This window comes from Dasypus novemcinctus, chromosome 4, assembly GCF_030445035.2.
Source record: "Dasypus novemcinctus isolate mDasNov1 chromosome 4, mDasNov1.1.hap2, whole genome shotgun sequence".
Taxonomy (NCBI): domain Eukaryota; kingdom Metazoa; phylum Chordata; class Mammalia; order Cingulata; family Dasypodidae; genus Dasypus; species Dasypus novemcinctus.
In genome coordinates, this window is record NC_080676.1 from 87,976,887 (window position 1) to 88,553,602 (window position 576,716).

The 576,716-nt window shown below is 40.0% G+C and overlaps 3 protein-coding genes, 3 non-coding genes and 1 pseudogene across 13 annotated transcripts; 3 read left to right on the plus strand and 4 right to left on the minus strand.

Moving 5' to 3' along the window:
• Positions 1 to 18,808: 18,808 nt before the first annotated feature.
• On the plus strand, positions 18,809 to 116,317 carry SPICE1 (spindle and centriole associated protein 1). Of its 6 annotated transcripts, XR_009185567.1 has the most exons (20): positions 18,869 to 18,959; positions 20,533 to 20,632; positions 25,739 to 25,837; positions 50,643 to 50,690; positions 54,829 to 54,972; positions 60,043 to 60,145; positions 65,389 to 65,495; positions 67,867 to 67,985; positions 82,022 to 82,164; positions 82,345 to 82,482; positions 82,842 to 83,104; positions 84,681 to 84,812; positions 99,753 to 99,903; positions 101,247 to 101,471; positions 106,169 to 106,653; positions 108,392 to 108,575; positions 110,380 to 110,482; positions 111,171 to 111,258; positions 112,419 to 113,047; positions 114,207 to 116,317. XR_009185567.1 is itself a non-coding variant. In XM_058295838.2 (19 exons), exons 2-19 carry the CDS (start codon positions 20,573 to 20,575, stop codon positions 112,470 to 112,472), a joined length of 2,646 nt encoding a protein of 881 aa, XP_058151821.1. In that variant the 5' UTR covers positions 18,809 to 18,959; positions 20,533 to 20,572; the 3' UTR covers positions 112,473 to 116,317. The 6 variants fall into 6 exon arrangements, 4 of the variants coding, with proteins under 4 accessions (XP_058151821.1, XP_058151823.1, XP_058151822.1 ...); XM_058295838.2 differs by having other exon boundaries at positions 18,809 to 18,959; positions 112,419 to 116,317; XM_058295839.1 differs by lacking the exon at positions 20,533 to 20,632 and adding an exon at positions 23,858 to 23,893 and having other exon boundaries at positions 18,855 to 18,959; positions 112,419 to 116,317.
• Positions 84,119 to 84,243, minus strand: LOC111759735 (small nucleolar RNA SNORA31). The gene has a single exon (XR_002793631.1). It is a non-coding gene; the product is annotated as a small nucleolar RNA SNORA31 (small nucleolar RNA).
• Positions 116,318 to 120,028: 3,711 nt separating the features above from the next.
• On the plus strand, positions 120,029 to 120,130 carry LOC111759739 (U6 spliceosomal RNA). The gene has a single exon (XR_002793635.1). It is a non-coding gene; the product is annotated as a U6 spliceosomal RNA (small nuclear RNA).
• A 367-nt stretch (positions 120,131 to 120,497) lies between these two features.
• Positions 120,498 to 337,476, plus strand: CFAP44 (cilia and flagella associated protein 44). 2 transcript variants are annotated; one of them, XM_004475584.4, is made up of 35 exons: positions 120,498 to 120,581; positions 130,070 to 130,179; positions 145,055 to 145,210; positions 145,736 to 145,895; positions 150,728 to 150,890; positions 153,582 to 153,684; positions 154,670 to 154,886; positions 156,643 to 156,757; positions 183,121 to 183,285; positions 185,075 to 185,230; positions 185,582 to 185,629; positions 186,227 to 186,326; positions 186,857 to 186,951; positions 191,291 to 191,500; positions 192,127 to 192,237; positions 205,655 to 205,816; positions 206,834 to 207,070; positions 210,823 to 210,968; positions 212,192 to 212,462; positions 217,027 to 217,082; positions 217,252 to 217,414; positions 218,788 to 218,918; positions 242,860 to 243,056; positions 244,601 to 244,775; positions 301,408 to 301,585; positions 304,601 to 305,095; positions 308,890 to 309,093; positions 310,015 to 310,210; positions 318,890 to 319,000; positions 320,076 to 320,206; positions 321,260 to 321,376; positions 322,282 to 322,483; positions 329,467 to 329,627; positions 331,889 to 332,023; positions 333,404 to 337,476. In XM_004475584.4, exons 2-35 carry the CDS (start codon positions 130,077 to 130,079, stop codon positions 333,593 to 333,595), a joined length of 5,562 nt encoding a protein of 1,853 aa, XP_004475641.2. In that variant the 5' UTR covers positions 120,498 to 120,581; positions 130,070 to 130,076; the 3' UTR covers positions 333,596 to 337,476. The 2 variants fall into 2 exon arrangements, with proteins under 2 accessions (XP_004475641.2, XP_058151825.1); XM_058295842.2 differs by lacking the exons at positions 329,467 to 329,627; positions 331,889 to 332,023; positions 333,404 to 337,476 and adding an exon at positions 326,045 to 326,186.
• LOC111759738 (U6 spliceosomal RNA) lies at positions 236,837 to 236,940 on the minus strand. The gene has a single exon (XR_002793634.1). It is a non-coding gene; the product is annotated as a U6 spliceosomal RNA (small nuclear RNA).
• Positions 337,477 to 337,969: 493 nt separating the features above from the next.
• Positions 337,970 to 414,848, minus strand: BOC (BOC cell adhesion associated, oncogene regulated). Of its 2 annotated transcripts, none has more exons than XM_058295845.2 (20): positions 413,784 to 414,848; positions 409,745 to 409,836; positions 374,134 to 374,313; positions 373,187 to 373,465; positions 358,147 to 358,293; positions 355,171 to 355,314; positions 353,489 to 353,782; positions 352,905 to 353,177; positions 351,070 to 351,377; positions 347,135 to 347,294; positions 346,725 to 346,835; positions 346,019 to 346,225; positions 345,511 to 345,692; positions 344,752 to 344,857; positions 344,314 to 344,436; positions 341,849 to 342,070; positions 340,880 to 341,115; positions 340,590 to 340,660; positions 339,903 to 340,093; positions 337,970 to 338,735 (listed from the first exon to the last, which is right to left on the minus strand). In XM_058295845.2, exons 3-20 carry the CDS (start codon positions 374,228 to 374,230, stop codon positions 338,548 to 338,550), a joined length of 3,339 nt encoding a protein of 1,112 aa, XP_058151828.1. In that variant the 5' UTR covers positions 374,231 to 374,313; positions 409,745 to 409,836; positions 413,784 to 414,848; the 3' UTR covers positions 337,970 to 338,547. The 2 variants fall into 2 exon arrangements, with proteins under 2 accessions (XP_058151828.1, XP_058151826.1); XM_058295843.2 differs by having other exon boundaries at positions 347,135 to 347,297; positions 413,784 to 414,280.
• Positions 414,849 to 479,801: 64,953 nt separating this feature from the next.
• Positions 479,802 to 480,794, minus strand: LOC101436290 (S-adenosylmethionine decarboxylase proenzyme-like; annotated as a pseudogene).
• Positions 480,795 to 576,716: the final 95,922 nt, after the last annotated feature.

A 576,716-nucleotide genomic window follows, 5' to 3' on the forward strand; every position in this document is an offset into this window, starting at 1 on the left:
TATCCATTTATATTGGCCCACCAAGGTGATGAGTACTAAACATAAGTCACACACCACTGACATGGTCAAATCAAAAGCCCTAATTGATTTTATCAAGTAAACTCAAATTCTTTGAATTTAATGCAATCAAAGGGCGTCACAGCCAGAGGAATAGATTAGTTTACAAACATAATCTTTCTCTTGTTGGGATTCACTGTCACAACCTCATACCAAAAAGCAGAGAGTATCTACAGCTGTAAGCAAGACAGTTCAATCCATCTGCCCCATAGGATATAAGCCCCCTCTCAGTCAGAAATAGAGTGGGCATCACCACCCCCAAATCCTCAATATAAGGAATGAACAAACATAAAGTGGGGGGGGGGGGGGAATTTGCATGGACCAAAGTAAACTTATTACTATTTCAGTAATGGAAGAACTTGTTACATTGATATAAAGATGGTAGTCACCAGACGGTCTGAGGAGAGGGAAACGAAGAATAGGTGCAACATGGGGCATTTTGGGGACATTGGAATTGTTCTGCATGATATTGCAATGATGGATACAGGCCATTATGCATTTTGTCAAAACCTGTAAAATTTGTGATAAACCATAATGTAAACTATAGACCATGGTTAGTACTAGTGTTTCAATATTTGTTCATAAATTGCAACAAATGGGGAAACGGACTTGGCCCAGTGGTTAGGGCGTCCGTCTACCACATGGGAGGTCCCCGGTTCAAATCCCGGGCCTCCTTGACCCGTCTGGAGCTGGCCCATGCGCAGTGCTGATGCACGCAAGGAGTGCCCTGCCACGCAGGGGTGTCCCCTGCGTAGGGGAGCCCCACGCGCAAGGAGTGCACCCCATAAGGAGAGCTGCCCAGTGCAGTCTGCCCAGGAATGGCACCGCCCACATCTCCCATGCCGCTGACAACAACAGAAGCAGACAAAGAAACAAGATGCAGCAAATAGATACAGAGAACAGACAACCGGGGTAGGGGGGGGGAGTTAAATAAATAAATAAATCTTTAAAAAAAAAAAAAAGACCTCCTATATTTATCTTGAAAATAAAAAGACAAACAACTCATTTAAAAAAAAAATAAAAAAATAAATTGCAACAAATATACCACACTAAGGAAAGATATTATTAATCAGGCAAATTGTGTGTGTGTGGGGGGGAAGAGGTGGGTATATCGGCATCCCCTATTTTTCAATGTAATTTTCATGTAATGTAAAAACTTCTTTAAAGATAAAGAAAAAAGAAAAAGAAAAAAAAGGGAGAATTAAGTCTTGTAAAAACATTGTTATTGTATGACTTTTAGTTCAACAGCTAAAAAGTGAAATATGTTCCATCAGCCAGGTGTTTCTTATTATCTGTTATGCCAAATTCCCACTGTGAGAGCCCAATACAAATGGACAACACACAGACTGTATATAACAGTAGAATTCTGACCCACAACCTCTGCAGCAACCGGTATGGGAAGCCAAACCCTAACCTCTGCAGAAATTGGTCTAGTAATGGTCAGAAATTGGTCGATGACTGCCAATTTCCCTGTTACTTGGCCCCTCCCTCCCAACTTGGGACCACCTGGATAAAGACAAATACGTTCCCTAAACCATAAAATGCCCTGCTTCTAGTTAACCTTTCCTCTCTTCTAGCAAGTTGTTCCCTGATAACAATCAGAGAATACAATCAGGAAATACCTGAAACTGCCCTTCTTCTTTTTTGGTTTTAATAGAAAGTTTTTCTATTCTCCTGCCTGTTAATGAGTCTCTGCCAAACACAAGTGATGGTGGATGACTCCCTTGCTAAAGCAAACTCTATATAAATCACCTGTGTTTGTTCTCATTTGGGTTGTCTTCTTTTATTTCCATAGTTTTCCTGGAGGTGCCACTAAGATACTGTCTGTACTGCCTGTTGGTGTGGACCCCAGCCTTTGACCAGGTGTGATACCCAGTAGGCGTTACTGCTTGTCGAATATGCATCAATGTGGAAAGTCAGCACTAGATCTGAATTTTGCTTTTGAGTTCTTTTGCAGTCAATACTCAGTTTTGTACCTGGGCTTTGTAACTGGTTCCCATTTGTTTGGCATCCTTGGTGGAGCCTGGCCTCTTCACTCACTTTTCCTGTCTTTTAGGCTTCTGTTTTGTGTTGTGCTATCTGAAAATGTTGTTTGTAACAGGGTAGAACACAGGCGTAGTCCCTATAAGCCTGTTCTTTGATCTACACTTACAGACTAGTGCAGTTCTCCCTGGACTGGCATCCATTTGGACAGTGCTGTGGGTCACTGTCTTCTTTCCCAACTGCCGTGACAAAAACAGAATGAGTTGTCTTAACAACAGGAATTTATTGGCTTATGGTTTCAGAGGCTAGATGATTTGCTTCTTCTTGGGATCAGTCGCATTTTGGTTAGCTGGCAATTCTTGGGTTCCTTGGCTTTCCTGCCACATTGTGATGTCTTCTGGGTTCCACTGATTGCCAACCTCTGGCTATTCCCTGTGGCTTTCTCTTCATAAGGCCTCCAATTATGGGATTAAGACCCATTCAGTTGGCCACAACTTAACTAAAACTAATATATTCAAAAGGCTTTGTAATGGTTAACACCTAATGTGGGTTAAGATTAAGAACATATTTTTTAATCAGGGGTACATAACTCAATCTGCCACAGTATCAAAAGACTGGGTAAGGTTGTCCCTCTGTCTTAATTTTTCATCTTGGGAGTTTGACTTTGATCTAGAGGGAGCATTCTCTCTGGTTTCCACCTGTTTGGGGGCACAGGTTGTTGAGTCTGCATTTGGAGGTGACTAACTGCCAGATTGAAGATTTGAGTCACAAAGTGTGTAAGCATCACTTTTGACCTACTGTTGCTAGCATTTATGGGGTCATCTAAGTCTAATTCCTCTTCTCCTCCATGAAAAACTCCTGCTTCTTTATGTATATTGATTACAATCCTAATTTTTGTGCCTATTTCTCTAAATGGTATAACTTTATCAAGGATGATATATTAGTCAGCCAAAGGGGTGCTGATGCAAAATACCAGAAATCTGTTGGCTTTTATAAAGGGTATTTATTTGGGGTAGAAACTTACAGTCACAAGGCCATAAAGACTAAGTTACTTCCCTCACCGAAGTCTGTTGCCATGTGTTGGAGCAAGATGGCTGCCATTTTCTGTGAGGGTTCAGACTTTCTCTTTCACCTAAGACTCTGTGGTCCAGCTTCTTCTGATCTCAGCTGTAGGCTAACATAAGCCTTGTCTCTCTTCCTGTGGCTAGTTTATTTCTGGGCTTTCTCAGTTGTTCAGGGCACTGGTCTCTTCAGCAGCAAACTATCAGGTGAATAGCTCAGCTCTTTCCCCAGGGCTCCAGTGTCCAAAACTAAACTCTTTGCATTCTCCTTCTCCAGGTATTTACTTCCTTGTCTTTGATTGAGCTTCTGCTCATATAGTCCACAAAGGGGGGTAGGTGGGTGGGGCAGGGACTCAAACCGAGTCTCCCTAATTTTGATTAAATAAAGTAAAAGTGAAACCTCTGAATCTAATACAATCTAATATGACCAGAGGAACAGACCAGTTTACAAACACAATCCAATATCTATTTTTGGAATTAATAAACAATACCAAACTGCAACAGGTGATTTGGGCCTTTAATGGCTACTCTGCAGATCACTGGCATTGAACAAAATTGTTCATTTGAAAAGTACCTTAAAAAAGGAATAAGATTTCATTGGCCCAATGGGCAGCATTTTTTATTGGTATGCATAGGCCTCCAGATAAACTTCTGATTCAAAATTTCTTCACTAAATGATCCTTTGGTCAAAGCAAACTAGCAATTGGATAAACTTAAGCAACAACATGCAATTCATCTTCCTAGTGAATACTCCTCCCTCCTTTGTCCTCCATTAGCCTATCTATATTCAATTCTCACCCTTCCCCATGTCCTTTCCTTTCCTATTAAACTTCTGTTAACTCCTTCCTCCTCTTCCCATTTTCCAGACTTTCTACCACTTTCCAACAACTCTTCTAATATCTCAAAATGCCAGATGACTTTAAGGACTTAAGGGATGCAAGCAATTATATAATTTAAACCTTGGATTTGAGTTCAATTAAGAGCTATAATTAAGGATTTCCTTAAACCCAGACAAGACCAAGAACTTTTCATAAAAGAGTTTAGAATTATTTAGGGTGCATAAAACCTAGGGTTACATAGCCTATATATCTGCTTGCCACATGTTGGTTGGAATATTAAATGTTAAATTCTGAATGGCAAAAGCTGATTGGACTCATCTGGAAAGGGAATGGTGGGATCTGGCTTTTCAACTTAGACCTGAGGGTCAAAAAAGCCTCCAAAGTAGGGCAAAGTCTCCTAAGAGTAACATCTGAACATTTCCAATAAAAGATGATGGGGCTTCAAGTCAATCATGAAAACAAAAAAAATTATGCTATAGTAGATTTTCAGAATAAACCTAGAAAAAATAGCTTCTGATAACACTAGAAAGTTTAGGCACATATCTAACAGCAGTTCTTTCATCTCATTTTGTCAATGGAATTAAAGCTGAAGTTGGACACTTATTTCCAAAACAGAAATAGCCCCTTTACCTGAACTATAATATAAGGCAGAACTTTTGTAAAGAGTTCTAGAACAAAACAAGATAGGATCCAAAATGAACTTATGGCCCTGGAGATTGTCAAACAGTTAGGTGGCCCACTTCCCACTGACCATCTAATGATAAGGACACTTGTAGATATTGTAAACAGAGGGGATGCTGGATAAAAGATTGTCCCATTTTACAAAAGAAAAGAAATACAGAAAAATTCCTTGATTCAGATCAATTGGTGTTAAACAAAGGAAAAAGCACCCAATATTCTGCCTTGTCCTTAAACCCTCAATGTAAATTAAGTATAAATACAGATTATCAACCTCATCAATTCCTGGTAAATATAAGTGCAATCTTTGTACATTAAACCCTGCCACTTTTGCTCAACCTCTTCCTCAGAGTAAACACAGCACACAGGTGGTAGGTATTTCAAGTAAGTTACAGATTTTTCCCTATCCCCTAGCCTTTAACTGTCATCCTTTGGACTCTTTTTTTCTTTTTAAAGATTTATTTATTTATTTCTCTCCCCTCCCCCCCACCCCAGTTGTCTGTTCTCTGTGTATATTTGCTGCGCCTTCTTTGTCCGCTTCTGTTGTTGTCAGCGGCACGGTAATCTGTGTTTCTTTTTGTTGCGTTATCTTGTTGTGTCATCTTGTTGTTGCGTGTGTGCGGCACCATTCTTGGGCAGGCAGCACTTTTTTTCGCTCTGGGCGGCTCTCCTTACAGGGCACCCTCCTTGCGCGTGGGGCTCCCCTACGCGGGGGACACCCCTGTGTGGCACGGCACTCCTTGTGCGCATCAGCACTGCGGATGGGCCAGCTCCACACGGGTCAAGGAGGCCCGGGCTTGAACTGCAGACCTCCCATGTGGTAGACAGACGCCCTAACCACTGGGCCAAGTCCGCCGCCCCTTTGGACCTTGACTGAAAAATATATTTTTTTCCTGTTCTTAAATTTAATAGGGAAAGAAAAGCGTCATTATATGTATTAATTAGGGAACACACTCAGATTGGGATTATTCAAGGAAGGTTTATTTACAAAGATGTGAGTCTGTATAGGGGAACCAAAAGGGGCAGACTAGTGCAGGATCCCAAACAGGCACTAGTAGCAGTAGTAAGCCCGAAGAGCTAACTAGTTTTTTAAAGAATTAATTTTATTTGCATAAAGTCCAAAGCCACCAAACACACACTTCCCCTTATACCCATCCTCCATCTCCTGGTAACTTCTAATGTAGTTTCTGTTTCTGCAGAGTTGCTATTTCTAGATATTTCTTCTAAGTGACATCACATATTTGTCCTTTATGTGTCTTGTTTATTTCACTGAGCGTAATGTTTTCAAGGTTCTTCCATGTTGCAGATGTCACAGAACTTCTTTCTTTCTCTTGGTTGAATAATATTCCATTGTGGGTGTGACATTTTGCTTATCCATTAATTTTTTATGGATAATTGAGTTGTTTCTACCTTTTGGCTACTGTGAAAATACTACCATAAACACTGATATACAAGGGTCAGTTTGAGACCCAATTTTCCCTTTCTTTGGGTATATAACTAGAAGTGGAATTGCTAAGTCATATTTATCTTTTTGTGGAACTGCCGTAGTTCTTTCCATAGCAGTTGCACCATTTTATATTTTCACCAATAGTGCACTATATTTCTAACCTCTTTGCATCTTCTCCAACACTTGCTATTTCCTGTTTTATTTTTAAATAATAGCCATCCTTATGACTATGAAATGGTATCTTATTGTGGTTTTGATTTGCATTTTCCTAATGGCTAATGATGTTGAGCATCTTTTCATATGCTTATTGGCCATCTGTATGTATTCTTTGGGAAAAGTGCCTATTCAAATTCTTTGCCCATTTAAAAAAATTTGATTATCTTTTCATTGTTGCATTGTAAATTTCTTTATATATTCTGAATATTAACTCCTTATCTGATATAGGATTTGCAACTCTTTTCTCCCATTCTGTAGGCTGTTGTGATAGTTAGGCTAATGTGTCAGTTTGGCCAGGTAATTGTGCCCAGTTGTTTGGTCAAGTAGCACCAAGCTAATTGTAATACAAGGACATTTATGGACTTTAGTCATCAGTGAATTCATTGCATAGATGGCTGATTACATCTACAATCAACCAGGGAGATTGTCATCAGCAGTAAGTGATGTTTTACCCAATCAGTTGAATGCCTTAAAAGGGGTAGTGATTTCATCATTTAGAGAGAATTTCCCAGCTTGTTTTTGGACAGCCAACATCTCCCAGGAACTTATGAATGACCTTCATTGGACTTTCATTGGAGCCTGTGGTTGCAGCCTGTCTGTAGAATCTGGACTTGTGCATCCCCAACATCACATAAAAGAATTAATAAAATCTCGTACTATTTACAGATATCTCCTGTTGATTCTGTTTCCCCAAAGAACACTGACTAATACAGTTGTCTTTTGACTTTCTTGATAATGTCCCTTGAGGTACAAAAGCTTTTAATTATGATGAAGTCAAATTTATCTATTGTTTCTTTTGTTGCATGTGTTTTTGGTGTCATATGTAAGAATCTGTTACTGAATCTCAGGTCAAAAATATTTGTCCCTATGTTATCTTTTAAGGGTTTTATATGTACTCTTTTGTGTAGTTTGCCTTTTCTCATTTAGCATAATTATTTTGAGATTCATTCAGGTTGTGAGCTTAATAGTTCATTAATTTTTGTTGCTGAGTAGTATCCTATTGTCATATGCATATATGACAATTCACTTATCCATCCATCTCTTGATGGATATTTGGGTTGTTTCCAGTGTTTGGCTAGTACAAATAAAGCTTTGAGCATTCATATATAAATCTCTGTAAGATGATATATTTCCTCTCCTCTTGAGTAAATATCTAGCAGTGGAATGACTGGTTCTTACTTACAGTACTAAATTTTGACTTTATAAGGAACTGCCAAACTCTTTTCTAAAGTGGTCAAATATATTTTGCATTCCTACCAGCAGTATATGAGAGCTCCAGTTCTTACATTTTTACATATCCTTTCCAACCCTTGGTATGACATCTTTTTTTTTTTTTTTTTTTTTGAGGTACTGGGGCTGGGGATTAAATCCTGGACTTTGTATGTGGGAAGCCACAGCTCAACCATTGAGCTACACTGGCTCCCTGGTATGGCATTTTTTAATTTGATAATTTGTCTTTCGAAGAGTTTGTCCATTTATCTACATTGTGAATTTTACTGGCATAATTGATCTTTAAAATATTCTATAATTCTTTTATTTTATTTTCTGTTTTTTTTTAAGATTTATTTTTTATTTTTCTCCCCTTCCTGCCCTCTCCTTGCCAGTAGTCTGCTCCCTGTGTCCATTCACTGTGTGTTCTTCTGTGTCCACTTATATTTTTGTCAGCGGCACCAGGCATCTGTGTCTCTTTTTGTTACATCATCTTATTGTGTCAGCTCTCCATGTTTGCAGCACCACTCGTGGACAGGCTGTACTCTTTTCACACTGGGCAGCGCTCCTTATGGGGTATACTCTTTGCATGTGAGGCTCCTCTATGCGTGGCAGGACACCCCTTGTGCGTGTCAGCACTGTGCAGGGGCCCAGGTCATCACACTAGTCGGGAGGCCCTGGGTTTGAACCTTGGACCTCCCATGTGGTAGGCGGATGTTCTATCTGCTTCCCTATAATTCTTTTATTATCTTTAGACTCAGTAGTGTTTTTATCTCTCTTGTTTCTGATAATGATAATTTATGTCTAAATTTTTCCTGATCAATCTGGTTAGAGGTTTATTAATTTTATCACTCGTCTAAAAAAATCCAGCTTTTCATTTCATTGATTTCCTCTACTGTTTTTCATTTTTCTCTTTCATCGATTCAGTTTTTTTATTTTTTTTTTTAAAGATTTATTTATTTTATTTAATTTCCCCCCCTCCCCTGGTTGTCTGTTCTTGGTGTCTGTTTGCTGTGTCTTGTTTCTTTGTCCGCGTCTGTTGTCGTCAGCGGCACGGGAAGTGTGGGCGGCGCCATTCCTGGGCAGGCTGCTCTTTCTTTTCACGCTAGGCGGCTTTCCTCACGGGCGCACTCCTTGCGCGTGGGGCTCTCCTACGCGGGGGACACCCTGTGTGGCACGGCACTCCTTGCGCGCATCAGCACTGCGCATGGCCAGCTCCACACGGGTCAAGGAGGCCGGGGGTTTGAACTGCGGACCTCCCATATGGTAGACGGACGCCCTAACCACTGGGCCAAAGTCCGTTTCCCCGATTCAGTTTTAATCTATATTATTTCCTTTATTCTGCTTACTTTTGTTTTAATTTGACTTTCTTTTTCTAGTTTCTTAAAGTAAACCTGAAGTTATTGAATTGGGACCTTTTTCCTTTTCTAATATAGGTTTTTAGTGCTAAGATTTTCTAAGTACTGCTTCAGGTATATTCCACACATTTTAATGTTTATTTTCATTTGCATTCAGTTCAAAATACATTTTATTTTCTGTTTTGATTTCTTGTTTGATTGATGGCTTATTCTGAAGTCCATTTTCCCCCTTAATTTTGAGGGATTTTACAAGTATCCTTTTGTTATTGATTTGTGATTTAATTACATTTTGGTCAGAGAACATACTTTGTAAGACTTGAATCATTTTGAATATATCAAAATTTGTTTGATGGACCACCTTGCCAAATGTTTTGTATGCACTTGAGAAGACTGTGTTTTGCTGGTTGTTGGGCGGAGTGTTCTGTAAGTGTTAATCACTTCAGAATGATTGATAGTGTTGTTTTACTTTACTACATCTTTGATGATTTTCTTCCTATTTGTAATATAAATTATCAAGGGTGGGGGATCAGAATTTTTTACTACAATTGTGGGTTTGTCTATTTCCCATTGCAGTACTATGAGTTGCTTCAAGTATTTTGAAGCTGCGTTTTAGGTGCATAAATGTTTAGGATTGTTATGTCCTTTTGATTAAATGATTCCTTTACCAACCATTATGAAATGACCCATATTTTTAAGATTCATTTATTTTATTTATTTCTCTCCCCTTTCCCCCTCTTCCCCCACCCCAGTTGTTCACTTCCTGTGTCCACTCACTGCACGCTCCCCCATGTCCGCTTGTATCCCCGTCAGTGGCACTGGGAATCTGCGTCTCTCTTTTTGTTGTTGTTGCCTCATCTTTCTGCATCAGCTCTCCGCATGCATGGCACCACTTCTGAGCAGGCTGGACTCTCCTTCATGCTGGGCAGCTCTCCCCATGGGGCGCACCCCCCATGCATGGGACTCCCCCACGTGGGGGACACCCCTGTGTGGCAAGGCACTCCTTGCGCGCATCAGCACTGCGCATGGGCCAGCTCCACATGGGTCAAGGAGGCCCTGGGTCTGAACCCTGGACTTCCCACGTGGTAGGCTCCATCCATTGAGCCAAGTCCACCTCCCTGACCTATTCTTTATTCCTAGTAATATTCTTTGCTCTGAAATCTACTTGGTCTGATGTTGATATCACCACTCCAACTTTCTTATGAATAGTGTTAGCATAATATACATTTTTCCATTTTTAAACTCACTTCTTCTTGATAGCTAATGTTGCTTTTTGTAGGCAGCAGCATTTTAAAAATCCAACCTTACAACATCTGTTCTTTAATTGGAGTATTTAGACCATTTACATTTAATGTAACTGTTGAGATGAGTCTACCATCTTGCAATTTCTTCTATTTCACCCATCTGTTTTTGTGTCCTTTTTCTTCTTTCTCTGCTGGATTTTAGATGGAGTTTTAAAAAATTATCTCATTTTTTTTGCTTCTTTGTAGGCTCTTACCCATAACATTATTATTTCAGTGCTAGCTTTAGAATTTAGGGTATAACTTTTTTAAAAGATTTATTTTTATTTATTCCTCCCCCCACCCCACTGTTTGTGCTGGCTCTCTGCATCTGTGTGTCCATTCACTGTCTGCTTGTCTTATCTTTAGGAGGCACTGGGAACTGCACCTGGGACCTCCCATATGGGACAGAGGTGCTCAGTCCCTTGAGCCACCTCAGCTCCCTGTGTTGTTGTGTCTCCCATTGTGTTTCCTCTTTGTGGCTCCTTGTTGCATCATCTTGTTGCACCAGCTCTCTGTGCCTGCCTGTCACACCTGCTTGCTGTCTAGCATGTCTTCTAGAGGAGGCACTGGGAACCGAACCCAAGACCTTCCATGTAGGTAGGCAGGAGCTCAATTGCTTGAGCCATGTCCACTTCCCTAGAGTATAACTTTTTAAAATTTTTTTACAAGATATTTTGATTACTTAGATGTTATGGAGAATATATAAGGGATTCTCATATGCTCTACTCCCCACACCTCCCATATTTTCCCACATTTGCAACATCTCTAATCAATGTGGTAATTCATTTCAATTGATAAACACATTTTGGGCATTGCCACTTAGCATGGATTATAGTTTCCATTGTAGCTTACACTCTTTCCCATTCGACTTTGTAGGTTATGGTCGAATATATAATGGCCTGTATCTATTGTTGTATTGTTGTAATGTCACTTAGGATGATTCCCAAGTCCCAAAAATGCCCCCCTATTACACCTGTTTTTCCCTCTCCCTAACCCAGGAACATCCATGGGTAACTGCCTTCACAACAATGGTATTTCTTCCCTTGCTAGAATCACAATAAATCTATAGTAGAATAGAACAGAAGTAAGTTCATTTTAGTCCATAGCTCATTTCCCAGTCCTGAGGACTCTGGGGTGGCGATACCCACTCCACCGTTATCTGAGGAGGACTTCGATCCCATACATTCGATAGATGGGACTCTCTTGCTTGCAGTTGCAGGCACTCTCGGTTCCTTGGTATGCTGTTTGTCCATCTACTCCTTCCTGTTAGTTTTCCTGGGTGAGTCCATTGAACTTGAGAGTAGGTGTTGCAAGTCCGTTGCGATTCAGGGCTCAGCTGGCACATGGATAGCCCAAAGAATGAAAATCTTGAAGATAAACCTACGAACTCTAGTACTAATTGTGGATTCAAATAGAAGGACAGAAGAATCATAAATAGGGAAACCACTGCTGAGTCTAACTCTGTCACACTGGGGAGCATAAATACCAGATTAGGGTGCACTGGCAAGGGGCCAAATTCCTGAGCTGTCCACCCTGACTATAGTGTCTGCATGTCTGCATATCCCTGAGGAGCTTCGATATTTGGGTTAGTATCTACTTTGGCTGTCAAAGTTTTAAGCTATGATTGTTTCAAATAATTTTTCTATCCCTCCTCTCCCCTGCTTCGGGGTTTCCAATTACATGTATACTAGGCTGCCTGACGTCTCACAGCTCAGTGATTCTCTTTTCTTTTTCTTTCCTGTTTCCCTTTGTGTTTCATATTAGATCTTTCTATCCCCAAACCTTCAATTTTTCTTTTCTTTCCTTTTTCCTTTATTTATTTCTCTCCCCTTCCCTTCTCCCCCCAACCCTGGTTGTCTGTTCTCTGTGTCTATTTGCTGCGTGTTCTTCTTTGTCCTCTTTTGTTGTCAGCCGCATGATAATCTGTGTTTCTTTTTTTGTTGCGTCATCTCGTTGTGTCAGCACCATCCCTGGGCAGGCTGCACTTTCTTTTGTGCTGGGCGGCTCTTCTTCCGGGGCACACTCCTAGCACGTGGGGTTCCCCTACACAGGGAACACCCCTGTGTGGCAGGGCACTCCTTGCGCCCCTTAGCACTGTGCATGGGCCAGCTCCACTTGGGTCAAGGAGGCCCGGGGTTTGAACTGCAGACCTCCCATGTGGTAGACGGATGCCCTAACCACTGGGCCAAGTCCACCGCCTGTCTTTTCTTTTTCAATATCTAATCTGACTTTAATCCAGTGTATTTTTTATCTCACGCATTGTAGTTTTTACTTTTAGAAGTTTGATATGGATCCTTTTTATCTGATACTTAACATTTTAATTATATAGAATACAATTATAATACGTATTTTAATGTCCTTCTCTACTAATTCTAATATCTTTACAAGTTCTAGGTTAGTTTTGAACAATTAATTATTATTCTCATTAACATTCAAAATTTGCTACTTCCTTGCAAGTCCAATCTTTAATTGCATGGCAGACAGTATGATTTTATTGGGTGCTGGGCATTTTAAAAATTCTATAAATCTTTTAGAGTTTTGTTCTAAGATGCATTTAAGTTATTGGAATTGATTTGATCCTTTGGGGTTTTGTTTTTAAGACTTATGCGCTGTGAGGCAGTGCTCAGCTTGGGCTAGTTATTCCCCTCTATTGATGCAAGATATTCGAGTCCTCTACACAATGTACTATAAGTTAAGAGTTTTTCCAATCTGGCTGATGGTAACAGGCACTATTTTGGGCTTTGTGTGAGCACCAGGCAATGTTTCCTCTAATCTGTATGAATGTTTTTTCTTCTAGGGTTCAGTAGTTTTTTCACATTCATACACAGATTAGCACCCTGCTTAATACTTCAGGGGAACCTTTTGCAAGCCTCTACTGTTCTGTATATATACAACTTTCTTGTCTCTGATACTCTGTTCTATGAACTCTAGCTTCTTTGATTTTCCTGAACTCTCATTCTGTTTCCTCAATTTAGGTTATCTGCCAGGCTCCAGGTCACATCTTCCCACACTGTGGCCTGGAAACTCAAGGTAGTAAGCTCATCTACTTTTCTTCTCTTAATGACCACTGTCCTTTGTTGCCAGATACCCAATGTCTTGAAAACTTTTTTTCATGTATTTTACCTTGTTTTTGTTGTTGTTGTTTTTACAGCTGAGAAGGCGAATATAGTCCTTTTTTCACCATCTTGGCTGAATGGCAAATATAGCCCTTTTTTCACCATCTTGCCTGAATGGCAAATATAGTCCTTTTTACACCATCTTGGCTGAATGAATCCATCATTTCTATTGAAAATCAGCTGTTGGTCTTATTGTTCTTCAGACATTTAATCTGAAACATGCCTTGAGATAACAAGATGGCAAGCTACAGAGGGCACACAGGAATTTAGATTTAGAGATCAGTAATTGGGTATCTCAAGGTTTAAAAATCATAAGCATGTTGATGGTAAATGAAGCCACAGCAATACATAAAATTTCCTAGTAAAAATATGTTAGGGGAAAGGAAAAAGTTGTCAATTATGTATTCTTGAGGAATATTAACATTTAATGAATAACCCAAAGAAGAGGGGGCTATTAAAGGAGACTCAGAAGTAGCAGCTAGACAGAGAACAAGAAAATTCAAAATTTAGGGAGAGGTTTTTCTTACTTTTTCCCTGCTGTATGTGAAAAATGAAGCATGTTTTCATGGTTGCCATTGAAATTATCTTGCAACTCTAGGGGAAGAGTGTTAAGATAAAGCTGATCTAGTTAAAAAGCTATCACACACAGTGATATCCAAACACAATGTGATATACACTTACTTGGATCCTGCTACAAACCAATCACCATAAACAGACACTTGTGTGGCAGTGAAGGAAATCTGAATCTGAACTAGGCATTATTTTTAATTTTGTTAGGTGTGTTAAAAGCATTATTATTATTAAAATTAAGTCCATACTGAAATGACATGTCTGAGATTTGGTATCTATCAAATATTGGATCAGATTTGGTTGTGGCAGAAAACAATTGGAACTATCAAATGAGGTAATAGTAATTAAGAGAGCTTAATACATGGACTATTTACAATTGTGTGGGAAGGGCTAAGGGAAACCAAAAAATTATGGTGGAAGCACCATTGAGCTAGCACTAGGAACCCTTAACATCCATACACTTGAAAGACTGAAGGGCTGGAGGTGATATCTGAAACTAAAGATAGAAAATATAGCTACAGGAGAAGACATATTAGGAGGTGTGGTCTTTGGTAGAGGGTTGCAGCAAACTCTGGGTAACACCGCTGTGAGGATGCTAGAAGAATAAGTACCCTGATTTTAATCCCCTTTCACCCTCCAAGTGATAGCTGGTGCTTCTTATTCACTGAACTCAAATAGAAGTCAGAGGACAAAGGGAATCTCTTGATGGGGTCCATAAAGGTTATAGCCTCCAGCGGCACAGAGAAGGACAGTTAAGCGTGGAGATTGGATCTGGAGGGACAAATAGAAAACATTAAGCCAAAATATTTTGAAATGAAAAAGAAAATGACAGCAAGAGGAATAAATGAAGCAAGTATGGCAAAATCTTGATAATTGTCGAATCTGTGAAATAGGTATAAAAAATCATTAGACTATTGTTTCTACTTTTATATATTTTAAAGTTTTTCATAATAATAATTTTAAAAAAAGAAAAAAGAAAAGAAGAAACCAAGGCTATGGGTGATTGAGAGTCAGAAAGCACACGAGGTTGAATCTGGATGTTGACCTACATCTAAAATTCCTAATGTGTGAGATATGTTTTCTTATTTTTATGTCAATTTTATTCTTGTGTCTGTTACTTGTACACAAGAGGAACTTAATGGTTAGACTATCTTAAAAGAAAAATGGGCTAAGTTTATGAATAAATGATTCATAAAAAATGAATTACAAACATCCAATAAGCATTTATTAATGATCAAACTTACTATTAGTCAAATAAATAAAAGATACACAAAGTGATATCACTTTCATTTATTATGTTGGCAAGTAATAGAAAGACAGAAAATACGGTTTTGGTCAGGGTGTGGGAAACCAGTTACTCTCATGCTTTGTTGGTGGGAACTAAATTTTCTGAAGAGCACTTTGTTTATCAAAAGCTCTAGAAATTGGTAGTTCCACTTCTTGGAACTTGTTTAAGCAAAAAATAGACAAATGTGCAAAAAAATATGTACCAAGATATTTATGAACTTACTATCTTATATTTAATCACCCAGAACCTGAATTCCTCTCCTGAGTAAGATAATCTCTCTGACCTGTAGCTCTATCATTGGGATGTTCTTTCCCAGGACTTGGAATCTTGAGGGAGTGATAAAAAGACCTGGGCTAAGAGTTTGCTTATTTATATTAGCAAATGTGGAGAATTTATGTGGAAATGGGTTCTCAATAAATAATATGAAGTGTCATAATATTAAATTGGGTTTAATATATTGATAAAGGAGCAATCACTTGGAATTTTGGAATCAATAGCTCAAATATCTGGGATGGTTCTATTTCTTGCTAAAATCTGTACTTGATAGTGGCCAATGTTAATTAATATTTAGAGATCAAGAAATTCATTGATATATGTAATGAAGTTGAAGGAACCTGAAGACTTTGGGAAGTAAAAATGCTTGAGTGGCACAATATGATTTATATTTTTAATTGGATGAGGAGCAGAGGTGAAACAGTGGCCAATGTAGGAGGTTAATGCAATAATCCACATAAGAAGTCATGGTGGCTTGGTACAGGAAGTTAGTCATAAATATGGTGAAAATGTTCAGATTAACATATGTATTTTATTGTAATAGAACATACATACAGAAAGTGCACATATAAGTTTTTGGTCAATGAACTTTCATATAATGAACATATTGGTCTAATCAGCATCCTGATCAAGAAACAAAACATAAAAGCAACCCCAGAGTCTCCCTATCTTGCTCTCTTAGCGTTTGGATATATTTTAATGGTAGAGCCTAAAGGTTTTGCTGAAGGTTTGGATATGGGGTGGTGTCAGTGAGAAAAGAATCAGTGATGATTGCAAGGTTTCAGTCTGGTAAAGAAGAATAGAATTTCTCATTAACTGGGATGGGGAAGACCAAGGGTAGGGCAGGTATTGGGAGGTAAGGTCAGGAGTTCAATTTTAAACCTGTTAGACTGAGATACCTATAAACATCATATATAGATGTCAAATAGTTGGATATATGAGTCTGGAGTTCAGGAGAGAGAGGTCTGGACATATACATTTGAGATTTGTCAGGTATGGATGGTATTTAAAGCCTTGAAGTTGGAAGTGATTATCAAGGGACTAAGTGTAAATAGTGATAAGAGGCCCAAGAACTGAACCCTGGAACACTCCTACATTAGGGGATGGGAAGAGACAGAAGAACAGAAAAGCAGATGGAGAAGGAGGAGTCAGCGAGACAGGATAAAAACCATGACAGTAAGTTTACCTGGAAATTAGGTAAAGTGTTCTAGGGAGGAGGGAGTGACTAACAGTGTCAAATGTTGCTGATGGGTAAGGGAAAATAAAGACTTAATTGACCATTGGATTTAGCAATTTACAGGGCAATTTACCCTAGACAAAAAGTCTTTTAGGTGGAATGAGGGGAGGGCAAAAGTCTAATTGAAGTTTTAAGTGTGAAGGAGAGAGGAATAAGAGGAAGTGGTGACGGTGAATGAATGTAGACAGTCTTTTCTTTGAGGGTTTTGTTTTAAAGGGGAGCAGAGAAATGGTAGGTAAGGTGGAGGGGGAAATGGAGAGATTTTTTGTTTCTTTTTGTTTTGTTTTGTTTTGAGATGAAAGAAATGATGTCATGGTTGTATGTTGATGGAAATAATTTAGTAGAGAGGGGAAAAAAAACCCTGATGATATAGAAGATGAAGAATTGCTGGTGCCGATCCTGGAGTGGGTGTAAGGGAATGGGATCTAGTACACAAGTGTGAACAATTAGAAAAATGGTAATGTTGTCAGTTCAGCCTAATTCAGCAGAGATTTCCTCAGCAAGCCAGTTTTATATCCAGAACTAGTGAAGGGGGTGGCAACTAGACGGTCAACTAAATTTTGACTATACTGCTTTTGTTAGGAGCATATACTGTTCATCTATAAGAGCAAGGAAGGCAGACTCTGTGGGTAAAATGCTGATAGGAGCGCCCAAGTAGTGACAGAAATTCTCTCTTCTGATTGCTTTTATAGTGTTAATGAAGTAGGAAGCAACGCTGAGACTTGGGGAAGAGATTTTGGATGAGAGTTTTAAAATTGTTATCAAGAAGGGTAGGAGAATCAGTAGGGAAGGAATAATGTGATCTTCAGGAAACTTTGAGGGCCCACTTGAGATCAGTGATCATGAACTAAAAGTCAGCATTGGGGAGCAGATGTGGCTCAACTGATAGAGCGTTCACCTACCATATTGGAGGTCCAGGGTTCAAACCCAGGGCCTCCTGGCCCGTGTGGTGAGCTGGCTCATGCGTGGTGCTGCCGCACACAAGGTGTGCCATGTCATGCAGGGGTGTCCCCCATGTAGGGGAGCCCCATGTGCAAGGAGTGTGCCCTGCATTGAGCTGGCTGCATGAAAAGAAGCACAGCCCACCCAAGAGCAGTGCCGTACACACAGAGAGCTGACTCAGCAAGATGATGCAACAAAAAGAGACACAGATTCCCCATGCCACAGAGAATGCAAGAGGACACAGAAGAACACACAGTGAATGGACACAGAGAGCAGACAAGGCAGGGGAAGAGAAATAAATAATAAATCTTAAAAAAAAAAAGTCAGCAGGGTTGAGTATTTTCTTCTGTCAGGTTTAGCTGCAAGGGTGCAGGATTAGTAAGTGGACAGGTGGGAAGGCCAGGGTGTGGTTCTGCCACGTGATCACAGCAATCGCAGAGAAGGGCAGGGAGTTGTGGATTATTCAAGGGGATTATTATATTGCCTGATCATTGAATACATCTACATCACACTTCCTTAGTCAGAGTGGAAATTATTGGAAGGTCGTTTCTTACATTTAGAAGGCATTGATTATGTATTTGCTTTTCCACCTATGGATGTGGTTTAACAGCAGAAAAGGAGAGGCTGAAGGTAAATTGTCTTAGAGCAAAGTAACCCTATTTTCCAATGAAGTGCTTTCTAAACTCCTTAATATGCCTATACAGCTCTTCCTGTCATGACTTCAACCTATCACCAATCTACCTCTCCTTTCTGAACTTCAGACACACTGCACCTCTAGTACCTTGCACTTGCCACATGCCTTTGCACGTGCAGCTGACTGCATGAACTCTCTACCCTTCCCTGGGTGGTTTACTCATTCTTGCTTTTCAGTTTCCCAGAGTAATTCAAATATCCTTATAAGCATAGTATCTAGTTAGTATCTCTTTCTCAGCACTCTTCACAGTTTTAATAGTATATTTGTGTCATTAATAACTGCCTGCTCCTAGACTGTAAGCTTCATGAGAGCAGGGACTTTGACTGTTTTAGTCCCCATTAAATATATTGTCTCTAGCACATTGGTAAGTGCTAATAATGAAGGTAGATAAATGGGTTACGTAAACACTGGTGTGAAGAACAACTTTTAGTTAATTCTCAAGAACTCTGGCAAACACTACATGCCTACTTTCCAACGTGTCCTGGAACCTTCAGGAGGCGTACCCATGACAGAGACAGACGAAAACTAAGCGCTTCTAGTCTCACAGCGCCTGCGTACTTGTCTCGCCGGATATACGCAGAGGGAGTGGGGCGGGACTCCGGTAACCAAGGAAACCTCCCGGAAACGGCGGGTTGTATTACTCTGTGGCGGGCCGGGTTCAAGTGCCTGAAGTTTTATCCTTGGTGGAGGCAGCAAACAGAAAACTGCAAGGCAGGTTGCGGGTGTGCGGCGGAGGCTTGCAGCTCGTAGCTCTAGCGAACTTCAGGGTTCAAGTTTACGGGGCGGGGAGAACGGTGGTGGCGTCTTCTTTTCGCAGGAGACCAGTCGCCAGGTCGGGGAGCCTTATCACAGAAAGCGCGACCACTCCGTGTGTTTTGCGCGTGTCAGGGTACGTGTGTGTCTAGCGTGCTCCCTTAGAAGGACCTTGGATGTGCGCGTGAGCAGTGTTTGCGGACGCTTTTGCCCCGAGCTAGAAATGTGACACGCTTGGAGTTTACAATGTAACTGTGGTGCTTTTGGACAGGAAGGGTCATTTAAATCGATTGGATAATGTTGAAACCGCAGGGGAACCGCTAGAAAGAGTTTTGACGAGTAGGAATCTATCGGGTTGAAACTGTATGTGAAGGTGAGCCCTGGGTTTAGGGTGTGTCGGGAGTATGGTAGGAGCAAAGATCGGAAAGAGTAGTCAGCCTGGCCACATGGGGGAGAGCATTTGAATACCAAGATAAATTGGATTCCAATCTGCAGTAGGGAGCCATTAAAATCTTTTGAGGAAGAAAGTAAAGGGTTGTGATCTATGCTCTTATTTATCTGATCGAAGGGACACAGGAATGAGGTCGTGTTTCCCTTTGACCTGTCTTCCACACTAGCCAGAATGGATTTGCTAAATCCGGTCATCTATCTCCCTGCTGAAAATTCTCCACTGGCTTCCCCTGGTCTTTAGGTAGTGTTCAAATTGTAACTTATAGGGCATGATCTGGCCCTGCCTTTTTTTCATCCTTTTCTCGTTAGATTCCATGGTGCACTGAATTTACTTCTCACTTTTTTTTTGTAATTCTTTGTTTAATTTTGGTACTCTTATATCGACTCTAATAAGCCCTATGAGAGCACAGACTAATTCATAGTGCCTCGATTTTCGCAGGTGCTTTCAAAATATTTATTAGGTGAATAGATGATTAAATTAGTAAGTGAATGAGTGAAAATGAGACTAGGAGAAATAATAAAACACTGGGTGAAACATTTGTAGTGGTGAAGAGGGGACAGATGGGAGAGATGTTTTAAGGAAATAATTAGTAGATTTTGGTGTCTGATTGGCTAAGGGACAAGAAGGAACAGAAGGTGGTGGTTTTAAACCAGAACATTTAGAAAGATGGTAATGCTGTCAATTCAGCTTAATTCAGCAGACATTTCCTCAGCAATCCAATTTTGTATCCAGAACTAGTGGATGGGAGCGGGGAAAGCCTGCACTGCTTTCTCCACTTAGAGGCTCAACTTGAGAAAAACCATCTAGGTTCCCTGAAGTTACTGTAAGAATTAATTTCCTTGCAGATCTTTGACTTAGGGCTCTGACTTCCTACTGGCTGCATGCTGGAGGCTGCCCTAAGGTCCTAGGGGCCGTTCACAGATCCCTGCTCTGTGACTCTTTCTGTAGACTGTCAAAATTCAGCAGTTTGCTTCTTCAAAGCCAGCAAGTGAGTCTTCCTCTAGTCTGCTAAGATGCAGTCTTATATTACATTTTGTGGGACTGACATTCCATCATCTTTATCATATAACCTCATCACAGGAGTGACAGGCTGTCTCCTTTGAAATATTCTATTGGTTAAATGTTAGTCAAAGGTCCTGCCCACACTCAAGGAAAGGATGTTACACAAGGGCATTTTAAGGTATGTCTGCAATAGTCACCTTTAGTAGGTCAAATTGTAGTGAAAGAAATGGCAATAAATTTATACTTTCATTCACCACTATTTGTGTTTGTCATGTAAATATGACTTTATTGATTGTAACATTTTCTTGTGCCAAAATTGGTTAACGGTTCACATACACAAATAGCACAGGCCTTTGATCTTGTGTTTCTATTCATTTCCTTAAAGCACCTCAGTGCTTTAAGGTAATTTTCCTTAAATCAAAGCTTTTCTGTTTGGATACATTATATTTACCATCAGAAGTCACCATTACTGTGCAAATAACGCTGATAATACTCTTCCTTTTCCTAAATTTTTAATATTGTTATGGTTGAGAGCCTTACCCATGAAAGAAACAAGTATATGGACCTTTTGATGGCTGTTTTTTTTTTTTTTTTTTTTTTTTTTTTTTAATTTGTATATTTAGGTCTTTTTTTTTTTTTTTTTTTTTTTAATTTTTTTATTTTTTATTGACTTTGTAATAATATTACATTAAAAATATATATGTGAGGTCCCATTCAACCCCACCCCCCCACCCCCCCTCTCCCCCCCCCCCAACAACACTCGTTCCCATCATCATGACACATCCATTGGATTTGGTAAGTACATCTTTGGGCACCTCTGCACCTCATATACATTGGTTCACATCATGGCCCATACTCTCCTCTATTCCATCTTGTAGGCCCTGTGAGGATTTACAATGTCCGGTGATTACCTCTGAAGCACCATCCAGGGCAGCTCCATGTCCCGAAGACGCCTCCACCTCTCATCTCTTCCTGCCTTTCCCCATACCCTTTGTCCATTATGTCCACTTTTCCCAATCCAATGCCACCTCTTCTATGTGGACACTGGATTGGTTGTGTCCATTGCACCTTTATGTCAAGAGGAGGCTCAGATTCCACCTGGATGCTGGATGCAATCCTCCCATTTTCAGTTGTAATCACTCTAGGCTCCATGGTGTGGTGGTTGTCCTTCACCTCCATCTTAGCTGAGTGTGGTAAGTCCAATAAATCAGATTGTAGGTGCTGGAGTCTGTTGAGGCTCAGGATCTGGCTATCACATTGTCAGTCCAGAGATTCAAATCCCCTAAATATATCTTAAACCCCAACATTAACTGCACCTCCAGCACATTAGCATGAAAGTCTTATGAAGGGAGATCCCATCTGAGTCCAGATTCATCACACATAAACACCATTTCCAAAGAGGGGCCATCTGCCCTGGTAGTTAACCCCATCGGCCATGACCATAACTCCCATGGGTCTCTTTAGCCCTCAAAGGAACCAATATCTGGGGGTTGTATCTGCTTTATCTGTCTCTCTGACTCTGCTCAGTTGTGCATGAGGGCAAACCTTCTGCCAGCCTCCAGACTCTTTTTTAGAAACTCGTAGCCATATAAACTCATTTCTCCTTTCCATTTCCCCCTTACTTTAGGTCAAACAGCATTTTAAAGTCATGGTATTTTATGTAGACATGGATATTCTGCTGATCCGCATTGAACCTTCCGTATAAGGTCATTTTCCAGTTGCATCATCAGTTGGTAGTTGATAGTGGTCCCTCGTTGCCAGGGAGGCTCATCCCCGGGTGTCATGTCCCACGCTGGGGGGAAGGCATTGCATTTACATGCTGAGTTTGGCTTCGAGACTGGCCACATTTGAGTAACATGAAGGCTGACAGAAGGAAATTCCCAGGCACAAAGTTGCTCTAGGCCTTGTTATTATTTTGGGTTTATCAGCTCACAAGCATAGTCATTAGTATCAGGGGCTCACTGTTGAACCCTCACTCCCTCCCGGTCCCCACCACTGTACCTGGGAGACTGTCGCTGCTCCCCTAGGGACCACGACAGAGCACCACTGGCCGGGAACCCAGTACCCCCCCTACTGTGGTTTTTAATTGTTGCCACTATGAGTATATCCAAACATTACCATGCACCCTGGACATATGTTCTGTACAGCTCCCTGTCAGTCATATATCATCTGTCATTGGTATCCCATACCAGTATCCCTCCATTTGATGGCTGTTTTTTGACTATTTGTAAGTGCATACTTCAGATTCATGACTGGTTTTCAGAATTGAGGCTGTGAGTCTGCTGGAATTTCAGCCTCTGAATATGTATACTTTTTAACTATTCCTTAAAATTTTTTTTTCTGTTTGTAAGAGTAACAAATTCATCATAGAACGTTTGAAAACTTCAAGAACCACCTAGAGAGAACCCAATGCAAGGTTTTGTAGCATGGGTTTAACAGTTGGTTAGACTTTGATTTGAGTGTTAGCTCCTGCTCTGGCTATTATGACTTGTGTGACTTTGAACAATACGTTTAACTTTTTAAGCCCCATTTTTCTCATTTGGGAGTGGAGGTTAATAGTCATCATTACCATCAACCCTTAAATAGGACTTAAGTTTGTTCTAGGCAAGGGTTCTTAGCACCTTACGTATTTAATTAGCTCCATTTTAAGTAGTAGACCTGTGACTTGAACCCAGACTGTCTGGTGCCAGACTCTGTACTCTTTTTTTTTTTTTAAAGATTTATTTATTTCTCTCCCTTTCCCCCACCCCAGTTGTCTGTTCTCTGTGTCTATTTGCTGCGTGTTCTTTGTCCACTTCTGTTGTCAGCGGCATGGGAATCTGTTTCTTTTTCTTGTGTCATCTTGTTGTGTGAGCTCTCCATGTGTGCAGCACCATTCCTGGGCAGGCTGCACTTTCTTTTGCGCTGGGCGGCTCTCCTTACAGGGCTCATTCCTTGTGCGTGGGGCTCCCCTATGCGGGGGACACCCCTGCGTGGTAGGGCACTCTGCGCGCGGGCCAGCTCCACACAGGTTAAGGAGCCCAGGGTTTGAACCGCAGACCTCCCATATGGTAGACAGATGCCCTAACCACTGGGCCAAGTCCACTTCCCCAGACTCTGTACTCTTAACCACTGTGTTATGTTGTTTCTCAAGGCAATACCTGCTTCATTGGGCTCTGGGATTAAATGGGAAGTGCTTATAGAGAATAAGTGAATACTGTATATATATATATAAAAAACATCATTGAGAGTATACTATACATGCAGTTCTATATTCTACTTTTTTTACACCTAAATTTTTATGTATTTCCCTGTGTTATTAAACTTCTTAATATAATTTTTAAAAATTTCATTTTAAAAATTTATTTATTTCTCCCCACCCCCTTGTTTGTACTTGCTATGTCTGTCTTTGTTGTTTCTTTAGGAGACACCGGGATCCGAACCTGGGACTTCCGATGTTGTAAGGAGACTCCTAATCGCTTGGACCACCTCCGTTCCCTGCTTTGTTGTGATTCATTATGTTTTCCTTCTTGCGTCTCTTCTGTCATACTGTTGTGTCAACTTGCTGCTCCTGCCCGTCACATCTGCTTGCTGTCTTGCTTGTATTCTTTAAGAGGCCTTGGGAACCGAACCAGGGACCTCCCATGTGGTATGTGGGAGCTCAATTGTTTGAGCTGCATCCTCTTCCCTTAATATTATTTTAATGGATGCGTAATTCATTATAGATTTACTGACATTTTATGATTCCCCTTTATTTCTGCAGAGTAAATTGAAGAACTAAGTGGCTAAAGAGGAAAATATATCAGAATCCTTTCTTTGAATAACTATTATATATATTCCATATTGTTTTTTTAGAACTTAACTGAGACTTTGTTTATATACCATAAAATCCATCATTTTAAGTGTGCAATTTGGAGGTTTTTAGTTTTTAGTTTTTATTCAGAGTTGTGCAATCATCATCCTATCTAATTCCAGGACATTTTCATCGCCTCAAAGAGAAACCCTATACCCCTTAGCAGTCACTATCCATTCCCACCCTCTTTTTAGCCTCTAGCAACCACTAATCTACTTTCTATGTGGATTTGCTTATTCTGGACATTTTATATTGAACTGAATTACAGAAGATGTGGTCTTTTGCATCTGGCTTCTTTTGCTTAACATTATGTTTTAAAAAATGTTGTAGCATATATCTGCACTTCATTCCTTTTTTATGGTCAAAGAATATTCCATTGTATGGATTTACCACATTTTGTTTATCTGTTCATCAGTTAGTTGGTGAACATTTGGATTGTTTCCACTTTGGGGCTATTAATGAATATTCATGTACAAGTTTTTGTGTGGACATATATTTTCATTTCTCTTAGGTATATACGTAGGAGTGGAATTGCTGGATCATATAGTAACTTCGTATTTAACTTTTTGAGAAATTGCCAAACTGTTTTCCAAAGTACTTGTACCATTTTACTTTTTCACTAGCAGTGTTTGAGGGTTCTATAATAATTTCTTCATACCCTTACCAACACTTGTTATTGTCCATTTTTTTTTTTTATTATAGGCATCCTAGTGGGTATGAAGTAGGCTCTCATTGTGTTTTTTTAACAATACCGTAGTGGCTAATAATGTCGAGCATCTTTTAATATGCTTATTGGCCATTTGTATTGTCTTTAGTCCAGTGTCCTTAGCATTGCTATTTTAAGAGTGTCAAGCAAATATTGGCAAATGTAAATTCTAGTGTAAAATTGATAAACACTCTCATTTGGTATTAAGTGATAGGTATTCTAGTAATGGTATCATACCTTATACTCTAAAGTTTAACTACCTTTATTTTAAAATGAGCACACATGTACATGGAAGTAATTTAGAGTATAAGAATGTTTAAGAAAGAACTCCAAATCTCTTTTGCTCTTCTTTCCCCACATTTTGCATTCATATTATTGACTGCATATTGTGACTGGCATTTTCTCTATTAATTGTGAATGTTTATGTAACTGATGACAAAGCCTCTCTACTGCCTTAGCTCTCTGCTTTCGGTCATACTTTTGTGCATTCCTAGACAGCTTTATTAAGCAAATACATTTAAGTTACTGACTTGAGACCTGGTCTTTTGTAGTTATCAGTATCAACTTTCTATTAATAATGAAGTGAGAGAATCACATATTTTGGTAGCCTTTTCTTTAATTATGTGTAAATTTTTCTTTTGACATTTTAAGATGTATTTTGTTTTTCCTAGATGTCTTTTCCCCCTCTTGAGATAACTATTACTTTTACTCTTATTTTAAAAATTTGATATGATTATTATTCCTAGATGTCATTTGTCAGAGTGAACCGTTATGTTCCGCGGGGAGGAGGAAGAAAAGCACTTAAAGCAAAGAAGAAGAAATCTTCAGTGAAGCAAGAATGGGATGTAAGTCTAGGTGGGATAATAAAAAATAAACCTTATTCTGGAGGAATAGATATGATATGGTCCTGGTCATTCAGAAAGATGCACTGGATGAGGTTTCCACATAAAAGGGGCGAATGACTTTCTAGGCCTTCCTTATATCGTAGGCCATGTAGTGAAGAGCAGACTCTTTCATAGAATACACTTGTTCAGGCTATAACCCCTGCCTCCTTTGAAGAATTGGAATCTCAAGGATGTGTGTGTGTTTTACCCGCCCCCCCCCCTAAAAAAAATCAAAATGAAGAACTTTGTGAACTCAGTGCTTTAAGGTAATTTTAGCTAACCTATGTCACTGATGTCTGAATTTTGTGGTACCTCTTTTAGATTTGTCCATAGTAACTAGAGATGCCATAATCATGTGATGGCATTTTTGGCTAAAAATGGGTAATCCTTACTCTCTTATCCTTTGAATTGTTTTTTACTTACCTCCAGAGACTAGTCAATTTCAGTACAAATATTTTTAACATATAGGATGCACCTCAAGTTCATATTAGCTCCTGCCCCAAATACTCCTGGTATTACCAAGAGAGTTTATATCTTTTGTAGCCTGGTACTTTTGTTTGGACTGTAAGACTTTAGTTTGAGTCTCAAGGATTCTTTTGGATTTTTAATGCGTCTAACCATCTAAGCTAGATATCCTGGGCAAACTGACAGCCTTTGGAAGTGGGACAGGGGAACTTCTCTTTGTTTAGATTGCTTTATTGCTTTCTAATTGGTTACGAAATATTGTAAGGGTGTGACGCTAAGATAATGAAACTGGTTAAAAGGGGAAAAAAGCACACAATGTAAGTATGGTCACCTTAGGGTGGTCACTTGGGGAAATTCAGTATTTATTACAATAGGTTGCCATTGCTCAAATCATAATTGAAACCCATTGTTCAATATTGCATCTAGAACCTTCTTCATTTATTTTTTTTATTATCTCCTGTACTGAAAACAGTTACTTGAAAGTAGACTTACCTTGGGAAGTAGTCAGAAGTCATTTGTAGTCAAGACTGGTAAATGACAGAGAGATCAAGCTGACTAATAATGTGTATATGTGTGTGTATTTTAATGATGTGCTTAAAAGGTCATTTATTTCTATTTCAATAACTTTCAAAAATTTGTTATTATTATAGAAGTTGTAGGTTTACAGAAAATCATGCAGAAAATTCAGAGATCCTATATACTGCCACTCATGTGCACAGTTTTCCCTGTTAGCAATTTGCATTAGCGTGGTACCATTATTACAATTGATGACATAATATTATTATAATTAAGCTCTTAACTATAATCCATATTTTACATTAGGGTTCACTGTGCTTATAGTCATCCTATGTTGTTTTTAAAAAATATTTATTATTATATTTACAACTTAAAGTTTCCAGTTGTACCACATTCAAATGTATAACTCAGTGGTATTAAATACATGTACAATGATGTTCTACCATCACCACCGTTAATTCCCAGCTCCCCTTTCCTTACCCTTATGATGGACCCTGGTAACCTCTATCCTAGTTTCTGACCCCATGAATCTGCTTATTCTAATTATTTCCTATCATTGAGATCATGTCCTACTTGTCCTTTTGTATCTGGCTTATTTCACTCAACATCATGTTTTCAAGTTTCATCAATGTTGCATATATCAGAACTTCATTCCTTTTTATGGCTGAATAATATTCCATGGTATCCATCTATCAAATTTTGTTTATTCATCTGTTGCTGGACATCTTTTGGCAATTTGCTGCTGTGAACATCAGTGTACAGATAACTGCTTGAGTCCCCACTTCCAATTATTTTGTGTATATACTTAGAAGTGAGATTGCCAGGTCATGTGGGAATTACATACTTAACTTTCTGAGGAACTTCCAAATTGTCTTCCATAGCAACTGCATTATTTTACATTCCCACCGACAATGAGAAAGTGTTCCTATTTCTCCACATCTTTTCCAATGCTTGTTATTTTTGTTTGTTTTTTAAAAAGATAGTAGCCATTCTACTGGGTGTGAAATAGTATCTCATTGTGGTTTTTATTTGCATTTCCATAATGGCTAATGATGTTGAGCATTTTTTCATGTGCATATTGGCTGTTTGAATATGTTCTTTGGAGAACTGTCTATTCAGATCTTTTGCCCATTTTTAAATTGAATTGTTTGTCTTCTTATTGTTGAGTTGTAGGATTTATTTATATATTCTGGATATTAAACCCTTGTTGGCTATGTGGTTTCCAAATATTTTCTCCCATACTGTAATTTGTCATTTTACTTTCACGATGAGGTTCTTTTATGTATGAAAGATTTTAATTTTGATGAGCTTGGTTCCATTTATCTATTTTTTTCTTTTTGTGCTCATGATTTTGGTGTAAAGTCTAAGAATCCATTGCCTAACACGAAGTCTTGAAGATGCTTTCCTATGATTTCTTCCAAAAGTTTTATGGTTTTACTTCTTATATTTAAGAGTTTCATCTGTTTTGAATTAGTTTTTGTATATGGTGTGAATTAGGGATACATCTTTATTCTTTTGCATATAGATATTAAGTTCTCTCAGCTGAAGAAACTTTCCCCATTCAGTAGATTTGGCGTGCTTGTCAAAAATCAATTGGCCGTAGATGTGAGGACTTACTTCTGAACTCTCAATTTGACCATTGTCTTTTTATCTGTCCTTGTGCAGTACCATGCTGTTTCGATTAGTGTAGCTTTATAGTAAGGTTTAAAATGGTAAGTGTGAATCTTCAAACTTTTTACTACTTTTTCAACATGTTTTTGCCTATTTGGGGCCTCTCACACATCTATATAAAATTTTAAAGTTTATTTTTCTTTTTTAAAAAATTTTTAAAATTTTATTTTTAAAGAATTTGTAGATTACATAAATGATAAATTGAAAATATCGGGGATTCCCATATATCCCACCTCCACCCCTTCCACACTTTTGCCCATTAACAAGATCTTTCATTGTGTGGTACATTTGTTACATTTGATGAACATGTATTGAAGCATTTCTGCTAACCATAGTAAATAGTTTACATTATAGTTTACACTTTGCACTGCACATTTTTACAGGTTTTGGCAAAGTGTGTAATGGCCTGTATTCATCATTTCAGTATCATTCAGACCAATTCCAGTGTCCCCAAAATGCCCCATGTTACACCTATTCTTCCCTCTCCCTCCCATCAGAACCTCTGGTGACCACTGCCTTTATAGCAATTTTACAAGATCTTCCATTGCTAGAATAATAAGTCTACTGTAGTCTATAGTTGCATTCCCCCCTTAAGTTTGTTCATTCCTCAATCTTGAGGATTTTAGCATGGTGATGCCCACTCTGTTTCTGATTGAGAGGGGCCTTATATCAAATAGCACAGATGGATGGACGTCTTGCTTGGAGCTGTAGATACTCTGTTTTTTCAGATGGGCATTGTCCATCATTATTTCTCTAGTTGCCCTGGTTGAGTCCAATTAACTGGAGGGTAGGTGTTGCAACATTGCTGAAATTCAGAGCTCAGCCAGCATATAAACAGACCGAAGATTTAAGTCTCTGGTACATTTATTTAACAAGTATAGTGCTAATTATCGGTTCAAATAAAAGGGGCAGAAGAGCCATGCATAGGGAAATTATAAATGAGTCTAATTCTCTTACATTGGGGACCATATATTCTAAGGTAAATCCCACTGACAGGGTGTTGAATTCTTGAGATTGTCTGCCCTGCCTGTAGTTCCCAGATGTCTCTAGAGCCCTCAGGAGCATCCCTGCTTGAGATATTATTTACCGTGGCAGAGAATGAGATGCTCTTGAAACGTGCATAAGCGTAACCTCTGGAATGACCTCCTGACTCATTTTGAAATCTCTTAGCCCTAAAAACTCATTTGTATTTAATATTTCCATCTTTTGGTTGTGGTCTTTTTCCAATCGCATTGCTAGTTGGTACTTGATAGTAATCTTTCAGTGCCAGGGAGGCTTATCCCTGGGAGTCATGTCCCATCCCAGGGGAAAGTAGTGAGTTTATACTTCTAAGCCAGATTTGGCTTAGAAGCCACAAGTGAGTAACAATAAGGCTTTCAGGAGGTAACTCTTAGGCAATATATAAAACTGAGCTAAGTTTCACTTTCACAAGAACAAGGTTCCAGCAATATGAAGGGCCTAATGTATTGGTCTGTCCTCCTTGTACTCTAGGGATTCTTGCCACTCGATTAGGGAATGTAGCAGTACTTTCCAGAATAGGAATTCAATATTCTCTCAGTTATTGTGTGGGTCTGCACCCAACAAGACAACACCCCCTGACCTCTTGAACATATTCATATTCCATTAAGGCATGCCCCAGATGGACCCCTCCCATCATCAACAGCCTGTGCCAGTAACCTTCCCCTGCCACAGTTATGCCCTTCTGCAATCCAAAACCTCTCCCAAAACAAAAAAAGAATAAAAATAATAAAAAATAAGATAATAATTAAAAAAAACAATGTTTAAAAATAAAAAATAAAATAAATTTTTCATTGTGTCTTTCATCACCATGTTATTTTTTTTTTTTAAGATTTATTTTATTTATTTCTCTCGCCTTCCTCCTCCCCCCTGCCCGAGTTGTCTGTTCTCTGTGTCCATTTGCTGTGTGTTCTTCTTTTTGTCCTCTTCTGTTGTCAGTGGCATGGGAATCTGTGTTTCTTTTTTTGTTGCTGTTGCGTCATCTTGCTGCGTCAGCTCTCCATGTGTGCAGCGCTGTTCTTGGGCAGGTTGCACTTTCTTTCGCACTTGGCGGCTCTCCTTACGGGGCACACTCCTTGCATGTGGGGCTCCCCTACGCAGGGGACACCATCTAACTAAACCCATCAAGATAAAAAGATGTCTAGACACCAGCAAAAAATTACAAGCCATACTAAGAAACAGGAAGACATGACCCAGTCTAATGAAGAGACTAAAAAACAGAAGAAAATGTAGAATGTGAAAGAACTAATCAAGGATGTCCAAATAAATATCATGAATGAACTTAATGAAGTGAAGGAAGTGATAAAGGATATTAGGAAGACACAGGGGGAAGATAGAGAAGAAATTGTAAACATACATAAAAAGAAAATAGATCTGCTGGTGATAAATGGCACAATACAAGAAATCAAAAATACGATAGAAGGACATAAGAGCAGATTTGAATAGGCAGAAGAAAGAATTAGTGAAATTGAAGATAATGCATCTGAACTTGCAAGATAGTAGAAGAGATAGATAAAAAAATAGAAAAAAATTCAGCAGAGATTGAGGGAATTAATTGAATGACAGCCCAATATGCACATATACATTATAGGCATCCCAGAGGGAGAAGAGAAAGGAAATGGGACACAAGGAGTGTTGGAGAAAATAATGGCTGAAAATTTCACAAATAACTTTGAGGGATGTGGATATACATGTCCAGGGAGCACAGCACAGTCCAAACAGTGTAAATCCTAACCCGAAACATATACATATCAAATTGTCAAATGCTCAACACAAAGAGAATACTGAAAGCAGCAAGGAAAAAAGGGATCCATGACATACAAGGGAAGCTCAATAAGATTAAGCACTGATTTCTCATCTAAAACCATGGAGGTGAGAAGGCAGTGGTATGACATAGGGATGTTGCAAAAAGAAAAAAGCTACCAGCCAAGAATTCTGTACCCAACAAAATGAGGCATTTAAATGAGGATTCAAAATATTCACAGATAAACAGAAATTAAGAGAGTTTGTCAAGAAGAAACAGGCCAATAGTAAAGGGAGTTCTGCAAGGTGAAAGGAAAAAACAGGAAAAAGAGGGCTGGAGAAGACAAATACTGAAGTAGCCATTTTAAATCATGTTGGTCATACAATGTTATCAATAAAACTCAGTAAATGTTAATTGAAAGAGGGCCAAAGAATATTCTAGGGCAGTGAACCATGAACCCAGATGTGGACGAGTATTGGGGTTAATAGTACAAATGCAAGAATGTCCTTCTGTGAACTAGAACTGATGTACATCACAATTGCAGGGTAGTGGGAATGTGGATTAGCATGGGAAAATACAATTAATGTAATCTATGAACCGTAGTTGACAGCAATTCTGTATTACTCTTGCGTCAAAACCAAAGACGTACTGCATTAATAACAGGAGGTATGGAAAAAATATGCCAAAATATGCTGTAGTCCACAGTTAGTGTTAATAGTCTGATGATATTATCTTATATATATGTAAAAACTGTTCCACAATTGTGTGGTGTGTTGGAAAATTGTTGTATGGGAATTCTGCACATGTGCATGATTGTTTTTAAGTTCACAACTTCTGTAATAAAAATGTATTTTTAAAAAGTCAGTTAATACATTGGCCTAAAACAATAACAACAACGAAACTATTTAATTAAATGTTTCAAATGGTCTTAAAGTAAAGAACACACACAAGAAGGAAAAGAAAGTTTTTTTGTTTCATGTTTTTGTCTTATGAGCTGGAAGTCAGTCTTTATAAGTTGTTACAATATTCACAAGATAGAGGGAATAAGAAAAAAAGAATGTGAAATTATGGTCATGGTAAATGTTCCCTTATATGCATGACGTTGAGAGTGCATTGTTAAGAAGAACTGTAAGTATATGCTTCAAAGTTTCAAGAAATCATATAAAATAGTTTAAAATAGTCCAGAATAATATGTGCTGTGCTTTAGGGCTCATTAATCGTTTTGTCCAAGGGCCTTCAATTTTTGTTTTAGGAATTGTGAAAAGACAGTGAATCTCCATAATTTATCAGTTTCCCTTAATTACTAATATATTACCAAAAATGCATACAAAAATTTACACTTGCATGGAAAATAATATCTTTCAATCTTCATTTATTCAAGTTCTGAAATAAGTCCAGGCTTTGTAGGAAATCAATTAGTTTACACAACCAAAGACAACACATTTTCTCTTAGTAAATTTCATATTATTAAATAAAGCTTACTCCCACAAATCATATCTACTTATAATAAGTTTCAAGGAAAGATTCTGATTCTAGCAGCCATTATTCTTATTTTCTAGCCCTGTGAAGAATTAATCATGGCAAAATTACTGAAGTTATGTATTAAATTGTGAGTCAATCCATCAATTCACCCTTTTTTTCAGATAATATTAACACTCTTTCTTAACAAATCAGTTTTATTGCTACATATTTATAAGGCAAACATTAATACAAACTGTACAATCAATAGTGTTTGTTATAATCACATGGTTGTACATTGATCACTTCAGACATCATTAGAGCATTTTCATTATTTCATTACTACTAACAATAACAAACTAACGAGAAAATCATTCACCCCTTTATCTCTCTATGCTTCCCCTGCTGTACATAGCTGCTATTTCTGGCTATTCTTGCAAGTTATTTAGTTATTCAGCAGATTTATTGAGATATATTCACAGCATATGATCTATTACAAGTATATATTCAGTGGCTTTTAGTATAATCACAATGTTGTGCATTCATCACCACAAAAAATTTTAGAACAAATTCATTACTATAAAAAGAAAGACTCCACACCCTTTAGCATTCCTTTCCTAGTCCTACATTACCACCAATCCAATTTCATCTTTATAAATTGATTTATATTTTCATTTTATAAAAATGGAATAATACAATGTGTAATGTTCTGTGTCTGGTCTCCTCTCTTAGTATAACTTTTTGTCAGATATTATTTTGTAAATTAACCTACATTTTTTCAGCTTCAAAGAAAAACAATCTTATATATGCAATTTTACCCATATTCATATTTCATATCATATATTTCACAGAATATATTTAGTTCGTAATGTAATCATACAGTATTTGTCCTTTTGTGTCTGTCTTTCTTCACTCAACATAATGCCCTTCAGGTTCATCCATTTTGTCATATGTTGCATGACTTCATTTCTTATCACTGCATAATATTCCATTGTGTATATACCACAATTTTTTATCCATTCATCAGTTGATGGACACCTGGGCTGTTCCCAACTTTTGGCTACTGTGAATAACACTGCTGTGAACATTGATGTGCAGATTCCTCTTCTTGTGACAACTTTCACTTCTTCTGGGTATAGAAGAAAAATGGTATTGCTGGGTCCCAGGGCAAGGCTATATTCAACTTTCTAAGGAACTGTCAAACAGTCCTCCACAGCAGTGGTAATATTCTACATTCCCACAAACAGCGACTATGCATTTCTATCTCTCCACCTGCTCTCCAAAATTTAATAGCAGCCAATCTAATAAGTATGAAATGATATCTCATTGTAGTTTTGATTTGCATTTTCTTAATTGCTAATGAGGTTGAATATTTTTTATGTATTTCTTAGCCATTTGTATTTCTTCTTTAGATAGTTGTCTTTTTAACTCTTTTGCCCATTATTTAATTGAGTAGTTTGTCTTTCTATTGTTGAGTTATATCATGCCTTTATATAACATGGATATTAAACACTTAGATATATGATAGTCAGATATTTACTCCCACTGAGTTGGCTGCCTTTTCACCCTTTTGACAAAGTCCTTTGAGGTGCAAATATTTTTAAATTTGTGGAGGTCCCTTTCATCTACTCTTTTCATTTGTTGCTCCTGCTTTGGATATAAGATTTAAGAAACTGCTGTCTACCACAATATCTTGAAGAAGTTTTCTACATTTTCGTCAAGGAAATTTATGTCTGTTTTTCTTATGTTAATATTTAAGTCCTTGAACCATTTTGAGATAATTTTTTATAAAGTATGAGATGGGGGACTTCTTTCTTTATTCTGTTTATTGCTAACTAGTTCTTCCATCACCATTTGTTGAATGGACTGTTCTGTCCAAGCTGGATGGACCTCATAGCCTTGTCAAAAATCACTTGACTATAGTTGTAAGGATCTATTTCACAGTTTTCAGTTCAGTTCCATTTGTCATTCTGTCTGTTTTTACCACTATTGCTAAGTAATATTTTTAAAGTCAGGAAGTAAGAGTCCTCCAACTTAGTTTTTTTTTTTAAGACATTTTGGCTATTTGGGACTGCTCACACTTTCAGATAAATCTGATAAATTGGTTTTTAATTTTTGCAAAAAACACTGTTTTGGGATTGTGTTAAATCTGGCAATCAGTTTGCATACAATTGACATCTTAATGATAGCCTTCCAATCCATGAACATGAAATGTCCTTCCATTTATCTAAGTCTTCTTCAGTTTCTCTTAAAGATGTTTTGTAGTTTTCTGAATACAGATAGTTTATGTCCTTGGTTAAGTTTATTGCTAAATATTTGAATGCTTTAGTCACTATAATAAATGGAATTTTTCCTTTTTCCTTATTTCCTCCACAGATTGAACATCAGTAGTATATAGAAACACTATTGATTTTTGCATATTAATATTGTATCACACAACTTTATTATTTTATTATTTTGCTATTTGTTAATTCTATTAGCGTTTTCGTTGATTTTATAGGATTTTCCAAATAAAGGATCATGCTATCAGTGAATAGTGAAAGTTTTACTTCTTCCTTTCCTATTCAAATGCATTGTATTTCATTATTTTGCCTAATTGCTCTAGCTAGAACTTCTAGCACAATATTGAATAATAAGGTGACAGTGGGCATTCTTGTTTTATACTCAGTTGGAAAGTTTTCAGTCTTTCACCTTACAATGTTAGCTGTAAGTTTTTCATATGTGCCCTTTACCATATTGAGAAAACTTCCTTCTATTCCTAAATTTTGGAGTGTTTTTATCAATAAAGTTTTGTTTATTTTGTCAAATGCCTTTTCTGCATCAATAGAAAGGATCATATGATTTTTCTTCTTCAATTTATTGATGTTTGTTACACTAATTATTTTCTTGTGTATTTTTTTTTAAAGCCTGTGATAAAACCCACTTGATCATTGTATATAATTCTTTTAATATACATTTGGATTCAGTTTGAAAGTATTTTGTTGAGGATTTTTGCATCTATATTCATTAGAGTTATTGGTTTTAAATTTCTTTTTCTTTCTTTTTTTTTGGGGGGGGGGAGTATCTTTATCCCGTATGTATTATGGTTATGGTGATGTTGGCTTCATATATTCTTGTTCAATTTTTTGGTTACTACTTGTGTGAAATATCTTTTTCCAACCTTACACTTTTAACCTGGTTGTGTTCTTCTGTCTAAGGTGAGCTTCTTTTGGACAACATGTAGAGGGATGGTAATTTTTTATGCATTCTACAAGTCTATGTCTTTTGATTGGAGAGTTCAAATCAATAACATTCAATGTTATTATTGTAAATGTTATTATTGATCCATGTTGACATTTGGTTTTCTCTTTCCATATCATACTTTTGTCTAGATTTTTATCCTTTAATTTACCCTTTCTAGTAATCTTCATTTCTATACTCTTTTCCAAGTCTCTCACCCTTGTTTGTTTGTTTGTTTTCCTTTCAGACTACAGCACTCACTTTAATTTCTTTTGTAATTCTGGTCTTACGGCAACATAGTCTATCCTTTTTTTTTTGCCTATGAAGACTATGAACTCACCCTTGTTTTTTGAAGGACAGTTTTCCTGGATACAAACTTCTTGGCTGGCAGTTTTCCTTTATCAGTACCTTGAAAACGTCATACTATTTTCTTCTCTCCTCCATTGCTTCTGATAAGAGGTCAAACCTTAATCTCACTGAGATTCCTTTTTTTTTTTTTTTTTTTTAATGCTTTGCTTTTCTCTTGCTTTCATAATCTTCTCTTTATCTCTTGTCATTCCGTATAGTATATATCTAGGGTAGATCTGTTTGGATTTATTCTGTTTGGGGTGCATTGTCTTGCTTGGCTAGTCATATTTATGTATTTCCTAAGGATTGGAAAGTTTCTGGTAATTATTCCTTCAAATATTCTTTCTGCTACTTTTCCATTTTGTTCTCCTTCTGGGACACTGATAGTGTATATATTTTTGTGTTTCGCATTGTCATTCAATTCCCTGAGACACTGTTCCATTTTTTCCATTTTCTTCTTTTTCTGCTCTCCTGTCTTTTCCAGCTCAGATGCTCTGTGTTATTAGAAGTCACTAATTCTGTGTTTGAGCAATTTCAATCTGCTCTTATGTGCCTCTACCCTATATTTTTTAAAGTTCTTTTTTTTAAGATTTGTTTTTTATTTATTTCTCTCCCCTTCCCCCAAGTTGTCTGCTCACTGTGTCAATTTGCCGTGTGTTCTTCTGTGGCCGCGTCTATCCTAATCAGCGGCACGGAGAATCTGTTTCTTTTTGTTGAATCATCTTGTTGTGTCAGCTCTCCATGTGTGCAGCGCCATTCTTGGGCAGGCTGCACTTTCTTTCACCCTGGGTGGCTCTCCTTACCAGCGCACTCCTTGTGCATGGGACTCCCGTACATGGAGGACACCCCTACATGGAGTGCACTCCTTACCCGCATCAGCACTGCGCATGGGCCAGCTGCACATGGGTCAAGGAGGCCTGGGGTTTGAACCGCGGACCTCCCACGTGATAGGTAGATGCCCTATCCATTGGGGCAAGTCTACTTCCCCTACAGCCCTTCTGTCTTTCATTTCCATAAGGTCATTTACTTTTCTTTGCAGGCTTTTAATTTGTTTTTTAAGTTCACCTAGTGTTTCCTTCATTTCCTCTTTTTATTTAGTCATATTTTCATTCAATCATTTAAGTTGGTTTAGGAGAGTTGTGTGATTGTATTTGATTAATTGCCTTAAATCTTGTATCTCTTCAGGATATTTGGTTTGTTCCTTTGGCTGGGCCATTGTTTCCTGTTTCTTAGTATGGCTTATAATATTTTGTGATCTAGGCATTTAATAATTTGGAATATTTACTCTGACAGCTATTTTTCTCTCTTTTTTTTTTTTACAACTCTTCTTTTGCTATTTGGTTCAACTTAACTTTGGCCTAGTTTGAATGACCAAAATCATACCAGGTACTCATTAATTGGGCATAGATTTTCTCCCAGATGTTAGAGAATGTAGAGACCCAACTGCAGCTTTTGCCCATGCAATTTCCAGACCAGCTAGCAGATGGTGCACTTTGGCACTCCGTTCCATGGAGTTATTTCTCTTTCCGTTATTCTTTGTTTGCTCTAGCCAGAGCTGAGATTTAAAGCAGGTTCTACTAGCCAAATTCAATGAAAAAATGCCCCCCAACTTCCCCTCCCTTGTCCTTTGTATCAGCTGATAGGGAGGAAGGGGTCTTTTCCCCTCAGTCACCTTTGAGGGGTTTTACCTCAGCTTAGTATCTTGGTGTTGGGGGAAGGGAGCCCATCCAAGTAGCTGGGAGATTTAGTAATTCAGAAATTGTTGTTTTTTGTTGTTGTTGTTCACACAATTTCCAGGTGAGCCAACAGATGGCACTCATTGGTGCCCTTTTCCACAGAGATGTTTCAAATTCCTTTCACTGTGTTTTGGTCTGGCCAGAACTGAGACAAAAAGTAGGCTCTTTAGACTTAATTCACTGAAGAAAAAACCCCACCTCTCCCTCCCTTTTCCCTTGTTTCAGTTGACAGGTTGGAAGATGTCTTCCTCTCTGTCAACTGCAGTGAGCCAGGAGATTTTCCAGCTTAATATAATGGGGGTGGGTAGGGTAGCCCTTCTTGGCTACCATGGGGGTTTGTTAACTCATGTTTGTTGTTGCAGGTTCTTCCTCTCTTTGTCCCTCATCATCTTGGGAGTTGTGAAACACAGTCTTGGTCTGTCAATCCCAAAACATTTGCTTCAGTCAGCTTTTGGCTCTTTCTCCATTTTGTTTTAATTTATTAAAGTGTATCACTCATACACAAACATACATAAACAATAAGTGTATACTAATAGTTGTGAAATTACAAATTAAATGTGTATAACACCATACAGGACTTTCATTCCTCACCCTACCAACAACACTTTACATTGTTGTTAAACATTTTCAACTAATGTTTAAAGCTCATTGTCAAAATATTACTACTAACCAAAGTATTTTCGCCCAACACACCCTATTATTATTATCTATATATCATTTATATAAATGATATAAATGATATCATTTATCATTTATAAGAGAGAAATGATAAATGCCATCACAGGGCCAGCCTCTGTGGCATGTGCATCCTCTATACATTTCCACACTTTTACAGTAAAGGTAATTAAAACTGCTACATATATTAAACATGATTAGTCCATCTCAGTTCTCCTCTTATCTCCTTTAAGAAACTATCACTTATCACCAAGTCTTAAAGATATTTTCCTACAATTTCTTTTAGGAGCTTTATGGTTCTTTTTTTTATTCTTAAGTTTTTGATCCGTTTAGAGTTAATTGTTGGATAAGATGTGAGTTAGGGGTCCTCTTTCTTCCTTTGGCTATGGATATCAAGTTTTTTCACCACCATTTCTTGAATATAGTGTTCTGCCTGAGATGTGTGTTTGACAGGCAAAAATCACTTGACCATACATGTGAGGGTCTGTTTCTGAACCATCCTTTTGGTTCCATTGGTCTATGTGTCTTTCTTTATGCCAGTACCTTTACCACTATAGCTAGGTAGTCTCATTCAAAGTCTGGAGATGAGAGTTTGCTTTTCCTTTTTAAGATGTTTCTGGCTGTTCAGGGCCCCTTACCCTTCCAAATAAGTTTGATAATAGTGTTATAAATTAACAAAAAAATACTGGTGGTCTTTTTATTAAGATTGTATTGAATCTGTATATCAATTTGAGTAGAATTGACATCTTAATGATCTTTAGTCTTCCAATCCATGAGCATTGAATGTTCTTCCAGTTTAGACCTTTTTTATTTTTTTTTTAACGTTCTGAATACCAGTGCTTCACATTATTGGTTAAATTTCTTCCTGACTATTTGAATTTTATCTGTCATACTTTGTTTTCACCACTGCTTTGACACTTTTAGTTACTTTTATTGATGTAATCTTCATTTCTAGACTTTCTTCCAGGCCTCTCTCTCCTGTGTTTTCTTTTAAGGCTCAAGTACACCCTTTACTATTTCCTGACAATCTGGTATCTTGGTTAGAAATTCTCTCAGTTTCTCTTTATCTGTGAATATGCTAAACTTACCCCCGTTTTTTAAAGACAATCTTGCTGGATATAAGATTCTTGGTTGGAAGTTTTTCTCTTGTAGTATCTTAAATAAATCATACCGCTGTCTTTTTGCCTCCATGGTTTCTGGTGAGAAATCAGCACTTAATCTTATTGGGTATCCCTTATATGTAATGCATTACTTTTCTCTTGTTGTTCTCAGAATTCTCTCTTTTTTCTTTGACATTTGACATTCTGATTTGTATGTCTTCAACTTGGTCTACTCAGATATATTTGGATGGGAGTACATTGTTTTTCTTGGACATGGATTTCTATGTCCTGCAATCAGGTTGGGAAATTTTCTACCATTATTTCTTTAAGTATTTCTTCTGCACCTTTTCCCTTTTTTTCTCCTTCTGGGACACCCATGACACATATGCTTGCATGTCTTTTGCTGTCATTTAGTTTCCAGACATGTTGTTCAATTTTTCTTATTCTTTTCTTCATCTATTCTTTTGTATGTTCATTTTCAGGGGCCATTTCTTCAAGCTGACCAATCCTCTCTTCCGCCTCCTCAAATCTATTATATGAGTCCAATGATTTTTAGAATTTCATTTATTGCAACTTTTATTCCCATAAGATCTGCTATTTTTCTATGTATGCTTTCAAATTCTTCTTTTTGCTCATCCAATGTCTTCTTAATATCCTTAATGTCTTTAGCCATCTCACTGAATTTATTAAGGAGATTTGCTTGAACATATGTGATTAGTTATCTCAACTCCTTTATGTCACCTGGGGTCTTATCCTTTTCCTTTAACTGGGCCATATCTTCCTGTTTCTTGGTGTGGGTTGTAATTTTTTGTTGGTGTCTTGGCATCTGGATTACTAGAATATTTATTCTGAGTGCAGTTTTTCTCTTTAATCTAGAGCTTCCTGCCCTTTCTCCCTAGCTGGTTGTGCTGTAGGAACCAAGGATGTCGTTGGTATTGTTAGCTGTGGAGGCTCAAGCTGCTGTCATTGCACCATGACCTGATGAAGCTTCTCCCAACTTGCTCCTTTGCCAGGGGTAGGGACAGTCACAGCTGTAGGAATAATCCCATTGATGCTTGGCTAGACTGTCATTGCCCACAGAGCCTGATGACGTTTCACACCTCCTTCTTCCCTGCCTGGGGCAGGAATAGAGTTGCAGGTGTGGCAGTAATCTAAGCTGTGGATGTCCAAGATCACTGCAGTTGCCCCATTAGACTTCTGATTATTCAGTCTGTGCCATCCAAATATACCTGCCATTACCTGGATAGTCTGGTGCAGGGTCCACCAGTCTCCTCCCTGCCAGCAGTGGAGTTGAAGCCTAGGCTATGGCTGCAGGCCAGTCTGGGTGAAAGAAGCCAGTCCCTACCATCACTGTGATTTTTGGTCAGCCTGACACTACCAGCCTCTTTCTTACCTAGACAGTTTCATACTTAAGCTGTTCTTAGGGTTATGCTTTAGCTAGCAGGCTTTACTAATCAGTAGCTGTAATTGGTGGTCAACCATCTCTTCCTTCCGTGTTTGTGGCAAATGGAACCTTAAATTCCAGCCACAGAATAGCTTCTGGAGCAGCCTGTGCTGCCAAAATAGGATAATCACTCGCCTCCATGGCTTTGCTGGTAATTTCCCAGAGAGATTGGCACAGATCCCCCTAGCTTCCTCCCTGCCAGAGGTGGGGCTGGGACCTAGGCTAGAGCTGCAAACTGATTTGGAAGCCAGTCCCTACCAGCACTGTGATTTTCAGTTCATCCCACTTCCCATCATGCCTGGTATGGAATCAAGAAGGCAGCTGCCAGCCTCTTTCTGACTTGGACAGGTTTAAACTTTAGCTGTTCTTAGGATTATACTTTAGCCTGCTGAATTTACTCAAAAGTAGCAGAGTTGGTGCCCAACTGTCTCTTCCTCCTCCATTTTTGGGAAGTAGAGCTTTCAATTCCAGCCATAGAACAGCTCCCACAGTGCCTTCAGTGGAGGATGGGCACTGGCCTCTGTTGTGTGGAGTACTCTGCTTATGAATCTTCTCTGCGGATGGGCAGTCTTCTCTTTCCATTCCTTCAAGTATGTTGCAGGATGCTCTTCTGGTCTCCTGGAGGCCCCAAACAGGTGCTTCAGCTGGCTAACTGCCCTGTAGCAGAAGCGACTCCAGGAGCTCCTTACTCTGCCACCATCGTGCTGGTTGTCTCCATTTTTTTGTGAGAGACCTGAGCTTTGCTTGCCTAATCTGATGCCATCTTCCCACAATTCCCCTAGTAATTTTTAATTCCAAATTATTGGAATACATATCGATTCCATATTGGTCTAAGTTCAGTAATACTTGACTGTACTAAAAGTAGTTTAAAATAAATTGATGGATAGTTAAGATGTGCTGGAATTCAATTAATTTTAGATATATATTATCTTTACAAAAATAATATTGTAAATGAAGTTTACCAAAAGTCAGAAATTACATCTGTGATCATTAAGGAGAGATTTATCTTAAAACAACAATATTTGATATATGTTAATGACTTGCCAAAACATACTCTAATGCAATTAAGAGATAATGGAGAAGTAATAGTGAAGTTCTAAAAGAACGGGACAAGGCAGTGATAGAGTGGTGGAAGATTAGATGATGGCAGAATAATAAAAAAAACAACTAGAAGTAGGATGGCAGAGAAGTGGGGGAGGAAGAGAATTCCAAACTAATAACTGTAGAGTGCTATAAAAAATGCAATTTGGAATTGGCTATTGAGAAATGATACCTTGGAACCCTGAATGTCTTAATGAAATGTATAACTATAACAAGATGAAGGTAAATTGTAGGAAAGCGGAGATGTAACAGAAGAAATAGAAATCCTTGTAGCATATTCCAAGGTTGAGGACTTCAGGCAGCTGAATATTAATTTATCAATCAATAGATTTTCTGATGTAAATGTTCTTGAAATGACATGCTTAGATGCTGGTAAGAGTAAGATTTTTGTTTCAAATAATAATCTTAAATGGATATAACCTATATTGAAAAAAGTTCACAAAAAGAAGTCAAAATATAAATAAATTAATGTATCAGAGTTTCACTGTGAATTTTTTGAACAGAGGAACCTAGACACTTTTGTCAACTCAAAGAACATATGGAAAGGAAAGACTTTAATTGGGTGCATTAGCATAAGTGAAAAAGGAGAGAGAATGAATTTACCTGAGAAATGGATGGTTCCACTCACTCCATTTCAGCAGACAAGGAGGAAATTATGAGTGAAATATATAAGAATTACTTTATATTGAAAGACAAGTTATTAGGACAAGAAATCTTATTATGATTTCTCACAGTGTTAAATTATTTTAAAAAATTTACTGCACGTTATGTTATTATTCTTAAAAATAAAAATTGATTCGTGATCAGATTTGACCCAAATTAGGCTCCCAATATTTCTCTGTTTCACCTATTACACTGCTTCATGGGTTGCCTTCAATATAAAATTCATGGAGATTTGTTTCATTGTTTATGTAAGTACGTTGACATGTAGAAGTACTGGGACACCTTAGATATTTTACTGTATTACATGTATTCAAACAGATTATAGCAAATTATCCTTATTTTAAATCATAACACACTGTTGGGAATGAGTGATATGGCAAATAGTTTGAACAGTTCTTATGGTACACTTAGTACTCACTGTATTAAAGAGGAAATCAATGGAGTGATTTTTCAACACCAGAAAACAGTGGTCTAAAAATCTAAAACCATGCTCTCTCATGACTCCTGCACTGTGTGGAAGCCTAGGATGGAATTGTACAAACAAATGCTCAGATAATAACAAAAGCAGGGATTGTGGTGATGGAAAACAATGATCAGGAGTTCTGATGGAGAAACACAATATGTGAAAATGGACTTTCTGAGTAGACAAACCCAGTTTTGAATGCCTGCTCATTCACTTAGATTTCTGTGGGTTAACAGGTCCATGAACCTTTTATTGATCCCTTATTTTCCTTTTAATATTGGATATGTTACTTGCCAATTTATAGAGTTACAGTGAGAATTAAAATATGTAATCTGTGAATATTATAAGCTACATGTAACATTCTAAATGCATTGAAATGTTTGTACTTTCCAATAGTTGATTATGATATTTAGGCTAAGAAAGGATAAATATAAACCACATAGACCTAAAATAATTTTAGGCAGATAAGGAGGGAGACAGGGAAACAGAGAGAGAGAGTAAAAGAGAAAAAGAGAAAGAAGAATACAATATTAAAATAAAGAGTACATATTAATAGTTGCAAGGAGGAGATATATTTAGCTAATAAGAAGATAGAAATTAGAAAGAGGAATTCTTCGAAGAGAATTTCCAAATAGAATCTGTATCAAAGGGTATAGTGTATGTTTATGGAGTGGGTGTGACTCAGTGGTTTGAGCATCTGCTTGTCATGTACAAGGTCCCAGGTTCAATAGTCATTACATTCTAAAAAACAAATAGCCATAGTGTGCAATTAAACATACAAACAATTTTCCTGCTAGTGGGCAGATACATAATTATCACCACACATAAAATTTTGATAGACAAAATAGCAGCCTCATATTTTTTTTCAGATGGTGGTTTGTCATCAACTAATGATGTGTTTAAATATACAGAATATGGCTAACCAGTCAATATGTATAGAAATTACCTGTATTAACTCAATTATTCTTCCAGGCAAATTTTGATCTACAATACATCCAATATACAGGTATCAGTGATAAAATTTTAAACAAACATGGATACAAACACTAAAAATTAGTTTTATTACTACCTATGCACTGAAAATAAAATATACAAACACAGGAATGAAAGGATTGTAAGGCAACACTGTGCTATTTCCAAATAAACAATGGGAACTACATAGTTTATAAGTACGTGTTGATAAGCTTATGTGTGTTCATTTCTTTCTTCATGTTGGTTCCTTATGCTGTTTAGAGATTATATACTTTTCCTCTCTCTGTCCAAAGCAAATTACCTAAAGACACCCAACTCTACTGTGGAGAATGAATTCCTCCTTACAAGATTTTCTGATGTATAAGTACAGAATCTTTCATGCCATGCTATTCCTTCTGATGTACTTGAAAACCCTCATGGGGAACTTTCTCATTGTAACAGTAACCACCCTTGAGAAGAAACTTCACACCCCCATGTATTTCTTAGACATGTTTTACATTTCCACTATTGTCCCCAAGTCCTGTGCCAACTTTATCACTGACAACAGGAACATATCAGTGGCTGATATTCATGGTCTTTTTTTGTGGATTTGTGGAGGTGATACTCTTCACCTCCATGACCCATGACCACTATGTGGCCATCTTCCAGCCTCTCCACTACCCCACTACTCCACTACTCTCATGAACCCTCATGTCTGTGTCCAGGTGACTTTGGCCTCAGTACTCAGTGGTCTGGCTTACTCAGGGTTCCACACTGGCAACACCTTTCAACTGCCCTTTTGTCAGTCCAATGTGGTCCATCAGTTCTTCTGTGATATACCCTCTCTACTGAAACTCTTGCTCTGACACCTTCACAATGAAATTTCATTTTTTTTCTCTACACTGCTGATTGTTAGTAGCTACTTTGCCTTTATTACCAGGTCATATGTTTATATATTTTCTACTGTGGCTTAAGTTTCCAACCAGGGGAGAGCAAGGAAAGGCATTTTCTACCTGTGTCCCTCATATCCTAGTGCTGTCAGTCATTCTCAGTTCTGGTGCTGCAGTGTATATGAAGCCAACCTCCATTTCAAGCACAATTCAGGACATGATCAATTCTGTATTCTATTCTATAGTCCTTCCTTTCTCGAATACTATTATACATAGTCTCAGAAACAAACAAATGAAAGAGGCTGTGATTAAAACTATGAAGGGAATGCTGTATTCAAGAAAATGATAAGACTGTTCTTTCAGGACAATCCCACTATGATTAGGTGAGTTTTAAAGTGCTTTAATATTACTTTCTTGCCTATTTCCAACTTTTGGTAACCTGACTTGATTTCTAAAGGATTATCTTTTTCTTATGTGTCAGCCTGGAAAGAGTGCAAACATATTTTATTTTGAGGATTTCCTGCAATAATGCACATACTCTGATGCCTGAAACATTACTGTTAAAGCATCTTATCTTTTGTTAAATATTTTTGCAATTATTCTCCTTTTAATCTACATTGTCTTTGAATAGATTGACAATATATTACTTTGCCTGATAAATTTGTGCTGTTAAAGACTGAATCATATATTCAATTGTATATTTAAATTATTCTTAAAAAGGCAATTTCATCTGGGTGAGAGTGTAAACTACAATGCAAACCACTATCCATGTGGTGCAGTAGTGCTCCAAAATATATTCACCAAATGCAAAGACTGTGCCACGATGATGAAAGAGGTTGTTGATGTGGGAGGAGTCGGGGGTGGGTGCTATGTGGGGACCTCATTAAAAAAATAAAGACAAAAAAATAAAAAGAAAAAATAAAAGAGGTACTGGGAACTGAACCTGGGATCTTCCATATGGGAAGCAGGTACTTAACTGCTCGAGCCACATCCTTTCCCCAAGGGTCATTTTTTTTCAGTCTAAAGTACTACCTTTTGCATTGTTTGCAGGGCAATTAATAGTGACAGAATCTCTCAGCTTTTGTTTATCTGGGAATGTCTTAATCTTGCCCTTTTTTGAAAGACGGTCTCACCAGATATAAAATTCTTGGTTGGCAGTTTTTTCCATTCAGCACTTAAAATATTTTGTCCCTTGGCCTTCTTGCTTCCATGGTTTCTGATAAGAAATTGGTGCCTAATCCTGTTTGTATTGCTGTGTACATAACACGTTGCTTTCCTCTTGCAGCTTTCAGAACTCTATTCCTGCCCTTGGCTTTTAGCAGTTTGACTATTCTGTGCCTGGGTATGGTTCTCTTCAGGTTTATTCTTTTTTGGGTGCTTTGGGCTTATTGATTGTGCATAGTCATGTCTTTCATTAAATTTGGGAGGTTTTCTGCCATTATTTCTTGTAATATTTTTTCTGCCCCTTTCTTTTCCTTCTAGCACTACTACCACACATATATTGGTACTCTTGATGGTCTCTGAGGCTCTGTTCATGTTTTGTTCTTTATTTTTTCTTTCTGCCTTTTGGTCTGAATCATTTCAGTTGTCTTATCTTCGAGTTAATTGGTTCTTTTGCCAGCTGTAAATTGCTTGTATTAGTCAGCTAAAGAGGTGCTGAAGCAAAATACCAGAATTTGGTTGGTCTTTGTAAAGGGTATTTATTTGGGGCAGGAGCTTACAGACACCAGGCTGTAAAGCGTAAGTTAATTACCTCCCCAAAGGCTATTTTCACATGTTGGAGCAAGATGGCTGCCGATATCTGCCAAGGTTCAGGCTTCCTGGGTTCCTCTGGGATCGTATCCTCAGTTTTCTTCACAAGGTCAGCTGTAGACTATAAAGTGAATGGCTCTGTCTCTCTCCCTGGAGTTTCTGCTGTGTTTGAGGAACTGTCTCTATTCCTCTGTGTTCTTCTCCTAGCTTAGGTCCTCTCTTCCTGGGGCTTGCTTCTCTTTCCTCTGTGTGCTTAATTCCTGGGGCTCCAGCTTAAGACTTTAGCATCAAACTCCAGTATCAGAAAATCCTTGCATCAAAAGCTCCAACTCTGTCTTTTGCCATGCCTTTTATCTGTGAGTCCCCACCCACCAAAGGGTCAGGACTCGATGCCCTAATGACGTGGCCCAGTCAAAGCCCTAACCATAACTCAATCATACCCAGTAATAGACCAGATTACAAACATAAGCTAGTATCTATTTTTGGAATTCATAACTATATCAAACTGCTACACTGCTGTTAAAACCCTCAAAGGGAATTTTTCATTTCATTTATTATGGTCTTCAACTTGAGTATTTATTTGGTTCCTTTTAAATATTTCTTTTTCTTATGTTTCTCATATTTTTCACTCATCATTTTCCTGGTATCTTTCAGTCTTTCTCTGTGTTTTCCTTTATCTTGATAATTATTGAAAATTACTTTTTAAAAATCTTTGATATGTCCAAAGTCTGTTTTTCTTTTATTATTGGTTTCTGAATTTTTGTGTTGTTCCTTTGGGTCACCATCATTTCGTGTTTTTGGTTTTTTGTCTTGTAATCTTTTTTTGGTACACTGTCCTTTTTGTATTTTAAAGTGTTAACTCTGACATTTAGTACTTTTAGCTGTCAGCTCCTTAGGTTTGTATCTAGCTAGTGATTAGACATTTCCTTGAATGCCAGAAGCTCAGAAAAAACACACAAAAATTCAAAAACTTCCAACTGTCTTTGCAAATTGACTTTGCACTGGCTGGTGCAGTCCTTTAGAGTTTAGTCCCCTCATTAAGAAGTTCATCTCCAGGACAATGTGAAGTACAGGGTTCTCTCTATCTTCTCTGAACCTTTGTTCTGAATTTGTGCTTGATTGAGGCCTTAGAAATTCTCTCTTTTACAGGAATTAGAAGGCTCTGTCTACTCATAGTAAATAGACTTTCCTTCCCCTTCTGGGTGCTGTATTGTTGTGTTAAAGCAGGCACTCCTATGTCACAGGCCACTTTGACCTAATTGTTTCTTACACTGATTTAGCTGTCTGTAAACTTACCTGCAGGCAAGTCCTAGGAGGGGTAGCTAGAGAAGAGTTTCCTTGTCCAGTCTTTCAGGTTGCTACCTTAAAATTGGCACCTACATGCAGGCACCACAGTATGAACGTAGGGGTTACTCTGCTTTCTCTGGAGCTGGACCAGGAAAGCCAATGGGAAAATAGTCTGGCTGCATACCATGCTGGGGAGGGCTGGGAAAGTGCCAGCAAGGATGCCATAGCTTCTTGTATCATTTTTAAAACTGCTTTTTCTTGATTTAGTACTCATTCAGCTACTGCAACCCTTTAACTGTGTTGTGGAGTTTTGAGGATGATGGCTCTGCCAGTTCTTGCTAATTGTTCATAGATTCTGTTGGGACACACTACCCTGGAGTGTCTTTGTACCACCATCTTTGTCCTCTGGAAGCTACTCTGACCAATACTGTTTTTGGCTCTCCCACTCCGCCCCCGAGATGGCTGCCTCATTGTCTCCGCTTGTTGTTTGTTCATTTTGTTTGCTTGTCTTCTTTAGGAAGCACTGGGAACCGAAACTGGGACCTCCCATGTGAGAGGTGGGTGCCCAACTGCTTGAGCCACATCCCCTCCCCTGATCAATACTGTTTTGATATAAAATAAAGTTAGATATTTCCTTGAGTGACTTGTAAATTAGCTTTAAAGGCAATTTGAAAATAAAATATTAATGAAATTGTTCATATTCCCCATAGGAACAAATTCTAAACATGTAATTTATTTGTATGCCTGAGTTTTTAAAACAATAATTAAAAACAGTTCTCATTACCTTATAATTTTGCCTTATAGTTTTCTATAAGGTACAGTTATTGAAAGGAATAACTGTTTTAGTATAGTAAACCTTGAGTTAGATGTAAACTATAGCCATGAAGTTTGGTCTTTGAATATTTCAAAAGCTATTTCACTAGACACTGTTCTCTTCGTATTTTTTATCACTTAGAAGTAAAACTTTACATTTTTTTTTTTGGCTTACAAAATCTGGGTAGCAAATTGGTTGAAGTCGTTGTAGAACTAGCCAGGTTGCAAGGCTGCTACTTAGAGTGCACAACTCCAAGGGGTAGTATTTACTAGGTATTAATGGTACTTCTGGAGTTGTACAATGTGTGGCCCTGATGTGTTGCTTTAGTGCCTTTTTATTTGTGACTATTTTCAAAATTATACAGTGCCTTGGAGCTTCGTCTGTCATTGTGATCCTCTGCTTAAGGTGTTTGCCTGGACAAAAATTGTACCTTTCTGTAATGATCTACTTTCTTTTAGGAATCTTTATACTCGCCTCATGGAATTCTGGAATTTCATGGAATTCAATTTGAAAATGACAACTTTAGTTAAGCTTACTTATTTTAAATTATATACTATCTGTTTTATTCATTTTTTTAGTATAGTATATGCCTGCTTGGTGAATTTAGTGCTTGTTTTCTGTAAAACATCCAAAATAGTCTTCTATTTTCTTTGAGATACCCAAAAGTAATGTGTTAATATTTAAATTTAAAATACTGGTTATTTTAGTTTATGACAGGCTGCTGATGCAAAGTACCGGAAATGAGTTTATAAAGGGAATTTATTTGGGTTAAAAGCTTATAGTTCTGAGGCTGTGAAGTATCAAATCATGGCGCTTTCTCACCAAAGTCAGCTACTATTGATCCTGTTGTCCAGCCACATTGCAAAGCATAATGGCCACCAATCTCTGCCCTCCCCTCAGAATCTACCATCTCCTGGGGCTCAGCTGTGGCAACCAGGCATAGTGATTGTCCCTCCCTGGGCCTCCTCCATCAGTCTTGTCTGCTCTCCTTTCTTCCTGAGTTTTCAGTTGCAAGCTATCAGGCAAATGGCTCATCTCTCACTGGGCCTCAGCTCTTTGAGCCCCTCAGGGTCTACTCTTCTGTAGCTCAGCTGTGGGCAGAATTAGAGTCTTTTCTCTCACATGGCAGGAGAAAGTAGGGTGGCTTCCTTTTCTTGTGTCTCTATTTTTATAGACCCAGCAAGAGGAGGGAAACTCAACCAGAGTCACGCCTCACTGATGTCCATTTGAAAGATTCTCAAACCCGCAGGAATGGATTAGTTCACAAACATAATCTTTCTCTTTTTAGGATTCATAATATAATTTCAAACTGCCCACTGGTTCTTGGAAAGAAAGACTTTTGGATACTAGGATTTTGAATTCATTTTCAGCTATTAAAATCCAGTATGTGCTTATATTTTATAAGGAGACTTTTTTTTCTTTTAATGTAAGATCATCTTTTTTTTTTGGCAGAATACTGTTAATGATCTAACAGTCCATCGGGCAACTCCTGAAGATCTGGTAAGTTTAATATCAAAAAAATAATTTGCTTAATATTTTTTTGATATTTGGTTTCTAACCTTCAGAATAGAAACCATAGGCAGTTCCTGGAAGTAGTTCAGTTATATTTAATCTTGTTTATGTACATATAAAATTTTCAAAAGCATATCTTCTCAATTCCCTGATTTTAGCTAGGTATGTTATACTAGTGAGGGTTCTCAAGAGAAACAGAATGGGAGATCTATGTCTATGTATCTATCTATGTATCTTATCTGTCTATGTAAGCATTAAGACATTTATTATAGGAATTGGCTTGCACGACCGTAGGGATTGGCAAATCTGAATTCTGTATGGCAGGCTGCAATTTGGGAACTCAGTTGTGATGTTGAATTCCCCAGGAGAATTCCCAAGTTGGGAACTCTGGTGAAGGTAAAGATTAGTTTCCCAGGTGAAGCTGGCGAGGCCTTCATCTGATTGGATGAAGAGATTCCAATGAGGGGAATCCTCTCATTGCTGAAGGCAATCTCTTTGTTAATTGTATGTAGATTTAATCAGCCATAGATGCAGTTAATTGGTCAATGATTTAAATCCATGAAATCCTCACAGTAACAATCAGCCCGTTCTTTGCTTAACCAAACTGATACCATAAGGTAGCCAAGTTGACGCAGAAGTTAAACACATGTATCAAATAAGCATGTATTAGAATTTCATTAGATGATGGAGTTTATTTACAGTTTGAAATCTTTCTAGTTCAGTATTGCCCTATATGTGTCTATCCATCTTTCCCTATCCTTTATCTATGTATTGGCTATCATCTATCACTCTACATCTTTAGATCTTTGTCTTCTGTCATCCATCATCTGTATCTATGTCATTATTTCTTCCTTACATAAACACACTGGTCTAGTCAATTTAGTAATATGCCAAGATGTGAAATTCCCACCTTTGAGCCCTTAGTCATGCTATTTTCATTCTGTTTTCCTTATTTGCAGTGGTTTCCTTTCCTATGTCCTTACCTATCTGTATCTTACCTTGCTTCCTTATCTCAGTTCAAGTCCCACTTTTAATTTTAATTTCTGCCATAGGTTTTTTTAAAAATAAGAGTTTTATTAAGATAGAATTCACATACCATAAAATGCATCCTTTTCATATGTTCAGTACTGTGACTTTTAGTATATTCAACAGAATTGTACAACCATCATCTCTAATTCTAGAACATTTTCATCACCCTGAAAGGAAACTGCGTAACCGTTGTTAGCAGTCATTCCCCATTCTCACATACCCCCAGCCCCTGGCAACCACTAATCTACTTCCTGTCTCTATGGATTTGACTGTTTTGAACTTTCATTATGAGTGAAATCATATAATATATGGCCTTTTATGTCTGACTTTTTAAACTTAGCATAATGGCTTCAAATTTTATTCATGCTGTAGCACGGGTCAGTACTTCATTACTTTTTATTGCCAAAAAAGATAACGTTTTATGGATATACCATATTTTGTTTATTCGGCAGTTGATGGACATTTGGGATATTTCCATTTTTGGCTGTTGTGAATAATGTTGCTATGGACATTTGTATACAATGATTAGATCCAATTGAGTGGAAATGTTTCATTTCTCACTGGTGTATACCTTGGTAGAATTGCTGGATCATAATGTAACTCTATATTCAGTATTCTGAGAAACTGCCAAACTGTTTTCCAAAGTATCCATACCGTTTTATAATCTCACTAGAAATGTATAAGAATTCCAATTTCTCTACCTCCTTGGTAACATTTGTTATTGTCATTTTGGTTTTAGTCATCCTAGTGGGTATAAAGTTGTTTCTTGTGGTTTTGATTTGCAATTTCCTTGGTTACTAATGATATTGATTATTTTTATGTGCTTATTCGTCATTTATATATCTTTTTTGGAGAAATACCTATTTTAATTCATTAACAGTTGTATTAATTAGCCAAAAGGGGTTCTGATGCCAAGTACCAGAAATCTGTTGGCTTTTTATAAAAGGATATTTATTTGGGGTAAAAGTTTACAGTTACAAGGCCCTAAAAAGTCCAACTCAAGGTTACTTCCTTACCAAACTCTATTGCCACATGTTGAAGCAGGATGGTAGACGACACATGTGGACACCTGTGAGGGTTCAGCCTTCCTCTTCTATCTTTAGGCTCCATGGGTCCAGCTTCTTATGATCTCAACTGTAGGTTGGCATAGGGCTGGTCTCTTTCAGGGGCTCATTTCTTTCCAGGCTCATCTGCTGTGTTCTCTTCATAGGGTCAACTGTAAACTCTCAGGTGAATGGCTCATCTCTCTTCCTGGGGTCTCAGCCATGTCTATGGAGCTGTCTCTCTTCCTTTGTGTATCTGATTCTGTGTGTCTCCTTGAGTGAATGTCCGTTTATATAGCCCACCAAAGGGGTGGCGACTTAACCCTGCATGCCCTAATGACATGGTTGAATCAAGCCCTAATCTTAACATAATCATGTAAATGTAAAACCTTTGAATTTAATATAATTGAAGGGTATCACGGTCCAGAGAAACAGACCAGTTTACAAACCTAATCAGTATCTCATTTTGGAATTCACAAATGATCTCAAACTGCCACACCCATTTTAAAAATTGGGTCGTCTTTTTTATTTTCTAGATACAAGTCTCTTACGAGATGTATAATTTGCAGTATTTTCTCCAATTTCGTGGGCCATCTTCCCACTTTTTTGATAGGATCCTTTGCAGCACAAAAGTTTTTAATGTTGGTCGAGTCCAATTTACCTAACTTTTCTTTGTTTACCTGTGCTTTTTATTATGTATCTAACAAAACCATTGCCTAAGCCATGGTCACAAAAATTTGCTCTTATGTTTTCTTCTAAGAATCTCGTAGTTTTAGCTCTTATATTTAAATCTATATAATTTATTTTGAGTTGATTTTTGTATGTCTGGTGAGTTAGGGATCTGTAGCAGTTTGGTGTTGTTTATGAATTCCAAAAATAGATAGTATTATGTTTGTACATTGGTCTGTTCCTCTGGATATATTAGATTGTATTTGATTCAGATGTTTCATTCTCACTTGGTTAAATTATGATTAAGGCTTTGATTGGGCCACATCAGTAGGATGTTGGGTCCCCGGCCCCTTGGTGGGTAGGGACTCAAAGAGAAAATGACATGGCAAAGGAGGAAGTTAGAGTTTAATGCTAAAGCCCTAGAAAGTAAATACATAGAGAAGCAAATATATGAGGAAAGAGAGGGCTCCATTAGACACATCAGAGGCCCGGGGAACAGAGATGAGCCATTTGCCTGATAGTCTGCAGCTGGCCTTGTGGAGAGAACAGAGCACCTGAGCCCAGAGAGGAATGAGCCCCAGGAGAGAGATGAAACTTATCCCAGCCCTGATATTGGAAGAAGCTGGGACCACAGAGTTTAGGAGGAAGAGGAAGGCTGAACTCTTGCAGATGTCGGCAGCCATTTTGCTCCAACACGTGGCAACAGACTTAGGTGAGGAAAGTAACTTATGCTTTATGGTCTTGTGACTGTAAGCTTCTACCCCAGATAAATATCCTTTATAAAAGCCCAACAGATTTCTGGTACTTTGCATTAGCACCCCTTTGGCTGACTAATACAGGATCCAGTTAGATTCATTTTTTTAAAATTTATTTCCCTTCCCTCCCCGCCACAGTTGTCTGTTCTCTGTGTCCATTCACTGTGTGCTCTTCTGTGACCACTTCTATCCTTATCAGCGGCACCAGGAATCTGTGTTTCTTTTTGTTGCCAAGTCTGCTTCCCTCATTTTCATAGAGATGTCTAAGAGTCCCAGCACCATTTGCTGAAGACGATTCTTTCCCTGTTGAATTGTCTTGACATTGATGTTAAAACTCAACTGATGATACATGTAAGGGTTTATTTGATTTATGTTACATTGATTTATGTATCTATCCTTATGCCAATACCACTATCTTGATTTCTGTAGCTTTGTAGTAAGTTTCAAGTCTACCTTTTAAAACTGCCCAACTGTTGGTATCTCCTCTAAACAGTTGCACTTACTAACTACATAAGGCATTGAAGATATGGTATTTAAGGCATGGAAGAACAGTAAATGCAGGGTTCCCATTATCTGAATAGGCAACTTCTTTATTCCTGAAAGAATATAATATTTTTTTCTCCAATATAGGTACGTCGTCATGAAATACACAAATCCAAGAATCGAGCATTAGTACACTGGGAACTCCAAGAAAAAGCTTTGAAGAAAAAATGGAGGAAACAGAAACCAGAAGCTTCTAATCTTGAGAAAAAGAGATTGGCTATCATGAAGGAGGTAATGCTAAACTGCAATATCTTTTAAGTTAGAAAGAGAAGAAAGAAAGAATTTTCTCTCCCCCTCACTCCCCAATTTGGTTTACATTGGAGAGATTCTGATAATTAGTGTTGACTTCCAAAAAAAAGAACAGTGACAATTGAGAGTCTAGTATGGTGGTCTGAATTCCTGTTCCTCAGCTTACTAGCTTTGAGGCTTTATATGAGTTATTTAACTTTCAAGTCTTAATTTTCTCATCTTTAAAATAGGAGTAATATTACTTACTGATTGTGTTGTTATGAGATGTTAGAGATATAATATATATGATTAGCACAGTCCTTGTCACATAGTCAGTGCCTTACATATATAAGTTGCTGTAATTATTTTTCTTGGTTCAGTAGCTATGGTTTCAGATCACTTTGGAAAAAAATGTTAGTAAGTCACTTGTATTTGACTCATCCTTTGCCAGATGTAGAGTGTTTTGGATAAGTAATCAGATGTTGTATAGCAATAAACAACATTGAAAATAAGAATAAAGTACAACAAATTAACTTTTATTAGGGCTAGAATCAAGAGAGAAGAAACATGCCGAGTGTATTGTTGCACCTTGTTCAGCATTGAAGTTTATGGTTCGTGGCTGTCTGGGTGACCTTCTGGGCAGTTTTAAATCATACTCTTTCTTTCTTTTGAGAATTCATTCAATTTCTTAGTAAAATCATTTGTATAATCATAAAGAAGAATTATATTTCCCAAATAACTGCTTAGTTCTTCACTGATAAAAATATTTGGTACTTTTGGACAAGTCATGTACATTTATATGTTAGGTGGTAATTCTTGGTGAAAGGCCTAAGAACACATCTGCAACTAGGAAGACAGGCAGCCCCCAGTGTTCATCAGATCGTGAGCTTTTGTTTCTTTTCCCTAGTGATATCTGCTAGTGCCCTGAATTTCTTAGACAAGTAATATATATGGTAAAAGTAGGGGGTTGAAAGGACAGTGATAATAGAGATGAGTGAAGTTTCTTCTTTCTGTGGTGCTGCTTACTTAGGCTCTAGCGAAGTGGTTCTCTATGCTGATTATACTTTTAGAATCAGTAAGGTTGAAATCTTTTTGTGTGTGTGGTTTAATGTATTTTAATAGCAAATTTACAGGAACAGCACAGAAGACAGATAACATTAAAAACATGTACTTGCATGTTGGACGACTCAGAAAAGTATAGTGAATGGATGGAATCTACTGTATGATAAAAATGCTAAAACACCATTTAGTTGCCATCAATAGGAAATTTACTTGTTTTAAAAAAATCTAGGCGGTGGACTTGGCCCAGTGGTTTGGGCTTCCATCTACCATATGGTAGGTCCATGGTTCAAACCCTGGGCCTCCTTGACCCGTGTGGAGCTGGCCCGTGCGCAGTGCTGATGCACGCAAGGAGTGCCCTGCCATGTAGGGGTGTCCCCTGCATAGGGGAGCCCCACGCACAAGGAGTGCGCCCCGTAAGGAGAGCCGCCCAGCGCGAAAGAAAGTGCAGCCTGCCCAGGAATGGTGCCGCACACATGGAGAGCTGGCACAACAAGATGACGCAACAAAAAGAAACACAGATTCTCATGCCGCTGACAGTAACAGAAACGGACAGAGAAGACGCAGCAAATAGACACAGAGAACAGACAACCAGGTTTGGGGGGGGGAAGGGGAGAGAAATAAATAAATAAATAAATCTTAAAAAAAAAAAATCCAAATGTTGGCATTGTCCAGATAAATTTAACAGGTTTATTTATAATTGTTATAAAGTTGAACTGTTGAAACTTATTCACTGAAACATTTGACTTGCATTAATGCTTTATGTCCCTGCATTTATATTAAAAATTCACACACAAATGAAAGTGGAAAAACTGCCAGTATCTGATATCTCTCCCCTATTTTTCCATTCACAGTCATATACTTAGGTACCTTTTGACCCCATGGGGAAAAAAAAAATCTACTGTTCAGAACTATCAATATCAGGAAGAAGAGAAAAAAAAATTTTTTTTTCCCCAAAATGAAATGTTTCTCATCCTAGTAGATTCTTAAGTATGTTCTCTACATATGCAGCATTGTAGCTGGGAAATCCTTTTTTAAAAATACTATACCTAGGTCCCATACCCAGAGATTCTGATTTAGTTTTCTGGAGTGTGACCCCAGTATGTATATTTTTTAGAACCTTTGTATGCAATTTTAATGTGCTACCAGGTTTATGAACCTTTGTTTTTTCTGAGATTCAGGTGTTTCCATTTAATGATATATCTTGGTTATTGTCCCATGTCAGTACTTAGAAATGTGCCTCTTTCTTTTTAATGACCAGATAGTATATAGATAGATATAATTTATTTATCCTGTCCTTTAATGGTAGGCATTTAGTTGTGTATTGGAGTACAACTTAAACCTCTGGGGCAGGGAGGGGAAATGACCCCAAAATATAGTGGTTTAAACAAAATAGAAATGTACTTCTCTTCTATGAAACAGTTCTTAGGTAAGTGGTGGGTGGTATGTTACTCTGCCATCCTTCATTACATGACTCCCATCCCTGAGTACAAGATGGCTGCTCCAGCTTTCTCACTTACATCTCAGCCAGCAGAAAGCGGGAAAGAGTGCATGCTAGTTCTTTTTAGTTACCATTCAGAAGTTCTGGCTCATATCTGACTGGCCAGAACTTTATTACATGGCCTCTCCCACTTGCAAGAGTGGTTGGGAAATCTAGCTACATACTTGGCTAAAACTTAGGAGTTCTGCTGTTAAAGGAAGAAAGGAAAGAAAGGATATTTGATGCTGTCCACAGATTTTTTCCTCTCTTGCCACTACCAGTCATGCAATTAATATCCTTGAATATATTTTTGTGTACATGTATAAGTACATTTTGTAGGATAAATTCTTAGAAGTGGAATTATTGAATCAAAGAATATGTGCATCTGTTATCTCAGTGTTACTGTTTTTGTAATATCTTTGTTTAAGGCCATATGATGAGACCAAAGGAAGAAGCCCTCTTAGACAGATAGGCTTAATTTGTATTTTAGAGCAACAGGACCCATCCCTCTAAAGCTGGAGAGTCTGGGGTCCTAAATTAATGTAAATTACGAGACAAGTTCTTTGGCCAGTAGAATCTTAGATTTCATTGGCTGTATAATGCATCCAAGTTTTGGGAGTCAGAGAGGGTCTTTCACAAAGATTTTATAAATTCCAAAATTATAATAACTTCCCAGGTATCTCTGGAATTTCCTAATTCCTCCTGGTTTTTATTACCATGAAATAAAAGGGCTAGGATTATTGGTTTCTGATAATGTTTTTGCAGAGACCTTGACTGATTCTTTGATAATCCAAGATGTACACTGCCACTCTGCAAACTCATCTAGTGAAGTAATATGTTCAGATGGCTTTGCAGATCTGGGTTTACATATTAGGAGGATGAGCCTTATCAAATAGGAGTGCTGAAGAAATCTAGAGAGAGTGAGGAAAGCCAGTAGTACACTGATCTCTGGCCACTCAAACCATCTGTCTTCCACAGGAGCCTGGGCAGAGACTAGCAGAGGGTGGCAGGGTAACGGTTATACTTAAGACCTCATTATAATTAATATCAGACCTTGATATAATTAGTGAGATCATTCTCCCACAACTTGCTGTCACTTATGTTTCATTATTGTTATAGAAGGGTAATGTTTGTGTTTTTAGATATAGTATAGCCCCACCCCCCTTTTTTTAGGAGGTACTACCTTTAGGAAATATGCTTTGTATAATTTTTTTTAGTATAATAATAGCTTATGTCCATCCATTCACGTTCTTTCTTAAGCTCTAATTGCGTGTATCTGCAAGATGGGTAACTAGGATTGGAAGTTTGTTTCATGGCTTAATATGAGTCATAGCAGCATTTTCAAGCATAGTGTTAAATGGTTATTCAGTGTGTTCCACATTCCCTTAGTACCCCTCTGGGTTGTGGAGGTAGATGTATCTCCATTTACACACCAGGAAACTGAGTTTAAAGAGGTTAGATTCTGCTTAATGTCTCCTGCTTGGGCCTAGAATTCCAGTCTTTTGGCTGCAAATGTGCACTTTGCCTTATACCAGTACAAAGTTTACTCCAAAATACTCAAGGAACGAATTGAGGATCTTATTCTCAGCAACTGAGCCAACCTGCTTGGCCATTGGAGAGAGGAAGAAAGAATGTGACTCTTATACTTTTTCTTTGTGTCCTAAAACAATAACGAGATTGTATCATGACCTTTCCAATGGTATTGTGAACTCTGGTAAGTGTATTTGTTACCAGATATTTTACTGATTTGAATCAGTGTTTGAAACTTGGTAGTTTCCAATTTTGAGACGCCTTTCGATTTAAGAGTGCCATCTAGTGGTAGTAGATAGAGTTGACTTGATTTTATTCCAGCCTGTATCCTTGTTAAAACTATGAGGGCTCCTAAATTGAATGTACGTAAGCAGAGGCACCACCACAATGCTATTTTTGGGGTTCTAGCCTCTCCAGGATAAAAAACTGACTAGTTAATAAATACATATTTTTTTGCTGCTGTTTAATGTCCCCAAATTCATATCTTGTATTATGTTTTTTAAATTGTGGGTCATGAAATCATGCAGGTTATGAAATCACTTTAGTATTTGAAACACCTCTCAGTTTATGGCTCTAAGATTCATATATTTTAATCAACTTGTTAATTGATTGTGAAATCAAGTTAGGGGATTGCAATCGTCATTAAAAAAAAATGAAATAGAAGTTAAAAAGAAAATATCGAAGTGGTTCTCATAGAGTAAGGTTAAGTTTCTGTGAAATTTTTATGTTGCTCTACATATTTGTGTGTGTATCCGTGTATATTGGATCATAAATCAGTATAATTTCTTACTGTGGATTCCAGGCAAGCATTTGAAAACCCTAAGTGTGGTAATATCTCCATCTACTGGTTCTTAAGGATATTGCCACTGAAGGATTTTAGGGAAGTAGTAGTATGTGGTTGTTTTTATGATCTATGCCTGCATATAGTCATTTCTTTTGTAATTTGAAAGGTATATTGTTTTTTTCTTCCTAAATAATAATATTTATCATTAACATGTGTCTAGATTCTTTCTGATCAATACCAGATGCAGGATGTATTGGAAAGATCTGATCATTTGATGGCTGCAGCAAAAGGCTTACTTGTTGATTTTCCTCGTAGGCGTACAGGTAAATTGCTCAATTCAAACAAAAGCTTCTTTTTCTTATTAAGTTGCCCATAACTGACTATTTATAAGAATTTAACATCATTTTTCGGGCTACAAATTATTTATGTTACAAGTATTCTAGGGTGGATAGTTTACAAGGTTGTTTGACTTAGATTCATTATAATTTGTTTGCTTTCCACTAGGAATATTAACTATTACAATTTGCTCAACTAAGGAAAGGTCCATTGTTATAACCTACTAATAAAATTTTATGGAGCAATAATGGCATTTTATAATTTAATTGTGTCTTAAATTTTCAGTTCATTAATATCAAATTACTATATAATTAAAATATTTGCATTTATGTATAATTTGAGAAAGTCTAATTTGAGAACTAAAGCAACTTCAGTCTTTGTCTGAAAGGAACTTTGCATTTTGTTAGACACAGAATTATTCATTTTAGTATGTGTGTAAAGCATTGTTGAGCTTAACCGTTAAAAAATGATCATTAGTTTTTAGTTTAAGGTTTCAATCCTGGCGTGGTTACTAAGTAATGTGACTTTGGGCAACTTGTTTAATGTCCTTGAGTTTCAGTTTACTGATCTGTAAAATAATAATAGTATCTCTTAGGGTTTTATGAGAAGAAAATGAGTTAATATATGTAAAAAGCATTTAGAAGAGTGTTTGGCATACAGTAAACATTACGTAAGTGTGAAGTACTACGGTTATTAAGATTTCCCTGTGATAAACTTGGAAAATAATTCTTAGATATGATTCTAATAGCATGAACAGCAACAAAAAATAGATTAGACTTCATAAAAATAAAAAATGTCCTCTAAAGGATACCATCAAAAAAATAAGACAACCCACAGAATGGGAGAAAATATTTGCAAACCATGTATCTATGTGGGATTTCTATCTAAAATATATAAAGAACTCCTGCGGCTCCATAATAAAAAGATAACACAATTCAGAAATAGGCAAAGGCTACCCAAAGCCTTGTATAGAGTCAACTCAATTCCAATCAAAATTTCAACAGCCTTCCTTGTAGAAATGGAAAAGCACCAATCATCAAATTTATACAGAAGGGTAAAGTGCCCTGAATAGCCAAAAACAGACTATTCTGTCCCAGTTGAGTGGGCTTGGTAGCCTTGTTGAATATCAGTTGGCCATGTATGTGTGGGTTTATATTAGATCTCTCAGTTAAGTTCCATTGGTCAGTATATCTGTCCTTGTGCCAATACCGTACAATTTTGACCAGTGTATCTTTGTAGTATACTCTAAAGTCAGGTAGTATGATTCTTCCAATTTCTTTATTCTTTTTCAATATGTTTTTTGGCTGTTCAGGTCCCCTTACCCTTCCAAATAAATTTCATAATTGGCTTTTCTGGTTCAGGAAAAAATACTCTTTTAATTTTTATTGGGATTGTGTTAAATCTGTAAGTCAATTTGGATAGGATAGTCATCTTAATGATATATCATCTTCCAATTCATGAACATGGAATTTTCTTCTATTTGTTTAAAGATAGGATAGTCATTTTAATGATATATCATCTTCCAATTCATGAACATGGAATTTTCTTCTATTTATTTAAGTCTTCTTTGATATCTTGTAACAATGTTTTGTACTTTTCTGTGTATAAGTCCTTTACATTCTTAGTTAAATTTATTCCTAGATATTTGATTCTTTTTGTTGCTACTGTAAATGGAATTTTTTTCTTGATTTACTCCTCAGATTGCTCATTAGTAGTGTACAGAAATGCAGCTGATTTTTGCAAGTTGATCTTATATCCTGTCAATTTACTGAACTCATTTATCAGCTTTAGTAGCTTTGTTGTAGATTTCTTTTGGGCTTTCTATGTATAGGATCATGTCATCTGCAAGTAAATCTGAAAATTTTACTTCTTCCTTTTCAATTCAGATTCCTTTTAGTTCTTTTTCTTGCCTAAGTGCTTGAGCAAGTACTTCTAATACAATGTTAAAAGCGACAGTGGGCATCCGTGTCTTGTTCCAGATCTTAGAGGGAGAGCCTTTAACATTTCACTATTGAATGTGATGTTAGTTGTGGGTTTTTCATATATACCCTTTATCATATTAAGGAAGTTTCCTTCTATTCCTATCTTTTGAAGTGTTTTTGTCAAGAAAGGATGCTGCATCTTGTCAAATGCTTTTTCTGTGTCAATAGAGATGATCATGTGATTTTCTTTTGGTATGTTAATGTAAGGTTATAATGATTGGTTTTCTTATGTTGAACCACCCTGGCATACCTGGAGTAAAACCCACGTGTTCATGGTATATAATTCATTTGATATGTTGTTGAATATGAGTAGCATGTATTTTGTTGAGGATTTTAGTGTCTGAGTTCACTGGAGAGATTGGTCTGAGTTTTCTTGTTTTTATGTGGCTTTGGTATTAAGGTGATGTTGACATCATAGAATGAGTTAGGTAGGCATCATAGAATGAGTTAGGTAATGTTCCCTCCATTTCTTTTTTTGGAAAAGTTTAAGCAGGGTTGGTGTTAGTTCTTTTTGCAATGATTGGTAGACTTCACCCATGGAAACCATCTGGTCTTGTTTTTTTCTTGGTTGGGAGGGTTTTGATGACTAATTTAATCTCACTACTTGTGATTGGTCTATTGAGTTCTTCTGTTTCTTTCATCAGTGTAGGTTGCTTGTGTCTCTACAATTTCCTTCATTTCATCTAAGTTATCCATCTTATTGGCATATAGTTTTTCACAGTGTCCTCTTATGACACTATTTCTGTGGGATCAGTGGTGACATTCCTCTCTCTGTTTTTGATTTTATTTTCATCTTATCTATTCTTTTCTTTGTTAGTCTAGCTAAGGGTTTGTCAATTTTGTTAATCTCAAATAACTAGCTTTTGGTTTTGTTAATTTTTTTCCTAGTATTTTTTTTTATTCTGAATTTAATTTTATTCTGCTCTAATTTTTTCTTATTTCCTTCTTTCTGCATGCTCTGGGATTAGTTAATTTTCTTTTTGTAGTTCTACCATGTGTGCAATTAAGTTTTTGATTTTAGCTCTTCTTTTTTAATATAGGAATTTATGGCTGTGAATTTCCCTCTCAGCACTGCTTTAGCTGCATCCCATAGTTTTGATATGTTGTGTTCTCATTTTCATTCTATTCAAGGTAGTTTCTGATTTCTTTTGTAATTTTCTCCTTGACCCACTGATGTTTAAGAGTGTGTTAACTTCTTAAATGCCTTCTTGGATCTGTCAACATTTCTTGGCAAATGGCCAATAACCACATTAAAAGATGCTCAAGAGCATTAGCCATTATAGAAATGCAAATCAAAACCACAATGAGATATCATTTCACATCTACTAGAATAGCTATTATGACAAAAATTAAAATAAAAAAGGAAAATAGCATGTAGCAAGTGTTAAGAAGTAGAAATAGGAATACTCATTCATGTTTTTGGGGGTGTTAAATGGTACTCTATGGAGAACGGTTTGGTGGTCCTCAGAAAGTTAAGTATAGAATTGCCATACAACCTGGCAATCCCACTTCTAGATAAATATACAGAGGAATTGAAAGTAAGAACTCAAACAGATATATTCACACTGATGTTCATGCAGCATTATTTATAATTGTCAAAATACAGAAGGAACCTTACTGTGCATCAACAGAAGAATGGCTAAACAAAATGTAGTATATACTTTCTTGGAATATTATTAAACTGTAAAAAGGAATGGAATTCTGATACATGATACAACTTGGATGAACTTTGAAGACATCATGTTGAATGACATATGCCAAAATCGAAAGGACAAACATTGCATAATCTCACTTATATGAAATAATTAGAGTATACAAGTTCTTCGAGTCAGAAACTGAAATATAGGTTACCAGGGGTCCGGATGGGAGTAAGCAGTGGGGAGTTAATGCTTATTGGCATAAAGTTTCCGTTTGGGGTGATAGAAAAGTTTTGGTAATATGTGGTGGTGGTGATGTTAGTACAGCATTGTGAATGCTTTTAGTAACACTACATTATATATTTGAAAGTAGTTAAAGTGGGAAATTTTGGGTTGTATATATGTTACTAGAATTAAAATTTTAAACTATAGAACCGTACAACAGAATGAACTCTATTGTAAACTATGGAATAGTTAATAGTATAATTATAATAATATTGTTGCATCAATTGTAATAAAAGTACCATGCTAATGCAAGGTATTAATAATAGGGAAGGCTATATATGTGATGGTGGGTATGTGGGAACTTTGTAATTCCTGCATGATTTATCTGTAAAACTATTACTTCTCTAATTTAAAAAAAAAAAAAAGAAGAAATAGTTAAGGGACCTGATAGGCTTTGTCTAAGAGATGTATACAAGTTGTCAATAAATGCATGAAAAGATGCTAAATATCATTAGACATTAGGTAAATGCAAATAAAAAACATGGCATAACTGCCTCACACACTCTAAGAAGACTGTAATCAAAAAGTCAGATAATGCAAAGTGTTGGTGAAGATGTAGAGAAGTGGAAACCCTCCTACATTGCTGGTATTTGTGTAAAATGTTCTGGCTTCTTTGGAAAACAGTCTGGCATTTCTTCAAACAATTGAACATAGAGTGGCATGTGACCCAGCAGTTGCACTCCTAGGTATCTACTCATGAGAAGTGAGAACACATGTCCACACAAGAACTTATGCACAAATGTTTATAGCAGCATTACTCATCATAGTTAAAAGTGGAAACAACCCATATACTCATCAACAAATGAATGCATATACAAAATGTGGTATTTCCATGAAGTGGAATATTATTCAACCATATAAAGTAATGAAGTATTGATACATGCTGCAACTTTGATGAACCTTGAAAACATTAGGCTAAGTGAAACTAGCCAGTCACAAAAGTCCACATATTATATGATTCCATTTATATGAAAGTCCAGGATATGAGATATATAAGACAGGGAATAGCTTATTGGTTGCTTAGGGCTGGGAGTGGAATGAAATATGGGAGAGAGTGATAGTTAAAGGGAATGGGGTTTCTTTTTGAGGTGATCAAAATGTTCTAAAATTGATTCTGGTGATTGTTGCAAAAATCTGTGAATATACTAAAATCCAGTGAATTGTTTACTTTAAATGGGTAAATTGTATGCTATGTCAGTTATATCTCAAGCTGTTTTAAAAAAAGATTTCCATGTGATGATGCAACTCTATGGTAGTATGTAGAACACATGTGAAGACAATTTAATCAAATAAAACAAAATAACTGTGATTTATTTACTTCTGCAGGGTTTCCAAATGTAACAGTAGCTCCTGATTCTTCTCAGGGTCCCATTGTGACAAATCAAGACCCTGTCACCCAATCCATTCTCTCTGAATCTGCTGTAGACCCTCAGGTAATGTGCTCTGCTCGTAGCCATAATGCTTATGCAGAAATTAAGTTTGAGTTGATATAGGCATTGCTGTAAACCTTTTAAAAGCTTAACTATCAACAAATGCAAAGTTGCAGTTGCTAGAATTCCTATTACTCAAGCCTGTTGCACTTTCTGTTACCTTTGGAACAGTTGGGAAACAATTTCTGAACAATGACTAGAGCTCAGTAGCTGTTTAATGCAATTTTCTAAAGTACTTAGACCTACTATGGCAAAAAAAAAAAATCATCAACTAGAGTGATGATCCTGGGAAACTACAAGGTCCAGAATCATCAAAGACATTAAGTATATATTGTCTTCTGCTTAGAAAGGCAATTAAACAGAATGTTATACATATTTTAGATAGTCAAAACCCACTACCTATGCCCATAGCCAAAACCAATTTGTGTTTTGGCACTTACTGAAAAGCTAGCTTTTGGATAATCAGAAATTTAATTAAGCTAGAATATCATATTGCTGTAGTATAAGCTTAACCGAAGACCTTACATTTATTTAAAAAAACAGTGCCCTATTTATTTGATAATCATACTTTAAGTACTGTAAGTCATCTGTAACATGGAAAGGAGTGCAAAAGGCCCTCCAGCAGGCTGGAATAAAACAATCATACTTTTTTCTGTATAAGAGAAGAGTCGATCCTCAGATGCGAGCCTACTAACTTAATAGTTGAGTTTCACATTAATGTTACTGATACAACTAATTTACTTAGCTCATTAAAAACAAGGTGAACCCCTGAAATTAAACCCAAAGATAGCAGAAAGAAATGACTGTGAAGGGGGGGTGAAAAGACAGTAATAAGCAGAGGACCACTATATATCAGGAAAGAAATAAATGTTATAGATAACCTTGAGTTACTGAGAAAAGATGAAATTGTATGTTACATAAATTTTCTGGGCCCTTGTTTCTTCATCCGTAATATGAATGAATGAGAATAAATTTATTCACTTATTCATCATGCATTTAAATCCTACCTGCAATCATTCAGGCCCTACATTAGCTGCTGGGGTACTTGGATGAATAAGGTGTGGTATCTGTATGGTGATGGGGAAGTGGCAGGAGCTGAGGTTAAAGAGATAGGTAGGAGTAAGGTAAGAAGGGTAATGAACCTGAAAGCAAGATTAGAGCCACTAAAGAATTTTAAGAAGATTAGAGTCATAAGATTGGCTGTAGTCTGGAAGATGGATTGCAGAGGGACAAGACTGGGGATTGAGTCTCCTTAGAAGATTTAGACTAAAATTTTAATGAGAAGTAGTAAGATGGCCTGATTCAAAGCAGTGGCATTAGGGAATGAGGTAGATGGAAAGAAGGGTAGACTAGAGAAAGATTAAAAAGAGGTAGAATCACCACGATTTCAAGACTGATTGGCTGTGAGGGATGGAAAAGAAGGACGGCTCCGTGTTTGCTGATTTGAAAATGTGAGTTGGTGATGTTGCTGGGTTCATGGTTTTAGGTAATACTGGCAGGAGCAAGGTTTCTTAAAGAATGGTTGTATGTAGAGGCTTAGGAAGATGACCGGTTTTGAATATGTTGAGTATTCGTGGGATGCTCTAGCAATATTTTTAACACAGTTGTTTATAAATATCTAGAACTCCAGAGACAACTGGATGGAGACAGAGACTGGGAAATGAACAGCATTTGGCTTGTAATTGCAGCTCTGGAATTAAATCATTATCACTCTGAAAGTGGGTCAAATGAGAGTAAAAAAAGTAAAAAGAGGGGTAGAAAAAGAAGAACCATTAAAGGGAACTGGGAAGGAATGATGAGAACGATAGCAAAATCAAGCAAATATGGTATCATGGAAATTTAAAGCAAGAATTTATTAAGATTTTAAAGGAAATAAACGAGTGGTGGTTAATGTCTTATGAGGCAGAGACATCAGGAAAGTTAAAGACTGAAAAACATCCATTTGATTTAGGAACAAGTGTGTTAATGTTCACCTTGTAGAGAACACTTGGGGTGGAGTGGTAGGGCAGAAACCAAGTTGTGGAGCATGGATGGTAAGTGATAAGTGGGGTTCCTCTTTTAAGAAATTTGGTGTTTAAGGAGTGAAGATAGTTTGAGGGGGTATAGCATTAGGGTAAGATGGGAGAGGGTTTGCCCACATTTACATGTTGATAAGATGAAGTCAATACAGAGAGAAAGGTTGGTGCTTACAGAAGAGAGAAGTGACAGTTGATGGACTGGAAGGAGGTGAGAGGACTTGGGTTCCAGATCACTTGTGAAGGGATTACCTTTAGCATGAGGGACCTCCCTTCTGTTGTAACAGAAAGAAAGAAAGAAAAAATGATTGTAAATATAACCATTTTCTGATGTTATTTTTATTGTTTTGTTGACATAGGCTCTCAATGAGGTAGATGACGAAGGAGGAGAAGAAGAAACTTTTAATAGCCAGTCAGAAGAAAGTGAGAATGAGTTGGATAGCTCTCCAAACTCTCAGTCTATCTCAAATACAGATAAGTATGTATATATGTTACAAATATCTACAACTTTTCACTTTTTTACAAAATTTCAAATATTTTTTATTGTATCATATTTTTAATTAATTGGGAGTATATTTTTAAACTATTTTTATATAATCTCAAATTCAAAAAAGTTATGAGAATAATACAAAAAACTCATGTATACTTTTCATTCAGATTCACCAGGTCTTAACATTTTTCTACATTTGCTTTAACATTCTTGTTCTTTGTGTGTATACATATACACACATATACATTCATACATGCCTATTTTTAAAGAATCATTTGAGAATAACCTAGATACTTCATATTCCTTTATCCCTAAATACTTAAGTGTGTATTTACTAAGAACAAGAACATTTACTTATATAATCACAATAAAATTATAAAAAATCACGAATTTACATTGATTCAATACTGTTATCTAATTCACAGACCTTATTCACATTTCTCCAGTTATCCTAATAATATTCTTTATGATCATTATTTTAAGTCTTAGACCTCTAATTCATTTCTTTTGTTTATTACATTTGCCGAAAGGTCCAGGTCTATGGTAAATGATAGTGGAAATAGTGGACATCCTTTCTTTGCTCCTAATCTTATGAAAATGCCTCCATTGTTTCCCTCCTTAGTAAAATGCTGCTTCTGTACTAAATCTATATGCTTTACTAAGTTAAGGATTTCTGTTTTCTTGAGTGTTTTTAATCAGAAATGAGTGTTGAATTTTGTCAAAGATTTTTTCAACATTTATAGTGATATAATGTGAGTTTCCTCCTTAGATCAATAAATATGGTACATTATATTATGGATATTCTATTGAACTCTTCTTGCAAAATTCTTGAAATAAATTCCTTTTGGCCATGGTGTCTTCTTTTTCTTAATGTAGTATTAGGTATTGTTTGGTAATACTTTGTTTAGTATTCTTGCATTAATATTAATAAATGATACTGGTCTGTAAATTTTTGTGTATTCAGTCTTGACCAGGTTGAGGTAACAATGATATGCTTGATTTCACATGAAGAATCTGGAAAATGTTCCATTTTTTTTAAATTCTGGAAAATTTATGTAGCTTTGGGACTAAGAAGGTTTGGTAGAATTTTCCTGTGAAACTATTTGAGCCCGGTGCTTTCATTTTCTGTGGAGATTGGATTATTTAAACTTTCTGTTTTCACTCAGGTAAATTTTCATAAATAATATTTTTTAGGAAATTATCCATTTCTTCTGGGTTTTCCAATATGTTTCTATAGAGTTGTGCAGATGATCTCTCTACTTTTAAAAAACTTTACTCAGGTTCAATGCTTATTTCCTCTTTGTCATTTCTTGTTTTCTTTGGGTTTTCCCCCTTTTTAAAAATGGTTAGTTAAGTGGTTTGTCTATTTTGTGAATTTTTCAAAGAACCAGGAATTTGGTTTATTAATTAGAATTCCTGTTTTTGTGTTTTCTACCTCATCTATTTTTTTTGTTTTTATCCTTTTTTCCTTCCTTGTGCTTTCTTTTGGTTTATTGTTATTCTTTTTTAGCTTTTTGCAGTGGTAATTTAATACATGTATTTTCATTCTTTCATTATTATTGATAAACACGCTTAAGTCTCTTAATAATTTCTCAGATCACCACTTTTACTGTTTACCAAAAATTCCAATATGTACTGTTCTTAAAATTTTAGAAATTAGGGAATTTCAGTATATATTTTCCCTTTCACTTAAGCATTATTTAATAGAATTAAAAAAAAAATTCCAGGTAAGACAGCCTTTCTGTTTATTTATTTTGTTATTTTGTTTTCATATATTGCATTCAGATTGTAGGTTTTATTATTTCTGTTCGTGGAACTTAATGATATTTTCTTTGTGACCTAATATATGATCAAATTTTTGTGAGTGTTCTGTGTGTGTGCTTAAGAAGTATCACAAGGTATAAAATTCTATATGAATATTTATAAGATATACCTTATTGATTATGTTATTCTTCAGTATCCATACTTATTTTTGCCACTGGCTTATATATAGAGTGGTATATTAAAGTCTATTATTAGGGTGTTTCTATTTATCTTTGCATATCTTGTTTAAGTATATTTAATTGTTTGGAGTTAAGTACCTTCATAAAGTTGAATGCTGTGTTTTTGTTTCTGTATTAGACATCTAGGTGCTTTTTCTTCATTGTAAATTATGATTTTAGCATTATAGAGTGTCCTTCTTTGTCACATTTGACTTTAGTTCTACATTGTTTGATATTGCAGTGAACCCTCTGCTTTCGTTTTGTTTTTAATCATCTGGTTTATCTTTGCTTATCCTTCTAGCTTTTCTGAATGATTTATATTAGGTGTGTCTCTTGTATCCATCATAGAGCTGGGTCTTGCCTTGTAACCAATTTGAAAATCAATTTCTTTTAACTGGAAAAGTGAGCCCATAGCATTTATTGATATGACCGATGTCAAAGTTTGATGTTATCTTTGTCATATTATTTTTTAGTTTGCTGTGTGTGTTAATGTATATTATATTATGATTAACTTTTCCCTTCTCTGTGATGTGCTTTCTCTGTTCGTTTAAAAAAGTTTTTTGGGTATTCAAGAGGTTGTAAGTTTGTTCTAGTTCTGTACCTTTGTTTATATTTTTTTAATATAACCCCTAGCCCCTTGTTTTCTTAAACCTTTTACTGTCAGATGTTTTGGTTCTAAATGCTGTTATTTACTTCTACCTATTGCCTATGCAATAAATAAGTTATTCCACTTTCCTTCTTCACATTCTCTTCCCTGTTTTTTTTTTTTTTGCTTTTTATAGAATATAAAACATTTACATATTATTCTTACATGTTTATCCCCTTTTGTCTTAGTCTTAGAGCTACAATTAAATATATTGAATGTTTAACATAAGTCCTTTTATGATATTTCCCTAGTTATTTCTTGATTGGATGAAACGTATACTATAGTAGATTCCTTAAGAAGGGCTTTTGAATATAGTATTCTGATATCTTACAAGTTTGAAACTTTTTTCCTATAACATTGATATTTAAAGGAGATCTTGGCTATATATAAAATCTTCAGTTCCTACTTTGTTTCTTTGACTTCTTTGAAAATGTTGCTCAACTCTTGCTTTGCATTATATTTTGTTGCTTTTGAGAAGTCTGATATGAGGATAATTTTCTTACCTTTGTAAGTATCTTGATGTTTTAGCCTGGTAACTTGAGGAATTTTTCCTTTTCTCTAAAATTTGAGTATTAGTAAGATATGTCTTAGAGTTTACTTTTCTAAGTCAGTTATCCCAGGAACACAGTTTGCCCTTTCCTGTCATATATTCAGTGCTTTTTTTACTTCTGGAAAATTTTCTTGGATTGTAGTTTTAAATATTAGTTCTATTTCATGATTTTGTTTATCTTCTTCAGGGATTCTAACCATATAAATGAAAGACCTTCTTTGTCTGTTTTTCATTTCAAGTACTTTCTATTTTTTTTTTTTTAAGATCAATTTAAAAAAAGTTTATTGACAGATAGCCACTCATACATAAACATACATAAACAATAAGTGTGTAGTAATAGTGTGAACTTACAAAACAAGCATACATAACATCATATAGGCTCTCATACCTCACCCTACCACTATTACCTTGTTGTGAAACATTTTTAACTAATGATTAAATACCATCCTCAAAATATTACTACTAACCAAACTATCTTACATTTGGTGTATCTTTCCCCCAACCCACCCTATTATTATTATTTTATATCATTTATACATGAACATATATAAACAATAAGTGTATAGTAAAAGTTGTGAACTTACAAAGCAAACATGCATAACATACAGGGATCCCATACATCAACACACCACCAACACCTTGCTTTGTTTTGAGACATTTGTTAAAAATTATGGAAGAATATTGTCAGAATCTTACTACTAACTATAGTCCTTATCTTCTGTTTGGTATATTTTTCCCTAACTCACCCTACTATTATTTTTTAAATATATATTTATGAAAGAAGTTGTAAACTTACAAAACAATCATGCTCATGTGCAGAATTCCTGTACAACACTCCTCTATCAACACACCACACCATGGTAGAACATTTTTTACAGATTGTGAGAAGATATCATCAGATTATTACCAGGTCCATAGTGTACATTTGGCACACTTTTTCTCTACTTCCCCATTATCAGTATAGTACATCTTTGGCATAGATGCAAGAATGTTAAATTATTACTGTTAACCACAATCCATAGGTCACTCCACTTGTACTTTTCCCATGGTTCTCCAGATTCCCACAACCCTGCAATAGTGGTGTACATCTGCTCTAGCTCACAAAGGATATATATTTTTCAAGTTCTCAAACTTTCTTTCTTATTCATCTTTTTTAAAATTAATTTTTAATGTTACATTAAAAAATTATGAGGTCCGCATATACCCCCCCACCCGCCTCACCCAGGATATTCAAAAATTATGAGGTCCGCATATACCCCCCATCTCTCACCTAGGATATTCTTAAATCTGTACCATCAACCACATTCTCATCTATCTCTGGGTTTACCATGTTAGTCAGTCCCTAGATTATTCTCTAGCTTTCTATCAATTGGCATTTACATCCCTAGACTACGTTTTTCCAGCCACATTCCCATTTATAAACCAGCTGTTCCTCATCATAATATGTTAAAATCAACTCTATACATTTCTACACTTTTACAGTAAAGTTAATTAAAACTTCTACATACATTAAATATCAGTAGTCCATCTCCGTCCTCCTCTGATCTCCTTTAAGAATCCACCACCTACCACCAGGTCTTGAAGATATTTTTCTATATTTTCTTCTAGAAGCTTGATGGTTTTTGTTTTTATATTTAGGTTTTTGATCCATTGTATGTTAACTTTTATATAAGGTGTGAAATAGGGGTCTTCTTTCCTTCTTATGGCTGTGGATATCCAGTTCTTTCAGCACCATTTGTTGAATGGACTGTTCTGCCCAAGCTGGGTAGGTTTGATAGGCTAGTCAAAAATCACTTGACTATACATGTGAGGGTCTATTTCTGAACCATCAGTTCTGTTCCATTGGTCTATGTGTCTGACTTTATGCCAATACAATGCTATATGATTTAAAATTTGCAAGTGAGAATCCTCCAACTTTGCTTTTCCTTTTTAAGATGTTTCTGACTATTCAGGACCCCTTACCCTTCCAAATAATGTCTTCCATTTATTTAAAAAATGCTGGTGGAATTTTTATTGGGATTGCATTGAATCTGTATATCAATTTGAGAATTTTTTAATTTTTATTTTAGAAATGACATCTTAATGATATTTAGTCTTACAATCTGTGACATTGCAATATTCTTCCAATTATTTAGGTCTTTTTTGATTTCTTTTAACAATGAGTTGTAGTTTTCCAAATACAAGTCCTTTATATCGTTGGTTAAGTGTATTCCTAAATTTTTGTGTGTTATCTGTCATGTTTTATTTTCACCACTCTTGACACTTTTAGGTACTTTTACTGATATAATCTTCATTTCTAGGCTCTCTTCCAAGCCTTCTTCTTCTTCTGTCTTTTCTTTTCAGGCTGTAGTGAGTCCTTTAGAATTTCCTGCAAAGTCGGTCTTTTGGTTACAAACTCAGTTTCTGTTTATCTGTGAATATTCTAAACTCACCCTCATTTTTGAAAGACAGTTTACCAGGGTATAAGATTCTTGGCTGGAAGTTTTTCTCTTGCAGTATCTTAAATATATCATACCCTGTCTTCTTGCCTCCATGGTTTCTGATGAGAAATCAGCACTTAGTTTTATTAGGTATCCCTTATATGTTATGCATTGCTTTTCTTTTGTTGGTCTCAGAAGTCTCTGTCTTTGGCATTTGACATTATGATTAGTATGTATCTTGGAGTTGGTCTATTCGGACTTATTTGGATGGAAGTATGTTTTGCTTCTTGGACATGAATATCTATGTCCTTCAATAGGGTTGGGATATTTTCTACCATTATTTCTTCAAATATTCCTTCTGCCCCTTTTCCCTTCTCTTCTCCTTCTGAGACACCCATGACACATATGTTTGCGCATCTTTTGCTGTCATTTAGTTCCCTGAGACCTTGTTCAATTTTTTTTCCTCCTTCATCTCTTCTTTTTTATGTTCACTGTTTTTAAAATAATTATTTTTATTTATTTCTCTCCCCTTCCCCACCTCCGCCCTGTCGTCTGCTCTCTTATGTCCATTCACTTTGTGTTCTTCTGTGTTCGCTTTGTGTTCTTGTCAACGACACCGGAATCCGTGTCTCTTTTTGTTGCGTCAGCTCTGTGTGTGTGCGGCACCATTCCTGGGCAGGCTGCACTTTTTTCGCGCTGGGTGGCTCTCCTTACAGGGTGCGCTCCTTGTGCGTGGTGCTCCCCTACGCGAGAGACACCCCTGCGTGGCACAGCACTCCTTGTGTGCATCAGCATTGCACGTGGGCCAGCTCATCACATGGGTCAGGAGACCCTGGGTTTGAACCTTGGACCTCCCCATGAGGTAGGAGGACGCCCTAACCCTTGGGCCAAATCTTTCAGAGGCCATTTCTTCAAGCGCACTATCTTTTCTTTTGCTTTCTCAAATCTGCTATTGTATGATTCTACTGTATTTTTTTTCATAATTTTTTATTGTATTTTTTTGCAGATACATTGATCACAAAAAATATTACATTCAAAAAATATAAGAGGTTCCCATATACCCCCCTATCCCCCCTCACCCCACTCCTCTCACATCAACAACCTCTTTCATCACTGGCACATTCATTGCATTTGGTGACTACATTTTGGAGCACTGCTGTACCACACGGATAGTAGTTTACATTGTGGTTTACCCTCTTCCCCAGTACATTCAGTGGTTTATGGCAGGATATTTCATTTATTGTACCTTTCATTCCCGTAATATCTCCTATTTTTCTCTGTATGCTTTCAAATTCTTTGTGCTCATCCAATGATTTCTTAATATCCTTAATCTCTTTAGCCATCTCATTCAATTTATTAAGGAAATTTGTTTGAACTTCTATGATTAGTTGTTTCAACTCCTTTATGTCATCTGGATGCTTATCTAGTTCCTTTAAATGGGCCATAGCTTCCTGTTTCTTGGTGTGGATTATAATTTTTTGTTGGCATCTTGGCATCTGGCTTACTAGATGTATTTATTCTGGGTGCAGTTTCTCTCTTTAGTTTAGTGCTTTCTTACCCTTTCTCCCTTGCTGGTTGTGTATTAGGTATCAAGGATGTAGGTGGTACTATAACCTGTGGAGGCTCAAGCTGCCCTCATTGCCCCAGGAACCAATGAAGCTTCTTCCAACTTTCTCCTTTGCCGGGGGCAGGGACAGAGCCACAGCTGTGTGTAATAATCCAAGTAGTTGCAGGCCTAGACTGTAGTTGCCCAGACAGACTGATGAAGCTTCATGCCCCTTTCTTCCCTGCCTGGGGCAGGGATGGAGCTGTAGGTGTCAGCAGGAATCTATGCCCTGTGGTTCCAAACTGACCACAGATTCCCTGGTAGACTTCCAACTCTGTCCAGCTGAATGTACCTGCGGTTACTGGGAGAGGCTGGTGGAGGGTCCACCAGCTTCTTCCCTGCCAAAGGTGGGACTGAAGCCTAGGCTAGGACTGCAAGCTGATCTGGGTGAAAGAAGATGGTGCTTATGGTCATGGTGATTTACAGTCAACCTGGCTTCCCCTCATGCTGGGGGCTGAGTTCAAATGGTGGCTACTGGCTTCTTTCCCACTTGAACAAGTTCAGACTTTACCTGTTCTTAGGATTATACTTTAGTCCACTGAATATACTAATCAGAAGCTGAAATCAGTGACCAACCATCTCTTCCTCCCCTGTTTTTGAGAAAGAGAGCTTCTAATTACAGCTAAAGAATAGCTCCTGAGGCAGCTTGCAGTGCCAGAGTAGGATGATTACCAGCCTCTGCAGTGTGATCTCTATTTTCCTGGAGAGGCTGGCACAGGCCCCCAGCTTTCTCCCTGCCGGAGGTGGGGCTGGGGATTAGGCTAGAGCTGCAATCTGATCTGAATGGTAAGAAGACTTTCCTTGCCAGCACTGTGATTTTCAGTCTACGGTGCTTCCCCTCATGTCGAGGGCAGAATTAAAATGGTGGCTACTGGCCTTTTTCTGACTTGATTCAACTTCAGCTGTTTTTAGGATTATATTTAGCTTGCCGAATTTACTAATCAATAGCTGAAGTTGGTGCCCAACTTTCTCTTCCTCCCCTGTTTTTGGGAAGTGAAACTTCCAATTCCAGCCACAGAATAACTCCCGAGGCAGCTTGTGCTGCCAGCGGAGGATGGGCACCGGCCTCTGGGATGTGGAGTGCTCTACTTACGAATGAGTCATCTCCTTCCATTCTTTGAAGGATATGGCAGGATGCTCTTCAGTCTCCAGGAGCCCCTAAACAGGTGCTTTAGATAGCTCTGGGTGATTACTAACTGCCCCCTAGCATGAACTGACTAGGAACGCCTTACCCTGCCGCCATATTGCTGGTTGTTCGCTCTCTTTTTATTCTTCTTGATCTTTTTTAAATTCTCTTGATTGTTTGCCTGTAATTCTTCATTGTTCCCTATTAAATTTTATTTAATAATTTTTCCTTGAGCATCTTATAATTTAATTTTTATTTCTGAGGTGTTTTTTTTTTTATTTCCTTCCTGAGTTCAGTCAATTCTTATTTTGTTTCTTCCTGGGTTTTTTTGTATGTTTTTGTTCTTAGTTTTGGAATTTCTGGTTTAAGATTAAAAAATATATATTTCCAAATGCTTTTTTAAGTATATTTAGTTCTGTCTGGAGTGGTGTATTACAGTTTTTTTCTGTTTCATGGATTTTTTGTGGGGGGGAGGGATTTTCATTAGCTGAAATATTTCAGTTTCAATATTTGGTTTATTGTGTTGTCTTTTTATGAATGTAGATTGTTCTAGTTCGTACATTTTGTGGACAGAGTTGGGAGTTTTGAATGGCTTATGAAACTCCTATTTCAAGAGTGCTCTCTCTGTCAGTTACAGTGAAGTAGTTTATTTAATGGGTGGTGTGTTAAGTCAGCCAAAGGGGTACTGATGCAACATACCAGAAATCGGTTGGTTTTTATAAAGGGTATTTATTTGGGGTAGGAGCATACAGATACCAGGCCATAAAGCATAAGTACTTCCCTCACCAAAGTCTGTATTTCCACGTGTTGGAGCAAGATGGCTGCCGACATCTGTGAGGGTTCAGAAGGCTTCCTGGTTTCCTCCTTTCCTCAGGTTTCTTTTTCCTGGGCCCAGGAGTTCTCTCTTCCTCGGGCTGGCTTCTGTTTCCTCTGTGAGCTTACTTTCTGGGGCTCCAACTTAAGACTTCATCATCAAACTCCAACGTCAAACTCCAACATCAAAACTCCAACATCAAAAATCCCTTCTGTCCTTTGCCATGTCTTTTATCTTTGAGTTCCCACCCACCAAGGGTAGGGGCTTCAATGCCCTACTGGCACAAGAGGTTTACCTGATTGCTTAATCAAGTAAACATCTGAATCCAATATAATCTAATATGCCCGGGGGAAAAGATCAGTTTACAAACATAATCCAATATTTCTTTTTGGAATTCATCAATAATATCAAACTGCTGTAGGTGGTTTGGGGTTTTTTTGGAGTATTGGTGGGTGAAAGTTGATTTCTCTGCCACTGTTGTGATTCTCTTTTGTCTTAAAGGATTCTTGCTTTTTTTCCTCCTTGCCACTTAAGTCTCCAAAGAATGTCTGTCCTTTGTTGTTCACTCTCTTCTTTTCAGGAAGTGATGACTTTGTAAGATGACCACCATGAGTTCTGCATGCATTCAGGCTGCTTCCCTGTAGTCATTGTTATAATGTCCTAGAACTTTTTTTAAGTATTTGCACACTGAAAGTGAACTTGCTCTGTTTGGTGGCAATTTTTGCCACCCTTAGGCTCTCAGTTCTGCTCTTTTCTGTGCATTCATTTCATACTGCCCCCACTCTGTCCAAAGGCTTGTGATAGGAGCTTAAGAAATATCTTTGCTGGAATTTGGAGCTTATTTTTCTACTTGTAGGTAATTTGATGTTAGTAATATTTTCTCTTTTCCAGTAATATAGAAGGTATGGGTTATGTGTTGTTTTATTTGCTTTTCTTTGGGAACTACATAGTGTTTTGGAGGCTGTGTGGAGTGCTTTGTTTATCTGGCCATGATTTTCTTAGAGAAACCTGCAAATTTGTATTATCTTTTTTTTTTTCCTTCTCCCTCTCCCTAGATGGCTCCCTTGTCTTTTGCTCATTGTTTTTGCTTGTCTGCTTGTTGGTTTTTGCTCATTGTCTGCTCATTATCTTTCAGTTTTTTTCTTTAGGAGGCACTGTGACCTGAACTCAGGACCTCCCACGAGAGAGGTGGGAGCTCAACTGCACGAGCCATATCTGCTCCTTGCTTGTTTGTTTTTGCTCATTGTTATTGCTCATTTTCTGCTCATTTTTTCTCGTCTTCTTGTTGTTTTTGCTCAATGTCTGCTCACCGTTTGTCTTCTTTAGAAGGCACTGGGAACCGAGCCTGGGCCCACTTCCCATGTGAGAGGTGGACGCCCAATTGCTTGAGCCACATCTGCTCCCATATTTTTTTTTTTTTTTAATCCCCCCCCCCCCCGCCGTTGTGGCTTTTTGCATGCTGTCTGCTCTCTGTGTCCATTTGCTGTGCATTCTTCTTGTGTCTATATTTATTTATATTTTTTTATTTCCCCTCCTTGTGGCTTGCTTGTTATCTGCTCTCTGTGTCCATTTGCTGAGCTCTTTTCTGTGTTTTGCTTGTCTCCGTTTTTTTGTTGTGCCACCTTGCTGAGTCAGCTCTCCAAGGTGCTTGCGGGTCAGGAGGTGCTCCATGGTGCTTGTGGGCTGCGTGGCTCTCTGCAGTGTGCGGGCAAGCCTGCCATTTGCTGCATGTTCTTCTGTTGTTGTCAGTGGCACAGGAATCTGTGTCTCTTTTTGTTGCGTCATCTTACTGCGTCAGCTCTCCGTGTATGCGGCACCATTCTTGGGCAGGCTGAACTTTCTTTCACGCTAGGCGGCTCTCCTTACGGGGCGCACTCCTTGCTCATGGGGCTGTCCTACTCAGGGGCACCCCTGCGTAGCAGGGCATTCCTTGTGCACATCAGCACTGTGCGTGGGCCAGCTACACACCGGTCAAGGAGGCCTGGGGTTTGAACCACGGACCTTCCATGTGGTAGGCGGCCTATCCATTGGGCCAAGTCTGCTTCCCTGTATTGCTTTTTAAGCCCTTTTCCTTTCAGGACCTAAATATAAATAGTCTTATACAGAATTGCTTTTATTCTTTATATTTGAATAAAAATAATGTTTTTAAAAAAATTTCTATTAAGGTTAGTTTTATTTCTTTAGCTGTGTAAACAGACAATTTCCTATTTTTAAAAACCTCTGAAAATGTTGTCAGCATGAGGTATAGTACTATGCATTAGACTTGGAATCCAAAGATTAAGATTTCCATTATTTACTGGTTAGATAATGTGTACATCCTTATTTTCTCAGTTGTAAACTATAAGGGGTAGAATATATTATCTCTAAGGTGCTGTCTTAGTTTTGCAAGGCTATGATCACAAATACCATGAACTGGTCTTGGCTTAAACAACAGGAATTTTATTGGCTCATGTTTCTGATGCTAGAAGGCTTGCTTCCTTCCAGGATCATTAGCATTCTGGCCAGCTGGCAGTCCTTGGGTTCCCTGGTTTACCCATCACATGGTAATGCCCTTTCCTTTCTCTTCTGGGTTCCACTGACATTCTGCTTCTGGTTCTTCTCTGGGGCTTTGTTTTTTTATGTCTGAATTTCTTATGCTTATGAAGGACTCTTCTTATCTGGTGTAAGGCCCAACCTCATGGAGTTGGGCTACACTTTACTAAAATAACATTCAAGAGAACCTATTTGCAATGGGATCATACCCGCAGCACTGTAGATGAAGACTAAATGTCTAAATTGGGGTATTTAATCCAACCTTCTATATGTGCCTTCTGGTTTGAAAATTTCTATGAGTATATGCTCCTGTGAACACTTAACAAATTTCTCATCAAGATATTATATGAAAATTAAGTTTTTAAACAATCTGTGAAAGACTCTACTGGTTCACTCATATTTATGAGGATCAGTACATTCAGAATGAGGGAGCAGTGATTGCAGGTGTTTTCCCATTGCCACTGCCTTACCCACTCAGTAGACCATTGCGTTGGGAGAAGTAAGGCTGGGTTGGGGGAGGGAAAGGTGATGTTACAGACATCATGACAAGAAGGGAGTAAAAAATATGAGAGGAGGAAAGCCCAAGTGGCATCAACTGAATAGGAAGAAATGTTGATGTTTCCAGTAGGCTTGGACATCTTCTTTTGGGTAGGGATTTGCATGTTAAGGATTTAAAATGGAGACACTGCTATTGCTAAGTTGTCTATGAAATGATGTCCTTAGAACCTTATTGTAATTGATGATGACATAAAATAGAATTGGTGCCTTTAAGTAGTTAGCAAGGAAAATGGAAGGTGCTTGGATTTGGATCAAAGAATTGCCCAAATTGAATAAATCAGAGTTCTGGATCTAAGGGAGTTTATTGTTGTAAGATGGAGATAAATACTTTAAACTAATTCCATTTATATATATATATATATATATATATATATATATATATATATATATATTTGATCTTTTTAAGTGAAAGTTGCAAAATTTAAGGTGACTAATAAGTTTCCTGGGGTTGCTGTAATAAATTATGACCAACTTGGTGACTTAAAAAACAACAGAAATTTATTCTTACATTCCTAGATGCCAGAAGTTCAAAATCAGTTTCACTAGACTGAAATTAAGGTGTTGGCACTCCCTCCATTCTCCTTCTGGAGTCTCTAGGAGAGAATCTGTTTCTTGCCTTTTCCAGCTGCTGGTGGCTGTTGGCATGCCTTACCTTTGGGCCACATCACTCCAATCTCTGCTTTCATCTTCACATCACCTTCTCTGTGTCTGTGCCAAAATCTCCCTCTGTCTCCCTCTTAAAGGGATACATGTGTTTGTATTTAGGGCCAACCCAGATAATCCAGGATAATGTTCCCCACCTCAAAATCCTTAACTTAATCACATATGAAAAGAACTTGTTTTTTTTTCATTGAAAGTAATATTCGTAGGTCTCTGGGGTTAGGTCATGGATATATTTTGTGGGACCATTTTTCAGCCTACCACAGGTAGTATTCTGCTATTTTTTTTCTTGTTAGTGTTATTATGTTTCATAGACTGATTTAGTGTCCCCCCCCCAATTTAAAAAGAATTCTCATTACCACATTTTCTTGGGATTTTTCCTGAAGGGTAGACTTAGACTTAACACTGTCTTACAAAGGAGTCTTTCTAATGCTTTCCCAATCCCCTTCCTCCCATCCCTAGACAACCTCTAATTTATACTCTGTCTCTCTAATTTTGCCTATTCTGGACATTTCATACATATGGAATCATGTGAAATGTGGCCTTTTGTGACTGGCTTCTTCCATGGTGAAGTATGTGTCACTACTTCATGCCTTTTTATGGCTGTATAATTGAGAAATGCACAAATGAATCAGACAGTTAAGATGAAAAAAATAGAGTAGCATAGAGTTTAGCTCTGCAATCAAAAGGGCTTGCAAATAGTAACCCCCTAAACTGCAGCTCCTCTTTTGATTCCCACTCCCTCCCTCCACTGTCTGCCCACCCAATAGAAGCAGAGTCTGCTCCATTAAATTCATTTCAGTGATGAACAGAGACTGTCTGTACTCTGAGGACAGGCTCCTTTGTAGGAGAGAGAAACAAGAAGAGTCTGAGCCATATATGCTTAGTTCCTTTCTTCTAGAAAAAGAGAGAGGAGAATGGATAGGTGTCATTATACTTCAGAAAGGCAAAAAGCCTCCTTTCGGGGATGTTGGAAACTGGGAGAGAGATGGCATGATTCCATCTAACACTAAGATGACAGACATTTTGGTCATCAGTCTTATCAGTTAAAGTGATAATTTTAACTATGTAAGTAATCAATTAAACAATTTAAATGATGGCACCTATTCTTATTGTCATATAATTTATAGGTTTCTCCACCAACTAAAGGAAGAGAATTCTGAGGTAATTAATAAACTGTGGACCGATATTCAGCAGAAAATAGCAACACAGTCAAAAATAATAGCCCCTCCGAGAACTCCATCATGTACTACTCCATCAGGGGAACAAAGAGGTTTGTTACCCTATTGCATGGTTTATCACAGAGTAATAGACTGCTTTATTTGTTGTTATTGTTTTTTTAAGGAATGTTTTAGTTTGACTGTCTTAACCTAATTGAGTAAAACACTTAATCTATCAGTTGAAATATTACTTTTTTTAACTTAAGATACTTTTGGAAATGTTTTTCTTTTAGCTGCTCTGAATGCTACCAATGCTGTCAAGGGAATCCACGTCAGGCTTCAGCCTGAAAAATCTAATGAGACCCTAGACTCAAGCTATGTTGTGGGACAAGTGCTGAACTCAAGGAAACAAAAACAGCTGTTAAATAAAGGTGCAGTCCCTTAATTTATAAAGATAAATGATAAATACATTACTTGATAAAGCTATCTTAATCTCTTAGTGTTTTTTAGCCTTAAGCTCAAGTTGGATCCAATTAACTAAGAGTTTGTCGAATATTAGATAAATGCCTCCTTCCATCCCAAGTAAACTCTGTAGAAAGGTGGTTCTAGTCCACTCATTATAAATAATATAAAATTGGTTTAAACTGCATACAATTTTAAGAGAAAAATGGTAATAACGTCTATGAAACCTTTTATAAACTATGAACAGCAGTCTCAAAGGTTTTTCTAGCAGTTTGCTAGTTGAAATTTTTCCTGACCTTCTAAATAAAATGATTTCTGTCATTATCAGTGAAAAGAAAACCAGATTTGTATGCTCCTTCCAAGCTGAAGAAAACCATGTTATCAACAAGCACAACCTCTGCAGACTTACCAAGCAATAATTCCAGTCTGGATGTCCTCAAACACATGATACATGAAGTGGAACACGAAATGGAGGAATATGAGCGGTGGACAGGACGTGAAGTAAAGGGGCTGCAGAGCAGTCAAGGACTTACAGGCTTTACTTTGTCCCTGGTGAGCTCCCTTTGTCGCCTGGTTCGTTACCTTAAAGAGGTAAGAGCACGAGGAGGTTATTAGAGTACCCAGCTAGGGAATAGGCAGAATTGTGTGGGAGGTTTTTCCTAGCCACTTGATTGAAACCTCCGAATACAGTACAAACTTGAATAGCTTTGTTGCTTGTGCTTTTGGTGTCATAGCTAAGAAACCATTGCCTAATTCAAGCACACAACAATTTGTGCTTACGTTTTCTTCTAAAAATTTTATAGTTTTAGCTTTTACATTTAAGTCTTTGATCCATTTTGATAGTTTTGTATATTGTGTGAGGTCGGGGTTCAACTATTTTGTTTTGCAGGTTATCCCAGCACAATTTGTTGAAAAGACTATTCTGTTTCCATTTAATTGTTTTACTACCTTTGTTAAGAATCAATTAACTATGTATGTGAGGATTTATTTCTTGATTCTGAATTCTAATGCATTGATCTATATGTCTATTCTTATGCCAGCACCACACTGTTCTGATTACTGTTGCTTTGTAGTAGGTGTTTCTTTCTTGTTTTAATAAGAGAAGTTGTAGTTTTACAGAAAATCATGTATAAAATATAGGGTTCCCATATAAAATCCTATTATAAACACCTTGCATTTGTGTGATATATTTGTCACAATTTATGAAAGAATATTTTTATAGTTGTACTATATATTTTTTTCATATTTTTATTTTAGTAACATATATATAACCTAAAAGTTTCCCTTTTAATTACATTCAAATATGTAATTCAGTGATGTTAATTCCATTCACAATGTTGTACTACCATCACTACTATCCATTACCAAAACTTTTGCTGTGCAATTTAAGTATAAAATTTTAGACTTAAAAACATGTACTTTTTAGGTAATCATTTGATTTACAAAGCAAAACCATTTAAATCCAAACCCTTTTTGGCATTTATTGATTGATTGATTGATCTATTGATCGATACTGGAAATTGAACTGGGACCTCCTACATGGGAAGCAGGTGCTCAAACCACTGAGCAATACCTGCTCTCCCGTTGTCATTTCTTTTTCTTTTCCCCCGTGTTCCCTCATTCAATCTTGGTTGCCACACCAGACAGAAAGCACAAGGACCTTCTTCTTGCATCTGTGGTGGAAACCTTAACAGCAGACATTAACTGTTTAAGGTCTGCCTGAGATGCATTTAAAAGAGTTTCAAAGTGTTCAGAACAAAGCCCTTCACAAAGTAATTGCTTAGTAAATATTAGGCATTTATTTTGGAAATAAATAGAAGGAATGGAAGTATATAATCCACATATAACAGGCATAAGCAAGTAAGTACTCAGATAAATATGTAATTATAAATGATAAATGCAAAGAAGAGAAATGGACCTGAAGGATGAGTGAGAGATGGAGTGCACAGGGAGTATTGTGAGCCCATTTATTTTTAATTACATATATATATTTTTATTTTTGAATAGGTGATATATTTACATGGATAAAATGGTATAGTAAAATTTAAAGATTCTCGTTACTGTCACATGTAATTCTTTGTAAACATGTTTTTTGACAGCTTTGAGTAGAGACTTTGTTTTCAACATGTGATGCTATCGATGGAAGTTTATTTGATATGTTTTGCAGAGTGAGCTGCAACTGCGTAAAGAAGTGGAGACCAGGCAGCAGCTGGAACAAGTATTAGGTGATCATCGGGAGCTCATTGATGCTCTGACAGCTGAAATTATTCTTCTTAGAGAAGAAAATACTACTATACAGGTACTGAGATAACATCCTAAAGATTTCTGTTTAGTAGTGTAAAGCATCTTTAAGGACGTAAAGAGTTCTATTATTTCCTTTGGTTTAGTTTTGCTGATGTTATTACTCACTTCTTTATTGTCATCAGTGTTAACAGTTATTGAGCATTCATTCTGTGGGAGGAACTATCGTAAAATCTTGGTCTACAAAAAGATACATAGAATAAGTCTACCAACGTTAAGAAACTTACTATACAGTGGGAAAGACAGGATCTACATTTAAACAATAACTACCAATATTATAATATGTTATTGAAATGTGAAATCATTTTTATGATGGTTCCTTTTAATTTTAAAACAGCAGGGGCCTTTGTGGAGGCCTCTTGTAATCACATCTGATGCTTTTTATGGTTGTTTACAACATCTTATTTAAATAAGTCCTCTTGTATGACTAATTACTCTTTTTAAAAAGAATTTAGGCTGTATCTCTTTGGGAAAACTTTATTGGCTCCATGCTGCTTAAGCATTCTTCCTTTGTGTACTTTTAGTACTCTCTGGAAATTGCTGTCTCTTTGCTTTATCAAAGCGTGTTATACTCGTGAAGGTACCTGACACTGAGACTGTGACTGCTTGAGAACAGACTGTTTTATTCATGATTTTGTTCTCAAGTGGTGGTTATTATTATTACTCTTATTTTTCAGCCAAACAAAACTAGAAAAGCAGTTAGTACTCAATGTGTGTTTGTGTCCATGGATATAAGATATGTGATTAAAAAAATTGAGAAATAATTACAATTATCCTTTCCATATCAGGACTTTCGCTATTGCAGTTTCGATATATTGTGAGTTGGCATAAAAAATTAAATGGGAATTTTGGGGAGGTTTTGCGGAAGCTGCAGAAAACACACAAAGGCAGGCAAATGACACAGAAAAAGTATAGAAACTCAAAAATGCATAAAATATATGTACAGTATTGTATAATATCAACGTATTTTATCTTTTAATACCATAAATATATACAATTTCATTTTTAAATTTAAAAAAAGTAAAAAGTTAAAGTTTGCAGAAAGAACGTGAAAGCTGTCAGATGACACACAAAGGCTAGAAAGGTAGAGATATCTTAAAAAGTTTAGTAACTCATAAATGCATAAAATGTATGTACTATTATATATATTACCTGTACAATATGTATTTTACTGCTTAATAACAAATGAACAGCTGCACTGTTTTTTTCCTTAAAATGAAATTTGTACTAAAAGAACAGAGGTTCTACACACTGGCTTGGGATGCCAAGTGTGTTTATGGCCCTTGGATATGACATTGCCAGTGATCTTGCAGTGATCTTAGTTTCTAGTCTTGTGTTGTTTAAACACCAGAAATTCTATTAAAATCATGGGTCCCAAGTTTAGTGTTCCTAGTGGTTTGGAAAGTGCTCCCAAGAAACAAAGGAAAGTGATGATCTTGAACGAAAACGTAGAATTGTTAGAGATGCTTCTTTTAGGCAAAACAGCTGCTGCAGTTGGCCGCTGTTTACTGAATTAATGAGTGGACTGTAAAATTTATCAAGAAAAAAGAGAAGGAAATCCTGAGCACCAACAACTGCAAAACATTTGCATAACTAAGAGATCCCTATTGCTCTTGCATAGAAAGTACAGCATCCTTTTAGGTGTAGGATTGTTATAAAAAGGGCGTTCCAATAGACTCTGGCATCATCCAAGAAAAAGCTAAGTCCCTATTTGATTCCCTAAAGGAAAATGAAAATGAAGGGTCTACCGCTACGGATTTTCAGGCGAGTAAAGACTGCAATGTAAGAGGAAAAATAGATGTCATATTGGGGCATTTTCAGAGGTTGGAGTTGTCCTCAATGATATTGCAGGGACAGATGCAGGACATTATATATTCTGCCATATCCCGCTGAATGGACTGGGAGAGAATGTAAACTACAATGTAAACTATAATCCATGCTGTGTAGCTGTGCTCCAAAATGTGCTCATCAAATGCAATGAATGTACCACAGTAATGAAAGAAGTTATCGACGTGGGAGGAATAGGGGGTGTGGGGAGTGGGGTATATGGGAACCTCATATTTTTTAATATAACATTTTGTGGGATCTATGTATCTTTAAAAAAAATGAATAAAAAATATTAAAAAAATAAAAGTAATGGAAGAGGCAGCACCTGCTAATTAAGAGACAGCTAGGGAGTTTCCTGAAATCCTGAGGATATTGATTGAAGAGAAAGGCTACAAACTGGAACAGATGTTCAATGCTGATGAAACTGCCCTATATTGGGAAAAAAAGTGCCTCAGAGGACGTACATCAGCCAAGAAGAGAATGGAGCCACAGGTTTTAAAGCAGCAATAGGATAACCCTGCTCTTTTGTGCCATAATAAAGACAGTCCTGATATATAACCCTTGACCTTTGAAATGAAAGGACACGTGCCACCTGCCTATCTTCTGGATGTTCAGTAAGAAAGCATGGACAACCAAATCACTTTTCCTTTACTGATTCCATCAGTGTTTTGTGCTGGGATTTAGAAAATACCTTGCTGTCAAAGGATTACCTTTTAAGGTATTATTGCTTCTGGACAATGGCCCCGGCCTCCTAGAACCCCATGAGTTCCACACTGAGGGTGTTGAAGTCATTTATATGCCACCTAACACAATGTCCCTCATTCAACCTTTTAATCAGGGGTAATACAGACATTTAAGGCACATTGCATGTGCTACTCAGTGGAGAAGATCATAGAGACTAAGGAAGAAAACCCTGACAAAATGTAATGATAGTGTGGAAGGAATTCAGTATTGTCAATGCCAGTAATATCATTGAGAGAGTTATAAAATGTAAAAAAAAAAAGTAAAAGAAAAAATTCAGATTTGTTCTCTGATACAAAGAGAGGGCCAAAAAATTTGGACGGATTTTCCAGATCATGGGGACAACTGCACCCTTAGGCCCCACAATGTGGAAGGGATAACTACATATAGTTATGTTAAATGGTGGTTATGTGCTATAAAAAATAAGGCAAGGAAGAGGGATATAGAGTACCTAGGTTAGGGGAATCCATTGGTAAACAGGGTGAGGCATGCCTCTCTTAGAAGGTGACATTTGAGCAAAACTCTGAAGGCAGTAAGGGAACAAGCATGCAGGCAGCTGAGAAAAGAGTGTAAGCAGAAGGAAGAACAAGTGCAAAAATCTTGAATGGAAATGTGCCTGACAAGCTCAAAAACATCAAGGAAATCAGTGTGGTGGGAGTGAAGTGTGGAAAAGGCCACATAACTCTCATAACTCTTAATGCTGCTAAAGTGTCTTTCCTAATCCTAGATAGTTTATCTTTTCTTTTTACGAGTAAAAGTGACTTTGGTTTTTCCCCCCTTTTTGCAAAGCAGTTTGTGCTTATTACAAAAACATCAGAAATACAGACAATGAAAAGGAAGGGAACAAACCACCCCCAAATCCTGTTTGCCCCAAAGACAACCCCTGAGGCTCGTTGAAGTGTCTTCCAGATCTCTTTCTAGGTATATAGGATCCTACCATAAGGATGTATCTGTATATATATGCAGCAGTGTCACAGTACCATATATATTCTTTATAACATAATTTTTCATTTAATGATATATCATGAACAGCTTTCAATATCAATAAGCTCAATTTTATAGCAATTATTATGTAAAAGTACCCATAGATATACCAAAGTTTATTTGCTTAATTTCATGTGCTTTGATGTTTCTTTCCAACTTTTCTCTATTTTAAACAGTATTAATGAAAGGGCAATTATAGTATGATCTCACTGATATGAAATAATTAGAATAAGTAAATTCATAAAGGTAAAAACTAGAGTATAGGTTATTAGGGGTCATGGTGGAGGTAGGGAATGGGGAGTTAATGCTTAAATTATACAGAGTTTCTATTTGGGATGATGGAAACATTTTGGTAATGGATGGTGGTAATGGCATATAGGAAATTTTAAGTTGTATATATGTTAGCTCAATAAAAAGCACAAACAGGGAAGCGGATTTGGCCCAATGGATAGGGTGTGCGCCTACCATATGGGAGGTCCAAGGTTCAAACCCAGGGCCTCCTGACCCGTGTGATGCTGGCCCACGCGCAGTGCTGATGCGTGCAAGGAGTGCCATGCCACACAGGGATGTTCCATGCATAGGGGAGCCCCACGTGCAAGGAGTGGGCCCCATAAGGAGAGCCGCCTGGCGTGAAAAAGTGCAGCCTGCCCAGGGTGGCCCCGTACACACGGAGAGCTGATGCAGCAAGATGACGCAACAAAGAAAGACACAGATTCTGAGTGCTGCTGACAAGAATACAAGCGGACATAGAAGAACATACAGCGAATGGACACAGCAGACAACTTGTTGGGGGGGGCGGGAAAGGGGAGAGAAATAAATAAAAATCTTAAAAAAAAAAGCACACACAACAAAATCTATAGGACTGTAGAATATACACAGTGAACCCTAATGTAAACCAGTACCAATTGTAAAAATGTTCTTTCACGAGTTGCAGCAAACTTGACCATATTAACACGTTGTGTTAATAATAGGTACTATATGGGAACTCTGAATTTTACGCGTGATTTTTCTGTAAACTTACAACTTTTCTAATAAAAAAAAAAACGAGTATTAATGGTTTAAATGGTTTCAGTATAGTCTTTATATAATAATTTCCCTAAGGTAAATTCCCAGGAGGAGGATCAAAGGATAGTTAGCAAAGGTTACAAAGACCTCCACATATGGAGCTGGCATTAAATGTGTGGTATCCAAATGCATTAGAGAGTAGACCTCTTGGAAGGTTACACATGCCCTTCGCTAAATACCTTTATATATCTGTACTTGGTAGCTCTGGCCTCTGTTCCTGTGCCGAGAACAGAGCATCTACCCGTGAATGACTGCTCATTTAAGCTAGTAAATGAGGGCATGGTAGTGTCTCTTTGTGTTTGTTTTTCAGGCATACCTTGCAATTCCTTACTGAGTATTGAGAAATATTCATTGATTTATTTATTGCACATTGATGGAGCAGCCACTCTTGCAAGGTGCCAAGCTGAAAACACAAAGGTAAATTAAACAGGAACTCTATCCTCAGGAAAATTGCAGCCTACAGAAGGCAAAAGCCTAATAACAAAACAACTTTATTCCATAGTATAATAGGGAAGAATAAATTCAATAATATATCATCTACTCAGAAAATTTAAAAACCTGAAAATCCTGAAGAGAAATAAGAAGACCATATATAATCCAGTAGTCTTTTCATCTCAGCTGACATTTTAGAGTTTGTCTTTTGGACTGTGAGACTTGCTAACTTGGGGTCATCCTCACTGGCTACATTGTCTTTGAGGGCATTTCCTGTGTTCTCCATGTGTCTCTCTAGACACTCTGGCATTGTCTTATGACTTATTCTGAAATTTGTTAAATGTAAAATCCAAATGGGAATAAACAAAATTAAGGGTAAAGAGATTCATGAATTGCTATAGAAAAGAAAAAGAGCAGGTATAGCTCAGTTGTTTGAGTGCCTGCTTTCCATATATGAGGTCCCAGGTTCAATCCCCATTACCTCCTAAAAAAAAAAAAAAGAGGACAGGGAAGGGAACTAGATCATATAAGGTGTATCCCGTAGGACTTTACAGCTTGGGTAAGACTTTTGGCTTATCCTCTGAGTGAGATGGGAGGCCATCAAAGGGTTTTGAACAGAGAAAAGGCATGATCTGAATTAGGTTTTAAAAAGTTCACTTTGGGCTGCTCTGTTCACTAGATTAGATGTCATCACCCTTTCTTAGTTCACAGTGCCCATAGTATCTCATTGCAACCCTAAGCCAAAAGAAATACTTAGCAGTTCCATTTATTAAGTAGTTAGGTCTAAACATAATAAGTATTTATGTCCTAACAACTTAATAGCTGTTAAAAAAATTAAGATATATAAATTGAAAGAAAGTAATATTTTTATTCCATTGTTAAGTAACCACAATTATCTACTAATGGGATATGTGTACACTTTGGACACTGTACAGCTTCTCAAAACTTAGAATCATCTTGGATATCATCACTCTTATTTCTTGGTCTACATTAATTATTCAGTACTTGTTTTTTAGCATAACAATTGCTGAAAACTCAGTTTCATGAAGATATGATATCCAAAGAATGTAGTGTGAACTAATGTTGAAACCATGAATTACCTCAAGCTGGTAGTTCACAGGTGTCTGACAGATGTCAAGCATCACTTGTTTTCCTTGAAAATTTAAAATGTCTTGGCCCCCTGTGAGTTCACTCTGATATCCCAGTGTTTCTAAGAATGCAGCTTGGGAACTATAGGTGGTCAAATTTAGAAGCAGACCAATGGATTTGCTTATGGATTGAATATGGGGTGCAAGATAGGGAGAACATTCAAGGATAATTCCAAAGCTTTGGGGATAAGCAATTAGAAAGATGGTGTCCCTATCATGAAGAGGGGGAGACTTTAGGAGGAATTTGGTTTGTGACATTTTAAATTTGAGAAGCATATTTGAGTTCTAGATGGAGATACTGAGTAGGCCATTGGGTATGTGCGTATGGCACTTAGGAGAATAATTGAGCTGTGATATAAAGATGTTTAGTATACATCATTCATCAGTATTTACTAATAACATTTCTTCTTTCTGGCCACAGCTCGTTTTTATCAGATGTCTATATATCTCATATACATAAACATATAATTATATCATAGTGATCTCTCATGTGTACGTACTCTCTCTCCCTCTCACAAAAACAATATAATTAAAATTGTAATAGTATTGCACACTATTACATAGTAGTGCTTTTCTTTTTTCCCTTAACATTATTGCATATATGTTACTATAAATCGTTGTTCTGTTCATGTTTATCAGTTTAAATGTTGTGTCATATTCTGAGTCTCTTTTTCCTGATGTATTTGTTTTTCTTTTTTTCTTTAAATTGATTTTTATTGAACAACATAGGAAAAGTACACAAACCAAAAATGAGCAGCTCAATAAATAATCACAAAATGAACAATCATGTACATACCACTTGGATCAAGAACTAAGACATTGCTGCTACTTAGACTCCTTTTCTCTTATTCCTTTCCAAATATAACCAGTTTTCTTCTTTTTCCCCCCTGTAATCTTATGAAATTTCAAGTATAGTATAATAAACACTATAATAGTATTTTACCTTGATATGGTAGGTGTTAACATTTTACCATTTGTTCTGTTTATACACTTCTTTTTTTCCTGAACAATTTGAGAGTTAGTCATAGGCATCCTAACATATAACCACCAAAGAATTCATTAGTTGCAAGTCCTTAAGAACAAGGTCATTCTTGTACTTGACCACAATTCAGTTACTGTGCTCAGGAAATTGATGCAATATTGCTGGTAGTATTGATGCAATATTGTTATCTAATATATGGTGCATGTTCACATTTCTCCAGTTGTTTCAACGATGTCCTTCATGGACTTTTTTTTTTTTTTTTTAATTTTGATCCAATAGCCAAACAAGGATTACACATTGCATTTAGTCAGGATATCTCTAGTCTTTCATTTATTTATTTTTATTAGAGAAGTCATAGGTTTTACAGAAAAATCATACATAAAATAAATGTTCCTGTATATTATCCTATTATTAACACCCTGCAATAGTATGGTACATTTGTTACAATTGATGAAAGAACATTTTTATAATTGTCCTATTAACTGTATGTAGTCTATGGTTTATTCTAGAGTTCACTGTGTTGTACAATTCTTTTTTTAAAAAATTATTCTAGTAACATATATACAACCTAAAATTTTCTCTTCTCCACACGTTCAAATACAAAATTCAATGCTGTTATGTTCACAGTGTTAATCACCATCACCACCACTCATTACAAAAACTTTACCATTAACTTAAATAGAAAGTCCGTACAATTTAAGCATTAACACCTCATTCCCTACCCCACTCTGCCCCTGGTCACCTGTATTCTGCCTCTATGAATTTACTTATTTGAATTATTTCATATTAGTGAGCTCATACGATAATTGCTCTCTGGCTTATTTTGCTTAACACAATGTCTTCAAGCTTGATCCTTGTTGCAGATATCAAAATTTCATTCCTTTTTATGACGGAGTAATATTCTTTTGTATGTATATAGCACATTTTACTTACCCATTCATCTGTTCCTGGGTAGTTGGGTTGCTTCCATCTTTTGACAATTATGGGAATTATGCTGATAGGCACATTGATGTGCAAATATCTGTTCGAGTCCCTGTTCAGTTCTTTTGTTTATATACCTAGAAATGGGATTGTTTCTGAGAAATTGCCAAACTATCTTTGACAGGGGCTGTACTGTTTTACATTCCCAACAGTAATGAATGAGTGTTCCCATTTCTCTTTATCCTTTCCAGCACCTTAAAATTTTCCAGTTTTTAAAAATAGAAGCTATTCTAGTGGGAGAGAAATGGTGTCTCCATTGTTTTGATTTGCATTTCTGTAATGACTAATGATATGGAGCATCTTTTTATGTGCTTTTTGGCCACTTATAGATCATCTTTGGAGAAATGTCTATGCAAGTCTTTTGCCCATTTTTCAATTGAGTTAATTTTTTTGTTGTTGAATTGTAGGACTTCTTTATACATTCTGGCTATTAAACCTTTATCAGGTATATGGTTTTCCAAATATTTTCTCCCATTCTGTAGGTGGTTGTTTTACTTTCATGATTAAACCCTTTGATACACAAAGGTTTTACATTTTTATGGCATCCCATTTATCTATATTTTCTTTTGTTGCTTATGCTTTGTATATAAAGTCCAAGAAACATTGCCTAACACAAGATCCTGAAGATGTTTCCCTATGTTTTCCTCTAGTAGTTTTATAGTTTTGATTCTTTTATTCAGATCTTTGATCCATTTTGAGTTGATTTTTGTATATGGTATGAGGCCAGAGTCCACCATTATTCCTTTTCTTATGGATATCCAGTTTTCCCAGCACCATTTGTTGAAGAGACTGTTCTTTCCCCATTATGTGGACTTGGTACTCTTGTCAAAAGTCAATTGACTGGAAGGTGAATGTGGCTCAAGTGAATGGGCTCCCGTCTACCATATGGGAGGCCCTGGGTTCAATTTCCAGAAGCTCTTTGTGAAGGCAAGCTGGCCTGTGCCCTCGGAAAGTTGATGACCCGCACCTGCAGAGAGCTGGCGTAGCAAGATGACGCAACAAAGGGAGACAAGCAGGTACAGAAGAATGCACAGTGAATGGACACAGAGAGCAGACAGCAAGCAAGCGGCCGGGGGGAGGAATAAATTAAAAAAAAAAAAATCTTAAAAAAAAAGTGAATTGACCACAGATGTGAGGGTTTATTTCTGAACTGTCAATTCAATTCCATTATTCTATTTGTCTGTCCTTGTACAATACCTTGCTGTTTTGATTAGTGTGGTTTTGTGGTTGGTAAGTTTTAAGAACAGGAAGTGTGAATTCTCTAATTTCATTCTTCTTTTTCAAGATGGCTTTGGCTATTCACAGTCCCTTACCCTTCCATATAAATTTGGTGATTGGCTTTTCCATTTCTGCGAAGACTTTTGGAATTTGATTGAAATTTTATTAAAGCTTTAAATCTTTTGGATAAAATTTTCACAATATTTAGTCTTCCAACCCATGAACACAGAATGTCTTTCCATCTATTTAAGTTTTCTTTGATTTCTTTTAGTCATGTTTTATAGTTTTCTGCATATAATTCCTTTATATCCTTAATTAGATTTATTTCTAGATTTTTGGTCCTTTTAATTGCTATTGTAAATGGAATTTTTTTCCTTCAAATTTTCTTCAGATTGTAGTGTCTAGAAGCACTACTGATTTAGGGGTATTGTTCTTGTACCCAGCCACTTTGCTAATTTGTTTATTCGTTCCAGCAGCTTTGTTTTGTGACTTTTTCAGGATTTTCTCTATATAGAGCCATGTCATCTTCAAATAGGGAAAGTTTCACTTCTTCCTTTCCAATTTGGATGCCTTTTATTTCTTTCTCCTGTCTAATTGCTCTAGCTAGAACTTTCAATATAATGTTGAATAACACTGGTGACAGTGGGCATCTGTGTCTTTAACCTGATTTTAAAGGGAAAGCTTTCAGTCTCTTACTATTGAGTATGATACTAGCTGTGGGTTCTTCATATATATATCAGCACTGTCTTTACTGTATCCCATAAGTTTTGGTACATTGTGTTTTCATTTTCATTCGCCTTGAGATATTTCCTATTTTTCCCTTGTGATTTCTTCTTTGACCCAGTGGTTGTTTGAATGTGTTGTTTAATTTCCACGTATTTATGAATTTTCCAGTTCTCCCTCTGTTATTGATTTCTAACTTTATTCCATTCTCTTGGTCAGAGAAGATACATTGTATGATTTCAATATTTTTAAATTTGTTGAACTTGTTTTATGACTTAAATGATCTATCCTGGAAAATGATCCATGTGCACTAGAGAGGAATGTGTGTTCTGCTCTTGTTGGTTGATGTGGTCTATATATGTGTTTTGTCTGGCTGATTTAGAGTATTGTTTTCCTTATTGATCTTATGTATAGATGTCTAGCTGTTCTATCCATTATTGAAAGTGTTCTATCCATTATTGAAATCTCTTACTATTGATGTAGAGCTATTTCTTTTTAATATTTGCTTCATATATTTTAGGTCTCTGCTGTTAGGTGCATATGTATTGTTTTATTGAATTGATCCCTTTATTAGTATATAATGACCTTCTTTGTCCTTCATAACAGCTGTTTTTTTTCAAGATTTATTAATTTCTCTCCCCTTCTCCCCACTCCTCCCCCCCGTCTGCTCTCTTGTGTCCATTTGCTGTGTGTTCTTCTGTGTCTGCTTGCAGACACAGACCGGGAATCTGTATCTCTCTTTGTTGTGTCATCTTGCTGCGTTAGCTCTCCATGTGTGTGACACCACTCCTGGGCAGGCTGTGCTTTTTCTTTAGTGTGGGGCGGCTCTCCTTGTGGGGCACATTCTTTGTGCATGGGGCTCCCCTACATGGGGGACACTCCTGCATGGCGTGGCACTCCTTGGTACGTGGCAGCACTGTGTGTGGGCCAGCTCACCACATGGGCCAGGAGGTCCTGGGTTTGAACCCTGGACCTCCTATATGGTAGATGGACGCTCTATCAGTTGAGCCACATCCGCTTCCCTTCGTAACAGCTTTTGACTTAGTCTATTTTTACCTGATATTAGTATAGTACTCCGGCTTTCTTTTGGTTAATACTTGCATGGTATATTTTTTCTATCCTTTCACTTTCAACCTGCTTATCTCTTTGAATTTAATGTGAATCTTGGTAAACAGCATGTGGTTGGGTCATGCTTTTTTAATCCATTCTGTCAATTGCTGCCTTTTGACTGTGGAGTTTAATCCATTCCTATTTGAAGTAACTACTGATACTGTAGTACTTTCTTCTGCCATTTTGCTATTTTGTCTTTGTAGATCTTACACTAACTCTTTTGACCCTCAGTTCTTCCATTAATGCCTACTATTTGATTTTTTTTAATCATTCCATTTTTAGTCCCTTCTTATTTCTTTCTGAATAGATTTTTCATGTATTTTCTTTGTGTTTATTTACAATGGGGTTAAAATTTAACATCCTATCTATAACAATATTTGACTTGATACCAGCTTATCAATTACATACATATACAGTGTTCCTATTCCCCTCCTTCCACCACCTTTTTTAATGCTTGTTACAAATATTTGTATATTGTAAGTCCCAAATCATAGATTTATCACTATTTTTTATGCTTTTGCATTTTAGTCACCTGTAGGAATTAAGAAGTGGAGTTACATACCAAAAATTAAAATACAATAGTATCAGTATTTATAATAACTTATATAGTTACCTTTACCAGAGGTATTCAGTTCTTTTTTTTTAAAGATTTATTTTTTTTATTTATTTCTCTCCCCTTCCCTGTCCCCCAGTTGTCTGTGCTCTGTGCCCATTCACTGTGTGTTCTTCTGTGACTGCTTCTATCCTTATCAGCAGCACTGGGACTCTGTGTTTCTTTGTTTCTTTTTGTTGTGTCATCTTTCTGTGTCAGCTCTCCATGTGTGCGGCGCCATTCTTGGGCAGGCTGCTCTTTCTTTCATGCTGGGCAGCTCTCCTTACGGAGTGCACTCCTTGCGCATGGGGATCCCCTACGCGGGGGACACCCCTGCATGGCACGGCACTCCTTGCATGCATCAGCACTGCACATGGGCCAGCTCCACACGGGTCAAGGAGGCCCAGGGTTTGAACCGTGGACCTCCCATGTGGTAGGCGGACGCCCTATCCGTTGGGCCAAGTCCGCTTCCCGGTATTCAGTTCTTTATGCTCTTTGATCTATGGTCTATTGTCCTTTTTTTTCAGTCTGAAGAACTTCCTTTAGCATTGTTTGTAGGAAGGTCTGGTGTTAATGAATTCACTAAGCTTTTGTGTGGGAATATCTATTCTCTTCCTCATTTTTAAAAGAAAGTCTTGCTGTGTAAAATATTCTTGTTTGGCAACTGTTTCTTTCAGGACTTAAAATAATTTCTTACCACTGTTTTCTTGCATTCATGATTTCTGATGAGAAATCAGCATTTAATCATATTGGGATTCCCTTGCATATAACTTGTTTTTCTCTTGCAACTCTCAGAACTCTCTCCTTGTCCTAGGCATTGGACAGTTTGATTTCTATGTGTCTGGGCATGGTTCTCTTTGAGTTTATCCTGTTTGGGGTTCATTGAACAGCTTGAATGTGCATACTTATGTACTTTGTTAAACTTTAAGAAGTATTCTGCCATTATTTCTTTGAATATTCCTTCTGCCCCTTTCTTTCTGCTCATTTTTGGACTTCCTTAATGTGTGTATTAGTATGCTTGATGGTCTCTTAGGCTCTTGTTGCTTCCTTTTTATTCCTTTTTCTTTCTGCTGCTTGGCTGAGTTTTTCAGTTGTGTTAGTCATCAAGATCACTGGTTCTTTCTTCTGCTGCCTCCAGTCTGCTATTGAAACTGTCTAGGGAATTTTTCATTTCAGTATTATATTCTTCAACTCCAGTATTTCTGTTTAGTTCCTATTGATAATCCCAAAGAGATTCTTGTATTGTTCATTCATTGTTTTCATCATATCCTTTATTTCTTTCTCTGTGTTTTCCTTTTTCTCCTTGAGCATATTGAGGATCTTTTTTTTTTTTTTAACATCTCTGTATATTAAGTCTGAAGTCTGACCTTATTTGATGATGATAGTTTGTGGATTTTCATCTTGTTCCTTTTGATGGACCATAATTTCCTGTTGTTTTTTTTTTTCCTATAAACCTCTATTGCACACTGTACATTTTAATATTTTAAAGTATTAAAAAATTATTTAGTCCTTGAATTGTGTGATATATATAGAGAGATAAATATATTTCTTATATATTTCTATATATGAAAATTTAGTTCCTTAAATTTGTATGCAGCTAGTGATATGACAAGAAATTTTCTTGAACACTAGGAGTTACTGAAAACAAACAATCCAAAGTAAAAAGCACCTTTTCTCTTTTTGCAAATTGGTGGATGGTCTCCTTCAGAGCTTAACCCTCCTATCAAGAAGATCAGACAAGGGAAATGTGAAAGGAAAGGTCCTTTCTTTCTTATCTGGGAGGCCCACAGCTTCCTTCTTTTCATAGGCTTTTCCTTCTTTTCATAGGCTTTTGCTTGATAGGGACATTAGGAATTCTTCATTTATAGCTTATAAGAGTTAGAGTAAATACTCCTGTTCCCTTTGTAATAGACTTTCATTCCCTCCTTGGTGCTTTCTTGAGTGACCAGTGCAGGTGGTCCTTTATCTCAGGACACTTCAAGTTAATTGTTTTTCACATTGTTGCCTACAAGCAGCTTCTCTGCCCTCAGAACAAACTCTGGGAGGTTGGATTCAAGGCAAGTTCCCGGCTTAGTCTCTCAGACTTCTACTTCGTAGGTTGACCTTGGTTTACATGCACCCCAGTGTGCACACAGGCCATTCCACTTCCTCTGAAACAGGGCCAGGGATCCACTATGGGAGCCTAAGGTGACTCCACCCCATGTTGTGGAGGAGGTTGGGGAGGGGCCATCAAGGGAGCTTTCCCTTGCTTTTTTGGAGCTCAGTTTTCTTGATTTAGCACTTGCCCAGTTAATTCAGCCCCTTACCTATTTCCCATAGTTTTTGGGAAGATAACTGTCTTTTAGATTCCTCTGTTGCCTTTGCCTGACTGGCTTGGAACAGTGACTGCCCTCAGAGCCAGACCTCTAGCAATCTGAAGTAGCTGCTCAAAGGCCATGAGTGATTAAGGGACCAGAGCACACACCTTCTGAGTTTGGAGACTAAGTCTTTATGTTCCACCCTGACACTGGGAAGCTGTACCAGGAGCCTAAGTTTCAGTTCCGAGTGCTGCCCTCTTCCAAGCTGGAAGAAGGGATGTTGTCACTTCAGGGAGGGTGAAACTCACTGGTTTTTATCAAAAATTACTATCTTCCTCCTCCCACTCCTTCCTGGATGCTGCACAATGTTCCACAAGACTCCAGAGTTTCAAAGTAGTTGATTCAAACAGTTTGCCAGTTCAATAACTGTTTTGGTGGAGGGACTGATTCCTAGAACTTCCTACCCTACCCTCTTCTTAAAATCCTCTGATTCTGTTTCTTGGAGTAGCCATGAAAGTCAGTTGAAACCATTTGCATGAAAAATTTTTTGTAAATTGCAAGTCATATAAAAAGGCTTAATTCCTATTGTTATAGCAGTGTTCTTATTAATAAATGTTCCATGGATTATTTAGCTGTTCTATCATGAAACTTTTAGGTGATTTCTAATTGCTTACTCTTATGAATATCGTTGTTTTAAAATTTGAATGAAGGTCTGAAATTCTTAGAGTATTTAAAATCCTTTTTATGTGTGTATCTATTTCCTTTATATGGTTTTCTTTTTAATGATTATTTGATATATAATATGCAGTGATGTTATTTCATTTCTTTTTTTCCCTAGGCAAGACTTCAGCAGTACATGGTTACAACAGATGAACAACTTATATCCCTCACACATGCCATTAAGAACTGTCCTGTGATAAATAACAAAAGAGAAGAAAGTCAGGCCTCAGAAAGGGGAACCACAAGTAGAAGAATTTTGGACAATCCAGGTGAGTGTGGCCTTATTATCCCAGTCTAGACTTAAAATACCTCTCGTCTTAGAGTAAACAGACAAAACTCTAAACTTATATGGAGTGATTATCTATCTATGCATGGACAGTATTATAAATCTTTAATTGGCCACTACTATTTCCAGCTAATATTTATTCGATGCTTGCTTTATACCAGGTACAGTTTAAATGTTTTACATATATTATCTCACTGATCCTCATAATAATTTTATGAGGTAGGTATTATTTTCATCCCCATTTTTTAGATGAGAAATTGAGGCTTAGAGAAGTGTGGTAACTTAGCAAAGTCATACAGACAGTAAGTAGCAGAACTGGCTGCCTAGAACAATGGAAATTTAGTCCCAGCACTGGTGATCATGGGCCCCATGGAGAAGACAGGGTTTGAAAAGGAGAAAAAATAGTTTTAAAAATTCATAACATTTAGTCATTTTTGGGAATATAATTTTGAAATCCTCCCTTTACCTCTTCTGCCATCATGTGCCTTAGGCTGAATTGGATATTTAGACTTGTCATATTTGTTATTCTTAATGCTCTGATGAGTGCCTTTGTGTGGAAAATACTTTGTTTATTTAGGAATGTTTTCTTAGTATGGATTTTAAGAAGTGGCTGATCAAAATTTAACTTACATGTGATAAACTCATGGCTGGGCAGGTTTTTGTCTTCTTCTGAAGGAGTCTTGTTATTAATACGTGGAGGCGTGTATCAGTGCCTTATTCTTGTCTGAGTTAAACTTCACTACTGAGAAAGTTTTGGTTATCCTATAGATTGGAAGGACTGGGAGTGAGTGCATTTGAAGGTTATTGTTAATGATCATTATTGCCTATGTAAAATGTCAGAAAGATTTGTGTAGGTGAACCCAGGTTAGCAAGTTCCTGGGTCTCAGCTCTTGTACCTTTTAAAAGTAATATGGAACGTGATACATTACCTTTTCTTGTAAGGAGGTGTATATGTGGAGGTCAGTGAGTTAATATGCCCTATTTTTACCATTTTGTTATTTGCCATGACTGTTACAGAGCTCCATACAAGCAATAAAACATTCTAGAGTGCCAGATAAGATTTCTTAGGAGTCCCTAAGTAGCTGTGCAGAGTCCTTATTTTTATGGCTTTGGGGTCCTCATGGTTTTCTCAAAATAACAGCTTCCTCCCATTCATGAGCCTTGAAGTATGAGTTATTGACAAAAGAGACATATAGCCTAGAAAATGAAGTCTCTAGAGGTCATATGTATTTTGCACTTTACTGAAATTCATTTAAATATGACTGCCTGAAATGTGCCCATAATTCCTCTATTTTTTAAGTTCTAATAGCCTCCCATCTTCTTCAGAGGGTCCAGTTGTCAATCCTAATGTCTCCGTGCCATTGATGTTCAGAGGGGAAGAAGTGGTTGAATTTCCACAGGAAGAGTTGCCTGTTAAACTGTCTCAGGTGTCAACAGCCCCAGATAGTGTGACTGTGGCTAACAATTTTCCAGGACGTATATTTGAGCCTGCTGTGTTGCTAACACCTCCCAGGCAGAAGAGCAACTCAGAATTCTCTCCTCTGCAGGATGGTAAGCAGGCTTCATCTAAAGTCAGATGGAAGTTGTTTTTCATGCTTCATATACGTAGTTTATTGTGCTCATGTTGCTTGATAAACAGAATTTTAAAAGATATTGATTTATCTCACCTAACCTTTAAGCTGAAGGAGGAATTTTCAGGTTGGTTTCGATCATGCATATAGTATATCTATGGTGAAGCCTGGCATTGAATTTCATTGTACATCCCATTAGACGTTGTAAATATTAAATGTAGACCAAAGGATCAAAGTCTTTAGCATGAAGATGCTGAATAAGGGGAATCCCCTTTGTCTCTATGGTCTAGGAGTATGGGAAGGAGTAAGGAAGAAGAAGAGATTATACCCCAGAGTAATGAAGGTTTGACCAAGGAAAGGTGAGAACTGTGACTAGTTTTTGTTACACCTGGTCATCATATTAACCTCTTTCTCTATAGAAGTTTCCAACTCAGAGCAGTTGAGGGAGTTTTATAATGAAAGACAATGGACAATTAAAAATAACTTTAGAGCTACTTTTGTAAAACATTTGAAGAGTTTTGGGGTAAAAGTTAATAATTTACTGTTAATCCTTAGGTCATGGGTGGTCATCAGAGAAGGTCCATGGACTGTTTCATTGTTTGGAAAATTATATTTATTTGTCTGCATGTTCATTTTTCTGGAGCTATAGCCTCCATTTGATTCTTCAAGAATCCTTTAATTAAAAAAAGTTAAGAACCACTGTCTAGGACTCCTCCAAAATTTTTAGGAAAATATTTTTCAGCCTTGATTTACTAGAATTCTTATTTCTTTATAAGATTGTTGGCTACTCTCATATAGGGTAACAGAAAAATAACTTTTTTTAAAAAAAAGATTTATTTATTTAATTCCCCCCCCCCCTCCCCCCTCCCCTGTTGTCTGTTCTCTGTGTCTATTTGCTGCGTCTTGTTTCTTTGTCCGCTTCTGTTGTCGTCAGCAGCACGGGAAGTGTAGACAGCGCCATTCCTGGGCAGGCTGCACTTTCTTTTGCACTGGGCGGCTCTCCTCACGGGTGCACTCCCTGCGCGTGGGGCTCCCCTACGTGGGGGACACCCCTGCATGGCAGGGCACTCCTTGCGCGCATCAGCACTGCGCATGGGCCAGCTCCACACGGGTCAAGGAGGCCTGGGGTTTGAACCGCAGACCTCCCATGTGGTAGTTGGATGCCCTAAGCACTGGGCCGAGTCTGTTTCCCAGAAAAATAACTTTTATTGTCACTGGGACATAGAAATCTTGTTAGATTTTCAGCACTTCGTTCAGTAGGAAGCATGAAGAGGCCATATTGGGTTAAAGAAAATAATAAATGCTTGCTCTTATAAAATAGATTATTTTATTTGTTATGCAGATGTAGTCTGTCAGGTCCATGTGGTTTATGGTAAAGACAATGCCAGGCTGAAGATTAGAAGTGCTGGTGTCTTGGCTAGCCCATCCCTGGACTAGTTGTGAGGATGGGGCTAAGATACTTAACTTTTCTAGGCCTCAGTTTCCTTACCTCTAAAATCAGTTTTTTTTTTTTTTTGTTTGTTTTAATCTTTACTGACCTTTCCAGTTCTTCAATTTTGTCATCTGGTATTTCCTCTTTAGAAGATGTATTAGTCAGCTAAAGGGGTGCTGATGCAAAAAACCAGAAATCTGTTGGGGGTATTTATTTGGGGTAGAAGTTTACAGTTTCCAGGCCATAAAGCCTAAGTTACTTCTTTTACCAAATTCTATTGCCATGTGTTGGGGCAAGATAGCTACCAACATCTGCTAAGAGTTCAGGCTTTTTGGGTTCCTCTTTTCCTGGGGCTCTGTTTCTCTCCAGGCTCAGCTGTTGTGCTGTCTCCAGAAGGCCAGCTGTAGAATATCAGGTGAATGGCTCTGTCTCTCTTCTCAGGGCTTCTGCTGTGTCGTGTCTAAGGAGTCATCCTCTGTGTTCATTTCCCAGGTTCCATCTCATAAACTCCAGCATGAAAACTCCAACATCAAAACTCCAACTCTTTTCTTTTGCCGTCTTTTATCTGTGAGTCCCTACCCCTTGGTGAGTAGGGACTCAATGCCCTACTGATGTGGCCCAGTCAAAGCCCTAATAATAATTTAATTAAATAAATGTGAAACTTTAGACAGACCAGTCTACAAACATAATCCAATATGTATTTTTGAAATTCATAACTATATCAAATTGCTACAGAAGGCTAGACAGTTTTATTAACTCTGGCTAGATTAAGGACTGATTTCTGTTTGGTTAGATTTTAATTGCTTAAAGTAATTTTTCAAATGTTTGTGTGTTATTGAGAGTGTTGTCTAGTGATATCTTCCTAGATATTGTAAATTATTTTTCGTGGGTGATAGTAAAATAGCTTAAAGTTCTTTTAAGAAACACAAATGTTTTTACTCTGATTACAAAAATATTAAATGTTCAAAAGCAAATTATTCAGGGGCTGCTATGGACAACATTTTGTTAGTATCCTTGGCAGATTCTGCTTGAAAATAATAACATTGTACATTTTTTTAATAATGTGCAGATAGACCTGCCTCTGAATATGTGTTTTAACTTGGTGAAATTTTATCATCACATTTTTCAAGCATTTTGTCTTGAATATTCATGTGTAAAGAGTTGTTCAGTTAAACAGTATGCAGATAAGATGGGAGATATATAGGGTCTTTCATTGGTATTTATGCTTTAGAACTGTACTGTCCAATAGAACTTTCTGTCATGGTGAAAATGTTCTATACCTGTGCTGTCCAGTGTGGTTATTGAACATCTGCAGTGTGGCTAGGGTGACAGAGGAAGTGAATTTTAAATTTTATTTAATTTTAATTAATTTGAATTTGAATAAAGGCCACATGTAGCTAGAGGCTACCATATTTGACAGTACCTTTCTAGAATTTCCCATCATAAATATTTTCCTCTAGTTATTATTTTATTTTTACTTCCTTCACAACTACACTTCTTGAAAGAATAGTATATACATGTTGCTTTCATTTTCTTATTTCCTATTAATTTTTTAGAAATTATTATTTCTGTGCTTACCCCCAAGATGGCTCTTCATCTGTCTGCTCGTTTTCTGCTCATCTTGTTTAGTAGGCCCCAGGAACTAAACCTGGGACCTCCCATGTGGGAGGCCAGTGCCCAACTACTTGAGCCACTTCCGCTGTCTGCTGGTTGCAGCATCTGCTGATTGTGACATCTGCTCATCTTCTTTAGAAGACACACAGAACCAAACCTGATACCTCCTGGGTGGGAGGTGGGTACCCAACTGCTTGAGCCATATCCACTCCCCTCCCATTCATTTTTTGTGTTAATTCTAATTCATATTTGCCTGTGGTTAAAAAAATTCATATGAGAGTCTCCTCTCCCACCTCCAGGCCTTCACTACAGGCAGTCATTTTTATCCCAATTTGATTTTTGTTTTTCTGTTGGTTATTACCATAGTTAATATAAAGTGGTTTGTCTATGAGATATCAACTTAATATAATAATTATACGCTTCCGTGTGAAAGAAGAGGGTTTAATTCACATTAATACCCATATCCTTATCCTCTCTAATTTGGATAATTATATTATTATTTTTAATTTTTCTACCACTTAAGTTTATAAATTTAAATTCTATTTCTTCTTTAACTTTAGGCAATATCTCTTACCTTTCCATTTTGTAAGATGAGAATGTTAGCTCATTGTACCTCCCTTCTATCTTCTGTGTTTTCACCTCCTGTGCTTTCATTTACCTTATTAAGTTTGATAATATTTAGATTCTATTCTGTTACCACAGTTATGTCTTCTATGTCTTGTCTATAGATGGATATTGAAAGTGAAAAACAAAAAACAATGACATTTTCTTTTGGGGTCCATTGTTTTTACCAATCCTTGTGCCACACAAAGGGAAAATTTCTTTGTATGAAAATCAAGGTGAATTCTCCTTATTTCATTTCACCAGTTACTCAGAATCTGTTAGTTTGTTCTATATTTGTGCTGTGACTTTCTTCAGTTTTTGTTTTGCTTGGTGTTAAGAATAAGAAGGAATGAAAACTGAGAATTATTTGAAAGTTTGTGTACTGTAGAGTTTATACTACTGATCTTCTTAAAATGTAAATTGAATCATTGCCAGACCTTCTCTAGGTTTCCATTGCTTTTACATTAAATTATAAAATTCCTAATGTTGCTTAAAAAACTCTCTAAGAAATGGCCACTGTACACATCTCCAATCTCAAATCTTTCCAGTACTTCCCCTGTTGCTATGCTATAACTAGACCTTTCTTTGCTTTTTAGGGCCTTCAAAAACATTGTTCTCTTTCCTGTAATGCCCTTTGCTGTATTTTTTGCCACATACTTAATCATTTTAAAATTTTACTTCCTCAGAGAGGCTTTTCATTACCACCTTAAGTTTAAATTAGTTACCTACACCCCAACTCAAATATTCCCAGACAGGAGTTCATATATGTGTTGAAATGTAAACTTGGCAGTTGGGTTTTCACAAAGATACTGATAAAAGCTTTAAGGAATACAGAGTTTATGCACTTGATTGTTATGGATAGCATTTCTGATATATTCCCTGCTGAAAATAAATTAGACTTTCAGAAGCCAAAACGATCTATTGAAATACTTTGCTAACTTTACCATGATGGGCTAATGAGACAATTAGTGTGCCATTTTATAGCAAAATAATATATACTTATTATTTTTTAATTCTTTTATCTACAGTATTGAGGAGGACTGTTCAAACTCGTCCTGCTCCACGCATTCCTCCAACTGTGGAAATCATTGAGAAAGAACAAAATTGGGAAAAGAAGACTTTACCCACTGATACAGACATTCAGAATTCAAATGAAGAGAGTCGTCTTTTCACTCAAAGGTGGAGAGTTTCTCACATGGGAGAAGATTTGGAGACCAATAACCAGGGTACTTTTGTTAACCTGTCACAGCCCCTGTGCAATTCCCTTTCAAACACTCAGCAATCCAGAAACCCTGTGTTCTCAGAAGAGCCTCCAGTACTGGGAGATGGGCAACAGCTGAGAACAAATGAGGGCTTAATACAAAGAAAAGACATCATGGCACGAATTGCTGAGTTGACTCTGCAGAATTCAGCTATTAAAGCACATTTGAATGATATTATTGGCTCTGGAGGAGAGCAAGGGGATGGACCTCGGGAGTTAAACAAACAGGAAAGTACAAGCAACGTAGCTGCTGTGAGTATCAGTTACAGATTGCCTGGGGATATAGAAGAATATAATTATGTCACTTGGGCATCTTAAAGGACTTGTTTCCAGAAGTGATCCTGGATATTTTTGAGGCTGCTCCTAGATGGTTTATGCTTTGGTATGTCCTTGTCATGAAATAGGTAGAAGCTATTTATCAGTTTGTACTCCACATACAAGAAAACAAAGTAAAATAAAAAATAAGAGAATGAGGAAAATAGGAGGAAAAAAATATGTGTAGGTAAGATAAAATTAAGCTAGGAATGAAATTTTAAATATAAAATGAGGAATTGACATTGCTTAGAAGTCTGCCATGCAACTACATTTTGATTAAAAGTACTTTCATTTTTTTTTTCAATATTAAACTTTAGTTTTAGAAAAGTTTTAGATTTACTTTTATAGGAAAATTGCATTGAAAGTATAGGGAATTCCCATATAATCCTCCCTCACACACAGTTTCTCCTTTTATTGACAGATTAGTGTAAGTACTTTTACTTTAAAAAAAAAAAAAGATTTATTTATTTATTTATTTCTCTCCTCTCCCCCCCACCTCGGTTGTCTGTTCTCTCTGTCTATTTGCTGGGTCTTGTTTCTTTTTCCACTTCTTTTGTTGTCAGCGGCATGGGAATCTGTATTTCTTTTTTTGTTGCATCATCTTGTTGTATCAGCTCTCCGTGTGTGCGGCACCATTCCTGGGCAGGCTGCACTTTCTTTCGCACTGGGCAGCTCTCCTTATGGGGCGCACTCCTTGCATGTGGGCCTCCCGTACACGGGGGACATCCCTTCGTGGCAGGGCACTCCTCGCGCGCATCAGCACTGTGCATGGGCCAGCTCCACACGGGTTAAGGGGGCCCGGGGTTTGAACCTCGGACCTCCCATGTGGTAGACGGATGCCCTAACCACTGGGCCAAGTCCGCTTCCCCAAAATGTTCTTTAATTCATCCTGTTTTGCCTATCTTCCCCTCCTCCCGCCACCATGGGCATAAACTGCAAATTAGTGGTATGTATTCGAAATTTTTTCTTATTCCACTGGAATATATTTAGATAAATGAAATAATTAGGAACACTATAAGTACATTCCTCCTGGGAGTTTTTAAACTAAACTTACATTATATTCCTTGGGTGGCTGTTTTTTACTGTACTTCTCATCTTCCTTTCTAGCCATCCTTATGTATCAAATATCTTAGGCCAAAAGTGGCACAGGGAGGCTGATACATGTTCAGAAGGAGTGGTAAGACTGCCAAAAAACTTTGCTAAATATTCATGATGTATGTTTGAAAATTATAGAAGCATCTATTTCAACTATAGTAGATCCTCTTTTGTTTTATATATTGTGATTTGAACCCAGATCTGTCATTAATAGGTATGTTGCCTAGTCACCAAGCCATCAGAAGTAGTCTCCAAGCCTGTGTGATCTTTTGTGACTCTCAGTAAATACTGAGACACAGGAAAGCTTTGTCCCATAGACAAGGGGTTTAGATGGCACCAATAGCAGAAGGACTAGTATCCCTTTATGTTAGCCCTAATTTTCAATGAAATGATTTGTAAATTCTTTTTGGCCACTATTAAAGTTTGCATTTAGCAAGGGCTATGAATACTAACTTGCTGATACTTAGTGGAAGAGTTTATTTTTACAAAGTCAAATTGTAGTGGAAGAATTTATCAAAATCATGTGCAGTTTTTTCCCCCCAATATTGAATTTGTATTTCTTCTTCTTTTTTTAAAAAAGGGTTTTCCAGCAGCACAACCTCTAGTACCAAGTAGTATGGAGGAACGGATTGCAGAATTGAATCGACAGAGTATGGAGGCTCGTGGAAAACTACAACAGTTGATAGAGCAGCAGAAACTTGCCTGTTTGAATCCTTCGTCTCTACCAGTATCACCTGCTCAGTCACCTCTCAGAGCATGGACTGGTTGGTCTCAAAGACATGATTTCAGAGCTTTTACTTTCTTTATTTTGTGAGTTCATCTTAAGGTGAAAGAAATCTCAGACAGCATTTATTCCAATTCCTTCAATTTTACACAGCAAGAAACAGAATATGTGACAGATGTGCAATAGAAGACAGGTATCCCCTGGGCCTGCAGTTAATCTTTGGTGTCTGGGTTCCTAATTTGCCTTACATAGGATCCATGACAGTGTACAATTTACTTAGTACATATGCTACACTAATACATAATATGTAAGCATCAAAATGATAATTTAGAATTTCATTAGCAACAAATTTCAAATGAATACTTTTTAAAAACCATTAAATTTGACATCTGTGGCCCAGCAACATTTTCATTTATAAATTAAGCTGTATATTCTATTATTATATTTAAGATTTAAGAAATAGAGGGCATTCTAAATAATAGAACACTAACTGAAAATTTACTTGTAATAGTATTCACGGTCAAAAAGGTACTTTGAAATAAACTACATCTTAAGTTGCTTTGTAGTCAAGATTGAATTATAAAGACCCTCAAGGGGTAGAGCTACATGAAGACTTTAGAGAGGCTGATTTTGGTCCAGTTTAAGGAAAAGATCTTAATTTTAGGAATAGAAAAATCTCTTCTTCAGTAAATGGCATATTTCTTGAGGTGGTCAAACATAGGGAGCATTTGGTGTTTAGAGGGATTCACTGGTCCTGTGGCTTGCTGAAGTAGATTACCTTTGAGGCATCTGCCAATAAGAGTGTGCCCTTCAGTTAGAAATTACTTACGTTTTGAATACACAGACCTGGAAAGTAGACTCTTGGAAATTACTGGGAAATGATGGGTGATGCCCCAGGGCCCTTCCTTTTGTTCTCAACTTCCTTAAAGGACAGATTTGTCTACTCTTCTTCATAGTCATGATGTCTAGAGGTAACTTCAGAGTAGAATTAATAAATTAAGTTACTCAAATATTTTTGAAGACGTACTATGTGCCTAGCATGTTCTGTGTGTTGGGGATACAGCATTGAAAAGAACAAGTCACTGCTCAGCTTAAATGCTCCAGCACTCAAGTTAGAGAGCAGGCCATGAATGAATGAATGAATGAATGAATGTAAGATATAATGTCAGTTTATGCTAAATTCAATGAAGGAAAATAAAGATCATCCTTAAGAACTTTGTGATTACAAGTGACATCCTCTGTTTTGGTTATTTAAAGTTAAAAAGTGCTTTCTTTTCTGTTGCCCAGAAATTACTGGTTTTAAGTATAAAGTCTTTCATTAGTAGATATTTAGTAAATATTTGTTGATTACCTACTTCTGAAAAATTGGCAATATATATAATTATACATGTCTTTATATAGGTTTCTCAGCAACTTTCTCCTCCTCCTTTAATGTTTTCAGTAACACAAATAATGTAATAGATTTTAAAGTTTTCTCAATCACTAAAGAAATTTTATTTCTTTTTCCTTTTTTAAAAAAAAACTTTAAGCTGCTTTTAACAACAATCTCAAGTTCTTCAGGACTAGTTCTTAATTTCCACTTTTCATTTTCAAATCTGACATAATACTTGTCTGAAGAGTCTGGCTCTCTATTAACTGGCATGCTACTTAATTGATAGTGATAACTGATCTCTCTTATCTCACAGTTTCTTTTTAAAAAAAAATTTGCGAAGTGTATCTTTGAGCCATAATGATAAAATTTAGATAAAATTTATAATGTGCAGTTTGCAGTAAGACAGAAATTAAGCTGAATTTTTATTTTTCAATGAAAAGTAATGAAACTAATATTTATTTTTATATTTTAGAAGGAGGAAAAAGGACAATTGAGGTATCAATTCCAGGAGCAGAAGCCCCAGAAAGTTCAAAATGCAGTACTGTTTCTCCTACTGGTCGGATAAATACAAGAAGGTAGGATTACAGTGTAAATAGTTGCTTTAAAAAAATGAAGATTGTGGTATGTCTTTCATTCTCTTCATGAAAAAAGGAAGTATATAATATCTGGCTTAGATTCAGACAGACTCATTCCTGTAGAGAAAAAATAAATGGAGAGAGAATTTTTTGGGAAAAAAGAGAAAGTGAGGAAAAACCTTATTAATTAAGTAGAAAAGCATGGGTTGGCTACTGAAAACAAAAAATGGGCTAGTACATATGTTGAGTGCTTTGTGGGTTATAAAATTAAGAGGTAATGTATGAGAGGGTGGATAAATTGACCAGTAGTATTTTCCTCTTTTACAGTAAGTAAAACTGAGGCTCATGGAGCTAATCAGGTAGTGTGCTTGATGGGTCACATGGTTGATAAATGGTGACACTAGGGCATACCTGGTTCTTCATTCTCTGTCCTGCGTGCTGTAACTGTACTGTCCTGCTCCCAGTCTTGTTACTCTTCTGCTTTGACCTTCTCCCTCACCCTTCCACATCTGGTTTTTCCTTTAATGTTAAAAAATATAATGGTGAAAATATGTAACAAATAATTTATTCACTTAGACCTAAGCCATTCCTTTTTGAGCTCTTGCCATATTGAGAATCATCAGTGTTGTACATAATTTTTGAACGTTGATAATGACAGCTGTCTCTCTCTTTTATTTCTCATATATAGATCTTCAGGGGCTACTAGTAATTCCAATTCTCCATTAAACACCACCTCAGGAAGTAGACTGTTTATACCTCTCAATCAAAGAGCAAAGGTACTTGATGCAATGTAATTGTGAAATATGTGTAGAAGGCAGGAGGGTGAAGGTAGCAGGTGGCTGATTTAGTGATTTCCATTCTTAATTATTACTTCTTAGTTATCCTAAAGATGATACAAAATCGTCAGAAGTAAAGATGTACTAATTCACCTTCATTAGAAAAAGAAGCCATGTACCTCTTTTATTTTCTAGGGTAATTAAGGAATAAGGTAAAATTCAGTAGGATTTCAGCAGTCTTTAATGACTGGGAATTACTTGCAGAATTTTCCAAATTGTGTGGCAGGACGTACAACTTTGTGCATTGGATGGGTTGTAGGTATGCTGAGATATTGGGCCCCTTGGCCCTTAGTTTTCTTCTTATGTTTTAATTTACTTTAGTAATGTATAGAAGGTAAGCATCTTATCCAAAATTTTTACAGAAGGCATTTTCTGCATTGGTAATACAGTAAAATATCATTTCAGTGGCTATAATAATTGTGAGGATGTATTTAAAATCATAAAAATTAAATTTGCAGACTTGAGCCAACAGCTATCTGATATGGAGGGAACTTGTTATTCTTATTACTGACTTAAATAGTTAGATTAAATACTGTGTGATTCAATAAACATTGAGTATTTACAGCCCAAATGAATTAATAGGCTCAGGTATCCCAGTTGCTTAGGATTAGAAGATTTGCCCTTTGCTATTTCATATGTTCAAAAAAAACTTCAAAGTGAATTATATCATTTACCCTTGGTTCCTGGAATTTAGTAACAAATTTAATTTTCTATCATCAAATAACTTTATTTTTGACATTTAAAAAGTTATACCTATGTACTAAACACTGTTTTATCCTTTTTTTAAAAATTAGGGTATGTACTAAACACTGTTATATCCTTTTTTTAAAAATTAGGGCTCTTAATTTTTCTTATTGAGAGGTTCTGTTTTTCTTATTGAGAGGTTCTGTTTTACCTCTCTTATTGAGAGGTAAACAGTTATTTGGGAGTATCCTTTTTAGAGAATAAAAATGATAGTAGCAATTTAATTTCCAGTACAAGTCAATTGCGCAGGATAACTTTGGTTGTATGGATTTGGCCTAAATGATCTATAAAGCTTGAGTGGTCTCATGTTGTTATAAGTTAAGTCTGTTAAATCCTTCTGCATCTCTTTTCAACAGATTGAGAAGCAAAATGAAGAAGGCTGGTTTGCCCTTTCTACTCATGTGTCATAAGTGAAGCTGAGTTTTACAGTTTGTTTTCAATAATTTATTTTGAGCTTCTACTCTCCTTTCCCTGTTCCTAATTTCAAGTTATGTCCTTCTGTTAATAAAACCTACAAAGATCCTGTATATTAGTATTAATGGAACAAAGAAATAAAGTGTTTAATTGTTGACCTTTTCTAATAGATTTCCAACAAATAACCAATGCATATCCCCTGTAAATAAAATTTTGACTGTAGGGAAGTTTAAGTTTTATAGTCTAATAATTTCATAGGTATTGTAAGTGTTTTTCAAGAATAATTTTTACCTTTATCATCTTTATTCATTAATTTTTGGGGAGATCTGCATACTGTATCTTAAATGTTGACCTGTTTCATTTTTGTTTTATTTTTTGAAGAACTGAGTTACTTTGCATAGATCATAACAGAATGCCTCTATCTGGTTGGAGTCTGTCTTTCAGGAAAATTTAACATCCTCTGTTGGTTTCTTTTTTGGTGGACAGTCACTATTATAACTTTTTTCATCAAGTGGAATGTACTGCTTTAGAAAATGGGCATGGGACTATTTGTATATATTTGCTTTAACAGGTAAGAGTAATTTTATGTATTATAAAATTCTTAGGGGTTTTTAAATGTTAAAATGTCATCAGTAATGGTAATAGGCATTAAATAAATAATCATAGAACTCAAATGTCTAAAGGTAGTAGCACCGATTTAATGGTATATTTAATGTTTGAAACAGTTGCTAGCGGTTTTCCCAGCCCTGTGTAAGCAGAATCATTCAGAGCAAGTCTTTTTTCAATGCACTTGGTTGGCTCTGACATTGATTTCTACTCTAAACCTTCTTTTTGAATGGTACCCTCCCCGTGGCTCTATGATAGGAATTTTCAACCTAAGTCAGCACCTTAGAACTACCTGCGGAACTTGCTCAGACTATACCTTTCTTCCTCTTACAGTTGTAAATCATTATTCTAGGAAGTACCCCTTGCAGCTTTCCCTTGCACCTTTTCATTGAGGTGATAGCAAAAAACAAAAACCATTTTCTTCTAGTACCGCCAATTTTATTTATGTGACGTCATCTGTAATCATTTGCATTGTTGCAGATTCTTCCATCTGTATTGTACTTTTAAAAGCTTAGCATTTAATAAATGCTGCCCCTGTCTGGGAAAGAAACCATTTTAGTGTCACCCCTTTTCTTAATAGTACTGAAATGTCAACATAACCATTTGATTTGTAAGTGCATACTTTTGATATGCATTTTCCTAATGTTCTGCAAACAGTTGGCTCTTAATTTTTTGCCCCTATGTTCCTTTGAACCTCAAAGCCATGTTTCTGAGCTTGGGGAGCATATAAAAATTACCAAACTGGGGAGTAAGCCCTTGACATGGTATTTTAAAAAACTGTACAAGGTGATTCTAATGTGTAGCCAGGGTTGAGAACCAATGCCAAAAACTTTACCACTAGCTCACTGACAACCTATGGACTGATATTTAAATATCTATTCTGTTAATGTTAGTTTTTTCTTATAAAATGCAAATATAGATTGAAAACCCCAAGAACAATTGATGAGGAGAAAAGGACTTTTTCTTTCCGAAGCCTTCTAAGACAGTGCTGCTCAACTGTTTAGATCACCTGGAACCTTTTAAAATGCCCAATGCTCAGCTCTCACCCCAGACTGATTAAATTAGAATCTCTAGACTTGAACACCAGTGGTTTCTTTGTTTTGTTTTGTTTTTTATCTTCTCAGATGATTCCAGTGTGCAGTCAAACTTGAGAAACATTGTGCTAAAGATATTTATTGTCGCCAAATTGTAAATTGGTATACATTTGGTTTTAATTAAGTTAAACTACCTTGGAGCCTCCGTTTACCAGCTGTCAGAGCCATCTGCATCAGTAGGTCTCAAAGTATGAACTGTGATCGGTTGGCACTAGCGATGGTCCACACTCAGGAGACTTGAATCTCTGGACTGCCCTTGTGCCAGCTGGGCCCTGAGCCTCAGCAGAATGGTGACTCCTAATCTCTGGTTCGTTGGTCTTACCCAGGTCAGCTATCAGGGAGGTGAAGATGGTCAATCACCACACCAGGGAGTCAAGAGTGCCTACAACTGTAAACAGAGGAATTGCATCCATCTTCCATTTGGAATCTAAGCCCCTTCTTGATCTAGAGGTAGAGAGGACATCACCATCCCAGGGTCCACAGAATGGAGGAATAAAATATGGACTAGAAAAACAACAACAAAACAAAACAAAACAAAAACTCTAATGGGCAGTCTCAGCATCATCGAGGATATTTGTTAGAAATAAAAATTTTGGGTCCTACCCCAGTCCTAACAGAATCATAAACTCTGATGCCTGTTTTAATAAACCCTCCAAAAAGCCCTCCAGGTGATTCTGATGCATCCTCTAGTTTGAGTACCACTGACATATGGCATTGTAGAGGGGTGATCACCACTATATTTGATGGATATACTATGTTTGTATTCACTTTTAACAGTCCAAACTGAGATTACACGTGTTTCATGTGTTTAAATTCAAGTTTTCAGATATTATATGTCTTCTCCGATATGCTCCCAATAGCTGCTAGTCAGTTGCTAAAGTTTAATAAAAATTAGTTTCTCTAGAGAAACTAGACTGGTAATTAAATCCATAGCTGTGATATAATCATCCCTTCAGAGCACAGCAAATCATTTGCTTTAGCAGAAGCTTGTAATAATTTGACCATTCACCAAGTGCCAGGCATTGTTCTGGGCATGTCACATGACTTCATAACACCCTTATCAGGTAGGTACTGTATCCTCATTTTGCACAAGAGAAATGGAGGCACAAGGAGATTAAGTACTTTCTCAAGGCCAGGGAGTGGTGGTATTGGAATGGGAACTTTTGACCTCCAAGCCTGTGCACTTAACTGCTGTGCTATGATGCTTCTTGAGGCACCCTAAACATCTTTTTCTTATGGTATTTGTGATTTGGAGTCAGTATTAATAATAACAGGCAATTCTCTACTGAGCCATTACTGTGTCAGACATTATGCTAAGCTGTGTATTGCCATTATTTTGTTTAAACCCACGGTAGCCCTGTGAGGTGAGGTGTTTAACACCCCTCCATCCCTTTTACACATGAGGATCCTGAGTCCTAGAGGAGAACAGATTTGCTCAGTGTCAGAGATTGTAAGAGGTAAAGCCAGTACTTAAAGCTCGTGCTTTCCCTGATTTATGAAACAACTATAGCATAGTTGTTAAGAGTGCAAATATTGCCACCAGTGGGCTGGAATTCAGTTGCCATCTTTGCCACTTATGAGCTGTGTATCTTGGGCAAATTCCATAATCTCATCTTTCCCATTTCAGAGTGAATACTTTATCATCCTTATAGGCTTGTAAGAATTAAGTGTGGTAAATATATGTAAATGTTTTATGGACAGGGTTTGACTCACAATAAGCATTCAGTAATGTTGAATGCCATATTTTGTATACAAATAAAGACACTATTTCCTTGATGTTCCAAGTTTTTGATGCTCTGTAGTGAATTATTTTACTTTGCTCAGAATAACTACTGAACCCCGTGCTTTAAATTTAGAGGTATTTCACCTGAAAAGATGTTTGGAAGTTGAAGAAAAACATATTGAGCATATTATTTGAAAATGTAATTAACATCCTGTTTAACGTGTTTTCTGACTTTTCAGACACCCTAGAGGTACCATATTTTAATTAATAGCAAGAATAATGACATTTCTTTTTGCCCTAGAGAATACTTGACTAAAGAAAACATTTCAGTATCACCCCAAAACGCATGGTATAAAGTTTTTGGAAAATTACTGTGTGAGATTATAGAAACCAATAAAGATAATGTGTATGGCAACCATTTTTTCTTGTCAACTTTATTGAGAAATAATTTATGTACAATAAAATGTATCCATTTAAAGAGAACAATTAATTTACTTTTGACAATTATATATACCCATGAAACTACCACCCAAATCAAGACAATGTATTAGTCAGGGTTTTTGAAAGAAACAGAACCAATAGTATATGGGGGTGTGTATGTGTGTTTATATAGAGAGACAGATTTATTATTGGAACTGGGTCATGCAGCCATGGGAGCTAGCAAGTCCAAATTCTATAGGTCAGACTGCCAGCTGGACACTTTGAAAAAGGGTCATTCTGAAATCTGATATATTTGAACTTTGTAGTGTAGGCCACATGCTGGATATTTGAATGCAAGTGAAGTTGTACTCCCCAGGAGAAGCTGACTGAAGAAAAGTCAGAAATTGTGCTGACTTCTGAAATCCTCCATTCTCACTTTAAGACCTGCAACTCATTAAAAGGAGACTCCCCTCATTGCAGAGGCAGTCTCCTTTGTTGATTGTGGAAGCAGTCAACTAACTAATGATGTGATCTATCTATGACATACCCTTACAGTAATAAGCAGGCCATTGCTTGCTTGACTGTAAAATCAGATACCATAATGTAGCCAAGCTGACACATGAAATTAACCATCATAGTTCACTCCTTGTCTATTTGGAACCCATACATAGCTCCTTTAACCATTGTTAATCTTCAGATAAAGACATAACAGTCATACTTTAGCCTAACATAATACAACAACATATAATAAAAAGCATACTATCTTTTTCTCCAGAAGAAGATGCAAGTCTGGGTGATATGCTTATCCTTGAAATCATGTAACTTAAATACTATGGCATAAAGTTAATTCAACTTATATAATAAGGTGATAAGAGAGAGAAGGAAAATATATTTGCTTTATGTATATATACAAACAGCTAACAAAGAAGAAATACCCATAACCACCACAGTCATTTCTGCAACGGGTCACGTGGTCATAACTGGTATTCATAACTACCCTCTTCCATTACCATTCCATATTTCCTTTATACGCAGCAACCATCTCAGCTGGTTGTGGTTCTTTATCTGGTTGGGTGACTACAGTCCTTCATTCTTAAAGGGTCTGAGCTATTAGTAGTCTTGCCTGAATTGGGTTATTGAAGTTTTCCATGACTTGAATCACAGGTAATGCTAAGATGTCCTTAGGAAACTCCTGTATTCTAGGAATATTCTTTACCTCTATTTTGTAGTAGCAGTATAGTTTCTCTTTGGTAATCTGGATCAATCACCCAACTAGTATGGCAACTCCTTTCTTTGCCTGTTGATCTGGAGCCATGAGGATAGCAAAATGCTGGGTGATAGTTTTTAACTCCAGTTCAATGAAATCATTGCTATGTCTCCCATTGGAAGCACTCCTCCCTTTGGAACAAAGACCAGCAGAATTTAAAGTTGCAGGGACAATCTGCTGCTGGCAGATGGGGCACTAAGCAGTGGCTATAGGTAGGTCAGCCTTGGTGTGTGGAAGTCCATGTCTCTCAGCATAACCTCCATCCCTACCATTAAGCATTGTTCATGAGCCCTTTAGGCTTCTCAGGAGTGACTGGAGAAAGAAGCTGACTGGTACCACAGAATGAGCCATCCTATGAACTTGATTATTAAAATCATCCTCTTGCTGAGCAGTCACATGGGACACAAATATCTTCCTATTTTTCACCCATTCAGAAAGTTCTATCTATGCAGCTCTCCCACAGACCATTTTTTTTCCCACCAATTTTCCAATCATGTTCCTTCCAAGTCCTTGACCATCCAGCCAAACCACTGGATGTATCCCGTGGGTCAGTATAAAAAGGACCTCTAGCCATTTCTCCTTCGGTCTTCCCACTGAGAGAACTTAACCTTCACCACTGTCCTTCAGGGATATCCCAGAAAGGGGCTGTAGTCCTACAACTGTCCCCTTTTGGGTGGTATAGAGCTGTCTAAACCAGGCTTGAATTTCTTCCTCAGTTATTGTAGGGAACTCTCCAAGAAGCTAAAGCTGTAGGCAGGAAAGAGAAGGTAGCATGGGAGACATGGAGGCCATGGGCATTTGGGCCACTTCTTTATGTAACTACCTTGCGCTTTCAGGACCTGCCTGAGCCAGATTTATATATGTCACTTCCATTTAATGATACATTATACATTCCTAACTTTGTGGCTTGGTAGGTCAGACAACACCTAGTTCCTGATGGGTAACTCAGGTCTTACAGTAACTTAGTGTAATAGCTTAACCCATGGTTAAGTGTTCAGTCTCTATTAAGGCCCAGTAGCAGGCCAAAAGATGCTTCTCAAAAGGAGAGTAGTTATCTGCAGAAGAGGGCAGAGCTTTGCTCCAAAATCCTAAAGTTTGTGCTGTGATTCTCCTATAGGAACTTGACAAAAGCTCCATATTTGACTGGTTAATTCTGATAATGAATGAGACTGGCATGCTGATGACCCAGAGTGGGGCATCTGTGCCCAGTGTTTGGGAAAGGTTTGGTTGTCACCATCAGTGGAAATGCTAGAGGGAGAAACCAGAAATCAGTGAGAACCTGAAAGAGAAAGAGAGGACATGACCATGTGATGGGAGAGACAGAGAACCAAAAGACTGCTGGCCAGCCAAAGTGCGAATGACCCTGGACTGGACAGAAGCAAGCTTTCTAGCCAACTCCTTGATTTTGACTTCTGGCTTCTGAAATTGTGAGCCAATAAATTCCTGTTGTTTAAGCCAACCCATTGTATGATATTTGTCATAGCAACCTGGCAAACTATGACACAATATTGCTATCATCCTCCAAAGTTATCTCATGCTCTTTTGCAGTGTATTTCTCCCTTTGCCCCTGGCCCTAAGCAACCACTCATGTGCTTTTTGTCACTGTAGATTTGTTTACATTTTATAGGAATGGAATCTTACACTATTACTATTTCACATCTGGCTTCTTTCACTTACTATAATTATTTTGAGATTCATCCATAATGTGTATCAGTTTTTTTTTTTTTCTTTTTTATTGCTGAGTAGTATTCCATGGTGTGGATGTTTATTCATTCACCTATCAATGGACATTTGGGTTATTTCCAGGTTTGGGCTATTGTGCAGAAAGCTGTATTAATATTCATGTTCAAGTCTTTGTTTCTCGGGTAAATACCTTGGAGGTGGAATGACTTGACCTAGGTTTAACTTTTTAAGAAACTGCCAAGTTTTCCAAAGAGGTCTTGCCTGTTTACATTCCCAATAGCAGTAGGAGCATTGCAGTGGTTCCACATCATTGCCACATTTGGTACTGCCAGTCTTTTTAATTTTACAGATTCTGGTGAGTATGTAGTGGTGTACATTGTGTTTCGCATTTCCCTGATGATTAATGATACTAAGTATTTTTCCATGTGTGTGGGCATTCACATGTCTTCTCTGGTGAGGTGTACAAACATTTCACCCATTTAAAACCTTGAGTTGTTATCTCATTGAAGAGTGAGGGTACTTTATATATTTTGGATAAAAAGTCCTTTGCCAGAGATTACCGTGATGCTGCAGTCATTTTGTAACCAACAACATGAGCTTAGGTGCTAAAAAATCAGTATGTGTATTGTACCATATAACCGTTGAAGAACAAACCTATACAACTAGAAATCTGTCAAGTTAGGCCTAGATTTGTTTGTTCCCAGCGTCCTGCCACTAAGGAGTCCACGAAATTAAATCTTACTGTTAAGAGCCAACCGAGTGCTCCCTTCAGCACATATACTAAAAATTGGAATGATACAGAGATTAGCATGGCCCCTGCGCAATGATGACAGGCAAATTAGTGAAGCGTTCCATATTTAAAAATTTTTAAAAGCCACCCGAAATAAGAGCTTTTAAAAAACTGCCATGCATCTTTGGTATTGAAGCTGTCAATTTGCCTAGCATACCTCTTAAATCGGAGTTAAAACACGTTAACACAGGGCTTTTCTGTATTATAGGGCAGGTGTCTCGAAAGGATTCAGGAGTCATGTGTCAACATTCTATAGTGTATAGTGAACTGGAAAAATGTTGGGCTTTCCTGTTGGGTTTTGAACGGCGGAACGCCGTAACAGAAGTTGGTTTGGCAGGTTTGGGTTTCCAGTTGCACCACAGGTTGTTTTCACGAAAAGCCCGGCGCCAGGTGGCGCATGCGCAACACAGTCCGCCCAGTTTCCGCCCACGGAAGGCGGGGTGTGGTTGCCGTGGTAACCGCAGTAAACGGAGGCCTTGGGCAGATGCTGTAAGAATTAACTGGTGATGTTCTGCGCCTGAAGTAAGTTTGAGCCGCAGTGGTCGGGTAATTTCCACTACCTTCATCTTAAAATTTATTAGGAAGTCAGAGAGCAGTGAGCCCCTCTTGGACCGAACTAGTTTTTGTTTGCTGGACCATATTCCCTGTCCTCCTTACGGTTCAGTTCAACAAATATTTGGAGTGACGATCATGCCCAAGCATGAAGCTAAAGACTGTGTGGGTACAAAGTGGACACAATTTCTGCGCGCAAGAAGCTCATCATCTGGCCGGGGTGGAAGAAAGCCAGACACAGCAGGGTTATGAGTTAGGACGTACTAAGCCAGAAGCAGGGGTGGTGGAGAAAGTGCCTGGGCTGTGGGGTAGAGTAAACCACCCGCCTCGCACTTTCCTCCTCTCCAAAACGGAAGGTGGTAATGCTTCGTCATAGGGTTCTTATTACAAGTAAATAAGCTAATGCAAGTAAAGCACACGCATGGCACACAGTAGGCGCTCAATAAATATTTGTTTCATGAATAGGGAAACATTTCTCAGCATAAAAGAAGTAGTGAGTTTTCCAGGGTGGCTACTGCCTAGACTTTTGGAGAAGAGGATAGGGCTAGGAAGGGGATGGGGGAAGAGCGATGAGAAGTGCTGAAGGTCCTTTGATGAAACCCTTATGCTATGCCAAGGGTTCTGAGCTTTTATTATGTGGAAATAAGCCATTAAAGATTTTAAAGCAAGAAAATTGGCACATTAAAAACTGTGTTTAGAGACACAAGGAAGTATAAAGATAAGACTAGAGAAGGGAGAGAGACTGTTGCAATAGCAGGGGTGAGACAAAATGAGAACCAGAACTGGGGCGATGACAGTGGGAATAGAATAGAAAAGATAAATTTGAAAGGCTTAATAACAGGATTTTTGGTAACAGGGCTTGGAAACCAATTGCATGAGTTGGATCAGGGGAGGGATTCAAAGAGTAATTGTGCTGCTTTCTCATCTGCAAAATTATGATGATAATATGAGCACTTACCTCATAGGATTGTTTTGAAAAACACATGAGATAATATGTGAAGAATTCCTAGAACTGTTTGACATGTAGTAAACATTCAGTAAACATAAGCTATTATGATCTAAGCAGCTTTATTTCTCAATGCAAATTAAAAACTGCAAGTCTGATTTTTATGTATCAGTTTCTTGTGGGTGTTAACATGACCAGCTCTGGAACACTGCTGAGATTGTGTATCTGGGCATGAGAAGGTGAAGAGCAGATCCTGGACTCTGGTGAATTACTCGGAGTAATGTGACTTTGCAGAGCACTCTGTGTGGCTTCCAGCCAGCATCCTTACATAACCTTTTGCATCACTGTGGACTATGATTTTCTTTTTCCCATACACTTCCTCAATTTTCACTTGAAACTAGCAGTATACCTAATGAGTTAATTAACAGAATTAGCCATAGGCTGGACCAATGAGATGAATTTAATGAAATAAGATTAAAGATAGTCTTTCAAATAGACTCCCAAAGCTAGCTAGCTGAGTTGCATAAGATACAACATGGTTAAGAAAACAAAAATAAAATTTAGTGATTCTAACTGGTTACAAACCGTGAACCTGTGATGAGTCAGTAGATGAAGTTCTGCTATTCCCGCCCCCCCCCCCAATGTAATCTTAGGCTTCTTTAAAGGAAGTACTATGTCCCCAAGAAGAGAAATGATAGTCCCTCCCTTCTGGAAAGTATCCAAATCCTACAAAGAAGATACAGAATTGGAAGGGATGTTATGATGCATTGAGAATTAACTACTTGAGCTATCAGGATGTTTTGTAAAAAGACTTGAAAGCATGTAATTGAAGAACAGTTGGAAGACTTGGGATGCTTTATCTGGGAAAAGAGAAGATCTGGGAAGAAATAAGAGCCAGCTACAATTATTTATATGACTATACTACACAGAAAATCTTGTTCTATGTGTTCCTAGAAGAAAAACAATGGCCAAGTTGATCCAAATTTCAAGGAGGCAGATTTCAGCAAAAGTAAGGCTGATCATCAATGGAATGAGCTCACTCTCTTAACAAGAAATGTTTAAACTGAAGCTGATCGATCATCTCAGAGTGTTCATTTCTTTGTCATTTATTAGGAATACGTAATGCATTTATCCATTCAAACATTTTAAATATCAAGCTTCTGTTTTGTGCCAGGCCCTGTTCTTAAAACTTTATTATATTAACTTACTGAGATCTCAAAACAAGCTCATGAAGTAGGCATTGCATTTTGCAGGTGATAATACTGACACAGAGAAGTTACATACTTAATACCTTACAACTCGTAGGAGGAAAAAGCAAGATTTAAGCCCAATTGGACTGAATCTGTAGCTCAAATGCTCACTCAGCTTACCCAAAACACTGGACTGCCTTTCTAAAGGTGCTCGGCTAGATACTATAGATGTGTGACTTATATTGGATATAAGATTGGATTAGGATACAATTAAAATCTCTTTCAATCCTGCATTTCTATGATCATATTTAGTGAGCCAATTGAATTAAAAAGAATATGTAGTAATAACAGTAAAAGCAGCTACCATTTTGGAGTATCTTTTAGGTGCTTAATGTAAACTCATGATTTTTAACCCCGGTGCACAGAGAATTACCTGGGGAGCTCTGAAAAAATTATTGACATTCTAGTTTCATATAAAAAATTAGAATCCAATTAGAATTTCTGGGGGTAAGACCCTGATACATTGATTGTGGTATGATTTAAATGATTCCAGTTGCTTTTAAAGTACAGCTAGAGTTGAGAACTATGGCTATAAAAGATCTCTTTTAATACTTACATGTACTCTATGCAACCATAATTACTCTCATTCTACAGATAAAAGCACTGAGAAATTAAATGATTTTGTTTTTTGACAGAGGTGGAATGTGAAACAAAGTCTCTCTGCTCCAAAAGTCCATACTTTTCTCACCAGGTTATAATGGAACTTTACAATGCATGATCTCTTTGTACTAAAAGACCGAAACCTTATTCTACATCACTAATTATAATACCAAACTCCACGAAAATAAGCTCTTCAGCCACACTTAAGACCCAAAAGCTAAGAACAGATCCCAGTATTTATTCATTTTTTTTTAGATCCCTGTATTTATCATCCAATATTGCTAGTTCAAAATGGTGGGCAAATTCCTGGGTTCCAGTATTTTCTTCCATACTGTATACAAGTAGACATTAACTGGGCTTGTGGATATTAAGGTTTACTGCATGGTAGTATTTTTTTTTTTTTAAGATTTATTTCTCTCCCCTCCCTACCCCCCCTTTGTCTGCTCTCTTGTGTCCATTCACTGTGTGTTCTTCTGTGTCACTTGCATTCTCATCAGGCAGCACGGGAATCTGTGTCACTTTTTTTGTTGTGTCATCTTGCTGTGTCAGCTCTCTGTGTGTGCAGCACCATTCCTGGGTGGGCTGCGCTTTTCATGTGGGGTGGCTCTCCTTGTGGGGTGCACTCCTTGCGCATGGGTCTCCCCTACACAGGGGACACCCCTGTGTGGCATGGCACTCCTTGCGTGCGGCAGCACTGTGTGCAGGCCAGCTCACCACACAGGCCAGGAGGCCCTGGGTTTGAACCCTGGACCTCCTATATGGTAGGTGGATGCTCTGTCAGTTGAGGCACATCCGCTTCCCTGCATGGTAGTATTAACCACTTGTTTATGATAGCACAGAATAAAGTATGGCACTTTTGTCTTGATTACCAACTTGAGTTTTGTTGTGACTCAAATCCTTTGTTTAAAGAATGCTTCAGTTATCATACTTTTTTTACCCACTTTATGATTATTTTAATAAATTGATGAGGTCCAGTGGGCTCTTTTTATTAGACTCTATCCAGTTAATGTTTAGTTATGGTATATTAAAAATAAATGTGTTAGGAAGCAGACTTGGCCCAATGGATAGGGCATCCACCTACCACATGGGAGGTCCGCGGTTCAAACCCAGGTCCTCCTTGACCCATGTGGAGCTGGCCCATGTGCAGTGCTGATGTGCGCAAGGAGTGCCCTGCCACGCAGGGGTGCCCCCCCCCAGTAGGGGAGCCCCATGGGCAAGGAGTGCACTGCGTAAGGAGAGCCGCCCAGCACGAAAGAAAGTACAGCCTGCCCAGGAATGGCGCCACACACACGGAGAGCTGACAAAACAAGATGATGCAGCAAAAAGAAACACAGATTCCCGGTGCCGCTGATAAGGACAGACACAGCGAGTGGACACAGAGAGCAGAGAACTGGGGGGGGGGGGGGGGGGGGAGGGGGGGAAGGGGGGAGGGGAGGGTAGAGACATTTTTTAAAAAATTGGCTAGGGGGTAGAAAATGATGTCATGAAGCTTATCGGTGGGAAGCAGAAAAAAGAACTATGAGAAGTGCAAGGATAAGGAGATTAAGAATATAACTTGTCTGGAGTATTTTTATGGAGACAAAATTTTCCTATGTTAAGCTATTTGCCCTTATAAAGCACTGTTCTGTCACCAATCTATGTTTCTCTATCTTAGGACTGTGGAATTTGGATTATTATTGTAGATTGAGAAATTAAGACCCAAAGTGACAAGGCTAATTAGTTGTAGAGTCTGAACAGAATACTTATCTCTTGATGTAAGTTTCATGTTCTTTCCACTAACCCAAGCTAGGTAGAATTCTAAAAATGTCCCCTGTATCTTCATCCCCTGGTTATTCGATCAACCACTAATCTAGGTTAAGCATGGAATTGCCCAGTGACTCCATTCCTAGGTATATATCCCAAAGAATTGAAAACAGGTACTCAAACAAATATATGGACATTCATGTTCATAGCAGCCCTTTTCGTGATAGCCCAAAGATGAAAACAACCCAAATGTCCATCAACCAATCAATGAATAAACAAGTTGTGGTGTGTATAGATACACACACTCACACATACTTTGTGTATATACAGTAGCATTTTAAAAATTGAGTAGTTATATGGAAATTTATTCACACACTATACAATCCATCCAGAGTTAACAATCAGTGGTTCTCATTATAATCACAGAGTTGTGTATTCATCACCACAGTCAATTTCAGAACATATTCATTACCCCAAAAAGAAAATCCCCGTACCTCTTATACCTCCCCCAATTTACATTTAGTAGTGGAATGGTAACTTTGTTACAATTGGTGAAAGAATATTAAAATACTACTTTTAACTATAATCCACTGTATTAGTTGTATTATTCCCATATACCACCTATTGTTAACACTTGTAATAGTAATGTAAAATTGTTCTAGTTCAAGAAAGAACATTCTTATATTTGTAGTATTAATCAGAGTCATTGTCCACAAGAGTGATCTCTGTGTATATAGTGCCGCGGCTTTTTTTTACACAGTGGAATATTATTCATCAGTAAACAGGAACAGATTACTGATACATGGTACAATATGGACAAAACTCAAAAAGATAAATTAAGTGAAAGAAGTCAAACACAGAAGGTCAAATATTGTACAATTCTATTCATTCGAAATATCCACAATAGATAATTCCTTAGAGACAGGATGCAAATTGGCGGTTGCCAGGGGTTGGAGGTAGGGGAGATTGGGGGAATGACCACCTAAAGGGTATGGGATTTCCTTTTGGAATGATGAAAATATTTTGAAACTAGATAGAGAAATGGTTGCACAACATTGTGAATATACTAAGTGCCACTGAGTGGTTCATTTTAAAATGGTTAATTTTATGTTGCATAGATTTCACTTCTGTTTTTTCTTTTCTCTTTTTGCACCTCAATTAAAACAAAACCAAAACCAAAAGAAAAAACAAAAAAAACCAAACCTATCTCCATACTCCTGTGAAGTTTTGGATTTTAAAATAGGGAGGTAGGGAAGCGGATTTGGCTCAATGGATAGAGCCTCCACCTACCACATGGGAGGTCCAGGGTTCAAATCTAGGGCCTCCTGACCTGTGTGGTGAGCTGGCCCATGTGCAGTGCTGATGTGCGCAAGGAGTGCCGTGCCATGCAGGGGTGTCCCCCGTGTAGGAGAGCCCCACGTCCAAAGAGTGCGTCCCTCCAGGAGAGCCACCCTGTGCAAAAAAAGCACAGTCTGCCCAGGAGTGGTGCCACACACACAAAGAGCTGATGCAGCAAGATGACACAACACAAAGAGACACAGATTCCCAGTGCCTCTGACAAGAATGCAAGCGGACAAAGAAGAACACACAGTGAATGGACACAGAGCAGACAACAGGGGGAAGCAGGGAAGGGGAGAAAAATAAATAAAAAATCTTTTAAAAAAATAATAAAATAGGGAGGTAATAGAATATCAGTTCAGTTTTGTTGACAAACCCAGTAACCACATTTCTTCCACGTGTTTGGGACCTGCATCATAGCACCATAGAGAATAATTTCCTTCCAGTATCTTAAATGTTGATTTCATCAAGAAAACCTTTATAGTTACCACTTCAGTCATACATATCAAATCATCCTAGTCCTGGTCAACTTCAGATGGATATGAATCAGTGATTTAGAAGGGAACTTTATTCTGACACTATATTGAAAGGGAACTGTCAAATTTCTTTTCCTAGATTGTGAACTATTTAAGGTCAGGGACTGTATATTGCTCATCTTTTAATCCTCTGCAGTGAGTAGCATAATACCATTTGCATATAACAATGCTCAATAGGGTTTTTTTTTAAACAAATCAATTTATTGACACATATCAACAAAAGCATACAATTCATCCGAAATGTACAATCAGTGGCATTTGGTATAGTCACATAGTTGTGTGTTCATCACTTCAATCATTATTAAAGCATTTTCATTATTTCAATAATAATAACAAAATACACAATATAAACAATAAACAAAATTCTTTTCCTCTTAATTCTCTGTTTCCCCTGCTGTACATAGGTGCTATTTCTGGCTATTCTTGCACATTTATTTATTAAGCAGTTTTATTGAGCTATAGTCACATACCATATGATCTATCTAAAAATGAATAATCAATGACTTTTAGTATAACCACAATGTTGTGCATTCATTAACACAAAAAAATTTTAAATTATTTCATTACTCCAAAAAGAAAAACTCTACACCCCTTAGCATGCCTTCCCTAGTCTTACATAATCATTAATCAAATTTTATCTTTATATATTTATTTATATTTACATTTTATATAAATGGAATCATACTACATGTGTAGACAATATATTTAGTTCATAGTAACACAATCATAAAGTATTTGTCCTTTTGTGTCTGGCTTGCTTCATTTAAAATAATGTCCTCCAGGTTCATCCATGTTGTCATATGCTTTATGACTTCACTTTTTCTTACGGCTGCATAATATTCCATCATGTGAATATACCACAGTTTGTTTATCCATTCTTTGGTTGATGGGCACGTGCGTTGTTTCCAACTTTTGGCAATCATAAATAATGCTGCTGTGAACATCGGTGTGCAGATGTCTATTTGTGTCACTGTTGTCAGTTCTTCTGGGTATATACCCAGTAGTGGTATTGCAGGGTCACATGGCAAATCTATATTCAACTTCTTCAGGAACTGCTTAATAGTTTTAAAAATTAAATTGATTTAAATTACAAAGACTTTTGAAAGCAAGGGAGAAAATAGCATTTAGGTGTGTTTAGCTATCTGAACAATTTTACCCAAGGTTTTTTGTTTTGTTTTGTTTTGTTTTGTTCTGTTTTGAGCAGTTGGAGTTCCTGACTTTATTATTTTTTTATTGTCTTTTTTAAAAGATAGATAGATGCATAGATTACACAAAAACCCAAAGTTTATGGTAATTTCCAGCCAAGCTGTAATAGTTGTATTGCCTTGTACAATTATTTTTTTTCTTTTGATCAATAACTCTCTATAGACATAGAAAGCAAGCTTATGCATTCAAAACTGGAAGGAATAGGAAATGTATTAGATGATAGAATTTGGATTTTAAAAGATATTGCTGTTCAAATTTTTCTATTTTTTGATTCCTAATCATCACCATCACTCCTAACCCTAATGGACATATATTTTACAGTCGAGTTAAAAAAGAAGAAAGAAACCTAACAACTAAACCCATACACTTTTTAAAAGAATAAAAATTATCTTGGTAACTCAGAACAATGACTCCAAAGTACTAAAGACAAAATTTAATAACATGACTATCATGCTGAGGCATATCTCTCTTGAGAATAGTTTATAGGAAAAACATTTGGATATACTATTATTCCCCATATCAGGAGAAGTTATCATTATGATGTCACTGCCAGGAAAATAAATGGAAAGAAACCTGGTGTCCTATTGAAAGGAGAGACTACGCATATTGTGCTCTCCGTGGATCTTATGGTGTATGTCATATCTGTTTTGGGCATGCTAGTTTATCTACAGAGGTCAGGAAGGTATAATAATGCACTAGTTTAATTTATCCTCATAGCAACTTTATAAGTTAATTTTTTTCATTCCCATTTTAGATTGAGGACTTGATATAAAGTTTAATTAGTAAGTTATATGGCAAAACTGTGATTCAAATTCAAATCTGGCTCTGAATAGAGCCGCCCTTCTATGCTGCCTGCCAGCCACACCATAAAGCAAGATACATGGGGAATTTAGTGTGGAGAAGTAAAGACTTAAATATAGTGAATGATTTCAAATACATGAAGATCCTCAATATAGAAAGGGCAGAAAAAAACTGTTGTCTACTGCCTTCCTAAAAATCCTTCAACAGCTTTCAGTTGCTTTAGAAATAACACCTGAACTTCTTAACAAAATTTCAAGATACTGCCTTCTCTTCAACATCCGTTTCACTCTCCTACTCTAGCAATAGGCTATTTTCAACCCTTCAAATATGCAACCATCTCTGTGATGTTCTCTCTGCCTAAAAAGTTCCTTCCCATTCCATGAGACATGATCCATGTCTCAAATACCTCTTCCCTATCTCTGGACATGGTTGCATCCTCTTGTTAGACATGTGTACAGCACTCTCTTCCTTCCTTCCGGTAGCATTCATTATATTTTAATTGTTTGTTTAATGGCTGTCTTTCCTGCTAAGCACCAAAACGTTAGGGACCATATCTCTCTTGCAAATTTCATTAATCCAGTATCTAACACACACAAGGCTTGCTTCTAATAGGTTTACGCAACAAATATTTTAAAATTGCTATTAATCAGGAATACTGATTTTGATAGTGGGAATTTGATAATGGAAAGATATGGGGGGTGAATGGGAGGAAGAATGGCAAAAGGTTAATTTTTGTAAGTGGCGTGTTTGGGGAAAAGACAAATTTAGGCAGTGTTTCACTGTAGACCTCTGGAAACCAGGAGGCACCATGATGACAAGTTTGCCTGGAGAAAGGGAACCTGTGATGACATTTTGCTGCTTTGCAGAATTCCCTGGTGGTGGCAGTGCCCTCCTGCTGGTGAAATCATCTCTGATACTGTGCAAACAGAATTAACAACATACATGGTACTTGGTGCTTGGATTTGTTAGGAGAAAAAATCTGTTAAAGATTTCTATTTTGCAGCACCATTCCTTTCTCTGTCTCAATTTTGCCTTTAGAGAAGAAATGAAGGAACCAGATGATCATGATACGGATGGGGAGAAATCAGATAAATCAAAGAGTACCTCTGGAAGACAGTCTCAGAGGTCTTCTAGATCTGGATCAAAATGTAAGTGAAGGTTATAGTATATACTTATGTTTATTATTAAATTTAATTAAAACAATTTTTAAAGAGTGCATATTCTAAATTTATAGAACAGAAATATTTTAATATTCTTACTAAACTTGAAACTTAATTTCCTTAAGAGCATAACCTATGTTTTAATCATTATTTTATCTCCAATTCCTGCCACGTAGAACAGAAATTACTATCATCTCTGTGTTGATAATGACCTTTTTGCAAATCTGATACTTACCCATCCCATGGAGAGCTACGTTTTCAGTGGAATTTTCTAATATAGGGTGGTGAAACAAGAGTTGGACTGTGGGTTTAAATCCTGGAGCTACCACTTAGATATGCTTGATCTTTCTGAGTTTCAATTTTCTCACCCAGTAAAGTGATAATTGTGAGTCATTTTCAGAATAAATGGAATATGTGGAAGAATTTCATAAACTGAAAATAGAAGTGAAAATGAAAATTTTGTTATTAGGATTTTTAAAGGATGACTGACTCTTTCGGACTGTGCTTTATGTTGTTAGGTATCTTAATGAAATGCCTTAGTAGAATCTTGAATTTTCAGATTGAATCCTATGCATAGTTTCAAGAATTTAATTTTTAATTATGAATTCAATTTCTTTGATAGAGTTTGTCTATTTCTTGAATAAGCTTTGGAAGTTTGAATCTCTTGTGGAATTTGTCCATTTCTTCTAAATTGTCAAATTTGTAGGTATGGCTCTATAGGATTTATTTTCATTCCTGATATCAGTGATTGATATTATGTTTCTTTTTTTCTTGATTGATCTAGCTAAGGTTTTATAAACTTTGTTGATATTTTAAAAGAATAAGATTTTGGTTTTGTTAATTTTCTCTCATTTCTTGGCTTTTTATTTCATTGATTCCTGCTCTTATTTTTATTATTTCTTTTCTTATGCTTACTTTGGGCTTTCCTTTTCTTCTTTGTTCTGGTTTCAATTGCAACCTTAGGTCATTGATTTTTGTCCTTTCTTCTTTTTTATATATATGTATTGAAAGATATAAATTTTCTTGCAAGCACTACTTTAGCTGTACCCATTTTTTCCCCAAATTTTTGGTGATAATATATATACAACATAAAAGTTTCCATTTTAACCACTTTCTAGTATGCAATTCAGTGGTATTAATTACATTAACAATTTTGTGTTAACATCACCACCACCCCATTACCAAAACTTTTTCATCACCCCAAATAGAAACTGCACACATTAAGCATTAACTCTCTATTCCTTCACCCCCAGAACCTCTGGTAACCTATAGTTTACTTTCTGTCTCTATGAATTTGCATATTCTCAGCATTTCATGTAAAGGAAATCATTCATTTGTTGTCCTTTTTTGTCTGATCTAGTTCAGTCAATAGGATGTTGTTAAGGTTTTTTCATGTTGTTCCTTGCATCCTTTTTATGAATAATATTTCATTGTATGTTTATACCAAATTTTGTTTATCCCTTTATCTGTTGATGGACACTTGGGTTGCCTCCACCTTTAGGCTGTTGTAATTAATACCACTATGAATATCAGTGTATAAATATCTGTTCAATTTCCTTCTTTCATTTATTTTGGATATATACCTAGAAATGGAATTGCTGTGTCATATGGTAATTCTATTAATATATTTAACTTTCTAAAGATCCACTGAACTGTTTTCCACAGTGGTTGCACCATTTTACATTCTCACCAGCAATGTACAAGGCTTTTCCTATTTCTTCACATCATTAATAGCCATCTTAGTGTGAAGTGGTATCTTGTGTTTTTTTAATTTACAGTTCCCTAATGGCTAATGATATTGAGCATCTTTTCATATGCTTATTGGCCATTTGTATATATTCTATGGAGAAATGTCTATTCAAGTCATTTGCCCATTTTTAAAAAATATATATTTTAAAAATTTTTAAAAAGATACTTAGATTACATAAATGTTACATAAAAAATACAGGGGATTCCCATATTCCCCACTCCTTATCCCTCACACATTTTCCCACATTAACAATATTCTTCATTAGTGTGGTACATTTGTTGATGTACACACATTTTGGAGCATTACCACTAAGCAAGAATAGTTTACATTGTAGTTTACACTCTCTCCTGCACAATTTTTAAAGTTATGGCAAGATAATTAATAGCTTGTATCTGTTGTTGCAATGTTATTTAGGACAATTCCCAAGTCCCCAAAATGCCCCTATGTTATACCTGTTTTTCCTTCTCCCCTCCAGTGGCCATTGCCTCCACATCAATGATATAAGTTCTTCCATTGCAAGAATCACAATGTCTATAGTAGAATACCAGTAAGTCTGCTCTAGTCCATTGTTCATTCCCCAATCCTAAGGATTCTGGGATGGTGATGCTCATTCCACCTCTAATTAAGAGGGGGTTTAGATCCCGTAGGGCAGATGGATGGGACTATCTTGCTTGCTGTTGCAGACCCTCTCTGTTCTTTGGGATAGTCATTGTGCATCATCATCTCCTTGTTAGTTGTCCTGGGAGATCCTGATGAACTGGAGAGTGGGTGTTGCAACTCTGTTGATATTCAGGGCCTGGCTGGCACATGGATAGCCCAAAGATTTAAGTCTCTTGGACGTATACCTATCAACTCTAGCACTAACTATAAGTTCAAATAGAAAGGACAGAAGAGCCATATGTAGGGAAACCACAACTTAGTTCAACTCTGACACACTGGGGAGCATAAATTCCAAAGGATAGCCCACTGGCAGGGCAAACCCTTGAGCTGTCTGCCCTGCCTCTGTAGTGTCTTGATGTCTCCAGAGAACTCAGGAGCCCCGCTATTTAAGGTAGTGTTTACTTTGGCAGTCAATGATATCCTGCTGAGATGTGCAGAAGCTTAACTTATGGAATGACCTCTCGACTCACTTTGAAGTCTCTTAACCATATAAACTTTTTAATCTTTTAGCCATATAAACTCATGTCTTTACCTTTTCCCCCTTTTGGTCAAGGTCTTTTTCCAGTTGCATTGCTAGTTGGTGGTTGGTAGTAATCCCTCAGTGCTAGGAATGTGCATCTCTGCATTCGCCCACTTTTTAACTGGATATCTTTTTGTTGTTGGGTTGTAGGACTTCTTTATATAGTGTAGATATTAACCTCTTGTCAGATATGTGGTCTCCAAATATTTTCTCCCATCATGTAGGTTATTTTTTCACTTTCTTGATAATGTCCTTTGATGCACTGTTTTTTTTTTTTTTTTTTTAAGGCGGTACTTGGTATTGAACCCAAAACCTTGTACATGGGAAGCAAGCGCTTGACCACTTGAGCTACTTCTGCTTTTCATGATGCACAAAGTTTTTAATTTTGATGAAGTCCAATTTATTTGTTATCTATTTTTTTCTTTCTTGCCTATGAATTTGGTATACAATTTAAGAATCCATTGGCTAATACTAGGTCCTGAAAATATTGCCTTGTATTTTCTTCTAAGAGTTTTACAATAGTAGCTCTTATATTTGGGTCATTGATACATTTTGAGTTAATTTGGGCAAGAATCCTTATGCATTCTTATGCATGTAGATATCCAGTTTTCCTAGAGCCATTTGTTGAAAAGACTATTCTCTCCTCATTAAGTGGACTTGGCACACTTGCCAAAAAAACAGTTTGTTTCTGAACTCTTCTGTTCCATTGGTCTATATGTCTGTCCTTATGCCAGTACCACACTATTTTGATTACTGTAGCTTTTCAATAAGTTTTTAAGTAAAAAAGTATGAGTCTTCCAACTTTGTTCAAAATGTTTTTGTCTATGCAGGGCCCCTTGCCCTTCCATATGAATTTGATGATTGGCTTTTTCCTTTCTGCAGAGTCTGTTAAAGTTTTGATTAGGATTGTTTTGAATCTATAAATCTGTATCAGAAGGATCAGGCTTTCTCTGAAGTCTGTAGTGCTCTGTTTTCTGTCTCCTCCCTTGGTTTCTACTGACTGACTGCATCTGAATTTCCCTGCTTATACTGACATAGTCATATTGGATTAAAGTCCACCTTGATTCAATTTAGCATCATTTAATAGGATCTTTGAAGATCCTATTTACAAATGAGTCTGTACCTACAGGACCAAGGGTTAAGACTTGAAAATATCTTTGTGGGGGCATGATTCATCTACCTTGAGTACTATAGACATTTTAACAATATTAAATCATCACATCAATTAATGTAGGATGTAGTCACATTTAGTTGGGTTGTCTTTAATTTATTTTCAGCAGTTCTATGGATTTTTAATATAGACCTTTTGTCATGTTGAGGAAGCTCCCTTGTACTTTAATTTTTATGAGTGTTTTTATCAAGAGAGGATATTGGATTTTACAAAGTGCCTTTTCTATGACTATTGAGATAATCATGTGTTTTTTTTCCCCCTTCATCCTATTAATGTGTTATATTACATTGATTGATTTTCATATGTTAAACCACCATCACATTCCTGGAATAAATCCCATTTGATCATGGTATATAATCCTTTTAATATATTGTTGGATTTGTTTTGCCAGTATTTCGTCGAGGATATTTACATCTATATTCCTGAGGGATATTATGATATAATTTTCTTTACTTGTGCTATGTTTATGTTGGTTTGATATTAGGGTGATGGTGGCCTCATAGAATGAGTTAGTAAGTGTTCTCCTCAACTCTTTGGAGGAGTTTGAAAAGGATTGGCATTCATTTTTCTTTGAATATTTGGTAAACTTTACCAGTTAAGCCATCTGGTCCTGGACTTTTCTTTGCTGAGAGGTTTTTGATTAGTGATTTAGCCTCTTTACTTTGTATTGGTCTGTTGAAATACTGAATTTCTTCTTGAGTCAGTTTAGGTAATTTGTGTGTTTTTAAGGATTTGTCCATTTCATCTAGTTTACCTAATTTGTTGGCATACAATTGTTCATAATACCTTTTTAGGTCTTTTTTATTTCTATAGGGTCAATAGTATTGTCCTGCTTTTCATTTCTGATTTTGCTATTTGTGTCCTCTCTTTTTTTGTCAGACTAGCTAAATGTTTGTTGACTTTATTGATCTTTTAATCAACTTTTGATTTTTTTCTCTCTCTTGTTTCTCTATTCTATATTTCATTTATCTCCAATCATATCTTTATTATTTCATACCTTTTGCTCATATTGTGCTTCATTTGCTCTTCTTTTTCTAGTTTCTCCAGGTAGTGAGGTTGGGTTAGGATTTGAGATCACTTTTTTTTTTTTTAAAGGTACGCAACCTGTTCTTACAGGAACTGGATAACATGACCTCTTGGAATTCTATACCCCATCTAGCCATCCCGATTGGCAACTAGGACATTACCAGGTGTACCCCCATTCAATCATTTTATTTTAATTTATTGATTTCTTATTTATATTTTATTTGGGGGAAAACCAGAATATTTCCAGCAATAATCAAAAGCAATTGCATGACATAGTGACTCAAACAGGAAGAAAATTAATAATCTCATGTTCTTTTGAGTGTTTAACAAATATAGAGATGTTACATAATGAAAGGACTTTAGGCCAAATTATATCTTTGTGGTATAAGTAAGATATTGTAAAATAAATGCACCATTTAAAAAGAATTTGATCTATTGTCCTACTTTTGGCATTTAATTCTATTCTAAAATGTTTAAGTGACTTTATTTTTCTCTTTCTTTCATTCTTTCACCTTTCTGTCTTTCCACTTTCTATCTCTCCATCTTTCTTTTTATTTCTTTATAATCACTGTATACCTGTCATGCTTTAATGTAAGCATTTCTAGCTATAAATTTCCCCGAGTACTGCCTTTGCTGCATCCCATAAGTTTTAGTATATTGTGTTTTCATTTGCATTTGTCTCAAGATATTTCTTAATTTTCCTTCTGATTTCTTCTTTGAACCCTTAGTTGTTTAATTGTGTACTATTTAATTCTTAATATTTATGAATGTTCTCTTTCTTTCTTTGTTACTGATTTCTAGTTACATATTCAATCCATTGTGGTCAGAGATGATACTTTGTTTTCGGTTTTTAAAATTAGTTGAGACTTGTTTTGTGGCCTAACTTTTGGTCTACCCTGGCGAATAATTCTTGTACACTTCAGAAGAATATATGTTCTGTTGTTGTGGGGTGAAGTGTTCTATTTATGTGTGTCAGGTCTAGTTGGTATATTCTACTGTTCAAGTCTTCTATTTCCTTATTGATCTCTGTTTAGTAATTCTATCCATCATTTAACATGGTATATTGAAGTCCACTAATATTAATGTATAACCTTCTCTTTCTCCCTAAAAATCTGTCAATGTTTGTTTCATATATTTTGGAACTCTGTTTTAAGGTGTATATATGTTTATAATGGTTATATCTTCTTGATGGATTAATCCTTTAATCAACATATAATGTCCTTCTTTGTCCCTTGTAAGAACCTTTTTTTTTTTTTAGAAAAACTTTATTTCAACTTCAGAAAATAAAATAAAAACAACAAACAGAAAGCAGCTCAACAAATTATGGAAATATTACTTTAAAAAATCCTGTCCGGGCACATTTATCTTATTTAATTGTAAAACCAAACTCTGTTGTTTCTTCAGTGTTCCCAAAGATGAATAAATGATGCCATATTAGTTAAATGGCATGACTAAGGTTTCTTTGCTAATGAAGGAAATTTTTAAAAAATGCTTTATCATATTCATATCTCATAAAACGAAATCCCATATTCCTTTTTTACCTTTAGCATTGATATCATATCAGTGAGACTGTACAATATTCATCCTTTTGTGTCTGACTTTCTTTCATTTAAAATAATATCCTCTAGGTTTATCTATGTTGTCATATGCGTCCCAAGTTCATTTCTCCTTGTAAGAACTTTTGACTTAAAGTATTTTGTCTGATATTAGTATAGCTGCCCCAGCTCTCTTTAGGTTAATATTTGCATGGAATACTTTTTTCTATCCTCTCGTTTTCAACCTACTTATATCTTTGAATTTAAGATGAGTCTTTTGTAAGAGGTATATAGTTAGGTTATTTTTCTTTATCTAGTCTGCTTATCTTTGCTTTTTGACTAGAGCATTCAATCTATTTATGTTTAAAGTAACTGCCTCTAGGGACTCCTCTTCCCTTCTTCCTTTCCCGCACACTCCTATACCCTTGGCTAACTCACAGTGTGCTGGAGCCAGCCTTAGAGTAATGCCAAGAATTCAGTGCAGGCTTACGACCAAACCTAGCCCTTCAGTCTCCACCTACTTGCCTGGGCAGAGAAATGGTCTACTGTGGTGTCAAGGGGACCCTCTTTCCCCTCTTTGTCCCTGTAATCTGTTCTACTAGGAGAGACCCCCTTCTCCAGTTTACAGGCACTTTCCACTTGATTTGGGAAACTCCTCCACACTTAATGTTGTCCTGAGGGAGTTGGGGTGGGGTAAGTTCAAACTAAGACCCTTGTCCCATGCCCCACCAAGTGGTGCTGTGACTTGGGAAGTTGTAGTAGCATAGTGTTTAGGGAAGTAGATAGGACCCTGGCTGTCTTCTCTAGGGTATCAACTAACCTAGAGCTATTTAGGTTTGTAACAACTGGAGATTAAAGAGATATGTAGTCATTTCTGTTTCTCTATCCCAGAATGGGCCTTTATTAACACATCCCACAGATCCCCTTGCTCAAAGCTCTCTTCCACTTTCCATCCTTGCCTGACCTTGGGGAGTCCTGTGTGCATTGCTGTAAGTTCTATTGACACTTTGTTGGTGATATGCCCTATATTGGCCAAATTCAAACCTGGAATTTATAGGGCAACCTGGCTATGTTAGGAGCAGTAATCCGCTGTAGGGAGGGTGGGGACAAATATTGGATTTTTTATTCATGTTTTATGTATGTGTATATTTTTGGGCTTTAAAAAATTGCTTTAAAAAATTCTTTTTGGAGGGGTTTATTCTCAACCCATGTTCCATTTCAGTGCTAATAAAGTTCAGGAAGACTTTTAAAAAGTCTCTCTTTTTTTTTGACCTTCAATTCTTCTATTACTGCCTACTCTGCATTTGGTTGCTCTTTAGTAATGAACCATTTAGAATGCCTTCTCATTTCCTTCTGTGTATATATTTAGATATTTTCTTTGTGGTTATCATGGAATTTAAACTATTTGTAGCAGTTTGATATAGTTATGAATTCCAAAAATAGATATTGGATTATGTTTGTAAACTGGTCTGTACCTGGGCATGATTAAACTATGATTAGGGCTTTGATTGGGCCACGTCATTAGGGTGGGGACTCACAGATAAAAGGCATGGCAAAGGACAGAGTGGGGGGGGGGTTTAATGTTAGAGTTTTGATGTTGGACTTTGATGCTGAAGTCTTTACCTGGTGCTCTGGAAAGTAAGCACACAGAGGAAAGAGAAGCAAGCCATGGGAAGAGAGAAAGCCTGAGCCCAGAGAGAAGCAAGATCTGGGAAGAGAGGAACCCAGAAAGCCTGAACTCTCACAGACATTGGCAGGCATCTTGCCCCAACACGTGGAAATAGACTTTGGTGAGGGAAGTAACTTATGCTTTATGGCCTGGTATCTGTGAGCTCCTACCCCAGATAAATACCATTTATAAAAGCCAACAGATTTCTGGTATTTTGCATCAGTACCCCTTTGGCTGATTAATACACTATCCTAAATCTAGAACAGTTTTGTTTGTTTCAATACCAATTTGACTTTAGTAGCACACACAACCTATGCTACTATAACCCTCCTTGCCCCTACCTTTATGCTTTATACATTTCTGTCCAAAATCATAGAAGTATTATTACTTTTTATGCATTTGTGTTTTATATCTATAAGAAGTAGAAATTGGAGTTACAAAGCAAAAATACAATTGTACTGGCATTTGTATTTCCTCATGTAGTTACCTTTACCAGATGTGGCAGTTTGAGATTATTTTTGTGAATCCCCAAAAAGAAAATTTATGTTTGTAAACTGACCTGTTCCTCTGGGTGAAATACCCTTTGTATTAAATTCAACGGTTTTAAGTTTACTTGATAAAATCAGCTTAGGGCCTGTGATTTGAGCACATCAGTGCTGCATAACTCAGGGTTGAGTCCCCACCCTCTTGGTGGGCTGATATAAATGGACACTAACTCAAGAAGACACGGGAAGAGAGAGAGAGAGCTCTATAGATATGGCAGATGAGAGAACTTTGATCCTGTAGCCCTGGGAAGAGAGATGAGCCATTCACCTGATAGTTCTTAGCCGAGCAGCTTGCCATCTTGTTTCAGCACATGGCAATTGACTTTGGTGAGAAAGCTACTTTGAAATGAACTCATTAGGGCCTTGTAACTATAAACTTTTACCCCAAATAAATATCCTGTATAAAACCAACAGATACTTTGCATCATACTTTGTATCAGCTCCCCTTTGGTAATACACCAGAGATCTTTATTTCTTCATATGTGTTTGATCTACCATCTAGTGTCCTTTCCTTTCAACCTAAAAAACCTCCATTAGCATTTATTGTAAGGAAGGTCTAGTGGTGACGAATCTCCTCAGTTTTTGTTCTTCTGGCAATGCCTTAATCTCTCCCTCATTTTTGACAAGCAGAATTCTTGGTTGGCATTTTTTCCCCCAGCATTTTAGATACATCATCCACAGCCTTTTTGTCTCTGTGGTTTCTGATGAAATTTGGCACTTAATCTTACAGAGGCTCCCTTGTACATGACACATTGTATCTCTTTTGCTGCTTTTAGGATTCTCACTTTATCTTTGGCAAGAACAATTTGATTATAACATATCTGGGTTTAAATCTCTGAGGTCATCCTGTTTTGAAGTTTGTTGAGTTTCTTGGTTGTGTATATTAATGTCTTTTCTTAAATTTGGAGTTTTCAGCCATTATTCTTCAGATATTCTTTCTGTCCCTTTCTCTCTTCTCCTTCTAAGACTCCTACAATGTGTGCTTTTGTATTCTTGGTGGTGTCCCACAGTTCTTAGTTGCTGCTCACTTTTCTGCATTTTTAAATTTATTTCTGTTCCTTGTATTATATAATTTCATTTGTCTTATGTTCAAGTTCATTGATTCTTTCTCCAGCTCCAATCCACTCTTGATCCTCTAGGGAATTTTTTATTTCAGTTGTTTTGGTTTCAGTTCCAGTATTTCTGTTCAGTTCCATTTTATGATTTCTACGTCTTTACTGGAATTATTATTTTGTTCATGAACTGTTTTCCTGATTTCCTTTATTTCTTTATTCATGTTTTCCTTTAGCACTTTGAATATATTTATGGCAGTTTTTAAAAAGCCTTTCTCTGATATACCCAAACTCTTAGATTCCTTATTGATGTTTCTGATGTTCTGTTTCTTTGAATGTGCATTGCTTACTATTTCTTTGTATGCCTTGCAACTTTTTTTTCAGTCTGGTCATTTAGTATTTTAAGGTGTTTACTATGGAATTTAGTCATTGAGGTGTCTGTTCTTTAAGCTTGTATTCAGCTAGTGTTATGTCAGCACTTTCCTTAAATGTCAGGAGCCAACCCAGAAGGGAGGATGGGAAGAAGGGAGAGAGAGGGAGGGAGTTTGGCCTGTGCATTCTAATCGTGAGCTTAGCCAGCCTGGTGAATAACCTGTGGTGAAAGTATATGCTGTTCTCCTGTCTTTTCTGAGCATGTGTCTTATCCTGGGCATGTGTACATAGCCTTATGAATTTCCCATTTATATGGACACTCCAAATGCCCTTTTCCCCTCCTAAATTTTATATATACCAGTTTCTTGAGATATGTTGTTTGTCATAAAGTCAGTAATTCTTTTCCCCAGGCAGCTGCAGTTTTATTTCTTCTTACACTGTTTTAGCTGCCCTGAAAGTCACTTCTGCATCCATGGTGCCATCACTCTTGACTAGTGCTTTAAAAGCTTTGCAGAGCTAAGATGACAGAGATTGGTGTCCAGGTTCCCTGCCAGTTCCTACAGCTTGAAGGGGAACTTCTTTTTTCAGAATATTTTCCAAGAAAGGCTATTATTATACTTTCAGGGCCTTCCCAGAAGGGCAGCCATGTGCCACAAATTTTGATAGGTTGTATTTGTTGTTGTTGTTGTTTCTTGTTTTGATATGTTGTATATGAGTTATCATTTAGTTTGAATTTCTTTTGTTGATTTCTTCTTGATCCATACGTTATTTATAAGTGTGTTATTTGATTTTCAAGTATTTGGAGGTTTTTCTAGGTATTTTATTGTTATTGATTTCTTTACATTCTGTCGTGATCATAAAACATACTGTATGATTTCTATCCTTTTAAATTTATTGATTTATGTCTCAGAAAGTGTTCTAGTCTGGCAAATGGTTCATGTGCACTTGAAGGTGTATCTTGCTTTTGTATGTATAGTGGTTTATAAATATCAACTAGGTCAAGCTATTGATAGTATTATTCAGATCATCTATGTTTTAACTTAGTGTTCAACTGGTCCCAGCAATTGGTGAGAGACATGTTAAAAATCTACTACAATTGTGGATGTATCTAGATCTCCTTTTGATTCTGTGTATTTCTGCTTCATGTATTATCATACTGTTATTAGGTGCAAATTCATTTATGGTTTGGTTCATTAATCATTACGAAAATACCTTTTCATCTGTATCTATGGTAATACTCTTTGTCTTGAAGTCTATTTTATCTGTTATTGATGTAGCTAGTCCAGTCTTTTTACTTGCTATTTTCAGGGAATATCTTTTTCATACATTTACTTTCAACGTATCTGCAACTTTATATTTAAAGTGTGTGACCTCTAGATAGCATATATTTGGTTCTTACTTTTATTATCCAGTCTTACAATCTCTGCCTTTCTATTAAATTCATTAATATTTAAGGTGATCATTTATATGTTTGGAGTTTGCTCTAACATTTTGTTATTATTTTCTGTTTGTTTCCCCTCCCACTTCTTATTTTCTGTTTTTTTTTTAGTATTTATTTTTATTCTTTTAGATTATATTTTTAGAATTCCTTTTTAATTTCTGTTGGTTTTGTGTCCACTATTATTTGAATTATTTTTTAGTAGTTGTTCCAGGGATTACAGTGTACACCCTTAAATTTTCACAGTCTAGAGTTATTATTATAGTATTATACCACTTCACAAAAAATATAATAACCTTGCACGTGTAAAGGTTCATTTACTTCTCAACTCCTATGATCCTGTGAATGATCTTTTGTCACTTGTATTACATATCATACATATTGTTTTAGATTTCTAAAAGCTACCAAAAGCAATACACCAGAAAAGGGTTGGATTTTACGATGGGGGTTTATTGGCTTGCAAGCTTACAGCTCTGAGGCTGAGAAAAGTGTCCAAATTAAGGCATTATCAGGTGTTGCTTTATCCCTGAAGACTAGCTGCTGGCGATCCTGGACTCCTGTGTTATATGGAAAGGCACATGGTGGCATCTGCTAGTCTCTGCCTTCTCCACCAGACTCCATTTCCCATAGCTTCTGGCTTTCTCTCAGGCTCTGGGGGTTTCTCTCTTTGCTCCTGTGTCTTTCTGTCTGCCTCTCCATACGCATCCCATTTATAAAGGACTCCAGTAAGAGGATTAAGACCCACCATGGACCATACTCTATTGAAGTAATCTAATTAAAGGCCTTTAACTGAAGTAATCTAATCAAAATTCCCACCTGCGATAGGTTTACACCCACAGGAATGGAATTGGCACTAAGATTATGATTTTCACATAATCACAATTATGACGCCCCCAAGAAATGTTGTCATTTTTTGTTTAAGAGGAAAACTATTCTGCTTATATTACCTCATATCTTTAGCATTTTCTAAGCTTTCATTAATATCTGCAGTCCTGAGTTTTCCTCTAATGTCTCTTTCCTTCTGCATGAAGAATTTACTTTAACATTTCTTGTGTTGTGGGTCTGGTGGTTAAAATTCTCTTAGTTTTATCTGAAAGTATCCTTATTTCACCTTTATTCTTGAAGCATATTTGTATTAGATTTAGAATTCTAGATTAATACATTTCTTTTTCTTTTGAGCACCTCAAAGACGTTGTTCCAGTGTCATCTGGCCTGTATGGCATCTGTGATGGTTAGGCTATTGTGTCAACTCGGCCAGGTAATTGTGCCCAATTGTTTGGTCAAGCAAGCACTGGGCCAACTGTAATATAAGGGCATGTATGGACTTTAGTCACCATTGACTTTACTGCAATGGTAAATCATAGATAGGTGGTTATAATTACATCAATCAGGAAGATTGCCATGAGCAGTGAGTGACACTTAACCCAATCAGTTGAATGCCTTAAAAGGGGAAGTGATTCCAGCATTGAGAGAGAATTTCCCATCTCATCTTTGGACAGCCAGCATCTCCCAGAACTCATCAAGAATCTTCATTAGACTTTCATTGGAGTTCCTGGTTGCAGCCTCCCTGTGGAACCTGGACTTATGCTTCCCCCACGGCTGTGTGGGAGACTCTGATAAATCTCTTACAATCAACAGTTATCCCTTGTTGATTCTGTTTCCCTAGAGAACCCTGACTAATACAGCATTCTTTTGGATCATTGTTCTTTTCTATATAATGTGTATTTTTTCCTCTTTTAATGTTTTCTATTTATATTTGCTTTTCAGAACTTTGATTATGATGTACCCTAGGTACAGTTCTTTTCAAGGTTATTCTGTTTAGTGTTTGGTGTTTGCCAGTCTTCTTATATCTGTAAGTTTATATCTTTAACCAAATTTGGGAAGTTTTCAGCCATTATAGCTTAAATTCTTTTTTTTTTTTTTCTTATTTGCTCTCCTTTTTCTTTCTGGGATTCACATTTCTCATATGTTAGATCTTTTGAAATTGTCCCATAGGTCTTTGAGTGTCTGTTCTTTTTTTTTTTCCTTCCAATCTCTGTTTTCTTTCCTCTTCAGATTTAATGATTCCTGTTCCTTTTACTTCATTTTCACTAACTCTTCTCTCATTTCTATTTTTCCCATTCAATTAATCTTTTTTATTTTTATATTTTTTTAAAGATTTATTTTTTATTTATTTCTCACCCCTCTCCCTCCCTCTCCCCCCCCCCCCCCCCATTGTCTGCTCTATGTGTCCATGTGCTGCATGTTTTTCTGTGACCGCTTCTATCCTTATCAGCAGTACCCGGAATCTGTGTTTTCTTTTTGTTGTGTCATCTTGCTGTGTCAGCTCTCTGTGTGTGTGGCACCATTCTTAGGCAGGCTGCACTTTTTTTCGCACTGGGCGGCTCTCCTTATGGAGCGCATTCTTTGCGCGTGGGGCTCCCCTATGTGGGGAACACCCCTGCGTGTCACGGCACTCCTTGCGTGCATCAGCACTGCACATAAGCCAGCTCCACACAGGTCAAGGAGGCCCAGGGTTTGAATCGCGGACCTCCCGTGTGACAGGCAGATGCCCTATCCATTAGGCCAAGTCCGCTTCCCCAATTAATCTTTTTTAAATCTCAGGTTTTATATTTTTACCTTTGTCTTAAACATAACAGGTCCTTTATAAATGTTGGTAGAATGGAATTGAATTAAAATGATGCTAACAGCATACTAGACTCTCTATTTCATTCATCTTTTACTTTTGTAAGTATGCCGTAATAGGAAATAGCCTGGAAATGAAGTGAAAGTGGAAATATCTTTTAGCTTACCTCAGATGTACTAGGTAGCTCTAATTCTGCTTCCAGTACACTTGCTATTTCTTCCTTGGTCTTTCAAATGTTCACTCAGCCCTGTTATTCACCTGCTTGGCATTTTGTATTTTAACCATAGCCATGTTTGGACTTGATCTGAATGTTGGATTATAACAGGAAAGCTTTCTTTTTTTGAAATTACAAGACTGACCAAATAAAATGATTTTTAAAAGAACTTTTGAGTGGTAAAATTCATTAAATTTAGAGCACAAAAATTGGAAGTATTAGCTACTTTAGAAATAAGGTGTTTTTACTCAAAATTTGTAAATTATTTAAAAATTTTAAAAATAGCTGCTACGAAAGAGGATTATAAAGTTTTAGAAGATACAACTGATGAAACATTTACTGAAGGGGAAGATTTATATTCAGAGGAAGAAGACTCCTATACGGAACATTTAGGAGGAAGTTCAAGTTCAACTCAAGATGATAATTTAGAAAGCATTGGAGGTAAGTATTATTGGTTTTCTATTAGTAATTTTTAGTATTTGAACAGTTATAAATCCATAGATGGAAAAATTTGCAGGATAAATATATATGTGGGGAATGATACAAAGAAAAGTATCCCACATATTCTGATAGGGTGATTTAGCAACTCTGGAGTTGTATAGTTGCTTTTTGAGGATCTTTTTTTGAGGATTTCATACAGAACTCTCCTACTCAGTCTTCTGGGGAGTAGGATGGTCTCAGGAGTTCTCTACCCTAGATTAATGGGTATGATTCTCTCCTGGAATTGCTTAGGAGTTGTTCTTTTGGACTCTTGAAATGAAGACCAAACCTCAGCATTTACCCCTGACACATACAGGCATGTTGGTTCTTCCTCCCATGCTTAATGGTTTGTAGCATAATATGTTTGGGGCATTGATAGTACTTACTAGTAAGTTTGTCAGGATATGTACATTCCTCCCGTCTTTGGAAAATGCAATTTTAGGATTCACCCAATACTCTTCTAGTTAAAATATTTTACTTTTTCAGAATCTCAGTTTATGGAAACACCTGCCCTACCTGTGGAACAGACAGAGGAGGAAGTTAAGAAGAAGATATCGGAAAACTTCTTCTACGATTATAATGAGCTTGCTTCGATGCCTTATGTGACTCCAGATTCCAGCATACCACTGGATATTCTCATGCTTGTGTATCCACTACAGCTACATAAGTATAATTTGGGGATTTTAGCTTCTTAGGTCAGGGATAGGCAAACTACAGGCCATGGGCCAAATCTGGCTTTCTGCTAGTTTTTGTAAATAAAGTTTTATTGGTATACAGCCACATTCATTCATTTACCTTTTGACTATGTTTGCCATCACATTATAAAGGCAGAATTAAGTAGTTACAACTCAGACTAGCCCACAAAACCTTAAATATTTACTACCTGGCCTTTTACAGAAAAAGTTTGCCAACCCCTGTCTTAGGTCATTCTAAGAAGCTTGGTCCTTAGGAAATTTGAGGTAGAAATGCTTGATCTTAATTTAAACTGAGCTTTTTTTTTTTTTTTCTCATGCCAAATAAGCACTAAGAGAGATGATGGTTTTCTGGGGGTCCTTTGCTCAGGTGGGGAAGATAGCAGCCCATGAGACATGGTGTAAAGGGGAACAGAAGGCCCTCTTTTCCCCACTCATCTCCTCAACCAGTCTGGCATCCTTTTGCCAATGCTGTCAAGTTAAAAGCATTGATATTCTTCCTTGAAACACTGATATGGCACTAGTGCTTTCAAATTAATTTATCAGATGAGTTATCAGAGAATAAGACTCAGAAGAAATCGTGTACACAGTAAGTTTTACTTGTAGGCTGGGACTAAGTCTGGAGAATAAAAGTCTGTGAAGAAATTTAAAAGTGGGGAGGATAGACCAGAGGATTCAGTGTTTGCCTTCACTTTCTAATGTTAGGTTTTCAAAACAGGTAGTTAGAAGATGATTTTCATTAAGGTTCTTAGCTGGCAACTTAGAATGCCTATCTCCAGCTAGCTGGTGGCTATCAACATATTGTCTAAATACTGACTTCTTATGGAAATGTGCTTACAGAAACAGAGAGCAGTGTACTTTCTGACTCAGTTTTACTTTCTACATAAAAGTAGAACATGGAAATATAGCTAGCCATAGTATTAACTTGTATTATAACAATCATTGTATTTAGATAGTATATGCATTTGAGCAAATTTTTAGAAACACAAAATATTTAAGTAGAAGTCAGTGCCTTTCTTACTGATTTTTACTGTTAACAGAATTTATTTTAACTCTTATTCACTCCCCGGTGAGAGTAAAACTAACTCACCATGAGTCAGAGTTTCTTAAATATTTAAAATTGTCTCTATACTAGTTTCTTCTAGCCTTGTGTTTTAGAATGGAGTGATGTGGTTGGTTTAGAATGGAGTGATGGGGAGCTTTCCCTAAAATGTACATGCCCTGACACCTTTTTAGACCTACTGTGTTATACCCATGATGAGAGGGGCTTGGGCATATGTACTGTGAAAAGTTTGGCATATAGTTTGAATGTGTTGCCCTCCCCCAAACCCCAAACTGGGGACTCACTGCTCCAAGATCTCTGTAATAGAGAGAAATGCCTAGATTCTAAACATAAGAGTCATCATGGACCTCAACTTTTTATCCGGAGCTGCATGAGTGGCTGTATAAGCTATAGCCTTTCCTTGAACAATTTCAATACCAGGGAACTCAAAAAGTAAATTATCCTCCCTTTTTTTAATTAGAGAAGTTGTAACTTATCTAGGCAATGGTTTCTTAGACTTTACACTTTAAAAGCACAAGCAACAAAACAAGAAAATAAATGGGACTTCACCAAAATGTGAAACTTGGGTCTATCAAAGGACTTCATCATGAAAGTAAAAAGACAGCCTACAGAATAGGAGAAAATATTTGGAAACTACATATCTGATAATCATTTAATATCTAGAATATATAAAGAAATCTCACAACTCAACATCAAAAAGACAAACAATCCAATTAAAAAATGGGGAAAAGACTTAAATAGACATTTCTCCAAAGAAGATATACAAATGCCCAAAAAACACATGAAAAAATACTCAATGCCATTAGCCATTAGGGAAATGAAAATAAAACTACAGTATGATAAAATTTCATACTCACTAACATGTCCTATTTTCACACAGCTTAAATTATTCGAAAGCTCTTCCAAGCCTTAATTCAAAACTGCCTCTCTGGAACCTCCACACATAAGACTTAATTCTTCTCTCTGGAGATGGAACAAATATAATTTCTATTTCTTGTGAGAAGCTCACATATTTCCTAAGTATTCACATACTATGTCACATATTTCCTAAGTATTCTTTTCTCCAGGGTAAACATTCTCAGTTATTTCTGCTGTTTTTAATGTGAGGTTCATCTCAGATAATTTCTCCTTCCATATGACTTTCTTAATATCTTTCTCAAACTTCCATGTCTTTATTCTTTTTTCTGTTTTTGAAGTAGGCCTTTACATGCCCATTGGGTGAGTAGTTTTTAAAATATACAATAGTGGGTCTTTTATTAATTATATTGCTTCTATTTCATTTTTTAAAATTTGCCTCTTCTGAATCAATCTACTTTAGCAAAAAAATGTGCCATTTATAAAGTATCACCTAAACCAGAGCGTAAATTATTAAAAGGCATTAAACAGAAGTTAATACCATGTTTAAACACATTTTTAAAGTAGAAGTTCCAAATGGCCATGAAAGAAAATCATGGATCCCTGATAGGAAGTCAAGAAAGGGCAAACCAGAAGAGAGGATGAAATAAAATAGAAGGGAGTTGAAGGTACACCAAAACACGTTTAATAGCCGCAAAAATCTACTTAGGGACTGCTGCTGCCATTTGGGGTTAAAAGGGAAGGATCAGAAGTTAGTGAAATGTTAATTAACTAATCACGGGTCAATGAATAATAAAACATTTGCTCACTGCCTAATAGGCTCAAGATACTATACTTGGAAAATAAAGGTAAGCAAGAAGTAGTCACTGCCCCTAAGTAGGTTGTGATTTAGAGGGGGAGAGTTTGGGAAATTATAATCTCTCCTGTTCGACATTGGAAAGAGTTTTTGATTAGAGCCTCAGCTTGTAAGAGGAGTTTTTCATCCTGGAAATTAGAGATGATAATATTAGAGAAATGATAATATCTCTGATTCTCAACTTTTACTCCAGCTAGTGAAACAGAACCCACTTCTAGTCTCATAGTTACTTATAGTTACAGATATGTTTTAGACTCTAAAGCATTGTATTCGCACCTGGGAAAAAAGGAAGAAAGGAGAGTAGTAAGTAGGAAATGTGAGAGCAGTACTATGGAAAAAGGGATAAGAGGGTAGGCAAATGTCCTGCTCCCCCTACCAGGTTCTTTATAGACAAGAGGCTGTTTGTATTGTGGTTACTGGGAACCCCCAGATGTTCTCATGAAGTGATCTAGCTTCACCTAGAGCTTTGAAACACTTATTTATTTGCCTCTACATATAAATTTAATTTTAGGTATTTATAGCTCTTGAAGAGATCAAATGCCCTGAAATTAAGAATTGATTAATTAATTATTTTTCTCTCTCAATTTACTAAGTAATGAGATGGGTATAGTTGGTTACAATTTGAATTTACATCGCAATTCAATCACACTAATTTAAATTTTCTCTTCATTTTTACATTCTATGTATTCTTATTAAAAGTTCCACATCATTTCTTTCTCTCTTATATTTTATTTTCTTACAAGTACATGGACTCCTCTAAAATCAGAATTTAAAATAAGGACTCAAGAAATAAAAATATCTCTAAAGTTCTTTCAACTTTTGCATCCAGGAATAAATTTTTGTATAAGAGTCTAGCTACTTAAGATACACTACTTTGTACTGTAACTCTTTTGAAAACTGTAATTTTTTCATAATTGATCTCATTTAATTTTTTATTATACTTATGGGTTATGTTACTATTGAGCTTGAAAGTAGTAACAATTTTTATTTAAAAGATGTTTTATAACTCATATTTTTTAACCTCTATTCTGAATTAATGCAATTTTACTCTACAGCATAAATGGACACACACATGCTCTCTGACCTACCACCCATACACACACTAACAAGCTCAGAAAGAAAATGTTAACCTATTCATTACATACATACTTACATAATATATATTCTGTAGTCAAGTTTCGTATTATGTTTATATGAATTGATTTTCAAATATATTTGTCAATTTATTACATTAATCACTTTATCAATGGTGTGTTAGAATTTCACAAGTAAATTAGAATTTTAAACATCTTGTCTTTTAGCATCAATGAAGAGGCCTATAAAATATATATATTTGGTATGTATTTATGAATAAATACATATATATATATTTATCTGGTTGCATCATCATCTTTTTGGTGCGTCACTTGGCGGGGGCATGCACTTCTCCATGCTGCCAAGTCTGGGATGCATTTTTTCTTTTTCTTTTTTTACCAGGAGGTCCCGGGGATTGGACTTGGGTCTTCCATGTGGTAAATGGGAGCTCAATTGCTTGAGCCACAGCCACTTCCCCTATATAATATTTTTGATATGTTTAGTCAACAAATATTTCTGAGTGTGCTCTATTTTAGGCATTTTGAAAAGATGACAGTGCAGTGAACTTCCTCCCATATAATAGATTGTGATTTAGGAGAGAGGAAAATGAAATTAGTGAGGTGATGACTTTGCTCAGCATAGTGTCCAAACAATTTTTATTGTGGAAAAAATATGCATTCATTGTTTCCCTATGAATATTAAAATATTAATAAATTAAATATTAAATCAGAGCATGAGAATTTTCATGTAATTAAAAAAACAAAACGGTATTGGTAATACTTAGAAAAATTGTGAGTTTTAGAGTAAAATTCAACTACTTCAACCTCAGAATCTTTACCTAAAAGTATGGATTTTAAAAATATATTTATTTCATTACTTTCCCTGTCACTAGGATGGTTGCTTTTTTGCACTTCTTTTCCTTAGCAACTTTACCTCAGACATTCTTTTGGTTATGACTGCAGAAAGCGGGCCAACCTACAACTTCTGGACAACCACACCCTGATATATATAGCTGGGAACCAGTTGGTCTTTCTGGACTTGAAAACCAAGGAACAGATCTACCTGCGAAGTAGCAGTGGTGAAGGAATTGGCGTCATCGGGGTATAACAGCCTTTAGTAACTTAGGGGAAAGAAATCCATCTTTTGATTTTTCACTCTATTGACCAGCCAGCAGCGGCTAAGTGCCATAAGATGTGCAGTAGTCTTTATTCTGAGGGCACTGTCGATGTAACGATGATAACCATTATATTCGCTAACATTATCTCTGTGCAATATTATAATATTATGTGAGTAATATTATCTCATTTTGCAGATAAGGAAATGGGCTCGTAGAAATTAAATGACTTCTCCACGGTCATGTAGATGTTTTCATACTGAATGCTCGGTTACAATTCTGCAAAAATAGTGAGATGACTAACATGCAAATTATAAGTTAAATAATAATTAGAGATAAATGCAAGATAAAGTTAAGTATATAATTGAACACTAGGAGGTGAAGTATAGATTATACATTCAGTGATTTAGAGCAATCAGCAGAAGGACTTGCCTATGACTTGGGGCTTGTCTCTTCTTACCTCCGAATTGTCTGTTCCCATCCGTGGTCATCTTGAATCTTCAGCCTCTACATCCTTAGCCTTTTCATCTCAGCATGGAAACACATAAATCAACTATTTCTCATCTTAAAAGACCTCTGCCTAACCACACATTCTCTTTACTCACTGACTTTTGATCTGCCCTTCAAAACCAAGCTTCTGCTATTTGTTTTCCCCTTAAGCTCACTGAAATTGCCTTTATTAAAGTGACCATTGGTGTTTTAGTTACCAAATCTAAAGAAGGCCTTTCTTACTGTATTTTTTTTTTTTTGCCTCTTTATAATAATTGACACTGCTGTTGAGCCATCCCATTGACTGTTTTCTACTCTGTCCTCCTTAAATGTAGTTGTCCCTAGATCTGCTCTTCTAAGTAACAGACAGGGCCTGCCTGTGGAATCCTGAGGGACCCTCTTGATGTCTTTGGTGTTATGAGATGGGCATCTGTTCAGATTAGGCTGTGGGAGAAAGTGAGGGAAAGGAGGATAAATACACAGGATTTGGTGTCTCATATGAGCAGCAATTCCATGTCAGACACTGAAGGGTTATCTAAGAGGATTATGATCCAAATAGGTCTGTTCTGTTCTTGTCCTTCCTGCCAGGTTTGAGCAGACCAGATAGAAATAGAAGGTGGCAGAGCCCACTTCATAGCACCCTAGCAGAGGAAGAAGGCTTCCAGCTAAAAAGGCTGATGTGATTCCAACAGAGGGTTGAGCCAAGTCAGCAGGGACTGGTGGGAAATATTTTTGATTAGATTAGGTGGGACCTGATGTGGCATTTAGATTGGAAGTGTAGGTAAGTGAGAAGGTTTTGAAGATTCTTGATCTGAGATGTCAATCAGAGATGTGGCAATGAGAATGGAGAGGGTGAGGAGAATCTGAGACCCATACGTAGGACTTGGGGATAGATGGACAAAGGACATAAAATATGGTGGGAGAGACATTTGGAAGATAGTCTCATCTTTGTTTCTTCATTGATGTCTATCTATTACATGTGTACATGATAAAATCTCTTTCCTTAAGGGGTTTGGTATAAGACTAACTAATAAATTCAGCAAGAATTTATTATATGATACCATGTATCCAACACTACATGGGACGTACTGTGGGGGACTTAAGTGAAAAAAAATTTGTTATCTCTGAGAATTCAGAGTTTAAAATCCATCTAAAGAAACAAGATCCATATAAAACAAAAAACAGAACCCTAGACATACACAAGTACCTGATAATGTGGTACAAGCTGTGTGCAAAAATACTCACAGGTCCAAAGTGATGATCCTGTCCTCTGTGGAAGGAAGTCAGTCGGGGAGTATTGGGGAATCGTGAGTCCTGGGGTACACACCACCTACACAGCACTAAGCAAATTCAATTGTTACATACTTAATAAATTTTGTAAATAGAATTTGTTTTAAATAACTTGTTACTATAACAGCCTGTTTTATTGTTGGCTGGCTAGCTATTTACTCTTCTTGCACATTGGCTTACCAGTGAAAGAATAACCGAAACAAACATATAGTTCTATCCAACATATATGGCCATCACTTGAAATACTCATATAAATAGTTTACCCAGGACAGAGTTGTGTATTTTCCTCTACAATTAGTTTGGCAGCATTGTATCTTTCTCACATCTAGGAAATTTATATTAATTTGTGGTAAGTTCATCTACTTTTTAAAATTGGGATATAATCTGCTCTGAAAACCTGAATTTTTCTATACAAATATTTGAATTGACTTGTGTGCCAAGTGAACAATTTGTCTAGCTAAGTGGTCCTCAGGCCAAACTGTGGTCCTCAGTCCAGCAGCATCTGCATCACCTGGGAATTTGTTAGACAGGTAAATGCAAATTCACCTGTCCCAACCCAGACCTACTGAATCAGAAACTCATGCAATTTGTGTTTTAATATGCTCTCTAGATGATTCTGATGCTTAGAGAACCACCTATTCTAGCTCCTAAATACTATAGAACAAGAAATGATTCTCTTAATGAAAATAAAACTTTAAATGAATACTATTTTAGTTTTCCATTTAAATCATATCCATTTTCAAGTATTTATCAAATGCCCACTTCTGAACTTTTTTTGGAATAGACCTTAATAAAAAAAAAAGGGATAAAACAGTGGATGTTAAATACTGCACTTATATGCCTACAATTTAAATGAAAATCTTCCTTTTAATATTTTAGTGAGATTTTATTTTTTCTAGGTTCATCCCCAAAAAACTTACTTCACAGTAGCTGAAAAAGGATATTTTCCAAATATTATCATCTATGAATATCCTTCTCTGAGACCCTACAGAATCCTTCGAGGTAAGTTCAACAGAATCTTTATAATATCCCATGTTCAAGGTTAACAGAATTCCAAAGAAGGTGTAACATTTAACAATATTATATTATTATATTAGAGGTCTCCAGGAAAAGAGAACCAGTAATGCTGTATGTATGTATGCATGTATGTATGCATGCATGTATGTATGTATATATGTATGTATGTATCCTGAGAAAGAGAGAGAGAGAGAGAGATCAAAGCATTGGTTAACATGACTGTGAAAAAAGCAAGTGTGAAATTTATAGAACAGGCCAGAAGGCTGGAAAACTCTTTGAGCAGAAGATGATGCTTCATTCTTGAGGAGGAATTTCTTCTTCCTCAGAGAAACCTCAGTTTTGCTCTTAAGACTTTTAAATGATTGGATGTGTCCCACCCAGATTATCAAAGATAATCTCCTTTACTTAAAAATTATAGACTTTAACTATATCTAAAAAATACCTTCACAGTAACACCTCGATTAGTGTTTAATTAAATAACTGAGTACTATAGCCCAGCCAAATTGACACATAAAACTAACCATCACAATGATCTTATAATTCTGTTCTCTATATAATTTTTTGTAGTCATGTTTTATTTTTGGAAGTTTTAAGTGGCACATTTTAAATTCTAGATTGATTTATTTCATCTATCAATAGACACTATGTGGTATGCTTTTTGCCCTCCCCATGACATTTTATTTAATGGAATATGTTCTCAAAATGTTTTTGTCATGCAAACTGTCTTTAAGATCCTTTTCACTCTCTCCCCTCTTATGATGTAACTTATTCTAAAGCCAAAGGTGATGAATGACTTTGTAATTGTCCCTTTAGGGCATTCTTCCCTCCCACAATACAAATCAGACCTAGGTCTGACGCATATACACTCATTGTCTCTCTCTCTGTTTTAGTTTTTTTTTTTTTGGTAATACACTTTTGAAAAGGAAATAAATGTTACCCCTATTCATTAGACTTCCATTCATCCTTCCAGAAGGGACTGAGGTAGGATATGCTTATGTGGACTTTAACTGCAATGGTACTTTGCTGGCCTCTGTTGGTGGCAGCCCTGATTACACACTGACCATTTGGAATTGGAAAGAAGAGCAGACCATTCTGAGGACCAAAGCTTTTTCCCAGGAAGTTTTTAAGGTTACTTTCAATCCCGAAGATGAAGAGCAACTTACCACATCGGGAACAGGCCACATCAAGTAGGTTGGAAGTAGAAACAGGTGCCAGTAGAAATGGTAATAGTATTGTCTAAGAGGATCGAAGAGCTGGGCATATTTTTTTTTGCCATTGTTGTTCACATTGGGATAATTTTTAAATGTGTAATTTTTCAAACTAGCAACTAGTGCAGCATTTCTAATTAGATATGTGGGATTTTTTTAAATCACTGAAAATAGCATCCATAAAAAGGCTTTTTAATTTAGCCAGCTGTCTCTTATATAGTTTCTTAATGACTAACTTTGGCATATGATGTTTCCAAATTAATATTGAACTTTTATATTCCTTATTAAATTTCTTGTTCAGACCAAAATTATATGATTTTGATGCCTCTGAACTCTATATCTTCATCTATGAAACAAGAATTCTAACAGTATTGCTCCTGAAAAGAGACCCTCATGACTAAATGGTGGAAGAGTCTCCTCTTGATCTCAGATCTTCTGGCTCTAATTTTCAGCTCTTTTCACTATATCATACTCTGTTCTATTTCCAGGATGGAATGATTTTGTCTTCTCTCTGTTCCATCCTGTCTTTCACATTTATTTAACAACCTTCTACCCATTACCCCAGAAATACCCATAAATTGATTCCCAGTGTCTCTTTATGAGAAAGATATTTTCTCATAAAGATATACCAAATTCCTTCTATTGCAATCTATACTTGGCTCTCTTCTTGTTCATTCATTGTAAACACAGAATAATTAAGCATATTTTTAAATGTAATCTTGGAGACATTCTCAAATAATCTTCTATTAGATGTAGGCTAAAAAAATTCAGTTTCTTACACTTTCCCAGTATTTATTAAAATGCATATTTTCTATGCACTATATCTTTAGAAAAAGACAGACACTGAATAATTACTTCCAGGTAAGAGATACTATAAAAGTTAAAACAGAGTATATAGAAGTTTATCAACAGGGGACCTCTAAAATAGCTTTGGAGAAAAATGTAGGCCATTTAGGCTTTTGGCTTTATATTATTGGTTTGTTGATTCTTTCCATTATATATTTTATTTTCAGTTGCATAGGTCAGATTCTATTTTCTACATGGCCTTCATGTTTCTGACTTTTAATTTATTTAAACTATTAATAAGAAAATGTTAGTAATAGCTAAAAGTTATTTATTGCTTTTATGTGCTAGGAACTGTCTAAATGGCTTCCAGTAATTTTATGAAGTAGATGCTACTAATATTCCCATTTTATACATGAGGAAATAAAGGCACATTGTGATCAAGAAAATCACTCAAAGTCACATAGCTGGAGAAATAAAAACATTTTAAAAACATTTGCATCTTCTGAAATAGTGGTGTCCGATAGAATTTTCTGCCAGAATGGAAATGTTCCATGCTATCCAATATGGTGGCCACTAGATACACATGGTTGTTGAGCACTTGAAATTGGCTATTCTGACTAAAAAAACCCAAATTCTAAATTTCTTTAATGTTAAATTTAAATTTAAATAGCCACATGTAACTAGTAGCAACTGCACTGGAGAGCAGAGTTATAAAATATAAGATCCATGAGGGCAGGAATTTCTCTTTTTTGTCTGTTTTGCTCGTTCTTCAATTTATATTGCTTTAAAATTTTGCGGAGTAGTTGCAGGTACTTTATAAATATTAATGGTATTAATCAATTAATGAAATAATATATAAATGCCTATAAAACATATAAATGCTTGGGTCATATTAACATAAAAATAAAATTTCCTTGATATACATTCAGTCCTGTTTGTTTCCTTGCAGGTTCTGGGAAATGGCTCTAACGTTCACTGGCCTTAAGCTGCAAGGGACCTTAGGTCGATTTGGCAAAACAGCCACTACTGATATAGAAGGTTATATTGAGCTCCCAGATGGGAAGGTGAGTATAGTTGCTATGCTACAATAATAAAATCAGGTTTTCAAGTAACATACATACATATAAAAGCATATTCTACATCTAAAAAGCTCTGCAAATGTTATTATGATAGTTAGGTTCATATGTCAACTTGGCTAAATTATAATGTCCAATTGTTTGGTCAAGTAAGCACTTGGCTCATAATTACTGTGAAGGTATTTCATGGATTTAAATCATCAGTTGTTTGCATCTATGACTAATATAACTATAATCAGTAAGGAAATTGCCCTCAGCAATGAGAGAAATCTCATCCAATCAGTTGAAGGCCTTAAAGAGAGAACTGAGACTTTCAACAGTCGAAAGAAGAACTTCTATCTTTACCTCAGCTAGCTTGCTTCTCTTGGGGAATTCATTGAAACCTTCATTGGAGTTCCTAACTTGCAGTCTACCCTCCATAATCAGACTTGCTGATCCCCACAGTCGTGTGAGCCAATTCCTTTAATAAACCTCTTAATATTTACATACATATATATTTTTATGTATATGTATAGTCTTTGGTTTTGTTTCTTTGGAGAATCCTAACTAATACAGATTTTTCATGCCAGGAGTGGTACTTGAGAAACAGAATCTTTAAGGATGAGATTTCTGAGTTTGTTCCAGAGTTTTTGGAATTGGTTCTCTAATCTGATTAAATAATAGGCCATGACATGAGGTGGCAATAGAGATACAGAAAATATCACTATTGAATACTGCTACTCAAAAGCTAATAATAGGCAAGCCTCTAGGTGGCAATACATTTGATATAGTAACAGAGTTTTGTGGAGTTAAAAAGTATAATGATGTTTGGTTGTTCCTAAATACCCTGGATATAGTTGTTAAGGTAAGGGATGAGCTCAAGTTTTCAAATTCCAAGTGTTCAAATGCTCCTTTTAGGGAATGGAAGTATCTACATGTGCCTGGAAAGAAACTTATTTCTTGAAGCTACAGACTTGAGATTTCAAAAACCCAAACCCAGAATCTCACAGTATAAGATGGCTGAATTACAATGTAAATTGAATTCTCAACTTTGCAGGGTCTCTGCTGTTAAAGCCAGGGCCTTGACTGGAAAGGAATGGATCCTGAAAATTGGTGTGGGGTCTTATAGACTGATAATAATGATGGTGGAGACACTGACCCTAGATTCTGCTGAGTATACATTGCCAGATAAACCTGTAATGGTCTGCTCTGAGGAGTCAGCTATTCAACCTCCAGTATGCCCTAAGGAATCAACCATTCTGCCTCTATTTGAAGGGATTGACCCTGATGTGCCTGATAAACCTGGAACTGCCTCCCCTGAGGAAATAACCCTCATCTGAAGAGATTAATTATGTTTAACTGGATGAACTGTAGTAGAATAACCTGAGGTAGTTGACTTGCAAGACCCTGTTAATTCCTCTGATGACACACCCTCAAACCCCTCCTTTCCTCCAGATCTATAACCCTATAAGTAGATTGAAGTACCAACAGGCCATAAAAAATGAGGTACAAAGTGTGACCCATAAGGAGGTATACTACAGCCCCAAAGACTGTTGTTTCTTCTTGGTAGATAATACCTTTTATTAGTATATAGTGTCCTTCATCCCTTACAACAGTTTTGCATTTAAAGTCTATTTTGTCCAATATTAGTATAGCTACTTTGCCCCTTTTTGGTTGCTACTTGCACATAATATCATTTTCCAACCTTTTACTTGCAACCTATTAGTGTCCTTGTATCTAAGGTGAGTTTTTTTGTAGACAGTATCTAGATAGCTCATATTTTCTTATCCATTCTGCCAGTCTGTGTCTTTTGATTGGAGAGTTTAACCCATTAATGTTCAATGTAATTACTGTAAAGGCATTACTTATGTTAGCCATTTTTTCCTTAGGTTTATATATGTGATATTTTATTTTTATTTCTCTTTTTATCCTTTTAGTTTCTCTTACTAATAATCTTCCTTTTTACACTCTCATCCAACCCTCTCTCACCTATTTTTTCCTTTCAACCTGCAGAACTTGGTTTAGTATTTCTTGAAAGGCAGGACTCTTGACAAAGTCTCTCAGTTTCTGTTAATCTGTAAATATTTTGAACTCTCCCTCAGTTTTTTTTCTTTTTTCTTTATTTCTCTCCCCTTTCCCCACCCCCCGCACCCCAGTTGTCTGTTCTCTGTGTCCATTTGCTGTGTGTTCTTCTGTGTCCACTTCTATTCTTATCAGTGGCACTGGGAATCTGTGTCTCTTTTTTGTTGTGTCTTCTTGCTGTGTCAGCTCTCCGTGTGCACTGTACCACCCCTGGGCAGGCTGAACTTTCTTTTGCACTGGGCGGCTCTCCTTACAGGGTGCACTCCCTGCATGTGGGGCTCCCCTATGCTGGGGACACCCCTGCATAGCAGGGCACTCCTTGTGAGCATAGCACTGCACGTGGGCCAGCTCCACACAGGTCAAGGAGGCCCCGGGTTTGAACCATGGACCTCCCATGTCGTAGGCGGGTGCTCTAACCATTGAGCCAAGTCTGCTTCCATCTCCCCCAGTTTTGAATGCCAGTTTTACTGGATACAAGATTTCTTGGTTGGCAGTTTTTTGGTTTTGTTCATTTTTTAGCACCTTAGCTATGTCACACCACTGACTTCTTGCCTCCATGGTTTCAGATAAGAAATCAGTACTTAATCTTGTTGAGCTTCCTTTATATGTGATGGATCTCATTTCTCTTGCTTCTTTTAGGTTTCTCTCTGTCTTGAGTGCTTTACATTCTAATAAATATGTGTCTTAGGGTAGGTCTGCTAGGATTAATTCTATTTGGAGTGTGCTGTTCTTCCTGGACATGTACATCAGTGTCCCTCAAAAGAGTTGAGAAATTTGAGACCATTATTTCCTCCAACAGTCTTCTGTCCCATTTACTTTCTCTTCTCCCTCTGGGATGCCTATAATGCATACGTTTGTGCATTTCATGTTGCCACTCAATTCCCTGAGTCCCTACTGAATTTTTTTCCATTTTTTTCTTTACCTATTCTTCTGTCTGTGCAAGTTTGAATGTCCTATCTTCTAATTTCCTAATTCTTTCCTCTGCCTTTTCAAATTTGCTGTTATGTGCTTTTAGTTATTTTTAACTGCTTGCATGGTGACTTTCATCACCATAATAAGATCTGTTATCTTTTTGTGTGTGTTTATAGTTCCTTCCATATGTTATCCCAGTGTCTTCTTAATAGACTTTTATCTCTCCCTCACTTCATTAAGTTGATACATGATATTTGTTTGGCTATTCTTAATTAGTTGCTCCATGTTCTGTGTCTCCTCCTGCTTTTTAGTTTGTTCATTAGATTGGGCCATGGCTTCCTGTTTCTTAGTATGGCTTGTAAATTTGCTTGTGTCTAGACATCTTTTTATCTTGATTGGCTTATTTAGTTTGTTAGTTTCTTTTCCTAGTCTATGGTTTTATTTCTGTTTGGTTTTATGTTAAATGTCTTTTTAAATACTTGGTTCTACTTCTTCTATATCTTTGTAGTTTCCCATGTTAAGCTGAAAAATATTAGGTCCACAAGAAGGAATAAAGGAGAATGAAAAAAGAGGGGAAAGGAACAATAAAAGATACAGGATAAAAGTAATAAGAGTGAAAAATCATAACAAAAAAATGAATAAAAACAAAAAAGGTGGGGGAAAAAAACAGGAGAAAAGACCAGAAAAATGAGAAGAGAAGAAAAAAATGGAGACAAAAGAGAAGACAGAAAGAAAGAAAAGTAAGGAAGAGGGAAAAAGTGAAAGAAAGAAAATAAGAGAGAAAACAACAACAAAAACAAACAAAATACAAAAACAGGCCTCCCTTTCAGGCCATTAGCAACTATCTCAGGCTGTATGTGCCCTCCAATCAGTTACCCCAGGGGCTCACCTTTCAGCGTGTCAGGTACCCAGATGTAGAGGGGGAAATACCTCTATCTAGGTTCCCTTTCTTAAAGCTACTTGCCCTACTGCTCCCCTTCCCCAGGATGCCAACCTGATGCCTGACAACTCACTGGCTCACTCTCCTGGGTTATCCCTCTGCCCAGCCATTTTGGCACCAGGCAGCTTGCCATCTCAGTCTCCCAGTTCCCTTCTTCCCTGGGCTGGTTGGGCACCAGTCAGTCCACCCAATCACTTCCCTGGGTCCTCTCTCTCCTGGGCCAGCTAGATACATGCCAGCCCACCTGATAATGCTACCTTCCCCTCTCCCTAGAGCCACTTAAGTGCTGACCTGCAGCTCTCCTCTTCCCTGGAACAGGCTGAGAGCTGGACTACCCATCCTATCTCACCCTTTCATATTCCTCTTTCTCCCTGAGCCATCTGGGTACCAGTCAGCAGTCCTGGTTATCCTGCAGTTCCTCTCCCTCGGAGTACCAGTAACACACCTGTTTGTTGTGTTGGTGTGCAGCAACACACCTACAGCCCAAAAGAACTGCAGGATTTTTCTAATTTATATAGATAGAAATCAGGAGAATATGTGTGGGAATGGATATTAAGAGTGTGGGGTAATGGTGAAAGGAACATAAAGTTAGATCAGGATGAATTATTTATTGATATGGGCCCACTTTGCAGAAAGGATTCAGTGTTGTAGCTTGAGGAGTTAGAAAGGGCTCTAACAGTTTGTTCAAATGGTCAGCTGAAGCATGGACTAAAGGTAGCCTACATTGCCTGAAATTGAAATTCTACAACTGCCATAGTGTAATGTAGAAGAGGAGACTCAAAGTCTTGGAGAGATTGGAATGTTATAGTAGATTTATTATGGAAGACCTGCTTACCCACCCCAGGAAAATCCAGAGGACACACCTATCACCAGGACTGTGAGGAATAAATATGTGAGAGCAGATCCATCATGCCTGAAGAGTTCTGTTGTTGCTCTTCTCTGTAGGTCAGATATTATTGAGGAAACTGCTGTCTTGAACTTGGATTCTTAAACACAATGGGAATGATCAGACCCCAGGTTGGCAGGAGCCAATGGCAGCATTTAATTACCAAAGACGAGGTGAACGTGGCTACTGTAATGGAGAGCAGAGTCAAAGCAGTAATCAGAATAATTGAACTTACAGAGACCTATGGCACTGACTAGTTGATTATGGGTACCTAGAAGTGAAATACATTTACAGTCTACTAAATTCTTACTTGATCTGTGTAAGTAGAATACTTATAGGTCAAGTAAACATAGTCTAACTTGAAAAGCAAAAACAGAGAGTCATGGCCCTTCAATCAGTTCCCAGACTTGAGACAATTTACAGACTCAGAACCTCTTGAATGAAGGGAAGGCTGGATCCGCTTGGGGCAGAGCCCTGTTACACTGCCCCAAATTTATATTGTTAATCTTCCTCCCAGCCTTCCCTAAAGGGACCAATGACCTTTTGCCAGGGTGACTGTATGTGGCAGTTTGAGATTATTTTATGAATCCCCAAAAGAGGAAAGAGTGAGCCTGGAAGGGGAAGCAGAAACATTGCCAGATGTTGGGGATTGAATCATGCTCCCCCACAAGAGGCATGATCAGGTCCCAATCCCTAGTTCTGTGGATATGAACCCATTTGTAAAGAGGATCTTTGAAGATGATATTAATTAAGGTGTGCCAAACCCAAATGACAGTGGACCTTACTCCAATATGGCTGAAGTCCTTATAAGCAAAGGAAATTGGATGTGGAAGAAGGCACAGAAAGTATCCAGTATTTGGAAGTTAATGGAACCCAGAAGAGAAAAGAGAAGACATCATGACATGCATTGCCATGTGACAGAAAACCAAAAATCAAGGATCGCCAGCAGCTAGCCCCAAAACATGGGGAAAAAGCATTGCCTTACTCATGCCTCAATTTTGGACTTCTCCCAGCCTCAAAACTGTGAGGTAATAAATTCCCACTGTTTAAGCCAACCTATTGTATGGTATTTGTTTTAGCAAAAGGAGAAGAAAGTACCAAACCAATAGCTGCATACCAGGTATCAGATTGGTGATGATTTGTTCAAGTAGTGATACCACTGCAATTGGAGTCAACACCTGGTTAAGCCTATGATAATCCACTGTTATTCTCCATGATCCATCTGTTTTCTGCACAGGCCAAAGAGAAGAAATGAATGGGGATGTGATGAGAATCCCCATCCCTGCATCCTTCAAGTACTTAATGGTGACACTAATCTCTGTAGTCTCTCCAGGAATGTGGTGTTGGTTTTGGTTTACTGTTTTGCTAGGTAGATACAGTTCTAGTGGCTTTCACTTGGTCTTTTCTGCTATAATATCCCTCACTCCAAAAGTAAGGGAACCAATGTGGGGATTCTCTCAGTTTCCGAATATGTCTAACAATTAGACATTCCAAAACACAGTGGGTTTAGGGACCCACTGTGAAATGGAGCTGAGCTAAAACTCCATTTGATTACCTGACCTCCATAAGCCTCTGACTGGTGGACCACAGTGGAGTTTTGGGTCTCTTGGAATTAATGCCAGCTTAAATCCAGTGTCTAATAATGCCCAAAATGTCTGATCATTTCCTTTTCCACAATGCACAGAGTTTAGTTTGCCAAAAAGGCTGCTCATGCAAAGTACCAGAATCTGTTGGTTTTTATAAAGGGGATTTATTTGGGGTCTAAGCTTACAGTTCCAATACCATGAAAAGTCCAAACCAAGGCATCTTCAGAGATGCTTTGTCACCAAAGTGATCCTAGCATGTTGCCATGTGGTGAAGCAGAATGGCCACCAACTCCCTTCCACAACATATCATACTGGTCCTTTATATTGATAACATTATGCTGACTGGACCTAGTGAGCAAGAAGTAGAAACTGCTCCAGACTTATTGGCAAGACATTTGTGTGTCAGAGGGTGGGGGATAATCCCAATATATATTCAGGGACCTTTCATCTTAGTGAAATTTCTAGGTATCCAGGGGGGTAGAGCATGTTGAGATAACCCTTTTAAGGCAAAGGATAACCTTTTGTATCTGGCACCTCCTACAACCAAAAAAGAGGCACAATTGGCCTCTTTGGATTCTAGAGGCAATGTATTTCTCATTTGGGTGTGTTACTCTGTCCCATTTACTGAATGGGCTGAAAAACTGCTAGTTTTGAGTGGGATCTGGACCATAAGGAAGCTTTGCAAAGGGTTCCAACAGCTGTGCAAACTGCTTTGCCACTTGGGCCATATGAGCAAGCAAATTCAATGGTGTTTTCAACAGCAACTAGAGATGCTGTTTGGAGCATTTGGTTGACCACTGTAGGAGAATCACAAACAAGACCCATAGGATTTTGGAGCAAAGCCCTGCCATCCTTTGAAGATAACTGCTTTCCTTTTGAGTAACAGATTTTGACCTGCTACTTGACCTTAAGACCTGAGTTGCCCATCATGAACTAGGTGTTTTCTAACCCAACAAGCCATAAAGTTGGAAACGCAAAGCAGCATCTATTGTCAAATGGAAATGATACATATGAGATCAGACTTGAGCAAATCCTGAGACACAAATAAGCTACATGAGAAAGTGGCCCAAATGCCCATGGCTCCCACTCTGCCACATTACCTTCTCTTGTCCAATATGCAGCTATGGCCTTTTGAGGAGTTTCCTACACAGCTGACTGAGGAAGAGAAAACTCAGTCCTGGTTTATAGATGATTCTTCACTATATTCAGGTACCACACAAAAGTGGACAGCTGTAGCAGTACAGCGCCTTTTTGTGAATCCCTGAAGGACACTGGTAAAGGGAAATCCTCCCAGGAGACTGAAATTTGAGCAGCGTACCTGGTTGTTCATTTGCTTGGAAGGAGAAATGGCTGGAGATGTGTTTACATACTGATTCATGAGCTATGGACATCACAGTTGGATGGCATAACAGTTTGATATAGTTATGAATTCCAAAAATAGATATTGGATTATGTTTGTAAACTGGTCTATACCTGGGTGTGATTAAATTATGACTAGGGCTTTGATTGGGCCATGTCAGTAGGGTGTTGAGTCCCTGCTCTTTGGTGGGTGGGGACTCAACAGATAAAAGGCATGGAAAAGGACAGAGTTGGAGTTTTTGATGCTGGAGTTTTGAGCTGGAGCCCAGGAAGTGAACACACAGGAGAAGAACACATGGCAGAAGCCCTGGGAGAGAGAGAGAGTTGTTTGCCTGATAGTCTACAGCTGGCCTTATGGAGTGAGCACAGCAGCTGAGCCTGGAGAGAAACACAGCCCTGGAAAGAGATGAACCCAAGAAGCCTGAACTCTTGGCAGTTGTCAGCAGCCATCTTGCCCCAACATGCGGCAATAGACTTTGATGAGGGAAGTAACTTATGCTTTATGACTTGGTAACTGTAAACTTCCACCCCAAATAAATACCCTTTATGAAAGCCAACAGATTTCTGGTATTTTGCATCAGCATCCCTTTGGCTGACTAATACAGATGGGCAGTGACTTAGAAGGAAAATGATTGGAAAATTGGTAACAATGAAGTCTGGGGTAGACATAGGTGGAAAGACCTTTCTTAATGGACAAAATATATGAAACTATTTGTAACTCACGTGAATGCTCAACAGAGTGTGACTTCAGCAGAGGAAGATTTTGATGATTAAGGGGATAGGATAACCTATTCTTTTTTTTTTTTTTTTTTTAATATTACTACTAACTATGGTCCATAGTGTACATTTGGTTTATTTTTTCCATACCACCCCCCATTATCAACACCATGTATTAGTATTGTGCAATTGTTATAGTTCATAAGAGAATGCTCTCTTTATTTATTTATTTTTAAATTGATTTCTCTCCCTGTCCCCCCACCCCCAGTTGTCTGCTCTCTGTGTCCATTTACTGTGTATTCTTCTGTGTCCACTTGTATTCTTGTCAGTGGCACCAGGAATCTGTGTCCCTTTTTGTTGCATCATCTTGCTGCATCAGCTCTCTGTGTGTGCGGCACCACTCCTGGGCAGGCTGCATTTTTTCATGAGGGGCAGCTCTCCTTACGGGGCTCACTTCTTGCGTGTGGGGTTCCCCTACATGGGGGACACCTCTGCATGGCATGGCACTCCTTGCACGCATTAGCACTGTGCATGGGCCAGCTCACTGCACGGGTCAGGAGACCCTGGGTTTGAACCCTGGATCTCCCATGTGGTAGGTGGATGCTCTGTCAGTTGAGCCAAATCTGCTTCTCAGGATAACCTATTCTGTGGATACCACTGGCTTCTTTCTCTTGTCACTCTGGTCATTGCCAATGGGCTTGTGAACAGAGTGGCCATGGTGATAGGAGTGGAGATTTTTCATGGACTTGGCAACATGGACTTTCATTCAGCAAAGCCTAATTTGTTACAGCCACTGCTGAATGCCCAATTACCAGCAACAGAGAGCAACACTCAGTCCCCACGATGGCATCATTCCCCAAGGTGATCAGCCTGGTACCTTGTGGCAGGTTGATTACATTGGATCCTTTCCATCAGGGAAGGGGAAACAGTTTGTCCTAACTGGTGTAGACACATACTCCAGATACAGATTTGCCTTCCCTGTACACAATGCTTCTGTTAAAACTATCATACATGGACTAACTATCTACCGTCATGGTGTTCTACACAGCTTTGCTTCTGGTCAATAAACCCACTTCAGAGCAAATGAAGTATGGGAGTGCTTCTATGCTTATGGAATTCATTGGACTTACCATGTTCCCCAAAATCCTGAAGCAGCTGAATTGATAGAATGGTTGAATGGCCTTTTGGAGACTCAGTTATTGTGCCTACTAGATGGCAATATCTTGTAGGGCTGGGACAGTGTTCTACAGGAGGCTGGGCTCTAATTCAGTGTCTGCTCTAAGGGGCTCTTTCTCCCATAGCCAGGATTCATGGGTTCATGAATCAATAAGTAGAAATGGGAATGGCACCATTGACTATTAACCCTAGTGATCTATTAGGAAAAATTTTGTTTCATGTCCTTGCAACTTTAAGCTCTGCTGATCTACAAAAGGAAGAGTGATTCCACCAGGAGACACAATGTTTCCATTGAATTGGAAGTTAAGACTGCCACCTGGCCACTTCTGGGGTCCTCATGACTCTGAATCACAGGCAAATAAGGGAATTACGATACGGGCTGGAGTGATTTATCCTATTAAGGGACAGCTGTTAAGCAGTGTAAGTATGGCAGTTTGAGATTATTCTCAAATAGAGAGAGATTATGTTTGTAAACTAATCTATTCCTCTGGGTATGATACCCTTTGATTGTATTAAATTTAGCTGAGAAGCTTTGATTAGATTACCTGTTAAGATTAGGGCTTTTTTTAATTTGACTACATCAGTGGCATGACTCATATCGAGTCTTTACCCCCTTGCTGAGTCCGATATAAATGTACGTAAGAAGAGAGAGCTCTGTCATTTTTGATCCTGCCTTGTGACAAAAAGAAGGCTGAAACAGTCCCAGGGAGAGATGAACCATTTTGCCTGTTAGCTTACAGCTAACCTTGGAAGAGAGCACAGCTGAGACTAATATAGGAAGCCGAGAGACTAACCCTATGCCAGCCTGAAGCTGAAATTGGGAAGAAGTGGAGCAGCAGAGCCTTAGAGAGGAAGCCCAGAGGGAAAGGTTGAAACCCTACAGAGATTGTCCACCATCTTGTTTCAACACCTGGCAACTGACTTTTGTGAGAAAGTTCCTCTTATGATACCTTGAATTGGACTTTCAGGGCCTTGAGACTGTAAGCTTTTACCCAAAATAAATACCCTTTTTAAAAGCTATCAGATTTCTGGTACTTCCCATCAGCATCCCTTTGGCAGACTAATACAGTAGGTAAAGGAGAGTTTGCCTGGAATATAGGAAACCCCTATGGCATCTCTTAGTACCACCATGTGCTGTTATTAAAGCCAATGGAGAACTGCAACATTCCATTCCAGGCAGGACTATAAATGACCCGGAACATTCAGGAATGAAGGCTTGGGTAACCTTACTAGTCAAAGAACCATGACCAGCTAAGGTGGTTGCTGAGGGGAATGGGAATATCAAATGGGTAATGAAAGAGGGCAGTTATAAATATGAGCTTAAACCACGTGACTAGTTACAGAAATGAGGACTATATTGATTATGAGTATTTCTTCCTTGTTTTGTTAGGAATATGCTTGTATATCTACATAAAGAAAATGTCTTTCTTTTCTTCCCTCCCATATCCTCTTGTCATATAAGTTGCATTAATTTTATGCCACAGTATTCAAGTTACCAGATAGGAAGTTTAAGGGTGACTATTACCCAAGGATTTGCATCCTCTTATAGGGAAATTGTTAGTGTACTTCAGGTTGTATGCAGGACAGTTGAAATTTGTGAGGCAGAAGTATGACTGTTATTGTTTTTATTTAGAGATTTAGAATAGTTTAAGAAGATGGGTACAGGTGCCAAGTTGACAAAGATCAACTGTGCTGATTAAGTTCATGTGTCAACTTGGTTAGGTTATGGTCTCCAGCTATTTGTTCTAGCAAGCACTGGCCTGATTGTTACTGTGAGGGTTTTGTGTATTTAAATCATTAGTCAGTTGATTGCATCTATATCCAATTACATCTACAATCAACAAAGGAGATTGCTTTCAGCAATGACAGAAGTCTTATCCAAACAGTTGAAAGCTTGAAAGCAGGGGTTCTTAACCTTTTTTGTACCGTGGACCCCTTTCACAGTTCGGTGAAAACCACGGACCCCTTACTAAGTCCACACTCTACTGCATATTATCATTTTTTTCTATCTGGTTGTGTCATTGTCTTTTTGGTGCATTGTTTCGCCTCAAAGGGGCCTGTGCCTCTCTGTGTCATGTGGGGTCCTGTGTCTCTCCATGTCACGCAGGGACCTGCACTCCACTGCGCAGGTCTGGGATGCTTTTTTCCTTATTTTTTTTGAAGGTCCCAGGGATCGAACCAGGGTCCTCCATAGGTAAACAGAAGTTCATTCGCTTGAACCACTGCCGCTTCCCATACTGTGTATTATTTAATAAATACATCACACCAGCACTAACACGTCCCCACAAGAATTGTGGGAGATGGTGGATTACTAATTTGTCCAGCAAATTAGAGACGGCGCGAGAGAATACACTGAAACACAATTAAATGTAGAGCTGAGCTTTTTTTATTTCGAGGTATATTAGTATATATACTTTTTGGGGCTGAACTTTTGCCCAAGAATTTTTTGGGTTAGACATTAGAACTTTGTTTTTCTTATCGCCATATCCGAAGGCAGGGGAGCAGGACAGCACAGGCTGTTCCTGCTGATCTTTGATGCCTAAAAAAAGAACATATACAAATAGAATGTTATGGCCTTGCTGTTTTGTAAGTTTTTACTTTTGCTATTTATGATTAGGGGCTAGGGGTAAAGCAAACATGGCTGTTTTCAGCTCAAGGACTTTGTGCAAGTGATAACAAACAAAAGCATGCGAGGCTGTTTTTAGCTCACAAATCTTAGTAGCAATTATAAATTCTTTATCCAGGTGGCTACATTTCTCCCTTTTTTGTTTGGGCCTAAAATTGGAACGTGGGAGTGGGACATGGCTGCCATCAATTGTTGACTGGTTTGACGTAGCCTGCTGAGGGAATTCTAGATGAACTGGATAACTGAAATAGAAATGAGAAAGATTAAGCTAATGATTGTAGTAATCCATACATGTAAATTGAGGCCAGAAAACCACTGAGAGGGGTTTAGCTGTTGGAGATTTTTAGCCAGGGTTTTAAGGACAGATTGTTGTGTTAGGTTTTTTAGGTTAACTAATTGCCACCCAATTGCTTTTGAAGAGTGGAGATACCTGATTGCAACTGTGATGAGAATGCACTTTGTAAGTGGGTTTTTATAAAATCCCAATCATGCTGGGTACTGTTCCAAGGGAGTGGCGCCATGCAGATGCTAGTATGTCACCAATCACATAGTAACTTTTGTCTTTAGCCAAGGCTTCTTGTTTTTCACCTAGCCACAGACCTACAGTTTCTAGAGCATCTAGTCTAGTTATACTTTGATTTATGGAAGTTCATGTTTTTTGTGATGTTGGTTATAATTGTATTTACCTATTGAGTGGTTTGTATGGATTTGGTAAGAGCTGTGATGGTTTTAACTGCAGATGTGGCAATTATAAGAGCAGATACTATAAAGGCAATCAATACCGGTTATAAGAAACCTTTTAGGTTGTAATTTTCCCAGAGCTTGGTTAATCTGAACTAAACTGGAGGAGCCTTGCTAAGAGTCGGTCAAGTTGACAGGGATCCAAATTTGGGCTTTGTGATAAAGAACATAAATGCTGAAAATATTTAACTCTGTGATATTAGAGTAATAGAGGAGGATAGTTAGGAGTTGGCACTTACAGTAATGTTAAAGTACCCTGTGTTGTTATTAAAAATAATACCATTTTTATTTTTATTTAGTTTTTTATTTTTAAAGATTTATTTATTTATTTAAATCCTCTCCTCCCCCGGTTGTTTGTTCTCTTTGTCTATTTGCTGCATCCTGTTTCTTTTGTCCGCTTCTGTTGTCCTCAGCGGCAAGGGAAGTGTGGGCGGCTCCATTCCTGGGTAGGCTGCACTTTCTTTCGTGCTGGGCGGCTCTCCTTACGGGGCGCACTCCTTGCGCATGGGGATCTCCTACGCGGGGACACCCCTGCGTGGCACGGCACTCCTTGCGCGCATCAGCACTGCGCATGGGCCAGCTCCACACGGGTCAAGGAGGCCCGGGGTTTGACCCGCGGACCTCCCATGTGGTAGACGGATGCCCTAACCACTGGGCCAAGTTCGTTTCCCTAAAAGTAATACTATTTTTAGATGTTAGTAAGAATAGGAAAGGAAGGGTGGTACAAATCATTACTGAATCACTTTGATTATAAACAAGATTCATGGAATACTTATTATTGTGAGTATAATTACTATGGGATATATTGCAGGGGTAAAAGGGCAGACCTAACCTCCAGACATGAAGATTCCAAAGGTTATAACTATTATTAAAGCAAACAGCTAAAACTGGTCTTTATAATCCTCCTTGACTCCAAGAGATACTAGAGTTGGAGAAGGAGGATAAGTTAAGTGTATGATGATTACTGGTTAGGTGCCCCCGGGGTCCCCAATCTATGAAGGTAAGAAAGTCTATAAATGTAATATATATGTGTGGGAGGGAGAGGCAACAGGGAGCCCATACTACTGATGCTGAATCTGATTCCCATTGTAAGGGCATTTGGCAGTGCGAACTGAGGGTGTGTGGCTGCATTTTAGGCATTTACCGAGATAGCTGAAATAAAAGATTAGCAGGTTGGGAGTTATGTTTAGGAATATAGTGTATATAAGTCTGGGGCAGGACTTGTAGACACAAGGTGTCAGGGAGAACAGAGAAACTCTGGGATGGGAGAGCAGACAAAAAGGTAAGGGGCGAGAATTTAATGCGATCCAGTTTTGTTTTTTAACTAAGGGGCCTGCAGGAGGAAGCCAATACCCTCCTGTCCACTACATATCATTAGTAGAAATGGGAGGCTTGGGGTCCCACCAGGGTGTTATGCTAAACACTGGAGGATTTAAAATATGAGCCCGATATATTCCTGGAGAGCCAAGGGTAAAAGGAAAAAACATCATCATCACCCAGTAAAAGATCCCCTTCACCTTAGCCGAATTATTGGATATGTTAGCCAAATAGGCCAGAAAGTGTCCTTCTGGTGTGACTGGCGCTCCCACTCGCATCATTAACCCCAGGGCTTGCTGGTCTTAAGACTTTAGACTTCCCCAGGTGATGGAAGCTGCTGAACGTGTTCCCAGGCATGTGGATCTCCGATTTTTCACAGTTGTTTGCAGATTCAACTGAGCCATCTGGGGGGATCAGATTGTTGGTGCTCTCTTTCCAGCTTATGGTAAGGTTTTATCAGGCATGCAGTGGTCACTTGGGTCCTGTAGGCAAAAAAACACAAGCATACCCTCGTCCCCACATTAGTAGGTTTGTGGGTCCTTCCCATCTGTTGAAATTCTGGAGGTCTCTATAGAGAACTCTAAGGTGAGCATTGTTTAAGCCCATTCCTGTTTTGAAGTGTCTCTGTGCTGCTGCACAGATGTCAGGGCCTCTGTTTAAAAAACTTAAAGTATGTAATGCTATAGTTTTTTGATCTCTAGGTGTGAGGTGTGAGAGGAGATCCCTATTCCCCTTCTTTGTTTTTGTAACATGAGTTTTAAAGTGGAGTGAGATCTTTTAACAATAGTTTGTTTCATGGGGTTGTGAGCTATGCTTGTTATGAGTTTGAAGTTCCGTTGTGTGAATGTTCTGAAAAGATTTGATGTATAGGCAGGCCTATTATCTGTTTTTATAGACAAAGTTTTGCTCATGTGGTTGACGGCATTCAAGGTGTGTGTTTTGAGCGTTTTTAGTTCGCTCTCCTGACAAGGGGGTGTCGACCCTGAAGTGGGAATAGGTATCTATGGATACATGCACATATTTTTGTCTTCCACATGGGGGGTAGTGAGTTACGTCAGTTTGCCCTAATTGATTAGGGGCCAATCTGAGAGGATTTACTGAAGGATGATAAATGGGGCCTGCAACTCATTAGCAATCAGGCAGGCCCGAATACCTTGTTTAGCTTGCTCTAATGTGAGCTGAAACTCTTTAGTTAAGGATTTAGCATTCTGAGAATGAAAGTTATGAAAGTTCTACTTTTTGAAAGGCTAAGATTGCTCCTACGGGGGCATTTTTTTGGCATGATTATTCCCTTTAGTAAGGCGTTTTGGAAGTCCAGAATGAGAATGTATGTAGGTTACAAAAATGGGATGCTGACGTTGTTTCTGATACCTTTTTAAATTATGTAAAAAGAATTATTGGTTAACATAATATTATTAAGATAATGAAATAGGGTTATAGCTACAGGTTTTTATGCAGTCAGATTTTTGTTACCAGGCCAGGATAGACAGTTATATACACAGCCTCGGGAAAGCACTGTAAAATCCATTGTTGGCTTTTTCACGCGAGGGTGAATACAGACTTTGTTTAAGGAGATACTAGAGAAGGTTTTAGCAAGTTTGAAAACAAAGTAATAGTGACATAACTGGATATTAATTTTTGTAATAAACTAACAATATTTAGGGTTGTTGCATTCAGCAGTGGTGTTACTTTAATTTATGATAGCTTACTGTTATATATTATTTCATGGCAGCTTTCAATGTGAGTTGGACAAGTATGAGTTAACTAAAGCATTTGTTTTGCCCCAGCTTTCAGTGTAAATCAGACAAGTATGAGTTAAAGCATTTGCTTTTTGATTTCCAGGCAGAGATGTTGTTTTTGTGATACATACCATTTTTAATAATAACTAAAACCATTATTAACAACATTATGTTTTTATCTAATATTATGCTGGAACATTGTTAAATTTTCAGAAATTTCATATACCTTTTAAGTATTTATATGAACTTTTTACTTATACAACTATAAGTAACAGAGGGTTAAAGAATTCCTTTTAACTTTTTTTTTGAAAAAAGATTTATTTATTTATTTATCTCCTCTTCCACCCCACCCCCCACCCTGGTTGTCTGTTCTCTGTGTCTATTTGCTGCATCCTCTTTGTCCACTTCTGTTGTTGTCAGCGGCACGGGAATCTATGTTTATTTTTGTTGTGTCATCTTGTGTGTCAGCTCTGCGTGTGTGCAGCACCATTCCTGGGCAGGCTGCACTTTCTTTCGCGCTGGATGACTCTCCTTATAGGGCACACTCCTTGTGCATGGGGCTCCGTACGTGGGGGACACCCCTGCATGGCATGGCACTCTTTGTGCGCTTTAGCACTGCACATGGGTCAGCTGCACACAGGTCAAGGAGGCCCAGGGTTTGAACCACAGACCTCCCATGTGGTAGGCGGACACCCTAACCACTGGGCCAAGTCTGCTTCCCCCTTTTAACTTTATAGCATTTTATTTTATTACTATTTTTAAAGATTTATTTTTTATTTATTTCTCTCCCCTCCCCCTCCTTCTCCCCTCCCCCTTCTCCCCTCTCCTCCCCTCTCTCCCCTTTCCCTGTCCCTCCCCCCCAGTTGTCTGCTCTCTGCATCGATTTGCTATATGTTCTTCTGTGACTGCTTCTATCCTTATCAGCCACACCTGGAATCTGTGTTTCTTTTTGTTGCATCATCTTGTTGTCAGCTCTCTGTGTGTGCGGTGCCATTCTTGGGCAGGCTGCACTTTCTTTCATGCTGGGTGGCTCTCCTTATGGGGCGCACTCCTTGCACGTGGGGCTCCCCTATGCGGGGACACCCCTGCGTGGCACGGCACTCCTTGTGCACATCAGCATTGCACGTGGGCCAGCTCCACATGGGTCAAAGAGGCCCGTGGTTTGAACCGCGGACCTCCCATGTGGTAGACAGATGCCCTAACCACTGGGCCAAGTCCGCTTCCCTTTATAGCATTTTCAAATTATAACATATTAAATGAACTTAACTATTTTATTACTTCACTTTTTAAGGTGAAAGAACAAATCTTTTGTAATAATTTGAAATAAAATATACTTTTCAGGATTTGATTTTGAGAAAGCATGTTTGAACATTATGTTTCTTTAGAAGTGATAAGGCTTTTTTTTTTTAAACAGACAAGGAAACAATAAGATTAAAGTACAAGAAGCTATTTTGATGAAAGAGACTTCTTTGTACACTTATTAGTCAGGAGAAAAACTCTTTGTAAGCTTTTGCTAAAACAGACCAATGATTAAGAAACTTTGTTACTTTAAAAGAGAAAGAACAAAATTTTAACTTTGCATCAGTATATTATTTGATACTATAGCCTTTAAAACATTATAGATAGACCCATTGATCTTATTTAACTTTAGCTAAAAAACTCCTTTTCCATATACTTTTCACACTTTCTGTATTCATTCAGGTTTTGTTCCACATTTTATTCTTTCTTAATAGCCAGTCCTTTTATCTTAGGACAAAATTACTTTCTTTTTCCTTAATACAAAGAAAATAACACATTCTATATGCCTTTCATATTTAACTTACCAAAACAACTTTGGAAACTGTTTCAAAGCAAACTTCTTGTAGCATACAATTACCATTAAAATTAAACAAACTTGTTAGACTAATGGTTTTATTAGACACATTAACAGAAACATAAAGCTCACCAATTTGACTTATAATTCTTATTCTTTTGGTATGACTGTTTCTAAGTTTTTCATTATTTTGCATTTCTGATTTTACTACTTTTAAGATTTTTCTGGGAAGCAATGTTGTCTTGACTATGCAAGCTTGTTCTTGGAAATATTTTAAATAGTAATCAGCAACCAGTTAGGAATATTTGAGCAATATAAATGCATTTAAGCTTTAACGTCACAGTTTAGATAGATATTTAACACATATATTTTGGATTATTACTTTTTTGGAGTACACTTAGATTTAAAGTTCAGGAGTAAGTTAAAGATCTACTTATAAGAAGCAATTGTAGGTTTGATATTTTGCAGTGTATCAAGAGGGACAGGATATTAGGATTTGAATGGGATGTGGATAGGATTTTTGAGTTGAACTGTGTTTGGTTTGTGATGGGCAGCAATGATAGGAATTTAGTGTTTTAGATTTTCAGGTTTGACAGTTTGGCAGGAAAAGGGGGAGCAGAGAAGGGAGTGAGAATATGGGGGTGGTGCTGGTGGAAGTTCAGTTGGAATAATTGAAAGGATAGCATCTACTGAAGGTGGGAATGGAGGAGGTGGTGGAAGTAAATTTACCGGTTCTGTTAATGAAGGGAGCAGCAGGCACAGCATCCTTTTGTGATTTTACATGGGAGGGGGTATGTAGAGGACAGTGGGCTGTACGAACCATTACCTAGGCTAACAATACTGAAATAGGGATTTTTTCCCCATGCTCATGCTTTCTTTTTAGGTTTTGGCCCACCTGTTCCCATAGTTCTAAATCTAGAGTACCCTCTTCTGGAAATAAAGACATAGCACAGAAATGGTTTGTAATAATTGTAACAGTTGACTTTCCTTAGCTTGACAATCTGCATCTTTAAGAAGTTGTTGCAAAGTACTCAGATATACCAATTGTTGTTTGGACAGAGAATTTCCCATATTGCTCTGCTGATTCTGAACATGTTGGCAGCTATTCCCTCGAGGGAATACTGCTGTTCTTTACCATGGGATGAGAACGTAGTTTGGACTGAATTTCCTTCACATGTTGATGGCATCTGGGTCCTCACACGGGGCACCACTTGTGGGAGTTGGTGGATTACTAACTTGTCCAGCAAGTTAGAGACAGCGTGAGAGAATACACTGAAACACAGTTAAGTGGCAGAGCTGAGCTTTTTTCATTTTGAGATGTATTAGTACATATACTTTTTGGGGCTGAACTTTTGCTCAAGAATTTTTTGGGTTAGACATTAGAACTTTGTTTTTCTTATCGCCATATCCAGAGGCAGGGGAGCAGGACAGCACAAGCTGTTTCTGCTGATCTTTGATGCCTGAACAAAGAACATACACAAATAGAATGTTACGGCCTTGCTGTTTTGTTAATTTTTACTTTTGCTATTTACAATCAGGGGCAAGGGGTAAAGCAAACGGAGCTGTTTTCAGCTCAAAAACTGTGCAAGCCATAACAAACAAAAGCATGCGTGGCTGTTTTTAGCTCACAGATGTTAGTAGCAATTATAAATTCTTTATCCAAGCAACAACAAAGAATAATGATTTTTGAATTTCAATTCAAGCTCACAGACCCCTTGATAAGAACCCCACTTTAAAGGGAGAATGGATGATTTTAACAGTTGGAAAGAATTTCTAGCTGTACCTCAGCCAGCCAGCTTCTCCTGGAAAATTAATAAAAACCTTCATCAGAGTTCCAAACTAGAAACCTGACTAATACAGTTTCTCATTAATAAAAAGAGATACTGTACTTGTAAATGCAATGAACTTTAATTCTGCCTCTTTAGATTATCATACAATTTTTATGGAAACTTTAATTATTATTGGAGAAGTTGTGAGTTTACAAAACAATCATGCATAACATATAGGATTCCCCTACATCACCCCACCATCAACCCCTTGCATTATTGTGGAATATTTGCTACAAATGATGAAAGAACATCATCAAAATATTACTGCTAACTATAGTCCATTGCTTATATTTGGTGTATTTTTCCCAGATTCCACTCTATTGCTAACATCATGTATTAGTGTTATATATTTATTATAGTTCATGAAAGAACATTCTAATATTTGTATTAAGCGCAGTCCATTATCCACCAAGGGTTCACTGTGTTATACAGTCCCATACCGTGTACATTCCATACAAAGTGTTTACTCAGTGGCTCTCAGTTTTATCACAGAGTTGTGCTATCATCACCTCAGGCAATTATAGAACATTTTCATTACTCCAAAGGAAAAATCCCATACTACCTTGCACCCCTTTATTGTTTATCCTTAGCACTGATATAGTACCTTCTTTGCCATTGATGAACAAATATTAGAATATTATTGTTAATTATAGTCCCATAGGTTACATTAGTTGTATTTTTCCCACTTATCTCCATATTCTTATGATGATAAGTGACCATATCTTGTATAAGTAACACACATTTGTTCTAGCTAATAGAAAAACATTCTTACATTTGTAATATCAACAATTCTCATCCACCATCAAGTTTGCTATGCTAATATTACCTAGATTATACTTTAGTTTTTTTTTAAATTGACATTTATGTCCGTAGACAACCAAGTTTGCCGTTCTTTTTCTAATGTCTCTAGGTGTGCAGTTAAGTCTTTGGTCTTAGCTCTTCTTTTTAAATAAAAGCATTGAGGGCTATAAATTTCCCTCTGAGCACTGCTTTGCTGCATTCCATAAGGTTTTTTTGTCTATTTTTTTAATGTTACATTAAAAAAATATGAGGTCCCCATATACCCCCCACCCCCCTCACCCTACTCCTCCCCCCATAACAACAACCATAGGTTTTGACAGGTGTGTTCTCATTTTTATTTGTCTTGAGATATACACTGATTTCTCTTGCAATTTCTTCTTTGACCCACTGATTGTTTAAGAGCATTTAATCTCCATATATTTGTGAATTTTCTACCTGTTATTGATTTTCATATTCATTCAATTGTGATCAGAGAAGGTGCTTTGTATAATTTCAATTTCTAAAAATTTATTGAAACATGTTTTGTGACCCAACATATGCTCTGTCCTGGAGAAAGATTCATGAGCACTTGAGAAGATTGTATATTCTGCTATTTTGAGGTATAATGTTCTACATATGTTGTTAGGTCTAGTCCATTTATCATATTATTCAAGTTCTGTTTCCTTATTGCCTTCTGTTCAGATTTCTATCCAATGAGGAGAGTGATGTATTGAAGTCTCCAACTATTATAGTATTGTAGAGACATCTATTTCTCCCTTCAATTTTGCCAGTGTATGCCTCATGTAATTTGGACCATCCAGTTATTTATTATGGTTATTTCTTATTGGTGAAATGCCCCTTTTATTAATATATAAAATGACCTTCTTCATCTCTTATAACAGTTTTGCATTTAAAATCTATTTTGTCTGATATTAGTACAGCTATTCCAGATCTTTTATGGTTACTATTTGCATGAAATTTCTTTTTCCAGCCTTTCACTTTCAGCCTTTTTGTGTCCTTGAATCTGGTGCAGACAGCATATAGATTGTTCATATTGTTTTTATACATTCTGCCAGTCTGTGTCTGTTAATTGGGAAGTTCAATCCATTAACATTCAGTGTTATTACTGTGAAGGCATTACTTACTTTGTCCATTTTATCCTTTGATTTTCCATGGTTGTATCTTACTATTGTCAGTCTTTGTACCCTTTTAGTTACCCTTACTAATAATCTTCATTTTTCCATTCTTCTTCAAGCCTTTCTCTACTGCCTTTTTCTTTCAAGCTGCAGCACTCCCTTTAGAATTTCTTGTAAGGCTGGCCTCTTGCTGATAGACTCTCTCAGTTTTTGTTTATCTGTGAAGACTTAAAACTCACCCTCATTTTTGAAGGACATTTTGCCAGATAAAGAATTCTTGGCTGACATTTTTTCTTTCTTTCAGTATATTAGATATAGCATAGCACTGCCTTGCTTCCATAGTTTCTGTTGAGAAATTGGCACTTAGTTTTACTGTGCATGATGAATTGTTTTTCCTTTGTTGCTTTCAGAATTTTCTCTTGGTCTCTGGCATTTGACATTCTGAATAGTAGGTGTCTTGGATTGGGTCTCTTTGAATTCATTCTGTTTGATATCTGTTGTCCTTCCTGGGTATTGATATTTATGTTTTTCATAAAGGTTGGAAATTTTTTTGGTCATTATTTCCTTAAATATTCTTTCTGGCCCCTTTCCCATTTGCTTATCCTTCTGGGGCACCCATAGTGCACAAATACTTGTGTGTTTTATGCTGTCATTAAATTCCTTGAGACCCTGTTCCATTTTTTCCATTTTTTTCTCTGTTGGTTCTCCTGTCTTATAAACCTCTTGTCTTATATACTTCTAATGTATTTTTAATCTCATCCATTGAGCCTTTCATTCCCATAAGATCTGTTATTTTTCTTTTCAAGCTTGCAAATTCTATTTTATACTTACCCAGTGTCTTCTTAATATCTTTTTATCTCTTTATCCATATTTTCCTTTAACTTCTTAAATTGATTCAGAGAATTTATATAAACCTCATTGATTAGGTGTCTTAAATCCTGTGTCTTGTGAGAACTTTTAATTGGTTCCTTTAGCTGGACCATATCTCCTGTTCCTTAGTATGGCTTGTAATTTTTTGCTAATGTCTAAGCATCTGATTACATTGGCAAATTTACTCTGATGGTCAATTTCTCTCTCTTGCCTAGTGGTTTTCTTTAATGGCTTTTCTTTGACTTTTGGTTCAGCTTATTCTAAATCTGTAAATTTGTCATGCTTAATTTATCAAAACAGGATGAGGGACCCACTAAGGAAGTACAGAGCAGATCCAAGGGGGCCTGGTGATAGGGACATGAGAGACTTCAAAAGCTTTTTTTAAATTATTTTATTTTTCACTTTCCCAGCCCTCCAACACTTGATGCTGTTTGGTACCTTTCCATGGCAGTGAATCTTTCCACCTCCACTTGCTGGTCTTTTGGGGCTGGCTAGAGCCACAATTCAAAGCAGAGATTTGCTGACCAAACTCACCAGTGAGAAACCCTGATCAGCCCTCCACCATGCCCTCCAGTTTCCCAGGGAGGAAAACATCCATTGTCCTCTCAGCTAGTTGCTGCTGCCCACTGGTTTACTAAGGCTGTTATCTCCCTGGAAGTTCCTATCTTACAATTTTAATGAATACATTCCCTTGAAATTTTCATCCATAAGTACTTGCTGTATTTTGGTGTTTTTTCTAAACATTATACACAAATATAAAGTATACAAATGTTTTCATATATTAAAGTAGTGATATAGTTGTTTTTTAAAATCATGTTATGGAGTTATAAATGTTTATATTGCTTATCTTTCCTTCTTTTTTTCTTTGCCATGATGCTCCAACAAAGACTGTGTCAAAAGTTATATACAGTCTTACAGTATTTGTTTCTTATTGTCAGCTCATTCTTCAGAAGGATTGAGTCACTTTACAGCAGCTTCTGCTACACTGCTACTTTAATATATTTATTGTTTAACATTATTTTATTTACTCTTAAAAATGTATAGACATATTGTCTGAAATGATAGTTAATTGGGATCAATTCTCCTTTAATATTTTATCTCATTTCTTACTAGGATGAATTATTAATGATCATCTCAATTACATATAACTACCAGCACACAGATATTACTTTAATTTTGAGGAATCAGTTGGCCTACTCATCTACCTGGTGGAATATTTATTCTCAATTTGAATGCATAGTGTATAGGAGTAAATGAAAAGCCTTGGATGCTAGCTAAGCTATAGATCTAAACCTATAAAATGATGGCATATTATGCTATTTTCAAATTCTGAATTGATTCAACTAGGATAAAAATTAATTAAACTCTTATTAAAACATGGTATGAGATATAGCTCATTAGAATTTCTGTAGATGTAGGCAATAAAGAAGCCAATTTAAATTGGGGAGCCACAAAGGGAAATATTCAGATTTAGGTACAAATTTATAGGTGATATTGGAATAACACATCCATGTTGGGAAAGTGTGGGAAATTAGGTTAATAGGTATGGCAGTGTCATAGTATATGAGGAAAACTATCGTATATAGAAGAGTAGAGTTGCAAATTAAAGAAAGCAGTAATAGATAAATTTGGTCGTAAAATGCCAGCTAGATTAGAGTAAGAGAAGCCTAGAGTCAGGAAGTAAACTGTTGCTGCCATATAAGAAGAGATGATGAGGACCTAGACTTCTCTCTGAAGAAATGGAAAAGGAAAGCTAGATATGAGGGACATTTCAAAAGAATACCTTGTAAGTTTTGGTGACCTTTGGTGACTTTAGTCACTGGATAGATTACAAGTCTGAGACTTAATAATAAACTTCCTTTAAATTGAACCCAAGAGGTAGAAGAGACCAAGCTTAAGAGTAAAATCATCAGTTACTCTAGGTGCGAGGAAAGTGGAGATGTGAAAGCTTAGATCATGCAGGCAAGAATTAGATCACAGTTTCCCAAACTATAATCCACAGAACATTAGTCTGCACAGAAGCTCTGTATAAAAAGGCTTTCCTGGTTAAATTTGTTTGCATCTACAAATTCCTCATGGTCTCAGTGTATACTTAGGTATTGATGTTTTCAAGGAGCCCTAGAGAAAAGAAACTTGTTTGACTTTGTTTATCCTAGAATTTGCCTTCTGAGACAGTGTAGTTCAATGTATCAGAATGCAGGCTTTTAGCCATATGGCCTGGAGTAGAATCCTGACTCCTCCAGCTAAATTTGGGCAATTTATGTAACTATACTGTGCTTCAGTTTTCTTATCTTTAAAGTAGAAATAATAACAGGGCTATCCTTGGCCCATGTGATTCCTTTGTTTATGAGAAAAAGGTGTCCTTTTATAGCCTCCAACCTGCACAACTCTATGTGCTGTCCCTCATAAAAATTAACTAGGTCATATGGTTTTTAGGATTCAACAACTTTATGTAAATATAAAGTGCTCAAGCAGTGCTTGTCACATAGTCAATACTCTGTGATAACTGCTAACATCCTAAGAACCAGTGTTTGGTGGTATATACTTTGAGAAATGCTGGATTGAATGGATTAAATTGAGGTGCTTCCAAATGATTGCCCTTGCTTGAAATTGGATACAGTTATGCTATGATCTGCACAGTTCAATAATGCCTCAACTTATCAATCTTATAAAATTTGGTATTATAAGTACTTAAAAACTAGGATTTCATCTGTCAACTTTATATGTGTTTCTAACTTTTTTAAAAAAGATTTTATTTTATTTATTCCTCCCCCTTCCCCTGCCCCCCCCCCCCCCATTGTCTGCTCTCTGTGTCCATTTGCTGCATGTTCTTCTGCATCCGCTTACATTATTCGGTGGCACTGGGAAACTGAGTCTCTTTTTTGTTGTGTGATCTTGCTGCAGCTGCTCTCCGTGTGTGGGGCGCCACTCCTTGGCAGCCTGCGCTTTTTTCATGCAGGGTGGCTTTCTTTGCGGGGCGTACTCCTTGTGCATGGGGCACCCCTATGTGGGGGTGCGCTCCTGCATGGCATGGCACTCCTTGCACACGGTGGCACTGCGTGTGGGCCGCTTACCACACTGGTCAGGAGGCTCTGGAGATTGAACCCTGGACCCTCCATATGATAGATGGATGCTCTATCAGTTGAACCACATCTACTTCCCGTGTGTCTCTAACTTTTGACCCAGAAATTCCACTCCTGGATTATGTCTTTGAGAGATGCACAAAGAAATTTATTAAAGATATATTTGAACAAATATGAGAATATTCTTTCATGAACTACAAGTATATACTTCTAATACAGGCAGTAATTAACCAGGTGGACTGGGGGAAAAATACACCAAATGTAAGATATTGGCTATAGTTAGTAGTAATGTTTTGATGATGCTCTTTCATGGTTTGTAACAATTGTTTCACGACAAGTCAAAGTGTTGGTGATGGGGTAATATATGGGAGCCCTGTATGATGATATTCATGTTTGTTTTGTAAGTTCACAACTTATACTATACACTTATTATTTATGAATGTTCATGTATGAATGATAAACTTCAATATAAAAAAAGTTAAAAAAGATAAGTTACCAGCAACATATAGCGTAATCACAATTATGTAAAAATATGCATACTACTTGAAGGAAACAACTACATCAAAATGTAATTAGCAGTTGTTTTGGGGGTATTGCGTTTTCATTTCTATGTTTTTCTGTAGACTTTTAAAATATTTTTAATGTTTCTGTTTTTAAAATTTTTACTTTCATAATCAAGAAAAATAACCTTTAAAAATAATTCTCACTTGCTCTTTGAGTCATGAATATACACATGTGTCTGCTTTAATACATGTTACTTTCTTTTCCCACACCTGTCAGGTACTTTCAGGGTCAGAGTGGGGCAACATGTTGCTTTGGGAAGCAGGTCTCATCAAAGTTCAACTCTGTCGTGTTGAAAGAAAGACTTGCCACCAGGGTCCCATTAACCAGATAATGCTGGATGAGGGTGAAGTTATCACTGTCGGGTCAGATGGGTGTATTAGGGTAAGTTTTACTCTTACGTGGAAAGTAGTACCCAAGCCTACGGCTTGCAGTCAACTAAGTGGTTTTATTAGATTTTTATTTCTTATAAATTCACTTTATGGAGATCACTGGTCAGTAATTCTCCAGACCAATTCTCTTTAAATAATGCTTCTCTTGTGGGAAATATTTAAATTCTTGTCAAAATTTTATTTACTGAACTTTAACTTTGAAATTTTCTGAGAGGATGTTTGGTTATTTGATTCTGTTGTTGAAATAATGGCTTTAGTAAATGAAAACCCATGTTAGCAGAGTATCAACAGTAAATGTCCTTCTAAAATGCCCTGTATGAATGGATCATTTCCTAGGGATGAAAGTGTCAAGCATTTGTTGATTATTTTTTACTGACGTTACTGGTGAAATTGGTAATTTCTGAGATTACCAACTCAGAAGTGAGTTGATAGGGCTTGTCCATGGATGCTACCCTCAGCTTACTCCTTACACTAGTGAACTCACCTGTCTCGCCTGTGAACACTGTCCTGCCCATAGCGTGTGCTACACTAGAGCATTGCTCCACTACCTAAGTCCCCTTGGTTGCTTTTCCACCTACCCTGCACGGCACTTTCTGTGTATGTGTACACCACCATTGCTTAAACCCTGTAGTATAGTGATTTACCTTGGTACATTTTCCTACTGGGGCCTTACATAACAAAGTGATAATATTCTCTTGACATTCTTTAAGAAACACTATTATCAGAAGTAAGATTGTGTTTTCTGATAGTCTGGTTGCTCTGTTGACTCCTGTTCAGCTTACTATATCTAATATATTTTAAGTAAGCCATATTTCTCACAGTCTGTCCACTTACTATTGGCTTTTTGAACACCAGTATAGATCTTTACATTTACAGTGTTAAACTTCATCTTGTTAAATTTCACTCGGTCCTCTGCTAAGATCTTTTATGCCCTTTATTTTGTCATATAATATATTCATTATCCTTCCAAAATATCAGAATATCAAATAGAAGAAAAACTCAAGAAGAAAAAAATGTTTCAGAGGATCCCTTCATGAGCACTGCTTATTTTTTATGCTTGCTTCCCTTTTTCCCCCCCCATAGTCCACCCTGTCTCTTCAGTCCTTTTGCAACCCTTTAGGAAATACCTTCTTGCCTCCCAGGGGTTAGTCTGACTCTATTCTGGCCTCCTCCCAGCAGACTAATCCATGGGTGCAAAAGCAATCCCTCTGAAGTTGCTTTCCTAAAGTTTGGGTTAGTCAGTCTAGAATAATATGTCGGGGTGTGTCACCAATATCCAGGATGAGTTTTGGCACTTCACAGAGGAAGTCCTTCTGAGTTGGTCTGTGAGGTGAACCTGTGCTTTCTCATTCTTCCTGTAATATTCTAGTCTCCTGAGGATAAACAATCTTTGTCTGAAATAACAGAGTCTAAATTTATAGTAAGGATATCTCTAAAGGAGATATCATCTGCAACTATTTTCTTTGCTTATAAACATATAGATACATTTTCTCTTTCTAGGGATCTACCAGATCTTGAAGTAAAATTTACTTTGAGCAAAATAGGGCTATATTTTCTCATTAATCACTATAAATACAATGAAAACTATAGTAATTTCTTATCCCTCATTTCAGAGCAAAATCTCAGGAGTCAGGTTTTGGCTAGTATTCTAATTACAACTGCTTGTTAATTTTCATAAAAGAAGAAATGACTTTTGAAAACATTGGGGCCTTTTCAGGCTTACAAAACTACTGATTTTGTAACTACTGATTGGTTAATGTATTTTTAAATTATTTTACAAGATATGGGATTTTGAGACAATAGACACTGCTGATGCTATAGATGAGACTGGATTGTTAGAGATTGAGCCAATTAATGAACTTCAGGTCGACAAAAATGTCAAACTCTTCTCTATGATAAAAATGAATGAACATGGAAATAATCTCTGGTTGGCTCAGGTAAGTTTCATTCTTTTCTCTTGGCTCTTTAAAGTCACCTGGGCATAAAATTAAAATAGTAGTATAATTCATTTCACTGGAAGTCCATTTTATTATTAAGACTACTCTGGATACTTCAGCATTTTTATTATATTAAACTACTGCTAAACATTGTGAGATTGCTTTGCTTTTTGTGTGGCTATATTCTAAGATATATAGAAGTTGCTTTTATTAAAATCTGATCACACTTTAAAATATTTATATGTAAGCTTTTGATATCATTGTCCTTTAAATCACTGGAATGATTTTTAAAAATTTGGTAAAAGTTCAATATGATAAAGAAAAATATTATTAGTATTAACTTTTTTTTAGGATGCCAATGGAGCCATATGGAAGCTTGATCTTAGTTTTTCAAATATTGTAAGTTGCCTGTTTTTCCTATTTTCCTCTTTCATAGTAAAAAACTTTGTTATTCTCCTTTAAAAGCTACTTTATCTTTCTCCATGTTTGATCATTGCTCCCATCAAAAAGTTGCACAATATGTACCATTCCTGTGAATTTCCTCTCTCTGATATGATTTTACATAAAAAGCTCTATATCAGAGCAAAATTAACCAGAAAAGTGGCAATGACAATGCTTAACATTAAACACTGCTGTAGAGTTTTCATAAATGTATGGCATTTTCATTTATATTATCTCATGCGATCCTCACAGGGACATTGTTTAGTAGGCAGGACAGTTGTCACCAACTCATTTTACAAATGAAGAAATGGAAACTGGGATTTGAAGTGACTGTGCAAAATCACTCAGCCATCAAGTGCAAAGCCAGGACTATTCTGGTCCTCCTAATTCCAAAGTTCATGGCTCTTTCTAGCCTATTATGCTTTTTCTCATTTCTGTTCAAATAAAATCATACATGTATTATTGGGTTCTATCTGCATTTCGCTAAACTGGGCCTTAATTTTATCATAAAACTACCTTTGAGATCCAGTGGGCTCTCTGTCTTTTTATTATTAGACCCAGGATCCAGAATGCCTCTTCTCCTTCCACTCGGGGCCTATCCAGGCCTTGGCTGTTTCTCCCCTCACTTATCTCATGGTCACTACTGCCCTGGACCGTAAGTAGGAACTTGTAATGAAAATATATCTGGCCTTTTTGTTTTGTCTTCGGTATAAATTTAAAAAATATATATCTTTGATGAAAAGCCTGTGAGACTCTTGATGCCAGTGAGTTGAGTTGTTGTGGGAAGAGGGCACGATAATGCAGCAGTCATGGTTATTCAAGAGGTTACAATAAAGTCAGTAAGTTATTCATAAAAAAGCTATTTATTTTGGTATTATCCACATTCCTGCTTTTCCTTTTCTTTCCATATCCTCTCTTCTTTCTTGATTTCTGGCAAACCTGTGAGGATGGTGCCAGGTGAAACTGATTTATCAGTCAATCATCCCTTGTCTTCTTTATTATTCATTTTTACAACTTACCTGGTTGAGGGGGTAGATAGAAATTTTTGACTAAAGAAAGGCTATTGGATTATCAGTTGATTTAGTTATGAAATTTCATATAATAATAGTCAAAATGTAAGTGGGCCAAGATTATTTTAAAAGATATTATGTATGATATGTTTCTTTTAAAACTGTCTTTCCATAGGCTCTCTTCGAATCTATGATTTTTCTAGCAAGACCCCTTTGACTCAAATGAAATTCAAACAAGGAGGTACTGCTCTCACTTGGGTACCCAAACTGGTAAGTTTATTGTCATAATGTTCTTCTTCCAGAATCTATTAGCATATACAGTGTATCAGTGCTACTTCTTGGAAACATATTGTCTGACTCTGAATTTTAGATAAGAATAAAAATTTTATAGTTTATTTCACTCAGAATGTGATGGAAGTCATATCATGACCTCAGTATTGCTGTTGTTTTGGTCCTGTTTTTAATGAAAATTCTATTTTTATGTCCCCTGCAAATGAGTAATATTTCCATGTTACTTATACAACCAAACTTTTAAAATCTAGTCCTATCTATCTGACTCTGATTTCATTCATTTTATTAGTATTTCCAGAGTTTCTCCAAGGTACTAGCCATACTCTAGATTTTGGAAAGAGAGCAGTGTACAAAAAATGTTGTCATGGATCTTACACTCTACTGGGAGGCAGGGGACAGAAATAGACAATAAATAAAATAAATAAGTAAATTATGCATATGTTAGATGATGGTAAGAGCTGTGGGAATAGAGCAGAGATAAGGAATTGTCCTAGTTATATATTGCTGTATAATAAACTACTCCAAAATGTAGTAACATAAAACAGAAATTATTTATTTTGCTCATGCATTCTGTGGATCAGGAATTCAGATAGGTCATAGTGGAGATGGATTGCCCCTGATTCACAGGATCTGGAGCCTCAGCTGCGAAGACTTGAATGGTTGGGGCCTTAAATCACCTAAATCCCTTTTTATCACTGTTTGGATGACTTGATGTCTGGGCTAGCCTGGGATTCTCAATAGGAGTGCTTACCTAATAGCTTTTCCACGTAGCTTGGGCTTCCTCACAGCATGGTGGCCTCAGGGAAGCCACACTTCTTATGTGAAAGTTCAGGGCTCCAAGATCTAGTGTTCCAACAAACAAGGCCGAAGGTGCATGGCCTTTTATGGTCCAGAGTTGGAAGTCACATCCTGTCACTTCTCCCATACTCAATTAGTTGAATTAGTTACAAGTCCCATTCAGATTCGATAGGAGGGAACTTAAACCCCATCTCTCCATGGGGGGCATGTCAAAGAATTTGTAGCCATATGTTTTAAAATGCCATGGGGTTATTTTGGGGAGTTGTTTTATCCTCATGGTTTTAGGTTTAAATCAAAGAGAAAATGGTCCAGGTCCTAAAAGACGTAGAGATGGCTGGAATGGAAGGAATATTATGATGGGATCAAGACCAGAAGAAGTCATGCCAGGAAGCAGAGCAAGAACCATGATAAGACTAGACAAATAGAAACCAGAGAGCATGTGGATTGCCAAATCTGGCTCATTCTGTCCTACTCTAGTTGCACTATTACCTGAAGACTTTCAACTATGGCTCACATAACTGACTCATTTATTCAGATGGTTGTACGATACCATAGAAAGTTTCCTCTTTTAGTCATACACCTGCAAGGCCTTTCATGACCCCACCTTCAAGCAGAGCTAGATGTTCCTTCCTATGTGAGTGTTTTTTCTAAGACTGTATGCATACCTCTTATAGCACCTATATAGAGAATTAAGATGAGGTAGTTGCTTTATTGATTGTCTTTCCTACCAGACTGTTTGTTCTTCATGTCGGCATCTATGCCCCCTTCTCTTCTCCTTCTCCCCACCACCTCCCTTCTTCTTCCCTGTAGTGCCCTCACAGTTATCAGTACATTGTAGACACTTAGTAATTGTTTGTTGAATGAAGATAAACTCTGGGGTCACTTTGCTCTATAGGATACCCAAGCTCTCACCCTTCTCCTGAATGCCTTCTAAGGCAATAGATTTAGTTCATTTGGGCATTGCAGATTTATATCTTCAGCCCAGACTCCTCTAAACTGCAGACTAAATGTCATCTCCATTTTGAGAAATAGATGGTACCTCAAAAATCAACATGCCCAAGATTAAGGTCAAGATCTTCTACTCACCCCAACTACACTTTCCTATGTAATAATAACAGTAACAACAACAAACTACACGTCTGGCTCTTCCAATATTTTCTGTCTCAGTAAATGATAGTATCAGTTATTCTTGACACCTGCTTCTTCCTCATCTCCCATATCCAATCATCACCAAGTAGGTCAACCATACCTTCTAAATCTCTCTCAAATATGTTCATATCCTCTCACCTCCACCACACTGCCTCAGATTAAGTGGCCACAGTGGTCCTCCTGGAGTACTGCAGCCATCTCATAAAAGGTTTCCTGCATCCTGTTAGGCCATCTCAGATGTGTTTTCCACACTACAGTTAGGATGACTATTTCAAAATAGCAAATCTGATAATATCGCCAATCCCACCCTCCTAATTAAAAACCCTCTGATGGCCACCGATTGGGATAAGACTGTCTTTAACATGACATGCAAGTCATTTCATGACCTAGTGCCTGCCTATCTCCCTCTTCAGGTACTTGTGAAAGTATTGATCCCACAGTCTTCTCTTGTCAAATATTAACTTTTTCCTAAGTTATATACTTTCCTGCCACAGGACCTTGGCACAAACTATTTCCTCTCTAAGGAGTGCTTTGCTCACTTTCCTTTACCTAGTTCTCTGGGCATACTAAGATCAATCATGTGTCTTCCTCAATCTAGGGAACTAAACTGTCTAGGGAAGCCCTAAGTCTAGGTTAATTTTCTTTGTTATACACTCTCAGAGAATATCTTTCTTTTTTTTAGCATTTAGTTCATAATTCCACACTTACTAGTGGAATTGATTAATGTCTATCCCCTACACTAGAGCATAATCTCCATGATACCAGGGGCTTTCATGTTAGTGAGATCATACAATATTTGTAAGACTGACTTAATTTACTCAACATGATGTCTTCAAGATTGATCCATGTTGTTGCATGTATCAGAACCTTACCCATTTTTTTTTAGTTTTTTTTTTATTCCTCCCCCACTCCCATTGTTTGTTCTCCCTGTCTGTTCTCTGTGTCTGTTTTTTGAGTGCTCATCTTCTTTCTAGAAGGAACCAGGAACTCCCACGTGGGAGAGATGTACCTAATCATTTGAGCCACCTCCACTCCCTGCTTGTTGTGTCTCTCATTGTGTTTTCCTCATTATATCTTTGTATGGCATCATTTCACTGCATCATCTCATTGCATCATCTTGCTATGTCAGTTTCACAGTCTTGCTTGTCTTCTTTAGGGAACACTGGGAACCAAATCCATGACGTCCCATGTAGTAGGTGGATGCCCAACTGCTTGAGCCACATCCACTTCCCATAGTCACTGTTCCTATACCCTTCCAACCCTCACCTTTATGGTTTATTTTTGTTATAGCTCTCTATTTGCTTTATTTTTGTTATAGCTTTCCAAAACCATAGATGTATCATTACTTTTTATGCATTTGCATTTTAGAACCTGTGAGAAGGTATGAAAGTAGCATAACAGAAATACAATATAATAGTATTGGCATTTTTATTCACTTACATGGTGGCCTTTACCAGGGATCTTTATTTCTTTATGTCACTTTGGTCTACTGTCTAGTGTACTTTCCTTTTAATCTGAAGAACTCCCTTTAGCATTACTTGTAGGGCAAGTCTAATTATGAGGAACTCCCTCAGCTTTTGCTTATCTGGGAATGTCTTGATCCCTTCCTCATTTTTGAAAGACAGTTTCATCAGATATAAAATTCTTGGCTGGCAATAGTTTACTTTCAACACTTTAAATATTTCATCCCATGACCTTTTGTCTCCAGGGTTTCTGAAGAGAAATTGGCATTTAATCTTTTTGGGACTCTTATTGTATATAACACATTGCTTTTCTTTTACAGCTTTCAGAACTCACACTTTAATTTATGGCATGTCTCAAATCTGGTATCCTTTGCACCAGGTTTTACTTTGATTTAAATGTTTCTTACACTGCTTTAGCTTTTGGCAAGTTGTTTCTGCTACCAAGGCAAGTCCTGGGAGGGCAAAACAGAGATAGGTTTCCTGGTGCAGTCTTCCAGGCTGCCACCTGGTAGATTGGCATTGACATATAGGCACCCTCGTATGTTCATAGAGGTTACGTTGCTCCCTCCAAAACAGGCCAAGGGACCTATAATGGGAGCAAAGCCTGGTTCCGCATCATGCTAGGGATGGAGTGGGGAAAGAGCCAGCAAGGGCACCACTAGATTTTCCTACTTTTATAAAGCGGTTTTTTTAAAAATTCAGCACTTGCCTAATTACTCCAACCCTTCAAATTAAAAAAAAAATTTTTTTTGAGGAAGATGATTGCCATTTTTTATTAGTTGTTCAAAGTTTCTGTGGGGGAATGGCACCTTGTACCATCTTACATTGCCTTTTGGTTAACTGGAAATCTGTGAAATATGATCTTAATCGACTACTTTCAGCAACCTTGCATTTAATTTTTGTCTAAGGTAAACTCCACTGGAGCACAGGTTATTGCAGGATTTGAAGATGGGGTTGTTCGACTTCTTGAACTTTATGATCCAAAAGGGGTCACAGTTTTTACAGGACGGAAGAAAACTTTGGATGCAAATATTCAGTTGAAACAGGTTTTCAAACCCCACACTGCTGCTGTCACTGCTTTAGCTTATGATCGTGAAGGAGAAGTTCTAGCCACAGCAGTAAGTAGTATATTTCCTTTGTTTCCTATTGAAATCTAATGGTTGACTTTGCCTGATAAGTCCCTCTACTTGATCATGACTTATTTATTGATATTCGTTTTCTAAAAATATCTTTATATTGTACTTATTTTGTGTTCATATTCTTTTAATGTGTTCTATGCATGATATTTTAAAATATTCTTACAACTGAGTTCTAATGCTTTTTGTATTAAAATGGCCAGAAATTTTCAACTGAGAATCATGTTAGATGTTTTCTTTACAGTCAGTTATTTATAGCATGGACATGTTCTTATATAGAATTGCCATCAATAAAGAGAATAACTAATTCTTTATGCATTAATAGGAAAGCATACACATTGTGGCATTATTTTGTGAATTAATCTTGTGTACAAGTATAGAGGTCATATTTTCACAGCCATGTACTGGAACACATGGTTTGTCATGTACTCTTATGGAGGAAATGAAGCCAATATTTGAAATAAGGATTTTCCCAGAATAATCTGGAATATATGATCATTGTAGTTAAAAGTATAGTGTGGTATATTATATGCTATTAAATATTTCTTTATGCTCTATGGAATAGATTTCATAGTAATATACATTTGGTGGGTGTGTCCCTTTTTTAGAGTAAAGATCAAACTGTCTTCTTCTTTGAAGTGGAAAAGAATTATAGGCCAATTGGTTATATTAATACTCCTGGACCTGTTTCCCAGTTAATGTGGTCTCCATCCTTTCATGTAAGTAATTATTATTTGTTTCATGAGCAAATCTTACTACATAATAAAGAAATCTGGTTGATAGAAAATAAGAGTTGTAATTACTCTCCTGAGTCCTGTAGTGGGGAACCAGGGATGCAGTGATAGAAAGATCAGCTTTTTCAGTAAAGTATTGTAGGGCATCACTCAGGAGCTCTGCCCTCTCCTCACCACCTTTTTCTTCCATTGTCAAGACAGTTATATCAGCCTTTGTTTCAACAATAGGGACTTTAGGTCAGTTTTGCTGACATTTAGAAGCTCAACTCTAAGGCAAGAGTGTATTTTACCTCACCTTTCTTCTATCTTTAATTCTGCTTTGCCCCTATTCTACCTCTATCTCCTCTTCTAATCTCCCATTGTCTCTCTCCTACTGACCACTGATGATTCAGTATTGATTAATAGACTCATTTAATGCTTCTGATTTTCCTGAGAGTGAGCATAGGATAATTCAGTCATCTAGAATATTGATTGAATATCTCAACTAGGCACTACGCTGGTACCAAGATAATAATAATGATGAATTTCATAGTTCAACAGCTACAGAATAAAGTTTAAACTCCTTAGCATATCAGATAAAAGTACTCCTTAATTTTGTGAAGGAATTACAGATTTCCGGTCTTTTTTGTCTTTGCTGTTTTAGAACTAAACACAGATGTTTTTATTGTGGTAACATGTATATTACATAAAATTTGCCATTTTAGTCATTTTTAGTGTACAATTCAGTGGAATTAAACATTTACAATGTTGTGCTACCATCACAACTATCCATTATCAGAACTTTGTCATTATCCAAAACAGAAACTCTGTACCAATTACAGAATAGATCTGCATTCCTCCTGCCCTCAGCTCTTGTTAACTTCTAAAGTACTTATAGTATATATGAATTTGCTTATTCTAGGTATTTCATATCAGTGCAAACATACAATATTTGCCCTTTTGTAAAGATACAGATTATAGACTGAACTTCAGGAATGTCTCTCAGACTGCAAAACTGGCTTAATTACCTTTCTAAATCTAAATTTACCCCTTGCATTCTTTGTTTCTGGCATAAGGGATGATTTGGGTTTCCCAAACAAGCCTCACAGTTTCATGCATTGTGTTCTTGAACTTGATCTCCCTGCCTAAAATGGCCTTTCTCTCATCACCTTGGCACACATTAATTCACTATTTTTAACATGCATACACACACAGAGACATTACATTTTCCAATATTGAGAATTTTTGTACCTATCTTCATAAGAATGATAGATAATTCCCCTTCTTGTAATGTTCTTGCCAGTTTTGGGATTCAGGTATTTCCGTTCTTATAAAAAGAGGCCTTTTCTATTGTTGGGGCCTACATTATTCTTTGTAGAGAGATTTTTAATAACATTTGATCTTTTCAATATGTAGGGCTATAATATACTAAAAGAAAACAGCTTACCCAGTGAAAATAGTCCTCAAAAATGAAGGTGAAATAAACAATGTGATGATTTAGATGAAATGAGTAAATCATATTTCCATGTAGCTCAGGATTGTGTAAATGCTTCAAAGGCAAAATCCCAGAAGAATGTTGAGCTCATTTTTTAGTATGTCCCTTTTTTTCTGGGATCTCATTCTTTCAAGTCCTAACTTTCTTCTAATCTTAAACTTCAGCTTTTGTATCTTTATTTCTGAGAGAGTGCTTAAAATTCTAGGACACCACGTTCTTGTTAACTTCTAGGTCTATGCAATAAATTGGCCAATGTCCTTGGGAGAAAAAGTTGCAGAGAATATCCAGCTCATCTCAATGAATTTCCCTTCTTGTGGGATCTTAGCCTCTTGAATGCTGGTTGGACCAGTTGCTTTCTGTCAAAATAGCTGTGTTAGCAAACTTTTCATATGTTATTGAATTCAGTTTGGTAATATTTTATTAGGATTTTTAATCTATGTTAATAAATGAAGTTGAGTTGTAATTTTCTGTCTTTATCTTGTTATTATCAGGTTTGTTATTAAGATTATTCTATAATAGCTTCCTAAGATGAGCTAGGGTATGTTCCTTTTTTCTATTCTCTTGAAGAATTTGTGCCACATTAGAATTTTGAATGTTTGGCAGACATGGTAGCAGAGTATTGGAGTTTTCTTTTTGAAATGACTGTAAGTAATGATTCAAGTACTTTAATGATTAAAGTAATATTCAGATCTAGTTTTTTTAAAATTGTATTTTGTTAAGTAGATTTTTTTCTAGGAAACTTGCTCATTTCTTTTGAATTTCAAGTGTATTGGCCTATAGATTTCATAACAGCCTTAACGTTACAGGGTCTGTAGGAATATCTCCATTTCTTTTGTTTTGCCGGTTAATTCTATTCTCTCTCTCCCAATCTTATTAGAGGTTTGTCAATTTTATTGTTTTTACAAGCACTTAAAAAAAAGATTTATTTATTTATTTCTCAGTTGTCTGCTCTCTGTGTCCATTTGCTGTGTGTTCTTCTATGACTGCTTCTATCCTTATCAGTGGCACCGGGAATCTGAGTTTCTTTTTGCTGCATCATCTTGTGACAGCTCTCCGTGTGTGCAGCGCCATTCTTGGGCAGGCTGCACTTTCTTTCACGCTGGGCGGTTCTCCTTATGGAGTGCATTCCTTGCACGTGGGGCTCCCCTATGTGGGGGACACCTCTGTGTAGCACGGTACTCCTTGTGTGCATCAGCACTGCACATGGGCCAGGTTCGCACGGGTCAGGGAGACCCCAGATTTGAACCACTGGACCTCCCATATAGTAGGCAGATGCCCTATCCATTGGGCCAATTCTGCTTCCCTACAAGACACTTTTGACTTTATTAACTCTTGTGTTTTCTATTTCATTAAATTATATTCTTTTATTATTTCCATCAATTTATTTTCTTAGAGTTTATTTTGTTCTTTTTTAAACTTCTTATATGTCTATATATACTTTGTTAATTGTTAGCCTTTTTGTTTTATATACATCTAGAGCTAGATAAACATAGATGTATCCCACGTTTTGACAATGTACTATATTCATTATACTACATTTTCATTTAGTTCAAAATATTTTTTCAGTTTCATTTTGATCCTTCTTTGACCCATGAATGATTTAAAAGTGTTTCTTGATTTTTAAACATGTTAAATTTCAAATATCATTTTATTGTTGATTTCTAGATTAATTGCTGTTTTACACAATTATTTATCTGCTTATTAAGGAGTTTTATTGAGATATATTCACATACCATATGATCTATCCAAAGTATGTAATCAATGGCTTTTAGTATAATCACACAATGTTGTACATTCATCATCTCAAAAATTTTAGAACAATTTTATTACTCCAAAAAGAAAGACTCCATGCCCCTTAGCATTCCTTTCCCAGCCCTACATAACCACTAATCTAATTTCATCTTTATAAATTGATTTATATTTACTCTTAATTGCATTTTAATAAAAGAACAAGACATATTATTTTAATCCTTTCAAATTTGTTGAGACAAATTTTATAAATGTTCTTCTTGTGCTTGAAAACGTTGTATATTCTAATTATATGCAGTTACATATATCTTTTAGTTCAAGACTTTAATTATATAGTTTAAATTTTTATATCATTTTGATTTTACATTTGCTTTTTATATCAATTGCTGAGAGATGTTTTAAAATCTATTGTTTTTTATTTTATTGTATTGTATTTTTCTTATTTCTCCCCACTCCTTCCCACCTCCATTGTCTGCTGTCTGTGTCCATTTGATGTGTGTTCTTCTGTGTCTGTTGTATTCTCATTAGGTGGCTCTGAGAACCCATCCTGGGACCTTCTAGAGTGGGAGAGAGGTGATCATTCTCTTGTTCCACCTCAGCTCCCTAGTTCACTGTGCCTCATATTATCTCTTCTCTGTGTCTCTTTTTTGTTGTGTCATCTTGCTGCGTCAGGTCTCCATGTAGGTGGCACCACTGCTAGGTGGGCTGCATTTCCTTGTGTGGGGGGCATTCCTTGTGCAGGGGCCACACCTGTGCAGGGCGACACTCCTTGTGTGTGGCAGCACTCCATGTGTGCCAGCTTGCACAAGGGCCAGGTGGCTCTGGGTATAGAACCCTGGACTTCCTATATGGTAGGTGGAAGCTCTATCAGGTGAGCCACAATCTGCTTCCCAAAATCTATTATTTTGAATGCATATTTTCCCTTGTGGTTGTCACTTTTTGCTTTATATATTTTGAAGCCATGCTATTGAGTAAATACAGAATTTAAATTGTTAATTTTCTTTTTAAAGAGTTATTTTATTTATTTCCCCACTCCCCCATTGTTTGCACTTGCTGTCTGCTTGTCTTCTCTTTAAGAGGCATTAGGAACAGAACCTGGGACCTCCCATATGGGAGAAAGGCACTCTATCACTTGAGCCACCTCAGCTCCCTGGTTTGTTGTGTCTCTCATTACCTTTCCTCTTTGGGTCTCTTTATTGCATCATCTTGTTGCATCAACTTGCTGTATCTACCCGTTGGCCAGTTTGCCTTCTCCAGGAGGTCCCAGGGACTGAACCTGGGACCTCCCATGTGGTTGGTGTGAGCTCAATCACTTGAGCCACATCGCTTCCCTAAATTGTTCATTTTATTATGGATTAAGCCTTTTCTACTTATGAAGTTACCTTTTATTTCTGGTAATGTTTATGTTTTAGATGTATCTTGTGTAAACAGTTGAGTTTTTAAAAAAATCCAAACTGATAATCTTTGTTTTTTATCTAGAGCATTTAATTCATTTACAAGTAATGTAATTGCTGTTTATTTTGGTTTTAATCTAACATATTATTTTGTGCTTTATTATCTTTTTCCCACACATATTTTCTTTATTTTTCTTTCCTTAATTTCCTTATTTTAAACTGATTCTTTATAATAATGCCAATTCTTCTACTGGTTTGAAGTTATGCATCTGTATCTGTTCTTTTAATAGTTAGCTTACTATTTTTTTTTTTTATGAAAGAAATAGTAGGCTTACAGAAAAACCATGCAGTTAAAAACTGAGTTCCAATATAGTGCCCCCTTTGACAGTTTATCTCTAATAACATTTTGCATTAGCATGGTTGCTTTGTTAAAATCGATGTAACAATATTATTATAATTATACAATTAATTGTAGGCCATAGTTTACATTAGGTTTCACTACACTGTACGGTCCTTTATTTTAAAAAAATTTATTCAGGCAACATATGTGTATGCAACCTAAAATTTCCCCTTTAAACCACATTCAAATTTATATTCAGCAGTGTTAATTACATTCACAATGTTGTGCTACCTTCATTAACATCAATCAAAACTTCTCCATCATCCAAACAGAAATTCTGTACCAATTAAGCATTAACTCCCCATTTTCAACTCCCACTCCAGCCCCTGGTAAACTTTAGTCTGGTTTCTGACCCCATCAACTTGTATATTCTAATTATGACATATCAGAGCTCATAGGATATTTGTTTGTGTCTGGCTCTCAACATGATGTCTTAAAGACTGAACCATGTTGTTGCATGTGTCAGAACTTTATTCCTTTTTATGGCTGAATAATATTCCATTATAAGTCTAAAACCTATTGTGTTTATCCATTTATCTATTGATGGACACTTGGGTTGCTTCCAACTTTTGGCAATTTTGAATAATGCCAATATGAACATTGGTGTGGATTTTTTCTTCATTCTATGAATGTTGTGTATTATATTTATTGATTTTCTTATGTTGAACCCCCTTGCGTACCTGGGATAAATCCCACTTGATCAGAGTGTATAATTCTTTTAATGTGCTGTTAGATTTGGTTTGCTAGTTTTTATTGAGGATATTTATATCTATATTTCTTGGGATATTGGTCTGTAATTTTCTTTTCTTGTGATATCTTCATCTGGCTAAGGTATTAAGGTATTGGCCACATAGAATGGGTTGGGAAGTGGTACCTTTTCAACATAATTTTGAAAGACTTTGGGCAGAGTTGGTATTTCTTCTTCTTTCAGTATTTGGTAAAATTCACCAGTGAAGCCATCTGGTTCTGACCTTTTCTTTGCTGGCTGAGTTTTGCTTACTGATTCAGTCTCTTTACTAGTTATTGGTTTGTTGAGCATTTCTATTTCATCTTTTTTTTTTTTTTTTTTTAAAGATTTATTTATTTATTTAATTTCCCCCCCTCCCCTGGTTGTCTGTTCTTGGTGTCTATTTGTTGTGTCTTGTTTCTTTGTCTGCTTTTGTTTCTTTGTCCGCTTCTGTCGTCAGCGGCACAGGAAGTGTGGGCGGCGCCATTCCTGGGCAGGCTGCACTTTCTTTTCACGCTGGGCCGCTTTCCTCACTGGTGCACTCCTTGCGCGTGGGGGCTCCCCCACACGGGGGACACCCTTGCGTGGCACGGCACTCCTTGCGCGCATCAGCACTGCGCATGGCCAGCTCCACACGGGTCAAGGAGGCCCGGGGTTTGAACCGCGGACCTCCCATATGGTAGACGGACGCCCTAACCGCTGGGCCAAAGTCCGTTTCCCTCTATTTCATCTTGAGTCAGTGTCAATAGTTTGTGTGTTTCTAAGAATATGTCCATTTCATCTACGTTATCTGGATTGTTCATATTACAGTTATTCATAGTATCCCTTTTGAATCCTTTTTATTTCTGTGCAGTCTATAGTCATATCCCACCTTTCATTTCTGATTTTACTTATTTGCATCCTCTCTCAATTTTTCTTTGTCAGTCTAGATAAAGATTTGCCACTTTTTATTGATCTTTTCAAAGAACCAAATTTTGGTTTTGTTGATTCTCCCTATTGTTTTTTAAAATGTCATCTATCTTTGCTCTAATCTTTATTATTTCCTTCCTTCTGCTTGCTTTGGTTTTGGTTTCCTCTTCTTTTCTTAAACTTTCCTGTTGTGAGGCTATGTCTCTGATTTGATATCTTTCTTCTTTTTAAATGTAAGCATATAGAGCCATAACTATCCCACTCAGCACTGCCTTTGTTGTATCCTGTAAATTTTGGTATGTTTGTTAAGTTTGGAATGTTTTGTGTGTGATATTGTTTTCATATGCCTCAGGATATGTCTTAATTGCCCTTTTGATATCTTCCTTGACCCATTGGTTGTTTAATTTCCATAAATTTGTGAATTTTCCAACTCTTTCTCTGTTTATTGATTTCTGGCTTCATTCGATTGTGATCAGCGAGGATATGGTGTATAATTTCAATATTTTAAAATTCACTGAGACCTGTTTTGTGACCTAACATATGATTTATCCTGGAGAATGATCCATGTGTTCTAGAGAAGAATGTGCAATCTCCTGCTCTTGGGTGAAGTGTTTTAAATACACTGTTAGGTCTAGTTAAGAGTATCATTCAAGTCTTGTATATCCTTTTTGAACTTTTGTCTAGATGCTGTATTGTTGAAAATAGTGTATTGAATTTCCATGTTACTCACATACAGCCACCTACTTCTACCTTAATATATGTCAATATTTTCTTGCTGTAAAGTGCATATACATTTATTATTCTCCTGTTAGGTGCATATATGTTTTTATTCTAGTTTATTCTTGTTGAATTGACCCTCCTTGTCAGTATATCATGACATTCTTTTTCTTTCACAAGTTTTTGATGTAAGTCTAGTATTATTATTGCTATCCCAGCTTTCATTTGGTTACTACTGGTATGGTATAATTTTTCTCTTCTTTCACTTTCAACCTACTTGTGTCTTTGAATTTAAGGTGAGTCTCTTGTGTACAGCATATAGTTGGGTCATGCTTTTTGACCCATTCTCTCAATCTCTGCCTTTTGAATGGAGAGTTTAATCCATTCCCATTTAACTGCTGATAATACTAGAGTTTCTTCTGCCATTCTGTTATTTGTTCTTTGCAAGTTTTGTTCTTTTTTTTTGTTCCTCAATCTTCCTTAAAGCTATATTCATATTTTTGTAGTGTACCACTGTGAGCTCTTTCTGAGTTCTTTCTTTAGGTATCTTTAATACATTTTTCTTTGTGTTTACTATAGGAATTATATTCAACATCAGAATTCTCCCCTTTTCCTTGGCGCTTGATAGTTTGACTACTATTTGCCTGAGTCTTTTTCTCTTTGTTTTTATCCTCATTGGACTTCTTGAATGTGCATATTCATATCTTTTGTTAATTTGGGGAATTTTTCTGCCATTAAGATGCTGAACATTCTTTCTTCCCCTTTTCTATTTCTTCTTCCTTTGGGATGCTAATATATATGTTGAGTGGCTTGATGGTGTCCCACTGCTCGCTTAGGCTCTGTTCACTGTTTTACATTATTTTTTTCTTTCTGCTCCTCAGCATAAATCATTTCAATTGTTCTCAAGTTCACTGATTCTTTCTTCTGCCAACTCCACTCTGTTATTGAAACTCTCTAAGGATTTTTCATTTCTGTTATTGTAGTCTTCAATTCCATACTTCTGTTCTTTTAAAAGATTTCTCTCTTTATTTAGATTCTCATATTGTTCATTCATTATTTTCCTGATATAATTTAGTTCTTTCTCTGTGTTTTCCTTTATCTCCTTGAGCATATCAAAGATTATTTTTTAAAATTCTTTTTCTGGTATGTCCAAAGTTATTTATTCTTATTTTCTGAATTTTTATCTTTTTCCTTTGGTTGTGCCATGATTTTATGTTTCTTTGTTTTTCTTGTAATCATTTGTTGCACATGATACATTTTGATATACTTATGTGTTTATTATGGGATTTAATCCCTGAGCTATCTGCCCCATAAGTTTGTGTCCATCTAGTAATTTGACAGGGATTTCTTGGAGTGACAGGAACTAACAAAAAACACAACAGCACCTTTTACAGTCTTTTCAAATTATCTCTTTGTTGGCTGGTGCTTTTCTGCAGAGTTTAGCTCTCCTCTCAAGAAAATCAGCTGAAGGTGAAATGAATAGCAGCTTCTTCTCTCTCTTCTCTGATCCTCTATTTCTCCTGGGATTGTGCTTACTCATGACCTTAGGAATTGATCAGTTTACAGGAATGCACATTGGGTGCACACACCACAGTATGCACATTGGGTGATTCTGCCCCTCAGAGCCAGGGGTTCACAATGGGAGTGCAGGATGGCCCCACATTGCACTAGTTAGGAGTTGGAGAAGGGGCTAGTAAGGATAAGGGTACCCCCAAAGTTCTCCTTCTCCTTCCATTTTTTAAAGCTTGTTTTCTTGATTTAGCACTCATGCAGTGTTTTAGTTTGTTAAGCTTCTCAAAGGAGATACCATGGAGTGCATTCGCTTTAACAGTGGGAATTTATTAGCTTACAGTTCTGAGGCTGAGAAAAATGTCCAAATCAAGGCATTATCAAAGTGATGCTTTCTTCTCAAAGACCAGCTGCTGGTGTTCCTTGACTCCTCTGCTATATGGCAAGGCACATGGCAGAGTCTCCTATTCTCTCCCTTTTCTTCTGGGTTTCATTGATTTCAGCTTCTCGCTTCTGTGGCTTTGTCTCTCTTTGTTGAATTGCATTCTCTTTTAAAGGACTCCAGTAAGAAGATTTAGACCTATCCTGAATGGCATGGGGCATACCTTAACTAAAGTAGTCTCATCACAAGATACTACTTATCACACCCATAGGAATGGAGTAACTTTAAGAACTTGCTTTTCTGGAATACATACAGTTTCAAACCACCACTCCCAATTAGTGTAGCTCTTTATTTTCTGGAGTTCTCAGGAAGATGGTTCACCAGATTTTGCTAGTTCTTCACAGATTCTGTGGGAGAATGGCACCCTGGTGAGTCTCACACTGCCTTCTTGGTTGACCAGAAGCCCGTTACCTTACATTTTGATATATGTTCTCATTCATGTAATTTTAAGTTTAATTTTAATCAGTTCTTTACCCTTCTGCCAGACAATGCAAGCACCTTAGAATCTTCCCTCTACTTTGCTTTTGGAATGATATTCTACTCTTGCATATTTTAATAATAACTATATTGTGATATTGAAAAAATAAATATTTCACAAGACATATTCAATTAATGCTTACTCACTTATTTACCCACGTATTTATGACTTCTTTGCTCTTTATTTCTCTTTGCATCTGGGAGCTTTTCTTTCTGCCTGTAGCACATCCTTCAGAACCTCCTTGCACTACATCTCTAATGTTGACAGCTCTCATTTTTTTGTGCTTTTGGAAAATTGTTCTTTCATTATTGAAGGTTATTTTTATTGGCATAGAATTCTAGATAGTAGTTATTCTCTGTTATCTATTGGTATGATTATCACTTCTTTGATGGTAATATTTCTCTTTTGGCTGTGTTTAAGATTTTCTCTTTTATTTTGGTTTTCTGCAGTTTCATTCCAATATGCCTGGATCTTGGAATTTTGGAATGTCTTGAATTTATTTATTTGTAAATCACATCAGTTTTGGAAAAATTTTAGCCAATTTGTCTTGAAATGTTGCTTTTTGCTCCCTTCTCTCTTTCTCTCCTCTGTCTGGCACTCTGATATTAAACTTTCTCAATCATATACTCTAAATCTCTTAGTCTATCTTCTGTATTTTCTAGCTTTTAAAAAAATCTCCCTGGCCATATTTTAAAGTTTTCTTCTCATCTATCTTCTACTGACTAGTTTTCTTTCAACTGTCTTACTTATTATTAAAACTACTCTCTGGTTCTTAATTTCAAATTTGTATCTTTTGGTTCTTGACATTTTATTTAGCTATTTTTCATATCTCCTTTGTTGGTTTTTATACCTTCTTGTTTCCTGTGGATATTTTCAATGTTTTCTTTTATTTGTTTAAACATAGTAAGCATAATTGTTTTTTAGACTCTGATAATTTCAGAGTTTCAAGTCTTTATAGATTTTATGTATTATCTTTGTTTCACTGATCATTTATTTCCTTCTGTGCCTGGTTATTTTCATGAACTCTGCTTGATGATATGTTCACTACTTATAAGTGAAAAACTTTGTACCTTTTTGAAAAAATTCTGAGGAGTAAAATGTGGAAGGATACCCATCAAGTTCTTAGCATTCATTATATCCAGTTGGGGAAAGAGCAGTAGAAGAGTAATATTTAGCTTTCCTTTATATATCTCTGTATTGCATTATTTCATTTGTAGCAATATTCATGTATTGCTTTTCTGATTTGGAAATCATAAAATTAAAATAAAAACTCTGCTCCTTTGAGGCCCTTGTTATTCAGTTACATAAGTTTTCTTTATATTGCTGTCATATTCTGACCAACTAGTTGATCCTGTGTGTTAAAAACTGGATAATATTCATCCCAAAAGCAAGAAAGTGTTCTGAATAATATCAACACTAGGTGGATAATTGATCAAACAGAATCAGCCTTCTGAGCTTTTTGTTCTCATCTCCAGTGATTTTTACAACTTGCACATTCCCACAGCCATCCATTGGACTCTATTATCATTTTTAAGAGCTCATGAAGATCGTAGTTACCAGGGTTTCTGAGGGGAGGGGAAGGGAAGAATTGGTGGCATGTAGGGCATTTTTAGGACTTTTTAAAAAAATTTGAGGATTAAATACCAATGGAAGAACAAGATTTTAAAGAAAAAGGTCATTGGGGAGGGACCTGGACACCATTGTGTCAACAACGCCAACTCCTTCCTTACATCATCTTCAGTAGCTGGCTACATCAGTGTGCTGATACTTTCTTCTCTCTCTGAGAGCACCTTCAGGATTTAGTTGACCTTGACCTCATCAGATTCCAAACAAATAAATTCAGATTCCTATCCACTTTTCCCTAATTCCAACTCCAGTATGGCAACGGGATTATGTATTTGAGCTAAGCCCTTTGACTGTGACTTGCCAACGATCCTCTAGCCCAGGCCTCAAAGGGCATTGGAATTGGGTTACATGATTTTGCAGTGGTGAATACAGGTCATTATACATTTTGTCAAAACCTATAAAATTGTAGGGTGTGAAGTGTAAACCATATTGTAAACTATAGACCGTGGTTAGTATAATAGCAATGCTTCAATATATGTTCATCAATTGTTGCAAATGTACCACACTTGTGTAAGATGTTATTAATAGAGGGGGATGGGGTAGGGTATCTCTCTGACATTAGAGAACTACCAGAGTAGGAGTGGCCGCAGGAACAGGATGGAAGGGAGAAAGGTTGAGATAAGAAAGTGGGATATTTGAAGAGTAGACTTTTTAGATTGAGCTCTTTTTGTTTCCTGTTAGAATTTTTTAACTTTATTTTTAAAGAAGTTTAAGATTACAGACGAGTTATATAAAAAAGATAGGGGATTCCCTTATACCCTACCCTTTAAAGCTTTCTGTTGTTCTTAAAATGAATATCATAAATCTTTATACATTTTGTCAAAATCTATAAAATTGTGTAGTGCAAAGTGTAAAACATAATGGAAACTATAGACCATGCTTAGTAGCAATGCCTCAGTAATCAGTAGTAACAAATGTACACACTAATGAAAGATGTTAATGGGGGAAAGTGTGGGAGGGTAGAGGGTAGTGAATATGGGAATCACCTATAATTTCAATGTAACATTTATGTAATCTAAAGCTCCTTTAAAAAAAAAGAATGGGTAAAAAATAAATATGAAAATCTTTAACCTTGACTAGGGAGCCCTGCATGACCACCCATGCATCCTCTTCTGTTACCATGTGTATTCCTTTCCAAACATACTTTACTTCTTGCACATCAGTCACACAGATTTTCTTCCAATTTCTTTAATGTGAAGTTTTCTCCTACCACAGGACATTTGTACATGGTATTTTCTTTGGATCGAATGCTGTCTCAAACCTTCCCCTAACCTTTTACATAATTATCTTCTACTCATCCTTCATCTCCTAAGCTCAGGTACCACCTTCTGTAGAAGCCTTGCATAACCTCCTTGATCTCATGGCACCTTTGCAGCAAGTCATGGTACCTAGTACGTATATAATACATAATTGTAGAATGAAATAAGTGAATGAATAAATGAACAATTGGAATGATTTGTCTGTGGAATATCTTGGTGGGGATTTCCCTTGCATGGTTAAATGCATGGTTTTGGAGCTTGAGAGAGTGATCTGGAATGAAAAGATTAATTTGGAATCTAATGTATGTGAGTGATAATTAAGCCTTGAGCTGTCTATAAGATTTCACAGGGAGAGTTTATAGAGAGTGAGGAAAGAGGCAGAAGGACAAAAACCTTGGGAATATTCACATAATGAACTCAGGCAAATATAGAATAAGCCATTCATGGAGGTTGAGACTGAATATGCCATCTACACCCTGCAGATTTTCCTTGCCAGTCCTAATTTTAATATTCTATTATTTTAGTTAACAGATTTCACAACTGTATGTTTGGTTTTAGAAAATATGTTGTGATATATCTAAAGGAAATAAATCTGAATCTAATTTTTAGTATAAAGAAGTTTCAACTTGATTTATTACCATTAATAACTGTGATGAGGAATTAAGTATCTTTTGAAAAAATGTTTAATACATGATATGTTTAATCTTTTTTTCCTTAGCCTGAAAATACTCTACTGATTATATGTGAGAATGGCTATGTTCTTGAAGCTCCACTTCCAGACATAAAGGAGGAATTGGAGGATCATGATATAATTTCCTATGAAATCAAAGACATGTGCTTAAAATGTTTCCATTTCACAAGTGTCAAATCTAAGATTATGGTATGGGATATCCTTGCATTATCTTCTAATGTTAAGTGCTAAAGAATATATGAAAAAAGAATAAGACATAGATTCTGAGCTAAGGGAGCTTATAATATAGTGAGAAAGCAGCTAACTGTATTAGAGGACAAAAGTGAGTAAGTATTAATATCAAGGTGCACAGAAAGAAATTTTAGGAGTGTGCAGAGAAAGGATTTATGATTCTTATGGAGGAGTTGGAGAGGAGTGAAAGATGGCTGCACAGTGGAAATATAATACCTAAAGAATGGCAAGGATTTTGAGATGATGAAAATGGTGTGGAGGGAATTAAAAGTCCTAAGGGAAGGTAGAATTATGAGAATTTTAAGTGCTTTTAGAAAATGAAGAATGGACTGCTGAAATGGAAGGGTGAAATTTGCAGAGGGGTATGACAGGAGTCTGCGACCTCCAAATGAGGCTCCTTAAATGACAGCCAAGACATTTCAACTTAATTCTTGGGCCACTGGGATCCATTGTGAAGAGGTGATTGATGTGATGAGATTCTACAAATTAGAAGATAATTCTGAAGGGTAAAGAGGATGAAGAGGTTAAAGATGGAGGGGTAGGGAGAACAATATTAGAAGGTTTTGCAATGACCAGTTGATAGATGATGAGGGTCTAAATCACAATATTACTGATATTGGAAACAATTCCCCTTGTAGATTATTTCAGTCTGCCCAATTCATGGACTGACAATGATAGGTTCTGTGAGAAATGTATGTAATGTCTCTATTAGGAGAGAAATGACTAAGTTCTATAAAACCAAGATTGGTGGGGGCAAAATGAAAAGGATAGTCATTTAATGATTTGAAAGTTTTAATGATAAAAATACATCCCCAAATTGATAATTATTTTTAAATGACATTATTTGTCATGTCAGAATATGAGTTTTTCTAGGACCCTATCTTCCTTCTATTCTCTTTTTCACCCTCAATTTTGTAGATGAATGAATGTGATTACAGTTGTTTTTATATCTTCCTACTGTCTCTTTTGCAAAAGAGATTTATTGAAATTGAAAAGAGAAAGAAACAAAAGGAGTTGAAGGAGCAGGAAAGGGAAGAAAGGAGGAAGCAACTTATAGAAGAGATGGGAGAAGATGGAGAAAAGTATTTTCAGGAGCAGGAGGAAGAGGAGACAGAGGAAGAGGAGCCATTACCTGAACTCTTTATTCCTTCAACTCCTTGTCACATCCTCTGTGGATTTTACTCTGAGCCGAGGAAGTTCTGGCTTTCTTTGGTGAGTCATATTGATAATTTTTATCTTGGTCCTATCCCAATATCCTTGCTTTCTAGCACATTTTTTCTTTCTTACTGTTATGATAAGACTTCATTCATTAGCTGCTATTGAAGAATTGCGTTTTGATGAATGAATATGGGATACGGTTATTTTTATATCATCTGATTATCTCTTTTATATGTCTACTTGTTATATCTATTGTCATCTATGACAATCATACATGTTCCAGGCAGGTCAAATGGGAAGAGTCAAGGGTAGAAGGGCAAAGGGCTAAGTGGTTTGCCAGTTAGGTCTGTTGCTTTTTAATTTTTAAAGTAATAGTCTTTTCATGGTAGCACCATTCTATAGACCTTGCTTACACCTTGTTATCTAGAACTGTGCCATGTGGCCACATGGAAATTTGGAAACATATTTTTTGATGGGAACATTGCTAACCTGAACAAAATTGAGACTTGGCTAAGAAGGAAAAAAGCGAAAAATGGATATTGAGGAGGCAAGTTTTCAGGGGCTATCCCAATGTCATAACAGTATATCCTCTAGTTATATATTATCTAGTCCTGTCATAGAACATTTTTTCTATCACCAAGAAAGATTTCCTTTATTATAAATTTGCTACAATTTCAGTTCCTCTACCAAAAATGTAATAATTAACAAAAAAGATATGTGAAAGATCATTATAAATTCATAACTGGTCCCAAGTCTTTGGCCAGGTTAAGAGACTGAGTAGCCAAGGACTGTTGCTTTAAGGAGTGATGAAGATTGAATCCTCCCCTTTTCCCAGAAATCTACCTTTTAGAAAATATTCTAAGGAAAGTAGTAGTAAGAAGAATGGAAAGTAATAGTGGAAGCACCATGTAACTCCATTTATTAGTGCCTTTACCCTTTCTGTCTTTTGATTTTTTTTTTTTTTGGTACTAGAGAAGTTGTAGGTTAACAGAAAAATCATGCATAATATACAGGGTTTCCATATACCCTTCTATTATTAACGCCATGCATCAGCATGGTATATTTGTTATAATTGATGAAGAAATATGATATAATTATATTATTAACTATAGAACATAATTTATATTAGGGTTCACTGTGTTGTACAGTCCTAGATATTTTTTTAATGTTATTATAATAACATATTTAGAGCTAAAATTTCTCCTTTTAACCACATTCAATATATAATTCAGTGCTGTTAATTATATTCATAATGTGCTACCATCACCACAAATCCATTTTAAAACTTTTTGATCATCCAAATAGAAATTCTATACAATTTAAGTATTAACACCCATTTCCTCCCCACAAACACAGTCCCTGGGTACCTATATTATAGATTCTGACTCTATGGATTTGCTTATTCTACTTGTTTAATATCAGTGAGAACATATAATATTTGTCCTTTTGTGTCTGGCTTATTTCACTCAACATGATGTATCTAAGGTTCATCCATGTTGTTACTTGTATCAGAACTTCATTCCTTTTACTGATGAATACTATTTCATTGTATGTATATACCACATTTGGTTTATCCATTTATCATTTGATGGACACTTGGGTTGCCTCCTTTAGCAATTGGGAATAATGCTTCTAAGAATATTGTTATGCAAATATCTGCTTGAGTCCCTGCCTTCTATTATTTGGGGTATGTTTCTTCCCATGGGATTGCTGAGTCATATGCTAATTCTATATTTAATTTTCTGAGAAACTGTCAGACTGTCTTCCAAAGAGGCTGCACCATTTTACATTCCTACCAACAGTGAACAAGTGTTCCTATTTATAAATCCTCTCCAAAACTTGTAATTTTCCATTTTTAAAATCATAGCCATTTGTGTAGATGTGAAATGGTGTCTCATTGTGGTTTTGATGGGCATTTCCCTAATGGTTAATGATGTTGAACTTCTTTTCATGTGCCATTTCTATATCTTTTTTGGGCAAGGCTTTTGTCCATTTTTAAATTTGGTTGTTTATCTTTTTGTTGTTCAGTGGTAGAATTTCCTTATATATTCTGGATGTTATACCCTTATTGGAGATGTAATTTCCAAATATTTTCTCCCATTGTATAGGTTGTTCTTCCATGATAAAGTTCTTTGATGCACAAACATTTTTAATTTCGATGAGGTCCTTTTTGTTTATTTTTCCCTCTGTTGCTTGTGCTTTGAGTATAAGTCTAAGAAACCATTGCCTAACATAAGTTCCTAAAGATGCTTCCTTACATTTCCTTTGAGGAGTATTATAGTCATAGTTCTTACATTTCGATTTTGATCCATTTTGAGTTGATTTTTGAATATGGCATGAGGTAGGGATCCCCTTCGTTCTTTTGTATATAGAGATCCAGTTTTCCCAAAAACATTTGTTGAGGAGATTCTTCTTTCCCAATTGAGTGGTCTTTGCCCCCTTGTCAAAAATCAGTTGCCTGTAAATGTGAGGGTTAATTTCTGAGCTCTCATTTTGATTTTCTTGATCTACATGTTTGTCCTTGTGCCAGTACCAATCTGTTTTGATTACTGTAGCTTTGTAATAAGTTTTAAGATTAGGAAGTGTGAGTCCTCCACCTTCATTCTTTTTTTTAAAGATGTCTTTTTCTATTTGGGGTGGGGCCCCTTACCCATCCAAATAAACTTGGTGATTGGCTTTTCCATTTCTGCAAGGAAGGCTGTTGACATTTTGATTGGGATTGCATTGAATCTGTAAATTGTTTTGGGTAGAATTGACATTGTCACAATAATTAGTCTTCTAATCCATGAACACAGAATGTCCTTCCATTTATTTAGGTCTTCCTTTATTTCTTTTAGCAGTATTTTGTAGTTTTCTATGTATTAGTCCTTAGTTACATTTATTCCTAGATATTTGATTCTTTTAGTTTCTATTGCAAATGGAAACATTCTTGATTTCTTCTTCTAATACAAGATATTTACTAATTTCCCTTGCAATTTCCTCTTTCACCCACTAGTTAAGAATACATGGTTCAATTTCATATATTTGTGAATTGTGCACTTCTCCCTTTTTTTGTTGATTTCTAGCTTCATTCTATTGTGGTTGGAGAAGATACGTTGATGATTTCAGTATTTTTTAAATTTGAGACTTGTTTTGTGACCTATCCAATGGTTTATTCTGGAGAATGATCCATGTACACTTTAGATTAATGTGTATTCTGTTGCTATTGGGTGAAGTGTTCCATATATGTCTATTAGGTCCAGTTGGATTAGAGTATCATTCAAGTCTTCTATTTCCTAGTTGAACTTGAGTAGATGTTTTGACCCTTAATTTATTTCCTTTAAAGAATCCCTGATCTATATAGAGAAAGCAAGCAGTTAGGAACAAGATAGCTCTTCCAGATGATCATTTGTCCTTTCACAAAATGGCTAAATTTTACCCAAATAGTCCTTCCTGGGAAGTTAATAGTTTAAAACTATCCTACCCTGAAAACTAGCTGTGACAACAGTGATCTGCAAAACAGTTATTAAACACTGCTTATTCAGAATATTTGAAGTAAAATGGAACTCAGTATATAGTTAGAAGTGCCATCTCCTTTGTATTGAGTTTTGAGGAGAAGCAAATAATTTTAATGTGTTTTTATTATAATTCTATAGTTCCATATATATGAACAATGGAGAGGTTTCATAAAAATAATAAAACCTATTTAAAATCATAGAAATCATACAGAAATAGATGTTTTTAAATGTGAAATAATGAAAAAATACCCATGTGGTTTTAAGTGTTTTATAGTCAAATACCTCCTTCTGTATTTATTTCTTTTCCAGGGTGGCTATGATGCTGGTTTTCTATATCACTGTGAATTCCCCCCATATCATGAAAGCAATAATATCAGAGAACAGAAAGATGAACCTTTTGATTTCCGTTTTCTAGAGGATACAGATGATAATCCTATTCATACTATTACTTTCAGGTAAACATAGTTCCAAGAATCTTAAAAAAACACAAAACAATTCTTATTCTTTAGTATAAATGTTTATGCCTGTCATGGATATGGTCAATTCTTAATGATCCATCCAAATGGAGGGGCACTCAAACGATGTTTGATTGACTAAATTAAAGGAATAAATAGAATCAAAGCTAATCCTAAAACTGTATTTCAATACCCCCTATCAAAAATTCTGTCAGAATTTCTGTTTTCCACACAATGGAATTTAGTGGATTTACCTTCTGTCTTAGTTTGCCATAGGACAGCCAATGCAAAGTACCAGAATGGGTTGGCTTTAATAGTAGAGGTCTTATTTTGGGTAAAAGTTTATACTTCTGAGGCTATGAAATGTCCAAATCAAAGTACCATCAGAAATGCTCTCTCACCAAGTCAGCTACTAGTGGTCCTGTTGTCCTGCCATGTGGCAAAGGTGGTGGCTCATCTCTGCCAATGTCCCTGCCTTTCCTTCCCAAAAAGCTATCATCTCCTGGATCTCACTGTAGGCAATCAGGCATAGGACTTATCTCTTGCTGGGCCTTCCTCTCTTAGTCTCAACTGCACTGCCTTCTTCCCAAATTCAGCTGTGGGCTCTTAGGCATAAGGCTCATCTCCTCCTCAGACTTGAACTGCTCTGTGGGCCCAGCCTCCTGGCAGCTTCATGCTTAAGCTTTGACTGCTACTGATCCTCAAGTCCTCTCTCATGTGGCAGGGTAAAAAATGTTGGCTTCCTTTCCCCGTGTGTCTCTATGTCTCCTTTTATATAAACCTCCATTAAGGGGATGAAGACCCAACCTGAGTCACATCTCATTGACATAGTCCAATCAAAAGGGCTCCCATACCCACAGGTACAGATTAGTTCAAGGAAGTAACCTTTTTCTTTTTGGATTCATAAAGTAACTTCAAATCATCACACCTTCTGTTACATAGAAGGATACTATTACATAGTTAGATAATGAAGTTTAAGGGTTACACTGATTCCAGAGAAATCACAATTGGATCATTCATTAGTCCTTTATTAATTGAAAATTGAGCATACATGCCAGTCATTCTTCTGAAGACCAAATTAAATAGTTCTCAGTTTCAAATTGGCCTTTTCCCCTCTACCCTTTGTTATTAAAAATGTAGTCATTTATCAGTTAATTTAAATTTAAATGTTGTCGTTATCAGGTTAATATGAAGAAAAATTTACTTTCTTTTTTGTCTCATAGCATTAACCAAATTATGATGTTTTGTGGAATGAGCAATGGAGCAATTCGGGTCTATGTCTTAAGTAAGAATGATACTTCTTTGACCAAGATGGTGCACTACTGGCACTTCAGTATGCATGACAATGATTATGGATGTATTAAAAGCATCTGTACTAGCTTTGATGACCGTTTTTTGGTGACTACTGGAACAGATAGTAATATTTTTGTTTTCAGCATTTTTTCTGAACTAGAGTTAGAGAAAGACATCAAAGCCAAGGTGCCATCCCCCAGGGTATGTAACCAATGAAATAGCAACAACAAAAGCTTTATTTTAAAATAGTGGTGAAATTGCTCATATTCTTTAAAAATTGAAAACTGTTTAAACATGTTCATGTTATTGTCTAATCTTCCTATCATTATTATAACTTTGACTCCTTCTATATTTAATATAAAGGTGTTAGATTCCCATTATTATGAAATATGTAGATTTCCACAAATTAAAAAGATTATCAGTTTTTCTGAACCAATCACTTTCTTGATCTAAAGTTTTTTTTTCAAATTGCACAATTTTTTTCCAGATATATATATATATTTAACTTTTTAAAATTGAAATATATCACTCATACACAAACATACATAAACAAAAATGTATAATAGTTGTGAACTTAAAAAACAAACATGTACATAACAAGCATATATAACATCTCACACTACCACCAATAACTTGCATTGCTTTTAAACCTTTTTAACTAATGATTAAAGAATATTGTCAAAATACTACTAAACAAAGTGTCTTTCCCCTAACCAATCCGATTATTATCTTTATATCATTTATGTATTTTGCTTTTCATATATTCATTCATTCATTCATTGAAGGGGAAAATATAGAATGTACACCATACTGTGTGCTTTTGAAAAGTGTTGTAAAAATATTATTGTCTTTTAATTAGAATATGACAATGTGGGTGGTGATCAAAGATTCAGTGTACATTATTTTATTCTTAGGAAGGATAGATTATTGGCTTTGTGATTAGCATTGAGGGTTCAGATTTCCAACATATATCCTTTTGCCCTGTCAAAGGACCTGAATTTTCTATTATTGGAATGGATCCTTTGGATAAAGTCTTAATTTAATGGTCACTAAAATTGCTTCTAAAGATTAGGGAATTGTGTTTGAAAGTCCATAACTAACATTCCTATAAACACATTTCTTCCCATTTAATAGAGAGGCAACTTCAAAAGATCACACAAATATTGTAAGGAAGATTTGAACAGCTAAATTTTAATTTCTATTAATAGCGGCAAAATGTGAGAGTGGGCTACTGTTGAAAGAGTCCAACTCAGGGAGAGAAATTACAGAACAGAAAGTATATAAATAAGAAGAAAATCTCTGTTTCTACCTAGTGATAACCTTGTCTAAAGAAATCCATATTGAATAGAAAAAAATCCATTGCCCATTTGTATAATAGTGTCCTATATATGACTGCCGTGGATGTTTCTTAAATCACTGAAGCAGACTTTCCTTTTTCTTCATTAAAATTTTTTTTTCTAAAAGAAGCTTTAGATTACATAAATGTTACATCAAAAATATAGGAGATTCTCATATATCCCACCTCTACCCTCCTCTCCCACTTTCACATTAACAGCTCTTTCATTAGTGTGGTACAATTGTTACAATTGATGAACACATATTGAAGCATTGCTACTAACCATGGACTATAGTTTACATTATAGTTTATACTTTGCTCCACACAATTTTATAGGTTTTAACAAAATGTGTAATGGCTTGTGTCCATCATTGCAATGTCATGCAGGACAATTCCAATGTCCCCAAAATGCCACCATGTTACACCTATTCTTCCCTCTCCCTCCCTTCATAACCTCTGGTGGCCACTGCTTTGATAGCAATAATACAAGTTCTTCCATTGCTAGAATAATAATAAGTCTATAAAGAATAACAATAGAATAATAATAAGTTTACTTTAGTCCATTGTTCATTCCCCAATCTTGAAGATTTTGGGATGATGATGCTACTCTGTTTCTGACTGAGAAGGGATTTAGATCCCATGGGGCAGATGAATGGAACTGTCTTGCTTGAAGTTTTAGATACTCTCTGTTTTTTGGTTATGGGCATTGTCCCACATCACCCTTTTATTAGTTGTACTAGGCAAGTCCAATGTATTGGAGAATAGATGTTGTAACTCTGCTGAGATTTAGTGCTCAACCAGCATATGAGCAGACTGAAGATTTAATAATCATTGGCACCCAGGGATTATTCTGCTTGGTAATAATCCCTTAGTGCCAGAGAGGTTCCTCCCCAGGAGACATGCCCCATTCTGGGGAGAGGTAATGCATTTATATGCTGAGTTTGGCTTAGAAAGAGGTTGCATTTGAGCAATAAGGAGGCTTTCAGGAGGTAACTCTTAGGCAATATATAATACTAGGCTAAGTTTCAACTTCACAAGAAAAGGTTCGTGAGTACAGTCATCAGTATCAAGGGCCTGGCTTAATGGCCTGTTCTCCTTTGCTAGGCACTACCTATGTTCTCAGAGGATTCTTGCAGCTCTATTAGAAAATGTAGCAGGACTCCCTAGGATGGGTATTCAATATTCTTTCAGTTCTTGTGTGGGTTTTCACCCACCAAGACAACACCCCATGAACACTTGAACATATTCATATGCCTTGGAGGCATGCCCCAGATACCCACCTCCCGCACATCTCCCCATCACCAACACCCTGCAACAGTGATCCTCCCCTGCCACAGTTGTGACCCCTCTGTGATTCAAAACCCCCTCAAAAACAAAGCAAAAAACCCCACAACAAATAAAATTATTAAGAAAATAAAATATAATAATAAAGAAAATACAAAAATAAAAATAAAAATTTTTTTTTATTCATTGTGTCTTTCATCACTGTGAGATCTGTTAGATAATTTCTTCTGTACCTTCCCCCAGTGTCTTTTTTTTTTTCTTTTTCTGCTTTATCTTCAAAGAAACTTTAGGTTACAGAAAAGTTACAAAAAAATATAGGAAATTCCCATATACCCAATACCCTCCCTTTCTCCCAACCTCCCCTATTAATAACATTTTACATGTGGATGGTACATTTGTTACAACTGTAATACAAATATTGAAACATTGCTACTAATCATGGTCAATGGTTTACATTTTGCACCATACACTTTTATAGGTTTTGACAAAATTTAAAATGGCCTGTATCTGTTATTGCAAGATCATGCAGAACAATGCCAATACCCTAAAAATGCCCTATGTTCCATCTATTCTATTCAGAAGGAATTGGAGAGTGTGTGGGGGAAGCTTCTTATATAGGTCTGTTCTGAACCTTACTGAACTTTAGAATCAGCTGGGGTTAGGATAACTGGCCTTAAAAGTACAGGTGCCTGAGCCCTACTCAAGAATAATTAAATCAGAATCTCTGAAGATGAGAACCAGGAACCAGTATTTTATAAAACATTCCCACATGATTCTAATGTGCAGCCAGGAGAACCATTGTCATGTATTTTGGAACTATTGAAAGCACCTTTGTTTAACTCAAACTTACTGTAAACAGCTGCAGCCAGGACACAGGTGACTGAGTATTGGTATCAAATTCTGGAACTCACATTGATATTGGAGAACCAAGGTGCTTAGCTCTGGGCAATAAAAGATTAAAAATAAATAAAAATCAATCAATTTATGTCTGAAGTGATTACCAGTCAGTAGTTTATTAAGCATCACTGTCTGTTGCACTGGCCATATTTTGTGACTTTCCTTTTAGTAAACTTCACTGCCATAAAAAATTGTGGATTATATTTCCTATGAATAATGACTGGTATTATAATAAAGCAACTTGATCAGAAGAGAACCTTTATTTTCCTTACAATGAAAGACAGCAAAGCAAAACAGAGACCTAACTGTTATAAAAATAAATAGCAATAAACAGACTTAATTTTACTTAAGACCTGATTAGTTAGCAAGCTAAGAATCTTTGTTTAGTTCATTGGGTTATAATTCTTCAACAGCACAAAGACATTTAACTTCACATCGCCTGAATAAACAAATGTATTTTTAAGTGATTGTCTTCACAGTTCCTCTTAATTTAAACTAATTTTCTTTCTAAATGGAGACTCATACTTCTGATTTCATATTTTTCTTTCTCGAGAAGGGGAACTATATCATTCCGTGTCTCACTAATCTGTGCATTTTCCACTGTATGTTGTCTTTTGATAAGATGATTTGAAATTCTTAAAATTTAAAATATATAAATATGTATTTTTAAATATATATATTTATTACTTTAAAAAGATAATTAGAGTACATAAATGTTACATTAAAAATGTTGGTGATTCCCATATGCCCTGTTCCCAATCCCTCCCACATTTTCCCACATTAACAGCATCCTTCATTAGTGTGGTATATTTGTAATTATACATATTTTAAATCAGCTTAGTATACCCAAGGGATATTCTTGGGAATTATACATATAGGCAAAGATATCCTAAAAACAGTACTTTGAAATAAATGACCTAGAAATTGTATATATTCTTTGTTAAAAACACATGAATATTAGTAATTCATATTTTTGGTGGAAGGGAGGTATGACGATATTAATGTTTGGCATATATATGATTAGGTTTCAAGAGTTTTTCTTACCCCTTTAAATGAAGCCAGAACAAATAAGTTTAGTCAACTGCCACATTTCCCCTAGTTTACTTTTTAAGAAGATATTTTTCCAGACCCAAAATGGTTAGAGATTGGAAGAAAAATGCAATTTACTTTTTATTAGATATTTTAAGGGAAATATTATGCAATTGAGAAGGCTATATATGAGTAAGTACTTTTCTTCCCTCCCTACAGTTTGGAATTGAAACAGAAGTAATTCCAGAAGATATTGAAGATCCTAAAGCCTACAGGTATGGGAATTTTTGGTAAAATATACCAGCCTTGTCTTTTTTGCAAAACAAACCAATATTTTACAGAAATTGACCAAACAACATGAATTTTCGAATTACCAAATAGTAAATTTTCTCTTATGCTATTTCTGACTTCTAACCTGTTAGCCTTTTAAATTTCTGTTTTCAGTATTGAGAATGCCAGGAGAAAAAGAGAACATGACAAGTTAATGAAAGAAGTGGAAGAGATAAAGGCTGGAAAGAGAGAACAACTTAGAGTTTTGAGGAATGAATTTTGGAAACTACTAAAAATGAATGAAGAATTACCAAAGCATATGCAGTTTACACGAGAAGTATAAAATAAATTTGATTTTAATTTTAACATATGCTATTTCTAGATCAAGACTACTATTTTACGAACAAGTAGAAACACTTAAAATCATCTTTAAGTTTTTCTTTTTCTGGCCAATGTGTTTGCAGTAATTAAATTGCTATAGAACTTGACACACTACTTGGTTTGGATGAAGATGAGCCTCTTTACATTGTGCAAAGTGGGATTTCGCTACCTCACTTTTTTTTTTGTCACAAGATGAGATAAATATACATAAATATATTTCCAGATGCTTAAAAAAACACAATTCTTCCTATGATATAAGTTTGAATCTGGTTATAACAGTTGGGTAAATGCATGTATACTTTTATTCTCTTTGGTCCCATTTCTACAATTCATCAGATTTATTGAGAAGATAGTACCTGGTTGATCTGCAGAGTTTCTAAAAGTTGACTTAGTATGGGTATAGCTATGGGGACAATGACCAAATTATTTAAGCTAATTTTGTTATTTTTTCTTTTATGACTTATTGAAAAGCCCTATCTTTCTGTAGTGGCTAAATTTTTCATTTTGTACTTCTTCTGAATGGAATTACTGTCAAGTATCTAATAAAATAGAAACCCAGAATTTATTATCCTAAGTATACCCCTGGAATGCCCAATCTGTATTTCTGTAAATACTAAGTTAATTTCATCTATAAAATGCTTTGGTGACATCTATCTCATAATGAACCACTAGTTAAAAGAAGGTTATGCTATTTTACTAAGAAAAGGGTTGCCACTTCCAGAGTATAGGTGAGATATTTAAAAATCAACAACTGTGCTATGGCTAAGCACTTGACACTCATATCGTTACCTAACACACAAATGCCTCTGGGGTGAAAAATTACTATTCACAATTTAGTGTACATGACGGCTCTAATCCAGGAGTGAAATGGTCCTCGTAGTAGACTTTGATCCCTTTGGTGAAGGACAATTCAGCCAGAAATTGGTGATGTCAAGGAGACTTCAAAGACTTTATCATCTTTCCTGAGTGGAATCACATGGAAGGGGATGTTCAGCTCATGATCATCTGCCAGCTGGTCAAATTAGAGTATTTGTTTTGGGGTGGTGGGAATATATTTTTAACTTTGTATACTTGCTAATTATTCTGTCAGCATTCATTACTTTATTGTGGGAAGTAACATAATATGTAGCTTTAATCGCTTTATTCATTATTCTGAGAACTTATCTCATATAATGTGGAGATCAAAAGTATATTTTTTCTCTTCTAGAATGTGGAGAGTTATGAAGTAACATACAATTGAGATGAAACTTAAAAATCTGTACCTATGTATGAAACAGAGCTTTTGTTGCTCAAGTACCAATATTGATGAACAAATCTACTTCTCTGCAGGATTTTGATATAGATTCCAGAATTCGTGCTGAGATTAACAGAAAAAAAATTTATAAAATTCGACAAGTAGAAAAGGAATTAGCTTGGGAAAAAGAGAAGCATCATCTTGGCCTAATGAAGCTACAGAATAGGTAGGATCCAAATTTCCTGCTTGTTAAGATGTTTGAGAGGATATGTTTGAGTAATAGTAGTCTGCAATAGCTTAGGCAGAAGTGGCCATATAAGAGGTAATCTGAAGTACCCAACGGCTCTTGAAATCTCAAGGAATCCTCTTGTCACTGCTACTGCTATCTTCCTGAGCTCTGTGCTTACTCCTTCCTAGTTTAAATCTGTGAAATTTGTTTAGCTGTTAGGTTTTTACCCATCAATTATATAATGCATATTTACTTTCTGTTTTTGATGATTTATTTTGTATCAAATTCATACATGAGCATATAGGTATAAAAAATCAAAAATCAAATAGAACCAAAGGACTTAAATGAAATACAACTGCTTCCTGTTCCATCTCTCCCCTTCACCGGTTTGACTTCAGGGAAGAAATAATTTTTTCCTCTTTTTATTGAGATATAATTTATATATGATAAAGTGCATAAATCTTAACTGAACAACTTGGTAATTTTTATATATGGATAAACGTTATGAATACATATGTATACTGTACTACTGAGCTCAAGATATAGAGTATTTACAGCACCCTAGAAAGTTCCTTCATGCTCCCTTCCTGGCAAATAACTGCCTTCCAAAGGTGAACATATTCTTATCACCATAGATTAGTTTTGTCTATGAACTTCATGTAAATAGGAACTTTCAGTGTGAGCTCCTTTACATTTGGTTTCTTTTATTCACTGTCATGTCTGAGATTCATGTTGCTTCATGCAGCAGTTTATTCTTTTATTGCTTTGAAATATTCCATTGAATATAGCACAATTTATTTATCCAGTCTGCTATTAATGGGCAATTTAATTGTTTCCGTTTTGGGTTCTACTATGAGTAATACTGCTAAGGAACAGTCCTGAATATATCTTTCTTTTTTAATGTATTTTTTGAATAAGTACTTGTTTCTGTTGGTTATATACCCAAGAGTGGAACTGTTGGGTCATAGGTTATATGCACGTTTAGCTTTATTTGATACTGCCAATTTTCCAATGTGATTGAATCAATTTACACTCTGAAAACGAATGTATGAGAATTCCAACTGATCCTCATGCTTGTTGTCTCTTGGTATTGCCAGCCCTTCTAATTTCAGCCATTCTGTAGTGATATTTCAGTATGGTTTTAATTGGTATTTCCCTGATGAGTGTTACTTTTCAGCCCCTTTTCATATTCTTATTGGTTGTTTGCATATCCCCTTCTGAGAAGTGTTTGTTCAAGTCTTTTGCACATTTAAAAAAATTGGGTTGTCATAAGTATTTGTATATTCTGAATATGAGTCTTTTGTTGTGTGTGTGTGTATAAAATATTTTGTTCCAGTCTATGGCTTGTCTTTTCACTTTCTTAATAGTGTTTTTGGCTGAGAAGAAGTTTAAAATTTTAATAAAGTTCAATTTATCATTTTTTATGATTAGTGCTTTTGTTTTCTATTTTAGAAATCTTTGTCTACTCCCAAGTCATGAAAAAATTCTCCATTTTCTCTTCTATAAGCTCTATTGTTTTACCATCATCCATCTTGAATACTTTTTGTGAATCATAGGAGATAGGAATCCAGTGTCATTTATTTATGTGTATACAATTTACTTAGTATCATTAATTTAAAAAACACCTTTTCCTCACTAGATTGTACAAGAGCTTTTATCATAAACCAGGTGAGCATATTTGTGTGTCCATTTCTGAGCTCTTCATGCTATTTCATTGTTCTATCTATCTGTATCTTGGGGCTAGAATCATACTATCTTAATTAAGTCTTAACATCCAATTGCATAAATGCTCCAGCTTTGTTGTTCAAGATTGCTTAGGTCCTTTGCATAGAATCAGCTTATAAATTTTCACCAAAAAAAAAACCTGCTGAGATTTTGATTGGAATTATACTGAAAGTATAGATCAATTTAGAAATAACATAATCTTAAAATTATATAGTCTTTCAATCCATAACATAGCATATCTCAAAGAGAATCGCTTTTAATATTTCTTCTAGTTGTTACTACTGTATATCTAAATAAAACTTTATTATAGTAAGTATTTATTGACTTCCAATTATGATAGGTGGGGACTTTGCTTACCTTAATGTTCTCATATTTCCTCTACCTTCTTGAACTACAGAATATATTATAATAACCTTTTAAATGTCCTTGTCTGCTAATTATATTATCTGTGTCATTTTTGGGTCTGTTTCTATTTTCCTTCCTCATTGTGTGTCATATTTTTCTCCTTGTTTGTCTGCTTGGTAAATATTAATTGTACACCCTACATTACAGGTACTGTATCTGTTTGTATACTTTTAAATATTCTTGAGTTTTGTTCTGGGACTCAGTTACTTGGAAATAGTTTGATTCTTTGAAGTTTGCTTTTTTTTCTTCTTCTTCTTTATTTTCTTTTAAATGTTACATTAAAAAAATATGAGGTCCCCATAACCCTTCTCACATTAACAGCCTCTTACATCCACTGCACCTGGCGAATACATTCCGGAGCACCGCTGCACCACATGGACAGTGGTCCACATTGTAGTCCACATTCTCCCCCAGTCCACCCAGTAGGCCACGGCAGGACACACAATGTCCAGCATCTGTTCCTGCAGCACTACCTAGGACAACTCCAAATCCTGAAAATGCCCCCACACCATATCTCTTCTTCTGTCTCCCTACCATCAGCAACTACCGTGGCCACCTTCTCCACATCACTACTACAATTTCTTCCCTTACTAATCTCAATAGTTCCCCAGCAGAACACCGGTAAGTCCATGCTAATCCATACCCTATTCCTCCATCCTGTGGACCCCAGGATGGTTATGTCCAGTCCCCCTCTACATCAAGAGGGGACTTAGATTCCACATGGATGATGGATACAATTCTCTTGCTGACAGCTGTAGGCACTCTTGGTTCCCAGGTGTGGTGGTTGACCCTCTTCACCTCCCTGTCAGCTGGCTAGGCTAAGTCCAAGGAACCAGAGGGTAGGAGCTGCAAGTCTGCTGAGGCCCAGGGCCTGGCCGTCACATGAACAGTCCAGAGATTCAGGTCTCCTGAGTATACATGAACCCAAACACCAACCACAGGTCCAGTAAAAGTAATAGAAGAGGCATGTGTAGAAAGGTCACATCTGAGTCCAACTCCATCACACTCAGGAACACAAACTCCAAAGTGGGGCCAACTGACATGGCCCTGAACTCCAGAGCAGTCTGCCATGACCATAGAACCTGGGAGTCTCTGTAGCCCTCAGAACCAGCACCTGGGTTTCCATCTACCTTGGCTATCTCTGGTACCCTGCTGAGGTATGCGTAAACATTACCCTCTGATGACCTCCTGACTCTTTTGGAGACTTATAGCCATACAAACTCACTTGTCCTTTCCATTTCCCCCTTTTATCCAAAGTCAAAAAGCAGTTTTTAATACCTGATATTACATGTAGACTGAGATATTCTGCTGGTCTGAGTTGACTCCTTTATTCAAGGTCTTTTTCTAGTTACATCATCAGCTGGTATGAAGCTTGCTTTAAATCTTATTAGGTAGAACCAAAACAGTCTTCAAATTGGGGCTAATCCCCACCAAGACTGAGTACTCTTCTGAGTATTCTATCCTGCGTCCCAGGTATTAGGAGGCTTGCGGGAATACAAACTATGCCAACTTTGTGTGAGATCTGATATTTATTCTGGTTCTTTCCTCAGCCCCAAGAAGACTCCTCACATAAGTACTCACCTGGGGTAAAGGAAATTTCTGTATATCTGGAGCTCTCTCTTTGTGCAGCAATCTGGTTCTTTGCCCTGCAAATTAAAGCATGTTGGCCTCCCCAAATTTTCAACATTGTCCTCTCAGCTTTATCTCTTGAATCTGTTGGGATTCCCCTTCCCCTCCCTGCACTGCAAACTGGAAACTCTCTAGGCATTAAACTGGGCAAATATAGAACTCACCGCGTTTATTTCCCTTCTCATAGAGATCAGTATCTTGCATGGCCTATTGTCCAATGTGGGAAAACCATTGCTTCATATAATTTTGCCACTTTTTTAGTTGTTTAAGGTGGGAAGGTAGTTTGGTCTCCATTAATCCAACTTGACTGGAATCAGAAGTCTACTCGGGTGGTTCTAATATGTAACTCACTGGTTGGAAATGGCTAAGTTAAATGCTATCTTACTGTCCTTTAACTTGAACTTTAATTTCCTCTTGACAATTTCAATTCTATTCTTCCCAGTTTGAGGATAATTTTCCTTTATGGAAAAGATAAAAGAAAAATTGGATTGAAAAACAGTGGCTCAATCTAAAAAATATTTGTCAGGATAATTTGTTGATATGTTAATTTGTATACATACTTTTGTCCTATCCCCTCATTCCAATCAGATAGCTAGGCAATATTATTTCTTCCATAGGCTCAATGAAGACATGATGCTATGGTGGGTGGAGGAGCCCAGACCAGGGAGGAAAAGTAGTGAAGTAAGGAAAAGAGGAAGAATATTTGAAGCAGGGAAAGTTGGGGAGGTGAGGAGCTTCCACACGACTAGGGGCAGGTTGGTGAAGATGGATCTAGAGCTGTGGGCACGTGCTCACTGGTCCTGACAGCATCTGGGGAGATGGCAAAGGCCTCAGAGGTGACGGCTGCATGTGTGTTTGATCCTGAGCACAAGGGCTTCTGGCCTCTTCAAAGACTGTCTGCTCCCAGCAAAGCACAGAAACAACAGAATTAGGGACTTGAAGAAGCAGGCAGACCAGGACCATAAGCCCAAGAAATGACTGAAATTGACTTTCCTGTCTGTCTGGGGGAATAAGAGCCCAGAGTCAAATTTAAGTTTTTTAAATAAAATAAAGAACAGCAATATTGCTTAAATAGCTGAGCTTGTGTGTTAGCATTCATACTTGTTATATACATTTACAAATATATTGTGAATATTTATTAAAGTCAAAACAAAAGTTTACTATTTTTAAGAGTGAGGTTTCTTTCTGAAAGGAACTTCTTACCCATTTGCTTCTCTTAGTAGGTAGCAATCTAGTAATAAGTTTTTCAAATATTCAGTATGGGACAGAGGCCTTTAATATCAGGTAAAAAGCCTTAATGGCTACTGATGACGATCACACTCTTCCTTAGGTAGTGTGCTACAAACGCAGGAAAATTACTGATCCTGGAAAATAATTTCATCTTGAAGGTTTTCTGGGTTATGAAGTTAAGGTTTTTAGAGGAATCTGTTTTAATTAGCATAGGAAAACCTTTTCAGAGATTTGAAAGAGCTACTGCTGGGCCAGCTGAAGAGAAAGAATCATACAACGTCTTTATTTTGGATGAGAATTATCTTCACAGCTGTCACTTCTAGGATAACACTTCCTGCTTGTCATTTTAAAACAAAAGGAAAAGTAAAATAAATAGATGGTAATACCCTAGATCAACATCTCCCAAACGTATTTTGTGGAACATTGTGGAAAAATAATAATGTATAAGACACATACCTCCAAAACAGGATAACGTGGGCTAAGTTAATACATGAAACCCCCTACTTAGAGGTCTATAATTAACCTTAGCTTTTCAGTACAGAAACTTGTTTATCTTTGTTCACTGCAACCTATGCTGTTTGATAAATCTATATATGTGTGTCCTGCTAAACATCAATTTGGGAACCAATGTCCTAAGGAATAAAAGGATGTGATTAGCAACAACAACAAAAAAACACAAAATACATGACTGAAAGAGCCAGAACCAGAGACAGAGGGAATAAAAAGATGAAAGATTAAAATTACTAGTCTTTTCAAAAAAGATTAGTTAATTTATTTATCCTCTCTTCCCTCTCCCCTCTCCCCATTGTTTTGCACTTGCTTTCTGCTCGTTGTGTGCTGTATCTGCTTGTCTTTTTTTTTTTTAGGAGGCATGGGGAACCAAACCCCAGACCTCCTATGTGGGAAGGAGGCACCCAATCACTTGAGCCACATCCTCTCCCTGCTTGTGTCTCTCATTGTGTTTCTTTTTTTTTAAAGATTTATTTTTATTTATTTCTCTCCCCTTCCACCCCCCCCCCCCCCACCTAGTTGTCTGCTCTGTGTTCATTCATTGTGTGTTCCTCTGTGACCACTCCTATCCTTATCAGTGGCACCGGGAATCTGTGTTTCTTTTTGTTGCGTCATCTTGTTGTGTCAGCTCTCCGTGTGTGCAGAGCCATTCTTGGGAGGCTGCACTTTCTTTCGTGCTGGGCAGCTCTCCTTACGGGGCACACTCCTTGCGTGTGGGGCTCCCCTGTGCAGGGGACACCCCTGCGTGGCAGGGCACTATTTGCATGCATCAGCACTGTGCATGGGCCAGCTCCACACGGGTCAAGGAGGCCCCGGGTTTGAACCACAGACCTCCCATGTGGTAGGTGGATGCCCTATCCATTGGGCCAAGTCTGCTTCCCTCGTGTTTTCTTATTGCATCATCTCGTTGCATCAACTCGTTGGGCCAACTCGTTGTGTCATCTTGCCATGTCACCCCACTGCATCAGCCTGCTGTCTTGCCCGTTTTCTTTAGGAGGCACCAGGAAACAAACTTGGGACCTCCTATGTGGTAGGCGAGCATCCAACTGCCTGAGCCAGATCCATTTCCCCCAAATAGTCTTATGACAGTGGCTTTCAAAGGATGTTCTCTGACCAACAATATCAACATTCACTTGGGAACTTTTTGGAAATGTAGATTCTTGGGTCCCACCTAGACATACTGAATCAGAAACTCTGGAAGTGGGGTGCAGTAATCTGTTTCAACAAGCTCTGCAATTTTTTTTAAAACAAATCAATTGTATTGGTACATATTAACAAAGCATAAATACATCCAAAGTGTACAATCAGTGATATTTGGTGTAATCACATAATTGTACATTCATCACTTCACTCATTCTTAGAGCATTTCCATTATTCCAATAATAATAAAAACAAATAAAAAACAAACAAAAATCATTACCTCTCAGTCTCTCTATGCTTCCCCTGCAGTACATAGCTGCTATTCTCTTTCCTTTTCTCTAGTATATTTGTAGTTATATTTTGCAAAGTCTTATATTTGCAATATCATCCATATTTTTGTTTTACATGAGGTTTTACTGTCATATACAGTACCATTGTAGAGTTTTCAGCTTTCCTTCTAGTAATACACATGACCTTAGAGTTTCCCTTTCAAACCACTGTCATAGCCATACAATAGCACTGCTAGTTACAAAAACCATGATATGCTCTCACCATTTCTATTCATTTCCAGAGATTTACTAACAACCTTTTTTACCAATTCTGTACAAATTAAACCTCATCTTTTCATTCTTTACTCTCTTTCTATTTTCTGGTGACCTATATTCTAATTATTAACTTGATGAGTGTATACAATCTATTTAGTTCATAGTAGCGCAGTCATACAGTATTGTCCTTTTGTGTCTGACTTGCTTTACTTAACATAGTGTACTCTAGGTTCATCCATGCCATATGCTTCATGACTTCATTTTTTCTTTTTACCACTGCATAGTATTCCATCATGTGTATATGCTACAATTTGTTTACCCATTCATTAGTTAATGGAAACCTGTGTTGCTACCTTTTGGCACTAATAATGCCACTATGTACATCAGTGTACAGATGTCTATTCATGTCACTGCTCTCATTTCTTCTGGGTATATATCTAGTAATGGTATTGCCAGATCACATGGCAAGTCTATATTCAACTTCCTTAGGAACTGCCAAACAGTCCTCCACAGTGGCTGTACCATTCTACATTCCCACCAATAGTGAATGAGCATTCCTCTCTCTCCACATCCTCTCCAATATTTACAGTTTTCTGACTTTTTAACAGATGTCAGTCTCATAGGTGTGAAATGATGTGCCATTGTAGTTTTGATTTGCAGTTTCCTAATCGCTAGTGATGTTGAACATTTTTTCATGTGTTTCTTCATCATTTGTGTTTCTTCTTTGGACAATTGTCTTTTCAAGTCTTTGACCCATTTTTTATTTCAGTAGTTTGTCTTTTTATTGTTAAGTTGTATGATCTCTTTGTATATCATGGATATTAAACCCTTATCAGATATATGATTGCCAAATATTTTCTCTCATTGAGTCAGTTGCCTTTTCACCCTTTTGACAAAGTCCTTTGAGGTGCAAAAGGGTTGAATTTTGAGGAGGCCCCATTTATCTATTTTTTCTTTTGTTGCTTGCGCTTTGGGTATAAGGTTTAAGAAACGACCACCTATCACAAGAGCTTAAAGATGCTTTCCTACATTTTCTTCTAGGAGTTTGATGGTTGTTGCTTTTATATTTAGGTCCTTGATTCATTTAGAGTTAATTTTTGTATATGGTATGAGATTGGAGTCTTCTTTCTTTCTTTTGAATATGGATATCCTGTTCTCCCAGCACCATTGGTTGAATAGACAGTTTTGGCCAGGCTGGGAGTGCTTGACTCCCTTGTCAAAAGTCACTTGACTGTAGATGTGAGAGTCTATTTTTGAGTTCTAGATTTGGTTCCGTTGGTGAATGTGTCTGTCTTTATGACAGTACCATGCTGTTTTCACCACTCTAGATAAACAATATGCTTTGAAGTCTAGTACTGAGAGTCCTACAACTTCATTCTTTTTTAAGGTCTTTTTGGCTATTCAGGGCTCCTTATCTTTCCAAATAAATTTGATAACTGGTTTTTTCACTCCTGAAAAAAAATGCTGTTGGGATTTTTATTGGGATTGGGTTGAATCTGTAAAACAATTTAGGGAGAATTTACATTTTAATATTTAGTCTTCCAATCCAAGAACATGGAATACCCTTCCATTTATTTAAGTTCTTCAGTTTCTTTTAGTAATGTTTTATAGTTTTCTGAATACAGGTCCTTTATGTCCCTGGTTAAGTTTATTCATAAATATTTGATTGTTTTAGTTGGTATTAAATGTAGGTTTTTTTTTTTCTTTCTGATTTCCTCCTCAGATTGCACATCAGTAGTGTATAGAAACACTACTGATTTTTGCTTTTTAATCTTGTATCCCACCTGTATTAGTCAGGGTTCTCTGGGGAAACAGAATCAACAAGAGATACCTGTTGATAATAAGAGATCTAATCAGAGTCTCTCACGTGACTGTGGGAATGCACAAGTCCAGGTTCTGCATGCAACTGCAACCAGGGGCTCCAATGAATGTCCAATGAAGGAAGATCCTGATGAGTTCTGGGAGATGTTGGCTGTCTAAAGACGTGCTAATTCTCATTCAATGCTGGAATCACTTCCCCTTTTTAGGCATTCAACTGATTGGATAAAGTGTCACTCATTGCTGGTGGTAATCTCCCTGACTGATATAATTGTAGTCAGCTATCTATAATTTACCACTGCAGTAAAGTCAATGGTAACTAAAGTCCATAAATGCCCTTGTAGTACAATTAGCCCAGTGGTTGCTTGACCAGACACCTGGGCACAATTACCTGGCTGAGTTGACACATTAGCCTACCCATCACAACACTTTGCTTAACTCATGTTAGTTCTAATAGCTTTGTTGTGGGTTTTTCAGGAGATGCTAGATATAGGATCATATCATCAAGCCAATAATAAAAGTTGTCCTTCTTCTTTTCCTATTTGGGTGCCTTTTATTTTTTTATCTAGTCTAATTGCTCCAGCTAGAAAATTTAGCACAATACCAAGTAACAATGATGACATTGGGCATCCTTGTCTTGTTTCTGATCTCAGTGGGAAAGCTTTCATTCAGTCTTTCACTATTGAGTACAATGCTAGCTGTAGGTTTTTCATATGTGCACTCTACCATATTGAGAAAGCTTCCTTCTATTCCTATTTTTTGGAGTGTTTTTATCAAGAAACCGTCCTGTATTTTGCCAAATGCTTTATCTGCATTAATTGAGAGGATCATGTAATTTTTCTTCTTCAATTTATCAATGTGGTTTATTACACTAATTGATCTTGTGTTGAACCACCCTTGAAAACCTGGGATAAAACCCACTTAATTGTGGTGCATAATTCGTTTAATGTGCTTTTGGATTCTGTTTGCAGGTATTAATATTTTGTGAGGACTTTTGCATCTATATTCATTAGAGATATTGGTCTGTGATTTTCTTTTTCTGTAGTATCTTTATCTGGTTTTGGTATTAGGGTGATGCTGACTTCATAGAATGAGATTGGTAGTGTTCTTTCTTGTTCAATTTTTTGGAAGTGCTTGAGCAAGACTGGTATTAGATCATCTTTGAATGATTGGTAAAATTCACTGGTGAAGCCATCTGGTCCCAGGCTTTTCATATTTGGGAGATTTAAAAAAAAAATTTTTTTTTAAGATTATTTATTTCTTTCCCCTTCCCCCCTGCACCAGTTGTCTGTTCTCTGTGCCTGTTTTGCTGCGTGTTCTTCTTTGTCCACTTCTGTTGTTGTCAGTGGCATGGGTATCTGTGTTTCTTTTTGTTGCATCATCTTGTCATGTCAGCTTTCCGTGTGTGCAGCACCATTCTTGGGCAGGCTGCACTTTCTTTTGCTCTGGGCAGCTCTCCTTATGGGGCACACTCCTTGCGCGTGGGGCTCCCCTATACGGGGAGGTCAGTAAAAAGAATTTATTGGGAAATGGAAAAGAACAGAGCTTGATGAGAAATGGGAGAGAAGGATAGAAATATGCACTGAAATTTGGTGTGGGCTCCTTTAGGCAGATGCAGGTTCCTCTAGGCAGAGATAGTAAGCTCTGGCTTGTATGGTTACCTTTTAAACTATTAATTATTTCTTCCTTTGCTAATGCTAAGGGGGGATAGATGTTATTGGCTACCCCAGCAACAGTAGGAGCCAATGTTGAGGACTGTTTGGAATATCACAGGCAAGGGGAGATCCTGGAAAGAATCAGATGGTACCTCAAGGTCAGGGTCAAAGTCTCAGCAGAGTCTTACAGCCATGTTGTCTGTTGGCCATGTTGTGGCTAATTTTTCCCCCACTTCCCTTTTTTTTTGTTTTTTTACAATCTGACCTTTATTTTTTTTATTTATTTTTTGAAGATAAATAGATCACACAGAACGTTATGTTAAAAAACATAAGAGGTTCCCATATACCCCAATTCCTAACCTTCCCCCTTCCCGCCCCCCCCCCCACTTCTCCCACATCAATATCCCTTTCATCAGTGAGGCACATTCATTGCATTTGGTGAATACACCCTGGTGCACTGCCACACCCCATGGACCATGGTTTACATTGTAGTTCACACTCTCCCCCAGTCCATCCAGTGGGTTATGGCCCAGACACAGCCAAAGTAGATACAACCCCAGGTACTGGTGTTTCTGAGGGCTACGAAGACACACAGGTTCTATGGTAATGACATGGAGTTCGTTGCCTTGCCAGTGGGCCCTACCTTGGAATTTGCATTCCTGATTGTGATGGTGTTGGACTCAGATGTGACCTCTCTATACATGCCTCTTCTGTCACTTTTACTGAAACTGTGGTTGGCACTGGGTTTGTGTATGCTCAGGAGACTTGGACTTCTGGACTGTCCATGTGCCAACTGGGCCCTGAGCTTCAGCAGAGTTGCAATACCTACTCTCTGATTCATTGGACGTACCCAGGTCAGCTGACAGGGAGGTGAGAATGGCCAACCACCACACCAGGGAACTGAATGTCTACAACTGCAAGTAGGAGAATTGCATCCATCAGCCATGTGGGATCTAAGTCCCCTCTCAGTTTAGAGGTGGAGTGGACATCGCCATCCTAGGGTCCACATGATGGAGAAATATAATATGGATTGAAGTGGACTTGCTAGTATTCTACTATAGAATAGTTGTGACTCTAGCAATGGAAGAAATTGTATCATTGATGTGGAGATGGTGGCCATGGAGTTGCTGAGGACAGGCAGAGGGAGGAAGAGGTGTGATATGGTACATTTTTGGGACTTGGAGTTGTCCTCATTTCCCTTTACTAAACTGCCTCAACTCCCCACTCAGAGAGTTTATGCCCTTATCTTAAGGTGGTGCTGAGGGGCTATGGTAATTCTTCTGTAGTTACTTCCTATTGGTTAGGGCAGTAGTCCCTACCTGACAGGGTGTAAACCTCTGGCTATTCTATTGAGGTCAAGGAAAGATGGGTCCAACATTGTGATTTGAACTGGGTGAAATCCCTGCATGACTCATAAGGGATTGATTATGTAAGAAATAAACTTAATTAGAATTTTGAAGATACATGGCCCCGCTAAAAAGATTAAAAAATGATGATAAGTGGGCCCAAAAGGGGGCCAGCTATAACATACTGGACCATGAGAGTGAGAAAGACTAGGTGTTTTCAGAGACTACATCCTTCCAAAGTTGATGGGAAGCAGCATTCTTCCTTGAGTTCATTTATGCTATTGGTTTACTTTAGGGAGAGATAATGGTAGACCTGCTGGGTTGGGTATAAACTGCCAACCCCAGTTCCCACAGCAGTGGTTATGCCTAGGACAGCTAGGAGAGTTTTGAAGGGGCACTGCTCTAGACATAAACTCAGTATAGGCAACAGATGGCAAACAAAATAATTTAAGATAGCCATTCCTTTATCTTATAGGTACATTAATTAACTACTTAGAAAATTAATTAAGTGTACCAGAACTTTAACATATTCAGTATACCTCTGCATATGATCTAGAATAGAAAAGATATCATCATAATCATCAGGCATATATCTAGAATAGTAGACATATAGGTACAGCACTTAATACTAATCAATGCACAAGTTCCTCTTTGAGCTGCAATTAATAGATCTAAGCTCCAGGTTTGCAATACTGTACATATTATCTCTCCATGGGAGCAGACCAGTTGTGTTTAAGTTCTACTTATATTGCTCTGGTAAATATTGCTCCACTTGGCAAGCTCTTCCCATAGCCAGCATGCTACAGTACCATTGACTCTAGAGAGAAGCTAGGAAGGTAAGTTCCAATAGTTCACTGGCCTGGGACATAGTGTCCTTCAGCACTGTGAAACAGAGCCAGTCTGGAGGCAGTATCCATTGTACATTTGGCTATATAGAGCCCTCGCTGGCTGCTGCAGGAGTCTGAAACTGAAATATCCTCTCCATGCACTTCAATATATTTTTATTTTTTTTAAAGATTTTATTTATTTATTTAACTCCCCCCCCCCCCCCCCGTCTGTTCTCTGTGTCTATTTTGCTGCGTCTTGTTGTCTTGTTTCTTTGTCCGCTTCTGTTGTTGTCAGCGGCACGGGAAGTGTGGGTGGCGCCATTCCTGGGCAGGCTGCTCTTTCTTTCGCGCGCTGGGCGGCTCTCCTTATGGGCGCACTCCTTGCGCGTGGGGCTCCCCTATGCGGGGACACCGCTGCATGGCACAGCACTCTTTGCACTCATCAGCACTGCGCATGGGCCAGCTCCACACGGGTCAAGGAGGCCCAGGGTTTGAACCGCAGACCTCCCATGTGGTAGATGGACGCCCTAACCACTGGGCCAAGTCCGTTTCCCTCTCCATACACTTCAAGAGCATGTTCAGAGAGGTAGTAGATACTTTTATTGTTTTAGGGGCTACTGACCAACCTAGCCAATAACTCAAATGGAGAGGCAACATGCAGTGTACAAAGACCTGGTTTGAATATACAAGAGAGTTTGACAATATTGAAATTTATCTCTTTTGATTTTTATATACTTTCTAAACACTACCAATGCAATGTATAATGCTTCAAATGAACTTAACTATTTTTACTTTTCTTTTTACTTTTACACCTTTTCCATAATGATGTTAATTAACAGGCATTTTACTTTAGCAGTACAGGAAGACTACTTTCTCCATTATTTTCTGAAAATCTAAGATTCCCAATAGAATCAGGATTATCTTCCCTTACCACCACTTGACTATGCAGATTGAGCTTGCCTCTGCCAGATTCTCCTGTTATGAAGTTATTTTTTGCTATTAGTATCAATTTAGGTTCCTAATTAATAATGGCTTCCTGGAATTAGCCATTTTTAAATGCTTCAGTTTAGAAGATGCCTTCACAAACTCCTTATAATTAACCATAACCACATAGTTACTTTACCTTTAAATAAGCTTATTAAATTATAGTTAGCAACCAGTGAAATATACTTTTTTCCTTTTAAGAGAACAGATCTACATTTCCTTCTTTAACTTAATTTCATTAGACATGAAATTACAATTTTTACCATCTTAAAGATTTAATACATATAATATTAATTTATTTAGTTGGTATTAAATAAACCTAGGGAGATAACACCCAAGCTAAATAAAATTGAAACCATTATAGTTTATGCAAGGAATGCTTCTTTTTTCCTCCTTCCTTTACAGGAGGCTAAAACCTCTTTTTTTAAGTAAAGTTTTAAAACTGTGAATAATCTTAAAGGCATACTGACTGTTAGGTTCTGGAATAATTATAATTGTTTAATTTGTTTTAAAATATCTTTCCATAGCTTTCAAGAACTTTTTCTTTACTTACTGAAATTTGATAATTCAATTAACCATCCTTGTTTTAAGGCTAGTAAAAGGTTTAAATTGGGGAATTAAAGGGCAAACTGCCTTTTAATTTCTCACCCTAGAAGATAGAGGTTTAATCTGCCACACCTAGCCCCTTCCTCATAGTTCTTGCAAAGAGAAGGCCCTGGGGGCTGGGTAGGTCAAAGAGCTCAGGAAATCTTTTTCCCTTTCCAAATATTTTCTATATTCAGATTTCTATATGACCTTTCCATCCTCCTTAGCCTAATTTGGGCTCCAGGAATATTCATTCACATATTTAACTGCATATTTAATTTTTTTTAGCAATTTGAATAGAGCTCTTTTAAGAATTTTCATTTGTTAATTTGATATCACTATTCCAATATGTGATGAGCAAATAGGCAAGACAAAGAGTTAGACACAAAAACACAGCTCACTAAAGTTACTTAGGACATTCTTGTACAAAATAAGTTTAACTGTAAAATAACATTTAAAGGATTTCTTTGAAAGCTATTTCTAATTACTCTATTTTGCACTGTGTCCATGCAGTTTTGCACAAAAATTTTGTTCCTTTTTTTATTGGCTATAACCAAATTTCCCCCACTGCTATAGAATACAATTTACAACAGTTTATTTTACTTCAGAGCTTTGCTGATTTCCCATTTTGACTTTGACAGACCTTGGATGTAAAACACTAATTCCAATATATCATCATGGAGGTCACTGAAGCCTCAGGGAGACTGCTTTCTCTCATGAATTGCTGCTTTTAGGAACCTCAACAGTCAAGGTGGGAGGCCTTCCCCACTCCCTGGTCCTCGGAGATAACAGGATTCCAGCGGTCACTGGACTGGAAGAGTGGGCAGTTTAACCCCACGGGTCAAGAATTCCACCAGGCAGCAATTTAGTCCACACTTGGAGCCATGAGAGAAAGCAGGATTATTGACATCAGGGGAAGGACAGGAGACAGGGGCGTCTGAAGTTTGCTTTCCCCTGAGTCATATGGAGGCAGAAGTTGTCATGAAATAACCATAAGCAAAGGCCAGGGGTGAGGCTAGACCTGAAATAACGATAAACAAAGGCAAACTCATTTTATATTTACTGTCATAATAACTGAAGTCTAAGGGATAGGTGAAGCTAGTGTGCTAAAGCAAGGGTGTAGCTAGATGTGGAGTAACCATTAAAAAAAGGTAAACTTAGTTTAGAATTATCAACACAATAGCTAGCATAAGCAAAGATGAGATTAGACCTGAAGTAACCATAAACAAAGGTAAGTCAGTCTAAGGTTACACTTAACAATAGTGGGTCCAGACTAAATCCACCCAGCTATAATAATTTCAAATATTATCCTTCTGTTGTTTTATAATATAAAGGCATCTATATAATGATCTTAACTTAGTTATGGTTTCTAGTAAGTTTCCTCTTAAAAACAATTTGGACATTTCCATTTATTAACTAACAACCAAAACAATTTTATTAGTAACAACTATGCTAAGTTTGTCTGCTTTTTCAGCAGTTGAATTAATTCCACTTGTGAATTTTACATCAAATTCAATTTCAAGATAGTATTGACATTTAAAGACTCATTTTTAGGTTACCTTTCACTATATCCAATTTATAACAGGTGAATCCTAAATCTGATTTACAAGTTCTAGGCCTGAGCAGACTAACAAAGTTAAAGCAAGCACAGATTAGAATAGAATAAAAAATTTTACACACTTAGCTTAGTTTAGGGAAAGACTTGACTTCAGAATCACCTAGACGCAAAGCTCCCAATGTCTGTCCATGGCAGAAACTTTGCGCAGGAACCTACAGCTTAGTTCTCCCAGGAAAATCCCTGGGCAGCTGCTAAGTATGGAGCCAAGGGTCCAGAGAAGCCCTGCACCTGACGAGACACAAACTGGGCTGCATCTCATTAGTTACGTCCTGCAAGAGGTAAAACACTGCAAGCCTTTTTCACTGGAAGGATGGGAGTGTAACTGATGGCACGTGAGGAGTTTCCTTATTCTACATGGTAGAGGTTTATAAATGGATTGCATTTCCTCATCCCTTTAAGGAGACATGGTTACGTCCTCTCCTCTCTTAAACATATTTAACTGGAATTCAGGGTGCCATACAAAGTCACTCACAGCCATACTGTGGCCATGTGGTGTGGCAGGAAAAGATTAGCCTCTTTCTTTTTAGACTATCAGTAGGCAGTTGTCCCAATTTCTGAGAAGGGACCCCAATGGGGAGTCTGCTGGAATGCTCAAAGAGTTGCTCATTATCCTAGGGGAGGATAAAACACATTTGTCAGTCTGGGCACATGTCACCAGTAGATCTGAATGGATTGCTTGCTGAGCCAGTGTCCTGGAAATTGGGGAACTCTTCTCGTTGTCCCCATGTTCTGGAGATCAGGAGCTTTTCTCTGGGCATCCCCAGAACCTTAGAGATCCTGGTGGCCTTTCTTTTGCCTGCTTTGCAGCAACCCCAGGTGCTGGCTATGAATGAGCTCACCTCATAGCTGCTCCTAAGATCTGAGATCCGTGTTAAACCCGGCATTAAAAGCCCATTTAAAAACACTAGAGACTCCTGTGTGGAGAAAGAGCAAAGCCTTAGGGCACTACTAAGGGTAAGGTTCATGCTTTACTAAGAAATGCATTTCCAGTTTCTAAGGCATTTTAAAGTATCTCACAGATCCAAAATAAGGAAGGCAGTAAGTTCAAATGGACTTTTCATTAAAAGGAGTTAACTAGTGGTCTGAGGAAAGGATACAAGGGTAAGTCATTCTGAACACACAGAGAGGGCCTTGTAAACTCCTGGCAGATTCCTGATGGACTCAGGTCCCATGTCCAGTTAGGTCACAAGGGCGGTTTCACCCTGCCGCCCAGAACTTCCGTGGATCTACATGGCGTGGGGACTTTCCCCTACCACTTCTGGAGAGGGAGTTGGGAGTCTGGGCAGATTGATTTTATGTCCTGTGGGAGCCTACCCAGGAACCCCTCTGAAATGGCAGGCTAAAGACACTTCTAATTAAAAGGAACTCATAGAGAGGGCCTGATAAACTCCTGCTAGAGACTCCTGCTCAACTCAGGCCACATGCCCTGTCAGGTCTCAAGGGCGGTTTCACCTGCCACCCAGAACTTCATTGGTTAACTGGAAACTCAAGGTCAAGGCAGCTGGAAGATTGGGCAGACCGAGTTTATGTTCTTTGGGATCCTATCCAGGAACCCCGTGAAAATGACCGAACCCAAAAGGGCACAGACATGCTATAAAAAGTTTAGACTCACCAGACCTTGCTGGGTGTCAGAGAAGATTACCTGCCTCTTAAAACTCCTGGCTGTCATTCACAAAATGAAGCCTGGGAAACGTTGAATTCCTCTAGGTTCTTGGCTTTGTTGCATAAAAGAATTTAAGAACACACCACTTTAGTTAAGTCAGTAAAAAGAATTTATTTGGAAATGGGGGGAAAAGAACAGAACTTGCTGAGAAGTGGGAGAGAAGGAGAGAAATAGCCCTGAGATTTGTTGCAGGCTCCTCTAGGCAGAAAGCCTGGTGTTCTTTTATCTTTTTTAAAAAAATATGGAATCCTTCATGAATTTGCGTGTCATCCTTGTGCAGGGGCCATGCTAATCTCAGTAATATTCCAATTTTAGTATGTGTGCTGTGGAAGCAAGCACAGTGTCTTCTTAATAGACTTTATTTCTTTAGTCATATTTTCTTTAAATTCTTTGAAGTGATTTAGGAGAGTGGAGTGATTATCACTGATTAATTGTCTTAAATTTGTTATCTCTTCAGGATATTTGGTTAGTTCTTTTGGCTGAGCCATCTCTTCCTGTTTCCTAGTATGGCTTGTAATTTTTTGCTGATGTCTAGGCATCTGATGATGTTGGTGAATTTACACTGATGGCCAATTTCTCTTGCCTATTTTTTTTCACAGCTCTTCTTTTTGTTTTTCTTAAGATTTATTTTATTTACTTATTCCCCCACCTTGTTTTTTAATACCTGCTGTCTGCTCTCTGTGTCCATTCACTGTGTCCTCTCTGTGTCTGCTTGTCTTCTCTGCTTGTCTTCTCTTTAGGAGGTACTGGGAACTAATCCTGGGACATCTGATCTGGGAGAGAGGCACTTCATCCCTCAAGCCACCTCGGCTCCCTGTTGTGTCTTTCATTGTCTCCCCTCTGTCTCTTTTGTTGTGCCAGCTATCTGGCAGGCCAGCTTGCCTTCACCAGGAGACCCTGGGAAACAAACCCAGAACCTCCCATATGGTATATGGGAGCCCAGTTGCTTGAGCCACATCTGCTTCCCTCACAGTTCTTCTTTTGATATTTGTTTCAACTTATTCTGTCTTTAAAAATGTCCAGCTTAAGTGATCAAAATTGGGTCAGGTATTCACTAGTGGGGTGCAGAGTTTCTACCAGGGGTTAGGACACAGAACAGAGAACTGTTTTTATCCATACAATTTCCAGACTGGCCACCAGATGGTACTTGTCAGCACACCTTTCCACAGAGGTATTTCATTCTGGGCTTTCCTGAGTTCCTGGACTGAATCTCCACAGTGGACATCCAAAGTAGGCTCTGCTGACTGAATTCACTAAAAAAAAGCCCCTCAACTCCCCCTCTCTTTTCCCTTGAAACGGCTGACAGGGAGGTAAGTGTCTGTTCCCCTCTAAGTCAGCTGCAGTGAACCGGGGTTTTACCCCAGCTTAGTATTTTAGAGGTGAGGGAGGGGAGTTGACATAGGGGCTTGGTAACTCATGTTCGTTATTTCAGTTTCTTCATTTCTCTGTTCCTCACCCTCCTGGGAGTTGTGTAGCACTGTCCTGGTCTGCTGGCCCTTAAAGCTGGTCCCTCACACAGCTTTTGGCTCTTTCTCCATTGTTTTTGTGAGAGCATTGAACTCTGCTTGTTAGTGCAATGCCATCTTCCCACAATTTCTGCAAATCATTTTATTAATAATATGCACTAAAATTTGAGAGTCACTTTTCTAAGATAATACAAAGGAAAAACAATTTAAATAATTAAAGTGTATTCTTTTAAAAATCTCTCTTTTTAAAATTTAAAATATATGATTGGTCTTTGTAAAAACCTGCACCCAATACAGAACTACTCAGAGTAAAAGTGAAAAGTTTTTCCATTCCTGTGTAACTATTTTTTTTTCTGCGCTGGGCAGCTCTTCTTACAGTACTCCTTGTGCATATCAGCACTGCATGTGGGCCAGCTCACCACAGGGGTCTGGAGGCCCTGGGTTTGAACCTTAGACCTCCCATGTGGTAGGCAGACGCTCTATCTATTGAGCCAAATCCACTTCCCCCTATGTTACTATTAATAACAACTTTTAATATGCTTCCAAACAGTTTTTATACATCCATAGTCAGATATATTTATGTTTTATGTAGACTGTTATATAAAGTCATATATACATATATATAAAAATGATCTTTTATAATGATGTGATCATAAATCTCTTATGAAACTTTATTTTTTCATTTATCAATATTTCACATATTTCTACATGAGTTGCTTTAGGTCTTACTATTGCCCTTTTAAAAATTGGTTTTATTTATATTTTTAAAAAAGCTTTGATTACATAAATATTGCATCAAGAATAGAGGGGATTCCTATATACTACCCCCCCCGCTTTCTGCCATTAACAACATCTTTATTAGTGTGGTACATTTGTTACATTTGATGAACACATATTGAAGCATTGCTACTAAGCATGAGCTATAATTTACATTATGGTTTATACTTTGCAACACAAAATTTTATAGGTTTTGACAAAATTGCAATGGCTTGTATCTGTCATTGCAATACCATACAGAACAATTGCACTGTCCTATAAATGCCCCTTGCTATACCTATTCTTCCCTCTCCCTCCCCTCAGAGCCTCCGGTGACCACTGACTTTATGTCAGTGATACAAGTTCTTCCATTAATAGGATAATAATTTCTACTTTAGTCCTTAGTTGTATTCCCTCCTTATATTTGTTCATTTTCAATCTTGAGGATTTGGGGATGCTGATGCCCACTCTGCTTCCAATTCAGTGGAGGCCTAGATCCCATGGGGCAGATGGATGGAGCTGTCTTGCTTGCAACTAATTGTAGATACTCTCTGTTTTTTGGGATGGGCATTGTCCATGACCATCCTTCTGTTAGTTGTCCTGTGTAAGTCCAATGAACTGGAGATTAGGTGTTGGCTGCAACTCTGCTGAGATTCAGGGCTGAACCAGCATATGAACAGCTGGAAGACTTAAGTCTCTGGGACATATGTTTAATACGAATAGTGCTAACTATGGGTTCAAATAAATGGGGCAGAAGAACTGTGTATAGGAAAGTTATAACTCTGATATGTTGGGGAAATAGGTTATCATATATAGTCTGCCCTGACTATAGTGTCTAGATGTTTCTAGAGCCCTCAGGACACTCACCCCTGCTTGAGGCACTATTTATTGTGGCAGCCAGTGATATCCTTCTGAGATGTGCATAAGTGTAACCTCTAGAATGACTTCCCAACTCACTTTGAAATCTCTTAGCCATAAAAACTCCTTTATGTTTAGTATTTTCACCTTTTGGTCTAGGTCTTTTCCATAAAAATATTTTTTAAAGTATTCAGTTGATAACTGTTCCACAGCGTATTCATTTAATGCCCAGATGAAGGATATTTAAATTGTTTTTAATTTATTTTTCACTCTATTGAACAATGTTGCAGTGAACATTCTTATACATATATTTTGTACTCTTATTTGAATAATTTTGTAAGGTAATTTGCAGATATAAAATTTTTGGGTTAATGATAGGTGCAATTTAATTGTTGGTAGATACAGCCAATTTGACTTACAGAAAGTTGTGTCACCCAGAACACTGGATATATAAGTCTACCAAAGGGATGCCATTTTCCCTTCCATCTTTCCCCTCCATGTCCCTTTAGTTCAGACTGACAGTAGTTTTGTTCATACAGATCTCACAAAAAGCTTGTTGGTTTAGCATGTAGGAAGCAGGGGCCCAAACCATCTGACAGTATAAGACTTTCCACAAGTCTTTTTCTGGATAACCTCATTTGGAATCTTGACTTACAAATTCCAAGTTTAGTTAAGTCCTCAAATGGGGCACTATCATCTGAGGGCTTGATTTCCAGAGGCTTGGAATTTCCAGAATCAGTCTCTGGTTTCTTTGTGCCCAACAATTCAGTTCTCAGCTTATCTCTTTACTCTTGCATTTTGCTACAAGCTGCAAGGAAGAGCCAGGCTGCATTCTCCAAGTTTACTTTGGAAAGCTCTTCAGTTAAATGTCCAGGTTCCCCATTTTCAAATTCTGCCTTCCATTTAACATCAGGAGTCAGTATTGCTAAAATTCTCTACAACTTTAGAACACAGATCACCTTTCCTCCAGTTCCCAATAATAGTTTCACCATTTCCTCTGAAGGCCTTACTCGAAATAACTTTAGGCGCCATATTCCTACCAACAGTTTCTTCAGCGTAATCTAGACCTTTTCTATCAAGCATCTCACAATTCCTCCAAAAAGTACCCCTTACCAATTTATAAAATTGTGCCAGCATTTTTTTGTAATTGCAACAAACTGTACCCCACTCTCCTGGTACCAAATTCTGTATTAGTCTGCCAAAGGGATTCAAATGCAAAGTACCAGAAATCTGTTGGCTTTTATAAAGGGTATTTATTTTGGGTAAAATTTACAATGACAGGGCATTAAAGACTCCAACGCAAGGTTACTTTCTTACCAAAGTCAGTTGCCACATGTTGAAGCAATATGGTCACTGATCTCTGCAAGGGTTCAGCCTTCCCCTCTGGGCTTCCTTTCTCACAGCTGCAGGCTGGCATAGGGCTTGTCTCTCAGGGTTGCCTCTCTTTGCTAAATAGGACTCATTTCTTTCCAGGCCTTCTCATCTGTTCTGTACTCTTCCCAAGGTCAGCTGCAAACTATCAGATGAATGGCTCTTCTCTCCCCAGGGCCCCAGGATGGAAAATGACAGAGCTCTTTCTATTCCTGTATGTCTTCTTTAGTGAGCGTCTGTTTATATCAGCCCACTAAGGGCACTCAAGCTTAGTCATGCCTTACTGATGAATCAAAGTCTTAATCTTGACAGGTAATTTAATCAAGGGCCTGCAACTGAATCCAATATAATCAAAGTGTATCACACCTAGAAAAATAGGTTAGTTTACAAACATGGTCTTTCTCTTTTTGGGATTCAAAAAAATAATCTCAAACTGTCACACTGAATTTTGCCAATGTTTTTATCTTCGCCAGTCTAATAGATCAAATAGGATAACTCTTGGTTGAATAATTTTCATTCCTTTGATTATCATGAAGTTGTGCATTTCTTTTCATATGTTTAAGGTTTACTGTATTTTTTTCTTCTGAGGATTACCTGTTTATATTCCTTCTTCATTTTTATCTTTAGGTTCTGTTTTATTTTCTCCTTATTTTTAGTTTTAGGCTGTATTTCTATATTATGGCTGTTTGTCTTTTATTATGCGTATTGTAAATGCTTTCTCCTAGTTCCCTTTAACAATGTTCAGATTTTTCTGTGCAGAAGTCTTAAATTTTCATGTGATTGAATCATTCCATATTTTCCTTCACATTATCTGGGTTTCATGGAAAGATTCAAATTTGAAGAATAAACATTTAATGGACAAAAAGATAAAGGAAATAAGTCCTAATGAAATAAGAAAGATACTATACTCTGAAAGAAAAAATAGAAACTTAAAAGAAATGCTAGGGAAGCGGACTTGGCCCAGTGGTTAGGGCGTCTGTCTACCACATGGGAGGTCCGTGGTTCAAACCCCGGGCCTCCTTGACCCATGTGGAGCTGGCCATGCACAGTGCTGATGCGCGCAAGGAGTGCTGTGCCACGCAGGGGTGTCACCCGCGTAGGGGAGCCCCACGCACAAGGAGTGCGCCCCATAAGGAGAGCCGCCCAGCACGAAAGAAAGTGCAGCCTGCCCAGGAATGGCACTGCACACACAGAGAGCTGATGCAAAAAGATGACACAACAAAAAGAGACAGATTCCCATGCCGCTGACAACAACAGAAGTGGACAAAGAACACGCAGCAAATGGACACAGAGAACAAACAATGGGGGGCGGGGGATAAATAAAATAAATCTTTAAAAAAAAAAAGAAGTACTAAATCACTTTTTAAAGAAGTAGGGTTAAAGTATTACATTAGAGAACAAGCTAGGAAAACTGATACATACATATAAGTTAAATTCTTAATTTAAAAGATGGGGGGAAATATTAACTATTCTGAGGTGGATTACATTCCCTCAGAGTTTGATATATTCCATTTACCATTAAACTACAGTATGCCTGAAAAATTTGTTTTTCCACAGATAAGCATAACAGTGGTCCATACTGATTATAATGATGATTAATTAGTATTTACACTGAAAAGAAAATTCTACTTGATCTTTAACCAAGTCCTATCCAACTGCTGTCATATCCCTCATAGTATATGCATGGTTAAATTTTGGATCTAGCATATTATAACCACATAATTTATAAGGATAATATATCATGGTCTTATTTTAGTCATGCAGGATGATTAAAATGGTGACTATTGCAAAGCCTTTTTTTTTCCAGATTCCGTGATTCATTGGAAAGTGATGCTATTATGGTTTATGCCATTGAAAGTGACCACAAGATATCCTCCTATAGGCTTGTGAAGCCCTCCAAATACTCCAAAGGCAAACGAGCAAGTCAATCAGAGAGAAGGCCAAGCAAAATGGAGAGGACTGAAAAAGATGGAATTGGAAAAAAGGATAGCCAGAGAGATAGAGGTAGCCTCAATGATAAGGAGGCTTATTAATCCTTATATATTAAAATTTCAAAAATGAACTTTTTGTGATAATAACCTTTGGACTTTCTATGGTGGCTGGAGCTCACCCTTTCATGATGGTCTCCTCAATCAAGAGAGATAGGGGGTGTGTAAAATGACTGAGAATGAGAGGCCACATTTCTTTAGCAAATATTCCATGCCAACTTTTTTCTTTGTTATGGGCTGGTAAAGAAAACCCTCCCTGGTCATGTGACAGAATGGATAAGAAAACAGGATGCTACTATTTTCTTTATTCCCACTTGCAACTATTCTTACATTTATGATTTTCCTTAGATACTAATTTCTAGTCAGTGTTTGAGTTTCAGGCCAGATTCCTGAATCCCACCCTAAAGCATGGTGCCAGAATACTGCATTTCAGACTATATTCCAAGAACATATACTTCAAACAGAAGGAATGAGCTGAGAATGCACCTCTAAACCCTGCATCCTGTTTTTTGTAATTGCCCACTGGTGACTGCAGATGAGTGGAAATAGGACAAGAATTCTAGGAATGGTTTAGAAGGCCTAGTCAGGATTAAAAAAGAGTGCTGCAGCCAGCTCCCTGACCAAATCTGGCCAGTGCCCATGATACAGTACTGATACTAATGTCAGTTTGTCTTTTCCTTTGAGAAACATTCAATGGTTCCTTTCTGTCTCTAGAATAAATACTGAAACCATTATCTTGGTATTAAAGCCTTCCACAATACATCCCTATATTACATTTACAGTAGGGTCTCCTCTACTATTCAACATCAATATTTAGCTGATTGTCCTTCTCGCTGCTCCCTAATTATGCCTCATATTTCTGTACCCATTCTCTTGCTGGAGTGACCACCTCACTCCTCTCCTCTCTGAATTCTCCCAGTTCTTGAAGATCCAGTTCGAGTCACACCTTTGTTAGAAAACTTCCCTGTCCACCCAGGCCACATTAAACTCGTCCTTTTTCATAATGCCATATATTTGAAATTTAACTGTCCCATATTGTTATTTACCATTTCTCATTTATGCTTTTCAGGTTAGCTTGAGTATGGAGAGAGTAGTTCCCCAGTAGATACTTGTTCATAGAAAGCTTATAGTTTCAAAATCATAGATTTGTGTGTCTCCAGTTTTTAATTTGTCACAGATCATTACAGTTGTACATGATACCTCAAATTTCATGTGTCAAAGAGGTCTCATTGCCAACCCTCATTACCAGCATATCACAAAAGTTCCTTCCAGCTTCCCAATATCTGTCAGTTTTCTCTCCTTATCTTCCTCTCTAATTGTTTAATATACATTATCTTATCTTGCCAAACTTTTCATAATGTCCTTAAGGGTGAGAATTGTGTCTTAGATTCCTTTACGTGGGTCATTCCATAGTACTTATTATTGGGTTGAATTCATAGTTGCTTAATAAATACTTTTACTTACAGATTTTTAAAAAATGTGCCAGGTTAGAGGCAATATTTGTGAGTTTTATTTTATGCCTCAAAGAGATTGAAAAAAAAATGTTGATGCTCTGAATAGGTGCAAGTATTAGCTTACCAGAAGACTCAATTCTAGAAAAAGGGAAGACATTTCGGCCTAAAACCTTAAGTGAAATTATGGTGGAAAATCAAATTGAGAAAACGAGGAAACTTATACTTAAAGCTGAGAGGGCCCAACAGAAGATTCAGCAGCGGAAAAAGGAATGGGAGGAATTGTGAGTTGGTGTTTTTGTTTTGTTTTGTTTTCCCTACACGTGTATCTTTTTAATATGTTTCAAAATATTTTTAAAAATTCTTTGTATTTATTGGCATTCTTTTAAAATTAAAAAGTGAAAGAAATGGAAACAGAGATGGAAATATTAAGGTAAGCTGGGTCTTTCAGGGTGGTGTTACCTTGGGGAAAATTCTATGATTCTATGATTTTAGTTGTGATCCTTAGAATTTCAGGTCCAGGAATTCAATTTTGCTAATATACTTACAGTGATAGTTTTAAGGATTAAGAAATTCTTTTCTATCCCAATAACATGAAGATATTCTCCTATAAATTCTTCTAAAGTCTTAAGAGTTTTACATTTCGCCTTTAGTATTAATAACTCTAACTGCCTATAGTTGATGGAAGTTTTAGTTTGTTAGTTTTGTTTTGTTTTTAATCTAGTAGGGCAGTTTCATTGATTCCTTGAGGATACCAATTATCCCTGCAACTTTTATTTAAAAATATGTTCTTTCGCTCATGATCTGAAATGCTATGACTCTCATACATGAAGCATCTCAGGCAGAAAGTCCTGTTCCCAAGCTCTGTTCTGTTCCATTGGTCTATTCGACTATTCCTGTGGCTTCATTAGAGCTTTAATATCTAGTAGGGCAAGCCCTCATCTCTCTCTCTCTCTTTTTCAGCATCTTAGCTATTTTTGACTCTGCCTTTCTATGTAAATTTTATAATTAACTTGTCAAGTTCAAAAAACTTCTAGGATTTGCTTTGACAGCATTAAATCTCTAGATCAATTTGAGGAGAATTGACAATTTAGGGGGAAATTTATATTAATAATATTGAAACTTAATATTCATGAACACATGGGAAGCGGACTTGGCCCAATGGATAGGGTGTCTGTCTACCACATGGGAGGTCCGCAGTTCAAACCCCGGGCCTCCTTGACCCGTGTGGAGCTGGCCCATGCACAGTGCTAATGCGTGCAAGGAGTGCCGTCCCACGCAGGGGTGTCCCCTGCATAGGGGAGCCCCATGCGCAAGGAGTGCATCCCATAAGGAGAGCCACCCAGCGCGAAAGGAAGTACAGACTGCCCATGAATGGCACCGCACACATGGAGAGCTGACACAACAAGATGATGCAACAAAAAGAGACACAGATTCCCGGTGCCATTGATAAGGCTAGAAGCTGTCACAGAAGAACACACAGCGAATGGACACAGAGAGCAGACAACTGGGGGTGAGGGGGAAGGGGAGAGAAATAAATAAAAAATAAATCTTAAAAAAAAAATTCATGAACACAGCATTTCTCTTAATTTAAATTTTCTTTAATGTCTCAAAGTATTAAAATAATAAGTAATAAAATAAATAAATGAATAAATAATACAAATCCTGAGATATCTTGCACATCTATTTTTTAGATTTATTCTTGGATTTCTAAGTCTTATTATTAGATAATTTATCCATATTTCTGATGCTATTATTTTCTTTTTAAAAAAGACATTTTTTTTATTACTCCCCTTCCTCTCCCCACCCCCACCCCCAACCCTGCTGTTTTTGCTCTCTGTATCCACTTGCTGTGTGATCTTCTGTATCTGTTTCTCCTTTTGGTCTTCTCTTCTCATTTTCTCTCCTCTAGGATTTACTGGGATTCGATCCTGGGGACGTTTTGATGTGGAGAGAGGTTCCCTGTTAGCTGCGCCATCTTGGTTCCTGGTTTCTGCTGTGCTTCACCTTGACTCTCCCCTTCATCTCTCTTTGGTTGGGTCATCATCTTGCTGCATGACTCACTTGCATGGGCACTGACTAACTGTGTGGGCACTCTTGCCATGTGGGTGCTTGGCTCACCACACGGGCACTGGCTTGCCACATGGACACTGGCTCACCATGTGGGCACTGGCTCTCCATGTAGGCATGCTTTCTCTTCTTCTTTTTCACCAGGAGGCCCCAGGGATCGAAGCCAGGTCCTCCCGTATGGTAGGTGAAAGCCCTATCCCTTGAGCCACATCCACTTCCCTCATGCTATTTTAAATGACATAACTTTAAAAAAAAATCATTTTATTGAAACTCTTTTTTCTTTTTTTTTTTGAGGTACATGGGGCTGGAAATTGAACCCAGGACCTCGTATGTGGGTAGCCAGCACTCAACCGCTGAGCTACATCAGTTTCCTTGAGCTGGTGTTATTGTTTGTTTCGCTTGTTGTTTGTTTTTGTTTTTTTAGGAGGCACAGGGAGCTGAACCTGGGATCTCTTATGTGGTAGGCAGGCTCCCACTGCTCAGCCCACGTCTGCTCCCTAAATAGCATAACTTCTGATATTACATTTTGTTTGTTACTGGACCATAGCCAAATAATATGTTTATAAATTGATTTTGAAATAATGCGAAAATTTTTCTTATATAATTTTAGTAGTTTACCTGCATATTTTTCAGAGTTCATCTAGTTTCTATTTTGCTGATATTTAGAAAATATGTTTCATTCTTTTAGTGATCATTTATTTGATTATAGAAATTTGAACAATTTTTTATAGGTTGTTTGGGCGTTTGTATCTTCTCTTATGAATGGATTGTTCATCTGCTTTACCTATTGTTCTTCTAGTCCTAGTTTTTTATTTGGAAGACATTCTTTCTCCTGGGATAACTTTTATGCTTAATTTCATTTTTATATATTAATTTTTGCTAATTTATTGGAAGAAATTTTTGTCTCCATCTTCTAAGATATACAGTAGTCTCCTTTGTACTGACTACACATTATTATTACAAAGATCTTCGGTAGAGAGTGATTGGTATAAAACATGATATTCTAAAACACATGTACTGAAATTTGGCAGGTGATGTTGTAGTACCTGGGAATGTATTGCAGCCTCAGAGACATGAACATTGATGAAGCCAGTGGATCAGAAAGAAGTCTCATATACAGGTGCCATTAGCTATATGCATACCATATTATTACTGCAGGTATCTCCTATGCAAATAGGAGCTTGCCTCTCTCATTGCCACCCCCAGAGGTTAGTGCTTATGCTTTTACTCAGAGGTGCTGGGGACTGTTGCCCTGAGTAAGTATTGGCTACTAGTTTTAATAAACCTACTAAAACTACTAGTATCTACTAGTTTTAGATACTTTGCCATTAATAGGTTTTGCATTAGTTGTTAAAGATGTTCTGAATCATGAAAACCAATAGAGATAATCCCTTGTAGGTTTTTAATGCCTCATAGAGGATCTCTCAGGTGACAAGTCACTCAAGGACCATCTCAGGATCACAAAGTCTTATTTTTGAAAGAGTGGATTTATGCAGCCCTGTGTTGTGAAACCATATGGAGTGCCTACTTTACTGCCCACATATTGGGCAAAATCTCTTCAGAAATGCAGAGCTTCAGTGCCATAATACCAGGCTAGAATTCACATCAGTAATAAAAGCAAGGACAACACTGCCTGTGTCTGATGCTGCTCTATGAAGGCATTGTATCAAAAACAATAAAAATGTCTTTGGTGAAATGTTCATGGGAGGACCAGGAAGGACAAGGGGCAAAAAGTGCACTTGAATATCACACACCTTTCCCACTGGCAAGAGAAGGAACGATGCACCAGAGTGTTAGAGGACAGCAAGCTTGGAGACCCAGTCTTGAGCCAAGTTCTGGTAAGCCAAATGACCCAAAGTGATAGCAATGCCAAATCTGAGCAACAAGAGCTGTCAGAGAAAAAATCCAGGTGGGAGCAACCACAGAAGCCCCAAGCATTGTCTCTTCTCCAATCTTGCTTGTCTTCTTTCCCTTGGACATGATCAGACAATGCAGAGCCTTGCCTAGGTGCTGAGAGGCTGCCTGCTTGTTGTGGGAGCCCTACATTGGGGCAGTCCCAATACTGGTCCCACGGAAGAAGTCCTCAGGAAGCTTGCTCAGGAGTCCATCCAGGTCATCTGCTTCTAGGACTTCTTCCTCAGTGGACACCTCTGCCTCTGTGTTCTCTGCTCTTATGAAGCCTTCCCCAGGCTTTATAGCCACGTTGTACTGGAAGCTGTCAAGGAAGCTTCCTATATCCTTGAGGAAGGGCTGAGATGGCTTGAAGAAGTTCTTGTCCCCAGAATCTGACTGCAGATGTGGACCAGGTTATTGGATATCATGTTGAGGTAGTGGTTTTGGAATGAAGGAGAAAAAAACTCTGGTCTGCTTTAGCAGCAGCACTGAGCCAAGCTTCAGCTCATTCTGGCATATCTCCAGCCGCAACCTGTTCACTGTCCCCCGCATCTCTCCTTGAAAACCATGCTGGTATCCATTGTGCTCCAAGTCAGGGACTTGATCATCACTGTCATGTGGGGGGCCTTTATCCTGAGGAGCTACTTTAGGACTTCCTTCCTCAGCACCATGATGCTGTAGGTACAGAGAAAGTAGTTGGAGTCTCTTTCATCCATGCCCAGAGAAAATTTCATGGTCAGCCAGGGCCCTTTCCCCAAATCCTCCTCCACTGACGCCTGGGAACTAGCAACAATCCTTGTCCAGAATTTAGCCAGAGCACCAGGAGTTGTGGTCTGGGACATGGAAAGCATGATCTCCTCCAGATTTTTCCCATTCTGCTGGTAAGGAAGAGTCCCTGCTGTGCCAGAGAATTAACGTGTTTTGGCCTGGGCAGAGGGGCAGATAGGCTGCTGGGGTGGCCACTTGGCAGTAGTGACCTGCTACACCAGATGGTTGGTGACTATGGACATCTGGAGAGCTGCTGGGGAATGAGGGAGGAATGGGGGCCCTTTAGGGTGCTGGCAGGAGACTCGGCAGAAGCCATTGGAGCTTGGGGTTCTATCAGGCCCCAAGAACACAATCCAGAGGTAGCCCTTGAGGCTCCTTTCTCTTCACTTCCTTCTCTTCTCTTTAAAAATGTCTTATTCACACAGAGAAATGGAACAGGTACGCCTCATACCATTGTGTATCAAATTTATGTTATAAGTAGTGTCAGAAAGTTTTGGCCTTACAAATATTATGCTAAATTCAAATTTTGCATTAAAGCATTATAAGAACAGTGTCAGAATTCTTATATTTTTCTATCTAAAGGAATAGAAAATATATTTCAGAACCTGAGTAATTCAACACTGAGAAAATGTTTTAACTGTGCATTTTGTATATGTTGTTTCATTATGCAGGATACTGAGATTTTTTACATAAAGACATCAAATTGCTGAGTTTGGTTCATTTTCTAAGGTTCTGTGATGGTTAGCTTTGGACTTTTGGTTTTAATATTTTTGATTTAATTTTTTCTTTGATATTTTAATGCTTTTTTGGTATGGGAGTCAGTGTAGGGTAGTTTTTAAGAGTATATGTGTTGGAGCCAGATCTGGATTCTGGTTACTAGATGTTTGACTCCAGGTAAGTTCCTTAACTTCACTAAAATGTTTTGTTGGGTTATAATGAGGGACAAATAAGAGTATAAATAAGGAGCTTTGCTCAGTATCTGAGGGACATATCATGATCGAGAGCCATCCTGGGTACTCTTCTGGGTCTATAAATCAGAAGGAGTTTAGGAGATTTTGTGTTCTTTGGGTCTGATTCAAACCTTTAGAGGTGAAAGAAGCTGGGCTCATCTTTTCTAGCAGTGCTGCAGCACACTTACGCTGAAGCACCTAAGAAAATGTAACATGTTAGACTTGGTCCAATCCTTAGCTTAATCATTGAATTCTTATCTAGACACTGAAGTTAGTTGTCCTGTTTCTAAATTTATGCTGCAAACATAATTTTATAAAGCTTAACTTTAGATAATTAATTTTGTGAACTTTTCCATGTAACCTCCAATCCAGATTTCTCATGAGAAATTGTCTTTAGGCATGAAATATTAGTAGTCAAAAGATCACCTAACCAATACTTGGCATTTAAAAATGGGTCTTAATGTCTGCTAACTATTCTTAGAAGTGGCATAAAGATTCTTATTCTTCTTTATAGAGGTAAATTTACATAAAAAATTTTAATTTTAAGTATACAATTTGATGAGTTTTGACAAAAGTAAATTATAGCAGCTCTACTTTCAAAATCATGATATAGCATATTTCCATAAATCTGAAAAGTTTCATGATCCTTTGCAGTAAATTCTCTCAAGCCCTGGCCCTTGCCAAGTATGGATCTGCTTTCTGTTCCCATAGAATCTGCCTTTCCTAGATTTTCATATAAATGAAACCATACGGCATATAGTCTTTTGTATTTGGCTTCTTAGCATAATGCTCTTGAGTGTCATCCATATTGTGGGTATCAATAATGCATTCCTTTTTAATGCTGAGTAATATTGTACAGTGTAGGAATTTGACAATTGTTGTTAATGGACATTTGGGTTGATTGCAGCTTTTTGCATTATGAATAGAGCTGCTGTGAACATTCCAATATATGTCTTTATGTAGACATATGTTTTCATTTCTTTTGAGTGAAACTGCTATGTCTTAGGGTGTGTAGTAATTGAATGCTTTATTTTGTTAAAAAACTGTCAAACTGTAATGTGGTTATACCATATTGCATTGCCAAAGCAATAAAGTGAAACTCCCTTCATTCTGTATTCTTGTCAACACTTGATATTGTCAATCTTTTTAAAGTTAGCTATCTTAATGGGTATGTATCAGGATCACATTGTGGTTTTAATTTGTATTTCCCTAATAACTAATGATTTTGAGCATCTTTTCATATAACTCTTAGATATTTGTATATCTTCCACTGCAAAGGGTCTGTTCAAATCTTTTTTGCCTGTTATAATTTTCATGGGTTGTCTTAATATTATTGAGCATACATGAACTCTGAATATTCTGAATACAAGTCCTTTGTAAAATATATTCTGAGTACAAGTCCTTTGTAAAATATATTATAGGCATTGCAAATATTTGCTCCCACTTCTGTGGCTGGCTATTTTAGATTTTTTCTTTCTAAGCAGTTTTAAATTTTGATGAAGTCCAATTGTCAGTTTTTAAAATCTCATGTTTGTTTCTGTGTTTTACTGTATGTGTCCTATTTAAGAAATTTTTGCCTAACCCAAGGTCACAAAGATTTTCTCCTAAGGTTTCTTCTAGAAGTTTTATAGCTTTAACTCTTACACTAAGATCCATGATCCATTTTAAGTTAACTTTTGTTAAGTGTCAAAGTCCATATTTTTGCATATGAATATCCAGTTGTCTAGTATCATTTATTGAAAATACATTCCTTTCCTCCTTTGAATTGTCTTGGCATCTTTGTTGAAAATCAAGTGAACATAGGTATTAGTCAGCCAAAGGGGTGCTGATGCAAGATACCAGAAATCTGTTGTCTTTTATAAAGAGTGTTTATTTGGGGTAGAGCTTACAGTTACAAGGCCCTAAGGAGTCCAACTCAAGGTACCATAAGGGGTACTTTCACATTAGATGGTTGCCAATATCTGTGAGGGTTCAGCCTTCCTTCTTCCTCTCATGGCTCCATCGTCCCAGCTTCTTCCAATCTCAGCTGTAGGCTGGCATAGGGCCTGTCTCTCTTCTGGGACTTTAGCTGTTTGAGCCTTCTCCTTTCTGTCATATGGCAAGACTGAAATGACCACCTTCTCTTCTCTTCTGAATCTATGGAGCTGTCGCTCTTCCTCTGTGTGTCTTCTTCTGTCTTCTTGATTGAGTGTCTGTTTATAGAGTCCACCGAGGGGACCGGGACTCAACCCTGCACTCCCAGTAATGTGGTTGAATCAAAGTCCTAATCTTGATTTAATCAAGCAAACATAAAACCTTTGAATTTAAATCAATCAAAGAGTATCATGCCCAGAGGAACAGACCAGTTTACAAACATAATCAATATCTCTTTTGGAATTCATAAATAATAGCAAACTGCCATACTATCTAAGTTTGGGTTTATCTCTAGACTCTTTATTCTGTTCCATTCATCTATATTCTATCTTATCATCTATATCACAATGTCTTGATTACTGTAGTTTTATTTTCAGGCTTGAAATCAGGTGGCATAAGTGCTCCAACATTGTTCTTCTATTTTAAAATTACTTTGGCTATAAGGTCCTTTGCATTTTCATATGTTTTTCAGAATCTGCTTATAAATTTTGACAAGAAAGCCTGCTGGCATTTTGGTTGGAATTTAGTTGAATCTGTCTATCAATTTGAGGAGAAATGACATCTTGACAATACACAGACTTCTAATTTGTGAGCATGGAATATCTTTCAAGTATTTATGTGTTTAAATTATCTCAGAAGTATTTTGTAATTTTTAGCATATAGGTCTACCACATATTTTGTTATATATCCCTGAATAGTTAATGTTTCTGAATGCTATAGTAAATGATGAGGTTTTTTTTTTAATGATTTCAATTTCCAATTATTGATTTCTAGTATATAAAGTACAATTTATTTTTAAATAATTTTATTTTGAGATAATTGTAGATTAACATGCAGTGGTGAAAACATAATACAGAAAGATCCCCTATACCCTTTATCCATTTTCCTCCAATAGTAATATATTGCAGAACTATAGTACAATACCACAACCATGAAACTAAAATTCATGCATTTAAGATACAGAACAGTTCTATCACCAATAGAATCCCTTGGATTTCCCTTTTATAGATAAAATGACTTTCTTCCCACCCCACCCCACCTTAACCATTGACAACCACTCATCCGTTCTTTATTACCATAATTTGTTATTTTGAGAATCACATTGTATATAACTTTTAGGGACTAGGTTTTTGCACTCAGTATAATTGTCTGGAAACTTATCCAAGTTATTACATGTATCAATAATTTGTTCCTTATTGCTGAGTAGTAATCCATGGTGTGGATGTACCACAGATTGTTTAACCATTTACTAGGTGAAAGTTTATATGGAGTATCCTTACATAGGCATGATTGAGAGAATGCCCGTATGGTTGAGTTTAAGCAGCAACCTCCCTTCCCTACCAGAGGTTGAAGAGGTAGGGCTGATATGATGTGGCTCCAAGTACCAACACCCTAATCATATGGCTGGTCTCTCTGGTGAGGCCAGCCCCCACCCTAAGACTGCAGCTATGTTTGGCCCCTCCCTGTCATCTCATTAGCATATAAACTATCCGGTATCGTCCTGGGCCTACCAGGAAGACCAAAAGACACTCTTACCACAGGAAATTCCAAAGATTCAGAGGTCTCTTCTGTATATATTTTGGATAAAAGTCCTTTGCCCATCTCTCAGCCCTCACACACCCCTTAGTTTTCCTCCCTCTTGCTTGTTTGCATGCAGGTATAATGTTTCTACTCTTGCTTGTTTGTGGCTGAGCGTGAGGGTCTCGTCCTCGCTCGGGCCCAAGAGTCGGGGGGGCTTGCTCCTGCCAAACCACCGGCGGGGGGTGCCCCAAGAGGGAGCACCGGTTCTCCAGGCGTGGGGGACGCGCGGTTGGGGAAAAACCACGGAGACCGCTTGAGCGCAAGAACAGGTCTGCTTTATTATGGAAGTACACTTGGTTATATAGGGTTGGGTAGAGGGAGGAGTAAGATATAGGGAGGGCTAGCTGAGAGGTTTGGAATAGGGGAGGGGAAAGGGGGAGTGAGAGCTGGCCGGATGTTGGGCTAGGCGGGAGATAGAAAGGGGGAGGGCAGCGCCGGCCAGCCGCTAGCAGCAAAGGCCTAGTCAGGCGTGGTCACCTTATCTAGGCCCAGTGGGCAGAGGCGGTATCACTTCTTGCCGCACCGTTTGCTACTGTGGCAAGCTGGGCGCCCTTCCTCCCACATTTCCCCCTTTGTTTTTATTAAGCTCCTCCGAAAAGCTTGATTTGAGGAGGGAGGGGGACTGTGCCTGTCTTAGGTCGGGATTGCGCCCAGCCGGGCAATGCCTGTGCCACACAGGTGGCCAGTCTTACCCGTCATGGGGAAGCGCGGCAGCAAAAGGCCGTGTCCCTGCCTTAGGTTGACTGGCGGGCCGATCCCGTTGCCCGTCATTGGCTAACCAGTCCAGCGCCTCGATGGAATGTTGGTGGCCTTAGATAAACAGGGCGGGGGAGGGGAAAGGGTAAGGGTAAGGGGTTAGGATGGGCGGTGAGAAGGGGTAGGGGCAGGGGAGCTGGGGCTTGGGTGCGTTGAGAGGCGGCTGGCCATTTGGGGAGGACGGCAATTAATGGAGACTCCTGGTGCGTCTTCGTTGGTGGTGCGGATTCGCTGGTACCGGACCTGGATGGGCTTACTAAGGACAGATTTAACTTGATTTTTGACAAGCTGGACAGTTCACCTGATGATCCAGGGTCCTAGGGCTAATAGGAGGACAAGGGTGAGGAGCGGGCCTAGAAAGGGGAGAAAGTAAGAAAGGATTCCATTGGGCAGCCCCCAAGGGAAAGACCATCTGGCTTCACGTTCCTGCTTTCTCTTGCGGAGGCCCTCCCTAACTTGTACGAGGTTATCTCGAATGAGGCCAGAGTGGTTAGCATAGAAGCAGCATTCTTCTTCTAACGCTGTGCAGAGCCCCCCTTCTTTTAGGAGGAGAAGGTTTAGGCCCCTGTGGTTTCGGAGAACGACTTTAGACAGGGAGTTGAGAGATGTTTCAAGGTGGGCCATGGAAGTCTCAAGGCGGGCGATGTCTGCATCGACAGCTTGCCTAAGGGTTGAAAAGGAGTTATCTTGGAGGCTGGGAGCTGCAGCTCCAGTGGCTGCGCCGGCAAGACCTAGAAGGGTGGCAATTGTGATGGCGGTGAAGACTTCCTGTTTCTGCTCGTGCTGCGGGGAGCTGAAGTGCTGCCAGGAGTCAAAGAATTGGTTATCAGTATAAAAGAGAACGTGGGGGGCAATGAGTATGAGCACACAGGTGTCGCTGGTGGAGTTAAGGGTTTGAACATTGAGACATGGAGTGAGGCCGGAGGAAGAACATAGCCATTTGGTATTATTAAGGGGAATTAGGAACTTAGCGGCTGCATTAGGGGTGTGAGTTAGGCTGCAGAGGGACTGCATGGAGGGGAGAACTTTGCCGCTGATTTTTATTATACAGAGTCCAGTCTGGGAAACTGATCGGAGGGTGAGTCCTCTTTTTGTTTGGTTCCAATTGCAAGAGGTACCAGTGGAGTCTGGGGAGGCACGATAGGCGCTGTTGGTAGCTAAGGCTTCATAGAAGGGAGCCGCGGCGGAGAAGCAGAGCCAGCAACGTTGTGTAAGGTTGGGCTGGGATAAGTTTAAGGAGATAAATGATGCGTTGAGGAGGGCTACAAGAGGGTTGGGGGGTGGCAGGGTTTGGCGGTGGGGAGGATACCTAGTGATGGAAGGATTTAAGGTGGTAGCAGGAGGAGAAGGAGAAACAGAGGGAGGAGGGGGAGGCCGTGTGGGGAGGATTGAGAACTTGATTTGGGCCCACGGCGGCGGATTGTGTGCGGATTGAATTTTTCTTTATAATGAAAAAGGCACCGTAATCATAGTTGCTCATGTAAAGTCGGGCTCCCCAGGTGCGGCCCTGTAGCCAGCCTGCATTTTTAGGGTTTTTGACAGTGAGTGTGATGCTGCCCTAGTGACCTTTATCTTTAAAAGAAAAGGAGAGATAGGGGTCCCTATTGGGAGCTCCCGACCATCCGTGGGCCATGGTTTTGCACCCCCAGGAGGGGCAGTAATAGTGCGCTGGGTCATGGCAGCCTCTGGCCGTGGAAGGACAAATATAGAAGCCTGAGACTTCATGATTATAGGGGCCATTAAGGCCTGTAAGTGAGCTGTACCAACACCAGTGAGTATTGTGTGTAATGTCTTGAAGGGAACCACCACTGGCGAAAGGAAGGTTGGCAAGATTACATATGTGCACTGTGAAGGAGGGAGCACCCGCAGTAATGTTATTAGCGAGGAGCTTTTCCTGCTGCCAAAGAGAGAGTGTCCAGTTAAAGGGCTGATGGCTTATACTAGCCTGGTCCGTAGTGGAGGGGAGCAGAACTAACATGAAAAGCAGGAGAGAGTGTAGATTTTTAGGTTTTTTGTTTGAAGCTAAGGCGCGGACAGCAAGCTGTACTAGCTGTCCAAGGAGGAGGGTGTCATGAGCTAGATCTGTGGCCATATTTAGCCTCTCCATCCGATGGGCGAGTGCTCTCATCATTTGTCGTTGGAACCTGCTGCTGGCCGGTGGCGGGTTTGACGTTTTTTTTCGGGGATCCAGAGCGGCTGGGAGGCATTTTCTGGAAAGACACAAGCAAACCCTCTGCCTTGGGTGAGAAGGGGACTGGGTCCCTGCCAATTGTTTGTTTCTGGGTCCTTCCAAAACACCATCGGGGCAACTGTTGGTGCGTAGGAGGGGCCCCAATGCTTATGGAGGGGGGAAAGACCATTTTTATTAAAGGAGAGGAGGTTTATGTGAATGAGGCAGGCAGTGATAATGTCGCCTGGTTGACTATGTGGGCGTAGATTCTTCTTATTGAATTTGCACTTTGAGCTGGCGGTGGATGCATTCTACTATAGCCTGCCCCTGGGGGTTGTATGGAATGCCGAAGTGGTGAGTAATGTTGTAGAGCTGGAGAAATGCAGCGAATGAGGAGTTGCGATACTCAGGCCTATTATTGGTTTTTAAATCCCATGGGACTCCCATGAATAAGATGGCTTGCCGCAATGCTTTAATGCAATGCTTGGCTGTTTCCCCCGGTAAGGGGACAGCGTAGCAAAGGTGAGAAAAGGTGTTGACTGTGACATGGACATACTTGAGGCGCCCAAATGACTGCACATGGGTGACGTCTATTTGCCATCGGGAGTTTGGCTTGAGGCCGCGGGGGTTGACCCCTTGTGGCTGCAACGGTTCAAGCGGCAAGAAGGGGGCGCATGTTTTACAGGCGCGCACCAAATGCTTGCACGTTTCCTTGGGGAGGCCCGGCAAAAGACGTTGAAGTGAGGCCGCTGAAAAGTGGAACTTAGAATGGAGAAGTTTGGCTTGATTGACCAAGTCTCCGACAGTGGCTATTGTATGGGTGGAGACGGTTTGGTCGGCAGCAGAGTTACCTGCGGCTAGAGGCCCGGGCAGCCCTGAATGGCTGCGAATATGAGAAATGTACCATGGCTGTGTGCGGAGCTCGAGCTCTCGCTGCAAGGCACGGAGTGCTTGATCAATGGGCGTGTCACGTGGAAAGAAAACAGCGTGGGCAATAACTGAACAAACTTGCAGGGCGTACTGACTATCAGTGAAGATGTTGACGGGCTCATTGCCGTGGTGTTGGAAGGCAGTGAGGATGGCTAGTATCTCGCCCACCTGAACCGATCGGGATGGGTTTGGCAGTAGACGGTTGGCAAGTCACGGCTGGGAGAGTAGGCAATATAAGTAAACTTGGTCTTAGAGGCATCTGTGAAGACAGTAGTGGAGTTGGAGAGAGGCTTGGAGCCAGGGAAAGGGTGGTATAGTGGGGAGAGGGGGAGCCTTGTGAGGCCCTGGAGCAACTTGTGTGTGTGGGGGGTAATGGCAGTCAAAGGTCCCGTGGAAGATTTCTAGAAGAATTTGAGCACGGGGGTTTTCGGAGAAAAGGGCAGTGGTGTGCTTGTCAGTAAGACATACATATTCAGAATCAGAGACAATATTCAAGGACTCTTAAAACATTTGTAAAACTTTAATGATGGCTCAAAGCTCTGTGCATTGAGCAGATGAATAAGGAGTTGGCCAAACCTTATGGAAAGTAACACATGCTGTTTTTTTTTTTTTTTATGCTGCTTTTTCATTACTATTACTATCAGTAAATACTGTACAAGATGGTTGGGCTATGCACATAGCCTTGAAAAGCACTGCAAAAGTTTATTGTTGGGTTCTTTACAGATAAAGGAATGCAGCTGGCTTGATTTGTCCAAGAAGACATTAAAGAAAGTCTTAGGAAGTTTTAAAACAAAGTGATAGCCATACAGCTGGACTTTAACTTTTTGCAACAAACTAGCAGTATTTGGGATTGCTGCATACTACAGAGTTGTTACTTTAATCTATGATAAGAGGTTGTTTCTGTGACACATACTCTTTTATAATAATTAAAACTATAATTAACCACATTGTACTTTTTTATTTAATATTATGCTAAAATATTGGTAACTTTATACACTTTTAAGCATTCATAGAAACCTTTTATCCATACGACTTTAATTAATAGAGGGTTTAAGGGAAGAAAAAGTTGTTAATTTTATAACACTGTAAAACACCTTTATTTGGCTTATAACATATTAAATGAACTTAATTATTACTTTAATTTTTCTTTCAAGGTAAAAGAACAAATCTGCTACAGTTAGTTTGGAACAAAAGGCCACTGTTCAGGATTAGGTCTTGAGAAAGCAGTTTTGAACGTTATGTTCCTTTAAGAGATAAAGCTTTCCTTCTTGGAACACCGAGGAAACGATAAGCACAAGAAACATAAGACAGACTCTCTTTGTATACTGACCGAGGATAAGAACTTTTATCAAAACAGATTAATAGTGAGAGGCCTTGAGAAAGAACAAAAAAATTAACTTTGCATCAGCATACTACTCGAAGACTCATTAAATTTTATTTAACTTTAACTGTAAAAATTCCTTTTCCACCAACTTTCTGCAGTTTCAGCATTCACTCAGGTTCCGTCTTATACTCTACTTTTTCCAATAGTCAATTATTTTATTTCAGGACAAAATTATTTTCTGTTTCCTTAATAATAAAAACACATTCCATATAGCCTACATCAAAGTTATCAAGCAAACCTCTTATAACAATACTGTGAACATTAAACAAGCTTGTTAAAATAATGAACTTTTCTTTAAATACTTAGTAGCATGCAATATTAGAAACAGTTTCCTAGAAGTAAGTTGGCAGGGGAGGCTGGTTGCTGCCAATCTTTCCTGTTATAAAATTACCTTTTATTATTATCATCATCAATTCAGTTTTATATATATTTAAGAATGACCTTTTGGAATTAGCCATTTAATACTTTAATGTAAACAATGCTTTATTAAACCTTTTATTTATAACCATATAGACTATTGAAGACAAATTTTATGTTTATAGAACACATTCCCTTACTTAAAGTTATCACAATACCTTTTACAGCTTGCCATCTGCAAATTAAGTTTCAAGAGTTTATGAAAATTAGCCATCCTACTTTAGGACAAAATACACCTTTTTGCAAAACTTATTACATTTCAGTTAGCATTTTCACAAACTTTTAACCTTTTTTAATATTCATTTAAGCTTTACATTCTTTATATTATCCTGTGAAGAAAAATAAGTTATTCATTTTAATCTGGGCAAGAACAACCTTTTATGAACACGTACAGTTAATCTTGTCAATCAAGACTTACAATTTCTATTATTGTAGATAGCTTATTAACATTTAAGCTCATGTATTGATATAATAAACTTAAGTATTAATATAAGCGCTTATTTAATTTTTGGCCATTTGGATAGAGCTCTTTTATAAATTTTTATTAATTTATATTTACCATCCGGAGGTATCAAAATATACACTGACATTGAACGAACAGACAAACACAGAACAATCACAACACAGTAACAGAAACATACAGTTTACAATTAACTCATAATTCTTACTTTCTTGGTATAGCTGCTTTTAAGTTCTTATTAAGATTTCCTCTGGAATCCATGTTGCCTGTAACATGCAAGCTTGTGCTCGGAAACATTCCTATCAGTTATCAGCAATCAGCTAAAATAACCCGAGCAGCAGTTAGGCAGACCATTAGCACACATTTTTGGATAATTACTGTAAGACTATACTGAGACTTGAAGTTCTGGAGATAATTATTGATTTAAAACTGAAAATTCCTTTTAGACCTTGATAAAAATTTTGTACTCATTTTATTATCTTGGTTAAATAAGTCTAATTAGAATTAGCATGGAAATAAAACAAACACAAATGTTGCCACGTTTTTCTCTCATAGCTACATTGTCACGTAGATAGTAGGGAGCTTGAGGAGTTGTGAAAAGGGTGGGCGGGCGTTTGTTGGAACAGAGTTGATTGCCTTATAAGCTTGTGTGGATTTTCGGGCTTGTGGCTGGCCTTGTTGATAGGCGGGGCCAATTTCAGATAGGTATCAGGGTCTGAGAGATTGGCAGTGAAAGCCAGGGGTTGAAGGGGGCTAGTAGATCCTAGTAAGCCTGGAGCTGCTGCCCGAAACTTTGCATTGGTGGCAGGCTAGTAGGCCAGCAAGCGCCCAAACTTGCGGTGCCTGCTGGATGGAGAAAGAGACTCCCATTTAGAAGAGTAGAAAGGGGAGGGGGAGAGCGAATAGGAACGCGAGGAAAAGGACGAAAGTGACTAGAGGGCGGGAACTGCCGAAGAGGAGAGCCAGGAACAACACACAGAGAGGTGAGAGAAGGAGACAGGGGAAAAGCTGGCTGGGGTTCATGGGTGTCCAGTCTACCAGAGTTGACATGTGGCGAGCCATGGATTAAAAGGGAGCAAGAGGTCCCAGTATTTTTGGAGCTGCCGCAGGGAAACGCGGACTCCATTGGTATCGAGCAGGGCAGCAAGGGCCCTGACTTGTGGCGCCTGACGCGTTGATAAAGAGGCACCCGTGTCAGGATAGGAGTGGGACGACGGCGAGGGGTCCCTACCTGGAGAACGAGGATGGGCCGTCCGATTCACAGCAGCAGCAGCAGCAGAGAGGGGCCGGGGGAGGAGCTTCCACGTTGGGCGCCAGTTGTGGCTGAGCGTGAGGGTCTCGTCCTCGCTCGGGCCCAAGAGTCGGGGGGGCTTGCTCCTGCCAAACCACCGGCGGGGGGTGCCCCAAGAGGGAGCACCGGTTCTCCAGGCATGGGGGACGCGCAGTTGGGGAAAAACCACGGAGACCGCTTGAGCGCAAGAACAGGTCTGCTTTATTACGGAAGTACACTTGGTTATATAGGGTTGGGTAGAGGGAGGAGTAAGATATAGGGAGGGCTAGCTGAGAGGTTTGGAATAGGGGAGGGGAAAGGGGGAGTGAGAGCTGGCCGGATGTTGGGCTAGGCGGGAGATAGAAAGGGGGAGGGCAGCGCTGGCCAGCCGCTAGCAGCAAAGGCCTAGTCAGGCGTGGTCACCTTATCTAGGCCCAGTGGGCAGAGGCGGTATCACTTCTTGCCGCACCGTTTGCTACTGTGGCAAGCCGGGCGCCCTTCCTCCCACACTTGTTTGCATGCAGGTGTTTGGTATGTTTCCATTTGTTTGTGTGCAAGTGTTCAGTATGTCTTTTTTTATTTCCCAGGAGATTGTAGGAAGCTGGGGAAGATGTTAAATCTTAACCAGCTCCAGCTGCTTGCCAGGTCACAAAGGTTGCTTATTGGCAGTAGCCCTTCCATCTGGAGTGTTTAAAAGCACAGCACTCAGGTAGTGCAGGTGTCCCTCATCTGTACCATGCTCTGTGTGGGGCTGCTAAACAGTCGGTCTCCCAGGAGACTAGCCACAATTGGTCCTTTATCTCCAGTGTGAAGTGGGGTAGGTGGAGTTGCCATCCACTGACCATGAACTAAGCAGTTGGCCTCCCTGTGGGACTATTGTCCCAAGTGGAATATTTTTCTCTGCTGTTTTGGACCTTTTATGTTGTGTGAGTAATAAAGTGGTAATTTGCTGAGAGTCTCTATTGTGCCTGAGCTTGTGTTCCCATGATGTATTATATAGCAACTTGCTCCACAATATCTTCAAGTTCAATGATTCTTTCTGACTATGTCCAATTTAATAAGTCCATCAAAGACATTCTTCATTTCTGATATAGTGTTTTTTATTTCTAGTATTTCCTTTTTATTCTTTCTTAGAATTTCCATCTCTCTGCCTACATAACTATTCATTCTTGCATGTCCTTTACTTTTTCAGCTAGAGCTCTTAGCATATTAGTCATAGTTATTTTAAATTCCCAGTCTGACAATTTCAACATCTCTGCCATATCTGAATCTAGTTCTAGTGCTTTCTTTGTCTCTTTAGACTGTGGTTTTTGCTTTTAGTATGTGTTTTAGTTTGCTAAAGGCTGCTAAAACAATGTATCAGAAATGGTTGACTTTTATAATGGGCATTTATTGACTTAAAAGCTTACACTTCTGAGGCCAATGAAAATGTCCAAATCAAAGTTTCATTATGCAATGCCTTTCTCCTTGAACACAGACTGTAGGCAATCCTGGATCCCTGTCACATGATAAGGCACAATGGCAGTGTCTCTGGTCTCTCCCTTCTTCAGATCTTTCAGCTTCAGGTCTTTCGGCTTCTGGCTTCCTCTGACTTTCTCTTTGCCCCTGTGGCTTTCTCTCTTCTGGGTTCTGTTGATTTCAGCTTTTTGTTTTCATAGCTTTCTCTCTAAGCTTCTGTAGGTTCCTCTCTGAGCTCCTGGGTCTTTTCTTTCTGCTATGTCTAGCTATATTCATCCCATTTATAAAGAACTCCAGTAAGAGAATTATGACCTATCGTGGGCTATGCTTTACTGAAGTAATCTGATCAAATGGCCCTTAAATGAATCCAATCAAAAGGTCTCATCTACAATAGGTTCTTACCCATGTGAATGGAATAATTTAAGAATACAATTTTCTGGGGTCCACAAAAGCCTCAAATACCACAGTATGCCTTATGATTTATTGTTGTTGTTATTGTTGTTGTGAGAAGCTGGACATGATATACCAGGTAAAAGGAACTAAGGTAAATGAACCTTTAGTGTAAGGTTTTATGTTTATCCTGCTAGGAGTTAGTCTTTGTGTATTAGTCAGTCAAAGGGGTGCCAATGCAAAATACCAGAAATCGGTTGGCTTTATAAAGGGTATTTATTTGGGGTAGAAGCTACAATTGCCAGGCCATAAAGAATAAGTTACTCCCTCACCGGAGTCTCTTGCCACGTGTTGGGGCAAGATAGCTGCCGATGTCTGCCAAGAGTTCAGTTCAGGCTTCTTGGGTTCCTCTCTTCCCAGGGCTCTGTGCTCTCTCCAAGCTCAACTGCTGTGCTCTCTCCACAAGGCCAGCTGTAGACTATCAGGTGAATGGCTCTGTCTCTCTCCCTGGGGCTTCTGCCATGTCTAAGAAGCTGTCTCTATTCCTCTGTGTTCTTCTCTTTTGTGTTCACTTCACAGGCTCCAGCTCAAAAATTAAAACTCTGTCCTTTGCCAAGTCTTTGATCTGTGAGTCCCCACCCACCAAGTGGCAGGGACTCAACACCCTACTGACATGGCCCAATCAAAGCCCTAATAACAAATTTATCAAGTGAAAGTAGAACCTCAGTTTATAAACATAATCCAATATCTATTTTTGGAATTTATAAACCATATCAAATTGCTACACTGTGTTTACTGTTTGTAACTGAATGTGACAGAGGCTTAAATTTCCTCTAGGGTCCTGTTGGGGTCCAAGGTGGACCCCTCAGTCAGAATGGGGGAGTCAAGGCCATTAGCACACAGAGCTGCAGGGAGTTTATGCATGTTGAGTTTATTCCAATCCTCTTTTCCAGCTTTCTCTGCTCTCTCTCCTGTTCCTTTAAGCATCCTTTTGTTCTCTCCACTCCTCTGTTTACATGGGAGCTGCCTTTATATTACTGCTATCAGAATCTATGATTGGCTCTTACAGTGGCATACCTATCATGTCACATATACTGATTAGCTGGTGCATGGGTCAGGTGGAATCAAGTTCATCCCCCAGAAGCTGAGTGCACGTATGCTGTGTCACATCCTGGATATAGCAAAGAAATATCCAGGATGCTTAGGCCGTTTAACTGTTGGGTTCTAGCTACCACTATATTCTACCCCTTAAATGGCTGGTATTTTACGGGCTCACTGCCACAGGGCTGCACCCTGGGCCCAAAGGCCATAGCAGCAATATAAGGCACAACAAAACATAACTAACAAAATTACGAAACCAATGCCAATTAACACAACCCATTTCCAAATGGATCCCAGATGATTCACCAAAACCCAGTTTGACTATTGACTACAGTACAATTACAAAGAAACCAGGATGTCCATCCTGCTATTCTCTGGGAATCATTGTTCAATACACTGGGGTACTAGTTCTCTTAATATTAAATATTCAGCTGGAAGACCCCCCAACCATTATAGATAACATAACCCACTGGGGGGGGCGGGTATTGTCCATATCTCAAAGGAGCAGTACTTCTACTTGTCTTCGTATTGCTTCCCATGCTGGTATGGACCGGTCAGTTGTCTGAAGCCATGTCCAATTAGCCTTGGTTGCCAGGGTGATGGTCCACAGAAGACCTTCTGCTTGTTCTGCTGGCAGGTCAGTGAGTACCCAGCACTGGGTTATGTTGTGAGCACAGGCATAGGTATGAGTACAATAGTACAGTATTGGCTGCTGTCAACCTGGGCAGAAAGACAGTAGGGCCAAAGATACCATGAGTTGTAAATCACATTCCTTAGGCAATACATATGTGACCTGTTCATCTTGGGACAGAATGGTGGCAGGCACTAGTGGCTGCCCTGGTCTGGAATACCATACCTTGTTTCCCTGCACTAAAGTCAACTGCAAAAGGAATAGCTCTGCTGGGAGCAATAGTATGGGCCACATTTGCAAGACAAAAGTTCCCCTCAGAAGGGATCCCCCTGAGTTTTCAGGCAGTGCAACTCCTACCCCAGACGGTCATTTACAAACCCATGGTGTCACGGTTAACCCCTTTTCATGCCGTCTCCATATGGTAACAGGATGGCTCTCCAATGGGAACTTGAGTAAAAAGAGTCCATGGCCATATCCATACTGCTGTTTGTCCTGACCCCAAGGCAGTGGGAGCAGGCAATACCAAAATTCCATCTAAAACTTTAGGAAATGCAAGAGATTCTGAGGTATTCATTATTACAACCAAGTCTAGGGGCGACTGCCCCATTCAGCTGATTTAGAAAGTATACTGCCAGTGGCAGGATGGTAGCCCACTCCTGCAAGGTCAGCTCCTTTGGAGACGTCATGCATAATTTGTCCTTTAATAAACAATTATACTGTTCAATCATGCCTGCAGCCTGCAGTCAATATGGAACATGTAAGTGTCAATTGATGTCTTCATTTTTTTGCCCAAGTTTGCACTTTGGAACCTGTGAAATGGGTGCCTCTGTCACTTTACACTTAAAGGGGATGCCCATACTGGGCACTTAAAATATTCAGTGCCACAATAGTACTCTTTTGGGTGGCTATTCAGGACAGAAGAGCTAAAACTAAACCTGTGTTAGTATCCACAGTTGTGAACAGGCACTTATATCCTTTATCAGAAGGCCGGGGTCCACTATAATCTACGTGCCATACCTGTAGGGATCTATCTCCTCACTTTATGATCCCTTCTTTCATGGGCACCTGACGTCTACATGGGTATTGTTTAGCACATAACTCACAAGTTGTTACTATGTTCATTGCATCTGTAGTTGTTAATGGGATACCATATCGCCTGGCTATCTGCAGAAGGGTTCGAGCTCTCACATGTCTTATATTGCCTATGTAACAAGGCAGCCCATCCATCCATCAGATGGTATAAAGCTCTTACTTGTGCTAGACTGCAGTGTCATTTCCTGGGCTTATAAGAGATTTATTCCCTGCAACATTATGAATAGTTATACTGCACTCTTCTTCTTTGGACCACAAGTTCTTTCACATGTTTTGTCCCCAGAGAGGTCTTTTACCAATCATCCATTCTTGCTCCTCCCACTGGGGCAGCCATAAAATTAGTTCTTCTTTTCTACACGGCTCAACTGTACTCACTGGAAGGAGGCCGGGTTCATGCATTATCACTAGCCATAAGGCTCTCAGTTCAGCCCTTTTGCTGCTTTGACCCAATCCAGTTTCAAACCAGATGTTTTCTGTATCCACCTGGATACCCACAGCAGTCCAAGACATCATCATGCCTTTGCTGGACCTATCAGTATACCAGGCATCAGCTGGTGTAGTGCCTGTTCCATCCTTGTACGGGCTAGGCTCTAAAGCCTGGGGACCAGGAAGCCCTCTGCCTGAGGGGTCAACTTTGACACTCTACTGGTCCTAACACTTTCTGCAACTGTGCAGATAGCGGGGCTAGTGCTCAACATTGCCAGCTGTTTCAGATATGTACCCCGCTTAGCCAATGAACGTCTGAGTCACCCCAGTCCTGGAGGCATTCAACTATGAATGTCCCCATCCTGCCACAGGGAGTGAGGTTCATGTTAGGACTCATTGTGGTCCTGTAAGCACTTCACATGCTTGAAGAGTGGCATACACTGCCGCTGACTGGTGCTCAATGACAGAACAGCGGTGTTCTGCCCTTTCCCATAGTTGGGACCAGAACCCTATGGGTACCCTATGTTTCCCATGTGTTTGCCAGAGGCCCCAATTGTACCTGGCATCATGACTAGTGACATCAAGTTGGAAAGGCAGGAAATGATCAATAACTTGCAAGGCCTAAGTCTGACCAACTGCCCACTTGGCAGCTTAAAAAGCATGTTCATGGGCATCAATCCAATCCCAAACACTTCCCTTCTTCTGAAGGGCATACAGGGGGTGGAATATCTGTGCCAAGTGAGGTATAAACACCCTCCAATATCCTAATAAGCCAGTAAATGTTGTAACTGTTTCATAGTAGTAGGTCGGGGGTATGCTTGTACCATATCTATTACTGTTTCAGGGATAACTTTGTCTTACCTGACCAAACAACTCTCAAGAATTTGACAGATACTCCAGGCCCTTGGACCTTTTCTTCATTGACTGCCCAACCCACGTTGTCAGCCTCTTAGGTCCTTGGCTGCTTCTTCTAAATCTGAAAGAGAATCAGAGGTTAGCATAACATAACAGAGGATCTATGCATCCAAGTAGAGAGATCCCGTGCAATCAAACCATGATGGATGGTTGGGCAATGAATATACCCTTGAGGAAGCACCAAAAACATTCACTGGTATCCTTCCCATGTAAAGGCAAATTGTTCTTGACTCTCTGGTGCAATATCTACAGAGAAAAAAGCATTAAGCAAATCCACCACATAATGATATTGTCCCAACACATGTGATAGCTGATCCATGATCTCAGTCACTGATGGGACTGCTGCATGTAAAGGTGGAATCACTTATTCAGTTCACGGCAATCCACCATCACGTGCCATGTTCTGTCGGGCTTCTAGACAGGCCACATGGGGGACTATGTGCGGCCTCCCATCCTCCGGCCTCCCTAATCAGGTTTCTTGGCCTGCTTACCAATTTTCATAAACATTGTCCTCTGGTTCTGCTCATAAAACATCTTGTAAATGAAGAGGACATTCCTTTAGTGGGGGCCTTTGCCCCCTGCAGCTTTGTGTACTGCTGCTCCGGCATCAGCTCCTTCCAAAGAACTAGTAGCACTTCATTAGGTTGCTGCTTTATCTTATCTAGATTCACACTGGCAGCAATGAGATCTTCCCACATTTGCTGTTGAGACACTTTCAGCGGCTTCAAGGACATGCTTTGCCAGGCCTGTGTTGGGCCAGTCCCTTGCACCCCCATTCGGCCCCTTCTTTGTTTTCCTTCAGAAGGTAGAGGGACCTTTTGGACTCCATGGTCCCACTTTATCCATGTATGGGGCTAAGAAGGCTGCAAAGAACCAAAAGGACCTAGTGGAGCTGGAGCCAGAATCATGTACTTCATAGGGGTGGAAAAGAGTTCACTGTCCAGGCCCATGTAATGTGCCTGGAACATCATTTGGTGCATTCCCATCTCAGGCACAATCTGAACCAGGTCCATATAAGTGGCCCTTTTACTAACAGTCTCTGGGAGCTCCCCAGCATTGTGCCATATCATCCTACACAGAGTCCTGGGGGTGGTGTGGAGACCTAGCCCAGGGCCCATCGCGTGTACTCACAGCACCATCGGCCTCTCTGAGAGCCATCTCTTCCTCCACTGGGCTCAGGCAGGCCTCCAGTTCCTCCTGCTGTCCTGTAAGTCTCTGAATTCAGGCTTGTTCAGCCAAAATTTCCTTGTGCTCTTCCTGCAGCATAGTCAGGAACCCCAATCCTTCTGGGAAAGGGGTAACAGCTCCTGAGGATTCCAGTGCCTTTGCAGTAAACTCCGGAGTGGGATGAACTATATCCCAGCTCTCTGGAGGGGGCCATTATAGGAGAAGCACTGCCACTGAATACCAAGGACCTGAAGGGAGCCACAGCCTGCCCCCATCATGGATGGTCAGGGCCACTGGGGCTGAAGATCCACTCATTGTGCTTGGAACATTCTGCTGCCTATGCTAAATGTTGGGGTCTAAGCCAGGCCCCTCAGTCAGAGTGGGGGAGTCGGATCATTAGCAAAGATAAAGGCATGTGGAGCTGTGGGGAGTTTATGCATATTGAATTTATTCCATGCTCTTTTCCAGCTTTGCTCTCTCCTCCTGTTCCTTTAAGCTTACTTTTTCTCTTCACTCCTCTGTTTCCATGGGAGCTGCTTTTATGTTACCACTATCAGAGTCTATGATTGTCTCTTACAGTGGCATACCTATCATGTTACATATATTGATTAGCTGGCGTATGGGTCAGTTGGAATCAAGTTCATTCCCTGGAAGCTGAGTGCAGTTATGCTGTGTCAGTGCATCCCAGATATAGCAAAGAAGTATCCAGGATGCTTAGGCTGTTTAACGATTGGGCTCTAGCTACTCCTACAGTCTCTGTTTTTTTGTCCAGCTGTTGTATCTGAGCCTTGCAGTTCTGTTATAATTCCTATTAATGTATGGTATGGGTGGTGTGGAGATGAGAGAAGTGTCACATAATCCTATGATTTGGTCTCATTCTTTTCATGAGCCCTTACCTCTGGGCTGCGACCTTCAGGACTGCTTATCAGCTTTTTTTTGTCCCTCTCAAGTGAGACAGTAAGGCTGATGAGGCTGCAGGGTGATATTTCCCTTCCCTCAAATGGAAGACTGGAGGGGGCTGGAGTTCTGTAAAACTCAAATTAGTTAATCTAGGGTAAAATAGTTCCTCCTGAGGACAACCTTATGTAAAGGAGACAAGCCACTCTGGGCCTATTTCAAAATGGTTACTTTTCCTCTCTCCCTGCTGTAAGTATGAGGGGGGAATTTATCCATTCTTCACTGTGAGAATCTAGCAGGGCTCCTGGAAATAAAGCCCCCAAAACTGGGCCTTCCCACCCCATCCCATGCTTGAGTCTTTTAACTTACCAGCTAGTCCACACAGAGCCTTCTAGAGTTCATTACTTTCAGTTTAAGCATTCTTCATGGTACTGGATCCAGAGGAGAGTTTCTGTTCCTGAGCTGCTTCTCCAGATAACATGAGGTTTTCTTTATCCGTCTTTCCACTGTTTTCAGGACAATGTTTTGTCCTGTGACGTCAATCCTCTAATGACTCTAGAAGAGTTGTTTTTTTAGTTTGTTTAGTGATTTTCTTATTGTTGGGATGGGAGAGATAACATCCAAGCTCCAGACCAGAAACCTGAAGTTCTTCTAATGAAATTTTAAAATTCCATTGAGACTTCCTCTTTGACTCGTGGGTTATTTAGAAATATGTGTTTAATTTCTGCATTAGTTGAGGTTCTCCCAAGAAACAGAGCCAACAGGAGATATATCTAAATCCTGTAGTGTGGACTGGCAGGCTGAATATTATGGTTAAGGTAATATTGAAGTCTTGAGTTTGTATTCTTTAAGGGAAGCTGGGAGTGAGAAATTTGGTAAGAGATAATGTTAAAGTCTTGAAGCAGGAACTCATATGATTCCTGGAATCCTTCCTTAAGACCTCTGATTGATTGGATGAGGACCACCCACATTATGGAAGGGCAATTTACTTAAAGTCAAATGATTGCATATGCTAATCTTATCTACAAAATACTTCCATAGCAGCGATTAGGCCAGTGTTTGGCCAAACAATTGGACTCCATAATCTTACCAAATTGTCACATAAAATTAACTATCACAATTTCCAAGTATTTGGAGATTTTCCTGTTAGCTTTCTTTTATTGATTTGCAATTTGATTCCATTGTGATCAGTGAACACACTTTATATGATTTCAGTTCTTTCATACTTGGTGAGATTGGTTTTATAGCTTAGTTTAATATCTATTTGGTGTATGTATCATGGGTACTTGAAAAGAATAAGTATTCTGTTGTTTTGGGGTGAATTGTTCTATCACTGTCAATTAGAGCCTGTTGATTCAGGATGTTGAGTTTTTCTATATCCTTGCTGATCTTGTGTCTATTCACAGTTGTTGAGAAGGGTGTTTTGAAGTCTTCAACTGTTAACTATAGGTGTGTCAACTATAAGTGTAAATTTTTCTATTTCTTTTCAGTTCTATCAGTTTGCTTCACATATTTTGAAGATATAATCCTTGGTGCATATGCATTTAGGATTGCTATGTCTTCTTGATGGACTGCCCTTTTATCATTATTTTATGTCAAGTCTCTGTCTTTGGTAATTTTGTTTGTTCTGAAACTTACTTTATCTAATATTAACAAAGCCACTCCTGTTGTCTTTTAAATAATATATGTATGACATAACTGTTTCCATCCTTTTATTTCTACCCTACCTCTATCTTACTTACCTTCATAATATTTGAGGTTAATTTCTTATAGGTAGCATGTAGTTGGATCATGTTGTTATTTGTTTCTCTGTATAATCCAAGATTATTTTTTATTGTCTTTTTAAAAAAGATAAATAGATCACACAAAATGTTACACTAAAAACATAAGAGGTTCCCATATACCCCACTTCCCACCTCTCCACCCCCTGCTCCTCCCACATCAACATCCACTTTCATCAGTAAGGCCATTCGTTGCATTTGGTGAATACAACCTGGAGCACTGCCACACCTCATCTCATGGACCATAGTTTACATTGTAGTTCACATTCTCCCCCAGTCCATCCAGTGGGTTATGGCAGGGTATACAGTGCCCTGTATCTGTCCCTGCAATATCATTCAGGACAAGTCCAAGTCCTCAAAATGTCCCATATCACACCTCTTCCTCCCTCTCCCTTCTCTCAGCGACTCCTGTGGCCACCCTCTCCACATCAATGATAACAATTTCTTCCATTGCTACAGTTACAATAGTTCTATAGTAGAATACCAGCAAGTCTACTCCAATCCATATTATATTCCACCATCCTGTGGACCCTGGGATGGCAATGTCCACTCCACCTCTAAATTGAGAGGGGACTTAGATCTCACATGGCTGATGGATGTGATTCTCCTGCTTGTAGTAGTAGACACTTTCCATTCCCTGGTGTGGTGGTTGACCTTTCTCACCTCCCCGTTAGCTGACCTGGGTAAGTCCAATGAACCAGAGAGTAGGTATTGCAACTCTGCTGAGGGTTTGGGGGGAATAGGTGAACATGGGAGATTATCAGGTATGTGGTTGAAGCTATAATGTTGAGAAAACTCTTTAGAAAATATAATAAGGAAGGGTTACTTGTTTAAGGATCATGTTTTTTATATTCACCTTGGCAATCTGCCTTATTTTTTGTATTTAGACCACTTACATTTAATTTATTTATTGATGCTAGGGCTTATATTCCATTTTACATTTTGTTTTTCCTGTTTTCCATTTTTCTGTTTTCTTTTTCCTGCCTTGTGATTTACTTGAATATTTTAGAATTCTATTTTGATATACCTATAGTGTTTTTGAGTTTATTTCTTTTGATAGCTTTTTTTTGTGTTTGCTCAAAGAATTACATTAGCTATACATAACTTATCATGGTCTTTCATGTTGACAATTTACCAGTTTGAGTGAAGTATAAAAACCTTACTTGACTTTGTTACCTTTTGCTCTCCTGTTTACCATTTTCTCAATATTTCTCCTACATATATTAAATCACACCAGACAGTTATAATTTTTGCTTAAGTTATCAAATATAATTCAGATACTCAGTAGGAGAAGGAAATTTATTTATCCATATTTTACTCTCTCCACTTAAAATCCTTCCTGATATTCCACAGTTCCCTCTTACCATTTCTTTTTTGTTGAGAGAATGTCAAAATTTACTAGTGGCAAATTCTTAGTTTCCATTAGCTAATAATGACTTGAGGATATAGGATTCTGGGTTGTTCATTCTTTTCTTTCAGCACTTGAATATTGTGACACATTCTTCTGGCCTCTATGGTTTCTTTTTTTTTTTTTAATATCAATGTTACTTAGTTATTCTGTTAGTACAAGATAATAACTACAATAATAAACTGCTTTGATCATTGTTTACATCCTCCCTTATTTTTGCTCATTCCTTAATTTTGAGGGATTTGGGATGATGTCCACTCTGCTTCAGGCTGAGAAGGTACATAGATATTATGGATCAGTTTAAGATACTTCTTGTTTTGGGGATGGAACAGGTCCATCATCGTAATTTTGGTAGTTGTCCTGGGCAATCCCAAAGAGCAGGATAGTAGGAGTTGGCTGCAATGCTGCTGGGTTTAAGGGCTCAACTGGCATATGAACAATCTGAAATCTCTGAGAAATGTACTTAAGAGGTACACAGAAAATTATAGATTCAAATAAAAGTAGAAGTATCATGATTAGGGGATTATAAATGAGTATAACTATGTTAGGTTGGGGATGTAGACGTTCATATATTCCCAGATAGAGTCTGCTGAGAGAGTATTGATTTCTTGGGGCTGTGTGGTTTGCCTATGATGTCTGGATGTCCCTAGAGCTCTTGGGAGCACTTTTGTTTGAGGCTTTGTTTACTGTGGTAGTTTGTATAATCTGGCCAAGACCCACATAAGCATAACCTCCTGAATGACCTCCTGACTCACTTTGAAATCTCTTAGCCATAAAACTCATTTTAATTTAATGTTTCCTCCTAATGGTCAAGATCTTTTTCCAAATACATTGCTTTTTCCAAAATGACACTGAGTGAGCACAAAGAAAAATTTGAAATTTTGGATAGAAAAATAACAGAATTTATAGAAGTGAAGGACACATAAGTGACATTAAAAATACAATAGAGGCACACAACAGCAAATTTGAAGAAAGAATCACTGATGTAGAGGAAAGAACAACTGAAATTGGAGAGGGAGAAGAACAGAGAGAGAAAAGAATAGAAAAATTGATCAAAGACTTAGGGAATTGAATGATAACAAAAAGGACACCAACATATGTGTTGCAGGAGTTCTAGAAGGAGACAAGAAGGGGAAAGTGGCAGAAAGAGTATTTGAGGATATTAAGTCCAAAAATTTCCCAACTCTCATGAAAAGGATGAATAAACATGTCCAGGAAGCACAGTGCACTACAATTAGAATAAATCCAAATGGATCTATGCCAAGTCATGTAATCTGCAAATGCCAAATGCCAAGGCTGAAGAGAAAATTCTGAAGGCAGCAAAGGAAAAGCAAAACATCACATGGCAGGGACTTCCAATAAGACTTAGTGCAGATTTCTCTTCAGAAATCATGGAAGTAAGAAGACAGTGGTATGATATAATTAAGGTACTGAAAGAGGAAAACTGCCAACAAAGAATTTTTTATCCAGCAAAACTATTTTTCAAATATGAGAGTGAGTTTAAAATATTCACAGATAAACGGAAACTAAGAGTTTGTAAACAAGAATACAACCCCTTAGGAAACATTAAAGGGAGTTCTGCAGCCAGAAAAATTTTTAAAAAGACAAGAAAGCAAGGTTTGGAGGTGAGTGTAGAAGTGAAGATGATCAGAAAGGGTAACCAAAAAGGTAAAAGGATGGACAAAAATAAGGTATGACATATGAAAGCCAAAGGATAAAATGGTTGAAACAAGTAAACCCTTTATAATAATAACATTGAATGTTAATGGATTAAACTCCCCAATCAAAAGATATAGGCTAACAGAATGGATAAGAAAACATGAGCCTTCTGTATGCTGTCTCCAGGAGACTAACCTTAGACCCAAGGATGCAAATAGAATGAAAGTGTAAGGCTGGAAAAGGGTATTTCTTGCAAATAGTAACAAAAAGAAGGCAGGGGTAGCTATAATACTGTCAGACAAAACAGACTTTAAAACTAAAAAAAAAGTGATGAGAGATGCAGAAGGCCATTATAAATGAATAAAAGGGACAATGCACCAGGAATGAATAACAGCCATAAATATCTATGCACCTAACCAAGGTGCCCAAAATACATTAGACAGACTCTGCCAAAACTGAAAAGAGAAATAGTTATCTCTACAATAATAGTTGGAGACTTCAACAGGACACATTAATAGAACAACAAGAAGAAAGAGCTAAAATCAAAGCTCTAATGAACACCTAGAGAAATGAGAAAAAGTACAGCAAACCAATCCCAAAGCAAGCAGAAAAAAAGAAATAAAGATTAGAGCAGAAATAAATGAAATTGAGAATTAAAAAACAGAGACGGGAAGTGGACTTGGCCCAGTGGTTAGGATGTCTGACTATAACATGGGAGGTCCGCAGTTCAAACCCCGGGCCTTCTTGAACCATGTGGAGCTGGCCTATGTGCAGTGCAGATGCACGCAAGGAGTGCCGTGCCATACAGGGGTGTCCCCCGTGTGGGGGGTCCCCATGTGCAAGGAGTGTGCCCTGTAAGAAAAGCCACCAAGCACAAAAAAAGTGCAGCCTGCCCAGGAATGGCACCACACACACGCAGAGCTGACACACAAGATGACATAACAGAAAGAAACACAGATTCCCATGCCACTGACAACAACAGAAGTGGACAAAGAAGATGATGCAGCAAATAGACACAGAGAACAGACAACCAGGGTGGGGGTGGGGGGAATGGGGAAGAGAAATAAATAAATAAACAAATAAGTCTTTAAAAAAAACAATGGAGAAAATCAACAAAACCAAAAGCTGGTTCTTGTAGAAAATCAATAAAATTGACAAACCCCTACAAGGCTAACAACTACAAAAAAAGAAGATGCAAATAATTAAAATCAGGAATGAAAAGGGGGGCATTAAGACTGAACCCACAGTAATAATACGGATCATAAGAGGATATTATGAGAAACTATATGCCAACAAATTAGGTAACCTAGATGAAATGGACAAATTCCTAGAACTACACTGATGCTACAAGAAATAGAGGAACTCAACAAACCAATTACAAGCAAAGAGATTGAATCAGTCATCAAAAATTTTCCAACAAAGACAAGTCCAGGACCAGATAGCTTCACAGGTGATTTCTACTAAACACTTTGTTAATTCATATCAATCCTGTTTAAACTCTTTCAAAAAATTGAAAAGGAGGGAAAATTACTCAATATATTTTATGAAGCCAACATCACCCTAATACCAAAGTCAGATAAAGATACAAGAAAAGAAAATTACAGACCAATCACTCTGACATAGATGAAAAATTCTCAACAAAATATTTGCAAATCAAATTTATCAGCATATAAAAACAATTGTACATCTTTAAATTCTTTAAAATGATTTAGAAGAGTTGTGTGATTATTGCTTATTAGTTGTATTAAATCCTGTATATCTTTAGGACATTGGGTTTGTTCTTCTGTCTGGACCATCTCTTCCTGTTTCCTAGTATGGCTTATAATTTTTTGCTGATGTCTAGACATCTGAATATGTTCTTCATTTACTCTGGTGGCTAATTTCTCTCCCTTGCCTTTTGTTTTTATTTTTCCACAGCTCTTCTTTGATATTTGGTTGAACTTATTCTTGGTCTTTAAAATTGCCCAGCTTAAGTTTTCAAAATCAGGCCAGGGACTCACTGTGGGGCACAGGTTTTCTCCCGGGGGTTGGATACAGAGAGCAGAGGTTTTGGCCATACAGTTTCCAGAAAGGCCAGCAGATGGCACTAGTCAATGAACCTTTCTATGGAGGTGTTTCAGTATGGGCTTTCCTGTGTTCATGTGTTGAATCTCCTGATCAGATTCTGCTGGCCAAATTCACTGAAGAAAATTACCCTGACTTCCCCTCTCTTTTCTCTTGAAACAGTTGACAGGGAGGAATGTGTCTGTTCCCCTCTCAGTCAACTACAGTGAGACAGGAGTTTTACCCCAACTTAATATCTTTGAAGTGGGGAAGGAGAGTCCTTCCTGGCTGCTGCAGGGGGCTTGGTAACTAACACTTGTCTTTCTTCATCTCTCTGTCCCTTGCCCTCCTGGGAGTTGTGTAGCACTGTCCTCATCTGCTGACTCCCAAACAGATCCCCTGAACAGCTTTTGGTTCTTTCTCCATTGTTTTTGTGGGAACATTCAGCTCTGCCTGTCAGTCTGTCACCATCTTCCCACAATCCCCTCTAATCAACTGAGTTTTGATAAGCCTACCATTTCCACTTTTCTGGAACTGAATAGTCTCTTCAACAAACGGTGCTGGGAGAACTGGATATCCATAACCAAAAGAATGAAGAGGACCCCTATCTTACTCTGTATACAAGAATCAACTCAAAATGGATCAAAGACCTAAACATAAAAGCCAGGACCATAAAACTCCTAGAAGGTACTGTAGAGAAACATCTACAAGATGTAGACAAACATCTACAAGAGTATGTGGGGTCTCTTAAACCTTACACCTAAAGCACAAGCAATGAGAAAAAATAGATAAATGCTACCTCCTCAGAATTAAACAACTCCACACCTTAAAGGGCTTTGTGAAGAGGGTAAAAAGGCAGCCTACTCAATGGGAGAAAATATTTGGAATCACACATCCAACAAGGGCCTAATACACAAAATATATAAAGAGATGCTCACCATTTTCAAATTCTGCCTTCCGTAAGACACCAGGAGTTAATCTTGCTAAGTTCCCTGCAACTTTCCTCCAGTTTCCAATAATAGTTTCATCATTTACTTCTAAGGCATCATGAAAAGTCTCTTTAGCATTCATATTATTATCAACAGTTTCTTGAAAGCAATCTAGGCCTTTTCCATCAAGCATTTCATGATTCCTCCAAATAATAACCCTTACCCATTTATAAAATCATTCCAGCATTTCAGTAATTGCAAAAGCACTTCCCCACTCCTCAGTACCAAATTCTGTATTAGTCAGCCAAAAGAGTGCTGATGCAAAATACCATAAATTAGTTGGTTTTTATAAAAGGTGTTTATTTGCAGTAGGATCTTATAGATACCAGGCCATAAAGTACAACTTACTTCCCTCACCAAAGTCTATTTGGAGCAAGATGGCTGCTGACATCTGCAAGTGTTCAGCCTTCCTGGGTTCCTAAATTCCTGGGGTTTGTTTTTCTCTTTGGGTTCAAGGTTTCTCTCTTCCTGGGGCTGGCTTCTCTTTCCTCTGTGTACTGACTTCCCAGGGCTCCAGCTTAAATCCTCAGCATCAATCTCCAACATCAAAACTCCAACATTAAAAGCCCTCAACTCTGTTCTTTGCCATGACTTTTATCTGTGAGTCCCCACCCACCAAGGGGTAGGGACTCAATGCCCTAATTATGACTCAATCATGTCCAGGTCAGATCAGATTGCAAGAATAATCCAATATCTCTTTTTGGAATTCATAACCATATCAAACTGCTACAGTATGTATTCTATTTCTAATCTTTAAACCTATCATTACTATTTCATTTTCCTACTAATTGAATTTGACAATATATTATGCTTCATTTTTGAAGAAGTTTTGAACCATAGAGGGGTTCCACTATGACAGGGAAGGAACACTGGTGTGGGGTGTTACTGATAGGGGACACATGATTGGGAGGGAGTTCTCCAGGGCATGTATATAGAGTATATAAAAGTGTTCAGATATTTGTTGGGTATTTTCATAGTAGTTAGAGTTATAAACAACTGAGGGAGTGCTGAGTTCCTAACCAGGGGAGCTTTGTCACATTCCCCCAGTGGAACAGCAACAATCCCCCAAGTGTAAGGGCAAAGACCAGTGAAGAAGGATGGTCCAATGATGAGACCTTGATACTGATGACAATGCTTATGAGCCTGTGTGCCTGAAATTTCAACTAGGCCTAGAGCTGCAGGGTGCCTAAGAGTTACCACCTGAGAATCTCCATGTTGCTCAAATGTGGCCACTCTCTAAGCCAAACTCAGCATGTAAATGCATTACCTTCCCCCTGCATTGGACATGACTCCCAGGGATGAGCCTCCCTAGTGCCAAGGGATTACTACCAATCACTAGTTGGTGATGCAACTAGAAAAAGAACTTGAATAAAAGGAGAAAATGGTAAAGACAAATGAGTTTATATGGCTAAAAGACTTCGAAATGAGTTGGGAGGTCATCAGAGAGATTGCAGTTACACACGTCTCAGTAGGATCCCAGAGACAGCCAAAGTAGATACAACCCCAGGTACTGGTGCTCCTGAAGGCTACAGAGACACACAGATTCTACAGTCATGGCAGATGGCTCTGGAGTCCAGTGCCTTGTCAGTGAGCTCTACTTTGTAATTTGTGCTCTGCGGTGGCTTGCTCGGTCGGTAGAGGTGGTGTCTGGCTGCGGACGAGGGGTCGGTCCAGCTCTGGACGAGGGGTCGGTCCCACTTGGGATGAGGGGTCGGTCCGGCAGCAGACGAGGGATCGGTCTCACAGGGGTTGCGCGGTTCGGCTGACTGGGTCGCCCGGCGAAGCCGGCGACGAAGGGGTCGCCCGGAGAAGCAGGCGACGAACTGGGGACAAGGGAGGCCAGGCCCTTGTCAGGGGCTCTCAGGACTGGAGGGCGCACAGCAGAAGAACTACCGCGGAGACAAGGTAAACACGCAAGTCCCCTTTATTGAGGGAGAGGCAACAGTTTTATAGGGGCTGGGGAAGGCTGATTGGTCGAAGCCACGCCCTGTTCTGATTGGTTGCCGGCAAAAGGTCAGTGGGCGGTACTGGACGGGGGAGGGGTGGTGGTTAGGGATTGGCTGTCGCTGTTGCTGGGGGAAGGGGCAGGGTTTAGGGATTGGTGGCTGCTGTTGCTGGGGTGGAGGGCAGACTTGAGTTTCCCGCCCACGCCTGGCTGTTGCTGCTGTCGGGGGGAGGGAAAAGGGCAGACTGGATTTTTCAGCCCACGCCTGGCTGTTGCTGCTGTCGGGGGAGGGGAAAAGGGCAGACTGGAATTTTCCGCCCTGCGCCTGCACAGGGAGAAAGAAGAAGAAGGGTGCTGCCCCACAGGCATCATGTGGTGCCATCCGGGAGGAGGGGCGGCTGCGGAAGCATGGCTGCTGAGAAGGGGAGACCTGAGGGCACTCTGCGCCCATACCGAGCTCCCTTCAGGGGTGGCGGTGAGTCCGACCAGCCACCCTATTATGGGGGCAGTGGCTTGACCTGCCGTGGCCACTCCCCCGCCAGGCTAGCAAACCGCACTTCAGCCCGAGGGGTGACCGCAGTGCTCCTGAGTGTGACCTTTCTACACATGCCTCTTCTGTCACTTTTACCAATCCTATGGTTGGCACTGGGGTTGGTGTATATTCAGGAGACTTGAATCTCTGAACTGGCCATGTGCCAGCTGAGCCCTGAGCCTCAGCAGAGTTGTAAATCCGACTCTCTGATTCATTGGACTTAACCAGATCAGCTAACAGGGAGGTGAAGATGGTCAACCACTACACCAGGGAACCGAGAGTGCCTACAACTGCAAGGAGGAGAATTGCATCCATTAGCCATGGGGGATCTAAGCTCCATCTAGATTTAGAGGTGGAGTGGACATCACCATCCCAGGGTCCACAGGATGGAGGACTATAATATGGATTGGAGTGGACTTGCTGGTATTCTACTATAGAACTGTTGTGACTCTAGCAATGGAATAAATTGTATCATTGATGTGGAGACAGTGGCCACTGTAGTTGCTGAGGGCAGGGAGAGGGAAGAAGAGATGTGATGTGGGAGCATTTTCTGGACTTGGATTTGTCCTAAATGATATTGCAGGGTCAGATGCTGGACATTATATAACCTGCCATAACCCACTGAGTGGACTGGGGAGGGTGTAAACTACAATGTAAACTATAATCCACATGGTGCAGCAGTGCTCCAAAATGTATTCACCAAAGCAATGAATGTGCCACAAAGATGAAAAAGGTTGTTGATGTGGGAGATGTGGGCGTGGGGTGGGGTGTGAGGTATATGGGAACCTCTTATATGTTTTAATGTAACATTTTTTGTGATCTATGTATCTTTAAAGAAAAAGACAATTAGAAAGATTAAAGACAATTAAAGTCATTAGGGTCACTCAGTCCCCACACCCTTTGTGGGCTATATAAATGGACACTCAATCAAGAAGACTCACAGAATAAGATACACATGTGAAGAGAGAGCTCCACAGACGTGGAAGAGGAGAGGACTTTGATCTGTGGCCCGAGGAAGGGAGATGAGCCATTTGATTCATAGTTTACAACTGACCTGGTAAAGAGACCAGAGCAGCTGAACCTGGAAAGAAACGAGCCCCAGGAACAGAGACTAGCCCTATGCCAGCCTACAGCTGAGACTGGAAGAAGCTGCACCTATGGAGTCTTAACAGGGAAGTGGAAGGCTGAACCCTCACTGACATCACCCGCCATCTTGCTTCAACACATGGTAAAAGAATTTGGTAAGGAAGTAACCTTGAGTTGGACTCTTTAGGGGCTTGTTGTAACTGTAAGCTTTTACTCCAAATAAATAGCCTTTATAAAAGCTGACAGATTTCTGATAATTTGCATCAGCACCCTTTTGGATGACTAATACAGGGAATATCATGATTTGTTGTTGATAGAAGCATTAAGCCATCTGTTACACTTTAACAATATGTTGCAGTACCATTTTGGTTTGAAACATAAGAGCTGCTAGAATTAATAAATGAGTTCATCAGAGTGATGGGATACAAGATTAATATGCAAATGTTTGTTACCTTGGATTGATTTTGTATTAATATGCAAAAAATCAAGTGTTTCTGTACCCTACTGATATACATTTTGAGGTGGAAATCAGAAAAAAATTGCACTTATAATAGCAACTAAAACAATTACATTTTTAGAAATATACTTAACCATGAAGATAAAGGGCCTGTATTCAGAAAACTACAAAACATTGCTAAAAGAAGATTTAAATAAATGGAATGATGTTCTGTGTTCATGGATTGGGAGATTAAATATTAAGATGTAAATTCTTCCTAAACTGATTTTCAGATTAAACATAATCCCAATAAAAATCCCAACAACCTTTATTGCAGAAGGGGAAAAACCTATTATCAAATTTATTTGGAAGGGTAAGGGACCCCAAATAGTCAAAAAGATCTTGAAAAAGAAGAATGAAATTGGAGGACTCTCACTTCTGGACTTCAAAGAATATTATTTATCTACAGTGGTAAAAACAGCATAGTAAAAACAGACACATTGACCAATGGAACCAAATCTAGAACTCAGAAATAGACCCTCATATGTACAATCAAGTGATTTTTGACAAGGTGGTCAAGCCATCCCATCCAGGCCAGAACTGTCTATTCAACAAATAGTGCTGGGAGAATTGGATGTCCACATTCTAAAGAAAGAAAGAAGACCCTTATCTCACATATATACAAAAATTAACACAAAATGGATCAAGGACCTAAATATAAAAGCAACAACCATAAAACCCCTAGAAGAAAATGCAAGAAAACATCTTCAAGATCTTGTGGGAGGCAGTAGTTTCTTAAACCTTACACCCAAAGCATGAGCAACAAAAGAAGGAATAGATAGGGAAGTGGACTTGGTCCAGTGGATAAGGCAGCCGTCTACCACATGGGAGGTCCGCGGTTCAAACCCCAGGCCTCCTTGTCCCATGTGGTGAGCTGGCCCACGTGCAGTGCTGATGCATTCAAGGAGTGCCTTACCATGCAGGGGTGTCCCCCGTGTACGGGAGCCCCATGTGCAAGGACAATGCCCCATAAGGAGAGCCACCCAGTGGGAAAGAAAGTGCAACCTGCACAGGAATGGCGCTGAACACATGGAGAGCTGACCAGCAAGGTGATGCAACAACAACAAAAGAAACACAGATTCCCATGCTGCTGACAACAGAAGCAGACAAAAGAAGAACACGCAGCAAACGGACACAAAGAACAGACAACTGGGGCGGGGCGGGGCAGGGCGGGGCAGGGTGGGGCGGGGTGGGGGAGGGGAGAGAAATTAAAAATAATAAAAATAAAAGGATTGCAGAAAAAAAAGAAGAAGGAATAGATAGATGGGGCCTCCTCAAAATTCAACCCTTTTGCACCTCAAAGGACTTTGTCAAAAGGGTGAAAAGGCAGCTGACTCAATGGGGAGAAAATATTTGGCAATCACATATCTGATAAGGGTTTAACATCCATGTTATACAAAGAGATCATACAATTTAACAATAAAAAGACAAACTACCCATTTAAAAAATGGGCCGAAGACTTGAAAAGACAATTGTCCAAAGAAGAAATACGAATGGCAAGGAAATAGATGAAAAAATGTCCAACCTCACTAGCAATTAGGGAAATGCAAATCAAAACTACAATGTGACATCATTTCACACCTATTTGACTGGCCTCTATTGAAAAGTTGTAAAAATATGAATGTTGGAAAGGATGTGGAGCGATAGGAACACTCATTCACTGTTGGTAGGAATGTAGAATGGTACAGCCACTGTGGAGGACTGTTTGGCAATTCTTAAGGAAGTTGAATATAGACTTGCCAAGTGACCTGGCAATACCATTACTAGGTATATACCCAGAAGAAATGAGAGCAGTGACATGAATAGACATCTGCACACTGATGTTCATAGCGGCATTATTCATGACTGCCAAAAGTTAGCAACCCAGGTTTCCATTAACTGATGAATGGATAAACAAACTGTAGTGTATACACATGATGGAATATTATGCAGTGGTAAGAAGAAATGAAGTCATGAAGTATATGCCAACATGGATGAACCTGGAGGTCATTATATTGAGTGAAGCAAGCCAGACACAAAGGGTAAATACTGCATGATTGCACTATTATGAACTAATTATATTATGTAAACTCATGAAATTAATAATTAGAATATAGGTCAGCAGAAACTAGAATGCTGGTAGAGAATGGAAAACTGATGGTTAATCTGTGCAGAATTGGTTAAAAAGTTCTTTATAAATCCTAGGAAATGAATGGACATGGTGAGAACATATCGCGGTGTTGATGACTAGCAGAGCTATTACATGGGTGTGACAGTGGTTGAAAGGGAAAGTTGAAGGGCACATATATTACTAGAAGGAGAGTTAAAAAATGTAACATGGGACTGTGTAACATAGTGAAACCTCATGTAAAATATGAATGTGATATTGCATATATAAGACTTTAAAAAAATATATAAATACAAATAAACTAGAAAGAAGGGAACAGAATAGCAGATATGTATGGCAGGGGAAGTATAGAAAGATTGAGAGGTGATGAGTTTTGTTTGTTTGGTTTTTGTTTATTATTATTATTACAGAATAATGAAATTGCTCTAAAAATGATTGCAGTGATAAATGCACAACTATGTGATTATACCAAATACCATTGATTGTATACTTTAGATGGATTTATGCTTACTAATATATATCAATAAAATTGATTTGTAAAAAAAATTTTTAGAAACCAAAAAATGACAAATGACCCAATTAAAAATGGACAAAAGACTGAATAGACATTTTTCTAAAAAAGAAATACAAATGGTGAAAAAACACATGAAAAATTTTCAGTATCGCTGGCCATATTAGTCAGCCAAAGGGTACTGATTGTAAATACCAGAAATATTTTGGCTTTGATAAAGTGTATTTATTTTGGGTAGAAGTTTATAGTCACAAGACCCTAAAGAGTCCAACTAAGGTACCATAAGAGGTACATTCTCACCTGGAGTCTGTTGCCATGTATTGATACAAGATGGTGGATGATGTCTGCCAGGGTTCAGTCTTCCTTCTCCTCCCAAGGCGCCATAGTCCCAGCTTCTTCCAATTTCAGCCACAGACTGGGACAAGTCTCATCTCTTTCCCAGGGCTCATTTATCTCCTGGCTTAGCTGCTGTGCTCTATCTACAAGGCCAACTGTAATCCGTCAGGCAAACTGCTCATATCTCTTTCCAGGGCCTCTACTGTGTCTAATGGAGCCTTCTCTCTTCCTCACTTATCTTCTTCTCTGTATGCTTATTTTCTGGGCTCTAGGATCAAAACTCTACCTTCCTCCCCTGACTGACATGGCCCAATCAAAGCCTTAATCATTATTTAATCAAGTAAAAGTGAAACCTCTGAATCCAATATTATCTAATATGCCCAGAGAAGCAGACCAGTTTGCAAACATAATCCAATATCTATTTTTGGAATTCATAAACAATATCAAACTGCTACACTGGCTGTTAGGCAAATGCAAATCAAAGCTATAATGAGATATCATTTCACACCTACTAGAATGGTCATTATTAACAAAACAGGAAACTACAGTTGTTGGAGAGGATATGGAGAGATAGGAATGCTTTTCACTGTTGGTGGTAATGTAGAATGGTACAGCCAATGTGGAAGTCTGTTTGGTGGTCCCTAAGGAAGTCAGATGTAGATCTACCATGTGACCTGGCAATTCCACTAAAATGTATATACCCAGAAGAACGAGAGCAGTGACCTGAACAAATATCTGCACACTGATGTTCATAGCAGCATTATTCACAATTGCCAAAAGATGGAAACAACCCAAGTGTCCATCAATTGATAAATGGATAAACAAACTGTGGTCTATACACATGATGGAATATTATTCAGCTGTAAGAAGTAATGAAGTTGTGAAGCATATGACAATGTGGATGAACCTGGAGGACATTTTTTTTTCTTTTTTTCTTTTTCAAATTCTACTCAATTTATTAACATTTTGTTAAGTGAAGCAAGCCAGGCAGAAAATGACAAATAAAATATGATTATGAACTAAATATAATGAGCAACTCATGGAGTAAATAGCTAGAATATAAGTCACCAGAGAAAATAATGTGGTTAGAGAATGGAAAACTGAGGATTAATCTGTGCAGAATTGAAAAAAAAATTTTTTGTAATTCTTTGGAAATGAATAGAAATGATAAAAGCATATTGAAAGTATTTGTAATTAGTAGTGCTAACATACTGGTATGTTTTTGTTGTTCGCTTTTGTTGTGTTTCCCTTTTATTGAGTAATGAAAATGCTCTAATATTCAAAGTGATGAATGCAGAACTTGGTGCTTATACCAAATGCCATGATTGTACACTTTAGATATATTATATGGTTTATGAACAAAAAAAATGATAGGGTAGATTGGGGGAAAATTACACCAAATTTAAGATACAGGCTATAGTTAGTAGTAATACTTTGATGATGCTTTTTCATTATTTGTTACAAATGTTTCACAACAATGGAAGGTCTTTGTGGTGGGGTGATGTATGGAAGCCCTGTACAATGTTATGCATGTTTTTCTTTTAAGTCCAAAACTTTTACCATACACTTATTTTTTTTAATGTATGTTCATGTATGAATGATATACTTCAATAAATTGTTTTTAAAATGAAAACATACATATCATTTGGCTATAGATGTGTGGGTCTCCTTCTGAGCTCTCAGTTCACTTCCATTGGTCAATATGTCTATCCTCAGCCAAAGGAGTGCTGATGGAAAATACCAAAAATCTGCTGCCTTTTATAAAGAGTATTTATTTGGGATAGAAGCTTCCAGTTAGAAGATCCTAAAGAGTCCAACTCAAGGTGCCATAAGAGATACTTTCTTATCAAATGTCTGTTGCTACAGAAGCAAGATGGCTACTGATGTCTGGGAAGGTTCAGCCTTCCTTTCCTCTCAAGTTTCCATAGGTCTAGCTTCTTTTGATCTCAGCTAGGCTGGAGGGGTTATTTCTTTTTGGGCTCAGCTGCTTTGTTCTCTTCACAAAGTCAGTTGTAAACTATCAGGCGAATGACTCATCTCTCTTCCTGGGGCTGAAGGATCAAAGCTGACAAGTTCTTTCCCCTTCCATGTCTATGGGCTTCTCTTTGTTCCTCTGTGTATCTGCTTATGTATGTCTCCTTGATTGAATGTCCATTTATATAGCCTGTGAAGGGGGTGGGGCCTCAAACTGAGTTACACTCTACTGACATGATCAAATCAGAGCCCTAATCTTAACATAATTTAATCAAAGACATCTGAGCTGAATCGAATACAATCAAAGGATATCACACCCAGAGGAACAGACCAGTTTACAAATATAGTCAATAACTCTTTTTGGAATTCATAAGTAATATCAAACTGCCACAAAATACCCTGAGTTTTGACCACTATAGCTTTGTAATATAGCTTTAATGTCCGGTAGTGTGAATCCCCCAATTTCATTCTTTTCCAAGATGTTGGGGCCTCTTAACCTTCCATATAAACTGATGATTGGCTTTTCCATTTCTGCAAAAGAAAGGCTATTGCTATTTTGGGGGGACTTCTTTGAATATGTAAATCAATTTGCATAGATTTGACATTGTTTTAGTTTTCCAAAGGGCTGCTGATGCAAAGTATCAGAAATTGGTTGGCTGTTATAAAGGGGATTTATTTGGGATAAAAGCTTACAGTTCTGAGGCCATGAAATGTCCAAATCAAGGCAGCATCAGAGGTTCTTTCTCTCCAAAATCAGCTACTGTTGATCCTATTGTCTGGTCACATGGTAAAGCAAGATGGCCACGGACCTCTGCCAAGGTCTTGGCCTTCCCCTCCAAAGTTTACCATCTCTCAGAGCTCAGCTGTGGGAAACCATGCATAACTATACTGGTTGTGGCAGTTTGAGATTATGTGATGAATCCCAAAAAGAGAAACATTATGTATTTAATCTATTCCTGTAGGTCTGATACCCTTTGATTGCAATAAATTCAGTAAAAGTCCTATGATTAGATTAAATGATAAGTTTGCCTTAGGGCTATTTAAAAAGATTTTATTTCTTTCTTTCTTCTTCTTCCCTCCCCTCCCCCCCCATTGTCTGCTCTCTTGTGTCCATTTGCTGTGTGTTTTTCTGTGTCTGCTTGCATTCTCAGTGGCACCTGAAATCTGTGTCTGTTTTGTGTTGCGTCATCTTGCTGCATCAGCTCTCTGTGTGTGTGACACCACTCCTGGGTGGACTGCGCTTTTTGTTGTGCAGGGTAGCTCTCCTTGCAGGGTGCGCTCTGTGCATGTGGGCTCGTCCCCCAGCATAGCATGGCACTCCTTGCATGCGGCGGCACTGTGTGTGGGCCAGCTTACCACCTGGGCCAAGAGGCCCTGGGTTTGAACACTGGACCTCCTATATGGTAGGTGTATGCTCTATTAGTTGAGCCACATCTGCTTCCCTTGCCTTAGGGCTTTTGATTGGACTACATCATGAAGTGTGAGCCAGCTTGAGTCTCTGACCTTTTGCTGGGTCTTATATAAATGGAGACAGAGAGGCACACAGATAAAGGAAGCTGCCATATTTTTTCCTGCAATGTGAGAGAAAGGACTCCAGTTTCACCCACAGCTGAGCTGCAAGGAGAGAAGACCCCAAAAGGCTCAAAGAACTGAGCCCCAGGAATACATGAGCCATATGCCTGATAGCTTGCAGCAGGATGAAAGCAGAGTGGCTGAGACTCTGTGATAGAGGAGGCCCATTAAGATGAATGAGTTCAAGTGTTCATGGAGCATTGTCATGGTGGGTGGAGATCCACACAATAACTGAAAGAATGGTGAATCCCCATTATGGGGAGCTCTGCCACATTCTCTAATGGGATAGCAAGGATGCCCCGAGCACAGGGGCAATGACTAGTGAAGGAGGATGGACCATTGACGGGCTCTTGATACTGATGACTGTATGTATGAACTTTTTCTTTTGAAATTGAAACTTAGCCTAGTATTATAGGTTGTGTAAGAGTTACCTCCTGAAAGCCTACTTGTTGATCAAAAGTGGCTTCTTTCTAAGCCAAACTCAGCATATAAATACATTACCTTCCCCCAGGGGTGGGACATGACTCCTGAGGGTTTACTATCATGCACCAACTAGCATTGCATCTCAAACAAGACCTTGACTAAAAGGGGGAAAAGATAAAGACAAATGAGTTTATATGGCTAAGAAACTTCAAAGTGAGTCGGGAGGTCATTCCAGAAGTTATACTTATGCATGTCTCAGCAGATCTCTTTGACTGCCAAAGTAGATACTACCTCAAATAGTGGGGCTCCTGAGGGCTCTAGAGATATCCAGACACTGTAGTCAGGGCAGATAGCTCAAGAGTTTTGTACCTTGCAGTGGGCTCTGCTTTCGAATTTATGGAGCATAAGTGACAGAGTTGAACTTAGGTTGTGGTTTCCCTACACATGGCTCTTCTGTTCTTCTATTTGAACTTATAATTAGTACTATAATTGGTAGGTATATGTCTAAGAGACTTAAATCTTTGGGCTGGCCATGTGCCAGCTGGGCCCTGAAGCTCAACAGAGTTGCAACACCTACTATCCAATTCATTGGACTCACCCAGGACAACTGCATGGAGGTGCTGATGGACAACTACCATACCAAGGAACCAAGAGAGTCTGCAACTGCAAGCAAGAGAATCCCATCCATTGGCCCTGTGGGACTACAGTCCCCTCTCAATTAGAAGCACAGTGATCATCTCCATCCCCAAATCCTCAGGATTGGGGAATGAACTATGGACTGAAGTGGACTTACTTGTATTCTACTATAGACTTATTGTGATTCTAGCAATGGAATAAATTATATCATTGATGTGGAGGCATTGGCCACTGGAGGTCCTGAGGGCAGGGAGAGGGAGAAATAGGTGTAATACAGGGGGCATTTTTGGGACTTGGGAATTGTCCAGAACGACATTGTAATGACAGATACAAGCTATTATAAAATCTTGCCATAACCTACAGAATTGGGTGGGAGAGAGTGTAAACTATAATGCAAACTTTAATCGACACTTAGTGGCAATGTTCTAAAATGTGTTCATCAATTGCAACAAATATACCTCACTAATGAGGGATGTTGTTAATGTGGGAAAATGTGGGAGGCGTGGGAAACAGGGCATATGGGAATCCCCTATATTTTTTATGTGACATTTGTATACTCTAAGTATCTTTTTAAAAAACTTATGGGGGCATTTTCAGGACATTGGAATTATCCTGAATAATGTTGCAATAACAGATACAGGCCATTATATGATATTGCCATAACTTATTAAATTGTGTGGGAGAGTTTAAACTCTAATGTGAACTGTAATCTACACTTAGCAACAATGCTCCAATATGTGTTCATCAATTGCAACAAATGTACCACACTAATGAAGGATGTTGTTAATGTGGGAAAGTGTGGAAAGTTTAGGGTGTGGGACTTATGGGAATGCCCTATTTTTTTTTTTTTTTTGTAACATTTATGTAAGCTAAGTATCTTTTTAAAAAAATTTTTTTAAGTGTATTAAAAATAAGAGAGAGACAAGCCCTATGCTTGATTGTCTTCAGCTGAGTCCTGGAAGACAGTAGATTCTGGAGGGTAAAGCAGAGACCTCTTTTTTTTTTTTTTTTTTTTTTTTTATGTAGTGTTTCTTTATGTCTGTGGAATATTAGACCCTTATAAGATAAGTGGTTCCCAAATATTTTCTCCCATTGAGTAGACTGCTTTTTTACTTTCTTGGCAAACTCCTTTGATGCACAAAATTTTTCAGTTTTGAGGAAGTTCCATTTATCTATTTTTTTCTTTTGTTGTTCTTGCTTTGGGTGTAAAGTTTATGAAACCATTTCCTACTACAAAATTTCATAGATGCTTCCTTATATTATCTTCTAGGAACTTTATGGTCTTGGCTCTTATATTTAGGTCTTTGATTCATCTTGAGTTAATTTTTGTATAGAATATAAGATGGTGTTCCTCTCTCATTTGGATATGGATATCCAGTTCTCCCAGCACTGTTGAAGAAGCTGTTCTGTCCCAGTTCAGTTGGGCTTGTAGGTGCAGGTCTGTATCAGAACTCTCAATTCGATTCCATTGGTCAGTAAGTTTATGCTTGTGGCTTTGTAGTATACTTTAAAGTCAGGTAGTGTGATTCTTCCAATTTCGTCTTTCTTTTTCAATGTGATTTTAGCTATTTAGGTCCCCTTGCCCTTACAAATAAATTTCATAAGTGGCTTCTCCAGTTCAGTAAAATATGCTGTTGTGATTTTTATTGGAATTGTGCTAAATTCCAATAAATGGATAGACACCTTAATGGTATTTAGTCTTGCAATCCATAAACATGGAAATTCTTCCATTTATTTAGGTCTTCTTTTTTTTCTCATTGTTTTTGCTCATTGTCTCCTTGTTGTTTTTGCTTGTTCTCTGTTTTTGTTTTCTTTAGGAGGCACCAGGAACCAAATCTGGGACCTCCTTTTTGGAAGGTGTGTGCTTAACTGCTTGAGCCACATCTGATCCCTGCTCATTTGTTTTTGCTCATTGTCTGTTTGTTGTTTGCCCATTTTTTTTTTCTCACTTGTCTGCTCTTTCTTGTTGTTGTTGTCTGCTCATTTTGGTTGTTTCAATCATTGTCTTCTAGTTGTTTTTGCTTGAGGCACTGTTTGCTGAGCATTCAGTGAGGTCCTCCTGAGACATGCATAAGCAAAGCATAACCACTTTGAAATCTCTTATCCATAAAAACTCCTTTGTATTTAATATTTCCCCCTTTTTTTCAAGGTCTTTTTCCAAATGCATCACTAGTCAGTGCTGGGTAATAACCCCTTGCTGCCAGGGAGGCCCATCCCTGGGAGTAATATCCCTCAATGGGGGAAAGGTAGTGAGTTTATATCCTGAGTTTGGCTTACAGAGAGGCCACATTTGAGCAACAGGGAGGTTTTCAGGAGGTAACTCTTAGACATTATATATTACTAGGCTAAATTTCAATTTCACAAGAACAAGGTTCATAAGGACAAGCATCAGTATCAAGAGGCTGGGCTATTGGTCTATCCTTTTTTACTAGGCACTGTCCATGTACTCTAGAGATTCTTACCACTCTATTAGAAAACGTAGCAGGACTCCCCAGGATAGGAATTCAGTATTCCATCAGTTATTGTGTAGATCTTCACCCACCAAGATAAACTCCTTGACCACATGAGCACATTGATATTCCATAGAGGCATGCCCCAGCAGTGTGGGGGGGTGTGCACATCCCCCCACACTGCCACCATCACTGCCACCCTCACCAGTAATTCTCCCCTGTATCAGTTGGAACCCTTCTGCAATCCAAGTTCTCCCAAAAAAAAACCAAAAAAATAATATTTTTTTTGCATTGTGCCTTTCATTCCTGTAAGATCTGTTATCTTTTATGAATATTGATAATTTCTTCTGCATGTTTCCCTAGTGTTTTTTGTTTTTGTTTTTTTTTACTTTATTTTCCAGGAAGATTTAGATTACTGAAAAGTCACACAGAAAATATAGGGGATTCCCATATACCCCCCAAGTCCTCCCCCACCAACAATATCCTACATGAGTATGGTCCATTTGTTACAATTGATGAACAAACATCAAAGCATTGCCACTAACCCTGGTTAATGGTTTACATTATGGCTTACATTTTGCATCATACACTTCCCTAGGTCCTGATACAGTGTATAATGTCCTATATCCATCAATGCAAGATCATGCAGAACAATTACAATACCCCCAAAAAAGACCTACATTCCACCCATTCTTACTGTCCCCTCCCTCAGAACCTATGGTAACAACGAAAGTTTCAGTTGAAGAATAAGTTTCATAGTTGCGTGCATTAATATTGAGGGTTTGACATACTCATCTGTTTTCTTTTATTGGGCACTGCCCATATTTTCAAGAGATTCTTTCCCCTCTACTTGAGAATGGAGCAGGACACCCCAGAATGAAAGTTTAATGTTTTGTTGTTTATTGTATGCATCTCCACCCACTGAGATAACACCCTATGACAAGATGAACACTTTCATATTCCTAGAAGCATGCCCAGGTGCACCCTTTCCCACATATCCACCCATCCCTGATGCCCTGCATCAGTAACCCTCCCCTGCCATGTTTGTCAGAAGAACATCCTCACCATTGTAGTTTTAACCACAGACCTACAAATCCCCAGAGTTTACCTGTTCCTTCGTTCAGCCTCCCTCCCTCCCCACTTCTGTAAATGAGTTTGGGTAGGACAGGTATCTTAATGAGGGTTAGTCTTCCAATCCAAGAACATGGCCTATTCTTCCATTTATTTAGGTCTTTTGACAATGTTGTGTAGTTTTCTGTGTACAAGTCCTTTACATCCTTAGTTGTTCCTAAATATTTGATTCTTTTTGTTGCTATTGCAAATGAAATTTTTTACCCTTGATTTCCTACTCAAATTGCTCATTATTAGTATACGGAAATGCTACTGATTTTTGCAGTTTGATCTTATATCCTGCCATGTATCTGAACTCATTTATTAGTTCTAGAAACTTTGTTGTAGATTTTTGGGGAGCTTTCTATATAAAGGAGTATGTCATATGCAAATAGTGAAATTTTGACTTTTTCCTTCCTAATTTGGATGTCTTTTCTTTCTTCTTATTGCCTAACTGGTCTAGCAAGAAATATTAATATAATGTTAAATAAGAGCAGTGACAGTGGGCATCCTTGTCTTTTTTCAGATCTTAGAGGGAAAGCTTTAGCATTTCACCATTGAATATGAAATTAGCTGTGGATTTTTTATATATATACCTTGCATCATTTTTAGGAAGTTTCTTTTGGTTCCTATCTTTCAAAGTGTTTTTTCAAAAGGATGCTGTGTCTTATCAAATGCTTTTTCTCCATCAATAGAGATGGTCATGTGATTTTTTTTCTTTTTATCTGTTAACGTGATGTATTATGTTGGTTGATTTTCATATACTGAACCATTCTTGCATACCTGGGATAAAACATACTTGACCATGGTGTATAATTCATTTGATGTGTTGTTGAATATGATTAGCAAGTACTTTGTTCAGGACTTTAGCATTTAAATTCATTAGAGAGATTGGTCTGAAGTTTTCTTTTCTTTTGGTGTGTTTATGTGGCTTTGGTATTAGTGTGATGTTGGCAGGACTGGTGTTAGTTCTTTCTGGAATGATTAGTAGAATTCATTCATAAAGCCGTCTAGTCCTATGCTTTTCTTTGTTGGGAGGTTTTTGATGACTAATTCAGTCTGACTCCTTGTGACTGGCTTATTGAGTTCTTCTAGTTCTTCTTTTGTCAATGTTGGTTGCTTGTTTGTTTCTACAATTTTGTCCATTTCTTCTAAGTTATCCCTCTTGTTGGCATACAGTTTTTCAAAGTATCCTCTCATGATATTCTTTATTTCTGTGAGATCAATTGTGATATCCCCTTTCATTTTTTATTTTGTTTATTTGCATTTTCTCTTTTTTTTTTCTGTTAGTATAGGTAAGGGTTTGTCAATTTTTTTAAAACCCTATCTTTTTTTAAAATTATTTTTTATTTTTATTTCTCTTCCCTTCCCTGCCACCCCCCCCCCAGTTGTCTGCTCTCTGTGTCCCTTCGCTGTGTGTTCTTCTGTGTCTGCTTGTATTCTTGTCAGTGGCATTGGGAATCTGTGTCTCTTTTTGTTGTGTCATCTTGCTGCATCAGCTCTCCAGGTGTGCGGCGTCACTCCTGGGCAGGCTGTGCTTTCTCCATTTGGGGCTGCTCTCCTTACGCTATGCATTCCTTGCACATGGGACTCCCCTACATGGGGGACACCCTTGCATGGCACGGTATTCCTTGTGCATATCAGCATGGCTGATGTGGGCCAGCTCACCACACAGGTCAGGAGGTCTGGGGTTTGAACCCTGGACCTTCCATGTGGTAGGCAGATGCTCTATTAGTTGAGCCAAATCCGCTTCCTGGGTTTGTCAATTTTATTAATCTTCTGAAATAACCAGCATTTGATTTTGTTAAAATTTTCTAGTTATTTTTCATTTTCAATTTCATTTAGTTCTCATTTAATCTTTTTTTCCTTCCTTCTGCTTGCTTTGGGTTAGTTTGTTGTTTTTTCTAGTTCCTCCAGGTATGCAGTTTAGTCTTTGATTTTAGCTCTTTCTTCTTTTTTAATATAGGCATTTATGGCTATAAATTTCCCTCTCAGCACTGCTTTAGCTGCATCCCATAAGTTTTGATATGTTGTGTTCTCATTTTCATTCATTTTGAGGTAGTTCCCAATTTCTTTTGCAATCTCCTCCTTGACCCAGTGAGTGTTTTGCTTAACTTTTATATATTTGTGCTTATTCTGGTTCTCTGTTCCCTATTAATTTCCAGTTTCATTCCATTGTGATCAGAGACATTGCTTTATATAATTTCAATCTTTCTAAATTCATTGAGCCTTATTCTGTTACCTGGTATATGGTCTGTCCTAGAGTGATCCATGTGTACTCGAGAAGAATGTATAACCTGCTGTATTTGGCTGTAATGTTCTGCATATGTCTGTTAGGTCTAGTTCTTCTAACATGCTATTCAAGATCTCTATTTCTTTAGTAATCCTCTGTTGAGATGTTCTGTCTAAGGTGATAATGGTGTATTAAAGCCCCCTACTATGATTGTAGAGACATCTATTTCTCCCCTTAGTTTTGTCATTGTTTGCCTTATGTATTTTGGGGCACCCTGGTTAGTTGCATAAATATTTATGATTGTTCTTTCTTCTTGATAGATTATCCCTTTTATTAATATATAATGCCCTTCTTTGTCTCTTACAATAGTTTTGCATTTAAAGTCTATTTTTTCTAATATTAGTATAGCTACTCATGCCATTTTTTGATTATTGTTTGCATGTAAAATCATTTACGGCCTTTTCCCTTGCTACCTCCCTGTGTCCCTGGGCTTAAGGTCAGTTTCTTGTAGATAGCATATAGCTGGATTGTATGTCCTTATCCATTCTGCCAATTTGTATCTTTTGATTGGAGAGTTTAATCCATTATTATTACTGTCAAGGCAGTACTTGCTGTTTGAAGTGTGCTATGCTTCCTGGACATGTACATCCATGTCCCTCATAAGTGTTGGGAACTTTTCAGTCACTATTTCCTCCAACTCCTTCTGCCCCCTTTTCTTTTTCTCTCTCTCTTGGCCTATAACGATATGTTTATGTCTTTTTTTTTGGTCATTCAATTCCCTGAGTCCTTGCTTAGTTTTTTCTTTTCTTTTCTTAAATCTATCTGGTCTACTATCTGTGCAATTTCAGATATTCTACCTTCAACATCACTAATTCTTTCCTTTGCCTGTTCAAATATGCTGCTATGTGCTTCCAGTGTAGTTTTAATTTCTTTCATTGTGCCTTTCATCACCATCAGATCTTTTATCTTTTTATGTATGATTACAGTTTCTTCTGTAGGTTTCCCTAGTGTCTTATATATTTTAGCTCTTCCTTCACTTTATTAAGCTGATTCATGATATTTGGACATCATTGATTAGTTGTTCCATGTTCTGAATCTTCCCCTGCTTTTTAATTTGTTCATTAGATTTGGTCTTATCTTCCTGTTTCTTAATATGGCTTGTAATTTTTGCTGGTGTCTAGGCATCTGTTTATCTTGATGGGCTTATTCAGTTGGTTAGCTTCTCTTTCTAGCCTAGGGTTTTATTTCATTTTGTTTTGAGTTAAGGTTTCTTCTTTGATACTTGCTTCCACTTACTCTATATCCTTTTAGTTTTCTGTGTTCTCCTGAAAGAATAAGTCCATAAAAAAGGAAATAAAGAAGAAGAGGAAAAGAATTTTTAAAAAAAAGGATAAAAAGGAACTATAAAAGGAGCCAGGGAAAAATAAGTAATAAGAGTGAAAAATCATAAAAAATAAAAATGAATAAGAATTAAAAATGAAGAAGAAAAAATTAAAAAGTAACAGGAAAAAAATGAAATAAAATAAAAAACTGGAAAGATGAGAAGAAAGAAAATAAAGACCGAACAAGAGAAGGTTGAACAAAATAAAAGAAAAGAGAAAAATGAAAGCAAAGGAAGAAATAAAGAAAATAAGTAGAAAAAATGGGAAAAAAGAAACAGGAAAAAAAAAAAAAAGAAAGAAAAAACAGGTCTCCCTCTCAGGCCACTAGCAACTATCTCAAGCTCCCAGTGCTCACCAATTACCCTGAGGCCTGCCTTCTTCAGGTAAGTTATGTGGATATAAAGGGAAAAAAAGAATAAAATTACAAAATAATAAAAACCTAAAAGAACCTCTCAGTGTAAGTTCCATGTCATGAGACTGCTTGTCCTGCAGCACCCCCTCTCCCAGGGAGACAGCTGGGTGCTTGACAACCCACTAGATTGCTCTCTTACTCCCTTCTCTTCAGAGTTGGTTGGGCCTGTGGTGGTTTACCAGCTGCCTCTCCAGGCTCCTCTTTCCCCTGTGCTGTTGGGCTCCTATCAGCCTGCCCCCTCACTGATCCAGTTCCTCTCTCTCCTGCTATGGGTGTATGTGACAGTCCACCTGATCAGCTCTTCCCTCTCCTCCCCCTGGAACTGCTTCAGTGCTGCCTGGCATCTATCCTTTCCCCCAGATCCTGTTTACCTGCCCTGTCTCTCCTTCCCCCATTCATTTCTCCCCTTGAGCCAACTGATTGCTTGTCCCCACACCTGTTTGTCCCACAGCTCTCCCACTTTGAGAGCCTGCTGGGCACTGGGATGCACCCCTGGTTGCCTAGTGACTTTTCTCACTCTTGGAGTTGGATGAGCCCTGGTCTTCCAGCCTGGTCTTCCCTCTGTGTGATTGAGCACTGGCTTGCCTGCCCTATCCCCTAGTCAACTTGGCACACTCTCTCTAGCTTCCCTCTTCAATTGGCCCCATGGTCCTGTAGCTTCCCTTCTGACAGGTAAACCTGCCTACCTTCTTGCAGTTTCTGGAGGAGTCAGTCTGCCATTCCCTACCCTACCATCTTGGATCTTCTCAAGTTAAGGATCATTAGACAGCATATAGATGGATCATATTTTTTTAACCAATCTGCCAATATGGGTCTCTTAATTGGGGAGTTCAATCCATTAATGTTCAATGTTATTATAAAGGCAGTACTTATACCAACAATTTTATCTTTAGTATTTTATATGTCATATCTTATTTTTGTTTCTCTTTTTTCCCTTTTTGTTACCCTTACAATTAATCTTCCTTTCTATACTCTCCTCCAAATCTCTCTTCCCTGTCTTTTCCTTTCAACCTACAGAATTCCCTTTAGTATTTCCTGAAGTGCAGGACTCTTGTTGATGAATTAGCTCAATTTCTGTTTATCTTTGAATATTATTCACTGCTTCATTTTTGATGGATTGTTTTGATGAATACAGAATTCTTGGCTGACAGAAATTTTTCTCTTTTTGTTCCTTAACTATGTATAACACTGCCTTCCTGCCTCCAGGCTTCAGATGAGAAAATGAGAAATCAGCATTTAATCTTATCCAACATTGCTGTATGTGATGAATCTCTTTTCCCTTGCTGCTTTCAGGAGTCTCTCTTTATCTTTGGCAAGTGACAGTCTGATTAGTTTGAGTCTCAGAGTAGATACATTAGGATTTATTCTATTTGGAGTAAGCTGCACTTCCTGGGTATGTACCTTCGTGTCCCTCATAAGAGGTGGGAAATTTTGGGCCATTATTTCTTTAAACACTCCTTCTGCCTCTATTCCTCTCTCTTCTCTCTCTGGAACACACATAATGCATATATTTGTGAGTTTTGTTCTGTCATTTAATTCCCTGAGTCCTTGTTAAATTTTTTCCTTTTTTTTCTCTATCTATTCTTCTATTTGTGCAAGTTCAGTTGCCCTGTCTTCTAATTCACTAATTCTTTCCTCTGCTTATTCAATTCTGCTTTTGTGTATTTTTTCTTCTGTTGAGCCTTTCATTACCATAATAGTACTTTTTTTATGTTTATAATTTCTTCTGTATGCTCACCCAGTGTCTACTTAATATCCTTTATCTCTTCATTCATCTCCTTGAAATGATTTATATTTGTGTGAACATTTTTTATCAATTGTTCCAAATTCTGCATCTCCTCTGACTTTTTAGATGTTCCTTTGACTGAGCCATGTCTTACTGTTTCTTAGTATGACTTTTAATTTTTTGCTGAAGTCTAGCCATATGTTTAACTTGATGGGTTTACTCTGTTGGTCACTTTCTTTCTTGCCTAGAGTTTTATTTTTGTTTGCTTTGTGTTAAGGCTCTTTGACACTTGGTGTAGCAGTTTGATATGCTTATAAATTCCAAAAATAGATACTGGGTTGTGTTTATAATCTGGCTGTACCTGGGTGTGATTGAGTTATTATGAGGGCTTTGATTGGGCCATGTCATTAGGGTGTTGAGTCCCCATGCCTTGGCGGGTAGGGACTCACAGATAAAAGGTGTGGCAAAGGACAGAGTTGAGAGTTTTTGATGTTGGAGTTTGATGCTAAAGACTGAAGCTGGAGTCCCAGGAAGTAAGCTCCCAGAGGAAGGAGAAGCCAGCTGTAGGGAGAAAGGAACCTTGAACCCAGAGAGGAGCAAGACCCTGGAAGGGAGGAATCCAGGAAGACTGAACCCTCACAGCTGTCGGCAGCCATCTTGCTCCAACATGGGAAAATAGACTTTGGTGAGGGAAGTAACTTATGCTCATGGCTGGGTATCTGTAAGCTCCTACCCCAAATAAATACCCTTTATAAAAACCAACCAATTTCTGGTATTTTGCATCAGCATCCCTTTGGCCAACAAATACACTTGGTTCCACTTATTCTAAATCTTTAGAATTATACTTGTTTAACTGAAAAAAGAATAAAGGAAAAGGGAAAAGGAAGAACATTTTAAAAAAAGAAAAGGGAACAAAGAAAATTAAAAAAAAAAAAAAAGAAAAAGGAAAGGAAGAGGAGAAAAAAAAGAAAATGGGGCTCCCTCTCAGGCCATCAGCACCTGGCTAGGCCCCTTGCTGGTCACCCATGCCAATCATTCCATGCTTCCTTTATGCCTGGCAAGCCTGCCTGTCTTCCTGCCATGTCTGGAGGACGAGTGCAGCCTGCTGCTACCTGCTCTGCCATCTTGGATCTCTCCTCCGTGATTTCTTAATATCAATCTGCTTTCATTCAAATGGTTTCCCCCTACATATAAGGTGTCATTTTATCTCTTGATTCTTTCAAAGATTTATATTTGTCTGTGTGCTTAGTTTTCAGAAATGTGTCTACATATTTTAGTAGCGTTGTCTTTGGGTTTGTTCTATTTGGGGATTGTTTGCCTTCTTATATCTATAGGTTTATTTCTATTGCCAAATTTGGAAATTTTTAGCCATTATTTCTTAGAGTACTTTTTAACCCTTTCAGCCCTGCTGTCTTTCTCCTCTCCTTCTGGAACTCTGAGAATAGAAATGTTAAGTCTCTGACATTAGACTTTCTATTCTATTCTTTCTATTTTTCACATGGGATAATTCGTCTTGTTCCACCTTTAAGTTCACATTCTTTATCCTGTCTCCCTCATTCTGCCTTTGATCCTATCCATTAGTTTTTACTTCACTTATTGCATTTTTTTCTAAAATTTTATTCTAAAATTTCCATTTGTTTTTTCTTTGTCTCCTGTTTCTTTCTGATTTTCTATTCATTTTACATGTTTTCCTAATAATTCATTGAAGCATTTTTATGATGTTGCTTTAAAATCCTTTAAAATACTTGTCAGATAATTCTGTCTGCCATCTCTTTGTTGTCATCTGTTTGGGTTTTTTAAAAATTTAACATGAGATCATACTGGTTCTTGTAAAATGTGTGATTTTTTGAAAAATTAAAACCTGAACTTTTGAGAACTATGTTACAAGACTCTGGATTTTATTTATATGTTGTTTTTAGCTGACTTTCTCTGACTCTAACAGAGTAAGGAGAGGTGTACCACCCATTATGCCAGATGAGAATAGAAGTCCAAGCTAGGCATTATTCCTCCTTTGAGAGTATCTTGGCTTGGAGAGGCAGGAATGTCTCATTAGTGCTTTTTGTCCACTGAAAACATGGTAATGGGGGTAAAAGTCCTGACTCTCCACTAGGACTCCTTGTATTCTACCTCGGATGGGAAAGAGAGAGTCACAAAACTGCACACTGGCAGGGGATGGAGGGAGGAGTTGTTTATACTATCAGATACAATTGGATGCCACTTTTGAAAGTTTTATGTATGTAATAACTATTTATGTAATTTATGTAATAATAAAGTTTCATTAACTTTTTAATGATTTAAAATATCATTTCACCTCTGTGATAATTAATTTCATGTGTCAGCTTGGCTAGGCTTTGTCGTTTAATTAGAACTCTGACCAACACAACCTCCAAGGCTTAATTTATTTGATGGGAATGAGCAACAGCGTTAACATGAATTACTTTGAAGTCAACCAAAGCCCAGCAATGATTCACATTATTTAAGTACCACCTGGTGATTGGTTTTATTTAATTAATTATTCAATTTTCCTGGTATGCTTTCAAAATAGTCATTATTTTCCTGTTTATTTATTTATTTTTAAGCCCCCCCTCCAGGATGGCTCCTCTTCTATCTGCTCATTGTCTTCTCACTGTGTCTGCTTATCTTCTTTAGGAGGCACTGGGAACCAAACCCAGGACCTCCCACATGGGAGGCAAGTGCCCAACCGCCTGAACCACATCTACTCCCTGCTAGCTGCACCATCTGCTGGTTGTGTGTCTGCTGGTTGTGGTATCTGCTCATTGTAGCATCTTCTGGTTGAGGTGGTTGCAGCATCTGCTGCTTGCAACATCTACTAGTTGTGGTGGTTGAGGCATCTTGCTGGTTGCAGCATCTGCTCGTTGTGATGGTTGTGGCATATGCTTGTTGTGGCATCTGTTCATTGTGTCTGCTTGTTGTGGCAGTTGCAGCATCTCTTTTCAGGAGTTGCAGTGTCTGCTTATTACAGCATCTGCTCATCTTCTTTAGGAGGCATCAGGAACTGAACCCAGGACCTCCCACGTAGGACGCAGGCACCCAACTGCTTGAGCCACATCTGCTCCCCTAGTCATTATGATTTTTTAAAATTGTAGTCCCTATAGACAAAACTGGCATTCTACACTCAGGATTGTACTTTTGCCTTGCTGTTGAATTTGAATATATATCTGTATTAAAGTAGACAAATTAGAAAATTTATTGTTATTTTGAAGGGTTGTCTAACTTTTCTGATAGATTCAAGAGTAAACCTGATGATGACTTTGAAGATCCCAAAGATATTCAGGCCATCAAAGAGGCCCAGGTGCATATGGGAGACTTCAATCTGAAGACAGCCCCAGACTACAAGATACCTGAGCACATGAGAATAAATGCTGCCAAGAAGGAAGAGGAACTAGGAATCCTGGATACTATGGTACCTACTCACTGGTTTTATGACACTGAGGAAATATCCTGAGTTTTTAATTAATTTTTCCTAGAACCATCTACTTTCCTATCTGGTCAGCAAGGACATATAATCATAGAAATTTAGAATTGAAAAATGCCTTCATGATTATTTAGAACAATGACCTATTTTTAAAAATAAGGATACTGAGGCCAGAGAGAAAAATATTTGTCTGTAATTAGTCAGCTAACATGACAGAACAAATTTGTAAATTAATTACATGTGTTAATACCAGTTTCAAGGGTGAAAACATTACATTTTATGGACTTTGAACCTCTGAAATTAAAACTCATTCTCACTGGATAAATTCTTTGGCTGTCATGGACCACCAAGGACTTCTTAACATTTGTGGGTGATTCACAGCTAACTGCATTCTTCCAAACTACTTCCAATTATACTCATTTCTGATCCCTATTTTCTTACTAACATTTCCTCTCCCTGCCACATTATTTCCTTAAACCCCGTTTGAACTGACAAATGACGTTTTTGTACTTAGCCAGTTAGAAGATACTTGAGTCACCATTTTTAGGAAAACTTGGCCTGGGGCCACCCAGGATGGTTGTGCAAGGTACACACTTCAAGGTATCACATTGGAGAGAGTGCCATTTGCATTGCAGATTTAGTATATTTCTATATTTTATCATTTCCTGAAAAATGGAAAAAGTGTCTTGAAAGAATGTCTTTTTTTCTGTTTCACAAAAGGTACTGTACATGCCAGCAGTGGACTCTAACCTGGCAATTCATATCCATAAATTTTCATTCTTCATAACTGTGTAATTCTAGTCAAATGGACATTTGGGGCATTTTATTAGTTTTACCATTTGGATTGTGTTGTAGGGGAGGGTCCAAGTCCAGCCTGCCACCTTTCCCTGTGACCCAGAAATACATCCTGTGCTTAGGACCAGATGTGTTAGCCTGGCCAGATAAAACAGTCCCTAGTAGATAAAAAGACTGCTGGTACATTCCTTTTCATGTTGTCTCAAACAATATTCACATGAGACAGTCTGATGAAAATAGGCATTTTTTATGATATCTGGCTCACACCCTGGTGGTATATCTGTCCCTGGTGGTCAGGGAATAGGACCTCTCCACTACCATGTTCCTCTACTATGGTATGTGAGCACACACACACTCATGAATTGTGTACATAGATGAAAACAACTCCTCATGTACGCCAGTAGATTGAGATCTGTTGACCATGGGGAACCAACATTCACTATCAGGTTGGCCTTTTCCTATATCTTCTCTATGTGAGTAAATGTCTTTTGTTCAGAGCCTATGTGAGTCATTAGTTTGCTTGTGACCCTGATACCTGAACTGGAATGGATTGGTAACTCTTAAGTGTCTCTCTTTCTGACTGGCAGACTGCTTTTCTAGCAATTCCTCTAAGGTAAATCTTGTTTCATCCGTCATGTTCCATCCATCATCATAGATAAATGTCTTATGACCAAAATTTGCGAGTCATCCAAACTGAAATTTCATAGTCTTGCTAGAGAATATGGACAGTTATGATATTTGAACTGAATTACATTACACTGTATTCACTTTATTAAAATGGCAGCATGGGATAATGTAGAGTACACTATTCACTATTCTGCAAGTCAGAAGATTGGAGTTCTGATTCCATTTCTGCTAAGTCACAAAATCTCTCTATGCCTCAGTTATCTCATCTGTTAAAAAAAGTTATTAATAACAATTAACAACATTAATACTTATCTTGTCCACCTCTTGGGTTATTGTAATGATCAAATTTGATAAGTGGTCATTATTATAATGGTTGAATTTGAAAAAATTGAAAGTCTCGAGCTTTATACAAATAATCTATTAAATATTCCCTTCTGTACTTCACCCACCTCCACCAGTCTTCAGGTTTGTGTGGTATTTGGAAAACTAGAAAGAGTGTCTGTAAAGAAGACTCAAAATGTAGGAGGACTGGGAGCCATCAGATGATAGGTTTGGGCACTTTCTTGTAGGCATAGACCTCAATCTTCCAGGGCTTCAGAGGTGATCTTCCACCCACCTAAGTGCTGGCTTTTAGACTTTAAATCCTTAATGCTTTAAAGGTTTGTTATCAAGTATGTAAAACATCTCCTCTATATTGTTACTGTTTTTTTACTTTATAGATAGTTAATATATAGTTAAGTTTTGTCAGGTTGCTTTGGAAAAGTGCCTTTAGAACTTTTACTTTTTAAACTTTTAAAAAAATCTATAAAAAGTAACCCTTTCTGGCTTTTGGACCATCTGTTTCCACTGCACACAGAAGTAGGGTTGCATATGTCCTGAGGCTCTGATCGGGGCATTTGGAAAACACAGACAGCAGAGAGATTTGGCAATGAGAGAGTAATGGGTATGTATAGTACTTGCGGTGGGAGGCAGAGGGCACAACCTTCCTTAAATGAAGGAAGGAGAAGGAAACATGGAGAGGCCCTGTCCTGGAATCTCTTGGTATGACATGACCCTGAAATCTAGGATTGTGCCTCTGCATACACAAGGAAAATGAGTAATCATGTGGTCAAAATGCAGAATGAAAATAGGCTAAACTGTAGTCCTACAGGAGAGTAGCCCACGGTGAGACTATGCCAAAGGGATGTGAGATTTCAGCAGAGAAAGGCAGTTACTTGGGTGTTCCTGGCCAAAGAATGGCCTTTCCCTCCCTGGGGAAAGCATCCTGCTGAATACAAGGTTTCAGGAAGGACTTTCCTAGATGAGAAACTCAGCTCTCTGAGCCATTCAAACAGAGAGCAGAGGGATAACATAGGTCACATCTACACTGTCCTCCCATCTTGCAGGGAGTAAATGGGACAAAGCCCAAACTCTAGAGAAAAGGGTAATGTAGTAATGAACAGGGTTGATAAAAAAGATCAAATATTTTTATGTTGAAATTTTGCTAGGCCTACCATTCAAAGTACAGAAGCAAATCATTTTTCAAAACTGTCCTTTGTGAGAAGATTGTCATTTTACTTCCTACCTGTTCTTTTTTTTCAGGTCCATGGAAAGAAAATGCACATGAACAAATGTATCCTTGCTCTTCGAGACCTTAAAGTCGCTGTTATTGAAGAAATACAATGCCTTGTACAAGAACTGAAGAACATTCAGTCAACTCTTCACATATCCAAACACATCCGCATTCCCCAAATCCCTCAGATACTCCCCGAAGAAGTTCCTGAGAAGAGATTTCACTATGACGAAAGAACTCTACTAGACTTTAAGCAACAGGAGATGAAAAGGCAGGATGAAAAGTCCCTTCCAATGGCAAGCTATGAAGGCCCTGGTGGGAGATTCCAAAAACCCTTTCATGGAAAGGATGGAGATTTAATGTCACGAGATTCAGTGACTAGATCATCAAAGGCATCAACATACAGCATAGATATTCCAAAGTTAACAGAATTTGAAAAGACAGAGCCAACAGATGTGGAACTGGAGATAATAAAGAGGGATGAGATTAAACACTTGTATATGCAAAAGTATTTGATCAACAGGGTAAGGGATGGGACTGTTCCTAATTAATGCTGAAAGACAGGAGAACGGGGAAAGAATTAGATTGATTTTCATATTTATTTGTCTACATTTCTCTACATTAACCTTTCCTAAACCCTGACCAGCCCATCTCTCACTGATGGCTTGGCCTGTTCCCCAGCTCTGACCTTATGAAAATCATTTTTCTCAACCCAGAAGTTTGGAACTTTTCATTTTTTTCTTTTTGGAAAGCTTACTAAGAATGAAGGGCAACCACATGTTAGTTGGCATCTAACTGAAGTCATGGCAAAGGGGAATCAGCAGAGCAGCTTTCAGATGATGGGTGGAACACAATTTAAAAACCTTCCAGAGAACATGGGGCATCTCTCTTCTTTCTCCAATGTTTGATTTGCCCCATTGGTGGGAGTGTCATGGTGATGACCAGGTTCAAAATTGTTCTGGACCTTTATGGCAAATATTTTATTTCTAGGAAAATCAGGAAACAGGCTGGGGCAGTTGTACAGGAAGTGCTCTGAATCTGAAGAGAAACTTGTCTTGGGTAGATAGCTCCCTGTCACCAGCCCTAATGAGTTCCCATCCTTACTGTGTCTTTCCAGCTGCTCCCTGTGAAGGCACCACATTTCACTCCCCAATCTTATTCTTCACCCCTGATCTCTACTTCCTCTTTTCTTACTGTTTTTGCCTCTCCCCACTCCCACTTTTCTTCCCAAACCATTATCCACATTACTTCTGTGCTTTTTCCTTTGCTATTCTCTTCTGTCTGCAATGATCTTCTAAAGTTATCATCCAGGGCTCAGCAAAGTTGCAAACTTTCTCTGGTGTCTACTGTTCGCCTTACCTATTCTCTCCTCTTTTCCAAACTCCAGTTGCATGTATAGTCAGCACCTCATGTTTTGTACTTATTTTTCTTGCTGTCTAAAGCCACACTTATTTAAAAGTTTAATTATTCCTTCTCTCTCTCTATCTCTTATTTTTTTAGCATTCTCAACTTCTCTAGGAGTTTCACTGCCTCAAACCTTCAGATCCCTTCCTCTTCTTCAACGGAAGGCTGGGCCCTCACTCATTATCGGCTTTTGACATTTGACCCTCCCTAGCGTGTACAGCCTGATAAAAAATAGGAAAGGCTTGTCTTCTTATTTTAATAGTTTCCTCAGGAGAATCAGCCCTTGGGGCTCTCTTTTGACCTCTCTGACTCCTTTAGGAGGGGGTGGGAAAGCTGGTGGAGGAGCTGTGCCAAAAACAAAGTAAAACTGAGTACTTAAGAATCATTAGGAAGGTAGTGGAATAAGGTCTAGACCAGGACTTGGGATATTTAGATTTTTATCCCAAGTTTTAGTAATTATCTCTGTCCTCAGGAAATGCATTTTTGGCCTTAATTTCATTATCTGTAAAATTAGAAGGTTGATTAAAATGTTGGTTAGAAGATTGCATATAATCTTGTACCTCCAAGATTATATTCATTTATTTAAATATGTTTCTTTTTCTGTAAGTTTAAAAGTTTCCAAAACCAAAAGTTATGGAAAATATTTATTTAGTGCTTATTATATGAAAGGCAATATAGAGATTCCTGAAAGGGATAAACAGAAGACAGTGTTATGGCCCCCCAAAAGATAGGGTCTAGTCCTAATCCCTGGTACTGGTGGATGTGACCTTACTTAGAAATGGAGTCTTTGCAGATACAATTAGTTAAGATGGGGTCATTCTGGATTAGGGTAGGCCCTCATCTAATATGACTGGTGTCCTTATAAAAAGAAGAAATTTGGACAGACACAGATACAGATTTTGTTACTGGAAGTGGGATGGTGCTATAACAAATACCTAAAAATGTGGAAGTGGCTCTAGAATTAGGTAATGGGTAGAAGCTGGAACAATTTTGAGGTGTTTGATAAAAAATGCCTAGACTGTCTTCAAGAGATGTTTGGTAGAAATATGAATATTTAGGGTGCTTCTGATGAAGCTATAGAAATGACCAATACATTATTGGACTTGGAATAAAGACTATCCTTGTTATCAAGAGGCAGAAAACTTGGATGAATTCGTTCAGCCACTGGTTGTAAAGTAGAACTTATAAGCAGTGAACTTGCATGTTGCTGAGGAGATTTCCAAGCAAAAGGTGCAAGGTGTAGCATGGTTTCTCCTTGCTGCTTATATTAAAAAACAAGAGGAAAGAGAAAAATTGAGGAAAGAATCATTAGGCAAAAAAGAACCAGCATTTGATGATTTGGAAAATGCTCAGCCATCCAAATAATGTGCCCGGAGACAGAGTCAAGGATATGAGTGGACAATTATTTGCTAAAAAGATTAGGCTGTGAACTGTGGAACCAATGAACTATCTCAACAGAAGCCAATAATAGAGATGAGGTTATCCAGAAAGATCTGTGGAGGACCCTCTTGTCTGAAGGCTTAGACCCCCAAGAATTGCACAGAGATTAACAAGGTTTTAGAGAATCTTATACCAGCAGAAACACTGGCATCCTGGACTGAAAGGGAAAGGACTAGACAAAATGAAGGAAAAATGACCCCAAGGGAAGAATCATAGTTTTCAGAGGCCAGAGAGTGCTTGGCCACCACACTGGACCAAGGGGCAGAGCCTAGGAGGTCTCAGACAGAGCATCAAGCCATGGAGGATTATTCTCTGGCCCTGAAACCTAATGGAATTTGTCCTGCTATGTTGCAAATTTGCTTTAGACAAGCAAAGCCTTTATTATTTCCATTTTCTCCCTTTGGGAATGGGAATGCCCATCCTGTGCCAGCCCTTCTATTGTACTTTGGAAGCAAATAGCTTGTTTTACCATTTCACAGGTCCACAGACAGAAAGGAATTTTGCCCCAATAGAGGGCATATTCTGCAGATGAATCATATTCCAAGTCTCACTCAAAATTTATTTAGATGAGATTTTGGACTCAGAAGAGTTGATGATGGAATGGGTTAAGACTTTACATGATGTTGGAATGGAGTGAATGAATTTTGCACATGGGAAGGACGTGAATTTGCAGGGATAGAGGGTGGACTATTGTGGACTGAATTGTGTTTCCCCAAAAGATGTGTTCAAGAACTAATGCCCAATACCTGTGAATGTGACTTTATTTAGAAAAAAGATCTTTTCAGATGTAATTAGATTAGATGAAATCATACTGGGTTAGGGTGGGTTATAATTTGACTGGTGCCCTTATAAGAAAAGGGAAACTTGAATTGGAGGGAAGAAGGCCATGTGATGGAGACATAGATTGGAATTAAGTTGCCACAGGCCAAGGAACACCTGGGGCCACCAGAAGTTGGAAAGGAGTCTTTCCTAGAGCCTTTGGAAGGAGCATGATCCTACTGACACCTTGATTTCTAACTTCTAGCCTCCAGAATTGTAAGATAATAAATTTCTGTTGTTTTAAGCCACCAAGTTTGTGCTATTTCTATTATCTTAAGCCACCCAGTTTGTGGTAACTTGTTATGCAACTCTAGAAAAGGAAGACTGACAGATACAAACACTATCTTCTAAAGTCTCATACTTTTTTATTTAAATCACACAATACTATGAGAAGGGCATTCTTGATCGATGGTTTAATCAATGATGAGAAAATAGCTAGAAGAATTATAATTACAGAATTCTTACCATTTAATTATGTAAATTTAATATCATTAATTAATTTATTTATATGACTAGGCCACTTGTAATTCTTCATCAGTCATGAGGATATAATAGGAAACCGTAACTTTTACCCACTTAGTGCTCTTAGTTTTAAGAACACACTTACCTATTCTCCTTAACTTCTAACATATCTGCAAATCTTTTTCCACCTCAGATTAAAGAACTGATTGTCACTTTTGATGCAGAACTCCATCTCCTGAGACATCAGAAACTGAAACTAGATACTAAGATGAAGTTAGCTGACCTGCACCATCTCACATTATTTCAAGAAATGCTTCTCCTCAAGAATTTTGAAAAACAAGAGAACATACTTCAAGAGCGGGTTAATTCATTAGACAAAGAGGAACAGGATATGCAAGTACGATTGGGCAGGAGAAAGCCAGCTGGCTGCACCCTTAGTTACAGAGGGAATTGATTCTCTTTTCCTTTTATTTTCTTCTTAATGTAATTTCCTCCCCTTGTTCTAGCCCTCATCTCTTTCTCATATTTTTGCTCTATCTCCTTTTTCCTGTTATTTCTGCTTGCTCTCTGCCTTTGGTATCCTCGTTCAGAGACAAATGAATTAGATTTTTTAGTGAATTTTGTCTAACAGTTTGTAAGGGAGGAGAATAAAGTTTTCAAAAATTGAGTCTATTTAGTTTATCTATGCATTTTAAAAAATCATGCTTTCATTAAACCTAACTATATCATATGAGACTGAGTTTTGATTATGTATAGTCCTTTTGAACAAATCTGGAAAACAAGTTCATGTGTTTCTTAAATATGATAGCAAGTTTCAATGCAATATATAATCAAATATCTTAGAAGTTATTATATATGTATATTAAATTTAAAGAGCTAAATTTCTTGATCTTTGTTTTAAAGAAAGAAAGATTCTATTAAATAGATACCACACGCTGAATAGTGACATCAGTTTTCAGGTATATTAGCTTCACTAAGAGATAATGTGTATTTTTCTTTTATACCAATGTGAATTTTTGTTTTTTGTTTTTGAGACCACAATGTAAAAATATCAACTGAAGTCCACATATCAGTTTTTTAAAAAAAGATTTTTTTTAAGAAGTTAAACATAAAAAAACCACAATCAGATTCTAAACTTAATTGATTTTAGCAAAGAATTATAAGATTTTAATCAAATAAATGAAATGTAAAACGCAATTAAGAAGCTTTAAACAGTTGTTTCTAGATTGTAATCTTGCATTGAATTACATATTGCTCCCTGAGCCTGGGTTGTCAGAAACATTTTATTTATTATTTGTTCTTGTTTTTGTTCATTTAGTGGAAAATAAATGAGACTCTCACAGAGATGGAAGAGAAGAAGAATGAAATCAACAAACTTCAGGACCAAGAAAAGGCACTCTATGCTGGCTTCCAAGCAGCCCTTGGAGAAAACAATAAATTTGCTAACTTTCTCGTGAAGGTCCTGAAGAAGAAGATAAAGCGGGTGAAGAAAAAGGAGGTTGAAGGAGATGTCGGTTTGCATCGTTTTCTTACATATGCTCCCAAATTCTCTCATTAGCATTATAATAAGAAATAACTAAAGGGCATATTAGATACTTTTATTTTTTCACTAAAAGGTAGGCAATGCAGAGGCCCTATGGGGGATTAAGTGAAGACAAATATAAATACTATCCGCAAGGAGCTTGTGGTCTCTGATTTAGACCACAGAGTACTGTAACTTCTTGATCTTAATCAGTGGTAAAGAAATATCTGGAAGGACTGTGATGGTAGAATTCTTACCATTAATAATTTAATTTATGAATTAATAATATTAATGGGTTAATTTATATGACTACATATACTATATACTATATATATACATGTGTATTTCTCCATATATATAAAGGTTCAAAGGAACTAAGCCATACCCTATATATAAGAAATTTCTTTCACGTATACTCTTGAATTTTTTTTTTATTTTAAAGAAGCTTTAGATTACATAAATGTTACATCAGAAATATAGGGGATTCCCATATACCTCCCTCTCCCTTCCCCATTTCCCCCCATTAACAGCATCTTTCATTGTATGGTCCATTTGTTATAATTGATGAACACATGTTAAAGCATTGCTGCTAACCATGGACTATAGTTTACATTATAGTTTACACTTTGCACTGCACAACTTTAAAGGTTTTGACAAAATGTATAATGGCTTATATCCATCATTGCAACGTCATGCAGAACAAATCCCATGTCCCAAAATGTGCTATGGCACACCTATTCTTCCCTCTTCCTCCCCTCAGAACCTCTGGTGGTCACCGCCTTTATATCAGTGATTTTCATGTGCACTTTTTATTTGAAGATAATTGTAGATTCATGTGCATTTGTAAGAAATAGTAGAGAGATTCCACATACCCTTTCCCAGTTTTCCCTGATGATAACTTCTTAGAAAACTATGTACAATATCACAACCAAGATATTCACATTGAGACAGCCGATATACAGAACATTCTCATCACAAGGATCCCTCATATTGCCCTTTAAAGTCACACCCACTTTCTTCCTGCCCTCACATCCGTCTTTTTTTTTTGAACTCCTTTTTTTAAAAATTTTTTTAAAGATTTCTTTATTTCTCTCCCCTTCCCCCCCAATCCCGGTTGTCTGTTCTCTGTGTCTGTTTGCTGCATCTTCTTCGTCCGTTTCTGTTGTCGTCAGCGGCACGGGAATCTGTCTCTTTTCATTGCGTCATCTTGTTGTGTCAGCTCTCCGGTGGGTGGCGCCATTCCTGGGCAGGCTGCACTTTCTTTCATGCTGGGCGGCTCTCCTTATGGGGTGCACTCCTTGCGAGTGGGGCTCCCCTATGCAGGGGACACCCCTGCGTGGCAGGGCACTCCTTGCGCGCATCAGCACTGCGCATGGGCCAGCTCCACATGGGTCAAGGAGGCCCGGGTTTGAACCGCGGACCTCCCATGTGGTAGACGGACGCCCTAACCACTGGGTCAAGTCCGCCGTCCCTCACATCCTGCTTAACTCCAGGAAACCACTCATCTTTTCTCCATTTCTCACACTTCATCATTTCAAGAATGTTATAAAAATGTAATCATATATGATGTAACCTTTAGGAGTTTGATTTTTTCACACAGCATAATTTTCTGAAGATTCATCTAGTCTGTTACCAGTATCAATAGCTCATTATATTTCTAAGTAGTATTCTATGTATGGTAAGAACATAAAGCAGTTTAACCATTCACCCATTGAGAAATATCTGTGTTGTCTCCAGTTTGGGGCTATTACAAATAAAACTGCTACAACATTCGTGGACAGGTTTTTATGTGAACGTAAGTATTCATTTCTTTTGGGTAAATGTCTAGGAGTCCAATTTCTGGGCTGTGTGGTAGTTGCAGGGTTAATTTTTTCTAGAGTGGCTGTACCATTTTATATTCCCACCAGCAGTGTATGAGTTATACTGTTTCTCTGCATCCTTTCCAGCATTTTTGTAGATACTGTTTTTTTATTTTTAGTCATTCTGATAGGTGTGTAGTGATAGTCTCATTGTGGTTTTTATTTGCATTTTCCTAAAGGCTAATGATGTTAAACATATTTTTATGTACTAATTAGCCATTAATATATTTGCTTCAGTGAGGTTTGTTTTTTTTTTTTTATGTCTTTTGACTGTATTCTGACTGGATTCTTTGCTTTTTTGAGAATTGAAAAAATTTTTTATTGTGGTTACCTATTTGAAATGCAAAAGGTCCCATCTTAACCACTTTCAAGTGTTTAATTCAGTGGTATTAACAACAGTCACAATGTTGTGTTACCATCATTGCCATCCATTACCAAAATGTTTTCAACACCCAAAACAGAAACTCCTATATGCATTAAGCAATAACTTCTCATTCCTTTCTCCACCCCAGCCCCTGGTAACCTGTAATATGCTTTCTGTCTCCATAAATTTGAGTATTCTAAGTATTTTTAGTTTTGAGAGTTTTTAAAAAATATTCTTGATTCTAGTCCTTTGTCAAGTATGTGATTGCAAACATTTTCTCCCATTCTGTAGTTTGCCTTATCATTCTTGTAACAGGGTCTTTCATAGAGTAAAACTTTCTAATTTTGACAAAGTCCAATTTTAACAATTAGTCTCTTTTTGTAGATCTTGTTTTTGGTATCAAGTCCAAGAACTCTTTGCTTAGTTCCAGATCCCAAAGAATGTTCTCTTATTTTTTTTTCCTAAAAGTTTTATCATTTTACATTTTATATTTATGCCTGCGAACCATTTGGTGTTAATTTTTGTATAGGACGTGAGACTTAGGTCAAGTTTCATGGTATGTCCATGAATCATTTGATGTTAATTTTGTATAGGATGTGAGACTTAGGTCAAACTGTTCCCCCCCCCCCCCCTTTGCCTATTAACAATGGATGTTTAATTGCTGTAGAACAAGTTTTTGAAATGGCTATCTTCCTTTCCTTGAGTTGCTTTTGCACCTTAGTCAGAAATCAGCTGGGGGAATCGGACTTGGCCCAGTGGTCACGGCGTCCGTCTACCATATGGGAGGTCTGCTGTTCAAGCCCCGAGCCTCCTTGACCCGTGTGGAGCTGGCCCACACGCTGTGCTCATGCACGCAAGGAGTGCCCTGCCATGCAGGGGTGTCCCCGTGTAGGGGAGCCTCATATGCAAGGAGTGCGCCACATAAGGAGAGCCGCCCAGTGTGAAAGAAAGTTCAGCCTGCCCAGGAATCACGCTGCACACATGGAGAGACACTAAAAGAGACACAGATTCCTGTGCCGCTGACAACAGAAGCAGACAGAGAAGAACACGCAGCAAATAGACACAGAGAACAGACAACTGGGGTGGGGGGGAAGGGGAGAGAAATAAAGAAAATAAATAAATCTTAAAATAAAATTAAAAAAAAGAAATCAACTGGGTATATTTGTAGCATCTGTTTCTGGGTTTCTCTATTCTGTTCCATTGATCCATGTGCTTGTACCTCCACCAAGACCACAGTCTTAATTATTGTAACTCCATATTAAGTCTTAATATAGATACACTAATTCCTCCCAGTTTATTCTTCTTTTTCAAAATTGTTTTAGCTATTCTAATAATCTTTCCATATTTTAGAATAATCTTGTCTATATCTACATCTGTATTCATGAAGATATTGGACTATAGTTTTATTTTTTGAGTACTTACTGTCAGATTTTAGTATAAGGGTAATACTAACTTCATAAAATGAGTTAGGAAGTGTTCTCTTCTCTTTGCTTTTCTGGAAAATAATATTTAGAAGTGGTGGTAATTCTTCTTTAAACATTTGGAAGAATTCTCCAGTGAAACTGTTTGGATCTGGAGATTTATTTTTTGGGGATTTTTTAAATCATGAATTTAATTTCCTTAATAATTATTGAGGTATTCATATTATCTATCCCATATTGGATGAGTTGTGGCAGTTTGTGTTTTTCAAGCAATTGGTCCATTTTATCTGAGTTGTGAAATTTATTTGTGTAGAGTGTTCGTAGTACTTCCTTGTTATCCTTTTAATGTCTGCAGTGTCTATAGTAATATCACCTTTTTATTTCTGATATTGGTAACTTGTATTTCTTTTTTCCCCCCCTTTATCTGTCTTCCTTGAGATTTGTCCATTCTTTTTATCTTTTCAAGAACCAGCTCTTTTTAAAAATTTTCTTGATTGTCTTTCTCTTTTCATTGATTTCTGTTTGTATCTTTATTATTGCCTTCTTTATGCTGACTTTGGTTTTATTTTGCTCTGCTTTAGTGATATAAATTTCCCTCTTAGCACTCTTTTAGACGTATCCCACACATTTTGATTATTTGTATTTTCATTCATATCAGTGTAGTTTTTACTTCTCTAGAGACTTCCTCTTTGTTCCATGAATTATGATTTTCATTATTCACAGTATTTATGTTCTATAAAGTCACTGTGAACACTGAATTAGTCAAAATTGAACTATGCTCCTAGGGGAAATACAGAGTTGGGTTCCTGTGAGCCTTTGGTCACAACATCTTCATCAACCAATGAATACATAATCTTGCTTTATGTGTGTTTCTGTTTAAAGACATATGTATGCGTGTGTGTGTGAGAGAGTCACTAATATTGAACTCATAGTCAACAGCGCTATAGCTCATGGGTGAAGAAGCTTATTTAATATACATATTTTCTCCATAAAGCTTGTCGCAGCATTTTTGCCCTGAGGAACCCTAGACAGCATTTAATGGTACACTTAGGGACCATTTTAAATAGCAAAATCACCAACAGAAAGTACAATAATTTGGAAAACATGGTACTAAAAATACTGTGAAAAGGACACTTAAGTCTGTGAGATGAAACAAGATGATATAGCATCACCTTGTTTGACCTCAGCTGTGAACACATGCATCAGGCAACTCACATTTTTTGCTCTCCTGTGCATATCCATGAATGATCACAAGTATTGATTTGGGGATTACAAATAAACTTTAGTGAGTAGGCAAATTAAAAAATATGGACTGCATGAATAACGAGAATCTGTTGATTTGGAAGTGTGTTGTTTAGATCCCAAGTGTTTAGATATTTTCCTGTTATCTTTCTCTTATTGATTTCCAGTTTGATTCCATTGTGGTCAGTGAAAACACTCTGCATGATTCCATTTTTTTTATACTTGTTGAAGTTTGTTTTTTTGTCTAACATATGATCTATGTTATATGTATATGTTATAAGATGTATGTACCATGAGTACTTGAAAAGAAGGGGTATTCTGTTCTTTTAGGTAGAATGTTCTATTACTGCCATTTGATCCCGTTGGTTGAAGGTATTCTGAATTCTTCTGTATCTTTCCTGGTTTTCTGTCTACTTGTTATATCACTTTTTGAGAAAGGAGTGTTGAAGTCTCCAAAAATAAACATGGATTTGTGTATTTCTCTTTTCAGTTCTATCAATTTTTGCTTTGCATATTTTGCAGCTCTATTGCTTAGTGCACACACATTTAAGATTGTTATGTCTTCTGGGTAGATTGACCCTTTTATCATTACATGAGGTCCCTCTCTGTCTGTGGTACTTTTCTTTGCTCTGAAGTCCACTTTATCTGATATTAATAAAACCCACGTCTAACCCACTTCCTGTGGGTTACTTGAACAGTTTTTAGAATTCTATTTTGATTATCTCTAATTTTGGAAGTGTATTTCTTTTGGTAGATTTTTTAGTGATTGCTTTAGGTATTACATTATATTACATAATTTGTTCCAGCCTACTGGTGTCATCATTTTACCAGTTTAGGTGAAGTGTAGAAACATTAACTACTTTTATGACCTTTGCCCTCCCCTTTTAAAGTATAATTGTCTAATTGTTTTCTTCTGCTTACAGAAATAGATAATATGAACCACATCAGACAGTTATAATTTGTGCTTCAACCATCAAACATAATTTAGAAAACTTAAGTGGAGGAGGAAAGTCTATTGTACTTATCATATTTTTGCTTACTGTCTTCTTTCTTCCTTCCTCATGTTCCAATGTTTCTTCTTTTGTCATATACTTTCTGGTCATTTACTTTCTGTTTAGAGAACTTCCTTTAGTTCTTTCAGGGTAAAAGTCTGCTGGTGACAACTTTTATTTTCCCTTCATCTGTTAATGTATTGTTTTCCCCTTTGTTTCTCAAAGACATTTTTGCTGGATATGTGATTGGAGGTTGTCAATTCTTGTCTTTCAGCACTTGAAAAATATTATGCCATTTCCTTCTGTCCTCCATGGTTTCTGTTGATAAATCCACTGCCATTCAAACTGTTTATCTCCTGTAGGTAAAGTGCTACTCACTGCTTTCAAGATTTTTTCTTTGTGTTTAGTTTTCAGAAGTTTGACGATGGTGGTTTTAGTATAGGGTTCTTGGAGTTTATTCTTTTTGGGATTCATTCAGCTTCTTCAGTCTGTAGGCTTATGTCTTTTGCCAAATACGGGACATTCCCAACCATTATTTCTTTCCTAGTTTTGAAGCCTCACCCTCTTTCTCTTCTCTTTCTGGGTCTCCAATGACTTGAATGGTAGATCTTTTGTTCCTCTGGTATAGTCCCATAGTTCTCTGAGGCTCTGGTTTTTGTTTTTTATTGTTGTTGTTAGTTTGTTTTTTCAGTCTCTTTTCTTTCTGTGTTCAGATAGTATTATTCTGTTGTTTTATCTTCAAGTTCATTTATGCTTTTTTCTGACCCCTCCTGTCTGCTGCTAAGACTATCCATTAAGTTTTTATTTTGGTTTTTGTATTTTTTCAGTCTTATAATTTCTACTTGGTTCTTTATGTATCTTCTATTTCTTTGCCAAGAATTTCTATTTCTTTGCTGAAGCTTTGTGTTTTTTCATTTGTTTCAAACATGTTCATAATTGCTCATTGAAGCATTTTTTTCATGACTGCTTTAAATACTTTGTCAGATAATCCTAACATTGTTGTCATCTTGGTGTTGACATCTGTGGATTGTCTTTTTTCATTTAGTTTGAGATCTTCTTGGTTATTGATATGGCAAGTAAGTTTTGATTGAAGTCTGGACATTTTCATATTGTGTTAAGAGATCTGGATCTTATTTAAATTTTCTGTTTTACTTGGCTTTCTCTGACATTGTTCTGGCAGGAAAGAGTTGGGCACCTCCTCATTACTGCCAGGTGGAGGCAGAACTCCACAGTCCCCACTTAGCCCCCATTGACACCCAAGGGGAGCCTCCTATTAGCAACATACTCATACTGCAGTATGAGTATGAGTGTTCCAGCTTCTCATGTGGTCTCTACTGACACTATGGTGGGGATGGCCTCAGTAATCCTGGGCAATGAGAAAAGTCCTGACTCTTCACCCCCTGCAGGGTGGGAGAAGAGTACCTTGTACTGCTGGGTGGGGCAGGAAGTCCAGGTTACATGGGTGATCTCCATGGACTCCTTGGTTGGAGGAGGGAGGACAACTTCATTTCCAACCAGCTGTGATAAATGCCCCAGCTCCTTACTTAGTCTTCTCTGATACCGTTCCAGGGGGAATGTTGAGTTGCCTATTATACAGCCTTGTGAGGGTGTATGAATAGGCTTCCCATTTGGCCTTTGCTTTCATGGACGGGAGTGGGATTTTTCTGTGTTGGCTGTAGTAGAATGGTTGTTTCTTAAAAGTTTTATGCCTTGCTAAAGTGCCCCTTTCCTAGTCCTGCAGAGAGCAGGTTTTTCATTAGGGCTTTCTTTGTCTATGCCTGTTGCCTACTTCTTCATCTCTAAGCCGGAGTTATATGAGGTAAAAAGAAAAGGGAGCTTACCACAGTGTTGTTCTTGGGTTCCGAGATATATTAATCAATCTGCTTTCTTCTCTCCACATTTCAGTCTTCTTACATTTGTTCTGCATATAACCGTTCAGGGTTTTTCATTGTACTTAGTGGGAAGAATGGATAAAGTGGGTCTATTCCATCTTCCCCAAAGCAGAGTCTATATAAGCAATGTGAAAGTCTAATTGTAACCGTTGTTGGCTCACTTCATAATGTGATGCAGATCATTTAAAGTAATTTTAAGGGACATCTCAAAAGTAATCAATCTTATAGAGCATTTGAGGTCCATCTCATCTCTAATTTGGTGTTCCATCAAACAGAAATTGCAAATTGGTGACCACTGGTTCACAGATGGCTACCAGTGTTTTGAAGAAAAATGGGACAGGGTGGTCTGAGGAAGTCTACAATCCTTTATCCAAAACTCTTGGGGGCGGCTGTGTTTTAGCATACAGAAATATTGATATATTCTAGAGATATTGTATATGATATAACACTTCCAGAGGGTCTGGTGCAGGATTTTAAAATCAAATACCTTAATACTTCTTCAGCAAAACATGAATATTCACTAATTAGGTTTAATAAAGACTAAAGTGCTATGTAAGTTCAGATAACTTTCCAGTCTTCTGTTTTCAGAGCATTTTATGATTTAGAATGTGTGGATTTATTTAAAGTGTAAGGTGGGTCACAATATAAGCAGCTTGGCAGCTGGTCTCAACTCCCTCTGACATGATGTATGGTTAGCTGCACAACCCTTTCCAGGCATTTGTGTTTGTAGCCACTCAATCCTGAACCATTTTAAACTCTTCTGAAAATATTGAATAATTTTCTGCTTTATCTATTATTGTATTCCTAGAAATTAACTCACTGACAAATACTTTACACTAAAAACCCAGTATCTAGTTTGATACAGGATCTGTTTGTTAACAATGCCCTCCTCTCTCCTTAGATGAAGATGAAGATAGTGATGAATCAAGCGAAGATGAGTCGAGCTTGGAGAGTGATGAAGATGAGTCTGGATCTGATGATGAGGTTTTTGATGATTCAATCTGTCCCACAAGTGAGTTGGCTAAAACCATGTGATCTTTATGCAGTGTGAATATGGATTGACAAAACTGAAAAGGATTTTTTTGCCTCTCAATTCTCTCATAATAAAATTTAAGGAAAGAGTGGTTTAAAATTTATGAAGTATAGTCTAGTGAATAATTTATGGGGTTCTGGATATTTATTATCTGTACTCTTGGGCAGCCATTTTTGAGTAACAAATTAAGTGAATACAAAGACAATCTTCAGTTGGTTCTGTCACAAATTATACAGCAAGTTTCATTTTATAGAGAAACACCAGGTCATAATTTAGATTTTCTTACTACAATTCTCCCTCTTTTTGACAAACCCATACAAATTTTGTCAAGGCAATTTGGTACTGTTTCCTGGAGAGGCTTGGCATTTTATGTCCATGGTCTTCAGTGTAACCAGTCTGGAACAACCAGACCAGTACTTGTACAATCTCACTAGATGAATGATTCAGTAGAAATAAAGCAAGTGGAGGGGTCTAAAATTCGTGTTTCTAGACATTTCATATACACTTTTATCCAGGAGATTTTGAAGAGTCTTCTTAAAATCAATATTTCTGAGTAGAAGATAACTTGAAAATCTTGTAATACAACTTGAACAAAGTCTCACAGCTAGTTTAGTGATGGAACTAGGGCTAGAATTAAGGTCCTAACTCCCATAATAGTGCTCTTTATTTTGTTACATTCTTTATCTGTAACTTGGTGGATAGATGTGGTTTTTCATGTGATATAATAGAAATGATACAGAGATTCTGGGCTTGAATCCCATTCTGTCACTAGTAGCTAAGTGACCTCTCTGAGATCCAGGGGCTTCACCTATAAAATGGAAACATAGTTTCTGCCTTGCAGGGTATGTGAACCTGAGCAGGATAATGTACCTAAAGGGCCCAGCACAAAGCCTGGCTAGTATAATTGTTATTGTGATTATTAATACTATTAATAATTTCCACCTGGAACAATGGAACCATAGTGTAGTATAAGTTTGCAAGAGTGGATTGCAAACCTCCAAAGTCCACCCGTCCAATACTGCTGCATTCCATAACAAATGGGACTTCTTTTCAGACTGTGACCCAGCTCTTTTTGAACTGGCCCTTCAACTTCGAGAGAAAAGACTGGATATCGAGGAGAGCTTAGTTGAAGAAAAAAAGATTATTGATAACCTCAAAAAGGAATATGATACATTGTCCAAAAAGGTATTGTAGTCTACCTGCTTTTTATTTCTCTCCCAACATGCTACACATCCTGCCAGCTATAACATTGTCATTTCATAGCAGTAGCATCTGTTAGGACTTCTCCCCAGAGAAGAAATATTTCAAATGTTGTATTGTTTTTTTCTCCTCAGGAACAATCATGGTGGGAGGTGTTACTCTTTTGGGGACTGGACTTTCTTTCTCTAAATCATCAGTCTCCAAAGTTGTTTGATTATATAATTTAATAAGTAAAAAAATTGCTGAGCATATACTTCCCTTTAATGTATATTCATTTATAAATTATATTAATGAATTATCATAATAATATATTTTGTACTTCATAATATATTTTGTACACATTCACAAAGATAGAAATGAAAAAGAATGAGATAAAAAAAAAATGAAATAGAAACTCTGACATTTTCTTTCTGCATCCCGATAAATCATTTTGTTGACCCTCTGGGGTGCATGCATCCCATGTTAGAGACCACTACTCTAAACTTACAGTTTAATTATGTCTATTGGTTTGTTTAGAGTAATATCATTTGATTCATATTCAGAAATATTTTTAATAGACTGCTTCTCCTGTTGCAAATGAGAAGTGATTTGGAAGACTTTCAGGTTTTTTTAGGAGATGAAGTATGTGCTTTAAACATGCTGTAGTTAGTGTTTTCATTGCATTTAAAGGGCTTTTTCCCTTTAATTAATTGAGGTCATTTTGACCAAGCAAGAGTCTCACCATTCTGACAAAGACATTCCATGCTGAGGCCTGCTTTTCATGCAGAGAAATAAAAGGGAGGTAAGGACATGTCTTCTGAGCTCTGAGTTCTAAAACCTTGACAACACTGGGGATATACAAATGATTGGAAAAATGGTGTGGATCACCACTTAGCTGGAAGAAAATAACAAATTGCAAACTGATACCATCTACCTAATTACACCCAACAAAGGAGATTCTACTCATGTTTTGAGTTGCTCCCAAGAACCTTCCATTAACCATTCTAGATGTAAGTCCATTGAATCTTCTCAACATTTTAAGCATGGTGCTTTCTACAGGTAAAAGTTGTGGCAACTAATCTGAATGCAGCAGAGGAGGCCCTGGAGGCTTATCAGCGAGAGAAGCAGCAGCAGCTGAATGAACTGCTGGTTGTGATGCCGCTGAAACTTCATCAGGTGATAAGTGTGGGGAGGTCGCCCAACGCCACTTGAGCAGAAGAGCTGTCACGTCAGGCTTTTCCAGAGGGAGATTCATGGGCCGCTAAGCGGGGAGAATCTTGGTCCTCTGCTGAGAATTCTACATGTAGAATGACACCCAACATTTTCTCATCCATTGCTGTCAGATTGTTATAAAATACTAACAGCAAAATATGTATATTTCCCTATGAAAGTTCAATCATTTCAGTCCTGGAGGAATGAGAAACCTTATGACTTAAGAATGGTATGGCTTGGAGGTAGAAAAAGCACACGTCACTTTTTACATCATCTTTAGAATAGACATGAACTAATGATGCAAGAATTATCTTCTCTTAATCACTATTTGTTAATAGGGAAAAGCAAAATGAAAGCAAAATGTCTTTTCCCCATTCTTTATTTCCTTTTCATTTTCTACTTGAATTACAATTTATATTAAAATGCAGGCATACATGTCAATGAGAGAAAAGGCCCATCATGTCCTATTTTGTCAGGCTAAGATAGAAAGCTGTATTTTAGAAGAAAAATCCTAGACCAGGCTTTCATAGATTTTGAGTAATGTGACCCAAACTGGATTAGCTGTAATTTAGTCATTTGCCTAATATGCCTAACCCTGAAATGTCTGTTCTGTCATCATGCACCAGATATTAGGCATGGTCTGGGCAAGGAATGTGCTCTCTCAAGAAGGGTATAATGTGGTTTACTGTTTTACTTTCTGCTATTACCTGGTCATTACCTCTCAGTAGTGAGAAAGATACAAGTTCAAAGGCAATAACCTAAATAAGGGACAGATGGAAAGTGCTCCCTTTACACTTTCTATTCCCTTACATTTAATTTTTATCTTTGTATATATATTTTTTTGTTTTTATTTTGTTTTGTTTTTGTAGATAGAATATGTGACATTTGGAGAAATACCTACCGATCTTTCTGGTGCTTTGGTGTTTTCCAACCAATCCTTGAGACGGCTGCAAGAAAGAATCTTACAGCTCCAGGAGGAAAACACCCAGCAGCAAAAGCTTAACAAAGAATTCCGAGAGAGACGTAAACAGCTTATTAGAGAAAAGAGAGAGATGACAAAAACTATACACAGTGAGTAACTAAACCCATATATTATTTAGTAATATTTATTGATAAGACAGGGAACTATCAAGCAACTGTCACCAACTTCAGAAACAGTAAGTAATTAGAGAAGCAGAACTGCTGAAGCAGGGAGCAGGAATCTCATCTCCCTACTTAGAATGTCTCCTGATATCATTAAATGATCACCTTTTTATTTTATTTATTTATTTATTTCCCCTTTCCCCCTGACCCCAGTTGTCTGTTCTCTGAGTCTATTTGCTGAGTCTTCTTTGTCTGCTTCTGTTGTCAGCGGCACAAGAATCTGTGTTTCTTTTTGTTGTGTCATCTTGTTGTGTCAGCTCTCTGTGTGTGCGGTGCCATTCCTGGGCAGGCTGCACATTCTTTCGCACTGGGCAGCTCTCCTTATGGGGCGCACTCCTTGCACGTGGGGCTCCCCTACACGGGACACCCCTGCATGGCACGGCACTCCTTGCACACATCAGCACTGCATGTGGACCAGCTCCGCACGGGTCAAGGAGGCCTGGGGTTTGAACCATGGACCTCCCATGTGGTAGGCGGATGCCCTAACCACTGGGCCAAGTCCGCCGCCTTATCACCTTTTTAAAGGGTGAATCCTTTATCATTGAATCTATTTCTTTTAATTACGGTGTTTTATGTATGATAAAATATTGAATAATATAATACCAACCCTTATATCCACTACCCAACTTAACAAAGTATTAAAGATACAATCATAACCTTTTTCTCTCTCTAATACCATTATACTGTCTCCTTCTCCAGGGTCAGCCATTAAGTATGTATGTGTACCTATGTATATAACCACACACAATATGAAGAACTACTTTGCATGTTTTTAACTGTAATTCAATGCCCAATATTTTAATTCTTTTTCTTTTAAAGCAGCCCCCAAGATAGACATTATTATTAATATTTTTATTATTTTATTAAGGCAATAATTTTTAGGTTTACCTACGTATTTATAAATGTATCTGCTCACTGTTCTTTATTCATCTTAAATATTTGTATCTTTATTCAAGAAAAAGGAAAATTATTCCAAAAGAAAGGTACAAATGTATACTTTTTATAATATCTTAGCGGTATACTTCTATTAGAGAACCAATTCTAGGTTAACAAGTATTTACTCACTCCTTTGAAGATATTCCACTGGTTTATTTCTTTTTTTGTCACTAAGAAGTAAATTGCCAACCTAAGTTTTTAAAACTGTTGTTTTCTTTTCTCCATGGTTGCTTTTATGCTATTCCCTTGGTATTTGATTTTTTGCAGTTGCACTACAATGTGTGTAGATGTGGATTGGTTTTTCCTTTTTTTGCTTTGGATATGTTGGACTTCTTTAATTTGTAGAATTGCATGACTCTGCAGCTTTCTGTATCTCACAAATCTTATTATAGATATATTTTGCCTAGAGAATTGAGGTGATGTGTAAGGAGTGAAAGTTTCCTTCCTGAATTGAAACTGAATTTTCCACTATGTATCCACCCCTACTGAACACAAACATAAATGTTATGACATTTATTCTGTGATGTTATTAAACATCTGTTACTCTGCATGTCAACATTTTCTTTCATTATACCATTTAAAAAATATTTTTGGCACTTGGCACAGCATTTTCTCATAGTCATTGTTTAACAAATATTTGTTGAAAATAAAGATTATTACTTGGTAGATTGTCACATCCTCATTTTTCAAATGAATAAACTTAATGTCAGAGAATAGGTGGCAGAACTGAGTCTAGAACTCACTTACCTTTACTCCAAGTCCAATTTTGTTTTTCATTATACCATGTTGCATAGCTCAATGGCATTCCTTTTCCTGAAAATGATCAATTATCTTCACCATCTTTTCTTGTTAAAATCCTGCCCATTATTTAAGACTCAACTTAGGGGCCCTCATTAAGCTCTCTTTGATCATTTTCTCTGGACATGATATTTTTCTTCCCATCTCTGAACACCTATATTTTATTTCTAAGGTACTTGCTTCTTCACATTATGGTTAATGTCTTATTTGCCTTGTTATGTGCTAAATTTATTGAGGGTGATCTTTCTTCCTAAAACATCTTTATGTCCCTTCCAGTATGCAGTATAATCCTTGGGCAAGGTAATGATGCAATAAATATTAGCTAGAATGAATAGATGATGAGTTTCATGTTCATGAGGACTGAAAATTTAATCCCACTCTCTGTAATTTAGACAACTATTTCCTTCCTGGCTGTTTTTGTTTCCTAGGCTGCTTAAGCAAATACCGTGAAATGGTTCAGCTTAAATAATAGGAATTTAGTAGCTTGTGGTTTGAGGCCAGAAAATATCCAATGGGTTCACACCCTTAAAAATGGATTAGATTTAAGAACCTGTTTTTCTAGGGTGCTACAGCTTGAACCACCACACTGGCTGAGCTCTTCTGTCCATAATTCCAAGATCTAAAAGAATTAGGAGTTGCCTGTAGGGCTTCCTTTCAAGACTGAAAACCTAGGAAAGTGGACGTGGCTCAAGCAATTGGGCTCCCTCCTACCATATAGGAGGTCCAGGGTTCGATGCCCAGGGCCTCCTGGTGAAGGCAAGCTGGTCTGTGTGGAGAGCTGGCCCATGCGGAGTGCTGGCCTGCACGGAGCGCTGGCTTGCGCAGAGTACTACCCCGTGCAGGAGTGCTGCTCCACACAGGAGTGCTGCCCCACACAGTGACCTGGCACAGCAAGATGACACAACAAGAAGAGACACAGAGGAGAGATAATAAGAGACATAGCAGATCAGGGAGGTGAGGTGGCTCAAGAAAATAATTGCCTCTCTCCCACTCCAGAAGGTTCCAGGATCAGTTCCCAGAGTTGCCTGGTGAGAATACAAGCAGACACAGAAGAACGCACAGCAAACAGACACAGAGAGCAGACAACAAGGGTGGGGGGGGGGAAGGAGGAATAAATAAATAAATAAATCTTAAAAAAAAAAAAGATTCAAACCTATACCACTACAGGCTTCCTCTTAAAGAGAAGGAACCAGAGGAATGTTTTTTAGGAATGTTGGGCCCTCCCTTTTTCCCAGGACTTCTGTTTCCTGGATTCCTTATGCTCTCCCTTACACCCTCATTCCTCCACTGCCAATTCTCCTGGTCATTGTTACTCCTTACCGAGGTTCCCTCTAGACTGAATGTTCTCTACCCTGTGTTATTTTTAATTATGAAATATTTTAGATTCATAAAAGTATAGAGAATATCACAAAATACCAACTGCTGTAAGCCAGAAAATATCCCTTTATTGCTTTTCTCAAAGGATTACTTTCCTTTTATACATAATGATATCTACCCAAGGAAGAAGTAGTTTTTGAGATAAATAAGTTTATGTCAATTAATTTGTAATAATTTTGTAATAATACCTTAACCAGACTGTTAAATAATTGCTTAAATTAGAGAGAATGGAAATTAATTGTACAATGAATGAAGTCAGGTAGAAGATAGGAAGATAGTACTTGCTTTGCTCTATTGCATTGTGAAACCTGAAAGTAGTCTGAGTGATTGTAATAAAATTTTGTAAATGTAACAGGGTTTGGAATTTTTTCTTGGCAGTAAGCATGATTTTTAATGTCATCAAGAAGATGCAGGGGAAGCGGACTTGGCCCTGTGGTTAGGGCATCTATCCAACACATCGGAGGTCTGCGGTTCAAACCCTGGGCCTCCTTGAACTGTGTGGAGTTGGCCCATGCACAGTGCTGATGCACGCAAGGAGTGCCGTGCCATGCAGGGGTGTCCCCGCATAGGGGAGCCCCATGCGCAAGGAGTGTGCCCCATAAGGAGAGCCGCCCAGTGCAAAAGAAAGTTCGACCTGCCCAGAAATGGCGCCGCACACACGGAGAGCTGACACACAGGATGACGCAACAAAAAGAAACAGATTCCCATGCTGCTGACAACAACAGAAGTGGACAACAAAGAACACGCAGCAAATAGACACAGATAACAGACAACTGGAGCAGGGGTGGGTGGCGGGGGGGGGGGGGGAAATAAATAAATAAATAAATCTTTAAAAAAAAAAAAAAAAGAGGGTGCACATTCTCCAGAACATCTATTTAACATCACTATAAGCTATAAAACATGTAAATTACCCAGGTTACATTTACTGTTTTTAAGGGCAAAAATAAAATTAAAATAAGTAAAGAACACAAGGAATAAAATAGTGTTACTAAAATGAAAGTATATTCACAAAGATGGTCTTTTCAGAGGTAGCAGTTTAGTCTTTTAAAATACCAAGGTTTATAAAAGTGTAATGAACATGCCTTCTGGATTTCACTTCAGACTTCCAGGCTATTGCAAAGCTAATTTCTTAAGCATTTACCAGCTGGCCCAGGGAAATCAACTAGCAATACAAGAATTAAAATGAATTTCTGCCTATGAGTCAAAAGTAGGTAAAGTACACCACTCTATAGAAAGAAATGGGAAAAATATAGCGGTCACCCAATCAAAATTGTTTGGATTTGCAGAGACCAGTCTCCACAGCAGCAATGTGAGTACTCTCAAGGGGGACTGGATTATAAAATAGCAGATACACTTTAGGACTCCATGTTTAAATAACACTTATTTAAGGCACAGTTTTCCCAGATGTAGGCTAGAGGCTCTATTGTTTCTCATGTACTTTACATTCCTTTGGCTCCTGTAGCCTGGATGTTGTTTATATTTGGAAATACTGTTTGCCAAACCAAAGAATAAATTAGTATGAAAAGAAGGAAAGAGACTTGTTTCAACTTTGGCAAACTTCCAGTTTGGGAAAATGTGTGAAGATGATGAAATGAAGTATTCAAATTTTCTGAGTGTTGGTTACAGAAAAAGAAATAGTTCTATATAATGAAAGTTTTGTTCAGTGACTTTTGGTTCTTTCCCCATCCCCAGCCCATTTTCTGAAAGCAGGTTGGGCGTCTGGTTAAAGAAGGATATCCTGATTCTGAAGGTGAAATTAGGAGGAGGCGTCTTTGCTGTAACCACAGAGAGCAGTTTTACCAGGGACGAGTGACACCACAGGCAGTTTGTATTACCTCCTTCCACCCCTAGACCCAGTGGGGTGGGAGAGGAAGACAGAGAACATGGGGGTGGGAAGGGCTAAGTTCTCCAATCTAGGGCGGGCACTGTTCAGGGCAGGGAGCAGGTGAGTCGTGAGCATTCCCTCTGCCTTTATGTCTCTAATGAGCACTGGTTGGGTCAGGAGAAGAGGACTAGTCTGGCTTCACAGAGGGAATGAAAAGGACCCAAGTACATATCCTAGTATGTAGTATATCAGGCTGCTGTGAGAGAGGGCACCCCATGGCATGAGGCTAGCTGGGGCAAAATCAACGTTCTTACTGAGAGAGGCCAGGCAGGCAGCCACAGGCTAGCCACACATGTGCAAACCATCCAACCATCATTTCCTTTGCATTGCTGATCACCACGTATACCATTACACAAGCCCATGTTGGCACCGCTCACATAGACCAGAACGTGAATGGTCCCTCCTGGGATTGTGCGAAGCAGCAGCCATGCCAATTACACACCTATAATTCAGCCATAACAATTATGCCTGCATTCAAAATTTTTTTATTATAACAAATCTGAATCATCTCAGTATACCTTAGGGCCTTCCAACTTTACTTACAGAGCAGTCTGGTGACCTGTGGATGAAAGTCTTATTATGAAAGTACATTTGCTTAGGTGCTCAGGCCCCACGAGAGGAAATTTCCCTATGCTTTTGAATGTTCTTATGCAGGGAAAAGACAATAAACAAAATAAGTAAAGTATATGGCATGTTAGATCGTGATTACTGATAAGAAGAAAAATAAAAGAGGGACTGAGAAAGAGAGTGATGAGGTCTCTGAGAGGCTGGCCAGGGAAGGGCTTGCTGGGAAGGTGACACACTTGCCATGATCTGGTTCTCCCTGGTAAAAGGACAAGGTCCTGCTTTTAGTTACACTCTCAGAATTAGGAAATGAGTTTTTAACTAGCTCACAACTTGCTTTCAGATAATGGGCTGGGTGGAGTAAGCCATGTGGATATCTGGGAAGAATATTCCAGACCAGAGTAGCTGTCTTCATTTCCTGGTTGTTAAAAGAAATACCATACAATGGGTTGGCTTAAACAATGTGAATTTATTGGCTCATAGTTTTGAGGAGAATTAGAAAGTCAAGGCATCAGCAAGGTGATACTTTCTCCCTGAAGATCATGGCATTCCGGGACTGTTTGCCAGTGATCCTGGGTCTTTGCCTTTTCTATCACATGGCAATACACATAGCAGAGTCTTCTTCTTTCTCCGCCAGTTCTATTGACTTCCAGCTTCTAGTGGCTTCTCTCCCCTTCTGACTTTCACTTTGCTTATAAAGGATTCCAGTAATCTAGATTAAAGCCCAACCTGATTCAGCTGGACCATACCTTAATTGACCTCACATGTCCAAATTGTGGTACACAATTCAATCCACATCAGCACTGCCATGGGAGTGAGCCCAACCTATTTGAAAAGCAGAAAGGAGTCCAGTGGGGCTGGAGTGGAGTAGATGGGCAGGGATGGTATGGGAAAGGATGTCGGAGAGATAACACAGGGCAGGACAGTCCACGGAGGGGCCTGGTGAACCACTGCAGGGACTTTGACTTTGACTTGGATATGGGAACATTGTGAAGTACCTGCTCTATTCTTAACCCTAGATGCTGTAGAGATCACAGGAAAATTGAAGAGTTCATAATGTAGTTGGGGCCTGTTAACAGATTGAGGGGGTGGGTAGATCAGAGCATGTAGGCAAATGGGAAAGATACCATTTTATACAGGATTTTAAAGTCCTGAAGACAGAATAGAGGGCCGGGCATTTCAAATGATGACAATAGCACATGAAAAGCCATGGAGGAAAACTCAACTAATAACATAAAATCTTTTACCATCTTCTTGCACAAGATGTTCCATAGAATTTATTGTTATTTGTGTTGTTCACTTAGTAACAATGGGAGCTGATGAACAACCTAAGAAAATTGTCTTCTTTTAGAAATGGAAGAAACAGTTCGTCAACTAATGGTCAGCAAATTTGGCCGCGTGATAGACCTAGAAGCCCTTCAGACTCTTTCTGTTAATACAACACTTGAAGAACTAAAGATCAAAAAACTTCGAAAAGAGTTATTGAATGCAAAGGAGATGAAGATGTGGGAGGTAAGGAGAAGTTGTAGTAGATTACCTGTGTAGAGGCAAGAAATCACAGTGAGCCTTAAATGATTCCTCCAAAGCTTCTGTGCACTTGAATGAATATGTGTGAACCCTACTTGGTTCTCCCTTGGTTTTAAGCCTGTCTTTGCTTCCTTACTGTTCACATAGTTGGAGGGATTGTCTATCTCTGGGTGAAGGCACCAGCAGTGAGACTTGGGGTCCAGGGTACATGTAAATATGATGGCAAAAGGCAAGAAAGTGTATGGAGAGATTCCACTTTGAGGCCTTCATTAATATTTATATAAATGCTCTAATGGTGTTAGAAATGGCACTGCTTTTCTCTGGGGTTCCTAATTGTATTATTGTATACCTTTTGCATGCTGTTAAATCTGGAAGTTGGAACACATCTCTAGGTAATACATTTTGCAACAAGGCACAAACTATTTGTTAGGGTTTTAGAAGATTTTTAATGCCTACATATTGTTCCCCAAGCCATGAGATGAGGCAGTGCCCTAGTTCCAGCCTAAATCAGAGATGGAAGCTTTTAAAAAGATTTTATAAGCCCATAAATTATGACTTTTTTTCAGTTTCCCATTTTATCTCTATTGGCAGATAGGGTCAGAGGAGAGGTTTATAGTGCCATCTTATCCAGAGCCCCTGTCTCATCTTTGCTAATCTGAGATTGACTACTCTAGTTCAAAGAAGCAATTATTGAAGTGTTCATGTCACTGGTCCATATCAGAAGAATGCTAGAGATAATATGTGCAACCTAAAATAATTTATTGGCACAATAAGAGAACAAAGGAAAGCTGTTTGGTAGGTGTATGGTCATCCAAGTCATATACCTGTGAGATTTTATATGTTACCTTGAAGATCCTGGCCCAAGACTAGGGAAAGAGCTATATAGGAAAGTTGGCTGCTTAAATGATTGTTCTTCCTTTTATGTAATGTAATACCAGCACCCAGTATGAAACTAATTTCATTCCTCAACAGTGGGTGATATCTGTATCTATCTTATTCTTAGCATACTTAACATTCTTCTTGCCTTTTCTTTTTTTTTTTTATTTTTTTTTATTTTTTTATTTTTTTATTTTTTTATTTTTTATTGACTTTGTAATAATATTACATTAAAAATATATATGTGAGGTCCCATTCAACCCCACCCCCCCACCCCCCCTCTCCCCCCCCCCAACAACACTCGTTCCCATCATCATGACACATCCATTGGATTTGGTAAGTACATCTTTGGGCACCTCTGCACCTCATATACATTGGTTCACATCATGGCCCATACTCTCCTCTATTCCATCATGTAGGCCCTGTGAGGATTTACAATGTCCGGTGATTACCTCTGAAGCACCATCCAGGGCAGCTCCATGTCCCGAAGACGCCTCCACCTCTCATCTCTTCCTGCCTTTCCCCATACCCTTTGTCCATTATGTCCACTTTTCCCAATCCAATGCCACCTCTTCTATGTGGACACTGGATTGGTTGTGTCCATTGCACCTTTATGTCAAGAGGAGGCTCAGATTCCACCTGGATGCTGGATGCAATCCTCCCATTTTCAGTTGTAATCACTCTAGGCTCCATGGTGTGGTGGTTGTCCTTCTTCACCTCCATCTTAGCTGAGTGTGGTAAGTCCAATAAATCAGATTGTAGGTGCTGGAGTCTGTTGAGGCTCAGGATCTGGCTATCACATTGTCAGTCCAGAGATTCAAATCCCCTAAATATATCTTAAACCCCAACATTAACTGCACCTCCAGCACATTAGCATGAAAGTCTTATGAAGGGAGATCCCATCTGAGTCCAGATTCATCACACATAAACACCATTTCCAAAGAGGGGCCATCTGACCTGGTAGTTAACCCCATCGGCCATGACCATAACTCCCATGGGTCTCTTTAGCCCTCAAAGGAACCAATATCTGGGGGTTGTATCTGCTTTATCTGTCTCTCTGACTCTGCTCAGTTGTGCATGAGGGCAAACCTTCTGCCAGCCTCCAGACTCTTTTTTAGAAACTCGTAGCCATATAAACTCATTTCTCCTTTCCATTTCCCCCTTACTTTAGGTCAAACAGCATTTTCTTCTTGCCTTTTCTTTCATCAAACCAGACTCAATGTAGCTGCTTCTGACTGCATTTTCACATTGGCTCTGGATTGTATTTTCATATACGCATATTGCTTCATTTACCTTATGGTTTTAATCAAATCTAGATACTGATTTCTATTTCTCTATTTCTTCTCTTATTAACTTAATCCATTTTGTAGGAAAAGATTGCTCAAGTGCGATGGGAACTGATGATGAAGACAAAAGAGCACACCAAAAAGCTTCACCAGATGAACGATTTATGTATTGAAAAGAAGAAACTTGATTCTCAGTTGAATACACTGCAGAACCAGCAAGTATGTTCCTTTTCTTCAGACCCTTTGTCAGAATTGGGAAATCTCTGTAAAAGTAGCTGCTCACAATATCAATTGCTGGTACATTAACAAACCTTGATCTTGGACCACTTCCAGGCCCATTTCAGATCCTGAGGACACTAGGCAGAACATTAGCCACATTACTGTGGACCTGAGAGACTAGCTTTATTGAATGCCTCTTGGTACTCTGAACTCACATAAATACTAAGCTGTGGGGTTTACCTGGGTCCTGGAGAGGTAGTTATTTAGGCATAAATAATGAGACCAAAATATTCCCTGCTTCTAGTGTAAATAATATATTCTCAATTGCTGCTTATTTCATTTGAATTCAACTCAAGAAAACATGTTTAACTATGAGATTTTACGTTACCTTATTAAAATGCTTATTACTTTTTGTGGCTTTCAAGTTAATTTTATATACTATTTATTGAGCCTAGCATAGTATGTAGTATGTGGTGGATAATACTTATTTAATAAAATGTCCTAAGCAAATGCCCAGAAGTAAGAAAGAATGTGATTTATTCCTTGGAGAGTGATTAAGAGGATTTGGAAGAATTATAATGGGAACATAGATGAGAGGAAGACTAGAATGTGAATATAGAGGGCTTGTTACCTGAGTAATTTTAGAGTGAAGAATCAAGGTAGTATTTGAGAAGATTAATGCCTGAATAAAATCTTTACAGAGCAAGCAGTCAGTAAACATTTGCTGATCTTGTGTGCTTTGATGAAGGCAGGAGAGCTGCTGCATGGGAAAGGAAATTAATATTGTTGGGTGCCCACTGAGTTCTGGGTAATGTATTGTCTCTTTATATAGGATATCTCATGTGACCCTTAAAACACTACTTTCCAAAGTTCAGAGAAATGAACTTACTCAAGCTCTCATAGCTAATGAGTGGTGGAAGCTACATTTTAAGCTCAGGTGTGCCCAGTTCCAAAGCTGACTCCATTGCTATTATAATGCTGTGTGATGGATGTTTTGATAGAACAGAGAGCAGGGAAACCCTAATCTAGTCAATGAAGCAAAGGAGGTCTCCCTGAAAGTGATGTCTGAAGTATGACCCAAGAGTTGGCCAGAAGGTGGAGGAAGCAAATGAGGAAATAGATTTCTTTTTGGAAAACAAAATATGGGTTTACCTTCTGGCTGTACCCAATCTTTTGTGATTCCAGTGATGAGCCATGGAGGTTATGAATGACAGATGGCTGGCTTAATGTAAAGGGGATTTGCATTTTTTAAGAGTTGTTCCTTAGATGGTGGGAGTTCAGGGAAGAATTGATGGTAAGGCACTAACAGATCTATAGCAACTGGGAAATTTTTCACTTTCCAAATGATGCTTAAAACAGGGAGGTGTTTTCTCTCATCAGGGCAATGCCTTCCAGGGACTTCGGCAAGCAGATATTGTCGAAAGACAGAAGGTCACCGAACTGATTGAAGTCCAGGCAGAAAGGATTTTGGCCTTAAAGGAAGAGATTGCTATTTTGCGCAAGAAAGGTGGTCTTATCCTCCCACCCATTCGACCTCTTCAAGACAATGAAATGAAGCCCATTGACCTTTGAATTTGCTTTTTTCTCAAATCCATTGAAGATTTTTCTGACATATATAATTCACCAGAAGCTCAATTTCCTTGTCACCTTCAGAAATTGTTATTTTAAAGTGAAGTTATCGAAAAATCTAAAACCAGATCCAGTCGTGTAGTTTTAAAAATGTTTCCCCAATTTGGTTATCTTAGAACTGCAGCACCCAACATCTTTTTATTATTGAACTGGGCCACTTTAGATCTGTTTGGAACCTGCTGTGAAGTCTCAGGAGGCTGTATCTCAAAATTGCAAGAAAGCATCTGCAATATATTCTGTTTTAGAAAAATAATTTCTTTGGTTATCTGAATTTTTAACCACTGGCAAGAAAAACTTTTAACAACCCATGAGAAAACTTTTTTTTCCAGCATTTGATCCTTGGAAAATAAACTTTGATGTTAAGTATTCTTTGAGAGCACACAATAAGAGGGAAAAGGCAAACTATTTTGTCAACCCTATCATAGAATAAGAAATGCAAAACAGAATTTTGACATTTGACTTTATCAAGCAGCTATTTGAGAGCTCAGGAAATGCAGACAGGCCTAGCAGAAGTATGTCTTAGTTTGATTTAGGTTGGCAGAAAGCATGAAACTGTTTTCTGAATCCCCCAGGTTTCAGCAAACTCTTCAACTCTAAGCAGAGCAGAGCAGTGTTCTGCAAATGGTTAATAAGGATGCTTTTTCTCTGAAGATATCACCAACTCTTTCTAAGTATTCCTTGTAGTTTCTCATGTCCTATGCCATTTTTCTTTCAAGTTCTGCTTGAGTCATTTGCTGTTTTTCATATAGTTAGATAAGGAAGTAATGAAATAGTTTTACATCTCTTGAGACCATCTGTAGAAAAACTTTTGACTATGCATAATAACATTTTAAGTAATTCAAGGGTATTCTGTTGGTTTAGGGGTAAATGCTCATTGAAATTCATGACTGACACCATTTAAGAATCATCTCATTGCCATTTGGACTTCTGTTGGTAGGGGAATGTAGCACTTCAGAATTCAAAGTCTATCTGGGTTAATGAGCTATTTATACTCTATTGAGGTTGTCCCAGAATATTAGTTGGTCACTTAGAAAGAAAGTTGGTAAAGTAGGCAATATTGCATAAATGTACAGAGCTACCCAGGAATGCCAGTGCTTCCCGACCCATCACCAGTGACTACTCTGCTGTTCTCCCCCCAAGAAGTATAGGCAGGACTTGCTTTCTTCATGTTAGCCTATGATTGGAGGTTGCCAATTGGTGTATTGTCTAAGATTCTTTTATATTCCTACTAAGGGACAGACTAGCTTATTGTTTGTGCCACTAGCAGAAATCTCCGATGCGGTCGCTTCTCTGATGAATAGGCTATGTATCACCTTATTACCTTCTCTGTGCACTCTAAACTATGTGCACAGAGAAGGAAATAACTAAACTTTCCATCTTAAATGTGCTAGTCATGGAGTGTATTAGTTATTTATTTCTGTGTGAAAAACTATACCAAAATTTACTTAAGAACAACAAACGTTATCTCACACAGTTTCTGAGGGGTGAAATCTGGGAGCAGTTAGGCTGGGTGGTTCTGGATCAGGGTCTCATGAGGTTGCTGTCAAGCTGTGAGCTGGGGCAACATCCATTGGAAGCTTGACTGGAGCTGGAGAGGTGCTGCTTCCAAAGTCATGTGGCTGTTTGGCAGGAGGCTTCAGTTCCTTGCTGTGTGGGCCTCTCCATAGGGCTGACCAGGATATGGCTTCCCCCAGAGTAAATGTTCCAAGAGCGAGGGAGACAAAGAGCATGAGAGACAAAGCAAGACACAAAAGCTGCAGATATTTACAATCTAATCTCAGAAGTGACACACATATCACCTTTGCCATACTCTACTGCTCATGCAGACCAACCCTGGCTATTGTGGGAGGCGTCACAGAGAATGTGAATACCAGGAGATGTGATCACTGGGGCCACCGCGGGGGCTGGCTGCCACAGTGAGCAACTTCAGGGACAAAGGATTTGGTCTTTAAGAAAGATTTTGAGGAAGCGCTATTCCTTTGGAAGTTGTGAAATGCAGAGGAAGTCATATAGTCTTCCTGGGCCTCATTTTATCTTGACTAAAGAGAACTTTGGATAACCTCCAAGGTTCTTTCCCATTCTGAAATTCTTTGATTGTAATTGCAGCAAGAATGGATTTAAGAGTCTAAAAGCCAGATCAAAGATTCCATATATATTTCAACTTAAAATAAAACTAAACAGGACTTTATTTTTACCAAATTAAATTAAAATCATTAGTTAGGTTTATATTACTCAGGGCTTCCTCTGGCATGACTGGAATTTGATAATATAATTAGCACTCAATTGTAATTTTGAATTGGATAAGATATATATAATAGATAGCCCTAGTTTTATTTCTACTTGGTTCCAGACTTAGTTTTGAATGTATAAGCATCTGAGGCTTTGGGAAATTAAGCTTCAAACAAAATTAAACCACTGTACTGCAGGCTGAGCAGGCAATGGATGGAAAGCTGTCCTGCTTCCCTCATCAAAACTGCTCCCTGCCTTCTATTGTGCTAGAGGATGCAGCCTCACCCGAATCTAAATCAAGTTACTTATGGATCAACGGATAACATAACTTGGCTGTTTTGAACCGTGGTCAATAGTTTCATCAAATCTCAGCGTTGGAAGAAAAAGAAATTGCAGAGTTCAGTCCCCCGGTCACATTTAACAATGGAAGACATTGCTCAGTCCTGCCGAGTCAGTCTGTCCTATCATGGGAGACTTCCATCCTTACAGAGATCTTTGAATCATGAGTTAAACTCTACACCCCCATCAGATTCCACCCACTAGGTCTTAATCTTCCCTTTAGTAATTTACTTAGCCTTTGCTGACTAAATCAAAATTTCAAAACGATATTTTTTTCTAATGATGAAATCTACTGTGTGCCAAATGAATTAATCTAACTATAAAGAAATATAAAAAATGTGATAAAATTGAAAATCTGCACTGTTTCATTTTCTGGGCTAAAATTTAAAAACCTAGTGCTCTAATCTGTTCTTCCTTTCCTGAAACTAGCTGAGATAAAGATCCCATTTATTTCACTTAACATACCTCAGAATTGCTTTTCTCTTTCTGAGGACACCGTGTGTGTGTATATGCATGTGTTATGTCTATGTTTAGTTTTAAGAGCTAAACCATCCAGTTCCAATGCTGTGCAGAGAGCAGATAGTTCACATACCCCTTCAATAAAGGTCACCAAAATTCACTTTGACAGCTACCTTAGATCACTAAAGAGAAAAACAAAACAAAGGGAGGAGGGGAATGCCAATGGGCTAAATGAATTATACTTGGATCTCAGTGCCCTTGGATTAGCAAAGTGAAGACTGAGAAGATTAGCCCCGCCCCTGCTGAAAGTGACCTCTAGGCTCAGTGCCAGCTCGTGCCTAAAATCACAGCTATGTATCTTCGCTTCTTGCTGTACCTCTCTTCATGTTCCTTCCAGCCCTTCAATTTCTTTTTAGAAATATTTTAAAATTATTCCCTTTCTGAAAGTTGTAAATTTAATGAGAGCTCTTTTTCAGATTAATAGTTTTTTGATGGAAAAAAAAAAAAAGGAGAAATCTGGGAAGAGGAGATGCTGTATTTCTTCTGGCCAGCAGAGGCTGCACTTGTCCTAGGCGGCCAAGCTCACTCTGGTCTCCCCTAGGATCTTGTTTTCCAATTCTTAGTGAGGAGTATAAAGACAGGATCTGGCAGAAGGATTCTTATGAGATTGTCTCAAGTAGCCTTTCATCTGCATCTCAGTATTACTGAAATCTATAAAATATTCTGCTCCCTATTCCTCCTACTCCCCACAATCCAGTTCCAGTTCCACAAATAAAGGCTTTAAATTTAGACAAAAATGAAACTATGGTTGATCTTTTGGGTGGACAGCAGTAAGCAAATGTTGATTTTAAACAACTGGTGAGTCAACTCCTCTCGCACTGTTAGTGTGTTTCTAGAAAGAAGAGAAGTGAGTTTTATCAGGCACCATACATTCATGTGTGGTTGCACTTATTAAGCACACCCTATAAGGTTAGTTTCATTTCTTCACGCTGACCAAAGTTTTACCTCAAGTCGAATCAGAACTGCAAGTCTGCTTCTCCTTGCCTATTTTACATTGTCTCCCTCTTGAACTAAATAAGCCTTTTGCCTTAATAAATACACAAGTGACATTCAAGATTTAAAAAGACACGAGAATAGAAACATATGCTACCTTTTCCAGATCTCATCTCTTATACATGTGAAAATGTCACAATTGGATATTTTCTTCAAATACTTAAAAATTCTACCATCAAGAAAATGATGAATTCTACCATCAAGAAAATGATGACTCAAACATGACTAAGTTGAAAGTTACAGGAAAGACTAAACATTTATTTAGAAGTTACAGTGTTTGTTTTTACAGAGATATATTGCCACAGATTACTGATTCTGGAAGGTTTGTTATGCTTATAGTACTATACACATCTAGTCTGTTTTCAAGGGCACCTTATGAAAATGTTTCCCGTAGTACCAAAGCCAGCCATCTTCAAGCGTCTCTGTGACACAATGGGCCTTGCATTTCCCTTATGGTCAAAATGAACAATGTGCCTGGGTGTCTTCCTTTCACTAGGTTATCTGGGGCCCCCTGTACCCTCCCAGGCGGTTTGCAGAGGGTCGATGTGAAGAGTTGCTCTCCTCAGTCTATATTCTGGCCAGTCTGTGTCAGTCTTTCCTGGTTGACTCCTGTTCTCTTGTGACTTCTTTGTTTTTCCTCTCACACCTCAATGGGTAAGATTCCCTACATTCTCCAGAATTATAAAGACACATATACATTTATTTACAAGTGTATAAATATATAAATATGACTATTATAGAAAAATAAATACCAATTTTCTCTGTCTCTTTTTTTAAAAAACAATATATAGTTTTTCTGGGACACTGGCTTTCGCCTAAATTGTGGGAGGTGGCATTTCAAAACACACATGCCCTGGTGGGCTGGGGGAGAGCCTCATCCCAGGTTCCTGCCCTACGAAGGCCCCTTTGGGGTGCTGGGGACACCAGTCTCCTCTACCCAGTTGACAGGAGTCAGGACTGTCCACCTCTTCAACTGGAACGAGGCCCAGGCAGCACGGGGGCCCTGTGGGGATAGACGGGAGGAAACATTAAAATCCAGGCCAACCAAGAACCAAAGCTCAGTGGTCCTGGGTAAACCTCCACCTGGGACGGAAGCTGGTTATGCTGGTCCAGGGACAGAAACAACCATGACATGGTATTCAGGTTCCCTCCAGGGCGGACAAGGCCAAGGTCATCTGTCACATTTCTTTCACAGATGTGGACAGGCCATTTATTACCCATGTCCCACCGAAGTGTTTTAGCGGTGGGTCCAGAGAGACTCTTAGGCACTTAGCCTGTGCCCTGTGGACAGACGAAGTCAGCTGAGCCCATGAAAATGTGGACGCAGGCCCTGCTCCTGAAGCTGTGTGTCCACCCCTTCGTGATGATTTCTGGTTATGGTCATCCTATCACAGATCAATCCCTGATGCCCTCCAGATCACAACAGTTCACTGTAAATGCCGCTGAGTCTGGCTCTAGCAGCCTGCCTTTTAGAATTTTAATCTCCCAGAGATAGGGTCCAGGGTGAGTGTTTGAACCAACATTCCCACACCATGGAGGCTAAGGAACACTAGGTCCTCTTGTGTGCCAGCCTGTGCCCACACCAAGCCTGCACTGATTTCCAGCAGGACTGACACCAAGGAAGAGAGTGGGATGGGGGTGGTGGGTATGGTCTCAGATCCTTTGGAGAAAACCTTCTGTGGAGGCACAAGGCGTTATTATGATGAAGTCCTTAAGAACTTGGCTCCTTAATGACTGACGCAACCTTATTCCTTCATTAAGAGACAAGAACCAACAAAGCAAAGTATTTTGGAGTGATTAGAGAATGCCTCTTAGTGTGATGAGGGCAGTAGGAATTTGTTAAAGGCTTTGAAATGCAGAGACCAAAAGGGCTGCTGCTTTCTCCATAATGCAGGATTGTTTTTCTCATCTTCGAGGTCCGCAGCTCACAATATTGGAGTGGGAGCCACCAGGTACACCCCACAGATCTGCCGAGCCTTCAATAAAGCAAAGTGCCCAGGCACTCTTCATTCCCTTGTTCCTTTCCAGATAAAAGCTGTGGATGGCTCCTTAACAAACGCCCCCTTTCAGAACCCTTGTTTGCCCCACCTGAAAGTCACTGCTGGGGAGTGGCTGCTTTCCTCGTGCCATCCCAGCCTCTTCAATCCCCCTGCTCTGCCCCAGTGCCAACCTGAGTGACGTGGATGGTCCCATGTTGCTCCCAGGCCAGGGCTCTCGGCTGTGCTCCTCAGTCCTGACTGCCCTGGGGCAGGCTGTTCCTGGAGGTGGCAGCGGTCCTGGGGTGGCTGAAGCAGTTGCTGAGTTGAGTCATCAGGCAGCGTGTATAAGAAGGAGCCCTTCTCCAGGCTTGGCCTGGGAGCCCTGTGTTGTACGAGACCAGACAGGCAGGTGAGGTGGGGCCGAATGGGCTCATCTCCCCATACCACCTCCGGCTGGTGCCCTGTCTGGAGGGCATCAGAGCCAGCTAAGGAGCTCAGAGGGCCAGGGACTGCTCCTCTTTGAACATGAGGCACTGCACCTATGGCCACTCGTAATTCTAGTCCATCTCCATTTTGTTCTATGCGAGTCCTGAGTGCGGGAGGATATGAAGTCAGGGGTGCAGGGGCCTGGGGGCAAAGGCAGTCATGTGGGGCTACATCCTGCCTGCCAGCCAGCCCCAGAGCAGAAAGGGCCTCATTATTGCAAACACAGCAGCTACGTCTCATTAGGGTAATGGTCTGGCGGAGCAGGGATGTTAGATTTGGTGATCCCTGAGTGAAGCTCTATGATTCAACCGTGACTGACTGAAGTTAGGTTTGAGGAGGTAAAGATCAAAGTGAGGCTCTGGAATAGAAGGGATAGGGAGGGGCCTGGTTACCTGGAAACCTGGTGACTTTGGGGATCACAACCATTGCCAAGTATGGTCTGCCTCAGCAGGCTGTTGTCATCCTGCCGTTCAAAAGAGAAATTAACAATAAAAGTCATTTCAGGGGACCAGGAAACTTTCCAGAGTTCACTGTTCAGCAGGATGATCAAGTTCGTGAGTAAAGAAAGCCTGGTCCAGCAGCCTAGCAGCCCAGGGCTAGCGGCAGGAGGGGAGGAAGCCCCAGGAGGCAGCACCCCCCTCCTTGGTGAGCTACCCCTGCCCACACCCCCAGCGTGCATTACCTGCTGAAGCTGCCCTGGGCAGTGCTGCTGAGGTTTTATGCCGGGGTAGCCCATCGCAGCTGCAGGGCAGCCCCTGTGTCCAGGCAGCCCACTGGCACAGGCCCGCCCGTTGATGCCACTGAGGTAGGGCTGCCCGTTGGCTCGGTGGCCCGGGTGTCCTCCCAGTGGCACCATGGTGTACTGGCAGGAGGAAGACAGCAGGGCACTTCGAGGAAAACCCAGGTCTGTAGTATGTTCTGCAAGGAAAAGAAGACAGAGGTAGGCTCAGGCCAAGGAGGCTTCGGGCAGCTTAAAAAAGTCTCACAAATCTCAGGAAACTCCTGACCACATGGGGTCAAATGAGGCAGACAAGGAGCTATTACCAAGGGATGGAAAATATTGTCCTTGGCATGTTCTTCCTGCCACACACTTTTTTCCTAGTATCTATATATTTTTTTCCTGCTGATGGTAGTGGGGTGAAGAGTAAGGAGCTATGGGGGAGGAAGAGTTTTGGGGAAGGAGAAGGTGAATAAACACAATGAGCAATATTTAGATGAGGCAAATTGGCCCAATGTGTTGCCGTCTGGAGCAGAAACTAGTGGATCCAAGTCAGTTACATTCAGGATAAGGGGGAAAGGTCAAGGCAGCCCCAGATCCAGAAAGGAGCAGAAAACACCTGAAAGGAATAGCAAGGGCCAATTGTAAGTACAGACGTGAGTTTGAGAAGCAGCTTCACACATTTAAAGGAGATGGAGCCAGACACGTACTGAACTCCAGATACAGAAAGGACGGACCTCCTTCCAACTCTCCCTACTCTCCGTCAGCCGAGGTACCTGAGCAGGAGGAAAAGGCTCAGCCCCCGAGTCTCCTCCGACTCCCTCTGAGCCCTGGGCACCAGGGGCTCGCTCTCCGCACAGCCGGGCACATGGCCCTGCCGGCATGGTGGCCTCCCTTGGGGCTGCCTTGTGCTGCGGAGGCTCACTCACTCACTCTGCTTAGACCAGGCCCTCCACAAACAGAAGGGGATGAAGGCGACGATGATGAGGACGACTGAGCCCAGGACGACCCCAACGATCAGGTAGGGCAGGTCGCTGGAGCGTGCTACCATGGCCCCGGTGCTCAAAGGACGCTCAATGGTTTCAGGCGGTGGCGGCTGCGGTGGGGGCAGAGTCGGGGGTGGAGGACGCCCGGGCTGACCAGAAGACTTCCGAGCTATAATTGTAGAGAAAGCTAACTTTCAGTACCTATTTCTCTGACATTTCTTTTGCAAGAAATAGAAAGGAAAACAAAACAAAACAACAAGAAACAACTCCATGGGTGTGGGCAATGGGATCAAACCACAAGATAGGACCTAAAACTCCTTGTTAGAGCGATGTCCTCACTCAGCATGAAGCCCGTGTGGAACGGAAAAGTCTGTATGAGGCCTGAACGCGTTATTTCAAAATACACCGAGACATTAGTGAGCCCAGCGGGGTTTGTGAGTCAAACTCCTTTGAGCAGAAGTGTAGGGGTTTTCTGAGAGAGTAATTGGTAAACTTTTTGAGGAAAAAATTATAAAAAGGCATGAAAACAGTAAAAGAATTGGGAGTGGAAGAATTCACCTACAAATCATTTCCTACCCCTGGGCTAATCAAGGGATGTGAAGCACTAGCTTGGGTCACGGAGCAGAGAGATGGACATTTTGGGATTTACTAGCACAAACAGTAATTGCAAAACACCAATTTCAGAGTGAAAAGTTAAGATCCTAAATGAGGTTTTGCTATTACCAGGGAATACCTGATATTAACTCCTTTCACTGTTTCATACCCGTCTTCTGCCTTGACTTTCTGATACTACAATGCCCTGGTATTCCCACTGAATGCTACTTTAAGTACTTTTTTTCCCCTGCTTTTTCCTTTCTGATTTCCCCTCAGACACTGGGAGTTCTTCCTAGTTCCTCTCAGCCGACACTCTGTATAATCTCTTCTATTCCCACAATTTCAACCACTGTCCCAATGACTCCCAAATCAATATCCCCAACGCGGACCTCTCCCCAGGGCAGGGCCCTGTTTCTCTTTTTGGGCATTCATTTTGATGTCTCAGGAAGTCTCCAGGTGATCTCATCTTGATTTTTTCTCATGAAGTTTGTTTCTCCCTTCGCCCTTGCTATTTCAGTATATGGCACATCATTTGTATGTTACATTAAGCCAGAAGCCCTAATTTAAAGGGAAAGGAACTCCTTTCACTCTCTCCTGGGCCCAACATGCAATGAGTCTCCTGGTCCTACCCACAGCTCCTCAGAAAAAGAGATACAAATGCATTCCTTCCCTCTACCTTTACCTTGCAGCCAGTTCTCTCCCCTCAGCCGGTTCCTTGTATGGACACCAGTGACACCTCTCAACAAATCCAATGATGACCCTCCTCTGCCATACTGCCTTGAGTGGCATCCACTTGAGTGTCTGACTGCACTAGCTGCTCCCTCCCGGTCCTCAATGACCAGAGGCCCATCCACATCTCTGGCCACAGCCCTGAGCATTCTCTCTCTGGTCCTCCAGGCACCATACACCCCAACCATCTAGAGCTACTTCCAGGTTGGTCCTGCACCAGCAAGTCCCTCCCTCCTCATTCCAGTTGAAAGTCCAATGGTTCAAAAAGATCAGAGTGAATGTTGCATCTTTTGTGAAGGCTCTGCTCTTTCCCCTGGTACTCTATGAACCACATCATATGGAATTTTTGGCTGTGGAAATATCTGTCCTGTCATGACACTGTAGAAGAGGGCAGGAAGTACACACAGGAGGCACTCAATAAGTGCAGGTGTAATAAGTGATTGAAAGTAGCACAGAGCCAAGGAGATAATGTTGCTGCTTCCATTCCTACTCCTTTTTGATTGTCTTATTCTTTGCAATTTACCTGCTTATGACATCTAGCTACCTGAACAATGTACAAATTTCAATAGAGTACAACAGGGTATAATATGAAAGTTACATGTTTTAGTGTGGGCAAAGAACCTGGGCTTCTGTCAGACATGTCTTGTCCCAAGGTGTTTCCCAATGACTGTACGACCTTGGCCAAAGTATATGATTTCCTCATGCTCAGCTTCTTCCTTATCTCACGGGGTTACAGTTGAATTAATTAAACTGACCAATTTAAGTGCCAAGTGTTCTTGTAGGAATAAAGTCCTTCTTGAATGTCCCCGACTTAAGACTTCTATTCCATGAATTCCATGTATGAGTTACTTCCTATGTTTCTCCAGCTCCAATGATCTCCTTGAAACTGACTTGAAAGCAACTCACTCACACTGAATATGAGGCACAGGCAAATGAACAGAAGGGCTAAAAATGACAAAGTTTGGGGATACTTGGAAAATAAGGAGTTTTCCTGGGAAAGACACACCCAGCATGGCTCTTGGAATAGTTACTTTGCCCTGGTTTGCTGGAACTAGGAAGACTAGAGATCAGAGAACCCACAGCAATCACCTTTGGTTTCACAGATCATCACATTGCTGAACTCGCTCTCCCCTCCTTCATTGAAGCACTGCATTTTAATGTCATAGGAGGTCTCTGGCTGCAGGTGGCTGATGGAGTGCCAATACCTGTCCCCTGGGAGAGAAAGTGGGAAAGTTACGTGTGGTGCTTGGACCCCAACTCACAGTCAGACTCAGACAAGAGCACCAGCACAGGGGGCAATTTGGAGCCACTGGAGAGTCTGTTCTTGGGGCCTACCCAAGTTCATAGGAAGGAAACATGGGGTTTTGAACTTGACGGTCCCAACTGCATCATGAAGTGAGTCAATGATATGGGGCACAGGATGTCCTGTGCCACTCCAGACCCAGGTTTTATGCTTCCCTGGGTTTCACTAACACCCAGAACACTTTGCCAGCAGGGGAGACCACAGCACGCAGAAGAGTTCCTCACCTTCCACCATGTCCTTCTTGTAGTCACTGTCATTGTCACTGTCTGTGGGTCGATAATAGATGTAAAAGCCATGGATTGGGGTGTTGTTGTTACTTGCTGGGATATACTATGAGGAGAAGAAATAAGTTAGCATCACAGCAGGGAAATCGTCGTCAGAGAAAAAACACGGGTGTACAGACATTTTAGCCCAGCCTAGAGTTTGAAATTCACTGGAGGCCTATTACAAACATTTGTGACGCTATACTTAAGGTTCTCTGAAGAGTCCTAGGAAGAACACTCATTTATTTAGCCTAGAGGTCACCAAGCTTTTGGACAGAAGAAACCAAATTCTATTACTCCAAAAACTTAAGTCCCCTCTGAACCTTCCTGGAAATAGTGAGGGTGAGGAACTCTGGCTCCAAAGGGACCCTGAGCAACTGTGTTAGGGGTTGGAGAAGGACTAAAGAGATACAAGGAGGTGGGGCAAAATCTGAAAACAGGGACAAGCTTGGAGGTTACTAGGGTCAGGCACAAAAAACCAACAGGAGACCACTACTGGCAGTTCCAACCAATAAGAGCCCTCCAAGACTCCCACCACTAGGCTGTTGGGTGGGAGAGGCCAGTTCCCAGGTACACAGGTGGGGGGCTCTTAGGGAGAGGTGTCTCAGAAGAGTTGAGGCAGAAAAGTTTCCTCCTGCCCTGCTGCACGCAGCCAGCTCTGCTTGCACTTGAACCTGAGCCCCTCTTCCCTTTGCAGTCTTGTCACCTAGGCCCGCTTACCATCCACTTGAGCATGATGGTGGTCTCATTGACTGCATCCGTGAAGGTGATGTAAGGGCCGGCCACGGGCCTCTCGTACATGCGACCGCTGTAGCCTGACACCACATAGGGCCGGGAGGGGGCGCTGGGCTCGCTCTCCCCCAGCATGTTCAGGGCCCGGACTCGGAACTTGTAGGAGGTGCCTGGGGAGAGAGACACTGGATGATCCCAGGAGCCAGCAAACAGCCGGTTCCCCGCAAGCCATCAGGACCCAAGATTAGGGGCATACCTGGGCTGCCCTTCCCCAATACGGAGTCCCCGTAGGACTCACAAGAAACCGCATCCACATCAGAAAGGAGCCATGTGGGAAATGGCTCCGGACCCTCTTGTGGAAAGAGGGTGGAGAAAGGACTTGAGGGACTTGGGTAAACACCCCAGAGGGCACCCAGCGGTGGGCGTGGGAGGACAGAGCAGAAGGGCCCCGGAGCTGCCGGCCACCACCTCTGGTGCGAGAGGGGCCTGGCCCTACCTTTCTCCAGGCCTGTGATCTCCACTGAGAGCCGGGAGGGGGGGATGGCACTGGTGGCCAAAAGCCAGTCCCCCACTTTCTTCAGCTTCTTGTACTCCACACGGAAGGACTGGATGGGGAACCCACCGTTCCCACGGGGAATCCAGGTCACATACACCGAGGTCTCGGAGGCCGTGGAGATAGTGGGCCTGTCGGGGGCTTCCGGGGCTGGAGAGGAGCACAGGTGGGGGGTAGGGGGAGGGGACACAGCGCGCTGGTGGGGGAGCCCACCTGCTCGTGGCCTGCTCCTCCCCACAGTCCTCTACCCCACTGGCAGTTGGATCGGACCTTCCTAGGGCTACCTGGGCCGCCCTCTCCAGGGAGCAGCCCAGGAGTTTGGACCCCACAACGCTCTGCTTCTGCGAAGTCAGAGTGTGCAGGCCCCGAGGGCCAGCTGCTCTCCTCTCCACTGCTTCCTGCACCCAAAGAGCCAGCAAACGCAGCATCAGACACCAGCCTTTTATTTTTAAAACATGACTCCATATTTTCTCATTATGGTTAAAACTGGAGAGATGCCAGGAAAAGGGTCCAAAGGCCTCCTGGACCCAAGGACTCGAGACCCCATTGAGCCTGCAGCCACAGGCCTCGGCGGCAGTGGGCCTGCTCCCAGGTTTCCGGCTGTGCATCGCCCCAGCCCCTGCACAACCCCCACTGTGGTGGGACTTACGGGATAGGCGGCCATGGTCCAGCTGGCTGCCACTCTGGGCACTGGCTCCAGGGTCATCTCTCTGGATCTGCTGCTCCTTGCTGGCCACAATCTCAGGTTTGGGTCTCCGACCTGAGTGGAAACGGGCTGAAGTCAGCATGGGAGCGAGAGTGCATTCAGTCTCCCTTTCAAGGGGTCTGATAAGGAAGAATAAAAGACACTGGAAGTGGGGGTTCATCCCCAGCTCTGTCTGATTTGGCCCTGGCATTGCACCTGGCCCCTGCATAGGAGAGGGTCAAAGGGATGCCAGAGAGCCTGGCCCCGGGCACACAGTGAACAGCCAGGTCAGGGTGAGCAGGGCCTCCCAGCTGGGCCCTGGAGGCCCCACGCAGGTCCCCAGCCTGGGGCTGCGGGCGACATTCAACGCTCACCGGTTCGGAAGGTGACCATGGCCGTCTGGCCCTCGCCCGCACAATTGTAGGCTGCCATCTCCACTTCATACAAGCTCCCGGGGTCGAGTCTGGTGAGGGTCAGCCGGTGCTGGCTGGCTGGGATGCCAGAGACGGTCCAGTTGTCGGAGGTATTTGTGACCTGCTGGAGAAGGTGGCTTGTATGAGGACCTGCACCTCTGCCCGGAGCCACAGGTGGGCTGTAGCTGGCAAGGAAAGCAGAACTGAGCCCAAGAGGGCAGGAGGCGGGAAGAAGAGGAGGGGGCCAGTTGGTGCTGGGGCAGGCAGAGCTCAGACAGCCCCTGCTGGCTCGGGGATGGCCGTCCTTTCTGGAACAGTGAAGTCAGGCTCCAGCCCAACAATCCCACCAAAGAAAACTCAGTGGGGAAGGGCGGCTGGCCGGAGCGAGCCTGCCGAGAGCATCTTCAAAACCCCCTCCCCCTGCAATCTTCTAAACCTCCAGGTTTACATTTCTTGCTCTTTGCTCTATTTAAACCAAATAGTTTCTACTCTTCAGTGTCTATTCTTTTTTTTTTAATTATTATTTATTTTTTAAAATTACATTAAAAAAATATGAGGTCCCATTCAACCCCACCGCCCCCACCCCCCACTCCCCCCACAGCAACACTCTCTCCCATCATTGTGACACATCCATTGCACCTGGTAAGTACATCTCTGAGCATCACTGCACCCCATAGTCAATGGTCCATATCATAGCCCACACTCTCCCACGTTCCATCCAGTGGGCCCTGGGGGGATCTACAATGTCCCGTAATTGTCTGTTAAGCACCACCCAGGACAACTCAACGTCCTGAAACCGACTCCACATCTCATCTCTTCCTCCCATTCCCCAAACCCAGCAGCCACCATGGCTACCCTTCCCACACCCATTCCACATTTTCTCTGTGGACATATGAGATATGACGATGAGAATGAAGATAAAGGCAGGGGCACCGGTAGAAACTGCAGCATTTGCTGAGTGCTACGTGCTAGACAGGGAGTCAGCACCTCCCATGTACAGCTCGCTTTTCCTCACAACAGCCCAAGAGATCAGAATTCATATTGTTCCCACTTCACAAGAGAGTAGCCTGAGGCTTATAAAGATGAGTATTTTGCCTAAGACCACATTGCCAGTGAGCAGAAGGAACACAACTTGACTCCAAAGCACGCTCCTAGTTTTAACTTACTCCAGAAATCAGAATCTCGGGGTCAGAAATTCCTGGGTTCAAATCCTGGTTGTGTCTCTTATCAATTGTGTGTCTCCGGGCGAGTTCTCTAACCTCTCTGATCCCCCGGCTTTTCGCTTCTAAAATGGGGCAAATGAAATCTCTGAGGATTATTCTGAAGATTAGCTGAAGCATCTAGCACTGACTATGGCCTGCAGCAGGTAATCAACAAACGCCTGGCCCCGCTCCGCAACTCCCCATGTCCTCCACCTGACAGGGTTTCTGCCATTTCAATCCTCCTTTGTCTGCTCCTGTCCTCAGCCCTTGCTGTGACTATTTTGCACTAATCTTCAGTGGCTTTGAATCCCTAGGCCTTTAAATCTCATGAAAAAACTAAGGAGCTCCAGGTTCCCCACAAGTGTTGCTGCCAGGCCTCTCTGTCTCGTCCACCCTGATTTTCAGGACAGCAGCCTTAACTGCCAACTGTGTACATCTCACAGCCTTCTGGAAACTGAAGCTGTGGTTTGCTGAGGGGAGAAAACAGCTGGTAGGAAAGCTTCTTATCCTGAGGCAGAATATTCAACTAGAGAACAAAACTACCATTCAAGGGACAGGGATGGTCTGGGCTCATTAATGTCAAATTTCCAGGATTTGTTCCAAGGGGAGAAATTTTACAAACTGAGAATCCCACAGTGGTGCAGGAAACCCAAACACAGTAGCCCAGGGTGCGCAGATGCACCAGGAAAGGAAACTTGCTTTACGCCCTTGAAAAAAAAGTGAAAAGCAGCCGAATGGTTCCCAGCCCCCAGCAAGAGAAGGGGGTACATGGGGTGGGAAAACACAATCCAAACACTGACTCTTGATTTCAAAATCCTTTCTTGTGCGATGATCTTTAAGACATCTTAGTCCCCTAGTAAGGGAACTCTTCTTCAGACCTAATTTCTGCTCTGGCAGCGTCCATCTGACAGTTCCAAGCGCCCCAGAAGCCGGAGCCTCACAGGAGCCAGGCCCTGCAGGAGCACTGTCCTCCCACTTGCCTGCGCCCCTTCTCCCCGCTGCCCGGCGCCCGCCTCTGGCCCTGCACTTCCCCTGGTCCCGGCAACGAAAACAAGCAACGGAGGGGCAATTAGTCACTGTCGCATGCACTGCTGGGGGCGTGTGGCGGCAGCCTGGTGTTTCCAGATTGCAGCGGCAAGGCCTCTGCCAGCCTGCCTCTCGGTGAGGCAGTTTTGTGGCCACCTATTGGCCTGAAAAATATTATTCCTGCTATCAGCCCAGCTCTTGTCTTCTGGGGGCCGAGGGCACATGACCTGCTGCGATCTATGCCTACAGCTCCGGTGGAGGTGTCCACTTTCACGGGAGAGCGAGGGCTAGCGCCAGTCCTGCCCCATAACCTGCGCTGAACAAGGCTGCTTTTTGTTTAAAGGCCATTCGCCCCCTGCCGCTGCCCGTGAAGAGGCTGTTGGGCTGACGCTTAGTGGGAAATGGACCCCCGCCCGGCCCTGCTGAGGAGCCAGCAGAGGGGGCAGTTCGTGGGGGAGGCGTTCTGCTTTAGGTGCGACTCAGACCACTCCAGGGTGCCGAGAGCAAGAAGAGGAAAAGAATGGAATGAGAAGGGCCACCAGGGCCCAAAGTAACACGTTCCACCACACAGGGCTCTGTTTAATTTTGCGGGCTGGGGTGGGGTGGGAGAGAAAAGTGGGTAAACATTTTTTGCTCCACTGTCATGTATTTATATGTTTTCCACATTTCCTACAAAGGGTATGTAGCATGTTTATAAGTGAAAATAATATAAAGGCATACTAAAACCCAGCGTTTGGTGATATGTGTCATGACTTATTAAGTAAAATAAAGAAAAATCCACCTGAGAACAATAATTTCCTACTGACTTAAGGGCCTTAGGAAGAAAAGGGATGAGTAGGAATGGTTTCAGGTCCCTGTCCCCTGCAGGGGGCCAGCAGGTAAGACTGCAGCCTTGGCTGAGGGCGGCCGCACAGCTTCCCTGTCCTGCCTCACGGGGTGCGGTGGTGTCTAAGGGGGTGGGCTGGCTCGGCTCAGCCCCCTCATCCTGTCAGAGCCAGAGATCCCCCTCCCACCCACACCCCAGCCCCGGCACCTCCATCAGCTCCAGAAACACTCACCTGGACAGAGCGCCTTCTATCCAGAACAAACAGCTGAGCCCAGCAACGTGCCGTGCATTTAGCTCAAATGCCTGCTTGTCAAACCCAAACCATGATAAACTCTGAGGACTGAAGGGGTATTTTATAACCCTCCGAGAAAACACTTGTTCACAAACATTTGTGTTCTCCTGGCTTTAGAGCTAGCTTGCCATGCCAGAGTTTCCACCGTTATGTACCTACTAGAACTTACTCTGGTTTAAAAAAAAAAACCCAAAAACAAAAAACACAGCACCACCAACAAATGACAGAGCAAAGAGGAGGACAGGGGATGGTTAACAAGCAGTTGGCAGTAATTTCTCCTCAGAGCCTAGAAGCTGATGGTGCTGGCTTTTGGGAAACAAGAGCATAGAGCTGCGACACCCCGGGCATTCCTGGGATTGTCCGGGCGGAATGCCCGTCCCGCAGCCAGCTTTCTGGGAGGGGTGGGAAGGCACCCTGGAGGAGGCATGCTCAGTGGTCGGGTGTTCAGTCCTGGCTTCGGAAGCCCAGGGGAAGATGGCCGGAGGCGGGGGGACCTCTGTGCCAGGGGAGGGGGGGGGGTGGCGCAGCATCACAGCAGCAGGGGCCATACCTTGCGGTGCTTCACCACGTAGTAAAGGATTGGTGCCCGGCCACCGCCCTCATGCCGCGGCCGCCACACCAGCTCATATGAGTCAGTCTTGGATGTCCTAGGCGAGCTGAGGATGATGGGGGCATCAGCGAGAGCCACCTGCCCCTTCTCGCCTGGGCACTGCAGGGACGCAGGTTGTGCTGATGCGGGGGGCCTTGGGAGCCCCATTCGGCCCCTCCGCATCTGGTTGGGGAGGCCGGGTCTGGAGGGTGGCGGGGGAGCTGTGGCGGTGTCTGGCTTAGCATCTCCCCGTGGCCTCAGGGTTGTGCCTGGAGGACCAAGCAGGAAAGACATGGAAAGTGAGAGGCCTGCTGGTGCCCCCCCCCCCCCCCCCCCCGCCGGTTTGGCTGCTGAGCTGCTGCCCTGAAGGAGAAAATTGACAAAGAATTCTGAGAAGACCTGCTGGGGCAGTGTTACGGGTTGAACTGTCTCCTCAAACTCATATGTTGAAGTCCTAACTCCTGGTACCTGTGACTGTGACCTTATTTGGAACTCGGCTCACTGCAGAGAATTAAGATGAGGTGGTACTGGAGTAGGGTGGGCCCTGAGCCCTAAAGGACTGGAGTCCTCCTGAGAAGGAGAGATGGAAGGCAGGGAGAAGGCCGTGTGAAGACAGAGGCAGAGACTTGGCATCTACCAGCCAAGGAACGCCACGGATTGCCGGCAAGCACCAGAGGCCAGGAGAGCCAAGCAAGGGTTCCCCACGGGTTTCAGATGTAGCCTTGCTGACACCTTGGTCTTGGACCCCTGACCTCCAGAAGGTGAAAGAACACACTTCTGATGTTTCAAGCCATCAAGTCTGAGGTACTTTGGGCTGGCAGCCCTAGAAAACTAACTCCTGTTCAGATGACACCAGCCCGCTGGACGTACAGCCAGGCTCTGTGGGGAGAGACAGTGGTGTCCCTGCCCTGACAGGAGGGGAGGCTGCCCGGCCCGCACGCCCAGGCCTCTCACCAAGGCTCAGGGGACAACAAACACGTATCTGGGAAACCTGCCTGCTTCCCGAGTCCACGCTGGGTGTGTCTTGAGTGAGCTATCTCAATTTGCTCCTGAGGTGCAGGAGCCCAGCGTCTTCCTTCTCATGTGGAGGCTGGGGATAGAGACATTTCCCTTCAGTGTTGAAGTTAAACACCGTGGTGCAGTGTAGGGCTTTTCCTGCTCCACTGAGGTGACACAGAAACGAGAGACAGGAAGTCTGTAAATCCCCTCAGAGAATGATAGTGGCCAGGAGGGACAGCACTTCCTTCAGGAAGCTTCCATGGTCCTCCACCTGACCTCCTGCATCACAGGATGTTGGAAACCGACAATGCTGACTCAGCATGTTACTATGCGTTGTATTTCTTTTTTTTCAGATTGGTTCCTTGGTTTTGTCACACTTATGAGAAAGACTCTTGAGTACAGTGATCTTGACATGTTTCTCTGTATTGTGAGGTTCCTATGGATTTCCTAGCCCAGGGCTGGACCCATGGTAACGGCTCAGTAGTTCAGATGTCAACTGAAATGGAACTGAGAAGAACAGATTTCCTTTGCTTTGGTCTAGTGCAGTGGTTGTCAAACCCTGGAACCCTAGGAAGCCACAAAGTCTGCAAACTCGTGAAAAAGTTTAAAATACAAGTAACAGTTAGATGGGTTGTTTTCATTAGTGAAAATGTGTACTTCGGACATATTAATAACTTCACGTGCAGGGGAACTTAAAAATAACTGCTTTCATCTGTCTCCTACGCTGGGGTTCTGAGTTAGATATCGCGGAGCAGAGGGCCCTGCCAACGCCAGCCAGGCCTCAGGGCTGTACTCACCGGGCCCAGTGGTCCTCAGCTGGACCACGGCGTGGGCGCTCCCGACTTCGTTCTCAGCCATGCACTGGTAGACGCCATCGTCCTCGGGCCCCACGCCGACCACCCGCAGGGCCTTGCGGGAGAGCCGGAGGCGCTGGCTGGAGGCGAGGGGCGCAGCGTTCCTCAGCCACAGCACCGAGGGCGGGGGGTTCCCGCGCACCTCGCAGGCGAGCTTGGCGCTCTGGCCCCACGGGATGACCAGCTGCGACAGCTCCATGGTGACCTCGGGGGGTTCTGCCGAGAAGCCAGAGCAGCGGTGAGAAGGGCTGCTGGGGAGGGGGCTGCGGTCAAGAAGCAGCTCCCGCCTTCCCTTGGCTGCTGGTATGTCCTAATGGGAAGGGGTGGAGGCAGGAAAGGGGATAAAGAGGGCTACTGGGACCTGTGCCTTCACCCGAGACCAAGGACCTCAGGACCCTTTCCGTGTTCCGCTACCGCTCGCTCGGCCTGTGATGCTCCCAAGGACTAACCCTCGGAGCCTCCACAAAGGCGCAGGGCAGGGAGAGAGAAGGCCGAGGGCAGGGACAGGACCACAGGGTGGGACTCACCGAACACCTGCACGTTGTAGAGGATGACGGCCGCCCCAGGCTCCCCCACGCCGTTGTCGGCCATGCAGCGGTAGGTGCCCGAGTCCTCCTCGCTGGCGGTGTCGATGAGGAGGTTGCTCAGCAAGAAGCGTGTCTTGTTGTAGCTGGCGACGCTGGAGCCATCCTTGGCCCAGGTGACCCGCGGCGGTGGGATTCCACTGGCCACGCACTCCAGGATGAGGCTCTGGCCTTTGGTGACGATGATGGTCTGGGCCTCCGGGGGGTAGACGATGCGGGCAGCCTCTGCGGTGGAGCCTAGAGGGATGAGGAGGGCAAAGCGGCACGTGGGACCAGGATGCCAGGCGAAGAAGCCTCTGAATCCAGGTCCAGAGAGCCTGGGGTTGTAATCCAACAGCCCTGCAGGGGCCCTCTACTTCCGCAAAGCGAGGCAAGTTACTTAATTCCCCGGGGGGCCTTGGTTTCCTTCTCTGAAATGAGGATTTCCTTCTGCAGAGCGCTGTTAACGAGTAATACACAGGATAATACAGGGGAGTGGCATTATTAACACACTAAGCAAATGTGTGTCTAACTTTCTGTGTTGACCAAGAGAGACATACGAGGGGGGTGGAGAGAGAGAGAGAGGAACACTTTAAATGGTGTGGGCGATTTTTCCTGCAAGCCCTCCGTAAGTGTGACTGAGAGCCGGGCCGAGCCGGGACAGTCCACGGTCTGCTTCCCAATGTCCCCACAGTGAACATCTTTGAGACGTGGGGCCTAGACAGGCATTTCTCATATCTCGAGGTGCCCAAACGCAAATGAGCTTCTTCACCTGGTGCTGGCTGAGGAAGCAGGGGCCTTTCTGTAATGCTTGGGGGAGGGGAGGGAATGTATTGGAAAGCCTGTTGGCCTCCACCACGCTGCCTCCCCAGGGACGTGCAAGCAGCGCGTGGACCCTGCGTGATTTGTACTTTACTCGCCAAGCAGGGGCAGATGATCTGAACTTACTCAGGTTGGGAGGCCCGCTTTAGGTGGAAGAATACAAGGCTACAAGTACAAAATGAGGCCCCAGGGTCCCCTGAAGGTTAGCCTCACTAGCCTCACAGTAAATTCTTTGGTGCTGACATGCAGCAATGCCTAAGATGGTAAGATGTGAAACCACTGAATATTTGCAAAGCCTGCGAAGGTGCTCAGGAAAGGTGGCTGTTGTTTTCGTATTAAAGGGGGGTGTTGCAGGCTCCCACGAACTTTCACCAGGGGGAGGCGCTGGGCGCAGCTCAGGAGCAGACAGCGTGCGCCCACGCAGGGGAGGCCGGCAGGCCCCGGGCTGTGCAATCGGGCCGCTGCGCACCCTCGTGCTGTCTGTGTGGGTGCCTCGTCGCCGCTGAGCTCCAGGCCTCCCGCCCCAGCACACACATCCCAACTGATTCACTGCTCGCAGCAACTCAGTGAAGGCAACGGTCTCGGGGGGCAGGAGGCAGGGACGGCCCCCCGCCACTCCCCCGCCTGAGCGCGGCCCCTGGGCCGTGGGCCGTGAGGGCCTGGCACTGCGCCGCCCCGGGAGAGCCCCGGCCTCCGTCGTGGGTGCCCCCGTGGCCAGAGCCCCACGGCCACCCCTGGAGAACGCAGCGCCGGTGCGTCGACGGCGGCGTGCCCGGGCTCCCACCGCCCTTCCCTGCTCTGCCTGGAAGAGGGCCCGCCCTTACGGCGCACGCGCAGCCGGTCGCTGGAGCCGGAGGTTTTCACTTCCTGGGTCACGGGGTTGTAGGCCGCGCACTTGTACATGCCCTCGTCCTCCCGGCTGGCGTTCACAATCTGGAGGTTCCCCGACGGCATGATCAGGTAGTTACCTGCGGAAAGGGCAGGGCGAGGGAAATAGAGCTGCACAAGGGACCGGAACACTGCCCTCGGCAGCACCCGTCCAAACGGCGTCCACAAAGGGGAGGGGGACGGGGGCCAGGTAGAGTGGGCGCCAGGAGCGGATATACACCTGAGTCCATGAAACCTTGCACTGAGTGAGAGAACCGCCAGGGAGGAAAATCAACCAAGCAGCTAACGACCTGGCTTGCTGACTGCCCCGAGTGAGAATACAGGTCTGTGGAAGAGCATCTTATATTCCAGGGGCCTAGGGTAGGGTGGAAAGGAAGCAGGACTTAGTGCTAGCCAGACCCGGGCCTGAGCTCTGGATCTGCCGGCCACTAGCTGTGTGACCTTTGGCAACTTGATTAACCTTTCTGTTCCTGTTTCCTCATTTATAAAGTGGTATAATGTCTGCTGCCTTAGAGCTCTTGTAAGGACTGAGGGGCCCAGGCTACACATATAGGAGACAAGAAGGCTAAGTCACCAAGGAGGAGGGAACTGACTTTAGAACGTGACTCTAGCCATGGTCACAGCTCTGAGCCACCCTTGCTATTGAATTTCTGTTACTGGAAAGGAATACTATAATCCCCCTCCCACAAATGCCACTATGGTAATTTGATATAGTTATGAATTCCAAAAATAGATACTGGATTATGTTTGAAATCTGGTCTGTACCTGGGTGTGATTAAATTATGATTAGGGCTTTGATTGGGCCACGTAAGTAGGGTGTTGAGTTCCCGCCCCTTGGTGGGTGGGGACTCACAGATAAAAGACACGGCAAAGGACAGAGTTGGAGGTTGTGATGGAGTTTTGATTTGGAGTTTGATGCAGGAGTCTTGAGCTGGAGCCCCGGCAAGTAAGCACACAGAGGAAAGAGAACAAGCCCCGGGAAGAGAGGACCTGAGCCAGGAGAAGAACCCAGAGGAATAGAGACGGCTCCTTAGACATGGCAGAAACCCCAGGGAGAGAGACAGAGCCATTTGCCTGATAGTCTACAGCTGACTCTGTGGAGAAAACAAAGCCCAGAGGGAAGCAGGACCTGGGAAGAGAGGAACCCAGGAAGCCTGAACCTTGGCAGATGTCAGCAGCCATCTTGCTCCAACATGTGGAATTAGACTTTGGTGAGGGAACTAACTTATGTTTTATGGTCTGGTAACTGTAAGCTCCTACCCCAAATAAATACCCTTTATAAAAACCCACCAATTTCTGGTATTTTGCATTAGCACCCCTTTGGCTGACTAATACAGCCACCAAAACCCTTCCCTCTGCATCACTGTGAAACCCCTGGCTCTCGGGGCTTGGTCTGCTTCTGGGATGACCCCCCAGGGATGTGTTCTGGTTCTTTAAACAGGAGGCGGATTCCCAGCTTCTGGACACCCCCATGACACAGGTACCTTTCAGCTTCCCGGCAGGCAGTGCTCGGGCTGTCAGCTCTGAGCTTTGCTCTGGAAGCTGCCTGGGAGTCGTGGGGGCGCCGCACAGCCGTCTCACCGGGCCAGGTGCCTGCTCTGCTGGACTGCCCCAGGTGTGCCCTGCTTAGCAAGTGCCAGACGGGGTGGGGACAGCCTCCTACAGAGGCTTGTGCTGGGCCAAAAGGGAGTAAGGCTCCTCTTCTCTGGGCATTAGCATTCTTACCTTTTCAAAAAATAGTTTGGTGGTGTCTTTTCTGAATTTCCCATAATGAACACAGATTCCTTTCATAACCAGCAAAAGTTAACAAAAATCTTTTGGGAAGTAGACTTGCCCAATGGATAGGGCGTCTGCCTACCACATGGGAGGTCTGCGGTTCAAACCCCGGGCCTCCTTGACCCGTGTGAAACTGGCCCATGCGCAGTGCTGATGGACGCAAGGAGTGCCCTGCCACGCAGAGGTGTCCCCCGCATAGGGGAGCCCCATGTGCAAGGAGTGCGCCCCGTAAGGAGAGCCACCCAGCGCGAAAGAAAGTGCAGCCTGCCCAGGAATGGCGCCGCAGACACAGAGCTGACACAGCAAGATGATGCAACAAAAAGAAACACAGATTCCCGGTGCCGCTGATAAGGATGGAAGTGGTCACAGAAGAACACACAGCGAATGGACACAGAGCATAGACAACTGGGGGGAAGGGGAGAGAAATAAATAAAAAATCTTAAAAAAAAACTTTACATCTCTAAAATATCAGAAAAGGTGTACATTTGGAGCAGTGGGTTCAAGTACAGAAGGGTCTACTTGGCTTCCAGAGCAGGGTCAGCTGCTCTTGTCTTCAAGAGCAGATGAGGAAGCTGACTTTGTCTTAAGCAACAACCTCCCCCCACACTGGACCAAAGCTTAGCAGCCCCTGCGCTCGCTGTCGTGCCCACTGCGGACTGGGCAGGAAGCGGCAGATGCTATGACAGCTGAGAGGGCTGTATTAGGGAAAGGGGCAGAAAGTAAAAAGGTCCACTGAAAAATTGCTCTGCCATGCAGGAAGAGCTCCATTCCCACTGGGGCTCCCTGAGGCTCTAGGAACGCCGGGCTGCCAGGCAGGCTTTCTGCCTGAGCTGAGTGGCAGGGACATCAGAGGGAGAACTGGAACCCTGTGCTGAACCCCCATCCAATTGCAGCAGCTTGGAAACTTCTTTCAAGTCCTCAAAGAATGAAAGGATTCCTCCTAAAGGGCCCAAGGACCTCAACAGTGGAGGTCAACCCCTTTAGAATCCTATAGGGCTAAGTATCAAGTTGGAAGGCAGCTGCCTGGCACAAGGTGCAGGCGATGGCGCGCTGATGGGGGTTTTAGAGGCAGCAGCAGGGTCGTGGTTTTGCTCCCTCCCGACCTCAGCCGCAGCGTCCCTGCCCTGCTCGCTCACCTCTGGAGGCCTCCAGCCACTCTTGTTTGACGCTGTATCGGACCTGGGCCTTCGGGTGGCTCTCCGGCAGGTGGCAGGCAATGACGGCTGTGTTCCCCTCGTCCACTTCAATCACGTGCTGCACATCTAACTTGAAGTCCTGGAGGTCTGTGGAGGGAAAGGGAGCACCGGTTGGGTCTCGATGGGGGAGACAGATGTGACATTTCAGGGTGGGCTTGTGCCAGGGAATCATTAGTCACAATAAAAGGCTGCAGAATCTCACGTGCTAGAGGCTGTCGGAGGGTGGCCCAAGCCCTTCCCCCAGCATGGACAGCGTGATGCTCCTCACTGCGTGGGGACTCCACTTGGCATGTATAAGCCGGAGCAGGGGGAGGTAGAGAATTCCATTGGCACTGCCTGACACAGACCTGCCTTCTGTGAGCGGCCGTGCTCATGAGCCCTACTCAGCCTGGTCAGGCCATGGTCAAAGAACAGGAGGCTTAGCTAAGGTTTCTGACGATGAAGACACCAAAGAAAGAGAATGCCGATCTCCTTCCTCCAGTTCAATCAGGAACAAGTATTCCCAACTTCTTCTCATGCATCCCAAGTAAAAAGTGCTTAAGATTTTGCTCGGTTGTAGGCCGTGGTTATAACCAGAAGGCTGATTCCTGCCACCAGGAGCCACACCCAATGTCACAGCTAATCCAGGGGCTGGCCCAGCCCTCCCCTGGACACAGGGGGAAGGGGGAGAACCAAGGGCATTGTAGGGTTTTCTAAGGCCAAGAAGGATCTACTGGGCAACAGGCAGCATCCCTACGTGGCTTAATGGCAGGAGAGTGGGGGAGAGCCAAGGCCCCGACAACAGGCTGCATCTCCAGCAGCACCGTGGCTGTCTCTTCTGACTCGGCTTGGTGGTGGAGAGACTGGATCTAAACTGGGGGATGACAGATCTACCCAGGACAAGAGTGGGACGTGTCCCAAGCAATCCAACCATCCAAACAACAAAACTCTCTTTGTATGAGCCAAATCACTGAGGTTGCTGAACAAAACAGGGACCATTTGTGCAACAAAGCCACATTCCAAGTTTTGTTTTCAGCACTGGGGCTGAATTTAAGAGAGGAAATAAAAATAATGGAGATTGAGATAAGGGATAGGGAAATATTTTACCCAGGTGTCGTCTTCATAAGGCACTTAAAAAGCCCTAGAGGCACCTTCTCTGAAGACTGACCACACCAACCTCAGTTCAGCTCCCGAGAACCCACACCCTCGGAGCTTACGCAGTTCCACGGCAAGACTCCACCTGCCTGTGTTGTTTCCACTGGAGACAGGAGAAGGCAAGAGGATCAGGCGGGAATCGAGTTTCCCATGGAAGACAAGAGGCAATTACCAAAACCAAATGACTGTCTCCACAGGAGGGCCCGGGGATCAAGGCCCTCAACAGGATCAGATGGTTTCCCATTTAATGGATCTTTCCAGAAGCTCACAGTCAGGCCACTCTAGGATGCAAATGCTGTTTTATTTCTATGAAAGGATCTTGTCCCTTTAGTTACAGCACTAGACCGTGAACTCTGTAAGGGTAAGACCTAGTCTTACTCATGCATATTTCCCCTGAACTAAACCCAGGGCCTGGCCCAAGTAGAAACTCAGCACATGTTGAGTGGATGAATGAATATTTTGAAAGCAGTGCCCTACAAGCCAGGACACAACGTGGCCACTTATGTTGCCTATGAACTTAAATTCCCTAGTTGAATTTGCTCTACACTGTGAGTTCAAAGACAAGGGCTTTAGCACAACAAAGGTTCTATGAACATTTTAACTAAGCATGGCCAACAGAAGCGATAGTGAAAATACATGTTTTTGAGAGGTGTCTTCTTAGTCAAAGGAAAAGCCATGAAATAGTTCTAATGAATGTAGGATAAGAAATACATCAATGGAGTGGTGTGGCAAAAACAATGACTGGCTGCCCGGTTCACTTCTTTAGGACCCTATTTCACTGTCCAGGCCAAACAAAGTGATACCCATGGGTCAAGGTGAGACCTCTCATGCAGTACTTCCTTTGGGTGTGCGAAGAGTGCCCTGGACTTTCAAATAATTATTGCATCATTTCATTTTTAAAGAAAAATTCATCATTTTTTTAAATGTATAATATCTGATCCTACAAAATTATAAATTCCTGGTGGGACGCTTATGGTTTTTTATCCCATCTCCCTAACCTCAAGCCCCACTGACAGTATTAAGTTGTAGCAAAGGCTCTCTAAAGCCTTGTTGAATGTTTAAATATTTTGGAAGGCTTCATAGGCATGTGTCCTCTGTGATTATAAGGACCCTGCACTTGGTTTAATGCTCTGTTGTTACTCTCTTGAAATTCTGAGTAGTTTTTAAACAAGGGACAGTACATTTATGTTTTGCACTGGGCCCTGCAAATAATGTAGCCAGTGCTGGCTGAGCCTCCCAGCCAGGACACTGACTACCCCTCAGAGAGGAGGGAGATTTGGACTGTGGGAAAGGGTGGGTCACCTGCTCTCAGGGTGTTCTAACTAAACATTGGTCACTCTGCTTTTCAAAATCAGTGCACTTCAAAAATCCTCCTCAGGACAGCACACACGGCACCTGCCAAGTCAGGAGGCTCCCCACAAAGCGAGCTGAGTGACTGAATGCTCGGGGGCATCTGGAAAATTTCTCAGTCACTGAGAAGCATTCTCTTTAGTAAGTCCAAAACTACTCCATCAAGGTTTCTCTCTCTTTCTCTGTCTCTTTCTCTCTCCTTTTCTTTGCCTCATTCCAAGGAAATCTGCCTCAAGCAAGAATATACTTAAACATAGCAGGTCATTTTGTGAGAAAGAGGTGAGACACTGAAACATGTTTGGCATCAGAATGCCATCTCCGTCTTTGTGGACCCGGGCTCCTGCCCTCTGGGACTGGGGGCTAATCCAGGCACAGGCTCCCCCCAGTACCCACTGCACCAACCCAATATGCTCCCCTTAAGCCCCTCTCGGGCCTTCTTCACCCTCTGACAATTGCTCATTTCAAGACAGAAGGCTGTGCAGAGCGGGAGGCACCAAGCTGGGCACCAGTCAGCTGCGCAGCCAGATAACCGCTCTGTTCTGGTGCCAACATGTGCACAACAGCCTGAGTGGGCAGGACCACGGGCACCCCAGCTGGGCACCCAGCTCCCCGCAGGGGCCCACTGGCAAGCCAGCCCTCCTGGCTTCAAAACAAATAAGCATCAGTTTGGTCCTTGGCTCTGTCCCCTCCCCAGGCCTCCTAAGCTTAGGCTGGAGCTGTTGCTTCACTAGACAAACACACCCAATTTGGCTGCTGGAGCAAAACTTGAGTTTCACTAAGGGATCAAAGGCAGAGTAACAAAGTGAGGAATGATCTGAAATCAGCATCCCTGTTTCTAGTAGGTTGTTTTTGCTTTTATAGTTGTTGTTTTTGCCGGAAGGAGGCCAGGGAAGCATGGAGACTTCATGATCACTAACCGCCTAATCAGCTGTCACAGAGGCAGATGCAGAGATGTAGCAGGCCACTTCCGAAGGAAGCCAGCCTGTTCCCAGCCCCTTTGTCTGCGGAGTGCTTTTCCTGGCCAGCTCCCTGGGCTGCTCGCTCAGCCCGCCTCGCTGGGAATAAGGGGCAGGCCCTTCAATTACAAATGGGGCTAGCAGACCTCAGCTGCAGGGCGGTGGCTCAGGTTTCACCGGGAAACCGTTTGACAGGACACCTGCCCTAGCCTGTTGGCTGGTGCATTTGAGAAATCCATTACAGGAATGTTTTTTGCAGCTTTAATCCTCTTACCTTCGCTTACGTCCCTCTTCCACGTCCTCTCTTTGTGGGTTCTTCCTGCTACCTTATTAACTCATCCGCACTAATCACATGCCAACAGGTCACCTCTTGTTTCTCAACTTGGCAGGTCAGAAGCCTGGGCTTTGGGGCCATCTCTGAGTTTATTGACCTTTTTATCGTATCACAGAACTCAGTGCTTTCTAAGAAAGTCCAAATGTTTTATTTAGGCTCCATATAGCATTCTGACCTCCTTCTTTCTAAGAGCTCAGTTTCTTAAGGGAAGGTGTATATTCTCTCATATCACTTCTGTGGGACCCCTGGATTTTCAGATTACAGAGATCTGTTCATACACAAGCCATGTGTCGTGTTCTGTGTCTCCTCTTCCCACTTACAGGTATATCAGGTATATACTCCTTGGCCATGGTAACAAAGGAGGCAAATAAATGACTTTTAGAGGCACGTGGGGGTGGCTCCCATCACCCATTAAATGTGAATTGACAGATTAGACAAAATTTTGTCTTCAGACCTTTTTAAATTTCTCACACCTTCCAGCCTCTGCCGTTCCTTTATTAATGAAAGGCTCAGTAGGCTATGAATTAAATTACACTGTATAGTGTGTTTATGCATTTTCATAACATAAAACTGTCAAATCTTAATTGTAGGCTCGTCCCCCAATTTGCCTTGGAATTCAGACTTCCAGTTACAGGGTCTTAGCAAAATGCCTCCAGGGTAATCCATAAACCTAACAATCACTTTCAAGGGGTCTCCTCATTTTAATCTTCCTCTCCCTGCAGCCTCCCTTTGGCCACAAATCAAAGTTCAATTCTGTTTAAGCAAGAAGTCAGGTAAGATGGCAGGTGGCACCTTCAGTAGCATGCTGCATGGAGTTACCAACACCCCCATTTCCATGAGAAGAGCTGAACACTTAGAAAAGTTCTGACCCTCTTTTCATGCAAATGTTTCTCCCATAGGGCCCTACATTTAGGGAGCAGGGGATGAGCCTGCAGTCACCTTGGAAGTTTAGATGGGATCCACCAGGAGGTGGCCATGCTTCTGGGATGGCTTGGCAGCCTGACGCCATCGGCAGATTTCTGGGCTGATAATTCTCTGCCCTAACTCTCAAGGCCTCCAAGCCTCAATGTGTCCCTGTCGTGACCTGCTGGGTCTATGCTAATGTTACCAAAACACAGAAAGGTTTTGCCCTAATGGAGCACTACTCAGGGGCACGCTGGCCCTATGGGTCTTGCCTGCATCTCAGCCTGTTTTTGAAAGATGGTAAAGGCTCAGGGGACGTGACACTGATCAGTCTTCTCTGGCAGAGCCTCTGGCTCACTGCTAAACAGATGGACCTGGATCTGGGGCCTGAGGAAGTGAACGGCCTCCCCTTCTGACCTCCACAATGCCTCTTCTCTGCCTCCAACTGCTTCAGCGATGGGCAAAGAATCACAACCCATAATCAGCCCCACATTGCCTGAGGAAATGGGGCCTGGCATGAGCCCCAGCTCAGTCCTCTGGAATAAAGAGCTCTGCAAGTGGAAAGCCACAGTGCTCATCATGAGGATGTGGGGAAACTACAGAAGCAGAGTAGAGGCTGGAGCTTGAGGAAGGCTTTCGTGAGGCCAAAAAGCCTGGTGCCTGGCAAGGGGACAGTGTTTGCGGTGGGCGGGGCAAACATCTCAGAAGCCAGGCATTCTGGGTAGTCACTACATCTTTACCAGTCTTCAGCTCTGGCACACACACTACGGAAAACAAACTCCACTGCATCCCACAAAACCAGTGCATTCTCTGGCCAGTGTTTAGCACGATACCATCCCTACAGGCAAGCTGGTCTACTCATTCAGCCAGTCAGGCACTGCAGGATCCTGCCTACCATGCCAAGCATGGGAGAAGCTACCAAGAAGAATATGGCATAGTTTCTAATTGCAGGGAACTTTTCATGGAATAGTAAGGACAGATAAAACCACACACCAGCAAGATACAATAATTCACAAGATTATGTCCTCAAGTGTGGTCCCCACCAGCGCCTCTAGAATTCCAGCCCATGTCAGGTCATGTAATCTACAAAGAAACTGCAAAAGGGATTGAGAAGGTGAGCACTGCTCCTCCCTTGGCAGGCGGTGCAAGTGCATACATAAATTTACTTTCTCCAAGATTTTTCTCTGACTGTCCAATGACAAAAATGGCAGCCATGGAAACATGACATGGGCATTCTCAAACATACTTTCTGATGAAAGCAAGGCATGCTCTCTCTCATTCAAATAAAAACCGTTTTCATGGGAGGTGAGAGGACCTTTGCAGAGACCAAATACGTTAGTTATTAAATCTGTCTTTTTCTCTGAGTTGAGGCGGGGCTTGCACCCAGACTTGAGCAGTGGGAGCAAATTAACAGTGAGGAAGAGATCAGAGAGATTGGATGGCAAAGGCAGAAAATCAAAGTCAAAAAAGGAGGGAAAAAAACAGGGTGGGCAGGAAAAAATAGCATAAGACAGGAGTATGAAAAGAAGGAGAGAATAAAAAGAACCTGTTTTGCAATGTCATTAAATGACTTGCAATAAACTGGTCTAATGCTTCAGGAACTTCTTGGCTTGAACCTCTCTATATATAGGTCTCATCATAAGAGACCAGAAATGTGTTTAATCCTTGAAGACAAGTAAGGATGGAAGCTGTGTCTCCACTGAGTCTGGCAGCCAGATGAACCCAGAAGATGCCTTAGACCACCTTATTTATCCACTTCAGAGCTGCTGTGAGGTAGAACTGGTTAGCAGAACTGGGGAGTTTCTCTTGGACCAGATGAAAGAAGGAAATGGTTTGAAAAAATACACTGAAGAAAGAAGGAGAAGGGAAAAAAAGATGTACTTGCCAGGAACTCACATCACACATATTTCTCTGATCAACCAAATATAAACTATAAACTTAGCAATGGGAAATTAATGTGAATCCTGGTGGTCTGGACTCATCAGAGCCAGAGCTGGATTCTGGCACAGCCTTTGGCAGGGCTGGCAGACTGTACAGGAAGAGGGAGAGGAGAAAAAATGAAGGCCAAGGTGCTCAGGGGGAGCACAGAGGAGCAGTTCAGCATGGTTCCTATTAGCGGAATTCCAGGTGGGGGGAGCCGGGGCGCTGTCCTGAGAATGTGCAACAGCCTCCAGGCAGTGGGACCCACACACTTAGGAAGCTACATATCCCCATCAGCAGTCTTGGCTACTGATCTCCTCCACTCACCACCTCTGAGGGGTCTGGAGGGGCCTCAAGTCACCACATTTACCACCATCACCTACAAAGCTTCCCCTAAACATCTCAGTTACTTTTTTTTTAGGAGGTACCAGGGATTGAACCCAGGACTTTGTACATGGGAAGCAGGTGCTCAACCACAGCTAGATCCGCTCCCCAATGAGTTTGTTTTTTTGCTTGTTTGCTTTGTTTTTAGGCAGTACTGGGGATTGAACCCAGGACCTCATACATGGGAAGCATGCGCTCAACCACTTGAGCTACATCCGCTTCCCTCAATTACTGTTAAACAGCCTTTTATGCTTCTGACATCCATCAATTTTTCTAAAACCTTCTTGAATCTATTAGTATCTTTAACCCATTCATATCCTGAGTCCCTGCTCATCTTTTCTTAAAACTTTAAAGTTTTCAGAATCTGGTGAAGAAATCTTTGATCACTTTCTGCATAATGCTTTTTGATCTTCTAGACTTCAAACTCTTCTCGGCTGGCAGTCTTCCTCTTTCTAGGCATACCTGGGGGGCCTCCTGTGTGCCAGGCCCCAAGTAAAGCACTGTGGATAGAGACAGATGACACCAGGTCCCGGCCTCCAGTCAGAGACCAGGCCAGGAGAGGGCCGGTGTGAGTGACGTGAGGAAACCCGAGAGGAAGCAGGGTAGAGAGAGGGCGTTATGCATCCCACCAGACACAGCCTGAGTTTTATGCTGTGGTACCTGGAGTATTCAAAAGTTTTAAGTGGAAGAGGTACATAATCACTTAAAATTAAGCATAACTCTCCCTATAGAAAAAAAAATGCTGTTTGTTCAGCAAGTTCTTTTTTTTATTTAACTTACATTTTTTTTCCCAGTATGAAATGACAGTCCTTTATCTTAGATGTGAGCACTTTGTCCTTTCTGCACTACAGACTCACTTTTCTGTGGTTCCCAGGATTCTTACCAGATTCCAAAACTGGTTGGAAATCTAAAAACAAGGTCAAAGTAGAAATCCTTAAACTATTCCACATGCAAAAAAGGGGGAGCCAAGGGACTCATTTGTTCTCTTTGTTTTCTCTTTTTCAGTTTAAAGGGGCCATCTTGCATCCAGTTCCTTCAAGGACTCCAATGATTTCAAGTCAGCTCATAAATCCTTGCCTCATCTTCCCATGCATAAAGGTCCTCAAAGTCTTTTTTGGCTCACAGAATCTACAGCTTGCACCTGCTTAACACATTATATGTACCCCCTTTTATCTTAACTCAGAAAACAGACCCAGTTTTTAAATTCAGGCATGTGGCTGTGCAAAGTTGACTGAGGAGGGGAGGGCTCTGGGGGTGAGGATCCGAATGTTTTGTTAGAAGATGCACCATAGACTTGAGGTCTTGGTTTGGTAAATATTGACCTCTGCTAAATATGGAATTGGGACCCTGGATGTCTGAGGTTGACCTTTGCTGCCAAGATGCCCCGAGCAAAGCTTACACCACACATCTGTCTGGGATTAGGGCTGCCGATGCCGTTTGAAAATTTCACCATAATACCAGGAAAAATCCTTCTGAGGCATGAATTTCTGCCCACTCCATTCCGACATATATCTAGTAGAAAACAGGGTTAATGTGACTTTGACCTAAAGCTCTAAGATAGTCCTTATGCATCTCTTATTTAGATATTTAAGTTATTCAGCACCTTTTGGGTCTAAGCTATTTTTCAAGAATTTTCTTGGCAAAATTAGGCATACTTAATTTATAGCATAAAAAAGCTAAATAAAACTAGCTAAAACTAGTTCTCCTCTTCCAATTACATACCCCCACAAGTGTCTCTCTCTCTCTTTCCCCCCCTCATCACCCCTCTCTCCCCCTCTCGCTCCCTTTCTCTCCCTCTCTTTCTCTCTGTCTGCCAGAGGCAGACTCAAAATCAGCCTGGCAAATATCTTCAGGCCCAGCTTCCAGCTGCAGACTCCCTTCCTCTCCTGGGGAAGCTCAGGAAGCCACCTGTGTTTTCTTTCTTCACTCAACTCTTCTTCCCACTGCTACCCCTTCAACCCCAAAGCAAAGCACTTATACAAGATTCCCTGAGAAGTCCAAGCCAACACACAAATGTTTTTCCAGTATGGAGCGAATGGTTCCATTTTGTTTTGTTAGGGAGTCACTGGCCAACTAAGTCAGACTGGTGGGAGGAAGGTAAGACTGGAAAAGCATCTGTTTCCTTTTGTAATCAGAAAATGTACCTTCCCAAAGGGAAAAGAGATGAGAAATGGTTAGAACTGTGAGGAGTGGGGACTGGGATGGGAGCGGCAAGAGAGAAATACCGCCTGGCAGCTGGATTAAGAATTTGAACTCACTAGGGAAATGCCAAGCCTCTGAGCCACCCTGATGGTACACGTGGCATGGGTCTAAGCACACAATGCTGAGATTTGAATTTAGTTTTGGCAGGTATGGGAAAGGCATGCGAGGACTCCAAAGAATTGCAGAAAATGTTGTGCCACTCACAGGCTTCAAGGCTTAACTCCTGAGTCTTCCTTAATCCCCTGAAATGAAAAGGAGTCACTGCTACCTTCTGAGCTCCCATTCAAATCTGTTTACATATCTGACTTGCTTGGTGGCTCAAGCCTTAATGCAGTCTACTTTCTCCACTAGACTGAGACCATCAGTGGCAGGGACCAGGTCTCATTGTGCTCTGTTGGGAATCCTTAATACTACCCAGTTCTTGGGGCACCAACCTCCGAAACATCCAAATATAGAACTCAAACCTGGAGAATGGATGATTTGCTATTTCCCACATGAGACTCACATACCCTGATTTTGTCTTATTGAGTAGAACTCTTTAGTGATAGAGCAAACACACTATTATGTGGTTAAGTATTGAGGAAGAAACTAAATTAAAAGAGGCTGGGTTATGAATTGTGGTAAGAAAATTTATTCTGGAAAGAACACTCGTGATTGTTGGCAATTTCTTATTGATTTATTGCTTGCCTCTTGCTCCTCCCTGCTTTCCTATGCCTCCACTCCACAAAGAGTTGGAAGTGGCCGATAAGAATATGTGATATAAAATATAAACTTTTTAAACTAAAAAATCAAGACCCAAAGAGACATAAATTTAAATGAAAGATCAAGAGTAAGGGAAAATTAGAGGTCAGAATTGAAGGCCCTGGTGAAATTGTTAAAACTGAGCCACAGTTCGGCTCTGAGATGCTTGTGGCCAAAGCAATCCCTAAAACCTGCCTGGACAAGGGCAGAAGGTTCCTCAGGCTGTCTCTGCCATCCAGAGGCAGCATCTCTGGGAGGGGAGTGACAATATGGTCTCTGTAGCTTTCCAACTGTAGAGCTTCATCCAAGGCTGAAAGCTAAAACTGCCAGAGGAAGGCATGGATTTGATGGCTCCATAACAGTTAAGGAAAAATAATTGCACTGGCAGTGGGGAAACTTTCTAGGTCTAAAGGTACCACTCAATGATTTTTAGAGCTGGACTTAAAGAGAATCTAGTTTCTTCATATCCCTCCAAAGAGACATGCTCTTAAAGTACACCAGGCAGATGGTGCATCTGAGGTGGAGGGCAGCCAAAGGAAGCTAGAAATATTTTAAGAAAGAAACCTCTATGGTTCTCCTCAATTGTTCATATTAGTTCAGGGTCAGTGCCTAGAAGACCTTAATGAAGTGTCTGGTGGGAATCGCATGTGGGGGGAGCAGAGCAAAATGAGACCCGGCTACCATTTGTGAAATCCACGATGCTGCGTAAGGGCCAGGGGCAGCCCAGCCTGCCGGCGGGTCGCAAACCAAAACTGCCTGGATGGAACAAAGGGCAGCAGTGAAGCAACAGAAGCAGGGATGAGCTGCTCTGTGTGGGCTGCACTAGCAACACACAATGTGGTGGTGCTGGGGGCTGCCACTGAAGGCCGCTGTGGGGTGGGAACCTAGGCTGGAGAACACGTGTATAAAAGGAGCTAAGAAACTCAGAGGAAATGGGGTAGCTCTCTCTTCCTAACCAGGCAGCCCTCTCTCTTGGCTGTGGCTGTGACTGGACTCTGTCGCCCTCAGAGCTGCTCTGGGAATGGAGGGGGACAGTAGAGGGCTGACCACAGGCACAGAGCCTCCTGCAAGGACACGTTCCACACACACCTGTGGACCTATGAGTGAATAAAGGAAGCCTGCAATTTGTAAGATTTCTTCAAAATACGATTATCACATATTTTCAGGTTTGAGTCTCAAAAACCCCATGAGATTGGTGATGTAATTATTATTATGTTATCTCATAGTTGTGGCAATCTGAGAGATTAAGCAATGTGCCTAAAGTCATATAATTGTTAAGTGGCAGAGCTAAGAGTTCAACCCAGGATTTTAATTTTAATTTTTTTAGTTTCTTGGTTTTGCCACTATATTAGTTTAGTGCTTCACTTTATTCACATGTCAAGTTATGGTAAGCAAAGGCCCTGGTAACATCTAGACCTTTCCCCACAGTCAGGGAGTCAGAGAGAAGCGACCCAAGGGGAACTCCTGCCTTCCCTGTCAGCAGTCGCTGCCTGCCTTTTGATCTTGAAGCCGGGGGGTGGGGGGCAGTAATTCAGGTTTAGTGCTCAGAGGCCTTTCAGACCAGTTACACATCCATTCTCAAGTATCCCAGCATCAACTGAAGTCTTTGCATTAGCCTGAGAACAAAAATTTCTACCCAGTTACCACTTACATATATTTCCAACTACTCTGAGACCATTAAATAATTTTAAAAATTGGGGGGGGGGGATGTTAAAAATAAAGAGCGAAGTAGGAATTTAATTGAACGAAGGGATAGAAAACAGCTCTCCAAGTCATATGCCAGCTCTGATGGCTTGGCCATGCCTAGACGCCACACTGGGCTGAGAACGATTCTGAGGCTGAATCTGGGCCCCCGGCAAGGAAGAGGATCATGTTCAATCAGCAACAGCTGCTGTTGGTCCAGGAGCAGAGCGAAGACACGTGAGCCACACAGAAGGGTCGCCCTCCCTGGTGTAAATTTGGTGAAAAGAAAGGTAAAAGGAAGGGGAAGAGAGGAGATCAAAGTCCAGAAAAACCCATTTCAAAAAGTCAAGAATTAGATGAAGTGAGACAGTAGCAAAAGAAAGATTAAAAAAAAAAGTTTAGGTTAAAAATATATATATATTCACAGAGGAGAGTGGGATGGGAGGCTCCACAGAGAGCGCAGACGGCCCTTAATCCACACGCCAGGAAAACCTGGCGTAGAAGCTGGAAGAGCTCAGGGGAGAGCTTCAGCATAGGTCTCAACCTGCAGGATCCATTACCAGAAGCTGACATCACCACCAGGGAAGGTTGAGGTTCCTGCGATGGCCCCCAGCATCAGGCTGATAGAGATCTCGGCATCCCCTACATCCTCAGGCCAAGTCCTGGCCCCCAGCATCTAAAGCTTCAAGTGATGAGGAGGCAGCATCTTGCCAGGTAGACCAAACAGCAACTGCCTTGTCAGAGGGTGAACCTTTGAGCACATGCAGAAGGGGCCAGGGGCAAAGGAAGCCTTTAGCAGTGTGTGCGTGCACGCACGCACGTGTGGTTTTGCGTGCGTGTGCAGAGACACGACACTGCTCTGCCTTGCCTCTAAATGCAGACCATGCCTTTGGTAATCCCATCCACTGCTCAGCCTCCCTCGTACATCAGCCAGCAAAACACAGCCTCCATTCTGCTCAGGAATGTGCTTTCAGAAACTTAATCTAACTGCTGAGTCCGGGCCAAATCCCCCCACGGCATTAATCCAAAGACAGCACCCCCTTCTCCCACCCCCTCCTGTCTTGCCGCCACCCCCACTGCTGCCTCCCCATTTGGGAGGCTGCAGTTCCACTCCACCGACTCTCTCCTCTCCTCAACACAGCCCCCTCAGGCCAGCGCTCTGTGCTGTTTTTCCAGCACTTCTCCATCCTTCAGTCAGGCCCAAACATTGCACTTTTGATTCATGTCTAAATGACAAGCCAATAGTTCTTGGTTTTCACGCAGGACTAGCTCGGCTCCTGCACCGGCCCTTCTTCTCTCACTGAGCTTTCTTGGGGAGCAACCAAACCCTTCCCTTTGTCCTCACTGCCAATGGCAGGTCCCTTCAAGCACTAGAGAAAGGAGAGCCAGGATTTTTTTTTTAATAGAGGCTATAAATTGTCTCTCCTCACACAGATACACCTTGAGGCAGAAAGAGGGCTCCAAAATAAATGGTCTACTTTCCAACTCTCCCTTTCTCCAAACAATAAAAAGATTCAGCTTGGCTCCTAATTAGGCCAAAGGAATGGTTATGAAGTTCCTTAAAATGAGTCTCTACCAATATACGTGCTGACTACTTGCAGATAAAATCTCTGCCCTAGAGATAAAGTGTTACCTTTTAAAGATGCAAACGCTGCTAAAAGTCACATCTTATAATAATGAGCAACTGGAAGCAACAGGAAAAGGGTTCAGTGCATTTTGGTACTGCCACTGGGGGGAGGGGGATGTTCTAGAGCCATAAATAATTATGAGCATGCTCTGGTGGGGGACAGGGGAAGGATTAACTAGGAAGGGGCATGAGAGAACTTGCTGGAGTGAAATGGGTACAGGACTCACACACCCCAGGGACCCTAGATGACTTTGATACAGGGGGTGTTTCAGAGGTTTGCCATAAAATTAGGCCACCAACCTTCTAGAATCATATCATATCATCCACAAGGATCTGAATAGTAAACATGGAAGCCCGAACCAAGGCAATCACAGATAGAGGTCACTGCTGCCATTGAGGGAACAAACTCTGGAAATCATCTTAAAGTTTAACTGCAAATATCCCTAAAGACTCAATAAAAAAGTAAAAGTAAATTATGATCATAAGGCCAATGAAAAATGGCCTTTTTCCCATTCCCTACAGCTGAGGCTCCACCAAAGGGCCAAGTCAGAGGCAATTCTTAGTGTTTCCTAGCTAAAGACTCAGCATGCAAGGATGGCATGAGGCAGCTCTGCAACCTTCAGTTGTTTATTGAATCAGTTAAGTCTCCCATATGTATGACGGGTAGAAAACCAGATAATGTATGTAGTATGCCTGGGACATAATATACGCCCAGGGTAATTATATATATATTGGCAATTTTAAATCTTCTTCATCCTCCTTAGGCAAACCTGTCACCTTACCTCTCCTGGTTTTTTGCTCTTATTTCATTGTGTTCTACTGTGCATATTCCAGGCATGTGGAAGATGCCTGCCACTCATAGAAGAACAGAAGGCCAAATCTAGGATGGCAGAGTGTTGACGACTGAATCACACCCCCTACAAAAGGCTTGCTCAGGTCCCAACCCTGGTCCTTTGAGTGTGAATCCATCTGTAAACAGGACCTTTGAAAATGTTATTAGTTAAGATGTGCCCAAAGAGAATGAGGGTGGGCTTTTATCCAATATGGCTAAAGTCCTTATAAACAAAGGAAATTGGACACAGAGGAAGAAGTCATGAGGAGCAGCCAGAACCTGGAAGTCAACAGGACAGGAAGAGAACAGAGACAATGCTGCCACGGGCACTCATGTGATGGAAGAGCCAAGAACCACGGGTTGTCAGCAGCAGCCCCAGAACTCCACAGTCTTCAAGGAGAAAGCTTTGCCTTGCTGACCCCTGGATTTTGGACTTCTCCTAGCTTCAAAACCTCAAGCCATTGTATGGTATTTGTTTTAGCAGCTGGGAACCTAATACAGGGAGGCTCTGCCCAGACTGCCTAAAGCCCTGGTAAATGCCCTGAGTGCTGGCTGTGAAGATGGAGGGAGATGGATGAGCAGCTGGCACAGTCACAGGGTGACCAAGTAGAAGGGCATGGCATGGCCCAACTCAGGGTCCCCCAGAAATAGTTCATCCTTGTCAAGAGCACTGACCAGTTCTCCTCTCCCTGGTACTAATTCCAGGCATTGGCCCTGTTCAGAGTGAAGCTTCTCAACAGCACAATGGTCTCTGCTATTGAGATTATTGGGCAGCTCCTATTCTCTGATTTGAAATTTCTGCTGTTAACGGCACTTTTTATAGGAAGGCTAATGGTGGGGGTATTAATGTTGGGGAAGAGAGAGAGAGAGAGAGGAAAAGAGAGATTGCACCAAGGAAGGAGAGCAGCACTCACTGGCTAGTGTCACAGTGGCGGGCACGCTTGCCACGGCCCCGGCAGACATCCGGGCCACACACTGGTACCGTCCCACGGTGTGGTTGTTGAGGGCCATGATGATGAGTGTCCCACGGGTGATGAGGACCCCCAGGGCATCATCTGAGCCATTCAACTCCTGGCCGTTCAGGCGCCAGGTGATGTTCATCCACGGGGGTTCCACCTCACAGCCCAGGACCACGGTCCCTCCAGGCTTCTGGACGGTAGAAACAGGCTGGACAGTGACCTGAGGAACCTCATCTGTAAAGGACAGGGATGCGGCAATGAGCTGAGAGCCCCCAAGAAACCAAGAGCATGACCCTTTCGAAGCTCACCATGGGGAAGCCCTCCAGAGCGGAGCACTGCAGACGAGCCGCTCGTTCTCTGAGTAACTCTACTGTCCTTGACTCATTTCCCAACCTGTCCTTGTTCCTGGAAAGTAAGCTTGGGGAGGCAGTGGAGTGTAAAGGCGAGATCTGAGGCTTGGGGTTGGACAGGTCTGGTTCTGAATCCCAGGGCAAATCCTTCTGAGCCACAGGACATTAGCAGCTTTGCGTATCAGTTTCTTATCTATAAATTGGGGGTAATAATACTTGCCCCAGAGGGTTATTGTGAGGTCTAGATACAATGTGTGTAAATTGCCTGCAGTCATTTTATAGAATAAGTTCTCAATAAAAGACAATTATTATTACTATTGTTACTACCCTGGTATAGCTTTGAAATGAATGAAATATTAAATACAACCAATGTGACATTGTGATGATTTCTCATCTTGTATTTTCAAGCGTGTCCCTGCAGGCTAGTGGGAATAAAGGGTTCCTTGAAATCCAGGAAGAGGAAGGCCTTTTTAGAGAGTGCTCCCATTTTACATTAGGGGCTCCGTGTTCTTCCCAGCAAGGCAGGCCAAGAAAGGGAAGGAAAGCACTCACGCAAGTCTGCGAAGCAGCCTGCGGTGGCTAAGATGAGGCAGGCGAGTGTGACCTCGGGCCTCGTTCCTCTTTGAACTGTTGTCATCTCACGCAGCATGGTGTATCACAGAGGGTCCGAACTCAACGTCCCATAAACCACGGAGGGTCACTCTAGGAGACACTGCAGTTCCCTGCAACACTCTGTTGTGAGAGAGAAAGACAAATGGCCACAGTGAGTACTGGTTCAAGCAGTGTCCCCCAAACTTCACATCCACCGAAACCTCGGAATGTGACCTTATCTGGAAATGGGGTCTTTGCACATGTAATAAATTAAGATGAGGCCATGTTGGATTAGGGAGGCTCTAACTCCAATGACTGGTGTCCTTATAAAAGGGTCCTGAGAGACACAGTGAAGACAGGGGCAGCCACTGAGGTGGCGCAGCCATGAGCCAAGGACTCCTGGAGAGACGGGACAGATTCTTCCCTAGAACCTCAGGGGGAGCTTGGCCCTCTGACACCTTGGTTAGTTCAGACTTCTAAGCTCCGGAACTGTGAGAGAATAAGCTCCTGTTGTTTTAAGCCACTCAGTTCTGGTACTTTGAATGGCAGCCCTGGAAGCTAATACAGAGAGAAAGCCTGGACATCCCTGTCATAGCTGCAGGGCCTGGGTCCCTCATCCCCAACTTCTGTGCTGGTGACATTCCAAGTATGGACTTGGTCTGCTGGAAGGCCAGAGAAACTCTCATGCCATTTCTCATCTAAAAGAAGCTTCTTATTAAGTTGCCCTTTTCTTTCCAGAGGTAGAAGGTGATTTTATTCCAGTAAGAATGCTAGAGCCTTGATTCACAGCAACAAGGACAAAGGATACAAGGTACGGTGGGCCAGGACTTGCAGCCACATCCAGGACATTGGGTCGGGGGGGGGGGGGGGAGGGGCAAATGTCCAGCATGATGCTGGAGAGGAAGAAATAATCTTTACCATTTCTTGCAGGAGGCCAGCTGTTCTTGGCCATGTAGCATGCCATGCCAACAGTGCAGACTATTAAGGGACAGTGCTGTCATGTATACAAAACATACAGAATCTCCCTGGTGTGGGCTGGCCCTAATGAATGAATCCTAAAATCTCAGCAATTCCCTAAAGAGCTGCTTTGATTCTCCTCACTCCAGTTCTATTCCTAGATCCCTGTCAACTTACTTTCATTTCTGGGACTAGCCCAACCCACACTCACCTGTCTTTACCTCTGCTCCCCTGAGCACAAACACAGAGAGAGTCACACACCAGCCAACGTCCCTCACCTTTTCGGAGCACATGCCTTATTTCAGCTTCATCTGCTGGCATTCACACTGGTGTGGCCCTAGAGCTGGAATTCTGAATTTTGTCATTCTCTAAGAAACCTGTGCTCTAGACTATTGCTTGGTTGCATCTCTAACCCAGAATAGGGAAAGGATTTATTCCTTGGAGGTTTAAGCCTGCCCTGCACTGCCATCTCAGCTATCAACCATCCTCTTAATACCTGCCTACACCTCTGACTCCTCCCTTCCACAGTATCATTACTTCATGCCTCCCTCAAGAAATAGTCCTTAAAAGCTTCATGGAAATCACACTGGATTAAGTGTTTATAGTAACATACATACACACACAAACACATTTCTGTCACAGCCAAACCAAGGTTTTCTTTCCATTAAACATGTTTTTCAGTGACATACTTACAGAATATTAGGCAAATATGGTGTACCAAGACACTTACTAGGCAGGGAGGCATTAGAGCAAGCCTCAGGTAATATTTAAGGTGACATGTAGATGGACCCTCGTGAATCATGTGCAAGTGGCAATATTAATAGTATATTTCTAGAGTGTGCCATATATTCAGAATGTTAACTCTTCTGGACCAATTTTTCTAACCACTTTTTCCAAGACCTCCAGTCACCACTGAAATATCACATGAAGTAGTAAAGCTTCCCGACAGAGAGCCATGTTCTGTTTGCCAGTCTCTGAAGTCCTGGCTGTCTCCATACCTGCTCTAAGAGCCAGTCATGAGCCCCAAGCACTCCTGCCCTGGGGGACTGAAAGCTGAGGTTCAAGAGTCTTGATCTATACCAGGCAGCGCCTGGGATTTGCCTCAACCTTCCTCTCCTTCAGGGCGCTTTGGCCCTTTGACTTTCCACCTGCTGCTGAGAGGCCATGTCCACCATGCCCAAAGAGCTCCTCATCTAGAACCTACAAAGAAACCAGATCTAAGACACCAGCCCCTACTGACACGCAAATACCTTTTACAAGAGAGAGTTCTTTCCCCTTTGGTTTTTATTCCCTTCCTTTGCCTAGTGACTTCTACACCAGAGGACCTGCAAGACTCCTCAACTGCTCTGGGAAAGGAAATAGCACATTTTTAAAAGGGATTTGGAAGAAACTTTTAAAAGAAGTTTTTCAAATATTCTTTCCTGATAAGCTAAAATAATTTCCTGTTGCTGTAGAGAAAGAGCTTTTGCTCTTTTTCAGACAATCCAGTAAATCAAAGCTGCACTGTTATTAGGAAAGTGAAATTAATAAAGGCTGGGCATGTGGCTAGAAAGGACAGTGGTGGTGAGAGGTGGAGGAGGCCTGCTAGGATGGACAGGCACCCTGCCAAGCTCTTTGCACAGCTTGTGCAAATGAAGCTTAAGGTGCTTCATTCGCACCTTAACCCTACAAGGCGGCTACTCTGGTCTCCATTTTACAGGTGAAGAAATTGCATTCCAGAAGAATAAATAATGACCAAGGTCACATAAAGCAGGCCTGGGTTGAAACCTAACTTGGGCTGACTCCAAAACTTTGTGTATTATCCTGCCTTTTCAATCTAGTCTATCAGCGCTCTGCATCCAATGAGTGCTTAACAAACATAGCTGGAATAAGGATGATGTAGAACAATGAGGAATTTTTAACAATGATTTATAGAGGAAACGTTTGTTAATACATTTGCAAACCAAACCAAAAAGCAAGCTTTTGATGTCCCCTCAATTTTCCAAATTCTTGTTTTAATTCTCTAAGTTACTTTTCCCCTTTCACATTTTTATAGAAAACACTGTGGGAGTTCTCAGTCATGTTAATTTTAGGGAACTAGCTTGTTCATGGCCTGCCTCAGTTTCCCCAGCTCCCTAGATGGATAACACCTGTTCACTCTCAGTGTGACAAAAGTGCTGAAAGGGCAAAACATTCTGGAAAGAAGGAAGGAAGAAGGGAGGACAGGAGGAAGGGAAGGAGACAGAAAGTGAATACAGAGTAATAAAGGGCATAAAGAGGAGAAGAAGACAGAGTGAGGGATATGAGAGCTGTTACTTCTCTGAGCACAGGGCAGCAACAGAGGTGTTTGGGTTGTAAATTCGACAAAGGTTTTACTGAGGAAATTCTGCCCAGACCCCCTCCTGCTTAATGAGGACCAGCCAAACAATTCTTGTTACTTCTGCACCCTTAGTAATTTATAAGCTTCAAAATGGAAACAGATCCCATAACTGCTGCCAGCCACCAACCCGCATTTATAAAAGCAACAAGAAGAAAAGAATTTGGATCCGGAGGGAGAGGGGGTGAAAGGAAGCAGGTATCCAAAGAGGAGAGAGGAGTTAACTCATTAATCCCTACAATAGAGTTGCAAGCAGTTACCATTTTAATGATCTCAAAACAGGATATGTGGCATATAATTCACATAAAAGCATAAGTGTGACAGAAAGAGAAAAAGAAAGAAACAAACAAATGGGGATATGATCACTGGAGGTATGATGGATTTTATTTAGCAGCTAGGGAAACTGAGTTACATCCTGGAGCAAGATATATAGTAAGGTTGGTTTGGAAAGACAATTCCAAAGATTTCGGTTTCCGAAAACTTTGTGTTAAGGTTTAAAAAAAAAAAAAGGTAAGTAAGGTTTAGGTTGGAGTACCTAACTGCACTATAATTTTGCCTCAATGTGAAATGAACAAGGTCCAATTTCAAAGCTGGATGATGGCACCAGTTAGGGCTGCTATTTTTCTTGGCAATGCAGTATGTCATATCTGATTGAGAAAAAAGAAAATTAGATCCTTCTTATTTTCTATGCATTTTCTCAGAAAATAGAACAAAAAAGTCAAAAGCAAAGAGAGGGGGAACTGAGTTTACCATGCATTTCTCAGTGATGCTTAGGTACTTGCCTTTTTGAAGTAAAGAAAAGAAAATGTGCCTGAGAAGTTTAACTATTGACATGCATGTTCCCCACTGAAATAATCTCCTCCAAAATGACTTTTTGAAATTTTCCACAAACAACAAAACACACTTCTGGGGTTGAGACCAAGCATGAAAAATTGTAGCTTCAGAACATTTATTTTTGAGAAAATTACAAACAACTGAGTGTCAATTATTGGCAGGAGAAAGCCAACTCCAAACGCTACTTCTCCCAGGGGCCAGGCATGTTGGCTGGAGCAAGAGGGAGACACCACCACAAGCTGGGGGTCTCCACCGGAGCCCCACACTGCAGTCCACCCTACTTGTGGCAGAAAGGGACGCTTCAACCAACTGAAATACAATTCACATGCCGGGTACGCGGAATGAGAGTTATCCAGCAGATATCCTGAGGAGAATTTTTAAACAAAAATTCACTTAATGGCCCCACAGAGGTCTAAGTCTTTTGCCCCACTGATTGAGAGGGCTGACTGCATAAAGAAAAGAACTGCTTCTGCCCCCAAGTTACAGTTTTTGCATGTTCCCATTTAGCAAATTATCTGCAAACTCAGAGTAAACTATACCTGAACCACCTGGATTTGAGAAAAAAAAAACAAATGTCCCAATTGTTTATGAAGGCAGAAGCAAGACTTTGTCCTAGAAGAAGATGCTGGAAAGCTGGGGTACGAGTGTCAGCAGCACCCTGGTCTCCTTGTGCAGGGGAGGGCAACGGGGGAAATATTGGGAAGGTAATTGAATTAAATTTCCTGAGGGCTATTGCTTCTTGGCCTTTGGGTTAAGATCAAGTGTAATTCTCAGAGGGCTGAAAATGTGATTTTAGATAGACTTAGGAGAAGGAATTTTTTTTTAAAGGTCATTTTTTACTTAAAATGATGTATTTTATTCACAGACCTAATTAAACAGAAACATTTTATATTAGAAGGGGCCCCAGAAATATAAAACAATAGCCTAGAAAAATGCCTAACATTCACTGAGTGTTTTAAAAACAAAGAAAGCAAGGCTCAGAGATGCTAAGTGATTTGGTGAAGGTCTCAAAGTCAGTGGAGATTTAGGGCTACAAATCAGGTCTTGTGACTCTTCTAGCACTCATTCCACTAGCCCAACACTGCCTCCCAGAAAATTCCCAGCAAAAATCTTTCTGGAGTCATATTACCGAACTGCTTGTTCATTTATAGAACTAATTTAATTTTAGTCTCTAAATTTACTTTCTTATGCATGAAACTGTTACCTGGATCATTATCTGTAACAGTGACTTCCTGTGTCATCCTTTTCAATCGTTTTACTATTTCCATCCTAATAGAGAACAAACTCCTACTGTTTAGTACACAAATCCCTTCATTTTATCTTCCAGAGCAGAGCTGTCCAACAGAACTTTCTGCAGTGATGAAAATGTTGTCTATCTATGCTGTCCAAAGCAGGAGCCACTAGCCACATTTCGCTATCAAATACCTGAAATGTGTCTTGTGGGGATGAAAAATCCTTAATCTAAAATAATTTTAAAGTCATATGTGGAGAGTGTTTACAACATTGGACAGCATAGTTCTAAACTATGGGAAGATTTATTCAGAACTATTGATGTCAAATGGGAGAATAACAATGTTTTGACCCTTCTTAAGTAGAAGCCATGCCCTACCTAGCACCTAAATCAATTTCTACCTTAGTCTTTATCTAAATTTTGTGTATAAGTCTTGTATTAAAAACTATGTGTCGGGAAGTGGATGTGGCTCAAGCAGTTGGACTCCTGTCTACCATATAGGAAGCCCAGGGTTTGATACTCAGGGCCTCCTGGTGAAGGCAAGCTGGCTCAAGTGGTGAGCTGGCCCACATAGAGTGCTGCCCTGCACAGGAGTGCTGGCCTGTGCAGGAGTGCTTGCCCACACGGACAGCTGACACAGCAAGATGATGCAACAAAAAGAGACAGAGGAGAGAAGAAGAGAGATGCAGCAGGCCAGGGAACTGAGGTGGCGCATGAGAACAATTGCCTCTCTCCCACTCCAGAAGGTCCCAGGATCGGTTCCCAGACCTGCCTAATGAGAACACCAGCAGACACAGAAGAACACACAGTGAATGGACAGAGAGCAGACAGTGGAGGGAGGGGGGAAAATAAATAAATCTTAAAAAAAAAAAACGCAACTATATGCATTGTGACTTTTTTAATTACTATATTATTGGGAAGAAAAAATATCACTGTGCTCTACCACATACAAGGCAGTATGCAAGGAACTGTGAATATTATAAGATAGATTCGGTCCTGAAGCACTTAAAACAGTATTTTGCTCCTAAGTGCTCAGCAAGGCTGTGAAGTACTAAAGAGCCTCTTCTATCCCTCCCAGTGAACTTGGAGAGCCCAGTTTCAGATGACATAGCTACATGATGGAAGAAGGGAGCTCAATCTGTGACATAAGAAGAAATAAACCTTTGTTGCATAAAACCACTGAATCTTTGGGGTTACTCTATGTTACAACTTTAGTGTTCTTTAATACCTTAAATCATCACCAATTCAGGAACAAGTGGGAAACAGCAAACGAGAGCAAAGGGATGAGATTATTTTTCAATTTCGGGTCTTCAGGAAAGTTTTTCTGGATATAGGGTTTGAAAGTGGGTCTTTTGGGAAATACATATATAAGGAGCAGGAAGGCACTGCAAGGAGATGAGCACTAACCAGGTGGGAAAGCAGGCCTCCTGTTTGGAGGGCAGTGCTCCAAGCAACTTGGCTAGAACAGAAGACTTTGCTTAAAGAGTGATCTCCAAAGCTTTCTGATCATTCTCTCTTGCGAGTAAAATTTTCTGGGCAAACATCACTAATACAGTCACACTTATTTATAAATTAGATGCATGTACTACCAACTTGAAATATGTATATTATAATATTGCAAAATGTCTACAAATGGTATATGGGAATTCTGTACTTTATGCATGATTGTTCTGTAAACCCACAGCTTCTCTAATAAAAATGAAATAAAAACAACTAAAAACTAAACAGAAGAACCTGCTGGGTAATCCAAAAATGAATGAAGGAATCAATCAATCCTTACATACATACATAGGACAAATAAGAAAAATAGAAATTTCAAAACAATGAGCTAAAACTGAAATGTTGTATTTCAATGACTTTGTCAATCATGACTGTTTTATGGCATCATTAGCTAATACCTTAAGACAGATGGCATACTTAGGACTAGGTTCAACGTTAATGAACTGGACGTAATCTCCTGAAAATAGTTTGCTTGGATGTTAATTATTTTATTGACTTTTCATAACTTGTGATTCTATTCTCATTCTATTCTCATTGTTTTTACTTCCTAATGTGGCTTTAAAAGGGTCAGCTGGGCTGTTTTCTTCCTGTTTGCATGTACTTGGATTATCAGCATGCTCATCAACCACAGCTCCTTTGCAGGAATCTCTTTAAGCCACTTGGCCTTTTGTGAGAGTTAATTTAGTTAAAACTAAATAATATAATCTGTAAATCCACTTAACCTTGAGCAGGAAAACTGGTGAGTGAAGGAACAAATGAATGAAGTCTGCAGCTGCGGAGGTCACATGACTGTCTGGCATGGCCTCGGGCACCACTGTCGATCCCAGTTAAATATTAGGAAAGCTGAATATCTTTCCTAAGGCTATTTTTTAGATGAAACTAAACATTAAGAGAAATCTCTAATATTTTCTCCAGTTCCCCAATGGAATTTCACCTATTTACCCTGGGGAACTTGCACCCCACTTTGGAGACAGCCACCATAGAAGAATGAAAAGGTGCAAGGCAGGAAATTGGGATTTGGTTATGCTATGATAGACCAAGGAAAAGAGTTTGAAATTAACACCACCAAACCCAAATTTAATAGCAAATTGCTAACATGGACAGTGCCTGTTTCCACTCAGGCAGGTGTGACACCCCTAACCATCTAGGCAAGGGGAAAGAAAAGGAGGAGTATCTCACAAAGAGAATTCACATCTGGCTTCCCAGTAAAGGGAGGCTTTCTTATGTCTTGATTTGTTCACATTTAACACATTTAATCCCCTCCCACCTTCACCAGTAGAGGAAAAAGTTACTCAGGCCAACCCTGAGTACTACAGAGAAGTCTCATTTCTTCCTCACACATACCCCTACCTGAAAATGGCCTCATTTCTTTAAAGAGATTTTTTTTTAAGTCGTGAGAGAAAGAGAGGGAGAGCTATACGGGGAAAAAAGTGAAAGGGAAAACCAGTTCCTTTCTTCTATACTCCCTCCTCAACTCCCCCACCCCTATTCCAAATAAATTCAATTTGACAACCCTGCTAATTGGATAAATGCTACTCCTACACTCCTAGAAGGCCGTTCCCTTTTCTTTTTTTGTTTTTGGAGGGCTCAAAACAGTGTGATTGTGCTGTTCTTTAACACAAATTCCATCTGCTTTATTTCTCTCTCCCCATTCAACGCTCCTCTTAAATATTTATGAAGCTTCCCTCCTCCATCCCCTTTCTCCCCAGCTCCATCCTCCTTCCTCCCTCAACCTCCCTCTCTCCACCCTGCCTCCAGCCTCCTCTCTCCTCTAAGAGCTGCCACAAAACCTTCCAAATGCCCCCTCCCCTTGCTTTAGATAAACACAGGCAGTGTCAAGTGTGAGGGGTAGGGGGAGGTGGGGAGGGGGTTCAACTGCCAGTCAAGCCCCCCAGCCTTCAATGAGGCCTGGGGGCCTCCCCTAATCTGCTGCATGCTTGCCATATGGGGGCTGAGTTGCCCCGGGAAACACTAACAGGCAGAACAGAGCTTAATAGAGTCCATATTCATTGTAATGCAGTGAGATAGCTCGAGACACCACTGCCCTACAGTCCCGTTTCATTCTTCTGTTTCCCACTTTCTTTCTGGTTTTCCTCCCTTTTTCTTTCTTCCTTCCTTTCAACAGGACCATGTCCTCAGAGAGCTCTAATCTGGAGAGGCCAGGGTGGCCAAAACACTGGGTTTGGGAGGGTTAGGATGGTGGTACTTGGCAGGGAGGAGTTGCAGACGTGGGACGAGGTGAGAAGTGGGAGCTCCCAGGAGAGCAAAGGGGGAAGGGGGGTGCAGAAACGACACAGAGGAAGGAGCACGTGGTATTGTGTGTGTCCACACAAGTGTGTGCACGCTTGAGCCTGGGAGTGCAAGAGGGGGTGCATGGATGGGTATGGTCTTTGAGGGTCTTGGGGCAGGGAAACCTTCCTATTTATTCAGCCTATACCTAAGTATCCCTGAATGTCTCTCCCTGCTGCCCACGCCCCTCCCAGCAGCTCCAATCCCAACAAATTTTAGGCCATTAAAGCCAGTGACACCTACCTCCCTAGGGTGCCAGGCCTGTGACCAATCCCCAGCTCTCCAAAAATGGCCATGAAAGGTGGCTGCACTGGGATGAAACCACTTTAGAGATAAATCCCTGCAGGGGGAGAAGACGCACCAGCCAGCTGAGATCCGGCCCAGGTGGCTAGTCGGGCTCTGAGAGGGAGATAGTCCTGACAGCTGCAGCCAAGCCAAGAGCAAATGGGCCTCTCAACACTCAAGGCCTGGGCTGGGGAGTTAGGCCTGGTCCCTTCTGCTGGAAGTGAGACTTGAGGGCGCCGCAGAGGTCAGAGATGGCCTTCCCCCAGGCCTAAAAGGGAGGAGCATGAAGTGTGGGAACGGGGCACAGGACATTTCTCTCAAATTCTCAGAAAAACTAAAATTAAGGACAGAGACATGACAGAATTCCTCAAAGAATCAGGAATCACTTCCAAACGGTATGAGGCATCACAAATTCAAAGTCAAGAGTAAAAAAATAAAAGCAAAGGAAAACTGTAAGAACTTTCATGCACTCTCCTGGAGCTGACATTTTAATCCTTTGGCTCTGGCACTAGGAGGGGTGGACACAAGGCTGCTGAATGAATGAATACACGTGCTCCTAGTCTTACTATTGCTGAAAGTGGAAAATTCACCCAGCTGACCACCACATATGAGGTTGGAGTGGGTGAAAATGACTTTAGCAAAAGCACCAAACTGCCCTTGGAAAACATGCAGCAATATTCCTGCCACGGTGATGAGTCTTACAAGGGTCTTGTTAGCCACCTCCTCCAGTCCAAAGTCAGTAGTCACATAAAGTTGTCTAAACCAAGGTAGACAAGAGGCACTTGTGCCGTGTTGTTTTTGTTTTGGCCTTCTAAACTTGTCTTCCACGTTCTTTTCTCTTACCACACAAATGCAACATGAATCTATGGTTTCCTAGCTTCACCCAAATCCCCATATCCCAACCACCCTGCAGGGTCTAGCCCAGTGGCTCTTTCAAGGGCCGAGGAACAATTTCAATTCCTGGCTCTAAAACCTAAAAAGCATTTGGCCATCAGAACTGCGACACAGAGCCACCCTCAGCACCAGTCACTCATACCCATTAGGAATCCATTGAGGCACTCCCTCTTCCCTGATGACTCCCAAATCCTACAGAAGCCAGAGCAGGTGAGGACACAAAACTCAACGGGGTCTTCCAGGACAGGAGAGCACTTCCCCTCCCCACAGGAGTAACCCTCCTCTCCAAGTTCTTTTTGCCATGTAGCCTTATTCTAGGCTGGCTTTTTAATAAAGATTTATTTTTTATTTCTTTCTCTTCCCTTCCCCACCCCCCACAGTTGTCTGCTCTCTGTGTCCATTTGCTGTGTGTTCTTCTGTGTCTGCTTGTATTCCTGTCAGTGGCACTGGGAATCTCTGTCTCTTTTTGTTGCATTATCTTGCTGTGTCAGCTCTTCACGTGTGCGGCGTCATTCCCGGACAGGCTGCACTTTTTTCATACTGGGCGGCTCTCCTTACGGGGTGCACTCCTTGTGTGTGGGGCTCCCCTACGTGGGGGACACCCATGCATGACAGGGCACTCCTTGCACGCATCAGCACTGCGCATGGGCCAGCTCACCACATGGGTCAGGAGGCCCTGGGTTTGAACCCTGGACCTCCTGTGTGGTAGGCGGACGCTCTATCAGTTGAGCCAAATCCGCTTCCCTTCTAGGCTGTTTTGATTCCAATGTGATGAATGTGTTACAAAGGGCGAGTGGGGATGCCCAGAGGTCCATGACGAGCTGACTTTGGAGCCCACCAGGAGTGGGGCAGAGCAGCCCAGCTTTTCCCTGCCCCAGGAACCTTTCACTCCAGGAGTCCTCAGGCGCCAAGTATGTTCTGACACTTGCGACAACTGTGTGCAAGCCATGTTGGCCATGGGTATACAGAGGTGGACAGAGGCACAGAGAGGATGGGGTGGGAGCCAGAATGGCCTACTTATCAGCAACAAAGGGACAGTCAGCTACTCTACTCTAGACCAAATCCTTGCCTTTCATTTCACTGCTCAGAGGATACCCATCAATGACCTGCTTATACTTCAACTGCTTATACTTCAACTCATCTACTCTTTCCCCAAACCACCCACTCAGCTGCCCAAGCTTGCATTCATCCTTGACTCCTGCCTCTCTGATTCCCAACCCCATAATCCAATCATCTTGTGGACTCTAAGTCAGACATAAGCAACACTAACCCATAGAAATTATAACACAAGCCACACATGTACCTTTAAATTTTCTAATAGCCACATTTTTAAACAAGGTAGAATTAATTTTATATCTTTTATTTAACACAATCTGTCCAAAATATTATAATTTCAACATATAATCAATGTAAAATTTATTTTTTGTAAAAATTATTAATGGCATGTTTTTACATTTTGTTTTACATTTTTGTTCTAATCTAGTGTATATTTTATATTTACAGCACACCTCAATTTAGACTAGCTGCATTGCAAATGTTCAACAGCCGCATGTGCTAGTGGCTACTGTACTGGACAGCACAGGTCGAAAGCCCTCAAACTGGCTCTCTGGCTCTCCCTTTTCCCCATCTAATCAGCTTCCACATTGCTACCTGCTACCTTTCTAGACCATCAAGCTCAACCAAATAGTAAAGATAATAATTGGGCAGCTACCATTCATTGAGCAAGTGCCTCCTATAGGCAAGTACCTTTCCTAATTCATTTCATTTTCTATCCTTCTCACAATAGCCCTGCCAGGTAGGCATATGAGCATCCCATTTATAGAGAGGAAAACCAAAGGCTCAGAGTGATAAAATATTTTGTCTAAGAGCATACAGAAGGGATATCACAGTCAAGATTTGGGCCATGTCTGCCTGATTCTAAAACCCTGGGTTCTTTTAACTGTACCATCTACTTTAAGTAAATTATGACATAATAAGTGATGGACTAACTAAGGTAATTATAAAGCCCAATTAGCACCATGGAAAATATTTTAAGGAAAAACAATAGAGATTCCATTGTGTAAAAAGCATGTGAGCATTTGGGTGAGGCCTGGAAGGGAAAATCAAAAAATAAAAGGAGGTAATTTGAGAATGTAGAAGAATTCTGGGTGATTTTATTTTTTCCTTTTGAGTTCAGTTAAAACAAATTAGCAACTAATCCCACTTTGATAGTTCCCCAACTGAGTCTGGTTCAATAAGGTTAAACTCCATCTCTTTACCTTCCAGATTCTTTATAATTGGGCTCCAGTAAATCTTTCAAGGTCTTCTTCCACAAGTCCTAAAATGTAGGCTAGCTGTGTTTTCACACCCTCTAGGCCTTTGCACATGTTGTTTCTTCTATATGAACCCCCTTCCCCTTCTCTCTTCATTCCACTTAAGGAACTCCTAATTATCCTTCAGGACTTCACCTTATGTAGCCTTCTGTGATTCTTCCTCACCTCAGTTCTCTTTGCACTTTGCATACCTACCACAATATTTTCCACATTGATTTACAGGTTTTGATCATGCATCTGTCCATAATATGCCTCTTCTCTTTTCCCTAGAACCCTAAACTACATACTCCTTGAAGACAAAGATGTGCCAAATCTACCTTGGAAACCCTAGCACCCAGAAGAAGAAAAGCCTTGGCGCGTCATAGGGGTTTGTTCAATGATTTCTGAATCCAAAATTTGAGATTGATAAGGAAGTGAATCTAACCTATGGACACGTAAGAGGGATGCATAGAGAGTGACACACTCTTACCAGTGGTAGAGAAACACATGCACCCAGAAAAACCCCTTGGTTTTTCAAAATATGATTCTAACTGTGGCCTTTATTTTTCAAAACAAAATGGCCCCAGATGAGTGGGGACAGTCCTGGAGGGGAGGGCAAGGTGCCCGGGAGAAGTCAGTGCCCCACAGATGATCCTGTGACTTGGGTTTTCATTCAAGGACCTTCTTTGTTTTCTTTATCCTTCCCCCTCCAAAAACACAAACCAAGCTTGAGGCTTTGGGCTTCCTGCAGCCACTGGACTGCAGGAGAATAAATCCAGGCTGACACTGTGACTGTCCCAGTATCACCACTGCCCTGGGCTGAAGGGTGGAAGGAGGCAGGCAAGGAGGGATGAGAGAGGGAGAAATGAGAAAGAAAAGGGTTCAGAGCTGAAGAGATCAAGAAAAGAGTTTGGGGAGAAAAGGAGGAGGAGCGCAAGGATGTGATAAGGAAAATGCTGAGCCCCTTTTCACATATAACTTTGAAACATCAAGCCCAGGGGGTTTCATTGTCTTCATTTTAGAGTGAGTGAGAGATGTCAAAACCCCTTTCTTGATGCTTTGTCATGTAAAGATTTTAGGACTCAACTCAAAATTTTATTTACAAGCATATCTTCTCTACTACACAACATTGTTGGAACTCAGCAGGATCAGCTACGGAAAAAACCCTGAGCCTTGGGTTTGGATATTGGCTCTGCCACTTTTGCCCAGGGACCTTGGGTGAGTTACTTATCTCTTTGAGGCTCAATGCAAGTGTGAACATGAGAATGATACCTACTTTGCTGAGCTGCTAAAAAGAGAAAATGAGATAACATGAGAAAGCTCCTGGCACACAGAAAACATGAAATAACTGCGTCGAGGGTATCATGGAACTTTTCTACTGAACACCATTCATTGGATATCTAATTTCATACAATGGCACTGCCACCTGGTGGGCTTTTAAATTAATGTCCTTTAAGATTTAAAGATGTTGCATTTTAGCAACTCTAGACACACATGACATCATACCTTTACTCTTTCCTTACAGGCAGTGCAAAATTAAGCATTGATCTGACTTTGCTGCCCTATACACGTGTCAGAAGTTCAAGAAACATTCTTGTTGAACAAGAACAACAAAATACCTAAATTCTATATCGTGTTTCAATAGCCCTGTGGGATAGAGGATCCATGGAGAGTGCTATACTGTCTCCAAGTCTGTGGTCAGACTTGGTTTCTTGCCTCCCAATCTCCACCCAACACTAGTCAACATTTAATATCATTTACGCTAATAACCTCTTGCCCTCCAACTGCATCTCTCTGCAAGCTCCTGATGATGATGATAATTTCTCTGTACTGTTTGTTTGGAGAAAAAGGAGGAAAAAGAAAAATCCCCATCAAACAGCCATCTGGGATAAGAGTGTTTATAAGAGGGGAAAATGTACCTTCAATCCCATCCTGACCCTTACTCCCAGCCCTGGAAAGGAGTCCATTTCCAACCTCATTCAATAAATGCATAAAGCTACAAGGAAACCACCCACTCTTTTCCTACTTCATTTCTAGGTACAGCCTAGAGCCAGGGCTACACACACACACACACAAGGCACATAAATATAAATATAAGGCCTGTAGACTACCTGATGTAGAGGGATGCTGAGGACACTTCTACTGACAACTGCTCTTCCCCTGGCCGTCTACTTCTCCACCCCCCCTTTGCCTGCCCACCTCATGCTTGGACACAATGAGAAGAGCTGTGTAGTGACTGTCTTCCCCACTGAGGAAGAACCACAGAGGGCTCCCAAGCCAAATACTGGAGGGAGATAGGAATGGAAATACCAGATGCTCACACCTCACCATCCCCTGCTCAAGCTCTGTTTTGCAGCAGGAGCTCCCACTGGGGGTTCATTAGATCTGAACTGCATGAACCAAACAGAGTCAAGCCTGGGGAAAAACTTGGAGGTAGGTCTTTGCAACTCTGCAGACATTTACTGAGTACCTACGAGGGGTCCAGGAGGGAGACTTATAAACAAGTAAGTCACAATATAGGATGAGCAGTAGCAGCGTAGGTGACAAAGCTGAGGCTTACGAGGTCATGTGCCACTGGCTTTTCTGTTAGTTCTAAGTCCTTCTCCTACCTTACCTGATGCACTTTGAGGAATGTTCTGTGGCTATACTAGGAACAAACAAGGATGATATAAAGAAGAATTCTTTTAGGACTTGTGAAAGGGAGTACATTGGAGGGCTGGTCTTCATTCAGTGCTGAGCAGGGCCTGAGGGTGAGTCAGCGTGCACACACATCCGTACAGATTTCTTCTGTCATTCCCTGCAGCCTTTGCTAGGGGTTCTGGTTCCTTGACGGTAAATAATAAAATCCACAGTATGTCTTTCGAATATGATCTTTTCATGAGGTCATGCTGCATTTTAATGTTGATATAATAACTCGTCGAAGCTGAATGTTGACTAGGCTCTCAGCTCTTTAAGGACAAGAAGCTGTACCTTGTTTTTCTTCATGTCCTCCTCCACCCTTTGCACAGTGTGCAGCACCTGGCAGGTGCTTTGCGTGGGTTTGCTGACCTGAAATGAGTTCTGCCCAGTGCAGCCCCTCGCCTCTCGCTAGAGTCCCGCCCCTGAGAACCCTGGCTTGGGTTATCAGCTATTCTATTCTTCTGTACAAACACTAAGCATTATCAGCTATTCTATTCTTCTGTACAAACACTAAGCAGAGAGTCTCTGTTTTTCCAGCTCTACTTCTGAGCCCAACCCTGCTATCTTTGTGGGTGAGTTTGGGAAAATGCCTTTTCTGTAGTTCTGCACATGCTACGTGTTGGTCTGCCCCTGGTGTGCTTCCTGGGATGACACATCCTATGCTTCTCAGGGGTCTGTTGCTTTCAGTGGCACTTTTAGGTAAACCAGCACTACAGCTTCCTCTAAGTCTGCTTAGGATACCCAAGGTTTGTGTTCATACACTGATTACTATTCATTAGGATTGTTCTCCTTTGTCCTAAGAATGAGGACTTTAAGCTTTCCAGATGGGCCTTAAGTCCTGCTCAGGTCCTGTGACCTGCCTGTTTATATCCTATCCTTGTTTGGACAGTCGATGGGGGCTCTAATTAACTCCTTTTACATTGGTCGTTTTTGTGAACTCTGAGCACCAGAGGACTTGGAAGTAGATGCTCCTATTTCCTCTCCAGTCATTATATCACTACTTTATCTCATTGTTTATGTGATTTGTATGTGTATATAGCCCTGGCCATAAGCTCTAACCAAAGTTTCCCCTGTGGAAGCTCCATCATCCTTTTAATTATTTATCTTCCTGACTGTTAGACCACAGAGTTCAGAGGTGGTGATTTTCTTACTCACAAGGGCATTTTCAGACTCTAACACAGTTGTAGGTATTCAGCAAATACCTGTTGATTGAATGAACACCGAATGACCTGAGACACAAAGTTGAAAGGTCACGGCAGAGAGGAGAGAGAATTGTAGCCACGTAGACAGGAAGTACACATTTTTAAGTAAGAAAAGGTGGGCATTTAGGATGCTTGAGAGTTGGAAAGACTTATTTTGATGTGCCCTGTTAGCTGGGCTACATAATTACCAGCAATTCCAACTAAGTTGTCACTTGCCATCATTTTCCATGCCCCTTCCTATAGTGATTTAGCAACCACTGGTGCAAGGTCCATGCCCACACCTTCCATTAGACTTACAAACAGGACTCAGGTCCTCAGGCCCAGACTGAAGGAGCACCGGGAAGCTTCTTCCTGGCCTGTCTGGCTCTGGGGCTGATTCAGAGAAATGCCAGGCAAAACCACCTCAACCCCTAACACATGCGTGCATGCTCATGGACACACACACACACCAATCCCTAACATGCTCATGCATGCTCATAAGTATTTGAAGCATCCGAATGAAAAGCTCAGAGTTGGGTTAGCAATGGCTGAACTGGTGAAGTTATGACTAAGACGGGAGATCAGAAATTACCATCTTTAGGGCATATTTGCCTAACTGACAAGGACCATGCCCCTCCTAGACTGTCCTGCAAGCAAGAGCTCTTATCCTGAACTTTAAGAGGAATCAGCTTGGCATAGGATAAAAAAATCTATCTCACATAGGGATGTCGAAGGAAAAACATTACGTTAGTAAATCATCTGCCATAATGACTGGTATGAAGTACGTGTTCAATAAACGACAGACTCTCTAAATTTGGATACCTCCTTCCAGAGTTACTTTTTAAGAATATTCTCTCTCTGAGCCTTGCTGCAGATTCAACCCCAATATTTCAGCCCCAGAGGTTTAAGAACAGGTCATATCTCAGAAGCTAGACACCCCTGCGCAGGCTCTCCCCACATCCTGCTCTGGGCATGTGCACTCACTACCTCTGTGATGGACAGTCAGACATGTACACACTCCCAAGTCAGCACACAGCAAGGAACTCCAGCTCCAGCTGGCAAGTATGCTTTAGAAGCATGACAGTTTACTTTCTTTCCCATCTGACCTCATACAAACCTCCTCTCCTCACCACCTCCCTGACCCCCAAATATATACATCAAGTCCCCCACCCCACCCTCAATTTTCCCCTTCTCAATTCCAAAGCTCTTCAACCCACCTAAAACTTAAACAAATACCAATTTGGAAATCAAGCGTGCTCCAGCCTGTTTGTCAGTCAGTCCCCGCCTTTTGCTGGGCGCCCCCCACCCTGACCCCTGTCAGCTCTCCCCAACTTGTGCAGCCCAGTGGCCTTGGTGCAAGGCTGGCACATGCAGAGCAAACAAACACATGGAGTCTTGCCAGCTGGATCAGGCTGCACTGTTTACAGCAGGAGCAAAGTATGGGGAACTAGGGAGGCGTGTGAAGGTTGAGGGGCTGGGGGGGGCTGGGGGGATTGGATAATCCTAGCTTCTTGCTTCTGGGCTCCGCCAGCTGCAAAGAGAGTGCCCCTGCTAAGGTTCTGTCACTCCCAGGTACTTCACAGGCTAGCAATCCATCAGTGGCGTGGCTAGTACCACCACTATGCGGCACAGAAACAGAGACAGGCCTTGAGGGCAGAGATGGTGCTATCTTGCTCATATGGTAACTCCAGCACCTATCCTAGTGCTTGTCACACAGTAGGAGCTCCAAAATTTGTTGCTAAAAGAATAGATGAACTTTCTTCCTACCTACTCCACAGGTTACAGACTAGGAGTGGCAAAGGGGAGGTTAGTGCGTAAGGCCTCAAATAGCACTTCCAAAAAGCTACAGGATGTTTAAATATGCTACCAAAGATACTTTAGGGAAGTGCTATGTTAAGAAAGGAGAATTAGCTTTCTTTACTGTAGGACTTCTCAGAGCCTTTAATATGCTGTTATGTGTTGTGAATCATACAGAGGGGAATAGGAAATGCACTGAAGACTGAACTTACTTAACCACTGGTTTGGACTTACTTGACCATAGACCTGGACTTGTTTGACCACACTCTCCTCTTTTCTGAAAGTACCATTAGGAATGAGAACTTCACCAAATACACTTGGGGAAATGGTGGCCTAAGAGGTTCCTGGAGAATGTCCCAAAAGCAACTTGCAACAGTATGATCCCTAACAGCTCTGAAATATATATCTGAATGTGGCTAAAAGGGAATAATTGTATATATATATGCATATATATATGTATATGTGTGTGTGTGTATAGTAACAAAATAAAGCTTTTTCAAAAATCCATGGAACCTGCACTACACAGTGAACCCTAAGTTAAAGCATGGACTATAGTTAATAGCATAATTATAAAAATGTGCTGTCATCAATTGTAACAAATGTTCCACACAAATGCAAGGTGTTAATAATAGGGTGGGCCTGTGCACCTGAATAAGAACAAGGCCTAGAGCTGCAGGGTGCCTAACAGTTACCTCCTGAGAGCCTCCATGTTGCTCAAATGTGGCCAGTCTTGAAGCCAAACTCAGCATGTAAATGCATTGCCTTCCCCCCAGTGTGGGACACAACTCCGGGGGATGAGCCTCCCTGGCACCGAGGGATTACTACCAAGTACAAGCTGATGATGTAACCAGAAAATGACCTTGAATAAACGGTCAACTTGGACCAGCAGAATATCTCAATCCACATATAATACCAGGAGTTAAAAATGCTTTTTGACCTGAATCAAGGGGGAAATGGAAAAGACAAATGAGTTTATATGGCTATGAGTCTCCAAAAAGAGCCGGGAGGTTATCAGAGGGGTTGTCCTTATGCACACCTCAGCAGAGTCCCAGAGACAGATAAAGTAGATACAACTCCGGGTATTGGTTCTTCTGAGGGCTACAGAGACCCACAGGTTCTATGGACATGGCAGATGAGAGTTCAATGCCATGCCAGTTGGCCCTTCTTTGGAGTTTGTGTTTCTGTGTGATGGAGCTGGACTCAGATATGATCTTTTTTCACAAGCCTCTCCCGTTACTATTACCATAACTGTAGTTGGTGCTGGGGTTTAATGTATACCCAGGGGACCTGAATCTCTGGACTGACCCTATGATAGCCAGGCGCTGAGCCTGAACAGACTTCAGCTCCTACACTCTGGTTTATTGGAATTACCCCACTCAGCTAACATGGAGTTGAAGAAGGTCAACCACCACACCATGGAGCCAAGAGTGCCTACAACTGAAAGCAGGAGGATTGCATCTAACATCCAGGTGGAATCTAAGTCCCCTCTTGATATAGATGTGGAGTGGACACAACCATTCCAAGGTCCACAGGATGGAGGAATAGAATACGGATTAGAGTGGACTTACTGATATTTTATTCATGAACTATTGTGATTAGTAATCGAAGAAAATGTGGCATTGATGTGGAGAAAGTGGCCATGGTGGCTGCTGGGGGTGGGGAATGGGAGGAAGAGATGAGATGTGGAGGTGTTTTGGGGACTTGGAGTTGTCCTGGGTGATGCTGCAGGGACAGTTACCGGACATTGTATGTCCTCTCATGGCCCACTGGGTGGAACGTGGGAGAGTGTGGGCTATGATGTGCACCATTGACCATGATGTGCAGCGGTGCTCACAGATGTATTCACCAAATGCAATGATTGTCTCATGATGATGGAGGAGATTGTTGCTATGGGGGGAGGAGTGGAGTGAGGGGGGTGGGGGGTATATGGGAACCCCATATTTTTTTAATGTAATATTAAAAAAATAAAGACAAAAAACTATGCATGGAAAAAATAAATAATAGGGTGGTATATGGGAATCCTGTATTTTATGCATGATTGGTCTGTAAACCCATAACTTCTCTATTAAAAATAAAATAAAATAAGCATCATTTAAAAAACCCAGTAAGACCCATTTTTGTTATTTAAAAGTGTTACATATAAATATATGGTATGCAGTTATTTGGATTGGTGTACAAAATAGTCAGGAGAAAAAAAGAACCTATGGAGATTGGGGGATTTACATACTTTACTTCAAACACTTAAGGCATATTCAAAGTGGGTATGTAGGGAAATGGAAAACAATTGGGCTCCCATCTACCATATAGGAGGCCCAGGGTTCGATCCCTAGGGCCACCTGCTGAGGCCAAGCTGGCCCACATGGAGGACACTGGAGTGCCGGCCCATGCGGGAATGCAGCCCCACACAGGAGAGCCACCCTGCATGGGAAAGCCACACCATGCAGGGGTGCCGGCCAACACGGAGAGCTGGTGCAGCAAGACGACACAAGAGACACAGAGGAGAGAAAATAAGAGACGCAGCAGATCAGGGAGCTGAGGTGGTGCAAGAGAGTAATCGCCTCTCCCACTCAGGAAGGTCCCAGGATCAGTTCCTGGAGCCACCTAATGAGAATATAAGCAGACACAGAAGAAAACACAGCAAATGGACACAGAGAACAGACAACAGGGGGAATAAGAGGGAGGAAATAAATAAAAGAAATCTTAGAAAACAAAACCAAACAAAACAAATTGTATATGTAGTACCACTTTTGTAATTAAAAAATGCAATTCTGGAAAAAAACTTTCCCAAAATATTGCTGATATTTTGTCTTCCCATAGGCCTGGAATGCCTTATTTCTACTGGCTCCAATGACCTCTTGAACCATAAAATGTTGTTCTTTGTACCCTTATGGCATTTAAAGAGTTTGTGTCAATCTCCAGAATTCGACTCCTTTGGTTTGCAAAGACACCTCCTTTAATTCTAGGATTCTGCTGCTTCCACAGAATATGGACTAATATTTTGGAAAAAACAAAAACATTTAATAGTCTTTGCAAATCTAACATTATTTTGTTTAGTAAGTTGTATAAAATACACTAGTTTTTAAAACTAATACTCAGTTTGCTGAAATTATTATGTAGGATATATTAATATCTAAAGACTGTCTTTCTTCCTGCCAAACTACTAACTTTCTTGTTTAACTGATTTGTAAATTTAAATTGAAAGTCAATAAGATTTTGTGAATATAGCACACCCCAGGTTTTGTCACAATATGAGATTAAGGCAAATATTTACAATCAAAAGAAACTGTCAATCTTAGCATAAAACAAAGAAAATTATTTGACTGTTTATTCAGTTAATATGTGTGGGGCAAAGAGCAAACGTACATACATTATCTTCTCTAAGGCCTCGACAACCCTATGAGGTAGGAAGTGTTCTCACCCCCATTATACAGATGCAGCAACAGGTTTAGAGGATTAAACAACTGGCTCAAGTAAAGGATTCAAAGTCCTGCCTGCATGCTGGTCTTGGTATACTTGGCCACATCAAGGAGCTACAGAATGAATTGTTTCCAAAAAAGGAACTGAGAAGATAAAATAAAAAATAAAGTTAAAAAAATAAAAAATAGAAAATTTAAAAAAATTTTAAAAAAATAAAAAATACATATAATAAAATGAAGTAAGCCCAAGAATAGTGCACTTGCCCCCATCTTTCAGGAAGGGTTGGTTGGCAGATTCCTGCAGACCTGTTGTACCTGCACCCCAGAAAGCTCTTCCCAACACACACACATTCATACTGGAGTCAGTCCTGACTGCCTGTCTTTGTTTGCCAGGGCTGCTATAACAAAGTACCACAGGCTTAAACAACAGGAATTTATTGCCTCACAGTTTTGGAGACCAGAAGTCCAAAATCAAAGTGTCAGCAGGATCATGCTGTCTCTGAAGTCTGTAGCATTCTGGTGGAAGCTTGCAGGTAATCCAAAACTCAATCTCTCTCAGTCACATGGCCATCAGACACTTTCTGGCTCTTACTACTGAGCCCAAATTTCCTGTGCTTGTGACTCCAGTCATATGGGATGAAGGCCCACTGTGATTCACACTGTTCTCATCTTAACTAGTAGGATCTTCAAAAATCCTATTTACATATGGGTTCACATTTGCAGGACAGGAGGATCAGGATTTGAATATGTCTGTGGGGAACATGATTCAATCCATAAGTGTCCAACTGCAGCAGTTAAGAGTCTGAGATCCAAGTTATATGTGTATCAGCATGTACTGAGCAACAATGAAATAAAATTCTTCCATTTCTTAACCCATACTCTCATTCTCCCTCTGTTCTCACAAGAACACAAGCACTAGATCAGGGGTTCCCAATTCTGGCTGCTTAGAAGAATCATCTGGGGACACCTGAAAACACGCCAACTCCTGGGCCGCACCCTAGTCAAATTAAATTAGTATCTCTGGAGTAGGGCCTAGGCGTCAGTATTTTCAAAATTCTTTCCCGGTAACTGCAATGTGCTGCCAGAATTGAGAACCACTGTACAAGGGCCTCTGCCATGGATTTTCAGAGTTGTTTTGGTAAAGAATGTCTGCCAGAAATGCTGTCTGTTTCAGATGCAACGGTTGAAATTGAGAGCTCTGTATCAAAATGTTCCCTACTATATTATAAAGAAATTCTTGTCATTTTTTAAAGCTGGAAAAACATTTTTTATTCCAAAAATTTAATGTTAAAACATTTTAATGAATAAATTTTTCCCCCCAGAAAGCCTCTCTGATTTCCTTAGACACTGTCTAGACCTTGCAAGTCTTGGTTTTCTCCTCTCCATACAGAAATAGAGACCCAAGGGGAAGCCACTACCACTAAGAGCATCTACTCCGGGGACCAGGACAACCTCCACGGTAGCAAAGGAGACACTCAAACAAGTCCCTGGGCCATAGTTCCCACCAGCACTTGGAGCTGCGTTGCCTTGGGCCACACCTACGTTACTTCTGGGGGCAGAAAGGGGCTAGCACCAGCGAAGAGGTTAGCAGAAGACAGAGAAGTGTTCCAAGTTTACCCACATTTCAGGACTGGCACATCAAAGCCTGAGACGCCACCAGGGATTCCCTTACTAAGATCAGAGCAGTCTGGCTAAGGGGTGTGGAGCTTTTCTTTTTGGAGTAACAAAATTGTTCTAAAATTTTTTATGGTGATGAATGCACATCATTGTGATTATACTAAAAGCCATGGGGGAGCCACGGGGCTCGCTGACTGAGCACCTGCTTTCCCCATACAAGGTCCAGGATTCAATCCCTGGCCCCGGTACCTCAAAAAACAACAACAACAACAAAAAAACAACCAAAAGACCATTGGTTATACAGTTTGGATAGATCGTATGGTATGTGACCATAACTCAATAAAACTGCTTAATAAATAAACAAATGTGCAAGAATAGCCAGAATTGGCAGCTGTTAGTGGAGCTAACAGAGAAATTGAAAGGTGAAGTATTTTCTTGTTTGTTTTTTGTTTATTATTATTGTTGTTGTTGAAATAATGAAACTACTCTAATAATGACTGAAGTATGAATGCACAACTATGTGATTATACCAAACACCATTGATAGTATTACTTCGGATAAATGAGAATCTCTGGAGTAGGGCCTGGGCACCTGTATTTTCAAAACTCTTCATTAATATGTATCAATAACATTGATTTGTTTAAAAAAAATGATATGGGTATGGAAAAAATATACCAAATGTACATTACAGACCATAATTAGTAGTAATAATCTGATGAGGTTATCTCATAATCTGTTAACAACAAGGTAATGTGTTAGTGGAGGGGTGCTGAAGGGGAATTCTGCACATTTGCATGATTGTTTTGCAAGTTCACAACTTCTCTAATAAAATATATATTAAAAACTAAATCAGAGCAGTCTCCAGGGGGTGACATACCATCAGGAGAGGCTGAGCAGGCCTTGGCAATCCAGGGGTCCCCTTCCAGTTACCACCAGAAGGTCCTAGAGGGCAGTGATATAGTTTGGCCCCACTGGAAACCTGCCCTTTGAGAATCTAAAGGGTTAACAGCTCGGCCTCTGGCTTGGGGCCTTCCAGAAGGAGTCACTACACAGTTGGGTCCCGCTGGCCCAGCCTCTCCATCTCCCTGACCATCCCACTCCAGAACGAAGCTGCTGCTGCTCAACATATACCAGGCTGGTTTCATCTCCTTCCAAATTCATTTTGTGTCTTAACTTTTGCCAAGAATAAAAATTAAAACACACGTACGCACACACACACCACACGTGTCTGGGAGGAAGGACAGGGTTGGAAGTTTAGAGTGAAAAAGGCCAGGCAGGGAGTGGGGGCAGGGGACAGGTTCCCTGATGCAAGTCAGAGCCTGGAGGCTGCCGGTGTCTGCCGCAGGCCTGACGCAGGGTCCGATCAGAGGGCAAGTGTTTGCTGCTTCACCCCTCACTTCCCTCCAACACCCCCACCGCCCTGAGCAGCCGAGCTGCAAAGCACTCCAGAGGCTAGAACACATTCCCTACACACAGACGAGCCCTGTTCCTTGCTCACCTCTCCTGCCAACTCCAAAGGAATAAAACCGTACTTGGAATGACAGGTGGGTCCTGATGGAGCAGGCAGCTCATCGGCTGCTTGTGGCCACCCAGGAAAACGGGTCTGGAGCTGAGATTCTCAGAATCCTGCTCTATCACCACAGGGCCTGCAGATGCTTGAATCTGGCAGTCAGGACAGCTCAGCTCCAGCTAGCGTCAGCTCTTACCTTCTGGGCAGAATCAGGAGCCCCAGTGCTCCTCAGGAATCACGCCTGACCCCTCACCCCACTCCCTCCTGGCTCTGTCCTTCCACTCTCAGTCGTACATAACATCCCTCACTCAGCTCTATCCTGTGCGCTACCCTGCCCCTTCTACCCAAGATGCTGAGCTAAGCACTGACCTTACGGAAACCTGCCCCCTCTTGGAATCATCTGCCTTTCAAGTCAACAAACACTTGCTGGACACCATTAAATACCAGGCCCTGAGAATACAAAGATAAAATGCGAGCTTTTACTAAGAGCTCAACATCTCAGTGCAACTTGGAACAATTCATACTTAAACCCATATGCCCTAGCTACTGCTTTTCCTTCCTCCTCCACTGACAGGAGGGGACAGAAGGTGCAGCAAGACTGGATAACACAATTCTTTTGGAGAGAGCAACCCTGTGGCATTCATCTTTGTCCCATCCAGCACTGAGCATAGTAATCAACACAATGTATTAAAATCAACACAAAGTAGTATGTTGGATCTGTGCGATGGGAATGTGGGGTTCATTATACTAGTCTTTCTGTTTTTGTGTATGCTTGCGTTTTTAAATTAAAAATAATAACAAAACTTGTTTTTCCAATAAGATGACTAGAACAAGGTCCTTGCAAACCTTCCCGATCCTGCGCCAGGCTCCAGACATATCCCCCCCCCAACGTCCTCTCAGCTAAGTCAGACTTCTGTTAGGCAGGTTTCAGTGAGTGCTGGCTCTGGAAATGGGTACTCTCTCTTTGACCTTCGCAGGCTCCCCGGTACCCTGGGTCAACGAGGTAGCCCAACTCCTGCAAAGGCGACTATTTCCCTGACACCCCTGGATTCAAGGACCTGGAGTCAACTGGCTGCCCACCATGGTGTCTGCTTCCTTTGTGGAGCTACCCTCCCCAGGACCCTGAGCATAGCTCACCAACAGCGTGCTCTCCACCCCCCAACTCCAGCCGGCTTCTCTCTGCCTACAGAGCAAAGTAAGGAGGCTTCTGGGTCCAGAGGGAGAAGTAACAGGGTAACTGCTATGCCATCTGAACCTATCACATTTCTCTGGGCCTCTGTTCTCAACTACAATATTTCCAAGCATATCATAATTAACAAAAATCTTGACAAAGCCAAGTCCCTCAAGAAGATGGGCTCTTAAGAAAATTATAAATCAGCAGCTCAAATCAAGCCAAAGCCATGGTAAATAACAACAACAACAATAATAATGCAACCATTTGAAGACGTACCCTGAGACTAGCACTCTTCTAATGAGATAACATGGACAATGCAATTCATGCCAAATGACCTCTTGTTTTTATCTGAGAAATATTAAGACACTAGGTTATAAATGTTTTGAGGGCAGGAGGCACATTGCTGGGTAGATTCTCAACAAATATCCACTGATTGATCAACTGAAAAGCTGCTCTTCGATGGATACAAACATGTCTTTGGACCCATGGGAAAAACGTCTAAAGAGGCATTGACGGTGTTGCTCTGGCCAAGGCTTATTGCTGGATATTTGAGTAACCAGAAACAGCCCAGAGTACACCCTCAAGCCACTAAAGCAAGGCAGGTTGCAATGGACACCACGAGCTTCAGTGAGTGGCATTCTTCATGCAAGGGGGACACCACCAGGTTAGAACTCCCCACCTGGCCTTATCTTGGCGGAGATGCAAAAAAGCAAGGTCTTGCTGCCTTTCCCCATCAAGACGCATTCTGGTTAATTTCCCAAATGCGGAAATTTGTTCTGTCTGCCTAAGATTCCATCTCAGCGGGACACACCGTTACTCTTTACCTCCTGACTGTCAAAGCATGGAGAACTTAGTCACTAACGGGACTCCGTGCTCCACTGCCAAAGGGGCTGTCTTTCTTTGGAGAGGGGAGTGGGGTGACAGTAGATGTCACGGGGACCCTGCTTTGGTTTCTACAGATTGCTGTAGAGAAAAAGTACTAGGGAAAGCCCAGATCTCACCACTGGCCTTCCTTCCACCAACACTGGCTAGAGCGTCCTGTGTCTGCATGCCCCACACTTCCTCCCTGGGCCTCCCACTCTAACAGGCTACCACACCTTTGGGACATTCTGGGATGGCCCCAACTGCACAGAATACCACTCCTCACACTAAAGAGGATTTTAAAAAGAAAAAAGAAATCATCACAAGATATTTATAATATCAGCCTACTGATATTTTTTTTCTCACTAATCAGAAAAAAACAAATGCTTTGTCAGATTACATATTTGTCTTTTGGTCAGAGAATGTAGTTCCTGCCCCTAGACACACATCACATGGCGTGAACCTACCGGAGAAGTCTGAGATTCTTTCCCAGGACTCTCTCTGAAATGTCTGGTGGGGACTGAGGAGATAGAATGTGAATAGCGTGACTTCAGGGTGAAGGCTGGATTTGGTTAGGGACACAAGTTAGGGACATGTGGTTCAGTAGGTCACTGTCCTCTGCCTCCCCAGGCAAACCACGAGGCAAGGAGGGCTAAGGCTATTGGAGGCATGGAAGGTATTGTTGTAGCCTCCCTGACTCTAGAATTAGACCCAGGAAGACAGGGGCCTGGAAGGTTCCACCCAGATTCCATAATTAACAACAAAGTCAAGGACAGCTTGCCTATAGAGGGTGGCCTTCCCTGAAAAGTTTAAAGAACCTCAAAGACTATGCCAGTGCTCACAGTGTCCTCAGAGACAAAGCTGGGGCAGGTATTATTACCCAGTGGGAACTAAGTAGAGCCACCAAATGGCAGCCCAGAGCCCTTTGTGAGTCACCGGGCAGGAGATGGGTTGGAGGATGGGCTAGGCCAAGAAAAGAAAAACAGAGGGGAGGTATTGATTTGGACCACCAGTGTGGAATTTCTGTGGTCCAAAAACTGGCTCTCCAAAGAGTCCAAAGAGTCCTATTCCTCCCTGGCCTCAGGCCCTCAAATGAGGAGGTAGCTCGCCTCAACTGTTCATTCCAAACAAGAAGCAGTGGAAGCCGTGGTCGAAATTTAAGCCCCTGTTCCCCAGGGTTGGCGCTCTCTCTACCTAGTATCCCCCTTTTCTTCAGCCCGGGGAACTTTTCAGCCTGGTTCCATCAGATGATCAACTCAAACCCCAGATTCGCAGGTATTTTCCTTTACCCTAACTATGACCCAGAATTGGTGTGGGGTTGGAGGAGCTCCCTCCTTCTGCTCACATTATAAAAACCACGTATCTCTCAGAGAACCTCACTGTTCAGAGTTGACTGGTGAGTAATGCCTTCAAACTCCCAAGGAATCCCAGCTTACAAAGCCAGGAAGAAGTACCTTTTAGCAGGGAAAGTGTTCTCAATCTCTTTGCACCTAATTAGGCTTCCTTCCTAATGACCACAAAACAGGCCCCAAGAACTCAGTCACTCCCAGGGCTCAACCAGACACCGCTGGAAACTGGGAGGGGCCAAAAGCTGCTCCCAGGCCTGTGAGGGACCTGTGGCCAGCGGAGGTCAGCGTTCAGAAGCGCTGCCTGCTGGGGGAAGCCCACTTCACCACCGCCCGTCCGTAGCTCCAAAGCAAGTAAAACAAACTTTGGAGAAGGAAGGCAAACAGCCCCATGTGCTACTCCCGTCTTAATATTTAGGAATGGGATGGGAAGGTCTGCACAGCTGATACTTCCAGATGTGGAACCAAAACACAGGCTGCTCCTGACAGTTTACCAGCTTGGCTGAGACTCGCAGTAGCACGAGGGCCAGTTATGTTCGACAGAAGACAATAAAAGGACTGACCGGTTGCAGGCCTCCAGGGCTCTGGTCAGGCGGGTCTTTGCACAGGCTGCCTGCTCCTTCCTCCAACCCCTTGCTCCCCAAGTGGATGTGAGTCCAGGGCAGGGAGGAAGAGAAGGCCAAATTTAAATCTGGAGGAGGAGCCTTAGGCCATTCCCCCAGCTCCCTGAGATGCTGTAAGATGCTGGATTTGGGAATCTTGTTAGCGCCATTTTTCAGGCACGTTTCCATCTTTGTTGACAGCACACCTCCTGGGAGCTTCACCCCCATTTCCCATCCTCCTTAGCTCCTAAATCTAGAACCCACTCAGAAATGACTCAGAAGCCACTTGCAGTCAGATCTCTCCCCGACTCGGCAGGCATCCGAGCATGCTGGTGCTTTCACCCACGTGGCCTGCCGGCTCTCCTGCAGCAGAGGCCATCTCTGTTGCCTGCGTGCCTAGCACAGGCTTGGCCCCACCAGGCCCCTGTGCGCGTGGAGCTGAACTATTCTCAAATTCAGCCCAGGGTCCTCGTATCCCTGGCTTGTGGTTCCAAACCAGTTTCAACAGAACCCCACTTCAACTCAGGTAACCATGCTAAAGCGGGGAAGCAGCCAAGTGGACAGCCCAGAAACCCTTAGGAAATCCAGATGAACAAATCGACACTAAACTCTTGTGGGACAGAGGAGATGACTTCTCTGCATCCCCAGCTTTGCCTCCCACAGTACTGGGCATAAAGCAGATGATCACCAAATTCTTCTTAAGTGACTGAATGAGGAAGGGGCACAGAGGGCAGCCGTCCTCACAGTCACCTTACAGACTGAACAACTGGCACACCCATGGACTTTCCTGAAGTTAGTCACCTTGAGGAAGAGAGAAGGAGCTGGGTCCTTTTGGCTATGGCCTGGCACAGGGCTTCCCAGCTTCTCTTAAACAAATGCTCTCATATTATTAGAATTCTCAGCACCTCTTCCCTACTTTCCCTCACATACATACACTGGAATGAATTTTTCTTATTAGATATATAAAATAATTTTCTTTTGTTTGAGGTTCTTACTACGCACTCCTTAAGATTGAGGAGTCCTCTGCAGAACAGAAAAAAAAATTATTTTTGAGCACCTATTATGCACCAGATACTACCCTAGACCCTGAGGAGAGGGTAAGGAATAAAACAAAGTCCCTAATCTTATGGATCCCTCGTTCTACAGGGGTATCAGGAAATAAAGAACAAATAAATATATGCCACGGGGAGATAACATTGGAGAAAAATAAATCAGGTTAAAGGGAGAGAATGATGGTGGGAGTTTTAAAAGAGGGTGGTCAGTAAAGCCCTGCTGATAAAATGGAAATCGAACAAGGGCCTGAATGAAGTGAGGAGCAGGCACGTGGAGGAAGAGCCTTCCAGGCGAAGGGTAAAGCAAGTTCAAAGCCCCAGAAGAGGGAAACTGCTCCCTAGTTTGGGGAGCAGCAAGGAGGCTAAGAAGGCTGGGGGGATGGATGGGGAGGGGGAAGCTCAGAGCAGAGAGGGGTGGGGCTGGAGCATGGTAAGGACTGTGGATTTTTCTTTTTCTCTGGTTGAAAAAGGGACACCATGGAGAACTCTGAACAGAGAAGTGACCTTATCTGGCTTATGTTTCATAAATATGACACTGACTGTGAAGAAGGGACTGCGGGGTGGGGGAGGCAGGGGAGGGTGGAAGTGGGGAGAACAGTTAGGAAACTATTGCAATAATCCAGGCAATAAAGGTGGAGAGAAGACTAGAGTGGTGAGAAGTTGTAGAATCCTGGATACATTTGGAAGGTAAAGCCAGTATCATTTGCTAATCAAAAGCAGACTATGAAAGAAAAAAAACAGATCAAAGGTGATTCCAAGGTTTTTGCCATAACTGGTAGAAAATGCTGGGTTGGGGAAGCAGCAGCAGGGAAGACTGGGTGGAGCCCGCTGGTGCTCTCTCTCACCACCTTCTCACTGCTTTCTCTCAGTAGCCGGCAGAGCCAACGAGGGTTCCATCTATGTGTCCTTTCACCTACTCATCCTTCTTCGTTTTCCAACCTTCTCAATAACCCTCCTTCCATTCTGCTCCCCTTTCCTTTTACTTTCATCATAAAAACAGCTCTCATGTAAGAAATGCTCACAATGTATTTCATGTGCTTTACACGCATTATCTTGCTTCCTCTTTGCAACAACCGTAGGAAACTGGCATCTCAAAGTTTAGGTAACTCACCAGCACCACACAATTGGTAATGGGTAAAATGAGGATTTAAACCTAGGCCTGTCTGGTTCCAAAGCCTGCCCTTAGCCAGGATGCCACACAATCTCAGACCTGGCCGTGGCCCCAGAAATGCTGCTTGCTACTGGAACCACCACCTTTCCGCAGCACTGTGCCCTTTCTCGAGTAGGATTTGCTCCAGGCTTCTGTCCTCTCAGGTGAGGTCCACCAAAAACTTTCCAGATTCCTTCCATTCCTTCGTATCTCAGGAAGAATATTAGCTAGAAGCCTCTTGCCATGACTCTTTTCCTCCCCCAACTCCGCCTGAATTCTGAGACCCTTCTCGGCCTCTTCCCACGGGGGGGATACAGAAGGAGTCTGGCAATAGGACCAACCTGCCTCCAATCCAGGCTCCTGCCCTTATAAAACAAAAACACAAGCACATGAGCAAACACATCCCTGGTGCCTAGACTCAGACCTCTGGCCAGTTTCCTAGAATTTCTTTTCTCCTAACTCATCTTGGGGGAGTACAGATGCCAAGGTCCTGGGCTTTGGAGGTAAGCAGGAACATTTTACATCAAAAGTGTTCCCCCTTGTGCCATTTTACTGCATCCTCAAAGCGTCCTGAGAGAGCAGCTTGTGTGGCTGTAGAATCAAGGTGCAGAGAGTTTCCATGACTTCTCGTTTACCCAACTAGTTGGTCATAAAATACCTTGAACCCAAATGACCTGTGTCCCACCTAACTCAGAACTCCCTGGCTTCAGGCTTTCCATAGTTGATAAAGGAAAGCAAGGAACAAGAATAAATACGCGTCCTCCACAGCCAAATCTCCACTGCTCTCCTAAGCGTATTGGGAGAGATCTGTTTCACTCTTCTGCAGGTAACTGCCTGTCGAATTTTTTTGCTGGCTACCCAGTGAGAATTTGCCTGGAAGGTACCGTCTCCTGTCAGTTACCCATCTGTCAAATTTGCTACTTCCTTCCCCAGGGTATTTTTCTGTACAAGCTGCCACTTCTCCTGACCAGTAAAAGTATCTGTTGGGCCAAACATCTTCTCCCCACCAACCCCCACTGAGGGCACAGAGGACCTGCCTGACCAGACTTGTAGAGATCCTAGGAGGAAATGGATTCATCTCGCAGCTGTAGTGGAAGCAGAGATTCAAGACATTCATTCAGACAGTGTCCCAGGGAAAAAAAGTCAAGAGGCATTTTCTAAGATCAGACCCAACAAGACAGAAGCAGTAGCACTCCTGCCAGTGAAGTCTGAGACTAGCTGCCACAAAAAGCCTGGCTTCCCTCATGCTGCTGCTACCGATTCATTCACAACCCTCCAGTGGTGGTCTGAGTTTTAAATTCTTGTCTCTTCAGGCAAGTCTCATATAGCCAGCCCCCAACCCCTTCCCCTTATACTTTGTTAGTCGCAAAAGAAACAGTTCTCCCAAGCTACAGGGCTCTTCTTTGGAGAAGGGATTATCTGGGCTTTTTCTTCTTCTTCTACAAAGCTTGAGTTTTGGAGTCTGCCAGACCTGCAGTGAAATCTTGGCTCCATCACTTACCAGCTGTGAGACCCAGAACAGGTCGCCACAATTATTTAATTTTCAGTTGCCTTATCTGCATGACAGGGTAAGTGCTCCCATCTTCACCAGGCTGCTGAGAGACTGAAGGGACAAAGCCTGTGGTGCTTAGCACGTGCCAGGTATACAGTAGGTGCTCATTACAAGGCAGCTAGCCATTCTCCTCCCCTCCAGCTGGAGGACTGTCAGTGGAGGCAGGGCAGTGCTGCCTCCTTCAGCTGAATGTTCCCAACACCAGCCTGCCCTCCAGTTCCACTGCTGATTTCCCTGAGTGATGGGGTGAGAGGCTGGGTCTGAGGTTTACTTCTTGCCTGACAAGTGAGAATAATAATTCTTCCCTCACTCCATGAAGACTGCCTGCTGCTCGTGCATGCTCACCCTCTCAAGAGGGAGGATTGCCACATAAATGCAAGGCTTCATTTGTAAAATCAGAGGAACAACAATTAACTCCATCACAATACCGCCTTCAGGCAACCTGGTCAATTCTTTTCAGCCACACTCAAGACCTTTCTGGTGTTTCAGCGATGAGCGGCACTGGCTGCCAATGTGAAGCCCACCTATAGAAAGCCACCTTGTTGTTCCCCTCTAGGGAGGAGAGCCAAGCTCCCCCACCCCTCCTTTCTCCCATTGTCAAAGACCACCCAGTGAAACTTGCTGGCAAGCTGCCACAGTCCAGAGAGGCTAACGCCAGCCTAACTACTCAGCCCCAGCCGCTGTGGCGGAAGGCTAGAGGATGAGAAGCATCTGACTGTGGACTTGACCTGGACCTGCTGCCTTCATGGGTGACAGACCACTAAAGGTAACAGTGAAGGACTGCGGGCGATTGTTTTAAAGTCATGTGAATTGGAAGATTCGTTGGTGTCTAACTCTTGGCTCTAAGGCAGCATGTTCTTACGTGACTCGTGAACTACAAAACACCCATTCAGCAAGGCATTTCCATTACATTATGTGGCCTCACTTGCAAAAATGGGCACTGTGTTGACTGACTGCATTATTAAATCCCCTTCACCTGGACGCAGTTATGTAAAAAAGGAAAAGCTACCATCATATTAGAGTGGGATGATATTCATTAGACAGAAAACAGAAGGAAGCGAATTGGGGAGATGATTTGTGAAATAATTACCAGCCAGCAGCCTCTGCTTTCACAGAAAACTAGTAAACCCAGAATCCCCAATTTTTCTGTCCAATTAAATGCGACCCATACATAATAAACCTGCTGGAGACTGTAAAGTTATTACAGGTATAATAGGTAAGCTCAGACTAGTAAAGGCACTTGGCCAGGACTAATCTGGAAAAATACTGGCAGGGCCGAGGTAGGGGGGCTCTCTTCAACAGTCCAATTCCAGTCTAGCCTGGGTAGGGAGCTTCTAAGACCAGCCAGTTCCAGACAGGCTCCTTCTCCTTACCTGTAGCTCCCATCGTGTGTGATATTCACCTCTAAAGTAGACAAAGAGGTTCCTGAGCAACTGAAGAGTCCACAGATAATGACTTGTACCTAAAATAAATGTCCCCTCACTTGCCACTCTGGGAATGATTTCAGAGTTATGCAAACCTATTGCAGAAAGGAAGAACAAAGGACAAATAGAATTAAAAGGTAAAAAGCTGAATAACAGGCATTTAGAAGGTTCTTTGCTTCACCTGTAGTTATACAAGCATCTCTGCTTGTACACGACATAGATGAGGGAAAAAAATCACACATTTTCCTTCCCCTCCCTGAGAGCAATTGAATAACTTGTTTTAAAAACTTGTCTGAGACCTAGATTTCTAAGACTTTGTGTTTAATGCAGATATTCCAGGTTTTAACTTTCCCCAAATTCAAAACACTTTAAACTTGAAATCTCAATTCTCAAGAATACTTAAGTCTGTTATCCACTGAGAAAGAGTGAATTTGCAAGGAGAAAAGGTGAAAATACATATAGGCAGAAGTATAAGAACGTTTTAATACTGCCATTTTCACTTCTGCTCTTAAGGAAGGCTCAGCCTGAGATTTTGACTCCCCTCCCTCAGGAAGTCTTTCTTAACTGACCCAGGACAAGTACTTTAACACTGGAGTTTGTGCTACAGTGTTCTGTGCTTCCCTTCCTCTCAGTAATAATGGAATTCTGATGGCTGGAGCTCTGGTATTGATCCCTGCCAGCACACGTCGTGATGCCAGGCACACAGCAAGTACTCAATTACTCAATAAGCGCTTGTTAAAAGGACGAAGGCGCCAACCTACAGACACTTCATCACCCTCCACCTTGTCCAATGCTGTCCAAACTCATTTTGGAGAAGAACAAACATTGCTCTGCTATACTTTCCACTGCTCAGCAACTTCTGGGTTATTTTTTTCTTCAACCCTACTCACCCTGCCCAGACTGTGAACTCTCCTGTTACTAACCAACAGAACTAGTGGAGATTTTCCTCAACATTTTTCTGGCAACCAAATCAGGTTGACTGTGTATCATTGGCTATGGTCTCTCTGCTACGATTTCCTCTGACTGCCCAATAATCCTGTCCCAAACATCAAAGGCCTTCTTTGAAGATAAGTCCAAATTCACCATTAGGAAAGGAGAAATTATTTCCCAACTTTACTCCAGAAGATGGAAAGCAATAGAATCCCTTTGGTTTGTGTGAGATCAGCACTGCCCAGTATATCATAATCCAAGGCATTCTCTTTAATACCGTTGACAAGAGACATAAACACAGGGCTTTCCTCATCCAGATGCAGGCAGGGACTTCTCCACAACAGGCTTAGGCTCCAAATCCCACAGTAGATAGTTTGTATCCAGCAGATGAGCCAGTGTTGGCCCCGGGATGAGGGGCGCTCACGTGGCTACCCCAGGGCAAAGAGACCATCACAGGCTCTGATCAAAAGAGTATCTGCGTCAAACTGGAACCAACCTCAAGTTTAGCCTAGAGTACACTCAAAACTGGATTCCTCTGATTCTAAAGGGTGAAAAACACCCTGCAAGGGGCAACACAAAACATGAGAAAATGGCTGCTCATCCATGTAAGCCAGAGATATTAGATTGTGAGTGGAAAACCTCACCTGCTTCTTCTACTTCATTGCTGCTACCCTCAGATGGCACGAATGTTGACAAAACTTCATGGGTCATGGGTTCCCGGAAGCTTGCTCTGGGTCTGAGGAAAAAGGAGCAGGGTCTCATCTTTTGAAAAACAAAATAAACAGTTCTGAGTATTTGCTTTTTGTAAGGTGCATTGCTATAAAGCATAGTAATTTCTTATTACTCCATTTAATTAAAAAAAATAGAGGAAAAGTAATTTTTCTAAAGTGATAAGCCTTCCTATATGCCCAGTTACCTGGCTTCTTATGAGAAATGAAATGAGCACTAGACTAAGGACAATGAATACATTTAAGACTGTCAGCTTTCAAAACCATTACCTTGTGGCCAGCATAGCAAATATTTCTTAGGAAGACATTAAAAGCCAGATTCATACAAAGTAAAGCGGGTTTGCAGGGCAGTGGTTTAGGGTGATAAGGCAGCAAGCAGGGAAAGGAACACAGCAAAATTAAGAGTTGGCTACAACATAGGTCAGACTAGAGCAGAAGACTCAGACTGAAGAGGAAAGATTCACTTATGAGAGGGCCAAGGAATTTAGATTTTAACTCATGAATGCTTTTAAGCTGGGTAGTAACTGGATTATGTTATGGGACTACTGGAGGATGGGTCCTGAGGCAGCAGGTAGACAGTGGGGAGCCCAGTCAGGGGTTGGCAGGGTGAACTAGCATGGGTGGTAGCAGGAATGGGAAACACGGTGCAGATGGCTGGAATAATCAAGGGAAGGGCAAGAAAGACTTGGCAACTAACTGGATACTCTGGGTAAGCTTGGGGAAAGAATCTAACTGTGGCAGCAGAGATGCAGGAATCGATTAGTTCAGTGGTTTGAGTCAGTGTGAACAGAGCTCCCAGGCAGAGCCAGGGCCCCAACGCAAGTTCTTTAGTCCTAAGAGCAGTATCACTTGAGATGGATCCTCTGAACCTTACTTCCTCCTTTCCACCTCTCCTTCTCTATCCATTATCAACCCCAAGGGCTCCAAGGAGCAAAAGCCTTATTGAGGAAGGCTTTTTGTAAACACAGATTTCTAGAATAAAAACAAACACCCTCTCTCATCCCACTTCCCAATCCCAAATATTTTATTCAGCCTCATAAATAATGAAAATATTATTACATGTTTAAGGCTGGCCATGTGGGAGACTTTTAGGATTTGGTTTGTTCCTATCAATAGGAAAGTGGTTTCTCATCATAGTCACACTGTGGTTCCACAGAGTATTAAATAAAAGGCATTACAAAGTGAGAGCATTAAAAACAGGAGCACATTTTAGTTGGTCATATCTATTCTCTGTGAGTCTGGTCAAAAACATAGGTTTCTGGAAATACTTCAGAGCTGACTGACTATAAAAGAGTAAACCCTGTTATCACAACTATATAAACAGCATGTATGCACATGGATGAATGAAAACAAGTTGTATTTTAGAATAGAATTGTGGGTGCTTTTGAAAAACATTTTCTTTATTATTAGTATTTGCTTATGTGATGAGTAAAAATTGGTGTTGAGTTGGGGAAACCATCCTTTGACTAAGAAAATGTATTCCTGGGACAAGAAAACTCCCAGTCCGGTGTCTGATACGCTATAAATGTTTGGTGAATTGAAGTATGGAGATGACAAGAAGTTCCTCTGGCTGAAGTAAATAGATTTTACCAAATGTAACACATGGTTTTCTTTCCTCTCCTTCCCCAATTCCTCTTATTCAGAGACCAGAAAGTACTGGGCAGCAGTTATCTGGTATACTTGGGTATTCCTCAGCTGTAGTTTGAAAGGCCCAGAGAGTTAAACCACTTAATTCAGTAACCATATCATTGGCTTTGCCTAAATTTGAACCCAGACCCTCCAGGGTCCCATGGAACACCGTGACACTTCTGAAATTCTGTGGGGGATGTGTGGAGAAGTCAACTGAATTATTTCACCAGTAAAATCTCCTATACATTCTTAGCTCATGGAAACCGTAGGTGAAAAAAGTGTGGTCATTTCCCGAACACTTACAAAAGCACTTCAAAGAAAGGAAAATCCCTGGACCCACTTGGAGGATCGAAACGAACATAAATCACACTCCTTATCACAAGTTGACCAACCAATCCAGAGCTAAGCAGGGCTGCCCCTGTCCATCCATCCCAGCCCTTTCACCACAACCACCCTGACCTCAAGTAAGCTCCTCTCCTGAGCACAGCCAACAGGTTGCGGCTTGGGCAATTTCTTCTGAGTGAATGTTTCTTGAAATGTTACTCTTCTTAAAAGAGGAAGAAAGGGGCAGGGTCTGGGGTTTAAATCCTTAGACTTCAATCCTTAGTCTCCCCAAGGGTCAAGCTCTGAGCAATGAATTGATACAGCATCGGGCAGTGCAGCAAAATGGCACAAGTCAATTTCTGCTTCTTTCATTTCTACTCCTTTCTATAAACTCACTCCAAAATCTCATCTGGTAAGAAAATCAAAACTCCATTGCCGTTTCCATCCCACTTTCATCCCACTGACCCCAAGGTGCTTCAGGATTACCATGGGAACCTTCTGGGTTTCAATTATGAGACCGTTAAAAAGTGGCAATTATCAGACCTCAGAAATGTTCCTGGGAAACCCACTACACACCTCAAAATGGCCAACCTCTTCCCTCAGATTTGCTTAAAGAAGTTCAACCAACAGGTCAACCAGATGGATGGGTGCCCTAGCCCCCATCTCAGACTTCTAAGATTGTGTTTTTGTGTCACAATTATTATTTTGTGTAATAATTTCCATGTCACCCTTGAGAAAATGGAGATTGATTTACTGGCTGTAACCAAAGGAATCAAAAAGTAAAGGACAAGTCACTGAGTAAATCAGAAATGTTTGCTACATGCAAGAATTTTTAAAACTACATCCATTAAATGGCCAGTGTTTGCAGGCACTTGGAGATGGCACAGGCGACTGAAACCAAAATATACTTTTCATACAGTCCACTAAAGAGATAACTCTGGGTAAGAAACTTATGTGAACCCGCATGAACTTGCTGAGAAGGGATGAGGGGAGGGGCAGCAGACCCCACCACACCCACAGAGTGCCTGTTTAGGATTACTGGTGTGTGGTTTGGGTATTCTTAGCTCTACTGCCACATCTTTGGAGCAACCCAACAACCTTACAAGTAACTCTACCACTGCCACCACCCTCCCCAAAGCAAAACTAAACAAAACAAATTCCCAGGGCTCCATAAACTCCTCCAAGTTAGGGCTGCTCACCATCCACCCCTCAAAACTCTTCCATTGCCTGGAAAACCAAATTAACATTGAGCATCCTGAATCTTAAGTAGGCTCCAAAAAAAAAAAAAAAAAAAAACCAGCAGAAAATTCTTCCTCTGTCCCTTGTTCCTTCCCACCCACAGCCCTTGCCACTTGTTCCTGAGGATCATTTCCACACCTCAGTTACACAAAAACCCCAAAAGTACAACCCCTGGGATAACTTTCTGTGGATCTTTGGCTCGGTCCCTCATTTTAGTGTTTTTTTAAAAAAGTCAACTACGATAAATCCCCAGCCCCGAAGAGGCAAAAAAGGGTGTCTAGGTATTTACAAACGTCCATGGGGGCTTCTCCCACGGCCTGGCGCCAGGAGCCGGAGCACTGGTGTCAACCTTCGGAGGAAGTTTGGGAAGCTGCCCGGGCCCTTCTTCTACCAAGAGGCTTCCGGGAACCGCAGGGACGAAATAACTACGACTCGGCCAGACTGGACCAACAGAACCAAACACGGCATCCCCCGGCCTGGGCCGCGGCTCGCAGGCAGCAGCCTGGCAAACCCCGACCGTCCGCGGGGCCCCAACTTTTGCAGTCCCGGCGCCGGGCGCGCCGCTCCTCGGCTGCAGCCTCCCGCTGAAGCCGCAGCCCGAGCGCTCGAGCCGCTCCCGCCGCCCGCGCGCCCACCAGCCACCCGCCACGCTTCCTCCGCATCGCCCGGCCTCCGGCCGCCTCCGCTCCCCTTCTCTTCCCAAACCAACAAACAAACACAACTTTGTATGAAAAGAAAACAAACTTTTAGCGACTTGACTCACCTTTGGTGCAGTCGGGACGGGGACAGAGGGAGCCGGGGCCGGGTGGCCAGGGTGGTGGGCGCGGGGGAAACCACCAGCCCCGCGCCACACGGACACACAACACACGCACAGTGACACCCAGGGACACACAAAACAGGAGAGCAGCCGCGGCGGGAGCAACAAAGGAGCCCCGAAAGGAGAACTTGCCGACCCGAGAGGGAGGGCGCGTGCGGGCACGCGTGGCTGCGACGAGTGTGAGAGAGTGTGTGTGCGCGTGTGTGCGCCGTGTGTGTGCGCGCGCGTGCGAGTGCGCGTTTGGCGGCCAGCACCGGCGGGCCGGGCTCAGGGTCCCCGCGGCAGGAAGCAGGGGCCGTGGCGGAGGCAGCAGGAGGAGGACAAGACGAGGGACGCCGCGCCCAGCACACCCGGTCCCTCCATATGGAAGAAGCGTTTTTGGATGACTGAACTCTCAAACAATTCCTTCTTTTGCTTCTCCTGCCCAGGAGCCTCCCAATACCGCGCGAGGAGGAGGAGGAGGGGTGGAAGAGGAGGCGGGGAGGAGGGGGAGGAGCAAAGTGGAGCAGAGAAAAAGTCTTGGAAAGGAAGCTGGGGGTAAAAAAGTCCCCCAAACTCTAGGGCAGTTTCTTCCCTAACACACACTTTTCGCGAAGCCTTCGTCCCGCCTCCTCCTCCCAGCTTCTCTTTCCCCCAACGAAAGCACTGTTCCCTGCCTGTCTCCCACACAAGCTTCCCAGAAACCCCGCACTTTCTCTTCAGCTTCACCTCAGACCCTCCCTCTCTGATACTACTCTTCCCTTTTCTTGCCCAGTCCCTCCTCCTCTTTTACTGACACCCACTTTTTAATTGTTTCCTCTTTAATTATGCAAACAAACAACTGTAGAAATAATGAAAAGCAAACGTGCTGTTATGAAACGCGCTTCTCCACACACACACAAAATTGGGGGCAGCGGCAGTCGCGAAAATGAGGATCCCAGCCCCGGAGAAGCCCCAGCGCCGCTTCCCACCCTCCCCGAGCCCCATCACCGTGGAGCGTCCGAGAGGGATGGTTTGCCCTTGGCAGTGCCCTGACCTCCTTTCATCACACCGGGGTGGAGGGGGAAAGCAAGGAAAAGACCGGAAGGGGCTGGGGGGGGAGGGGGGAGGCGAGAAAAGGGAAGGGTGCACGCCCCCTTAAGTGTTGGACAGAAATCATTCAGCACAATGGTTCTCAAACTTTAGCTGTATCAGAACCCCCCTGAAGGGCTAGTGAAAACACAGATTGCTGGATCCCACCCCCGGAGTTTCCCTACGTCTAGGGTGGCCTAAGAAGTTCGTTTCTACCAAGTACCCAGGTAATTCTGATGCTGCAGATCAGAACCTACTCATTACAAGCCACTGCGCCCGAGTATTCCAAAGTCAAACCAAGACTTCAGTTGGTGAAGTTGGGTCTCCTCCTTGTTCTTTACGGATGAAATACAGATTTTGAAGGGTCATCCAGTCCATATCCTCATTTCTCAGCTAAGGAAACTAGAACCAGAAGTGTTAAGCCATTTTCTCAAAATGAAACAGGAATTTGTGGCAAAGTAAGGAAGCTATCAAGAGTGTGGATTGAGTGAAGATGCTGCCTGCTCTCTGTGTGGGGAGAGCTGCAGAGCAAGTCAGGAAGTCACTCTGTGACTTTGCAAAAGTCACTTTAACTTTCTTGTCCTTAGTTTTGTTTTGTTTTACTTCTCCTCAGTATGAAGATATACTTTATGCTGAATATATGATTCTAATCGAATCTGATGACATTTAAAAGGACAACATAATGGGATAATTATTCAATATATGTGGGGTTTTTTTAATGCATTTGGTAATTCAGGCAAGAGCCAGTTTCTTTACTGATTTGTCTGGTACTCTCTGGTTTGTGTACCTGGATTCTTGGACATGTGCCTGTGGTAAATAAAGTGAATAATGATCCATTTTCAACAGAAAAAGTGAAAAAGGCTCTGAAATCTCTCTTTGAGCTACTCAACTGCATTCTCCTTTCCTCTGCAATTTCTTTTCCCCATATTCCTTCTGTTTTTACTCTCCAACCACAGTCTCCCCAACAGGCTCAAAGATCTTTCTTGCTTCCCAGTCAATGACCCTGATTGTTACCCTCCACTTTCTTATTGTCTTCCTTCTGAGGCACAGTTCAGAATCATAAGACCTGGGGTCCACTGGAGATACAGAATTGTTAATCTCCAAAGGGGATGTGTCCACCAGCCCTACACTGCATTGAAAACTAGCCGCAGAGTCCCAGGAGGGTAACAGGTTTTCTGTTTTTCAGACGTGACTCTGAGGACCACTCCTACTGGTGATGGAATTCCACTGAGAACACAATGCATAAAGTTCTCAGATGGATTCTTTTATATTCCTGTATATACTATATACACTATTCGTTGTTCAACATCCCAAATATCCCCTACCCCTTAAACCGTCTTTCTCCTACGACTCTTTGCTCTCCCTACTTTCTTGGCCAGCGCCGTTCCTTTTGAATACCTCCTGGGCCTTTGGACCCGCACAGCACTGGGTTCTGAGCCAATGAGTTAGAGCACAACAGAAGACAGTCCCTGCCAACACTAATTTGAAGCCAGGAGAATGGCCCTGGCTTTGCACCTCTCTCTGTTCCAGGCTGATCACAATAGCTACTCACCTTTCTTATAGAGTTTAGATGGACTGCTTAATTGAGAGGATTTAATTCTGCCTCAGCATCAAGCACACTGTGGTCACCTCAGATGTATTTATTGCTTTTATGATCCTTTGTATTAATTTGATTGTTTTTTTTATTACTCCTATTGTGAGAACAATATGTCTAGGAACTCTCCCTTTGCCTGGAGCATGTTCCTTGCCTAATTTTTCCCTCTCCTTTCCATTAGTTTGCCTATCCTACTCCACCCCACCCCAGTCCCATGGGCATCTCAAAATAGACAGATGCATCTGGACTTGGTAAGGTGCTTTTGGCTACTCTTCACTCTATTAAATAATGGTGATTTACTTTTGGTATCTTGCTTTCTTAGGGGCATTACAGGCCTCCTCCAAGAAAGGGGCATTTAGAATGGAAATGACCATTACATTAAATTATTATGTCAGGGATGTAGGTCTGTATCAGTCATTATGTCCTTAAGGCCCTGCAGAGTGAACTGGAAGGAGGACCCCAATGAATGACATGTAGAGATATGTGTCCCTCTTGGGTATGCTGCAGAGCCTTGACCTGTATTGTATAAACAGGGAACTTCTTGGTTGTAAGGGATAACTGGAGATGAGTGTGTTGAGAAAACTACTAAGCTATAGACAAATAGAAATAAGGACTTGATGATATTTCCTCTGTTTTAATCTAAATCTGTTTTCCTGATTATAATATATGTTCAATGAAGAAAATTTAGAAACAGAAAGCTCAAAGAAGAGGAAAAATTGCCATAAATCCAACACTTAGGGATAATTGTTAACATGGTAGTATGTTTTTTCCTAGTCATTTTTCCCCTCTTTACACCCACACACCCACACACGCACACACACACATATGTATGTATGTATTTTGCAAAATTGGTTTCATTGTATATATAGGCTGTTATGATACCTTTTAAGTTAAATCCTCTAATGTGATTAATTCCCAGCATCATTCAATATTCTTCGAAGTTTAACAGCTGTATAACGGTTCATCAAAAACAGCTTATTTGTTCAACCATTCTCCTATGCCATACATTTAGATTGTTTCCATTTTTATTATTATCATGCATTACACTTGATTTTAAACATCCTGTCAGAAATCTTAATCTACAGTTCTGACTATTTCCTAGATATGACTGCTATGAGTAACAGTTTTGGATCAACAAATATAACACTTTAAAAGCTTTTGATTGGTATTACAAATTGTCCCTCCGTTGTTCTAATGAATGTTTCCATCTCTCAGTTCATTTTAATCAACAACAACAATGAGATCATCAAATACAGGGCCCCAAGTGGAGACTTGTCTGGAAATATCCAGTTTGAATATTTGCACTGACCAGATAAGGAAAACAATTGCCAAATATTCACTACAGTGGAGACAACACTCAAGTGGAAAGGGAGTTGAACAATAATTGCTTACTGTGTGGACTCAATTATATTTATGATCTTGTTTAATCCTTCCAAAAATTCTCTGAGTAATAAGCTAATGTTTATCGGGCACCTACCTCTCCCTGCCTCTGTGCTAGATTCTATGCATACGTTTGATCTTGAATCCCCACAACAACATCTGCTGTTAATCAGATTATTTCCATTTTGCAGATAAGGAAAATTAAGTAACTTGTCTAAGATACCCAACAACAAAGTGGTGGTAGTAATTCTAAGCTCCAGGATTTTTCCAGTGCAACATAATTGTCTCCAACCAACTTTTTAAAAAAAATTTTATTTTTTCATGAGTTACTTTTACTCTCTACTTCCTAGGGTAATAAAGACCTGAATTTTGTCATACCATTAAGGGATTCTTTGTGGGCTTCCAAATGATCTTTCCTTTCCCTTTTTTTTTTTTTAATTTCAAATTCAAAAACTTAAGTAACAGACAAAGGGCTGCTCAGTAAGTTGTGAAAGCATTACTCAAAAAATTCTATCCAGGCGCTTTAATCTCATCTAATACCAAAAAAAAACAAACCCAATTATTCCCCCAGTATTCAGAATAATACATAGATGAGCACAGATTGGTTAAATGACCTGATCAAGGTCTTCTTGTTAATGAAGAAAATGAAGAAGAAACATTGCTTAATCATATTCATAGCTCATAAAACTAAACCCACATACATTTTTACCTTTAGCATTAATATAGTACCTTATTTGCTTTTGCTAAAAAAATTACAATGTTATTGTTAACTATAATCTGTAAGTTACCTTAATTATATTTTCCCCATTCATTACCATATTCTTAAAACTTTGTAGTAGAAGAACATTTTTGTATTTATATTATTAACCACAATCCTCATCTACTGCCAATATCACTGTTATTTTCTTTTAAGGGACACCCAACCACACTCAAAGAGCTAAGATAGTTTACTAGTTTTACTTAATGTAAGAACTGAAAGATTGTGTACCTTAAGAAAATGGAATTCAGATGCATAGATTAAGGTTAAAAGCTAGAAACTAACTAAAATTCCCAGCACTAACAGTAATTAGTAAGTTGACTTTTGTATACATTCCTAGTCTCAAAACTAATATTCAGATAAAGATGTTTTATTTTGATCAGAAGTATTAGAAATAAAATATTTATGAACCCAACTTCATAGGTTTAAATTCTAGCGGTTGAGTGTATAAAATTTTCATTTATTAAGGCAATATTTCAGTACATTTTCAAAATAAATATGTAAGTTAAATCATTAATTTATTCTTGGGAAAATTAGCCTTCCTTTGCTCTTTAACAAGGCAACTAGTTACCCGAGGTGGTCTACCTCTCCATGCTGGGCATCCCGGGGACTGCTGGAGACTGAATGTGGGCATAGTCACTCTGAAATATTTGTTGACCGAAGGAAGAATGATGAATGGAAGTATAAGATTTACCTATGCAGCAATTAGTAAATAATGCAAGACAACATGTAATTAAATCCTAAATTGCATGATTCAGGCGAACCTGGTACAATGCCATCTATTCCCCATGCAAGATGAGCTGGCTAGGACTGACTTCTCTAGCCTGGGGCTCCCAACTCAGGTGTTCCTATTGGTATGTTGACTTTGAGGGATTGGTCTCCAGAGCTCCATGAAGCTGCTTATCATTAAGTGCACCCTAGGGGAAGGGTGACTTAGAAAAAGCCCGATTGTAGAATCAAGAGAAATCTGGGTTTGAAACCAGCTTTAAACAAACTGTGTCAGCTCAGAAAAATTACCGACCTCTCAGAATCCCAGTTTTTTCATCTATGAAAATTAGAAAAATGTGTAAGAAGTATATCAGTATATGACTCTTAGTGTGTCATCTAGTACAACTGTACTATGTGTTTGTGACTAACACTTGCTCTGATTGGTCAATTCCCACACCTTGCCCAATGAATTATATATATATATATATATATATACAAATATATAAAAATATAATTCTTGGTAGGGCATACAATAAATTGTGGTTATATTAGTAAAAGTCTGAGTCAGAGATGAAGCTAGGACAGAGAAATGGAAAATAGGCAGTGTAAGGCCATTTCTGTGACTCATCCTGCGTGCTTGATTTTGCACACTTCTTAAGTCCCAGACAAATAGAATCTGTCTGTTGACACTTAGTTCTAAGAGACTCCATTCTTCCAAGATCTCATATTCCCACATGAAACCCCCACCTTCTTCAACTCCCTCCTTCTGTTCTCCCCACCCCCTCACATACAATGCCTCACCCCCTTACATGTTAGGCTGAGAAATTTGGATCCTGGAGCAGCCCAGACTCCAGCTGTTTGATATTGTGCAGCTGATGGCAGCGGAGAGAGCAGGGGGTGAGAGATTCCAGATGAAAGCAAAAACTCAAAGAGAACTGGACCTCAGAGCTTTGATACCAAACTCAGTGGGTAACAGCCTCCGTTAAATTTGTTCAGTCAGCCATTTAAGAGGGAAGAAGTTTCTCACACATCTTGCAGCGGTTTTTAGCTATGGTGTGCTTCCATGGAAGGAAATAAAGGTGCTGGGGACTGGGCAGCTGCATTGCGTGTTTAGACACAGTTAGTTTGTTCCCTTGTATTGCTCCCAATAAGTTATTTTCTTTCTCCTTTATAAGGAACTGAGAATTTACTGGAATGTTGGCCACAGTAGCAGAACATCAGCTACACCCCACCCTACCTCACTTCTCTGGGTTCTGGGGAGCAGCCCTTCGCACATAGGCAGAATTTAACAAGGATACTTGAGCTATCCATCCTCCTGGTCGTAAAGACCACTGCACGGCGGCCGGCCAACTCTCTAAAAGGTGGTCGAAGGTCTCTGCGGCCCTCCAGGCTGAGGCCGTCAGGAGGGTGGGAGTCGAGAGGGAAAGGAAGACAGAACCTCCCCACCACCTCTCCCACTCAAATTCAGAAACCAGTTTCATCTTTGCCTTTTATTGGTTGGATTCAACAACTAGGAAATGAAATCATTCAGGCTTTGTGGGCCCAATCTGAGAAGCACCTTAGATATGAGTCTCTGAGTAGGATAAGGAAGAACTGAGATAATTACTCAGATAGTCCACTGACTTCTTCATTCTTAAAATAAAAAGTAAGCCATAAAGTTTGTCCTTAATTATCCAGAAGAGATGAAAATGGGACCGGGTATGTCACTACCCTACTTGAAGTCCTTTAATGGCCCCCAGCTCTTTTGGCATAGGGTGCCAGTGCCCTAGTCTGGCCCTGTCCTTCTCCCCAACCTGTCTCCTCACTTGTCCACCCACCTATATCTTTTTTTAAAATATATTTTTAAATTTATTTTAAAAAGATACATAGATCACACAAAATGTTACATGAAAAAATATGGAAGTTTCCCATATTCCCCATTTCCCATATCAACAACTTCTTTCATTGGTGTGGTACATTCATTGCATTTGATGGATACATTTTGAAGCACTGGTACACTGCATGGGTTATAGTTTACGCTGTAGTTTACACTCTCCCCCAGTCCATTCAGTGGGTTATGGCAGGATATATAATGTCCTACATCTGTCCCTGCAGTATCCTTCAGTACAACTCCAAGTCCCGAAAATGCACACCTCTTCATCCCTCGCCTTGCCTTCGGCAACTCCTGTGGCTACTATCTCCACATAATGATATAATTTCTTCCATTGCTAGAGTTGCAATAATTCTATAGTAGAATACCAGTAAGTCCACTCTAATCTATATTTTATTCCTCTATCCTGAGGACCCTGGGATGGCAATGACTACTCCACCCCTCAATTGAGAGGGGGCTTTGATTCCACATGGCTGGTGGATGGGAATCTTGTGCCCGCAGCTGTAGACTCTCTCAGTTCCTTGGTGTGTTGGTTGTCCATCCTCACTTCCCTGTTAGCTGATTGTGTTAGTCCAACGAACAGGAGAATAGGTGCTGCAACACCAGTGAGGCTCAGGGCCCAGCTGGCACATGGACAGCCCAGAGAGTCAATTTTCCTGGACATACACCAACCCAACCACAGATTCAATAAAAGGGACAGAAGAGGCATGTGTAGAGACCCACCTATATCTTGCACCCCATTATCACCTTGCCCAAAGCACTACACTTTCTCATGCTCCCCATTTTCTGACCTTCTGACTTAAACCCTTTATCCTCTTCTTCATGCATCAAACTCTGACTTACTCTTTAAGACTTTCCTCTAATAGCACCTCCTCCAGGAAGACTTACCTGAACCCCTCCTCCCCAACTCCGCTTGTTCCTCCCATGGAGCTGACTTCTGGCCTTTATCATAGCATCTTTCTTGAGCTTCATAATTGTGGGTCTTTCGGACTTCTCTTTTAGGCTGGAATATCCTCAAGCACACGAACATCCCTGTTTCATCTTTGTACCCCCTTGCTTAGCATAATACTTAGTAATAGCTGTGTGTCCAATATATAAATATATCAAAAGGATGAATGAATTAACAATTAATAAAGTATCCCTGTCATATCACTTGAAGTCTATGAATCTGTGTGGTACAAAATGTTGAAAGAATATCAATAACTGATACAGGGTCTGAGGTAAAATCTTAATTGTAAAGCCAAAGGTCAGATGCTTGGCTAAAAAGTAAGTGAAGAGTGATTTGTCATATTTCAAAGCTGGGTGATTAATATACAGTATTTTGCATTTAGATGCTTATGGTATGTTTGACATGATAGCACAGGACTTTTAACTGTGTGGTTTTTCTTTTTCTTTTCAGATACTTGTAGATTCACACACAGTTGTAATAATACAGAGATCTCCTTTATATATTTCACCCCATTTCCCCCATAACAGCAGTACAATATCTTATATAACTATGGTATAATATCTGAACCAGGAAATTAACATGGATGCAATCATTGACCTTATTCAGATTTCACCAGTTTTACATGCATGCTTATCTGTGAGTAGCTGTATGTTTTTCAAATGATTTGTGGTTATTCATGTCTATGAATACTTTGAATGTCCAGCCTCAATCAGAAAGAGTCAGGCCAGTAACCAGCTGGCCCCACAAAGAGAAAGCTTATTGCAACAGGATTCACTGCTAACCTGGCCGTTGGACTCTCGTCCCTGTCTGACTGGACATTGAAGGACTCTGTTGTCTGGAGGATACAGAGGGAGTTGGAACAATTTCATCCACCCTTTTCTGCCATTGGCCAGCATGCCCAGAGTTAACACATGACTTGCAGGGCCCAGTGCAAAATGAAAATGTGGGGCTCAGACAGGTGGAGAAGTCACTCTGTCATGACCCACTGCCCCAATCCACAGCAGACAGGGGAGTCCCAAGGGATTGCAACCCAGCACTGGGACAAACCCTGCGGAACACTCTGGGGAGCTGCCAGTCTAGGGCTGCCTTGTCCTTCCCCAAGACCCAGGCAGTGCATTCCCTACCCCGACTCTCCCCTCACTCATGCTGGGTGGGGCTCCCACCAGGTGCAGAGGGCAACAGCAGTCAGGGAGCAGGGTTAGGGAGGGGGAGACCTGGGGAGGCCTTGGCTAGGAAGCAGTGGAGTGGGTGGCTGAGAACCTATCCCAGGAAGATTGGGATCAGGGAATCAGCAGGAGGTAGAACTGCATATGAACTGAAGCCCCCAGTGTATACTCTATTGTCCCAATGGACTTCACTTGCAAAACACAAATTTAAAAGTAAAATTATTAATTTCAAGATGACACCCAGAGCAATTAAACCCGAAAGCATGAGGCTCTTCTGGGTGTGAAACTCTGTACAACTGCACTGGTTTAATCCTAGTTCAGACCTTCATAATTTCCTACATGGTATCTTCGTTTGCCAGGGCTGCTTTAACAAAATACCACACACTGGTTGACTTAAAGACAGGAATTCGTTGGCTCAGTTTGGTGGCTAGAAGTCTGGAATAAAGGTGTTGGCAGAACTATGCTTCCTCCGAAGCTTGTAGAACTCTGGTGGCGGGTTGCTGGCAATCAGTCTCTGCCTCCATCACGTGACAATCTTTCTCTTTTTGTCTCCTCCTGAGACTTGTACTTCTGTGTCCAAATTTCCTTTGCTTAAAAGGACTCCAGTCATACTGGAATTAGGCCCAGCCTGATTTAATTTGGCCTCATTTAATGGAATCTTTGAAGATCCTATTTTCAAATGAGGAATCTTTGAAGATCCTATTTTCAAATACCCCCTGGACCAAGGATTAGGATTTGAAGATCCCATTTATTAGTGAGTTCACATTCAGATGGCCCAGCATTAGAACTTGAACATGTCTTTGTGTGGGACATGATTCAATCCCTAAAAGGTGGGATATTAAAAAAGTGTCTTGATTAATCTCCCTACCTCCCATCTGCCCCAAGCACTGGTTCATTTTCCACATTCCTGATGGACACATCTTTAGAAATGGCAGATTTGATCATGTCATATCCTTTCTTCTGAAACTGTCCAATGACCTCATCACTTTTAGGATGAAATGAAACTCCTTAGCAAAGCACCCCAAACCCTTCCTGCTGGTGCCTAGCACATACCTCTCCAGTCTGGTCTCTTGCCATTACCCACTCATGACCACTTTCCCTTCCTCACCATACAGAACTTCTTCAGAATGTCCCAGAATGATTCATGGTGCTAGGCCTTTGGGTAAGTGGTACCCTTATCTGAAGCACTTTTTACTGCCTTCTTCATCAAACTCCAAAGTGCCCTGTAAATTTGAGGTCAATGTTTAGCTCCTTTGGCCTTCCTGGACTACTGTGTCTTCTCAGTGTGATAGGTGTCCGTTCTCCACGGACCCATATTAAATTTATTGTTTACACTCATCATAGTACTTATTGCACTGCTTTATGATTAAGTATTTCAGCCCATGACATTTCATAACTGCAGGGGATGCCATTTACACTGTGGTTTGCCTCCAACTTTATCCACTAGATTTGAAACCCCACGGCCCAGACTTTAGTCATCATTGTGGTCCTAATGCCTTGCACAGCTTCTAGTATGAATCAGGCAACGGATGGAAGTTTGCTGAAGAAAGGAAGGGAAGGAGAGAGGAAGGAGGAAGAACCAACTACCTGCTAACCTATATTTCTTTTTCTTCCAGTCCTGGTCCACATTTCTTTCCCCCATCTGTTGCTTGATCTCTTAACAACCAAATAAATTAACACTACCTCTAATCAAATTGATCTTGCAGACGCTGGTTGCTTTGGTGATGGAAAACAAGATTCAGCCAAATTTGAAGCAGTGGCTTCATACACACACAGTTTGGCCCCTGACCTTGGAACCTCTTCATGTGAAACACAGACACACTGATATTCATCTCTCTCAGGAATGACCAATTCATACAGTTATTGTAAAGCACTTCGAAAAATAAACAGAAACGACAAAAGATGTACAGCAAGAAAAACATTTCCAGTTTTTTGGGCATAGAAAACAACTTAAAAATGTATAACATGCATTTTTCAAAATACATAGAACTATACACCACACAGAGAAGATTTTACTACATGTAAATTTTTAAAAATCAACCATAATATGGAAAACAAGCTGCAACCATTAAACCTAGCTATATTAAAAATGAGTAACATAACCACAATGAAGGGGTAGGGAAGACCAGAATTAATGTAAATAACTTTGGAAAATATTGTTTTGACTGGTTACTCTAAGGTTAAACACAGAAAGAACTGTACTCAAATGCTGTATTCTCATTAGTAAAATCATTTCTCACAGGGATATGGATTAGCAATTCTGAAACTATGTTGTATACTGTGTTGAGCAAAAAAGTAAATACATTGTAGATAATGAAAACCAGGTCTCTCACATTCAGAGAAAAGCAACAAATAAGGAAAGGGAGAAAGCTAGAATAAACTCTGTGGTGTTAAATTGGAATCAGAGGTATTGGTACGAGCTAATGTTTTCTAAAAGATATATACAGATAGAAAAATACAGAAATAAATATAGACATATGTATGCACCTAGAATTCAATCAGCTCTGTCTGAGAAGAGGATCTGGGAGCAGTGACACCCCAGTGGCTATAAACATACCCAGCATTCAGTCTTGGTTTCAACATACTTATCTTCAATTAATGGAACTACGGATCTTTGGAAAAGTGGTTGATCCCAGGAGTGGAGTAGGAGAAATACAAGGTGATCCTGGAACATCTCGCATTGTCAAAATTAAGGGAATGCTAAAAAAAGTAAGGGGTGTGTGTTGAAAGGGCAAAGGAGCCAACCTGTGGCCAAAGTTGGAATAATTTAACAAAATAAATAACAGTTGTACTGGAGTATAACTCATAGAACAAAATAAATATCCATGAATCCATACTGACGTAAATAAATAATTGAATAAATAAATAAATAAATGTAAGCTCTTCCTTACAAAAGAATTTCAGATGATAAATGTAGAAGCAGTTACAGAAATTGAAATAGTTATTAGAATACCACAGCAATAATTTTGCAGGCGTGATCCACTGGTGGATGCTAAAATTAGTGGGCAAAAATTTGAGGAGAAACAGGATATTTGTATAGTCTCAAAGTATTTCCTACAAAGTGTTCATTAATCACAAAGTTAAAACAATAACAATGACAAAAGTAACTTTACTGTGAAGAAATCCAGCAGATGCCACTTTAACCAAGTGATGAAGTTCAGTATCACTAGTAATGAGACATAACAATAGTATATACCCTGGGTGTATTTGTTATCTAGGGCTGCCATAACAAAAAACTACAAATTGGGTGGCTTAAAACAACAAAACTTTATTCTTTCACAGTTCTAGAGGCTAGTAATCCAAAATCATGGGGTTGGAAAGACCATGCTTCCCCTGAAACCTCTAGGGGAAGGTCCTCCCTGGCCTCTTCCAGCTTTGGGCAGCCCCAGGTGCTCCCTGACTTGTGGTTGCATAACTCTAATCTCTACCTCTGTCTTCACATGGTTTCTTCCCATGTGTCTGTGTTTATATGTCCAAATTTCTCTCTCTCAATAAGGACAAAAGTCATATTTGGATGAGTACCTGCCCTACTGCTCTACAGCCTATCTTAACTAATTACATCTACAACGACCCTATTTCCAAATAAGATCATTCACATTCACAGCTTAAGGGTGTTAGGATTTAAACATATCTTTTGGGGGGAGAGACAATTCATCACACAGCATTGATATCCCCAGATGGGCCCACTGAGAAGGGCATATCACTTCTGTGGTGTTCCCGTCAAAAGTGCAAAACATCAGATAAACCAAAATTGAGGGACATCCTACAAAATAACTGCCCAAAACTTAGTTGAATGCAGTGTGGGAACCTAAACTGAATCCTAGGATAGAGAAAGGACATTAGCGGAAAACTGGTGAAATCCAAAAAAAGAGTCCATAGTTTAGTTAATAATATTACAATGATGTTCATTTCTTTGTTTTGATTATTTTATTGTACCACATCTGAAAGTTTTCTGTAAGTGTAAACACACTTAAAAATACAGAGTTAGGGGAAGCAGATGTGGCTCCAGTGATAGAGTTTCCACCTACCATATGGGAGGACCCAGGTTTGATCCCTGGGACCTCCTGGTGAAAAAGAAGAGAAAGTGTGCCTATGCAGCAAGCCAGTGCCCGCGTGAGTGCCCGTGTGGTGAGCCAGTGCCTGTGCAAGTGAATCATGCAGCAAGGTGATGATGCATCGAAAGAGAGACAAGGGGAGAGTCAAGGTGAAGCGCAGCAGAAACCAGGAACTGAGGTGGCTCAATTGATAGGGAACATCTCTCCATATCAGGGGTCTCCAGGATCAAATCCCAGTGAATCCTAGAGGAGAGAAAATGAGAAGACAACACAGACCGCAGAAAACAGCAGGGTGGGAGGAGGGGAAGGGGGGAAAATAAATAAATAAATCTTAAAAAAACAACAACACAGAGTTAAAAAATGAGTGGGAACCATCCAGGTAAAAGGGAAGACCAGGAAGAGAGAGAAGAGGAAGAAAGGAAAGTTTGAAGTCCTCTAAGAGAGAACATGTAGGAATGGAAGAGTTCAAAAAGGTTTGACCTGTAGCAGGGAGATGAGAAGTGTAAATGATTTAAAAAAAAAAAAAAAAGCGTAACAGAAATAGTACCACTTCTTTCACACAGCATGGCCTATTGACCTTCACAGATACTAAGTTCTGTTTGTGGGCCATGACTATTACTCCCAGGACTTGCTCTAAATGTTTCAAAAGAGTGAGTGCTCAACCAAGGACCAGATTGGGAAAGAATGGGGGCCTATATCTTAGAAGCCCCAAAACTGGTCAAGCAGGGAAGCCAAATCATGGAGTTGCCTACATGAGCAACACAAAGGGAAATAACACAAGGGGATTAGTTTTTTCGTCCAAATGTTGAATGGTGTCCATCAGTACAGCAAAGTTGTCCATGCCACCAGGCTTGCACGGGTCAAGTTCTTGGGCTGGGGAACCCTTGCCGCTAAGCACAGCTCAAATGGGTTCTGCCACATTTGTCTTTGGAACACTGATAAATCTCTCCTGCCTGCTACATAATTTCTCAGATATATGAAGGCTTCCACTCAGATGATCAAATCTTACAATTTTGGGAGGCATTCTGTCTCTGCGATGACTTGGATTATCTCCGCACATCGTCTAACAAGGGTTAATTTTGTAGTTTAACACTCATAGGCAATCTCATTTCCAAGTTTCTGAAAGATATTTTCAGTGCCAAGTATTGGACAGGCAGCCCAACAAGTGACATTCTCACTTTCAGTAACATCACCATCTAGTCAACCATCAGCCATCCACTTAGACAAAGTACCTGTTTTGAATTGAATTGTTTCCCCCCAAAAGATATGTTCAAGTCCTAACTCCTGGTCCCATGAATGGGATCCAGTTTGTAAATAGGGTTTTTAAGATGTCATTAGTTAAAATGAGGCCTGAATCAGGGGTGGCCTTAATCCAATATATGGCTTGTGTTCTTATGAGATGAAGAAATTGGACTGACAGAGAGACAGAGGGGAGAACCCCATGGACTCCTGGCAAACAACCAGAAACTAGAAGAGGCATGGAACAGATCATCCCTGCAGATTTTGAGTGAAGTATGGCCCTGCTGACACCTTGATTTCAGACGTCTAGCCTCCAGAATAAGAGACAATAAATTTCTGTTGTTTCTGTTACCAGTTTATGGTACTTTGTTATGGCAGCCCTAGGAAACTAAGACAGAACCCATGAATCCATCCACCTCCCTCTCTGTCAAAGGCATTTGAAATGAACAAAATGTGGAGGCAACTAGCAGTGAAACGGAGCCCTATTATGCTGCTGAGGTCTGAGGGTGATCTGCCTGTCATATCTGCATTCCCACTGATTGCCAGAGTTCATGCAACAACAGTAAAATCATGGACCTTGAAATCGGAAGACCTGAGGCTTGCTTCTGAGTGCACCAAAACAGCTGGTGACTTTAAACAATTTACCTAAACCTGTTTTCTCACCTGTAAAAGGGGATAATAATAATACCTAGCTCACAAGATTATCATGAGAATCAAATGAAACAATACAACTGAAAGTGCTTTTTAAAGGGCAAAACACTTTACAAATGCTAATTTTAGTTTCACTGCCCCAACACAATGAAATATATGACATTTTTAAATGTAAAAAGAAAACCCATGAGCACATTTTTAGAAACAATCTCAGTGCTTTTTTTTTAAACCTAAAACATATTTTTCAGCACTTGACTAGGTAGTAAGATGTTAGATGCAGCAATTCTTTCCTATAGCATCCTTAGCAGTGTGAGCTCAGTCTGGTAGCCAGGCCTGAGAAAACAGAAGGCTGTTGATCATTAGTTTCTGTAAAACATAGCACTTGGGCAACCTCACTTGGAACTCGCTTTTTAACTTGTTTCAAGAGGTAGCGCTTAGAACTGAAGAGAGCATTGTGTACTTGAATGAGTGTACCAAAGCAGCAGGCCAGACGTGGGGTGTGGGCACCCACTTATGTGTGCAACTGCCTTTTTACCTAATTAATCCTCTCCTTGCAAGCCTGAACACAGCCTGTGAACTCCACATTCCACTGGTAACTGGAACTCTGGATCCTACAAAACCTGTAGGCTTTAATGGAATGTTATTTGTTCAGGGCCCTTGAAGCAATGATATCTAATGGAGCAGAAGCAAAAAGAAAATGCTCTGAGCTTTAGTGAGAACAGTTGATTTCCATCACAGGTCTGGCCCTGTCACTCCCCTGCTTAGAAACCTTGGAAGGCTCCCTTCTGGACAGAGTCCAAACTCTTCTCAACCAACCCTGGCCTCATCTTTCCACACGCTCCCCCATCCCCACCCCATCCCACTCTCCGCCCCCTCCCCCCCAAATCTCTGGCCCCGTGTTTCTCAAACTATGGCTTCTAGACTACCTGCAACAAGAAAATTGGAGTGCTTGTTTGAAATGCAGATTCCCTTGCCAGAACTCAGGAGGCCTATGGAATCAGAATTTCTGGATGTAGAGATCTGAGGAATCTGCACGTCAAAATTAGCTCCTCCTATGGCTCAAGCAGTAGAGCATCGGCTTCCCACATCAGAAGTCCTGGGCTTGTTCCCCAGTGCCTCCTAAAAACAAAAAAAGCAAGCAAACAAATGAAAGAAACAACTCAGGGGCGTGGATGTGGCCCAGTGGTTGAGGGCCGACTTTCCACATACAAAGTTTGGGGCCTCAGTACCTCAAAAAACAAAAACAAAAACAAATAAAATAAAAACTAGCTCCTTCAGCAATTCTTTTGAGCACAGAAGACACTGATCTAGGCACCCTAGACCAACGCCCTGCTCCTTGAATTCAGCTTGCATGGGCTTCCTTGGTGCCTCAGCTGTACCCTTCCTTTCCTCACCGCAACAAAAGCTTGTTAGCAGGGCTGCATTAAGGCCCAGTTCATATTTATGGATTCTCTGATGCCAGTCCTGATCCCTCTCAATCAAAAATTAACTGAGCACCCACTAACTGCCAGGCATGATGTGCAGAGGATGCAGAAACGGACAAGATTCAGCCTCTCTCCTCAGGATGCTCACTCAGAGTGAGAGGGACCTCACATGCTTGTGCTGTCGGTCTCTGAAATGAGAGACTAGAATCACAGAACCATAGCAGCGAAAGACGCTGAGGTGTCCACCAGTCCAGCTGGGGAGGCTTTGGGGTATCCTAGTGCCTAAATGGGAGGCACCATTATGACTGGAGGTGAATGCAGGCCAAGCCTGGGATCTCTTGCTTTCCAAATGTCTTTCACTGAGGGAATGTCCAAGTCCTTTTTAAATAGGCTTGACTTGGGTCTAGGTTTTACAGAGGGAATACTGAAACTCAAACGCATTAAGTATCCTTCCCTAAGTTTTAGCGGGAGCTTCTGTCAGACCTGAGAACATGAGAACATCTCCAGCATGTCAGAGCATGGTACCTGCACAAAGTAGGCTCTCAGTAAATATGTGCCCAGTGAAAGAACGAGTCAATGGATGACCAATCTATTTTCTAATCTTCTAAAAAATGAACGAACAAACCCAAAACATTTGACAGTGTTAAGTTGGAGCTCGAGTCTGTCTGTTCCCATACTGAGTATCCCCTGTGTTCTGGGACTTTTGAGTTTACCCATTATTTTTTCCCCTGTTGTCTTCGCATTTCAGATACTTAGCTTTAATTTATCCAAACTGGGTTTTGTTTCGTTTTGTTTTTGCCTCCCAAGTTTGCAAATTCCACCCCCCCATCTGTTACTTTCAAAGTTTTCTTTTACTCTTCTCCCCTCATTTTCCTCCTCTCCCCATGCCCTCCCCTCTTCAGTGCTGTCCCTCCTCCCTGCCCCCTCCCTCCCTGCGGCCCACATCCTGTGTATGAATGCACGCAGGATTAATCCAGCTCGGAACACAATGTCTGTGAGCCTTGACAGACGCACTAAAGCGTGCAGTGGTGATAAAAGCAGCTCTGACGGGCTCTGTCAGGAATCCTCAGAAACACTGAGGAGGAACATTTGTTAACCCCTCTCCTGGCTCCAGGCCCCCAGGCTCCTCAACAGGATCACCTAGAAAAGCAAGGGAGAAAAGCGGTGAAACTAGAAAGGCTCCTTCCCCTCCTGGCACTCCCCACAGGAGAAGCTTCCCCCAGAGCCTGCATTCTCAGGCATTTCACATGAAAGGCTCTGGGTTAAAACTGTGAGTGGCCACAGCCTTTGGTTTAAGCCCTGGTAGTTGAGGGAGTACTGTAAAGCACCTTGGGAAAAAAGATTGCATAACCTATCTCTGGCTTGCAAAGAGAAAGACAAACCACAGGGGGAGAAATCCCTTTGGCGCTGTGTCTAATTCAATATCCAGAGTATTTATGTGTTCATATGTGTATATGTGCATATACACAAATGCATGTAGAAAGATACATGTGCATTTAACTTCTATTCCTCCTTCAATTACATCCAATTGTAAAGGATTTACCTAGCTGAGAGAGTCTGTAGGTACATAGGACAAGATAAATCACTTAGGTTATTAACAAGTCAATTTGGTCTAATAAACACAAAAAACTTTTAACCAGATTGACCTATTAACCTGACAAATGATGGTTAATACACTCTGTGTAGAGGAGATATAAAAAGCATGATGATTCCCAATATTTATTAACGTTGACTTCTTTGTTTGGTCCCATTGGACTTACTGTATTCCCTAGACCTGCCCTCCATCTGGAATGCTTCGGATTGGTTGTTACTATGCTGCTGGGACAATGATCACCTTCATTGTTCCGTAGGGCTACACTGTAGCTCTTTAAATGTTGCCCCACTGGCACTCTATTTCTGCCCCTCCCTCTTTCTCCTTGATTTTTGTTCTCTCCACTACCCTAGTATGCAAGTGTCAAGCTAACTGGCTGATTGTTGGGGTCTTTTGAGAAAATAAATGTTGGGTCTTTAAATAGGCTCAGTTCAAATGCTTACCATTTCTGAGATCCTGAATTTCAAGCCTTTCCCACTAGTACTTTAGCATAAATTCTTTTATCAGATTTAGTTGGTTGATACTAAGGTGATGGGATGCAGGACTTTAATGCTTCCCTAGGGAAATGCATTCATGCATCACATAATTTTCTAAAGCTATCACATGCCAAGTACTAAGTGCAAGTGGCCAGAAGTCTGTGTGGGAACATTGGGAAAAGAGGTACCCCTTAGAAAGAGAGTAGAGCAAATTCAGCTCTTTTTCTTTAACAAGCAATTCCTGAATTCCTACTATGTGCCAGCCACTTGCCTTCGTTGTGGAGAACAAGTGAAAATAAGAAAATTATCTGCACTCAGAGAGCTCATACAAGGCCTTCTGTGTCAGATGCTATGAGAGAGGACCAAGCAGTGTTCTGGGAGAGCCTGGAGTTCGGAGGTTTGGGGAGAGAAACAGAATATTAAAAAATCAATTAATGCTGTCAGGAGGAGGCAGGACTTAAGCTGTGGTGTGAATAAAAGTAAGAATAAGACTTCAAGCTGTGGGGATGAAGGTAAGAACATTCTAGGAGGAAGAAGCAATCTGAGAAATGGCAAGAGAATAGGACGGCTCAAGGGACAATTTTTCAAGGGCTTTGTATGCTCAACTCATTTGAGTTTTTCTTTTAGAGTCTTTAGGGGGCCATTAAAATTTTTGAGCAGAAAAGTGACATGATTTGATTTCTGCTCTATGGGAGTTGGCATAGCCATCTAGTTAGGTAGATGGATAGTCAGGTAGTTATGACAGCCTGGGTGAGAGAGAGTAAGAGTCAAAATTGGACAGCAGAAGGGGGAATTGTAGGAATAGATGAATGTAGGAGATATTAACTTTTAATTCATGCGTGTGGTAAGTAGGAGTAAAATAATAATTGAGGCTTTAGAGAGTAATGATGTTAAGATAGAAACTTCTGGTTCAATATGATTGATTGAGCACACACAGTTATGTCTTCCCCTCCCAAAATATATTAAATTATACTAAAGGAATAATAAAAAGCTATCAGTCTTCCTTGACTAAGAGTATGGAAGGGGAACCATGAGGACACAGAGATTTCAACACATTTATGGAAGACGAAAAGTAGATGAAAGAGTAGTGAGTGATAAAGCAGAGCGGAGGAGAGAGCTGTGACTATATGCAGGGATGGCTGCCACCGAGGAGGAAGTCAGCCTGTCCTGCAGTCCTGGAGAGCTTAAGACCTTGCAGGAGAGGCCGGGCCTAACTAAAAGGGGAATAATCAAAAGCCTGCGGATAAAACAGTCCAACTTCCCATTCACCCCACCATAATGTGTGCAAAATGTGAGGCAGTCAGGTATGTATCTATAAATGGAGGAAAAGAGGCATTTTCTCCAAAGAAGAACAAACTGTGTGGAGGAAACTAACACAACTATTGTGGAAGCTGGCACCTCTGGCATTTAGGGATCTCACAGCGTAATGGTCCATTTACATTGCTCCCCGTTGTTATGTTTAATCTGTGTACACAAAGCTCACAATCTGTTGTCTAATATTCAAATATGAATGAGGAACTGTCTTATTTGCCAGGGCTGCTATGAGAAATACCACACAATGGGGCGGTCTGAAAAAGAGGAATATATTGTCTCATAGTTCTGGAGGCTAGTCGTCCAACATCAGGGTATTTCTTTTAGCATTCTGTAGCATTCTGGCCATCCTCTAACACATGATGATCTCTCTCTGCTTGTGTCTGCTCCTCTCTTTTCTGCTGACTTCTGTCTTCTACTGACTTCTTGTTTCTACTTCCTTGTCCAATTCCTTTCGGTTATAGGGACTTCAGCTATATTGAATTAAGGTCCACCCTAATTCAATTTGGCCTCAACTAAGTAGAATTCATTCACAAATGAGTCTACACCTCAACTTATTTATTTTTTTTAAAGATTTATTTATTTATTTTATTTAATTCCCCCCCCCTCCCCTGGTTGTCTGTTCTCTTACACCTCAACTTATAATAACATCTTCAATGGTTCTATTTTTAAGTGAGTATATACATACAGGAACACGGGTTAGGACTTGTTTATGTCTTTATGTGGGAAATGATTCAATTTCAAACAGGAACCAAAGATCTTATATCTATAATATGGAAGAAAAACATGAGCATAAACTATTATGAACATTGGAAGAAGGATTAATTCAGAGAAGCAAAATAGAACTTTAAAAAGAACCTGTAAGTTTTATTTTATATATGCCATAATTTCTTGAATGTCCCCAAGAATACAATGATTTTTAATGGTTTAAGTGAAACAAGAACAGGATGTTTTTTAAGACACTTAAAACTAGGGCTACCTGAGACAAAAAGTAATCCACTGTCATTCTCCAGGATCCTTCTAGTTTCTGCAGGGGCCAGACTGGTGAATTAAATGGAGATAGGATAGGGATCATCACTTTTGTGTCCTTCAGGACTTTAATAGTGGCAATAATTTTTTATATTCCTTCTCTCCTGGAATATGATATTGCTTTTGTTTTTTTACTTAATTTATTATTTACTTAATTAATTTTTTACTTAATTTACTTAATTTAATTTTTTTACTTAATTTATTGAAGTATATCACTCATACATAAACATACATAAACAATAAGTATATAATAATAGTTGTGAACTTACAAAACAAACATATATAACATCATACAGGACTCGCATAACTCACCCTAACACCAATAACTTGCATTGTTGTTAAACCTTTTTAACTAATGATTAAAGAGAATTGTCAAAATATTACTACTAAACAAAGTATTTTCCCCCAAGCAATCCTATTGTTATCTTTATACCATTTATATATGAACATACATAAACAATTAAGTGTGTAGTAAAAAGTTGTGAACTTACAAAACAAATATGCATAACATCATATAGGGGTCCCATACATCAACCCTCTTCCAACACCTTGCATTGTCATGAGATGTTTGTTAGAAATTATGAAAGAATATTGTCAAAATCTTACTACTAATCACAGTCTTTATCTTACATTTGTTTTTCCCCCAACCCACCCTAGTGTAATTTCTAAAATATATTTTTTATGACCGAAGTTGTAAACTTATAAAACTCATGCACATGTGCAGAATTCCCAAACAACACCCCTCCATCAACACACCACACTGTGGTGGAACATTTGCTACAGTTAAGATATAATATCATCTGATTGTTACCATGTCCATAGTGTACATTTGCCTCACATTTTCCATACTGCCTCATTACCAACACAGTACATCTTTTGCATAGATGCAAGAATATTATATTATTACCACTAACCACATGGGTCACTCCAGCTGTATTTTTCCCACACTTCTCCACATTCCTAACATCCTATAGTAGTGATAGAAATTTTCTCTAGCTCACAAAAGACACTCTTGCATCTGTACCATCAACCACAATTCTCATCTATCTCTTGGTTTACTGTGCTATTCAGCTCTTAGATTATTCTCTAGCATTCTGTCAATTGGCATTTACATACCTAGACTACCATTTTCAGCCACAATTTTAGTTACTTTTATTGATACAGTCTTCATTTCTAGACTCTCTTTCAAGCCTGTCTCTCCAGTCTTTTATTTTCAGACTCTAGCACACCCTTTAGTATTCCCTGAAAATCTAGTCTCTGGCTTGGAAATCGTCAATTTCTGTTTATCTGTGAATAGTCTAATCTCACTTTCTTTTTTGAAAGACAGTCTTGCTGAATATAAGATTCTTGGCTGAAAGTTATTCTCTTGTAGTATGTTAAATATATCAGAACACTGTCTTCTTCCTCCATGGTTTCTGGTGAGAAATCAGCACTTAATCTTATTGGATACCCCTTATAAATTATGCATTACTTTTCTCTTGCTCTTCTCAGTATTCTCTCTCTCTTTGTCTTTGGCATTTGACATTCTGATGAGTATGTGTCTCGGAGTTGGTCTATTCAGATTTTTTCTGATGGGAGTATGTTGTGCTTCTTGGACATGGATATCTATGTCCTTCAATAGGGTTGGGAAATTTTCTACCATTATTTCTTCAGATATTCCTTTTGCCCCTTTTCCCTTCTCTTCTCCTTCTGGGACACCCATGACATGTATGTTTGCATGCCTTTTGCTGTCATTTAGTTCCCTGAGACCTTGTTCAATTTTTTCCATTCTTTTCTTCATCGTTTCTTTTGTATGTTCACTTTCAGAGACTGTTTCTTTGAGTTCTTTTGCCTTCTCAAATCTGCTATTATATGATTCCAATGTTGTTTTAATTTCATTTATTACACCTTTCATTCCCATAAGATCTGCTATTTTTCTATGTATGCTTTCAAATTCTTCTTTGTGCTCATCCAGTGTCTTCTTAATATCCTTAATCTCTTTAGCCATCTCATTGAATTTATTAAGGAGATTTGTTTGAACATCTATGATTAGCTGTCTCAACACCTTTATGTCATCTGGAGGCTTATCTTGTTCCTTTAACTGGGCCGTAGTTTCCTGTTTCTTGGTGTGGATTGTAATTTTTTTTTTGGTGTCTGGCTTACTACAGTATTTATTCTGAGTACAGTTTTTCTCTTTGGTTTAGGACTTCTTGCCCTTTCTCTCTTGCTTTTGCACAGTAGGAGCCAAACATGTAGTTGGTGCTATAAGCTGTGGAGGCTCTAGTTGCCCTCATTGCACCTGGGAACAATGAAAGCTTCCTCCAACTTTCTCCTTTGCCTGGGGTAGGGACATAGTCACGACTGTGTGGAATAATCCAAGTCATGCAGGCCTAGACTGTAGTTGCCCAGAGAGACTGATGAAGCTTCACACCCCTTTCTCCCCTGCCTGAGGCAGGGATGGGGCTGCAGGTGTGGGCAGCAATCTATGCAGTGCAGGTCCAAGATGACCGCAGTTGCCCTGGTATACTTCCGATTTTCAATCTGTGCCAGCCAAAGTTAGCTGCAGTTACCTGGATAGGCTGGTGCAGGGCATGCCAGCCTCCTCCCTGCCAGAGGTGGGGCTGAAGCCTAGGCTAGGGCTGCGGGCTGATCTGGGTGAAAGAAACTGGTTCCTACAGTCACTGAGATTTTCTGTAGCCCAGCTTCCCCTCAGGCTGGGGGCAGAATAAAAATGGTGGCCACTGGCCTCTTTCTGACTTGGGCTGATTCATACCCCAGCTGTTTCCAGGGTTATATCTTAGCCAGCCCAGTCTACCAATCAGTGGCTGAAATCGGTGGCCAACCATCTCTTCCTCCCCTGTTTTTGGGAAATGGAGCTTTCAATTTCAGCCACAGAATAGCTCCTGGGGTGGCTCGTGCTGCCAGAATAGTATAATCACCAGCCTCTGTGGCTTGGCTGGCAATTTCCTGGAGAGGCTGGCACAGTTCTCTGCAGCTTCCTCCCTGATGGAGGTGGCACTTGGGCCTAGACTGGAGCTGCAACCTGACCTGGATGGAAAGAAGCCAGCCCCCACCAGCACTGGGATTTCCAGACTGCCCTGCTTCTCCTCATGCCAGGCACGGAATTAAGATGGCAGCTCCCCAGCCTCTTACTGACTTGGACAGTCTCAAACTTTAGCTGTTCTCAGAATTATACTGTAGCCCGCTAAATTTACTCATCAGTAGCTGAAATTGGTGCCCAACCATCCCTTCCTTCCCCATTTTTGGGAAGTGGAACTTTCAATTCCAGCCACAGAATACCTCCCAAGGCAGCTTTTGCCTCCTATGGAAGATGGACACTGGCCTCTGGGGCATGGAGCACTGTACTTATGAGCCTTCTCTGCAGATGGGCAGTCTCTTCTTTCCACTCCTTCAAGGATGTTGCAGGGTGCTCTTCTGCCTCCTGGAGACCCAAACAGGTGCTTCAACTAACTCCAGAGATCTCTGGGTGTTTACTAACTGCCCTGTAGCAGGAGCTGACTCTAGGAGCGCCTTACTCTGCTGCCATCTTGCTGGTTCTGTTATTGTTTTTTATTTACTATCTTGGCCTAGCATTGGAGATGGTGGGGAAAGTTTTAGAGGCTTCTGTTTGGCTTTTCCCATTATAATAACTCTTATTCAACCAGCCAGGGACCCCCATGAGTGCTTATTCCAAACGTAAGTATATAATTTCCAATTATACACTTGGGGAAGAGGGAAATGAACCTTGCTTGTAACCACAGACTCAGTGGGTCTATTGCGTCAACCCTTAGCCACAACTCCATTTATTACTTGGATCCCGTAATCCCCCACTCTCACAGGAGGGCCATGATGATGCTTTGGGTCTCCAGGTATCAATGTCTGCTCAGACCCTGTGTCCACATCCATGAAATGTCTAGGAATTCTCATGTACAGTTACTTGAGAAAATAGCCTTAGTACACTTTAGAAAGGACAAGGAGAACCATCACAGTACATACTGGCTATGATATTATGTCTCTATAGTCAGTAGGTCCCAGATCTGAAATTGGCTCAGGTCTGGGAAATGAGCAAGTGATCATGACTCCATCATCCTCAGCCTCTTGCTCCCCCATTCTTGACTTTTTAAATGGTAGATGTTAAACAGGAACTTTGTTGGTTGCCCATCCACTTTTCCCTTAGGGATGCCATGAGCTCTATTAGCCATATGCACATCACACAGGGGATCAACCCCCTTGGCTTCCCACCAACCATCCTGGTAATTGCAGTTGACTAGCTTCTTGTGGTTAAGTGCCACCACCTGGATTCTTACTTCAGAGGCTATCATCACCAGAATATTATTAACAAGCCCAGTTCTGTGACAGCCTTAACCTCTGTCATTCCTGTCTGCAGAAGAAACCACTGCTGAACTTCACAGTGATGCTAGTGCCCCTTTTCCAGCATATTCCTGATGGCCTTGTGTTGAATCCTGGGTCCTCTGGGCTCTCCCAGGAAACATCCTCTGGTGCATCTCCAGCCTCACATATCTATTCCTGCTAGCCCATTTTCCTCAGCTTCTTTATTCCTTCTTCGACCTTCTGCCAGTGCAGCTTGGGCACTTCTACTATGCTCAGCATTGACTATTGCTTTCTCCAAACTTCTAAGAGCCACTCTAGCTGCAAGTTTGTTCCATTTCCTGCGGTTCTTGCCAAGGCATTAAATCTATATCTCAAGAAGGAGTCTCAAAGTCAATGAAATCCTGCTAATCCAATCATATCATCCTTCCCTTAATTAAACACCCTTAAATTATCCTATCACGGGGATATTCCCTTGGCTTCTGATGGGACAAGCTATTTAATTCTTATAGCTCCTTTGGTTTATAATCTCATTCCTTTATCAAGCTTGGCACTTCCCCAGCCTTGTTATGATAGCATTTAATCCTAGTTATTAGACCATCAGCTAGGACAGGAACTAAGGCCAGCTGTAGAGGGGACAAGATTTCTGGGAGAGGGACCTCTGCAGCATCTTCGAGCACAGGAGAAATGCTAGGGAGGGGTAAGCCACCTCTGAAAACTCTGAAGGCTTAAGGGGGTGATTGTTGAATCAACATCTTCAGGGTTATCTATCCCAATGATTCCATCTCATATTTCAGCATCTTTTGTTAGCATAGCGACCTGCATTGGCCAGGTGCTCAAAAGTCTCTGGAACACTACTGCTACTTTAACTATCAGATCTTCAGTACTTTTGCTTATCTGGTTCTCAAGCTGCATCTTTGTAAGCTACCAAAGAAGCCCTTGGGTTCTGATATTAGTCTTTAACTGCTTATTAAGGGCCCTCAGCTTTTCATTATCCCTCTGCAGGGAGTCAATCCATCTTTGCGGTAACCAGAGACAACTCTGACTTTGTAGACACTCTTTCTCCCCAAATTTTTCAAATGCTTGATTCCTTGTGCCTGCCACTGCATTTCCCTCCACTGAGACATTTCCCAGGTCACCTCTGGTAAAACTGTTGGTGAAAGGATGCTCACTGAATGCTTCACCCAGCATGCAGGAAGGTGTCCTTTGCCCACTGGTCTGTGAGCATGCCAGTCATAGACCACCACTTTCCCACCCTTTTTCTCGGACCACAGGTGACACAACTCTATTAGTTCAGGTCATCCAACAAGGAAATGCTGAGGCAGGATTAGGCATTCAGGATATTTATTGGGAGGAAACACCTGATGGGGAAAATGGGGAGGGAGTGAGAAGAAGCCAGGAGAGCTGTCAGAACAGAATGCAGGTCTGACCCAGTGGAGGAGAGTGGGAAGGGGGAAAGGAAGGTTGGGTAAGAAAACAGACTGAGGTACAGCCTTTGGAAGACTCCGCAAAGCTTATGGGCAGTTCTTGAGCCATAGTTGCCCTTGGTCTTAGAATCTTTGCTGTGTAGTGATGGATTTCAGAGTACCGTATTTTGACCAATATGTCTCCTACAGTGGGAGGCCTAAGAGGCACATTTTCATGGCAGCCACAGATGATCCTTTTTATACTCTTGGATTTTTTTTTTTTTAACCATTTGTATATTTTACTTTGAAAAAAAAAGAAAAAAGAAAAAAGTGCTATAAGCACACTTAAAAATATGGAGTAAATGATCGGAAGAAAATATTAAAAGTAGTTACTTATGTAGAGCAAGTCTAGGTTTGAAGAAGGATGGGAGAGGTGACCATTGCTTTTCATTTAACCTCTTTAGTACCATTTGGTTATTTAGACTTGTGAATATATTACTTTGATAATCTTTTTTTTTTTTTTTTACTATCGAGAGAGAGAGAAAAGAGTGAGGAAAAATAGTAGGAATGGGAAGATAATAAATTTGATTCTGATAATAATAAATTATTAACCCTTATTTAATCTTTATTATTGCTAATCTTCACAGTGTTTCTATGAGGTATGAAACATCACCTCTCTTTTACACATAATGAAACCAAGACTCAGCTTTTGAATTTTTGCCAAAGACCACAAAGCTTTTAAGAAGCAGAACCAGGATTTGAAACTACGCTTAGCCTGTGCTGGTTCCACAAGGAAAGAGGAAGAGGCTGGGTGACTGATGAGGGTGCTGTGGGGGTGAGCTGTCTCTTCTTTATTTAGGCCAGCCTAAACAAGGCCTTGGCCCCGCGGTGCTCCCGAGGAGAGTGCGTTAGTCATTGTTTAGCTCCATTATACATATTTAGCCTTTTACATCTCTTCTGAGGGACGATTTCTTTCCCACTCCCTTAATCATCCTTGAATGTCTTTTTATAATAAAAAATGCGTGGAGGAAGATGCCAGAGGTGGAGAGCTGGGGTCTGCCTGGGAAAGGAGTGGAGGCAAGATGAAGTCAACAGCCTCTTCTCTCTGGAGATGGACAGAGTACATACTACCCAGGCCTGTGCAGACTCTCTGTTTATCTTAGGGCCTTGAAAGGTCTCTTTGCTGACAAGTGTAATCTTTCATGATAAACATACCAGTTTTCTGTCTCAGCTCAGCGGAGACAATCCTCAGATTTGTGGTACAGCCTCTAATAATATTTTTTGTCTCTCTGAGGCCTTCTCCTGGGCTAGCTTTGGCAGTGAAGAAGAAAGTCAGAGGCGACCGGTGTCCATGAAATGGCAGTCTTTGGCCTTGGGAACAATGCGATCAAAACGTGCTATGACACTGCCATGGATGGTCAGATCTCCAAGGCGGTCGGACAGACAGCGGAGGCAGCAATGAAAAGAGGCAGCAATGAAATGAGGAGCAGTTTGGGGGCCAGGAGAGTGTTGACAAATTTGCAGCTGCTTAACTGAGACCACCTCAGTTCAGCTCATCTCAGGTTAACCTGGGCAGCTCTGAGCCCAGGATTTGTTGTTTCCATTTGTTTGTTTTTTTCCTTCTTTTGAAGTGTCTTTTTTAAAATTAAAGTTAATAGATCACAAAGAATATTACATTGAAAATCATAAGAGGTTCCAGAGGTTGATATTAATAATAAATAGTATCTGTCTTGTAGGATTTTTGTAAGGAGTGAATAATGAAGTATTTAAGTATTTACAATGTCTAACAAGCTGTGCTTGCTAGCTCCAACTATTAAGAAACCAATTGTACTTAATTTCATTCTCAGAGAATGAACTTATGTTGCTGAGCTTTTGGAATTGTTGATGAGACAAGTATGGAATCAGTAGGCAGTTATATCCATCAATCTTTTTGTTTTCTTTCTTGGCTTTCATGCTTCCCCTCCTCTATGATATAATAAACATACAACCTATATCTTATTAGATTTTTTAAAAAAATCTCTTTAATCCATCTAGATTTTATTTTGGTATATGGTATGAGGAAAGGAGATAATTTAATTTTTCCAAATAAAAAAATAAATTTTCCCCAACCATGTTTTGATTTAATGCTTTCATTTTATATTGATTTTAACATATATTTGGGTCTACATAGTATATATTTTGAAGCACTTCCATTCTTAACATTTTTTATTATCTAATTATTTTCCATGTAAAAGGATTTCCATTACTATTTACACAGAAAATCCAGCTCAAATTATCACTGCCTCTAGAATGATTCCATGCAGGCCAATTTTCTGGAGAAAATTTTGCTTTGAAAATATTTATCTTCTAAATATCAGCTCTACTCTTGACAATTTTTCCTAAAGGAAAAAAAAAATTGCAAATATTTTATGTGTAAAGCTGCCTGTGCGGCCATTATCTGTAAAAAGAAAAAGTTGGAAAAAGTATGTTTTGGAATGGTGTCAAAACTATATTACATTCATAGAGTGAAATACTATACAGTCATTAAAATTACATTTTTGAAAAAATAATACAGGAAATACATTTTTATATTAAGTGAAAACAATATACAGAACTTAATATGCAATATTACCCCATTATGTTAAAAATATTATGCTTGGTTAGAAAGAAAGCTGCACCTGTAAGAAAACAAAAGCTCACCCAATTGTGGAGAAGAAAAGAATTTTATTAACATCTTGCAAGAACGGCACAATCTGGATAAAATGGTCAGCATGCCAAACAACAAGAAACAGTGATATTTATACCCTAAACCTAACACACAGATCCCTCCCCTGTTCCCTACTGATTGGGTACCTCAGGGGTTAGAGCCTGTCAGAATTGTCTAACTAAGTTCCAGGGTCCCTGCTCTCAGTTGCTACTCCATGGCTCTCTACACTCAGAGGGGCTGGGCAGTTCCACGCTTTCACTCCTGGCCCCTTTTTCAAATTTGGAGCTGCTTTCACTATTGGCCCCGCCCCCAGCACTCACCATTGGCCCTTCTCACTTTGGCACCACTTTTCAAATTCCTGGTGCTCCAAAGCTGCTAGAACCCCTTTCCCTCCCTCCTCAAACAGCTGAGCCAGCTCTGGCTTCCACTTTGTGAAAACTAAACTTAACCCTTTCCCACAAGCTTTAATCAGAGTTCTCCTTTCATTTCTTTAAATAAGCTCTTTCCAGTCTCAGGGCCTTTGCACATTCTGATTCCTCTTCCTGGAAGGAATTTACACCTGTTCTTTGCAAGGTTGTCTCTTTTTCATTCTTCAGATCTTGATTTAAATGTATCATTTTAGAGAGGCTTTCTCTACTACCCTATCAAAAGTATATGCAAACTGTTTCCCTACTACCCTATCAAAAGTATATACAAACCGCTTCTTCTGCTACTCTTAACATTTAAACTTCTAGTTTTTCTTTGCTTGTGAGTGAATTCTGCCCTTTTATTTGGAAGGTTTACTTCTGCAGATCTAGGACCATGTATTTCTTTTCTCTGTTTTCTCTCTAAAGTGCCCATTCCTGTTATTTAAATGCAATGAATATGCATTGACTATTGCTGACTTGTTTTTTACATTTCCTAAAGATTTAAAATACCTGATTTATCCTTAAAATTAGCATTTCAGTGGGTAGACATTGTTAGAACCATGCATAGGAATAAGTAAGTTGCTGATGATAAAACTTAAGGCAGATGTAAAATATGAACTCAATTTCCATATTTCCTGAGGGTGTGCATAAACAGCCAGGGCCCCCTCTTTCAACTGTATTCCTTTAAATTCACTTCAGAACATGGAGGAGTGTCTGAAGAAAGTGAAGTCAGACTCTCCAGAATCAGAGCCGGATGGGGCTTCTGGAGATGGGTCCCTGGATAATTGGACCCAGGTGCCAAGGAGATGGGCCCCAGGGCTTTCAAGGTAAAGTCAAGCCTACTTTGCTTCTGATCACAAACAGCATGTGCCCTTCACTTGTCAGAATTCTCTGAGCCTCAGATCTGACAGTAATCTCCAATGTTTCCCTTCAAGCTGAATTACCTCTCCTCTCCCTGCTGTTTCCCACAACCAGTTCCCATGGCTTTTTTCCCCCTGCTGCTGAGGGGCTAGAGCTTCAATTCCTTTTCCTGACCCTGGAATCAATCAGATGAATCTCTAACTTACAAAACCTAGTATCAAGGATTCTTTAGGTAGAGCACCGAGTGGCAGAGATGGCATTCTGCAGCTTTCCCTGTGGCACCATGGTGATCAACTACCTGGCTAACTTGTTGACCTCCTTTGCAGAGATTGCTGAGCTCCTGGCACAGTACCTAGCTTGCCAGAGATCATAAAAATCACAAGAACTCGTTTATCACAGCTAGCACTTGACATTCACAAGTTAAGCACTTGCCATTTTGACAATTTTTGACCAACCTTCAGGACCCATGAAATAGCTTTCATTTTCTTGAGGCCCAAATTTGAAAATCATATTTGTTGGGCTAATCTGTGGGGACCAGTGATTGAACTGAATCAACTGTTCAACATCCAGATTTCCAAGCAACTCTGTATTTTCTTATATGAAATGGGCAGTAGCTCTTTCATTAGGGGAAAGGGACTCTTTAACATTTTCTCCCTTTACCTACCATAATTTGTGGGGGAAATTATATGCAATAGAGATATGTACAAAAGTGAAAATAAACGAGGGAACGTCTCTCTTTTCATGGGTTTGTTACAGTCCTTGCTTCTAACTCTTCCCCTAGGCTTCAAAGATACAGCAAGATAAAAAATAAATTTCATGTCTTCAGGTAGACAGGGTTTGTTTAGCATCTTTAACCCTGTCAGGGGATCAGTAAAGGGGATTTCATGAATGTCCACTTCAAGACTTTAGCCACAGAGATGGGCAAACCTTTGACATGCCCTCAGAACTGTGTCCACAGGATCGCCCTTTCTACCACCTAGGGCAGGAAGCCCCTGCTGCTGCCTGATCCAGGGTCAATGGTAAGCAGTGTGGGCCAGGCCTCTAAGGACCCTACCCCTCCTTCCCCTCACCCTACGCCCACATGGGGGTGGTTACTGCAGGGCCTCCTCCCCTGTGGAGAGTTAATTGGAAATGTTACACTCCAAGAGGAAAACTAGAGTCATGGAAAAGGCATCTGCATGTGACCAAAGCCTTAACTGGAAACAGGCTTTCTCTTCTCCCAGTCTGGGAAACCAGAGAGAAGCAGCCAGGGAGAGAGTAAGCACGCATGCTCATCTGGGGATGAGGATGTAATGTGTGTGTGTATGTGTGCGTAGGTGTGCATGGGTGTGTGTGTGCATGAGGAATATAAAGGCATTTCAGAGGTTTGGGTGGAATGGGGGGGTTGGTATGTGGAATGAGGAAAGAGGCAGGCTGTGGTGGGTGTCTTAAGTATAGCACCGGGGTTGCGAGACTTGTTCCCCTTCTACTTTTGGGGATGGGGTAGGGTGAGGAGTGGTGTGAAGGAAGTACGATTTCCTCAGAGGGCAACTGGGAATTAATCTGGTGGCCTTTGAGGTGCCCGGAGCTTTATTAATTAATTAATAATATGTATATATATTAAATACAACTCTCTATATAGCTATATACCCTGTATTTAGATTTCTACATATCTCTATATTTCTACATCTATTTATTTAGTACTACTTTGGTAGTACCTCCTACTTTTTTCCTGAACTCATTCTTATCCAGATAAGTCTATCCCTTCCCATGACCCCCTCCCCATGCCTCTCTTGGTTGGCCTTGTATTAACCCCTGCCGCATGACTTTATTTTTATAAGTAACTATTTTTCTACAAACTTATGGGGACTGTAAGTCCAAATATTGACAATGGAGACTCCTGCCCTGGCATGTCACTGGGTCCAGTCTATTATTTTCAAACACATTAATTCATTCTGTCAACTTTTACCGAGCCCATTCTGGGCCAGAAATGGTGTCGGGTACAGGAAATGAATACACTAGGGTGAGACAAATAAATGGGCAATTGAGACACAAGGTGCTAAGTGCTTGACAGAAAGAATTATGGAATCCCATAAGAAAGGCAGCTGACCCGGACTTGAGTAGGTGAAAGCTTCTTGGAGATGACATTTGAACTGATTCTTGAACCATTAGTGAGCATTGCAGGCAAAGAGGAGGATGAGGGGAGCTTAAAGACAGAAGACTGGCTTTGCATTCCAGTGCCACTTCTTCCAAGCAGGCGGACCCTTGGTTTGGTCATCTATAAAATGTCTCTAGTAATACCACCTTCACTGGGTGATTATGCAATTATAAAATAACATAAACTACAATGTGCTATGTATAGTTTAGCCCTCTGCTTCCTCGGTTCCTGTGGCCTTCTTCTACCTGCTCTCCTTCGTCAGCACCCATTGAAGTGACCACGCTGTGGACCCTGAGCACTCAGCTATGCGACCTCTAAGATCCCAAGCCATGAAAGTGCCCGCAGTGCTTTATCCCTCACCTTCCCAGCTAGCTCTACTACTAATGCCGAACAGGCGCTGTATCCCCTTTGTGACCTCTTCTTCTTGACCTTCCTCCTCTCTCCCAGTCCATCTGCTCCTGTGACCTTATTTGCCTTCCCTCCCACATAGGCCCCCAATAAGTGGTTCTTTCCCCACCGCCTTGACTCTCAGCTTCCACTAGCTGTTTCCCCAGCCTGCGCTCCATTGCACTGTCTTTTCTGCAGATTCTTGCTCTCCATGTTTGAGCATTCTGGAGAAAGCTCAAGCTGCTTAGTTCCATTACCCTTGGATGCTTTCTAATCACCACTAAGTCCCCTTTTTATTTATCTCTATTGAACTAAGTCAATGTATGTAAGGGGCCTAGCACAATGTTTAGAACGTAGTAGGAATTCAGTATGAGTACCTCCCTTATCTCCTCCCCTATCCGATTTCTCATACATTCCTAAGAGTGACTAGTCCAAAACTTTTTCAGTCTTCCCACACCTCTGTTTTCCTTCAGCTCTGAGCTTTTGTCATCCAGCACAAGTTCTTGCACTTTCCTAATTCTCAGTTTATACATAGTGATTAAGAGCACATGCCCTCAATCAGCCAATCCTATCTAACTGGATGATAAGGACAAGCCTCTGTTCCCATGTCTGTAAAGTGGAAAAGATAATAGAAATGATCAAAAGCCCCCATGCCAGAGGGCTGTACAGAGGAATAAATGAAATAATAAATGTAAATGATTAGTATAGGAACTTTTACTCAATAAATATTAGTTGCTATGATGGTCATGATAATTTTGATGCATTTTCAAGCCTTTTATCATCTCTCCTGTCTCAGAGAACAAACTCATTGCCAAGAACAAACTCATGCTTCAGATTCTATCCTCTCCAGATCCTTAAAAGATCATCCTCTACAATGATCTTTCTTGATTTTTCAGTCTCTTCCTCTCTATTGGCTTTTACTTCCTAGTCTATAAACATGTCAAGTCTTCCATATTCTTAAAATAAATTAAAACAAAATAAAAATTTGGTCTCAGCCTTGCTATTGCCTAGATCTTTCTATATCTATTCCTTAATTCACTGTCAAACTTATCCAAATGGTATTTATAAATACAGTATTTATTTCTTTTCATACCCTCCCCCACTCACCCTTAAAGCTCTTGAAATCTGGCTTCCACCATCGGCAGTCAACAAACTATAAATAACTTTTCTAGAGATCATTGATCTTTCCTCAACTTTTATCCTTCTCAAATTGTCTCTGCAGCAGCCTTTGATGTTGGCCACTCCTGTTTTTAAGGGATTCTTAGTCACTCCTGTTTTTTAGGGATTCTCCTCTTTTGGTGGCTGGCCCTATTCTCCCCTGACTGAGCTCCCTCCCCTCTGACCACTCCTTTCTCTCTCCTTCTCTGACTCTTCCTCCTCCACATATTTGAAGGTGTGTATTTCTAAGGATCTAACTTCTACCCTCTCCTTTTCTTGCTTTACATGGTCTCCTTGGACAAACTCATCTGCTTCCTGTTAAAGTCATGAGAGCAAGACTGGCCTATGCCTGGACTTCTGAAAGACTCTTTGTTTCCCCTTAATCCAGCAACTTGCCAGGTCTCTTTAATCCCCAATAAGATGCATTAAAGAAGATACGTATGTTTTGTTGCCACAATATGTACTTTTAATAACTGCACATTTACTCTGTACAGGTAATATTGGGTGAAAATCACCTCTGGGCAATGACCTCAAACATTGGCCTAAGACCTTACCTTCGCTTCCCTTGCAAGGAAGCTGGGACATCAATCTCCCCTTTTCAGAGCCTCTACGGTCTGTTGAGCCCTGGCCTCTCCAAATTCAGGCAGCTGAGCACCCAGCCCCACCTTCTGAAGTCCTGCCCAGTGTTCTGGCTTTAGTGAAACTTGCCAGGACTGCTGGACAGCTCTTAAGGCCACCCTGTAGGGAGGAGGGCTACACTAGGCTCAGTGTTGGTGGGAAAAAGCAGCTCTTGTGAGCAGCTGGGATCAAGGTGGACTCGCCAGATGGAATCCCTGGCTTTTTCTTTTTCTTGGGCCCTGCCAAGCAATCATCTGAAAGAGCAACTATGGAGTGCAGGAAGAATGGGGAGGATAGGCCGAGGGCTAGGGGAGAAAGGTCTCAAGCACAAAATGTGTTTAAATGCCTTAACAGCTTTTCTTTGCCTGGAGAAGTGGTTATTCCTAATAAGGACGCAGCAGTTCCTGTTTACAAATACTCCAGACTTCCCTTGCAGCACAACCCGTTGCGAAACACATGCCAACATCCAAGGCTTTCCTGGCTAGAGGCTCCTCTGACTTTATAGCTGGTTAGGTCTACAACCGTGCTGAATTCTGGCCTCTGCTCACTTAGAGAATAGGTATATTCTCTCCTTGCCTCTTAAACTAGGATCTCCATGAGTGGGAAAGCACCTGTGAGCAGAAATGCCCTCTTTCCTTTCCTCTGTGCCAACCTGCATGGCTCCCATTTGGGCCTAAGCACATGAGCAGGGAATACCCACAACCTGGCTGGCATGATCACTAGCAATTGTTCAGATATCAGATCACCAAACACTTGAGTTCTTTGAAACACCGAGTAGATAATTCCGGAGAGACTGCCTTCAATTCAAGTCTTGCTTTCCCCTGCTATGAGTCCTGTGAGAGAGGTTTCCTGTCATGCCTTAGGAGGTAGGGTCAGAACAGAGGGCAAGAGATCCCATGATATAGAAGGGAGAGGAAAATTTCCCTTCTTTAGGCAATTTGGGGATAACCTGGGTCTTTCTGAACATTCAACAAATATTTATAAAGGAACTTTCGGTATAAAATAGTGCTTTTCCAAGACTGACGTTTCCTTAAGATTTTTAAAGAACAAGATTCTTGACTCCTAGTTTTTCCTGTCCCCTTCTTCTTACTCTCTCTTTACTCTCCTTCATGAAAATGAACTACCTCCTACCCTAAGGACTGGGACCATTTAAAAATACTTTCGATTGCAAAGAAGGAATAAGCATTTATTACAGTATTCCTATCGCGATTGAGGCTTGGGCTCTGGAGTCAGCCTGGCCTAGGGACATCAGCTCTGCAGATAATTAGTTTTGGGATTTTGGGCAAGGGATGAAATTCCTTTAATCTCCAGTGTAGAGATTTACTGCATGGAGGGGTGGTGAGGAGTAAATGAGGTAATGCAAGTAAAGCATTTAGCGTTGGCATTACAATAATCAATAAATGATGAATATTGTTATTTTGAATAAAATCATTGTCTCATCTAATCAGAACTCATGTAAGAACCTCATCCATATGGAACTCAGACAAAAACTATAAAATAAGCCGGAATAAAAAAGGTCTCTGAGCAGCTATAATTAGTGTCTGTGGGCTAAAACACAAATGCTTGACTTGCATTCAAGATGCTCATTTCGAGTTTATTTAATATTTTATATATGGCAATATCAAGTTCACAGCAGAAGAGGTGCATTGAATTAAACAGGGAAGCACATCAAGAGCATTAAAGTGAGTAATGAATTTGGATGATAAGTAAACAGAAATAGAAAAAAAGACATAAGAATTATAACCAAATGCTGTTCAGGGGATTTAAAATAGGATGAGTTATAATTTATTGAGCACCCCCTGGATGATGGATACTCTATTCGGTGAACTGGGCATATTTAATTTCATCCTCATAGCAAACCTTGGCACATGGAGGCCCGTAGAGTATAAGGAATTTGTCATAAAGCTAGGAAGGGACAAAGCAGGGATCCAACCTCAGAGTCTGCCTGGATTTAGAGTCTCCACATTTATACTGTTCTACCCTCTCTCCCATATCACTTTGCAAATCGCTAAAGGTCCTGAGTCTTTTTTCTTTCCTCCCTCCCTCCCTTCCTTTTTCTGTCTTTCTTTCCCTCCTTTCCTTCCTTTTTTCTTCCATATATCTACTTTGTGACTAAAGCAGCATCCCTTTTCTCAGAGTTATTTTTTTAACTTCTTATTTTGAAATCATTTTAGACTCACAGTAGCTGCAAAGTACAGAGAGTTCCCAGGGACCCCTTGCCTAGCTTCCCTTAATGCTACCATTGCATGTAAGTGTAGCCCATTACCAAAACCAGGAAACTGACATTGGTACATTACTATTAACTGGACTACAGATTCATTTAGTCCTAAGATTTCACCAGTGTTCACATGCACTCGTTTCTCATGGGGCTTACAGTCTAGTATTTCTCTGTATAACAGCATAGTTTGTAATTGGCATTCCTGAAGTGAAATTAAGTTCACAGTAAAGAAGTTAAGAAAATGCATATACCTTTGAGAACAATTACATGAAAAATAATGGAAATAAACAAAAAATTGACACTTAAAAGAGAAAACTCTTTGCCATCTGGAACACGCAGCTTCTTAAAACAATGAATTTTCCAAAGCATCCTGCACATCTGTACAAATCCAGAGATAATATTCTGTGATTACCCTTCAGAATATGATGGAATTGGCCAAGTCCTTAGTGATATAAAATCTGATAATCAAGGTGCCCATGCTTAACTGTGGAGAGGTTTTCCCACCGCATTGCTCTCAGTCTCCAGAACACATCAGGATGCCATATTACACAGCGTGGGTTGAATATTTGTAAGTTTGGCTGTGTTCTCAATTCCCTCCATGTGTTATGGAAATTAAGTGCTGGAGTCAGGCATCTCTGAATACAGTTTTCCATGTGTAAATTCACCACTACCCACTGAAACACACACATCTGATTTGGTTTATTGGGGTGTGAGATTACTCTTTTCTTTCACTTTGAAAACATTTACATTGATCAGAAGTGAAACAGAGCAGTGTGCTGGTTCTAATTTAGGCATCCTCAGGCCAAGAGAACCAACTGTTTCTTCCCGTCTCTCTACCCCAGTCAAGAGTGCAACCCCTTCTCATGTTCTCTATTCTTCTCCACCCCGTTTTGCTGCCGGTGTACAGACTTACTAATCGGCCATTATTTTTCCTCCTGAAATTTCCAAAGAAAGCCCCCCTACCCCCTCCCTTTCACAGGGTTGTCCCACGGACTCTGCAGGTGGGTCCCAAGCTGACCCTGGAATCTTCAGCCTCAACGGCGTTTCTCCCTTTGTAATACTCATCTCAGATATTTATCCCCAAGTATCACCACCGTCCTCAGGGACACTGAGACTGGAAACTTCGGTGCCATCCTAGATGCTGCCTCCCCCCTGCCCTTCACAGCTGCTCTGGGCTGAGTCCTGGCCAGCTCTTCCTCATGTCTCATCTCCCTCTGTCCTGTCATTTCCATTTGTACTCCCTTGAATCCTGAGTAGGCAGGAAGGGGGCTGGCCCTCTCCTTTGCCAGGCTGTGACTTCTCTGAGGGTGGGATCGCGGCGCATCCACCACTGTGGCTCCAAGATGGCTGTGCACGCCTGGCAGATGGCAGGCCCTGGGCAAACGCCGGCTGAGTGTGGATTTGCATGCTGACTAGCACTCCCAGAGGACTTGCTCCCTAGGTAGGGCCCTGCTCCTTGTAGGCTGAGCTCCAAGGTCTCAGAGAGGCAGGACAATGTGGAGGCAGACCAGGCAAGGAGAGTGCCAGCCTCCTTATGCCTCTGCTGCTCGCCTCTTGTTTAGGCCACTGCTGCCTGCTCTGCTTCTGTCTTCTGGTCTCCTGTTACCCTGATCTTCCATGTGCCCCCATTGGAACCTATTGTGTGGTGGTCCTGGTTCCATATTTCCTCTTCCCCATTCTTAGCTACACGCAGCCACTCCTCATCAGCAAACCTGCATGGAATTTCTTATTTGTGTTGGGTACACTGTTGTATTTCCCTCCACCAGAATTTCTTACATTCTCTATTATTCAACTTACCTTGGCCTCATTGTGTTTATACAGGACATTTATATGCAAATATAACGCAGGTATGCATGTGTGTGTGTGTGTGTGCACTTTAACATTGCTTCAAACCGTACCCACCCCATTTCACTGTTTCAAATGTAAGTGAACCAGAATTCAGAGACCTAAGCTATGGTTCCTAGTTTTCAGGGCCAGTTTCTGGTAGTGCCTTTACAGACTCCACACTCCCTGCCTCAGGCCCCACCCTAAGATTAATCAGATCATTGCAGGCCTACCCCCTAGAACTACATCTTTGAGCTGCATTCTGGAGGATTGTCTTTGCCAAGTACTACTTTAGAACTTCAGAAGTTTTCTCTAACACCCGGGATTTACATTTTATCTGCTAAAGAAGATAATCAGCCACAGCCACAGCATTTTCCAGGAATACACATTGAACATGAATCTGGGGTATTTGTTGTAAAACATGCTTGGGAATCTCTGGACTGATTACACTTTTGTCACTGTTGGGTACTGAAAGATTCAAATTAAGGGGGGCAGCCCAAGTCCACAAGCCTGGGACCACTATCTATGATTCACAGAAGAGAAGAGAGGTGTAAGTGTGATCTATATGAGCTCTGAATTGCACTAGCCTGTAAAATTAGAACTTTGCAAAGGCCCTCAGATTTTTTTATGTAAAAGGCAGTGTTTTTGGAAAAAAACACAACTTCCTGTTTTTTGTTTTTTTGTGTTTTTTTTTTCCCTTTTTGAAAGCAAGGTTTAAATATCAAACAGGTCTTGCAAAACATATTTTGATGATTTAAGGGTAAGTAAATCAAAAGCATATGGATTAAATGCTCCTCAAAATACATGTGTTTTGAGATTATGGGGGAAGGTACTTGATAAAAAGCACATTTAGCCCAAATGTTTGAGAAACAGTTGGGGCATTTGATGAATTCCAAAAAGATCAGGTTGTCCTATCAATGGCTCTATGGCAGAAAGCTGTCAGCCAGTTTTCTACATACTTCCAAGAGAAATGACCTACCTAATCCTGAAAAAGATCAGCAGCCCCCTACTCTAGCATGCAAAACGCAGCAATGTGCGCCATCATTTGCACTTGAGAAAATAAGAGTGAGGTAACCCTTGGAGTGGCCTGACTGATAACTACTTGGGGAGCCTCACAATATTACATCTCTTGATTTCATACACACATACCATCTCAGCCTTCCCACCCCTCAAACATGATAGGTGGTATTAAAGGTCTCCCACTGGGGCCTGTAAAACCTTGGCTTTTCTCCAAGCCCAAATTCATCCATCCCCTGGGCATTTTTATTGAGGTCTAAATAGAAGTTGTCATTACCCTGGGGTCTCTCAATCAATCAAATGACATTAAATGCCTAACAGAGCCAGGCACTACTGACCCTGGGGGTGAGGGTAGGTGGGCAGGAGGACATATAAACTTAGAAACTCAGGAGACAGGGTCCCAGACTAAGCAGCTAATGGTCTGGCTGAGGGGCTAAAACATGCCTCCAAGCAGGTACAGATAACAAATGCTGTGAGTACTAAGGAGGGGGCACCTCCATGTTCTCTGGAAGAGAAAGGGCCTTTGACAGGTCTCAACAATGGAGCTGGTTCACTCATTCATTCACTCATGAGGTATTAACTGAGAACCTACTATGTGCAATACATTGGGCTAGTGCTAGGGATGCAGAAGTGAACCTGACAGGCCTGGTCCTTGCCCTTGGGCAGATTGCATTTGAGTGGAGATGATAGGCATCAAGCAGCTAATTATATCATTTTTCTTAATTATGATTGTTGTGGGTGCTAAAAAGGAGAAGGACTGGGCACCGGTTGAATTGTACTTGGCCTTTAGTTAAGATATGGTCTGTGGACCAGCTAATTATAAATGCAGAATCTCAATTCCCTCCCCAGTCCTAGTGAATCAGAATCTGCATTTTTAACTCAATGCCAGGTGATTCCTACATATGTTAAGTTTCTAGAAGTAGTGCAAAGATGACAAGTATGCATGCAGCAAGAGAGCTGAGGATGGCTGGATCACACATCCCAGGATGCTGGGATATTTGGGTTAAATGTAACAGACACACCTTTCCCTCCATGGTATTTACACACCTGAATTGAGTGTGGGAGAGCCTGTACATTTTGCACAGATAGTGAAGGATATCCAAGATCAGATCACAGACCACTCAACTTTGCATCTCATGGGGACCTCTTTGTCTATTTGTATCTTTTTTCCAGTTATATATCTTGGGTCAGGATCCTTTCATATTCCAAAATAGGAGATTTATTCTGTTTGGCATCAATATTTCACCCCCTTGCTTCCCTCCCTCCTCTCCCAGTGCTTGCTAATGCTTTCCAGATGAGGTGCGAGCAGCTGCTAATTGTACCCGGATCAGTCTTGATTTGTGTTTCAGTCAGCAAGGCACCTCACTAATGGGTCTGAAACTTGGCAGCGGGCCTGGGACCTGTGTCAAAGGAAACAGATCCAAAGGGGAAAGGCACATAGAGGGAAGGAGACAGGGAGTCATAGAAAAAGTTGGGAGGATGAAAGGAAGGGGAGGGAATCAAAGGGACAGGGGAGAATTAGAGAGGTTTTTGAGGGAAAATCAGTAGAGAAGCAGATCTGGGAATGCAGGCGATGTGGGGGAGAGAGTAAAGAGGCAAACAAATAGTGGGGAGGGGGCAACAGGGAAAGGACCGATTGCATCTGTATCTGTGAGAGAAGGCAAGGTGATCAGACTGTAATTTGTAATGTGATCCTGAACCAGGATAATGTCAGTGGTTGCTGGGGAGGGGGTGTCAGGCAGGGCGCCCCTTCCTTTCTGCAGGCAGAAATCTGATGCCTCTCTCTCTCTCTCTGGACCTCCGTTTTCCAAAGAGAGCATTCAACTCTGACAGCAGCCAGCAAATGAAGGCTTAAGTTCCCAGCCTGACAGGGTGGAGGAGCTCAGCACACCTTGGCTTTCTGAGCTGGGGCCCCAGGCAGGGCCTCCACTGGCTTGAGCTCCTGGAGCCAGCTTTCCTGGAAAGGGGCTTATTAGGGGGAGCTGAGAACTGAGGCCTGAGGGCTTTCTGAGTTGGATACATTTATTGCAAATAATAAAAAAATTTTAAAAATTAAAAACCCTCTGTAATAGGCAGGAAATCCCTTACCAATATGAATTCCAAATTATTTGAGTATATGCGGGGAGAACCCACATGTACATGCAAATTTGCACTTGGAAGCGGAGAGTGAGAGGAGAAGGGAAGAGGAACACGGATGAGACCAGGGTCACCAGCTCAGCGGAAGGCTGAGCGTTGCTTAGGGCATCAGCACAGCAGCGGCACGCCCACCCCTGCCTCCAGTGAGAAACAAGTAAACAAGCCTTCTGGAGGGGATTAATATTTTTTAAGAAGCATTGGAATCATCATCACTGTGAAAAATCTGAAGAAAATACTTGGTCTCCCACAAGCCTGCTTTATAGGGAGGTACTGCTTTTATTCTGATGCACATTTGGAGGGATGCTATAGTCTAATGCTTCTGTCTTAAGATGGCCCTGAGAGGGAAAGAGAGCATTGGACGTTTTGAAGAAAGAAGGAATAAGAGCAGTTGAAAGAGGACAGGAAAAGGAAAGAGAGTCAGTCATCTACATGGTAGGATATGAGTGAGCAGGGACGGCCTGCTGGAGAAAGAGGACCAGAAGTGGGAGAGACATAAGTTTATAATGTTTCACCTTGGAGAGAAAAAAAAAACCTCATATGTAAAAAGAGAGAAATGGAGAATAGGGCAATTCTTTTGAGTGTTGCCAGATAGGATGGAAAAGAAATTATGATGAACTAAAAGAGACTTAAAAAATGAGCAAACAAAAACAATGTAAATTTCAATTCTTTCTCTAACTCTCTCTTTTATTTATGGTAAGATGAGTTCTTGAAACCACCAAGCTCCATAGATCTGGGGCCTGGAGGCCGTGGCTGGGAGTTAATGCACGGATAGATACTTCCTCTCTATAAAGTGGAACTTTGTTTGTAAACAGAGTCGTTGCTCGCCAATGGCTCACGGCCCTGTGGTCTCTGTCCTGGGACGTGATGAAGCAGAGGCTGGATGAGCTCCTGTCAGAGATACAAAAAAGAGAGAAAACTCTTTTCTGTAAAGTGTTCTGTAGAGTTCTGTGGAGAGTGGGCAATTGAGCAGGACCATTTCTGAAATTTTGTTCAATGCTTGAGCCTATGTGTAAATGTTTCTAAGCCATGTGCAGGTGTCTAACAGAAGGGGGGTTGGCCAGTGGGTCAGGTGATCAGTCTATGACTGTTTATTACACTTAGGTCCTCTATTTCAGAAAATAGGATTTCTTGGAGGGAAATGCAAGGCCCTGTCTTGTGGGGCTTGGATAGATGGGAGGGCGAAGGCTGAGATGGAAACTTTCGGAACTTATGTCCAGGGGATTGGGTTGTAAGGGTTTAAAAATATATTTTTTAAATTAGAAAATAAACCTGAAAGAAAGGTAAAAATAAAACTCATCCATCATCCCATCAGTTTGATGGATACCCTTTCAGTCCTTTTCTATGTATGTCACCTATAATTAAAACGCACATACGCACACATATATTCAGGATCATACTGAACATACTACTTCATTTGAACATCTTTCCATGTCATTAAACCATCTTGGACAACATTAAAATGACTTGTGTGTATGTGTGTGTGTGTCCAAGAACTTTATAATAAAAAAAAATTACCAGAGTCAATGAACAACAGCAGAAAAAAACCCCCTTGAATTTTCTAAGGCTCCAAGGAAGGACAGCTGTGAAAGAAATCAGGTTTTGGCACCTGGGAATCTTCCTGGGCGTATGTCTGCTAATGCATTTGAATCTTATGAAAAGGTGTGGGATTCTCCAGATGGAACCTTTAAACTCTACAAAATGAGCTCATTCTTTAATTATATGGGAACTTGGGGAGATATTTCACTTCCTAAGTAATAAAGAAGTTTGGGAAGGCCTGCTGCTCTTCATCCCAGGTGGAAGAAAATGGGCATAGAGTTGTCCTTCTGGACCCTATTAAGCCGAGGCCTGGTTTATTGAGATGCTGAGAGGAAGGAATTCAGGGGCTAGGAGGCAGGAGCTGTTTCCTGAATATCACACTAACAGTCACTTTCTGGGTGCATATGCTGCAACTCATGCAGGGGGCCCAAGACAGCCCTTCCCACAAGGTTCCTCCTCACTTGTATTTACCATCCAGATGATCAAGGCTTTGCTCCCGTGGCCTGAGACCTGCAGCCTTTGCTGGTTTAGGTCTTTTTCCCCTCTCCGGGTCCTTTTGCAGCACAGCCACTGTGCAATTGGGGGTTGAAAGGGTACCTCCCTGTACTGGGGACTTGGGAGGCACAACCTCTTTACAGGGTAGGAGGTAAGTGCTTCCCTGGAGGATCACGCCTACATAATGGCACAAGGTCTTCCAGGCCCTCCAGGGTCCTGATGCATCTGCCATCCTCGGAATAAATTCCTAAATCCTTACCGTGTCTACGAAGCCCTAGGTGATGTGCACCTGCAACCCTTGCCACCGAGCCCTCTGATGTCACCCTCACTCCCTTGTCTCCAGTCTCAGAGGCCTCCTTGCTGCCTTTCGCACACCTCTGCCTCGGGGTTCACTGTTTGCTGCCTTTGCCCTGAATGCCCTTCCCTTGCTTTGCTCAGTCTCTGCTCAGATGTCACAGTATTTCCACCAAGGCATTCTCTGACCACCCTATCTAAAGCAGCGACCTCCCTCCATCACTCACATGGCTCTCTCCCCTTCCCTGGCTTTATTGGCACTTACCACCAGTTTTGCATATAGACCTATGTCCATGTTTATATCCGTATTATCTCTTATCTTCTATATGAATATACATGTGTGGTTTATCATGTGTCTCCCTCATCCTAGAATATAAGCCCCATGAGAGTATGAATTTTGATTTGGTCACTGCTCTATCTCCAGCACTGCAAACAGTATCTGGCACATGAGATTCAATGAACAGTGGCTGAATGAATGAATGGCCACTCTTTCCTTTCTTGCTGGATTGATACCTTTCAGTCCACAACATAGAGCCATCCTTCTCATTGCTCTTGGTCTCTTTTTATGTTTAAGCCCCAAGTTGCCATGATGGTTTCAGTTAGAAAACATGGACCTCAAACCTCTTGAATCCTGACTTGGGGATTATCAGGGGGGCCTACCTGTAGAATTCCCCTGAATATTGCTTTCTCTCCATTTGGACACAGCACCCTGCTCAGCTCTCCTGTGCTTCCTGATTCAAATGAATATCCTCTTCTCTCTATCCAATCAGAAAAAGATGGGATTCTCTTAACACATATCTCACCTGTGTGGCAACTGACATCCCAGATGTTAAATGACCTTACTACATGTCGAGTTAGTGACTGGCCAGGCAACAGTAGAAGCACACCTCCAGGCCTCTGTCATCCTAAACTGTTATCATGACTATAAACAACCTCCTCTATTCCTCAGTCCCCATTTCTGACTCTATCTCAAGAGTCTATGTTGATGATGCCGTCCATGACGCAGCATCCAAATCTCCTAATTCCAATCCCTATAGCTGCCTGTGGCTCTTTTCTGCTGTGCCCCAGGCAGCTGGACGATTCATTCTCCTACAGCTCAAGCCTGGGAGCACCTCATGATTGAGGCTAATACCCTCCAAGTAATCCCACAACGTATGCCCAAATGGCAGCTGAGCTTCCGGCCATCCCTCTCAATTTAGACCCCTGTGTGGGCAGGACACTTTCAAGATTAAAGGATGAGAAAATTGAAGGACAAATCCTGAAAAGCATAGATGGTGCTCTTAGAAGAAAGTCAAGATGCTCTTGAGCAAAGTTGGGGTCCACAAGTGTCCAGTTTCTCTGCTCTTCTGAGGTGGTAAGGACAATGGGAGAGGGAACTGTTGCTCCTGAAAACTCTGATGCTGACATCTTGTATTCCGGCCTGATGGGCCTGTAGGAGGGTAGCTTTCCCTACTTCAGGTGCCCCTCTGGGACTTTGGCCTCATCTGAAGGAGGGAGTGGGGCCAATGAAGCTGGGATGCTGTGACTGGGGAAGACGGGGGGATGGAGGAGACAGGATGACTCCAGCTTGTTACAATTGCCTTATTGCACCTATGCTTATGCTTGGCTCACTCTCTAGTTCTGCTCAAACAAGGAACATGCATGCTGACTGATTGCTTCACCCCACTCGCCCCCTTGTTTTGGAGAGGTGTTGTTTTTTTCATAAAGATTTATTTTTATTTTATTTATTTCCTCCCTCCTTGTTGCCTGCACTCACTGTCTCTTCTCTGTGTCTGCTTGTCTTCTTTTCTCTTCTTCTCTGTAGTAGGCATTCAATCGCTTGAGCCACCTCAGCTCCCTGGTTTGTTGTGTCTCTCACTGTCTCTCCTCTGTGTCTCTTTTTTGTTGTGTCATCTTGTTGTCTCAGCCTGTGGCGTGGGTCAGCTTGCCTTCACCAGGAGGCCCCAGGAACTGAACCCAGGCCCCTCCATATGGTAAATGGGAGCCCAATCTCTTGAGCCACATCTGCTTCCCTGGGGGAGTGTTTTTAAAACTGTAATAAGTTTCATAAACCTCCTATGGCAGAATCTTTATCTTTGAGGATGAACAATAACAACAACACTATGTAGGCAGGCAGCATCTAGATGTCCAGCAGAAAAAAGATGTCACTGAGATAAGAGATGAAGGAATTAAAATGCTTATGCTTATGTGCCATTGTGTCATTGAAGCATTTTAGCATCCTTATTTTACATATATTAGTCTGTGGAGCTTTGGGCATCATCATTTGCCTCACTTTCTTGAATACAAGTAGATGGATGGATGATAGAATAAGTCCTAGCACTCCAGCTCAGCAACACAACCAGAAGAGCAGAGGGTTTGAATCCAGATATCTTCACCTCCCGCACATGCCCATCAACTTTGCTTCCTAGATCACTCTTTTTTTTTTTTTTTAAAAGATTTGTTTTTATTTATTTAATTCCCCTCCCCTCCCCCGGTTGTCTGTTTTCTGTGTCTTTTTGCTGCGTCTTGTTTCTTTGTCCGCTTCTGTTGTCCTAGATCACCCTTTAACTTTCACCATTATGTAAGAAAAACCTTGTTGATTGACATTCAATATAATTTATGATTAAGAAGGTAATTAAGAATTCCTCTCCCCCAGAGGGCCTTTCTAAGTCTGGAACAAAGCCTATTAATCAGTAATTTTAAAAAATATTAAATTTGACTACACATAAACTAAACTTCTCTGCAAGGTAAAAATCCTTGATAATGAGAGTCAAATGATGAATGACACACTGGAAAAAATGCACATCTTATATCACAGACAAAGGATTAATTCCTCTAATAAATAATGAACTTTGAAAAAAAAAAAACTACCAGCCCATTAGAAGAAAGGGTAAAGCATATTAATAGACATTTAATAGAAAAGCCATGAAATGTATGACAGATGAGCAGCCTCATTCATAAGAAAAAAGATACAAATAAAAAATGTGAGATCATTTTTCACTTCTCAAATTGATAAACTCCCAACTTTAATAAACTGAGTTGGTGAGAGCATAGACAAAAAGGCACCCCATCCATAGTGAGTGGGAGTATAAATTGGTATATTTTTATGAGGGGAAATTTGGCAACATTTATAATAATCACAAAGGCACATAACATTTGACTCCCTTCTAGGAATTTTTTCTACAGATATACTTTCATCTGTGAAATGACACAGGGACAATGCTATGCCTTACAACATTGTTTTAAATAATGAAAGACCGGAAACAACTTAAATATCCATAAATAGGGGACTGGTGAAATAAATTGATACATGTTGTGTTAGTCAGCCAAAGGGGTGCTGATGCAGAATACCAGAAATGGGTTGGTTTTTATAAAGGGTATTTATTTGGGGTAGGAACTTAGAGATACCAGGCCATAAAGCATAAGTTACTTCCCTCACCAAAGTCTATTTGGAGCAAGATGGCTGCCGACATCTGTGAGGGTTCAGGCTTCCTGGGTTCCTATGTTCCTGGGGCTTGCTTTTCTCTGGGTTCAAGCTTCCTTTCTTCCTGGGGCTGGCTTCTCTTTCCTCTGTGAGCTGACTTCCCAGGGCTCCAGCTTAAGTCTTTAGCATCAAACTCCATTATCAGAAAAGCTTGCATCAAAAGCTCCAACTCTGTCCTTTGCCTGGCCTTTTATCTGTGAGTCCCCACCCACCAAGGCATGGGGAGTCAATGCCCTAATCATAACTCAGTCATGCCCAGGTACACATCGGATTACAAGCATAATCCAATATTTCTTTTTGAAATTCATCAATAATATTAAATTGCTACACATGTATACAAGGAATCATTTTTCAGCTTAAAAAGTAACAAGAATGTTTTTTATGTACTGACATGGAAAGATTTCCAACATGTATTAAGTGAATGAAAGCAAGAGGTCTAGAGTATGCCATCTTTTTGTGGAACAAAGAGGGGGTGATAAGTATATGTCTTTACTTGTACATGCATAACATAGTTGTGAAAAGACGTGTGAGAAACATAATGTTAGTTCTAAGGAGTAAGGGTTGGGGGTCTGAGAGACAGGGATGTGAGGGAAATATTTCATATATATCCTTCCAAACTCCCTATATTTTGAACCATGGGAATATATTACCTATTTGAAAAAAAATGCAAACAAGTAATTTTAGATTTTGTTAATCAATTAATCCAATCTACTTCAAAAATTAAAATCTTGGATAGAAAACTTCAATAAAAGCAGCCAATAACCTTCTAAAAAATGCCTTATTTTTAATTCATAGTTGGGTAAGTAAGCAAGAAATGGAGAGAATGGAAAAGGAAGAAGAATGCTATCCAGGAGACTGAAGAGGGATATGATGGGGAATGAGGCAAATGGTGGAGAGGGAAAGAGGAACAGATGCCGAGGAAGACAGAATCATGAAAATTAGGGAGATTGGTCAAGCAAGAGTTACCGAGGTAAGTGCCGCAGTTACTTAAACACTGCTAAAAAACACTGCTACTGAATTTACTTCAGACCAAACAGTTCTCTGTTACTACTCTTCTTTGAGATTATTTGAGTTTATTTTTTCATGGACTTCTCAGGGTTTCTCCTGTGTATAAGGAATTGACAAAGGTTTGAGAAATTTACTTAGGAAACATGGAGGTCCTCTGACCCTACCAGAGAAAATAAACAAGTGAAAAGTGGTACTTACCCGAGGATAAAATAACTGTGACCTCATGATTTGGCAGATTATATCAATAATATGAACTGTGACTATTCGTGGGTTAACCCTATTTACCTGTGTACGTGTTTGTATTATAAGGTGTAAGAATACAGTAAGGAGATAAATTCCACAAGCTCTTCCTTGGTATATTTTGCTTTCAAGTCACAAACAATGTTTGTTCCCGTAACACTTTAAACAAACCATCACTTTTGAACCTATCAGCTGCATTATAACAGTTTGCTCATGTATCATCCCTCACACATTAGATTGTGAACTTTTTGAGGGTAGGAGGTTATACCTTTTTCATCTTTGTATTCCCAAACCTAGCATAGCACCAGGCACACAATAGTGATCAATAAATATTTGCTGAATTTAACTGAATTCAGATGGCTGCCAGTTAGGAGTTATATTTGGCTGCATGCTACAAAGAACCAATGAACAGTGGCTTAAGCAAGACATGTACCACTTAATAAAAAGCACAGAGATAGCAACCCAGAGCTAGTGCAGTGCAGAGCTTGCATGGAATTGTGAAGGATCTTGGCTGCTTCCGTATTTGTGCTTGCCAGCCTAGTGTTTGGCTGCCATTCTCGTGGTCGGAAGATTGTGGCTGCTCCATCCACTCCAGTTTGGAAGAGAAGGGAAGGACAAAGGGCAAAGGGCAAAAGACCAAAGGGTTGTCATTTTCCCAAAGCCCTACCAAGGAGTTTCTCCTTGGAAGAAACTAGGTCCTGTGGCCTGCCCTAGTTGTGTGAAGCTGAGAAGGTGAATAGTTTGGGTGCATTGCTGCAGCCCTGAATAAAATGAACAATCTCTTAGTAAGGAAGAAGGGAGAAAACAAATAGCAGGGTTGGCTGCAAGTGGGTAAGGCTAAAAAGGAAGCGTATTTTCAGCTCTCAACCCACTCTCACATGCCCTTTTCTTCTGTCTGTAAATTTGTAATGGTGACAGTCTATACTCTTACACAGTATAGCAGGTTCTGGGTGATTACAAACTACCAGAGGCAATGCATTACTTTTTCTTAGGGACTCCTTTACCAGGGTGATGCTTCTGACCTATTCTAAGACTCTAAATGAAATACCCTAAGTACCCAGGGGCAGTGCATTTCCTAGACTCCTTACACTGTCTTAGGGCAGAGGCAGAATTGGATGCAAATTCCTTCCCACTCAGCTGCTCTGCTGCAATTCTAGCGTGCTCTCCCGAATGCTGCAATCCTTTGTGGTTGGTATAATGGGATTGTCTCCATGAGTGGGTTTCTTACACGCGTCTGGCAGCAGAACTTAGTCTGTTCCATGATATGAGCCCTCCAGGACCACAAACGTTCTTGTGGAGGGTCAAACGATCTTTCCCCTGAGCCTGCGGAGGAAATTTGTGCTGGTCTCCTGTGCTTCTCTCCGTGCAAGGAAAGGTCATTTATTCCAAATAATTAATGGATAGAGAAACTGGGCCTAATTTATTTTACTCATAGGAATGCAAGCCTGTTCTTTCAAGAAAAGAATGTGTGTCTTTGCCTCACCCAAGCAGACTTACCATTTCCCGTAAGAGATAAATACACTTGGGCCAAAGGCAAGGGAGAGGAGCAATTCTTTAAAAAAAAAAATTTATTTTTTTAGTCTAAAAGAGAAACCAAACACTGCTTTTAAAGAAATGTTTCTGTTTTGATTATATCTTAAGCTCTTTGTGTGACCAGTTTAAGTTACTTTTGGAAGGCATTTGAGGGGGATTTTTGGCTCAGGGCTTTGTGCTACAGATTGGATTTCTGTGGCCTTGCACAATTTTCTAGCTCTCCAGAAAGTCAATGTTCTTTAACTTATCTTGAACCAAAATTATTGGATTTTACTCACAAATCAGAAATTGCATAAAGACCTGCACATTTTGAATGCTGCCTGCTGTATACAGAGCACTGTGCGAGGGGCGGTCATAAATTAAAAAGGCCCTGCTCTGAGACCCCAGCAAACTGCATTCCCAAAACTCTTCAAAATGGGTTTTATGAGCAAAGGCCTTCCCAACCAAGGCCACTAATTCCACACCCCCTTATACAGTCATGTGTCTGTGTGGTGGTAACAGCAGATAGAGGAATAGGACAGCGTGCGTTTCAGAGCTGGGCCTGTGTCTGAATTCCAGGCATACTAAGGATGTGACTGTGAGCAAGAAGCATCATCTCTCTTTGCCTCAGTTTCTTCAGTTGTAATCCTGACTGGCAAGATTGTTGATACTAAATGTAAAGCACAGGACTTGTGGCGAGGTGTTTGACAGTTGTTAGAATTAATATGCCAAGGCTTTTTTCAGCATCTAACTTCCCCTGAAGCCTGCTAAACTCAAATCAAGGTGGGCGTCACCTTCGCACTACTTCCCCTGAGACTAATTCATGTGTTGTCACTGACTAGGTACCGTGCCTCTTCTCTTCTCACACCTCGCATTGACTCTGCCTGGGACAATCTCCTTTGGAAACTTCCCCTGAGCCGCAAGATTGGGTTAGGCACCTGAGTGTTCCCGTCGCTCCCTGGCCTCACCCTACTGCAGTCTTTAAAGGCAATATTCTAATTGTCCGCCTCCTCTGGGGATTGTGTTCTGCATTGTTTTGAGACTGCATGGGCCATAGTAGAAATTCTTTCTTTTTTTGAACAGCTTTATTGAGGTGTAATTTACATACCATGATTTTTAAATTGTGCAACCACCACAGTTTTATATTAAAACATTCTGGGGAGTGGATATAGCTCAAGTCGTCGTGCACCTGCTTCCCATGTACGAGGTCCCTGGTTCAATCCCTGATACCTTCTTAAAACAAACAAACAAACAAAACAAAAAAACATTTCCATCACCGCAAAGGGATCCCTTGTGCCTATTTGTAGTCACTCCTCATTCCAAGCCACAGCCCACCAACCATTTATCTTCTGCCTCTATAGATTTGTCTTTTTTTGCATAGTTCATATAAATGGAATCCTACAATATGTCATCTTTTGTGTTTCCCTCTTTTACCTGGCCTAATGCTTTTCAGGTTTACCCATGTTATAGCATGTATCAGTCATTCGATCTTTTCTTATTGTTGAAGAGTATTCACTGTATGGATACACTGTTGTGTACTGTAGTTAGCTCAGTGCCTGCATGTAACTTAGGAGCCAAGGACAGAGTCATTGTATGAATTATGTTCACATTGTGAGAATATTGAACCTGTTCTGACATTTTAATGCACATAGTAATGAGGAAAAGAAACAAGGACACAAGTCAAACACCATGTTTCAGCAATGTCCAGTCGTGATCTGAAGGGACTCCTCAGTAGTTTCTTACTTTGCCATTTCACCTTGTCTGGTCTTTTTGAGTTCTGAAGTACGAAACCACTTTACCTCCCCCCGCCCCCCTCCCCCACTATTATGACCTTACTGCCTTATTATCCACGTCAAATTTAAACTGCTCAATTTTGTCCTCCTGTGTATTAGGGATATCTAATAAATATTAAGGGAGGATTTATTCACTTATTCAACAATTATTTATTGCACACCTACTGTTTGTCAGGCACTATTCTAGTCTTGTCTTGGAATACCACAGAGAACAAAACAGACAAAACTCCCCACCTTCCTGATGAGGATTGCATTCATATTTGGGTATCCTCAACATCTGGAGTGCTTAAGAATTTGGCCCACAAAAGCCATAAAATTATTTTCAAAAGTCATTGGACATCCAGGTGTCCATCATCTGATGAATGGACTGATGAAACAAATTGTGATATACACATACGATAGAATATTATTCTGCTTGAAGAAGAAATGAAGTCGTGAAGCATATGACAACATGGATGAACCTGGAGAACATTATGTTGAGTGAAGCAAGCCAGGCACAAAAGGACAAATATTGTATGATTTTGCTACTATGAACTAAATATAATGAGCAAACTCACAGAGTTAATAGCTAAAATACAGGTCATCAGAAGATAGAATGAGGATAGAGAATGGAAAGCTGTGCAGAATAGGAAAAGGTTGTTTTTAATTTTTGTAAATGGATAGAAATGTTGAAAATAGTGTTTGTAATTAGCAGCACTAATATTTGGGTATAATGGTGGTTGAAAGGGAAAGTCTAAGGTCATGTATATCACTAGAACGGAAAGCTAAAAAATGGAACATGGGACTGTAGAGCATAGCGAATCCTCATGTAGAAAATGAGTATGGTTAATAGCAATATATAAGAATGCTTTTCTTTGAAACAGAACAAATGTACAGTTATGTTCCAAGATGTTACTAATGAGTGATATTTGAGTAAAAATACAACCAAAGCAAACTAGGGACTGTATGGTATAGTAATAAACTAATATTCTTCCATCAATGGTAAAAGAAAGGAGATATGCTAAGTGAAAGAAACTAGACACAAAGTACTGTATATTATTTGACTTCATCTATCAAATGTAAATACAAATAAATTATAGAGATGGAAATAGATTAGCAGTTACGTTTATCAGGAGAAGGATAGAGGGATTGAGAGGTGTAGGGGTTTTTCTTTTTGAAGTAATGAAAATGCTTCTTGCTTACAGTGATGAAGGCTCAACTCTGTGATTATACCAAATGCCACTGATTGTATACTTCAGGTGTGTTGTATGGTTTATGAATACATTTCAATAAAATTGATTTTTAAAAAGTCAATAGACATGAGATCAAAAGACTTGAATAAAACTAGTTCACAAGAAGGAAATATAAAAAATGACTCAGCACTTCAGTAGTAGACCAACTTCAATGGTGATGAAAAAAATGAAAATATATACAACTTTATAGAAGAAAGTAGAAACCCTACAATTTTTAAATTATCAAAAAGAAATAAAAATGATTATATGCAATGTAGATAGGATTATAGGAATAGGAATTCTTAGAAAGTGCAGATGGCATTATAAATTGACCAGGTCTTCTTGGTGTGCAAATTTACAACATGAAGTAAGAGTTACAAAACTGATCACATCCACTGACCTAAAAATTCCCTTTTAAAGTGAAAGTCCAAATGATATAATTCAGGAAAAAAGTTATACCAGGGCTATTAAAAAAAGGAAAAAGCCTGGACATACTCCAAACCACCTACCATTTGGAGGTGGATAGGAAACCTATGAAATAATAGAATGGAATATTACTATCCACTAAAAAATGACAAGTCTGTGGGCTGTGATACAAGAATGTATTTACAGGGAAGCAGATTTGGCCCAACGGATAGGGTATCTGCCTACCACATGAGAGGTCCAAGGTTCAAACCCAGGGCCTCCTGACCCATCTGATGAGCTGGCCTACGTGCAGTGCAGAGGTGCACAAGGGGTGCCATGCCACACAGGGGTGTCCCTGTGTAGGGGAGCCCCACACAGAAGGAGTGCTCCCTGTAAGGAGAGCCAACCAGTGTGAAAAAAGTGAAGCCTGTCCAGGAGTGGCGCCATACACATGGAGAGCTGACGCAGCAACATGATGCAACAAAAAGAAACACAGATAGATTCTCAGTGCTGCTGACAAGAATGTAAGCAGACACAGAAGAACACACAGTGAATGGACACAGAAAGTAGACAACTGGGGGGGGGGGGGATGCACAGGAAGGGGAGAGAAATAAAAAATCTTTAAAAATAAAAAGAACATATTTACAAAATAACGTTTTTTTAAAAAGAATGAAAAATACACACACACTGATTACCACTCCATAAAAACATGCATCAGAAAAGAGCATAAAGTGATACACATATTTGTATTTAAAATTTTTGTTTTTGGTGACATGTTCAGTGAATTTTAAAAACTCAGTAGCTCTCTCTCCCTATCATCACCGCCAAACCTGATTTCCTTGCAAACTATAGTCTATGCTTCTACCTTCTCCATTTCCAGTTCTTCTCCTTGGATGCTGTACCCAGACTGACTCTGTAGCACAGATTCTCAGGAACTGTAGATAGCAGGATTAGGAAGGACCTAGAGACTAACCAATCCACCTCCTTAGTTTACAGAGGCAGAAAGTGATGTCCAAAAAAGAGAGAGCTTTATGCAGTGTGTCCTGGCTAGCTTGTGGCAAGGATAGTATAAAACATAAGTCTCAATCTTTTTCATCACCTGACACAGGCCCTGGTACATGGTAGGAACTCAAGAATGCAGAATGAGTGGCTGACTTTATAATAGAAGATCGATGGGCCGGGACCCACTGTAGTGTGGGGATCTTGCCTTTGGGTACCCAGCTAAGAGTCAACATCTGAGTATGAAAAATTTGGACTCACCAAGCAGAACCAGAAAAGAAAACCGAAAACCAAAAAAGAACAAACAAAAAGCAGGGAAAAGCAACTGAAAGCAGTGTTCGGCCTTGGTAGAAAGCTGCTGTTTGCCCTAAAATACTCAGAACAGTTTTAATTTTCATGGGTGTGTCTGCTGTCCTGCGGACCTAGGTTTGGAGCCAAATAAAAGCTGTGGGTTTCCTTTGGCTTATTTTAGGCAACCTGCTGTGGCATCTTCCTGCTGTGGTCGCCGACCCTTTGTGGATGGGCAAACACTTGGACTCCTATTATTTCCAAAGGCGGCAAAGCTGGTATGTGAAGTCCACAGATAGCTCGGGAGGGAGAATTTGGCTTCAGTCTCATTGCAGGACCAGAACAATTTGAAGAAAACCAGGATGGAGAAAGGCTTCTAGAACCTGGTGTGTGTTTGGGAGGCGGTTTGGGCTGGGGAGAGGGGCCTACCTTCAACCTTGTGGAGAGTTCGTGGGCAAGTCATGGGCCTCAGACTCTCCAAGGGTGAATGACTATCCTGATAAAGAAGTTCAGAGGAGGTAATGGACATAAAAGCGTTTTGAAAAATATGAAGTGCTTCACAAGCTTATGGTAGTTGAAATTTAAATAAAAGGTATGAGTACTCCTTTTTTCTAAAAAAAAAAGCAGTTTGTGTGATGTCATTTCTTTTGAAATAACAGTGAGAAGGAGAGAGTGAGCAGAAGTCATACTTCATGCAGGGAGGAAAATGATGGAATGATGGATTTTATAGAACAGGGAGAATGGTGAAAATTCTTTGGCCACACTTTCCTCCTGTCCACTCATCTACCTCTCCACTTCCTCTAAGATTTTAGGGACGTTGGCCAAAGTTTATTCTCCCCCATTTTCAGTGTTCTCTCCCTATCAGCATATTGATTATCAAGGGGCCGTGGCTAACAGCTGCGGTTAAATAGATAGGACAATGTACAGTGAGATTCAAGAGCTTGAGTGTGGAGCTGAGTTCACCCACATGTTAGCTTTGTGACCTGGAAAAGTTTTATAAACACTCTCAGCCCAGGTTTCCTTATCTATAGCAAAGGAAGAACAACCTACCTACCGTACAGGGTGTGTCCAAGTGAAATAGTGTATATGAAAATGCTTTACAAGCGCCTATTCGTGTTATTCTTTAGCCTCTTTTTCTGCCTCAGTTTTAATTATGTAAAATATAGATGAGGGTACCCTTCTCATCAGGCTCTGAAGGCTCTTATCTGAAAGCTGTCTGTAAATAACTGAGTCTCACATGACAGCCCATCCTAGACCTGTAGTCTCCTATTTCTCTACCACATAAAGGAATACTTATTTCCAGCCAGACATTCTTTCTATCCTGTTTGTTAAACTTCACTCTTGGGGTGCTTGTAATTTAGTTGGTAAGCTAAGACCCTCCCAAGATTTACCAGACCACCCCTCTCTTCTTATAGGAGCCCTCCGCAAGGGGAAGCTGGGACCCGCAATTGATGAGCAGAAGCCCTTGGTTCTCTCCTCCAGGCGACTCAAGCATTTCAGCCCACTGTCCTGATCAGAGGAGGACTAGGGCAGACGAAAAGGCCAAGTGGGCTAGAAGAACGCACCGCAGGAAGAGCTTGCGGACTTGGGCCGTTAGCCCCAGGGACACCGAGAGGAGGGCCGTGTCCACAGGCCGGCCGTTGCCGTCTTCCCTTACCAATAGATAGCCGGTCCCTTCCCGTCCGCATCGTTGTATTCTCAGCCACTGGAGTGGATCTGAAACTGGAAAACATCTGCACTGGTTTCAGCAGAGTGTGATTTATAAGGACTCCCTGCAGGCCCCTCTCTCCCTTCTCCTCCTCTTCACCTCTGAGGCTTCGGGGTTTGGGGATTTTTTTTTAAACAGGCTTGTGTTTCTTGAGACTGGGTCACCTTGATTTATTATGCTCTGGGCTCATTAACAAAAGACTCTGGGACAGGTCATTTATTTTCTGAGTGGTGATTTCCTGTCCTACCCCAATCCTTCTCAGCAGGGGCCTGGTGGAGCACAGGCTTCTATTAGCTACACTGTCACCGTGAGAGAACCGAATCCGGCAAGAAAGGTTCAGGAGGGCAAAAAATGTCTCTTTTCCTTAAGAGGTTTTCTCCCCACACTAACGATTTCCTTTAGTCTCCTGTGGTAGTTCTTTCTTTTTCTTTTATCCCAGCAAATGGGATAACGAGTAAGTTGCAGGACTGCTTTCTTAATGTAACAAACACTGGTCTTTTGTCTTTATTTCATATTTGAATTGTCTAGCATGTCTATGTAAAAAAACAAAAAAATAAAATAAAAAAAGAAGATAGGCAGAGTACAAAGCCGAGAACGAGTTACATGCGTTAAACTTTTATGTAGTTTTTGTCAGGCCCTTGTTACAATAACACATTCATATTTGGGGACTAAACTTGAAACATTAATAACAAAGAGAGACCAGAAAGTAAAAATGAAAATTATTCAAGAATTTCAGATAGTATCTTAGAAGGAAGATTAAGGAAATTGGCATTGTTTAGCCTGAAGTTCAGAGGCTGAAAAATGATTTATTAACTATTTTCAGGTCTCTGGAAGGTAATTATATATATAGGAATGATGGCAACCAGCTGCTTTCTGACTGGACTAAGGATAAAACAAGAGGAAGTGGGGTTAAATTGCTACAAAATGACTGAATAAGTAGTCATAAAGGTGAGTAGCCACGGCTAAAGCTTATAGGAAACATGCAATCTGGGAACTATATATAGATACAGGAGTTGTTAAAGTTACCATGTTGTTCATTTATTAGTCTATGTGCCAAGTGTTGACAATCGTGATCTTGATTACATCTCTCTAAGGTTGTTAGCCTCATTTTATCAACTGGTAAATGGAGGTTCTAAGAAGTTGGGAAACTTCTGAGTGATACAGCTGGAATCAGATCTCGCTGACTCCATAGTCTATGTTTTTCCATGATATGGCTGACTTTTAGTGCAAAGAAATTAACAACAAATTACAGGACAAGAAATTATCCTCCAAAGTGCCCACTAGTCTAGGTTGGTTTCTGTGCAGAGGACAGGAGGTTCGATTCTGTGAACTTAAGGTTCTTCATAGACTTGGGATTCTGGGCTATACCTACCTCTCTGCTGGGAGTACAGTGCTGTCCATTCACCCTTTGCCAGAGAGGACCTCAATATCATGGTCCCCTGAAGCAGTTTGAAGACACTTGACTCTGTTTAGGCTGGCTGTCCTGTTGCTTGTCATGGACTACAGTCCAAATAAAGGCTCTAGTTTCAGGAAGGCCGACTGGGCTGTGGATGTGGATGTTCAGGCTCTCCCTACTACTCGCCGTGCATGTTCTGCCAAAGGTTCACCCCTCTATCAGAAGGCCAGTTAAGGCTTTCCCAGCATTTGTTCCATATGGTGACTGGAATCTACGCAGAGCATACATTCTAAGGAACATGCTTAGAATCCCCCTTAGAGGACATCCCTGTGGAATTATGGTCCATGCCCACGGGTCAGTTTTGGAGGGACCATGGAAGAGCAAGACTAGGAGAAACCAGGACCAACACACCAAATGGGAGCGATGGCTGTGATAATTATCACACAGTGGGTTGATTTAATCAGCCAGGATTTGTTGTCTCATGGCTTTACAGGCTAGAAGTCCAACATCAAGGTATTGGCTGGTTGCTTTCTCCTGGAATCTGCAGCGTTTTGGTGATCCTCTGAAACTCTCTCTTTCCTTATGTTTGTCCCTCTGAATTCTGCTGACTCCTGGCCTCTTCTGACTTGGCTTGCACAGTTGCCTCCCATCTCTGTCAAGATTTCCTCTTCTTAGACGGTCTCCAGTCATATGGATTATGGCCCACTATGATTCAGTTTGGCTCTCTCTAAATAGGTTCCTTGAAGAGGAGGGCAGGTTTTCCAACAGCAAATCTTATTGGGAAGGGATTGTGAGGAACCAGGATGTGGAATATGTAGGCCCCTATTAATGTTTTCCCACTTGTTACTTCGTTTTCATCCTCCCAGCAGTCCTTTGAGGTAGGAGTTATTCAGTACAATTTTTACAAATGAGGAAGGTTGTATAACATGCTTGTTTTTGCACATTGCTGGTGTACAAAAAGGCTGAGATCTGAATCCCAGAATGTCGCATTCCATAGCTGGGCTCAAGACACTGCACAATGACCAGCACCAAGCACAAGGCAGCCTTGACAGAGGACGACAGGCTTAGGCAGGAGTGCAACTGAGAGTGCATGGACAGGTGACCCTGGCAGCATCCTCTGCCTCAGGCGGAGTTCAACTCTCCCACTCTCTGGGAGGATTTCAGCCTTCTGTGAGTGGGGCAGCAAACCAGACAAACAAGAAACCATCATTTCTGGGTTCTGCTTTGCCAGAGGCTTGGGGCATGACAAGATGGTTAATGCAAAGCTTGGCAAGCCTTCCCTTTCTTAGCTTAGGCCTCCCAGGAGAGAATCCAGAGGCAGGGACCATGAGAAAGGGAAAGGAAAATAGTAAGAGATAAGTGAGAAAAGAGAATATTTATAGGGGTCAGAACATCTAATGGAAACCAGCTGCCTGTTTGGGGGTGGGTTTTGCCTGCAGGGGATTATGAAGCCTTCTCTTATACATACCTGTGTTTGGAGGAGTGTCCAGCAGATATAGAGAGTGAGAGTGAGAGCAGAGGCTTGGGGGAGGTCTGTGCTCACTGTGCACTGAGCATCAGAGAGCTGATATCCCCTCCTGGCCTCACTCCACCTCCACCGCTGCCTTCATTTTAGTCTGGAGCTGATTCAAACCTGCTGCTCTTGGAAGAGGGCCATCTGTGCAGGCTTCAACAGAAAGATGATATGCCAGAGGATCTGACTGTGAGAGAGTGGAGAAATCAGAAAGAATGAGAAAATGAGACGAGGCAATGGAAAAGATGAATAAACAGGGGGCGATGAGGGGGAGAGAGAGATGGAGAGATTAAAATGTTGGCCAAGATGGGGAGCTAGGAGAGAAGGGAGTGACTGCAAGTCTAGAGTTGGAGCAAATGCAAAGCTAATCCTCCTGGGCCCTGTTCTTTCTCCCTCAGATCGGGAGGGTTGCAATAAAGATGTGTCTGTTTGAGATTTTCCAGGTCCCTCTCTCATAAATCTGTTTTCCCTTCTTTTTCAAGGTCTTCTGGTCCAAAAGACTCATCCAAGAATTGTGTAAAGAACACTTAAAGATAGGAGGAGGAATTAGAGATGGAAGAAGGGTGATGATTTGGTGTTGGGATCTGGGGCACACATTTGGAAAGACGGGAGTAAAGAGCAAGGCACTTTCCAGAGGCTGATTTGCTCAGAGGCTAAAGCCCAGAGTGTGAGAGTCCTAGCTCTTATTTCTAGCTCTCATTTAAGTTATTGGATGAGTTAGAAAGGATATGTCCATGAACCATGGAGCCAAGTCCCACCTGTGTTTAATTGACATGAATTCAATGATATGTGTTAGGAAGAAAAAGAAGAGGGAGGAGGAAGAGGAGGAGGAGAAGGAGAAGGAAATGGAGAAGAAGAAGAAGAGGAAGACGGGGAAGAAGAAAAGGAAAGAGAGCCATTTAATTTGTGAGGGCAATTTGTCATCATTCGACTCTAGGAGCAATAATAGTTCTGGAAGAGGGAAGTGAAGGTGGCTCAACTGATAGAGCATCTGCCTACCATATGGGCGGGTCCAGGGTTAGATCCCCAAGGCCTCCTGACCCGTGTGGTGAGCTGGCCAATGCACAGAGCTGCTGTACAAGGAGTGCTGGGCCACTCAGGGGCACACCATGTAGGGGTGCCCCACCTGCAAGGAGTGCGCCCACAAGGAGAGCTGCCCCATGTGAAAAAATCACAAGCCAGCCCAGGAGTGGCACCACACACACAGAGAGCTGACACAGCAAGATGACACAACAAAAAAGAGACGCAGTTTCCCGGTGCAGCTGTGGGAGCAAGCGGACACAGAAGAACATACAGTGAATAGACACAGAGAGCAGACAGTGGGGTGGGGGAAAGGGGAGAGAAATAAATAAAATAAATCTTAAAAAAAAAAAAAAAAGTTCTGGATGAGCTGAGAGATGTAAATCTATTCTTCTCTTTGGTCCCTTTTGGTTCCCAGATGTATCTCATAATATAAGCGGATCTGTGTTTAAAAACAACATGAATTTATTATAAAATGTGGTCCTTTTAAAAAAAGGCTGCTACCCAACTGAAGGAAAACCCCTTAACCACTATGCCATGTTTGTTAAAAGGTGGTATGACAGTGTACTTGGGCAATTTAGGATATTTTCAAAAGTCATTTTATTTATCACATTTTTCCCCCACCTTAGCTGCTGCTTTTGAACTCCATTGTCCATTGGGGTTGGTGGGTCTGTGAAAATGCTGAACTGCATTTGAGAGTATTTGGACTTACAGTTGGATTAATGAATGGCTTTCTCCAGATTATCCAGCAAGTCCACAGGCATGTAATAAATTGAGAAAGGTCCACATAACTTTGAACTCAGGCAGAGCCCCTGGAGGGGGCCAGTATGGTGGAAACTCTCCTTTTTCAACTGTGTCCTCCCTCTTGTTCTGATCATGTGCATACGCTGTTTGAAACAAGTGGCTTCCTTGCCACCGCCGTATGATACCTCATACATTATAGAGGATCTGGTGCATCATCAGCATCTGACTGACAAAGGCAAGCCTCTAGTCTCATTATCACAAGGGGGTCTTCTCTTGTGCCCCTCTATCTCATTCAGCATATCGGCCCTCTTCATTAACTCAGGAACAAGTCATCTGTGCTAGCAGGATTAGAAAGGCTGTTCAAAGCCTATGTTGAAAAAAATAGCAACTTTCCTTTAATCAGGAAATTCTTACTACTGCTTTAAGAATTTCATAAGAAAAAAAAAAGGGCAAACTTCCAAATTAAAAAAAAAAGACAGGAATGTTGCTCCCTTTGGGAAGAAATTCCTGATCAAATTGTCAGATAAATTCTATCACAACCAACCTCCTCGGTCTGGCTGATTACAGCTTTGGGATGGTTTCATCTTGCCCATGGAAGCATTTGTCTTTTAGAAATGAAGACTGTTTTCATTTGCCAAAGGGCTACTGATACAAAATATCAGAAATAGGTTGGCTTTTATAAAGAGGATTTATCTGGGGTAAAAGCTTACAGTTCCACGGCCATGAAATATCTAAATTAAAGCACCATCAGGGCTGTTTTCTCACGAAGTCAGCTGCCACATGGTAAAGCAAGATGGCCACCCATCTCTGCTGAGGTCTGAGCTCAGTTGAGGGCAACGAGGTGTAGGGTTTGTCTCTTTCAGGACCTCTTCTATCAGTCTCAGCTGTTCCACATTCTTCCTGAGTTCAACTGCAATTTATTGGGCATATGACTTGTCTCTCCCTGGGCCTCAGCTTTTTGAGCCTCTTGGGGGCGTCTCTCCTTGCAGTTCAGCTGTGGACAAAACTCGAGTTTTTCTCTTTCACATTGTAGGATCAAATATGGCAGCTTCCTTTATCTCTGTCTGTGTCTCTCTCTTTGTGTCTCCGTTTTTATCAGACCTAAGGAAAGGGTGGAAATGCAGGCTGAGTCACACCTCGCTGACTTAGTCCAATTGACAGGGTCTCACACCCACAGGAATGGATTAGTTCACAGACATAATCTTTCTCTTTTTGGGATTCATAAAATAATTTCGAACAGCCACAAGACTTTCCGTGATCATCCACGCTTCCCACACTCCTGGGATTTGTGAAAATTTCTGGTCTTACTAATTCGACCAGAAATCCCATGACTTTGGGCAGAGAACAATTTCAAAAGCCCTTAAATCTCCCTACTTTGGCTTCTATGTCAGATTGCTGCTGTGCCCTGTATTCCTTTTTTTTTTTTTAAGATTTATTTTATTTATTTATTCTGCCCCTCCACCCCCAACCCCCTTGTTGTTTGCACTTGCTGTCTGCTCTCTGTGTCTGCTGTTTTCTCTTCTCATCTTCTCTTTAGAAGGCACCAGGCACTGGTCCTGGGACCTCCAACATGGGAGAGAGGCACTCAGTTGCTGGAGCCACCTCAGCCCCCTGGTTTGTTGTATCTCTCATTGTCTCTCCTCTTTGTCTCTTTTGTTGCACCATCTCACTGCCTGGGCCACCTTGCCTTCACCAGGAGACCCCAGGGAAACAAACCTAGGAACTCCCACATGGTAGATAGGAGCCTAATCACTTGAGTCACATCTGCTTCCTGTCCTGTATTCTCCAAAACCCAATAGGAAAGTAATTTTCAACTTTTCAAAGCAATCCTAGAAAAAGAACACTTTGGCTTTTTACAGTTTTGTGTACTGGACTGTGCTGGTTTGGTACTTTAAAAAAATGTTACAATGAATTAAGCAACCTGTTGTTGAAGCATAAATTGTGGTACAGAAATACATTTCAACTGGTTTAAGTTCAACACCATGAAGGGAAAATTTATGGCACCAAAAATTCCCCTCCTTTATCACACTAAGATTTAGATTACTATCCAATCTACAGTTTTCATTTTCTTAGTCTTTTTTCCCATACAAATTAATGTACTTTATCAACATTAGGTAGAATTCTACTTAAAAAGAACCAGACTTCTAGCCAACAAATTTCATCAAATCTACTGGGATACTGTTTAAGAACAAAATCCACTTTGAGTATTGGTCCTCAAGAAACCAGAGCACCAAAACATTAGATTCTATGCTGCTTACAGAATCACAAACTGATTACACATTGACCGAATGATTCTTCAATGAAACTTTCAATATGCGCTTAAAATAAGTCAAGACAATATTCCAACCCCTTGATTTCAAATCATAGTAGATTTTGTTTAGAAACACTAAAAAAAGGTGTTTCACCTATCAATATGGAAGGAAGTAAACATCATGGCACCAATCCTGAAAGAATCAATACAATATTGAGGACAAAAAGAAATACAAAATGTAGTTAGCTTCACTGTTCTCTCAGCTGCTTTACTCCAACAGAATTTGCAAATATAGCTTTAAAAGATGCTTATTTTTGATAGCATATATTTTTTGTCATTTCCCATTAAGTGACTATTTTGGACGTTCATGTTATGTTTTATGAATAGCATTCTGCTTCTCTGTGAACACCTGAATAGCCTGGATAGCGCTTATTCTGAGCAGTCACTTCATTTGTCCTATCAAATCATGGTGAAAGGAACAGATGAAGTCAGAATACTATCACATGCATCACAAATCACAAAGTCACAGAACTAAGTCACAAGATAGGTTAGAAAAGACATTGATTCTCCTTTGAACTAAAGTTTTCAGTGTATTGTTAATGGAAATTAGTGGAAATGGTTGCTAAAGTAAAAGTTGAAGTGAATGATCCAAGCTGACTTGACTTACTGAATTCAGTACCACTTTTAAGCTAAATCTTCCTAATAAATTTTGCAATAAACACCATTATACTACTTAACAAATTAGTAAAAGTGTGGTGCTCATGATAAGCTTATCTCATTGACTTGCAGGGGAACACAGAATGGTTTAAAATTTCCATACAGTTCAGCCCATGCACCTTATTCTCAAGCAACAATACTCTAATGTTTACTTTTGTCACCATCTGCCAATATAAAAGGAGACCAAATTCATTTGACTTTAAAAGAAAATTGGGACCAGCATCCACTCCCCTTTCTCCTCTGGAGTATAAGATTAGTATAAACCCACAGCATAAATTTTTTGCTTTATTTGGGGGCTAAGTGTAAGGAACTCCACGGTGAAGCCTACAAAGGGAGGGAGCAATAATGTTAAAATAATTTAAAAAATGATAACTGCAGTCATTTTTCTTAATAGAACTTCACTCATGGAAGAAAAACATTAATTGCTGTTGCAAAAAAAGCATTTGTATGAAGTAGAAATTGGTTTCAATATAACATTAACAGAGACTATCATCTACAGCCTGGTGGTAACTGAGAATAAAATTCAGGCATCAATTTGATGGAACATATGCTTAGGCTGAGGCCAACATCTAATGAGGACAAAAGTCTTGTCTGTGAGGAATTTTGGATGATGCCTGGAGAAATATTTCAGTATGCATAGGCCAAATTGAATTGTTTTCATAAGTTCTGTAAAGTTTCATATAGTAAAAAATTTTTTCTGCATGTTCTTCAATGTCACAGCAAGAGTGGCATAGAATACTTAAACACAGAAGAGACAACTCATGCAAGATATCTAATTCCTTGATATAATAATGCATACAACAATTCAAAGTGATTACACTGTGATTACAACTAGTGCTTCCTGCAACAACAAGGTGTTGATTACGGAAAGCATGGCCCCCTGGTATCAGAATCTAGAAAGCAGCTACCACCTTCAATGAATGTTCTCTTCTTTTCATTTTTTCTTTATTTTTCTTAATCATCTCTGCTGTTGTTGCTGATTCTTAGCAAAACTGGTAAAAACAAAGTTGTAATCATTGAACATAGCACTCTGACAATCAAGGTACTTAACATTTTCAGTCTTCTTTTCTGTGCAAAATTTAGAACTCTGATTTACAAACAAGGTGGTCACGGATTTTCCTGGCTTGAAGACTTCCACAACTTTCCTGATCAGGTCATCATTGGAGGTTTGACTTAAGTTTGTTTCAAAGCAAACAAAAGAAAATTCTGGTTCTGGAGTGATATGAATAGTCCAATAAGTTCCATCCTATTTCATTCCATTCATTGAATACCTACAAGGATTGAATAGTGCGGCGTCAATGGCAGAACCTGGTATCAGGTCACAAATTCCAGTCTCTTGAGTGACATCCTTTTCAGTAACATCATCTTTCATGTAGAATTGGTCTATGACTATGGGGTCAAGCTCACTCGTCAGAATTTCCAGAGTTTGAGCTGACTGATTGATGACACGACTCTCTAGGAAATCCAGAGAATACAAGTACCAACAGTTAGAATTCATCGGTCCCACACAATATGTTGCTCCAGTTGGGAAAATTGCATTAAGAAACTCTGTTTTGTCCTGGAAATTCCAATGTGAGTAACATTGGTGAGAAGGCTTCATGAAATTCTTATGAGAATAAAAGAAGCTTTGAATTGAGCCAAACCCACTGTAATCCCTAACAAGTTTCCTCAGGGGAAGCAGTGCTTTCAGTAGGAGGGTAGAACCACATGTCTTCAAAATGAAATGTCTCTTGGGGACAAATATGCTACATTCACTGAGTACATAAGCTTCCTGCTTGTCAGTTTTTGTCACACTTATGATTGAACATTGTGCATCCTTCAAAAGTATGTCCCACTTAGATCTTGGGATGGTGTGAAGATCCTCAGATTCTTGGTTTGTGTCTGGCTGCTGCCAGGAGAACCAAACCTTCAGCAGTTTCTTGGTCTCTTAGAAAAAATGTGCAGCTTCCATCACCTTGAGATTAGTGAACAACCAACAACCACAGAAAATCAACTAAATTAAATCTTTTCTTCTGCCTCTGCAGATTGTTTCAACTGTTACTAAAGTTCAGGTTTCTTTCTTTTTTTTTTTTCTATAATTTTATATTAACTTTTCTTTTAAAATGAAATAGATTAATAACATTTTTCCTGCTTTTTTTTGTGAGCAAAAGTTAAGATGTGAGTCTGTTGGAAATAAGAGGATGATACAGTGCAATCTCTTGTAGTCTGTGCTAGCAAATGTCACCAGCCATACTGTGCAAGCCTCGTTTGGTACTTTTTGATCCATGTAATTCCACATCTCTATGACTTTCTTTGGACTATATCTCCTTTTTTATTTTAATTTTAATTTATTTCTCAGTTGATCCAGTGCCTTTTTCTAAACAATGCGGTAACTGTATTTGTGTCTTGATGAATTGTAAAAGATATATTCTACCCTTCCTTCCACTCTGTGAGCAGTTCTTTCTTCTCTGTCTTACCATGGATACCTTTTCATCTGCATGTATTTCACACAGAATGCTATATGTAGGTCTGTCTTAGCTTGCTAGGGCTTCTAGGAAAAACGCCACACAATGGGATGGCTTAAACACAGGAATTTATTGTTTCACTGTATGGAGTCTTGAAATCTGACATCAACATATTGCCAGGCCATGCTTTCCCCCGAGAGTCTGCAGCTTGACCTCTGCCTCTGTCACATGGTGATATCTGTCTCTTCTGGCTTCTACTTCTGGCTTCTCCTCTCTGACAACCTTGTCCTGATTTCCTCTGCTACTATGGACTCCAGCCATATGGATTAAGGCCCACCCTAATTCAATCTGGCCTCATCTAAATAGGATCTTCAAGGATCCTATTTACAAATCAGTCCTATTTACAAATAGGACTTTCCATGTATCTTTTGTGGGGGACATGATTCAATACCCAACAAAGTCAAACACTATTATGGTGCTACCCAGTGACTATTAATGGGAAAATACAACATAATTCATATTTTTCAATGGCAGAATCATGATGTGCGACATTAGCATTTTAACTTTTTTTGTTGTTGTTGAAGATTTTTATTTATTTCTCCTGCTCCCAGTCCCCCCATTGTCTGTTCTCTGTGTCCATTTGCTGTATTTTCTCCTGTATCTGCTTGTATTCTCATTAGGTGGCTCCAGGAACTGATCCTGGGGACTTCCAAAATGGGAGAAAGGCAATTACTCTCTTGGGTCAACTTAGCTCCCCTGTTCAGCTACATCTTCTTATTTTCTCTCCTCTGTGTCTCTTGTGTCATCTTGCTGTGCCAGCTCTCCACGTCAGCCAGCACTCCTGCATGGGGCAGCTTTCCGGTGCAAGGCAGCATTCCGATGCAGGGCGGCTATCCTGTGCAGGGCTGCATTCCTGCATGGGCCGGCACTCTGTGTGGGCCAGCTTACCGCATGGGCCAGCTTGCCCTCACCAGGAGGCCCTGGGCATCGAACTCTGGACCTCCTATATGGTAGACAGGAGCCCAACTGGTTGAGCCACATCCATTTCCTAGCATTTTAACATCTTAATTTTACCACATGAGTTGTAGTCTAGCATACACAGATGTCAATCTGAAGAGAGGCCATCAAATAGAACTGGAAAATAGATGGGTCCCAAAGCAACATGTGAGACATACAGGGTCATGATTTTACATGGCTTACATTTTGGTCATGGAGGACGTTATGATTGTGTTTAAGGCCAGCAAGTACCTCTCCTGTGACAACTTACACCGTGAAACTGATCCTATGTGTGAAGGGACTTATTTTAAGAATCTATTATCCTTCCACTGGGTGAATGGCTGGTCATAGAGATGGGGAAAGTGCAAACCAGAGCAGATTTAGGGGCAAGAAATGAGTACAATTTTGGTCAAGTGATTGAACAGGCTACAAATTTATTTAACCATCCTTTATTCCTCTGATTTTTCTCCATTTGATCTGAAATGTTTTATTGAAGGCTTTGTCAGATTCTTTGCAGATAAACTGTATCTATGCATTCCATGATTTACAAACTCCCAAACAGTCAGGATGGAATTGGAATAGTGCATGGAGACTAAAGGTTGTTAAAGGTGTTCCAGAACTTTCCTGACCAAGAAATTGTTGAGTAATCTTATTGGACATGGAAGGGATACATTTGGGGGAGATTCATGTGAGAATGGTCAGCTGATATGTTCTTCCGGCATGGGAAGATATTTAGCACAGAGAGAATCCTTCTCATTTTCATTCTCCGAGAGGAAGAGAAATGAGGAGTATCAGGAGCCTGAGGAGAACAGACTGGCCTAGAAGGGGAAGACTGAGCTGAGCTGTAGTGAGCTGTTTAGAGTTTATGAACACGCCCTGACATTCCAGCTTGGGTGTTGGCAAACAATGTCATCAGCCCAGAGAAGTTCTCAGAGATGCATTAAGGCCCCAGGCTAAACTACAAAGTAGACAAAACCCTTCCCCATCCTTCCTCCCACCCCCTCATTCCCCAGCATCCCAGACACTCCTGCCCTCATACCGCCCTCTTTGGGCCTTCCATCCCTGCTCGCTAACTGAGATCTTCATGAGGAACCCACATGGTTAAGCTAACCTTTCCTCCTTCTTGCTACTTACTACTGATCTCTTAAAACTAATAAGGTGTGGATGATCAGTTGGCTTTATCTTCACTGTAGGTATTCTGTACTGTAGCAGTTTGATATGGTTATGAATTCCAAAAATAGACCTTGGATTATGTTTATAATCTGGGCTGAACCTGGGCGTGATTAAGTTATGATTAGGGCTTTGATTAGGCCACATCATTAGGGCGTTGAGTCCCCACCCAGGACTCATAGATAGAAGGCATGGCAAAGGACAGAGTTGAGGGTTTCTGATGTTGGAGTTTTGATGTTAGAATTTGATGCTGAAGTCTTTCTTTTTTTTTAAAGACTTATTTTATTTATTTCTCTCCCTTCCCCCCATCCCTGTTGTCTGCTTTCTTGTGTCCATTCGCTGTGTGTTCTTCTGTGTCTGCTTGCATTCTCCGTGGCACCAGGAATCTGTGTCTCTTTTTGTTGCATCATCTTTCTGTGTCAGCTCTCCGTGTGTGTGGTGCCACCCTTGGGCTCCTCTACATGGGGGACAACCCTGTGTGGCATGGCACTCCTTGTGCATGGCAGTACTATGTGTACGCCAGCTCACCACACAGGCCAGGAGGCCCTGGATTCGAACCCTGGGCCTCCTACATGGTAGGTGGATGCTCTATCAGTTGAGCCACATCCACTTCCCAATGCTAAAGTCTTAAGCTGGAGCCCCAGGAAGTCAGCATGCAGAGGAAAGAGAAGCAAGTCTCGGGAAGAGAGGACCTGAGCCAGAAGAAGAACACAGAGGAATAGAGATGGCTCCTTAGACGTGGCAGAAACCCCAGGGAGAGAGACAGAGCTGTTCACCTGATGATCTACAAATGACCTTGTGGAGAGAGGCAAAGGCTAGAGAGGCTCATAATCTACAGCTGACCTTGTGGAGAAAACAGAGGAGCTGAGCCCAGAGGAACCCAGGAAGCCTGAACCCTCACAGCTATCAGCAGCCATCTTGCTCCAACACGTGAAAATAGACTTCGGTGAGGGAAGTAACTTATGCTTTATGGCCTGGTATCTGTAAACTCCTACCCCAAATGAATACCCTTTATAAAAACCCACCAATTTCTGCTATTTTGCATCAGCACCCCTTTGGCTGACTAATACATGTACTAAAAGTTCCATCAAACCTGTGTAATTTGATGAGGGAGATGTAAAGGTCTTGTCTGTCTCTGTTACTTTCCCTTTCCCCCAAACTTGATTTTGAATAAGTACCCAATCACAAATTCTGTGATTTAGTATCTGGCTTCCTTTCCCACCAGGCCTCCTTGCTCCTCTCTCTTGCAACCAGCCAAAGAGTCATCCTCATGGGAGAGACTTAGAGTTAGCATAGAGACTACAGGAAACCATAGGTGCTCCCAGAACAGAGCATCTCCTGAAAGTCTTATTAGTGCAAGCTTCTTGAGGACTTTTTCCGATGATCCTGAAAACTTCAGAAGGAACCTTAGCTGTTTAATCTCATACCTACTACAGGATAACCTTTGATAACATCCTCAGAAGGCAACAGTCAGCCTTCAGTGAAGCACTTCCTGAGGGGAAGTTCAGTTCTTTCCAAAGCAGCCTGTTTCATTTTGCAATGTCTGTGCTTTTTGGAAATCTCTTGCTATATAAAGCACAAGTTAGTCCCAGTATTGTCTTTTAAAGGATGTAGAATACAACCCTTCTTGTCGGTGACTACTCTTCAGATTATTGCAAGGCAGTTGTGGCTATCACTATCCCTCTCCTTCCCTTAACAACATCCCCTCACCCACAGGCTACTCTAGATTAGACATTTCCATTCCTTCAGTGTTCTTCATCTAAGATGGTATTAAAACCATTCTACCCTTGATTCCGTCTCTGGGCATTTGGTTTTGTTAATATCTCTTTTAAATTTTGGCCCTCAAAATTGACCAAGCTCCATTTCTAAAAATGGGTTGGAGTTGAGATTCTTACCTCCCTTGATTCGATTGGTGTTAACAAGTTTTTACTGAGCACCTAAGACGGTCCAGGCCCGTGGATTAACAGGGACCCTGCTCTCAAGGAATTATTTTGCATCCCTTCAAAAATGGTGGCTCACACTAAACCTGCCAGCAGTTAAAAACCCTAGACTTTGCTACAGAAATCTTCAGCACACTAGTTTCCCTGTCCTATTTTATACAAGTATAATTCACATTCTTGTGTGATATTTTCTCCTTCTGTTATCAGGCAAACAGTTTTTCCTCTTCAATGATATGCCTCTTTAGAGTCAGGTGAGAGCTAAGTGATGGTTCTACCTGCTTTTATTCACTTGATTTATTAGTTAGGGTAGGCTGAACTGCTACCACAAATATACCCCAAATATATTGTGGCTCAAACACAATAGAAGTTTGTACTGGGATATTCCTGGCTAGAGAGCACTTGTCTTCCATACGGTGGGTAGGAGACCCCTCACATTTGTAACTCTGCCAATGCAGTACCATATCATCCACCCCCAGAAAGAGTGTGGAAGAAGGCACAAGAGATTTATGGGGTTGGCCCTTATGGGGCACGCTTTCACTCAAATCTCTGGAGAAAACTTCGTCACATGGCTTCACTTAAGTGCAAGGAAGACTAGTTTCTTTAATTTCTACAGTGGTGCTTTGCAAATTAAACCATCTACCTTAAAGCATCTAACATCATTCCCATAAACCTGATAGGTGCTTGGTAACCGTTTATCCCCCCTCTCCAAAAAGGGAGTATTAAAATGGCAGAGTTGTACAGAAAATGATCCATTTATTTATTCTGCAAGCATTTACTGGTGCTTGATGCAGAGAATACAAAAACAACAGTGATGGTGTTTGCTCAAGCTTGGAATTGCACAGACAGAATCATGCTATCTACTTGTAGCCAAGAGGTGTGAGGTTCTCTTTCCTAGGCTGTTTCCACCTTGTCCCCTGCCAGGGTAATGCTGCCTCCCTTCCTAGGTCTAACCTCAGAGACGGCCTGTGTCCAGAGTCCAGGGCATCTGCCTATGTGCTCCTACTCAGTTGGGCAGATTGAGCTTCCAGGGCTGAGTTGCTGGCTTCCCTGGCCCACTAACTTCTAAAAAACAGGAAAAAAACCCCATAACATTTCACAGTCTCTTAGTACTGCTGTACGAACATTTGAGATAAATTATGTAAAAGTGTTTCAAAACCCGGATAATCACTGTGATAGCTCCCAAAGGTGGTTGGTCCTCTGCATCTTGGAACATGGCCTCTTCGGGCAGGTTGCTCGTGATGAGGTGTGATGTACCAGACCCTGACTTTTGGCTGTCATTTGCTTATTGACTATGCACAAGAGGCCAAGTCTGGCAGCCACAGGAGTTATTTTTAGGCAAATTTATCTGGATTAGCTATTGGCTGGTTTGTTTCCAGGAGGTGTGGTCTATACATGGGGCTCGACTCAGGCCCTCCAACTCTAATCCCATTCAACTTCTGGCCTGCTCTGTGGCCTTAGATAACCTGCCTAACCTCTCTGTGTTGGTTGGATCTTAACCCTCATCTGAACCATGCCAATTTGTCTAAGAGATGTTTTGTGAGTATGTAATTACCTCCAAATGGATTTAAAAATACTTATGTAGGTGCTAGATAGGATCAAGTAAATCTTTTAATTTTTCTTTTGAGTTATGTTGTTTTCTTTCCTACACTAAAGTTGATACCTAGAGTGGAAGACTCCTTTGGAAGGCATGTTTTAGGTAAGATGTGCTTCATACATTTACATAGAAGGATTCTGAGACCAGTTTCAGTTCCACATTGCCTCTATTCTAACAGTGGCTATTCATGAGAGAGTTTGGGAACTGCTCAAATTCCAAATAGAAAGTTTCAGACCAGGTGTCCTTATTTTGGGTTTGAAAATATTGCCACTGTTCATATTTTCAAATTATGTACCTGGCATTCTTTCTGGCAGCTGGGCTGTAGAAGGATGGATGGCAGGCAATTTTAGGTTCTCCCTCCACCTCTCAGGAGGCTGCATCCAGGCAGCTGAGGAACAGCATCAAGCCGTCCTCTACTAAGGAGCCACCGAGTCTGCTGCACCTGCCCTCTAGCTCTGCTTAGACTCAAGAGTGCAATCCAGTGATCAGGATTGTAATCAGAGTAAAACACAGCAAAAACAAAAATAGACGGCTGATGATAAGAGCATGGGCAATTGACTTACAAATTAATGTTTGAGAAGAGCAAATCTCAAACCTTGGGTGTCCTCATTTTCTTCCCCTTTAGGCTACAGTTAAAGGGAATTGCCCTTTCTGGAGGAAATAGGAGTTTTTTACAAATGGCCAAGCAAGCCCCCTAGGTATCTCTGGGTCAGGTAATAGGGCATCTAGGTTTATTTATTTATTTGCAGAAGAGATTCTTACCAGTTACAGTTCTCTGTTTCACATAAATCACGGGATTTTGAAAGGAAAAGGTTGTGCTCTGCTCCACTGGAGGCTCACAGCTATTTATTTGAGATTTTTTTTGGAGGATCCTAGTGTTAGGACAGGTACAAGCAGTTTTGGTTTTTCTTAAGGTTGCAGGGATTTTAGTGCATTGTAGGGGTAATTTATAGACCTTTTGAACACTTGCAATATCTGGGCCATAATTCCTCAGCTGTTTGCCATGAATTTGCATCTTTTAAAGGCTACGAAAGATTTTGAAAATTAATATTAAGGGCCCCTGATAATATGAAAATCAATCAATATTTACAGAGAAGTCAAAGACAAATTATTAAGGGAAGGACTTTCAAATTGGATCACAAAGCAAAATTGAGCTATAGGCTGGGTATGAGCCCTACCCTAAAACAAAAGAGTAGGACAGCTGAGAATAAAAGGGTGCCCAGAGTTAAGTAAGAAAATGCATTGATAAAGAAGGAAATTTCCACAAGTTTAATAGCACAAAAATAAAAGCTAAGAAAGTCAAAGAATGGTATTATATAATGGTTTAACTGTACAGTTTGTAAAAAAATGTTAGAAAACCAACCAGCATGGGATCTGTAATCGTAAAGCAAAAACTCCAGAAGATAAGGTGAAAAAGAGGAAGGAATATTTCAGTATCAGGATATTTTAATTCTTTACAGATCAAATCCATGACAGATCAAGTGGAAATAAAAAAACTAAGATAGAGAAGACCTAAATGATATAATTGGTGAAATAATAATAGATCTGAATGATATGTGTCAACTCTATACCAAACACTATGCTATGTGCTATGTGCTATGGAGCATTCATAGCAATAAATTCCAAAATGTAGATACAGTGTAGAAAATATTCTCTGATCATGATTCAGTAAGACTAGATATTACAATAAAATAATAGAACGGAACATCTTAACATCTGGAAAATAAAAGAAAACATACTTCCTTTTAAAAACAACTCTTGGGCCAAAGAGGACATCAAAACCAAAATTATAGACTATTCAGAAAATAATAAAGACTATCTGAAAATTAAACTAAAAAATATATTATGGCTATATATCAAGGATATTATAAACTATATAAAAAAGAAAGCAAGGGAATGAAGAAAAAAGAATTTATCTCTAGTTGGAGGGGTGTACAGATGAGGAGGCAGAAGGAGGAGGTGGGAGGGACCACGTAGGTAGATGTAAGTTTATCGTCAAGACCGTGTTGGGTGGTGGGTGTGTGGGTGCTAATGACATTTTTTAAAACTAATGAACTGGGAGGTGGATGTGGCTCAAATGATAGAGCATCCGCCTACCATATAGGATGTCCAGGGTTCAAACCCAGGGCCTCCTGGCACGTGTGATGAGCTGACCCACGTGTAGTGCTGCTCTGAGCAAGGACTGCCATGCCACGGAGGGGTGTCCCCTGCGTAGGGGAGCCCCACGGGCAAGGAATGCACCCTGCAAGGAGAGCTGCCCTGCGTGAAAAATGCAGCCCACCCAGGAGTGGGGACACACACACACAGAGCTGATGCAGCAAGATGACACAAGAAAAAAGAGACACAGAATCCCGGTGCCACCTGACCGAGAATGCAAATGAGCACAGAAGAAAACACAGCGAATGGATACATAGACCAGACAAGGCGAGGCAGGGAAGGGGATAGAAATAAATAAAAATAAATAAATCTTTAAACCTAATGAACTAAAACAAGTAAATAAAAGAGGATTATGCATTCATCAATGATGAGTGTGCCATGAATCAAGGATGATGATTCATTCTATTCTATACCCAAAGTAAATTTAGAAATAACTACTTATCAGAACCTATGGGATGCTATTAAAGCCATATTCAGTGGATATTCATAGCCTTATATATGTAGAATACACAAAAAGACTAAAAATAAAAGAATTAACATACAAATCAAGGAGTTAATAACAAGAACTGAATGATAATTTGAAAAAACTAAAAGAAGTAGAAAATAAAAATTGATAAAAATCAAGACATAATTACTATAAAAACAAACAAAAATGAGTAGAATGCATAAATCCCAGAGCTGATTACTCAAAGGAAAACAATATAATTAGCTTAACTATGATAAAACCCAAAAATATATAAAATAAAAAGTAAGAAATTATAAAAGAGGACAATATCTAAAAATACAGGAGAGATTAAAAGAAACATGAGATTACCTTTTTCAAGATTTTGCAAATAAATTTGAAATCCTAGGAAATTCATAGTTTTCAAAAAATACAAGTTACTTCAAATGTCTTCAGAAGAGAATAGAATAGCTATACAAATCACCAATAAAAACCAGTAAAGTTGGTTAAAGAATTAGACTCCTCCTAACAACCAAACAACACAAAGCTGTTTTTCACACAGGGAATTCTACTAGCTCATTAAGGAATTAGATCATTCCAATACTCTTTAAATTTTTCCAGAGCATGGAGAAAGAAGAAAACCTCTAAAATAACATTGACACCAAAACCCAACACAAACAGAAACACACTACATGTCAGGTTCATTCACTGATGTGAATACACAAATTGTAAAGAAAATATTAGCAAATAATGCAGCACCTCAGTAAAAGAATTGCACACCATCGCCATCATCCATGGGTTACTCTCATGATTCACTATAGGAAGATGTTGACATAATTCACTCTATCAATGGCTCTAAGGAGAAAGGGCCATTGAAACTGTAAAGGTATTTACTAATTTTCAAGAACTACCACAAACAAATGAAAAAATATATTGTATTGATGTAATTATATATTTATCAACCCAAAGTTAACAAAATGGGAGAAACACTAGAAATAGTCCCTTTAAATTCAGAAATAAGAGAAAGTATCCAGAACCTTAACTATTACTTAACATTGTTCTAGTTCCGGCCAATACAGTTAACAAAGAAAATAGAGGTGTATAAAATGGAAAGAAGGAAGTCAAATTATTTTTACTGAGTGAGGATATGATTATACACATGGAAAACTTAAGTGTTTTTATTGTAAATAGTATGAGAATATAATAAGGTAGGGAAAGAACAAACTGGATAAAGAAATCAAAGTTTTCTTATTTACAATAACAACTGCTTAGAAGAGATAAAAGTAAAGAACTCATTCACAATAGCAGCAACAATAATAAAAAATATTAAGGAATAAACATAAGGAGAAATGTGGGAACTCTATATGAAAAAAAAATCCAATTACTGCTAAGGATAGAACTGAACACTTAGAATATGAAAGACATATAATGTTTTTAGGTAGGAATTCTTAACACTATAAAGCGAGGGTTCTTAACAAGGGATCCATGAGCTTGAAATGAAATGAAAAAAACACAAAATATTCTTGTAGGATGTGTTGGTGCGGGTGTGATATATTTATTAAATAATACACAGTATAGTGTGGACTTAGTAAGGGGTCCGTGATTTTCACCTGACTGGCAAAGGGGTCCATGTAACAAAAAAGGTTAAAAGTTCCTGCTTTAAAGAGACAAAATCATAGAAATAGCTATTCTCCTTGATATATTCTATACATTTTATCATAAAAATTTCAACATTATATTTTTTTGGTACTAAAACTGATTCTAAAATTTATACGGACAGAGAAGCAAGTAAGAATTGCCAGAAGAACTCTGAAAAATGGAGCAGTGAGAAGGGTTGGGTGGTGAGGTGCAGGAAAACAGGCAATTTCACATTTTTGGGCTACAACAGTTGTACAATATTCAAATTTAAAAGTGCACATGCCCTTTGATTCAGCAATTCCACGTCTTGGAATTTACCTTTCAGGCATAGGCTCATGTGTGCAAAATGACATATGAACAAGGTTATTTGTAGCAGAATATTGGGGTTAATAGCCAAAAAATTTGCAACCATTCTTTTTTTTTTTTTTAAAGATTGATTTATTTATCTTTTTTTTTTAAAGATTTATTTATTTATTTTATCTTATTTTTTTTAAAGATTTATTTATTTATTTAATTCCCCTCCCCTCCCCTGGTTGTCTGTTCTTGGTGTCTATTTGCTGTGTCTTGTTTCTTTGTCCGCTTCTGTTGTCAGCAGCACGGGAAGTGTGGGCGGCGCCATTCCTGGGCAGGCTGCACTTTCTTTTCACGCTGGGCGGCTCTCCTTACGGGGCGCACTCCTTGCGCGTGGGGCTCCCCTACGCGGGGGACACCCCTGCGTGGCAGGGCACTCCTTGCGCACATCAGCACTGCGCATGGGCCAGCTCCACACGGGTCAAGGAGGCCCTGGGTTTGAACCGCGGACCTCGCATATGGTAGACGGACGCCCTAACCACTGGGCCAAAGTCCGTTTCCCATTGCAACCATTCTTATTGTCTGTCTATAGTGGTCTGGTTGAATAAATTGTGGATGATCCATGCAACATAATATTCTGCAACTGTAAAAAGAATGACAAACTCCTTTGGGATATGAAATAATTGCCAGGGTATCTAGCAGCCAAGTTAAAAAAAAAAAGGAAAGTACTTTTGTATAAAGTATGCTATCGTTTGTGAAAAACAAGGGAAAATTAAGGTTAGATGTGCATAATATAAAATACATATATATAATATATATATATAAATATATATTTAACTGCCTGTGTATTCATGGAATATCTCTGCAAGCATTTATTTCTTCCAGAGAGAAGTATATGGCTGGGGAAAGTATAGGAGAAAATTTTTATCCTTTTGCACCTGTACATAACTGTGTTTACTTTTCTAATAACATAAAGTAAAATAATTTAAAAAGTGGGAAACGGACTTGGCCCAGTGATTAGTGCATCTGTCTGCCACATGGGAGGTCCGTGGTTCAAACTCCAGGCCTCCTTGACCCATGTGGAGCTGGCCCATGCGCAGTGCTGATGCGCGTGAGGAGTGCCCTGCCACGCAGGGGTGTCCCCCGCATAGGGGAGCCCCACGCGCAAGCAGTGCGCCCCGTAGGGAGAGCTGCCCAGCGCGAAGGAAGGTGCAGCCTGCCCAGGAATGGTGCTGCACACACGGAGAGTTGACACAGCAAGATGATGCAACAAAAAGAAACACAGGTTTCCGTGCTGCTGACAACAACAGAAGCGGACAAAGAAACAAGATGCAGCAAATAGACACAGAGAACAGACAACTGGGGTGGGGGAAGGGGGAAGAGAAATAAATAAATCTTTAAAAAATAATTTAAAAAGTAATCAATTTGTGTTTTTTGAAAATATGTAATCTAATCAGCCTTTAATTTAAGACCATGACATATAGCAATAATTTTTTTTAAAAAATTATGTATTCCAAATTTCCATTCAGTTATGGCAGAGAGGTGAATCTGTGGGAAACAGGGAGTGTTGAATCACAGAACAGAGAGAAGGTGTGGAATGAGAGCAGGAGCTAGCCCAGGAACCCATCCAGAAGGAGACAGAATCAGAGAATGCTAGGAAGGTGGTGAAACAGGAAGAGGTGGGGAGACATTCTGGGTTCTAGGGCGAGAATTCTCAGGTAAAATGCTCTTGCAACACTTTGCTCACCACTTGGGACCAGAACTTCAGAGTAGATTATCCTGTTACCACTGTTCTTAGGAAATTTTATGTGCAAATAAATAGCTTATTTTTCCATAGCAGTCTCAGGGTTTTCTCCTGTGTGAAAGGAATTTACAAAGGTTTGAGGAATTCATTTAGGAACCCATATTCCTTTATATTCGAAAGTGCTCTAATTGCTTCATCTCTGTTCTTTGACTTATTTAATTATGTCAGGAGGTTATATTTGAAGCTGCATTTATCTATCCTTTTTGAGTCTCCTTGCAACAAATAAACTTAATCTATGGGACTGTAAAGGATTTTGCCATTTTTTCCTGATTCTGCAACTTAAAAAGAAAAACAACTCTTAGAGGAAGCACCCTTAGAAAATGGAGCACGGTAGCAGCCCAGTAAAAGAAAATGTATATTTCTGGCTACATTATCTTGGCTTGAATAATTCCATCTAGTAGAATGTTAGTGTCAGGAAGGATGAAGTTAAGTTGCAGCCCAATCAGGTTCTGAAGGTTCCCATGTTTGCTTTCTAAAATAATGTTTTAAGATTAATCTTTTGGGACATTAATTACCTCTATTGCCACCTGCTGGTAAACTTAGGTCTCATTTAATTCAATTTGTAGCTTTCCCACCTCTGATTAAACAAATTTTGGAACATGGTCATAGGTTTGCAGCAAAAGAACTTTTGCTGCTTCAGAAGTGGTCACTACAGACACAGTGGTTGATGCATCTGGAGGAGGACGTGCTAGGCACCTACGCACACAGGAGAACCAAAGTCACAGCTACACTGATGGCAGGATTTAGACAAGGGTTTCCTCTGGTGGCGCTCTCTACCCTGACAATTCTTTGTCTACTCCCTTGGGTTAATCTAAATGAATGCTGCCCGCCCCTCCCCACTCTCACACATGAAGAGACCAGTTTTTAAAAACGTAACAACCATTTTGAAAGTGAATTTTTTAAAAAAGTAATCAAAGTCTTTGGGGCCTCCAAATGAGCATACACCCCCCTCCCACACAAACACGCATATACACACAAACACATGCATGCATATGCTTATGTACTGCTTCACTTTGGCCCTTATGAAGAAGTTAACAATGACAGAAACTCGTTGATTTATTCTACATGCAGACTTTTTCTTGCCCCTCTCACCTACACACTTCACTCTTCTGTTCTTTCAAAATCTGAACGTCATACTCCATACTTATACACTGAGGTGTGACACAAATCCTAGTACAAATGCAGTATGGCAAACGCAAGTGTCAATTAACAACTTTCTTGTTGCCCTTGCACATTTTCTTGTGTTTGTTGTAGTATAAAATCCTCATTTTATCTGGAATCTTAGTAAGTAGGACAGAAAATATGACCATTTCTCTTCTATGGTACCAACTCATGATATTAACTGATCATGATGTTTCCCTCAAAGTACTGTAAGATTCTAAAGTAGATTTTGTTTATACATTCATCTATTGAAGGGCATTTGGGTTATTTCAAGTTTTGGATGATTGTGATTAGAGTTGCTATAAACATTCTTGTATAGGTATGATTGCTAGATCATATGGTTTGTGCATATTTATCTGTTTAAGAACCTGCTAAACCATCGTCCCAAGGGGCTTTACCATTCTACATTCCCACCAAAAATATATGAGAGTTCCAATTTCTTTCCATCCTTGTCAGCACTTATTGTCAGTAATTTTTATTTTAGCCATTACAATAAATGCGTAGTGGTATCTCATTATGGTGGTTTGGGGCTATATGTACCCCAGAAAAACATGTTCTTCAACCTAATTCATTCCTGTGGGTATGAACCCATTTAAGTAGGACTTTTTGATGAGGTTACTTCCGTCAAGGTGTGGCCTACCTCAATTAGGATGGGTCTTAATCCTATTACTGGAGTCCTTCACAAGTAGAGTGACATTCAGACAGAGAGAAAAGCCACAGAGGAAGAGGTCAGAAGCTGAACATCAACAGAACCTGGAAAAGAAGGGACAGACAGGGGACACCACCATGTGCCTTGCCATGTGACAAGCTGAGGACCACAGAACTCAGCCCCAGAACACCACAGTCTTGGGGGAGAAAGCATTGCCTTGATTGTCTTGATTTGGGATTTCTCTTCACCTCAAAACCATGAGCTAATAAATTCCCATTGCTTAAGCCATCCCTTTGCATGGTATTTGCTTAAGTAGCCTAAGAAATGAAAACAATTATTATGGTTTTAATTTACATTTCTCTAATGCTAATGTTGTTGAACAAATTTTCATGTGCTTATTTGCCATCCAGCTCTCCTCTTTGGTGAAATGTCTATTCAATTATTTTATCTGTTTTCCATTGTGTTGTTTGAGAGTTGTCTTGTTTTAATATATTCTGGATACAGCTTTTGGTGAAACGGCTCTTGAATAATCAAAAAAGGTAAAAATTTAGATTTGTTTTAGCATGAGGTTATTTTATTCTATTCACTTCTTGGTGATTTAAATATGAGAGACCAGTAACTCTTTATTAACTAAACTTTTCCATTAACCAGAACTGTGGATGTTTTGAATGACTGGGTGCTCTTAAAAAAGGTAAAGAAGGAAAACTGGTGAGCTGCCATTTTGGGCTCTAGAAAGGGTCATTCACTTCGTAAATTCACCAAGGTTTAAGAGTTTAGTCTGAAGCTTGAAAGGCTCAGAAATGTGATATGGCCAGAATCCTAAGAGCTGATCCTACTTGAGGACACTAAGCCATGCTGACAAAGCTCTCAAGAGACCAATGTACAAGGCCAGGTGACAGCTTACGCACAAAGGGAGCCTCTGGTGACATCTTCTCCTATAGGCCCATATGATATTCATAAGATTTCTTGGTAAGCTTGGGGTTGGAGTAAGCAGGAGTTAACCATATTAATGGAGTGATGAAGTTTTACTGGATCATGGTGGAAAAAGAAAAGCATACTTTAATGACTTTTTCTTAACCTAATTGGTTCAACTTAAAGGGCTATCTTTGATTCGAGGGTTACATCCTTTCCACACTTTGACAGATTCTTTATTAATTCATTTCCTTAGGGTATAGTTACGTCTTGGGGACCTGGCAGCCATTTTGAAGGTGAAGAGTTGCTCTCTGCTCTAATTTCAACCTAATCTCCTGCATTTCCAAGACCTTTGATGATACCTCTATGACCCTCCACCATTTCTAGAACAGCTGAACTTGACATTCCGACACTATATAATCTAGCCTCTAGTTTCCATTTTTGTTTTAAATCACTTTCCCATGTGAATCCTCTCCAGATAAACTGGCTGCTTGTATCTCCTGGCATGCTGTGTCTTTTCTTTCCTCTGGGTGTTTGCTTATTCCATTCCTAGAAACCTCTCCCCTCAACATATGATGAATTCCAGCCTTCATGGCCCTCCTCAAATCTTTTATCTTCATTGATGTCTTCTGAGCCAGAAGTGAATGTACACTCCTCCACATGCTTACAGCATCTATTGTCAGTACCATTGCTAAAATCCTACAATATCTTTCACTGTGTTGACCTGTGTATGTTTTATGATCCCCATCAAATGGCAAGTTTCTGAAGGGGAAGGAAAAAGGGCCCATTTTTTAAAACCTTAGCATACATCACAGTAATAGCATAGTGCTTCTTATAGTAGGTACTCAGTAAGGCCTTGTCAAACAAATTAATGAAGAAATGAATGTATGAGAAATAGTATTATATTACTTTATGAATCCCAAAAAGAGAAAGATTGTTTTTAAACTAATCTGTTCTTATGGGTGTGAGACCCATTTGACTGGATTACGTCAGTGGGGCATGATTTATGATGAGTCTCTGCCCTCTTGCTGGGTCTGAAATAATGGGAGACAGAGACTCAGACAGACAGAGGTAAAAGGGAGCCAGCATCTTTGATTCTGCAATGTGAGAGAGAGAATGGCTTACACACAAAATCCCCAAGACACTGGGCCCACGGAACATCTCAAGAGGAGACTAGCCCTGTTTTATGGCTGATAACTTACAGCTGAATTTGGGAAGAGATCCTAACAGGCATACAGGAGGCCCAGAAAGAGACAAGCCCTATGCCTGGTTCCTCACAGCTGAGCCCCAAGAGATGGTGACCTGGAGGGGAAGGCAGAGACCTCTGTGGATACTGGCAGCCACCTTGTTTCACCATGTGGCACCAATACCAGGATCAACAGTAGCTGACTTTGCTGAGAAAGCACCTCTCATGGTTCCTTGCGTTAGACTTTTCATGGCCTTGGAATTGTAAGCTTTTACCCCAAAGAAATGCCCTTTATAAAAGCCAACTCAATTCTGGTACTTTGCAACAGCAGTTCTTTGGGCAAACTGAAACAGTATATTTAAATTCTTGGGACAGAATTTCTCTTTTTGACTATGGTTACTGTGGCAGTTTGATATAGTTTATGAATTCCAAAAATAGGTATTGGATTATGTTTATAAATAGGTCTTCTAGGCATGATTAAATTATGATTAGGGCTTTGATTGGGCCACGTCAGAAGGTGCCCTTGGTGGGTGGGGACTCAAAGAGAGAAGGACATGGGAGAAGAGTCAGAGTTTTGAGCTGGAGCCTGTGAAGTAAACACAGAGGAGAAGAAAGAGGACAGAGGAATAGAGATGGCTCTGTAGACACAGTAGAGGCCCTGGGAAAAGAGATGAGCCTAACAGTCTATAGCTGCAGCTGAGCCCAGAGAGAGATGAATCTTCTACCAGCCTATATCTGAGATTGAATGAGAGCTGTAAAAGGAGGAAAGCTGGACCCTCACAGACATTACCCGCCACCTTGCTCCAACACGTGACCAATGACTTTGGGTGAGAAAGTACCTCTTATGGTACCTTGAGTTGGACTCTTTAGGGTCTTGTGACTGTAAGCTTCTACCCCAAATATATACCCTTTGTAAAAGCCAACAGATTTCTGGTATTTTACATCAGCATCCCTTTGACTGACTAATTCAGTTACCCACAAACTTTAATACTCAAACACCCTGTTATACATGCACCTTATGCAAATATACAGATCAATCACTCCTTTGGGCTCTCTCCTTAGATGTGTGGGTCTGTGAGTGTGCCCCGCACATCAGCATGCCTAGGCGGAAGGGAAGACAAGCAGGCAATCCCAACTGAGAAGTCGTTTGCAGCTCCTCCCATTATTATTGGCTGAATCACCTTATTTAAAACAAACAGAGAACTGGAAGCAGCAACTCAAGTGGCCAGCTATTAAACAGTTCTGTTATCAAAACATAGACCAAGTCTTTAAAAATATAAAGCAGCAAACCCTGAAATCTACTTATGCTCTTTAGCTTCTCTGCAGTCAGAGTCTTCCTATCATCTCTCTTTGGGACCCTTAGGGGCCACTTGTTCTTGTAAGATGGAGGCTATTTTCAGATTTTACTTGGCCAGGGGTCACTATGTAGTGCTTCCACTAATTTCAAAGATGCTGTTCTTGTTTTTCCTTTTCTTCCCATCCCAAGGGGCAAGGACTCCCCCAAAGGCAATTCAGCTATTTTCCTCATGCTCTATGGCTAGTCAGGGAAGTTTCTGAGGGCTACAGAGAGGTCTGAAGTCCAGAGCCCCAGGGACAAAAGAGCTACTTTGAGCCAGCAGAAATGACCAAAAGAGGAAATTGCAGAGTGATACAGGTCGTGCCAGGGAGATGTGGTTCATTTCCTCTTTCAGATGCTCATTGAGTGGTCCTGTCATCTGGGCTGCTAAAATGCTGCCTATCCAGGCACAAGGCAAGGACCCTAGGTCCTGAAGGTGTGATGTAGTCCTTTGGTTGTCCAGAAGATATCTACACCTCTCTGCACTTGCCTGCCAGCCCCCACCACATCCCCCTCCTCCATCTTCATAAAAACACATTATAACACAGAATAATAACATGCGCTGGTGAAGATATATTGAATGGGAAGTCTCAAATATTGTTGGTTGACTTGTAAACCAATAAATCACTTTGGAAAACCATTTAGCAGTATCTAATAAAGCTGAACCCACACTTCTCCTATGACCCAGAAATTTCATCCAAGATATCTATGTACCAAAGTGAAATGAATGCACATGTGCGTATAAAGGCTTGTACCAGAATACTCATAGTGGCTTTATTTGCAATAATCTCAATCTGAAGCTACCCAAATGCCCATGCAGTAGTAAAGTGAATAAATTGTGTTATATTCATTCAATGGAAGACTACACAGCAATTTTACAAAATGAATGAGCTACTGTTACACAATAACATGGTTGAATCTTACAGATATGATATTGAATGAAAGAAGCCAGACACGAAAGAGTGCATATTATATGATTTCTGTATGTATTTCAAGAACAAGCAGAACTCATCTATGGTGATAGGAGTCAGAATAGTGATTACCCTGAGTGTGATGGAGAGGGAATATTCACTGGGAAGGTGTACAAAGGAGCATTCCGGGGTATTAGAAATGTTTTATATCTTGATCTTAGTGGCAGTTACATAATTTTACATACATCATTGAACGTCACACTTAGGACAGGGCCCTTTACTATATGTATATTTTATATCAATTTTAAAAAATGATATAGCAACATTAAATAAAATTTAGAGGAAGAAATTCGAATTCTATTATACTAAAATATCAATTGAAATTGTTGTATATTTTTCCAGCCTTTGAATATATAAATATTTGGTTTTCTACAGTTGCAATCCCAGTGTGCTTCTCATTTCTCCTTACATATTCATATTTATATACATTTCTCATCATACAATGTAGGCACTAAGAGATACAAGATGAGTAAGTCACAGGCAAGTGACTGAATCACAATGTCCCTTTACCATTCAGTGTAACATGTGCTTCAACAGAGACAAGACCCAGTGGCCATGGGAACACTCAAGTCTGCTACAGAATTCAAGGAAGGCTTCACTGAAGAGGTACCATCTGAGCAGTGGTTGGGCGGGAGTAGAGCTCTTTCAGTGGCAAACTACTAATCAAAGTAAAATTTCAGAGACAAAGCTGGGAGATAGGAATTAATATGGATATTCAAATTTTATACAAATAGATTATGATTTCAGATTAAAATCTCTTTTTACCTCAGTCCTGGTTGATGCGAAGCTCTTTTGAATTCTTCCCACCAGACCTGCATATTTACATATCAGAAAAAGTGTGGTTAAGCATCATTTAATCTGTGATCCTTGTGAATCACCAATGTGATTCATCTTCACAAACTCGTCATTGGGCTGCAGATGGAAAAAGGATAGGAAATAGAAAGGAACTTATGGTCATCACAGGCTACAACCTGGCAGTGTTTGTTTGGGTTTTTAAAATAAAATAAAAACTATTGGCTTATTTGTTGTCTTTTAAAAAGTAGAGTGAATTACAATACCGGTTAAATAATATTCTGATGATTTGATTGTACAATACCTACTTTATAGGGTTGAAGATAAAGTGAGACTTTAAAATCACTTTGCACTGTGCCAGGCATATAGAAATCATCAGCAATGGCAGTTATTACCATGCCCAAGTTCTTTAACAGAGGACCTTATTATATTAGCTAGAAATGCCTTCTAAATTCTTGTCTCTAAAAAAAAAATTGCATTACAAAATTGAGTGTGTAGTATGACCTTAACTATATAATGAAAAAGAAGGAAAAAAGACCTGAAGGAACTATACTGAAAGGTCAGCAATAGTAGACTCTGGGTATCAGAATCATTAATGTTTTTTCCCTGCTTCTTTGCACTTTTGATGACTTTCCAAACTTTCTGTAATGAGCATTGATTCTCTGATGATCTGGAAAACTGCTAAATATATATATGTATATATTTTTGCAAGATGAGTTTTTTAAAATTCAGTCATTCTGTGAACAATAGCTCAGTAATATTAACATTTTGTTGTCCAATGATCTTCCCATTGGCATACCCACCCACCTTTTTTTTTCACTTTAGATTTAAAATTTAAAAGAAATATAACTAGACTAACTTTGGTTTAATAAACATATAAAAATTGAGAAGAATATTGCTTGCAACAATAGACTTGAAAGTGGAAAGTGGAAGAATGAACTCAGTGGGGTGTACCAAAAATGGCTCACTCCTCAGCCACAATAGTATATCTGAAAAAAAAAATCTCAACCAGGTGATTCCCTTTGCTGCCCATTGTTTCTTTTAGTCCTCAAAGTCTAATTTTTAACTTTATAAATATAAAGAGATTGCATTGTCCAGCAGAAAATGGTTGTTTTTAACCTCATTTATCTTTTAGAGGCTTTGCCATTTGCCACCTTCATGACCTTGGGAAAGTTACATTACCCTTTGAATCCTAATTTTCTTCTTTGTATAATGGGGATGATAAATACCTCCCTCAAAGGACTGTGTGAAGATTAAATGAGAAAACATAAGCAAATCATCTAGCACAGAGTCCTACCTACACAATAATAATTTGGCAAAATGGTTAATTCTTTCAGTATTAACATCTTCCTGAACAAGTTTTGACCCGTCTTGAAAATGGAGTGACACCAATACTTGTGCCACTGTCATAGTCTGCCCACTACATGCTTTGCTTCCTTCAGGTATGCCTGAGAACTGCCTGACCCAAATTTCAGAAGATTAATGAAGTCCTAAGGGATATTATATTAGTGTAAATAAATGGGATAATGTGGTAAAATGCAGGCACATGTGCTTTGAATCTGGAAAGACCAGAGTTTTAAATCTTACTAATTACTAATTGTGTGATCTTGGGCAAATGACTTAAGTTTTGGAGTCTTGATTTCCTTACTTTAAAAAATTTTAACTGGAGGCGGCGGACTTGGCCCAGTGGTTAGGGCCTACGTCTACTAGAGGGAGGTCCGCGGTTCAAACCCCGGGCCTCCTTGATCCATGTGGAGCTGGCCCATGTGCAGTGCTGATGCGTGCAGGGAGTGCCCTGCTCACGCAGGGATGTTCCCTGCGTAGGGGAGCCCCATGCGCAAGGGGTGTGCCCCGTAAGGAGAGCCGCCCAGTGCGAAAGAAAGTGCAGCCTGCCCAGGAATGGTGCTGCACACACGGAGAGCTGACACAACAAGATGACGCAACAAAAGGAAACACAGATTCCCTTGGCGCTGACAACGACAGAAGCGGACAAAGAAGAAACAGTGAATGGACACAGAGAACAGACAACCGGGGTGGGGGCGGGGAGAGGGGAGAGAAATAAATAAATAAATCTTAAAAAAAAAAAATTTAACTAACATCCATTGAGCTTTCATTACATGCCAGGCACTGGGCTAAACACTTCATGTACATTATCTCATTTAATTCACACAGCAAACATTATTCCCATTTACAGATGAGGAAGAGGTAAAGTAAGCTGTCTGAGGTCACCCAGCGGTCAATGGTAGAGTCTGGAATTTAACCCAGGTAATCTGACGTCAGACCCTGTGCTCTTAATGACTGTGCCACATAGCTCCCCATTCATAGGGTTATTGCAATGATTAAATAAAATGATATACTTAAAGTGCATTGTAGGCACTCAATATGAGATTGCTATTCATGTAAAAGATTAGAATGGCTTGCTCTAAATTTTGAAGGCTGTGTCACCAGAAATTTTATGTTGGGAAATGTGTACCAGCTTTATTATTATGCCATTGGCTTTTTATGACATTATTTAGGATCATCTCTCTTCCACACTCCCTTTTTTCAAAATTGTTGGAAAGGCAACAATTTAAATATATTCTTCAGATGTGCTACAAGATTTCTTTTAGACATTTTGTTGCTATTTGGTAATTATTCCAATCCTAACACTAGCACTAATGGTTACTACTTATTGAGCACTTTGCAGTTACCAGATACTGGGCTAAGAGATTTGCACACTTTATCTCATTAAATTCCAATGATTAACTTATGTGTTAAACGTTATTAGTTCCATTTTACAGATGAGGAAAATGAGACACAGAAAAGTTAAGAAACGGTTCAACTTCACAAGGGCAGCAAATGTTGGAACCCGGATGTCACCCAAATCTGTCTGGGTTTGAAGCCTCTACACATAATCACCTCCTTACACTAGGCCCCCAAGCCCCTCATCTTCATTTTTCAATTTATCTGTATGACTGGAGAATGACTTGATGGGTCACGTTGGAATCAGACTATTCCCAAGAGCTATCAAGTATTGTGCCTTTCCTATGTTCTTGTTTGTTTTTTTTTAGGAGGTCTCAGGGATTGAACCCAGGACTCCTCCTACATGGAAAGCAGGCACTAAACCACTGAGCTACATTCACTCCCCAATAAGAGCTGGTTTTTAGGAGGTACTGGGGATCAAAACTGGGACCTTGTACATGGGAAGCAGGCATTCAACCACATGAGCTATCTCTGTTTCCCCTATGTTCTTTTCATTTTTTTCCTTGAGATGGTTCTCTCATCTGTCTGCTCACTCTGTCTGCTCATTGTGTCTGCTCATTGTGTCTGGTCACTGTCTGCTCTTTGTGTCCACTTGTCTTCTTTAGGAGGCACCAGGACCTCAACCCAGGACCTCCCATGTGGGAGGTGTGTGCCCAACTCCCTGCTCATTGGGTCTGTTCATTGTGTCTGCTCATTCATCAGCTTGTTGCATTAGCTCATTGCATCAACTGTTGCATAAGTTCGTTGCGTCTGCTCATCTTCATTAGGAGGAACTGGGCACTGAGCCCAGGACCTCCCTTGTGGGAGGCAGATAGACAACTGCTTGAGCTACATCTGCTCCCCCCAACCCATGTTCTTTGAGGCTGGGGAGGCAGGATTCACTATGGTGGGGTTGAGATGGCCTAGTGGCCTAGCATCTTAGGACTTGTCAAAATCTACTACATACCAGCTTGGTGACCATTAGTGCTGTTTGAAAAATACTTCATTTTCCTTACTTCCTGACACAGGGTAAGATTAGGGTTCTGATTTTCTCATGGCTGGGTGAAGCCTTGTAACTAAGTTCTGCCATTTGAATTTTGGGTAGAAGTGACATGTGACTCTTCCAAGCTGGAACCCGGAGCCTGTTTGCAACTTTCACCAGAGCTCTTTTCCCTTTGCATAACCGGAAGCCTTTAAGGTAGTGGCTAGATCTAAGTGGCTACAATAAACAAAATTTCCTGCTGACTTGCAATGATTATGTGGCTTGAGTGAAAAATAAACCTTTGTTGTTTTAAGCCATGAAAAGTTTAGGAGTTGTTTGTTACAACTAGTATATCCTGACTAATAAACCATAGAGCACATTATGGATCATACAAAGCAGTGCCTGGATGGCCCTGTGTCAGTTGCCAGCATACTCTGTGCCTGTGACTCCCTCTCTACCAGTGCGGAGATTGAGAGAGAGAGAGACAGAGGCAGAGAGACAGAGAGAGACTGAACTTTCAGTTCTGGCAGAACCTGAGTCTTATTTTGAAGAAACATCAAGGGAACCCTGAGGGCTGAGACCGTGTCTCGTTCGATATTTGCAATGCTCAGTGAGGTGCCTGGCACTTAATAAATAGTTGGCAGATTCATTGTATTTTGAATTATCATTTCAGGAATTGTAAAATCTGTAAGGAGACATGTTCTTGGGACATTCATTACATTTGGTTTTGGAATGTATTTCAGGTAAAATTGTGCAACTTTTCTAGCTAGCATTTTAAATCTGGTTAGTTTAATTCTTTGCTTTTTCTCACTTACTAGTCCAAGGTATCTAACCCTGGGGTCTCAGTATATTGGAATACAAGCATATTTTAATTGACAAAATTCTTATGCTTTAAAATTGAGTGTTGAAACACATCCATATTAGATTACTAGTTTTTCTCTCTGTATCCTCTTTAAAATAAGTAAATAAATCAGCCCAAATGAGCTTGTTCACGTTCCTTTCAGGGAATGTGGGGTGGTGCTGTGTGCAGGGGTGGGTGGAGGTGACTCAACCCTGTTGAGCAGCTGCCACAGCTCAGATGGGGAAAACTGCCAGAGTCCACAGCCAAGAGGAAAGAGTGGGAGGGGAACGAGACAGAGGATGGAGGAGATGAGTGCTCCCAGTGCAGAAAAATAGCCGTGTGCTTGCAGAAAGGACTGCAAGGTTGAATGCCTCTCCAAGGTAAGGCCAAATGTTCTTTCTCCTTCTCGCAAGCCATTATCCCACGATTGGTTCCAGGAGTACCTTGCCAGGAGCAGGCTAACGTTCCTGCCTTCACTAGACTGTAAGTTCCTGGAGTGCAAGAACCGTGTCTTATTCATCTTTTATTCGTTCCATGCCCACACTCCGTGCCTGGCTCGTTGAAGGCTCCTATTGATGTTTTCTGAGCAAGTGATACTTGAGGAGCTGGGACCATCCTGAAAGCTACAGCTAAGAAACTGACCCAGAAAGGGGAGATGCTAAACTTCTACCCCCTGTTCCACCCAAGGACACAGGTTACTAATTTTTCAGGTCACACATACATTTGTTTGCAGCTGCTGTCATCTCTTTTTAATTCCTCTACTGTTTAAAGAGTTGTTATTTGGGGACTCAGCCAAAGATAGCCCCAGTTCCAAATGTGTAGTATGGAGTGAATATTTCGAGCTGGTGTCATTGAAGCAGTGAAGGCTGATGCTTAGTTAGAGGAGTGATGGTTCAGTGCCTGACTCTGTCACCCAGGAGTTGTGATTTGGGGAGGATTTGCTACTATCAACAGATCAGAAATTTAGAGGACACCATAGAGCCTAGAGGCCACAGTAAGGTATGTTCTAAGATGGTGGAAATATAGTCTACTCTAAGAGTTAAACTAGTAAAATCCATAAACAATGGATGTGATTAATCACCTGTGGACATAAATAGGAAATTATCCCCAAATGAGTGAGCCAAGGGCTTGGGAAAACCCAAAATACTAGTCAAGATGAACTGGGAGAAACCTTGGGGAGGCAGGCAGGACACCTCTCAGAACCTGATCGGCTGTGTGCATGGTGTTTGCAGAAAGCCTCTCGAGCAGAGAGTGTGTCTGGGGATTGGCGGGTAGGGAGAAATGATCAGCCATATGAGTGAAAAAAAAAGGGGACTTGCAGAGGCAGACACTGAGAAGCCATCCAGACTTTCCCGGGCAGAAGCTTCACTGGCTGGACAGTCCACTTGGTGAGAGTGTCTAAAGCTTCAGAACTGAGACACTCCTCTTTTTTTGGCCTAAACCTACTCAGTGAACATATTAGTTGAAAACCTCAACACTAACTGCCAGCAGCTCTAGCTCCCTTTTAAAGACAATGCCCATTAGTTGTCATATGACTAACATATGCTCATGAAAATAAATTCACTCAGACTTGCCTCCAGAAAAAGGTGATTTTTCATAGTACAGGTCAGCAGGTCGCATGAAGAAAAATGCTTGGGTACAAAACAAAACCAAAACATGTAATTATTTAATTTTGTGAGTCATCCTAATAATAATGTAATCTTCCAGAGATGTCCAGCATCTGACAAAGAAACAGAATTCGGCATTTAGATTAGCACAGAGAGTAGTAGAATCTGCCCCCACGTCTAGTAAAGAGACTGGTTGTCGTGGGGCCTGTCTAATCACCTGTCCTCCTGCTTGCACTCACCTGTGGGAAGGGGGTGACCATCTGCTCTCTCCTGCCACCATCGGTTCAGGGGCAGTGGTCAAGCCTGTTGATGACACTGGCCCGGTGACTACAGTGACCCAGTGGTAGACGTAATAAACAGCCCCAAAACAACCTCCGCGTCTCCACTGATAAAATGGGCCTATATATAATTTCAGCCTGCTTTACTAGAAGGATGTTGGAATATTAAAAAAAAAGAAAACTCTTCCTAGCTAGATCCTCTGTGGAAAGGCATAGTACAAAGTATTGCAGCTGCTCAAATATGATAGGAAACTTAAATAAATCCAGAACCCTAAAAGGTTTTAGGCAGGAGTTGATTAAGAGTTTCAGTTTGATTCCCATTGTAGTGCTCCTTGGTTATTAAGTGTAAAAAGGATCTTAATTTAAAAAAAAAACAAGAAACATAAACTATAAGCATTCCTAAAACATGGCTGGTCTTAAAAGTAATGTTAAAATGAGACTCTTGTTCAATCACATCGGCTACAGTTTAATTGCGCAGGTGCTTTGCCTTTGCCTTTTCTTTGCTTTCCCTTCCTCCTGGCAACCTGTAATTCCCTCTCTCTGTTTCTGTGTCTGTGCACACTCTTGTTTGTGCTGGGGGAGCCAGTGGGTTCAGGTCTCAGGAAAAACACAGAAGCTGTGCCTGGATTGCCAAGTGAGGCTTTGAGTTCCATTGTTCCTGAGCTGGAGCCTCCCTGGCTGATTAAGTCTGTGGCTTTTCCCAGGTTTTGTTGGCCCATGAATGGAGACTCTTCAGTGCTCACTCGAGTGCAGTATCATTGATACTTCCTTCCCCTGCCTCCCTCCCACTCCCAGCTGAGCTGAGCTGATGGATTAATCCTGCTGTGTACTTGGGAGGCTCCCAGGAAGAGATGCTGCCTGGGATAGCAAAAGAGGGCTGGGGCTGGAGGAACCAGGGAGAACTTGCTCATGGACTCTCAACTCCTCATTTGCACAAGGTCTAATTGAAGTGCGGAGCAGAGCTGTTAAGGGTCTGGCCCAAGTCTCACGCCAGTTAGGGTGAGCCTTGACTTCCAGAACTTTCTATTCTTTCTACCACAGACATTTCTCAGAGGGAAGCCAGCAGGGGCTCTGCTACTCTTGCTACCTAAATTAGCAGCGTATCTAGACACATCTGTCATAGTCTCACAGTGAAGTGAAGGACCTTGTGACAGAAATCATGGCTTTCATGAGGGGAAGTGAAGGAGATCAGGGATACTTTCTAATAAGAGTCAGAAAACTGCTCTGTTTTATAATGATTTCTTTGCCTGTAGTTTTTATTTTTCTGCCATATACCTAAGTCCCACTCAGGTAGCCCAATCCTTGAGCCCGCAGGTTATCTATCCTGAGTCTAGGAAGAGACTCTGGATCCTGATTGCTTTCCTCTTTAGAGGAAACATTTTATAACGTTTATTACTTTGAGACATCTTATCATATATTTATTTGTTTAATGACTGTCTCCTCTCACTAAAAATAAGATTCACGATGGCAGGCACTTTGTTTTGTTAACTGTGTCCCTCTTCAGTGTCTGGAACGTTATCATACAAAAAATTGATCAACATCAAAAAAGAGTTGTTGAATAAATGAATGAATGACTGAATACGCCCTTCCATGGGTTAGCACTAAAGAGGCACAGCAGGGTGCAACTTTGGCTAGATGGCGAGGGAAAAGACTTCACCTTCTTGACTCCCAGTCTCTTCCCATCTTCCCCTCCCACCTACCCCCAGAACTGCAATGACTGTCCTCTGTTTTCCTTCCCTTCTCCTCAGAGCAATCAGTTTCCTCACCTTCACAACAGAGTACAAGGAGGTGATCACCATTTAAAGAGTATCCTCTTTCAGAGAACATTTTAGCAAGACTCTGAGCTCTAAACCAGAAGGGTGAGTCTCTAATGGTATAGTTAGAGGCATTGGCCAATAGATGGGAGATGGGGTGGGAGGTGATGGGCGTTTCTGGAGTCTGTTGTATTCCAGCATGTTCATAGTGATGGAATGCTAGTGGCCACTGAAATGGAACTCTTAAGAATCTTTGCCCTTGAACATGGAATGGTGACCAGAGAATGGTAAAATCTCATCAGCAAATACAATGTGCTGGAAAGGGTATGAGAAAAACAGGTGCGCTCTCATGGTGCTTTTCCCAGGGTAACTTAGCAAAGGCTTTTTTAAAATGTAATTTGGCAATATGTAATGAAAATGAAAAAGTACTTAAGCCATATGATCTGGACATCTTACTCCTGGGAATTGGTTCTAAGAAAATCATTTTAAAAAAATAAGAGAAAAGCTTCACACACAAAAAGCATATTGTTGTTTTATTTTATTAGTTTAAATTTGGAAAAAACCTAAGTCACAAATAACAATGAGAAAAAACACAATATAAATTACATAGCCATATGACAGATCTGAGTTCCATTGCACCTGAGCTGCTTACTAGCGGTGAGAGCTTGTGTGAATCATTTAATTCCTCCAAGCCTCAGTTTCTGTCTGTAAACTGGGATAATAAGTGCCTATATGGAGTTATGAGAATTATAGGAGATCAATACAGGTAAACTACCTAGGACAGTGTTAGGCACACTGCAGTCACATTATTATTGTTTTTGTTGCTCTTATTATTATTTTAATTAATGATATTACATCATTGTGGAGTGAACCTGTAGACCCCAAACACCCAAATCTTCCAACATTATACATAAATGAATATTCCAGGGACCCTATTGAGGTTTGAGACTCTGTTATGAGCACACACATTCCTTTCACTGTGGTTTGGGTTTTGATTCCAAAGAGGCAGGGCCTAGAGATAACTTTGCCCAAAATTTGCTTCACATTTTCATCCCCAAGTAATAAAAAATAATGTGGCTTTGAAGAGCAGAGCAGATAGTCCCTTTCTTTCAGTATTTTGCCTGGGTGGATTCTGTGGAGGGAGGAGAATTGTGGGGGAATGGGAAAGCAGAGAGGGGAGAGGGGTCCAATTAATAGAACAGCTTCGTCTTTGGCTTTTCAGCTGTTCCTCAACTTGTTTTTAACCATGGAGCCGCTCACAAAACTTTCAGCCGCTACCCTAATCCCATCTTCTCAGCTCCCAGCTCAGTCCTTTGGGCCATAAAACATCAAATCTGACATTATTGCTGAGTTGTGCAGATCTGGAACCCCTCAAAGAGATCAGGGGATCTCTTAATTGGGGAAACTTTGAAAGCTATTATACTGTTCTTGGACCTTGAAAAATAATAATAATAAATGCATGGCTCAATTTGCACAGCTTTATTCTTTTTCCCACCCTCATTTGCCCCTTTATTTACCTACCGCAGATTGGACTCCAATCTCTTTTTAACTATTCATAAGGTGGCAATTTGATAGTCTTGGTTCCTTGTCTATTTTTTAATTGTTAAGGAAATGTGTGTGTGTGAATATTATTGCATTAAAGTTCCTGGGGCTGCCCCCTGGTGCTTGTGAATATATGCTCATAGGCAGGTTAGGGTATACAAACCTTGGGTATAGCTTGTTTATCTTGCATTGTAAGTACCTGTCCACAATTGTGTATCTGAGTTTTGGACATATTTGCATCATTTTTTTTGTGTTAGTCAGAGAACAGCCTGCCAAGAGAAGTGTATTTTTTCCTACTTAAGGGTTTCTAGACTGATAACTCCCCAAGTGAATGACAGAGGAGGCTATGGTATGCAAAGATTGAAATTACACAGAACACACCCTCTAGATGATTTAAGAAAGCCAGGCCATGTTGCATTGTAGTTTTCATGGGCCCTAGGGACTTCTGCCTCTGCAGGCCCCTTCCTCGATAAAAAAGTACGAAAAATTACACTTTACTACTATGTTGGTTTAAATTATATTCATTTTTTACCTCCTGATTTTAAAATAAATTAAAACATTTTTTGGACCCCTAAAATACTGTGGATTCTGGGCACAGAAGCTGCTGTGTCTAGTGGATACTGTCCTGGAGTTGAGTGATGAAAAGGGAAAGGACTGTGGTGAGGTGGGCCCAAAGTCCTTCCCACAGAAGCTCCACTGATGTCACCTTCCATTTCCAGTATCTGAGATCAGGGAATTCTCATATAAAATCTATAGCTGGTGTTTCTTGTTTACCAGCAGGAAGTAAGTATGTTGTAGTGGTTAGGAGCATGGTTCTCAGAATCAGTAAGACTTAAAGATGAGTTCCAGCTCTGCTACTCACTAGCTATGTGACCTGAGACAATCATTTAACCACTCTGAGCCTCAATTTCCTCATCTGTCATAAGGGGAAAATAGTATATATCTCACAGTGTTGTGAGAATTTAAGGGGATTACGGATGTAAAATGACCTAGTTCAATGCCTGGTACTTTGGGTAAGCATGCACAAAATAGCTGTTAAAATTGACTCCTCATAGGGAAGCAGATGTAGCTCAACAAGTTGGGCACTGGCCTACCACATGGGAGGTCCCAGATTTGGTTCCTGATGCCTCCTAAAGAAGATGAGCAAGACAGTGAAATGACACAAAGAGGAAAAACAATGAGAGACACAACAAACAGGGAGCTGAGGTGGCTCAAGCAACTGGGCACCTCCCTCCCACATGGGAGGTCCCAGGTTTGGTTCCTGGTGCCTCCTAAAAAAAAAAAAAAGATGAGCAGACACTGAGAATTCACAACGAACAGACAGAACAGACAGTAAGCACAGACAGTGAGCAATAACGAGTGGGGGAAATAAATAAATTAATAAATATTTTTAAAAAATTGTCTCCTCGTTTCTATTTGGGGGCTTTGGTGCAACATGAATTTATTTATTTATTTGTTTGTTTATTTTAAGATACTTATACAAATGTCACATAAAAAATATAGGAGATTACCATTTGCTTTGCTTCCCACACCTCCCACATTTTCACACATTAACAACATCCTTCATTAGTGAAGTACATTCATTGCAATTGATGAACACGTTTTGGAGCATTACCACTAAGTGTGGATTAAAGTTTACATTATAGTCTATACACTCTCCCACCAATTCTGTAGATTATGGCAAGATTTAATGTCCTGTATCTGTCTTTGCAATATCGATCAGGACAATTCCAAAAATGCCCCCGTATTATATCTGTTTTTCCCTTTCCCTGCCCTCAGAACCTCCAGTGACTACTGCCTTCATCTCAATGATATAATTTCTTCCATTGCTAGAATCACAATAAGTCTGTAGTAGAATACCAGTAAGTCTACTTTAGTCCATACTTTATTTCCCAATCCTGAGGATTCTGGGATGATGATGTTCATTCCACCTATAATTGAGAGGGGGCCGTGGTCCCATAGGGTTGATGGATGGGACTCTCTTGATCAAGTGTAGACTCTCTTGGTTCCTTGGTGTGGTAGATGTCCATCATCACCTCCATGTTAGTTGTCCTGGGTGAGACCAATGAACTGGAGAGTAGGTGTTGCAACTCTGTTGAGATTCGGGGCTCAGCAGCACATGGACAGCCCAAAGATTTAAGTCTCTTGGATATACACCTACCGACTCTAATACTAATTATAGGTTCAAATAGAAGGACAGAAGAGCCATGTGTAGAGAAACCACAACTGAGTTCAACTCTGTCATTCTGGGGAGCATAAATTCCAAAGTAGGGTCCACTCGCAGGGCACCAAACTCCTGAGCTGTCTGTCCTGCCTATAGTGTCTGGATGTCTCCAGAGCCCTCAGGCCCTGCTATTTGGGGGTAGTATCTACTTTGGCAGTCAAAGAGATCCTGTTGAGACGTGCATAAGCATAACCTCTGGGATGATCTCCTGACTCACTTTGAAGTCTCTTAGCCATATAAAAGCATTTGTCTTTACATTTACCCCCTTTTGGTCAAGGTTTCCTTCCAGTTGCATTGCTAGTTGGTGCTTTGTAGTAATCCTTTGGAGCTAGGGAGGCTCATCCCCAGGAGTTATGTCCCATGCTGGGGGGAAGGTCATGTATTTATATGCTGAGTTTGGCTTAGAGGCCACATCTGAGCAACAAGGAAGCTCCCAGGAGGCAACTCTTCAGCACCCTATAATACTAGGCAGTTTCAATTTCAAGAGTAAAGGTTCATATACACAATCATCAATATGAAGGGCTTGTCAATGGACCATCCTTCTTCACTTGCCCCTGTACTTGGGGGATTCTTTCTGATCCATTAGAGAATGTGGTAGAGCTCCCCAGGATGGGGATTTGATATTCCTTCAGTTGCAACATGAATTTAATCACCTGGCTTAAAGTCTGAGGAAATTTTGGGTAGAGATGTATCAAGGTGAGTAAGAGTCAGGTGGTCTTGTTGGAAAAATTTGCTAGTTATTGTGAGACATGTTGAATGATTCTTTACAGACCCAGCAGACAAGTCCGCAGGCTGAGTCTCAAACTTCTCTAGCTGAATTTCATGCCAATTCTTTAGCTCTCATGTGCCATATTTTTACTATAGCTCAAGACACCTAGTTTAGAACACCTGGCCTTTTCAGGAACCCAACTAGTCAACTGTGGTAGATTGAATTATGGATCCCAATTTAGATATGTTCTTCATCCTAGTTGGCATTCCTGAGAGTATGAACATATTGTAAAAGGAACCTCTTGAAGATCTTATTTTTAGTTAAGATGTGGATCAACTGAATAAGGGTGGGTCTTAATTTGGATTACTGAGCACCTTGTATGGAAGTCAGAAGCCAGGAGTCTGAGGACAACTGGAAGAGCAGAAGAAAGGAGGGGATATCACCATGTGATGGGAAAACCAAAGGAAAAAGGATCCCCAGCACTTTTTTTAGAACACTAGAGTATTTGGGGAGAAAGCAAGCCTTGCCTGATGATCTTGATATTGGACATCTGGCCTCTGAAACCATGAGCCAATAAATTCTTGTTGTTTTAGCCAACCCATTGCATGGTATTTGTCATAGTAACCAGGAAACCAAAGACACACACCATCACCTTTCCATCCCCAGACTTTTCTTTCCTCTGTTCCTCCCCATTCTTGAGTTAAGGTTTTCCATGATGTAATAGTTCATCCCCTCTCTAAATCGCAGCTTCTTGTGTCTCTCAATATTTTATTTTTCTACTTCATCCCTGCATCCCTCCAAATATCCTAAAAATAATATTTCCTTTTATTTTGTTTTTTTTACTTACCCTATACCAGGTGCTGCACCTACAATAGCTCATTTAATTTTCCAAATAACCCTAGAAGTAGTGACACTTACTTCTGTTTGTACAGATGAGAAAACTGAAACTTGAGCAGTTAGGCAAATTCCAAGGCCATAGTGATGGGGTCCAAATCTGTATCTTTCCTGTGCCAAAGACTTAGTTTGCTTTTTCCATTAATTAACTCCAAAATCCCTTATTTGCAATTCACAAATCCTTCAGAAATCTAAAAAGTCACAAGAGTTTTTTACCCCACAAGGTACTCTTTTGGTAAAATACCTGACCTGGATGGACTTGAGGCTGGTTATGTTTATTTATCTCAATTAATGCGATAAAGAAAGTTAGGATTTCCCTGTGCACTGTTCTTGCTGCTGTAACATGATTTTACTCAAGTTTTAAAAAGGAGCAATAAACCCCAGTCTGAAGTTCTCTCTTACAAGCCCAAGCTGAGCAGAGAGGGCCCCTTGTGTCCTAGCAGTGACCCTGCAGTATAAGTGAAAAGCATGTTTGGGCTCTGAACCATAAGCCAAAGGGAGAGTCCATGTGAACTGAGACTGAATTTCCAATCCAGGTCCCAGCAAGGCTGACGGAAACTGGCTAAGTAGCTTTTCCCAATAAGCAATCTTGAGCTACAGCAGAATAAAATAAATCTCCCAAATTGGCTATTTGAGGGGAGAAGATTGGATCCTGCTGCTGACAAGGGACCCCTTTGGGACTGCTCTTGCAAAAGGCATGAGCAAAACAGCTACCTGAGTGTCCTTTGTTTAGGATACTAAAATGTTTGAGCCACATAGGACAGGACACACACAAGTGCCTAGCTGAGTGCCCCTCAGGAGCAATCCTATCCTTCCCTTTAAAACCCTGGGGTAGACAGCCACTTGCTAGGTGTTCAACATGGAATTATGTGGGCTTTAAGAGAGAGGCAGGAGAGATACCAGCTCTGCAGACTAGAGCCAGGACCTGAGACATCTCACCCTTAAAATTCCCTCTGTAGATGGGATGAGTTTCATCTCTTTCTTCCTGATAAGAGGGAGTTGAAACTCAGCCAGAAATTCAGCCAGGTCCATGAGATTTGGAAGCCTGACAAGAATGTGACATGGAAAGGGGCTGATAGCTTCTGAATGCAGAGAATGCTGGTGGAAACCAACTGCCAGGCTGTCTTCTGTGAGGCCTAAGCACGCCCTGTCTTTCTTAGCTGTCAGAAGTGAATCCCGATGAAGATAGTATGTGTGGACACACACTAACAGTCATTTCAGGCCTCTGGTTGTAAGTCAGGAAAGTCCACAGAACTTCATCCAGTGGAAAGGGAAAAATAAGTGGACAGTGAGTATTTAGCCATGAAAGCTCTCAAATCACACATCCCCACCCCCTCCACCTTCAGTTCTCTATCCTCAGTCAAGAAATGGCTTAGAATAGATCCTTGGCTTCTCCGTTTTGGGTGATATCATTTCCGTGTTTGGATTTGTTCGTAGTGAAATGATGTGATCCATCCCTCACAGGGGAAATAAAACACTGCAAAGACTGGAACAAAGCCTAATCTAACATACTCTTGGGCTTTGTAAAATGATACCGAGTACATTGTCTTTTATTTTGGAGAGTCATATCAATTGAGAAGGGAGGTTGGGAATGGAGGTTTCAATGAAAGAGGGTAGCACCAAGTGTGGTGCTTACTTATTCCTTTAGGTTCTTTTGTCATTGATGGAAAGATATAAAATAATAGCCAGTCATTTCCAGTATCCTAAAGCCTATGGTGACACTTAGGTACCATTGGTGGCAATTGCTGGTGATGGAATAAAGTGTATTCAGAATTAGAGAATTATGGATTTGGAAAGAGCCCTGGAGGTCATCAAATACTATCCCTTCATTTAAGGGATGAGAATACCAGTGCTCAGAGAAGACCAGGGATATTCTTCAGGGACTGAAGAAATGCAAATTAAGAAAACACACAGTTCATCTATATGACCCATAGAGGCAACTTGGCATCTAGCTACATCTAATTCTTCTTGATAAAAAAGAATCCACTGATGCATATTTTCTCATATATAAAATGAGAAAGCTGGTTAAAGCCAAGTGTTGTGAGAGACTGGCACACAGGGCTCTCTTGCTGATGGGGAGTTATTAAGAGATGGTATAGCCATTTCAGAGTGCAATATGGCTATACTTAGTCAAATTAATATTCATAATATTGTGACCCAGCAATTTTACTGCTAGATCTAATATCCCAATGAACTTTTTGCAGTGTTCCATAGGTGATACATAAAAGGATGCTTATTCCAGCATTGTTTTTGATGGCAGGGAGTTGGAACCAACCTGGAAGCCTTTGGGAGGGGATTGATCAAATGTGGTGGAGGCTCACCACAAAGTGCTAGCAGTTAGCAACAGGTTTAATATATACATGGAAACATGCATTGTCCTAACAAACTGGTGCTCAGTTGAAAAAATATGCATATATAATGCAATACATACCATATTTTGTTGAATCTAAATACTATCCATTGTACTGTGCCCCATCATTTTACATACCATTGAGAAAGAAAAATTCTCTGCATCACCATCAAGTGAAAGATGCATTCTAATTTCAGAGATTAAAATGTGAGAAAATGTTGTCTGAGAATCTTTTTTGTAAGTAAAATATGCATACACAGAATAATATTTATCACAAGAATACATTCAAAATAAAAATACACATTAAACACATTGCCTATGGAATGAAGTGGTTGCATGTGGGCTAAGAGGGGATAAGAAAACAGAGGAACTATGCATAAACCAAGGATGATAAAGTGGTCAACTGTGAGCAACTGTGGATTTAAAGGAAAAAAACAAAACTGAAAGGCATATAATAATGTCTCCTTCAAGCATTTGTGGTGAGAATTATCCGAGATAACCCAGGCACAGGCCACAGCATGAAGGAGAGTTAGCCTTTGGGTTGTATCTGCTCTTTCATTTTTGTATTTGAAGATGCTGCTGAGGACAGAGGTGGAAGGGAAACGCTCAAAATTCAGAGCATCATTTACTTCCTTAAAATATGAGTAAACTTGAGTTTTCTTCATATCCAGGTTCCAGCACAGTTTCAATAAATGTGGAAAACAGCAAGCAATCTTTTGCTTTTTTGATGCTAGATACCAATTTGCTTATTTGTTTATAGGGAGATGATTGCCAGAGTGATAGGGATGATGGTGAAACAAAGTATCTCAGGAAAGCTTCATTGCCAGAAGTTCTTTGGATGATTTCCAATTTCTTCGGAGGAGCATGCAAGATTAGCCCAATAAATAAACAAGTAATGCACAAGTAAAGACTGCTGGAACCACCTGGAAATGGGTTAACTTCCTGTGCAGAGGACTATACATTCCTGAATTTATAACATGCTTAACTGAAAACATGAAGCATTTGCTTTAGCGAGTGTTAGGAAAGGGAGCTATGAAGCTTAAGACATTCTGGGAAGGAAGAGGACTGGTGCAGTGAAATGAAAAATATATAATTTATAGACTATCAGAAATGTCTTCCCTTTAGATTCCAAAGAATTGAACTTGATAATTTTGATTATCCAAGTGACACTATTGTATATGCTGAAAACTGCCCCCCTCCCAAAAATGAGTAAAGGTTCCTAATCTTGAGGAAAAAAGTTATCTAGATCTTTAAAAGTCAGGCAGTGGCAAAATACACATTTTAAAGTCGATGAGATGAGCCACACTGCAAGCTTGTTGCCACCAGAGACAGCCCTGAGGCCGCGCTGGCAACAATGAGGAGGACTGTTGACACAGGTGCCACTGTTTTCTAGCAAGGAGCACTTACCCTGGATTTTCCACACCAATGCAGGTTGAACAATAAAGGGTTGCCCCCCAAAGTGGTGAGAAACCTAATATTAATTTATACAATCAAGAGATATAAAAGAGAGAGGAGATGAATGTAGGGTCTAGACCTCTGCTGGAGTCCCTTATAAGGGGACACAGATTGGGGAAAAAAGCAATAGAAACTCCAAGTATCTGCATGTATCTTTTCTTTGCCTTTCCTTCACTTTCTCTTGAGATTGCAGTGGAACTGCTGTTTCCCTCTATGTAACGACTCTCTAGTATCCCTCTAAGCTCAAAAGTTCTAGGATTTAATGTCTGGGGAACAGTAGATAAGAATCTTTCTCTCCATTCTCTATGACTGCAGTCTCATGGGAAAAGACAAAGGAAAAGCTGTTCTTTTAAAGTTTCTAGAACAAAGACCTCTGAGGGGATATTAAATGACTGAGATTTAAACCCCAGGAATGCCCATTTCTTTAGTTCCAGAAGTTTGCATTGTTTCTTTCCCCTTACACTCAGTGATGACTGATCTGAGTGTAGCATTTATAGCTCCAGAAGGGCAGTTTCTGCCATAGATGAACTCTGCTTTTCAGAGAGAATTTTCAGGGTAGTCCAGAAGGAGGGGTCTATCCAGGTAACTCATGATTTACAGACCCTCTCTCAGCTTTCCAGACCAGGGCCTCTTGAATCTGGGAAGGGCCTGACACCTGGTTAGGGCTCCCAACCTGGGATTCTTGAACGTGTAAGGGATCCTCAAAGCTAGAAAAGTGGCTTCAAAGTTTTTTATTGATAACTTTAAAACAATACGGTGAATGTAATTAATGCCACCGAATTATATAATTGAAAGTGGATTAAACAGGAAATTTTAGTCCATTATATGTTAACAAAATAAAAATTAAATTAAATTAAATTAAAAAACCCATAGAGGGGAAAAAACCTTTGAAGAATCATACATTTAACTTTCAACAAACTGCCCAGCTGATGAGAATGCCAAGCAATTCAGTTGTTACTACTGAATCATGAGGACTCAAGGCTCTGGTTGATTGATGATGACAGCACTGGAAAATATAGGAATGCGTTTCTTGGTAGAAACAAGTCTAGGAGCCCCAGATGTAGAGATGTAGATCAAACCTTATTTTGCAGGTTTGGTAAACAAGATCCTCAGTGAGCTGTGACAAGACCATGAATGACCGAATGACATTTTCAGAAGCTCCGAAGGCAATAACCTAACTTACAATTCCAATAAAGTCCCTGAGTGAATGAAAATTTCCATTTTAATTTTTTTTTAGCCTTAAATATGTAGCTTTCCATTTTTCCACATTTTTTTTTCTGCTTATAATGTGTCGTTAAAGAACTTGAATCATAAGGTGGCCTGCTTTTTTCCTGATATTTCTTGTAGACTCAGTATTTGACATAAATCTTAGAATGGGATGCAGACATGTAGGGCCTATGTCCTCTTTATTTTATCTGAATAGAGCATGACCAGTCCCAAACCTGAGCTCCTGTTTTCTAAACGGTCTGTTATTAGTATATTAAAAGGAGCTTAAGATTCAGGAGTTTCCATTGCCATTAAGCGAGCAACTGATATGAACTCCACATGAAATCCTTTGAGAATTGTGCTGTGTAAAAGATAACCACACTCTCACAAAACTGAAGTGTCCATAGAAAATGACAATTTTAAGTATTAGCAAATTGTCTGTGTACACACAGATTGTGGGTAGGGAAGCAGGTTCTGAGTGAACAAGGACTTTAAAAGGGCTGATGAATCCATTGCTGCCTTTCGTTCTTCCTCTTCATCCCTTCTGGAAAAGTATTTTGGGGAGATAAGGTGTGCCGTAAAGCACTTCAGTGCTAAGATAACATAAGATGAGGTAATACTGACACGGGTTTTCAAGCATTTCTTTGATTCTGAGCTTCAGGGACTGGGATCTTGTGAAAGAGGTTCATTGAATGAATCTTTATTCTGGACTATACAGTCTTGTAAAGTTTTCCAGCTCCTGGAGAATTGTTTAAGAGGCAGCGGCCCCTCTAATGGACCACCTCATGTCTATGACATCTAATCATCCCTGACCACGCTTAGGTTTCCAGAGCGATTAAATATCCAAAAAAAACCTTGACTTTTTAAAGATTGTTTTGTCTTCATGTTCTGAAAAGGAGCAAGAGTGTGGGAGGAGACCCAATGTAAAGAGTGCAATTGAAAGAGAGCTGGTCGTGACTATATGCTTGTCTAAGGCCACAGCTTAGACTTGTTTATTTATTCTTATTTGCCATTGAGATATAATTCACAAACCATAAAAGTCACCATTTGAAAGTGTGCAACTCAGTGGATTTTAGTACATTATAGGATTATGCATCCATCACCACTATCTAATTCCAGAACATTTCTATCCCCCCAAAAAGAAACCCTGTGCCCATTCGCAGACTTGTTGGCCTGTACGTAGCCCTGCCTGAAGTATACAACAGCACTCATTCATTCATTCAACAAATACTGATTAAGCATTTACCAAGGTTAAAGGCTCAGAGTAACTTAACCCTATCCTTCGCAGGAGGGGGACCCACCACACAAAGTTCCAGCATTACTTAGGAAGCAGAGGTTTTTTTTTTTTGAGGGTTAAATAATGCAGGTGTGAGGTTCTTAGCAGTAGAGGTGGGTGTAGAGGTGGCTCAGTGAGTGTTGTGAGGGAGGAATTGTGATTGACTGAAAGTATACAGTGGGTTATATGTTTTTCAGGAAAGTTTGTTCTGCTGCTAGGGTCCTTTTAAATACCCACAGGCTCTTGGCTTTCAGGAGTCATTACTTTTCCAAAGGAGGTGTTTGCCAGCAAAGCAAGCCTTGCACATTTTCAGACTCCCACGCCTCTCGTCCACATTTCCTGCTTAGTCCATAGCCAGCTGCAGCCCTTCTTTCCAGCATTGACTAGCTCCACTATCATTTCTTTCACTCAGTTTCCCTTTGAACGTCTTTGTCCAATTCTTTTCCGCACCGAGTCACCTTTGCTTTTATCGGCTCTTGTTTTCTTTTGTTTTGCTTCCTTTTTCCTACTCTTTCACCTCACACCTAAGGTGCCCAGCAGACTTGGGTGGAGGAATTGCCCTGGAAGGGACTCTTTAGAGTTAAGAAAGAAAGTATATTATCTCTTCACCATACACCCACTTACAGAAAGTATGAACTCTATTCTGTGGTCTCTTGTTCACTGTAAATCCCTTATTTATAATTATGTTAATATAAAATAATAGTTATAAAGCTTTTACTGTGAATCAGACACTGTGCTAAACTCTACAGGATTTATCCTAGTTAATCCTCACTGAGGCTATGAGGTAGGTACTATTGTTATATCCAGTTTACAGATGGGAAAACTGAACCTTAGAGTGGTGAAACCACTTGTTTAACATCATAAGCTAGTAAATGGTGGGACTCACACCCACAGCCAGCCGTTTGCCTGCAGAGCTAAGTTGTGACTGTACCATGCATTATCTGCTTTCTATGCTTCTGTCTTTCCTCCGACCCACCCCCTCCTCTCTTCCTGAAACGAATTTTGCAGTAGAGTTGGCCTCTTTCCAGCTTCAGCGAGCTGGAGAATCCTTGGCGCAGCCTCAGCTCTGAGTTCCATGGGGCATTGTAACTGCTGGTACTAAGGCAATAAAATCTTAACGGTCACCAGAAAAAGAAGGTTGTAAATTCTTCTGAAGCCCCACTTTGGGTGTAAAGGTTCACGCCTCTCTTCCCCCTCCTCCTGTTTCCCCTCCACCCCAGCTCCGTTAACTCCCCGGGGTTTCATGAAAGGGGCCACGCATTAAAACAAGGCACAGAAACCCCAGCAGCCTCCAGCTGCAGCCGGAGTTGTGTTTTGTCTAAGGCAAATTCTTTAAACACACACACACACACACACACACACACGCACGCAAACCTTTTGGAAATGAACTTTGTTCAGGATCATAGGCACATAGCTTGTGCTTTAGGGAGCAATATGAAAGATCAGAGAAAGTGGGAGAGGCAGAGGAAACGGCCAAGAAGGACAATGGAAGAGAAACAAAGAATAACCCTGAACACGCAAGGAGGCCCAGGAGAAATATCTGTGAAAACGACACTGAAGGGGTCCTGGCAGTTTTTCTTCTTTCCAATACTGTTGTATTGTTTTACCTGGGCTGTGAGAAGCCCTCTGTGGTCTTTCTGAAATATTCATTTGGTTGTTTGGAACTGAGCTGGGAAATGAGGATCAGCTGAGGCCTGAAGGAATGAAAGGCTCAGATCTTCCTTCCAGGAGCCAGTGGACAGGTCTCAGGAGCACCTGGAGGGCTGATACATGGAGAGTAACCCAGGCACCCCTTTTAGAGTGTTCTTTCTGCTCCAGCCTAATAATTGTTCTGATGGGAAAATGACCGCTGGGACAGCTATCTTGGGAACCATGTGACCTAAGTCCCAGCCATCACGCTACAACAATGTTGCTTTGACTTCTCTCCCCCGCCCCCACCAAAGGGAGAGGCAGCCCAAAGAGGGAACCTGAAGGGCTCAGGCTCAGACGCAGAATGTGTGTACATGTCGAGGTGGGTGAAACTAAGTAGGCCTGGTGCTTCAGAAACAGAACAAAAGAGTATTATGTGTCTCATGTGATAAAATCCAAATGTATTTGTCCAAATCCTGCTTCCCTCTTAGTTCCTAAGCCCCTATGATTTCACAGGAAATTAAATCCATGTCTGTCAGATTTCTTTACCCTTACTTCATTAAAAGGACTTAGGATTAGGGTTGGCTTCTGTGCCAGAAACTGCCAAGATTTGTTTCTTTAATTAACATCTAATAATTTTCTGGTCAAGCTTAAAGTATGATGGCAGGGCCAGCAGCAACTGGGACCTGTCCTTCCCTGGCCAGTTGGACAAGACTGCTTCTAAAGCGTGCGCATGTGTGTGTGTAAGGCCAAATGGTAAAAGAAACCTTGGGAGCTATACCACCATTCTCTTTCCTTTCTGCAGATGCCATTCTGGAGGGATGTGTAAAATTGTTCTGTTTTCTCCTAAATCCTTCATTAAGGGCTCCTTGACTGTCAGAATTTTGTCTCCTGCATCTCTGTTCCCCTCAGAGTCTAGTAGAGTGCCTGCACCCACTAGCGGCTCAATAAGTGTTTGTTGAAGGGAAGTCAGAAATCTTTAACTGAGCATCTTACTCACCCCCTGTAGCTCCTTCTTGTGCCTACTTTAGACCCTCTTATATCTTTAAAAAAATTTGTTGTTTCTTTCCGAAGCCCTAAACTTCTTGTTCTTTCCTCTTTTCTGATTTTCTTTTTATTAAAAAAGAGTATCTTTATGCACGTGACTTCCAAGTTCTTTGTTCTAACCCCTCTAGATGGCCTCTCCATCACTATCTCCTCCTTCTGGCTTCTTGGTAATACTCATTGTGGGAGAAAGAAAGTCTTAACCAGACACCGTATTGGCACCTCCAAGCTGTATGGCTGAGATGGGTCTATGATGACCTTTTCCCTGCAAGCCTTTTCTTTGCTGCAAAGTCGAGGGCAGGAGGTTCAGACTTCTCTGCTGCTCTCAACTGGGGGCAGAAGGGGGCAGCAGTGTGCTGAAGCCCCAGGGTGGTAGCAGATTGGAGGCACGGCTGGGCCTTGGAATGTGGGGAGGGACTAGGAGCATGGGACAGTTGTGAGGTCTGTGAGATGCTGTTTGGGGCAGGGCTTTGCAAACTATGCTGCTGTACCTGGCGTTATGGTCACTGATGAGATTCCTGTCTTCTGGTTGGAAACTTCAGGTTCGGCAGACCCTCTAAATTTTCTTTCCTCCCCATCCCAAACTCACAGTAGTGTGTGATATCTTTGTCTTCAGTTTCCTTTAGAAAGTCCTTTCTCTTTCTTGTCCAAGAGTTACTTGACCTAGGAAGCTTCCTATTGCCTTCTATGTCTCCAGCCTCCAGTCCTTCACCTATCCCAGATGTACTCCAACTTTATCATGCATCAGAATCAGTTGGAGGGCTTGTTATAACACAGATGACTGGGGCCAGACCCCAGAGTTTCTGATTCAGTAGTTCTGGGATGGGGGCCAAGAATTTGCATGCCTAACAAGTGATGCTGATGCTGCTAGGGGGCCAAATCAGGCCAAAAGCACACCACACTGACCACTGCTCATCCATAGTCTTTCTCAATCAGACTGTGCTACCATTTATTGAGCTTACTTATCTTTCTACTTACTTTATCTCACTTAATCCTCACAACAACCTTCTAAGGTAGCTACTGCTAATAACCCTGTTTCAAGGGGGAGGAAATTGAGGCACAGAGTGGTTACAGATCTTGCCTGATGTAAGTAGTAAAGTTGAGATAGCAAGTCAGGCAGAATTGACTCTGAAGTTTGTGTGTTTAATCAATCTGCCATACGGCCTTAATGGTCTAGGATTTTTTTTTCCCATGGAACGTCTCAAATTATGTACTTTAGAAACATGGAGCTTGGCAAACAAGGTGCCCTTTCATTCTGAACCACCCCCACCCCAATTCTCTTTCTGCTGCTCACTAAGTGCAGCAGAAGAAAACACACATTTAACATACATTAAGACTCTCAGACTATTTGGAGAGGAAGTCTAGTCTGACTTGAGAAAGAAACCTGAAGTACTGAAATTTTTAAAGAAAGGCAGTTTTATTGCCTCCAGTAACATATGGTCATTCAAATGAATGACTAAGGGACCCTTTCCAAGATTTCCTCTTAGCCTTTTAAAATAAATAAATATGACTCATTTGCATAAGAACAACTGTATTGAAGATCAGGAGCTGCTATAGTTGAGTTCTCATGTGAAAATTCATAAGAATTTTGCTGCAGATTATTTAGAGGCTCCATATGGTTGAAGAACCCATGTTTTGGAACATGCAAGCCTTTGAGATCTTCTGATCAAATTAGTTGTTTTCCTTTGCTTATAGATTCATGTTTTGATCTCTCAGGATAGCTCTCTGGTAAAAACTATAAAACATGTAACTGCTATGGCAGGGCAAAATGTAATATATACCAGGTAGGCTACGATTTGATTTGAAGTAAGGACAGCTCAAACATCTTGGTGCTTTGCTCCAACAAGAGTTCCCAAACTTGCTAATCTGCAACATGCATATTCTCAAGTTTAATTAATTAATTAATTACCCATCTGCTCATGTAATTTGAATATATCATACTTTGAAAAACATTACCAGGTTGTAAGGTGGGAGAAGGGAGGTGAGGATGGGTTTTTAGAGTTGCCACCCCACATCCTCAGCCACTTCAGCGGTTCCAGCCTAAGCTGTACATTGAACTCACTTGCGGTTCTATTAAAAAACACCAATTCCCCATGTTTTACCCAAGACCAATTAAAGCAGAATTTTTAGGGTGGGCTTGGCCATTGTTACTCAAAAGAAAAAATGGACTGATGATTCCAGTGTGCAGCTGTGGCTGAAAGGCACTAAGGTAGTCTGTTCTGAAGCAGCACAGTGAGTGGTATACTTAGCCAAGTGTCTAAAGGAGAGGTCAGGATATGATGAATGCGTGGGTAGATGGCGTGGGTGTTTCCAAAGTCAAATGAACTCTGTGATAGGAGACTCTAACTTAGGAAGCAGGTACTGCCTATCTGAGGCAGCCTGGGTCTGCCCTTTCCATCCCGTGGCGCAGGGTCCCAGCCCTGAGCCATCTCTGTGACCCCTGGCCTAAGGTGCCTTGCACAGGGTCACTCATTTCAGTTGGGCCCTGGGGGAAGTTAGCTCTGTCTTTGGCCGCTCTTTGGTTGCTGAAATCTGGCAGCCACACAAACCCTGCAACCCAGTGGTAGCTGAACTGTATCCCTTGAGCCTGGGCCCAGGGTCTATGGCTGCTCTGTTTGTTTTCTTTTTTTCCCTCTTATTTAAGAAGCTCAAGAGAACTTAAAAGCAGACCCTTGAAAGCTAAGCATTTCTAATCACATAAAGGTGTCTCTGCAGGGCCTGGGCTGAGGAGGGTTTGTTTGGGAGCTTTCATCTCACTGCCTATTCCCTTCCTTCTCCAAACAGTCTTTCTGGGCACTTATCCACCCAGCTCCTCTGCTGGATGCTCACCCCCACCATCTCCACAGAGGGTAAAGAAGCAGAGGGGGAGGCCGACTGGGGCTGGAGGGGGAAGGGAGGAAGCAGTCGGCCCCCATGCTGGGCCCAGGGAGACTTTGTGAGAAAGCCCCTCTCCATCTGCAGCCCAGCCCGGTGGGAGTCAATTAATTCTGAATAACCTAAACCGACAGAGGTATTTGCATTCACAACCTGACTGATGACCGTATAAAATTGATTTATGAATTAAAGTGCTTCCCCTCCCTTTATCCCGATTCAGGCTGTAATTGATTATACGTGCTGCAGCGAAATTAAATAAAAGAAAATTAAAAAGAAAAGAAAAAGAAAGTGAAAAAAAGGGAGGCCCTTGCTCGGCAGTCCAGCATTCTCAGGACTCCCCGGGATTAGCCATTCTATTCATCACTTATCATTTTTTATTTAAAAAGTTACTTCCCCCTTTGTCTCCACCCCACCCTGGCCCTCGATCTCTGCCATGGCCAGTATTTTCCTCGCCTGCCACCTCCTACTTGCTGATCCTTTGGGGGTTGTAAGAAGGTCCTCTTGCCCTCGAATTCTATGGCCAGGGAGGAAAGTGGGGGCTCGGGGGGAGGGGGGGGAGGGCACTTTCCAGGTAGCACTGGGCCATGAAAAATTGGAGGGAAAGCAAAGGTGTCTTCTCCCTCTGTCACCTCCTTCTGTGTTGGTCCCTCAGTTTCTCTCTTTTCTGACTGCCCCTTTGTTTTTCCCTTTTTGACAGCTCCCACTCCACATGCTTACAACCAGAATTTCTTGCAGGAAATTCTCTCATCAAAATGTTCTCAGCAAGGCACACATTACAGGTAAAGTAATCACTCATTCCCCTCTGCAGAAATTTACCAACTATTAAAATGCTTAGATAAAGGAATAATTCTCTAATTGTAATTTTGAGTTCCTTCTATTGAGAGGAGGAATATTTTCTTGGTGAGAAGAAGCTCTTGAGTAGGGGAGTGACTGGTCAGGCTACTGAATTCAAACCACTTAGATAGTATAAGACTAGGCTTTAGAGCCAGTTGAACCAAGGCTTTGAAAATAACCAGCTATGGGTCCCTGTCCAAATCCGAATCACGTAGCCGTTCTTGCTATCATTGACTCTTGCTTAAGCTAGAGATGACTGCTAACAAGACCGATGTGAGGATGAATTGAGGTAATGTGTGTCCATCCCTTTGAATGCAAACATTACACATTCTAATGTCTGCAAGCATTAGAGCCCACGTATCCTGCTTATGAAACAGTGCAGAACTGGCCCAATAGTTCTCTGGTAGTAGAATGACCAATGGCTTTCTCCCAATTCAAACCCAGTTTTACTATTTGAGTGACAAATGGGAAAACTGTTTTTCATTGCCAAACTAGCTCTAGAGAGCAAATACGGTCTTCTTTATCCCTGTATCCTCATAGTTCCTGGTATACAAAATACATCATAGTTAAACCATCTCACTCAATTCACCCTAGCAGCTTCTTGGCCTTTTCTTTCCCTCCCCTGCTTCTTCCTCAGGATTACCAAGATTTTATCCCAAGTTCATGCTACTTCTTTTCTTGACTCAACTGCTGCCTTGAAAAGCCCTCTTCCTACTCTATTCCCTGTCTTCTGACAGTACAGTATCAACAATTTCCATTTAAAGTTTTAGTGCATAATTTAATGAGTAATCCCATATTAAGTGCTGTTGACCACATCTGACAGAAAGTTAAACCAAGGGAGTTTTTTTGGGTCTGGCAAGAAGATAAAGCCCACTTTGCTGACATTCAGCATAATTTTCCCATTCCATACCAACAAGCTCTTTGGGGAACAGGTGTCTGAGGGAGAGAGTCTAGTGTGAACCTCTGAAAAGTCACCATGAGAAAACTAGAAATTAGACCTTCTTCAGGGAGTTACATGATGAGAAAAGTTCAGGAAGCTGTTGAGGCAGCGTTAGGTGAGGAGCTCACCTGTGGAGACAGCTTTTAAAACGGGTGGAACCTCCCTCCTTACCTCCTCAGGAAGACCAACCTGCTACCTCCCTGAGGTGGGGTCTGGCATCCTGAAGCTTCACAAATCCTTCCCTTCTCTTGGTTTTCCACCACAATTCCTTTTTGAGGTGCAAGAAGGGAAGGGAAATCCTTGAAGCTGTTTACAGTACTTTACTGCTTGAGATGAGGAGGGTGACTAAAAAATCAGAGATCAGAGAGTGGGTTGTGATACGAACCAGGTGGATTAGTGAGGGCGAGTCCAGAAGCATCACAACATGGATAGAGAGGGTGTGGCCAAAAGCAGAGGTGGAGAATACAGATCTTCTTCACAATTTTGCTAGTGGAAGACCCCACATCCATAGAAATAAAACATAAAATGCATTTTAAGTGTATGTAAAATTCAGGGGGATAATAAATTGGCCAAGAGAATGAACCAACGGAAGAAAACCAAAGTGGATAAGTTCTAATTAATAAGAATCTCTCTTTTCCAAGTGGAGCAAAGAACTTGACCACTACTTCCCTGAGACTGAGTAGAGCTGGAAAAACATACAGGTGGAAAGGTGTTAAGGGTATGGTACAAGCATAGTATCTAGCTAGCTGGAGATGGGCTTCAGAAGATGAAAGAACTGTCAGCAGCCTGTGGTTGGAAATGGCATGTCCAAATTCCATGGGTTAGAGGCTCTGATAGGAGGTACCCTCTCTGGGTCAGTTGAGACTGCCTCTCTTCCTTGGTGGTAGCATTTTAGAGCTCATCTTAACCGGGTCTGGGATCAGCCATCAGGGCATTTGGACATAATTATGGCCTCAACTTCTGTCATGTTAAATTTGGAGGCTAAGCAAGAGCAGTTGTGAGGAAATAGTCACCAGAGACTTGGAACAAGCCAGCCAAAGAGTCAGATGGGAAAGTGTGGGGCTAGAAGATTCTGAGAGGTTTGCTTCTGTTGTTCAACTTCAGAATGAAAGCCTTTGCTGCCACTCTTGACGTTTGAGCTGCTTGCTGGAGAGGCCCTACATAAAAACCTTTTTTAAAAAATCATTCTTAATCAGAGGGCGGAAATGATTTCTGAAGACTTGAGAACAGCTTGCTGATATATAGAAGATAGATCATGGAACCATGACACTACTGGGCCCCAGTGGCCGTCATAGCCATGGTGCCACATCTCAAGCTCAGGACAGACCATGCAGTGTGCACTCTGTCTCACAAGCATATTCTGATCCTCCTTAAAAAAATGACCTCAGAGCTTTCAGGGACAAAGAGGATGAAAAGTCAAAACTCATACCTCTGGTAGTGAGGACAATCGGGAAAGAATGGATGAAGAACTGTTGAAACTCCAAAACTGGAGTTCTGGAATCAGTTTGGTTGTAATATTCCAATCAAACATTCCTGGCAGGCCACTCAGTCAGTGACGTTTTTCTTTGAACATCACCTCTGGTATCCCATGTATTGGTTTCCAATGCAGTTTGCTTTCCACTACCCCAGAGGGACACAAGCTTCTCTCCAACTCTCCTCTCTGTTGATATCTAGGATCCTCTCCCCACCTAACATTATCATCCTAGATACCAGAATCTGGCCCAATCCAGACCAACTTTTCTCCTTTTCCTGCTGTGGTATTTTGTCTACTTGACCCAGTTTCCCAATCAGTTCAGTGCTCTTGTACTCAGTGATCACACTCCAGGGAAATACGACATTTATAGGTAGCACTCACACTCAGCTCAACACATTCATCTAACCTACAAAGGAAAGCTCTGTAGTATCTACAAAGGAAGAATAATAGCCCTTTTCTCTGGGCCCTGGTTCTGAAACAAAGATATACGTAGTCAAATGAATATAGAACAACTTCAAGCCAAGATAACAAGATTTTGGTAAAGCAGTACTGACTATATGTGCATGTGTCAAAAGAATTCAAAGAAAGGAAAAAAAAGTCTGTGGGAAAGGCTGGTGAGTGAAAAGTTTTGGGAGAAAAATTAATGTATAAAGAGATTCCTGAGATAGATCTAATAGAAAACTTGCTTGGTCTAATGTGTGTCCTTGATCCAACAATGCAATTAAAAGCAATCATGGTTTGAGTCTCAGGGACAAAGATATAATAGTAAAACCCAGGGGGGAAAAAACATCAGGAAAAAGTGAAATAATAGCAAAAATTTCACCATTTTTTTCCCTTAATGAGTTATTCAGGATACATGCCCCACTTTATTTGATTATGAAGCTTTCCAGGCTATTTATTCCCTTCCTTTTTTTATTCTGCTGTACATTATGGCAATATTGGAATAGGAAATTAATAGGACTAAAAGAAAAACAGGAGGGAAGCAGATTTGGCCAAATGGATAGGGCATCTGCCTACCACATGGGAGGTCCAAGGTTCAAACCCAGGGCCTCCTGACCTGTGTGATGAGCTGGCCCATGTGCAGTGCTGACACGCGCAAGGAGTGCCATGCTACCCAGGGGTGCCCCCACATAGGGAAGACCCATGTACAAGGAATGCACCTGTAAGGAGAGCTGGCCAGCGTGGAAAAAAGTGCAGCCTGCGTGGGAATGGCGCCGCACACGCGGAGAGCTGACACAGGAAGATGAAGCAACAAAAAGAAACACAGATTCTGGGTGCTGCTGACAAGAATAAAAGCGGACACAGAAGAACACACAGCGAATGGACACAGAGAGCAGACAACTGTGGGGGGAGGGGGTTGGAGAGCTGGGGGGGAGGGGATAAAAAGAAAAAAAGAAAAGCAGGAGGTCTGAAAGTAAAATTGCCAAACTTAACCAAGGGAATCTCAAAAATCAAGTCAAAAAAGAGGGTGGGGTTCAGGATAGACTGGGAAAAGAGGCTGGAGGAGGGGCAGAGAAAGGAGAAGAACCATACTGGCTGTGATTTGAGAGATAACTCACATTCAGCTCTGCAAAGGAGCAGTGCCTCAGAAAACTTGATGCCCAGTCGTAACTTCTAAGGGCTGAAGAGTAAACATGTACTCAGAACACAACTTAGGTAACTAATATTTTCTCCTTGGAAAGGGAGAATAATAATACCTCTTAAGAATGTTGTAATGATTAGATAATTAATGCACATATAGCATTTTTAAAAGTGTCTGGCACATAGTAAGTACTATAGAAGTACTGACTTTTGTTATTGGAAATACATACAAAAGTTTTAAAAAAAGAAGCAAATGAAAAATCCAGTCACTCAATATTTGGTTGGTATATTTTTAAAGTAACCACACATTTTCTTTTTCCAAAACAAAAAGTATCTAGAATGGGAATTAAAGAGGTGAAATGGATGTCTGGGTTAGAATTTTTCTTACAAATCTATGTTTTTGTTCAGAAGAGAAAATAAACCTTAATAATTGCACCAAAATGACCTACAAGTGCCTGATATTAAGATGTCCAAAGGAGGCAAAAGTTCAGCCTATTTTAAAACACTATTTTTTTCTGATTAAAGAGGGATTAAGGGGATAAATCAAGTTCACTGGAAATAAGAAGGCCTTGTTCCCTTAGAAGAACCCTCTTCCAACCTTGAGGCCAGTGTCCTAAACCCACCCAAAGAGTGAGATGACCAGGTCCTTTAATTTTCCTGGTGGTCCCTAGTTCTTGCGCCACACCAGGCTCTCTGCTTGTTTCAGAAGTGATGCCCTCACCAGACTTCATGGCCCTTGACACCTTAGTCTGTGCAGGGAGAAGGAATCATTTTCTTGGTGGTGCTGACTCCAACATTGTACATTTGGTGGAGGTAAAAAACACCTGGCTAGAGAACCTGCCACAATTACTATTTGAAGAGGAACATCCCAGCAACTGTTTTATTAAATTCTGCTTATTTACATCCACGAAACTACAAAGCGGGCATAACAATATTTTAGCTGCCTGAATGATGGTTCGTCAATGATTCCTTTCAGCTCTTAAGATCCAGGAGTCTAATAGATTGTATCTCCAAGGAGAGCCTCTGTCCTCAGTTCCTCAAGGTTACTTGAAAAGCAGGGTTAGCCTTTACATTGTATTTCAACTCCTAATCTTCTTTTAAAAAGGCATAATTCATGTCTCCAAAATTACTTTTTCTCAAAGTTCAGGAACTGGGCTTCATCTGCTTTCCTGGAGACATTCCACAGGAGTTCAGAGGCAAATCTGCCCTAAAATGATGCTTCTAACCTGGAAGGTAAGGAGTCAGTACCACTGCATGGGAAAAATTCATCTCTGCAGAAGCTGATGAAAGACTTGAATTGAAGTGCAATTTTAGGGAAAACTAGGTTTGTTAGAAAAATGTGCAAAAATAAATCTATTTTAAAATTTGCGTGTGTGTAATAAGTTGAATGTGTACGTAAATGATCTTTTGGGAAATGAAAAACAAATGCAGCAAGATGAAGCCAGATAGAAATAAAAGTCAAAGCCATAGGTTTATAAGCAGCTTATAAACAAGTCTGGTTTTGAAAAACAACTTAGAATTCTTAAAATTATTTCAACATTTACAACTTCATGTGAGAGTCATAGCAACAGTAATTTCATTTATTTTTATTTTGAATATCTTTACTATTAAAGACTACATTCTATATGAATTTTCCAAATATAAAATTTCTTTGAAAGATAATTTACTATGGGTCCATGGTGATGATTCTTCAAAGCATAATGATTGGTTGAAAAAGAAGTAAAATGATGGCATATCTTTTCCAATTCTCTATTTGGGATAAACAATTTTAGTGTATAAACATCACCATTAATAGAATAAACTAAATGCCCCCTCTTATAAAAAATTGTGACTTCTCAATAAATAAAACCTATAAAAGTTAAAATTTTGATTTAAACTCTGAGAATGAAGTTGTAAGATGTCTGGTCACTTTTGATTCTGAAGTGGTCTTTTGTCGTTGTTTTCTGAACCCCTGGAATAAAGAGGGTTGATTTGCGGTGGAATCTCTGGAGCCTGCAGTCATATATTACAATATGTTGTAAATCCAGAGGGTACAATATAGATTTCACAGGGGGCCCTGGGGTTAATTGAAATTCCATCTGTTTCTTCTCTGTGGCAGACATAGTATCCTGGGATATTACCTCAGGATAAGATATGAGATTTATAATTTTTTATTTTCAAACTAAAGTAGAAGTTCAGCTAAATCTGTTCCTTCCTACTTTCTACCTCCTAGTTTCAATTAAAAAAAAGTTAAAAGACAGTCTTTATTTTCTCCACAGCTGTCTCTGAGGCAGCTCCCCCCCCCCCCCCCCCCCCCCCCCCCCCCCCGCCTTCCTTCCAGTGCATGCCGGGTAATGCCGTGTATTCTTAGACTCCCAATGGCCCCCATTACTGTCAATTAGTTACGGAATGCTACAGGGATTCATGCCTGACAGCTGGGTAAAGGCAGGAGAAATGGGCTCAGTAGGGAGCGAGGGGCCTAATTCTTTTTTGTCCACGAGAAATACCTTTCTCAGCAAGACTTTTTAATGGCCTTCCCTTCTTTCTTTCCCTCTGACCACAACCCCAACAAACACCATATATATACACTCATATATTCATAAACCGACCTGTGTGACTATCACACAGGACTGTGAGAGCATACAGAGCAGGAGGCGCTGAAATGTCATTATCCCCTCTGAACGTTACAGAGCTGTACAATTTCAGTTTGTATCTCTTCTCTAATATGATTCCCAACTTCCTCTCTTCAGCTTTCTTGTATCTAAGGTCTTCCTTTGCCTCAAGCTTATTAAGTATATTTTACTTTTACAGCTCTCCCACCAAGGAAACATGCTCTGTTTCTCCACAGACCCTGGGTAGGAAGTTGACAGCACCTGTACTGACCAGCGGCTTAGGCACTGGATTGTGGTTGGTGATCCCCTGCCATTCCCATGTCTTGCCTTTCTCCTTTCCACTTTCTCACTTCTCCCTACTGTTTCCCCTTCCATCCATGCCTGGAGCAATTCCCTTACTCAAGGGAGGTAAATTTCTTGAGGTCAGGGATTTTTCTTTATTCATTTTGGTTCTTTCTCTCCCCTTTCTTACCCATCCCCAATATTTATCAAAACAGGACCTTCTTCATGCCCTTTGCACATGCTAGCCCCATTGCCTGGAATGCCTTTCCCCAAGACAGTGGGTAGCTGCCTTCTTCCCATCATTTAGAGCCATCAAATCAGAGCTAAAGTACTTCCTAAGCTAAAGAAGGCACAACTCATACCCAATTGCTCTTTCCCAGTCCCTTCATAGCCCTGCTCATCGTCTGAAATTTAATTATTTAATTGTAAGCCTATTATCTACCTTTCCCGTTAGAACAAGTCTTCGTAAGGGTAAAAGTCTTTGTTTTATTCACCAGAGTATCTCCACTTCTTAGAATAATGCCTGGCACAAGTAGGAGTGCAATCATATTTGTTGGAATGAATGAATAAATGAATGAACATTTAGTGCTATTGGTGCTTCTTAGCTCTGGGGAGAAGCTGGCATCATGTCAAAATGGTATGCCTGTGTTTCTGGTTGGCTGTCTTTGCTCTTTTATGTGATTATCATGCTTTTCTTACTGTTCAAAATGTAATAGATATACTTAGGAAAAGCCTAATAGGAAAATAAACATTTTTTTTTTTTGTATTAGTCAGCCAAAGGGGTGCTGATGCAAAATACCAGAAATTGGTTGGCTTTTATAAAGGGTATTTATTTGGGGTAAGTGCTTACAGATACCAGGCCATACAGCATAAGTTACTTCCCTCACCAAAGTCTATTTTCAGTGTTGGAGCAAGGTGACTGCTGACGTCTGCAAGGATTCAGGCTTCCTGGGTTCTTTCCTTCCTCAGGCTTCTCTCTGGACTCAGGGGTCCTCTCTTCCTGGGGCTTGCTTCTCTTTCCTCTGTGAGCTTACTTTCCAGGGCTCCAGCTTAAGGCTTCGGCATCAAACTCCAACATCAAAACCCTTCCACTCTATCCTTTGCCATGCCTTTTATCCACCCCTTGGTGGATGGGGATTCAATGCCCTAATGACGTGGCCCAACCAAAGCCCTAATCATAACTTAATCATGCCCAGGTATAGACCAGATTACAAACATAATCCAATATCTATTTTTGGAATTCATAACTATATCAAACTGCTACATCTATGATGATTAAAACAACTGTACTTCTCCAGTTGAGAAAATTGACTGAGTAAAGGTGTTAGATGACATAGTAGAGAAGAAACACTCTGGGGCAATTCGTGATTGCTCCTCTCCTGGAGCTCAACCTGGTGCAGAATGTTGAGAGGAGTCACCCATGGGCAGTAACAGGGAGGCGCTCCTTCTGTCTAATCCAGACATCTGCACGAAGGCAGAGAGGGAAGGTCCAGGAAGAGGGCAATGTGATGGATACAAGAGAGCCTGGAAGGAGGAGGAGCTTCCTGAACCCAAGAATAGGCTGAAGGCATTTATTTCAGGGATCTTGTAGTCTTTGTCATTATTGCGAGGACACTGCCCAGAGCCAGACTCTGGTTTGCAAAATGTGGCTATTTTATATTGTCAGCCCATCACTACCCACACCTTACTTTATGACTCCTACAGAAGCATCAGGCTTCATATTAATGCCATCTGAGATAGGTTTCCAGTGCTGACTTGTTATCAAATTCTGCTTTACTTTAATGCTTTTCCAAGTGAAAGGTACATGAGAATCTCACGGCAAGTTTGCTGAAATGACGATTCTGAGGAAGGCCCTGATATTCTGCATTTCTAACACGCTCCCAGGTGGTGTCATTGTTGCTGGTCCACCTACCCACTGAGGAGCAAGACATTACTTCATCATCTTGGGAAGAAATGGGGACAGCTTTGTAAAAAATGGATTGACTGCAGCCTGAATTAAAGAAGTAAAAGCTTCATTAATAAAAATTTTGACTCCTTAGATTAAAAAAAAAAGATGTCTTTTTTATCTATGATTGTTGTATTTTTCCTTTTGGTAAATGAGACTAAGAGATGCTTGGCATTGATACATTAACTCATGCACTAGATACACCATGCACTTTTGTCCGATGTCAATTTTTATTTTTCATGCCTTTGAATCAGTTCCTATTACAATTTTTCAATTGTTCCTATTTACAATATTTCAATTTTTGTGTTTTGTTTCATTTTAAACAGTGGAGTTACTTCAGCATGCCAAAAGAAATGAGCCATTGTAGGCTAAATTTTAGGAAAAATGAGTCTATTTCTTTCTTGATCTCCTGCTAGAGAATTAAGAATTTGTATTAGTCTGTATTAGTCAAATTTAGTCAGGGTTCTCCAGAGAAACAGAACCATCAGGAGATACGTATACATATATATAAATTTATGTTAAAGTCTTGAGTGTGAATTTTATCAGAACATCATCAGACTGGACACTCAGAGAGGAGGAGATGGTGTAAGCTTGAGGTAGCGTTCTAATCTTCTGCTAAGGAATTTCAGTGAAGGCAAATGTGATGAGGTAAGACATGTACAACTCCATTGGTAGTCAACAAATGAGATTTTGTTTGGGAAGAAGTACAGCAGATCGTCCACACATCAGTAGTCCAGCCAAAGGTGTTTGCTCTCATAAACACAGGCCTAGGACTCAATTCACAGAGGCAACTTCAATTTATAAATCCATGTAAGTTCAAAAGAGGACAGCTAGCATTTACTAATTCTAAACTGTATCAGAGGAGGGGAATAGAGGGCGATCCAGCTACAAAAGGAGCTGACTGTCTAGTTAAAAGGATAACCTAAGAAAATTAAGCAATAATTTATAATGTAAACTACAGTTTACGTAATCTAATGAACTGCCAAATTACAATGTTTGGGGTGTTTATCAGAAGAGATTTATTTAGATTGAGATGGACAAGGACAGTTTCCTGAAAGGTAGGATTTTAATTGGGTTTGAAGGAAAAATAAGTCAGGAGAGATGGGAATAAAAGGTGTACCAGGTACATGGAAAGGAATGAACAGTTGTGCAGATACAAGAGAACATAAACACTGGGGAGCTTATAAACAGAATAGTTTTGTGGGTGTGATTTATTCATTCACTTATTTATTTAGTGATATTTCTTTTCTCCCCTGAGTTGGCTCCTTTGTCTGTTTGCTCATTATTTGTTTGTTTTTGCTTGTTTATTTTACTCATCTGCTCATTATTTGTTTGCTTGTTGTCTTTTCATTGTTCGCTCGTTGTCTGCTCTTTGTTTTCGCTCTTTGTCTGCCTGTTGTTTTTTTCTCGTTGTCTGCTTGTTGCCTGTTTGTTTTCTTTAGGAAACAAATGGGACCTGAACCTGGGACCTCCCATGTGGGAGGCAGGCACTCAACCACTTGAGCCAAAAATGCTCTGATTAATTTTTTCAGAAAAATATGATAGAGGAAGTAACAGTGGGAATCATGAAGTTGGTATTTGATTAAGAAAGGTCTTGAATGATAAGCAAAGGAGGTTGGACTTTATTTTTTAAAGATTTATTTTATTTCCAACTCCCTTGCTGTTTCCGCTTGCTGTCTGCTCTCTGTATCAATTTGCTGGGCATTATTCTGTGTCTGCTTGTGTTCTCCTCATCTTCTCTTTTAGGAGGCACCAGGAACCAATCCCAGGACCTTCCAATGTGGGAGAGAAGCACTCAATCACTTGAGCCACCTCAGGTCCCTGATTTGATGTGTCTCTCATTGTCTTTTCCTCTGTGTCTTTTTTGTTGCATCATCTTGTTGCATGAACTCCCTGCATGGTCCAGCTTTCTGCGTGGGCCAGCTCGCCTTCATCCAGGAGGCCCTGGGAACTGAACCCTGGATCCCCTCATAGGGAAGACGGGAACCCAATCGCTTGAGCCACATCCACTTCCCTGGACTTTATGCTTAAATAATGGAGAGGTGTTGAATGTTCTCAGCAGAAGAGTACATTTTAACAAGGTATTTTAGAAGATTAATTTTAATATTCCAAGTGTGAAGGCTAAGGAATTGAGATGGCCACAAAGGGAGCCGAATACACAAGACAGAGGGTTAATATAAAGGGATCCTCGATATTAATGACTGATTGGGTATTACAGTTAATGGAGGAGTGGAGTCAAAAGTGACCTTGAGGCTTGAAGCTAGAATATAAGAGGAATGATTTTAGGGAGAAAATAAATTCAGTTCAAGATGTTTTAATTATTAGTAGGACCGACAAGTGGAAAACCCAATAGATATTTGGAGTCTGAAAATGTGACCCTGCTAAGAGGTGGTCAAAACTGAAGCCATGGAAGTCAGAGACATCGCAAAGGGAAAAGCAGGCAGAGGCTGACTCTTGGGAAATGCCTGTATGTATGGCCTGGATGAAGAAATAGCGGTAACAAAATAAACAGAGGCACACAGAGTCTCAAAGTAAAAGGAAGAGAGAATGTCAAGACAGAGGTGGCAGTCTATACTGTCAAATGTTAAGGAGAAACCAAGGAACATCACATCAAGGAAAGGTCCTTAAGGCCACATGCGCCTTTCCAAGTGTGGACACCAAAGAGTGGCATGGGTAGAAGCCTGGTAAGAGATTAAGAAATGAGCAAGTCATTAGAAAGTGAGACAGAATTTATGGATTTTTCTTAAAAAAAAAAAAGGATGAAATTGGGTAGAAATTGAAGTGGGCAGTCAAATCAGGTGCTTTTTTTGTTTTTATTAATTATAATGTGACAAAGATTTCTTTGTTTATTGATTAAGGGGAAGGAAAAAGTGGAGAGAAAAATAGATGGTGTATAAAAATTGCAGGGGATAGAAGTTTGAGGTGGTAAAATTCTGAAGGATAGAGGCCTTCTGGTAAAGGGGTGAGTCCTATAAATGACATTACCTCTGCCTCCACACATCTGGAAGAAGAGGCATGCAGAAATGGAGTATTTTGTTTCCTGGGGGCACCATCTTCTCAGTAATAAAGCATATGAGCTTGTTTTTAAGCTCTGGGTCTTGAGGTGAAGTAGAGGAATGGAGGATATTTGGAATGACCATTGTGCTAGAACATTGACAAAAGGGGAATTAAAGTTATTGCTAAATAACAGTTCAGGGGAAGCGGGCTTGGCTCAATGGACAGGGCATCTGCCTACCATATGGGAGGTCTGCGGTTCAAACCCTGGGCCTCCTTGACCCATGTGGAGCTGGCCCATGTGCAGTGCTGATGTGCGCAAGGAGTGCCCTGCCATGCAGGGGTGTCCCCCGCATAGGGGAGCCCCCCACACAAGGAGTGCGCCCTGTAATGAGAGCCACCCAGCGCGAAAGAAAATGCAGCCTGCCTGAGAATGGCGCCACACACACGGAGAGCTGACACAACAAGATGAGGGAACAAAAAGAAACACAGATTCCTGGTGCCGCTGATAAGGATAGAAGTGGTCACAGAAGAACACGCTGCAAATGAACACAGAGAGCAGACAACTGGTGGGGGGGGGGGGAGGACGGGGGAGGAGAGAAATAAATAAAAAATAAATCTTAAAAGCAAAACAAAACAGTTCAGGTGAGCATGATTTTGCCAGGGCAGCACAAACTAGACTTAAAGACATTAGACAGTGGCCATGACTCAGGAATGTAACCAACCGAGGAAAATGAAGTGGGCAACAGAATGTAAGGGGTTGGCGAAGGCAGCACCAACGTGGCTGGCTGAGTTCCCATGGGGTTAACACACCTCAGGTAGGAGAATCCAAAAACTGTAGCATATCAACAAGAGGGCACTGATTAAGAATGGTGAGCAAGAACAACAGAGCTTGTTCCTCCCCTGAGCATCTCATTTTATTTTATTTTATTTTATTTTATTTTTTTTTAATTTTTTTATTTTTTATTGACTTTGTAATAATATTACATTAAAAATATATATGTGAGGTCCCATTCAACCCCACCCCCCCACCTGAGCATCTCATTTTAAAAGGCACTTGTTACAAACCAACCAAAGGACAATAACATACTGAGCACCTGCTCAGCACTAAGCTTGAGCATGTTGGGGACACAGAGGAAGTTTGGGGCAGTGTTCTTTCCCTCAAGGAGCTTGCTGTGTAGTTAGGGAGAGGAGATTAGTGCATCTGAACCTTGTAAGAACATCCACATTGCTCAGCTGACACAGGACTTGAAATATTCTCAAGAAGAAACAATTGGAGCAGAGCCGGCGGTAAAGCAGCCTACTTTCTTCACATCTTCCCCAATGCTAACAACGAAGCCACACAGTTGCAGCTTCAAGAGGTTGGGAATAACCAAGGAAAAGGCCAGGGCTGCCTTAATCACAGACTCAGGGACAAACGAAATGGGGTTTGTCCCATGGGAGATTCAAGATTTCAGACAATTCCACCATCAAAAAAGAAATGTTTTACTTATTATTTCTTGTTTTCTATACACTAAAACAATCATTCTAGAGGCCAAGCTTAAACATGTGCTATTTTTGGGGTTAAAAACTACCATCACTCCATCATGGATCTCCACCTTACTTATCACCATGTGACTCAAGTCCTTGTTACAAGAGTCAAGGACCTCCTCCCCTTCAACCTCTCTTGACTTTCTGAGGGAGGGGGAAGAGAGGTGCCTAAGAGAGGAAGAGAGACTGGAGGCTGGGGTGGAGGTGGGGAGTGGGGGGTGCTGAGGGAAGAGTGGCTGTGCAGTGGGTGTCCCTCCAGTACAGCAAATCTGACATAAAAGCCAGCAAACCTGTACTGAGAAAATCGCTTTGCTGACATTTCTAATTTTTTGCTCGGTGTCCCTCACTTTAGGTGTGTGTGTGTGTGTGTGTGTGCGTGTGTGTGCGTGTGTGTGCGTGCGTGTGCGTGTGTGTGTGTGTGTGTGCGTGTGTGTGTGGTGGGGTGGCTGTATACTTAGAGCTGAAAATAAAAAAGCTTCCTCTATTGACTCCTGAATGGCTGAGATAAAGAGAACCACATGGGACTCATTGTCACAAATGAGAGCTCAGAAGCTGGCCTCCTTTTTCCCATTATTATGCTATTCTCCTCCTCACCCCCCACCCCTTCTACCTCATACTGTCCCCCCAGGCCTCCCCCATCCCCACCCCCTTCCTTTCCTTCACACTGCCCAAAGACCCTCTTTTCAAGCTCCCACTGCCGGGCCCCCTTAACTGAGCCCAAGACCTCCATTCCATTCAAAGTCACTGGTTTGGGTAAAATCCCTTATTCACCTCCTCTCCACCCCCCTGCCCCATCAGCTGAGCCTCAGTTCAGACTCACAAAACAAAACAAAACCAGCCCACATAATTGATGGTTGCTGCCCGAGGACCCCCCTCAACTCTTCCCCGCAGGGGCTCCTGCCCCTGCAGCTTCTATTCTCCCCCCTCCCCTCCCGCAGGATTATCGTAGTTAACAAGTGCGCGCTGTTATTATTGTGCCCCCTATCATATTTATTCCCTTTCAGAGCTGATCGACACTTTTGTCAGAGGCATCCGATGCATCTTTTGACATTTTAGCCTTTCTGTCTGCGGGGGAGTGATGACGGCGGTGACTGAGCGCAACCCAGATTTCTGAGATGGAGCAAGCAAGGCAGAAGTGAGGATGAATAGAACAAAACCCCAAAACAAGGGGGACTGGAGAGGAAAGAGAAAACATTGTAACTTGTTAGTCACCCAATGGGAAAGAGGCAAGGGGAGGAGTACCCTAATGAGTTCGATGACAGTTGTATTTAAAAGAATTGTATTTCCCAGCAAGCCTGCTGCAAGGTCTGGTGAACTTTGTTGTAACACCTAGCTGAACTTCATTTTCACAACTTTGCTAAATCTTAAATAAATGAGAGAGAAAAATGTGTGGGGGGAAGACATTGATTCAGAAACAAATAGCAACAAAAAGAGAAAGGTGAAAAGAGCGAGAGAAAAATATAAACTTAAATTTTGCATTCTTGACATAACACCCAATTGAAATTAGTCAGTAGATTTGGCAAAGATCTCCTGTGGCTTTCTTAATGTAAAGCTTAGAATATGTCACTGAAATCCCTAAACTTCAATGATGGGGAAATTTTCCACATTCTTTCTTATTCATTTCCAATGAAAATTTTCTGGTCATGGGACAGAAGTAATGTCTAAAAGTGTTGTTTCACTTAATGACTGCAGAGTACTAAAATATCAGTGGAGAACTTAAAGAAAAAACAGCCAATTAATTTTTCACTTGACCTCCCACAGAGTGATATTTTTATCCCAATTATACAGATGAGGAAAGGAAGTTGAACAACGCTGTGATTTCTACAAGGTCCAAGGTAGAGCAATGGAATCAAGAGCAACTGACTCCTGGGCCCAGAGCCAGCTCCTTGCAAAACCACAGCCTCCATCTTTTACTCTCATATTTCCAGGAAAGAATATATTTATACTGATGGGGGACTCTGAAAGACAAAATTTCAACATACTCCTTAGGAGAAGAACATGCATGGAGAAAACATTAAGGAGAAAATTAGCTTTGGGGATTAGTTGTCTTCTGATTTGGTTTTCTTCCCTTACAAGACAAAAAGAGGAAGCTCGTTAAAAAGCTGGCTCAGTGGTTAGGGCGTCCATCTACCGTATGGGAGGTCCGTGGTTCAAACCCCGGGCCTCCTTGACTGGTGTGGAGCTGGCTCATGCACAGCGCTGATGCGTGCAAGGAGTGCCCTGCCACGCAGGGGTGTCCCCCGCGTAGGGGAGCCCCACGCACAAGGAGTGCGCCCTGTAAGGAGAGCTGCCCAGTGTGAAAGAAAGTGCAGCCTGCCCAGGAATGGTGCCGCACACATGGAGAGCTGACACAACAAAAAGAAACACAGATTCCTGTGCCGCTGACAACAACAGAAACAGACAAAGAAGAACACACAGCAAATAGACACAGAGAACACACAACCGGGGTGGAGGGGAGGGGAAAGAGGAGAGAAATAAATAAATAAATAAATCTTAAAAAAAAAAAAAAGGCTATGCAAAGGAACATGACCCAAATCTTCTCTTTCACTTTACTAAATATGCTGTCTTCATAAAAACCTTGTTCTTCCAAATTGCTCAAAGCATTTATGAGCATTGATGAAGCCTCACAACAATGTGAGGCATAAATTCCTAAACCCAACTTTCCGATGGAGAAACGAGTTTAAAGAAATTATCTCTAGTGCAAGGTTGTGCATTTATTACTAACCCCACCTTTCAGATGGAGAAACAGGTTTAAAGAAATTAGATCTCTAGTGCAAGTTTACTTGGCAATTCAGTGGTCAATCGAGGTCTAGAATCTGTCATTCCTAGTCTGAAACCTGCTAACCTTTCTGTATGAGCTATGCCTTTCCAACATATCCTTCAACAGAGTTTCTAAAATCTATTTTTATTTTTATGACCAAGGTTTCTCTTTGTCTCCTTCTTACACAAACTTAAAAAGGTATTTTTTACATCTTTTAAAATCTCTCCTGTAATATGAAATCTAAGATCCTCACAGGTTTTACTTCAGAATAAACCTTTCAGTCTTTACTTTGTTCTCCCAACATACAATTTCAACTCTCTTTAAGCTTGACTCACTTGTAAGTGGGGACAGAAGCAGGATACCTGTCCCAAACTTCATCTCTCAGAAGGACAGGTACTCCCTGGTATTAGCAAAATTACATTGCTCTGTGATATTAATATTTGTATAGTACTTCATAGTTTATAAAACAACTCCACACATAGTCTTTCAGTTAACTAAGAGTTTTACAGATGAGGAAACTGAGTCCTGCATAAAGAGGTTATATATGCAAGTTCACACAAGCAGGAAGTCTCATGGGGGAGGAGAACCCAGGGCTGCTGGGACTCAGGTCCAGAACGCTTTATGTTAGTGCTGGAGAGAGTGGATAGAGTGAACTCTCTCTGTTTATACTGATGAAGTTAACTTCAGCAATATAGTCTCTGAAAATATTTTAGTCTCAAAGAAAATGTATAGGTTTGATAGGTTATTTCTTGAGTTATAGTAAGGAAGCTAGAATCACTACTTAAAAATCAGGAAGACTGCAATGAACAAAAGATGAACTGCAATCGAATCTTGATGCAGGGACCCAAGATTTTGTGACTCTGAAAAAAATTGAGATGCTCCACAACTTTGTGGGTCTAATTTATGTAGGCAAACTGGACATATTTTTGGGTCAGAACGACTACCCGTTCTAGAAGAGAATGTGTGTTCTGTAGATGTTGAGTGATGGGTTTGTAAGTAGGAATTAGGTTACTAGTCAATGGTGTTGTTCAAATCATCTATAGTTTTTACTAATTTTTTGTCAAGTTCTGTCAATTGCTGAAAGAAGGATGTTAAAATCTCTGACTGTAGATTTGTCTATTTCTCCCTTTAAATCTGTTCATTTTTGCTTCATGTAACAAGCAAACTTCATATAACACCCATATTCATTTATGACTGTTACATCGTCCTGCTGTAGACTTCTTTATCATGAAATGTCCTTGTTTATCTCTGAGAAAACTCTTGGTCTTGAAGTGTATTTTTGTGGTTGTTTTCTTTCTCACTGAAATCTATTTTCTTTGATATTAATAGAGCTGCTCCAGCCCTCTCCTGTTTTCTGCTTGCGTGGTTTATATTTTCTATCCAGGAACTTTAGACCTATATCACCCACTCTGCATCATTGCATCCAAATTTCTGTTTATATAACAGCCATTTAAAAATTGTGTTAGTTTGAGAAGATATTGAGAGTATTGTCAATACTAATGAATGAATGAGAGTAAGTTTCTGAACCTAAAAGGTTACGATCAGGACTCCAGCCAGGTGCAGATGGCCCAAAGGACAGAATTGGACAATTGGACGGCTCCCTTGATCCATGGTAACCTCATCATCTGAGTTCTCCATTTCTTTTCCCTTCTCTTCTCATTCAGACTTTCTCCAAGTCTTCTTACACTTCCGATTGCCAACTTTTTCTCTTCCTCTTCAGAAATAAATACTAGTCCATGACCTTGTCACTTCTTCCATGATCATTAAGGTTTTCTTCATTCAGACAACTCTGCCTCTCATCTCTCCAACTAAAAGACACAAGCAGGGAATCTCATTGAGTCCTTTCTTCCTCCTGGGATTTTCTCTTCAATGCTCTTTTGTTTCCTTTTCAACCCCTTGGTCTGATAACCTTTCTTGTGTGCCTCGTGAAATAGCTCACATTTCTCATGCTCTTTTTTCCTCCTTCAAATCCCCCCATAAAACTCACTTTTTTCTCTTGGTCTCCCAGTTTTTCCCTCCTTCCCAGCCCCATCAACTTGTCTAGATGGAGCTGTTTATTCAGTGTTTTGTTTATGTCTAAATCAGTCAGTCAACTCCTTGAGGCTGGGGTTTCATTCTCAGAGTTCTGTGCTTTGCAAAATGCCATCTGCACTTACCACACTCCATAAATAATAAATAATCAGACCAAAGAATCAGTAAACTCATGCCAGATCACTGGTTAGTATAAGTACTCAACACTTCGAAAGAGTTGCTGCTGTTGCTGCTGCTGCTGACACAAAAATGTTTTCTCCAAGAAAAACAGAGCAATGAAACGGAATCTTGGAAAAGGTACTTGGTTGTAATTCAGTTTGGATGAGGTACAGGACATACTGAAGGTGGGAGAAGAGGCTCCCAGGGCACTTTCTCATCCTTTATTTCTTGAAGGAACTTCCATGTGGTCTGAAGGCACTCTCTAGATCTTATTCCTCCTTCTGTACTCAGCCCTGGGCATAGTACCTGACACGCAGTAGGCATACAGAAAATATATTTCTTGAACTGATGTTCTGAACCTTGGGCAAAGACTAGGTTCATCCTAGTGCCTAGCTATTGAATTATTCCTTGAGACAGAGCCTTGCTCTTGATTAACTTATGGATATATCTAGTTCTCACAGAAGCTTTACACATTAAATCATATTTAGTGTTCATAATTTGATGTTAATAGTATAACAATGAATTGTGTAAAATAGATTGTGCTTAAAAAGCAGATGTATATATATAGTCTATATATGATATATATATATGTAAAGTATATATATTCAAATGAAATGTTTGACACTTAAATAGATAAATCCTCAGCCACGTAGAAAACTCACATTACAGAAGGGTTATTATTGAGGATCCTAGTGGGTAGAGACCAAAATTTCAGTTCATGGTCATTTTTATTCTAGCTCTATACTTAGACAAATATCTTTCTAGTTTGCTCTAGTGACACATGGACTATACATTCTCATATGCAGATGGGATTGGGGTTCTCCAATTTAAGATGTAGCATTCAGTTGCTCTGGGCATTAATCTCCTCAAGTTTCTTACCCAGCAAGGTTGAAAATGAGCTTTCCTGCATTCATTCAGTACACATTTCTTGAGTTTCTTTGATGAACCAGCTCCTCAGTGAATAATACATGGTGCCTTCCCATTAGGAAGATGACAGCAGGATTTGAAGGTTCCTATGATGTAGCTATACATTTGGGAATTTTACTTTAGGATGAGTCTGATAAGGACGTGACATGGATAGTCTAGGTGCCTTGTCTGAATCTTTTTAATTCCAAATATAGATGGCTCCCTTATCATCTGCCAATTACTGTGCTAACTTTGGTGGGAGTTCATGAGAAGGAGTCCCTAATGTCAAACTAGAGATCATTTTCCATGCTATTGATAAAATGCATAGAACTAGAAGGGAATAGGGATAGGACAAAGATTTGAGGGCAGAAGCAAAAGAGAAGACTGAAAAAATGTAACAGAAAGATATAGGTAAGAAGAGGCAGAAACGATGTGGGATAGGCTCATGGGGTAGGGCCAGGCTACGAATCTTGTAGACACCAGGTCCACACTATGGAGCCCATCATTTGTGGATATTTGTGCTCCTTGCTTGTCCAGACTGTGACCTTGAAGTATCAGGTAATGATTAGCTGAATAGGAAAGATTTAGATGGAAAAATAATGGCCAATTAGAATAACTTTAAGCCCGGGGAGATCTGGTTTATAAGTCTTTTGTTAGGAAGGAAAGGGTAAGACGACAATTTACAATATACATTTTTGGCCATGGAAAGGGTCCTTATGCAAAAGGATCTCTTCGTTTAAGTGGCTCTGAATATGTGAACTGCCTCAAGCCTAGGAATTGGTTGAGGGGCCATAAATCTGTATTGTGGTAATTCAAGTCTTCTATTGAGCAAATTTAGAGCTTTTCTGCTTTTACAAATCAAGTAAAACTTTAATAGAATGTCTATCTATTCAGTTCCAGGAATACCAAGATTAACTAGCAATGCCAAAGATCTCTGTGGTTCAGACCATTCTTTTATTCTGGGTCCCATCAACCCTCTTGCTATCATGGGAACCAGTTAGATGGGAACACAAGTATAGGAATCTGGGGCTCCCATAGTGGGTTCTCTTGGGGGACGGAGAGAATGGGAGGGGATACAGCTTACAAGGAAAATCCACTTGAGCATTCTGATCTCATTAGGCCTTTAGATGTCTTCTTCTGTAGTGGTCTATCTCAAAATTTTTAGTCTCAGAAACTTTTGTGGTCTTAAAAATTATTGAGGCCCCCAAAGAGCTTTTGTTTATTTAGCTTATGTACACTGATGTTCACAGTATTAAAATTAAAACTGAGGAGATTAAAAGTATTCATTTAGCAATTCATTTTAAATAAATATATAAATATTTTTTAAGTGCCAGGGTTGGGGATTGAACCGGAACCTCATATGTGAGAAGCAGGCACTCAACCACCAAGCCACATCTGCTCCCCTGAGTTGTTTTTTTTTTTTCCATTTGTCTGCTTGTTGTTTATTTTTTTGTTTTTAGGAGGCACTGGGGACCAAACCTGGGGCCTCCCATATGGGAAAAAGGTGCTCAACTGCTTGTGCCACAAACCATTATATGTTAACACAAATAACATTAAAAAACAACTATATTTTCCAAAAGAAAAAAAATGTAGTAAGAAGAATGGCATTGTTTTCTATTTTTTCAATTCCCCTTAATGTCTGGCTTAATGTAAAACAACTACATTTTCAAATCTGTTCTGCATTCAATCTATTGCAATATGTTATTGTGTTTGATATATAATTGTGCAGATATATAATTGGAAAAAATGAAGAACATTTTAACAGCCTTTTCAGATAATTGTGGATTTTGTTACTATACCAAAACTTGACAAATGGTACTTTCTTAAAGGTTACTGGCAATATGAAATACAATGCAATGTGAATACACCAGTAAAGTTTTTTTGAATCCTGTTATATTAAAATTTGTTGGTCTATCTTGTACTTTGAATGGATCTTTTATCTTTTGCCCATGTGTGCTTTTGTAACATTGATCATTTACAAAATATTGGTTTATGAGTTAGATGTATCATATATGTTGACCTATTACATTCTATAATATTGAAAAATACATTTGTTAGCATCAGAAATTGACAAGCTGCCACATTTATAGTGGCAGATACAAGATGTCTATAACTAATTTTTGCTTGAAAGATCAAATTTTTATCATTGTCAACAAATACTGCTAGTTGTTTTCATTGAAGTGACAGGTTCACTTCATTAATCTACAAGAACATGTCTACCAAATACCCAAGTCTGAATAACTATAGTCTGTCAGTCTTTCTTTCGAGTATAAAAGGTATTCTGTGAAAAAATGACTAGTTCATTCATAGAAGTACTTTTTCTCAAGGCAACCATCATCCTTTGGTATGCAGCAGAAATGCTTTTATGTGTAGTTCTCATTTCATCACACAGGACATTAAAAAGATGTGTATTTAAGGACTGAAATGTAGTATAATAAATATATTTACAGTTTCATAAAGGATATTTTTAGGTGAAACTGGCATTTTTCTTTTTATTGCAAATGCATGGCAGTGAAGACTGCAAGGATTGCTAGAACAGTTTAGACGTAATTCTTGCTAATGCATTAGCAGCTTTACCCATGATTACTTTTGCACCATCTGTGCAAATATCAACACAGTGAAAAATGGCAACTGACATTTTTGTATTATTATGAAAATAGTTTGACCATGTAGACCTCATGAAAGGACACAGGGGATCCCCAGGACTCTGTGGACTGTATTTTAAGAACTGCTGCTTTTCAGGGTATCAAGGCAGTTCTGGCATTTTCCTTGATCAGGCTTTCAGTCATCCAATCAGGAACACTATTAGTTATTCCCAGCCATTCGAGCTAATACTGTGAACCATGAATCTCTGTTTAATGCACCCATACCAGTGAATTTGACCATGTACAACATTTATTACTTCCTCCCTGACCCATCATCTTTAATGTCCACTCCTATATGTTCACCCAGATTTTTGTCTATAAAAATGGGCAAAGTCTTGCCAATTTTTTTGTGTATATTGTATCATCAGCTTTGAACATTACCTTCTGCACGTGTCAGGACTTGAGTCTGGTTGTAGGTCTAAAAGCAATGAAAGTGTATGAGGGGAGGTCAAGAAGAGGATCAGCAGTCTCCTGCAAGACAGTTAGGTGAGTGTTGGCCATTACAGGTCCTTCAGGAAAAAGGAGACCGACCTCTTCAAATGGGGGAAGGAAGGGCTGCTTCTACTAGCAACAAAGACTCAGCAGAAGAGGGGGGTTTGAGATCCCCAACTTTGTCAGAATTTGCCTATATGTCCCTATTCAAATTTAAACTGGGAATTTAAAGCCCCTGAATTCATCATTTTTTTTCTCTCAACTTTTCTAGCATACTAAGAACCATCAGCTAACCCCATTAAACATACTTTTACTAAAATATTCTGTGACACCAGCTGCTTTATCATGAAGAAGTCTTTCCTTCTACTGACACTTGATTGCATGTGTTTCCACATAATAGGTGATAACATAAGTAAGTTTGCATCAGCATGCCATGGACTACCAGTGTCCAGGAAAATAGGATAATTAATGCCTTTAAATCTAGTCACTTCAAAGTAATGATTCCAGAAAATTCAAAGCCAATTCAGAGAAGCCATACTTAAGGCTCACCTTCACTGGAACCACTTTTGGTACCAATTTCTGTATCAGTCAGGGTTTGTTCAAAGAAGCAGAGCTAGAGTAATACAGATAAGGAATTTTAAATAGGATTAGACCTTGCATTATCATGGGAGCTAGTTAAGCAGTCTATCAATCTCTACTGCTTTAAAAAAAAGATTTATGGAAAAATCATGCAGAAAGTACAGTTCTGATATATCCCTTCCTCTTACATACATAGTTTCCCCTATTTTTAACAAGTTTTTCCTATTAACATCGTGCAAAGTGTGATACTTTTGTATCACAATTGATGAATTAATATTATTATAATATAACTATACTATTATATTTTTAGCTATAACCCATAGTATACATTAGAGTTCACTCAATGCTGTACAGTTCTATGGGGTTTTTAAAAAACTTTTATTGTAGCAACATACATAAAACAAAAAATTTCCCAATTTAACCACTTTCAGGTATGCATTTCATTGGTGTTAATTACATTCATATTGTTGTGCTACCATCACCACCATACATTACCAAAATATTTCCATCATCTCAAACAGAGACTCTGTACCAATTTAACATTAACTCCCTGTTCCCACCCTCCCCCCTCCCCCTAGTAACCTATATTCTGATTTCTATGAATTTGCTCATTCTTATTATTTCATATAAATGAGATCATATAATATTTGTCCCTTTATGTCTGGCTTATTTCACTCCAATTGAAGTCTTCAAAGTTCATCCATATTGTACCATGTATCAGAACTTCATTCCTTTTTGTGGCTGAATAATATTCCATTTTCTGTATGTAGCACATTTTGTTTATCTATTCATCTGTTGATGGACACTTATGTTGCTTCCATCTTTTGGCAACCATGGATAATACAGCTATGACCATTGGTGTATAAATATTTGTCTGCATCCTTGCTTTCAGTTCTTTCGGGTATATAACTAGAAGTGAAATTGCCAGGTCATGTGGCATTTCTAAACTTAATTTCCTGAGGAACTGCCAGTTTTCCACTGCAGCTACGTCATATTACATACCCATAAAAAATTTCTCCACATAGTTACTAAGGCTTGTTTCCATTTTAAAAATAATAGGCTCTCTAGTGGGTGGAAATCATATGTCATTGAGGTTTTGATCCACATTTCCCTAATGACTAGCAATATTAAGCAGATTTTCATGTGATTATTGGCCATTTCTATATCTTTGGAGAATTGTCTATTCAAGTCTTCACTCATTTTAAAATTGGATTGTCTTTTTATTGAATTGTAGAAGTTTTTACATATCCTAGATATGAAACCCTTATCAGATATATGGTTTCCAAATATTTTCTCCCATTCTATAGGCTGTCTTTTCATTTTCTTGATAATGCCCTTTGATGCACAAAAGTTTTTGATGATGGCTAATTTATCCAATTTTTCTTTATTTGTTCATGCTTTTGGTGTAAAATCTAATAATCCATTGCCTAGTACAAGATACTAAAAATACTCCCCTATGATTTCTTCTAGGTGTTTTATAGCTTTTGTTCTTATATTTAGGTATTTGATCCATTTTTAATTATTTCTATATATTATATAAAGTGGGGTTCACTCTCATTCTTTTGCACATGGACATTCAGTTTTCCCAACACTACTTGTTGAAGAGATAATTCTTTCCCTATTGAGTGGACTTGGCATACCTGTCAAAACTCAATCAGCCACAGATGTGAGGGTTTTTTCCTGAATTGCCAATTCTATTTCATTAGCCCTTATGTCTGTCCCCAATATCACACATTTTCCATTGTTGTAACTTGGTAATAAGTTTCAAAATAGGGATGTGTGAGTCTTCCAACTTTGCTCATCTTTTTAAAGACGGTTTTGACTATTGGTACCACTTTCCCTTCAATATTAAGTTGATGATTGGCTTTTCCATTTCCAAAAAGAAGGCTGTTGAGATTTTGATTGGGATGTTGTTGAATCTGTAAATTTCTTTGGCTAGAATTGACATGGTACCAATATTTAGTTTTCCAGCCCATGAACATGGAAAGCATTTCCATTTATTTAGGCCTTCTTTCATTTCTTTCAGAAATTTTTTTATAGTTTTGCATACACAAGTTCTTTATATCCTTGGTTAAATTTATCCCTAGGTATTCTATCCTCTTAGTTGCTATTATAAATGAAATGTTTTTTCTTGATTTACTTTTCAATTGTTCATTACTAGAATATAGAAACACCACTGATTTTTGCATGTTGATGTTATACCTTGCCATTTTGGTGAATTCATTTATTAGCTTTAGTAGCTTTGTTGTAGATTTTTCAGGATTTTCTATTTTTAGGATCATGTTATTTGCAAATAGAAAAAGTTTTATTTTTTTTCAAATTTGGATGCCTTTTATTTCTTGTTCTTGTCTAATTGCTCTCATTAGAACTTCCTGTATAAAGTTGAATAGCAGTAGTAAAACTGGATATCCTTGTCTTGTTAACTGATCTTAGAGGGAAAGTTTTCAATCTTGCACCATTAAATAGGATATTAGCTGTGGGTTTTTCATATATGTCTTTTATCATGTTGAGTAAGTTTCTTTCTATTCCTAGTTTTCTGAGTTTCAAGAAGGGGTACTGGGTCTTTGTCAAATGTCTTTTCTGCATCAGTTGAGAAGGTCATATGCTTCTTTTCCTTCCTTCTATTAACGTGATGTATTCCATTAATGGATTTTCTTTCTTCATCCAGGTTGTCTAATTTGTTGGCATACAGTTCATAGTATGCTCTTATAATCCTTTTTATTTCCATGGGTTCAATAGCAATATTCCCCCTTTTATTTTTTATTGTAGTTATTTGTGCTCTCTCTTATTCATTTTTTCAAAAACCCCACTTTTATTTTCTTTGATTCTCTCAATTGTGTGTGTGGTTTTTTCAAAATGAAATCAATTACTTTCAGTGATTACCATAATTTTTTTAAATGATTTTTTTAAAGATTTATTTCTCTCCCCTTCCCCCGCCCCATTGTCTGTTCTCTGTGTCCATTTGCTGCGTGTTCTTCTTTGTCCGCTTCTGTTGTCAGCAGCATGGGAATCTGTGTTTCTTTTTATTGCGTCATCTTGTGTCAGCGCTCCGTGTGTGCGGCGCCATTTTTGGGCAGGCTGCACTTTCTTTCGCACTGTGCGGCTCTCCTTACAGGGCACACTCCTTGCGTGTGGGGCTTCCCTACGCAGGGGACACCCCTGCATGGCAGCGGTACTCCTTGCGTGCATCAGCACTGCATGTGAGCCAGCTCCACAGGGGTCAAGGAAGCCTGGGGTTTGAACTGCAGACCTCCCATGTGGTAGTCAGATGCCCTATCCACTGGGCCAAGTCCGCTTCCCTGTGTGTGTTTTTAATTCTCTATTTCATTTATCTCCACTCTAATCTGTTTTTTCCTTCCTTCTGTTTGTTTTAGGTTTAGTGTGCTCTTCTTTTTCTGGTTCTTTCAGGTGTGAGGTTAGGTCACTGATTTGAGATCTTTTGTTTATTTTAATGTAAGCATATATAGTACTTCTCTCTTAGCACTGCTTTTGCTGTATCCCATAAGTTTTTATATGTTGTGTTTTCCTTTTCATGTGCCTCAAGATATTTCCCAATTTCTTTTGTGATTTCTTTTTTGACCCACTAGTTGTTTAAGAGTGTATAGTTTAATTTCCACATAATTGTGACTTTTCCAGTCCTTGTGTTATTGATTTCTATCTGTAGCAGTTTGATATTATTAATGAATTCCAAGAAGAAATATTGGATTATATTTGTAAATTGCTCTGTACCTGGGCATGATTAAATTATGATTTGGGATTTGATTGGGCCATGTCTGTAGGATATTGAGTCACAGGTGGGGACTCACAAATTAAAAACTACAAAGCAAAACAAAGGAGTTGGAGTTTTGATGCTGGAGTTTTGAACTGGAGTCTGGGAAGTAGTACACCGAGGAGCAGAGCAGCTGAACCTGGAGAGAATCGCCCAGGGAAAGAGACAGAGCCAGTCGCCTGATATTCTATAGCTTGCCTTGTGGAGAGAGGCAAAATCTAGAGAGACTCAATAGTCTACAGCTGACCTCGTGGAGAAAACAAAGGAACTGAGCCTGGAAAGAAATGAGTCCCAGGAAGAGAGGAACCCAGGAAGGCTGGCTGGTATCAGCAGACATCTTGCTCTAACATGTGGAAATAGACTTTGGTGAGGGAAGTAACTTACGCTTTATGGCCTGATAACTGTAAGCTTCTATCCCAAATAAATGCCTTTTATAAAAACCAACAGATTTCTGGTATTTTGTACCAGCACCCCTTTGGCCAACTAATACACCAGCTTCATTCCATTATGGTTGGAGAAGATACATTTTGTGATTTCAATATTTTTTAATTTATTGAGCCGTTCTGTGACCTAATATATGATCTATGCTAGAGAATAATCCATGTGCACTAGAGGAAATGTGTGTTCTGCTGTTGCTGCATGAAGTGGTCTTTATATATCTGTTAAGACAAATTGGTTTATAGTATCATTCACATTTTCTATTTCCTTATTGATCTTCTGTCTAGATGTTCTATTATCAAGGTGGTATGTTAAAGTCTCCTATTATTAACGGAGAACCATCTATTTCTCCCTTCAAAACTGTCAGTATATGTTTTATATATTTTGGGACTCTGTTGTTAGACAAATATGTATTTATAATTATTATATCTTCATGATGAAATGATCCTTTTATCAGTATATACTGTTCTTTTTGTCTCTTATAACAGCTTTTGACTTAAGTCTATCTTATCTGATATTAGTATAGCCCCACCCCCCAGATCCCTTTTCATTACCTTTTGCATGGAATATTTTTTTCTATTCTTTCTCTTTTGACCTATTTGTGTCTTTGAATATAAGGCGAGTCTCTTGTAAATATTGTCAGGCCATAATTTTTTATCCATCCTGCTGATCTCTGCCTTTTGACTTGAGAAGAATCTAATCCACTTGCATTTAAGGTAACTGCTAATAATGCAGTACTTTCTTCTGGTTTTTGTAAGTCTTATTCTTTTTTGTTCTTCAATTCTTCCATTACTGCCTTCTTTCATATTTATTTGAACATTTTGATCATATTTATTTGATCAACTAAATCATGTTGAGTCTCTTTTCTTTTCCTTCCATGTATATTTTTTCAACATTTCCTTTGCAGTTATCATGGGGTTTAAATTTAATATCCTAAATCAGTAACAATCTGATTTGATTATCTTCAATAACACATAAATTATGTTCGTATATCACTCTATCGCCTCTACATATTTCGTTATTGTCACAACTTATATCCTTATATACTGTGTGCCCCAATCCATACTTTTATCATTACTTTTTAAGTATTTGTATTTTAATTACTTTAAGAATTAAAAATGGGGAAGTGGATGTGGCTCAAGGAATTGGGCTCCTGTCTACGACATGGGAGTTCCAGGGTTAAATTCCTGGGACTTCCTAGTAAAGGCAAGCTGGCCCACGCAGGAGTGCTGGTCTGAGTGAATAGCTGGCATAGCAAAATGAAGCAACAAAAAAAGACACAGAGAAGAGACAATAAGAGATGGAGCAGATCAGAGAGCTGAGGTGGCACAAGAAATTGAGCACCTCTTTCCCACTCCAGAAGGTCCTGGGATCAGTTCCTGGTGCTGCCTAAACAGAAGACAATCAGACACAGAAAAACACACAGTGAATGGACACAGAGAGCAGACAAAAAAGGGGGATGGGGTGGGGGAAGAAACAAATAAATACATATTTTTTAAAAATGGAGTTAGGAACTCAAAATAAATACAATAGTATTGGCATTTATAATTACCCATGTAGTTACCTTTACCAGAGATCTTTAATTCTTTATGCTACTTAGGCTATGGTGTAGTGTCCTTTCCTTTCATCCTGAAGAACTGCCTTTAGCATTGCTTGTAGGGCAGGTCTAATGGTGACCTAGGGCTGCCTTAATTTCTCCTTCACCTTTTAAAGACAGTCTTACTGGATATAACATTCTTGGCTAGCAATTGTTTTCTTTTTTTCAGCACGTCAATATTTTGTTCCACTATCTTGTTGCTTCTACGATTTCTAATGAGAAATTGGCACTTAATCTTATTGAGGCACCCTTGTACATGATGCATTGTTTCTCTCTTGCAGCTTTCAGAATTCTCTTTTTGTGTTTGGCATCCAATAGAGTGATTATAATATCTTTGGGCATGCATACAGTTTGTTGGAATTCTTGAATGTGTATGCTCATGCCTTTCATTAAATTTGAGAAGTTTTTTGCCACTTAGTTCTTTGAACATTCCTTCTGCCCCTTTCTCTTTTTCTTCTCCTTCTGGGACTCCCACAATGCATATCTTGGTAGGCTTGATGGTATATGCCACAGATCTCATAAGCTCTGTTCTCTTTCCTTCATTCTTTTTCCTTTCTGCTTCTCAGTCTGGATAATTTCAATTATCTTATCTTACTTCTGTCAGCTGCACTCTGCTGGTGAACATCTCTAGGGAATTTTTATTTCAGTTATTGTAAACTTCAATTCCAGTATTTCTATTTGGCTCCCTTTTATAATTCCTATCTCTTTATTAAAACTCTCATTTTGTTCATATATTGTTTTCCAGGTATCTTTTAATTCTTTGTGTTTTCCAGGGAAAGGGAGGAAATGTGTGCTGTGAAACCAGTAATAAATTGGTAATATGAATCTCTGGAGGGGAAAAAGACTGTGATTTGTAGTGTTTGCCAGTTTCTGTAGTATAAATACTCCATTATGGTAACTGATTTCCAGCTACCAATGGTTTAACAATCTGATCATAAAATGTATGGATATTTAAAAATTGACGTTGCTTTCCAGTGTAAGCCAACTCCAGCACACCACTGGTGACTTACCTCATTTACCTTTCTTTCTCTCCCATTTATCTATATTCCTGTACTCCCAAAACCACCAGAAAGGTCAGGCTTTCTTCTCTTTCCAATACATCACACCCTTCTTCTATCATGGAACAGTAAACTTCTTGGCCAGGAGGACCATATGATTTATCATCTGTGGTGGTTTGAAACTATATATACCCCAGAAAAAACATATTCTTATATTTAATCCATTCCTGTGGATGTAAACCCATTGTAAGTAGGAACTTTTGATGATGTTACTTCAGTTAGGGTGCATGGGGTTCAGCTCAACCAGGATGGGTCTTAATCCTATTACTGGAGTCCTTTTAAACAGAATGAGGGAAAGAAAGTCACAGGAAGTAAGAAGCTGAAATTTAACAGAACCTGAAAGAGAAGGGAGAGAACAGGAGATGTTGCCATGTGCCTTGCCATGTAGCAGAGATGCCAAGGATTGCTGGCAATCAATCTTTGGGAAGAAAGTATTGCCTTGATTGATTTGGACATTTTTCTGGCCTCAAAACCATAAATGAGTATAAATTTCCATTGTATAACCTGACCCAGTTATGTTTTTTTTGTTTGTTTTTTTTTGTTTTGCTTTTTTGCTTCAGCAGCCTAGGAAACTAAAACATCATCCACACCAGGGCTTTTTTGAGAGTGAAAAGGGGCACTATTGACTATATTCATTAGCATGCCTGTAATAAGTAAGGACTCTCCCAGCAAAATGGAATGTATGCTTACTTTACTTACCACCTAGTCTTCGTAATCAAAAATTTTATCTTATATAAAATATGGGAAGTACTTTATGGTTTAAATTCTCTATGCTTCCTTCCTCAAAAAATTTAGGAAATCTTTCTCACCCAAGCCTGATTATCTTGTTAGATAGGCATCCAATGTGGAGAGCTATAAGCAAATATCCACATATTTAATATTTGCCCATCATTCCCTGTCAATAAATATAAATCTTCTTACAGGTCATTAAAAGGAAAGTCCTGGCTTTGAATTCAGACCGGGATATAAAGTCATGTTTAACATCAAATAATATGTGATCTTGAGCAAGTTTCTTATTTCTTAGAGTTCTGTTTCCTAGTCTGTGAACTGGAGAACTGGACTTTAATGATGGTAATGGGGATGGAAGAGGAAGGGGGACCAACTCTTCCTAATTTAGGAGTATCCCAGTTTTAAAACAGAAAGTCCTGTGTCCCAGGAACCCCCTCAGTCTTGGGTAAACTGTAAACTGGGACCGTTGGTTATTCTGCAATCTGTCAGAGTTGTTATGAAAATCACATCATGTTATAGTGCATGTTTTCTAGAAGGAAATGCTGTCTTCAGGTAGAACCAGTGAGTGATAAGAGGACAGCTACACAATAAGCATTTTCAGTTTTGCTTTGCTCCATATCCTTACAGTCTCATTCCAATCCCAGATGTATGGGGGTTACCATCTGTTCTGTGGACATATGTATAGACGATAAGCTAGTTCTTTATGACATCTCAGTAATACAATGAATTATTAGGCAAAAAGTAAGAATTTTGAAAATTTATCTGAGATAATTCTCCTTCTGCTGACTAATTCCCAAAATGATCAGGTGAAGAAAGCCTCTATACTCTTTTTGTTAAGAAAAGGCCAGAGGAGCACTCACTTCTCCATTACTTCTTTGGGAATCACAGAGGCAGAGGAACAATCAAACTGTACATTCCATCTATTCCTTAGGGGATCAGCATGGAGTTGTTCTTTCACGTGGGCTTTATTTAGCCTGGCTTAAGAAGAACCTTCCTCCTTAAAATATAATGTGAGATTAATTCTGATGACAGGGTCTGGACAACAAACACAGAACCAAATCTTCTATTCCCTCAGAAGGCTTTAGTATGAGTTTTTCTTCCCAAATCTGACAGGTGTAACCCTGATAGGTAGGAAATGACTCTAGGGTGGACTGTTTAGTCTTAGGGCCTCATTTCAACTCTGACACCTCTGCTTTGGCTACTCCATTATGCCGGGCAAAATAAATGACTCTTGCAGTGGCAAGGCTTAAGATGACATCAACCTTTTTCCATCTGGAAGGGATTGAAATCACCAGCTTATTTTTGGTAGTCTCCTAGGGAGTAAATGTTGTGATTTGTGAAATTATGACTTGGAACTTAATTTAAGAGAAAAGACACTTCCAATTACACCAGATGATACATAACTCAGTGCCTTTGTTATCAACTCTTCAACCACACATCCTTTTTGTGAGTTGCCAGGCTCTTTGTAGTTGGAATTCATAAACCTAATTTTTCCAAGAATAATACATAGTCAACATGCTGGTTAGAATGGAGGGTTCATGAGCTTCAGTTTTTCCTTTAATGCCCCTACTCCTCTCTCTTGTGAGTGAGTCATACTGGAGATGCTAATAGGAAGAGCAAGCATTAGAAATCAGCACAGTACCTAGTACATAGTAGGGATATTGGGTGAGATCTGGTTTCTGGCCCTGGCTTTGATGTTAAACTTGCTGTATGACCTTGGAGTCATTTTACCTCTTTGCACAGATTTCCATAGCTGTAAAGTAAGGTGGGTGGGTTGGCTAATCTTCAAGTCCCCTTCATCTCTATGAGCCAATAAATCCTATGCTTTAGGAACCAACCTTCCAAATTTTTCATTTTTATGTTCCTCTCTGGCCCTTTCCCTGAAAATTGAGTAGGCTGATGCGATGGCCCTGGTCAGGGATAAGGAGGTATTGACTAAAGTTGACTAGGAAAAACACTTATGTTCTTTGCCTTCCCTTTTTTCAAGTCTGCTTTCAATTAGTTGACTCTCCATGACAACAAAAAACTTTGTCCTCTTCTGGAATCTGGTTTCAAGGGTCCACATGGTCCTTCATCATGGCACTCCTTATGTTCCTTTTAACTCTCATAGTACCATCCCCAAATTTGAGGGGTGTCTCTGTACAGTTCCTGGTAGTGGTATGCCAATAAACGGGATGTCTGAAAACAAAGCTCTCATTTGTAGTGTTTGTCCATTTTCATGGTGTAAATATCCATTTTGTGGCTGATTTCAACCAAATAATGGTTTAACAACTTGCTCAAGAAATTCCCGAATGTTTAACAGTCTGCTTTCATGAGCCGCTGTGAGCTGGTTCCAGCATACCACTAGCCTGCAGTGGATGTAATTAGGGAACTAGGCCCTCTACTTCTTTCATCAGTCCATGGTCTAAGCCCTTGATTGATGAAGCCTATTTATGCCTTGACTAATACAATCCTCCTCACCTCCATAACCTTTCTTTTTTTTAAAAGATTTACTTTTTATTCTACCCTACCCTGCCCCTCATTGTTTTGTGTTCATTATCTGCTTCCTGTGTCCACATGCCAGGCATTCTTCTGTGTCTGCTTGTCTTCTCTTTAGGTGGCACCAGGAACCAATCCTGGGACCTTCCAGAATGGGAGAGAGGTTCTCAATGTTTTGCAACTCCTCAGCTTCCTGGACTGCTGCTTCTCTTTTGTCTCTCATCTGTGTCTTTTTTTTTTTTTTTTTTTTTGCATCATTTTGCTGCGCCAGTTCTCTACACGGGCCAGCACTCCTGTGTGGGGCAGCACATCACATGGGTCAGTACTCTGCATGGGCGAATACTCCAAATGGGCCATCCTTCAACTCAAACCAGCTCTCTACTCAGGCCAAGTCTCCCCTTGGGCCAGCTTACCTTCACCAGGAGGCCCTGGGAATCAAACCCTGGACCTCCCTTATGGTAGACAGGAGCCCAATTGCTTGAGCCACATCCGCTTCCCCATAATCTTTCTTGTGTAAAGTAATTGTAAAAACTTTCTGTCCTAGTCTTGGTCCCTGATCCCAATTCATTCTATTTATTGTGATATTCTTTTCGAGTTACAAATTGGTTTTGTTTCTTATTTCTGTTAATTTGATTTTTAATGGACAAACACACTCAGGAAAACAAAATAACCACTAAGGTTCCCTGTTTATACCTTAGAGAAGAGAAGGTATTCCTGGGACTAAATTTAAGCACCATGAACCACATCTTACATGGGTATTCTTGTGTAGTCTCTGTCAGTCTGTGATTCACTGACCAATTCCTTCTGGCAATGGCATTCATGATGGTCTTTTTTATTTTTATTTTTATTTTTTTTTATTTTTTTATTTTTTTTTATTGACTTTGTAATAATATTACATTAAAAATATATATGTGAGGTCCCATTCAACCCCACCCCCCCACCCCACCTCTTCCCCCCCCCCCCCCCCAGCAACACTCGTTCCCATCATCATGACACATCCATTGGATTTGGTAAGTACATCTTTGGGCACCTCTGCACCTCATAGTCAATGGTCCACATCATGGCCCATACTCTCCTCCATTCCATCCAGTGGGCCCTGTGAGGATTTACAATGTCCGGTGATTGCCTCTGAAGCACCATCCAGGGCAGCTCCATGTCCCAAAGCCTCCACCTCTCATCTCTTCCTGCCTTTCCCCATACCCATCAGCCACCATGTCCACTTTTCCCAATCCAATGCCACCTCTTCTATGTGGACATTGGATTGGTTGTGTCCATTGCACCTCTATGTCAAGAGGAGGCTCATGATGGTCTTTTAGAAATGAGGGTCAGATCAGGACAGATTTTAAAGACCAACCTGCTATTACTAGCAATGCAGATAGTGACTACTCAGTGTGAACATCTCTCAAGGTTTTAATAAATTAAAGTGCCTTCAACTGTTGGGTTCTTTGTCTTTTGAGTTCTTCTCTTATTTAACTTTTGCTCCAACTTTATTGTGCAATCCTGCTCTACAGGGCTGTGCCAGTCGGGGCTCTGGGACAAAGTGTTCCTTTTCTAGGCAGAGATGTTTTATCTGGAGTCAGCCCTGACTTTTCTTTCGGCCATAATGTAAGCATGAAAATATGAAATTGAACAGCACAAATAAGGTTTTATGACTTTCTCCAGAAACTTAGGGAGTCTGGCAAGAATAGAATTCCATCGTTCACACTCCTTTCCTATTAACTTGATTTTAATTTCTCTTCCAGAATAAATATTTGATGAATTTACTCATTAGTGTAGAGTGAAAGAAAATGCAATAACTTTGGCTTAGGTTGGTTAAAATTGCTCTACCCTGGTGGTTCTGGCTTGTAGAGTTTAATGTTGAACTTAAGATTCCTACCAGGCCATATGACAAAACTTAAGAAAGTAATGAGGTTGCTGAGTTGGGGCCCAAAGCAGAAACTGCCAAGGATAGAGAAGTATGCTGGCAGAGAAGTGCTCAAGACAAAACTGTAACATCTACTGGCTATACTCCTTCCCAGGAGTGCAATCCACTCTCCAAAGTGGAAAAATACAAGCAGAACTGTAGAAATAGAATGAAGACCTCGATATAGTTAAAGCTCAGTGTCTTCACAGACTTCAGAAGTGAAAGCATTAGGAAGTTGATTGCAAATTAGATTAGGGAACAGTGGTTCATCTGCCCCTTCCAAAGGAGGTGCAGGAGGTAATTTTGAGAGGGCACAGACAGAGGGCATGCAGTTAGGCCAGCATGTAGCAAAACTATGTGATCTATCTTGGCATCCCTTACTTCTGTTATTTTATCATCTTATCTTTCTTCTAAAACCCTATGATGACTTACCATTTCCAGGGGCCTTCCAACCCCACCCTTGACTATGAGATATGAATCCCTGATATAAAAGGGATATTTCCAGGGGATTGTCAAATGGTGAGTTGATAATTTTGGCCCAGGTTTAATATAAATGTTGTCTTTCTATTGCTCCTGTAGCCCAGTGAGGTTCAATCCCGGCTGCATAGAATTACTTGGGAAGCTTTCAACCCTTTCCCAACTCTCCTTTCCTTTTCATCTTCATCCAAGGGAGCAGGGCAGTGAGAGGGTGTACACTGTGATGTGTTGGTAGTGAGAAGCAGCTGGATGGCTGATGAAGGTAGCAGGGGAAGATCCTGAGGTCACAAGTGGAGAAGGTAGGTGGAAAATTGGTTACATTCAGCAAATAGTTAATTGAACAAATATGCAAATATCCTCAGCATAGTTAGACCCAAGTTTCTCACTATCTGAGAAGATATTTATAAACATGTAAACAGGGAGGTATTGAATCAAAATCGGAAATATTGGTATGAACCCATGGTTTAAAAATATGTGTATAAAGAGAAACATTGACAGACAGAGAAATAGTTATAAATATATGTAGCAATGAGGACAAGAAGTCACCAGATCTTGTTTTTCAAATACCATCCTCCATAAAAAAGAGCAGGTTTTCTTGGAGAGTAGGCCAAGGAAAGACCAAGATGAGTATGAAATATCTTGTTATGACAGAAATTAAGGAAATGCTCAAAGAATGATAGGGACATGTCAAAAGTACTTGCAAGTTATCTTGATGGGGATCCCACTGGCCACATCTAAGATAATTAAAGCATCAAGATGAATAATGAAAAATATTGGGTTGCAGGTCAATGCATAAAATAAGAATATAAAAATCCACACTGATGTAAATAAATGAATAAAGAAATAAGCAAATGAGAGAGAAGGGAATGCTCTTCCTTACAGTAAAATGTCAACTAGTCAATGTAGAGGGAATACCAGAAATAGATAATCACCATTTATCCATAATCATCATGGTTGTTGATCAAGGGTAGGGTTGTTAATGGATACTAAGCTGGTGGGTAAAGGACTGATGAGGAATAATATATTGGTGTAATATTGGACTATCTCCCCACAAAATACTAATCCCATGCAAATAAAAAATGGTGACTTCACATTGGAGAACTTGGCAGATGCAAATTTACCAATCACCAGTAGAGAGAGACAGGTTGATAAAGCAGAGCCTCCTGGTATGATGCACTGAGAAGAGCTCAGCATTATTTCTCCAGGACTTCTGCTAGGAGCACAAGGTTTGAGTCTGAGGAAACATCCAATGGATGCAAGTTTAGAGTCATCCTACTGAATGAAAGGTCTGTGCTTTTAAACCTCTTAAAATTCAGAGGCAGGGAGAGAAGGAGGAACTGGTTCCAGAGTGAGGGAGAACAATGAGACAATTCATGTTCCTAGAGAGGAATAAGGAAAAAGAAACACTGTTGAGAGGCTTGGTGAAATATGAACAGAGCCAAGGTAGTATTGTATTGATGTTGATACCAAGACTGGGAAGGTTGTGTGATGGCACATGGAGGAGTGTTCTTGTTTTTTGGAGGTACACACTGCAGTACTTAGGAGTCATGGGATATCATGTCAGAAAAAAGGTTATATGAACATATGTGTGCTTATGCACTTTCTTTCTCTATATGTATATGTATATGAAGTATATGAATGTATTTGTCCCACCTCTCTCTCTAAAAGGTTAACAGTTGAGGAATCTGGATAAAAAAATATTGTTCTTGCAACTTTTCTGTTGTTTTAAAAACTCTTAAAATATAAACTTAGAAAATTCCTGAGTCCCACTTTAGACCAAATGAAATAAAATTCTGACCTAGGTATTTTTAAAAGTTCACAGTACTTTAAAAAGCTTGCAGCATTTTTAAAAGCTGTAATTTTAAATGTTCACAAGTGATTCTATGGTATGGCCAAGTGCAGTAGATTGAGTTATGTTCCCCAGAATAAAGCATCTTCTTAATCATAATTCAATCCTGTGGGTGTGAGTCCATTGGAAATAGGACCTTTTGAAGATATTACTTTTACTAAGGTGTGGACGACTGAATCAGTCTAGGTCTTAATCCTATTACCAGAGGCTTTATAGACAAGGCACAGAGAGAAAACCATGAGAAACTAGAAGCCAAAAGTCAATGGAACCTTGAAGAGAATGGAGAGGTCACCACCCTGTATCAGGAAACCCAAGGAACCCTAAGGATCACTGGCAGCCAGCCTCATAATGCCACAGTCCTTGGGGTAGAAAGCATCACCTTGATAACACCTCAACTTTGGACTTCTCCTAGTCTCAAAGCCCTGAGCCAGTAAATTTCTGTTGTTAAGTCAACCTCTTGTGTGATATTTGTTTTAGCAGTAGGAAACTAAGACACCAAGGTTGAGAGCCATAACTCTAAATTATCTGTTTAATTCCCAGCCAGAACGCTACCCACCTACACATGGCCAGTCATACGGGATCAAGATTCCTAAGTGATGGCCCCAGGCCTTAAGGGCCAGGCCACAGCAGAGCCTACAGGTCATGCAGCCCTTGAACTATTCTGAACAAGCTGATTTCTTTCTTCATAGAAAGAAGCTTGGTACATTGATGGCTTCAGTTAATTTTCCTGTGCCCTTCTAATACCAAATGTGTCTGACATTTGAACAACCTGGGGCTTGAATCACAGGGCAGAGGTAAGGACAGGTCCTGAGCACCTCTGGTTGTCACTAACTGTGCTACCTGTTGGAGGCATGTATTAGTGAAACTCCTGATGTCAAACAGAGGTCAGCGTGAATCAGATAGGCTCCAATTGCTCCAAGAAATGATAGCCAACACTGGTTAATTTAAATAACAAGGGAATGTACCAGTGGTATACTGGGGAACTTACATAATGGACAAGGGGCCACAGAAATCAGCTCAGAAATAGGACAGGAGCCTGGAAATCTCTGGACATCAGAGCAGCAAGAGCCACCCTGTCTGGTTATTGGCCCTGGAATAAATGCACTCCATTAACTTTTCTTTTCCATCCTTGCTTTGGTCTCCTTAATATTCAAAGACCTGAGAAAAAGGTATAATTGGCCCCTCTTGAATTGAACCTTTTGACTGAAGGAGAACTGAGCATCTTGATTGACAGTCCCATCAAGATTACATAAAATGGGGAAAGGCATTATCTCCAAAAAGAAAGTGAATTGCTGTTAAGAAGGATGATGAGACTGGATATCCCACCTCTATCATCTGCTGGAGTTACTGGAATTAGCTTAAATACATGGAAACATAAGGGGAATAATACAAGAAATTAAATGTTAATTTCTAATATTGTTCCCACATTTACGTGTCATCATGTGGATCAAATGCATTTAGGATATGATGGCCCCAGTCTACCTCCTCAGAGCCCCTGAAATGCCCTGTTTAATTGTCATGTTAAAATCTATGACCCTACATTATTCATTTGTTTATGCTATCTTAAAGATTTTTTAAAATCACAAATAGCATTCAGTCACACAAGGATTTATTGAGCACCTACTATGTGTCAGGCCCTGTTCAGGTATTTGGCACACGGCAAACACAAAATGTAAAGTCCCCTGCCCTTGTGGTATGTCTATGCACAATGGTGATTTATGTGCCTTACATGAATAAGGACGATGGTTTTATCTGGTCCCATCTGAGTTGTGATTGTGCCACAGCAATGTTGAAACATTCTGTGCTCATTTTGACTGAAATTGGAAACTGTCCATGGTGTTCAAACAGGAGAAGTCCTCTCACAGTATTAAGAGATGTGATATGGGGGCATTTTCGGGGGTTGGAGTTGTCCTGGGTGGTGCTGCAGGGACAGTTACCAGACATTGTATGTCCTCCCATGGCCCACTGGGTGGACTGTAGGAGAGTGTGGGCTCTGGTGTGGACCATTGACCATGAGGTGCAGCAGTGCTCAGAGATGTATTCACCAAATGCAATGAATGTCTCATGATGATGGAGGAGATTGTTGTTATGGGTGGAGGAGTGGGGTGAGGGGGTTGGGGGGTATATGGGGACCTCATATTTTTTTAATGTAACATTAAAACAATAAATAAAAAGAAAAAAAAAAAAAAAGAAACCTAGAGAAACATTAAAAAAATATATATGGGGGAAAAATACACCAAATGTAAGATACTGGCTATAGCTAGTAGTAATACTTTGACGATGTTCTTTCATAGTTTATAACAAATGTTTCACAACAATGCGCGGTATTGGTTGTGGGGTGGGTATGGGAGCCCTTTATGCTGTTATGCATGTTTACTTTGCAAGCGCACAACTTTTGCTATACACTTACTGTTAACATATGCTCATGTATGGAATGATAAACTTTAATAAAAAAATCTTTAAATGAAAAAATAATATAGAGACCCAAGCTTCTTCAGTAATCTGCATGAGCCACACCTCTCCAGACTGCAGGGGATACACATGGTCTTCAAAACAATCAAACTTCCTCACAATGGCTCCCTGTGAACAGTGCCACATCCTCTGGTGTGTCTGAGGCAGATATCTATGGCCTGGGTTAAAAATCAGAGCCTGCCTTCCTCATTATTGTAACTTCCAAACACGTGGGCATGGATGAGGTGAGCACAAACCCTTACAAAGGCTTAGCTACTTCTTCTGCCCTAACGACCCAGAGAGTGGCTCTGAGAGGGCCCACTGGAGAGGCCAAGGGATTTCCTGGATGCAATGTGTGGTCGATAGGGAGTATTGACACTCGGCCGACTGAGAGGGAGACTTGGCAGGGCTGAAAGCTGAAACCTCCCTCTTCTGTGGGGCAGCTTGGGTAGGAGCCTTTAAGTCCACGCCCCCTCTACCCTCCTCACTGCCCTAGAAATGACCCCAGACTGACCCAGGATGAGCCAGCCTCCCCCTGCATAACAAATTCAAGTTGGGGAGGTGAGCAGGGAGAAGAGCAGATGAGGTGGGCGCTGGGGGAAAAGGGCTGCTTGGTGAGAGACCCAGCTAAAGGTTTCTTTTACCACAGCGTAGACATTGTGTTTTACCAGAATCACATTCAGGTTTATGTGCATTTGGTTTTCTGGTCTCCAGGGCCATTTGCCCAGAAGTTAAATAAGTTGTCCCGGCTCAACCACGAATGTTATTCTGGCAGGAGATAAGCTCTTAAAGAGAAGGGGGGAAATACTCTTTCTCTAACTTTGTGTGACCCTAGTCAGGTTGATTCTCCTTTCCATGCCTCAGTGTCATCTCTAAAATGGGTGGGAGTGGCACTGATGACCTCTCAAGCCCCTTTCAGCAGAACATTCTATGATTTTGTGCAGGACTGGCTACATAATCTGCAGATCCAATGCAAAATGAAATTGCTTTGTTCAAAAATCAAGAATTATACCAAACCCTCTGCCTTGCTAAGCATGGGGCCCTGTGTGACTAAATAACTCCTGTGGCCACAAAGCCAGTCTTGATTCCATGGAGATCTCCAATATGACCCTTTTCTGATTACGTCTGATAGAGTACCTGCATAGGAGAGCGGGAGGAATATGGGCTTTGCAGTTAGAAAGATTTGGTCTTTAATCTTGGCCCTAACATTTACCGGTGTATGATCTTGCTTCAGTTTCCTTGTGTGTAAAACACCTCAGAAAAAGAAAGACATGCAGAGACTGTGGCAGGGGGTTGGTAAATAGCAATCACCAGTGTAGGAAGGTACCGTGTATTCCCATTAAACTGTATTCTATCCAAAACCGGATTTCAGAGAGCTGTTTCTTTTTAAGGCATGGTTATATGCTGCTAGAGAGATAGTCAGATTCAAAACAGACTTTCTTCTTGCCAAAGAAAGTCACGAGTGGTTTTTTACAGTAACTACATCTGCGATGCTCTGTTTCTGGACCACACACTCAACAATTTAGGAAGTCATTCCATTCCCAACTGTAAATTATATCTTGGGCCTGTTACTTTTTTTCACTCAGTTTTCCATCCTCCCACTCTTTTCTCTTGGTATTCAGGAGTGCTTATGGGTTTTGAGAAAATCATTTGTTTCACATTCATTTCATGGCCATTATTGTTCTCATTTGCAGTTCTTATTTTTTGTGTGTCCACATGTTCAGTTTTTATTGTCTGCATGTGCAGTTTTTCTCTGATCTTGTGTAGCCAAAAAGATGGTTAGCCTCTCTTTGAATCTTTTTTTCTCCTCTAGTTAATACACTGTAAGCAGAAGTTGGCTTCCACCAGTACAGGAAATATCATTCTATCATATATTCATTATTCACTCACTGATCATTTTTGTGCTAGCTATGTTGCCAGGCACTGGGAATACAGAGATGACTTATGACCTTTAAGAAACTCAAGACCTAGTGGGAGAGAAGGAGATATTTGAGCAGGGTTTTGAAGGGTGAGTAGAAGTTTTTTTGGAAAAGATATGCCCACTGTAAGGAATCTTAGGACCTCACTGCTGCTTTGCAATCCGTAAAGTCATTACTTGTCAGTTTCCTGACACATTTATTCTCAGGAAGATGGAACCCACAAGGAATGCTCAGGATCATGCACATGGAAGGCCTTAGTCCATGACTTATACTCTTGTCTAGGCAGAGTGAGAATGTCTGGGGTAAAGTCCCTCCAATCTCCTCTTGATCTTAGTTATGTGATTCTTCACTCTTCCCCTTTCTTTCCTTCTCTCTCTGAGAAAGAGGTCTTTATTTCTCCCTAAGTTGAACTTTCCTATGGGAACCCAATACCATCCTACCTTCTCCATGATTTTGCTTATTAAGTATGTTTCTCATGGCTTCAAAATCTCCTAGTTTCCAGTTCCTTTCCTTCACCGACAAACAAGTTTCAGTTGCACACAACTAAAAAACTACATAACCTTTTTGAACCCTGCTCTCCCCTTCTGATGGTTATGCAAATGTGTCAACTTGGCCAGGTAATGGTGTCAAGGTATTTGGTCAAGAAAGCACTAGGCCAATTGTAAATGCGAGGACATTTCATGGACTTTAATCACCAGCGAGTTGATTGCATAGATGGCTGGTGTATTAGTCAGCCAAAGGGGTGCTGATGTAAAATACCAGAAATTGGTTGTTTTTTATAAAGGGCATTTATTCGGCATAGGAGCTTACAGATACCAGGCCATAAAGCATAAGTTACTTCCCTCACCAAAGTCTATTTTCATGTATTGGAGCAAAATGGCTGCCAACGTCTGTGAGGGTTCAGGCTTCCTGGGTTCTTCCCTTCCAGGGACTTGCTTCTCTCTGGGTTCAGGGTTCCTCTCTTCCCACGGCTTCCTTCTTCCTGGGGCTTGTTTCTCTTTCCTCTGTGTGCTTACTTCCTGGGACTCCAGCTTAAGGCTTCAGCATCAAACTCCAACATCAAAACTCCAACATCAAAAATCCTCTCATCAAAAGTTCCAACTCTGGGCGGCGGACTTGGCCCAGTGGTTAGGGCGTCTGTCTACCACATGGGAGGTCCATGGTTCCAACCCCGGGCCTCCTTGACCCGTGTGCAGCTGGCCCATGTGCAGTGCTGATGTATACAAAGAGTGCTGTGCCACGCAGGGGTGTCCCCGTGTAAGGGAGCCCCACGCGCAAGGAGTGCACCCTGTAAGGAGAGCCGCCCAGAGCGTAAGAAAGTGCAGCCTGCCCAGGAATGGTACTGCACACAGAGAGAGCTGACACAAAAAGATGATGCAACAAAAAAGAAACACAGATTCCTGTGCTGCTGACAACAACAGAAGCAGACAAAGAAGATGCAGCAAAATAGACACAGAGAACAGACAACCGGGGTGAGGGGGGAGGGGAGAGAAATAATTAAATAAATAAATCTTTTTTTTTTTTTTAAAAAAGCTCCAACTCTGTCCTTTGCCATGCCTTTTATCTGTGAGTCCCCACCCAGCAAGGTGTGGTGACTCATCACCTTAATGATGTGGCCCAATCAAAGCCCTAATCATGACTCAATTATGCCCAGTAATAGAGCAGATTACAAACATAATCCAATATCTATTTTTGGAATTCATAACTACATCAAACTGCTACAGCTGGTTATATATACAATCAACTGAGGAGATTGCTGTTAGCAATGAGTGACATCTCATCCAATCAGTTGAAGGTCTTAAAAAGAGAAGTGATTTCAGCATTCAGAGAGAGAATTCCCATCTCTTCTTCAGACAGCCAGCATCTCATGGGGGAACTCAACGAGGACCTTCATTGGAGTCCCTGGCTTGCAGCCTGCCCTACAGAATTTAGACTTTTATATTCCCCCAGTCACCTGAGACAATTTTATAGAATCTCATACTATTTACAGATATCTCCTATTGGTTGTATTTCCTAGAGAACCCTGACTTGTACAGCTTGGTACCAGAAGTGGGGAGGTTCTTGAGAAACAGTATCTTGAAAATGGGATTTCTGAAATTTTTCTTGGATTTTTGCCATTGGCTCTCTACTCTGGTTAGATTCAAGGGCACAAATGGCTCCGTTTCCAATAATCAAGAGGCTACTGCAGTCCATGGTGTGAGTTGGCCATAGAGATACACAAAATATCACACAGGATACATCTACTTCTATGCTTAAAAGAGGCAAGAATCTGGTGAGAGTGTTTTTAACACCTTAACAGAATTTTATAGAGTTAAAAGGTACAATGATATTGGTTGGTTGTTCCTGAATATGTTAGATACAGTTACAAAAGGAAGGAATTAGCTGAAGCCTTCAAATTTGCAACTTAAGCATCACATGAATGATGTGAAAGTTTTTTATGTGTGCACTGAAAGAAAATCTTGTTTTGTGTAGCCACAGACTTGAGATCTCTGAAAAACAGACTTAGAGAGTCTCATCGTAGCAGTTATTACAGAAACTAAAATCTCAACCTTACAGGGAGTCTACTGTTAATGTGAGGGCATTGATTGGAAAGGAGTGGAATCCTGAGGTTGGGATGGAGACATGGGTTGATGATGAAGGTAGTGAGGACAATGAAACCCTAAATTCTGCTCAATTTTGCCAGATAAACCTGTAATAATCTGCTTTGAGACTACCCAATGTTAAGCTTGCACCCTCCACCTCCAGCCTACCCTATGGAATCCCGACCTCTTCCCCACCCTGGGGAGAAAACCACCCAATGTCAAGCCTGCATCACCCAACCTCCAGCCTGCCCTAAGTAATCCCTACCTCCTCTCTGCCCTGAGGACTCTGCCATTCAACCGCCACCTGATGAGATTAATCTTGTCTTACCAGATGAAACTGCAAGGAAATACCCTGAGGTAACTGGCTTGCAAGACACTTCTAATGCTTCTCCTTACCCACCTCCACCATTTCTCTTCTCTTCCATACCTATAATTAGACTAAAACACAATAAGCCCCCAAAGGTGAAGTACAAAGTGTGACCTTTGAGGAAGTATGCTCTACTCTACACTTGATCTTAGCCAAAAGGCTGAGAAGCTATACTCTAAAAGAACTGCATAAGTTTCCAAATTTATATAGATAAAAATCAGAGGAATATGTGTCAAAATGGATATTAAGGGTATGGGATAATGGTGGAAGGAATATAAAGTTGGATCTGTCTGAATTTATTGATATGGGCCTACTAAGCAGAGGTTCTAGATTCAGTGCTGTAGCTTGATGGGTTAGAAAGGACTCTAACAGTTTGTTCAGGTGGCTGGCTGAAACGTGGACCAAAAGATGGCCTACAATGCCTGAGGTCAAGATGCCCAATTTACTCTCATACTGTAAATTAGGGAATCCAAAGGCTTAGAGAGACTGGAATGCCCCACCACCCCTCTTCTCTTCCAGACCTATACCTAGATTAAAGTCACAACAAACCCCCAAAGGTGAAGTACAAAGTATGACCCATGAGTAAGTACTTCCCCTACCTAGTAAAATAATAAATCAAAAGCAATATCAGATTCCTAGAGAGACTGCAGAAATCAGTGCCACCATCAAGGATACCCACCACATCCCCACTCTCAACTCTCCTATTTGGCTTGTGCAGAAAACACATGGAACTTGGAGGATTATGGTGGATTATCATAAATTTAACCAGGTGGTGACTCCAATTGCAGCTGCTGTTCCAGATGTGGTATCATTGCTTGAGCAAGTCAACACATCCCCTGGTGTCTGGTATGCAGCTGTTGATCTGGCAAATGCTCTTTTCTCAATTGCTGTTAGTTAGGACCACCTTCAGGCAAAATGAAATAGTTTGCCTTCAGCTGGCAAGGCCAGCAATATATATCTTCACTGTCCTACATCAGGGGTATATCAACTCTCCAGTCCTGTGTCATAATATTATCTGCAGGAATTTGATCATCTATTCCTCCAACAAGACATCACACTGGTCCATTATATTGATGGTATTGTGCAGATTGGACTTAGAGAGCAAGTAGTGGCAATTACTCTTGACTTATTAGTAAGGTATTTGCATGAGTGAGGGTAAGAGATAACCCCCCAAAAATACAGTGGCCTTTCACCTTGGTGAAATTTCTAGTTGTCCAGTAGTGTGGGGCATGTTGAGATATCCTTTCTAAAGTGAATGGTAAACTGTTGCATCTGGTCCTTTCTCTAATTAAAAAAAAAAAAAAAAAAAAAGGTGCAATACTTAGTTGACCTCTTTGGATTTTGGAGACAACATGCTCCTCATTCGTGTGTGCTCCTCCAGTCCATTTATTGAGTGACCATAAAAGCTTCTAGTTTTGAGTGAGGACCAGAATAAGAAGCACTGCAACAGGTCCAGGCTGCTGTGCAAGCTTTACTGCCACTTGGGCCATATGATCCAGCTGATTCAATGGTGCTGGAAGTCTCGGTGGCAAATAGAGATGCCATCTGGTGCCTTTGACAGGCTGTTATAAGAGAGTCACAGTACAGACCCTTAGGCTTCTGGAACAAATCCCTGATATCCTCTGCAGATAACTACTCTCTTTTTGAGAAACAGCTTTTGGCCTGCTACTGGACCTTAATGAAGACGCAATCCTTAACCATGAGCCATCAACTTACCATGAGGACTGAGTTGCCTTTTATGAGCTGGGTATTATCTGACCCACCAAATCATTGAGTTGGGCATGCAAAACAGCACTCCATCATGAAATGGAAATGGTATATACAAGACAGGGTCAAGAGGGTCCTGAAGGCACAACATACATGAGAAAGTGGCCCAAATGTCCATGGTTAGCACTCCTACTGCATTACCTTCTCTTTCCCAGCCCACAGCTATGGCCTCTTGGGAGTTTCTCACAGTCAGCTGACTGAGGAAGAAAAAACTCGGGCTGGTTTACAGATGGTTCTGCTTGATATGCAGGTACCACCCAAAATTGTACAACTGCAGCACTGCAAACCGTTTCTCGGGTTTCCCTGAAGGACAGTAATGAGGGGAAATCCTCCCAGTGGGCAGAACTTCCAGAAGAGCAGCTGATCGTTCATTTTTCTTGGAAGGCGAAATGATCAGGGATGTGTTTGTATACTGATTCATGGGCTGTTGCCAATTGTTTGGCTGAATGATCAGGGACTTGCAAGGAGCATGATTGGAAAAATGGTGACAAAGAGGTCTGGGAAAGAGTTATGTGCATAGACCTTTCTGAATGGGCAAAAAACATGAAAATACTTGTGTCCTTTGTGAATGCTCCAGAGGGTGACTTCAGCAGAGGAAGATTTTAATAATCAAATAGATAAGATGACCTGTTCTGTGGATATTAGCAGCCTCTTTCCCCAGTCACTCCTTCATTGCCCAATGGGCTCATGAACAAAGTGACCATGGAGGTAGGGATGGATGTTATGCATGGGCTCAGCAACATGGACTTCCCCTCACCAAGGCCAACTTGGCTATAGCCACTGCTGAGTGCCCAATCTGCCAGCAGCAGAGACCTACACTCAGCCCTCAGTATAGTACCATTCCCTGAGGTGACCAGCCTGCTACCTGGTGACAGGTTGATTACACAGGACCACTTCCATCATGGAAGGGGCTGCAATTTGTTCTAACTGGAATAGACGCATACTCTGGATATGGGTTTGCCTTATATGCACACAATGTTTCTTCCAAAGCTACCATTTGTGGATTTACTGTGCCTTATCCACCACCATGGTATTCCACACCTCTATTGCTTCTGATCAAGGAACCTACTTCATAGCAAATGATGTGTGGGAATGGGTCCATACCCATGGAATTCACTGGTCTTACCATGCCCCCCATCGCCCTGAAGCAGCTGGATTGAGAGAATAGTGGAATGACCTTTTGAAGACTCAATTATGATGCCAACTAGGTGGCAATGCCTTGTGGGGTGTTGGGCAATGTTCTCCAGGAGGCTGTGTATACTCTAAATCAGAATTATTCTTGGTGCTGTTTCTTCCATTGCCAGGATTAATGGGTCCAGGAATCAAGGAATAGAAATGGGAATGGCACCACTCACTATTACCCCTAGTGATCCACTAGGAAAATTTTTGCTTCCTGTTCCTGTAACCTTAAGTTTTGGGGTCTATAGGTCTTAGTTCCAAAAGGAGGAGTACTGCCACCAGGGAACACAATTATACATTGAACTGGAAGGTAAGACTGCCCCCTGGCCACTTTGGGCTTCTCATGCCTGAATCAATAGGCAAAGAAAGGAATTACCATACTGGCTGGGGTGATTGATCCTGACTATCAAGGGGAAATAGGACTGCACCTACACAGTGGAAGTAAAGAAGAGTTTGCCTGGAATAGAGGAGATCCTCTAGGGTCTCTCTTAGTACCACCATGCCCTGTGATTGAAGTCAATGGAAAACTGCAACCACGAACTGCAGGACGAACAATGGCCCAGAATCTTCAAGAATGAAGGTTTGTGTCACCCCACCAGGTAAAGAACCATGACCAGCTGAGGTGCTTGCTGAGGAAGATGGGAACATGGACTCAGTATGGGAGAAGTTAGTGATAAATACCAACTTAGACCATGTGACCCTTTACAGAAATGAGGACTGTAATGGTCATGAGTATTTCTTCCTTGTTTTGATATGAGTATGTCTGTGTATGTACATAAAATGAATATCTTTATTTTCTTCCCTATCCTTTCTCCTTATCATATGACAAAAGTTGTGTTAGTTTCATGTCATGCTATTTAAGGATGTCAAGTTTAAGAGTGGATATTACTCAAGGACTTGCATCCTATTCTGGAGGCATTTAGTGTTTCCAATTTTATGCAGGACAGTTGAGTATTGCTGGGCAGAAAAAAATAAGTATGTCAATTATTGTTTTTATTTAGAAACTAAGTATTGTTTAAGCCTTAAATATTAATACATTAATAAGGGGTTCTTAACCAGCAGCTCATGGATCCCCAAGGGGTCTATGGAAAAATTTCAGGGGGTCCATGAGCTTGAATTGAAAGAAATCAACTTATTATCTTTATTAACTCGTACCTCTAACAGAAATCTAGCATTTCCTTCACTTATGAATGTATGCAATAAATAAATTACAGTAGAATTCATTTCACCTGACTGGCAAAAGAATCCATGGGAAAAAAAGGTTAAGAACCCCTGGTTCTTAAGGTGATATGTGTGGCTGCCAAGTTGACAAGGGGTGGGCTGGGATGGTTAGGCCAGATCATGATGCCCACTTGTTTAGTCAAGAAAGTACTGGGCTAGTTGTAAATACAAAGACATTTCATGAACTTTAATCGTCAGTGAGTTGATTGCATAGATGGGTGGTTACATCTACCATCAACTGAGGAGATTGCCTTCAGCAATGAGAGTGTTGTCTCATCCAATCATTGAAGGCCTTAAAAGGAGATGGGATTTCAGTGTTCAGGGAGAGAATCCCATGTCTACTTCAGATAACCAGCATCTTCTGGGGAACTCGAGGGGAACCTTCATTGGCATCCCTGGTCCGCAGCCTGCTCTACAGAATTTGGACTTGTGCATCCCTGCGGCCGCATGAGACAATTTTACAAAACCTCATACTATTTATTACAGGTATCTCCTGTTGGTTTTATTACCCGAGAAAGCCCTGACTAATACACTTCTCAAACTAATAGGTATTATCATATTACAATGGCATTGACACATTGAAGTTAAATGGATATATCCCATGTTCTGAGGAGAGAGAGAGAGAGATGACAGTTTAGAAAGTCAGATAATTTTCCCACCCTTCTGTTCAGAAAGCAAAGATCCCAGAGTAGGGTTGCCAGATAAGATACAGGACACCCAGTTAATTTAAAATTTCAGTTGAACAATGATTTTTTTTTTAGTGTAAGTATGCCCCATGCAAATTCCAATTTAACTCAATATCCTGTATTTTTATTTTCTAAGTTTGGCAGCCCTACCCCAGAGAGAATAGGAGAGGAGAATCTGCCATTTATTCAGTCAGTATCTGTGTCCACAGCTTCTCTGGAGTGAGCATCTTGCCCCTCTGAATATGATTATTAAGTATATGCAGCATTGTTCCTAAACCTAAACCAACAACAGTTACTCAGTGTTCAGCTGAAGGAATTGTGAACTGTTTCAATGCTGGAGATGGAAAAAGATCCTGATTTGGACTTACCATAGGAGAGACTATGTTGGTCTCTGATGTGGTGCATTTCTTAAGTTTTCATTATTAGACAAATATTAACTGGGCATCTGAACTGTTATAAACACTTAGGATAGAACAAGGAACTAGTTTAAGATTTAATATCCTTTACTTTTATCCTACAATTAACCTAAGTTATTGGCTTTATCTATTTTAGTACTTTATCACTATTCAAATGTATCTGCTTATTGCCCTGATCATGACTTCCTTTTTTAAAAAATTTTTTAAGGTTTTTAAAAATTATTTTTTTCTTTCTCCCCCCCCCCCCCCCCCCCGCTGTTTTTGCTGTCTGTGTTCATTTGCTGTGTCATCTTCTGTATCTATTTCTATTTTTGTCTTCTCTTCTCATCTTTCTCCTTCTAGGATTCACTGGGATTCGATCCTAGGGACCTCTGATGTGAAGAGAGTTTCCCTGACAATTCCACCACTTCAGTTCCTGGTCTCTGCTGTGCTTC

Coding starts and splice junctions, on each gene's coding strand:
- SPICE1 (XM_058295838.2), top strand. CDS start 20,573: ATGTTAGTCAAAGGTCCTGCCCACACTCAAGGAAAGGATGTTACACAA. Junction 25,838..50,642: donor CAGTGAAGCAAGAATGGGAT/GTAAGTCTAGGT, acceptor TTTTTTTGGCAG/AATACTGTTAATGATCTAAC. Junction 50,691..54,828: donor GGGCAACTCCTGAAGATCTG/GTAAGTTTAATA, acceptor TCTCCAATATAG/GTACGTCGTCATGAAATACA.
- CFAP44 (XM_004475584.4), top strand. CDS start 130,077: ATGAAGGAACCAGATGATCATGATACGGATGGGGAGAAATCAGATAAA. Junction 150,891..153,581: donor AAGGAATTGGCGTCATCGGG/GTATAACAGCCT, acceptor TATTTTTTCTAG/GTTCATCCCCAAAAAACTTA. Junction 244,776..301,407: donor AAAAAGGAATGGGAGGAATT/GTGAGTTGGTGT, acceptor CTTTTCTGATAG/ATTCAAGAGTAAACCTGATG.
- BOC (XM_058295843.2), bottom strand. CDS start 374,230: ATGCTGCGTGAGATGACAACAGTTCAAAGAGGAACGAGGCCCGAGGTC. Junction 355,315..358,146: donor GTGGCTGGAGGCCTCCAGAG/GTGAGCGAGCAG, acceptor CCCTTTCCGCAG/GTAACTACCTGATCATGCCG. Junction 342,071..344,313: donor GATGATCTGTGAAACCAAAG/GTGATTGCTGTG, acceptor CTACAATTATAG/CTCGGAAGTCTTCTGGTCAG.